The sequence below is a fragment of the Lissotriton vulgaris genome, chromosome 10, assembly GCF_964263255.1.
Source record: "Lissotriton vulgaris chromosome 10, aLisVul1.2, whole genome shotgun sequence".
NCBI classification, from domain to species: Eukaryota; Metazoa; Chordata; class Amphibia; order Caudata; family Salamandridae; genus Lissotriton; species Lissotriton vulgaris.
This window is the reverse complement of record NC_141698.1, coordinates 1,114,572,931-1,115,149,646: the sequence shown is the minus strand read 5'-3', so window position 1 is coordinate 1,115,149,646 and position 576,716 is coordinate 1,114,572,931. Positions and strand designations below refer to the sequence as shown.

Below are 576,716 nucleotides of genomic sequence, written 5' to 3'. Positions count from 1 at the left end.
TTTTAGGCCTGGTCCACTGAAATGGCCCTGGGACACTTTGGAACTCGGACGCTTGCCTGCTAGGGCTTGGGTTCCATTCTCGAAAAGCGTCCCCTCAGCCGTGAAGATTGTATAAAAGTCTTGGGGGGCCCCCGACTCCCGCAGGCTTCCGGTGGGGAGCGGCTGCCATGATTGCTCGCGGAATGACCACGACGGAGCCACGAGATGGTGGTGCTCTCATGCTGACGCCAGCTTCAGTCTGAATGATCCAGAAACAAGGTGGGGCTTTCATCGTTTGGGAAAAAAAAAATTTCTAAACCAATGAAAAGTGTTATTTTTAGGTCATATGACCAAGCCTTCCATCTTTAGGAAACCAAAAGTAAAATGAACCAATGAAAAGTTTTATAAACAAGTCACATGACCTGTTATGCGGCATAGGGCTACAAAAAGCGTAGAAAATCCGTTGGCACGTGAGGCGGCGTCAGTAGCGGACCGATGTGCGAATAGGCCGAAGGCAGCACAACGGGCCGAGATCCGGATGGTACCGAGGTGGTGTCCAGCAAATTGCCGCACTGGTGTGGCCATCCTACAATGCTGCGCCGAAAGACGGCGTGTCCAGCTGAATTGCGGTCACTGTTGCGGTACAGTGACTCGAACGCGCCGAGATCCGGATGGCACCGAGGTGGTGTCCAGCAAATTGCCGCACTGGTGTGGCCATCCTACAATGCTGCGCCGAAAGACGGCGTGTCCAGCTGAATTGCGGTCACTGTTGCGGTACAGTGACTCGAACGCGCCGAGATCCGGATGGCGCCGAGGTGGTGTCCAGCAAATTGCCGTACTGGTGTGGCCATCCTACAATGCTGCGCCGAAAGACGGCGTGTTCAGCTGAGTTCCGGTCACTCTTCCGGCACAGTGACTCGAACGCGCCGAGATCCGGATGGCACCGAGGTGGTGTCCAGCAAGTGGCTGCACTGGTGTGGCCATCCTACAATGCTGCGCCGAAAGTCGGCGTGGGGTGCCCCGTTGGCTTATGAGGTGATGTCAGTAGTGGACTGATGTGTGAATAGGTCGGAACCAGCACAAGGCGCCAAGATCCGAATGGCAAGTCCTGGATGTTGAGTGCCTCAGTTGAGATTTCTGAGCAGTGCTTGTAGGACTGTCTGAAGCTTATTTGCACCTGCTGCAGCTTCACTATTGCCCTGGTGTGGCCAAAGGTGGCACATGACATAGGCGGCCGGCTCCCGAGGTCCGGCGGAACTTTTTTCCTTTTCCTTTCTGCTTCTTTTCCTACAATGCGTTTCATCTGAAGACACGACCAGGTCCCTGAATGTGTGCAGGGGGACGCTATTGATTGAATGAAAATGGCGGCTTGACACAAAGCTGACTCAAGCGTTACTGTTGGTGCTATACAGACAAAAATTGTTTTTCAGTTTGTACATTCTTCAGGTTTTTTTTTTCCATCCAAGTCTGATTGAGAGTTTGTAGAAAAATGGCTTCAGATTTTCCACATACTACTCTTCAACATTCTTCCTAAATGTAACAATGTGAAACTCACTAGGAGAACGGCTGTTTCTGTTTCTTTTCAAAATGCTGCCACCAATATTTTCTGAATGGAAGACACCATCTTGTAGCATAAAGGGCCGAAAGGGGTTCTGGTCTGGCCGATGGTTGGTGGAGACATTTTGACTATATCTTGGACCTGCCCGGCCTCGCCCAAAATGGCGCCGGTATAAATGGGACTCGTAACTCCTTGCCCGCAAATGTATATCTAGAAAATGTTATTGTAAGTGGCCCTGTCGTATTTTAATTACAAAATGTACGTCCACCGATTCCGCAACTGTTAGACACCTTTGTTCTTGCAACCTAATGGCCCGCTCGTTACGTTCTTCTACAGTGTAAATGTCTCCTCATCATATACGATTTCAGTTTGCTCCGTGGCCGGCCCACGTGGTTATAGGCCCGTATTTGTATACTGACATTTTCACAATAAAGGTTTTTAAAACAAAACACGGTAGTAGTATTTACATTTGTAAAGTTTTTACTTTTAGTGACTGTTTTCGAATCAGTAAAAGGCAAGTGAAATAAAGCAGTCCAATTACATGACGGATAAAAGGTATAATATGTAGGAACGCAGTAAAGATAAATGGTCAAGGGCAGTTGTGTTTTTCATGTCTGCAACATAAAGTGATCGATAAGAATCTGATAATCAGGCGTATCGGCGACTAAGACAGCAGGCCGAATCTCTTTTACTCAACGGCTCCGTCATGGAAGGAAGAAACGCCCTTTTTCTCGAAAAAGGAATATATTTTACTTGCAAGACAGTTGTAAATTTTCCGGGAAAGTACATTAGCCTGGAATATTATAACATATGTTTGAAAAAAAAATATTGTTCGAAAATAATAAAAAGCGTAATTTTTAGGTCATATGACCAAGCTTTTCATCATTAAATTAACAAAAGTAAAATGAACCAATGAAAAGTTTTATTAACAAGTCACATGACCTGTTATGCTTACGTTACGCGCTGCGCGCCGCGCCTCGGATCACTTCCGGGTGCGCTAACGCGGCGTGTCATAAAACGCATTACGCGACAACGTAGGTCAAGAATATAGTCTAAATGTCTCCACCAACCAGCGTTCAGAACACAACCCCTTTCAGCAGTCCAAAAAGTTCTGTTAAATGACAACAGAGGGGACAGGCAACAAGAACCATCAGTCAAAGAGGGGAGGGCAAGTTCTTCTCTTCCGGTTCATGTTGGGGCGCTACCGGAACAGATCGAATTGGTAGTCTATAGTGTTTCTGGATGTTTCAGACTAAAGCTGGCGTCAGCATGAGACCACTACCATCTCGTAGCTCCGTCGTGGCCATTCCACAAGCAATCATGGCAGCCGCTCCCCACCAGAAGCCTGCGGGAGTCGGAGGCCCCCAAGACTTTTGTAGAATCTTCACGGCTGAGGGGACGCTTTTCGAGAATGGGACCCAAGCCCTAGCAGACAAGCGTCCGAGTTCCAAGGTGTCCCAGGGCCATTTTAGTGGACCAGGCCCAAAACCGAAGAGCCGGCCGCCATTTTGAGAGTCCTGTGGCAGCCGCCTATCGCTGCACCGCAAGAGCGGGCGCATCTCAACTACATGGTGAGCGAGACGCTGTAGTCGCAAGAGCGGGCGGTAAACAGCTGAATGGCGGAAGAGGCACAGTGTAGCAAAAGCGGGCGGAATGGCAACTAAAACGATAAAGGGGCGCCCCACTACAGCTTGTCTTCAGGTCAAACGGATTGTGGGACAAGGTCCAGAATTGAAGAGTCATCAAAAGGCAAAAAGTTCCGCCGGACCCCGGGAGCCGGCCGCCTATGTCGGGGGCGATCTCAGGCTACACCAGTGCTATAAGACTTGGGGAGGGTGTCGGAGCCAAGCGTCTTCTCCGAGTCCATGGCCATCACACCGCCCCTCAGGGGCCTCCGTCAAGCTGTTTAGGAAGGTAACATATCACATTGTTTTCTAATGCAGTCAGGTCCACAAACGACACTCACTTACTTTGAGAATAGTGAAGCTGCAGTAGGTGGAAATAAGCTTCAGACAGTGTTACAAGCACTGCTCAGAACTCTTAACTATGGCACCCAACATCCAGAACTTATGCTATTTGAGAATGGTAGTGACATCGAAGCATCTCAGGGACCAAAACCATTAACGTACTTTCACGTATGAAAATCTTACTTGGGGAGGGGGCAGGAGCGAAGCGCCCCCTCCCAGTCAGCGCCACCACACCGTATGTTGAAAATCTGAAGCCATCGTTCTACAAAGTCAACCAAACTTGGATTGAAAAATCTAGAAAAATGTACAAACTGAAAACCAGTTTTGGTCTGCATAGCATTAGTAGCAACGCTTGAGTCAGCTTTGTGTCAAGCCGCCATTTTGATTCAACAAAGCACAGGCATTGAAAAAGGCTGAAATTCAGAACTCTAAACTATGGCACCCAACATCCAGGAGCTTGCCATCCGGATCTTGGAGCCTTGTGCTGTTTTCGTTCTATTCACACATCGGTCCACTACTGACATTATCTTATAAACCAACGTTATGTAAATAGTTTTTTAATAAAATGTTTTACCCTGTTTCTTTGCTGGTGTGTTGTCTACATTTTTAATATTTGCATAGGGTTTGTCGTTATTTTGTGCGGGATGGGTGATGGAGCCGAGCTGTCTTGCAGCCCTCATGGTGTGGAGCTCAGTTCATCTCACTATTTTCGTATTTCTCATGAAGGGTTGTTCCTAATATTTCTATTTTAGCGAGGTCAAAAAGAGATCCAATTAGTGGCCTACTGATTTTGCTCGATTACTTTTATTTTTTTACACGATTTTTCACTATCTGCAAAGACTAAACAGAGTATTGCGCCTTTGTGCTTGTTTGTAAATAGAGAATGATCCAAAGAGAACCAATTCTAAAACAGTAAATGCTTGGACAACAATCAATCAAATGGAGAGACAAGGAGGCACGACGGATTACAACGGGGGTAAAGGCCTGCGTTAACTACCCTTCAGTATCTGCAAAGAGAGAGTACTACTAAGGCAAAAGAGGGGAGGGGGGGGGGGTGCAGCGTTCAAAGCACATCAGCGTGCATAAATACGAAAATGTTTTTATCTATCACGTACTTGACATTTTAAAGCTTTTCATATTTGCTATTAAAAAACCAATGAAATTCACAGAAAAAACCATAGGTTATAGTGGATATATAGTTAGGAATTTGCATTTACAAAACCTTGAAAATTCAATGAAAAAACCATAGGTTATAGGCCATATATAGTTAGGAATTCGCATTTACAAAACCTTATTTTACTCGCATAAAACCATTGAAATTCCATATATAGTTAGAAGCGCTAACTATATATCGCGCACCCGCAATCCACTGCTGATGATGTCACATATTACATCATTCATGACATGGTCAGTGACATCACTGATGACATCACTGATGACATCTCAAATGACATCACTGATGACAACTCAAATGACATCACTGATGACATCTCAAATGACATCACTGATGACATCACTGATGACAACTCAAATGACATCACTGATGACATCTCATTTGTCATCACTGATCACATCACTCATGTGATAATACAATGAACCTCTTCAGACTCTAATATAACCTTACATACACTCAGTATAAACAGACACTCACAGACTGTCACTCATCCATGGAGTTACTCACACACCTAGTCAGTCATGCAAAGAATCAATCACACCTCCATTTCCTCAACTTTAAAGTTATACACATCTTACTTATTCAAACATATAATAACACATATCTATTCTATTATATAATCCCTGATACAAGCTCACAGTGATCGATACAGCCACTCACACATTCACTGGCTCTTATGTTCAGTTATTTATATATCTCAACTCTCACATGTATTGTGTTTTACATACGTACTTACTTGCACATGTAGCAATGAGAAATCCATTCACTCACCAACACACCCATGCACAGTCAACCGCCCATATAGCTGTTTCCACATGCACTCTTGAACTCATACTCCTAGTGAATCAACTGCTTACACATCTATGCAAAGAGTCACTCACCTCCCAGCCACCCACACACACACTCAGCCTCCCATTCAAATACTTGGGCAACCAATCAATAACCCATATGGCCACTCTTATAGCTACTGATCAACACATGCAGCAGCTTACACAACAACAAACATACTGATGCACAAATTAAGACAGTTTAGTCACTAACCCATGCACTCAGTGAGACACATTTAATCACTCACTCATACAGTCAGTCATGCACCTACTAAATTCTTCATCCAGACACTTATACATCCACTCATTCTTCAATATGTGAAACATATTTAAACTTTACAGACACATACAATCACTGGATGTTGTCATCAGTGATGTCATCAGTGATGTCATTTGAGATGTCATCAGTGATGTCATCAGTGATGTCACTGACCATGTCATGAATGATGTAATATGTGACATCATCAGCAGTGGATTGCGGGTGCGCGATATATAGTTAGCGCTTCTAACTATATATGGAATTTCAATGGTTTTATGCGAGTAAAATAAGGTTTTGTGAATGCGAATTCCTAACTATATATGGCCTATAACCTATGGTTTTTTCATTGAATATATATATAGTTAGGATTTTTTCCCTATGGGATTTCTGAAAATTCTATGTCTAATAACTTTGGCGTTTGTGGACGGAATCGGCTGAAATTTTCAGGAAAATGGCACATTTTGTTTCTGAGCAGCCCCCGAAAATTTGGGGGGGTTTCGTCAAGGGGGGGCCGAGAAAAAAGGGGGGTCCCAAAACGCGTTTTTCCCATGTTAATTTCCATAGGGCCTTTGGCCTCACTTTTAGCTCGAACGGCTGAATGGATTTGCACGAAACTTGGCAAAATTGTAGGGACTGTTAGCCCGATGTGCCTTTGCTAGGTCTCAATATATGTGCTCCAGTGGATTTTGAGAAATTAACGTTCAAAACAAGATATATATCTGTAACAGTGCTCCGGGCTGCGCTCCGGTCCGCTTACTTTTCGCGAAACGGAACTTTGCGCGCAGAAAGCTGATTGGCTCTCCGGTGTCTGTCAACTTTCTAAACAGTCCGGAACGGCCGCCATCTTGTCTCTCGGTAGGATCGAGAGACAAGAGGAGGAGAAAAACGAAGGGGGAATTTAATGAAAGGGGGCAAGGTATACCTCTCTTGACCCTCTAGGAATGATGTTGGGGTTATTAAAGGGTTCCGTGGGGAAAATAAAAAAATATATATTTTTCACGGTAGAAGCGCTTCCTGGGCCGCGAACTGGGCCGCAAACTGGTAGCAAAACGGGAATTCGCCATTTTGTGTTTCGTTTTAATTAAATTACTAGGTATAAGGGGGTGCGGGAGACGTATCCTGACCCCTTATGTTTTCTGAGGGTGGCTGAGGAGGCTCATATATGTTGATACATGTCTTCCAGCGGCTGTGCGTGAGCTTTTTTTTTTTTTTTTGCTGCGTGACGTCTGTTAACGTTCGATTCAATGGAAATCAGGAAGTGTTGACCACCATTTTGTCACTGCGAGTAAATATTTTGTTATAAATGAATCCTTATTGAAAAACATTGTCTGCGCCATCTTGCCTTTTTGTCCAATGCCACAATTTTGTCGTGCACGGCAGCCATTTTAGATGCCTTGACCAGACCCACTCTCTGCACGCCGTCGATTCTCAGCACGGCTCCCCACCCTCGCAAGCATCTCCCCCATGCACTGGTCACCCCCGCTCTCTCTCTCATGCATGGGCCATATACTTCCCCCCATCTGCGCTGCTCTTCCCTGAGAATCACACCCTGTGCCCGCCCGACACCTCCCTTTCACCCTATTCACTACCGCACCCTCTGACACTCCTCTTCCTCTGTGTCCGATTGTCCAGGCCGGACCCAGGCTATCACCTAGCCCTGCGGATGTAGTTTATGGCCCCAGCTGTAGAGAATCCAGACATACCAATCCTCCCGATTCAGGCGTGAGACTACTGATTTCAGTGCTAGTCTTCCGCCTCCCGATTCCTGCAAGGAAAAACCCGGGGGCATATTACCAACAACTAGCGATAATTTTTGTCTCTAACTTGTTTAGAGACAAAAATTATCGCCGCACATCGGCGAATTTTATCGCAGATAAACCTTGCTATTAGCAAGGTTTATCGCAAATGCGATAAAAAACGGCCGCAATGCATGAATATCGCTGAAAAGTCAGCGATATTCATGCATTATCCAGCAAATGCTCTTAGCCATGTTATCCACCTTCCATTGGATAACATGGCTAAAAACTGCTCAGGGCAGGTGTTAGCTTTTGGAGATATTCATGCATTATCCAGCAAATGCTCTTAGCCATGTTATCCACCTTCCATTGGATAACATGGCTAAAAACTGCTCAGGGCAGGTGTTAGCTTTTGGAGATATTCATGCATTATCCAGCAAATGCTCTTAGCCATGTTATCCACCTTCCATTGGATAACATGGCTAAAAACTGCTCAGGGCAGGTGTTAGCTTTTGGAGATATTCGCGCTTACCATATGGTTTGTGTTACGTGCTAATTCTTCCAGGAAACGTCAGAGGGTCGATGTAGGGGTTCTAGAAGGGGTGATAAACCATTTAAGCCTCATGAACAAGCGCATGGTCTTTTAAAGATTTGTGAAGTACTCGGGGCGGCGGTGTGTGTGTGCCCTCTTTCAGGAGCGGGCGGGGGGGCACTGCCAGCAACTTGCCAGGCCAGGCAGTGTTCAACACGTGCATCACCCTTTCTCTGCCTGCTATTGCGCTCCATGCTTCGGAAAGGTAAGAAAAAGAACGTGCATTTGAGTTTGAAATGTCCGATCCTGTAGCAGTACACTTGCAAAGCCCACACATGACAATAACCCAATTCAAGGCCCCATTCACCCGATTTTTTAAAAAAATATAGTACTCCAAGAAAGTTGGATTATAAAACTTTATTAACTTTTAAATATAACGAACGCAACAAAAACTGTAAATATATTTAAACATTTTTTGATAAAAAAAAACAACAATGGTCAGAAGCTGTCTTTTGTGCGAATAGTCCCAAGGCAGCACAACGTGCTGAGTTGTGGAAGGCACCCAGGTGAAGAACCATCCCTTCTTTAAACCCCATGGTGACCAACTATAGTTTCAATGAGTGCTATGTCCCAGGTTTTAAATAAAGTAGTGTTTACCTAGAGTGGTGCTGTGTAGGACACTCTGAATGGAAATTAACCAGAACTATAACGATAACAACAACAACAACAATAATATAACTTTTATGCCCAAATTACGCAAACATTTAGCTAATCTGCTAAAGGGGGGAGTCGCCATTTCTTTACAATAATCAATAATGAAAAATCAACATCAATAGGGTTGTCCGTATTCCCGATGCAGCACTATAGTGCAACATACACAGCACCTGGGGTGTCAAGAGTGAACAGGTCCTAGCTGCTTAACCAATGACTGACAAATGCTATATTAAACACTTACTATGTATAATACTTGCGTTCACAATAGTTTTACTTTACAAAACAGAACAAAAGATGTCCCCTGTAAGTAAACCCATATTAGCTGTTTCAGTTATTGAACATCCTAAGGTTTTATGACATGGGGAACAGTGGTGATATCCTGGGCCACCCATCCGTAGCCTCTCTAATCTCCATTACAATGTGTTTCTTGCTAAAATTAGCCAGAACTATAACCATAACAACAACAACAACAATAATATAACTTTAACGTCCAAATTACGCAAAGATTTAGCTAATCTGGTAAAGGGGGGGAGTCGCCATTTCTTTGGATAATTTATTCATCCATCCGTAACCTCTCTAATCTCCATTACAATATGTTTCTTGCTGTCGCTAGCTGATGAAAAAACTAAAGTGATAACTTCCTCATCCTTATTTTGTCTTTCTTTGTTCCTTAAGATGTTATCTGTGTCAACCTCTTCCGAGAATGCTGATGCGTTAGGGATTTCCTTGTGTTTCTTAATAGCATTGGTGTCTGCACACTTCTTTGTCAATTCTGTGAACATGATAACTGCTTCATAAACAGACGATATCCTTGTTAACTCATTAGTGTTAAGTGTGTCTGAAACTACAGTGCCCTTCTGTTTTTCTTTCTTCAGGCTCTACAGAGTTTTGTGTGTTGTTCTTTTGAGCGACAATTATTCCAGAGGTTTCAGGTTCACTTGTTTTGTCCTGCAGTGAGTTAACAGCTTTAGAGACTTCATGTTTATTTGCTATGTCCTGCTGTGCGTCAACTGCTTCAGAGACGTCAGCCTCATTTGTTATGTTTGACTAGATCCTGGACCTGCCCTGCCGCACCCAAAATGGCGCCGGTGTAAATGGGACTCGTAACTGCTTGTTGTGTACTGGTTGCCCAACCTTGATATCACGAGATACGTATGCAGTTTTGAAGCACATGGCGGAGGCTCGTCTGCTGTAGTGGGGCGCCCCTTTATCGTTTCAGTCGTCATTCCGCCCGCTTTTGCTACACTGTGCCTTTTCCGCCATTCAGCTGTTTACCGCCCGCTCTTACGGCTACAGCGTCTCGCTCACCATGTAGTTGAGTTGCTCCCACTCTTGCGGTGCAGCGATAGGCGGCTGCCACAGGACTCTTAAAATGGCGGCCGGCTCTTCGGATTTGGGCCTGGTCCAGTAAAATGGCCCTGGGACACCTTGGAACTCGGACGCTTGTCTGCCAGGGCTTGGGTCCCATTCTCGAAAGCGTCCCCTCAGCCTTGAAGATTGTACAAAAGTCTTGGGGGCCCTCGACTCCCGCAGGCTTCCGGTGGGGAGCGGCTGCCATGATTGCTTGCGGAATGGTCACGACGGAGCTACGAGATGGTGGTGCTCTCATGGTGACGCCAGCTTCAGTCTGAAACATCCAGAAACAAGGTGGGGCTTTCATCGTTTGGGAAAAAAAATGTTTTAATCCAATGAAAAGTGTTATTTTTAGGTCACATGACCTAGTCTTACATCATTAGGAGAACAAAAGTAAAATGAACCAATGAAAAGTTTTATTAACAAGTCACATGACCTGTTATGCTTACGTTACGCGCTGCGCGGCGCGCTCTGGATCGTTTCCGGGAAGCTGCGCCTTGCGCACCGGAGCACTTCCGGGTGCGCTAACGCGGCGCGTCATATGACGCATTACGCGACAACGCAGGTCCAGAATATAGTCAAAATGTCTTCACCAACCAGCGAGCGGAATACAACCGCTTTCAGCAGTCCAAAAAGTTCTGTTAAATCTTAAGAGCGGGAGCAACTCAACTACATGGTGAGCGAGACGCTGTAGTCGCAAGAGCGGGCGGTAAACAGCTGAATGGCGGAAGAGGCACAGAGTACCAAAAGCGGGCGGAATGGCAACTAAAACGGTAAAGGGGCGCCCCACTACAGCGTGTCTTCAGGTCAAACGGATTGTGGGACAAGGTCCAGAATGGAAGAGTCATCAAAAGGCAAAAAATTCCGCCGGACCCCGGGAGCCGGCCGCCTATGTTGGGGGCGATCTCAGGCCACACCAGGGCAACACGACTTGGGGAGGGGGCAGGAGCCAAGCGCCCCCTCCCAGTCCGCGCCATCTCACCGCCCCTCGGGGGCCTCCGTCAAGCGGTTTAGGGAGGCACCGTATCACATTGTTTTCTAATGCAGTCAGGTCCACAAACGGACCCCACTTACTTTGAATAGTGAAGCTGCAGCAGGTGCAAATAAGGTTTAGACAGTGTTACAAGCGCTGCTTAGAACTCTGAAGTATGGCACTCAACATCCAGAACTTATGCCATTTGTGTAAGGCAGTGACATTGAAGCAACTCAGGGACCAAAAGCATGAACGAACACTCACGTATGAAAATCTTATTTGGGGAAGGGGCAGGATCCAAACGCCCCCTCCCAGTTCGCGCCACTACACCGTATGTAGAAAATCTGAAGCCATCGTTCTACAAACTCTCAACGCTTGCTATCAGTGCATGAGTTTCATGCTCGATCGATTGAGCTAGCCGGATCGGGCAACAAAAAGTATAAAATAGTTATGTAAAAAGTTATTTAATAAAATGTTTTACCCTGTTTCTTTGCTGGTGTGTTGTCTATATTTATAATATTTGTATAGGGTTTGTCGTTATTTTGGGCGGGGTGGGTGACGGAGCCGAGCTGTCTTGCAGCCCTCATGGTGTGGAGCTCAGTTCATTTCACTATTTTCGTATTTCTCATGAAGGGTTGTTCCTAATGTTTGTATTTTAGCGAGGTCAAAAAGAGATCCAATTAGTGGTCTACTGATTTTGCACGATTACTTTTATTTTTTTACACGATTTTTCACTATCTGCAAAGACTAAACAGAGTATTGCGACTTTGTGCTTGTTTGTAAATAGAGAATGATCCAAAGAGAACCAATTCTAAAACAGTAAATGCTTGGATAACAATCAATCAAATGGAGAGACAAGCAGGTACGACAGATTACAACGGGGGTAAAGGTCTGCGTTAACTACCCTTCACTATCTGCAAAGAGAGAGTACTACTAAGAGAAAAGAGGGGAGTGGGGGGGGGAAGCGTTCAAAGCACATGAGCGTGCATAAACACGAAAACGTTTTTACCTATCACGTACTTGACATTTGACAGCTTTTGATATTTGCTATTAAAAAACCATTGAAATTCACAGAAAAAACCATAGGTTATAGTCCATATATAGTTAGGAATTTGCATTTACAAAACCTTGAAAATTCAATGAAAAAACCATTGGTTATAGAACATATATAGTTAGGAATTTGCATTTACAAAACCTTATTTTACTCGCATAAAACCATTGAAATTCCATATATAGTTAGATGCGCTAACTATATATCGCGCACCCGTAATCCACTGCTGATGATGTCACATATTACATCATTCATGACATGGTTAGTGACATCACTGATGACATCACTGATGACATCTCAAATGACATCACTGATAAAATCACTGATAACATCTCATTTGACATGACTGATCACATCACTGATGATATCATTCATGTGATAATACCATGAACCTCTTCAGACTCTAATATAACCTTAGATACAATCAGTGTAAACAGACAGTCATAGACTGTCACTCATCCATGGAGTTACTCACACACCTAGTCAGTTATGCAAAAGATCAATCACACCTCCATTTTCTCAACTATACAGTTATACACACCTTACTTATTCAAACATATACTAACACATATTTACTTTACTCTCTTATACAATCCCTGATACATGTTCACAATGATCCATACAGTCACTCACACATTCACTGGCTCTTATGCACAGTTATTTATAGATGTCAACTCTCACATGTACTGTGTTTTACATGTAGCACTGAGATATCCATTCACTCACTAATACACTCATGCACAGTCAACCGCCCATACAGCTGTTTCCATATGCACTTTTGAACCCATACATATAGTGAATCATCTACTCACACTTCTATGTACAGAGTCACACACCTCCCAGCCACCCATACACACACACTCAGTTTCCCATACAAATACTTGGACAACCAATGAATAACCCATACAGTTACTCATATAGCTACTGATCAACATATGCAGCAGTTTGTAGAACAACAGATATAATGATGCACAAATTAAAACAGTTTAGTCACTAACCCATGCACTCAGTGAGACACATTTAATCACTCACTCATACAGTCAGTCATGCACCTACTAAATCCTTCATCCAGACACTTATACATCCACTCATTCTTCAATATGTAAGACATATTTTAACTTTACAGAAACAAACAGTCACTGGATGTTGTGATCAGTGATGTCATCAGTGATGTCATTTGAGATGTCATCAGTGATGTCATCAGTGATGTCACTAACCATGTCATGAATGATGTAATATGTGACATCATCAGCAGTGGATTGCGGGTGCGCGATATATAGTTAGCGCATCTAACTATATATGGAATTTCAATGGTTTTATGCGAGTAAAATAAGGTTTTGTAAATGCAAGTTCCTAACTATATATGTTCTATAACCAATGGTTTTTTCATTGAATATATATATATATATATATATATATATATATATATATATATATATATATATATATATATATATATATATATATATATATATATATATATATATATATATGTATATATGTATATATATATATATTCACTGAAAAAAACCATAGGTTATAGACCATATATAGTTAGGAATTAGCATTTACAAAACCTTATTTTACTCACACAAAACCATTGAAATTCGCATATATAGTTAGTTGCACTAACTATATATATCGCGCACCCGCAATCCACTGCTGACCATGTCACATATTACATCATTCATGACATGGTCAGTGACATCACTGATGACATCACTGATGACATCTCAAATCCTCAAATCCCCTTCCCTCACCATTTTTCCATTTCTTTTACCTTCATTTCCCTTACCCTACTCTATGTATCTCTCTTTGTCCCTTACTCTCCTTACATATGTCCATCCTCACTCCCCTTCTGTCACTCTTCCTCATTTACTTTCTTTCCCATACTGCTCTTCCCACATTTTTAATTTCCCTTAACTCACTACCCTACCTTTAAACACCTTGGGGCAGATTTACAAGCCCCTTACACCTGCTTTGCGCCGCTGTTGTGTCACTTTTGTGACGCAGCGGTGGTGCAAAAGATGCGCCATGGTGCGGGCTATTTACAACGTGACGCATCTGGTTCCGTTATGGCCCCGCCCGTTCTTCAGATCGTCAGCGCAGGCGCGAAATCAGCGCCGCGCAGGTATGCCGAGCGGGCCATTACGGAACCACTCCGTCACCAGCGCAGCCCACCCGAGGGCTTTGACGGAGCGGTTCCGTCATAAGCGTGGGAGGGGTTAAAGGATTGTTGTACATCAAACAGCCGACGTCCATTGTATATCAAGAGAGATGAAACCATGCACACATTCGACCACAATTGTACAACACACGGTATAGTTAGGAATTAGCATTTACAAAACCTTTGAAATTCACTGAAAAAACCATAGGTTTTAAACCCGTTATAGTTAGGAAGTAGCATTCAAAAAACCTATGAAATTCACTGAAAAAAACATAGGTTTTAAACACGTTATAGTTAGGAAGTTGCATTTAAAAAACCTATGAAATTCACTGAAAAAACCATAGGTTTTACACACGTTATAGTTCGGAAATAACATTTACAAAACCTATGAAATTCACTGAAAAAACCATAGGTTTGACACATGTTATAGTTAGCTGGATATTTTACTCATATAAAACCAATGAAATTCCCCCGTTATAGTTACTTCAGCTAACTATAACTCGCGCGCCCGCAATGCACTGCTGATGACTTCACATATTACATCACTCATGACATGGTCAGTGAGATCACTCATGACATCACTGATGACATCTCAAATGACATCACTGATGACATCAGCCTTGTGGAAGAGTGGCAGACCTTCACTCACCCTAATATAACCTTTATTACACACACTCAAAAATAGAAAATAATATTTTCAATACAATAGCCATACCAATGCCACTTAGAACACACCTATTTAGTCATTTGAAGATCTATATACACAAAAACTTATTCATGTACAGACATATACAGTCACTCATATATTATATAGAGTCACTCATATATGTATTCAGTCATCATATGTTCTTATACACTGATACATCCTGATCATCCTGTTACACACCGACACTCAACCATAGAGTTACTCACACATAACTTATATGTACTAGTTTAAAACATATGTACTTACTCAGAAATACACTATTAAAACAGTTATTCATTCACTTAGACAGTCATATATACACTCATACAGAAAAAAAAACCAAATAGTAACCTATATACCTACTCACCACACACACTCACTCACCCATACAGTCCAGCATATATGCTGCCTACAACACATACAAACAGTAAGTCACTCATTCATGCATCTATGCACTACGTAAGATCTCCCAACGAAGCATATTGACACTTAGACACTCAGACACTCCAACTAATTACTCATATAGCTACTCACCAACACATGCAGCCACTTACACAGAAACTGAGAGACTGATACAGATATGTATATATTTAAACATTACTCACTAACCCATTTACTCATTAAGATATACTTAATCAGTCAGTTATACAATCCATTTTTCACCTAAAAAGCAGCCATTTATACACTTATATAGTCAATTCTTCTTCCATCAACCTTCAGATATACATATATAAAACATATTTAATTTTCAGAACTAACCCATTCACTGGATGATGTCATCAGTGATGTCATGAGTGATGTCACTGACCATGTCATGAGTGATGTAATATGTGAAGTCATCAGCAGAGCATTGCGGGCGCGCGAGTTATAGTTAGCTGAAGTAACTATAACGGGGGAATTTCATTGGTTTTATATGAGTAAAATATCCAGCTAACTATAACATGTGTCAAACCTATGGTTTTTTCAGTGAATATATATATTTATATATATTACCTACTATATAGTTAGAAACTAGTTACCATAGGAAATTCCAAATATTCCATTGGGAATAACTTTGGCGCCGATTGAGGGATCTGCCTGTAATTTTCCTTAAATGTGCCTCGCCTTGCTCCTCTCCTTCCCTAAAAGTTTCGGGGGATTCGTCAAGCAGGGGCCGAGAAAAAAGGGGGGTCTCAAAACGTGTTTTCCCCATGTTAATTTCCATAGGGACATTCTGACAAGGCTACAGCTCAAACGGCTGAACGGAATTACACCAGATTTGGCAAAATGGTAGGGACTGGTATGCAGCAGTGCCTTTTGTATGTTTGGTGTAAATCCCTCCAGTAGTTTTTGAAAAAATTGAATTTGAAATGTAGCCCAATCCAATTTTCCATAGGACCTTTAGACACGGCTACAGCCCAAACGGCTGAATGGAATTACACCAAACTTGGCAAAATGTAGGAACTGGTATGCAGTAGTGCCTTTTTTATATTTGGTGAAAATCGCTCCAGTAAAGGTTGAGAAAATGGAATTTTCCCAAATTATATATCTATGAGTGGGACATCGTGAGTGCACGTAAGCTTACCGTAGTCTGTACCTTCCCGAGTATGAGCTGCATGCTGATTGGCTGCCACTGTCTGTCAACACTCCAAAACAGAAATTGTCGGCAGCCATCTTGTGCCTCGGTAGACTGAGGCACAGGAAAGCAGAAAAACAAACGTGAAGAACTCAAAAAGGGGGCAGGGTAGAAGCACCCTGACCCCTTAGGCCTGCTCAGGGTTCCCACAAGGCTCCCCCAGGCCCCACAAAAAAAATATTTTTTTTTCCGGAAAATCGCTGGGGGAAGCGCACCGTACAGAGTACAGTAAGCTTACTGTAAGCTTACTGTACTCTGTACGGTGCGTGTACCCCCGCGATTTTCCGAAATTATTTTTTTTCCTTGTGAAAAATACTTGTGTACAAGGATGTTACATCCAATGAAACAAATAGGTAACTAGGTTCCCACTTGAAGGTAGATAACTTCCTGAGCACATACCCTGTATTAAAGACAAACAAAGGCAAATTTTTGACATGCTCCTGTAAGAAATAATCAACATATTTGCTTACATTCTCAAGAATGCTGTTACGAGCGGAAATAATAGGTCTACCTGGACGCTTAAGGCTGTTTTTGTGAATTTTTGGGATAAAGTATATTACAGGTGTTGTCGGATATTCGTTTTTCAAGTACTTATACTCATCCATGGTTAATAGACCCAACCTCCTCCAGGTCATTAACTTGGAATAAATGTCATTCTTTGCCAACTGGACCTTATTTGCGGTAGTCCTTCTATAGCACTCTTGATCATTTAACTGGCCTAGTGCTACCTCCATATACATTTTGCGAGGCCATAGCACTATATTTCCGCCTTTATCCGATTGTCAAATGATGACATTCTCATTGTCTTTCAACTTCTTGGTCAGTTTATGGTTCTCCATGTCTCTATAATTGCGTCTCTTAGTGGCATTGGAGTTTCTTAAGAACAGGTCTTTCAGTTCTGAGGCTACTTTATCGTGGAACATATCCAAATTGTCCTTCAACATTAAAGGACAAAATTTTGATTTAGGTCTGAAAGGAGTGGTAGCTGACACCCATTCCAATCCCTGGCCGGGGACAGGCTGCGACAACGGTACCTCTTCTTGAAGTTCCAGTAGCTCTTGTACCAACACTGATCCTGGAAAGGGGCGACCACTCGGTCCCCCCGAACGTATGGTTGGGTGCCCCGATCCCCCCGGGAAACCATTTTGTGCGGGGGGGCGTGGCTCGGCTGGTGTGCCCAAAGTGGCGTAGCCGGGGCGCGCCCTTTCCCGCCCAGGAGGGGTTGTCCTAGACACCCGCATGGAAGACCACGCCCAGTAGGCGTACCGGAGGAGGGTCCCCGCCCTCCCGCAGACGGATAAAAGAGCGGGAATCCGAAGAAGCGTCCTCTTGTTCCTGTGCTCTGAAGGCTGCACCAACTCGTTGCTCGTGAGCCCTCGACGGAACAAGCGGCAATTTTGAGAACTTGTAATCTTGTTGTTTCTCTTTCAGTTATTTGGAGTACGAAGGATCTGGGACCTCGTTGATCGACTAGAGCGGAGTAAACAAAGCTATGCCCGGCAAAAAAGCAGGAAAGAGCTCCGATTTGGAGAAGGTACTGCGCACCTTGTCGAATCGAATGGCGATCATGGACCAAAAATTCGGTAAAGTTGACTCGATTGGTCGAGGTTTGGCCGAAGTTAAAAAACAGTTAGCGGCTCAGAACAGCTCAGGCCGTCCTAAGAAGGTAATAGGCCCGGCCTTGCCGGGAGTCGTCCCTGAGGGTAGGGGGAAGCGTATTAAGAGGAGGGCGGTTTCCGGGGAGGACCCGGTTCCTGAGGTCCCCCCAGTCGCCCCCATCACACCAGCAGACACCCCGGTACCAAACCCAGATATAGGTTTACCAATCCCGGTTGTAATTACCCCTGTTAATGATGAGGAGATGCCCCCGGAACTGGCCATCCAGTTAGCAGCAGTGTTACCCTGGCTCAAGAAGAAAGCGGGGGGGGCAGTGGCCGCGGGGGACCCGGCCGAGGAGGCTAGACTAATAATCGAGCAGTTACGGCAGTCGAGAGAAGCCAGGACGGCGAATGTTCCTCTTATTCCCCCACAGGTGGCGCCAGGAGTACCTACGGTTAGCCGGGAAAAGGCGGCAGACACGACAGTAGAACCCGGTAAGCACACATTGCCAATGGCAGGGGAAGGTTCGTTACCTTCGAGGCGCGAAAGGGTGGCCCAGCACATCCCTGCGGCCACAAAGGAATTGATATGGGGGGAAAAATATGTGAATATGTTTTCATTGTTGACTGACCATCGCGAGATGGAATATGCAAAATCCCAGAAAGATTTATGGCACCCCAGTGTATGGCGGGCCAAGATGGCGGAATTTAGGGTCGATGAGACCGTAGCGAATTGGGTAAAGCCCTTTTTGATATTTACGGCAGTCATGGGTGAACGAAAGCCGGAAGTGCTGACCAAGTTGTCCTGTTACCAGAATAGGATTATGGATTTTTATCCTATGTATGAGGGGGACGAGTGGAAAGGATATGACATGAAATTCCGAAAAGCGAAAGAGTTTGATACATCTTTGACCTAGGACTGCCTCAACTCGGTGTCATGGCACAAGCAGCTCTTGCCTGGTGCGGTGGGTACATCCTCGCTGGGCGGGAGCGGGTCGGGGTCAGTTCGCCAGAAGCCTGCGGTGCCCTTTCGAGCAGGCGCCGGTGGAGAATTTCAGCCCAAGACCGGCAGAAATGGCGGCAAGTGGGGGGTTTGTTGGGGCTTCAATAGAGGCAACTGTAGCAGGCCCCAGGGAACATGTAGGTTCAGGCATGCGTGTGCGGGCTGTGGGAACTCCTCACACCCGGAGAGTAGCTGTAGATCTAAGAACAGCGGAACGGGAGGAAAAGGAGGGTCTAAGCAAGAGTGAGGTGATGCTTGGGAACCGATTGTCTACACCTGTCGATATCATGGCTCTGACTCCTTGGTTGAACAAATACCCTGATCATGTATCTGCCGGGGTGTTGAGGAATGGATTCCTATATGGCTTCAACATCCCTGCGGGGGATTTTCGGGGGGGCTCTTTTTGTAAAAATCAGTTATCTGTCCAACAGAACCCAAGCGTAGCAGCAAAGAAAATTTTCAAAGAAGTTGGCTTGGGGCGGGTGGCGCGGCCTTTTCATTGCTCGCCGGTGGCGGATTTCGTGTGTTCCCCGCTAGGGGTGGTTCCAAAGAAAGACCCAGGGGAGTTTAGACTCATTCACAACTTGTCTGCCCCAAGGGGTCCCTCGGTGAACAAAGCCATTGACCCGGATATTTGTTCGGTGTGGTACGCATCGTTCGACGATGCCGTTGCCATATTAAATCACCTAGGCCCCAGAGCGCTGATGGCAAAATCGGACATCGAATCGGCATTCAGGTTGCTCCCGGTACACCCGCGAGACCAGCGCTTGCTAGGTTTTGCGTTTCAAGGGAGTTATTACATGGATAGATGCATGCCTATGGGTTGCTCCATTTCTTGTGCATATTTTGAAATGTTCAGCTGTTTTTTAGAGTGGGCATTCACTGAGGCCACGGGGCATTGGCACGTTATGCACTATCTAGATGACTTCCTGTTCTTGGGAGCGGCCGGCAATACGAAATGTGCGCAGGCGCTGCAGGACTTCTGCATCCTCATGCGGGAGTTCGTAGTCCCATTGGCACCAGGTAAGACGGTTGGACCATCTACTTCACTAGAGTTTCTGGGAATTGAGCTCGATTCTGTGGATGGCTGTTTCCGTTTACCGATGGAAAGGGTGGTCAAGTTTAGGGCTTCCTTGACGCAATGCCTGGGCAAAGAAAAAGTGACCCTGCACCAGTTACAACAAACAGTGGGTCAGCTTAACTTTGCCTTAAGGGTGATACCAATGGCCCGCCCCTTCTCACGCTCTATTGCACAAGCTATGGTTGGCCTCAAGGAGGGACACCACCGTACGAGACTGTCGGCAGAGGTTCGCCAGGATATGCGCATTTGGTTGGCATTTCTGGCGGACTTCAACGGTCGAGTTGTGTGGAACAAACCACCTGCATCTTCGGATGAACTAGGTTTGTGGACCGACTCAGCTGGGAGCGTGGGATTTGGCGCCATCTTTGGTAACCGATGGTCGGCACATGTATGGCCGACGTGGTGGCACTCCAGCGGTCTGACAGGTAACATTGGGTTCTTAGAGTTATTTCCCATTTGGGTTGCTCTGATGGCATGGCCAGACGACTTCAGGGACCGCTCGGTGGTGTTTTGGTCTGATAATATGACTGTGGTTGAGTGCATTAATCAGCAGGCAGCCCTCTGCAAGTGGATATTGAGATTGTGGAAAGAAATTGTTTTACGTTGCATGAAATTGAATGTACAGTTCAGGGCAAAACATGTGCCAGGCGTACTGAATTATGCAGCTGATGCACTCTCTCGTTCACAAATGAAGGCTTTCAGGGGCCATCTACCCACAGCGGACCTAGTGGCGGCACCATTCCCCCAAGTGCTATGGCTAATCGGTGCCCCGGATTACAAGACCTCGTGGCAGCCAGCTTAGCTCCCAGGACAAGGAAGGCTTTTGAAGGGGCGTTTCGTTCCTACTGCACATTTTTGGGTCCGACAGGGAGACAGAGCTGGGGGCAGGAGGAATCCTTCCTGGGGTTCCTGGTAGCGCTGCACAGGGAAGGCCGATCAGCGGCAACGGCCAATAGACATAGGGCGGCCATTTCGTTCATGGCACAGCGGCACGGCATAAGGGACCCGACGGGTTCCTTTTTGGTTAGGAAGGCACTCCGCGGCTGGCAACGCCTCGAGGGTCGCAAACAGGATACGAGGCGCCCGATTGGCTTAGACAGATTGTCTCTGCTTTTAGCAAAGCTGGATGAGACGTGCTCCTCCCCTTTCAAAGCAGTTCTGTTCCGGGCAGCTTTCGCCTTGGCATTCCATGGGGCTCTGCGGGTAAGCGAGCTCGTGGCAAGGAACAAGAAGGATATGGAGGGAGGCTTGTGCAGGGATCACTTACAAATAAGGGGTGATTCAATGGTAATCTCGATAGCCAGGTCCAAGACAGACCAGGGAGCTATGGGAGATAGTGTTGTCGTGCAGCGCGCACGAGGGTCCCCCACTTGTCCGATAAAGTGTTTAGAGGAATACTTGGCACTGAGGACGGCTAGATGGGGGGGGAGCCTGCTTAGGCACAATGATGGCACCCCACTGACGAGATTTCAGTTTCAGAGGGTGCTAGCACTGTCAATCGCTGCCGCGGGCATGGACCCGTGCGATTCTGGGACCCACTCATTTAGGATAGGGGCTGCTACTGAGGCTACGGCCCGGGGTCAGAGTGCAGAGAAAGTAAAACAGCTGGGCCGTTGGTCCTCGAATTGCTTCAAAAGGTATGTGCGATTGCACATGTTGTAAAAGTCAATTGACATGCACTCACGCTTCTTGTCTTTTGTTTGAATTACAGTTTCGCGAGCCTGTCACGCGGGGCGGAATTGGAAGTCGACCCAACATCAGGAGACCAGCGGTCAAGGATCACCGACTGGCGAGAGAGTGGTATGGGTCATGGGCCACTCATATGTGAGGCGCGCCGGGGACGTATTCAAGGCAGGTGACGCGACTCGTGCATCTGGGGAATACGGGTACAGAGTGACCTTCCATGGGAAGGGCGGGCTCTGTTTTGACCAATTTCAATCGTTTTTTAAGGGTCTTTTAGGGCGGCAAAGGTCACCGCCATCTGTAGTCATAGTACACCTGAGGGGCAATGACTTAGTGAAGCTGGGAAGACGAGTGTTATTAGAACACATCCTGTCAGCAGTTAGCTGGTTGGCTAAGAAACTCCCGGGGTGCACGATTGCCTGGTCCCACATGATCCCCAGGAAGATTTGGCGGGGGGGGGTCTGTCAGTGTCAGCGTTGAACCACTCAGTGAAAAGGGTCAACAATAAAATTGGGAAATTGTTTCGCTCCGCGCAGTTGCATAGCATTCCTCACGGGTGTATTCGGGGTGATCACATGTATCTGAATGATGGGGTTCACCTGTCCAGGGAGGGGAATGATTTAATCATAGGAGACTTCATAGCATGGCTAAGGGGTGTGAGGAAGCATGACCCTTAGGAGGAGTGGGGGGGCCGGATAGTCGGTCAACTATCCGGCCTGTGGCGGTAAGGTCATGATCGGTGAGCAGTAATTTCAAGGTCCCTAGAGGGGGGCGCCACCCAGAATGGATCGGAGCGCCCGGGGGGAGGCGGCCATTGGCCCCTTCCACGGGGAGGCGGCACACACTAAGGATGGGTCATCTAGGGGGAGACGGCCATAGGCCCCTCCCAGGGGGGAGGCGGCTAGATGCCCCTCCTACAAATTTCCCGGGGGCCGGATATCCACGACGGCGGAAGAGAGTGTGGGGATGGGGGGGAGTCCACGCTGTCCTTCCTACAGATACCTCACACGGGAACTTGGACAACCTTTAAGATGGCGTCAAGTGAAAGGGGGCCCCCACGACAAGGGAAGTTACAGTTGGCAATGAGGGTAAAGTCCTCTGCGCATGCGCCACTCACACCGTGAGGGCAGGATTTTGGTAGTAGGGATCTGACACCGGTTAAGACCTTGCCGTTGGCCCTTAATGCTAGGATGTACAATTTTAATTTAGAATGTATGCATTTTCAGGATGCTAGACTCGGCTAGGAAACCTTTGTATTAGAGATCTGTTAAGGTTAGCCAAAGAACATGTCTTCATCAAAATGTAATAAAAGTAAAATTGTACATAATTCATGAAACTTTTATTTAATGTTTTAAATTTTGTTTCATATTTTAATAAATACGGCCGGGGGGGTAACTCCCCCCCGCCTTCCAAAAGTTCAAACCTGTGTCTGTCTTCTCCAATTGGGAAGTGGTGTTGGGAGGGGGTGGTGGGCATCCCGGCCATATGAGCTTGGTGGACTGAATGGCACTATGTTAAGCTCTGCCGGCAGAGTTATATCGGATGTTTTGTGCAGACAGTGATACTTTTTGAGTTTTAATTTACGCACATATTTGAATAAATCAATTTTAGTACCAGGGTAATCAAAGTCGTTCCTGGCACTATATGTCAGTCCCAACGATAGAGTAGATGTTTCACTAGGGGTGAGCACTATATCCGACAGGTTCACCACCGTCTGTGCATGAATTACTTCGGGACCTGATTGCGTTGCCATTTGCTCCGTTGTTTCTTTTGCCTCCCACCCGCATTTCCTGCGTTTGTTGCACTTTCTCCTTTCTGTGCGTTTCCGATTGTTAATTTGCTTACAGCGGCACCCCGGGTACCAGAGCGAAGGGTCTGTTTTCGATCTTGTTGGACCACTTCTAGCTCCTGTGCTGGGGTAAATTCGCGAAACCCCGACCTTTGGCCACGTTTTAACTCGTTATCAGATTCATTGTCCAAAACTGAGCTCCCATCGGAGATTGATGAAGCCTCCACCGTTGCAGTGCTGATAGATTGTCCTAATGCTGCAGTGCTGACAGTGACTTTTTGACAGGCCTTGAGGTCTAGACTATCCTTTTGGAATTTAAAAGCTTTCCGTTTCATAATTACATCCTCTTCCCGCTTAAGCCTTGCAACCATTTCCTCACGATATTTTACTGCTTGTGGGGTACTCGGTATTTTCTCATTGAGCCTGTCTATTTCCGCCAAGAGTTTTATTCTGTCACTCTCCGCATTTCAATTAATCAACGGGATGAGTCTAAGTTGCATTCAGCCCAGTCTGAAAGCATCCGGGGGTACGGGTTCTCGTTGGAATGGGCCAACATTATTCTCAATCCCCTTGGCACTCTTCTGACCTCCAAATAACCCGTCAGGGAGCTATGCTCACACCACTTCGCCTGTTCGCTTTTACAACATTTTTCCTAAGATCTGAACAGTTCCTTTAAACTACTGTTTGGCTCCTGTGCTGAACTTGGTGTTCCAATGAGTACTTGTTCCCATATATATATACACATATATATATTTATATATATACATTTATATATAAATGTTATTGAAACAGATGTTATTTAATATTTGTAACTTTATGTATATGTGTATTTATCTATTTATTGCGAAACTTGCACAATATTTATTTATTCTGGGTGGGTGCAATAAGGAGGCTTTGAATTGTAAATACGACGTACTGTATATATTTGTACAAATGATGCTGATTATACTGGTTACGGTTGTAATATGTGGAAAAGGCGGAAGTATGTTGTTTATATCTATAGGCCCAGGGTCAGGTGACCCCTGTTTGCATCTTAAAATCACGAGGTGTAAATGACCATGTCATGTGATCAAGGGCTTCAGGGCCCAAAACGCGTCATGGCGGACGAGAGGTTGCACTATTAAAAAATAGCAAATCTACCTAAATTGGGTAATTGGGTCCGGTTCGTTCTTTATTTACAGTTCAATGGGGTACAGACGAAGTTCCTGGCATATATATATAATATATATATATATATATATATATATATATATATATATATATATATATATATATATATATATATATATATATGTATATATTACCTACTGGCGGTCGCCAGTAGGTAGTTATAGTTAGGATTTTTTTCAATGTTAAATCTCAAAATTCTATTTGGAATAACTTTTGCACCGGTTGACGAATCTGCCTGAAAATTTCCTGAAAATGGCCTCGTCGAGCTCCGGTCCTTCCCTTAAAGTTTGGGGGGGATACGTCAAGCGGGGGCCGAGATAAAAGGGGGGTCCCAAAATGCGTTTTCCCCATGTTAATTTCCATAGGGCGGTCGATTTCACTTTTAGCCCGAACGGCTGAATGGATTTCCACCAAACCTTGCAAAATTGTAGGGACTGGTAGCCCGATGTGCCTTTTCTATGTCGCAAGATATGTGCTCCAGTGGATTTTGAGTAATTTAGGTTCAAAAAAATATATATATCTATAGGCGCTCTCCGGTGCGCGCACCGGAGAGCGCTCCAGGCGCGCCACGCGACTTGGGCGCAGAAAGCTGATTGGCTCTCAGTTGTCTGTAAACATTCTAAACAGTCCGGAGCGGCCGCCATCTTGTGTCTCGGTAGGATCGAGACATGAGAGGTGGCCAAAACAAAGGGGGAAATGACCATAAGGGGGCAGAGTAGACACCCCCTGTACCCCTAGGTTTGATGTGGGGGCCATTAAAGGGCCCCGCGGGGTCTCAACATTTTTTTTTTTTCGATTTTCGCGGGGGAAGCGCCTGGTACGCGCACCGGGGAGCGTATCAAGGAGGGTACTATGGAAAAATAATCAGTTCAAAAAATGTATGTTTATTAATAGTTTTTTAATTTTTTTTTAATTTTATGTAAGTACCTACATGTAGGTACCAAAGCAGAGACTTACATTTAATGTACACCACCTCCTCTGTAGACATCTTGCATGTTGTTATTGTATTTTTTGTGGTTTATGGAATTCATAACATAGTTTGTCTGGAAAGCAGAAACAGATCTTTTAAGCACTCCCTGAGAATTTCTAGGGGATCATGAGTAGTCTATCCTGCTCCCTTATGAAAATGAGGTGTAAAATATACATAGGAGATAATATAGTGGGAGAAAGGTAGTAACTATGAGTAAACTTACTATGTAACAGAAAAATAGTTGAACAGTATACTATAAGTCTCACTTTATATTTTAAACATTTTTGGTAATACTTTATGAATTACATATAAAAATGAATATTGTCTCAAACAATTTAAAATTATTAAATATAAATTTATTCCTCTGATTCTTTTTCATAATTTAATAAAATTTCTAACATAATATTGTCCGGAATTTCCTCATAATTATAAGTACATGATTCCATTTGTTCCAAACATTCTATTAACTGTTGATCCAAAGAGTCATCTATGAAATCTACTTCATCTTTTTGCTCTTCTGGTTTTTCCACCTTTATTTCGATAGAAGTAACATTTGCTTGATTTTCTCCTTCCATTTTCTTTCTGAAAATTGCATACAAATTAACTATATTAGTAGAGTTAGGGTACTGTATACCAGAGAAGCCTAACTCAATCCATAACTATTACAGAGAAGTCTATCTCAATCTATAACTATTACAGAGGGATAGTATATAACTAACAGAATATTTTTTCAGAAATTAACTTAAAGTGTACAATATACTTCCATAATAACAATTTACCTTGGAGAAATCAGTTGAAGTTGTCAGTGTAATTTGTTTTCAAATGTACTTCTGGAAGCAGTAGTCAAAATGGCTGTGTTTCCCTCTCTTCTTTTATATATATTCTTGTACTTAACCAATGAAACGTCAGGAAATAATCGTAGAAAATGAGAGAAACTTTTTAATTGGTTGTAAATTCTAACATTTCATATGTGTTTTTGTCATGTAATTTACCTCAGGATATTTAGACAGGCCTGTAGCCTAAATGTCTCAATGGAATTCCACCAAATTTGGGTAAATGGTAGGGACTGCTATGTAGTAGGGCCTATTCTATATTTGATTAAAGTGTCTCCAGTGGTTTTTTTGTAAATTGCTTTCCCACCTTCTTTTATCGAGCGCTTTCCGGTGCGCGCTGCTTTACGCGCACCGGCAGCGTTTTCGGGAGTCCTCCATTTTGTGTTTCGGTACAATCGAGACACAAGATGGAGGGTAAACAATGTTCGGTATGGGTAGAAGGGGGCACGGTAGAGACTTCTTGACCCTCTAGGTTTTCTGAGGGGGGCTTTGGAGGCTCATAAACGTAAAAAAAAAAATCTTTAATTTTTCACGGGGGAAGCGTCTGGTACGCGCACCGTGAAGCGTACCGGAAAGCGTACTTTGGTGAAAAATAGTGAAAAAAGTTAGAAAAAGAAAAACGTTTTGAATGATCAGAGGTAGGGTAGCTCTGAAAAGAGCTTTTGGGTTCTGTGGTTGATTTAGGTACCTACAAGTAGGTTCCAATGCACATTCTTAAATTCAGGAGGAATATTCTATTCCCTTCATCTGAGAAGTGCACACCATCTCCACTGTAGATGTCTTGCATGTTGTAACGCAAGTTAATATTGTATATTGAACCCATTCCATAGTCTCTCATGTAAGCAGAAACAGATTTATTCACATGTTTCCGTGCTTTCTCAAATTGTGGACAAAATTGGTTGGACCAGTTCCATTTCTGTCTTTGGCATATATTGGAATATACTAAGGCAGTTTGTGGAAAAAGTGTCATTAATTGATCAAAGGTGTCCTTTAAGAGCATTTCCAGACCAACCCCAGTCATAGTGCCTAAATAATTTCCACCACAGTGCACTATTAAGAGGTTAGGGTTTGGCAGATGCAAAAAGATTTTCACCAATGGTATCAATTGGTGACATTTTAATCCTCTCTGGCCAATCCACTTGATTTCCACATTTGATAAATCAAGGTTGTGAAAATGTCTGCTATCTGCATACCTTTGAGCCCAGTGGATGTAGCTGTGTCCAAGGATCCAGACAGAAAACATGATGAGAGAAGGTTCTGATGCAGTCAGATGATGTGTGGCAATGAAATGGCAGTTGGAACAGTAGGAGTTTACAAAAAAATAATTGTGGAGTTTCACTGCTTTTGAATCACAAGCAATGATTGGTGGATTCAGATAGTTGAAAACTTAAAGTTAGGGTGCATGGTTGTGTTGTGTTAAAGAAGCAATTTGAATGGTTAAAAAAAGTCACTAAAAGCTAAAATACCCTGGATGGGCTGGTGTATTGAGAGGTCAAACATCCTTGCTGAGTTAATTTGCAACATTGTACAATAAACTTTTGAACCTGAGAGTTCAGTTAGGAGGGAGTTGCTATGGTAACAGATAGAAAGGTCTGAGAGGGGGAAGGGTGTTGGTTTGAAAATAGTGAGGGAAAACTTTTGATTGGTTGAATTAAGGCATATGTGTACAAAGTTAGAGATTTTCTATGCCAGTCTTGGTTTCAGTGTATTGAGTGCACACTTTTTGCTCTGCTAAAGAGAAATTGGTGTGTGTGTGTCTGACACTGTTTTCAATCTCCCAAAGCATTTGTAAAGGTAAGTAATGATTTATTTAATTTAGATAGAGACTTGTTTGCTCTATGGAGAATATTTAGAAGCAGATAGTTATGTTTTAGAAGTCAAATGGTATGCTAGTATATAAGTCCTGTGTTGTGTTTCTTATATGTTATTGAAAAAACGATTTTGGGTGAAAATGAATGTTATTTGCATTTGGTCCTTTTTTATGATTGCCTTGTGCAGCTGATGCATCACTTTAAACATGGGTAATAAGTGACGCACTAGTGGCGCAAGGCCTTCATAAATAAGGCTCTGACTTTGTTTGCTGTTGATTTGTTTTTGGATTTTTGATAATGCTTGATATCAACATTTGAAAGATAAAGGATTTGTATTTGGGGAAACAGTGACGTTTCAAAAGTGATATTCTGTGCTTGTACATAGGTTGTGCGCAGTATTTTTTAAATGTTATTCAAAAAACGATTTTGGGTGCAAATGAATGGTATTTGCATTTGGCCCTTATTTATGATTGCCTTGTGCAGCTGATGCATCACTTTAAACATGGGTAATAAGTAACACACTGGTGGCGCAAGGCTTTCATAAATAAGGCTCTGACTTTGTTTGCTGTTGATTTGATTTTGGATTTTTGATAATGCTTGATATCAACATTTGAAAGATAAAGGATTTGTATTTGGGGAAACAGTGACGTTTTAAAAGTGATATTCTGTGCTTGTACATAGGTTGTGCGCAGTATTTTTTAAATGTTATTCAAAAAACGATTTTGGGTGCAAATGAATGGTATTTGCATTTGGACCTTTTTATGATTGCCTTATGCAACTGGTGCATCACTTTATACATGGGAAATAAGTGATACTCTTGTGGCGCAAGACCTTCATAAATAAGGCCCTGACTTTGTTTGCTGATATTGAGTGGTTGTACATAGGTTCTGCGCAGTGTTTCTTACATGTTATTCAAAAAACGATTTTTGGGTGCAATTGATTGGTATTTGCATTTGGCCCTTTTTTATGATTGCCTTGTGCAGCTGATGCATCACTTTAAACATGGGTAATAAGTGACGCACTGGTGGCGCAAGGCCTTCATAAATAAGGCTCTGACTTTGTTTGCTGTTGATTTGTTTTTGGATTTTTGATAATGCTTGATATCAACATTTGAAAGATAAAGGATTTGTATTTGGGGAAACAGTGACGTTTCAAAAGTGATATTCTGTGCTTGTACATAGGTTGTGCGCAGTGTTTCTTACATGTTATTCAAAAATCGATTTTTGGGTGCAATTGATTGTTATTTGCATTTGGCCCTTTTTTATGATTGCCTTGTGCAACTGGTGCATCACTTTATACATGGGAAATAAGTGACACTCTTGTGGCGCAAGACCTTCATAAATAAGGCCCTGACTTTGTTTGCTGATATTGACTGGTTGTATATAGGTTCTGCGCAGTGTTTCTTACATTTTATTCAAAGAACGATTTTTGGGTGCAATTGATTGGTATTTGCATTTGGCCCTTTTTTATGATTGCCTTGTGCAGCTGATGCATCACTTTAAACATGGGTAATAAGTGACGCACTGGTGGCGCAAGGCCTTCATAAATAAGGCTCTGACTTTGTTTGCTGTTGATTTGTTTTTGGATTTTTGATAATGCTTGATATCAACATTTGAAAGATAAAGGATTTGTATTTGGGGAAACAGTGACGTTTCAAAAGTGATATTCTGTGCTTGTACATAGGTTGTGCGCAGTATTTTTTAAATGTTATTCAAAAAACGATTTTGGGTGCAAATGAATGGTATTTGCATTTGGCCCTTATTTATGATTGCCTTATGCAACTGGTGCATCACTTTATACATGGGAAATAAGTGACACTCTTGTGGCGCAAGACCCTCATAAATAAGGCCCTGACTTTGTTTGCTGATATTGAGTGGTTGTACATAGGTTCTGCGCAGTGTTTCTTACATGTTATTCAAAAATCGATTTCTGGGTGCAATTGATTGGTATTTGTATTTGGCCCTTTTTTATGATTGCCTTGTGCAGCTGATGCATCACTTTAAACATGGGTAATAAGTGACGCACTGGTGGCGCAAGGCTTTCATAAATAAGGCTCTGACTTTGTTTGCTGTTGATTTGATTTTGGATTTTTGATAATGCTTGATATCAACATTTGAAAGATAAAGGATTTGTATTTGGGGAAACAGTGACGTTTCAAAAATGATATTCTGTGCTTGTACATAGGTTGTGCGCAGTATTTTTTAAATGTTATTCAAAAAACGATTTTGGGTGCAAATGAATGGTATTTGCATTTGGACCTTTTTATGATTGCCTTATGCAACTGGTGCATCACTTTATACATGGGAAATAAGTGATACTCTTGTGGCGCAAGACCTTCATAAATAAGGCCCTGACTTTGTTTGCTGATATTGAGTGGTTGTACATAGGTTCTGTGCAGTGTTTCTTACATGTTATTCAAAAAACGATTTTTGGGTGCAATTGATTGGTATTTGCATTTGGCCCTTTTTTATGATTGCCTTGTGCAGCTGATGCATCACTTTAAACATGGGTAATAAGCGACGCACTGGTGGCGCAAGGCCTTCAAAAATAAGGTTCTGAATTTGTTTGCTGTTGATTTGTTTTTGGATTTTTGATAATGCTTGATATCAACATTTGAAAGATAAAGGATTTGTATTTGGGGAAACAGTGACGTTTCAAAAGTGATATTCTGTGCTTGTACATAGGTTCTGCGCAGTGTTTTTCAAATGTTATTCAAAAAACGATTTTGGGTGCAAATGAATGGTATTTTCATTTGGCCCTTATTTATGATTGCCTTATGCAACTAGTGCATCACTTTATACATGGGAAATAAGTGACACTCTTGTGGCGCAAGACCTTCATAAATAAGGCCCTGACTTTGTTTGCTGATATTGAGTGGTTGTACATAGGTTCTGTGCAGTGTTTCTTACATGTTATTCAAAAATCGATTTTTGGGTGCAATTGATTGGTATTTGCATTTGGCCCTTTTTTATGATTGCCTTGTGCAGCTGATGCCTCACTTTAAACATGGGTAATAAGTGACGCACTGGTGGCGCAAGGCCTTTATAAATAAAGCCCTGAGTTGCTATTGTATAAACTTAAATATGTTGCAATTTATTGTTTATATTGTTTGCTTTTTAACATTACTTTGTTGTTTGCTAATAGTGGTCTTTCATGTGTTTTTTTAACAGAACAACAGATTCAAATCAACTTCTGAAAAGCAAGCAAAAATGCCTTCAAGGCAAAGATTTATCAAAAATACCATACGGAAAAGGAGAACATCAACAACAGAGTTTATGGAATCCTCTACAACAACTACTTCAAAAAACACCAGAAAAGCTTCTGGTAAGCCAAATAAGTCTTTTCTTCGCAACATATGTCGTAGAAAAAAAAATGATATTGCTAATGTGAATATTCAGAAAAAGTCAACAAATCTAAAAAGGAAGGAGAAGCCCACAAAAAATGTCTCGATTGGAGCAGGAGAGAAGAGAATGGATAGCAATAGAAGGGTAAATCTTTTTAGGGACATTCGTAGGCGAATGTTTCGCAATAGGGTAGTTTTAAATTTGCTAAAAAATGATAAGAAAAGTAAACTGAGAGCTGCTTTTTACAAGAAAAAGAAAAGTGTAGAAAAGATTGTTGATCAGGCTTTTGAAGTTAAGAAAAAATTATTTATTTTAATAATCAATAGAATTAGGATACTTAATAAGGCAATTGATGTTTTCAAATCGAACAGTAGATGGAAAAGAATTATTAATCGGAGTAATTTTTGTGAAGTATTTTCTGGTGAATGGATGCATAGTTCAAGTTCTGAGCCTTTTTTCAATGAGGAGAGTTACTTTCAGGAAAATGATTTGGTGCATGCAGTTGACACCAGTGGTCGAGCATATGAGGTGAAAGATGGTTGTGTGATGGAAAAAGAGAAACTTGTATCTAGAGATGCAGAAGAGGTGTTAGCTGATGAAGTTTTAGGGAGACGTACTAAGTGTCCAGTGTACACATGGAAATGCAGTAGTATTTGTAGTGTGCGACAGGAATCAATCGATTTGCTTCGAAATTTCTTACGTACATATAGTAAGAAAAATCTTAAACAAAAAATGAAGATCTTGCAAGAGTTAGATCCTTGCAGAGTGAGAGAAAGCACAGGTTTGCACTAGCTTGTCTTTCTAGAAAAGTTTGTCGGAGTGTTTTTCATCATTTTAGGATGTTAGCAGTGCATCATAATAACGTGAGGAAATTAGTGAGAAAGTTGTATTATGCAAAAAGTCCAGCACTTAAGCTTAAACAGTTAAACAGTGCTCTTTTGCATGGATCTGAAGTGGATGTGAAGACTATTTGTGAAGAAATTGAGTTTTGTTATTTTGGGAACAAAGAGGACAGTGTAGAAATAGATATAGTAATGGATGGTAATGCAGAAGATAATGGACAGATTTCAAGTATAGAAAAGTTTGATGAGGAAATTATTAAGTTTAAGGTGAAATCAAGTGAAAGGCCTAATTTAACTTGTGTGTGTTGTCGACGGACTCATTATAAGATTCAGACTAGGTTAGTTGATTTATATGCAAAAAGTGAATTGGAAAATAATAGTGAATGGAAGGATTTTGTAAGTTATTTGTTGGTGGAGAATTCTTTTGATTTGAGTTTGGATCAGCGTATTTGTAATTATGGTTTAAATAAATTAAATGAAAATAAAATGCCTGCTAGAGCAGTTTATAATAATCTTCAGTTGATAGATATTCCTTCTGAATTGATGGATCTAAATACTTATGAATCTATTTTGATTCAATGTGTCCATCCTTTTCAGGCTATTGTACGCATGGAGCCTAAGACAGGGAAATTGTCTCCATCAGATTTACTGAGAGGATTAAAGGGAAGAGTTGTTTATTTGCCTCTAGATGTAAAGAAAAATATTGATACAATTGGTGTAGAAAGAGTAGAAGAAGATCCTTTAGTTATTCTAGGTAATGGGGTTCCAACAAAGAGTAAGAAAATCTGGCAAGATTTAGTGGATGTTAAAAAAGTCAAAAAGGCAACGTTGTATTTGGTCAAAAACAATGAGTACTATAAAGATGTAAGTGTTGGAGCAGAGGAAACAGCTATAGAAGAAGATAGTGATTCTTCAGTTGGTCAAATTGAAAAAGTTGATGTGTCTAGAAGTGAAGAAATATATGAACATTATACTGTTCATCCTTTGCATTCCAAAGAAGTAATGGGAAATGCAATTGACTTGTTTCAAATGAAAGCAGCAAAAGGAAGTCCCATTAGTGTATGGGAAAAAAGTTTGGAAGCTCGTTGTTTTCCACAATTATTTTCAACAGGTTGTGGTGGACGATATGATGATCGACCAGTTCAAATTCCTGCAGCTGAAAATGACTGAGAAGAAATCTGGGATATGTTTGATGCCAACTCTGCAAGAATGTTCCATCTTCAACAACAAAATGTTAGAGTTAGAAAATGAAGAGATTGTGAAACTGGAAGCAGTAGATAAAATAGAGCATATGGGTGCAACAATTGTTTTGTCTGAAAATTTGAAAACTAAATTGGATTCATTGGAGAAAAGTATTTCAAAAACAGCTGGTTTTGAAAAGACTCTGAATGTCTGTTTAAATTGTCGTATCATTTTGAGAAGGAATTTAAATGTTGAAAGAGGTCTGGTAAATGGAGCAATGGGTTATGTTGTTGATTTTGTGAATTACAGAAATAGAGATGGAATTTTGACTTTTTGACTTTGACTTGACTTGACTTTGAGATGGAATTGAATTTAAAAAAAAAAAAATTGATGGCATTGAACAAGTACAACAAATAAGTTGTGGTTCTGCTAGATTTTTACTTGTAAAAGACTTATATGTTCGCCGAAAACAGTTTCCTGTTTGTTTGGCAAATGCGGTAACAATTCATAAATCTCAAGGTTTAAGTGTAGATGGTGCTTTGGTGAACATTGGAAGATCTGTGTTTAAAGAGGGTATGGCATATGTGGCATTATCACGAGTCAGAACTTTATCAGGATTGTACTTGATTGCGTGTGATGAGACAAAGATTTCTGCAGATCTAGATTGTGTTAAAGAATACAATAGGTTAAGAAGAGAGTATGCTCCACATTTGCCTCAATATCCTCTGTTTGAAAAACGTGTGGTAGGCCGAAAAAGAAGAAATGAGAATAATTGCAGTGAGGTAGTAGCAAAAAAACAAAAAGTAGAGAAAACTGTAATTGAAAACAGGAAGAAAAAGAATTGTGGAGAAAATGTTGTTGGATTTCAGTTTGAAAATAGTTCTGGTGTCAACTGCTATGCTAATGTAGTGATTAATGTTGGTTTTTTTCTTAAAAGTTTACAAGAACAGATTATTGAAAATCGGGATCAAAGATCGTGTGGTTTATTGAATTCTGTGTTTGAGAAATGTAGCAATGTTACAGCACAAATAGAAAGTGTAACAGAAATTCGAAATATTTTAGATATGTGTTCTGGTCAAGATAAATTTTCACAGAACATTCAGCAGGATTGTCAGGAATTTTTAATGTATATGTTTGGTGTTTTGGAAGATGAAGGTGTAGATGTAGATAATCTTTTCAGCTTTTCTTATCAATGGCAGCATGACTGCCACAATTGTAGTTTATCAAGTACTACTAGAATAGATACTGAAAAATGTATATATTTGACTTTACCTGACTGTAAGTCAGTGTCTTTTAAAAATCTAGTTAAAGCAGCAGATCATAATATGGTGTGTACCCAATGTAACTGTACAATGCTGTCCACATTATTTATACAAAGTTATGGGCAGTATATCATTTTAGTTTTCCAACGATGTAGACCTGATGGAACTAAATTGACAACTTCTATCAAAAATGTTGTAGCTTCTCAGTTATCAATTTAAGGAAGAACCTTTACAACTGAAGCTATTATTTATCATGATGGTTCTTCAACAACCTCAGGACATTATACATGCTACTTAAAATCTGAAAATGGATGGAGTTACTGCAATGATTCTCATTTAACTTATAAACAACGTTTGCCTTATGACTCTACAAATTCTTATCTAGTGTTTTTAAAACCAAAGTTTTGGTAAAGGGAATTGGCCTTTGAAGACAGGAATAGATAATAAAAGTTAGTTAGTTAGTTAGTTAATCTAATATTTTAAATTATTTATCTCATGTAGATACTTTAAGTGGATCTCAAAGTAAAAAATACTGATATATCTGACACAAATTGGCCGTGAGGAAAGTGTAAGGTATGATGTTCTTAGATCTTTTTTCATAGGAAGTCGATGAAATGGAAGTTATAGAGCACAGCAGACTTTTTTACCACCAAAAGGACCTTCACTATCTTCTATTTGGCCTCACGGAAAAGTAAGTGAATCAAAGATTAGTGTACATATATGAGATGTATGTTTGAATGGGTTTTTTTAAACACAATCTTTTAGATTGTGTTTTTTTTTCCCGCTGTTATATGATGAAGACTTTGAACTCACTAATTTAAGTGAAATTCAATATATTCTGAGAACAGCAAAAATAAATAATGTAACATATTGTAGAAGTTATTGTGTAGTTTGCATTATGTAATTTATATTGTGTTCACATTGTCTTACACTCATTTTTTTTTTCACCCTTATTTACCTCTCTTTACTAATTTACACTCACTTCATTCACAACTTCTCAATCTAATAGGAACTGTCTGCATTTCCTCTGTTCCTTCCACCACTTTTTATCTTTTTCATATTCTCTCAGTACCACTGCTTTAGTTTCCTAACCCTCTCTTTCTCTTTCTCCATTTTTTTTTCTTTCGCACTCATTTTACTGTAGTTCACTTAGTTCTTCCTTTTGTCTTTCTGTGTACTTACTCTCTCACTCCTGTTTTATCCATCGTTCTATAATAACTTCATTCCTTTCATCCCTTCACTCTGTGACTTTACTTCACTCACTCTCAATCATCTTCTATTCCTCTTTTTTATTTATAGTTTCTCAATCAGACTTCTCTCCTTTTCACTCATTTTTCTTTTACTTTCTTATCTTTACTGTTTTTGTTTTGATATCTTACATTCTTTTAGTATCTTATTTACCTTTAGGAATTTATTCTCTTTCTATTTCTTTTTCCTTTTTTTTTCTTTTTCTACATTACTTTCTTTCTGTTTTTGTATCCTTCACTATTGCTTCATTTCTTAGTAAACTTTTTTAGATTTTTAAACATCTTGAATTGTTTCTTCTATTTTATTATATATTTTTAAGTAATTATAACGTGTTTTTCTTTTATCTTTCACAGATACAAGTTTGCATTGATTATATGGTAAGTGTGTTTACAAAATGTTTTTTGTTATCACCTTTGGTTTTATTTTCACTATTTTTCTCTCACACTACCTCACCCCTGTTTCCTTACTTTGCTTCCCTCACTTATTCTTTTCTTCCATGTTTACTTCCTACCACATTCAACTTCTTTCAGTACCTCTGCCTATGCACACTCCTTCACTTACCTTTTTAACTGGTTCACTTAGTCCCTTTGTGACACTCCTTCTTTTACTCTCTCTCTTCTTTCTCTCTATTATTCCCCATGTCTTACCCTTATTCACTTACATATACCCTCTTTCACCCCTCTTCACTTATATTCACTGCTATTTACTTTCACTCCGTCACTACTATTCCTTTCCTCTGATTCCGTCACTACCTGTCATTCCCATACTTAACTGTCCTTCCTTTTACTTTCATCATCCATTTACATTCTCCCAGAACCTCTGCTTTAGTCTTCTTCCTATTTCTTCTCTTCTTTTGCTCCCTTATTCATTTTTCTTTTCTCACTTACTTCCTCTTACACTTTTTCTCTGTCTTACTATCTATTACACAGTCCCTCTGTGTTCCTCCCTTTAGCTCTCTTTCTCTTAACACCACTCTCTCTGTCCCCATTCCTTATGGTCACTCCTTCATTATTTTTTTTTCTTTTTTTTTGTTGGTGCGCTGACGGTGCGCGCACCGGGGCGTTCATCGGTATGCACACCGGGAGCGCTCCAGAGTCAAATATAAAAAAAAAGGAAAAAACTATTTTAAAATAAAAATATTATCTTAATATACATTATAGTGTTCATTTTTAGAAAAACATACCTTTCTCAGCTAAAGACATTTGTGAAAAAATAAGCTTAGAAATTCACTAAAAAGTACATAGGTATGAAGCCCTACAAAAAGTTAAAAATTAGCATTAAAAAAACCTATGAAATTCACTGAAAAAACCATAGGTTTCACACCAGTTATAGTTAGGAATTAGCATTTAAAAAACCTATGAAATTCACTGAAAAAACCATAGGTTTCACACCAGTTATAGTTAGGAATTAGCAATTAAAAAACCTATTAAATTCACTGAAAAAACCATAGGTTTCACACCAGTTATAGTTAGCTGGAAATTTTACTGGCATAAAACCAATGAAATTCCCACGTTATAGTTAGTCGGACTCACTATAACTTGCGCGTGCAATGCACTGCTGATGACATCACATATTACATCACTCATGACATGGTCAGTGACATCACTCATGACATCACTGATGACACCATCCTTGTGACACAGTGACAGACGTCCTCTCAGTATAATGTAACCCTTGAAACACATATTCAAAAATAGAAACTAACATTTTCAAAAAAGTGGATATACCCATACCAGTTACAACAACCAATTCAGTAATTTCACCATCTATATACAAATTCACACATTCACCAACAGTTTTATATAATCACTCATACATATACTCACTCATCATATGTAGTGATACCCCTATTCATCCTGTTACACACCGACAGTCATCAAAAAGTTACTCACACATATACTCACACATGCAAATATAGTAATAAACATCCATTTATTTGATATACAGATTTACACACACTACCACCTTACTTCCAAGGAAACTTACACATATGTACTCTCTTAAACAATCACTTATAGAAACACATACTTATTTAAACAGGAAGTCTTACAATCTCTTACTCTCACATATACTGACTTATATAAATCAATACTCACATATAGTAGATTAAAATGTATCTTGTTACTGATAAACACACTAGTGAGATAGGCATTCAAACACTAACACACACATATACACACTCATCCACCCATACAGTCTTGCACATATGCAGTTTTCAAAAAATATACAAACAGTGGGTCAGTCATTGATACATCTATGTGCTAAGTAACATCCCCACCAAACTATACACACACTCATACTGATACTAAAAAACATATAATAACCCATATACACACACATGTAGCTACTCACCAACCCATGCAGCCACTTATACACAAAGTGAAACACTGATACATATATTTAAATATTTAATTATTTCTCGCCAATATATGTATTCACTAAGATATTCTTAATAAGCCAGTTAACCAATCAATTTTAAAAAAAATAATAATAATTAAGACAATAATTTAAACATTTATTCTTCCATCAACCTTTACATATACATATATAAAACATATTTATTTTTCAGAAAGACACACATTCACTGGATGGTGTCATCAGTGATGTCATGAGTGATGTCACTGACCATGTCATGAGTGATGTAATATGTGATGTCATCAGCAGTGCATTGCACGCGCAAGTTATAGTGAGTCCGACTAACTATAACGTGGGAATTTCATTGGTTTTATGCCAGTAAAATTTCCAGCTAACTATAACTGGTGTGAAACCTATGGTTTTTCCAGTGAATTTAATAGGTTTTTTAATTGGTATAGGAATATTCTGTCTCCCTTTGCAGATAGTGAAGGATAGGTAATGCGGACTTTTGTCCCCCGTTGTAATCCGTCATGCCTGTTTTTCTCCCCACTGATTGATTGATTGGCTGGACATTTATTGTTCAAGGAATAGTTCTCTCGAGGTATTCTCTGTTGGCAAATAACGTGGAATAGAAATATTCTGTCTAGTCTTTGCAAGTAGTGAAGGGTGGGTAATGCGGACCTTTGTCCCCCATTGTAATCTGTCATGCCCATCTACTCCCCACTGATTGAGAAACTAGTTCCACCCGGACCATTTATTAGAGGTACATCATCTGGCTCAACTGGAGAGTACCCCTAATAAAGAAGACATATGTAAAATACAAAGTAATCACTGTATCCTGTTAAACAGAAACTTTAGCATGAAACACACTTGAAAAGGAAGGGGAAGAAATCGAACAAAATCAGTAGGCCACTGATGAGTTTTTGACTTCGCTAGAAATAAGAAACATGAAAGTAGTGAAAGAAGCCAAGCTTGACGTTACGGCAGCCACGAGGTAGCTAGGCTCCGCCACCCCCCCACTGCTCCAAGCATGTCTGTCCCACTGCCCGCCACGCCCAATAACGGTAACATGAAATAGATACAAATCAGCAGATACCTACCCCCATTCCGGAAACTCCCGAAGTGCAACAGGTTGGCCGCTACGCCCATCCGGAAGACGAGGCCTTCGGCACCTGTAGGGCGGGTCCTGCTGGCAGCATGTCGGCCGGGGAGGTCATCGCCTAAGGTGGGCCAGGAGAGGAGCCGAGGCCGACGGGATCCTTCTTCTTTCTTCAATTATGGCTGCGACAACGGGGGGGGGGGATGTCTTGCACATGCCACCGACCCCTCCCCTCTTATTGCCTGGTCCGGACATCACGGATATCAACGCCAGATGTCGGCGTGGGGTGCGCTGGGAGGGAGAGGCGGCGCAAACAAGCCTCTCCCACCCCCACAGGTGGGGGCCCCTCAGCTGCACCCCCAATGCTCCACTCACCCAACAAAAGGGTCGTCGCATAAGGTGGACCAGGAGAGGAGCCGAGGCCGACGGTATCTTCTTCTTTTTTCAATAATGGCTGGGACAACACTGGGGGGGGATGTCTTGCACATGCCACCGACCCCCCCCTCTGGGCCAGGAGAGGAGCCAACGCGATCCCTCTTCTTTCTTTAATGGCTGCGACAACACTGGGGGGGATGTCTTGCACATGCCACCGACCCCCCCCCTCCCCTCGTATCTCCTGGTCTGGCCCCGGCTTGGTATGAGCTCCCCGTTGGGTCCTGAAGCAGCGCCCTGCAGGCCACGGGGGGATGTCTTGCCTCTGCCTCCGACCCCCCCCCTCTTATCGCCTGGTCCGGACATCACGGATATCAACGCCATGTGTCGGCGTGGGGTGCGCTGGGAGGGAGAGGCGGCGCGAACGAGCCTCTCCCACCCCCCCAGGTGGGGGCCCCTCAGCTGCACCCCCAACGCTCCACTCACCCGACAAGGGTTCCTCCACTCTTGCGATGCAGCGGCGCTGCACTCACCCGACAAAAGGTCTCGTCCACTATTGCGAGGCAATGATGCTCCGCTCACCCAGCGGGGGTCTCGTCCACTGTTGCGGTGCAACGGCGCTTCTGAGTTCAACTAGAAAATGAGTCCTACGTCCAGAAACGTTCTCCTCAACTTTGAAGATTCTATAGAAGCCACGGGGGCCCCCGACCCCCGCAGACACCCCCGATGGGGAATGACTGCCTTGATCACCCATGGAACGACCACGACGTAGCCGAGGGACGTCGGCGCACTCATGCCGGCGCCGCCTCAGTCTTGAAATGACCAAAATCCTGCAAGACTACCAACTTGATCAGTTCCGGTGGGACACCAGTATGACCCGGTAGGAGAGATTGTTGCCTCCCACCCCACTTTGACTGATGGTTCATGTCGGCAGTCCCCTCTGCTACCCTTCAACGAAAACTTTTGGACTTCTAAAAGAGGTCCCGGTCCAACCACGAGTTGGTGGAGACATTTTGACTATACTTGGACCTTCCTGACCTCACCCAAAATGGCGCCGGTACAAATGTAACTCTCAACTCCTTGTTGTGCCCCGATTGCTCAGCCTTGATATCATGAGATATGTATGCAGTTTTTAGCACATGAATTGATATGGGATAAGACTGATTATATGTTCTAACAATGAATTGATCCAGGATGGGTATTGATTATACGTTCGAACAATGAATTGACATGGAACGGGTACTGATTACACGTTCGAACAATGAATTGATATTAAGTTCTAATGCATCATTGATTACTGTATTTATTATTGAAGGTTCGAATTGTCGACACTTTTGGTACTTGCTCACAATGAATTATCGATATGATTTTGTTGCACTTGTCGCACTTTTTACTATGAAATCAACGACCACTGACTCTCTGTTATGTTTTCCACAAATAAACCCCCCCGCCCCCATTTACAGTTCCAGCCTGCTCCGTGGCCGGCCCACGGGGTTGTAGGCCCGTATTTGGGCACCAACATTTTTATTAAAGGTTTTTGAAAAAGCAAACGTAGTTGTAACGCATAGATTGGTAAGTTTCGAATAAATGGCCACTGTTTCCGATTTTTTTTTTTTTTTTTTTTAAAAGCAGGTGAAATGAAGCAGCTCAAAAAGTTAAGGTTAAAAAGTATAGTACGCAGAAACATTGAAAATATGAATGGTCCAGGTTTGTTGTATGTGTTTTTCATTTTTGTACAGCATAAAGCAATCGATAAAGATCCTGGTATTTAGCCTCTACTTTATATGCTACCTGTATCAGGGAAGTTGTTTTAAATGCCCCTAAGCCACCCCAAAGGAATGTCACCTGGCCCCCCTAGTACGAACGACAACGACCCCGTACCACTGTAGGTTATCTCTCTTCCTCAAAAATGACAAAAATTACTTTCTAGGACGTTTTGGACACTGATGATTTTCATATGATCTATTTATTAAAGTAATACTCATCTCTCCGCATGAAATTAATTTTCCACATGCTACACAAGTCAATCTCATCTGCCCAAAGTTCTTTTGCAGATTTGGGACCGTTTCCCTTGCCTCTGACTCACTTATTGCTAAGTCATTGGTGGATGTTTTTGCCGGTCGGGGGTTATCCACCAAATCTCGAAGTCGTGCTTTAGAATAATTAAGAGGGTGCCACCTCTCCATGTGCCGATGCATGGTATGTTTACCATAGCTTTATTTTTTTTCGGTCCCTCTCGAGAGTTTTTTTTTTGCAGATGAGGCAGGTAACGAACCTGGCATTGACTTTCTTTTCATGAGAAGGAAAAGAAAAAAATTGCCAGATAAAATTCACTTTCACATGGGACGTTCTTGGCATTTCTTTCAGAAACTTTTACATCACTGTGTCATTTCTTTGTCTATCCTGGTTAAAGCAATGTCATGTAAATAGTTGTTTAAAAAGTTTTTTTTAACGTGTTTACTTTGTTGGAGCGTTGTATATATTTATAAGTTATTAAAGTGTTATAATCCTACTACTTTGTTGGAGTGCTATATATTTTAATGTGACACATAATTGTGAAGACTTTGATGTACAAAAAGACATCCCTGTAATCTTCCGCTTCAGTCTCGGTCCCACACACCCTTACAGTGAGAATCCCCTCCCCAATCACAATACAGGATCGTTATCATATAGTAGGAATGCGTGTGGTGTGACGGATCTCATGAGGTGGGGGCCTTGATCTACTGTAACTCCTTTGAACAGGGGTGATTCTTTACAGTTGGGGCCATAAACTAAATCCGCAGGGCTAGGTGATAGCCTGGGACCGGCCTGGACAATCAGACACAGAGGTAGAGGAGTGTCAGAGGGTGCGGTAGTGAATAGGGTGAAAGGGAGGTGTCGGGCGGGCACAGGGTGTGATACTCAGGGAAGAGAAGTGCAGATGGGGGAAGGTTTATGGCCCATGCATGAGAGAGAGAGCAGGGGTGACCAGTGCGTGGGGGAGATGCTGGCGAGGGTGGGGAGCCATGCTGAGGATCGGCGGCATGCAGAGAGTGGGTCTGGTCAAGGCATCTAAAATGGCTGTTGTGCACGACAAAAGTGTGGCATTGGAAAAAAAGCAAGATGGCGCAGACAATGTTTATCAATACGGATTAATTTATAACAATTATTTTTAACAATATATTTACTCGCAGTGTCAAAATGGCGGTCAACACTTCCTGATTTCCTTCGAATCAAACGTTAACAGAAGTCAAGCGGCAAAAAAAAAAAAAATGCTCACGCGCAACCACTGGAAGACAAGTATCAACATATATGAGCCTCCTCAACCACCCTCAGAAAACATAGGGGGTCAGGATACGTCTCCCATACCCCCTTATACCCAATACTCACATTACTTTTCCTCCATCTTGTAATTTAATTAAACCGAAACACAAAATGGCGAATTCACGATTCGCTACCAGTTTGCGACCCGGTTCGTGAACGGAGAAGCGCTTCTACCGCAAAAAATCTAATTTTTTTTATTTGCCCCACGGGACCCTTTAATAACCCCAACATCATTCCTAGGGGGTTAAGAGGAGTCTACCTTGCCCCCTTTCATTAAATTCCCCCTTCGTTTTTCTCCTCCTCTTGTCTCTCGATCCTACCGAGAGACAAGATGGCGGCCGCACCGGACTGTTTAGAATGTTGACAGACACCGGAGAGCCAATCAGCTTCGCTACGCAAAGCTCCGTTACGCGAAAAGTACACGATCTGGAGCGCTATCCGGGACGCTGTCACAGATATATCTGTTTTTTTAAACGTTAATTTCTCAAAATCCACTGGAGCACATATATTGAGACCCAGCAAAGGCACATCGGGCTAACAGTCCCTACAATTTTGCCAAGTTTCGTGTAAATCCATTCAGCCGTTCGAGCTAAAAGTGAGGCCAAACGCCCTATTGAAAAATGAATGGGAAAAACGCGTTGTGGGACCCCCCTTTTTTCTCGGCCCCCCCTTGACGAAACCCCTCCAAATTTTCAGGGGCTGCTCAGAAACAAAATGTGCCATTTTCCTGAAAATTTCGGCCGATTCCGTCTACAAACCCCAAAGTTATTAGACATAGAATTTTCAAAAGTTCCATAGAGAAAAAATCCTAACTATATATATATATATATATATATATATATATATATATATATATATATATATATACTAGCTTACCCGTCGCCCGTTGCTGCGATCTCAGAAGAAATGAAATTAAAGGAAACTTGTTATGATAACATTAAATTTACATTGTGTCATTGTTATTGAAACGTATTCATTTTACTTTTGAAAACATTTCTAAGTGTGGCTTGAGCAGTTCGTCCCCGATTGGCTTCCAATCTTGATTCTGGTTGCTTGTTCGTTTGAGAAGTACGGGCTTGAGCAGTGCGTACACGATCAGCTTCCAATCTTGATTCTCGTTGCTCGTTCGTTTGAGAATTACGGGATTGAGCAGTTTGTATTGGAACAGCTTCTAATTTTGTTTCCCATTGCTCGTCTGTTTCCGAAGCTCGTCATGCCTTTTTCTTTCGTGCTTCTGATTTAGATTGACCAATCGATTTCCGTTTGGGGGTCATTACTGTCGACGATGCTTGCAAATTCGCTGTCTATTTCAGTATTTGAAAGATTACGAGGGCCCTGGGGGGCCGATTTAAAAAATATATATTTTCCAGAAACCTTTGCGGGAGTGTACTCAACAACTTCCTAATTCCCTAATTTGCTCCCTCTAGTGGGTACTGTGCACTCGCACTGAATCTAGGACTTAATCACACCTTCGAAATACGTTGGCATGAGGACAACGAAAGTAGTAATGAAATTCGCCTTCAGCTGAAATAAAGGGTTGTTACCTGCTTGTTGTGGTGTGCGTACTCGAGACAGGAGGGAACTTTGGAAACAAATATACACAGCGCCTCTGGCCGTGGAGGATTGCACCACCTTTGAAATAAATACGGGACTGCTGGAGGGGAAATAGGTCTCCTCCGTGTGCAGACACAGCAGGGCATCAAATCAGAAGGCGGAATGGCATCCCGAAACCCACTGGAGGGTGTGATTAAGTCCTAGATTCTGTGCGAGTGCACAGACCCCACTAGAGGGAGCAAGTAAGTGGCGAAATGAACTACACATCCGAGCGTGCATTTTGAGAATAACAATAACCAAGGATGACACACCTGATGTCAATAAAAGCATGAACACGCAGGGGAGAGAGTAGAGCCAGGAAATGCTGTGGCAGCGCGAATGCTTTTGAAGAAGAAGAGAGTTAAACTTCGAAACGCGCGGCATGAGGACAACGAAAGTCGGAATGAAATTGCGCCTTCAGCTGAAATATAGGGTTGTTACCTACTTGTTGTGGTGTGCATCCTCGAGACAGGAAGGAATATATATATATATTGTTCCCGCAAAGCCTCCAAGCTTTAAAGCAGCACTCCACAGGAAACTGTTCATACCAAACCTTTATTCAAAATGAGGCGATTGAGCAAGCTGGTTTTTAAAATCCCTGACGCGTTTCCGTGCACACCTGCACCTTAATCATGGGGTAGGCACAATGCAAAGTCTGGGCTGGACTGTCACGAATTTCTCCCATCTGTTGCTTTCTATTTCCCCAGTGAAATGCACGCTGGGCGTGGCAGTCCCAATTCTTCCCCTCTGGTGGGGTCCGTTGTTTGCAATTAATTTCAGTTCACCAATATTAAGTTCATTTTGTTCACGACCCTCCGGTGGGCCCCAGTCTGTATAATCACCTCCAAACTTTTCAGTGTCTCCTGCGCTGGAACAGGCTCTGAAGGTCACAGCCACACAGACTCTTCCCAGTGTCAATGGCGGTGCTGCTTTCATGGTTGGAGCAACTGTGTATTAATTGTTCCCACAAAGCCTCCAAGCTTTAAAGCAGCACTCCACAGGAAACTGTTCATACCGAACCTTTATTCAAAATGAGGCGATTGAGCAAGCTGGTTTTTAAAATACCCGACTCGTTTCCGTGCACACCAGCACCTTAATCATGGGGTAGGCACAATGCAAAGTCCGGGCTGGACTGTCACGAATTTCTCCCATCTGTTGCTTGCTATTTCCCCAGTGAAATGCACGCTGGGCGTGGCAGTCCCAATTCTTCCCCTCTGGTGGGGTCCGTTGTTTGCAATTAATTTCAGTTCACCAATATTAAGTTCATTTTGTTCACGACCCTCCGGTGGGCCCCAGTCTGGATAATCACCTCCAAACTTTTCAGTGTCTCCTGCGCTGAAACAGGCTGTGAAGGTCACAGCCACACAGACTCTTCCCAGTGTCAATGGAACAACACACTGAGAATGGGGAGTTGGGTTGGTAAACGTCTTCTAATAGTCCTAACAGTTCTAGAAAGAAAGTCAAGAAAACTGGAAAGAAAGGCGCCCCAATTCCCAACCACCAGGACCTTGTTAAAGACATTTGCCTAATAATGGGGGATAAATTGGAAGACTTGGTTACTGCTCGCCTTGAGCCAATACTGGAAGAAATTGGCAAAGACATTGTGGACTGCCTGAACAGTTGTCTGGCAGGACTGTTAAAAAGGTGTGAGAAAATTGACACATTTATTAATGATTTTCGGGCCAAAGAGCAGTTGTCAAAAGATATTATTAAGTCTAAGTCTAATGGTACTAACACTGTGGATCTAATGGATTGCACTACAACTAAAATGATCCCATCCAATACACAATCTCAACATACAGTGGACCCACTAATTAATTTGCCAACCACTCTTAGTGTGCCTAGTTGTGGTGTTACCACTCAGTCTACCACACATGGAAACACTCTGACAGGCCATAATAGTTTGCCCAACCATAGCTCAACTAAAACTGCTAGACTGCATCTACCTCCTCAAGCAGCTCCGTATGTAGCAGTGATATGCGGAGTTCCACCACTGCCCCATAAGGAGAGAGAGTCAACTAAAGACCTCTTAGATAAATCTAAAGGATGGTGCAAGCAATATTCGAGTGGCGAACTAGACATCACCACCTACATCATTATGGCCAAAAGGGTGGGGTAGGTTGGCCACGGAAATAAGAATATCATGGGAGACTGTATAGTTGTTAACTTCTCAGATAAAGGAGTGGCTGATAAACTATTTTGGGATGGATCACCCACAATTAATAATGATAATAGACCGTTACCTCTGGGTTACTTTTATCCACCGAGGGGGGCGCAAAAAACTAATTTACCCACACAAAAGTTAGTCGGGGGAAAATATAGCTCAACCTTAGGACCATGTGATTTTGCAATGCAATCTAAGGTTAGACCCCCAGCACCCATCAATCAGCATGTCTCCCGATCCACGAATATGTCATCGCAACTGAATAATGAACATATAGAAGGTGTCCCTTTGTCTAACCGTTATTCTTTACTTTTGCCAACGGAAAACTTGGTTTGACTAGAGAAGACAAATGTCACCAATCAGACCCTTAGTGTGCTTAACAGGAAGACCTGTAGGATCCTTAGCTGGAACATTGCAGGATTGAGATCCAAGGCTAAGGATGAAAATTGGTTGAGTTTTATCTCGTCTTTTGAGATCATTATACTACAGGAAACATGGGACACTGACAACAAATTTGACCCAGATGGATTTATGCATTTTAATATTCTGGCTACGCCGAGTGTTTCAGGTAGAGCAAAAGGTGGCCTATCCACTTTTATTTCACTTAACTTGAAAGGGAAAGCCAAACAGTTACAGTCTTGCTCCCCACATTTCTTGGTTGTAGAGTTATCAATGTCAAATTCACTTACTATTTTGTTGATCAATTTTTATAATTCTCCTGAACTTGTTAGTAATAACCAGGCTCTGATGGTACTTGATGATTTTTTGGAAAATTATAAATTAAGTAAACATGGTTATGAGATTATTTTGTCGGGAGATTTTAATATTCACCCTTGTAGTATGAATTGTATGGTCAATGATAAGGACGGCCCACCCAATGCACTCCCAGTGCATTTTGAACACACAAAAGGAGGGGAGGGTTTGGAAAATCTCTTGGCCACCCATAATCTATATGAATCCAGTTGTTGTCCGCTAGGACCAAGACCATCAACATACAAAGGGAAAGACACAGGCTCAATTATAGATTTTATTTTCATTTCATCTTTTGTTTTGATTTTTATCTTAAGCTATAGAGTGGTGGACTCTATTTTTAGCGACCACAACCCTGTGGTATTAGAGGTCTCACAAGATGGACTGATCGATTTTAAAGACTCTAAAGAACTAGGTGTACGAACAGTGATAAATTTAACATCCACAGACAAGGGGAGAAGGTTAAAATGGTCTAATGTAACACCAATTAGCTTCTTACAAAAAGTTCTAGCAAAAGTAGAATAGGAAGTTGGAATTTGCCTAAACCCTCTCTCGACCAATACCACCATTGTACAGGCCTTCAATAGACTATGCCAACAAGTCAATAAGGATTTAACCCTGAAAACAAAAAGGGGGGGACAGAATGTTAAATGGTGGTTTGACTCTAACTGTTCAAGGGCTCATTCTGCCCTGTTAAATGCACTAAAAGAGTCACCAAGAAATAAACCCGTAATAATTCAACTAAGGAAGGAGTACAAACAGGCCATTTGGAAAAGGAAGAAGGACATTAAGGAACAGGCATGGCTGGACCTTCAATCACCAGAGGTCCTTCGGGATAGCTCCAAATTCTGGGAAGTCATTAATCACTCGTACTTCTCGGGAGCAGATAGCCACTCAGTAGAGTGTGTCATACCCGATGACCTGTGGTTATCCCACTTTGGTAATATCTATAAACATACCCCAACTAATCAATCACAGGATAAGTCTGTCCATCTTAACACTGATCCAATTGAGGCCTTTCAAACAGACGAAATTGAAGATGCAATAAACGAGACATCCAAAAACAAGGTCCCGGGCCCTGATGGGGTCCCGGCAGATTTGTACAAAGCAGCACCTAAATTCTGGGCAAAGATTTTGACAAACGTGTTTAATGCCGCCAGAACAGGTACGATCCCACAGTCTTGGGCTTCATCTATCATCGTACCCATTTTTAAAAAAGGCCTAAAGAGTGACCCTGCCTGTTACAGACCTATCTCCCTAATTGACTCTGCTGTTAAAATCTTGGGCAGAGTCATTTTGGGGAGATTAACATCTTGGCTGGAGGGCAGGGGAATTCTATCTAATGCCCAATACGGCTTTAGGGCTAAAAGAAGTACATTGGATCAGTGTCTAAATTTATACCTAATAACTAGTGAATATACTGTAGTTAAAAAAGGGGCCTTATATATGGCTTTTATGGATCTCTCCTCAGCCTTTGACCTGGTCAACAGGTCAAGGCTGTGGGGGGTCCTCTTGGATATAGGTATTGAAAAATCATTAGTAGGCTTTTTGGCTGATCTGCATCAGGGTTTGGAGGCGTCAGTTAGAGTCACTAGGGACGGCAGATGCACCAAACCTTTTAGCTCCGAGAGAGGAGTGAGGCAAGGATGTATCCTTGCCCCTCTCCTCTTCACTCTGTACATAAACACACTGGAGCCGGTGCTTTCCGCCCTGGGTGCCGACGTTCCGCGTGCAGGAGACACTAACATTCCAGTCCTCCTGTACGCGGACGATGCGGTACTCTTGGCGAGAACAGGTGTTGCCCTTAACAAACTTCTGGCCTCTTTTGGGGATTTCATGACCTCTCTAGATTTAAAAATAAATACGCAAAAATCTCACGTTATGATCATGGGACTCAAAGGTAAAGGGAGGAAACCCATAACCCTGGTTTGTACGGGAAAGGAGGTACAGAGGGTCCCTTCTTTCACCTATTTGGGTGTCCTATTTGATGATAAAGGCACTTGGGGTGCCCAACATAAGGCCAAATCAATAGCAGTGAGCAGATCGGCAGGAGCCATCTTGAATTTTTCAAAAAAATTGGGGTCAAGACCGACGAACGCGATCCTCAAAGTATACAATGCTAAGAGTATTGCGATCGCCAACTACGGGGTTTCAATCTGGGGATACACAAATCCTGTCCTTATTCAAAGGGCAGAGAACAGGTTTTTAAGATCATTACTTTCTGTTCCCCAGTCTACCCCCACTTTTACCATCCACTCAGAATTGGGGGTTGGGTATGTCTCAGACGTCATAAAATCCGCCTCTTCATTTCCTGGTTAAAAACCTGGCTAAATGAAGATATTTCTTTAAATCACAAAATTCTGGAAGATTGTTTAAATATGGATGGAGCACTTAAGATCCCATGGATGTTGTACGTGAAAAATATGCTAACGCAGGTGGGACGTATCGACCTTTTTAACTCCCCCAAGAGCATACGTAAGGAGGATGTTAAAACAATCAAGGAATCACTGATGAACCTTTTTATGACAGAGCGAGAGGAAATTGAACTTAAGAAAATGACAATGAGAAGGAACTTTACACTTAAAACTGTCCCAGGTCCAGACCCTTACCTGGTATTTGTAAATAATCCATTCCACCACTTTCTTTTAGTTAGATTTCGTTTGAATTTAATACATTTTTTATTGGGCACATACTATAGATGGGATACTCTTGATAATAACAAACCTTGTGATTGTGACAACTTTCTCCCCAGGACACTTTACATTTTATTATGTTCTGTGATCACTATGATAAAATCAGAAGAAAATATCTTGTTCCCATCCTTAGAGAGGCCCGCTTTCTACAAGTTAGACCTGCACTCTTATTCCTGCAACTTTTGCACAATGCACATGTCACTTTTCACCTTGCAAATTTTTTAGTAGCAGGAGTACGCATTAATAAGAAGATAATAATGGATTGATTATAAACGAAATTTCTTAAGTGTAACCTCAATAGATTATAGAAATATCAATGTTTTAAATGTTTTAACTGTATCCTTTTAACTTTTTTTGATTATATACATTAATTGTTTATGCACATGTCACTTTACATCACTCTGATGATATGACTTATGAATTATCATGTATATATGTTATGTAAATATTTTTCTTGTGATTGCTTTACTTTTTGTGTGTAATTTTTCTCGAAATGTATCCTGTGTCTTTTTATGATTTTTTAAAAATCGAATAAAAGTGATTGACTGACTGACTGACAGTTTTACACGCAAACAGTACTCACCAAAATTCACTAATCCGTAGTATCCCCTATGGGGAATTTTTGGGAATTTGAAGAATTTGTTCAGAAGAAAACGAATGGAACAAACATAGCCAAAACACAGCAAAAAACTTTGAACGCAGAGGATACCAACAAGCAGTAATTGAAAAAGGCTTGGAGAAATCCAAAGAGAGAACAAGAGATGCAATCCTAAAAGAAAAAACAACTATCCCTGAATTGGGAAAAATAAGATTCATAACAACCTATTTACAAGAGTCAGGTGAAATAACGAAAATTCTGAGAAAGAACTGGAAATTTCAAAAAATGGACCAAACTGTGGCAGAAATTGTAGGAAATCCCCCCGAAGTGACATATAAAAGAGCAGGCAATTTAAAAGACAAGTTGGCACAAAGCCATTACTGGAAAAATCAAAGTAAAAAGAAACATTGGCTCAAAGCATTGAGCTTTGTAAAGTGTTCAAGCTGTAAAGTATGTCAAATAGCAAGAAATACCAAAACATTAACAGGTTTCAACCAAAGAAAATGGAACATTCGACAGTTGATAAACTGCAAAACACCATATGTGGTGTACATTATAGAATACCCCTGCCCCTGGAAATATGTGGGCAGCACCATAAAGGAAACAAAACTACGAATTCTGGAACATGTGAGAGCCACCACAAATAAGGCGGAACACATGGAGGAGAAACACAACAGTGACTGGAAGGCCTTGAAATTTTACGGCATTGAAAGTGTGAATAAACATGCAAGAGGCGGTGACTGTGAAACAAGACTGAGGCAATCCGAGTTTCGTTGGATTTTATCGTTGAGAACATTTACCCCATATGGTTTGAACCAGGATGAGGAGATGTATGTACATTTTCTATAGCCAGCACATGTAAATATCTTCTAAGAGACAATAAAACATTGATCCCTTTTTCCCCAACTTCTTGGTTGTTGGGGAATTAAAAATTCACAAGGATAGACTTCCAGGGAAACCCAGTTAGTTGAAAACGATAAGAAAGTTGCCTTTAGAGATAATGGGTACCCTTGAAAAACGTATTCCCCATTAGGAATTAAATTATCCTCCCCCTCCTAACCCCAACCCCGCCATTTCCTCCTTTCTTTCCCTACCCTCCCTGGCCCTCCCCTTCCCTTCCTTCTTTGATTGATAAATATTGCAAACAAAGTATGTATTGAACAGATAATATGGGTCCTAGGACAACAGGCAAATGAACAAAACAATCGTAGTGAATGTTAAAATGTAACATTTCAAATGCCCACTGGAGGGCATAACCAGAAAGGTTATTTGTTTGATAAGTTTGTGTTGGGTCTTTGGAGTTTTAATGCCCAAATTAAATGTAGTATGATCAAAAAAGAGAGGGGTTCGGGAGTGTAATGAAAAATAACTTGTTATAATGAAAGAGGTGCTTTTAAACTACATATACCAGAATCCTACCTGTGAGGAAACAGTAAGTCATGTGACCAAAAGTTCAAAGATTTCAAAAATGTATATATGTGACAAAAAAGAGTAATGACCTCCGACCGTGATCAAGGTGTCAGCAGACACTGAAACGCATTGGTTGTGCATTGATCATTGAAAATAAAGAAAATACTTGGAAAGTGCCCGTGAGTGCAAATCCTTTCTTCTTTGGGATAGTAGAAGAATATTTTACGGCTGGGCTCTGCCGTGGAAATCGCACAGCTAAAAGAGGCGCCAAGCCCCGATGAAAACCGAGTCACCCAGGAAAAAAAAAATATATATATATATATATATATATTCCAAAGAGTTCGAAAATCCCAGGTAAACCAAGGAGAGACGAAGATTGAATAGAACCACCAACCTTGTGCTGATCTTTCAGTGCCTTTATTCGTGCATATTAATAAGCCCACAAGTCGCCATGACGCGTTTCGCCTCAGCCGAGGCTTGATCACATGTCATGTCAAGGAGATAGAAAACGGCATTTATAGTGCAGGCAACCAATTGCAAACTGGCATAGTTTTTAAACAGGAAAAGTAACAGACAACTGTTTAGTAATATAGGACATAGTGTCCCTATACACTGGGAAAAACATATTTTGTCTAAAAGTGCAAGATACGAAGGGGAAAGGAATACAAAACTCCATGTAGCTCCAATGTATAGGTACAAAACCAAATAAAGTGCAAAATGCCATTTCTGGTATTTAAAAACGACAATTAATATATTTACACATAAGAAATATTTCCCAACTTCATACTAATTTCTTTAAAACCAACATTAAACACCATAAATCCATTATAAATACAGTGAATAAAAGTTTTCTTAAGAAATGTTCTTGTTTCTGTTTAAAACAATCCTGTTATAGCCTATTTAATTCCCAAAAGTGCCTGTTAGATTTCTGGTTTCTAGTAATACCCCATTGGGTTATTCAAGAATTCTATACCAGCCCATCAATCTCATTATGGTTGCTCTCTACAAAAATGCCTCCCTATGGGAAAATATAAAATACAGAGTTTTTAAAGTGTAAGTGATAGAAAATATATATAAAGGAATTATATTAAAACCTATTATCACAGGCTGCCAAATCTGTTCCGTCAGCCCTCTAATGCATCATCTCTATCTTTTATTCTTTATTATTCATTTTTTCTTTTTTTTCCTTTTTTTCTTTGTTACTTCTATCACTCATGAACATTTCAGGTGGTTAGAGGCAGGTGTTAAGGTCCTCACTGATGTTGAGTCCCCCAGGCTGCTTACTATTAAGCTCCAGAATGTAGCGTGTCTCCAAAAGACGGAGTTTTCCGTCTCTGTCTCCTCCCCTTTTCAGGGGTAAGATAGAGTCTACTAGATAGTACTGGAGCAAGCGTGGGTCGCTATGATGGCAGCTCTCAAAATGTCTTGCGACAGGGTAGGTTTGATCCTTCCCTGTGATAGCCCGTAAATGCTGCAGGATGCGTTTATGGGCGGGAAGCCAAGTGCTTCCCACATACTGCAGTCCACAGGGGCACTGCAGTAGGTAAACCACAAATTCAGTTCTGCATCCCAGTTTCTTGCTAATCGCAATGGGTCTATCCTGGAATGCTGGAATGGGCTAATATAGTGGGTTTTGTTAATGCCATGTTTGCATGCCTTGCATGTTTGGCATTTCTTAAAACCCGTAATGCGACCCCACCATTTTTTGGGGGTATACATGTTGTTACTGACTAACGCATTGGCCATTGAGGGAGATTTTTGGAAGGTTAAATCTGGCCTACTCTTCACAAGGTTGCCAATGATTGGGTCTCCCTGCACTAAGTTCCAGTTTTTGGTGAAAATCTTACGGATATCTGCATGCTGTTGGCTGTAGGTCACTATTGCCCTGCATTGCACTTGTTCCTCTATCTTGTCCATCATCATAGGCTTCTGGGAAGACTCTAGTGCTTGATCTCGTGTTAATCTAGCAGTTTTCACTATAGCATCCTCAATCATTTTGTTACTGTAACCCCTCGCCAGAAATCGCTTCTTACATAGATCTTGGGCAAGTGCGCATTTAGCCTCAGTACTGCAGATACGCTTCAGCCGCAACCTCTCCCCATAGGGGATGCTGCGGATGAGGTGGTGAGGGTGATGGCTGGATGCATGTAGCAATGTGTTACCTGCAGTACTTTTTCTATGTAGTCTGGTCTCTATACAGTTTTCATTAATATACACTTCTAAATCCAGGAAGTTGACAGTACTCTTGCTGATATTAGAAGTGAGCTGTAGATTCATATCATTAACATTCAACCGTTCAATAAAATTCATGGCACTCTCTTCAGAGCCTCTCCAAACAAAAAAGAGATTGTCTATATATCGTAAATACAATATAACATGTTGCTCTACAATCCTACTGTGTTGACCCATGAAGACCCGCTCCTCCCACAGCCCCATGTGCAAGCACGCAAAGCTGGGGAAGAAGCAGGACCCCATGGCAACACCCCTTAATTGTTGGTATGCCTGACCGTTGAATGTAAAAAAAATTCTGTTCTAGGCAGATCCGTAACATCCCCATAATCATTTTGTTATGATGTACATTATGTAGGGGGCGCTTGTTCAGATAGAATTCTGCAGCCTTTAAACCATCAGTGTGTCTAATGGATGTGTATAAAGAACAAATGTCCAGAGTCAGGAGTAATAAATCCTCACTCCAACTTAGTTTAGATAGTTTGCAGATAAAGTCCGTAGTGTCCCTCACATATGAGTCTAGTTCTTTTACCCACTCTAGGAGAAAATAGTCAATGTACCGCGAGATGTTCTCGGTTGAGCTGTCAATTGCCGATATAATCAGCCTGCCAGGTGGAGATAAAGCATCCTTGTGAACCTTCGGCAAAAGGTAAAAAGTGGGTATGACTGGAAAGTCCTTTTTCAGGAATTTAAATTTATCCTGCGAAATCAGGCCACTGCTGCGCCAGGCCATAAGTTTGGAGTTTTGATCATTCCAAGCTTCCTTGATGACAGAAATGTTGGTCTTGCGGTAACACGCGGTATCCCCCAGCTGTTTTTCGGCCTCTTTGATGTATAGGTCCCGCTCCCAGAGGACAATATTGCCGCCCTTGTCCGCCTGTTTGACTATCACCTTTTCATTTGATTTCAGTTTCTTAATCAAATCGTTGTAGTTTTGAATCTGTCTCGCAATAGCCTGGCTACTCCTATTCGTGGCAACATAAAGTTTTTTTAGGTCTTCCACAATCAAATCTTGGTAAACATCCAGGTTATCATGAGTTGAAATAGGATTGAACGTTGATTTGGGTTTGAAAGGTGTGGTGCTGATCCCAGCACCACAGGTGATGGTTTGTGTTGGCCTCACAGTGATATCTTGTCCTTCACTGCGTAGGTTCCAAATCTCTTCAAAGGATGGGCCATCCCCCACATTCAGGAGAGAAGGACTTTGTATTTACATTATTGTGTCATTTTTACGTGGTTGAAGCAGATGAAATTTTGTTAGTTTCAGCTTCCTAACAAACCGGTAAGCGTCAATTCTTGTGCTGGCATAGTCAAAGTTTCTGGGAGGGCAAAAAGACAGTCCTAAACCCAGGATGTTCATTTCTTTTGTAGTTAAGACTGTGGTAGTTAAATTAATTACTGAGGGGGTCCCGGTTACTGGCCCCGTTTCTTGTTGCTCCATTTCCCTTGGTTGTTCTTTTTGCTGCCACTTTGCTTTGTGGCATCTCCTCTGCTCGAGCCGCTTGCGGTTTGCCCTTTGTTTGCTGTTGTAAACTTGACCCTTGGTCTCAGGGTATCTCGACGAGCCTCGCACAGGCGGCTCACCTCTTGTGCGGGGGTAAGTGCGGTAAACCCCAATGTCGGCGTATTCCTTGGGTCACCTTCCAGGTCGCTGCCCTCAGTCGAACTTAAATCGACAGACGATGACGAACTTTGAGCTCCTTGGACACCTTTTTCCTGCTTTCCGGCCCTTGCCCCAGCCATGACATTATCAAACCGTCGGGCGAAAGTGAATATGTGCCCGTTTAGATAGTCAAGTGTATCCCTTTCAAACTTGAACGCTTTCCGTTTCTTTATTACGTCCTCCTCTTTATTAAGGCGGCTTCCATCTCCTCACGCATTTTTTTCATGTTTTCATCTGCCCCCAGATTTTGCAATTCTGCTTCCACATTTTCAATTTCAGTTTGTAATTTGACCCTGTCGCTCTCTGCATACTTGACCAGGGTCGTCATTAATTTTGCGGAAGATTCCAAATTCGCAGTAGCCCATTCTTCGAGCATACACGGATCAGGGTTTTAGTAGCTGGGGGCAAGAGAAATCCGGAGGCCTCTCGGGACACGTCCTACTTTGAGATACCGTATCAGTGATTTATTTTCCCACCATTTTGCTGTTTCTTTTTTTGTTAACTTCTCCAATTTACGAAATAAATCCCTGGCTGTGGGACTTGTATTGCTTTCATTTTGTCCATGTGAAGTTGATGCCGTGGCCCCACCGGCCGGGGTGACAAACACAGATTCGGCAGCCTGTTCCCTGCTCCTTAACACGGCAGCAGACATTGCTGGGTATGGCTAGTATGGATGCTGCACTGCTAGATACAGGCTTAGCGTTTCAAATAATTCTGATGCTAAACTCGTGCACACTCCTCTCTGCGCTATGCATCCGCCACCCTACCTTGACACGGTTGCTCCTGTATCCCAATGTCGTTTAGATACACGGCTCCTTCAGTCCCGGTCAGGCGTGTGCTCTCTCGCAGGGGCTTCTCACGGCTTCCTCCTACCGGAGTACGATATCCGGCTCTGGGTCACGGAGCCTGTTGCTTCCTGCCGTTTCTCGCCACTAATGAGGAAGGATTCTACTCGTACCCCGGAGTCCATCAGGTACAATTGTATTCCAAAGAGTTCGAAAATCCCAGGTAAACCAAGGAGAGACGAAGATTGAATAGAACCACCAACTCCGTGCTGATCTTTCAGTGCCTTTATTCAGGCATATTAATAAGCCCACAAGTCGCCATGACGCGTTTCGCCTCAGCCGAGGCTTGATCACATGTCATGTCAAGGAGATAGAAAACGGCATTTATAGTGCAGGCAACCAATTGCAAACTGGCATAGTTTTTAAACAGGAAAAGTAACAGACAACCGTTTAGTATATATATATATATATATATATATATATATATATATATATATATATATATATATATATATATATATATATATACACACACACACACATATATGCCAAATTGTATTACCATTTGAGATGTCATCAGTGATGTCATCAGTGATGTCACTGACCATGTCATGAATGATGTAATATGTGACATCATCTGCAGTGGATTGCGGGCGCGCGAGTTATAGTGGGTCCAACTAACTATAACGTGGGAATTTCAATGGTTTTGTATTAGTAAAATGTCCAGCTAACTATAACTGGTTTGAAACATATGTTTTTTCAGTGAATTTCAAAGGTTTTTTAAATGCTAATTCCTAACTATAACGAGTGTTATACCTATGGTTTTTTCAGTGAATTTCAAAGGTTTTTTAAAAGCTAATTCCTTACAATAACAAGTTTGTAAACTACGATTTTAAAGTGAATTATAAATTTTTTAACAGTTTTTTATAACTATTAATTATAATATTTTTCTAAAATTATTATTATTTTTTTTTTTCTAAAATAAATTTTTCAATGTATTTTTAAAGTTTTTTTTTTTTTTTTACCATTTTACCTCGGAGCGCTCTGGGAGGCGCGCACCCATAAACACACCCATACACGTAGAGGGAGCGCTATTCCCGCGCGCGAAAAAAAATATAATTATGTATTTAAAGTAAATAATAATGCAAGACATTCAGTGGCATACTCATAAAAGTACTAATTTTCTTTTTTAATAACCGTATTTCAACTTTAAACGCATTCCCTAATTTCTAACCAAACATCAATCAGGCGTGCCGCGTAAGCGCCCCCGGAAGCGCCTACGTATGTGCCGCGTAAGCGCCCCCGGAAGCGCCTACGTACGTGCCGCGCAAGCGCCCCCGGAAGCGCTCCGGAGTGCGTAGCGTAAGCGTGTCAAGTCATGTGACCTTAAAATAACACTTTTCATTGGTTGTTAACAGTTTTTTTTACAACTAATGAAAACCCCACCCATATCCTTCACTACCTCTTTCACTTTGGAGAGAGCAAGACCTATGCCCTTCTTCTCTGCAATTCTTTGCAAAAAATGGCTGCAAGACCACCAAGCAGCAGTGATGCCAAAAGTGAAGCAGCACTTCATCTGGAAGTTTTTTACTATTCCAGAAGGATAGAAGAAGGTAAATGCTCCTAAGGTGGAATGTAAGATCTGCCACACTATTCTGTCTCGTGGTTACCCGAGAAAAAAATACAGCTTTGGTAACTCTACCATGATCAGGCATGTGCAAAGGAGGCACCCCCAGAACTATGCCCGGGAGAGTGTCAGGGACGTGGCACGGAATGCACCAAGAGATGGCGCCTCGACTTCCACCGGAGGAGCAACATCATCTGGGAGAGGAAGAGCAGTCGAGCTGATACCAAACATTCAGCCTGTTTTTACTAACATTACCATTAGGTGTAAGCAGTGTAACAAACTGCTTTGTTATGGAGAGCAGAGTATCCTACTAATTGTTCGAAAAAGAGAGGAGCACCGCTGCCCTCCCCAGCCCTAATCCTCCCCTTTTTTTTGCTCCTGTTGAGCAGTTTGGCATTCCCTATTTTTTTTTTTGTTCTGAAAAAAACAACAAAAAACATTAAAAACGTTTGGAAAAAGTAAAAAAAAAGAAAAACTAAAAAAGAAGAAAAAAAACAGTTCTTTTAAGAACTACCTCCAATTCTCCAAAAAGAGCTATATTCTTTATATATTGTAAAGGAGTGTGTGGTGTGCTCAGGGTGCGCGTACCGGTGAGCATACATGGGAACGCACCCAGCGCTTACCCCGCGAAAATTGCCTCTAGGCCCCCCTCAGAAAACCTAGGGAGTCAGAGGGTGTGTACCCTGCCCCCTTTTAATCATTTCCCCCTTTTTATTTTCACCTCTTGTGTCTCGATTCTACTGAGACACAAGATGGCGGACTCTCCGGACTGATTAGAATGTCGACAGCCAATCACCTTTCCGCTCCCGATTCCCCTAGCGCGCCGGGTGCGCTCCCCGGTACGCGTACCAGTGACCGCTCGGAGCGCGCCTATAGATATATATGTGTTTTTGAAGTTCATTTTCAAAAAAACCACTGGAGCAAATTTCACTAAATATAGCAAAGGCACATCTGTGTACCAGTCCCTACAATTTTGCAAGGTTTGGTGTAATTCCGTTCAGCGGTTCAGGCTGTAGCCTTGTCAACTCGTCCTATGGAAACTAACATGGGGCAAACATGTTTTGGGACCCACCTTTTTTCTCAGCTCCCACTTCACGAATCCCCCCGAAACTTTCAGGGAAGGAGTGGAGCGGAGCTGGCCTAAATTTTGAAAAATTACACGCAAATTCCTCAACCAGCGCCAAAGTTATTCCCAATAGAATGTTGCGGATTTCCTATGGTAACTAGGTCCTAACTATAACTACCTTCTGGCGACCGCCAGTAGGTGATACATATATATATATATATATTCTAAGCAATATATATATATTTTTCTCTCAGTAATCCACCAGTTTGAGACCGCACTCCTAGTAAGGTAAGTTTCCACTTCTTTATTCATTATGACATGCAGCTTTCCATCCCCCAGTCAGTCCCGGCCTTACGCGTTTCGAAGCCATTGATGCTTCTCATCGCAGGTCGATCTCAGTGGACTGTTTCTGATGCAGCCACCATTCTGCTGCATGCTTTTCTTGCTTCATTAAGCCTCAGGTTTTCCTCATTTCATTTTGCATTTATGCTGATGCACGCTGGGAATGGTAGTTCATTTGCATCCATTTCGTAGCCTCCATTAGGTTTGCCTACTGCACCCTTTTATGGGACAACGTTTTTCAGCCCTCCGTTGGGCTTCAGGATAGAAATTTGCATTCCGGCAATCAAAAAGTCCTTACTGCGCCTTTACACGAGTGCAAAGTTCACTCTTGTGGGTCGGTTTGGTTTTGCGGTGGTGCTTCGTCTCAGTTTCCCAACAGTTTGAGACTGCACTCCTAGTAAGGTAAGTTTCCACTTCTTTATTCATTATGACATGCAGTTTTCCATCCCCCGGTCAGTCCTGGCCTTACGCGTTTCAAAGCCATTGATGCTTCTCATCAGAGGCCGATGTCAGTGGGCTGTTTCAGATGTAGCCACCATTCTGCTGCATGCTTTTCTTGCTTCTTCAAGCCTCAGGTGTTTCTCATTTCAAAGTTCACTCTTGCGGGTCCGTTTAGTTTTGCGGTAGTGCGTCGTCTCATGCGGCATTACCTACTGGTGGTCACCAGTAGGTAGTTATAGTTGGGACCTATTATCCATAGGAAATCCGCAACATTCTATTTGGAATATTTTTTGCGTCGGATTATGAATCTTTGCGAAATTTTCTAAACCGGTGGCCTGTTTGGTTCGCTCCTATCCTGAAAGTCTCGGGGTGATTTGTCAAGCGGGGGATGAGAAAAAAGGGGGTTCCAAAAACGTTTTTCCCTATGCAATTTTCCATAGGAACCGTTAATCGCAGGTTCAGCCTGAACTGCTGAACGGAATTACACCAAATTTAGTAAATAGGTAGCCCTTGGTTCATACTTGTGCCTTCTGGTTAAATGGTGTAAATCTGTTCAGGAGTTCCTGTGAAAATCAAAACTAAAATCATAGCTATATCTATGGCCACAGTGGATCCGGCATCCTCAGCACACCCTTACAATCACGAGCTGCATTCTCATTGGTTGTCAACTGTCTGTCAACACTCCAAACCAGGAAGTGTTGGCAGCCATTTTGTGCCTCAGAAGAAGCGAGGGTCAAGAAATCAGTGTTAAAAACGTATAAAGGGGGCAGGGTAGAAATATCTTGACCCTCTAGACCTGCTTAGGGGGTCCCACAAGTATCTCCAGGGCACCCATTTTTTTTTGTTCAAAAAACTAAGAAATGTGAGCAGGGTGCATGAATCTGCCGTAAACAAATTAAAACGAAGCGCATGCTCCTGTGCTTGTTAAAAAATTAGCTACCAGGTTTCCAAATCCCGGGTCTACAATAATAAATTTAATGGGGGTCCAGAGGGGCCTGTAGTCCAGGGACTGCCATCCCTCGGCGCTACAAAATAAATGGGTGGGGGGGGCTCAAAGGCTGCACCCTCGGTAAAATACTTTTGTAGGGGGGCTTAAAGGCCCCTCTAAGCCACGGGGATCACCACCCTCCAGGGCTTTTTATACTGTGTGCGGGGGCCATTTGGCCCCCATTCTGGAGCAGTCAAGGGCCCTGGGGAACACCACCCTCCAGGGTCGGCTCCTGCTGTTTCTCAGTGTGCCTACCCCCGGAACACTGCTATTTGCTATGGCAGGGCGGAAGTCATAGCAAACTTGAGGGCATTTTAACAAGGGCCATTTCACCGTGTTTTTAAAAAAAATAGCCATAAAATGCGGTGAAAATTATACGGACCTGTTTACTAGGCGACGCTAAGATGCATTAACGCATGTTGACAATCCTGTCTCCTATTTAAATAACCACAAAGTATTTAGTGAAGTGCACACTGTGAAACGTGAAGCAGCAGTGTCTGATTGGGATCGATAAAGACTTGTCCATTGTTGAGAACAGAGTAGGCAAATTGTACATGGGGGTTTGTAATGCCAGTGGCTATTGCTCGTGCCCTCTCTTGAGGTTAATTCGAAGAGTTGTGTACTTCTTTTACTCCTAATGTACACTAAATTCTGTTGTCCCTATTTGCTTTCCCCTCTGTCATGTAGTGGACCCTGGGTAAATATGACGACTTCTGGGCAGCCAGCACCTTTGAATCTTACCCCCAAACTGCTTACTGCCTATTACCATAGTAACAGTTCATGGAACACCCAACTGAGCAGACAGGTCACAAATTTAGCACACAATGTTGCTAATCCAAACAGCAAGTGTGCTTGACTTTTAAAATATTTCCATAGGGTTCACAGCTACAGCCTCTTATTGAAAAGGTAGAAAAGCTGGTAAAGAGTCAGCCCTGGTATTACACTTCCAGTTATAAACACCATTCTTTTCTCAGTAAAACGTTGAGCCCCGTCAGTTATTCTTAAACAAATTAAGGGGTATAATTTTAACGACTTCCTTGTAAATATGCCCCTAAGTACTGTGTTAATGTCACATGTGAATTGGGCAGGGAAGGGTACAGAGACATTCGGTAGTCTAGGAGACGGCCACCTTCCCGAGAATTATTTATTAATTGTTCGAGGACTTCGAGGCAACTTAAGTCCGAGGTTTGTCATACTCAGGATCTTTATTTTAATATGCATGCTGTACCTCGGCAGTCTCTGAAGCCTCGGTGGTGCTAGGTAGTGCCTTATTGGTTTTGGAATCACACTGGCAGTACTTATGGTGTTATAAAGTGATACTCTTTTAGAACTCTTGTAGTTGTATAATTACTCAGAATTTATGTGCCTAAGAGTTACTGTGTCAAAATTTGAGAGAGACCCCTTAATGGCCAGGGGAATAGGGTACTTATGACAGTAAGAGGAAATATTTCCTTGGCACACTAGTTAACGTAATTCAACCACAAATGGTTGTTGAGGCCGTCCAATCTATAGCCACTAGATCAGCGGAAAGATAGATAACTGAAAAATAAAATGTTTTTAACCTAAGACGGATGGGCATTAACTAAATTGAAGACCCACCATTGGACAACACATAAATACAGCATTACAAAATAGAAGGAAGCAAAGTGCGACAAACATGTGTTTAGACAAATAAGAGGCGGCTTCTAAGAAGTTAAGGACAGCCAAGAGATGGAAGAACAGAGCAATATGAAGGTCTGAATGGTTCTGATTAGGAAACCTACAACAATAGGACCCTGTACTATGTAAACAGGAGTCTTTGTATCTGTGGCAACCAACTCGTGCCCAACTAAAGGAGAGACTTATTAGTCAGTCTTGACAAAGATGGTAGAATATTAGCACAATCCATCAAAATGCATTGATGCCTCTTTTGCACGATCAAGGGACCAAACCCAACCTGTAGACAAAGAATAAAATAGTCCAGGATTTGGTTTTTCTATGCTAGGTCTCACAATGTGCCATACCTAATGACAAATTATATATGTCTTTGTATGTCTCTCCCCTTTTTGTAAAACTGTTCCAGTTTTTAACTATATGAGTGTTACTACTAATTGATTACAGTTGGTATCTTTATGTGTACTATAATTGCATTCTATGAAATTGTTTATGTGGTTTTATTGAGTTGTTTTTAATCATAATCTGTAATTGTAAAGAATGCATTTTTATGAAAATAAAATATGAGCTAATGTATTGTTGTGTGAGTGTACTAGATAGCAAAGGGATCTAGTGGCTATAGATTGGATGGCCTCAACAACCATTCGTGGTTGAATTACGTTAACCAGTGTGCCAAGGAAATATTTCTTCTTACTGTCCTAAGAGTTACTTACATTATTTGTTGTAGGTGCACTGTAATGTTAAATAGTATTGACTGTAAAATATTCTATAAATTGATGATTATCACACTAAATAATAGTCAAATGTTGTCAGAAGAAGAAGACCTATACACTCAGTTATTTATTTATTTATTTTTAATTATACTTTACTAAAACAGAAATAAATAAATAGAAATGTAACTTTAAAAGAACAGTGTAATAAACAAAACGTGGGATGGACTCAAGTGGTAGCTACCTAGGTAACCTGCAAGACAAAAATGAAACATAAGTATGTGTGCTATGTGGAAGAGGTAAAAAAAGCTAGTTCGAATTAAAGGATCATAGTGAAAAATAGAAGAGAGGGTAGTGGGTGGAAGTGAGAAGGGAAGGGAGAGTTAAAAGTAGAGAGGCAGGAGGAGATGGAGCGTTGGCCTATTGCACTCAGTCTTTAGTGTTTACTGTTCGTCACTCGTTTGTCTAAAACGCAGGGATCTGCAATATATAGAGTGTAGTTTAAAAAGCGTTTAAAATGAATACATGAAGCCAGATATTTTGGGCCATATTATGAAGGAAGGGCAATACCATTATCGCAGTTTTAGTGGCAGCAAAACGCTGCTAAAGTGGCAATAAGGGTTTTATAATATGGTGTTGTGAATTTTCTTGGAAGCTCAGGTTTTGGTGTGAACCTGGAATTCAATGGGAATGCACAAGGGCATATTATCCACGGGCCGTGCTTGTATTTCAGTGCTTGTTCTAGCTTTTTGTCTCCCCTTCTCACTTTTACTTTCCAGCCCCCTACTTCTTTCTTTCCTTCTTTTCACTCGTCCCCTTTTCTTTTTTTCTTTCTCTCACTCCATAATGCTCTCTTCCCCCCCAGATGCCAGCCAATGCCTTTCTACAATTGCAGAAGCTTTAACAGTAGCCAGATGGCTCATTGCCGGTGCCAATGTGACCCTACGATTTATATCTAAGGCTTCTTGGAACAGTTTAGTTTAAACAGTATATTTAAAGCCGTGCCGCATTTGTCTGTTTGCTTAGATGATTTATATATTACTACTGTGCTGCCAGGCCACTTTAAAAAAGCCCTGCAGCACTGTAAATATATAGAAATAAGAAAAATGTTTAGTGAAATTCAGAAAGTTCAGACAGTCACAAAAAATACAGCAGACAGTGTGCCTCAGCAGGTACATGAGAAGGTTACGATTTCCGAGATAAGCTCCTATTTTACAGACATTATTATCAGGTGAAAGCAGAAAAACGTCACAAGGCCCTTCCGCTTCCGGTTGGCAGAAGTTCACTCATATTCCAGAGCTAAGGGCTGCATTCCATGGGCCCAACACTACTCAGATCTATGCCAAACTCACGCTGTGCTCTCTGACTGATGCTTGTAAGGCAGCTCGGTAATTAGAACATTTGCCACTGACATCGGCGGTCAACCGAATGGCATGATTTTGAATCCCGGTGAGTCTAACTCAGCCTGTCATCCTTCTCTGGGAGACCTTGAGTGCCTTAATACTGGATAATAATATGAAGTTTGGTTTATGATTTGAAATATTTGTTTTAAGGGTTGAGCCGACTGCCATAATAGGAAAAATATTTACTTATTGTTAGGTATGTAGATGTTAGTACAGCACATTGCAAATGAAGGCCACTTCTGAGCGTTGGGTTGAGTCCCACACGCTCTTAGGTGACCTCAAATAAGTTCAAAATCCTCATCAAGCAATTGCCAAGTTACTCAATCTTATGACAATACCCTTCACATCATTCTCATCCCTGACTCTCTCACCAGTTCTCCCCATTATATATCCCTCTTTTTTTGACCACTCATAACCCACTAATGATTTCACATACTTTTAGCCTCCACAACCCACCTTCTGAGGTGAAAAACCCCTTGGTTTACTCTTGAGTACATAAATCAAATTTGTGACAAAATGGTGCAACATTTGGATCACTGACTAATTATCGACAACAAAAACATAGAATGGACAGAATACCAACACCAAAATGTCAAAGATCAGAATATCGACTCCCTATCTACAAAGGTAAGTCCAAAAATATCAAAGACACAATGTCAAATATAGTTTGTAAAAAATATCTTTTTTTTTAAATATTTTCAAAGTAATATTAACTTAATTTAATAATCAATATAATTAAAGAAAACATACTTACAATGAATTACAAAATATTAAAAATAAATTTACATCAGCGTTGGATAGCGGGAGGGTAAAATTTACTATTTCCACTCCAGTGAGTGCAACAGTAGGGAAAGCGTTGGATAGTAGGAGGGTAAAATGTACTATTCCCACTCCAGTGAGTGCAACAGTAGGGATAGCTTTGGATAGCGTAGGGGTAAAAATGACTATTCCCATTCCAGTGAGTGCAACAGTAGGGAAAGTAATGATTTAATTTTTAAATAAAAATTAATTAATTATCAATATCAATACAAAATTAATTAACATTAATTACCAATTACAAAATATTTAATAATTAATTTTACATACCAATACATATTATTTATTAAAAATGAATTACCTATTAATAATTCATTAACAACCTGTACATTTTCAATACCAACAAAGTAATAAGTAATAAAAACATTACCAATTATAATTAATTAACAATAAATTAATTATCAATACACAAAAATAATTTCAATAACTACTTAATTACAGTTACATTACATCCCACCCAACTCCCCTATAAACCCACAACCTGCTCCAAATAATGCATTAATACAATTAACATAATTATAAATTAATCAATTAATAAAAATGTATTTCCAATTAATATTTTTATCAACAATACATTAATTGGGGGAGGAGCTACACGCGGATCCAAGATGGACGCGTGAGCACAGGGCTCCCGAGACCCTTTCCGCCTCCCACATCTATCCTGCCACATATCCTGATTTTTACGGCGGGTTCTATTAGCTGACGCCCTGTTGACATGATATCTCTTTTCAGAAATTGATTTAGCCGCTGGGAACCGGACTCTCTGCATCTTGGAACTTTGTGGCCTACACCGACGAACCTCCGCGGCTTCGAATCTCTGAAATACCCAGGTGGCAATTGAACAACAACGGACAGTGAGATCCTTCTGTTGCCCCTGAGGTACTTTCGGTTTCGGTTTTGGTCATCCTCTGCTGTGACTCGCCGTCTGTTGTGACTATTGGCCCTGCACTGCTGCTGGCCCTGCATCCCTTCTTCTCTCGCCCTCATCCTTGCCTTTGCTGGTCGGTGCTGCAGAGAGCCATTCTCACCAGATCCCGAACGTCCTGACTGGGCTCGCTACCCACCATGGCGGGCAGGTCGGATAGTGAGAAGAAACCCACCAGGGGCGCATTCCGAGGGGGTGTCGCCCAATCCAATACTATTGATCGCTTCGCCCACCCGAAGGGATCCGCTGGTGGGGCGGGTAAAGACTCGGATGAGACGATACATGGCTCTCCTGTGACGGACGACTTGACATTGCGGGATGTTATGGGTGCCATTGCTGGTGTGAAGACCTCGATGGGCCAGCAGTATGAGACCCTGGCTTCAAAGATAGACACGGTTGCGATTGAAGTCAACCTTATCAGAACGGACCTTGCGAAGACTAACGAGCGGGTCAAGTCACTGGACATAAAGACCGCAAGCCTCATGACAGATGTTTCTGATCTGCAGACGGAGGTTCGTAATCTTCGATCATCAAATGACTTGTTTGCCCGTCGGCTGGACGACTTCGAAAGCCGGGCCAGGCGCAACAACGTCCGCATTATCGGTGTTCCGTAAAGTTCCTCAGAGCTCTACATGGATCTTTTGGTGGAGGATCTCGTGCTGCGTCATCTCGTGCCTAAGGGACTCAGCAACCTTTTTACCGTGGAGCGTGCACGCAGAGTCCCAGGTGCTAGGCCTAAACTGGGCGCCTCACCAAGACCTATTATTGCCAGGATTTTTATTTTCGAGATAGAGACGCTATCCTGCAAGCATCACGCACCAATGGACCCACTAAATTTGACAATGCGTCGGTCAGCTTCTATCCAGACTTTATGCAAGCGGTGCAAAAACAACGCATGAGCTTCACCGGTGTGAAACGGCGCCTCAGAGACATGGGACTAAAATACGCCATGCTGTTCCCGGCTCGCTTGAGGATCGAGTACGAGGAGCGTGTGCTCTTCTTTGATCGCCCAGAGGTTGCCAGTGACTGGCTAGATATTTTGCCGGCACACCGTAATTGACAGGAACTATCGACGGGAGCTGGAGGTGGCCTGGAGGAACGGGTGGAGTGAGTCCCTACCAGTGTGCCGCCTATATGGACTTGCAGCGGGGGTTTGACTATTACTGTATGCATGACCTGTTGATCATCTGGGGGTGGGAGGGCTTGGGATTCTTCCTACTATAAGGGGTCTTTCTCTTTCTTTTCGTAGATTAGTTTAATGGGGCGACAGGCACACTGCAAGTTGGGGTGGCTTTCGGGTCTAACGTAGGGGTGCAGGGTGGGGGGGTGTGTTCTATGGGTTTTCCTGGGGGTGGGGGGGGGCTTTTTGTTTCTTTGTTTATCCCGAGGTTCTATTTTGCTGCATATCTTGACCGCTGTGTCTGGTTCTCTATGGGGGGAGCACAGCTCATGTTTTTGGAATGGGGGTAGGGGGCTGCGGGTGCTGAGCTGGAATGTTAACGGTCTGGGCGATAGGATCAAATGGGGGATTGTTTTACAGTATCTGAAACGTCTTTCACCTGATATTGTGTTACTGCAGGAGACGCATCTGATAGGAAATGCTTGCCAGGCACTGAATAGAAGGGGTTACAGTTTGGTGGCACATTCAGGATTCACTACTGGGTCAAGGGGGGCGGGTGTCCTGGTCAGAAGTTCCCTCCCCTTGGAGATAGATGATACTGTGTTGGATGATAGAGGCCGGTACGCGGCCATTACGGGTCGCTGGGAGGGGAAGACGATCTCTGTTCTCTCTGTGTATGTCCCACCGGGTTTGCAGTCCATCACGTTTTCTGATTTGGGTAGAGTGGTGTTGAGTTTAACTCAGTTGTTTGTGGTAGCGAGGATCGTCACCCCCCCCGGACTCTTTTGAGGTCACAGTTATAGATGAGCAACTTCCTGAATGCGCTGGGTTTAGTGGATTGCTGGAGGCACCTGCACCCTGGGCAGGCGCAATATACCTTCTATTCGGGGCACATGGGAGTCTTTCGAGGCTCGACTATCTCCTGCTACCAGCGGCGCAGATGGTCTCTGTGAGGGAAATTCAACACCTTGCTCGGGGGATCTCGGACCATTCTCCTCTCTGGCTTGCGATTGATGTACAACTGGAAGCCGGGGGCCGGGTTGCCCCAATTAACCCCTGGCACCTACGTAATCCGAAAACCAGGGCTGAGGTGGTTAAATGTATAGACCATTACTTTGTGGAGAATGTTGGGTCTGAGTCCTCTTCAGTTTCCCTATGGGAGGCATTTAAGACAGTTGTTCGGGTCAAGCCCTTTCCCTAATCGCTAGCGCTAGGAAAAGCAAGAATGAGGAAGTGGTGAGATTGGAGACTGAAATCACGCTTCTGGAAGAAGAGCTGGAATCTGGGGTCACACCCGAGGGTTTGCATGTTTTGGCCCTTAAGCAGGCTGATTACAGAGCGCTGGTGACTGATGCGGCGAAGATGATGAGTCATGAGCAGCAGGGACGTTTGTATGATGTTGGTGATAAGGCCGGGAAGTTGATTGCGTGGCTGGATAAGAGAGAAAGGTTGAATCCTGTGGTGCCTGTTGTGGTAAGAGAGGACGGTGTACGGGTTGTGGACCCAAATGAGATAGTCGCTGGGTTTGCTCAGCACTTTCAGAAGGTCTACGCGCTGGTATCGGACAGGCCGGAGGATGATTCACATTTGCTACTTAGGGATATCGCGCTGCCTAGCCTTTCGGAGTCGGATAGGGAGCTTATGGAGGTGGATTTTTCTACTGATGAAATAGCGCTCGCTATCCGCTCCCTTCGCTCGGGGAAGGCCTCCAGCCCGAATGGTCTCCCGATAGAGATGTACAAATTGTGTCCAGACAAGATGGCGCCACACCTTCGCCAAATGTTTTTGGAATCGCGAGATCTCGGAGTTCTCCCCCAGGATCAGCGATTGGCGTCCATGGTAGCCATTCACAAAGATGGGAAGCCTCGTGAGCAATGCTCTTAGTATAGGCCGATCTCCCTTTTGAACGTCGAGCCCAAGTTCTTGGCGAAACTTTTGGCGAATTGTTTGATCACGGTTATCGGTGATTTGATACACCCTGATCAATCCGGGTTCATTCCTCATCGCAATACGGCTCTAAATCTTCGCCGCCTTCATGGTGTACTGGCAAGGGCGGGGTCGCTTCGTGAGTCGGCCATTTTGGTCTCATTAGATGCCTCGATGGCCTTCGACACGATAGAATGGCTGTATCTGTGGGCGGCCCTTGCAAAATTCTGTTTTGGTCCTCAGTTTATTGGCTGGGTCAGACTCCTCTATGAACAACCGATGGCCCAGGTGGTTGTTAATGGTAAGGCCTCGGAGCCTTTTGTCTTGGGAAGAGGCACGCGACAGGGCTGTCCGTTATCACCGCTCCTCTTTGCGCTTGCTCTTGAGCCCCTTGCCGCGTGGCTTAGGTGGGAGCCGTCGCTTAAGGGCATTAGTTGGTCCTCTGATTTCGAGGACCGTATATCGTTGTATGCCGATGATATTCTGTTATACCTTACTTCCCCTCGTAAGTCACTAGGAGTGTTGTTCGATGTGTTACGTTCCTTCGGGAGGAACTCGGGTTTGACCATCAATTGGTCTAAGTCCTGCATTTACCCGCTCACTGCAGGAATGCCACTGTTGCCCTGTGTCTTTTCGATACCGGTATCGCGTGACGGCTTTAAATACTTGGGGATATATATTTCCTTGGACTCAGCCGTACGGTATGAGAGGAATCTGCTTCCACCACTCCGCCGGCTTCGGTCCGACGTTACGGCGTGGTGCGGTTTGGGGCTGTCCCCGGTTGGGAGAGCGGCCCTGTTTAAGATGATGTCCCTCCCTCGATTTCTGTATGCCCTTCAAAACACGCTTGACTTGGTGCCTGCTAGTTACTTCCGGGAGATCGAGGGCCTCCAGAGAAAGCTGGTATGGGGCGGGCGACCTCGCATTGCGCTGGCGAAATTGACTTTGCCCTGGTCCGACGGTGGTATAGCGTTGCCCGATATAAAACGGTACTATTGGGCATCGCAATTGTGTGCTATCAATCATGCGATGTATAGTCCGGTCCCGAATCCGGCATTTGCGATAGATAAATGGCAGCTGCCGGGAGGAGACTACAATAGATCGCTCTACTCTAGGTCGGCGGGCAAAAATCTCACTGGTCCCACTGGGGTTGCGGTACGAGTGTGGGGCGCTGCTACTGCTGCCACGGGATGGACAGACAGGCTGACCAGAGCCACTCCTCTTTATGCTGCAGAGAGACTGGGCTGTCTTTGGACGACGAAGGGATTTGACAAATGGGATCTTATTGGCATTAGTAGGGTAGGAGACCTCTGGGTCAAGGATAGGATCAAATCCTTCATGGTACTTCCACAAGAGTATAAACTGGGTGATAGGGAGCACTTCCGGTACATGCAGGTTCATCACGCACTTGAATCCGTCTTCCCGACCGGTACCGGTATCCCAGAGTCCTCTCCCTTGGAAGACAGGGTGCTTGACGGGTATATCCCCGATAGTACCATCTCCCTCATTTATAAAAAGCTAATCAATGACCGCTCGGATCTTCTTGTACAGCTTCGTGGGGCCTGGACTGATGACGGGTTGGAGCTAGATGACGAAGATTGGCAGGCCGCGATATCATCCCCTAAGGAAGTCGCTATTCCGGCGCGTCTCCGGCTGGTACAATTGAAGATTTTACACCGCGTGTATGTCACGGGTCCACGCCTGATGCGCATGGGATATTCTATGGATGGGTTGTGTAGGCGAGGCTGTGGTATGCTTGCTACTTTTCTTCATATTTTGTGGGAATGTCCGGACGTGGTGGTGTACTGGAAACGAGTGCATGAGGTTATGGAAGAGGTTACGGAAGTTTCGTTGTTGCCTGACGCCAGATGGTGCCTGTTGAACGTGTGGGAGCCGAATGATTGTAGCGTAGCGCAGACTCAGTGGGCCACCCTCAGCAACATGGTTGAGAAGAGAGACATAGCCCAGTTGTGGGGGTCTCAAAGGGCACCCCTGGTTTCAACCTGGGAGGAAAACATGGATTGGTGCATGTTCACAGAAAAAACTGTGTACATCGCCCGTGGGAGACCTAAGAAATGGGGGAGGATATGGGGTCAATGGAACTCATATCGTGGAGAGATTTGTACCCCCCTTTTGTAGAAACCGATGATATTCATCTGTCCCCGTGACCGGGCATTCCATGCGTCTATATCCTATTGTACTTTACTTGGTTGTCCGCTCCTGACCCCTCCATTCCCTCCTCGTGTTTCCGTATCCTTTTTTACATCTGACTTCACCTGGGTCGCTCCCCCTGCTATCTGGAACAGCCACATACATTATAAATGTTACCTCGGAATTATGTTGTTATGTTTGTTTTTTAAAATATAAAATGTGAAACCTTTCATTAATCCTCCTATCATCACAAGAACATCGTATGGACGTATTATATCGCTGCCGAACCCCCGAGTTGTCGGCTGATGAGCTGTGTACTTTTTTTTATTTCAATATCCACTGCGACTGGCCGGCCCCTGTGGTTGTAGGTCTGTATTTGTATTGCTTTGTCGAAATAAAGGTTTTCAAAAAAAAACAAAAAACAATACATTAATTATCAATACCAATAAATAAAAATAAATATTTACTTAATTACAATTAAATTACTTCCCACCCTATTCCCCTATAAACCCACAAGCTATATAACTATAACGCAAAATTAATTTAAAAATAATTAATAATTCCTAAAAATTAATATTTAATTTACTATATTTTACCTAATTCCCACCCTATTCCCCCGTAAACCCACAACCCACTACAAAATTATATTACGTAAAAATTCAATTACATAAAATTCATTACTTTAAAAAAATAAACATACATTACAAAGAAACATACACTTTTAACACATATACTAACATACAAAACACTTGTAAAAATCGATATCATTAAAAATTCTATATATTTTAATGCCTATATTAAGTACTTTGTTATTTTGACAGTCGATATTACTTACCTGCTTTTCGATATTATTAACGACTATATTATGTCCAGTCTATATTTTTAATACAATATTCTGTCCATTCTATATATTTTTTTCGTTATTGTTTCTAGTTACCGCAACATTTTGACAGTACTTCTTTTCACTGTTGCAACAGTACAGTGAGTCTTCTACGAATTCCCACTAGCCTATCCTCACCTTTACTCTCTCACACTTGCTCAGGACTTTGGATCACACTGGTTATTCATGCTCTCCAGGCACAAAGGTACACACATTGACAATAGATAGCAGAAATTTTACACCATGAGATAACTTTCATTAAGCTGACCTTTGCTTTCCTCTCAGTGAAACCTTAATTTACCCTAATCTCCTCCCCCAAATCACACCCCAAGAAAAACCAAGCATTGGTTTAGCCAATAGGTCTCGCCTTTGGGACCATATAAGTGTTTAGTCATGCAACATTTGATATGGTTGCACCAAGGATATTATGCTGCATAACTAAATACTTATAAGGTCCAAAGGTAAGACCTATTGGCTATGCCAATGCTTGTTTTGAGTTGATGTAAAACTAGTTGCGGAGATATAAAAGAAACAAGAAATATAAATATTTAGGGATGTTGACCCTCCACGGATCTCCGGGGGTGGATCTGCGGAACCACACACTACCAGCAACACCATGACTGGTTGACCTCAACTTGACTGGGAGGATGTGACCGCCATTTTAAGGATCAGGAAACCATCCATGGGACTCACAATGTTTTTAAAAAGGTATTAAAGGAGTCAGGGTAGAGGTACCCTGCTCCCATGGGTGGATTAGAAAGTGAGAGAGAAACCTATGTTGGGTGTGAAATTGAGTTACAACTATTTTTTTCACTTCGGGTATCTGCTGATCCCCTCAAGGCTTAGAATAGCCCTCCGAATAAACTTGGGATGGATTTGTGAATCTTAACATACTTTCTCACCGACTCAGACACCCATATGTGTTCTCTAACACCCATTTACTGACCCACCCAGGCAGTCATGCACTCACTCAAAGACCTACACAGGCATTCACACACCCACTCACAGACCCATGCTGGCACTCTCAGTCCCACTCACAGACCCACATAGGTGCTCACACACCAACTGACAGGCCCACACATACACTCAAAACCCACTAACAGTCCAACTCAGAAACTTTTACACCCGCTCTCAGCCCCCTCCCAGGCGCTCCCAGACCCGCTCAGATAGTTTCACGCCCTCTCACAGACCAGTTCAGACACTGAGTCATTCTGTTGTAATTTAGCAGCAGTTAGGTTAAGCATTAGCAGAAGACATCCTGTATTTGGAGACTATCTTATTCGTTTTGTGGAATTTATTTTGTATTTCTGTCAGCCATTTTGTTTGCCATGTGCTATGTCCTACCTTTCTGTTAACTGCTCTTGAAATCTGCCTTCAGACAAGATATATTTATCATATTCCTCCTTTACACATGCTTGGTTGAGCTTGCAGCTGCTGTAGTCTGTAACTGTCAGGATGTGTCCACCAGAATTAGCAAACTGTTGGCTCCTCCCACTTGTTGCCTGTACACTTTCTGTATGACCTTATATGTACCTATAACCAAGATTCTGTACTCATACCGCCTTCATTTGAGACCATGTGTGGGTATAAAAGGACCAAGCTCCTTCCATTCAGTGTGCTACGTCTTACATTACCGAAGGGTGTTGTGTGAATGTAGTTCCACCTCATGAGGTTCCCAATCATTAACAATATCATCAATTCCTCCCTGTCCTCTGCTGGAATCCCGCCGGAATGGAAACGGGAGGCAGTGAAACCTCTGCAAAAAAAGCCCTTAGCAGACCCTTCAACACTCTCCAATCTTCGCCCTATCTCGCTGCTTCCGTTACTTTTTAAACTTACGGAAACAGCTGTGAATAAACAACTGACTAAGTTTTTGGAGAATGAGGATATTCTGCACCCTAATCAATCTGGGTTTAGGGCATCGCACTCTACAGAATCTGCTCTCTTGTATACTGTAGAGACTTTGAAGACTGCCATGGATCAAGGGAAGAAGGCTGTCCTTATTCTACTTGATCTATCGGCGGCCTTCGATACGGTGTCACACTCCGTACTGATTGGCCGCCTAGTGGCAGCGGGGGTAGCAGGGACTGTACTTGATTGGCTAAAGAACTTTCTCAGCCATAGGAGGCAAGTCACGGTGCTGGGGGAATACTGCTCTGAAGAAAAAGCTATGCCAACAGGGGTGCCTCAGGGCTCAAGTTTGAGCCCGGTACTGTTCAATCTGTACATGACCCCCCTGATTGAGCTGATTACATCTTTTCACATCAGCACTATATCGTATGCTGATGATACTCAGCTCATCCTTGTACTAGACGGGGAAACGGCGAAGGCAGAGGAAAATCTTAGAGATTGCCTCGCCGCAACCTTCGCCTGGATGAGCAAAAATCATCTCAAGTTTAACCCTGGGAAAACCTAAATTCTACCGTTCGGGCCCCAAAACCCTTTTTCCCCTAGATTATGGTGGCCACAAGATGCAGCGATCCCCCCTAACACTATCGACACGGCCCGCAACCTAGGGATTAGGTTTGATGAAGCACTGTCATTCAAACAACAAGTAGGGGCTGTGGCAGGGTCCTGTTTCAGTATCATCAGAGGACTTAGAAAGTTCTTTGACTTTCTTCCATTGGCAGCCAGGAAGACAGTGGCGGTAGCACTCATAACATCTCGTCTGGACTACTGCAATAGCCTATATGCAGAATTAAATAGATCAGTCCTGCATAGGCTGTAGTTGGTCCAGAATGCTGCCGCCCGCCTGGTCCTAAACTGTCCGAGGAGGTCCGTCCGGATTCTTCCAGAGACGGCCGCTCCCCCACGCAGCTCCCCACCCGTCTGCAGTGGCATCGTAGCGCTTGGGTTTCAGATTGATTTGTGCCTCGCTTTGCTCATAAGTTGTAACTGTGCTGCTTGTAGTGCTCTGACATCGTAGCGCCTGCATTAATTAATTGTTTGTGCCTCGCATTGCTCATAAATTGTAACTGTGCTGCTTCTAGTGATCTGACATCGTAGCGCCTGCATTATTAGTTTGTGCCTCGCACTGCTCTTAACTTGGAACTGTGCTGCATTCATTGCTTGCTCCCTCATCACATCGCTGGCACTCTCAAAGTAAGCGGCCATTAATCAGGTGAGCTGCAGAATCGAGTTGATAGAAGTAACTTCACTCTAACACGCTTGTTGCTGTCTGCTGCTGCCGGACCCCAGACATTAACATAGGTGAAGCGCGCAGTCAGCAAATCCGCATTGTGCCTTGATAAATTTATTTATTTGTCTGTTTGTGAACGCATGCCTACATAGCGTAGTACTGCCCAATCCAACCTGGTTACTCTGCTAGCAGCCATTTGCATCGTCACGTTTGTTGTGGCGCCTCCTTGCTCGGACCTTCACCCCGCCCTCGGCCTCCCAGCTGTCCCTCCCTCACCCCTCCCCCTCCACCTTCCATTTAAGACTGATGTCCCAACGCGCATCGTCCGAAGGTGCGCCAAAGGTAAGCCCGTCTATGCCCGTCCGCGCCAAGCCCGCGCCCAGCGTCAGACCCCCTGCCCCCGTACCGTCCACCCCACCCGCATTACATACGCCGCTTCCACCCTCTTAGCCCTTAACCCCGGCCGACTCCCCAACTGTGCCCTAGCCGCACCTGGACACACCCATGGACCCTTCACATGCAACTCCTGCAAGTTTGACAGCACCAAAACCAACTCCCCATCCACGAACACCAAGCAGAGATCTGACACCAACCACCTAAAATGCATCCTGCTCAACACCCGCTCGGTCCACAGACAAGCCATCGACCTCTGGAATCTACTAGACACCATCTCTCCAGACGTCGCCTTCCTAACCGAAACATGGATGAACGCCTCCTCAGCCCCAGACATCACCATCGCCATCCCGGAAGGCTACAAAATCATCCGAAAAGACCGCACCAAGCAAACAGGAGGAGGCATCGCTATCGTCCATAAGAATTCCATCCGCATCTCAACCAGCTCTGACGTCAACCTTGCTATCGCCGAACACCTTCACTTCCAGATCCACACCGACCCCAAGACCACACTCAGAGGCACCCTCCTCTACAGACCACCAGGACCCCGTGCACAATTCTGTGAAGACATCACTAACTTTATCACCCCACACGCCCTCCCCTCCGAGGACTACATTCTATTGGGAGACCTAAATTTTCAGCTGGAAAAGAGCATCGACAGCAACACCACCACCCTTCTGGACAATCTCGCCAACCTCGGACTCAAACAACTTGTTAATACCCCCACCCACAATGCAGGTCACATACTCGACCCCATCGTCCCCTCCAGCAAACATATCTCCTTCAATCACACCACAGTTCTCCATTGGACGGACCACAGCTGCGTTCACTTTATCTACAAAAAGACCACAACCCACAACCACCCTCAACCTACTCTGCGAAGAAACTGGAACAAAATCACCATCGACCAGATCTCCTCATCGCTTCTTCAAACCCCCCGTCCACTCTTCGAACGCCAACCAAGCAGCCATTAACCTCACTCAATGGCTAACCAACAGCGCCGACAACCTAGCACCCCTCAAAAAACGTCAAATCAAACTAGGCAACAAAAACGCCCCCTGGTTCAACGATGATCTTAAGAAATCCAAGAAACTCTGTCGCACCCTTGAGAAGGCCTGGAAAAAAGACCCAAACACCAGCACCAGGGACGCCTTCAAAAACGCCACCCGCATACACCACCAACTGATCCGGACTGCCAAGAAAGCTGCCTTCAAAGACCGACTTGACAACAACGCACACAACAGCAAGGAATTATTCAACATCGTCAAAGAGTTTACCAACCCCACTGCCAACTCCAACGAGATCACTCCCTCTCAAGCCCTTTGCAACTCCCTAGCTTTGTTCTTCCATGACAAAATCGCAGACATCCACAACAGCTTCGACAACCAACCCGGAGACCAACCCACCCAACCTTCCACTGTACCTTCACTCCCCTTGAACATCTTTAATGACTGGAACCCAATCTCCACTGAGGACACCATCCGCCTGATGAACTCCATCCACTCAGGATTCCCCACAGACCCATGCCCTCACCACATCCTCAACAAAGCAGATTCCATCATAGCACCACACCTCCGAGACGTCATCAACTGCTCCCTCAACTCTGCCATCTTCCCGGAAAGCTGGAAACACGCCGAACTCAGCGCCCTTCTGAAAAAACCCACAGCGGATCCCACCGAACTCAAAAACTACCGCCCCATCTCGCTCCTTCCATTCCCGGCCAAAGTCATCGAGAAAGCTGTCAACAAACAGCTCGCCGCCTTCCTCGAAACCAACAAATCCCTCGACTCATCACAGTCCGGCTTACAAGCCAAACACAGCACTGAGACCGCACTCATCGCAGCAACAGATGACATTCGAACTCTACTGGACAATGGAGACACAGTCGCCCTCATTCTCCTCGACCTCTCCGCAGCCTTCGACACAGTCTGTCATAGCACCCTGTTACAACGCCTCAGAAACATCGGAATCCAAGGAAAAGCACTGGAATGGATTACCTCGTTCCTTGCCGGAAGAACCCAGAGAGTCCGCCTCCCACCATTCAAGTCAGAGGCCACTGAAGTCATTTGCGGCGTGCCACAAGGATCCTCACTCAGTCCAACCCTCTTCAACGTATACATGAGCCCCCTTGCGGCCATCGCACGCCAACACAACCTCAACATCATCTCCTACGCTGATGACACTCAACTGATCCTCTCACTCACCAAAGACCCTAACACCGCCAAAACCAACATGCATGAAGGAATGAAAGAAGTAGCCGAGTGGATGAAGCACAGCCGTCTGAAACTGAATTCCGACAAAACAGAAGTCCTTATCCTAGGCACCTCCCCCTCTGCCTGGGACGACTCTTGGTGGCCAGAGTCCCTCGGAAAAGCACCCATCCCGACGGACCACGCACGGAACCTGGGCGTCATTCTGGACTCCTCACTCTCGATGACCAGACAAGTCAACGCCGTTTCATGTTCTTGCTTCAACATTCTTCGCATGCTCAAAAAAACATTTCGCTGGATCCCCACCAAAACCAGAAAAACGGTCACCCACGCACTGGTTACAAGCCGACTGGACTACGGAAACACCCTATACGCCGGTACCACCGCAAAACTTCAGAAAAAACTCCAACACATCCAGAACTCTTCAGCCAGACTCATACTAGACATCCCGCGTAATGACCACATTTCTGGTCACCTGAAAAACCTCCACTGGCTCCCCGTCAATAAGAGGATAACATTCCGCCTCCTAACCCACGCACACAAAGCACTTTACGAACTTGGACCCGAATGCCTCAACACACAACTTTCCTTCTACACCCCCTCCCGCCAGCTACGCTCCTCCAACCAAGCCCTGGCTGCTGTACCTCGCATCAACAAAACCTCCATGGGAGGAAGATCCTTCTCGTACCTGGCGGCTAAAACCTGGAACTCACTTCCCATTCACCTTCGCCTCACTCAAAACCACCTAGCATTCAGAAAGCAACTTAAAACCTGGATATTCGACAAATAATTCCCCACCCTTCCCCAAGCGCCTTGAGACCCTCTGGGTATGTAGCGCGCTATATAAATTATCTGAATTGAATTGAATTGAATCTGCTTCGGCTGCGCTTAGGACCTAGCACTGGCTGCCTGTCCACAAACGTATACTGTTCAAAATCTTGGTGATCACTTTCAGAGCTTACCACCAGCAAGGACCCAAGTATTTTCTCCCTTGGTTCAGACGCTATGTACCGACTCGTACCCTCAGATCCTCCAACATGAACCTGCTGCTGATCCCCAAATTTAGGATGTCCACGAAGGGAGGAAAATCTCTCTGAGCACTGGGTGCTAGAGCCTGGAGTAACCTTCCACCTAAATTGCGACTAATCCCTTCTGAGAGCAACTTCAGAAAGGCCTTGAAAACTTGGATCTTCAAACTCCCAGATACAGTATGCATGACTCTGGTATAGACATAGGGAGATCAGCATAGATGCGACTGATGTGTGAGTAACTTTTTCCGGCCTTTCCATCTAGGCTACGGGCTACAGCGCCAAGATGCTCCTTTGATATTTTGATATTTATGGGTATTTGTAAAGCGCAGACGTTCGCTCCCAAGGGAGCATCTTGGCACTGAGCTAGCTGCAGTGAATAAATGAAAGATGGAATGTGGTAAGAAGACTAGAACTAGATGGCAGCCAGTACGGAGGTGTCTGGTTGTTGGTACACCCATGTCTTAAGGAGTTTTCTCAAACTGTTCTCGTTTTCAATTAATCTGAGGTTGGCTGGTAGGTTGTTCCATGCCTTGGCTGCCAGGACAGTGAAGGATTTCGCACCCTTGGTTTTGTATTTGAATCTAGGAATCGTGATAAGATTTGTCCCAGAGGATCTCAAACAACGCGGGGGATTGTAACGCATAAAGCGATTTGCAAGGTAATGGGGCCCTGTGTTTTGCATGGATTTGAAAACAGTGAGAAGCAATTTAAAAAGGATTCTTTTATGCAATGGTAGCCAGTGCAGGGATTTTAGTGCTGCTGAAGCTGATGACCTTCTGGGGAGTTTTAAAACCAGTCTAGCAGCTGCATGTTGTATACTCTGTAGCTTTCTAAGGGTGGACTTTTTCACTCCGGCCATTAATCCATTGCAGTAATCAAGTCGGGAGAGTATTAAGGCTACCGCGACTGATTTTCTAGCTGCAATGGGGAGGAAATCAAAAAATGTTTTCAAGGATTTAATGAGTCCAAAACAGCGTCCAGCAGTGATCCTAACGTGGTCATCGAAAGAGAGGGATGAATCGAATTGCACGCCTAGGTTCCGTGCTGATGATACTGCACTGGGGGGGGCCTCCGGTCCCAAGGGCCACCATTCTTTCGGACAGAAAGATAGATTTTTACCCAGCGGAATGATTTCTGTCTTGGCACTATTGCATCTTAAATGGTTTGTATTCAGCCTCTGGAATACATCAGAGAGGCAGTTTTTGAAACGCAGGTCAGGGTCCGTCCACTTTTTGTCGATAGTGACGACAAGTTGAGTGTCGTCGGCATATGACGTGACAAGGATCCCATGCGATTCTATCACAGCGAGGAGGGATGCCATGTAGATGTTAAAAAAGAGAGGACTTAATATAGACCCCTGTGGCACTCCAGATGTGATGGATTTTTCGCTGGATAGAAAGGGACCAAGGGACACAGTCTGGGACCTATTAGATAGGAAAGATGTGATCCATGCCAAAGCTGTGTCTGTCACGCCGATCTCGCGCATTCTGTTAATCAGGATGACATGTGAGATAGTGTTGAACGCTGCTGTAAGGTCAAGCAGGATGAGGACTGCTTGCCTTCCCTCATCCTGGAGGAAGTTGATGGAATCAGCTAGTTCGATCAAAGCTGTTTCGGTGGAGTGACCGGAGCGAAATCCCGACTGCTGAGGATGCAGGATGGTATGGGCCTCTGCAAATGTTTTTAGCTCCTCATGTACTAGCTGTTCCGTGATTTTACTAAGTACAGGTAGTAGGGAGATGGGGCGCATGTTGGTGAGGTCCGTTGGCGATTTGTTCAGCTTCTTCATCAGGGGTTTTACAATGGCCTTCTTCCAGTCGTTCGGCACTAGCCCGGATTCGAGGGATTCATTAATAATAACATTAATGGAGTGATAGCTGCGCTCTATATAAGTATATTTAATTACATTACATTACATTACATAAGATCGGTGTCACACTCATGATCTGCTCTCACCCCGTATGAAGTGGTTTTTGGGAGACCAATGAACATTTTGGGACTTCCTAAGCCATGCCTCATACATGATGTTCCCTGTGTTCTGTTGAATGATTAATTGGCACAATTAACCAACAAATGACTTAGAAAGTTCTATAACTTTCTTCCATTGGCAGCCAGGAAGACGGTGGCGGTAGCACTCATAATATCTCGTCTGGACTACTGCAATAGCCTATATGCAGGATTAAATAGATCAGTCCTGCATAGGCTGCAGTTGGTCCAGAATGCTGCCGCCCGTCTGGTCCTAAACTGGCCGAGGAGGTTATCTGCCTCGGCTGCGCTTAGGGCCTTGCACTGGCTGCCCGTCCACAAACGTATACTGTTCAAAATCTAAGTGATCACTTTCAGAGCTTACCACCAGCAAGGACCCAAGTATTTTCTCCCTTGGTTCAGACGCTATGTACCGACTCGTACCCTCAGATCCTCCAACATGAACCTGCTGCTGATCCCCAAATTTAGGCTGCCACGAAAGGAGGAAAATCTCTCGGAGCACTGGGTGCTAGAGCCTGGAATAAGCTTCCACCCAAATTGCGACTAATCCCTCTGAGAGCAACTTCAGAAAGGCCTTGAAAACTTGGATCTCCAACCTCCCAGATACAGTATGCATGACTCTGGTATAGACATAGGGAGATCAGCGTAGATGAGACTGATGTGTGAGTAACTTTTTCCGGCCTTTCCATCTAGGCTACGGGCTACAGCGCCAAGATGCTCCTTGGAGTGATAGCTGCGCTCTATAAAAGTATATTTACATTACATTACATTACATAAGATCGGTCTCACACTCATGATCTGCTCTCACCCCATATGAAGTAGTTTTTGGGAGACCAATGAACATGTTGGGACTTCCTAAGCCATGCCTCATACATGATGTTCCCTGTGTTCTGTTGAATGATTATTTGGCACAATTAACCAACAGTTTGATCTCTATTCATCAACAGGTTCGAGAAGCTCTTCCTGACAGATCTACAGGTGAGGCCCATGAACTCCGTCCTGGCGACTACGTGATGGTCAAGGTCTTTGACAGATCAAACAGCTTGGAACCGAGGTGGCGAGGACCAGAGCAAGTGCTCCTGGCTACAAGGCCAGCAGTTCGAGTGATGAACAAGAAGAATTGGGTCCATAGCATGCACTGTAAGCGTGTATCGCCTGCCTTGGTGGAACCTGCTGCGTTGACTGACCATCAAGAGATTCTGGAGACGGAGAAAGGTCAAGCTATCTCACCTGATGAATCTGAAGGAGTCTTCCCGGACCACACAATTCCTGGTGTACTTGAGACCGAGGAAAGAATCTGCAGTGCTGAAAAAGAGTGGTTGAGCTACCGCCCTAGGTTAGTATTGTATTGTATTGTATTGTATTTATTATTTATTACGCGCAACTGTCACCCTACGGGTATCCTGGCACCCAAACAGGAAAGTAGTCAGATGGAATAACAATACACTAGCTGTCCTGTCATATAAAACAGCCGCCGGAACTATTTGATGGAATCAAGGGGATTAGACTTTGGCGAACAGCCATGTTTTCAGGCTCTTTCTGAATCCCAACAGGGTGTCAATTTGCCTGATGTTCTGGGAAACTCGTTCCACAGCCTAGATGCAGTGAAACACAGAGCCAATGTGGCATTGGGGGAGGATCAGCCCTGCGTAGTGTAGTGACACCCGTCTTTGCCCGTGGTGAAGAAATCAGCAGCTGCCCAGGGATAAGAGCTCCAACGATTGTTTTCAATGAGTTTGTAGAAAGATCAATTATTGCTGTTGCTGAAATGAATCACAAAAGAATCATTTGTGCTATAGGGTTTGTTGTTGCTCTGATGGTAATGGCAATAATCACCTGGTTTGTTGAGAAAGTGGCTCCTGCTCGACGGCTTTTTGTTGCCACTACTCCAGCTTCAGTGAAACATCATTATTTTATGCTTCCCTACCATGAGCAGAAGCATTGACAATCCTACCTAAATAATACATTCATGAAGATGTTGCATCATACGCACAATGCCATGAATGCTACGAACTTTTGGGTGTGTGGAATGATGCCTGCACACCAAAAGAAAGGAGGAACACCTTTTATTCCTCTACCGTTTTCCCATAATGGTTCCTGTCAAGCTTGGTATGCACTTCTGTTTGCTTCCGGAAAACCTTCAGTCGGTGGAATTATCTTTCACTTAAATAAAGTATGCTATCAGGATAAAGATGGTTATCCTCAAGCTGAAGGGACTAAATTGGAATGGGAAGAGTATCAACCAGACAATATTTTGACACCATATGTCTTCACGAATATGAGGAACATCAAGAACACTGAACCTTTTGTAATTTCTGTGACCAGAGCTAAAGCAGATGTATGTATTGGCAGTGCTGGAAGAATTCCAGTAGGACGGAGTGAATGTATTATGACATTGACTATTGAAGGTGCTTATAACAGCAGTTTTACGTCTTCACATAACACATATTTTGTGTGTGGTAATAAAGGTTACTATCAATTACCTGTTGGGTGGTCCGGGGTATGTTACATATCATTTTTGTTACCACCTGTGTTCTTGGCCCCTCCATCATATCACCTGAATTTAAAGTTGTATAATGACATTTCCAAGAATAGATACAAACGAACAATAAGTACAGATGAGGTAGATCAGACTGATACCACTTTGCAACAATATGTTGATTTCAATTTGGGTCTGTTCTTCTTTGTGGGTGCTGCATTGAATAGCAGAAAGATAAGGCGAATGACTTGTGTTGTGAAAGCTGTCACCAATCAAACAGCTATGGCACTTACTTACGGGGTAACTGCAAATTGCAAGGATTGTAGCACTCCAAAATCGCATGGTATTAGATGTGATTTTGGCTGATCAAGGTGGTGCATGTTGCATCATTGGTAGCAGTACTTGCGTATTTATACCAGACCACTCACCTTCAGCATATGATGCAATCTCAAAACTGCATAAGATTGCTGCAGAAATTCACACAGAGACTGGTACATGGACATTTTCGAACTGGATATGGACACTCTTTATTACTTGGGGCTGGAAGTTACTGACTATTCTATGTATACTACTGGTGATACTATTTACATGCTGTACTTGTATACAATGTGGTCCTATGCTTTGCTCCATGTGCATCACTGCGTGTACACCTGCCAAAATAAATATTGCAGATATAAAAGCACAACAAATGTTGAATAAAGAAATCACCGAGAAGAGGAACATCAATGTACAAGATGCGTATCTAGATTACCCCAGATAAACGAATGTCTTCAGCTAATGCTGAAAGGGTCGTCTGTTGTAATTTGGCAGGAATTAGGTTAAGCATTAGCGGAAGACGTCCTGTATTTAGAGACTATCTTGTCCATTTTGTGGAATCCATTTTGTATTTCTGTCAGCCATTTTGCTTGCCATGTGCTCGCCATGTGCTCTGTCCTACCTTTCTGTTAACTGCTCTTGAAATCTGCCTAGAGATGAGATATATTTAGCATCTTCCACCATTGCACATGCTCAGTTGAGCTTGCAGCTGCTGTAGTCTGTAACTGTCAGGATGTGTCCACCAGAATTAGCAAACTGTTAGCTCCTGCCACTTGTTGCCTGTACACTTTCTGTATGACCTTATATGTACCTACAACCAGCATTCTGTACTTATACCGCCTTCATTTGAGCCCCTGTGTGGGTATAAAAGGACCAAGCTCCTTCCATTCAGTGTGCTACGTCTTACATTACCGAAGGGTGTTGTGTGAATGTAGTTCCACCTCATGAGGTTTAATAAACTCTGTATTTTCTATTCCAGTTTCTGTGCCAACTTCTTCCTATTGGTCTGAGGACTCTGTGCGGAGAAGGGAGAACCCCTCAGCACTGGCAGGCCTTGCAGAGGCCCACTACTACAATCCAGTCACAGGCCCACTCAGATACTCACACAAACACTCACAGAACTATTCACACACTGACTCACACACCCACACAGATACTCACAAGCCCGCTGCCATACCCATTCAGACACTCTGGTACCCACTCACAGAGCCATTGAGACACCCCTGCACCCACTCACAAACCTAGTCAGTCCCCTCACACCCACTCATAGATCCACTCAGACACTCACACACCCACTGTAAGACCCACTCAGAAACCTTCAAACCTACTCACAGCCCCACACAGACACTCACAGACCAATTCTCATAGTCACACAATGACTCACATATCCATGTACTCACTCACACCTTCCCTCACAGTCCCACACTGACACTCACACACCCACTAACAGACACATAGTGCTACTCACACACCCACTCACAGACCTATAGTACCACTCACTACTCACTCACAAACCCATGCAACCACTCACACAGCAACTCATATATCCATGTTACCACTAACACAGCCATTGACACACCCAGGTACACACTCACACAACTGCTCACCAACCTATCTAGTGTGGCACACCCACTCACACACACTCACAGCCAGTCAAACACCTACTCACTTACCCTGTTACACACTCACAAACTCACTCAGTGACCTATACCATGACTCACACAATCAATTAGAGATCCATATATCCTCTTAAACATCCACTCCCACAATATCAAAACCTCTGCCTCATAGACCTATGACTCCCCGAGATAGACAACCAAGTCCTGATGACGATCCTCACTAACGTGGATCGAAACGCCGTTGACTCCACAGCTTATTAATTGGCGTACTTTACTAATTTGGTTCAAATAATGCAAAAATCTGTAATCTGTGATATCACCTTGTCACATGATACGAGCCACCCACTGTAGATAACCTGCACCTTGTTCACAGTGCGCCGTTCACGCTGTTTATTCCTTCACTTGCGTCGCCACCTTCACTTTCACAACAGTCACTTTTGTAGAGCAGCAAGTTTTTATGGTTGTCACGTAATTGAGTTTACACAGTGCTGCTTAAATAACTGTATACTCTCGACCATGAACGTATATTATAAATAAGATGATTTGACTATCTTGTCTTAAAATTCCAGAGTGTTCTCCTTCTTTCCTTTTAGCAATGCGATGTGCATGCTTGCTTAATTGACTGTTTAATTTCACCTATTGGGACATTGTTTTTGATTGTACCATCATAGACCTATGGAGGCACTCCCACACTAACATTTCTACCTATGTAGTCAGTTATATACCTACTGTATTCAATGTGTTATTCTTTTACATAAATAGGTTTGGTTAAGGAAACCTGGTTTATGTTATGTTCTTGAATTTGTTCTGGTTTGGGATCTGCGGTGCTCAAAACACTTAATTATGACCCATAATCCACACTATGACCATTTTGGAGGGTAGTAGGCGTAACACAGAGGAGAAGGCTGCAGCAGAATGAGGCAGTTTTGAAGATGAGTAAGTAGGATATATATATTAACATATTTAATTGAATGGCGAAGATGTGCTGTGCATGGAACTAAAATTAGGTAGTGATTTGGAGAAAAAAGTAACTAGATCTGTAATTGGTTTTGAAAAATATATTTTTATATTTTGTTAGCGATATGCTTGAAATTGCAACCAGTCAAACACACCTGCTATAGTTTAATTTGAAGCTAGTATGCTGCTTACAGAAAGTAATCTGCTCTTTTGACCTATTGGTAGGTATAGAGTGCTGGTAATATGGTCACAAAGCTAAAAGAATATGGGGGAGGGGTAGAAAAATGAGCGCACTTTGAAACTCAAAAAGGGTAGGTGTGAAAGCATTGGTAATCATGGAGTATTTGGCTTTTAATTGAGTAGTTTTTACAAGTTAAAAAATAATAAACAAACTTATAAATAGGAGATTGCAAAAAGCTTCTATGGGCTTCTGCATGAAACAATCAAATTGGGCTTCTTCCCAGGAAGCATAGAAAAGGTTAAACAATACTGACCTTTTAGAAGTGATATAAGAAAGAAGGAAGCATGTGATTTGTTAACTAAGGAGAAAGGTAGCCATTTTAGCTGCTTTTGTCTTTAGAGTGGAGGATCTTTGTCACACCAATGACTACAGATTTGCATAGAAAACAAATGTTAACAGAAATAGAAATTAAAGTTTGAGACCCGCAAAAAAACTTTTATAGGTATGTTACTATAGTTGTACTATGAATAAAAAGGCTATTAAAATAAAACATTGTGGTATAAGTAAGAAGAAAGAAAATGTGTAGCTTCTAGACACTATACTTGAAAGCAAAACAGAAGTTACCTTAGATGAGAACAGTAACTAACAAAGATGGGAAGTGGGGGAGGACAAAGAGGAATTTATATACTGAAAACTTAGTAATATAATAATATAATTAAGCCAGTATGAATAAATGTGTTTGCAACCAGATGTGGATGTTTGCCTATAGTAAGTAATTTAATAGAAAGTAATATTCACCCTCAGACATAGCCAGGCAGGCACTTTCACACCCAGTTACAATCTTATGAAAGCACTAATGTACCCACCACTCATATAGCTAGACAGTGACTGCCACACTCAGTCATACATTCATAAACTCATTCACACACTCATTTACTCACCTATGCATTCACTCATCTAATTATTGACATACTCATACAGGCACTGGCACACCCACTCACACACCTGTACATGCATACATGTGCCCAGCACTCAATCAGTTATACATGCACTTACACACCCATATACCACGTCACCTACCCATACACATACTCGCATACCTATTTACACAACCATATAGCATCGACTTTGTGTTTTACCAACAATTCAGCCCAGGCCCTAGCAAGAGCTGAGAAGTTCGTCAATATTAATTTAACCGCACTGCATAAACACTTAGCATTAACAATTTGATCATGATTTTATACATTTTAAAAATTTCATTTTAATATGCATTGCTATGTTTATACATTACGGTTTTTATTAACTGTATAATAATAAAGAAAATAAAGATACACAACCATATAGCTACTCACACACCCAGTGAGAGAACAACAGAGGCACTTACACATACATTCTGATACCTACACAGCACTTATATATTGAGCAGTAACTAAGATAGTTGCGCACCCAATTGCATACCTTACAATTTACTAATACAGCCAGTAAGCAATCCATACAGCCACTTACATACACATTTACAGATCCATACAGTTACTAAGAGAGCAAGTCATATAGCAATATAGGTACACACACATCCAGTGACACAGTCACAGAGGGTCCAATAGAGTTATTCAGAAATGTACTCAAGTACTGATACCCCTAGTCACCCATTCAAACATGTAACTCTTTACACATGTCCGAGGGGTGCTGCTGTAGAACCTATGTGTGCAGTTTTACAGGTCATATTGACTTAGCATCGAAAACCCCTTGCCAAGCTATAAACTTCCCTTCTAGTACATATAAGTCACCATAAGGTAGACAGTAGGTAGGTCATAGGGAAGCGTGCTATGTAATTAAAAGGTGAGACATGTACTTTGAATTTTAAGTCAGTTACATGTGAACTTAGAGACCCATATTCCCAGTTACACATCTAGTGTCTCACTATTCTGTGACTCACATGCCTATGTACAAAAGGATAGAGGGACTAGCACACCCAGTCAGACAGCAAGAGAGGTAGCTGTACATTCACTCACACACCCACATAGCAGTTATATATCAAGCAGTAACAGAGCCAACTGTACACAGAGTTACATACCCCAACAATCACAAAGACAGAGAGTAAGCAATGCATACAGACACTTACACACACATTTACAGACCAATAGAGTTACTGAAAGAGGCAATCATATGCTGACATAGTTACTTACATATTCAATTACACTTTCAGGGAATTTAATATTCATTCAGACATGTACTCAAGAACTGACACTGCTAGTCAGCCATCTAGACATGTGGCCCTTTAAACCTGAGAGAGGCCTGCTACTGCAGAGAATGTATGTACACTCTACTGCCACTTCAACTTGCCATTTAATATCCCTTACCAATATTTAAACTCTCCTTTCTTTACACATAAGTCACTCCTAAAGTAGGCCATAGGTAACACAATGGGCAGGGTGCTCTGCAGTTAAGAGGCACAAATTGTACTTTAAGTTTCAGGCACTTACACACCCACTTACAGACCCATGCCCACAGATAAACAGCCAGTCACCCACCTAACAGCTGTAACCATACCTATTTAGAAAGCCATTTAATCACTGTTATAATCCAGTCAATGACAGAATCACTTACACATCCACTCATACACTCACACAGTATTTATATATGCACTACAAAGAGACCCACTGGCACGCACACACAGGTACACTGCCAAACATAGACTAAAACAGCCAGTTACTAATACATGCAGCCACGTATATTCACATTTAGGCATCCATACAGTCACTAACACACCCATCGCATTTAGACACCCAAATAGCCACTAATTTACCAAGTCACATACTGAGAACCCATTTCGCCAAAGGAATCTGAGCAGTTTACCACTGCTTCGCACCTACACATGGTTTCATTGACTTATCCACAACTGCTAGTTTTAGCTGATCTGTAAGACCCTAGTAGTGTGCACTAGCTATGCCCAAATACTGTAAATTAAACTATAGCAGTGGACCTGTAACACTATTTGAGTCATCCATACAAGTAGCCCTTTAAACATGAATGAGGCCTGTCACTTCTGAGCCTGTGTGTTCAGTTTACTGCCACTTCAACTTGGCATTTAATATTCCTTACCAATATTTAAGTTCTCCATTTATTTTTACACATGTCACCCCTACGTTACGCCATAGTTAACCCCGTGGGCAGGGTGCTCTGAAGTTGAGAGGTCCGACTTATACTTTAAGTTTTCTGGCACTTACACTATTACCTACAGACCCATACCCGCAGGTAAACAGCCATTCCCCACCTATACAGCAACAAACACATTTATTAAGCCATTTAGCCATTGTCACATCCAGTCCGACAATGACAGAATCACTTACACATCCACTCATACACTCACACAGTATGCACTACGAATAGACCCACTTGCACACACAGGTACACAGCCAAACACTGACTAACACAGCCAGTTACTAATACATGCAGCCACATATATGCACGTTTAGGCATCCGTACAGTCACTAACACACCAATCCCATTTAGACACCCAAACAGTCACTAATTCACCCAGTCACATACTGAGAAACACATTTCACCAAAGGAATCTGAGCAGTTTACCTCTGCTAGATACTGGGGGGCTGTATGTGCTTCTCACCTACACATAGTTTCATTGAATTAGCCACACCTGATACATTTAGTTGATCTGTATGACCCAGTAGTGTGCACTACCTATTCCCAAGGACTGTAAATAAAATACTAGCAATGAGCCTGTATAACTAATTGAGTCATCCATACGAGTAACCTTTTAAACCTGACTGAGGCCTGCCGCTTCTGAGTCTGTGTGTGCACTTTTCCTGCCATTTCAACTTGGCATTTAATACCCTTACCAATATTTAAACTCTCCTTTTTTTACACATAAGTCACTCCTAAGGTACTGGCCAAGGTGCTCTGCAGTTAAGAGGTGCGACTTGTACTTTAGGTTTCAGGCACTTATGACAGAATCACTTACACATCCACTGAAGCACTCACACAGTACTTATGTATCTACTCCTGATAGAGCCACTTCCACACACAGTTACACACCCAAACATCCATTAACATATTCAGTTAGCAATTGATGCAGTCACGTCCAAACCCATGTGAACACCCAAACAATCACTACAACACGCTCCGGCATGTAAGCAGTTTATCACTGCTTGTTAGAAATGGGGGTCTCTAGTTCGCAAGGGTTGGCGCCAATGACAAAACAGGAACCCTTGCTTCTAAGTAAGAGTAATAGGGCTACACCCTTTGATAACCCCCTCTCACCCCTGTGGTAATGTAGCACGAGCAGTCAGGCTTATCTCAGAGGCTATGTGTGAAGCATTTATGACCATACACAGTAACACAGTGAAAACACTACAAATGGACACCACACAGGAATTATAAAAATAAGTGTTTTTATAGAGGCTTAGCACAAGACCCGAAATGACAAAAATCCACAATACAGTAGATCGAAAATACTCTCATAACGCTGAAAAAAATAATTCACAGTGGGCACCAAGAGTTCAGTTCAAAGCAGGCGTCTATGCGACCCTTTTACTCACAAACTACCTCGCAGTGGGGCGCAAAATAACCAGAATGTGGCAAAGAAGCTGCAGCGGTAATCCCTGACACGCGAGGCATGTAGGGAATTGATTCCTTGCTGTGAGAGAGGAGACGATTTGCCGGTCCTGGCGTGGGGCAGTGATGCAACAAACTTCTGCACACCAGGTCGGTGACACGTCAACTCTTTGCTGCGAGAGGGGAGATTAAGCGATGACCCTTGTGCGAGGTGATAAAAAGGGCGTCCATGGTGGCATCTGCTCTGTGATGATCTGATGCAACGATCTCTATGCGAGGCGATGCTCATGAGGTGATGATTCTGTTGCGAGGCAATGCAGGCACTCAGCTGCAGTAGCACGGTCTTTGGAAATGGCACTTTCAGCTGGAGTGGCCTGCAAACGTGTGTTAGCGATGAGGTTTAGCCTGCATTCTCTTACAGCATAACAGAGGCCCTGGATTAATCAACAGGAGCCCCTCTGCAAAAAGAATTCCCCGCTGGAAAATTCAGAGAGCTATTGGTGAAATCTTTTGACCCTGAGACTTCAGGCAGGAGGCAAGCTTGATTCAAGCCCCTGGGTGATTGCTTCAGCAAGATCTATGAAAGTGCAAAGTCCTTTCCCCTCTTCAGAAGTCCACTGGTAACCACTGTAGGACAACCCCAGAAAATAGCACTCTTGCACAGAGGCAGTACCACTCCTTCAGATTCCCTGGTTACACAGACAGAGGTTTGTCTTGACATCCAGAAGTAATTCAAATTGTAGGGGTTTAAGCATGGATATTTATACCCCAAAAGTCTTTGTTCTCAAGAGTCACAAGTCACTGAACCCAGCGAGAACCCGTTCTGTGCAGTCATGGAGCACTCTGTTTACAAGGCTGTATCCTTTCTTTCAGAAAGAGGGGGTCTGCCATCAGACGTACAGTAGGAGGTGGGGCCAGCATTCACCTTGCCCGGCACAGCCCTATTCAGGTCAAGGAGCTACCCCTCCCCATACTTTAAATGCATATCTCTCTATTAAGCCTAGGTCTTAATCAGCCTGCCCTGTCCCTCCAAAACCAGACAGTCAATACAAATAATAGCAGAGCACACTGGAAGGCTTGGGCAAGACAATACCTATGTCCTAAAAGGGTATTTTCAAACAAAGAATATAAAAATAACCTCTACTAAAAGATGTATTTTAATATTCTGTGCTCAGGCATAGTAAATTTGACTTTCCTATCATGTTCCCTGTGTCAGTTAGGATTGCTTGTTGCAGACATTGCACTGGAAAAACTAGGTACTAAACTTTTTCTCTCCCAAAAAAATATTGAAATGTATCCAAACATTCCTCTTCTTTTGTGGAGCTGGCATCACATTCTGCTCATGCATTAGAGGGTCAGGTTGTTCTTGCTGGTCAAGAAGAGGCATACCAGCATCTATCTAAAGTACTTGTGCAGACAAATGTATTTGTAAATGGTTACATAAGTTATGATATGTTTATTTGTTTATTTTTTAGTTTACATTGTATAATGTTAACATCTCAGATAACTTATTGCAGTAAGCCGGTATTGTTATTTGTTGAACATTTAAAGGTTCCCCAAGGACTAATACAGAAGGTTAGTGTGCTTCCCCTCAAGTTGCATCCTTTCAAAAGAAGTGATTGTGTGTCCTTGTTTCCCTGTCATTAATGTTCACTAAGGTTGTACCTTCTCACAGGTAATAAAAAGTGCAGTAATTCCTTATGGTACAAGAGCGCTATATAGAACTGTTAAAAGCATAACAAAATGAATGCATACATGTCTCCAGAAATAGGTGAGGTAAGGAGAAGAGAGGGCAGTGAGTAATTGAGGGAGGTCAGAGGATAATAGGACTTTAAAGGTGAAGGAAGGAGAGTAAGTGGTAAAGAGAGCCAGAGGATATAATGATCAAAATGGTGTGGAGAGGAGAGTGTGAGTGTCTAGTAATGAAGACCAACAGGCAACATGTAGTTTAAGTAGTTTTATTGAAGTGAGTTACAATTAGAAGAGTCCTAGTGTAGCAGCCCCACCAGGAACAGCCTGCCTGCTGCTCAGCCCATTCTCCAGCTGTCAGACTTCACCTTACAGGCACCCAACATTCCTATACGCATCATCACTCCAACATTCCATGCAGTACACAGCACATTCACGCTGCCTGAGCACATTTGGAGATAATGGCAGGACATTCACAAGAATAGGACAATATATGTATCCCCCTTTCTTATAGAACAGAAGTAAAAATGAGAGGAACACAAATGCAGCTGAAAACCAGAAAGAAGATATAACAATGAGAACCAAGGAAGGGAATGAATGAGAGGAGCATGAATGCAGCTGAAAAGATGCAATGATGTGAAAAGGATAGAGCGGAAAGATGGGTGGAAGTAAATGAAGAGGAAGCAATAGTGGGTTTGTATCCCATCCTCTTCACCAAAATATGTAGTAATGAAGTCCAACAGGCAAGATGTAGTTTAAGTAGATTTATTGAAGTAAGTTACATGTAGAAGAGTTCTAGTGTAGCAGCCCCACCAGGAGCAGCCTGCCTGCTGCTCAGCCCATTCTCCAACTGTCACCACTCATCCACACAGACACCCAACATTCCAATACGCATCACCACTCCAACATTCCATGCAGCACACAACACATTCAAGCTGGCTGAGCCATTAGAGAGATAACGGCAGGACATTCAGAAGAACAGGATACTACAGAGTGCTGTGCTTTGTAAGAGCTGCGTGGCAGAACTTGGAATGTGGGAATAGTTTGAGTTCTTGGTTCAGGTTTACTTGTAAACATTCCTGTGAAGTCAGTTATGCTTCAGCTGGCTGAGGGACATCTGCATTCCTGGTGTAGGGACTATTACTTGTAAAATAAACAGTTCTACTTACTTCATCATTGGGGTGCTGTTATTACAGGCTGCAAGAGTGAGATGGGGAGGCGAGAATAACATATGCTAATAGGTGTGGAGAGTGAGTGATAGAGTGAGTGGAGGGCAACATGAGATAAGAGTGTAGCGGGTGAAGTGAGCAATACAAGAAGGGGAGGCAAACATGAGCTAAACGATGGTGGAAGAGAGTGAGTGAAAGGGAGCAGAGGATAACACAAACTAAAAGGTGTAGAGAGTAGAGTGAATGATAGAAGGAGGAAATGATCAAATTGGCTTAATGATCTGGATTGGAGAGTGAGTGATAGAGGGAGCAGAGGGCAACATGATCTAAGAGTGTAGAGAAGGGAGCGAGTGATAACAGGAGGGGAGGCAAACATGAGCTGAAAGATGGTGGAGGAGAGTGAGTGAGGGGGTGAGAGGATGACATAATCTAAGTAATGTAGATGGGAGAATTAGGGAGGATGAGAAGATAACATGAACTAAAATGTGTAAGGGTAAGAGTGAGTGACAAGGTGAGTGAGAAGAGAACATGAGCTAAAAGGTGTAGAGGAGAGTGAGTGGTAATGTGAGTAAGAAGAAACCATGAGCGAAATGGTATAAATGAGAGTGAGTGACAGAGGGGGTTAGAAGAGAACATGAGCTAAAAGGTGTAGTGGGGGGCTGATTGATATGGGGGTGAGAGGATAGCAGGAATTAAAATGTGTAGGGAGAAGAGTGAGTGATGAGCAAGAAGAGAGTGTATTGCAGCGATGGTGGGAGGATAACATGAACTAAAATGTGTAGGGACAAGAGTGAGTGATAAGGTGAGCGAGAAGAGAACACAAGCTATAAGGTGTGAAAGGAGAGTGGGTGATAGAGGGAGCAGAGGGTAACATGTGCTAAAAGGTGTAGAGAGGAAAGTGAGAGATCAGGTGAGCGTAAAGATAACACAAGCAATGAGGTGTAGAGGAGAGTGAGTGATAGAGTAGGTACGAGCATAACAGAGGCAAGTAAAAAGGGTAATTTAACAAGACAATTTCCAAGTGGGCGTTTTCAGGTGTATCAGATTCATACATTATTTTCAGAGGAAGAGCAAATACATCTGGGGGAAAATCATAACATTGAAAATGCAAAACTGTCTAATGGTTATCGACGATCACAGGAAGGAGGGTGTCTATGTGTCTATCTGGTGGCAAGTACCCCCATCCTTTGTAAAACAGATTTTATAATTTTCTGGATTGTTCATGAAAACTTTTAATATATTGCCTCACTTCACTGATCCCTCAGAAGAATGTACTTTTTGTTACTTAGATGTTCCCATTATTCGTCTGGAATTCAAACACACAAAGCCCCTTTCAGAGCGATGCTCTGGGCACAGAGACCCGTATGAGCAACAAGCCCACATCAGTCTGAGATACAATACGTACGTGAATGAGTCAAGGAAGACAGGTTTCTCTTTAAAGTTAGGAATTCGACCTTTACTCTTATCTCCAAACTGCATGACTGCCCCCAGGATCAGGGCCCCATCTCTTCCTGACGTCCTTCCCTCTGTAGTTTCTAAGACGCAGCTGTGGTTTAGTGTTTTCCCTGCTTCTCCTGCATTAATAAACGTGATCAGCAGCACTGGAGTCAGTGAGATCAAATGTAACGCACTGAGCAATAACAGGATCCGACCGGACATTGTTGTGAGACAGGTCTTCTAAAAAATATACTGTAGTCCGACTTTAAATCACCTTATCATTCAGCCAGGAATCAAGCAACTACCTGAGGGCGGGAAGCAGCAACACAATGTGGCAAAGCGATATTAAAAGTTTAAAAACTTGAAATTATTGTTTCACTCTGATTTGTTCCTTCTTGATTTGTCCTGTGGTCTTTGTCTGAAATTAATATTAGAATTTGCAAAGTGTGACTCTGGTGCGATGCCTGTTTATAAAGGGGTTTAGTGCTGTCCTACCCCCCAAATCCACACACACTAATTGCACATAAACTATTATGGACTTTCATGCTGTGATTTCATAGGTACTTGTTTGGTTGTTCAGTCTCTTAGCGGTAACAAATTACGGGAAAAGAATAACAAGATATTAAATGTTTATTATTAAATGACAGGTCATCATTCCCTCATCCTCGTGATGTCCTGAAGGGCTCTTGAGGACGCAGGTGGAGCTCTAGTGGCTACAAGGATGATCACTTCTAAATGTGGAAGTCTCAGGAGGATCCAGGCAAGAAGACAGATTCACAACACCTGCAAGGGTTGTTGTTTGCAAGGCAGAGATTCTGAACCAAGATAGAAAGTGCAAGATAACTAGATACATGGATGACCTCTTTTTGATAGGACAATAGTTTTGGGGTCCACGGGCTACTGACCACTCCAGGGTCGGAGTCATATCTTAACTCACCATACAACAGCCAGACAATGTCAATGCAGGCAGGGGTCAGCAGGTGCAGAGACTGACATCTTATCAGAAATGTCCCCCTCACTGTTGGAGTCAATGAAGTACTTAGGGTTTCATTTATGGGTCAAGGATAATGGTCAGAAACATTTCAGAAACCAGTGAACAATGTTCATCACACATGCCTTCATTACCAACTTGATCAGAAAGCACAAACATGAAGTTTCTCAGAGCCTGTACTGGTGATATGTGATATCACTTGATAAATTGAAGTCATCCAACATGTTTCAACTTTATTTTCTAGGAAACCAATCACAGTACTTGTTTTAGTGTTTTATCAGGCTGAATCACCCATAGTAAAGTCCACAACTGGATCCCTGATAATAGTAGGGTTAGCCCACACTTCAACAGCATCGCAACTTACAACTTTAAGGACTCCCTAATCCTGCAGGGTGAACCCAGTTGATTTACTAACTGGGATTGGTGCCGCGTCAAGGTACTCGCTGCACTACAGCTCCTAACAGCTGGTATTTCACAGGACCAGTGTTATGACTGCAGACATGTTGCGACCAATCCCACTCAAATGCATGTGTCTATGTTCTGTGAGGTCTATACAACTGTGTGCAGTATTGTGTCATTGTGCTGCACAAACTGTATGACAGACAGCAAATGGCACAAAACATCTTCCATTAGCACATTTTCCAGGCGCAGTGGGAGCAGTTGACTGTGTGAAGTGGGATCACATCTCCCTGGCAGACTCTACATTTGTATCACAGTCACTGTCGCTGGCACGCCATTAATCTGCCATCAGGGTTTATTCCAAACATGTGTAACTCTAGAAATAGCAGCTTCATCTTTCTTTCCTCTGCAATTCCAGTACAACCGCCTGCTATGAAATGGAGCAGCAGTGCTGGAACAATTTCCTCTGGGGGGTGAGGGGGGGCTACAATCAATGTTACATCACTGAAGTCCTAGGGATTGTGAAACATTCAAGGCCCCACAAAGACCAAGTGAAGCACATGAGCCACGCCCATTCAGCAGGAGAAATGGCAACAAAAGTCACATGATTTGCAGTTTTACTGAGGCCACCACAGTACACCAACAATAATGTGTGGAAATTGGTTTCGTCAAATGTTTAGCATTTTGTACATCACTATGTAAAGTCTCTTGATATGTTTTGATCCTATTAAAATCTTTGTGTCCATCACACTTGAGAATTATAAACAAATGTGCTTCTTTGTGCTTCCCTATCTACTGGCATGTTTCATTTACAGGTATTTAAATGATGTTGTGTGCTATGAAAAATGACTTCCTACAGCCTGTCCTTTCACGCTCCCTGTATCCCAGCAAGATTAACAGATGTTCTTTTTATGAAATGTTCTAACTTTTCAGTCAGAGAAAGAAAAGTGAATAGACTTTTGAACCTTAAAAGAATAAACAGCAATTTGTCAGAAGACAGAGCCTGTCATTTGACCTCTGCCTTTGAATGTTTAGAAAATGTAACAGGATGGTAGCAACATTTAAAGGCATCTTTATTGATATTTCACCTTCTGAACTCCAGTATGCTTATTTTGAGGGTGAATCAACACCTCACCCCCACACCCTTACCTCCAGCGTCTATAAAATACAGAAACAGACATCTGGTTGCTTGGTGACAAGCTGACCTTCATGATGAGGATGTGTGGGTTAGGACTAGGAGGAAGAAGGATCACCCAGTTTGATAACTGTGAGTCTGAGGACTGTGTCATATTCCTAAAATGAAAATATGTCAGGTTCTCTGGTACTGACAAACTAAAACAGAGCAGGTCACCTTCCTTTGCATGGGTACTGTACGCTGTAAATCTAACCTGTGCTGCATTTTCCCTTATCGAAGACTGTGTATTTTTACATTACGCCAACTTGACCCTGGAAGTATTGCAGCGCTTTGCAGGAGCACCTGGTACAGTACACAAGAACAAGTTAATATTTTTGCACGGGGAGACAGATTAAGCAATTTGTCCATAATCACAAGAGGTTGTGCCAATACAGAGACTCAAACTTATTTCCCTACCTCAAAATTCAGCCGTTCTGGTCACATCAATTCCCTTGCAGCAAGTGAGAAAAGATAGTCATTTGCAAATGATTTTTTCTCCGTCCTGAGAAGCTAGTGGTGGGAGAGGATGTGAAGTAACAAGCAGAGCTGCTGAGTTTGCTCATACTGGGATTTGTTACACCCCATGGCACTGGCCTTTAAACCGGTCCCAGAATGCTTGCTTCTGGTCCACGGAGTAACTGGCTTGGCAGTTTCGGCTGGACTGTTCCCACGAGGAGTAGGGTTAAGACTGATTTGCATATGGCTGGGTCCAAACTGGGATGGTATGGTGAGCGAAAGAATAATGCATTCAACCCCGATCTTTGTGACTGGGGTGAATGTTTGTATTGTTCAGCATTCCGTCCATCATTTGTTCCTTTTGCTTTTGTCACCCCTAATTGGGAAGGGTATGCCTAGACATGGGTCCTGTGCTCACTGCGCCACTGGATCCAAGCTAGCCTGGATGATGAGGGTTGTAGCCCCAAAACCAGTCCTAGGATGCTTGTTTCCAGTACAGGGAGGACCTACCTAGGCAGTTCGGGCTGGATTGTTCCAATGAGGAGCAGGGTCAAGACTGATTTGCATATGGCTCTGTCTTCACTGAGGTGGCATAGGAAGCGAAAGAATGATGGATTAAACCCAGATATTTGTGACTGGGGTCAAATGGTTGCATTGTCAGCATTCCATCCATCATTTGTTCCTTTTGTGTAACCCAGTCCACACCCCCAGATAGAAATCAATCAGGTCTTTTTTCACTAGTATATACGCCTCTATGATAAGGTTGATCCACACACAGCAGACATGGCGGCCTGGTTTCTCTGGTATGCCACCCTCCCAACCTTGCCACCTTCTTGTGATGCTGCACCTCTTGGTGAAGCGATCACCAAGGTTGAAGTCTGGTTGCTAATTAAAAGAGTTGCTTTTGGAAAAACCTACCTCATATGGCCTCCCCGTTCAGTTTTATGCCACATTAGTGGACCTTTCAGCCCAAGGGTTGGTGGCTATGTAAAATGAGGATCATGTGAGCCAAGAACTCCCTTTCCCCTCACTCCCACCTCAGGAAGCACAAATGGCCTCCCTACATAACCACGATAGGCCCAGGGAGGTAGTCGCATTGTATTGGCCTCCATCAAGAGAAACATCCTTTACCACACTGTCTTAAGATTTACCTGCCTTTACAATGTAGTCACTTTCCCAACTGCAACATTACCACACAGTCTTAACACTGACCTGCTAGAGTGAAGTACCTAAAAACCATCATACTGAAAACCATCATACTTCTTCTCAGGGGTCTTACCAATAAGTACTTCATTCATAAGCAGCAAAGGAATCAACAGAGAATCTGAAATATGAAAATACATCTTTATTAATTGTGAGGCTACGTCGCCCAGTCACACCTAAATGCAACTGAATGAGGTAGTCTGCCTGCATGGCCTCCGCACAGACCTTTTATACAAATTATTATGCCCTAGGCAAACATTCTTTGTTTTACAGTAAATAATTCACATATTTCCAACACAAGGAAAAAGCAAAGTCATGATGACAGCCCACATTTTCGTATGTCCAGTTTATAATTCACTATCTGGCAAGGTCCAGTGTTTCCATCAGATATCGACGGACCCCTAATAAAAACGGGCACCTCCCCATCGTAAAGCAGATCATAAAGAAAGAAACAGAGACAGGTGTGTGTAAGATTAGACATGGTTTGTGTGCGATGAAAGGCTTGTGGTATGTTGTGCCTTGATACTAATCTCGCTCGGCCAGTGGGTTGGGGACTGCCTGAACAGGTTTGGCTTGAGGCAGTGGAGTCAGTCTTCCAGGTCACAGAGGAGTCAGGAAAGGTGGACGTGTCCTTTCAGCTCGAATTCAGCCTTGGTCAATTGACTATGTAAGGGCAATCACAAGATGGATGCCGCTCACAACATGGAACCCAAGGCTTCAAGACAGGAAGCACGATTTAGGGGTGTTACCGTCACTCAATCGTGATTGAAATGCACAGTGATAATGTCCTAATCATTACCGGTCTTCCAATACCAAAATCGTCATGGTATGATGATATTTTCTGCACGAGGGTAGAGCTTCGGTACCACACCATGGTCGGGTCCAGAATTTTTCAGTACCACAAGAGGAGCTCTTGAAATGGTCAGAAGAAAATGCAGTAATCCCCATCACCCTGACAGGATTCCGTAAACAAATGGGTACAACATCAAACATTTTGGCTCTCTCGCTCCTCATCGATGCCACAAAGACAGCCAATCTGCCCCTGTATGTATGTTTTATCGATTTTACCTCAGCGTTTGACACTATCAATAGAAACTTATTATGGTCAAAGCTGTAAGAAAGGAACATTCCACCTGGGCTAATGTAATGGCTGCCCTTTTTGTCTCCTTTAAGGGGAAGAATGATGGAGAGTGACTCCAGCCTATCACCCCCATAACATAGGGATTAGGACTATAGACAGGGCCCCTGCCTTCCATATATTAGAGCATTTTCGTGTCACTTTCCTTAGTGTAGGGCTTATGGATTTAAGTTAGGGGTCAGATATATAAGTATTAGTCATGATTTGCCCATTTGCTAACATGTTAGGATATTTTCCATGGAGTTACGCATATTGTGGGCCCTGTAGGCCTTAAACGAGACAGACTCCATTTTGCTTTCTGCCCGGTAGCTCGAGAAGGCTTTCTAGGTGAAGTGTAATGTTTTAGTTTCAAGCTGTTGTTCGCTTGGAGAGAACCGGCTCAGGCTGGCCCTTATCGAAGGAATGTATTTTTCTCCACACCGAAGACACAACTTCAGGCCGGCCGGCTGGGAACGTGTCCTTGGTACGGGGAGGTACAAGAATTTGGTGGGCGGCAGGTTACTGGCCGTAGCTTTCCATGAAGGAACGGGCTTTGATATTAGCGAAGGTGTTAGTCAGTTTGTCAGTTAGTCCGTAGGCGGCATCTAGCCGTTAGCATCTCTGCCATTAATTATCTCATGGCGGACAGTCGCCATCTTTGAAGTCCGAGAAAGATTTAAGACCGAAACTCTCTGAGAAAGACTGAAGGAGAAATAGCGCGGAGCGCACTGACGCAGAGAGAGAGAGAGACGGTAGCTAATAACCAGCAAGGTTCCGGTGCCCTGGAGGGAAGCAGACGAGGTTGAGCCTAGCGGTGCAGACGTGTACTTGTGACGGCTGGGGTGTGACTGCAAGGCGAGCCAGGACACAGAGATGAGAAGGGAACCTAGATGACTGCCGAGTCCAGACTTCATATTAACCAGGTGACCTCCGTCCTTTTCCCAATTAGCACGCGTTCTAATCTTGACCTTTTCTTTGCAGAAATTATGTTGCATAGTAATGTGATTTGTGTTTATTGTCAATAAATATCCTAATTCTTATAGAATTACAGTGTGCCTCGTGTTCCTGTTCAATCTCGGTAAATGCATCTCCTAGTTGAGAGTTGTTTATGTGAACGGATGTGAAATCCCGATCAGGTAAATGGTGATCGAACAAAGAGGGAGTGAGTGGACCTTTGATGCCAAGAATAGGAGGTACATCATATAATTTGGGAACCGTATTAAAAGTCATTATTATAGTTTTATCCCGAGTAGATAACTGAGACATTGTCCTGATGACTGCTCATAGGAATGTGGTCGTCGTTGATATGCGGCGTTAGTGAGAACGTTGGGTAGGAGCCCAGCGCGTATACCCACAAGATTGTGGCTTGAATAAGTGAGAGCGTCAGGAAAGAGACTGGCGTGGAGGTTTGCCGGATTGCGAACCGTTTGGAAAAGGGAGCATTGGGTTCTGCAGGCCCATGTGTAGACGCACCGGATTGTGTGTCAGATCTGCCCTAGGGTAGACTGGTCCTGGTCGGGGTGGCCGCGAGACCAACTGATGTGAATAAGATATTGTAAAAATCTATGCATGTGTATTGTTATTCCCCATCCTTAGGTGCGACCTGTATATATATCTGTCTGTATATCTATCCATTGTGAATACGTTCTAAGGAGGGAAGGTGAGTACGTTTTGGCTGGGTCATAGGGGCCCCTGGGGGCTGATCCCATCTAAGCGGAAAATCCAGCCATTACATCTGGCGTCACGAACTGTTTACGAAGCCTGTGTGCATTGTGTTTTTTTAATCTTGTTGGTTTGCGCTCGGCTTGTACGTATAAAATTTTGTTTATAATTGTGTATATAACTTTTTTGTGTCAATATGTTTGCGAAAAAGTCACCGTCGGTTTTCAAGTTACCTATTCAGATTCCCGGCTGGGAGTCTACGCCTTACGAGGCTTTGGCCCGTGAGTGGGCTGATTCTACTGGTTTGAGTGAAAATTGGTCTTCATGCTTGCAGCAGGCGGAGCCTGCCGATGTGGTATCGTGCTTACAGAAAGCGCCAATAGTGAAGGGTGATGAGCTTCCTATTTTAGGATGCAGAGGTTGGATTCTCCTTAATGCATACAGAATACTGCATGAGAGATTTGTTCAGCTACAAAAGCAATTTAAGGACATGGAAGGACAGTGTGTTGAGTTGCAAAATGCGCATACTCTTTTGCGTTGTCAAAATAAATTGCTTGCCGACAAACTTGAAACATATCAGACCATTGCCGAAAGAGCTGCGGTCCGTATTGCACGATATAAGTATAAACATCGTCGTGGTCGTGTGTCTACACGCAAAGTGCGTATGGTTGTAGCAAAAGCTGGAATGGATTGGAACCCCGATGAGTGGGACGGTAATATCTGGGATTCACATACTTCTGACTCCTCGGCGGAGGAGGGTGACAAGCGCGAGTCTTCTCGCTCCGGACGTGATTGTAAATCTGCTTCATGTACTGATATAGGTCCTTACAGCGACCGTGCTCGTTCTTCCCGTTTGGATGACGTAGCTTGCCCTGATTGTTCTACTAAATCTAAGATGCGGGCTTCCTCGGAAGCTCTTCCTGAAGTTTCTGCTCACCCTGTTTTTCGACGTAAATTACAACAAGCCCCTGGTAACCCGGCGGGTATAGCTTTAGACTGTATTGAAGATTTTACTCAGCAGGAGGTTAGTGACATTTTACAACGATTTCGACAACGGCCTGGTGAGGCCTTGCTTACCTGGATGGTGCGCCTTTATGAACTCGGCGCTGCCGGTATTTTTCTTGATGCTGTTGATTGCTTACGGTTTTGCTCTTTGAGTTCTGATTCTACGATTCAAGATCATTTTCGGAACTATAATGGTGCTGGTCAAATTACTTTACTCCAGCTTGCGTCTGATGGCTGTAATCATAAATATCCAACTGAATCTGATTGGCCCACTGATGACAAACCATGGTACACTTTGCGCGATGCGTCGCAACGTTTAAAGGAGGAAGTCATGAAAACGGCTATCTTTCTTAGTACTGCTGATAGGTTATTGGATGGTCTTTTAACATCTTCTGTGCGCAATCGCATTATCCGTTCTTCTCCTGTTGCTTACAAGCAGGTCATGATGACATTATTAATTTACCAAACTGGCAATGCTTTGTCTGCTGTGCTTGAGTATGTTCGTCAGCTTGGTGAGCTGGGTGAGTGGTTTAAACCTGAGAGACAATCTCGACCTGAGGGTCGTACTGGTGGGGACTATAAGTTCTCTAGACGTGACATGTTTCTTGCTCTCATTGCTGATGGTGTCAAAAGGGAGGACATTGACGGTGAACCTAATAATCGCTTATGGGACATGTTTCGTAAGCGTGGTTTGGATCGAAAGGAGGGTGCCCGTCGTGTGCGAAAGAATGAGTATGACCGTGGTTCGGATGACAGTGGTGATGAGAGGCGACGTGTGAATTCTGATCGCCGTGATGATCGGCGTTATGAACGTGATGGATCCCCTCATCGTAATGACGGGAGGAGGAGAGAGGATGATCGTGAGAGGGGGAGAGATGATCGTGTTTCTAACCGACGAAGTGATGAAAGGAGTTATTCCCCTGAAATGAGAAAAAGAGAGGATTGTAACAGACTTTCTGACCGTAATTCACAGCTTTTTGAACATGACAATAATCCGTTTCGTACTGGAGACGGATATGAACAAGATATTTTGATACCAAAGAAAACTGAGAGCATTTACCCTGATTTGTCTTGGTTGACAGAACGCAGGAAGAATGACTAGGAAATAGGTCAAGCTCCGGTACACAAGTGGGCTCACAGAGACAACAGACCCTATGTAGATATTGAGATTTTTTGGAAACATCGTAATATCCAAAGGGCCCGAGCATTAGTTGATACTGGGGCGGAGGCCACTTTAATTCATGGTAAATCAAAGAAATTTCGTGGTCAGTCTTTCACAATTACTGGTTTGGGTGGTAAAGAAACACCCGCAGTTCAAACTGCACTTGAAATCAAAATTGGTAGGATTCCCCGTAGAGAATACTCTGTGTTGGTTGTACCACTTTTGGAATATATAATTGGAATTGACATTTTGAAAGGAATGACTTTGCATTTGGATGATGGTTGTTATCAATTTGGGACTAGACAGTACATTTCGACCAGACCCGTACGGGTTGGCCGTTTACGAATGCCACCTATTAAAATTCCTTCAGCCACGAAGGTGATTTCTCAGAAGCAATATCGTATCCCAGGTGGTCATGAAGAAATTTCTGCTACAATTCAGGATTTGGTTGACGCGGGAGTCATAACTCCGGTCACGTCTGCTTGGAATAATCCCGTTTGTCCCCTTCGCAAAAGTGACAATTCTTGGCGCATGACTGTTGATTATCGAGAATTGAATAAAAACACACCCAAATTGACTGTTGCAGTGCCTGACATTGTCACGCTAATTCAGAGAATTCAAAAGCATCCAGGTACGTGGTATGCTTCTATTGATATTGCTAATGCTTTCTTTTCAATACCGATTGCCCCCGAATGTCAGGAACAGTTCAGTTTTACATGGAATGGTCGTCAAATGACGTTCCGGAGTCTTCCTCAAGGCTATGTACACAGTCCTACAATCTGTCACCGGCTGGTGGCAGAGCATTTGTCTGAAGTGCCCACGAATCCACGAGTTCAGGTCTGTCATTATATTGACGACATTTTGACTCAAGGTGAAACGCAAGACCAGGTACAATCCCATTTAGATCAGATCCTTGAATGTTTGCGAGCGAAAGGTTGGGAAATTAATTCTGACAAATTGCAAACTCCATCCCAGAATGTGAAATTTTTAGGAATTAATTGGCATGAAGGTCACAGAGAAGTGATCCCACAGGTAAAACGAAAAATACTTGATTTCGCAGTTCCCAGAAACAGGAAAGAGGCTCAATGCTTCATTGGTTTGTTTGGATTTTGGCGTCAGCATATTCCCCATCTAAGTCAGATTTTTGCTCCATTGTATCGAGTCACTCGTAAAAAGAATGCGTTTGAATGGGGTGAGTCTCAACAGACTGCTTTTAATCTGGCTAAAGAAGCTACTCAGTATGCCTTGGATTTGTGGCCCGTGAGTGAAGGTGATGTGGATCTTAATGTGTCCGTGGAAGGCCTGTATGCCAACTGGAGCCTGTGGCAAAAGCAGGGCAGACAAAAAGTGCCATTAGGTTTTTGGACCAAAAAGTTACCTGAGGCTGGTGAGCGTTACTCACCCTTTGAGAAACAGTTACTTGCTTGTTATTGGGCTCTGGTGGATACCGAGCAACTGACCCTAGGCCATGCTGTGATTTTGAGGCCCGAAATTCCCATTATGCAGTGGGTTTTGAGTTCACCGAAGTCCCATCGAATTGGACATGCTCAGGAGGCGAGTGTGATTAAATGGAAATGGTACATTCAGGACAGGGCACGTGTGGGTCCGAAAGGTGTGGCGGTTTTACATGAGCGAGTGGCGCAGGCGCCCTCCAATGAGACTGAAAGTGAGTGTTCGGTTCCCGTGTTGCAGGAGTCTCCCGTTAAGTGGGGTAAATCATTTGATGATCTGTCCGTGGAGGATAGAAAACATGTGTGGTTTACGGATGGTTCAGCGAAGTTCATCGGTGACAAAAGACATTGGAAAGCTGTTTCGTATAACCCGATCACGCAGAAATTCTTGAGTACAACTGGAGATGGTATGAGTAGTCAGTATGCTGAACTCTATGCAGTTTACCAAGTTTTGAAACAGGAATTGCCTGGCACATGTCATATTTTCACTGATTCCTGGTCCACTGCGAATGGACTGGCGGTATGGTTACCAACATGGCATTCTCATAATTGGGAATTGCATTCAAAGGAATTGTGGGGAAAGGAATTGTGGCAAGAAATTTGGGAGCTGCTCCCGCAGAGTACTGTAACAATCTTTCACGTGGATGCTCACACTTCAATTGACTCCCTTGATAAATCTTTCCATAACATTGCAGATGAAAAATCTAAAATTGCTGAGGCAGTGGTGGACATGCAAGATTCTGATTTGGCGGGATTGGCGAAGTGGGCCCACCAGAAAGCAGGACATTTTGGAGAGAAAGCCACTAGCAGGTGGGCTGCCGATAGAGGAATTCATATTCCTTTTTCTTTAATAAAAGATGTCATTCTACATTGTCCCATTTGTCAACATTCTAGGAAAAAGGAGGTGCCTCAAATTGTTCGAGGCCACTTGCATCGAGGTAAATTGCCCGCTCAAATTTGGCAGATTGACTATATCGGTCCGCTCCCTATGAGCAGAAATTGTCAATATATCTGTACAGTTGTTGACACTTATAGTGGCCTTTTGGTCGCTTTCCCTTGCAAGAACGCTACCCAAGTGAATGCCATTAAAACCCTGGAGCTACTTATTTTGTACTATGGTGTCCCATTCCAAATTCAATCAGATAACGCATCCCATTTTCGTGGAAGATTGGTGCAGGAATTCTGTGCGGAAAATAATATTAATTGGGTGTTTCACATTCCATATTACCCACAAGCTTCAGGACTGATTGAGAGAATGAATGGCTTGTTGAAAGAACAGTTGCGCAAATTGACTGATGACCGATACAGTAAGTGGAGAGATGTTTTGTTTCAAGCCTTATTGATCCTGAATAATCGCCCTTTGTTACATGCTGAATCCCCTTTAATGCGTTTGTTTCCTCCAAATGTTGATGTGAAGCCTAATTCTTTATCAAACACTGTCATGTATTGAGAAATTACCCCCGGTGCTTTGGCTCCATGTAGAGCGACCCCAGGTTCCGCAGGCCTCGACCTGCATGCTTTAAATGATGCAAAATTACCAGGAAAAGATCGAATCATTGTTGAAACCGGCATTGGTGTCTGTATACCTGCCGGTAGTTTTGGATTAATTGCCCCTAGATCTGGCCTGGCCCTGAAAGGCGTGCAAGTGCTCGGAGGAGTGATTGACAGTGATTATCAGGGAGAGATTAAGGTTCTCCTGCTTAATAGCAGTGAGACTGATTTGTTCATTAAAAAGTCTGACCGTGTTGCTCAGTTACTGATTATGCCTGTCTTCAGTGGTGAGATCAAAAAAGGCTCTGCCCCAACGTTGCTAACTGTGCGAGGACAAAAAGGCTTCGGATCATCTGATCTTCCTGGAGCTAAGATATGGGTGCAATCGCCTAAAAATCCTCCTGAACAGGCTGATATTATTGCGACCGGTCATGACAACACCGTTTTGGTGATGAAGCCAGGGAAAGATGGCTGGGAAGCTGTCCCAGCTGATAAATGTTACTTACGAGAATGATTAAGGCCTGTGTTTGTATTCTTTCAGATCATTCTCTGGACTGCTGCTGCAGGATGTGTCGGCGCTGGACTCCTTTTGGCCTGCTAAGCCGGGAGAGGAGAGGATCCACCGACGCCGGTTGATGGAATAATCCGAGCTCCGCGGTCCGCGTGGATCTCCTCGTCCAACTTCTGGATTACACTCGCAAAGCGGGTGACGAACTCTCCGCATTTCTGTCTTACCCCAATGAAATCTGTCACTGACATTTTAGCGACCTGTTTGGTTGCCGTCCCTGCATCTACCGAGACTTTGCGACATATTTTTAATATCTCGAATGCCCGACCAAATGTTATTCTGGGCGACTTTGCGGCCCACAAATTTTGTCCCTCATGTACTGCTCTTCCAGACCTTGATATCCCTATTCATTCCCGAATTACTACTTTTAATATTACCCCTGGAGACCTATGTTTTATAATGACATGTGACCCTAAGGCCATCACCGAATGCTTAAGGTTAAAGATTCAGGCTGCTACTTCTTTTTCAGCTCATCAACGATTGCTGTGTTTAAAGAGACTTCCAGATTCATGTCTTTCTGTAAAAAATAATATGACATGTCAACGTTTATTGGTTGCCCCTAGTTATTATCGTTCCATGTTATTGCCATCTGGATGGCTGTTTTCCTGCGGGAATTCATCTTGGCCCTATATTCCTGCGAATATTTCTGGTGGCCCATGTGCCATCACCAGATTGAGCCTATTAATGTTTTCCTCACATCCTAATTCACATTCTCATATTGTACGTGATTCAATGTCATTGCATGAGGATTGCGATTCCTCTGTCCGCCTCTATTCTAAATCAGAATACCTTGGTTTAGCTTTTTCTATTATTGGAGTGCCTGCATTGGCCGTTTATAATGCCAAGACGATCGGCAAGATGGCCTGCTGGATGGTTAAGTCCATCAATCAGACGTCTACTGTTTTATCTGACCTTTTATTAGATGCCCAAGGCGAACGTAGAGCTATTTTACAAAATCGCGCTGCTATTGATTATCTTTTGTTAAAACATGGACATGAATGTTCTGATTTTGAAGGCCTATGCTGTTTTAATTTGTCTGACCATTCTAAATCAATCCAATCCCATATTGACAAACTCCACGACTTGACTGCAAAAATTAGACAACACATAGATCAGGGTTTCTTTGACTGGCTTTTTAATTGGCTGCCTGACTTACATTCTTTACGACAGATTTTAGGGGGAGTTATTGTTGCTATTTGTGTCCTGATAGCTATTTGTTGCTTTATTCAGTGCATCCCTTCCCTGCTCCAATTTTTTAGACTTGGTAAGAGACATAGATCAGTTAATTTTGTTTCCTATTATTCTTCTACTGATGTAAGTTCTATTTAGTTTGTGGTTAATAGACTGGAGTCAAGGGGTGTAATGTAATGGCTGCCCTTTTTGGCTCCTTTAAGGAGAAGAATGATGGAGAGTGACTCCAGCCTATCACCCCCATAACATAGGGATTAGGACTATAGACAGGGCCCCTGCCTTCCATATATTAGAGCATTTTCGTGTCACTTTCCTTAGTGTAGGGCTTATGAATTTAAGTTAGGGGTCAGATATATAAGTATTAGTCATGATTTGCCCATTTGCTAACATGTTAGGATATTTTCCATGGAGTTACGCATATTGTGGGCCCTGTAGGCCTTAAACGAGACAGACTCCATTTTGCTTTCTGCCCGGTAGCTCGAGAAGGCTTTCTAGGTGAAGTGTAATGTTTTAGTTTCAAGCTGTTGTTCGCTTGGAGAGAACCGGCTCAGGCTGGCCCTTATCTAAGGAATGTATTTTTCTCCACACCGAAGACACAACTTCAGGCCGGCCGGCTGGGAACGTGTCCTTGGTACGGGGAGGTACAAGAATTTGGTGGGCGGCAGGTTACTGGCCGTAGCTTTCCATGAAGGAACGGGCTTTGATATTAGCGAAGGTGTTAGTCAGTTTGTCAGTTAGTCCGTAGGCGGCATCTAGCCGTTAGCATCTCTGCCATTAATTATCTCATGGCAGACAGTCGCCATCTTTGAAGTCCGAGAAAGATTTAAGACCAAAACTCTCTGAGAAAGACTGAAGGAGAAATAGCGCGGAGCGCACTGACGCAGAGAGAGAGAGAGACGGTAGCTAATAACCAGCAAGGTTCCGGTGCCCTGGAGGGAAGCAGACGAGGTTGAGCCTAGCGGTGCAGACGTGTACTTGTGACGGCTGGGGTGTGACTGCAAGGCGAGCCAGGACACAGAGACGAGAAGGGAACCTAGATGACTGCCGAGTCCAGACTTCATATTAACCAGGTGACCTCCGTCCTTTTCCCAATTAGCACGCGTTCTAATCTTGACCTTTTCTTTGCAGAAATTATGTTGCATAGTAATGTGATTTGTGTTTATTGTCAATAAATATCCTAATTCTTATAGAATTACAGTGTGCCTCGTGTTCCTGTTCAATCTCGGTAAATGCATCTCCTAGTTGAGAGCTGTTTATGTTCAGGTAAATGGTGATCGAACAAAGAGGGAGTGAGTGGACCTTTGATGCCAAGAATAGGAGGTACATCATATAATTTGGGAACCGTATTAAAAGTCATTATTATAGTTTTATCCCGAGTAGATAACTGAGACATTGTCCTGATGACTGCTCAAAGGAATGTGGTCGTCGTTGATATGCGGCGTTAGTGAGAACGTTGGGTAGGAGACCAGCGCGTATACCCACAAGATTGTGGCTTGAATAAGTGAGAGCGTCAGGAAGGAGACTGGCATGGAGGTTTGCCGGATTGCGAACCGTTTGGAAAAGGGAGCATTGGGTTCTGCAGGCCCATGTGTTGACGCACCGGATTGTGTGTCAGATCTGCCCTAGGGTAGACCGGTCTGGGTCGGGGTGGCCGCGAGACCAACTGATGTGAATAAGATATTTTAAAAATCTATGCATGTGTATTGTTATTCCCCATCCTTAGGTGCGACCTGTATATATATCTGTATATCTATCCATTGTGAATACGTTCTAAGGAGGGAAGGTGAGTACGTTTTGGCTGGGTCAAAGGGGCCCCTGGGGGCTGATCCCATCTAAGCGGAAAATCCAGCCATTACAGCTACTAACGCAGCTGATTTCACTACACACGGATACATGGGTCCAAGTCAAGCTTGGATCAGGATATCTCTTGTCTAGGAAAATACAGACCACAAAAGGCTTAAAACAAGGGTATGTGCTAGCGCCAACACATTTATGTCTGACCTTGCACAGCAGCTCGATGAAATCAACTCTCATGCTCGAAGCATAGGTGGAGTGGTGTGGCTCACTGGTTAGAGGTGGCAGACCCGTAAACAGAGAACAGCCCGGGACCAGGGTTCAATTCCCGACGCGGCAGGGTCGTGGACCAGGATCAGCGGACTTGATAATTCTCGCCTCGGTGCAAACTCTAACCAGGGATCACACTCGGCAACTATGGGCATTAGCTTGCCTCATCTCTACAACGGCCCCCCACATTCGCCGGGAATGCCTGGTTTCACCTTGGAGATACCCAGTAGGGACCATCTCACAGGGATAGCCAGGACGGGTTCCCCAGCGGTCTACAGCGCCACGACGCCTCAGGGCAGCAGTGCGCTTTACAAGACCACATACATTACATTACATTACATTACTCTCTCCAATCTAATGTATGCTGCTGATATTGTGCTAATTAGCAGAACACCGATAGGGCTACAACATCTAATCAGCACAACTTTTAATTTACAGCTTAAGCATTAATGTCTCAAAGAGCAAAATAATGAGGATAAATGCTAAAACATCATCAGCAGGGTTCCGCTCGCACATGGGAGGGTTCACACTGGAAACAGTGGAGGAGTACAAGTATATGGGCGTAATTGTGGACAGAAAGGGCTCATTCCAACAGCAAAAGGAAGCAATAAAACGGAGGGGAACCAGCATAGCGATTGCACTAAGGAGCCTCAAAACGAAAGCAGTCGGCCGAAGCTTCACCCCCCTGCTACAAGTGATTCAGGTCAAATTAACACCGGCCGTAACTTATGGAAGCGAAAGTCTCCGAGGGAAGGACGCTCAGCTTTTGAACAGCACAATAGCAAAGGCCATGAGAATGATATTCAGTCTGCCCAACAATACCTTGCAGGCACAAATAAGGCTGGAATTCGGCCTGAGAAACCAAACGCTGGAGCGAATGGGTGCCTATGTCAAAAGATGGCCCAAGATCCAGAGAGGAGAAGCCGCAAGTCTAAATTACTATCTATGGAAAGAGATAGAAAGTAAGAGCAATGGTGTGGCCGCAAAATATCTTAAGATTTCAATAAACTCCTTGTGCCTACAAGAAGCCTGGAAGTGCAGCGGGTCCCATAACATCTTCAAACAGCTAGTCAACAAATCAGTAAGATCTATCTCGTTAATAGAGGAAAAAGCAAGCCTAGCTAACCGGGCCCATGGCTGGATAGTCATTCAAAGCTATACAAGCAGCCTCTGCCAAAGCTATTTAGGAGTCGGGTTCACTAGGCGCACAAATAATAAGTTCTTACGCTTATGGCTGGACCTACTTCCAGCACAAAATCATCTCCCCCCATGGAAAAGGCCCCAAGCAACAATCAATTGCTGAATATGTGGGAACGCAAAAGAAGAAATCCTGCACCTAATATGCACCTGTAAAGGTCTGGATACAGAGCGCAGATCTCACTTAAAATTGCCCCTTAATGAGCTGGGCATAAGAACATGCCGGCAAGCGGTCAAGGCTTGCTTCGATGGAAAAACATTCAATTAGCAAGCCACGTTGTCAAATTCTTGGAGAAAGCAGAAAAGAAATAAGAACGACAGAGGACAGACACTGGATGATGCTAACCTAAGAAGCAAACCTAAAGGGGCAACGAACAGCGAATCAACCATCCAATATGGGCAAGGAACAGATTCCTGAATGCAAGTTAGCACACAACAAAATAGTAGGGGATCGCTATGAATGAAAAGACTCCAGTGAATAACAAGTTTCTTTTATGTTCCAAGCTCACACTTCAGTGCGGTCTAAACCCAGGTGCAAGTCTTTTGACACAGCCAGCTCAGGAAAAACAAGGGACTTACTCTATTATAATCCAGGCTCAGTGTGAAAGAAGCATACAATTCTGTAGTAACCACTATTTTCCACATGAAGTTATTGTCATTTTATATCTTTCATAATATTTGTATTTAATTAATGTATTACATGGTAATATTTGAAATGGTTTAACTGAGCAATAAAGATTTACCTTGACCTGCCTTTACAACTAATTCACTACCACAACTGCAATGTTACCACACGTTCCATTACCACACAGTCTTAAAAACGACCAGCCTTTGCAACAATGTCACAACCCTGGCTGTAATGTTACCATGTGTTCCTTTACCACGCACGTCCTTACAACAACTTGCTTTAGGCATCGCTGTGTTGAACTGGTGATGGCTATTAAGTTTAACACCTTCCCTACTGATACACCCACTGCAGTTGAAAAAGTAATTTATACTGTTCCAAAGTCCAGCGCTCCCCTAAGGTAAGTCATAGTAAACGACTTGCATGGAAAAGGAACATATGGTAACAACACAGTCGGGGAAGTGACTGAGTTGTAAAGCAGGCGTGGTTCAGTCATATATCCCTCTATCAATGCTGAATGTGATTATAAAATATAGGTTCTAGGTTGCTCTCGTATATGCCTCAGTTCATCCATTAAAAACCAATATGGATAAATTCTGTGTAGAAACAAGGTGCTGAATATACAGAGGGCTAAAGATGTACTGCACTGCTCTGTGAATGCTCACTCCAAAGCCTCAATCCTCTCAATTGACATCAAACAATCGTTCGATTTGCTGTAACTGCCCTATCGATACTCAGTGATGGAGCGGTGCCCCTGGGGGAGGGATTCCTTAAATGGACACTATTGCTTTTATAGTAAATCTATCTAGGATTGAATCCCCTGACCCTTTCTTTACACTCCCAGCAGTTTGTGAACATGCTACCGGCGACTCCATTTGAGGCTTTATCTACCATTCAATTAAGGTTTTTGGCCTTAAAGGTGTTTTTATCTTGTAGCAATTACCTCGGGTAGAAATCTCTTTTATGCCATTACCCCTTTATTAATTTCTTTTATGACAAGGTAGTCTTATTTCAAAAACAGACCCTGCGCTCATTCCTAGGATTTCTACTTTAAAATGCTCCCAATATATTGTGTTGCCCACCCTTTTTTCCCACTCCTTCTTCCAATCAGGAAATGTGGTTGCACTCCTTAGACCTCCATAGGGCCTTGTGCACATATCTAGCGAGAACTGTCCCTTTTAGGAAAGTTGATGTTCTTTTTGTTACTTTGGGCCATGCCAACAAAGACCTTCATACCACAACTATGTCCTTAAGTTGTTGGGTTTGTACCTTAATTTCTTTGGCTTACCAGAAACCAGGGGTTTCTCTGCCTCAGGAGTTCCAGGTTTATTCCACAAAAGACATTGTGCTGCTGCTGCATGGGATGCCCCCTCACTGTCAATTTGCACTATTGATGAAGAATAGGGCCCATTTGTCCCTTTTTCATTGGAACAGCAGTTCTATCTGCAGTACATTAAAACACATGTTAATAATGTTCACTTGTTCCTACACTTCTCTGTGGTGTTTTAGTCTCTATTGGAATTTTTTGGGTTACAAAGAGGACTTGGGTATATGATCTACGTGTAAGGACTGATATGAGGAAGATTCAGGAGGTAGATAATGACTTAGGCCCACATATACAAAGGTTTTATTTTGTAATTTCCTAAAAGCAAACGTTTGCAATACACTGTTTGGAAATCACAAACACCTATTTACTAATGTGTCTTTGACACATTTAATGATTCCTAATGGGGTTACAATTGACCTATCGCATTAATATTCATGAGGTAGGTCGCAATTTGCGACCCACTGGGAATCGCTAAAAACACAGAGATGGTTGCCTGCTGAGGACAGCAGACCACCAAGTAAATTGCAGTGGCCTTCAGTGGAGAAACAGAGTGGAGTGCTGCAAAGTGCATTGGCATAGAGTGGAGTGCTGCAGAGTTCAGTGGCGTAGAGTGGAGTGCTGCAGAGTTCAGTGGCGTAGAGTGGAGTGCTGCAGAGTTCAGTGGCGTAGAGTGGAGTGCTGCAGAGTTCAGTGGCATAGAGTGGAGTGCTGCAGAGTTCAGTGGCGTAGAGTGGAGTGCTGCAGAGTGGTGCAGTTGTGTACAGTGGAGTGATGCAGAGTAGAGTGGCGTAGTGTTATAGAGTGCAGTGGTGTAGAGTGACGTAGAGTGTAGTGGCGTAGAGACATGTTGAGTGCAGTGGCATTAAGTAGAGTGATGCACAATAGAGTCAGTGGCATAGAGTGCAGAAGCATAAAATAAAGTGCTGCAGTGTAGAGTGCAGTGGTGTGTTGTGGCATAGAGTAAAGTTGACTTGTGTAGAAGGCATTAGCGTAGAGTGTTGTAGAGTACAGTGGCATAGTGTGTAGTGGCGTATAGTGCTGCTGCATAGAATTCAGCGGCACACAATGAAGCATCGTAGAATGCACTGGTGTAGATTAGAGAGGTACATAGTAGAGTAGAGTGGTGCAGAGTGGAGTGGTACAGAGTAGAGTGTCATAGAGTGCAGTGGTATAGAGTGCAGTGCTATAGAGTGCATGGTATAGAGTAGAGTGATGTAGAGTGGCATAGAGTGCAGTGGTATAGAGTGGTGTGACACAGAGTGCAATGGTGTAGACAGAATTGATGTAGAGTAGAGCGGTGTACAATGCATTGGCAGAGAGTGCTGTGGCAGAGATTGCACTTTTATAGAGTATAGTGTCATAGAGTGAAGTAGTGTGGAGTGACATTGAATGTGGTGGTGCAAAATGCAGTAGATTAAAATGAAGTGATGTAGAGTACAGTGGCGTAGTGTGCAGTGGCATAGAATACAGAGTTGCAGAGTAGAGTTGAGTGGCATCGAATGCAGTTGTGTAGAGTGCATTGGCTAGAGTTGAGTGGCGTAGAATGCGCTGATATAAATTGGATTGGCATAGAGTGAAGTAGAGTGGTGTAGAGTGCAGTGGCGTTGAGTAGATTGTTTCAGAATAGAGTGAAGTGGCATACACTGTAATGGCATAGAGTAAATAAAGTGCATTGGCATAGAGTAGTGTGTTACAGAGTAGAGTTGAGAGGCCTAGAGTGAAGTGGTGTTGAGAGCAAGGGCGCATAGTGGAGTGGTTCAGAGTGGAGTAGAGTGCTTTGACACAGAGTGCAGTGATGAGGAGTGGTGTAAAGTGGTGTGGTGCAGAGTGAAGTGCAGAGATATGGAGTGGTGCTGAGAAAAATGGTGTGGAGTAGAGTGGTGTAAGCATGGTGTGGTAGCACACTGCCAGTACGGACAAGTCAAGTCAAGTCAAGTCATAAAATTTATATAGCGCACTACATACCCAGAGGGTTTCAAGGCGCTTGGGGAGGGGAGGGGGATTATTTGTCAAATATCCACGTTTTAAGTTGTTTTCTGAACGCTAGGTGATTCTGGGTGAGGCGAAGGTAAGCGGGGAGTGAGTTCCATGTTTTGGCAGCCAGGTATGAGAAGGATCTGCCTCCCATGGTGGTTTTGTTGATGCGAGGGACAGTGGCGAATGCTTGGCTGGAAGATCGAAGATGGCGGGAGGGGGTGTAGAAGGACAGTCGAGAGTTGAGGCAATCTGGTCCGATGTCGTAGAGTGATTTGTGTGCGTGGGTAAGCAGTCGGAAAGTAATCCTCTTATTGACGGGTAGCCAGTGGAGGTCTTTAAGGTGGCCAGAGATGTGTTCGTTGCGTGGGATGTCTAATATGAGCCTGGCTGAGGCGTTTTGGATTCGTTGTAGTTTCTTCTGTAGTTTGGCGGTGGTACCTGCGTAGAGGGTGTTTCCGTAGTCCAGTCGGCTCGTGACCAGAGCATGGGTGACTGTTTTCCTTGTTTCGGTGGGGATCCAGCGAAATGTTTTTCTGAGCATGCGAAGGATGTTGAAGCAGGATGAGGATACGGCGCTGACTTGTCTGTTCATTGAAAGTGAAGAGTCCAGGATGACGCCAAGGTTCCGTGCGTGGTCTGTCGGGATGGGTGCTTTTCCGAGGGCTTCCGGCCACCAGGAGTCGTCCCATGCAGAGGGGGATTTACCTAAGATGAGGACTTCTGTTTTGTCTGAGTTCAGTTTCAGACGGCTTTGTTTCATCCATTCGGCGACTTCTTTCATACCTTTGTGTAGGTTAGTTTTGGCGGTGCTGGGGTCCTTGGTGAGAGAAAGGATCAGTTGAGTGTCATCCGCGTAGGAGATGATGTTGAGGTTGTGTTGGCGGGCGATGGTCGCGAGGGGGCTCATGTATACGTTGAAGAGGGTGGGGCTGAGTGAGGATCCTTGTGGTACGCCGCAGATGATTTCAGAGGCCTCGGACTTGAATGGTGGGAGGCGGACTCTCTGGGTTCTTCCGGAGAGGAACGAGGTGATCCATTCCAGTGCCTTTCCTTGGATTCCGATGTTTCTGAGGCGCTGTGAAAGGGTGCTGTGGCAGACTGTGTCGAAGGCTGCAGAGAGGTCGAGGAGGATGAGGGCGACTGTGTCTCCATTGTCCAGTAGAGTTCGAATGTCGTCTGTTGCTGCGATGAGGGCGGTCTCAGTGCTGTGCTTTGCTCGGAAGCCAGATTGTGAGGAGTCGAGGGATTTGTTGGCCTCGAGGAAGGCGGCGAGCTGGTTGTTGACAGCTTTCTCGATGACTTTGGCCGGGAATGGAAGAAGTGAGATGGGGCGGTAGTTTTTGAGTTCGGTAGGGTCTGCTGTTGGTTTTTTCAGAAGGGCGGTGAGTTCAGCGTGTTTCCAGTCTTCTGGGAAGGTAGCGGAGTTGAAGGAGCAGTTGATGACGTCTCGGAGGTGCGGTGCTAAGACGGAGTCTGCTTTGTTGAAGATGTGGTGAGGGCATGGGTCTGTGGGGGATCCAGAGTGGATGGAATTCATCAGGCGGATGGTGTCCTCAGTGGTGATTGGGTTCCAGGCGTTGAGGGTGTTAACGGGGGGAAGATAGTCAGCTGATGGTAGGGTGGGTTGGCTTCCGGGTTGGTTGTCAAAGCTGTTGTGGATGTCAGCAATCTTGTTGTGGAAAAAAGAGGCTAGGGAGTCGCAGAGAGTTTGAGAGGGGGTGATGTCGTTGGAGTTGGCCGGGGGGTTGGAAAATTCCTTGACGATGTTGAAAAGTTCCTTGCTGTTGTGGGCGTTGTTGTCGAGTCGATCCTTGAATGCTGTTTTTTTGGCTTTTCGGATCAGTTGGTGGTGAGTACGGATGGCGTTTTTGAAGGCGTCCTTGTTGCTGGTGGATGAGTCTTTTTTCCAGGCCTTTTCAAGGGAGCGGCATAGTTTCTTGGATTTCTTGAGGTCCTCGTTGAACCATGAGGCCTTCTTGATTTTGTGTTGGCGTTTTTTCAGTGGTGCTAAGGTGTCTGCGGTGTTGGATAACCAAAGGGTGAGGTTGGAGGCGGCTTCGTTGGCGTTAGAAGAGAGGGCTGGGGAGGTTTGAAGGAGCGATGAGGAGATCTGTTCCGTTGTGATTTTGTTCCAGTTTCTTTGTAGAGTCGGTTGGAGGTGGATGATGGGTTTCGGCTTGTTGTAGGTGAAGTGGACGCAGCTGTGGTCAGTCCAGAGGAGCTCCGTAGTGTGGTTGAAAGAGACATGGTTGCTAGAGGTGAAGATGGGGTCGAGTGTGTGACCTGCGATGTGGGTGGGGGAAGTGACCAGTTGTTTAAGTCCGAGGTTGGCGAGGTTGTCTAAGAGGGTGGCGGTGTTGCGGTCGTTGATCTTCTCAAGGTGGAAGTTGAGGTCTCCCAGGAGGATGTAGTCTTTGGAGGGGAGTGCGTGTGGGGTGATGAAGTCCGTGATGTCTTCACTGAATTTTGCGCGGGGTCCTGGAGGTCTGTAGAGGAGGGTGCCTCTGAGTGTGGTCTTGGGGTCGATGTGGATCTGGAAGTGGAGGTGTTCGGAGTTGGCGAGGTTGGCGTCAGAGCTGGTTGAGATGCGGATTGATTTCTTGTGGACGATAGCGATTCCTCCTCCTGTTTGGTCGGTGCGGTCTTTGCGTGTAATCTTATAGTCGTCAGGGATAGCGATGGCGATGTCAGGGGCGGAGGAGGCGTTCATCCATGTTTCCGTTAGGAAGGCGACGTCTGGAGAGATGGTGTCTAGTAGGTTCCAAAGGTCAATGGCGTGCCTGTGGACCGAGCGGGTGTTGAGAAGGATGCATTCTAGGTGGTTGGGGTCGGGAATCTGTGGTGTGGTCGGAGCGGAGATGTTGACGGTGCCGCTGAATTTGCAGGAGAGGCAGGAGAACGGTCCATGGGTGCGTCCTGGAGCGGCTTGGATGCAGTTGGGGGCGCGACCGGGGTTAAGGGCTAGGAGGGTGGCAGCATCGTAGGTAACGCGGGGGGCTGGGCAGTGCGAGGGGCAAGGGGTCTGGCGCTGGGCGCGGTCCAGGCGCGGACGGGCGTAGACGGGCTTACCTTTGGCGCACCTTCGGCGTGGCCGTAGCGCGTGGACGCTGCGCGTGGGACCATCTGCCATAAATGGACAGTGGAGGGGGCGGAGCGTGGGAGGGTCAGCAGGGAGGCGGGATCAGAGAGGCGGGTCATGGGAGAGCAAAGCACCAAATGGCGGGATGAAAGTGAAAACAAACAGCGAAGGCACGAAACAATGCTCGCCAACAAGCTATCAGGGGCACTTAAATCCTGCACAATGTGTACACTTCAAGCGCTATCCACAGAGCAACCAACCTTGGAAGCGTTACACAACACAGATGTAAAGAGAAAATACACAGCGCTAATTCAGTGAGCACAGTTGCGATTCCTAAGCGCTACACGCTAATGATATACAAAGTGTAATAAGACTAGTGAAAGAAGCACAGAGCGTGAGGCAGATGATATAAATGCAGTTTCAAAGGCTCTGCAGGAGCGAGAGCTTCAAAGCGCGACTATGCACAGAGCACGAGGCAGCTGATACAATTAGGTTTCTAAAGCGCTTCCAAAATGAGGGCTTCAAAGCGCTGCTATGCCGTCTGAGGCTACGATACCAGGTGCAGTCGGGAGGTCGAGGGTGAAAGAGGCTTCAGCTGCGGGCTGTAAGGGCTGCAGATAGATCGAGCAGGGAGCGTGGGGGAGCAGCCGTTCCGGACAGAATCCAGGCGGTTACAGCTGGGCTTGGGCTGAGGGGAGTCAGCTATTCGTGTGTGGGAGGGTCAGCAGGGAGGCGGGATCAGAGAGGCGGGTCAGGGGAGAGCAAAGCACCAAATGGCGGGATGAAAGTGAAAACAAACAGCGAAGGCACGAAACAATGCTCGCCAACAAGCTATCAGGGGCACTTAAATCCTGCACAATGTGTACACTTCAAGCGCTATCCACAGAGCAACCAACCTTGGAAGCGTTACACAACACAGATGTAAAGAGAAAATACACAGCGCTAATTCAGTGAGCACAGTTGCGATTCCTAAGCGCTACACGCTAATGATATACAAAGTGTAATAAGACTAGTGAAAGAAGCACAGAGCGTGAGGCAGATGATATAAATGCAGTTTCAAAGGCTCTGCAGGAGCGAGAGCTTCAAAGCGCGACTATGCACAGAGCGCGAGGCAGCTGATACAATTAGGTTTCTAAAGCGCTTCCAAAATGAGGGCTTCAAAGCGCTGCTATGCCGTCTGAGGCTACGATACCAGGTGCAGTCGGGAGGTCGAGGGTGAGAGAGGCTTCAGCTGCGGGCTGTAAGGGCTGCAGATAGATCGAGCAGGGAGCGTGGGTTTACTTTTGCACAGATATACTGTTTTACTAATAAAACTACATGGCACACAAACGATAATGTGTGGAAATGGCATCACCTAGTGTTTTGTTTTGATCATAATAAAATATTGTTTCCAACAGAGTCCAGAATTACTAAAAAATGTGCTTCATTTGTGTTCCTAATTCTGATATATTCTGAAATGCTTGTACAGTTCATTAAAATGTTGTTGTGTGCTAAACAAAAAAAGCTTACCTACCCCCAGGATCCCGCAAGATTGTCACATTAATCCTCTCACTTTGAAGTCAGAGAAAGTAAAGTACACACCAAGCTACCTCGGAGGACAGAGCCTGGCATTTGACCTTGGTCTTTGAATGCACAGCAAATGTGACAAGATAAGAACAAGATTTACAGTCCTGTTTGCAGAAAGGGGCTCTTGTGGAAGAATACAAGGGGAGTTGATGTGAAAAGGCTCTGCTCCCTGAAGGGACAAACTCACTTTGACAGCCTAACGCCAATAAAACCAGCAAATTGAAAGCCAGAAAATATGAGTTACAAACCACAAAGTCAATAGTAAGCAACAGGTTGAATCCATTCCCAGGGAAGTTTTTTGATTGTCCCCAAGATGTCTTTAGCAAACCAGACAGCTGTGCTGTCTAGTAGGCTTTGACCTTAAGCAAAACTCAAAAAACCCCAAGCAGTCCCAAAGCTGAGACAAGTGCAACAATATTCAACACCAAGAGAAAACATTTTAAAAGGTTTGAAAACAGAGGTATATACAGTTAAAAAATCAGGTACAAGCACAGACAATTCTTTCAGCTCTTTTGACATTTTCGGATCACTGACACAATATCGATCACAACAATATCGTCGTGATACAGAATTATTGTGTCAAAAATATTGATTTCAAAAGTATTTTTTCCCTATACTTATATTCGTAAGTAAAATAATGGTGAAAAAAATATATCATTTCACACTAATATCGCTAAATATATTTCATATTATTGATTTTCATTTTATATATAGTATAAAGTGGTAAATCTTAAATATTGCAACATATAATAATTTTAAATAATATATAGAAATATATATACTCATATAAAAACACACACACAGTTGTGGATGAAAAGTTTTGAGGTGATCCATCAATGCAAAAAAAGTGTGTGTTCCTATGTAAAAAAAAAAATCTTTTTAATATTCCTTCTGAACTTAATTTTGGACATTACTACAGCCTGAACTGCTAAATGGAATTGCACCAAATTTGGTAGAAAGGTAGATCTTGGTCCAGAAAGCATGCTTTTGTGATTTGGTGTAAATGCTTGGGTTAGTTTTTGAGATGTTAATGGAAAAGAAATATCTAAGGTGCATATCCATTGCAATGCTTTGCGAATCCATGCGCTAACAGCAATGACATGATTGACTGGCCGCAACCTGAGTAGAAATTTGCGTCACCATTTAAGATATCGGTGACAATCCCCAGTTGCAAAAATTGAGATGTATTGTAGTATAGTGGTCAGGGTATGGGTACCCTGACAAAATGGGTGCAATAAAGGAGTCTGTGAGGACCCCCTGATTGGTCAGAAAATACACCAGAATTATTTGTTTTCAACACGTGAGGATGTGCGGATCTGTCCTGATGCTCAGCAGACCCCCCTGTGCACCACTATTGCAAGCTTTACAATTCTGCTGAATTTTCTTTTTAAAATACACTCACACACACTCTCTTAGACCTGGCACCATTGGCATGGGTCTCCCTTCCATTTTTGCTGTTGCCTCATGTATTTTTGCTGGTGTTAGATGCTTTGGGCACTCTACCACTGCTATCCAGTGCCACAGTGCAAGTGCTCCCTATTGTAAATTGATGTATTAAACAGTGGTTCCATGTTTGGCTATTTGGTTTACTTGTCAAACCCAAGTCTAGTGCACTAGGTGTGCCCATGATGTGTAAATCCAAATGCTGCTGGTGGGCCTGCAGCACTGGTTGTCCCACCCACAGAAGCAGCCTTGTAAAATGTGTCTAAGGTCTGCCATTGCAGAGCCTGTGTGCAGTCTGGTACTGTCATGCTGACTGGGCAAGTGCACCCACTTGCAAGTCCCTAAACCTTTCCTTTTCTTCATATTAGTCACCCCTATGGTAGGCCCAAGGGCAAGGTGCATTGTAAGTATAAGGTAGGACAAGCCCTGATGTGTTTGGCTTGTCCTAATAGTGAATTACATCCATTTTCGTTTTTCACTATTGCAAGGCTACCTGTTCTCCATAGGCCAGAATGGGCTGTTAGAATTATTACATTTTATAATCCTAACAGACTCAGAGAACATGGTAGAAATTCGAGTTTAGTATGCCTGGACTCAGAATAATAAAATACATCTTTTAATGACGTTTATTTTAATATTCTGTGTTTGCAAATACCACTTTTAGAAAGTAGGTATTTGCTTGTCTAATCATTCAAACCTGTCTCTGCTAGGTTGTGCATTCCGTTGTCTGGTTTTGTGAGTGACAGGGCTGGGGGATTCCAAGAGACAGCCTGAGTCGCCCAGTGGTGAATAGAGAGATCTGCACCTAGATGGGAGGGAGGAGTTGCACCTGAACCTTGAATAGGACTGTGCCTGCCTTCCACAATGCTGGCTACACCTCCTGGAGAGTGGCTGATGTCTCTGCCCTGCACACTGAAAGAAGAGAAGGAGTCCTGTCAACAAAGTGCTCCAGGACTGTATTTGCCTTCCACAATGCTGGCTCTATCTCCTGTGGGACGTCTGATGTGCATGCCCTGCACTGTGAAAGGAAAGGAGACGTCTGGTAAACAAAGTGCTCAGGAACTGGTTTGGACTAGGTACTCCCCTCAGAGAACAAAGGATTTTGGGGTATAAATATTGGGACCCTGATCCCATGAAATTAGATCACTTTTGGACTACAAGAAGAAACCTTTACTGAGGAGAGGAACCTGAAGAAACTGAGGAGAGACTATTCCCAAGCTTAAGTGCTGCTTGGAGGATTGGCCTGCAGTGGTTGCCTTACTGCCAAAGGAAGGAGAAAGGAACTTTGTGTAACTTGTGAAGGCTCTCCAAGGGCTTGGAACACAGCTTGCCCACTGCTGAAGTCTCGGGGACAACTGACTTCACCCCCAGCTCCCCAGAGTTCTTTTGGAAGTGCCTGCTGCTGTTTTGGGCCTTCTGAGGAACTGCGTGTCACAAGGAGCTGAAAGCGCGACTCAACGAGAAGAAGCGTGTCGCCGTCGCTGTGCCTGCCATCGCAACTTTGAAGGAGGGTGTCGCCGCTAGAACTGTCACACTGCACCGCATCGGAGAAAGCTGTGCCGCAACGAAGAGGAAGCGTGTCGCCGTCGCAGCTGCTACCGTCGAAACTCCAAAGGAGGGTGTCGGCGATGTAGTTGTTGCACTGCACTGCATCAGGAGAAGAATCTCACAACGAGGTCGGAGCGTGTCGCCGTCACTGTGCCTGCTGTCGCAACTCCGCAGGAGGGTGTCGCCGCTGGAAATGTCGCACTGCACCACATCGAAGAAGAGCACCTCGCATCCCCAAGAAGCGCTCCGCCGTCGAAACTGCTGCCGTCGCACCTTGGATGTCGCCGCTGTAGTTGTCGCATCGTGCGGAAGCTTCACGCATAAGGGGAGAAAAGCGTTGCCGCTGGAGCTGTTGCCGTCACAACACAAGGGTGTCGCTGCTGCAGTCCATGCATCGAACAGAGAACTTCTCGCATCCCCGAGAAGCGTGCTGCATCTGGAAGATCTTCACGTCTTTATTTCTTTGCACCTGAACTTTGCTGCATTTTCATCGCTGCGCCATTGCTTGTTGTGGAAGCGCAAAGCAACCTAAGGTACATTGAAGCAAACTGCTGCATCAAAGAACTGAACTGAACTAAGCTTAAATCCAACATCTTAAAGTAATAGTATTGTGTATTTTTGTTGTTTATGGTCTTTTGGCAACTCTATATAAAGTATACTCTTTTTTTATATAAAACCTGTGCGGTGTCCATGTGTAGTGTTGTCACTGGGTTACTGTATGTGGTAACAAATGCTTAACTTACAACGCCTCTGAGATAAAGTCTTGCTGCTCGTGCCAAGCTACCAAGGGGGTGAGCAGGGATTATTTTAGGAGTGTAATCCCCTTATTCAGACTAGAGGCTAGGGTCCATATTTGTCACAAGTACCTACCTGTGCCAACTAAAGACCCCCACATTTAACAATCTCTCATACTCATACCTCATACACACACTCACAGACCCACTCAGATACTCACAAACCCAGTTACAGACCCACTCAGATGCTGTCATATCCACTCACATACCTACTCACACTCATATACACCCACTCAGAGACACAGTCAGACACTCTCATACCCACTCAGACACTCATACACCCATGCACAGACCCACTCAGAGAATGTCCCACCCATTCACAAACGTATACACCCTCTCACAGACCTTCTCAGACACTCTCACACCCACTGGAAGACTCATGTAGACCCTCTCACGCTCACTCATAGATGCGCTCAGACTCATATGCACCCACTCATAGACCCAGACACTCACATACCCACTCACAAACCCACTGGAAGACCCAATCAAACACTCATGCAGCTACTCAAAGACCCACTCAGATACTCACACACACACTCACAGACCCACTGAGACACCCAGACACATACTCAGAGACAAACTCGGACACTAAACCCAATGAGACACTCACACACAGACTCACAGACCCACTCTAACAATCATGCACTCACTCACAGACCCACAGAGATGCTCACACACCCAGCCACTCACAAAGTAACTCAGACGCTGATACACCTACTCACAGACCCACTCAGACACTCTTACAGTGACTTACAGACTTACTCAGACAGTCACTCAACCACTCACAAAACCACTCAAACACTAATGCTTACATTCACAGACACTCTCACACCCACACAAACATTAATTCACCCATTCACATACTCACTCAGACACTGATGCAACCACTCAAAGACTTACGCAGATACTTATATACCCACTAGTAGACCCACTCAGACACTCTCATACCCACTCATAGAGCCACTGAGACACTAATGTACCCACTCAGATACCCACTCAGACACTCTTACACCCAGTCACAGACCCACTCAGACACTCACGCCTCAACTCACAGACCCACTCAGACACACACACACCTACTCACAGAGCCACTCAGATACTTCCACACCCGCTCACAGACTCACTAAGACACTGTCACATCTGTTCACAGAACCAGTGAGATACTCATGTACCCACTCATAGACCCACTTAGACCCTAATACACCCACTGACAGGCCTACTTGGACACTTACACACCCACTCACACAGCCATTGACTCACACACTGAGTCACTCACAAAAGTTATGAATCTTACATGTACTTCTTTGTATTGAATGTGTGCCTTTGTTTTGTGAATTTGGGACAGATTCCCAAATTCAAAGCCAAAATTTAAAAAGAAAAGATTTAAAAAGAAAATAAAACAGTGTTTGAGAAAATTGGTGGCTCTGAGAAGAGCCTTTGTGTTTATTGTGTGTATATTATAACTACGCATAAAACAGGATGCATTCTTCCAAGAGTTGTCTTTCTCTTTGAAATGAACTCCATCACTTCTATACATACCATCCATGTCAAAGCGTAAATTGTTGTGGTATTTTAGAGCTCAAGTGTTGGTCTCTGAGGAATTCAGACACCGTTTTAATGGCATGTTTCCTGGATTTGTCTATCTGTGGACAGAATTTGTTTAACCACTTCCATTTCTGCCTTTGGCAAATGTTGGAGAATACCAAGGCAGTGTGAGGGAAAAGTGCCATTAATTGACCAAAGTTATTCTTCATTAGAATTTCCAGTTCTACCCCAGTAAGTGTGTCTAGGTCATTGCTACCACAGTGCACAATCATGATGTCTGGATGTTGGCAATCCGCAATACTTCAAACAAAAGGCAGCAATTGATGCCAGTTTAACCCTCTCTGGTCAACCCAAGTAATGTCCACATTAGACAAACTGAAGTCACTGTCAATGCCACTCTTTCCAGCACACTCTCTGGCTCAAAACACAAAGCTGTAACCCACAATCCAAACTCTAACCATTTTGAAGGCAAGGAGGAGTAACATGCAGGAAAAGGATGGAACTGAATGAGACAGTTCTCAAAATGAAAGGCTGTTATAATGGACGGCAGGTCTTAATTTAAAAAATAGTATATTTCATTGAATGGTGTAAATATACAGGTAGCTAAAATTAGGTAGTGATTTGCAGCAGAAAGTAATTATATCTGTGATTGACCTGGAATTATTTTAAAAAAAATGCTATTTTGCATATGCTTACATCTCTAAACAGTCAACCACACCTGCTACAGTTGAATTTGAAGCTAGTATACTGTTCAGAGACAGTTTTGTGAACTCTTGACCTACCGGCACAAAAGAGTGTTCCAAAGGGGGTTGCTATGGATACTGAGATAAAACAGTGTGGGGGAAGAGTTCTAAAGAGACTGTACTGTAAAATGTAGACAGAGTGGTTCAGGCACAATGCTTATTATGGAGTGTTTATTTTCTAATTCAGTACTATCCTGCAAAGTAATATGTAGAGTTAAAGTATTAATAGTACAATGTTAAATGATTTTAAGGTCTCCCGTATAGATCCAACAATCTGTCACAAAGTTAAATGGGGGCCATGCTGAGCATCACGGTGGATTTGTGAATCTGCCGCACAAGCACTACCAAATCAAATCAGCTTTATTCGATTTTGATACAGGAAAAAATCATAAAAGTACAAATGTTTAAAAAGATAAAAACTTTTCACAATAATGTTACATGGTTCAAGACATAAAAAACAATCCATGTTTTCACAAATTATATTACATAGTACAGAGACAAGAAAAACAGTCCACATATATACACAGAGGAGTACAATAAGTAAGCATGGGCTGAAAATTCGTTCTGCTTGCGGAATTTGCAGGTTTTCTGCGATTTCGCGATCCTCGAATCTCGCGAAATCGCGGTAAAATCCGCGAATCAGCGGGGACGAATTTTCAGCCAAGCACTTACAGGGTTACAGCTGCAGGTGCAAAAATTGAAGCTAATTTTTTGTAACCTTTTAATAAAGGGTTACAAAGAAATTAACTTCAACTTGGGCACCTGCTGCTATAAGCCTGTAAGTGCTTCCTGGCGCCTCGTTGCCTACTTGCAACTATTCTCTGACCCTGCTCTGACCCTTGAAGCAGGGTCAGAGAATAGTTACAAGTAGGCAATGAGGCGCCTGTTGCGAAAATTAAACCTCAAAAGGAAGCACTGACAGATATAAAAACAAGCATTTGCAATGCAATAGGTCTCGCATTAGGAAAGTTTGAGCTATTGGTCTTGTAAATGACAATTTTTTTTATTTATGTGTTGGTTTTGAAAATAGCAAAATTATTAGCTTTGTCATTTACAATGCCAATAGTTATAACTTTCGCAAATGTGACACCTATAGCATTTTTAATGCAACATGTTTTGTATTTACGTGACATAGATGTATTGATATTACAAATTACAATGGCTTTAAATTTTTTTAAATAATTAATACTTAAATAAAAGTGATTTTAATTTATAATGGCAATAGCTTAAACTTTTGTAAATAACTTTTGTGAAGATTATGTTCAGTGTATTTAATTGTGACGAAAATCCAAGAACAGAAGTGAAATATTATCATCTTTTTGTGACATTTGTAATAAAGCTTGAAACATTGAGAGAACATATTTGAACCAGTTGTTGTTGAATGGTTGCGCAGATTGATGCTGGGGTGGTGCTGAGTGGTGCTGTGGTGGTGCTGAGTGGTGCTGTGGTGGTGCTGAGTGGTCCTGTGGTGGTGCTGAGTGATACTGGGATGGTGCTGAGTGATGCTCGGGTGGTGCTGAGTGGTGCTGTGGTGGTGCTCAGTGATGCTGTGGTGGTGCTGAGTGATGCTGTGGTGGTGCTGAGTGGTGCTGTGGTGGTGCTGAGTGATAATGTGGTGGTGCTGAGTGATGCTGTGGTGGTGCTAAGTGATGCTGTGGTGGTGCTGAGTGTTGCTGTAGTGGTGCTGATTGGTGCTGTGGTGGTGATGAGTGATGCTGTGGTGGCGCTGAGTGATGCTGTGGTGGTGCTGAGTGGTGCTGTGGTGGTGCTGAGTGATGCTGTGGTGGAGCTGAGTGGTGCTGTGGTGGTGCTGAGTGATGCTGTGGTGGTGCTGAGTGGTGCTGTGGTGGTGCTGAGTGATAATGTGTTGGTGCTGAGTGATGCTGTGGTGGTGCTGAGTGATGCTGTGGTTTCACTGAGTGGTGCTGTGGTGGTGCAGAGTGATGCTGTGGTAGTGCTGAGTGGTGCTGTGGTGGTGCTCAGTGATAATGTGGTGGTGCTGAGTGATACTGTGGTGGTGCTGAGTGATGCTGGGGTAGCGCTGAGGGATGATGTGGTGATGCAGAGGGCAGAAAGGCACAAAAACCAGTCTAACAAAGGGCAGAAGGGCAGAAAAACAAGGGAAAACGAGTCTAACAGAGGACAGAAAGGCACAAAAAACCAGTCTAACAGAGGACAGAAGGGCAGAAAAACAAGAGAAAAACGAGTCTAACAGGGCAAAAGGGCACAAAAAACGAGTTTAACAGGGGGCAGAAAGGCACAAAAACGAGTCTAACAGAGGGCAGAAGGGCACAAAAATTAGTCTAACAGAGGGCAGAAGGGCACAAAAACAAGGGAATAACAGAGGGCAGAAGGGCACAAAAAACGAGTCTAACAGAGGGCAGAAGGGCATAAAAACAAGGGAAAAATAAGTCTAACAGAGGGCAGAAGGGCTCAAAAAACGAGTTTAACAGGGGGCAGAAGGGCAGAAAAACAAGGGAAAAACGAGTCTAACAGAGGGCAGAAGGGCACAAAAACAAGGGAAAAACGAGTCTAACAGAGGGCAGAAGGGCACAAAAAACGAGTCTAAGAGGGGGCAGAATGAATCCCGCCCTTCGTGTTTGTCCACGAAGATGCCACCTTTTTGTGCAATGCCTCTACTCAACTGGAGTACTTTCTACTGTCTAATCAGTAAGTGCTTCCTCGTTGGCTAAATGTATAGGGGCAGATTTACAATAACTGGCGCATCCCCAGGGATGCGCCAGTTATTGTGCGCCGCAGCTCCGCCACCCATGGTGCGCCGCATTTAAAATGCGGCGCACCATGTGGCAAAAACGGCACAGATGCGTCACGCATCTGTGCCGTAAAAGCAGCGCATTGCTGGAGCTGCGTCGCAAGCGCGATACAGCTCCAGCAATGCTCTGGGGGGCCCTATCTCCCCAATGCTGCGTCAAACCTTGACGCAGCATTGGCCTAAAAGTGACTGAGTGAAATCTTGTAGATTTCACTAAGCCACTTTTAGGAGGCGTTCCTGTGCAGGAACGCCCTCCCCTGCGCCGGAACGCCTCCTGATGGCGCAGGGCTTTACAACGTGACGCATCTCTCAGATGCGTCACGTTGTTAATACCCAGCACCATGGCGCATCTTTTGTGCTGCCGCTGCGTCACAAAAGTGACGCAACTGCGGCGCAAGCGGCTTGTAAATCTGCCCCATAGTGCGTTTACTACACTGTAGCTGCGTAAAGGGCCAGAAGATGTGTCTCCAGTGACCAAGTGTGCCTGTGCCTGTGTTACAGGCACACATGGTCACTGGAGACACATCTTCTGGCCCTTTACGCAGCTGCAGTGTAGTAAAAGCACTATACATTTATCCAATGAGGGAGAACTTACTGGATTAGCCAGTAGAAAGTACTCCAGGGCAAATCGCAAAAAAATCGGCGATTTCGCTGGAAAATTCGCGGAATATTTTGCGATGTCGCTGGGAAATTCGCGGAACACAAATTCGCAAATTTCGCCCATGCTTAACAATAAGCTAGTTATAGCAGAAGCTCCACGTTGTAATCCGGTACCTAATAGCAGCCTTTAAAAAGGAAGAAATGACCATAATAATTTTTTCATTTTCCAGCAATTGTAGCCGTTCTACATTGTCTTAGACCCCAGCATCTAAGAGTAGGCATTAAAACTTTTTCCTCAGTGCAACATAATATTTATAAAACAAAGTGCAGTGCAGGGTTGATTGTATTGAAATATCATCACATGGGCATATGGGTTAGTTTTTTGTCCAATCATTCGTTTCTGGGAATGTGATCAATCTAAAAAAAGACCCACAATGGAAATGGGCCAAAAGCATGTGACAGAAACTAATCTGTAGCAGTGCCAGGTAGGGTTGTAAGCCTATGCATGTGGTCATCAAATGGTTGTCCATGACTGATTTCTTTGCTCTCTCAATAAGCCAACCCTTATTCTCTATGTATTTCAGGCAGTGTGCTTTTAACATTTTTCAAGATACGGTTTCCATGCTGCTAGTAGAATCAAATTATTCTAATTGGCCAATGTTGTGTGTCATTCTTTTTATGTAACTTATCCATGACATATTAGCCACCTGTCTAATTTAAGATAACAGAAAATTACTTCTCTGTTAAAACCTGTCTCCACAGATACCCACACCTTGTGCCACAATAATAAGGGATTGATTTTTATAGTGTCAGAAATGTATGGGAGGCCAAGTTCCCTATGACAGCTAAAAATGGCGGTAGAGCTTGGAACTGCCAACAAGTTACGGATAAAAGGATTTTTGCAGCATTGAATTTGTTCTACTCCTTTGATTCCCCAGATACCAGCTCCATATGTCCCTTTTGAAATACATTTGGATTTGTAGCTATCCAGCAGCTCTGGGACAGGTCTACTACCTAGTTTCTTAGAGAAATTAGAGACTGCTCCTATAGCTCTTGAGAAAGTCAATTTCCTTGCATTCATGGCCGCTTTCCAGGACCCCTTTCTGTCAAAGATTATTCCTAAGTAGTGTATGTCTTAGTGATGTTTACCTTTAGGCCCCTATCTTTCATATAGGCAACAAAGTTGGTGACAGACCTTTGTAATCCTAACTGCATCCGAGCTATTATGATTGCGTCATCCGTGTACAATAGGATAGGGACAGGGGTGTCCTTGATGGTTGGATAATCATGTTGGTATTCACTCAAGTGCTGTCCTAGGCTATTAATGTAAAGGGAGAAAAGCAAAGGGCAAGTATGCACCCTTGCCTCACCCCTTTTTTTATAGAAAACTTGGCTGAGCACTCCCCCTATCTCTCATATCGGATCCTCGCCCATGCCCCTCTATACAATTCCTTAATGAACATTAGCAGTGGTGGATCAACCTCTAGCTCTTTAAGAATGTTCCACAGCTTGTCATGTTTGAAGCAGTCGAATGCTGAGCTTATGTCCACGAATGTAAGGAAAAGTTTACCCTTCTTTGCTTTTGTCTATTTATCTATGATTAGTGACAAGTTGAGTCCCTGCTCGGTTGTGCCTAAGCCTGAGCGTAATCCATATTGATAAGTTGTTAGGACTCCTGTTTATTCGGCCCATGTCTGTAGCTTATTTAAAATAACCCTCCCTGCAACATTCATAAAAGCATCCAATAGGGAGATAGGGCGATAACAGCTTGGTTCATTTCTGTCCCCCTTTTTAAATATGGAGATCACAATTGCATCAGTCCAAGTGGGAATGAACCTATAACGAATACAGTTGTTTAAGACATTCATTAAAAGTGGGGCCCATTGCCCTATATTAGTTTTATAGACGTCCACCGGGACGCTATCTGGCCCTGGTGCTTTACATGAGGCACTCTCTTCTATGGCCCTAATGACCTCCTCAAGGGAAATATCGATGTCTAGGGGAAAGGATCAGTATTGGGTATTATCTTCAATTCCCACTGCTACTGTCACTGTCATGTTGTCATCAGCAATCTCATCATTATAAAGCCCTATAAAAAATTCTACCCACTTATCTCCTGTGATTGCTATATCTATAATATCGGACTCTCTATTACTGAAAAAGGGAGCGTTGACTTCTCTTCAAAAGGCAATATTGTCTTTTTTATGCAAGCCTGATGTAGTGCCTCCCATGCTTCCCTTTTTAATTGTGCCTTCCGTTTGTTTAAGGCTGATCGGTACAAGGTTCTAGCCCGCCTTACATTCTCCCTGCATCTAGGATCACTATGCAGAGCATTTTTAAAATGGGTGTATGCCTTCGTACATTCTTTGTTGAACCAATCCTGTGGATTTTGCACTCCATGTCGCTTTTCCCTCATTTATAATTTCCGGGCCTCATCTGTTATCTTGAGGAAGGCATTGAACATTTCTTCATCGTCCCTAGCCGTGAGAGACATATCTCTATTTCCTCTGATGTTTTTTTAATCGACCGTTGAAGGAATGCCACAGGATCCACTTTTGCCCAATTTAAGGTGTACCCATTGGTACTAGCAAGATGGATGTCAAAGTTATATTGTGTATTCAAGCACTACCAGATTAGGCTTCTTAACAGGAGACTAAGAAGGGGCGTGGTTTCAGCGCCGTTCAAGATGGCCGCTTAAAGGAGGAGCTCCGCTGCGCCGGGACTCCTTCAGTTCGCTAAATGCGTATATCTGCTTTTATTTTGGAATTGGCACTCCATAATGCGCACCGGAACACCTGGAGTGTCTGGTGAGATCTTTTTCTCGCTTCTAATGAGCTGAATTCCTTGACTTTTGGCATCGCATCTTCTCACGCAATGTCCGCTTCCATTTTAAGGAAGCTCTGCGACTGAATGACGAGTTGCGGTCTTCGCGCTTCTGAAAAGTATGTTACCCATGCTGCCTTCTCTTCTATTAGAGTTACCAGTTCTAATAATAATAATAATAAACCATTTGTAAAGCGCCTGGCTACACAAAAGAACAGTGTGTCCCCGCGCTAACTGCTGCTAGATTTCAGGAGGCAGATGTTCACAATGCCGGAAAAGGGAGAAGAACAAAAGTTTAAGTACTAGGGAACAGAAAAGTTTTGAGTTTCCCACGGAATATAGATTCAGAGGGTTCCATTCAGAGGTTCTACACTGCTTTGCTGCAGAGACTTTTTTATAAGTTGCACTACCTGTATCATCTTGAGGCTGCGAGTGTGCTGCACTTCATGAGCCCTTCATCGCAGTGCCTCAGACAGCATTGGCCACCATTTTTGTCGAACAACAGTATTACAGCCTCTGGAAATGTGTGTGGCTCCCGCTGGCTCCTCTAATAATATTGGTTTTGCAATTACTAATGTGCTGTGCTTCTCTTCATCGGACTGCCTCCATTAATATCAGCCGCCCTGTTGGTTTTATGCAGGAAATATGAATGTTTTGTTAAAAATTTCTAGAAATATGTGCTTCTTTTTTCAATGGCATCTTTAATATGTTACAAGCCTGCTGAATAATTCTCTATGGTGTGGCACTTGCTCATTTGACTGCGTTTAAGGTGCTTTTGGTCTCCTCACTTTACTCGTGCAGCTGCCAGGTGAGGATACCTAGTGACAAACCATCTATCAGAATATTCTTTCTCTCAGTGGAAATTTCTAGAACAAATCTACGCCTTCACAGCTCAGTCCACTCAGACTTGTTTTACAACTGGTCAAGGTATGGTGCCATAGGCTCTAATTGATAATAAACCTTACTATTTCCTTCTTTGACTGGTATACCTATGGATGTTTGGCGCATTAACATACCACGCAGTTCTTCCTGAATACTTCTTCTCTGGAGATGTGACACTTCTTACGCTTTCTTCCACTTCGTTTTCATCATCAGTTCTCCTATTTCTACCTTCACTGACTGTAGGGCTTTATGGGAAAACTACGCACACCAAAATTTGTCTTCACCCCTTCTCTGATTGTTCAGGTTCCGACTTCTTCAGCCTCCCCTATTTCTACTACTGCAATTCCAATGGCTGGAGCTACACCCAACCGTTCTTCTTCAACGCAATCCACATCTTCCAAGTCTTCTCCTACTATTACCTCCGTCTCCAGACAAACCGTCCTCTCCTATTTCCATGGAACTAATTTTGGAGGAGATTCGCGCCCTGCGCCCATTTGTTGAAAAAACCAACAATGAAATGCAATTCCTGAAAGAAAAATGGTCATCTATGGACAGTAGAATTACTTCTGTGAAACAACAGATATCGGAGATACCAACTAATGCTCAACGCATATCTTGCTTAGAAAAGTTGGTCCTTGCCCTCCAACATCACACCGAAGATTTGGAAAATAGAAATAGGAGGAATAATCTATGCATCTACGGTCTGCCTGAATCTTTAGAAGGGGATGATCCTGTCACATTCTTCGCCTCTTTTCCTCCAAAATTACTAGACATGCCACCTACAATGTCTCTTACCATCCAAAGAGCTCATAGACTTGGCCCACGCACCTCTACTTTGCCGAAACCACGAGGAGTCATCATTCTTTTTTTTAATTCACGGATCTTCTCTCAGTTCTTTCTGAAGCTAGATCCAAATGTCAAGTCTCTTGGTTGGGTCAAAGAGTGTTCCTCTCTCAAGATGTCTCCAATGCTACTGCATCCAGAAGAAAGGAGTTTCTCAGTCTGCGCGCGCCACTACGTTCTCTCTGAGCTAGATATGGCTTATTTCAGCCATGTATCTTCAAGGTTACCCATCAGAATCGAACATGGTTTTTTCAAGATCCTGGAGAACTTAAGAACTTCATTCAGATTCATTCCAATAGTGGCTTGGATACTTCTACTTCTCCTAGTGGCTGACTGACTTAATTTTTATAATTGTTGTTTAGCGTTTTCACAGTGCTTCAGGAGCGGTCCTGATGTTATTTCTTTGTTCTAATTTACCTATGGTCGTTTCTTGAATATGTTATAATGTTGTTTTTCCTTGTTATACACATTATGATATAAATTCCTATTGTGATTTCCCTATTGTCATTTGTTTTTCTCTTTTATATACCATTACATAGGTTCGTGATGTTTGTTCCCGAATCCCGTGCATCTTCTCTCCTTCGATTCTTATGTCCTGGTTCGGTTTGGACTTCCACCCTTCGAGTGGTTCGTCTTGTTGAGTGTCGCCACTGTCCCTTCTCCTTCTTGTATGTCTCCCTCAGGTATGTCATGCTCAGTCGTCCTTTTGGATATGTACTGTCTCTTCTACTATTTCATTTCCCCACTCCTGATATCTCCCTTTTCTTTCCCTTTTTTCACCTCTTCCTTCTCTTTTGATACTATTTGTTTTATTCTCTTCTATTTACTCATCCTTCTTCTTTTCGGCTCTAAGTTGTATGTATACTTTTTTGCACTGTTTATTTATATTGTTTTTATGCTAATTATACATTTAGAGTTGTTTCCTGGAATGTAAAAGGTTTTATCAACCCCATTAAATGGCAGAGAGTACTCTCCCATTTAGCCTCTTACAACCCTGATATAGTCCTTTTGCAAGAAACTCACCTTACTGAAAGTGAATCCCTTGGTTGGATTGGTACAGTTTTATTTTCTCCTTCCAATAACAAGAAGAACGGAGTTGTTATTTTTTGTCATAAAAATCTGAAGTGTAAAGTTTTGTTACAGGAAAATGACGCTGAGGGTATATGGATTTTAACTAAATTGCTTATTAACTCTATCCCCCTAACTGTTTTCAATGTTTATGGTCCTACCCTTCCTGATTGTTCTTTTTGGCCCCTAATAACAAACAAGTGTATCCAACATAATGATGAACTATTTATTTTGGGAGGAGATTGGAACCAGATTGTTGATCCATTTCTTGATCATAAATCCACTGTTTGCTTCATTCCTCACATACCACATAAACAATTTCGTGACACCATTGCACAATAATGTCTTACTGACTTTTGGAGACTTTAACATCCAGACACTTTGGACGATTCTTTTTTCTCTCCTCCTCATGCATCCTTTTCTCAACTTGATTACATTTTTCTTTCTCAGCCTTTATCTCAAAACCTATTATCCTCTTCTATTGAACCCTTAGTTATATCGGACCATGCCCCCATTGTAACGGATGTTGACTTGCTTCCACCGCTTTCCAGGCCAGCTCGATGGCGTTTCAATAGCTCACTCCTCACCGATCCCAATTTCTCTTCCTCTTTTCGCTCCTTTGCTACTGACTTCTTTCTAGTAAATTCTGCACCTGATATTCCTCCACACATCCTTTGGGATTCTTTTAAAGCCACTGCTAGAGGATTTATTATTGATGTTTTTTTTCCAAGAAAAAGAAGCAATATCTTCAGCAAAGTAAAGCCTCCTTAGCTCATATAAAACTACTTGAGCATACATTTTATACTTCCTCATATAAAGGTATGACACCAGATCTTTTGAAAGCAAATTTAGACTTTAATAAATCTACCACTGATAATGCATCTTCCTTTCTCCTCCGTAGTTGTGCTCATTATTATGGTGGTCATAACAAATCAGGAAAACTATTAGCCAACTACCTTAAATCTTGTAAAGAACGTACCCTTATAGAAAGTATTTACTCCTCTGATAATACTCTCCTTCATAAAGACAATGAAATGCTTGATCAATTTCAACTATTTTATCAACACCTTTACACCCCTCAGTCTCCTACATCTCCTTCTCTTATTCAAAATTATTTGGAGAAACTTGTTAAACCTACTAACTCTCACCTCATTTTTCCAGATCTCGAACTTGACCTCTCATTAAACGAACTCTCTTTAACATCCCTCGTTAAGGGTAAAACACCTGGTCCTGATGGAATTTTATTTACATTTTTCTGATCTTTTGTTACCCAAACTTTTAACACTTTTCCAATCATTTTGTTTAGCCGGTAAGGTAGCTAGCACTTTCCAGGATGCTACCATTTGTCTTATTCCGAAAGAAGGTCGTGACCCCAAATTTTGTAAAAATTATTGTCCAATATCGCTGGTGAATGTTGATTATAAACTGTTTGCTAAATTAATTGTATTACGCTAAGACCAACCAATCAATCAATCACAGCATTTATATAGCGCGCTACTCACCCGGAGGGTCTCAAGGCGCTTGAGGAGGGGGAGTCCGCTACTGTTTGAACAGCCAGGTCTTGAGCTGCTTCCTGAAGGTGAGGTGGTCATGGGTCAGGCAGAGGTGGGTCGGGAGGGAGTTCCACGTCTTGGCGGCCAGGTAGGAGAAGGACCATCCTCCTGTGGTGGCTCTTCGGATGTGGGGGACGGCGGCGAGGGCGTGGTTGGTCGATCGAAGCTGGCGTGTGGGAGTGTAGAAGTTGAGGCGGTTGTTGAGGTATCTTGGACCTTGGTTGTGTAGGGCTTTGTATGCGTGGGTGAGGAGTCGGAACGTGATTCTCTTGTTTACCGGGAGCCAGTGCAGGTCTCTCAGGTGTCTCTTCTGGAGTTTGGTGGTGGTTCCGGCGTAGAGGGAGTTGCCGTAGTCCAATCGGCTGGTGACGAGGGCCTGGGTGACCGTCTTCCTGGTCTCGGTGGGGATCCACCGGAAGATCTTCTGCAGCATGCGCAGGATGTTGAAGCACGACGAGGAGACGGCATTGACTTGTCTGGTCATGGAGAGGGAGGAGTCCAGGATGAATCCCAGGTTGCGTGCGTGGTCTGTTGGTTTGGGTGCGCTGCCCAGGGCAGGGGGCCACCAGGAGTCGTCCCAGGCGGAGGGCGAAGATCCCAGGATGAGGACTTCAGTCTTGTCTGAGTTCAGTTTCAGTCGGCTGTTCATCATCCACTCGGCTACGTCTTTCATCCCTTTGTGGTGTTTGGCTCTGGCGGTGGCGGGGTCGTTGGTGAGGGAGAGGATCAGCTGGGTGTCGTCGGCGTAGGAGATGATGTTGAGGTTGTGTTGGCCTGCGATGGCCACAAGGGGGCTCATGTAGACATTGAAGAGGGTGGGGCTGAGAGAGGAGCCTTGAGGGACTCCGCAGATGACTTCGGTGGCTTCTGATCTGAATGAGGGGAGGCGGACTCTCTGTGTCCTTCCGGCGAGGAAGGAGATGATCCATTCTAGTGCCTTCTCTTGGATTCCGAGTCGCTGCACTAGGGTGCGGTGGCAGACAGTGTTGAATGCCGCGGAGAGGTCCAGGAGGATGAGGGCCGCTGTTTCTCCGTTGTCGAGCAGGGCTCGGATGTCGTCGGTGGCTGCAATGTGGGCGGTCTCGGTGCTGTGGTTGGCCTGGAAGCCAGACTGCGAGAGGTCGAGGGATCCGCTGAAGGTGTTGTCCTTGCTGGAGGAGAAGACGGGGTCGAGTGTGTGTCCGGCGCAGTGGGTGGGGGTGGTCACCAGCTGCTTGAGGCCGAGGTTGGCGAGGTTGTCCAGCAGGGTGGTGGTGTTGCGGTCGTTGTTGTTCTCTGGGTGAAAGTTGTGGTCCCCGAGGAGGATGTAATCAGCGGAGGGGAGGGCGTGCGGGCTGATGAAGTCGGCGATGTCTTCGCTGAATTGTGTGCGTGGTCCCGGGGGTCTGTAGATGAGGGTGCCTCTGAGGGTGGTCTTGGGGTCGGTGTGGATCTGGAAGTGCAGGTGTTTGGCGGTTGTGAGGGTGTCGACGGTGTTGGTCGTGATCCGGATGGTGTTCCTGTGGATGATGGCGATGCCTCCTCCGGTCTGGTTGCCGCGGTCCCTCCGGGAGATCTTGTATCCGTCCGGGATGGCGATGGCGATGTCGGGTGCTGAGGAGGCGTTCATCTAGGTTTCCGTGAGGAAGGCGATGTCTGGTGATGTTGTGTCGAGCAGGTTCCAGAGCTCCACGGCGTGTCTGTGGACAGAGCGGGTGTTGAGCAGGATGCACTTCAGGTGGATGGTGCTGGTTCTCGGCTTGGAGGGTGTGGTTGCCGTGCAGGCCCGGATGCAGGAGAACTTGCAGGAGAGGCTGCTGAAGGGCCCGTGGGTGCGTCTCGGGTGGCTCGGTAGCACCCAGGGATCCGGCCAGTGTTCAGTGCGTTGAGTTCGGTGGCGTTGTAGGTCCGGCGGGTGGGCTGGTGTCTGCGGGGGCCAGGGGTCTGGGTGCTGGGTGCGGTCCAGGCGCGGACTGGCGCAGACGGGCTTACCTTTGGCGTGCCTTCGGCACACAATCGGCGCGCCCGCTGCGCGTCAACGCTGCGTGTTTGCCACTCTGCCATATCTGGAGAGTGGGGGGGCGGAGCGAGGGAGGAGCAGCTGGGAGGCGGGAGCGTGGCGGCGAATGGGAAGGGAGTCAGAGGGAAGGGGGCGGGGCCGCAGGGGGGCAGCGGCGGGGAGCGGGGAGGTGGCGGGAAAGACGATCGGGGCTGGGCACAACAGAGGGAGAACAAAATAACGAATAAGCAGAGGGCAGGGGCACAAAGGGAGGACAGTCGAGAAAATACAGTACAATGAAAATTCAAACAGGGAACAATGCAGCGACAATACAATGAAAATTAAACAGGGAACAACGCAGCGACAATACAATAAAAATTAAACAGGGAACAACGCAGCGCAGCAGAGGAACTACCACCGCAGCAGACCAGGAGCACAGCTGCGGGCAGCGGCGGCACTCGGCGGGATCGGGGGAAGCCTGGGCTCACTCGCAGAGAGTGTGCGCGGTGCGTGGGGTGACCGGCCCGAAGGGTCAGAGGTCACTGCCCACCACTGCGTGCACTCTGCAATATATCGCCCAGTGGGAGGGAGGAGCAGCTGGGAGGCGGGAGCGGGGCGGCGAATGGGAAGGGAGTCAGAGGGAAGGGGGCGGGGCCGCAGGGGGGCAGCGGCGGGGAGCAGGGAGGTGGCGGGAAACGCGACCGGGGCTGGGCACAACAGAAGGAGAACAAAATAACGAATAAGCAGAGGGCAGGGGCACAACTAGAGGACAGCAGTGAAAATACAGTACAATGAAAATTCAAACAGGGAACAACGCAGCGACAATACAATGAAAATTAAACAGGGAACAACGCAGCGACAATACAATAAAAATTAAACAGGGAACAACGCAGCGCAGCAGAGGAACTACCACCGCAGCAGACCAGGAGCACAGCTGAGGGCAGCGGCGGCACTCAGCGGGATCGGGGGCAGCCTGGGCTCACTCGCAGAGAGTGTGCGCGGTGCGTGGGGTGACCAGCCCAGAGGGTCAGACCCCCTTTAAGACCCCTTTATGCCTCATCTCATTGGTAAGGAACAATGCGGATTTATTAAAGGGAGGCTCCCCTCTGATAATTCTTGTCTCTTTCTTAATGTCTTAAATAAAGCCCCATCTCTCTCAATTCCTCTTGCCGCCATTTCTGTTGACGCGGAAAAAGCCTTTGACAGAGTTGATTGGTCCTTTTTGTTTGCCTCATTGCGTTGGCATGGTTTTGGCTTCAAATTTATAGCCCTCATATCTTCATTATACTCTGCACCCAAAGCCTCAGTGCTTGTAAATGGTCATCTCTCTTCCTCTTTTGATCTTCGACGGGGAGTTTGTCAAGGTTGTCCCTTATCCCCTCTTCTTTTTGTCTTAGCTCTTGAACCATTCCTATCCTCCATCCGTAACAATGATTCCATTTCTCCCTTTGCTTATGGCGAAAATCAATTGAAACGTTCTGCATATGCAGACGATATTCTCGTATTTATTTCAAATCTAGAAGTATCTGTTCCCCCCTTAATATCTGAATTTGACTCATTCTCTTTAGTATCCGGATATAAGATTAACTCAGACAAAACCGAAATTCTTCCATTGACTAAAACATGTCTCCCTCATCTTTTTTCCTCCACTGGTTTCGCATGGAACAGCTCGAAGATTAAATATCTTGGCGTCTGGTTCTCTAACTCCATTACCTCTTCAGTTAAATTAAATATGTCCGCTGTTTTGTCCCGAATTGATCCTTTGTTTTCCTCTCGGAACCCTCTTTTTCTTTCCTGGTGCTGCCGTTTGGACTCTATTAAAATGATGATTGCCCCTATCTTAATTTATAACCTTTCTATGTTACCGGTTCAAATTCCTATTCTCTATTTTAAACGTATAGATTCCTCCATTACTAAATTTCTCTGGAAAAACAAAAAACCTAGAATTTCTCTTGTTTCACTTCGCAAATCTAAGCCTAATGGAGGAGTTAACTTTCCTGGCTTCCGTCTTTACCATAAATCCTTTTCTTTACGTCAATCGTCGCGTTGGCTTTCATCAGTTCCTTCCCCCTTTTTTCCTCTTTGGCTCCTTATTGAACAGTCTTTACTATTTCCATTTTCTTTTGATGAAATACTAAATTTTACCTCCAAATCTCTTTATACGTCTCCCCCCTTATTTAAATATACTTCTTCTCTTTTAAAACCTTTTATTCTTTCGTCTGACACCACACGTGAAGCGTTTTTTAATACATCTATTTGGTTTAACTCACTTATTCTTTTCAATAATATGCCCGTCTTGGAGACTAAAAGGTATCATATGGGTTAACCATCTTTTTAATGGTTTACTACCCTGCTCTTTTCCCCAATTTCAACTTATGTTCCATTGTCCGCGCTCTTTCTTACAGAAATGTAATACTCTTATGGCAATAATTCGAGATCGCTATTATTCTCTTCCTCCTTAAACATCACTTACCCCTCAATCTTCTATTCTTCCACGTCTTTCTACTCTTCCCAAGGCATCTCTTATTTATAAATTTTTCTCTTCTCCTACTCCAGACTGCGCCAAAACTAAATTAGAGCTTGCTTGGAAGGCGGATTTGGACTGTACTTGGTCTGTTGCTCTTTGGGATAAGTTCTGGTCCAGATCTTTAAAAATGTCTTGTTCTGCCTCTCTTACCCAATCCTTATTCTATCTATATCCCCGCCTTTACCTTCCTCCTACTTCTTTGTCTCGTTTCTCCCCTTCTCTTGATTCTGAATGCTGGACTTGTGGTACTCCAAATGCAGATCTCCGACATCTACTCTTTTTCTGTCCCCCTGTCTCTGCTTTTTGCATAAGAGTTTGGTCATACCTTTCTCTCATTTTTACACTTTCTGTTCCATACTCCACTACTCTTCTTTTTCTGGGTAGTGTTTCAGAATCCTTGGATCTCCCTACACACTCATGTGGACTTTTCGATCTTATGCTTGCTCTTGCATTCCAACACATTTCCTCAAATTGGAAATCCCTTACAAATGTTTCTATACACAGTTGGAGGAATACTTTATGTCATTTTCACAGTCTGACACCACACGTGAAGCGTTTTTGAATACACCTATTTGGTTTAACTCACTTATTCTTTTCAATAATATGCCCGTTTTGGAGACTAAAAGGTATCATATGGGTTAACCATCTTTTTAATGGTTTACTACCCTGCTCTTTTCCCCAATTTCAACTTATGTTCCATTGTCCGCGCTCTTTCTTACAGAAATGTAATACTCTTATGGCAATAATTCGAGATCGCTATTATTCTCTTCCTCCTTAAACATCACTTACCCCTCAATCTTCTATTCTTCCACGTCTTTCTACTCTTCCCAAGGCATCTCTTATTTATAAATTTTTCTCTTCTCCTACTCCAGACTGCGCCAAAACTAAATTAGAGCTTGCTTGGAAGGCGGATTTGGACTGTACTTGGTCTGTTGCTCTTTGGGATAAGTTCTGGTCCAGATCTTTAAAAATGTCTTGTTCTGCCTCTCTTACCCAATCCTTATTCTATCTATATCACCCCCTTTACCTTCCTCCTACTTCTTTGTCTCGTTTCTCCCCTTCTCTTGATTCTAAATGCTGGACTTGTGGTACTCCAAATGCAGATCTCCGACATCTACTCTTTTTCTGTCCTCCTGTCTCTGCTTTTTGCATAAGAGTTTGGTCATACCTTTCTCTCATTTTTACACTTTCTGTTCCATACTCCACTACTCTTCTTTTTCTGGGTAGTGTTTCAGAATCCTTGGATCTCCCTACACACTCATGTGGACTTTTTGATCGTATGCTTGCTCTTGCATTCCAACACATTTCCTCAAATTGGAAATCCCTTACAAATGTTTCTATACACGGTTGGTGGAATACTTTATGTCATTTTCACAGTCTGACACCACACATGAAGCGTTTTTGAATACACCTATTTGGTTTAACTCACTTATTCTTTTCAATAATATGCCCGTCTTGGAGACTAAAAGGTATCATATGGGTTAACCATCTTTTTAATGGTTTACTACCCTGCTCTTTTCCCCAATTTCAACTTATGTTCCATTGTCCGCGCTCTTTCTTATAGAAATGTAATACTCTTATGGCAATAATTCGAGATCGCTATTATTCTCTTCCTCCTTAAACATCACTTACTCCTCAATCTTCTATTCTTCCACGTCTTTCTACTCTTCCCAAGGCATCTCTTATTTATAAATTTTTCTCTTCTCCTACTCCAGACTGCGCCAAAACTAAATTAGAGCTTGCTTGGAAGGCGGATTTGGACTGTACTTGGTCTGTTGCTCTTTGGGATAAGTTCTGGTCCAGATCTTTAAAAATGTCTTGTTCTGCCTCTCTTACCCAATCCTTATTCTATCTATATCACCGCCTTTACCTTCCTCCTACTTCTTTGTCTCGTTTCTCCCCTTCTCTTGATTCTAAATGCTGGACTTGTGGTACTCCAAATGCAGATCTCCGACATCTACTCTTTTTCTGTCCCCCTGTCTCTGCTTTTTGCATAAGAGTTTGGTCATACCTTTCTCTCATTTTTACACTTTCTGTTCCATACTCCACTACTCTTCTTTTTCTGGGTAGTGTTTCAGAATCCTTGGATCTCCCTACACACTCATGTGGACTTTTTGATCTTATGCTTGCTCTTGCATTCCAACACATTTCCTCAAATTGGAAATCCCTTACAAATGTTTCTATACACAGTTGGTGGAATACTTTATGTCATTTTCACAGTCTGACACCACACGTGAAGCGTTTTTGAATACACCTATTTGGTTTAATTCACTTATTCTTTTCAATAATATGCCCGTCTTGGAGACTAAAAGGTATCATATGGGTTAACCATCTTTTTAATGGTTTACTACCCTGCTCTTTTCCCCAATTTCAACTTATGTTCCATTGTCTGCGCTCTTTCTTACAGAAATGTAATACTCTTATGGCAATAATTCGAGATCGCTATTATTCTCTTCCTCCTTAAACATCACTTACCCCTCAATCTTCTATTCTTCCACGTCTTTCTACTCTTCCCAAGGCATCTCTTATTTATAAATTTTTCTCTTCTCCTACTCCAGACTGTGCCAAAACTAAATTAGAGCTTGCCTGGAAGGCGGATTTGGACTGTACTTGGTCTGTTGCTCTTTGGGATAAGTTCTGGTCCAGATCTTTAAAAATGTCTTGTTCTGCCTCTCTTACCCAATCCTTATTCTATCTATATCACCGCCTTTACCTTCCTCCTACTTCTTTGTCTCGTTTCTCCCCTTCTCTTGATTCTAAATGCTGGACTTGTGGTACTCCAAATGCAGATCTCCGACATCTACTCTTTTTCTGTCCTCCTGTCTCTGCTTTTTGCATAAGAGTTTGGTCATACCTTTCTCTCATTTTTACACTTTCTGTTCCATACTCCACTACTCTTCTTTTTCTGGGTAGTGTTTCAGAATCCTTGGATCTCCCTACACACTCATGTGGACTTTTTGATCTTATGCTTGCTCTTGCATTCCAACACATTTCCTCAAATTGGAAATCCCTTACAAATGTTTCTATACACGGTTGGTGGAATACTTTATGTCATTTTCACAGTCTGACACCACACGTGAAGCGTTTTTGAATACACCTATTTGGTTTAACTCACTTATTCTTTTCAATAATATGCCCGTCTTGGAGACTAAAAGGTATCATATGGGTTAACCATCTTTTTAATGGTTTACTACCCTGCTGTTTTCCCCAATTTCAACTTATGTTCCATTGTCCGCGCTCTTTCTTACAGAAATGTAATACTCTTATGGCAATAATTCGAGATCGCTATTATTCTCTTCCTCCTTAAACATCACTTACTCCTCAATCTTCTATTCTTCCACGTCTTTCTACTCTTCCCAAGGCATCTCTTATTTATAAATATTTCTCTTCTCCTACTCCAGACTGCGCCAAAACTAAATTAGAGCTTGATTGGAAGGCGGATTTGGACTGTACTTGGTCTGTTGCTCTTTGAGATAAGTTCTGGTCCAGATCTTTAAAAATGTCTTGTTCTGCCTCTCTTACCCAATCCTTATTCTATCTATATCACCGCCTTTACCTTCCTCCTACTTCTTTGTCTCGTTTCTCCCCTTCTCTTGATTCTAAATGCTGGACTTGTGGTACTCCAAATGCAGATCTCCGACATCTACTCTTTTTCTGTCCTCCTGTCTCTGCTTTTTGCATAAGAGTTTGGTCATACCTTTCTCTCATGTTTACACTTTCTGTTCCATACTCCACTACTCTTCTTTTTCTGGGTAGTGTTTCAGAATCCTTGGATCTCCCTACACACTCATGTGGACTTTTTGATCTTATGCTTGCTCTTGCATTCCAACACATTTCCTCAAATTGGAAATCCCTTACAAATGTTTGTATACACGGTTGGTATGCAATGGAATGGATGGAATGGAATGGATGGAATGGAATGGATGTGGATTTATAGAGTGCGAATTGCTGCCCGAAGGCGTCCAAGCGCTAGAATAACCAGGGACCTGCAGAGGGGCCTAACTGGGATTAGTGGGGCAGATTAAAAAGAAAAGTTTTTAACTGTTTGCGGAATGTGGGCAGATTGCAATTGGCTCTCAGGTGCAGGGGGAGGTTGTTCCATGCCATGGAAGCGTTGTAGGCGAACGTCCTGCCGCCAGATCTGGATCTTTTTATTCTTGGTATCGTGGCCAAGAAAGTCTGGCTGGAGCGGAGGTTTCTGCTGGGGAGGTAGTGGGCAATTAGGTCCCAGGTAATCCTGGGACCCGTATCCCAGAAGGCCTGATGTGCAATGCACATGGCCTTAAACAGAATCCTCTGGCGCACTGGTAGCCAATGAAGGCTAGCCAGCCCGGCCCTCACCGATTGTCTGCGCGGGATGTTCAGCAGCAGACGTGCTGCGCAGTTCTGCACTATCTGGAGTCTGCATATGGTATATTCTGGGGCACCGAGATAAAGCACGTTGTTGAAGTCCAGGCGTGATTGTATTAGACCCTGTACAGCCACCTGTTTTGCCTCCATGGGAAGGAGAGGGAAGATTTTTTTTAACATTCTCATGAGTCCAAAACAGGCGGCTGAGAGTGTTGTGGCCTGGGTGCTAAATGATAAGGATCTATCCAACCAAACCCCAAGGCTCTTGATGTTGTTTTTTGGGGTTGGAGGAAGGCCTAGACAAGGGGGCCACAGGGTGTTGGGGAAGTAGGGATCCGGGGAACCTAGGAGCATCAGCTCCGTTTTGTCCCCATTCAATTTGAGGAATGAAGAGGACATCCAGCCCTTGACCTTCTCTAGGCATTCTTTGAGACCGCCTGACGCAGGCATATTGGCCTCCTGCGCCAGTGAGACCACCAGCTGCGTGTCGTCCGCATAGGAGATGATCTTAATCCCAAATGAGCGGACAACCTCGGCCAGTGGCCTCATGTATATATTGAACAATGCGGGGCTCAAAGAGGAGCCCTGAGGGACCCCACACTTTAAAGGTCTACAGGTGGACATAGACTCACCCTCAAAGACTCGGAAGTATCTATCCTCTAGGAAGGATTTGAACCACAGCCAGGCTTTGTCCCTGATCCCGGCGTTGGATAAACGGTGCAGCAAGATGTCATGGCTGACCGTGTCAAACGCCGCGCTGAGGTCAAGGAGGATCACTGCCACTGAACCTCCTTGGTCCAGGATCTTTCTGGACTCCTCTGTGACCATAAGACAAATGTTTGTATACAAGGTTGGTGGAATACTTTATGTCATTTTCACAGACTGGATGTTGCCTTTGCTTCCTCCTGCAAACCAATACGTAATACGGACATTTACTGGTTACCTCTCACCACCTACCTGGATCGTTTGTCTCCCATGACCTCTCATGTCACTTCAGAAAATATTAAACCTCCCTGAAGGTCTTTTACTCTCTCCCTTTTCTCATTTTGTTATTGTTTACAGATTTCATATGTTATAATATTGCTTTACTTACTGTATATTTTCTATTGATAATGTGCACCATTTAGTTATCTGCCGTGTTTACTGTTATTGTTAATATCTACTTTTGCGATTGTTTCTCTCCCTCTCCCGCCCTCCCCTCCTTTAAAAACCTATAAAATGCTTTTGTTTTCCAAATTATTGACATTAGCATTGTTAATTTTCCTGGTTATTTATAAGTATCTTCATTGTTTATGCTGATGTCTCTTTTTATTGACTTTTTTTCTCTTCAATAAAGCTTTTCAAACATAAAAAAACAAGAGACTAAGATAGGATTTTTTAAAAATTGGCCATGAGAAGTTGAATAACAAAATAAGAAATTAAAGGAGGGTTATGATTTTCTAAGTATATCAGTATCACTGAATGATTTGATTTGGTTTATAGACTTGTAAAGCGCACGTATGCTCAAGGGTGTCTTGACTAGGCCTGGGCGGTAAATTCCGTTCCGCTTGCGGAATTTGGGTAATTTCGCGTTCCGCGGAGAACGCGTAATTACCCAAAAATCTGCATTCTGCGGCTTTGCAGAATTTTTTGCTTGTTCGCATTCTCAAAATGCGTGTTTGCAAGATATTTCCCCCAGAGCACCAAACAGCGATCGCGAACAGGAAAAAAGCATCGCGAAAAAGTAATTCCGCATGTTCGCTGAATTTCTGCATGTTCGCATAGATTTTTTACCATTTCGCGGAGCTTTGCGTAGCGCGACTACGCAAATTCCGCACACCCCTAGTCTTGACGCTGGAAATGGCAGGAGCGCTGAAACTTTGGCAGGCCCTAGTGCTTTTAACAATTCATTTGGCAAATAGCCATGTTTTCAACAGTCTTCTGAATGACATGAGCGACGTACTACTCTTTATTGCGATCGGTAGACTGTTCAAGGTCTTCGCTGTCCCTAATAGAAAGCTTCTGCCCCCCAGTGAGCCTGCTTATACCTTGGAATTAACAGTAGTGGTGAATTAGATGACCTTAAATTTCTGGCTGGTATATACCTTCTGAGGTGTGTCCTCAAATACAATGGTCCATTACCCAGTAGGGCTTTATATGCTAGGCATTGTGACTTGAATTTAATTCTTTTTTTCCACTCGGAGCCAGTGGAGGTCTCTCAATCGATGGGAGATTGGTTCATATTTGGGAATGTCCAGTATTAATCTAGCTGCTACATTCTGCATTTGCTGCAGCTTCATTAAAAACTGAGACTGTAACCACACATATTGTCGTAGTCTGGTCTGGAAAGGGCCAAGGCTGTGACCAGCGTTTTTAATGCATCCAGGGGGATAAAAGGGCGGATCTTCCTGAACATTTTTAAAATACCCCAGAAGGTGGAGGCAAGCTTATTTATTTGACACTCAAATCTCAATCTATCATTGTTAGAATTGGGGGTCTCTAGTTGGCACTTGTAGTCCAAAAGTGATCTTATTTCTTGGGATCAGGGTCCCAATATTTATACCCCAAAATCCTTTGTCCTCTGAGGGCAGAGGGGCCATTGCCCAGTCCAAACCAGTTCTCGAACACTCTGTTTACATGACTCCTTCTTTCCTTTCACAGTGTAGGGCAGAAACATCAGACACCCCACAGGAGGTGGACCAGCATTGTGGAGGGAAAGCACAGCCCTGGAGCACTCTGTTGACATGACTCCTTCTCTCCTTTCACAGTGCAGGGCAGAGACATCAGACGCAACACAGTGGGTGGAGCCAGCACTGTGGGGGGGGGGAGGCACAGACCTATTCCCATCTAGATAAAGATCTCTCTATTCACCACTGGGCTGACTCATTCTATCACCTGGAATCCCCCAGCCCTGTCACTCAAACTGCAGACAAGGAATACACAACCTAGCAAAGCAGGCCTGAATAGTTAGACAAGACAATTCCTACTTTCTTAAAGTGGTATTTTCAAACACAGAATTTTAAAACCAACTTCACTAAAAGATGTATTTTATCATTCTGAGTTCAGGCATACTAAACTCGAATTTCTACCATGTTCCCTGAGTCCGTTAGGATCATAAGATGTAATTATCTAACTGCCCATAGTGAAAAACAAAAATGGGTGTAATTCACTATTATACCTACAATGCACCCTGCCCTTGGGCCTAGCAATGGGGTGTCTGATATGAAGAAAAGGGAAAGTTTAGGGACTGGCAAGTGGGTGCACTTGCCCAGTTAACATGGCAGTACCAGACTGCATACAGGCTCTGCAACGGCAGGCCTTAGACACACTTTACAAGGCTGCTTCTGTGGGTGGCAGAACCAGTCCGGCAAGCCCACTAGCAGCATTTGGTTTACAAGCCCTGGGCACACTCAGTGTGCTGTACTAGGGTCTGACAAGTAAACGAAATCAGCCAATCATGGAATCACAAATTAATACATTAATTTACAATAGGGAGAGCTTACGCAGTTTAGCACCGATCAGCAGTGGTAAAGTGCCCAGAGTCATAAAACCAACAAAAACAGCTCAGACAAAATACAGGAGGAAGGCAAAAAGTTCAGGGATGACCCTGGGAAAAAGGCCAAGTCCAACAATCATCAAATACAACCCCTAGGTTTCTGACCTTTGGGACAGGGGGTGGGCATTGAAGGCACAGTGGGAAAGGTTGCCATTATTGGTTCTTTTGTACTGAGAGTTGTATATCGTTCTAGTACTTCAGACTTGCCATTTTGTCTGATAAGAGATTTCAAGTAATACTGCGTTAAAACTGTAGGAACAGCAAAGAGATTCCACAGGTATGTTAATAACAGTGTACATTTACAAAGTTTGTTTATATTGATTTATGAGTGCATGTTAAATGAAAGAAAGAAAGCATGAAGGTTACTTACATATCCAGTCACATACCCAAAAAGGCACTGAGATACCCAGTCAAATATGTAGTCAAGTACTGACGCAAGTAGTCAACCATTAGTACAGTTACTGATATGTGCATGTACACAGTCAGTTACATACCCATGGGACAATGAAACAGTCAGTAACAAATCTAGTTACATATCCAGACAGTCAGTTGGTATTAAGAGACAGAAATACCTATTTACAAAAGCATGGAGCTACTCTCACACCCAGTCAGACAGTGACAGAAGCACTTACACATTCACTCACACACCCACTCAGCACTTATGTATTCAGAAGTAACAGAGCCAGTTGTACACACAGTTAGATACCCCAATACTCACTAACACTAACACAACCAGTAAGCAATCCATACAACTACTTACAAACACATTTATAGACTCATAGAGTTACAAAGTCTGCCAGTCATATGCTGCAATAGTTACACACTCACTCAGATATATACTGAGTAACTGACACTACCAAATCACCCATCCAGACAAGTAGCCCTTCAAACATGTGTTGAGCCTGCTACCTTAGAGCATGTGTGTGCATTTTTACTACCAGGCCAACTTGGTATTTTAAACCGCTTGCCAAGCCTTAAATTCTCCTTTTACTACATTTAAGTCACTCCTAAAGTAGGCCGTAGGTAGGCCATAGGGAAGGGTACTATGTGCTTAAAAGGTATGACATGTACTGAAGTTTCAGTGAGTTACATGCGCACTTACAGACCCATATGCCCAATTATACATCCAGTATCCCACCTATATAAGACTCACATACCTATTTATAAAACCATATAGACACTCACACTCCCAGTCAGACAGCGACAGAGGCACTTACATATTCACTCACACACCCACTCAGCACTTAAGTGTTTAGCAGTAAAAGAACAAGTTGCACACATAGTTACATACCCAAATACTTACTGACACAGCCAGCAAGCAATACATACAACCACTCACATACACATTTGTAGACGAATGTATGACATCACAACGTAAAATGTTACAACGCATACCTTTACAATGCAGTCAATACAACGCAGCGTCCATTTCAATACATGCCATTACAATTACATTACTTGATGAAGCCCCTGACATTCTTTTTATGTCGGAAACCTGGCTTCACAATGATGCCTCTGCTGCTATCAACTTGGCTCTTCCCCCTGAGTATACCATCTATACTCTTAACCGCGACTCTAGAGGGGGCGGCATTGCTGCCGCTATTAAAACTAGGTATCCCTGTACAGGGAAACCTATGGATATTGTGGGTTGCGAAAGTGCCTACTTCTCTGTCTCCGCTAACCCGCATTTTTCTTTTTCTGGCTTACTTATCTACCGACCCCCGGGCCCTGATGCTGCTTTCAGGGCTGCTCTTCCTGAGGCAGTCAGTTCCCTTGCCCTAAAGACGGCCAATTTCAACATAATTGGGGATCTCAATCTCCATTTTGATTCCCCCTGTCCCTCTGCGGCCAGTAGCACTTGTGCTGATCTGGAGGCTCTCCAACTTTCTCAACTAGTTCTTCATGACACACATATTGGTGGTCATACCCTTGACCCTTTTTTTACTTCTCTTACATCGGTCAAAGTCCTGCCGCCTAGACCTATGGCTTGGACTGACCACCACCTAATTGAATGTCATCTCTCACTTGAAGATCCTCCTGCAGCTGCCCCAACTCCTATTATTTCTAGGCGCCCGTGGAAAAAGTTGAAACTCAATGATTTCCATCTGCTTTTAGCCGAAGCCCCTCTGGCTCCTTTCACGGATGTGGAGTCCGGCTATAATCTATACTGCCGCTGGCTCACTAATGCGTTGGACAAGCTCATTCCTCATGCCTTGACTAAACAACAGTGCAGCCATCCCAGTCCTTGGTATGATGATGCTCTTCGACTTTTAAAAAAATCTTGCAAACAAGCCGAAAGAGCCTGGCGCAAGTCTTATGACCCGGCTAGGAAAGCTCTGTACCTCGCCACCATCAAGACCTATCATAGAGCCATCTGCAGGGCCAGGGCCGCCTACTTCTCACGTGAATTCAGTGCTAGTTCCAACCCTAGCAAACTTATCTTTAAAGCACTGAAAGATCTTACTGCCTGTAGAGCCTCTACCGCTGAGATCTGCTCTGCCTCCCACTGTGAGGATTTGGCCGCTTTTTTTATCAATAAAGTGGAAGGAATTTATCGAGCCTTTCCCAGCTCTACAGGTTCCCGGCAGCGTATCACAGCCACTTCTAAAACTACTCTCTCGCTATCTTATCTTCCGGAGCTTTCTACGGAGGAGTTTGACAAACTCGCGATTAGGGTGAAATCGGGTTCCCCGAAAGATCCCTTGCGGCCCTCACAATTTAGAGAATCCTCCGTCTGCCTTCCTCCGCTCTGTAAATTTATTAATCTATCACTGTCCTCTGGCTATGTACCAGTTGCCTGGAAACAGGCGCAGGTAATTCCTATCCTGAAAAAACCTGCTTTGGACCCCAAAAAAGCTGAACACTATCGCCCCATCTCTCTCCTCCCGTGGGCTGCTAAGCTGACTGAGGCCCATGTTAATACTATTCTAGCAAAACATCTCCATTCTGCAAATATTTTAGATCCCTCGCAGAATGGGTTCAGGCCCGGCCATAGCACCGAGACGGCGCTCCTGTATATGGCTGAACATCTTCGCATGTTAGAGGATTCAGGTCACACGGCGGCACTTGTGCTCCTCGATCTAAGTGCCGCCTTCGACACTGTCTCCCATGACATTCTACTCCAACGTCTGGTTGAGGCAGGGGTGGATAAGCTGGCCCTTGAATGGTTCAGATCTTTTCTATCTGATCGCTCCTTCAGGGTCATCACTCCCCCCTTTGAATCCAAACCTCATGCGATTGCCCAGGGCGTCCCCCAGGGATCGGCCTTAAGCCCCACTCTTTTTAATCTTTATGTCCAGCCGCTGGCTGATGTCGCCATGCGTGGGAACCTCTCCATCGTGTCCTACGCAGACGACACGCAGCTTGCGGTTGCGATTAGTGGGGCTTCCGATCTCGAGGCAGCCAAGTTCCGTGAGGGACTCATATCTGTGGCCCACTGGATGAATGATAATTTCCTACAATTGAATGCTAAAAAAAACGAGGTGCTCATTGTGGGGAAACAAATTCATCTGTGGGGTGACAGCTGGTGGCCACGCGAGCTCGGTCCTACCCCTACCCCTGTCACTGAAGTCAAAAACCTCGGGGTATGGTTTGACTCCCAACTGAGCTTTTCCACTCACACTAAAAAGACCGCGGCATCTTGCTTTGGAATCTTGCGTCAGCTTCGGTCCACCTTCAAATACTTTGACGCTCCTACACGTCAACTCATTGTGCAAGCTTTGATTCTGTCTAAATTAGACTATGCCAGCTCTCTTTTTCTTGGAGTCAATCAGGCTGAGCTCTCCCGTCTCCAACGCGTCCAGAACGCTGCCGCCAGGGCTCTGGTTGGTTTGCCTAAATTTTGTTCAGCTAGGAGAACCATCTTTAATCTCCATTGGCTCCCGGTGGCACAGAGAATAAAGTTTAAATCTTTGATTTTGACATTCAAAATCCTTAAGCTTTCCTCTCCTCAGATTCTGCAGCAACTCATTTCTCCTTATGTTCCAGCTCGTTCTCTGCGGTCTTCTGTTCTCCACCTTGCCACTGTTCCCCGTTTCAAGAGATCCAGGATTGGCGGCCGCTCCTTCCGAGTCCTTGCCGCCAAACTGTGGAATTCCTTGCCCGTCCACATCCGTGCCATCGATGAGCTCCTGGCTTTTAGGAAGGCGGTTAAAATTTTTCTTTTCCCCTTAGCCCCTTAGTTCTTGCTGCCGTCGTGTTGTGTTTCCCACCTCCTGTCCGGTTCTGTTCTGCACTAGCGCCAGGACGCCCCTTTGCTGGGGCAGCTGTGCGCTCAATAAATCAGGATAACATAACATAACATAACAATGCAAGCCATTACAACGTATACTCCAGTACAAAGAAAATTTATATTCTAAAACCACCAAGTGCTTACCTCAGGGATATGCATTATAATGGCATGCGCTGTAATGGCATGCGTTGTAATAGTTCCTGCGTTGCATTGACCGTGTTGTAAAGGCATTGTGTTGTAATGCCTGCATTGTAATCGATATTTCTCTTTGCAGACCCATAGAGTTACAAAGACAGCCAGTCATATGATGACATAGTTACTTGCATATTCTTACATATACAGTGAATCACTACACTCACTCAGATATATATCCAAGTACTGATACTCCTAGTCACCCTAATCACCCATCCAGAGAAGTAGACCTTTAAACATATCTGGGACCTGCTACTGCATAGTGTGCCTGTAAAGTTTTATTGCCAGGTCGACATGGCATTTAAGACGCCTTTACCAAGGCTTAAACTCCCCTTTTTAGGTCTCGGCTGGAAGCGCGCGAAGCGCGTTCTCGCGAGAGAACCATAGTCGTCGGCTCAACCGACAACGAGTTGAGACAAGAGCTGGCCACGCGCACCTTTAAGAAGCATGGCAGAGTCGGATTCCGAAGCGCGCCTTGGGATTGGGCCGCGCGCGTCGGAATCCGACTCTGCCATGCGCCTTTGGATCGGGTGGCGCGCGTGAGCTTCTACCGTAGACAGCTCACGTCATAGCCCTCGTATGTTTCAGTTTCGTTTTGCGTGTGGCCGGTGGAAAGGAGCCGAACGTCGGCGCCTGCGGAGGCATTGGTAAGCGCAGGGGGGAGACAGCGTCCCGGCTACCAGCATGTCGGAGGCCAGGTAAAGTCCGCGCTATATAAAAACGCATAAATAAAAATCCTCCCCGGCGGGGCCGCATTCTTGCACGCGCTGTGCCCTCTTGTTTTAGAGAAGTGTTCAGCATGTTTTAATAATTTCAAAATGTGCAGCTGTAGCTTTCTCTTCAACATAAAGTGTATTTACCACGCAGGTGTTTTACGTTCATAAACATAAATACCTGCTCAATCACAATGCGTGTTGGAGAACATGGGAGTTTCTTGGACAGTGCATGTCCGTTTTCTATGTCTAAATACGCTGCATGTCACAGACAACTACCGCGGCTGGGGCTGTAATGGTAGTGCTGCTGCTGCAGTCTATTCCTGGCCTCCGCCCTGTGAACTGCATCTGGCGCTGGCAGCAAGGGCCGCGGCAGCAGCTCCACCCTCTTCCTGCTCGGGCTGCCGCAGCCGCTACAGTGTTACCCGGGCGGTCGGAGAGCGCCAGACTCCAGGGTTGCGGCGCAGGGAGCCAGTATCACAGTCACCGCTAGATGCCAGCACAACAGTCCCCGGCCGAGGGGCTAAGAAGCGGTCGCCCTGCCCTGACCCTAGTGCTGTGGAGGCATAGCCGATTCTGGGAGTGACTGGGGTCTGGCCTGCAGTTTAGGACCCTTGGCTGGTAAGTAGGCTGAGATCGCTCTGTCTGAAGTGTTTATGGGGATGTCAGTGGTGGCTTAGAATTCGAGTCGGAGTGTACAAGTGGCAGTTCGCCTCCTGCGGAGCGTGCCCTTTCTCTCTGACAGAAGTTCACAGATCAAAGTCTTTTTAGCAGTAAGATAAGCGAGGCTGGTGTTGCCGAAGTAAGCTCACAAGTCTATAAAATAACACTGGTGTTCTAGTGCAGGTGGTGTAGCAACCACGTTGTTTTGAGTGCCTCTCTCTGTTTATGGCTAGTCTGTCCAGTTTGGTGGCCTGGTCAGACATACTTTCATCCCACTTTTAAAGTTTATGGCAGCCCATGAGGAACGAGGCAGTCTCGCTATGCCTCTCTGAAGTGACACTATCTTCAGATCCAAGTCTCTCTGGTGGTCGAGTGTTTCATCCCGTCCGTCACTCGGCTATCCTGACGATTGAAGCTGGGTATTGATGTGCAGAGCTGGATCGTTGCCTACACGCTGGGTGACAGCACCTTCTGACGTTGATACCTCGCCATGTACCTACTGCCCGAGGCAGCAGTCTTACTTCTCAGACTCTGAGCTCTGCACCCAGCATCGGCGCAGCTGTCAGACGTACTTTCTCTTTCAACTTGAACCAGTGTTGTGCCTTCTCGATGGGTAAAGCCCGACCAACCATGCACAGGATGTACTCCAGTGTTAGAATGAAAGACAGCGTCCGGACGCTGACTGCAGCATGGTGGCAACTTTTGATGTTGGCTGCAGAAGCGCCACATTCATATTTGAATGCTGCCAACCCGCACCACTCAGCAAAAATACTTTTCTAAATTGATATCATTCTTTGCATCTTGGGCGTTGTTCCTGAGAACCGTGGCGCTTCGTTCCAAAACACAGTGAATGAAATAGAGTCCCTTCTTGTCAGATTGAAGTCTGTGTAATCAATACATTTTAACCAGAACCTTCTGCGGTAAATAATGACTAAAAAGTGCAACTTTTTGAGCATGTATTGATATTATTAAAGCTGTGAAAGAGTGAATAGACACATTGCAGTACAGCACATTACGTTGAGCGGTTTGTTGTTATATGATGTACATTGTTACAGTTCTGCACAGTGCTTTAAATGGTGAAGTACGGTTGGCTACTAAATACCTGCACCACTTTAATTTAATTTCAAAGGGAGAGTGCCTCTATTTCCGTGAAGGCATGGTGACAGGGTGCGAAGACCTGAGGGTGGGGAGGGGGAGACTCTCCAACCTAAACAACAGTATCAATGGCTTAAATCAAAGAAGGGAAGTTTTTTCAGTCTCTTTTCTTTGAAGATTTACATTTTCTGAGGTGTATCCGAGTTTGGGGTGGCCATTGTTGAAGTCCCGAGTCTTTGTTCTTCTCTGCAAAGACTGGCGATAAGGCCCGGTTCTAGCAGCGGAGACGAGTGGGCCAGGCCCACCCAAACATGACCTTTTGCCCACCCAGTCACAGCAGAAGAGGCAATGGAGAAGGCACCTGTTAGTGCTTTCTACATCTCAACGTCCAAATGTTTTTTCACTGTCATTAAAACTGAAATTGGGCAGTGTGTTTTGGGAGTAGTGGTAGATGTGGGCGAGACAACAAATTAGCAGTGAGAGCCCCAGAACCCAACCCTGAAAATGTTTGGTTTGTAAAGGATACAACAAACATCACATTAAATATGATAGTCTCTTCAAAATTAAAAGATGTGTATTTCTTTAACACATGGAAGCTTTGACAATATGTTTCAATATAGCGATGCACTGAGAAGTACTTATTAAAAGTGACAGTTTTTAAATATGAACGTAGTCTTTCCTGCTCCCGACTTCACACTGGTGACAGTGCCAATAGTGATCCAACAGGCAAGACTGCTGAATTGTGCAGCCAACCATTCACAAACAATGTTTATATACCAATTGCAAATTAAAACAAAAAAATTAATGGAAAGCATTGTCATTTACAATGCCGGTAACTCAAACTTTAATGCTGCGAGACCTATTGCATTGCAAATGCTTGTTTACATATTTGTGACCCCTCCGGTAAACCGTCAGTAGCCCATAAGGTAGGGTGCTATGTAGATAGAAGTAACACATGTAGTTTGAGAGGGAGTAGATGTGTTACATTTAATAACTCTGGAATAGAATTAAAAATTGATAAAATAAATTATGTAGTCATTTAGTTGTTTGAGGTATGCAAATAATAGTCTATAATATAAACTTAAATGAGTACTGTATTTGGTTTTCAGATATATACTTGTGTGAAAGAGGAAAAATTACAACGGCAAAAAAGGAACAGATGAGAAAAATACAAAAGAAACAGTACTGCCTGCAAAAAACTGAGAACAAAAAGGAGATGACAGACAGAATTTAGTGGGGAAAAAGAACTGCTGGTAAGAGAACTAATGAGTTTCTTAAAGCATTGTGTAGAAAAATGAAAAATGGGGAAAATTATGTAAATAAGAAGGGAGCTTTAACACCAACTAGGAATAAAAAGGCTTAAGTCATGTTCAAAGTGGAAAACTTGTAAGAAAACAGCTCAATTGACAGCAAGGCCGAAAAAATCCCAACAAATAAGAAGAATCTTTAGAAGTAGGGTAATACATAATTTGATCTTCTATATATATAAAAACAAATGTATGTCTGTCTGTTTGTCCTTTATGCATTACTACACCATTTATCCGATCGGCAAGAAACTTTGGGAAGTTGTTGAGTACACTCCCGCTAAGGTTTCTGGCAAAAAAAAAATTGTAAAGAAAATTGTTAAAAGTTGTTAAGTACACTCCCGGGAAGGTTTCTGGCAAAAAAAAATACATTGTTAAATATCGGCCCCCCGGCCCCCCAGGGCCTTCATAATCTTTCCAATACTGAACGTTTACAGTTGCCGGTGCGACTCGCTTTTGCAAGGACCATCAACAAAGCACAAGAACAATCACTGCAAGTGTGTGGACTACATTTGGAGAATCCAATCAATCAATCAATCATAACATTTGTATAGCGCGCTACTCACCCTAAAGGGTCTCAAGGCGCTTGGGGGAAGGGGTCCGCTACTGCTCGAACAGCCAGGTCTTGAGTTGTCTCCTGAAGGCGAGATGGTCCTGGGTCAGCCGAAGGTGGATGGGGAGGGAGTTCCATGTCTTGGCCGCCAGGTAGGAGAAGGATCTTCCTCCGGCGGTGGCTCGTCGGATGCGTGGTACGACGGCAAGGGTGAGGCTTGTAGAACGTAGCTGGCGGGTGGGTGTGTAAAAGGTCAGGCGGTCGTTGAGGTACTTGGGGCCCAGGTCGTAGAGAGACTTGTGTGCGTGGGTGAGGAGCCTGAACGTGATCCTCTTGCTGACGGGGAGCCAGTGCAGGTCCCTCAGGTGGCCGGAGATGTGGCTGCGACGGGGGATGTCCAGGATGAGTCGGGCGGAGGCGTTCTGGATGCGTTGGAGTCTTTTCTGTAGCGTGGCTGTCGTTCCAGCGTAGAGGGTGTTTCCGTAGTCCAGTCGGCTGGTGACGAGTGCCTGGGTGACCGTCTTCCTGGTTTCTGTCGGGATCCATCAAAAGATCTTGCGGAGCATGCGTAGGGTGTTTCCGTGCTTCTCACATGGACAACTGTATGTGGCCAGCTCACGCGTCGGAAAACCTTCTAATTTATTCGTGTACACACCAGACGGAAAAAAAAATACTGTGTATCCACAAGCACTACAATAAATAAACAGAATTAAAACAACACTTTAAAATGTTTTCCATATTAAAATGAATACGTTTCAATGAAAATTACACAATGTAAATTGAATGTTATCATAACAAGTTTCCTTAAATTTCCTTTCTTCTGAGATCGCAGCAACGCACGACGGGTAAGCTAGTAAGAAATAAAAAGCAGTGTAAGAGACGAAAGCAGCATTGAAGCAAACCTGGTATGTTTTTATGGTTCAAATGTATTTTATTGCTTTTAAGAACATAGTCCTACACATAACAGAGGGGCTTGCTTGGCACTCCCCTATCATGCAGTACACATGAACACTAATCAACACAAATGAACAATAATCAACACAAACAAACATACCCCACTTCTAGTACACTTCTAGATAGAACCACTGAGGGTACCTTTCAGGTATATAAGCACTACATCTTTGCTGGGAAAACCAGAAGAGAAAAAGACTTCCATGCTGATATGCTGACATGAGATGCTGAGGTTCCTGCACACAGACACTCCAGCATGCAGTGGTCTAATATCCTTTGTGGGAGTCCTTCTTGAGACCAAAGCAGAATCCTTTGCTCTCCCTCATAAGGTAATGGGATTGGCTTTATCCTGAGGGGATTCTCGGCTATAGTTCTACATTCATGCTAGGTACACTTAGGTTCATCTAGTTAGGGTTTCATCGCAGGAGTATGCATTATCACTGTCATGTAGTTATATGCCTGCATATTTTCATTATTTTAGCACTATGGTTGAATTGTACCTTTTCGTCACTCTATTGGTGCTCATAACCTTATATATCTGTTTCTGTCTCATGGTCGTTGCATCACACGTATTTTATTCTAGAATAACGCTGGTTCAATAAATACTTATTTAAAACGTCCAAAGGGTTTATTCTGTGTATCTCTCTGAGACAAAGTGAGCATGAGTGACTGAGTGAAAGGAATTGTACTGTTTCAAAGTAGCCTGAGGGGTCAGGGTTGTCATGTTCAATAGTTCCAGAAGCTATTCGCTCCTTGGTAAGAGTGGCTCATAGTGGCACTGTGAGGTTGCTGGACTAATAGACTAACATATCCTCTGGTGGTGTCTGGAATCAGTCTGGACACCAATCCCTTAGTTTATGTTGTCTAAACGTGCCTTTATAGATTTGTAGGAACTACACAACAAAGGCAGTGTGAGGGAAAAGTGCCAATAATTGACCAAAGGTATCCTTCAATAGAATTTCCAATCCTACCCCAGGAAGTGTGCCTAGGTCATTGCTACTCCCATGCACAATCATGTCTGAATGTTGGCAATCCACAATTTCAACAAAAAGCAGTAATTAATGCCACTTTAACTCTGTCTGGTCAACCCAAGGAATGTCCATAATAGACAAAGCCAAGTCCATGTTCATGACACTTTTTCTAGCACACTCTCTGGCCCCCAAAAAAAAGTTGTGAGGCACAATCCACACTCTACCCATTTTGAAGGCAAGGAGGAGTAGCACACAAGAGATGGCTGGAGGTGAATGAGACGGTTTTCAAAATGAAAGGCAGTTTTGATGGACAGCAGCATCTCATTTAAAAAAGAACATATTTCATTGGATGGTGTAAATATGCAATTAGCTAAAATTAGGTAGTGATTTTCAGCAGAAAGTAAATTGATCTGTGATTGACTTTGGAATAATTTTAAAAATGTTATACTATTCTGCATATACTTATATTTCCAAACAGTCAACCACAACTGGTACAGTTGATTTTGAATCTTGTATGATGTTCAGAGACAGTGTTGTGAACTCTTAGCTGCCAGTCGACCGGTGCATGCGCTTTGTGCACTGCAGGAATCGAGCTGCTGCTCGTTTTAAAGATCACCTTGTTTGATATTTTATTTCTGCTCAGTTTAATTTTCCCCCTGTTTTTAATAGCGCCTGACAGCGCCTGGCCCTTACTTGCACTCTAACTTGAGGGAAACTCACCGCTGTTTGGCGGGTCCGCTTCCCGGCGCAGTTCCGCTTCGCAGCGCCATCTTGTGTGTGGATGGTGCCGATTCTTAGCACTAATTGGTAGGCGTAGCGCTCTAGTCGCCAGTAGGACGCTAGGCGTGTATTTAAGTGAGTCATGCTGACGCGCAGCGGATACGCGCTGCGGGGATGCCAGACTGACGCCGGAGTTACGCCAGAGTTCAGCCCGTCTGCGCCCGTCCGCGCTGAGGACGGGCTGAAGGACGGGCTGTACCCTGGGACTCCCGCTCTATCTCTCTCCTCTATCCGGGATGACTTGTCTCGTACATTGCTGTCTCTGAGACCCCCTTTGCTTTTCTGTCACCATCGGCTTATACCGGAGGTACTGCATAAGACGCGGTCGTGCCCCTCTTGTAAATCATCTTTGAATTTCTCCAGCCAGGCAGTTAGGAATTCTCCTCCCCCTGTGGCGGGTAGGCTCATTTCCCAACCCAAACAGGGCTTTCTGATCAATGCACGATCCTTGATCAAACACGGGATAGAATTTCATGATTTTGTTAACATGAGGCAACCTGACTGGGTTTTTGTCACCGAGACTTGGGCCTCTGACTCCTCTGGTCATGATCTTCTTCTGGCTATACCTTCCTGAGGTTAGATAGAGAGCGTTGCAGAGGGGGTGGACTGGCTATTCTCTTTAAATCTACACTCTCTTGCACCATCAGACCCTTGTCAGTTCCTACGGACGCATTCGAGGCCTTATATTTCTGTATTGTACATTCTCCATCGAGTTCCTTTTCAGGAATTCTACTATACAGACCCCCTGGTTCCAGAGTTAATTTCTGCCCAGAACTCTTTAGAATTTTGGAACCTTACTTTGGTAGACCTCATCTTACCATCTTGGGCGATATTAATTTTCACTTAGAGGATAGGACCTTGAAAGACACCTCCTCTTTGCTCAATTTGTTGGAGGCCTGTGACTTTGTTCAAAGAGTTTTACACCCGACCCACAAGGCGGGGCACACCCTTGATGGGATTTTTTCTAATGACTCCAGATTAACTGTCTGCACGCCGGTACCGATAATCTGGTCTGACCATCTAGCAGTCCCACTGTCCCTGGACATCCTCTGCTCTGATGTTGATTTGGGCACTGGAAAAAAATCCCTCAAAAGGAGTTTCAAAAACTTTACAAATAAGGCTCTGGCCCCCTTCATTCATAATACGAACATCACATCCCAACGGGTGGTGAATGAGTCGGCTCAAGAACTTACGGATGCTATCTCCAGAGCCGCAGACGAACTAGCCCCCCCCTCTCTGAAATCTGTAGCTCGAAAGAAGCCAACTGCCCCTTGGTTCACAACTGCCTTGAGGCTTCTTAGACAAAAATGCAGACAGAAGGAACGAGTATGGCGCAAATCCTGGGATCCGATGGATCGAGAAGTCTACAAGAGCCAGTTGCGAGAATGCAAGAGTAGAGTGATAAAGGAAAAACAGGACTACTTTACCAACATAACCTGTTCTCTAACATCTTCTAAAGAGCTCTTTAAAATTGTGGACTCACTGTGCTCTCTCCAGGTACCAGATCCCGTGGTTGCTTCACAGGAGCTATGTAACAACATATCAGACTTCTTCTATAATAAAATAGATGATATCTATATAGCTCTACAATCACAGAGGAAATTTCTGAGTGCTAATGGACCTCTCCCGAATCAAACTGCTTGAATCTTGGAATATAGATGCTCCCAAGTCTCTCAATCATTTTCCTGCTCTTTCCTTGGAAGGACTCAATCTCCTTTTGGATGGAACGAAATCGTCTTCCCCACTGGACCCAGTCCCTTTGAAATTACTAAAGGACTGTAGGGACATCATTCTCCCTCCGATGCTGGAAGTAATGAATGGAGCCTTGGAACAAGGTACTTTTCCACAAGTTTGGAAGAAAGCCATTGTAAAGCCTCTTCTGAAAAAGCCCACCTTAGACCCCGGCATATTGAAGAACTTCAGACCCATATCTCTCCTGCCGGCCCCTGCCAAGATGTTGGAGACTCATTTAAATCTTCATCTTTCTAACTTCCTCGATGCCTCAGGCTTCTTGGATGGGTCTCAACATGGCTTTAGAAAGCTGCATAGTACGGAGTCTGCTCTGACTAAAGTCATGGATAACATCCGCAGGAAAGTTGATCTGGGTCAAACCACCGTGCTGGTACTGCTGGACCTTACAGCAGCATTCGATACCCTGTCTCCCCTTACTTTAACATCTAGGTTAAGGGAGGCAGGGGTAGAAGGACCAGCCCTCAGTCTCCTGAGCTCCTTCTTACATCAACGTGAGCAGCGTGTCATGCTAGGAGAGTACCTCTCCCCGGCTAAGTCTTTGCAATGTGGGGTGCCACAGGGGTCGGCACTGAGCCCGACCCTGTTTAATATCTACGTGGCCCCCCTTGCAAGACTAGTAAGATCTCAGGGGATGGAGGTAGTGTCGTATGCCGACGACACGCAGATTATGGTATCCCTGACCCACTCTGTGAATCTAGCCGCGTCAAACTTTAGGTCCTGCATGCAACTTGTTGCAGAGTGGATGATTTCCAACTCCCTAAAGTTGAACGGGGAGAAGACAGAGGTCTTGGTCTTCGGCAAAGACCAGGGCATGTGGTCAGGTGAGTGGTGGCCCCCATCTTTAGGCATCTGCCCCATACCTACACAATCTGCCAGGAACCTTGGTGTCATTTTTGACACCCAGCTATCTATGGAGCTACAGGTCAATAGAACGGTGGCTACCTGTTGGGGCGTCATCTGGACTCTGAAAAGGATTGTCCACTATCTTTCCCCACAGGCACGGAAGCAGGTTGTGATCGCTCTTGTTGGTTCGAGGCTTGATTACTGTAATTCACTTCACGCCGGGGCCAACAAGGGCCTTCTGCAGCGCCTGCAGGTCATACAAAATGCGGCAGCGCGTTTTGCTCTTGCACTGCCTTGGCTGTCATCCATGACCTTGGCGAGGAAGAATCTCCATTGGCTTCCTATTCCCTCTAGGATTATGTTCAAACTTCTTTGTTTAACATACAAGGCTTTAACTGCAGGACCGGCTGATGCCCTTGGATCCCTACTCACTAGGTATGTCCCTAACAGATGCCTACGCTCCAGTGAGCTTAACCAACTGGTAATCCCTCGAGCCAAGAAGGCCAGTTGGGGGAGTAAAGCCTTTTCCATTCTGGCACCCCAGATGTGGAACACACTCCCACTTGAGATCAAGTCATTGCCTTCACTTGACCTCTTCAGGAAATCACTGAAAACCTGGCTTTTCATTAAAGCATACCAGTAAGCTCTGTTTCTGACTACTGACAGCTAGTTATTTGAGTTAGGCGCCTTGACGCCCATTGGGCTTAGCTGTGCATTACAAATGCCATTTCATTCATTCATTAATTCTTGACCTATCGGCATAAAAGAGTGTTCCAAAGCGGGTTGCCATGGATACTGAGCTAAAATAGTGTGGGGGGAAGAGTTCTAAAGAGACTGTACTGTAAAGGTTATACGGAGAGTGGTTTAGACACATTGCTTTTCATGGTGTGTTTATTTTCTAATTCAGTATTATCTTGCAAGTGTAATGTGTAGATGTGTAGATTCAAATAATTAACAGTACAATGTTAAATGCTTTTAAAGGCTCCCATATAGATGTGTGAATCCGTTGCAAAGTTAAATGGGAGGCTGCACTGAGCATTGCGACAGATTCATGAATCCGCCCACAAACACTACCGGATTGGACTTCTTAACAGGGGACTAAGAAAGGGTTAAAAAACTGACTATTGAGAACTAGAATAACAAAAAAATGAAAGGAAGGTTTTGTACTGATATACCATTCTAGTACTTTAGACATGACATTTTGCCTGATAAGAGATTTCAGATAATTCTGCATTAAAAATTGGAGTAGAGCCAAGGAATTTCACAGGTATGTTAATAATGGTGTATATTTACAAAGTATATGTATATACTGAGTTATGCGTGTCTGTCAAATGAAAGAAAGTGTGAAGGTTACTTACATATCCAGTCATATACCGTAAAACACACTGATGATATAGCCATGAATATATGAATTCAAGTACTGACTCAAATGGTCAACGATTTGTACAGGAACTGATATATGCAAGTACATAGTCAGTTACATACCCATAGGACAATGAAACAGTTAGTAACACATCTAGCTACTTACCCCGACAGTTAGTTGGTATTAAGAGACTGAAATACCAATTTCAAAAGTATAGAACTACGAACACACACAGTCAGACAGCGACAGAAGCACTTACACATTCACACACTCACCCATTCAGCACTTATGTGTCCAGTAGTAATAGAGTCAGTTGTTCACACAGTTAAATACCCAATGCTCACTAACACAGCAAGTAAGCAATCCATACAATCAATTACAAACACATTCATAGACCAATAGAGTTACAAAGACTGCCAGCCGTATGCTGACATAGTTGGTTACACTTGCAATGATACACCCACACAGGGACTGATACACTCACTCAGATCTACATGGAAGAACTGACACTACCAAGTCACCCACCAAGACAAGTAGCCCTTTAAACCTGTGTTGAGCTTGCTACTGCAGAGCCTGTGTGTGCAGTTTTACTGTAGGTTACCTTGGCACTTAAAACCCCTTGCCAAGCCATACACTCCCCTTCTACTACGTATATGCCACTCATAAGGTAGGTTATAGGTAGGCCACAGGACAGGGTACTATATGCTTAAAAGGTAAAACACATACTTTAAAGTTTCCGTGAGTTACATGCGCACTTACAGATCCATATGCCCAGTTATACATCCCATATCCCACCAATACAGTGAATCACACACCTATTTACAAAAGCATACATCACCCAACACACCCAGTCAGACAGCAACAGAGGTAATTACACATTCACTCACACACCCACTCAGCACTTATGTAATCAACAGTAACAGAGCCAGTTGCATACATAGTTACATACCCCAATACTTACTAACACAGCCAGTAAGCAATCCATACAGCCACTAACATACACATTTGCAGACCATAGAGCCAGTCATATGCTGACATAGTTACTTACATATCCAGTGACACACTCACACAGAGACTGATACACTCACTCAGATATATATTCAAGTATTGATACTCCTAATCAACCATCCAGAGAGGTAGACATTTAAACATATCAGGGGCCTGCTACTGCAGAATCTGCCGGTACAGTTTTATTGCTGGGTCGATGTGGCATTTAACACTCCTTTGCCAAGGTTAAACTCCTCTTTATCTATGTGTAAGTGTCTCCTAGGGTAGGCCATCAGAAGTCCATATGGCAGGGTGCTATGTGCACAGAAGTAACGCATGTAGTTGTGGAGGGAGTAGAGGTGTTGCATTTAATACCTCTGGAATTGAATTAAACACTGAGAGAATAAATTATGTAGACATTTAGTTGTTCAAGGAATGTTACTTAATAGTCTAAATGTAAACTAAAACGAGTATTGTATTCGGTTTTCAGATACCTACTTTACAAAGGCAAGAATGGAACAGAAGGGACAGAGGGGTAAAATACTAAAGAAACAGTACTGCCTGCAAAAAACTGGGAACAAAAAGGAGATATTATTTAGATAAATGAAAAATTATGTCATTAAGAAGGGAGCCTTAACAACAATTAAGAAAGAGAAAGGAATAAGTCATGTTCAAAGTGGAAAACGTCTTAAGAAACCAGTTCATCTGACAGCAAAGCAGAAAAATCTAACAAATAAGAAGAAGAATGTTTAGAAGTAGGGTGATACATAATTTGGTAAGAACTATCAAGCAGTATAAGAGAAGAACGGCAGCATTGAAGTACACTTGGTATGTTTTTATGGTTCAAATGTATTATTTTGATTTTAGCTTTTAAGAACACAGTCCTACACATAACAGAGGGGCTTACTTAGCATCCCCTATCATGCAGTACTAATGAATAATAATCAATACAATCAAACATATCCCACTTCCCTCCCTCTCCTCCGTTTATACTCACTCCACTATATTGTAGCTGTCCTGAGTGATGCAGCTATTTCTCCTTTCTGGGTGTCCCTCCCTGCTGTTGTGCTGTGTCAACCTGTTCAGGCAAGCGCAGTATGTGTAGGTATCTGCGAAACGTTGAGTCACATAAATCAGCACAAAAACAGTTTAATATACGGCTTCCAGAGATCCCAATTAGGCCTTGGTGGTGAACTCTGCTCCTTTCGTGGAGTTTGCAGTGTGTTCTGCACTCCGCACTCCGCGGAGCTCGCGGAGTGCAGAAAACTCCTCTTCGCGATGTGCAGCAGAGTTTTGTCCCTGCTCGTGATCACGAACAGTAAGTTCGCGATCGCGAATGGTAAGTTCGCGAGCACGAGCTAACACTCGGGTAGAATTTCTACCTGAGCTGCAGGAATACCAGCACAAACTGCAGTGCGGATTGCACTCCGCCACTCGCGGAACTTTGCAGAGTTTTTCTGTAACTTCGCGGAGTTCCGCGTAGCAAAACTCCACAATCTACGCCCAGGCCTAATCCCAATAGGTGTCTGAGTGAGAGGTTAGTGCTAGCGTTCATCGCTCCATGCCTAATATGCGCCACATCCAACCTCGTCAAGACTTGTGTGTAGGAAGCTTCTCTTTACCCAACTGGGATAGAATGGCCTAAAGATATGCTCCCACTATGTCACCCTGTTGAGTGAGAAAGTCAGCGGCATTGAGAGACCCAGGGTTGTGTAAGCGAGGCAGCTCAGTATCAAAGTGTTTATCTATGTCGTCTAAAACCGCCCCCAGTAGTGCTTGAGCTTCGGACATTCCCACAGAAGACGAAGCATTGACCTGTGGGCCCAGCATCACCTCAAACACTCTGACCTATGGCTGCTATTGCCTCCAGCAGGCGGACCGGGGCTAGATACCAACAGGTTGCAATCTTGATAGCAGTCTCAACACTTGCATTGTTGCATGCTGTGTGCCTCATCTTAAACTTTATCCCTTCCCACTGCTTGTGCGTTAGGATTGACCCTAGTTCTTGCTCCCAACATATCTGCCCCGATATTTTAGACCTTGGCAGGTGTGTGATGTAAGACAGGGTATAGTTCAGTGATGAGGCATTGGTCCATGTCTTTAGCAAGCAGCCTCCTTTCAAAGGGAGTGAGTGCGTGTTGAGCGCTGTATCGCGTGTATGGGTGTGTGACCCAGTGTTTGATTTGCATATATTACAATTGTTCCATTCCTGCTAACCCATAATCTGTCTCGAGCTTCTCAAAAGAGAGGGGCCAATCTGCATCAAACATGTGACCCATTGCTCAGCAACTGGCCAGCTTCCAAGCTTCAAACTTAGAGCAGTGGACCCGGGGGTAAACTCTGGGCTGCCAAGTATGGGTATCAGGCGCAATAGGAAGGTCAATCATCTTCTGACAGCTACCTGGTCCCAGACAACAAGAGTGGATCTAGTAATGGTCAAGAAATGAAAACCCCAAGTCCTCTGGTGTCTATGCAAGAAGGGGATTTTCCAGAGGTGGTCGCCAACAAGCGCTCGATCTTTAAAGCATTAATGCGACTCTGTTATGGAGCGACTAAATTCCATTAAAGAGCGAAACTGGGCTGCTTGGTAGTAGTGCGAAAGTTAAGGATCCCCAGGCCCCCCTCTTTGCCCCATTGATAGGCTTGGCCATGGCTCATACACAGCCTTTTACCTCCCACACAAAGTGATTAGCCTCTCTCTGCAAGGCTTGTAATATGCCTACTGGGGTGCTAATGGTAGGGTTTGGAGCAGATAAAGTGCTTGTGGCAGCATGGGAATTGTAATTATGATATAGAGCTTTCCGTCCATTGAAATAGGTACCTGGTAGTTAGTTGGGTCAGCATCTCAGTATAAATCGAAAGGTTAAGCGCTTGTGCTTTCTGAAGATTAATACATAAGCCCTCTGCTACTCTAAACTTCCCTAGTTCTTATAGGAAGGCCTGCATTGCCTTTAGCAGGTCTTCTAATGCCACTATCACATTATCAGCCTTGAGGCTGGTGGTATGCTCCTCATTCCCAAACCACATCCCAGCGATGTGTAAATTATCTTATAGTCTCTACGCCAGCAGCTCCATATACAACACAAACAACAGGGACTAGACAGTGGAGACCCCTGTCTAGTCCTAAAGAGAAAAGGAAGCGGAGGCTATGCCATTACCTCGCACTGTCGCTCAGGAAGTGCCGTTATTACTATGAGTCTAAGCCCAGGATCTGTCTCTGATGCCAAAATGGGCCATCTTCACTTTCAAGTAATGCCAAAGCACCCAATCAAAGGCTTTTTCTGCTTCGATAGCTAGGAGCATTAACTACTAGCAGTGTGGAACAGGAGCCCATATTACTATCGATGCCCAGGCTGCTGGCGCAAGTCGCCTCTTAGTTCCCATTCTGAATAGTTACCAAATAAAGAGACGGGAGCTGGGAGCAGGAATCACAAGAACAGAGTTTATTACTCATGAGGAGAGCCTGTCATTTCAGACACGAAACAAGATGTCATCGGGAGGTGCTCTAACAAGTGAGCTGAGACTCCGTCTTTTATACTTTACAAAACACTTGGCATTACAATCACGATATTGTGAAACAAGGAAAAGACATCCCCATAATCCTCGTGTCAATCCTACCCCACATGTGTTCACAATAGGGACCCTTGACCTTCTGATAAGAGGGGAGGGCAATCACGCAGCTGAGTGTTCCGTCAACTGTTTAGGATGCGTGCGCCTGATCATAGCCCAGGGGGTGGGGTGGCCAGGATCAATAGTGGGTTCTTTGAAGAGGAGTGACTTCATACAAAAAAGGGCAGTAAATGGTATCTCCTGGCTTAGGCGATGGCCTCGGACATGTGTGGTCAGTCGGACTCGGGGGAAGGGGTCATCAAAGGAGTGGTATTCATGCCGCGTGGACAATCGAGCGCGGAGGGAAGGCTTGTCAACAGAGGGGCATTCATGGAAGGAAAGGAGGTGTTGGTCAGGCGCGGCCGTGACTCCCAAGGACAGGGTCTTGCAGAAGAAGGTTTATGACTTGCCCGTGTGAGGGAGAAGGGGAAGGGGGAGCCAGGGTGTGCACAGGGACAGAGTCGCACAGAGAGAGAGATCTTATGACTCATGCATGAGAGAGCGGGGGCAGTCAGGTGCAGCTGGGGAGGGCTATGTCAGCTGAGGCGAAGGATGCCTCTTCAAGAGGAAATGGGGGGTTTGCGTGGATCAAGCAGAAGGGCTGCCTTTCAGGGCAGGGTCGTGCAGAGGGAGAGGGTTTCATGGTTTATGCATGTGAGAGAGAGGGGGGGTTTCAAATACGCGCAGAAGGGAAGCCGGTGATTCTAATCTTAGGCGGGCAAAAGGCCAGGGTGCCTAAAATGGCTGTCATGTACACATGGGTACAGGCCTTTGCTGGCAGAGGGATGCAGTCAATGCCTTACGGTATTCATGGTGCGTGCAGGGAGAGGAGTGGGAAAAGGGAAATGAACGTTGCTTATGTACATCAATATTTCTAATTTTCTACAGTCGCCCCTTTTTACATAGCAAAGTTCATTTTCGTAATCGATGAGGGTACATATAAACAGGTGCGGTCGAAGAATTAGCATTTGTCAATACTAACATATGGCATATAATCATGGACAGTTGATGTGTTTTGCAGAATGCAGCACATAGGAGATTGCATTTGTCCAGTTCCTATCATTTCAAAGCACTACATAGCATAAATGTTTCTGACTTAAAAATGTGACCAATGAACATTTTGACCAAGTAGTTGAGGGCGGAATTCAGTTCAATACACAAGATCTCTTCGTCACAGTGTCTTTTTAGCAGTGAGCCATCACTGGTAGGCTCTAGTCCGTGTCCTTTCGTTGGCGCTGTTGAGCACCGGCGGTGGAGCTATAGGTCCAGCTCGGGTCTATCCTTACGCGTTGCAGGGTGCAGTCAGTCCTCTGCTGTTAGACCACAGTCCTGTTCCCTAAACAATCCGTTTAGTGGCGCCTTATGCTCGGCACCTATATTTCCGTGGCAACACCCTATTCCCACCTGAATGCTGTTCTTCCTTTTGGCAAAAAGTCACATGGAAAAGAGGGTGTGTGTGGTTCAAATAGTCGATAGGAGAGAGAGCGGAGTTGGGTCAGAGTTCCTGGGACACACAAAAGGGACCAAGGGAGCAAAGGATAACAAGCAGGCAGGCCCATCGATCGGGCCCAAAGAAGGGGGACGGAGATTCCAGGCACACGTGGGTTAGCAGACGGAGGGCTTCAGGGCGGCCCGTCATTTCTCATTTTCCACGTTGAAATTGCTGTCTCGTCCCGTATCTTGTTGCTCTGCAGCTCCACCTTTGGTCGAGGTCACATGTGTCTCAAGATCTGCAGCCAGGCTGTACGTCACGTCCGACCCTTCTCCTCCGGTGATCGTGAATCTTTGAATAGGTACAAAACAATCTTTTAGAGAACTGGTAGACGAAGACATCTATGCATGTGAATTCCTCCCTTAATCCTACGCATTTGGGAGATACGCTCATCGGTCACAGTCAGAGGTCTATTACCAAGCAGTGCATATGTCTGCATTCCTACTGAGTTCATGCCAAGTTTATTCATCGTCCTATTTATAACTCAAGTGAGGATAAATAAGATTCCCATCAACTGTGCATTTCATCATATTCAACATTTCGGAACATTTCCCTTCAAGGCTGGCTAACCTTTTCAAACAGGGCGGGGGCGCTATCATCGAGAGTCAGGTAAAACAGGGTTTTCTCGAGGGACGACAGTTACTCATGGTCATCATGTTTATATCCGGGACAGCAGCTGGGGTCTATCAAATGGGGCGGGGATGCTTCGGGCGCTCGCGCTTGGGTGCAAAAAGGGGGTGGGGCAGTCTGGGCATTGGGGGCCAATCTAGACGTTGGTGTTCGTCTCTGGTGAACAGACAAATAAGGTGCCATTGACATACAGTTCCCCTATAAAAGGCCAGACTGGGGGATCTTAGTCGTTTTACCTGTCCTTTCCTTCTCAGCCAATTCGAGTTCATTCATTTTGCGGAAAGGAGAGGTAGTAATATGGCGAGATACAATCATTTTAGTTTTGGTCAATTTCGCTGAACACCTTCGCGTTCAATAAGTATCCAATCAGACTGGTGCCAGTGGGGCACAATTTTACCATAAAAAGGAAGAGGAAATAGGGAGACTCTCGTAGAGAGTGAGAGTCGTCCATAATCTAAACGAGTCATTTGGTACACGTATGACATGTAGAGAGAGAGATAGAGACAGACAGACAGAGACAGAGACAGAGAGATATAGGAAAAAGGGAGAAAGAGAGAGACGTGTACAAAAATAGGTCATTTAGTGCGTTCATAACACAGAACAACAGGGGGTCAGGTAACGGAGAGACGCAACAAAGGGAGAACATAAACCCCTACAGTACACACACACACACTCAGACGAAGGAAGACAGTACATGTATTACATATATAAGACATTCACGACAAAACATAAAACAAATATTGGCCAGAAAGATCTATATTTACATCCTGCGTATCTTTAATATCCTATTTACCTACGTGCTTAGCTCTTTTTACCTTTCCCTCCTTTTCCCTCTCGCTTGCTATCTTTGCGAACGTTCTCAATTGCCAATACTTACACCTCGGTTAGTCGATCAGAAATTAACCCGGTCACGCTATTTACCCATGGTTGGATCTTAAACCATTTTTCACTTTCTTCCTTTGGTGGGAAGTTCTCCAGGCTGAGGCAACGGCAAGTATTGATTGGGAGAACAGTCGGACAGCTTGGCTATATCTATAAGAGTGGGAGAAGGGGGCAGTGCATTTTGAACATCAGCAACATTTCTAACTTCCCAGACGGGTGGTGCCGTGGTAACCCTTACCCACACACTTTTCTTTGTCCTTTCCCTACCTAGTCAAACGTCTAGTTACATTATCTAACGTATTATTTCTAGTCAATTTTCGTCATACAGTACCCGTCAAGTTTCTATGTCAGTCCATCCTCCCAGTCGCTATGTTCTAAGGAGGAACAGTCATGTTTTAAGTCTACGTCTTTTTTAAAAACTTATCGTCATAAGGACTATGCACATATTCCCTCCTTCCCTTTTCGTCGGTGGTTCGATCATCGCTCTCCCACACTTCAGCCGACGTTCTGACGTGACCTGCAGAAGGGAGGAGAAAGAAGGGGTGGGGGGCAGCATTCAAAGCACATCAGCATGCAGTAGTCCGAAAATGTTTTTACCTACCACATACTCGACCTATCTCCACGCACTGTATTTCTTTACCATCTCGGCGTTTAAGCCCAGAGGGACCAGTAATGTCAGATAGATAATCATTGACGATCTGCGTATCTACATGAGTTACTTGGTTGTAACCCCTTTTGTTGGGTGCAAGGGTGGCGGTCAGGTGGCATTTCTGTGGTGTCGTTTTAAGGGCGTCTAAAACACTTTTCCGGCTGCCTGTGACACATTAATGTAGCTGCTAAATATCTGGTCCTTTTTAACCTTCAGCTTTCATCATACTTATTCTTCGCTCACAGTAGCAAAACATTCAAAACTCACTAATGCAACCACTACAACTATGCTTTCTTTTTCAAAATACTTTTAATAAAAAAGTGTTGGTGTATAAATACAGGCCTACAACCCAGTGTACCGGCCACGGAGCAGATTGGAACTGTACATAAGAAGAACGAAGTTGGTGGCAGTTCATGGCATAAAGTGCAGCAGTGCAATAAAATCGTATTAAACTTCCCTACAGAGCAAGCATGATGCATGTCAAGAAGTCAGTTTTTCAATTAATTCATTAATTCATTATCCAAATGCTCATTCACTGTCTAAATTACACCAATTCATTTTCCAAATCAAAATTAGTACTCACCCTAAGTCAGTTCATTGTCCAAACATATGATCAATATCTGTATTGCTTTCTTCCCTAAGCACATAATCACTATCCATCTTATCGACCTTCATTGTCCAAAAATGCACACGTATCTCAGAGCATCAAGATTCGAGCAATCCGGGTGAACAGGGAGTTTGAAACTTTTGTTTCGTGTATCGGCGCCATTTTGGGCGAGGTCAGGCAGGTCCCAGCATAGTCAGATTGCCTCCACTGACTCGTAGTAGGACCAGAACCTTCCGTTGGTAGTTCAAAAGTTTTGCGCAATGTGGTAACAGTCTAACGATATGGACCATCAGTCAAAGAGTGGGGAGGGCTGCAACAATTTTCCTACCGGGTCACTCTGGTGCTCCACCGGAACTGAACAAGTCTGTACCTTGGCTGTGTTTTAGCCATTTCCAAACTGAGGCTGGCGCCGGCAGGAGTGCGTCGATGTCGCAGGTCCCAGTGAGGGGGACGGGGGCGCCCATGCAGAGGGATCGGGGTGCCCCCCGGCTCTCATAGAATCTTCAAAGTTGAGGAGAGAAGGCATGGGGCGTGTGCCCGTCCTGGGCAAAAGACCGCTTTTCGATGTTGACCCTCTCTAAGCAAAGAGCGTTGGGGTGCCGCTGGAAGCCTCCACCTGGAGGGGGGTGGGGGAGGGTCGTTCGCGCCGCCTCCCCCTTCCAGCGACCCCGTGCCGTTCTTCGGCTCCAGCGCTTCGGTATTGGCCGTGCCGGCTATTGAAGATGGGGGGGAGGGTCGGTGGCTGAGGTAAGACATTCCCCCCCCTTCTGACATGTGGCGGGACTACTTGCAATTGTCCAGGCGCTGACATGTGGCGGGACTACCTACAATTGTCCATGCGTTGACATGTGGCGGGACTACCTACAATTGTCCATGCGTTGACATGTGGCGGGACTACCTGTAAGCGCCGCCGTCCTTGCCTTGGCTTCGGCCTTCGATATGGGCCGGATCAGGCGAGAGAGAGAGAGGGAGGGGGGGGGGGGTCGGTGGCTGAGGCAAGACAGCCCCCCCCCGTGGCCTGCAGGGCAGCAGAAGAGGGGAGAAGGAGAGGTCATTACGATTCTTTGGGCCGTCCGCCCAACAGCCTCCCCTTCCAACTGCGGCCAGGCGAGCCCTGCATGCATCGAGGCCTCGCCTTCCGGATGGGCGTAACCGCGGACCTGTTGCACTTCGGGAGCTTCCGGAATGGGGGTAGGTACCTATTGATTTTGTATCTATTTCATGTGACCGTTATTTGGGCGTGGTGGGCAATGAGGCAGACATGTTTGGGGCAGGAATAGGCAACGGAACCTAGCTACCTCGTGGCTGCCTTGGTGTCAAGCTTGTCTTCCCTCGCCATTTGTATGTTTCTTATTGCAGGTTATTTCTAACGTTTCTTATTTTATTTTTAGCGAAGTTGATGACTCATCAGTGGCCTACTGATTTCGCTCAACTCTTTTTCTTGTATTTTTATGCCATAACCTATTATAAGCTATAGCGACTAGTCCACACTTAATGAACATGTCCTTATTAGGTGTGCCCTCCAGTGGAGCTGGATGGTTCATCTCTTAATAAGCGGTCCGGGCTAAACAGGCTACCAATCAGTGGGGAGAAGATAGGCATGACGGATTACAATGGGGACAAAAGTCTGCACTACCTATCTTATCACGGCGGGCAAAGACTAGACAGAATATTTCTATTCTCCGTTGTTTGCAGGCGGTGAATACCTCAAAAGAACCAATACCGAACAATCAATGTTCGGTCAATCAAACAATCAGTGGGGAGAATAAGTGGGTGCGAAAAGGTTTGCGTTACCCACTCTTTCTCTACCTGCAAAGAGAGACCTTGTTCTTCCCTGTTTGCAGACAAAGAATCTCCAGACAATAATCCACGAACGACAGTTCGGGAAACAGTGGGGGAGGAAGATAGGCACGACGGATTACAACGGGGACAAAAGTCTGCGTTACCTATCCTTCACTGCTTGCAAAGGGAGAGCCTGTTGTTTCTCCGTTTGCAGACGGTGAATCTCCAGAGGTTTCAACAAAGCGTAATACTAGTATTATCCAAATCAAACAATCATTTCACAATTTGTCGCATTTACGCGACCTTACCCGGACCGGACCGTGTGGGCAGTTCTTCGCCTTCCTCCTTCCAGCGCCCGATCGTTCTCTTACTCCATGATTTTACCGCAGCAGTCCTGTGGGATTCCAGTCAGGACAGTAGGTCACTCGAGAGAGGTCCGTTCAGAATCGGTGAAGTTCATTCAATCGGCAGCCGGACGAGGGCCCTCTCAAGGCAGGTATACTCCGATCATTTAGATGTTCACCTCATCGTCTGGATCTCTCTTACTGGACCTTATGTCACTGATGGACCCCGCGTTGGGACGCCAATTGTGGAACAGGAGCCCATATTACTATCGATGCCCAGGCTGCTGGCGCAAGTCGCCTCTTAGTTCCAATTCTGAATAGTTACCAAATAAAGAGAGGGGCGCTGGGAGCAGGAATCACAAGAACAGAGTTTATTACTCATGAGGAGAGCCTGTCATTTCAGACATGAAACAAGATGTCATCGGGAGGTGCTCTAACAAGTGAGCTGAGACTTCGTCTTTTATACTTTACAAAACACTTGGCATTACAATCACGATATTGTGAAACAAGGAAAAGACATCCCCATAATCCTCGTGTCAATCCTACCCCACATGTGTTCACAATAGGGACCCTTGACCTGCTGATAAGAGGGGAGGGCAATCACGCAGCTGAGTGTTCCGTCAACTGTTTAGGATGCGTGCGCCTGATCATAGCCCAGGGGGTGGGGTGGCCAGGATCAATAGTGGGTTCTTTGAAGAGGAGTGACTTCATACAAAAAAGGGCAGTAAATGGTATCTCCTGGCTTAGGCGATGGCCTCGGACATGTGTGGTCAGTCGGACTCGGGGGAAGGGGTCATCAAAGGAGTGGTATTCATGCCGCGTGGACAATCGAGCGCGGAGGGAAGGCTTGTCAACAGAGGGGCATTCATGGAAGGAAAGGAGGTGTTGGTCAGGCGCGGCCGTGACTCCCAAGGACAGGGTCTTGCAGAAGAAGGTTTATGACTTGCCCGTGTGAGGGAGAAGGGGAAGGGGGAGCCAGGGTGTGCACAGGGACAGAGTCGCACAGAGAGAGAGATCTTATGACTCATGCATGAGAGAGCGGGGGCAGTCAGGTGCAGCTGGGGAGGGCTATGTCAGCTGAGGCGAAGGATGCCTCTTCAAGAGGAAATGGGGGGTTTGCGTGGATCAAGCAGAAGGGCTGCCTTTCAGGGCAGGGTCGTGCAGAGGGAGAGGGTTTCATGGTTTATGCATGTGAGAGAGAGGGGGGTTTCAAATACGCGCAGAAGGGAAGCCGGTGATTCTAATCTTAGGCGGGCAAAAGGCCAGGGTGCCTAAAATGGCTGTCATGTACACATGGGTACAGGCCTTTGCTGGCAGAGGGATGCAAGAAATGAAAACCCCAAGTCCTCTGGTGTCTATGCAAGAAGGGGATTTTCCAGAGGTGGTCGCCAACAAGCGCTCGATCTTTAAAGCAATAATGCGACTCTGTTATGGAGCGACTAAATTCCATTAAAGAGCGAAACTGGGCTGCTTGGTCGTAGTGCGAAAGTTAAGGATCCCCAGGCCCCCCTCTTTGCCCCATTGATAGGCTTGGCCATGGCTCATACACAGCCTTTTACCTCCCACACAAAGTGATTAGCCTCTCTCTGCAAGGCTTGTAATATGCCTACTGGGGTGCTAATGGTAGGGTTTGGAGCAGATAAAGTGCTTGTGGCAGCATGGGAATTGTAAGTATGATATAGAGCTTTCCGTCCATTGAAATAGGTACCTGGTAGTTAGTTGGGTCAGCATCTCAGTATAAATCGAAAGGTTAAGTGCTTGTGCTTTCTGAAGATTAATACATAAGCCCTCTGCTACTCTAAACTTCCCTAGTTCTTATAGGAAGGCCTGCATTGCCTTTAGCAGGTCTTCTAATGCCACTATCACATTATCAGCCTTGAGGCTGGTGGTATGCTCCTCATTGCCAAACCACATCCCAGCGATGTGTAAATTATCTTATAGTCTCTACGCCAGCAGCTCCATATACAACACAAACAACAGGGACTAGACAGTGGAGACCCCTGTCTAGTCCTAAAGAGAAAAGGAAGCGGAGGCTATGCCATTACCTCGCACTGTCGCTCACGAAGTGCCGTTATTACTATGAGTCTAAGCCCAGGATCTGTCTCTGATGCCAAAATGGGCCATCTTCACTTTCAAGTAATGCCAAAGCACCCAATCAAAGGCTTTTTCTGCTTCGATAGCTAGGAGCATTAACTACTAGCAGGAGATCGAAGCCTTATCCACTAATCGCAGGACCCACTTGGTGTTGTCACCGCATTGGTGGTGCGGTAGAATCCCAATTTATTGAGATCCACAAGTCCTGGCATTTAAGGTGCCAACCTCTCCACTAGAATACTTGTAAATAGCTTTGTATCTTTGCATCTACATTTATAAGCAAGATGTGAAGATAAGAACATCACTCCTTCCTTTCTTTCCCAGGTTTGGGTATAACTGTAATGGAAGCCTCAAGCATAGAGGGTGGGAGTGTGCCTATGTCTGCAATGGACTTAAAGATTTATGTCAGAATAGAGGCAAGAATCTAGTAAAATTGCTTGTAGAAGAGGGTGGAGAACCCATCTGGGCCAGAGGATTTCGGCAATTTCTAGTGTGCTATGGCCATAACTACCTCTTAGATGCACATGAGGTGGTCAAGAATGGCAGCTTGTTGGGGAGTTAGATGGGGAGTAAGCGCGCCACGTAGTTAAGCCTGCGATGCCTCTGGTGACAAGTCTTGGGCCTCGTATAGGGAGTAGGGGCATATAATAGTCCCAGAAGGCGGCTGCTATTGGTACGTCACCTAATGATGGCACCCATTACGGGGTGTAACGGGGCATGGTCTGACAAGCTTCTGTGTTCTATCTCAGCTGCAGTGACATGTGCCTGTATGCCCCCTGTATCTAGAAAATAGTAGAGACGGGCGTAAGTTTTAAGCGCATGCAAGTGAAATGCATAATCCCTGGTGTGCAGATGAAAGCACTGCCAAGTCGCCCAGGCCCATTTCTTACAGGCACCTCATGCACTCCTTTGAAAGCGCCTCAGCATGTCCATTACACTGTCTAGACTTATCTGTGCCATTTCTCATTACCAGATTCAAGTCTCTGCACAGGAAAATCATCTAGTCCTCCGAAGTGGCTTGCTTAAGGAGCTGCTCGGATTGTCGTTAGGCGGATAGATGGAGGACAGAGTGAAGATCTGATCGCCTAGGTGAATTTGGTAGACTAGCAGTTGTCCTTTCAGTTCTGCAATTTTACACCTCACTGTGCCCTGAAAGGAACACACAATTAGAATAACTCCCATTTTAGTAGCATTAGAGAAGAAGTATTGCCGTGAGAATTGACAGGACTTCAAATGTTTCTAGTCTCCTGTTAGTAGGTGTGTCTCCTGTAACAGGCAAACATCACCCTCTTCGCTTTCCGAATAAGACAAGATAACTATGCTTTTAACCAGGCTTTTCAGCCCTTTCACATTTACTGTGATGATCTTCAAATCAGTGTGCAGCAGGAGGGGGGGGGGGGGGTTTGATGTGTGCTGCTGCGAGTAAGGAAGTGCTAAACAATGTCTACATGTCTGAGGTCCATCCATCACTGACCGTAGGAGTGGGCTGGGGTTCTCAGTCTCATAGCCACGATCCAAGAAACAAATGAGTGTCCCGCCCATAGAATTCCCCCAAAAACCATCTGTGGAGCAAAACCAAAACATTAACAAAACAAGGTCTCTGTGCCCCGGGGCTAACCGGCAAAGTACCATTGGGACACCTGGGTGCATGTCCATCTAGGGCACCTCCCACTACTTGAGACAATGGTGCCTGCCACCCCACCATGCAGCTTGGTGATGGGCACCATTAGGGCTAGAGTAACCTGTTGGCCCTGACCCGAAGACACTCACACCGGTTCGTGCTGCTCCAATATGTCGGCTAGTCTGTCTAACACTGCCTATCACTCCATCACCATGGTAGCAGGATCTGGTCTGTAGCTCCCCGAAGGAGTCTGGATCTTGTCTTCCAGTTGCAGCCTCTCTCCATGCGCCTGGTGGTTCTGCGTGCCGAGGTCTCTTCATCTTTCTCTGGGAAATTTGGAGGAGCAAGGCATCTGCCAAGGTATTGAGTTGGTTTTGCTTGTCTTTCAAGTTGAAGACAAGGCAGAATGGATGCCCCTACTTGTACGGGATGCCTTTGTTCTAGAGAAAAGCAGTGATAGGTGGAAAGTCCTGTCATCTCTGGTGAGTGACCACTGCCAGGTCTTGATATAATGTTACAGCATGTTCTCTGAACTGCAAGGGTTGGGCATCATGTGCTTTGTGCAGAATGGACTCCTTCAGGTGGAAATTGTGTACGCGGATAAGAATGTCCTGTGGGCACCCTGTACAGTTGCTCCTTTGTTCCTGCTTGTTCACCCAGGATGGGAAAGTAAAGTCTCTTCATGTAGGCTTCAATGTCTGAGCCTTCTACCTTGTTTGAAGCACCCCATATTCTGATGATATTTCTGTGGGAGCCCTCTTGTTGTTCTCTTAGTCAGATCATTTCCTGCAGAAAAAGATCAATCTCCTTATTGCAGCCAGACTCATGATCCTCAAGAGTGGACACCCTGTCTCCCACATATGTCAGATCCTTTTTGACTTCCTTCATTTATTGACAGAGCTCCTATCTTGCCCGCTTGAATATCCTCACGAAGAGATGTAAAGAGAGCCTCCATGAAGGATCTCATTAATGGGGCCTTCTCCTCACCACCCTCCATCTCTACAGCTGGTCTCAGAGCCAGCGTGCTCTCCCCAACCGCGGCTGCAGACAACCTTGTGAGCATCATTTTGAGAGCGTTCCTTCTTTACCCTGATGGTTGCCATACAGACCGTCTTGGACAATCTTCTCGAGGAGGTCTCTGTTGAGCGTTACCACCAGTCAGGCCATTTTCCACAAGCATCATATAGATGCCACCCTCTAGGGACCCTCAGCACCTCTTCACCTCAGGTGTCGCAGGCTGAGGATCATACCCACTGGGCAGCGGAGCATGGGGGGCCGCCGCCAAGGGACAAATGCCTGTGTAAGCCTTTGTAGCCCGGGAGGGACTCCAAGAATGTAGATTAACTTCTCTAGGGATATGCAAGATGCGGAAGAGAAATCTCTGGCTGGGTAGTTACTGGTGGCCCGCTTTCACAGGCTCTGCCAGACACATTGCCTCATCATACCTCTCAGCCTGCCACCAGGTTTATGGTCACCATCGCCTCCATTACTCTTACCTGCCCAGCATTACTCATCATCACACTGCTCCTAGGGAGGTCTAGCAGGCCTTTTTTATTGTGGGCTGCAAGCTCGGCTGTGGCCCAGTCCCACCAGGTCACGCGTTCACAGCACTCAGGATCGATTCCCTCCCAGCCACAGTTTCTCCAGGGGGTCCAGTGGTGGTGGCCCCAGCCCCAATGGCTAAGATTGCTTTATTTGTGGTAATCAAAGCAGGTCCACCCAACAGCTTCAGTTGGAACTCAGGGGCCACAGAGGGTTCAGCAGTCGGGCCGCCTCTTTGCTACCACTGGATGTGGTCCCGTGCTGCAGCTTCCTCACGTCGAGTTCTATAGCCCCCACTGGCTCCCCAAAGCCTTTCCAGTCACCACAGTCAGGGCAGTGCTTCCTGGATTCCGCCACTTGCCCAGCCATGGCACGTTCAGGAGTGTCTCTCAGGCTGCCACATTGGAGCAAATTCTGCCTCTGTTTATCTCACCCCCTGGTCCCTGCTCTCTGAACATATTTATTTTAGTGGGGGGGAGAGGCAGCAACTTCTCACCAGCTTCTCTTCTATGAGAACGGTAGCTCCCATGCTTCTCAGGCCCATCTGGCACTGGACGCCCCCAGACCACCCGCGCTGCAACCCTCAGGGCTAGAATCAACTCCAGCCCCCGCATCTTGCTCTTGAACTGTGGAGGCAGCACCCAGACCTGGCAGCCAATGGTCATGTCACATGAGGTAATCCAAGCGGGCCCTCTCGCACAGCCTCCTTCGGAGCCTAAGGGGCCTGCTGAAACTCCCTGCAGCCTTTTCACTGCCTCTCAACTGCCAAGTGTGGTCTCACACGGAAGCCTCATCACATCACCATCTAAGGCCTCTGACCGTACTCGCCGAAGGCTGCCATGCACCCATCTTCCGCCTGATCTCACCCGCAAAGCCCGCAGTTGCCACTGCTTTGAACCAAGAATTTGGGACGCTCGCAGCCTGCACCACAGCCATATTGGTGAGCAGACGCACTCCCGCCTCAAATCGCTTATGCCATGCAGATCCCCAGTAAGTCCATTTTTTCGTGGTACATTTTGGATGGCCAGGGCTCCACTGTAAAAGCTCTCTTTGGTGACGGTCGGTCAGAGTTGAGAGACATAGCATCCTACTGCTCCGCCATTCTGGTCACGCCCCCTCGGTATGTTTAAAGGCCGGAACAGTTCTAATATGGTACTCAGATTGCAGTCACAATCATATCACCTTAGATCAGGTGTCTTCCCATTAGAGCCTTTTGACCTCTGGGGTACAAACTGACTGACCACGTACGCAATTGAACCATCATCCTCGACAGCCGAATGACCATGAAATGTCAAGTTAATGCACCTTTTTCTACACAATTTGCTTGTTCCACTGAATTTTGGATCCCAACCAACACGAGAAAGGCAGTCACTCAGACCTTCATCACCAGCAGCCTTGACTGTGACAACACCCTCTACGCCGTCATCTCTACCCAGCTCCTCAGAAGCCTCCAGACCATACAGAATGCTGCAGCCAGACTCATCCTGGAATTTCCCAAACCAACCCACAACGCCCCCCTCCCCCCCACTTGAGAGACCTCCACTGGATCCCCATCAGGAAATGATGCTAGTTCAATTTCCTCATGCACACCTACAAAGCCCTCCATGACCTAGGACCCACCTATCTCAGCCATCGACTCCTCCAACCAGTTAGACACCTGCGATCCTCTTTACTCAGCCTTGCCATCACTCCCCTCATCTGTCATATCTGCAGCGGTGGCTGCTCCTTCTCCCACATTGCTACCAAGACCTGGAACGACCTTCCCCTTCCGCTCCGTTCAGCCCCCTCACTTGCAGACTTCATAAAGAGACCCAAGACCTGGCTCTTTGATAGATACACATCACACAGATACCACAAGGGGGTCCGTGCTATGCTCTACACATGCTGTTTGATTGGTTGATTTGACCGCGAAGACCTATGAATATGGGTGCAAAGACAGGGATGGTTTGTCTTTCTGAATAGCAATATGTGCAGATGAAAATCAGAAAGAAAAGAGGAAGAACCAACATCTAAGTAAGTATGATAGATGTGGCTTTGTATTAAGAGCCGTCAATGAGATTGGCTAATGTGCTGCAGTAACAGCACAGACCAGCATCATGTTACTTGAGCTAAATATGACATTCTGCAGGGAAATTTTGGTAATGCAGCACAAACTTTCCTTAGATTACCTTATGAGCATATCAGTAGATGTGGACTAAGAAGAATGGCTGCGAGTTTGTTTATTGTTGGAAGTTTCCAGTAGCAGCTGGCAGGGAATGAGGGTGGAGAGGTGGTGGAGAGGGGTGTGACGGGGGTCTGGGCAGGGGTGACAACATAAAAAATAGCAAAAAAAGCGTACCTCTTCTACGGTCTGTGTCTTTCCTCCGATTCTCCTGCAGTCCCGGAACCAGGAAGTACCCAGACTCCCCATAGCCAATAAGACGCTGCAATACAGAGTTGTGCTTGATCTGAGCACCGTGGATCAGCGCTCAGATGGGGACTGGGAGTCTGGGCATGTTCTCCACCAGGCTGTGTAATATAGTCTGGTAGGGGTCATGCAAGCAAACACCTCTGTTGGGCCAGGTCAAGACGTCCAGCCAAGCAGTCAAGTGCACTTGAAGTGTGCAAACCACTCCTCCCCCTCTGCCACCAGCCCTGCCCCAACCTAACCCAGCCCTAAAACTGTGAAAAATAAAATGATAATAACTACGTTATCATCATTTTTTTTTTCCTGGTCGAAGATCAATCAGGCAACGCTCCTCCACCTTGGGGAAGGAGCTGCCCCTGGAAGATCCATCTAGGGACTTGTTTGATAATAGTTATAGAATGGTGTATTTCAACATAGATATAGATATGATTAGAACATTTTGATCTTTATGGATTAAAGATATTAGTGCGGAATCAGGAGATGCATTGAGAGTACTGGAAGGTCTTTGGAGACGCTATGAAGTACTCATTAGAATGTTTTAGTTTTCTGCAGCAGTACAAATACTTTGGTGAGTGGAGACACTAGAACTAATAAAGAGCTAATTTGAAATAATGATAAGAACCTCATATTGCAAAAGAAAGTACATTTGGAATACCATAAGAACCTAAATGGAAGTTGGAAATTAGATGTACATATCGATACATACATTATACCTAACACAGTACATCAGTGTTATAAAAGACAAAATGTGATTGACATCTGACTATCATGGTATCTTCATGTTTAGGATTCACTTATCCATTATTGTTTTCCCTCTGAATCCATGTATTATCGTTGTATTGATATTCTGGGCTAAGTAAGAAGGTGATGCCTAGTTAAGAGAGGTATGTTGGAAAAATGCAAGATTGAATGTTGTAATGCATGAATTTCTTACGAGGAACACATGGATGAAGGACATTGTTTGTGATGATGGCATGCCTTTTACTGTACAGCTTGTAACACTGGGAAGTTAATGGTGACAGATTGGAAATGGTTAAAGGAGTTGAAGGGAGAGTTTTTAGAGTAGATTTGGATTTGTGACGACTAAGCAATGTTTTTACTGTATAATAAGCATATGGAAAATATTTATGATTTTTGTAATTGTAATGAAATGGGTTACTGATTAACTTTCCATTGAAAATTGTGAAATAAGACAACAATAATGAGAAATTAAATGTAAATAAAAACATAGTTGGGTCAGCAACTAATTTTTGATAATAACCTTGGCTAGGAGCATTATAGGTTAAGTGGGCTGTCTTGCTTATTATATAAGACCAGGGTAATCATACAGATATGTTCCTAAAGATCAAACCTCCATTGATTTGCTGTTTTGCAACAATCTTGCATTTCTTTTTTTAGACTATTTTAAAGTAATCTCATAGTCCCTTCCGCTTCATGGGAATTATCTGGAGCTGTAACCTTTCCCCACAATCATGAGTTGGACTTCATACATTGGTTCTTTGGTGAGAAGCAAGGATGTCTGTCATCAAGATGGTTGTGTATGGGATCAGGATTGGTCCCTGTAGGGCCATCTTCAGCAAAGGCAGGGAATAACCTTCAGGCGAGGAGGACTGCTTTTTCCATGTGGTTGTCCAAGTTACCACCAGGAAAGCTACCTTCCAGGAAAGGTGCTGCAATGACGCTTTATGTATGAGATCAAATGAAAGAGTTGTTAATTTGTATGGAACCAGTTTCACCTTCGATGGCAGAGAAGGCTTCCGAATTGGTGAGAAAATCTTCTTACATCCTTCTAGAAAATCTTACATCACAGGAATTGCAAAGAAAGATTCCTTGAGAAGGTCCTTTTTTATGTACACTGTAAGGGCAGCAAGAAGGACTTTGATGGAACAGTACTGGAGTCCGTACAAAGATAGGTAGAGAAGTTAAGGAATTATCACATTCTCCTGACAGCTAATAGGGTTGTGATTGTTGTTTAAGCACCAAAATACAAATTTCTCCTACTTAAAGCATAAAGGCCTTAGATAGTTGGACACTTTGGCTCCTGAAGAATTTTTATTGAATCTTGTGGTAAGTTTAGATGTTCATATTGACTGACATAAGGAACCATGCTTGCAAATTCAAAGATTGTACATTCAGATGGACAATTTTGAATTTAATTCTCAATAGTAGATTCTTTTGCATGGCAGTTTCTTGTGGGGTGGTGAATAAGCTCATGTATCTACCACATCCTGGGGTGCTCTGGAGCTATTAAAATCATGCTTGTATTGGATAGTTTGAGTTTGATCAACACTGAAAGAATAGTGATAACTGGTGGAAAGGTGTAGAGCAGCTTTTTCAACCAAATGTTCAAAGGGACATTGTCCAATGTCTTTCGTTCCCAAACTCTGGTGCATAGTTTCTGCATTTTACATTTTGACGGATTGTGAATAAGTCTTTATCAAGTCCTGAAAAATGTCTAGCTGAAACCCTTCATTCCATTTCCATTTGTAACTGTCTGCTTAGCATCTACTTAGCAGACCTTCCTGACAATTTTGATGGCCTGGTGGGTGAAACTCAGCAATCGACAAGTTGTCTGCTAGTATCCAATGCAAAATGGCTTGGAATTCCAGGACAGGATCCTTGACCTGGTGCCACTCTTCTTGTTGTACTAGTGAATTGTAGTTGTATTGTCTACATCAAGATGCTATTTGAGAATTACATCTGGTACAAAAGCTTTGAGTGTCAGATAGACTGCTTTTAATTTGAAGGCATTTATGTGGTAAAGGTGTTATTTCAGCGACCACTGTCTTTGCACTGTGAGATCTTCTGGATGAGCCCTGCATCCTTCTGGGAAAGCATCCATCACAACCATTTGGGTTGACAGGCCTGCTTGGTGAAATGGAATTCGTATTGAAAGACTGTCTCTTGCACCACCAGTTGAAGGACTGTTTGACTTGCTTCTTAAGAATCAGACTGTCGTCCCAATGGTCTTTACATTGGTCCACCAGGCACTGATGTAGTAGCCTCATGTGAAGATGAGCTTTGGAGACTAGGAAGATACATGATGGCATGGACTGCATGCTGTGGTGTTTTCAGCAACTGGTGACAGTTCTGAAAAATGGCACACAATCTATCCTTCGAAGGATATACATCTTCCTTTTATGTGTTAGTGTTTCTTCTAGGTCATCGAGAATCTGCACCAGAGACAACATTTCACTTCTAGTGGTTGATGAACAAGTTAAGGTGACATTAAAAGATGGTGGTGTCATTGAAGTCCAACTGAGTCTGTTGTGCAGAGCATGTCTTTATAAACTTGTTTTCCAGAAAGGGACAGAAGCAGATCTTTTCCCTCCTAATTTGAGCAGCCACTACAGCTATACACTTTGAGAAGGTTTTTACAGCAGAATGGAAGAATTTTGCATTGATAATGAGACTGATTTCCATGAATCTTAGAATCTTTCATCAGACGGTTCAGACAAGTTCACCATCTTTGGTTGTTCTCTACATACCCACAGAAAGAATTCCATCAGACTACAGAGTAAGAAGTGCAAAGGCACCAGGGATCAGAGACATTATCATTGTATCCTTCAAGAACTCCTCAACAGTTTCTGTATAGCACCACACTACCTTTTGGCTTGGCTCACGATATAGAAATACTATGTATATACATACATTCATTCAGTATTTTGCTGTCACTGGAATGTGAAAAAAGCATCCTGTAGAGGTACAGAACACATCCATTCACCCTTCATACGCTGTGGATATCTCTGATGCAAAACTCGCATTCTGTATTTTTGCTTGCTGATCCATGTGTTGAATTGTCTCAGATCAAGGATCTGCCTGAACTCCTCTTAGGGTTTCTCTTGGGAGATAAAATGGATGGCATAGATTCCTTTTCCTTTTCAAGATGAAGGAACTGGTTCTATTGAATGTTTATGGATCACTGAGTTTACCTTCTTTCCTAAAATTGACAACTGATATCTTAGAGTTGGTTTTAGAGGGATTGGTGGAGGAGAAAAATTGATCTTAAGTGTGTTGCCATGCTACATGATCTATGGGACCCAACTGTTGGTTGTAATCACCCTCCTTACTGTCGGGTGTTTTCTTACAATCTCCCCAGTGGAGTGGCACACAGAGTTGAACTACTGGAGCTTTTATAGTTAGATTTTGAGAAAGACTTCCCTAATGAGTAGCAACTCTGCCTTTGCCCTCTTCCTTGACTAGTTCTGCAGTGGTACTGGGCTTGCTGCTGCTATTGCTGTCAATGAGCCTGAGGCTAAAAGGACCATTGAAGAGACTGAATACTCTATCTAGGAAGGTACCTATTATGTCTGTGTCCGAAATGAGAGCAGCAAAACTTCTCCTTTACACCACTGCTGTAGCATTTCCTCCTCTTTCTTCATACACTCCATCTGCTTATCTTTATGAGGTCCTAAAAGGACTGCCCCAGTAAAGGGGAGATTCATTTTCTTGAGTTCTGAGTCTAAATTGGCGTGGTTAACCTCAGCCAGGATGACTGAAGGAGTGAAACGCTGTGACAAAACTCTGTGATAGCAAGGCCTGCAGAAGCAATAGTGGCACTTATCTGAAGACTATCTGGCCTTTCTGAACTACTGTCAAAATGTCCTGTTTCTATCTTTTGGCAAGTCATCTGCAAAGGTAGTAAGTGATTCCTAAAGACCTCAGACATATTGCCTTGACATAGCTGAAGCACTAACTGTTATAAAAGCTACAGCCACAAAATCATTCACTTCACTTCCTATAGCATCAAACATCTAACTTTCTCCCTCTGGTGGATCTAATTTCAGGAGAAGAAGGGTCCCTCTTTCTTACAGTCGAGACTATCATCAAGTCTTGCTTAGGCTCTAGTCTCAAATAGATTGGTCCTGCTTCGAGGGTCTGTTTTTATTGAGAAGCCTTGTAGTAGCAGACCTGATTGTAGCTGGAGTGAGGGGCTTTTCGTAAGCTAACTCTGCACAACCTGAGACCAATGGTAAGATGGGTCAAATGAAAGCTCTTGGTTGCAAAGTATCAACTAATATTGAGACAGCCTATCTGGGGGCCTCCATTTGTATTTTCAGCTTTGTGGCCCCTCTTATCAGGACATCTTGAAAAGTCATTAAATCATCCATAGAAGACATTCTTATAGAAGACGCGGATATGGATATTTGTGTGTAGGACATATTTTTGTGTAAATAGTTTCTCTGGTTCAGCCCTACAAGGCTTGCTTTCACGCCCATGGGTGACTCGAGTGAACTTAGTTCAATGCACCAACGCTTAAATGTGAAAGACAGGTTTTTGTGGCCCAGCAGAACCCCACCCAATACATATTTGAAGTGGCATCAATGCTTTGGTTTCCTAACGGTCCCAAAACGGAGCCAGGGACACTGTGGTGAATGGAAGCAAGCCTGTTTCGTTCTTCTCAATACCACATACATAAACTGCACTAAGAAAAAGACACTTTACCTAAAAAGTGTTTATTTCAACAGGTCCGCCTTTGTTTTAGATGTGCTATGTGCTAACACTGGGCAGGTATATAAAGGCCCTTCTGCACCAGAGGGAGTCCTTTAGGTTTTTATTTTACATCATGCTGCTCAGGAAGAGCTTCTTAAGCAGCCTGACTTTTTTTAAATATAATGATGATCTGCACACAGTACCATTACAGGAAAATTAAAGTACAACAAGCCGATGGGCTCATTTTACTTTCACTGAATCAGTGGTTGGGGGCACATCTCAGCCCCACTGATTCTTTTGAGAGATGTCTAGTTGGGGAAAATCTCCTTTTTCCACTGCTACCTCTGGCCATTGGATCCCTGCTTAGGGATTGCCACGGGAGAGTGATCCCCATGCAGGAATCCACCCTCTAAACACCTGGGAGGGTGTAAGCAGCCCCTTAGGCAAAGGCTTGGGCTCCCACAGCGCATTTGAGAATTACAGCCTTTCTGCCCCCTGGTGGGTGTATGTGGGCGAGTACCCTCGATCTGTCCCCCTTTGGGTAGGGAACAAAAAGCACACTAGACACCAAGGAAAGATTTTTTTTAAATATAGGGGTGGGGGATACCACCCTGGGCAAGGCCATGCCCCACCCCATCAAAATGGGGCATTAGTCTTTCTGAAACCTGGTTGGCAGATGTCGGTGATTATTCCCAATTCACCCCCTGGGAAGAGGGCCAGAAAGCCCACTAGATGCCAGGGCAAACCATATAGGGGTGGGGTCCGCCCACCATTTACGCTCTCCCTTAAAAATAAAGCAGAAAGCCTTTCTTTCCTCTTTGGGCGTGAATGGGGGTAATTTCCCCTATCTGCCACTCGAGGTGCAGAAAGCCTACTCGATTCCAGGGCTTGGTTACCCCTTCTTTAATGTCTCTGGCCTCAGTAAAGAGAACTCCACCCTCTCAGTAGAGTTTGTGCAATCCACTGGCTTCCCCTTTCTCCTGCCTGGAGGAGTGGATGCTACCCTCACCATAGTCACTCACCACTCATAGCTATGTGACTATCTGGCCTATAAGTGTTCTTATTGACCTCATACCTCCACTCAATTTTCATTGCGGTCATATTGCTAATACGCTAACTGCACCAAGCCTCTGAGCTCCCCCCATCGCACCTGGGACAATGTAACAACAGCCCAATGGACAGCCACCCTCAACACCACCCATCTCGTCACTGACAACCTGTAACAGGCATGTGGACTGCTGCTGTAGTAGACATGACTCATGGAGCGTATAGTTCCTGGTAAATAACCACATTGAAGGATTTATATTAGCCGAGAATATGCCATAGGGCAAGATAACAATGTGTAACACAAGAGTAGGGCACTCCTTCTGTACCTTACAGAAATACTCCCTGGAAGGACCTCCATCATAGCTACTGCGCTTCAGTGTAGTTGTGAGGTACTTGGACATCTGTTGTCACACTGAAACACAATCAACACAAAACTGCACAATGCCTGGACAATAGCTGTCACACTGTGAGACGATTATGAGTTGAATTGTCACAGGCTTTATTCTTCACCCAAATGTCGTCATGAGAGAGCAAAGTAGGCAGTGATTGTAATCCCCATGTAGGTCTTCAGTATCATCAAGCACTGACTCTGCTTCTGTAATGCTGGCCAACTCATCTCCCAAAAAATAGTGCAGCACCACGATGGGACCAGCTTGGGGGCGGAGCTTTTATTCAGTTTCTTAAACACTGTGGCAGATAGTACATCCCCTTGGACAGCTATTTCAAGCTGACCAGGCAACAGCATCTCATTCTTTTGTAACATCATTGAACATTTCTGGTATTACCAATAAAATCTGCAACACATCCTCTCCCAATAATATGCAATTAATGTAGTCACTAATGGACCACCTATTCAAGACAGTGTTGACCTTATCTTATTAGATAATCTAAGAGAAAGCACCTGTGCAGGATCCGAGACTGTGTTAAACTCAAGAACATATGAAGAAATGTGCCCAGATAGCAGACAGCAAATAAATCAGCCTAGTTGATTTAATAAGCCTTAAATCAATAAGGGACTTGAGCCTTCTAGAAGGTTTTGAAACCATGAAGATTTATCTAATAATATAGTGCAATACAGAATCAAAAAATAATAGTTAGTCAAAAGCCACACTAAATCAATATAGGTAATTAACATGATACTCAGTCAAATGCAGCAAAGAAAATGACATAAAATCAAATCATAGCGTAAAATATTCTGAGTCATAATCAGGAGACTTACAAACTTAAGCCCACTCTCTAAAATCAGGACAAACCCGACAAGGCTCACATCCAAAAACACATAAGGGACACATAGAATACAAAATGTAATGCAATATCTTGTAACACCATCCCAACACCAACCCCTAGTTGAATATTACGTAATGCAATCAGATGTCTCAGTACAGATGAAGTTACACTTAAACACTTACAATCTCAAAAACATTAAATGGACTGCAATAGTGCAGACAGGTAGAGCCTTGACATGTAGTAAAGTCTTCCTCTGAACAGCATGTCAACACATAATGCACATTTTAAGTGCAATGGAACTTCAGATAGATCTTCTTAACATATTGGCAGTACACATAGTGAGCATTGAGAAGAAGCTCCAAGCCCTCAACGATCTGATACAGAGGGCCCAAAATCACAATTGTACACAGCGGGTTACATGCCGGTGCTCAGTTTTAGGGGACAAGCCACAAGCTTTATCAACAGTCCTTACCAACATATTGAGAGAAGTGAGGTCACCAGCAGCAAGGCTTAAAAGACTGCAAGTCCTAGAATTTGATGCAAAAGAAACATCAGTAATTAAGGGCAGACAAGAAAGCGAGGACCTCACAGTGACGGCTACTCAGACCCTCTCCCGGGGAAATGGACAGGCGGCAAACATCTGCGACATAAGTCCCTGAAAGGAAGCCGAAAACAGGTAAATGAAGAGCTTCCTTTATTGGCATCCACGCGAGCAGTCGTCCCGGTAGTAACTGCTGTAATCCCACATTCTTAGTTCCATGCAAGGAACACCAAGGAAGAATGTCACGAGAAAGCCCTTGAGGTAAGAATAAGAAAACACCCAGCACATCCCCCTCCCTTCACCAAAAAAACACCCACTCCCATGACCTAAATCATAACAAAGAATACCCCTAACCATCCCCACCCATCACATAACCATAACAATGTGCTTCTGTATATGAAGATAACAAAACTAACAACAGAACATGAGAAAGAAGAAAAGTAAAAGAAAAAAAATTAAGATCTCACATAATCCTGAAGTTTGACAGGAGAAGACCTAGTTCTTGAAGGATATCTTCGAGAAACAGCGTTTTTGTTCAGTACTATATCACTAGAAATACCAGTAGGCTGAGTCGAACAATGAGTACTTACTCCAAAGTTGCTGCTCACAAACTCAACCTTAGACTTAGGGACCACCGAGATAACAGACTTGTTCCAAACTTTCCCATTCTCCAGTACAACAACAGGGCCTCTCACTTCTTTGACCCTAGCAGGAGCAGAAAACCGAGAAGAACCCTTGCGAACAAGAATGGGTTTCTTAATCCTTACCCAGTCTCCTTGACACTCTGGAGACACTCTGGCATTATCAGATGCATACTTGGCTTGAGCAGCAGCTCTAACATCAGCCACTTCACTTATTTTTTTCAAATTCACTTCCTTTCTCAACATTCAGTCTTTATTAAGCTTGGGTCCTGCTACTCTGCCTCTGAGCAAAGAAAAAGGAGACATACCCGTACTAGAGTGGGGAGTGACTCTCTTTGCCCATAGCATGTCCGAATTTACCTCCTTCCAGTGAAGACTGTTTATGGAAGCCAACAGTAATTGATCTTTTATTACCCGGTTAAGACGTTCCATTCTGCATCTCAACGGACACAAGCTGAGTCCCGTTGTCGGTTACCAATTCCTCCGGAAATCCCCCCCCGAAGAAAAACATCTTTGAAAAAGTTGATAATTTAGAAGAATTAATACCATCCACAAACCTAACATCTGGCCATTTTGACATATAATCAATTAAAACTAATGCATATTTGGGAGAACAGCCAAGACCACTAAATGGACCCGCCATATCAAACACTAGTTTGCACCAAGGAGATTCTTTGACTAGAATGGGAGTGATAGAAGATGGATAAGTTACTTGGGTTTATCACTTAAAACACACGCTCCGTACTCACGAACACAGTGCTTAATAAACCAATCAACACCGGGCCACCAAAAATCTTCCCTAACTCTCCGCTCCAAAGCACGAACGCCTAAATGACCTTCGTGAGCTAAATCCCCCCAAAAATTCCGTAGAGATAAAGGAACAACCAGTAATCCTCCCCTGCGCAAAATCCCATCTACAAGAGACAACTCTTCACTGATCCTCCTATAGGGAACTAACTCAGAAGGAAGGACAGTATCATTAGGCCATCCTTGAGCTATAAAATCTATCACTTTACTAATTTCAACGGGCCCGATTCACAGAACTAACTTAAGACAAAATCCTAAACTTACTACCATTTTGGTATTCACAGAAGGCACTTACTCCTTTTGGTATTCACAGAAGGCACTTACTCATTTCGGTATTGACAGAAGTTAGGAATCCTAACTTTAGGACTCCTAAATGCCTTCTGTGAATACCAAAAGAATTAAAGTTAGGATTTTTCTCAATTTAGAAGTCCTAAAGTTAGGAGTCCTAACTTTACTACTCATAAACTGAGAAAAATCCTAACTTTAAGACTGTCAGTATTCACAGAAGGCATTTAGGAGTCCTAACTTTACTACTCCTAAACTGAGAAAAATCCTAACTTTAAGACTGTCAGTATTCACAGAAGGCATTTAGGAGTCCTAAAGTTAGGAGTCCTAACTTTACTACTCCTAAACTGAGAAGAATACGAACTTTAAGACTTTCGGTATTCACTGAAGGCCTTTAGGAGTCCTAAAGTTAGGACTCCTAAATTCTGTGAATACCAAAATGAGTAAGTGTCTTCTGTGAATACCAAAATGGCACTTCATCAGATGTTGTAGATGGTGTAGATACACTTAACTCTTTCATACAGAATTGAGAATGTTCGATGCTCTTTGCTAGAATGAGAGCAGTCTCTAAATCTGGATCCTCAGAAGATTTTTCCTGAACTTTCTTATCACAAGTGCGTTCAATTAACTGGTCATGAATTATTTAATCTCTATACTCTCTGTAATTACAATTCACAGCTAAAATTCTTAAAGCAGCAACAAAATTGTTTATGGATTCACCAGGCATTTGTGCAAGTTGTAAAAATGTATGCCGCTCCAAGACAATATTCTGCTTAGGGTTAAATCTTTTATCTAGTGTTTTTACAAGTGAAGCATAATCATCAATGACTTGCGAATCACCATCATCACTTCCACTGACACATGTTCTTACTTGTTCAAGAGGTATTTTTTTAAATGTAGTATAGTTTTTAAAAGGGATCTCCCTTCAGCGCCTTAGTTGCAGACAAGTAAAGCTTTCCTCTTTTTGGAGGTGAAGATATCACCATCAATTGCCTCAAGATTAGCTTCAAATGTATCTTTCCATTGTTGCCAAAGCATGGGAGGAGTGCGAGGAGACTGTAAAAAGGGAGGTGGTGCAATTACTCCATCCATTAGGTGACCTTGCGTGGGTGAGTTGCTGCCTCAAAGAAAGTCACAATAAAATGATGAATTTCTCTTCCTTCTTTTTTTTCCTTATATTTTTTTTATGATCACTGACACATGTACTGTGCATATCACTGAACCACAATAAATTAATGGAGGTTGGATGGGAGTGCACGCGCCGATATGAGCGTCGAATACAGTAATGTATTTACTTATACCACGTAACTCTAATGATGATGTATAATTAAATTCACTCTGTTAAAATTTATTGAAATGGTGCCAAGATCGGGGAGGGAGATTCGTGCGGGAGAGCATGACGGCCGGAAGCTAACGGCCGTGACAGAGCTCCTCCCCCTGTGTATGGCGCACGAGCGCGGCTAGCGGTATGCAGAAGCTGCAGTGGTGATATCGCCTCCAGGTTTTTCATCTCATTTCCACTGTTCTTCCCAAAAACCCTGCGGTGAAAGTCGGCTCTTCTTTTCTATGCGGCTCAAAATTAACCCGATATTGGCATCCGTGACAGCAACGCGGATGGTCGGCGAGCTGTCAAAGCCGGCGTGGTTCCGGGGGCTTGGTGCAGCCAGGGAGTGGTGGCGAGATCCAAGAAGATTGACAGGGGCTTGGCGCACGGACGATACAGCTGACGGTGCACAGACAAAATATCGACTCAAAAATATCGACTGGACATAATATCGAGTTTTAAATATAGACTGGACAAAATATCGACTGGACATAATATCGACTACTAAAATATCGTTTTTCAGGTAAGTGAAGTAATATTGACTGTATAAAATATAGATAGCAAAAATATCGAATTTTTAATAATATATAATATTTTATAGTGTATTTTTATGTAATAATATGTGTGAAAAGTGTGTATTAATGTTATAAAATATTTTATTAAATGAATTTTGTTTTTATAATAATTGCGTAATGTAATTCTGTAGCGGGTTGTGGGTTTATAGGGGAATAGGGTGGGAAGTAATTTAATAATAATTAATTAATTAATATATGTTTGTAAATATTTTTAATTAATAATTAATTGATAATTAATTAATAATAATTAGTTAATTAATTAATATAATTTTGTACATATTTTGTATTAGTAATTAATTGGTAATTAATTAATTGTAATTAGTTAATTACATTAATTAGAGTACATTTTAATATATATAATTTTGTGTTATTGTTAAGTAATTAATTGGGAAAAAATAATATTAATTATTAAAATAATTACAGCTAATGTGCTAATATATTTACTTTATTGTTATTGTTAATTAATAATTATTTGGTAATTAAATAATATTGATACATTTTTGGTAAAGGAGTATTTTTAGGGTTCAGGGTCAGTTTTCAGTTTTTGGGTAAAGGGCTATTTTTAGGGTTCAGGGTCAGTTTTTAGTTTTTGGGTAAAGGGGCATTTTTAGGGTTCAGGGTCAGTTTTCAGTTTTTGGGTAAAGGGGTATTTTTAGGGTTCAGGGTCAGTTTTCAGTTTTTGGGTAAAGGGGTATTTTTAGGGTTCAGGGTCAGTTTTCAGTTTTTGGGTAAAGGGGCATTTTTAGGGTTCAGGGTCAGTTTTCAGTTTTAGGGTAAAGGGGTATTTTTAGGGTTCAGGGTCAGTTTTGGGTTTTTGGGTAAAGGTGTATTTTTAGGGTTCAAGGTCAGTTTTTAGTTTTTGGGTAAAGGGGTATTTTTAGGGTTCAGGGTCAGTTTTGGATTTTTGGGTAAAGGGGTATATTTTAGGGTTCAGGGTCAGTTCTTCCTTACTTCTGGTATTGTACGGTAATATAATAGTATCTTATTTAATTATAGTATGTTACTATATATATATGTTTTAACAAATAAGATTGTAAAAAATTATTTTTATTATTTTCATTTATTATTTAATTATTATAATTTAATTTAAGTATTTTGAAGTATATTTTAGTAATTACATTTTAATATTAATTTAATTAAACACTGTTTTTAACAAAGTCGATATTTTTTATAACTATATTATTGTTAACGATATTTTGTACTCGATATTTTTGTACTTACCTGTTTGTAGATACAAACTCGATATTTTGACTGTCGATATTTTGTCCACGATATTTTTGCAAGTCGATATTTTGTCCCTCGATATTATTTCAGTGATCCACAGCTGACATACCCCGATATCAGTGTGGTAAGGGCGACCCCTGGTAGGACCCCCGGTAAGACGCCAGTAGTTGCAAGCTACTTTTGCTGAGGGGGGGGGGGCATTAAGGAGTCCCTGGCTGGTGAAAAAAATATTGTTAAGCATTTGAGGGAGGATAGCCTTGCAGGGGAAATCAGGGAACGTGCAAATTGCGGTAGATACTTGGACAGTGAGGTCTCAACACCGGCCCTGATTTATGCTACACTGGGTCTCGGCACTAAGGAGTGGGAGTGGAAGCCCTGTATGGAGGTTAGTGGCTATAACGCTGTTAGCCTACACCCTAGCGCACATTTAAGTAAACCGAGTTATCCTTTGACAGTGCCCGCTTTTGAGGTGGGGGTTTGCCGCTACACATTACAAAATCGTGCTGCCAGCATAGTGCCTGTACCCCAGAAACCATCTGTTTCCCCACCAGTAATCCAAATCAAAGCTACCTCCCGGAAAGGAAAGGGAAATCATAGTGGTGTCGACACCCCTTCGGGGAAAGGGAGAGGTTGGAAAATGGTAAAAGGCGCTGTATCGGTTGTACCAAGAGTCACCCCTTCACTGAAGTCCTTCTATAAAGTTCTCTCTCTATCTACTACAGATAGAGCAAAAAAGATGGCCACAAATAGAACCATATCCAGCATGGGGGTGGGTGTTGGTGATGCTACATTGGTCATGGCTCTTGCGGGTAGTATCTCCATGCCCTCCCAGTCTGACCAACTACCTCAGTCTTCTTCGTCTCAAGTGCAGGATATGGTCCATCCAACGATGGAACTTCCAAACAGTTTTTCCGCCTTGGAAATACAAGATACTGAGCAGGGGGGCCCGGAATATCTGAAGGATGATGTAAATGGCCCTAAAGAAGTAGATGGACTCCAGTTAACCGGTGAGGGCGTGCATACAGGCTGTACTCTACCGACAATGTCTGTCCCGGATACCTAGGCGGATATTCTGCTGGGATTAAAGCAGGACATTGGGAAGAGATTCTCAGTATCAGAGACCAATCAGATCGCCATTCAGGCATCCTGTGAGGCGTTGGCCAGGAAAGTTGAGGAGGTCTAGTTAAGGACGGATGCCCTAGAAGTGGAGCTACCTAAGATTAAGGAAGCTCCAAGTACCTCCACAGTTGCTATGGATAAGTTGGTGCAGCAGAATCGGGAAATGAAAGATGACATTGAGAGGCTTGAAAACCACTCTAGGAAGAATAACTTAACATTTTTGAATGTCCCCGAGGATATGGAAGGAGGTGACATTAAGGCATTTGTGGTTGCACTACTTAAAATGACAATCCTGAATGACTCCTCTGATGTAGATTTAGATCTACTGGCCGATATCCCGAGAGTTCACTGGGACCCATACAGGCGGAACCCTGGGAAGGAGCGCCCTAGGAAGATTTTGGTGAACTTCCTGACATACTCTATGGCCATGTCTGAACTGGGGTGGCATGGCTTGGCAGTTCGGGCTGGACTGTTGTCATGAGGCACAGGGTCAGACTGATTTGCATATGGCCATGTCTGAACTGGGGTGGCAGAGTGGGCTAAAGAAAGGTGATGGATTAAATCCAGATCTGTTGACTGGGTGTGTGTGTTTGATTGGTTCAGATGCTCTGTCCATCACCACCCCCTTTTGTACCACACAGATAGCTTGCCACAGGTCTTAGCCGATTTAGAACACCTCCGCTTGGAATATCGTGGGTTGTTAGATCTAAAAGTCAAGGCACAATGGGCTGCACATGCCATGGAGAATTACAAATATGGAGAAAAAGCCGGGGCAATTTTGGCCAGTAAGATTAGAGCAGATTGGGTGAGAAATAATATAAATAGTCTAATTATTGATGATCATGGATCTATATCCCATCCCATCAGGAGGATAAGGAAAAACATTTGCTTTCCCTGTTTTCTAAACTTTATGATGAGGAGGAGTCATCACCAGGCTCTGTCAATACCTTACAGTGGTTGGAGAGCAAGGCGTTACTCAGGTAAACAGATGAAGGCCGAGACATCCTAAATAGTCCCTTCACGGAGGAAGAAATTAGATCTTACATAAAAAATATAAAGAACAACAAAGGGCTGGGCCAGATGCTCTCCCTGGAGAGGTGTACAAAGTGTTTCAGGATGTGTTGGCGCCAAGGCTTTGTGAATTGTTTAATTATGTTTACAGCCCGGAGGGTAGGGTCCCCCCCTCGTGGAAGGAGTCCACAATTGTGCTTATATTAAAACCAGGGAAGGACCCTCTCAAGGCAGACTCTTTTAGGCCCATATCCCTGCTAAACGCAGATTATAAGATCTTTACAAGTGTTTTGGCAGGGCTTTGTGCCTGGAAGATATATTCATGACCTAATTCTCCAATTGATTGGTAGTATAGACCTAGCGGAGGCACGGTCGGAACCCTTGGCAGTACCTGCATATGACGCTGCAAAGGCCTTCGACCGGGTCAATTGGGGCTTTCTGTGGGATGTACTGAGTACTATGGGTTTCGGCGCAACCTTCATCCAAACATTGAGGGGATGTTATGAGGGCGCCTCCGCTGCAATATTATTAAACGGCCTTTTGACACCGTGCTTTAATATAAAGAGGGGAACCAGGCAGGGGTGCCCCATCTTGCCCCTCCTGTTCGATCTCTACATTGAGCCTCTGGCACAGGCGCTGTGGATGGATGACCGGGTCACACCCTTTAGAGTTGGAGACTATAGTTGCAATCTTGCGCTATACGCCGATGATTTGCTGATCTATACCAGCAATCCGGCTGAGGTGCTCCCTAGAGTGGAAGAGGTAATGACCGATTTTGGCCAGTATTCTGGCTATATGATCAACAATTCTAAAACCAAAATAATGTGCTGGGGGGTTGACAATTGGGAAGGGAGTTTGAGGCAGTCAGTTTAGGTATTTGGGTTTAATAATAACACCGGACCTTAACAGTATAGTGCAGACCAACATAAAGAAGGTGTCTAAGGATATCGATGACCTTCTTTCGAGATGGCAGAACCTCCAGCTGACAATTTATGGCCGTGTCAATTTGGTCAAAATGGTAATTTTGCCTAAATTACCATACTTGTTCAACATGATACCTCTGACCTTTCCTTATAAAATTCTGGGGAAAATTCAGGGGAAAATAGGTAGCTTCATTTGGGCAAATAAATATTTTAGGCTATCCTGGAAAAAGCTAAAAAGAAAACTGTCAAAGGGAGGGCTAGTGCTTCCGGATGTCCTTTGGTACGCTTTCTCCTTTCAGCTGAAAAATATCCGAAGCCTCCTCACCAGCCCCAATGATTCCAACTGGGGGCAGTTACTGAACATAATGGTGGATCAAGAGGGGGGCGGGCCTGGTTATTTGTATAAATTTGGTGCGCCAAAGTTCTACAAAAAGGTATGCCTAAAGGTTTTAAAACACGCACTTTCAGTATGGACTAGAGTTAAAGGGAGATGGGGCATAAATTATTATTCAGACTTCGCCCCAATTTGGAACTCTCCAGGTTTGCCATTATGTCTTGGGGACAGTCTGTCTCTTCCCATTAGGAGAGCAGGAATAACAATATGGTCGGACTTAGTAACATCAGAGGGGGTTCTCGCTTGGGAGGTTTTGAGATTGAAGATTGGGGACTCCCTCCACAGATTTAAATACATTCAACTCTGTTCCTGGTTTGCCGCTGAGAGAGAGAACATAGGCGGGCACTGATATATCGAGTTTGCTCTCCAATCCCCCAGTCCCAGGAAGAAGGAAGTGGGATTCTGGTATCGAAAAATGCTAGAGGAGGAGGAAATACAGGCCCCCCCAATGTATCAAATCTGGAACTCCTCTAGGCTGGAAGATGCATCAGCTGCTCTTTAAGATACATCTCTCCATATATTGTATAAGTATGTTAGATCAGCCTCTCTGAGAAAAAATCATTTTTTCACCATTAATAGGCTATATTATACGCCAAAAAAGATTGAGAAGTTTGTGAGGCCGTCCCCTTTGTGTCCTAGATGTGGACTAGTCGAAGCAGATGACATTCATGTTTCTTAAGACTGCCCTATCTTAGGTCCCTTTTGGATTACTGTGGAGAAGGTTTTGAAGGGTATTTTTAAAGTTAAATTGAGTTTGCATTCAGCTAGAGTTTTGTTTGGTTTGGAAACAGATCTTTTTAGTCTGTTAAGGGGGGCACAAGTGGCTTTATTTCTTAGTCTCATCTCAATCGCTCGCAGAGAAATCTGCAAGTTATGGAAGAACGCTAGCCCTCCTCTTTATGAAAATTGGCTCCGGGCGGCACTGAGTACTGCACGTTTAGAATCTGGTATGGCACAAAATGTAAATAGCACAGTTTGGGATCCTTTGTTGGAATGGGGAAGAGAAATGTGGCTGGTCTAAGGCCCAGCAAAGTCCTATAATTACACAATGTCTCGGAACAAAGGGGCTGGCCGGGTTGGCTCCAGGTGAATGCAAGAACATCAGCCCTGGGCGCGCAGGACGGAATAGGGCTGAGAAAGTTTATTTGCACTACCTTGAGGGGATGTTATGAGGGCGCCTCCGCTGCAATATTATTAAACCGCCTTTTGACACCGCGCTTTAATATAAATAGGGGAACCAGGCAGGGGTGCCCCATCTTGCCCCTCCTGTTCGATCTCTACATTGAGCCTCTGGCACAGGCGCTGTGGATGGATGACCGGGTCACACCCTTTAGAGTTGGAGACTATAGTTGCAATCTTGCGCTATACGTCGATGATTTGCTGATCTATACCAGCAATCCGGCTCAGGTGCTCCCTAGAGTGGAAGAGGTAATGACCGATTTTGGCCAGTATTCTGGCTATATGATCAACAATTCTAAAACCAAAATAATGTGCTGGGGGGTTGACAATTGGGAGGGAGTTTAAAGCAGTCAGTTTAGGTATTTGGGTATAATAATAACACCGGACCTTAACAGTATAGCGCAGACCAACATAAAGAAGGTGTCTAAGGATATCGATGACCTTCTTTCGAGATGGCAGAACCTCCAGCTGACAATTTATGGCCGTGTCAATTTGGTCAAAATGGTAATTTTGCCTATATTAACATACTTGTTCAACATGATACCTCTGACCTTTCCTTATAAAATTCTGGGGAAAATTCAGGGGAAAATAGGTAGCTTCATTTGGGCAAATAAAAATCCTAGGCTATCCTGGAAAAAGCTAAAAAGAAAACTGTCAAAGGGAGGGCTAGTGCTTCCGGATGTCCTTTGGTACGCTTTCTCCTTTCAGCTGAAAAATATCCGAAGCCTCTTCACCAGCCCGATGATTCCAACTGGGGGCAGTTACTGAACATAATGGTGGATCAAGAGGGGGGCGGGCCTGGTTATTTGTATAAATTTGGTGCGCCAAAGTTCTACAAAAAGGTACGCCTAAAGGTATTAAAACACGCACTTTCAGAATGGACTAGAGTTAAAGGGAGATGGGGCATAAAGTATTATTCAGACTTCGCCCCAATTTGGGACTGTCCAGGTTTGCCATTATGTCTTGGGGACAGTCTGTCTCTTCCCATTAGGAGAGCAGGAATAACAATATGGTCGGACTTAGTAACATAAGAGGGGGTTCTCTCTTGGGAGGTTTTGAGATTGAAGATTGGGGACTCCCTCCACAGATTTAAATACATTCAACTCTGTTCCTGGTTTGCCGCTGAGAGAGAGAACATCGGCGGGCACTGGGATATCGAGTTTGCTCTCCAATCCCCCAGTCCCAGGAAGAAGGAAGTGGGATTCTGGTATAGAAAAATGCTAGAGGAGGAGGAAATACAGGCCCCCCAATGTATCAAATCTGGAACTCCTCTAGGATGGAAGATGCATCAGCTGCTCTTTACGATACATCTCTCCATATATTGTTAGATCAGCCTCTCTGAGAAAAAATCATTTTTTCACCATTAATAGGCTATATCATACGCCAAAAAAGATTGAGAAGTTCGTGAGCCCGTCCCCTTTGTGTCCTAGATGTGGACTATAAATAGTCTAATTATTGACGATCATGGATCTATATCCCATCCCATCAGGAGGATAAGGAAAAACATTTGCTTTCCCTGTTTTCTAAACTTTATGATGAGGAGGAGTCATCACCAGGCTCTGTCAATACCTTACAGTGGTTGGAGAGCAAGGCGTTACTCAGGTAAACAGATGAAGGCCGAGACATCCTAAATAGTCCCTTCACGGAGGAAGAAATTAGATCTTACATAAAAAATATAAAGAACAACAAAGGGCCGGGCCAGATGCTCTCCCTGGAGAGGTGTACAAAGTGTTTCAGGATGTGTTGGCGCCAAGGCTTTGTGAATTGTTTAATTATGTTTACAGCCCGGAGGGTCGGGTCCCCCCCTCGTGGAAGGAGTCCACGATTGTGCTTATATTAAAACCAGGGAAGGACCCTCTCAAGGCAGACTCTTTTAGGCCCATATCCCTGCTAAACGCAGATTATAAGATCTTTACAAGTGTTTTGGCAGGGCTTTGTGCCTGGAAGATATATTCATGACCTAATTCTCCAATTGATTGGTAGTATAGACCTAGCGGAGGCACGGTCGGAACCCTTGGCAGTACCTGCATATGACGCTGCAAAGGCCTTCGACCGGGTCAATTGGGGCTTTCTGTGGGATGTACTGAGTACTATGGGTTTCGGCGCAACCTTCATCCAAACATTGAGGGGATGTTATGAGGGCGCCTCCGCTGCAATATTATTAAACGGCCTTTTGACACCGTGCTTTAATATAAAGAGGGGAACCAGGCAGGGGTGCCCCATCTTGCCCCTCCTGTTCGATCTCTACATTGAGCCTCTGGCACAGGCGCTGTGGATGGATGACCGGGTCATCCATCCACATTGTATCAAATCTGGAACTCCTCTAGGATGGAAGATGCATCAGCTGCTCTTTACGATACATCTCTCCATATATTGTATAAGTATGTTAGATCAGCCTCTCTGAGAAAAAAATCATTTTTTCACCATTAATAGGCTATATCATACGCCAAAAAAGATTGAGAAGTTTGTGAGCCCGTCCCCTTTGTGTCCTAAATGTGGACTAGTCGAAGCAGATGACATTCATGTTTTTTATGACTGCCCTATCTTGGGTCCCTTTTGGATTACTGTGGAGAAGGCTTTGGAGGGTATTTTTAAAGTTAAATTGAGTTTGCATTTAGCTAGAGTTTTGTTTGGTTTGGACACTGATCTTTTTAGTCTGTTAAGGGGGGCACAAATGGCTTTATTTCTTAGTCTCATCTCAATCGCTCGCAGAGAAATCTGCAAGTTATGGAAGGACGCTAGCCCCCCTCTTTATGAAAATTGGCTCCGGGTGGCACTGAGTATTGCACGTTTAGAATCTGGTATGGCACAAAATGTAAATAGCACGGTTTGGGATCCTTTGTTGGAATGGGGAAGAGAAATGTGGCTGGTCTAAGGCCCAGCAAAGTCCTATAATTACACAATGTCTCGGAACAAAGGGGCTGGCCGGGTTGGCTCCAGGTGAATGCAAGAACATCAGCCCTGGGCGCGCAGGATGGAATGGGGCTGAGAAAGTTTATTTGCACTTCCTTTGGTGAAATGAGGACTAAAAAAAAGAAATGGTGCAGAGATCAATTAAAGGTTAAACGTTATAATATTGAGCAGCACTTTTGGGAATAATCACAGAGAACTGTCTAAAGCAAGCTGTGAGCATTAGAGTTATGGTAAGAATAAGAAAACACCCAACAGTCCCTCATGACAAGTAACAGCTGATGCCAGAAGAAAAGCTCAAGCACCTACGGCTGTGGAAAGAGTAGAGTTGGTGCTGGCAACTACAAAAAGGGTAGAGAAAAAGCAAAGAAAAGCATGCAAGAAAGGTAAAGTTCCCCAACAAAACAATGTATGGCAGCCATTCTCTCAATGCATAAATGTGGAGGCCTCTGATGCTTAGAAAGTAGAAAATGTGGAAATTGAATTAATAGAAGTAACGCAGGATAATACACATGGAACAGAAACCGCCATAGGCCCCCGAGTACACAACCTAGAGCATCAGCAAAAAATCTTTGAACAGTCACCAAATGGTCATGACACAGTTTCAAGGGCAACAAGTAGTCAGGTGGTTATAACCACACAGTGGGAAAAAATTAGAACAAGCATATAGATAAAATTCACCAAAATTTTGAAGAGCCAGCCTCTAATTCAAAGATCAACAAAATCGCCCAGTAAGCAAGGAAAGCCCTAATACTGGAACGACATGAAGAAAAATCCAAGTGCAACAAGTTGAAATATCAATACAAGGCTCCAGGCAGGTGCAACATTGTAAGGAAGATGAGGGCCAGCCTCCAAACATTCAGGATCTCACAAGAATTAAACCCTCTGAGTTGCAGTAAACAATAGGGGGTCTCATGGCTATCACACTCCTAATAACTCATAACTACACGTAAATAGGGGTGTTCAATACTTTAAATGGAGAAACCATAATTAAAGTTAACAAACAAAATGAGGGACCTTGTGTACATTAAGTCTTCTGATTTGACATCAGTCGAATTCAGACCCCATCCCAATAGAAGCGATAGAGAAGCAAGAGAAATAACTTGGGTCTTTCCGGATATCGTTGACCAAATGTTAGCAAATCAAGTCAGCTTCAATTCATGGGGGATAGAGCTACAAAAGATCAAACCCCATGCCCCCACTATTCAGGACCACAGCTCCTATAAAAGCATGACGGAGATCAGTCCTAAGGGGAGCAGCGGGGCAAGAATGAATCCGAGAACTTTAGAACACCTAACAATTGTGACGATTTCAAGCAATAACCACCAGGGCCAGGTCCAGCAGGTGTATGATGGCTTCTCAACAGTCAAGTCATCAACCAGTCCTGACATGAAGAACAAAAGCTCTGAAACTGAGTCAAATAGCATAAACACATCTGGTCATGGAATGCACATGGGCTAGATAATCTGCTACAAGAAGAGGACACGTGGTCAGTTCTCCATGCACCGTTGACAACTTTTCAAAACTCCAAGGGCTGCCTCTCCACGTTCTGTGTTAGAAAACGCAACTGGGCTCTTTTCAACACTGTTTCTAGTGTTGCAGTCTCTGTCTTGAGCTTCCCCGGGGAGTCCATGTTGTCTTTTCTTGGCTTCTTCAGGTCGTTTGTGCCCTTTCCCTCGGCCATCTTCCTTAGATGTGATCTGCTCCTGCTGCTGAAGGTGCCTGCTGCCCTCGCACTTGCTCGTTGTGTGTCTAGTGCCAGTTCTGTTGCTTGCACTGCGCAATTATAGCAGAAGCGGCTTGGAACTTTGATCTGCCGGGTCTTTGTTTTTGTTCTTGCCCCCTCCAACGCTTGCTTTGTCTCGTTCGCCTCTGATGGGGGTTACACCTGTCTCTCCCCTTGTCTTGTCACTACGCTGGCAGTATGGCAGCGCTTCTGCTGTTCTCCGTATGCCTTCTGACGCCAGATTCGGTTGGGAATAGTACCTCTGCACTCTCTGTCCCCTCTGCGTACTGCTGCTAATTGTGGGCCTCGGAGCCTGTGCCGCTCTCCTTTCCTTGTTTCCTTGTTTGTCTAGTACATCTCTTTCCCTCCTGTTGGGTTTTCCTTCCTTGCCCAAACCTCTTGCTGGCAGTGAGCGCGGTATTGGCTCTGTACACCTGGTTGATTGCAGTGTGTATAAGATGTCCAGAGAGCCTGTCTCCCTTAACCTTGAGCCCCCAGTAGAACGCTGCAGCTACACCGACTTTGGTACTTCAGGTAATGCACGGGCAGCTCGGTGTGTCGGACTCCTCCTCTATTTGAGGTTTCGAGTTGGAGCGTGTGAGGCATGCGCGCTTCTCGCCTACCTTCTGGAGGGGCGGGGCGCCTTCATTCGCTTCTCGCTCGGTTGCGTGGCAAATGTCTGGATCGTGTGCCTCGGCAGAGGGGGGGGCCGGTTGTAGCTCGCCTGCGGTGTCCTTTCTTCGCGCCTGACCCCGCACCGTCGTTTCCGCTTCCTGCTCACTAGGTCGTTCAGGTCATTTCCGCTTCCTACCTCTCCGGCTGCGTACTTCCGTTTCCGCTTTTGTTCCTCTCCTTCCGCCTTGTAATGGCTGCCTCCGCCCGGTACTTCCGGTTTCCGTTGTTGACCGAGTTCCCCTGGTAGGTGGTTACGGCGTGCCTTCTCGGGTGTGCCCCTTGTAAATGGACTTTCACCTTTCGCTTCTGCCTTTCAGCTTTTTCTTCCCGCTATTTTCCCTCTCTTTCCACACTTCGATTGAGCACCGGTACGTAGCGGCTAATTTGCATTTCTTTTCTAACCGCCCGTTATACCTCTCTGCTCTGCTTGTGCTCCGCTTGAGTTCCGTTAGAGCGCTTGACTTTCAGGCTTGACTCGACCTCGCTCGGCTTCTCCTCTTCTTAGCACCGCCCTTTCGCCATCTTGCTTCTCCTCTCTCTTTCCCGCTATGGCTCCGAAAGTGCGTTTTTGGCTGTTTGGGCTTATTCCAAGACTGCCGGCTCCTACCACCTTGTAGCCCTGATCTTCGTATCTCGTTGGCTCCTTTTCCAAGGTTAAAACCTTGTGTTTGGCTACTTATAATCGCTTTAGTTTCTCAGGGTTCCTGGAGCCCCCGGACTTAGACGACCATCTTCTTTGTCGTCCAAGCCACGCCCCCCCAGTGTTGAACAGTGTTGAAAAGAATCAACGAAGTTAAAGATGTGGCAAGAGAAACCAAAAAGACGATAGATAACATGCAACTAGAGCTAGCGGCGATCCGGGCGGACCAGCACAACACAAATACCAGAATGGAGAAAGTGGAGAGCAGGATAAGTGAGGTTGAAGACGCAACAAATAAGAACATCAAGGTCACGGAGGGGCACGCAAAGATAGCCAAGACAATACAGAAGCAGCTGGCGGAGCAGGACGACAGAGCAAGAAGGGGCAACATCAGAATCCTAGGAGTCCCGGAAGGCCTAGAGGAAAAGGAGAAATCCTGCGCAGCAATGCTCGAAGACATGCTCCCCAAACTCACTGGCCTGAGCTTTGAGAGGCAGTTTGAAGTCAACAAAGCATACAGAGTACCAGCAGGGAAACCAGCCATGGGGAGGCCTCCAAGAGCAATAATCTGCTCCCAATTAAGAGCGGAGCACACAGACGCGATCTTCGCCTTTGCAAGGAAAAACCAAAACCTCACCTGGGCGAGCAATAAGATCGTGCTCACACAAGACTACTCGAAAGCCACGGTAGAAGCCAGGAAAGGCTTCCTAGCCATGAGAGAAGCGCTGCGAAAAAGCAACCTCACCTACTCTTTCACTGGCCCGGCACATTTTAAAGTCACAGACAACTGGAGATCTGTTACCTTCGAGGATCCAGAAGAACTCAGACGCTACATGACAGGACCACCGACCGAAGAGATGGAGGTGAGTGGCCAAAGCCAAAGTGCCCCGAAAAGAAGTGCCTCACCGGGCGGGGTAGAAAAATCGGACTGAACCCCACAGATAGAAGCAAGTACAAGAAACTACCTCAAGACCAAGAACTGTGATCAACCCTAAGACGCCCAACATTAATCTCAAGAGACCAAGTCAAGGAACATTAAACCGACACCTACCTCATAGCTCCAATGAAGGAACTCTAAAAAGACACTGCCTCTGGCAGGGAAGAACGCCAACCTAGCGAGAGTGAACAGAACGTAATAACAGAACGATGAAGGACTACGAAATCAGCAACCAATCTACCTCAGGGAGTCGCGGAGCAAAGGAACTTTGTTGTCGCACACCCACTATGCAAGTAAGGGGGGGAGGTTGGAGGGAGGGGAGGGGGGCGAGGAGGGGGGAGGGGGGTGCGGGGCACACACACATGGGCTGATACCATCTTCTTTTCTTTTCCTATCTTTCTACACCCTTATTCTTTTCCTAGAGAGAGCATACAGGGAACCAAAACACAGAACTAAGACAAGTAGGAACCCAACAGGAAGCCAGCCAGGCAAGAACGGAAAATGACACACAACACAAGCCACAATCTCAAGACTGACATCAGAGTAGTGTCAATGAACGTGAAGGGTCTCAACCACCCAGTTAAAAGGAGGAAAGTCTTAGAACATCTATCCAAACTAAAAAGTGATATTTATGTCCTACAGGAGACTAGGCTAGGCGAGGAGGACATAGACCGCCTAAAGGCCAGCTGGATAGGGCACATATTAGGGTCACCAGCAAAGAACAAAAAAAACGGGGTCATTACAATACTTAGTAAAAAGTCAAAACTAACACCGGCCAAAACAAAGAAAGATAAAGAGGGGAGATTACTAATCACTAGCCTGCTCAGGGGGGAGGAACCTATACATGTGGCAAACATCTATGGGCCCAACACAGAGGACAAGACATTCTGGGAACGTACAGGCAAGGAACTAGAAGCACTACCTTTGGGAGAGCTACAAATAGTAGCTGGCGATATGAACCAAGTACTGGACCCAACCATAGACAGGCACCCACAAAGACAGAGCCAGAATACACAGAGGGGCAACCCTTTACGGAACCTCTGCTCAAAACTCAGGCTAGCAGACCCATGGAGGCTACAAAACCCAGATGAGAGTGAATATACCTTTTACTCAAACCCACACAACTCCTACAGCAGGATCGACTATATACTCATCTCGGACACTCACACACACCTTATAGAGCACACGGAGATAGGCCCAAGAACGATCTCAGACCACTCTCACATCTGCCTAACTCTAACGGGCAGACACAACGAGCGCCCAACACGGAGATGGAGGTTTGACGATGACCTTCTTAAAAACACAAACAGCAGTGCTGAAATAGAACTAGCCCTAAAAGACTACCTCACAAACAATGACACCGCAGACATAGAAAGAGAGACACTATGGGACGCACTGAAAGCCACTGTAAGAGGGACCATAATCAGTATCAAGGGAAGACAGAACAAAGAAAGAAACAAAAAGATAACTGACCTAGAGAGTGAAATCAAAAAACTAGAATCAGGACACATAGCCAACCTAGAGGATAGAAACACCCTCACGACCCTAACAAAGAAAAAGTACGAACTGAACAAGATCCTTAGTGAAAGAGCAGGAACCTGGATTAACAAATATAAACCAATGAACTTGTGCTCGGCCAACAGAGCAGGTAAAGCACTAGCAGCGTACCTCAAAGGCAAGCAGAGACAGCACACAATAGCAGCCGTCAGGGACAGCACGAACAAATCACACACAACGAACAAAGGAATACTAGACACCTTCAGAGACTTTTATGCACAGCTTTACAAAAAAGACGAAACGCTAAGTGCAGATGGGGGGAATGAACTACTGGGGAACATCACAACTCCAAAACTGACAGAAGCACAGAGGGGAACACTAGACTCAGAAATAACCGGAGATGAGATAGAGAGAGCGGTCAAAAGCCTGAAGGATAAAAAGGCTCCAGGGCCAGACGGGTTCACAGCCAATTTCTACAAACACTACATCACAACACTTAGGCCAACGATGACATCAGTGTTCGCGAGCTGTATACATAAAGGCCGCATGACGCCATCGATGGCCGAAGCCAACATTATAGTGATCCCAAAAGAAGGCAAAGATACACAACAACCGAAAAACTACAGACCCATCTCACTTATTAATGTTGACTGCAAAATATACGCCAAGATCCTCGCTACCAGGCTCAACACATACCTTCCATCCCTCATACACTGCGCGCAAGTGGGATACCTGAAGAACAGGATGTCCCACGACAATACAAGATTGCTATGCCACGTAATCAACCACGCGACCAATAGCAACAACGCGGCAGTCATGATAGCCCTTGATGCTGAAAAAGCATTTGACAGAGTGTCATGGCCTTACCTAGACCAATGTATGCAAAAATTCGGCCTAGGCCAACACTATAGGAAGATGGTAATGGCACTGTACAACGAACCCAAAGCCCGAGTGGTAGTGAATGGAGGCACGTCAGATCTACTAGACCTCAAAAGAGGGACGAGGCAGGGCTGCCCGCTATCTCCGGGCCTCTTCCTACTGGCTATTGAACCCTTACTCAACATGATACGATCATACCCAGACATTAGAGGCATACCTGTAGAGGGGGAATCTTTCAAGCTAGCAGCGTATGCGGACGATGTCCTCATTGTAACACAGGACCCGGATAGATCTATTAAAGCACTAATGGACACCATAGATCAGTTTGCGCAAGTGTCAGGATACAAACTTAACAGAGGGAAATCTGAATGTAAACCACTGAACATCCACACCAATAAGACTGCACTGGGGTCCTCAGGTCTAACTTGGCAAAAGAAAGCCATTAAGTACCTCGGCCTCCTTTTCGAGAGGGACTTGCGGACCACATTAGACCAGAATGAACAAGCCACTTTGCACAAAATCAAGGAGAAACTAGAGGGATGGTCACCAAAATTCACTACATGGTGGGGAAGGGTTGAGACCATCAAAATGATGGTCACCCCTGTCACCCCACACACCGTGCGCACTCCCCGTAAGTGAGCCTGTTCCCGCCTAGTGCCGCCACTGCTAGCAGCTGTACTCGGCCCTCGACCGCCGGAGCTACTTCCGCCGCATTTGCATTTTGTAATCCTGCTAACCTCGCATTTTGCCTCCGTGTATCTCTTCTTTGCTCTGTGACTCTCCTCCTGCTCTCCCCTTTAGTTGTGCTGTATCTCACCTCGCATTTTGCCTCCGTGTATCTCTGCTTTGCTCTGTGACTCTCCTCCTGCTCTCCCCTTTAGTTGTGCTGTATCTCACCTCAGTGTTTGCGCCGCCTTGCTCTCTGTGACTCTCCCCCTCCTCCCCCCTTGTTGTTGTGCCAGGCCCCTGCCGCGTCATCCCCCTGCGTATTTTTACCTCTGCATACTTGCTTTCTTCGCCGTGTGTGTTAAGTTTTTCCGCTGTGTTACCCTTCGTCCGTTGTTTACACCTTGTTTGCTGTGCCCAGTCCCTGCCGCGTTTCCCGCCACCTCCCCGCCGCTGCCCCCCTGCGGCCCCGCCCCCTTCCCTCGCTCGTCCTTCCCATTCGCCACCCCGCTCCCGCCTCCCAGCTGACCCTCCCTCGCTCCGCCCCCCCACTCTCCACATATGGCAGAGTGGCAAACGCGCAGCATTGACTAGCAGCGGGCACGCCGATTGAGCGCCGAAGGCCCGTCCCCGACTGGACCGCGCCCAGTGCCAGGACCCCTGGCCCCCGCAAACCCCAGCCCGCCCGCCGGACGTACAATGCCGCCACCCTCAACGCCCTCAATGCCGGCCGAGTCCCAGGCTGCTACCGAGCCACCCCAAGACGCACCCACGGACCCTTCTGCTGCTACACTTGCAAGTTCACCTGCATCCGGACCTGCACTACTTCTGCACCAACCAAGACCAAGACGAGCGACAGCAGCAGCCACCTGAAGTGCATCCTGCTCAACACCCGCTCCGTCCACAGGCACGCCATCAAGATCTGGAACCTACTCGACACCACAGCCCCAGACGTCGCCTTCTTCACGGAAACCTGGATGAACGCATCCTCAGCACCCGACATCGCCATCCCCATCCCAGACGGCTACAAGATCATCCGAAGGGACCGCATCAACCAGACCGGAGGAGGCATCGCCATCGTCCACAGGAATACCATCAGCATCACGACCAACACCAACGACACCCTCGCAACCGCCGAGCACCTGCACTTTCAGGTCCACATCAACCCCAAGACCACCCTCAGAGGCACCCTCATCTACAGACCCCCGGGACCACGCACACAATTCAGCGAAGACATCGCCGACTTCATCAGCCCACACGCCCTCTGCTCCGCGGACTTCATCCTCCTCGGGGACCTCAACTTCCACCTGGAGAACAACAACGACCGCAACACCACCACCCTGCTGGACAACCTCGCCAACCTGGGACTCAAGCAGCTGGTCACCACCCCCACCCACTACACCGGACACACACTCGACCCCGTCTTCTCAACCAGCAAGGACATCGCCTTCAGCCACGCCACCGGACTCCACTGGACGGACCACAGCTGCGTCCACTTTAGCTTCGGAAGGACCACGATCCACCACCACCAGCAACAAGTTGCATGCAGGAGCTGGTACAAGATCACAGCCAACCAGCTCGCAACCTCCCTGAGCATGAACCCTCCCACCAGCACAACGAACCCCAGCCAGGCGGCCACCAACCTCACGAAGTGGATCAGCGACTGCGCAGACGAGCTCGCCCCCCTGAGGACCCCGCCTAGCAGACCCGGTAGCAAGAAAGCCCCATGGTTCACCGACGAACTCAAGAGCTCCAAGAAGAACTGCCGAGCCCTCGAGAGAACCTGGCGCAGAGATCCAACACCGGACAACATGACTGCCCTCAAGCTCGCAACCCGAAAACACCACCAACTCATCCACGCCACCAAGAAAACTGCATTCAAGGAATGACTGGACATCAACGCACACAACAGCAAGGAACTCTTCAACATCGTCAAAGAGCTCTCCAACCCCAACGCCGGAAACAACAACATCACCCCTTCGCAAGACCTCTGCAACTCCCTCGCCTCCTACTTCCACAACAAGATCACGGACATACACAACAGCTTCAGCACTCAACCGACGAACGCCACGACCGAACCACCGCCCCCCCACCACCACCCTCCACGCCTGGACTCCGATCAGCACCGAAGACACCGTCCGCACGATGAACTCCATCCACTCCGGATCTCCTACCGATCCCTGCCCTCACCACGTCTTCAACAAGGCCGACGCTGTCATCGTACCCCACCTGCGGGACATCATCAACACCTCCTTCGACACCGCTACCTTCCCAGAGAGCTGGAAGCATGCCGAACTCAGCGCCCTACTCAAGAAGCCATCGGCCGACCCCACCGACCTGAAGAACTACCGCCCCATCTCGCTCCTCCCGTTTCCTGCAAAAGTCATCGAGAAGACTGTAAACAAGCAGCTGGCCGCCTTCCTCGAGACAAACGGATCCCTCGACCCCTCGCAGTCTGGCTTCCGGGCCAACCACAGCACCGAGACCGCCCTGATCGCAGCCACCGATGACATCTGAGCGCTGCTCGACAACGAAGAAACAGCGGCCCTCATCCTCCTCGACCTCTCCGTGGCCTTCGACACTGTCTGCCACCGTACCCTAGTACAACGCCTCAGCAACGTCGGAGTCCAGGAGAAGGCACTGGAGTGGATCATCTCCTTCCTCGCCGGAAGGACACAGAGAGTCCACCTCCCTCCGTTCAGATCTGAAGCCACCGAAGTCATCTGCGGCGTTCCTCAAGGCTCCTCGCTCAGTCCAACCCTCTTCACTCTTCAACGTCTACATGAGCCCCCTCGCAGACATCGCACGCCAGCACAACCTCAACATCATCTCCTACGCCGACGACACCCAGCTGATCCTCTCCCTCACCAACGACCCCGCCACCACCAGAGCCAACCTTCACGAAGGGATGAAAGAGGTAGCCGAATGGATGAAGAACAGCCACCTGAAACTGAACTCGGACAAGACGGAAGTCATCATCCTGGGATCCTCACCCGCCGCTTGGGACGACTCCTGGTGGCCCCCCGCCCTTGGCAGCGCACCCAAACCTACAGACCACGCACGCAACCTGGGCTTCATCCTGGACTCCTCCCTCTCCATGTCCAGACAAGTCAACGCCGTCTCCTCGTCGTGCTTCAACATCCTGCGCATGCTACGTAAGATCTTCCGGTGGATCCCCACTGAGACCAGGAAGACGGTCACCCAGGCCCTCGTCACCAGCCGTCTGGACTACGGCAACTCCCTCTACGCCGGAACCACCGCCAAACTACAGAAGAGACTCCAGCGGATCCAGAATGCCTCAGCACGACTCATCCTGGACATCCCCCGTCGCAGCCACATCTCCGGACACCTGAGAGACCTGCACTGGCTCCCGGTCAACAAGAGAATCACCTTCCGTCTCCTCACCCACGCACACAAAGCCCTACACAACCAAGGCCCAGGATACCTCAACAGCCGCCTCAACTTCTACGCTCCCAAGCGCCAGCTTCGATCGACCAGCCACGCCCTCGCCGCCGTCCCCCGCATCCGAAGAGCCACCACAGGGGGACGGTCCTTCTCCTACCTCGCCGCCAAGACATGGAACTCCCTCCCCACCCACCTCCGCCTGACCCAGGACCACTTCACCTTCAGGAAGCAACTCAAGACCTGCCTGTTCGAGCAGTAGTGGACCCCCCTCCCCCAGCGCCTTGAGACATTCTGGTTGAGTAGTGCGCTATATAAATGCGATGATTGATTGATTGATTGATTGATTGGTCAATTATATGCTCAACATGCTACCACTAACCAACACACCTGACTTTCACAAAAAATTGGACAAACTACTGAACACATTTCTATGGAGAGGGAAGAAACCTAGAATCAGCCTTCAGAAACTCAGACTTCCCAAGGCACTAGGATGTCTGAACATAACAAACTTCAGAACCTTTCAAACAGCCTGCTTGGCAGCACAAGGTCTGCACTGGATATCACCAAAGAGTGATTACACCCCGGCCTGGCTCTCCTTAGAGCGGAGACTACTAGGGGGGATGGAACCCGTGGCACTACTCACAGCGACGAAGCACCCCGCAATCAAACAGAACGCAATCCTTAGGAACACACGACTGGCCCTACTAAAACTAGATAAACTACTAGCGTCAGACAAACACTTGGTACCGACACGGTATAACAACGGTGAGCCAGCTACAGGAGAAAGGGATTCAAACAGCTTTTGACACACTCAGAGAACAGTACAACTTTGACAGCGTAGAGCTCTACAACTTCCTTAAAATAAGAGTGGCGATAGCCAAAGCAGACATAAACATGCTCACCCCATCAATACACTAACAACCTGAACATAACAGGACACCAAATAGCACCCATATACAAAGCCATGAGCCCCAAAACCTCCAAACTAAATAACAAAACTTTAACCCAATGGGAAGCAGCAGCAGGGAGAGAGCTAAGTGAGAAGGAAAGGGCAGACTTATGGTCCTCCACATCAAGAAGGAAGGTGACAACAACTCTAGGTCAGACAAAATTCTGGCTAGTACACAGGGCCTACTGGACCCCAGCAAGCCTAGCCACCATGGGTATCAGAGAGACCGACTCCTGCTGGAACTGCAACAAGCAGAAGGGATACCTGGCACACCTCCTCTTCCAGTGCACCAAAACAAGGAAGTTTTGGAACTCCATAAACACTCTAATCAATGACGTAACAGGGGCCACACTATCAATGGACTTTCACCACCTAATTCTGGGATACACCGACCCATCCATAGCATCCGAAAATGACAGAGACCTGATTGACCTCCTGCTCACAGCGGCGGTCAAAACGGTGTTGAACAACTGGAAGGACACAGCAAAAGCCACCTTTAAAGCTTGGTTCAACTGGGTCATTTTCCTAAGGGGAGCCGACACCATAACAACCAACAGCCAAACGAACTCAGGGAAAAAGAGCGAGATATGGCTGTCGCTAGACAACTACCTGTCCTCTCATAAGCCACCCTAAATGCCCGGAATAGGCAATACTGCAGAAACAACACACGCATCCTACTCTACAACACAATGCGCCTATCTCTCTCTCGTCTCTTTTTCTTTTTTTTCTCTCCTCACACCACCAGGGGTGCGAAAAGATAATCAGACAGGCTGTAAGGGGGCACGGGGGAAACCTGAAAACGTGCAAGCTGGACGAGAAGAAGATGAAGCAAGCTGGGGAATGGACTGTCACGAGCCAAACTGATATAGGCCAATCGAGACAATGCTTGACCCCCCCCGCCCCCCCGGGTGCGCTTTTTCTTGGACCCTATCTTTTTTCCTTTCCTTTCCCCCATGTGTTTCACCCTGTACCATGTAAATATGCGTCTTATTTTCAATAAAAACATTACGGAAATAAGAAAACGCAACTGGGCCATTAAACAAATGGATCTCTGGGTACCCTGGATTTTAGCAATTAAGCTGGAACCAAAGAAGGCATGTCTCATGCCCATGGCAGTGCTGTTTACAAATGTATACATTCATCCCGGCAAAAAAAAAAAGGGGAAAACATGCAAACTTTGCTCAAAATAATACAAACATTACAGAAACAATACAAGCAAGCAATCTTCATTACCTCTGTAGATTTTAATACAGAACTAAGTGATCTAAGTACAAAAAGGGGCAATTTCCAAGGTGGAAGGATTTACAGAAGGCAGCTGGAAAAACTAGAACCAAGGTTTTGGAGCGGAAATACTTAAAAGGACTCATCAGCATCAATCCCCTTCTAGGTAGAGAAAGCTCAATAATAGATCATACATTGATAAGTGAATCCGCCTTGCCACAGGTGTGTCACTTTCAAATCCTCACTCACACAGAAAGTAACCGTTTTCCCCATTTTATCTGGACAGTTTGTAAGATCTGACATCTGCGTCCAATAAAAGATCTAATCACCTCCCCAGCAACTTATAATTTAAAAAGTTTTAAATGGTGTGGCCCGGGTATTGAGGTGCTGATGGCAGAGGTTTGTAAGTGTGCCAGAACCATTGAGGTCATAAAAAGAGAATCTAAGAGTCAGGAAAAAGCAAAAATGGAAGTAGGTGAATGAGAAAAGGCATAAGCAATTTTAAATGATACACTATTGACAAATGTATGCAGCAAAAAAAAACCTTAAAAGAATAAACACATCGAACAAAAATGTTGCTACAGGAAGGCAAGTCTGGTATATCAGGGAGCTACATAACCAAAAATCTCAAATTATAAGAGAAACTAAAAAACTGACAAAGCATTTACATCAAGAGAAGAGGCTGGACACAACCACACTACGAAATTTGGGAATGAAATACACTGTTGGTGAAAAAAAATAAGATACAATGAGGATCTGTGGAACAAGTCCTCCTGTTCAGTAAACAGCTGAACAGCAAAATATTCTGGAGGCTGGTGAATGTGTTGTCAACTGCAAAGGCCAGATATCACAATTTAGGGATTGATACAATCGTATGGAAAGCCCATGTGCATGCCATGTATGTAGCATCAGAGATAGACAGCGTGGGGGAGAGTCTGCTTGCAAAATCCTAAAGAAAGGTATATCCAGCGCAGGAAGATGGGTTTATGTTGCAGTAACTCCCCACTTTTTGCCAGATTTCTGATGCACTTTGACTTGATGTGTCCTGGGTCCCTGCCAATCAGGTTCCCAGGGCCTGTGCTCTTTCCCAAAAACTGTACCTTTGTACCCCCAATTGGCACCTCTCTGGCTACATGTAAGTCCCTTGTAAAAGGTACAATGGGTTCCAAGTGCACTGTGGCCAGGGAAGGTCTTTAAAGGCTGCAGCACATATTATGCCACTCTTAGAGGTCCTGTACCTTAACACACACACACGGCCATTGCAGACTGCATGTTTTGGTGCACAGAAAAGTGAAGAGTCAATATGGCTCACATATATGTGTGCAGAGCCTGCAACCCACTGCCAATGGTATAGGTAAGACACCCCTCTAGCTGGGTACACTATACACTGGCGAGGGTACAGTTGCATGAGCACTGTATACCTACAGTGCCTAAGTCCATTCTTTGACACTGTAAGTGCAGTAAAGCCGTGAAAGAGTATATGGTCTAGGAATTTGTCATTACAAACTCCGCAGCACCATAATGGCTTTACTGAATTCTGGGAAGTTTGATATCAAACTTCTAAGCATAATAAACACACATTGATGCCAGTGTGGAATGTATTATACACGGCACACATATAGATTCTTAGAGAGGCCCCCTGAAAAATAACCAGCCTCTGGTTGGTTTTCTGAATGGGACACACCACCCTGCCACAGCAAGACATGTTTCTGGGCCCCTGGGGTGGGAGCCTTTGCTCCCTGAGCCCAGAAACAAAGCGTTCCTGGGCGGAGGTGGTCACACCTCCCCCAGGCCAGGAAGAGAAATCTGTGGCAGGGGAGCTTCAAAGGCCTTGCTCCCTTTGAAATGCAACCCCAATCCTCTCCTGCTTTCAGGAGCAGGCCCGCTTCCTGTCTCCCCTCATTTTTGGTGATCTGCCCTTAAGGTGTGCCCTCCTCTGCGTAGGGGAGACGAGGTGAACCCCACTCTTCTGCGCCCGCCATCTTGCAGATGGTTGGTACTCTCCAATCAGGATTAGAGGTTCTGCCCACTCCCCATTGTGGAGTAGGCACTCCAAGGGTGTAGTCACCCTGAGGTCAGTGGCCCATTGGCTACTGAACTGAAGACCCCTGAAATACACCCTAAATACAGTATTTAGGGGGCAGCCCTGAATCGAGAAGGCAGATTCCCACAACCTACGAAGAAGAAGGATGAGCAAACATACCCAGCAGAGGAGACTGCATAGAAGAACTGACTTGGCCCCAGCCCACCGGTCCGTCTGCAGTTGCCATAGAAACTCCCAAGACAGACTGAGCCTGCTGAGAACAAAAAAACCTGATGCCTGGAACTGCCACAACCTGTCGCCTACAGCCCAAGTACGAGTGGCCCACAGGTCCCAGCGAGATCCCACAGTGCTTCAGAGTCCAATTCCACCATGGATTGACCCCTCTAAGACTCCCCGACGTCGCCTGCATCCTCTGCAGGGAAACCCCCCCACTAAGGTGAAATCCGACCTCAAAAGAAACCCTGTATCCAGCCGCCCTGCACCCTGGAAAGGAGAACCCAAGGTGCACCTATGTCCTGAGTCCTCCAACTTACCTGCACAGCTGTTGGTTCCTCCCGGAAGTCTTCCTGTATTGAATCTGCAGCCAAAATCCAAAACCTGTCGCTGTGGGTGCACCTTGTGTTCTAACTCGGATCCCCCTTTGCACTGAGCTAAACCCCAGCTGCTTTGCTCCCACAACCTTGTGGTCTGCTCGTGAGCAGCCACCAACCAGAGGCCTACAATGCCCGATTAGATAACCTCGGGCCTCAGTGCTCTGCACCCAGCCACCCTAGTGCTGCTGAGGGTGTATTGGGAGTGCATCATTGACACAGGGGCGAACTCTTGTTCTAACCCGAGAAAACCAACTCCCAAACCTAAGTTCTTACCCGTAAACAGATAACCTGGTTTTCTCCTGACTCTTGGTGAGGGACTCTCCTCGTCCCAATCTACAAAAAAGGTCAGCGATCTAATCCCGATTACTACTGGATGATTGCACTCCTTGACATTGTCGGGAAGGCCTATGCAAGCGTCTTATTACAAGAACTGACCAGTTGGGCGGAAGACAGTAAACTAATACCTTTAACGAAAACCGGCTTCAAAAAGGGCTGCCACATTGAGGACAATCTGATCTGCTTAGCCCACATGACTGAGGTAACTCTTGCAACAAAGGGAAAATCGCTGTTCTTGGGATTTATTGATTTCCAAAAGGCATTTGACAACGTCGTCCGTCCCAGGCTTTGGGAGAAATTGTTCAAATGTGGCATCTCGCAGAGCCTTTTAAATGCCCTCATCGCTCTGTATTCCGATACCTGGGTCAAAATAAAAGTTTCCGCTGGGTGATCTACAACCAATAAAATCATGCCCAACAGTGGACTAAAGCAGGGATGCATTTTGGCTCCTCTAGTCTTTAATTTGTACGTCGTAGATTTACCGGATTGGCTGGCCCGCTCTCGAGCTTTTCCACCAAGAATCAGATCTGTTAAAATCCAGTCAATGCAATACGCAGATGACACGATTCTCCTTGATCAAACTCAGGTGGGCCTTCAATAACTTTTTCATTCCTTGGCAACATATTGTGATACAAATGCTCTGAAGATTAATATCTCTAAAACCAGGGTGATGATAGTCTAAAGATGTCGAGGGAGGCAGCGCCCCTGGTACATCGCTGCGAAACCTATAGAGGTAGTTGCCACATATAAATATCTTGGAGTCTGGATAGACTACAGAGGGAGCCTGGGTCCGCAAATCACTGCAATGCAAGGTGTGGCTCGCAGCCTGTAGGGGGCTTCTTATGAACCAAGAAAGTTCTCCATTCTCCAGACTTCACCCCGTTAATCAGAGTGATAGATGCCAAATTACTATCCACTTTAGCCTTTGGCACCACTACTTTTAAAGATAAAATGTTCACCTGGTTGGATAGAATGCAATCAGCCTGTTTTCGCAGAGTGTTTCACCTACCCAACTCGACCTCTCACGCCCAAATCCGTATGGAGTTCCGCTTGTTTTCCCAACATTGGATCATGAAAGCAAGATTCATTGCCTACTGTGCAAAAACCAAAATTGCTCATGACTCCACACTAAGGAGTTGTATCAGGTCACTATTAAACAATCCCAGCACTTCCTGGAATACATTTTTAATATTCTGCTTGGATGCACTAGAAGCTCATAATTTATGGGTGAGTTAGCTGCCCATGGGGGTGGCTGCCAAAGTTCTGACCAAACAAGCAAAGATCCTCTCAGTGGAACACGATGCATCAGCCGTGAAAAATCTATCCCATGGCAGCTGGGTGTTAAAACGTTATGATCTTAAAACCCTACCATATTATCTGTCATCCTCCATGAAGCCATCAGTGAAACACCAGTTAATGAGACTACACTTTGGACTAATCCCCCTGATGGCGTACAAGTATGGACGGAGGTACAAGGCAGATATGCCCTCTTAGTGTCTTTTTTGCAACAAAGGGGAAGAAAACTTTATACCCGTTTTGTGCATTTGTAGAATCTTACTCCCTTTTTGAATTTTTGGGTTGCACCCCATCTGGAGAATTCTCAACGTGTGGACATGCCAAGAAGCCTTAGAGGAGTGTATGAAGGGGACTCAGCTCAGTTGGCCACCCGATTTGTTAAATTCATGACCAAGATTAACTCAATTTTACCAGAAGATACCACCCATGAATCTCCCCTTTTCCTTTTAAACAAAAAACTATTTTAAATCGAGAGCTTAAAGTGCTTTTTATGGTATTTTTGTATGAATTGCAATGATTTTAATTAATTATGCAAATAAAAATATCTATCTATCTATCATATGACCGCATTGACTGCTTTCTTGTGAAAATTGTTGTGTGTGTGGAGTTGGTTTGTATGAAACCCTAAAAAGCTGCAAAAGTACAAAAACTGATTTGCTTACCTTTTCTGTAGGAAATTTTCCAGTGTGATATCTAGGCATATCACACTGAGTAGAAAAAGTAACTTAAAAACTAATCTGCAAAGTAACTTGAAAAGTAATCTGAAAAGTAATTCAAGTTTTTTTTATAAACAAATGACTTACTCATAGCTGGAACAGACAATATTGAACCAACTAAAATGTTTTCTTATCTCTGCATTTTGCTAGAGGATACTGGTTCTTGGAGCGCTGAAATAAAGAGTAGGGCTCTCTTATTCAAAAGATCCATAGCAGCGTGATGTCTTTTTAAAAGAAAATGGGTAGGAGGCGACCAGAGATCCTATTAAAAATCTACCAGGCCAAGTGTATAAGGATCGCCTCATATGGGGCAGAGATCTGGGGATTTTATCACATAACACCAATTCAGGTGGTTGAAAATGCTTTTCGTAGATTTATATTAGCTCTTCCTCAGAGTACAGCTGTTTTTAATTGCCATAGTGAACTAGGCATCCACCACATTACGGATGTGATTAAAATGCAACCTAGGCTACTTTGGCATAAAGCCTGGACCGGACCCCAGCTTGGGTTAAACCGAGATATACTTAGAGACTCTATGGGTCTGGACCAGGTTAGAAAAATTCCTTGGCTAAATTACATCAGGAAATTATCCAATGATCTGGGGAGACCTGAGTTCTATAGTGACCCCGATTCCTTACACTCAATAACTAAAAAAAGACCTTAAAGCTGTGTGCCTGAACCATTTAGAAACCATAAGAATGGGGTCGGAGTTTACCAAAAAAACGGTGATCCAGCATCAACTTACCCTGGTATGTAGCTCCATTCAACCTTAGTTAGTATGGTGTCAAGGGGGTTTACGATAGATACATCTTGACTAGGTTTAGATTTGATTGTTTTCATCGCTTGGTCTCATTTTCAAAAGTTAATGACTGATCCAGACAACTTTGTCTCTGTCCGTGCGATAACTCATCTAATCAAACGACCATGCACGTGACTCTTTCTTGTAAATTCTACACAAATGAACGGACCAGATGGATTATTTCTTTTCTAAAAAAGGGTACATGGCACCAATGCGGTCAGGCCTTTTTATTTCTCAATTTATTGAACAATGAGTACTGTGTTGGAATCTTGTCTGTTTTTTTAAAACGCATACTGAGAAAGTGAAAAAGTTAAAATTGATTGCTTATTGATGTGTTTATTGTATTTTTAAATCTATATATTTAATGAATTGACATTTTGTATTTTCTGCTTTTATGATTTCATGAACTTTTAAAATCAAATAAAGCATTTTCTGATTCTGACTTACCTGTAAACCAATCCAACTGCATTCAAAATGTATTGTACTGCATAATTCTTGCAAAGTGTTACTATACTTACCTGTAACAGGCCTGACCTGGTTCTAGAAAATAAAATACAACTAAGAAATTTTAAACAGACAAATTAGTCTGAATTCAGTCTTTGAGTGTGTGACATAAGTTCTTGCCTGAGTGTGTACCATATATGCTGAGAACTACACTCTGATTGAGCCTTACTGCTCGCCCACACTACCACAAATAGAGAGTAATGTATTATCTACTTTTATCTCTGCCTACCTTTGGGGTTCCACTGGACTCTGTGCATACTATACCTTACTTTGGTATAGTATATACAGAGCCAGCTTCCTCCATGCAGTCACCATCAAATTATGTTGACCAAGTGAATGATGACAAGTATAAGGATTACACAAATTACCATCACAAAAACAAGACTTCAGTAGTGGATACCGAACAACTAATGGAGATTTTAAAGAAATTAAAACCAGAAGGTGCAGCAGCTTGGAACAGAATCCCTAATGCATTATTCATAGGAGACTTAACTTACCGGGCTCAATATTTTGCACTGTTTTTAATGAGTTGCATTGTACCAACTGAAATCCAGATTCTTGGAAATGCAACATCTTCAAATCTATCTACAAAAGTGGAAACCCAACCTTACTAGCATACATAATAATAAAATAAATAATCCATATTGTATCCATCATGAATTATCATCGCCTAATCAACATCGAAGCGAAGCTCTGTAATAAAAGAGTAAGGTTGGTTCATAATTAAGAGCATTGAACTCTAGGAGGCACTTGCACTTTATTTGCGATTTGAGCAGCTCACTTACTCAACATTGGATTGCAAGATTCTAGGTTTGAACAAGGTGCCTGCACTTTAATTCATGGAGGGAGCGAGCAGGCACAAAATATCTGCTGCTAGGGGGAAAATAGAATTAGCAAGGTCAGACGACCGGTTAGTCACTGGTTTACTTAAGGCCACTGGTTAACAGGTGCAATATTGGGCTAACCCTGGACTCACACCTACATTCACTTGTACTTATTCACAAATGTATTTTACTTGCAGGCATATCACTAGGTTCATTGTATATAGCTGAAATCCTCAGCAGAGGTCAGAGTACAAGGTTTTCAGAGTCGGTATTTTTGTATTTAAAAAAAATGCATTTGAAATGTTTTTTTATTGGCATGCAGTAGTTTTTAAACTATACAAACAAACTTGACTTTGACACACATCATGGCTGCTCTAGAATTCAAGGTGGAGTTTATGTCTAGTTTGCACCTAGATTTGACAAGCACATGAAAATAGTTTTGCAAAGCGCATTTTTTGTTTTAGCGCAAAAATATAACAGTAGGCACAGATTTAAATAATTTGAAATCATATCTCTCAGCAGTAAAGCTTTTATTGCTAGAATACTAAGCTGATGAAGTATTCACTAAAGGATCACATGTTCAAGGCAGTATAATTGTGATGTGTACAATACAAAGCTATATTTGTGTAAATGATTAACTGTGACAATACCCCAGTACAACATGACATCTATGCGCTCGTTCTTAGTTGTCCTCTAGTGGATTTTCTATCACAAAATAAGTGCAGTATATTGGCTGCAAAAAAATCAAGTCAGGATGGCGTCTGCAGATGTATTGTCAAGGTAAGTATATTGGTAAGTTTAGATTTTAGATCATATTACTAACATCTCATGCAGCGTGTCACCTTGCTGTGCTGCACTGCGTGATAGGGAAAGTGCAGGAATGCACCTTACTTAACACTATATGGCGCGTTCCTGTCATTTGCCAGCACTGGTGCACAATATGCTGCCTAGTGCCAACACAGGCACCCTTGCACATGGTGCGATGGCGCCTGCATTGTAAGCTGGATTGTATTTGTGCAGAAAGGGACACATTCCTGCACAAAAAAAATCCCATGATGTATTTTCCTCTTTCTCTGCGCGCTGCATAATGGAGCACAGATAGAAAGAGGAAGTAACAAGGAGAAATGCAGATACTTGTTACGCCTCATGTGGGAAGACGTAGCATTCTGACACATTCCCAGGTGTTCCTGTATTGGTAAATATGGGAATGCTTCAGTATAAATGGGTGGATACATGGGAGCACCCACGGTCCACCCATGGAATGCCTTCCCAGGGCAGAGTAACACAATGCAATGTTGCACTGCGTTGTGTTTCTCTGGATTCATGAAGCCACTCCGGGCCTCACAGGTGGCTTGTATGGCTTGATAAATCAGAGGTTTTGCGCTGCTCTTGGACCCCCTTGCATGGCGAAAGGGTGACGCAAAACCTAATTAAATAAGCAACCTAAAATATGTCTAACTCCACACCAATGTGCCTTGATGATATATATGTTGTCAAGATGCATAGATGTGAAGTTAAGAATAGTAAATGTAAACACACACTTATATATACCTACATTGAAGAGACCGTGCTTTCCAATATTCTGCGCTTGGTATTGTTGCAGGTCAATAATTTGCCATTCATTATTGTGCTATGAGTCTAAGATTTTTACTTGTTTTCCCATTAGATAGTCCTTGGTGTTCAGCTCAGGCCTAAGGAGGATGATGTAGACTTTAGGGATGAAGATACAGCCTAGCAGTCCAGAGCTGGAAGTAAGGATGGCAAAGATCTCCACAGCCACCATGTACCTGCCCTTCGTGCTCAGGTACGCTGGGATGAAGGAGACCCAGACGCTGCAGAAAACCAGCATGCTGAAGGTGATAAACTGGGCCTCGTTGAAAGTAGACGGTAACTTTCTAGCTATTGAAGCAACAATAAAGCTAAGAAGAGCCAAGAATCCCACATAACCAACCACAGCAAAGAATGCAGCGACAGAACCTTCGTTACACTGTAGGATCATCTTCCCGGTTTCTGATTTGGTGTCAGTGTCTGGAAATGGAGCAGAGAGAAGGAGCCACACAGTGCAGATCACCACCTCCCCCATTGAGCAGCCAAGCATTACAAAGATGGACAATCGAGGGCCCACCCACTTTTTGAGTTTACTGCCCGGCTTTGTGGCATTGAAGGCAATGATAACTGTGAGAGTTTTTGCTAAAACTGAAGAAACAGCAATTGTAAAAATGATCCCAAAGGCAGTTTGACGGAGGAGACAGGAAGTCTTTGAAGGGTGTCCAATAAACAAAAAACAGCAGAGAAAGCACAGCATGAGGGACAGGAGGAGGATGTAGCTGAGATCCCGATTATTGGCTCTAACTAGAGGCGTGTTGCTGTATTTAATAAAGATTCCCAGCACTCCAGTAGTAATGATGAAGAACAAAATTGTAATGTAGGTTAAGGCAATTCCCAGCTGATCCTCATAGGACAGGAACTCTACCACCCGTTGAATGCAGAAATCTCTTTTCTGATTGGACCACTGATCTTCAGGGCATGTTATGCAGTTTGGCATATCTGCAATGAAAGAACATTGTTCAGTATTACAGAAGATGCTTTAAAGTAGGGAAAGATGAGAGAGATGAATGGAATGGGACAGTCTAGTTATTATGACCTGTCCTATTGCTAGCTGTGCACCTGTAGGCCCCTACTTGGAAAAAGTCTCCATACTGTATTTCCACTGGTGCTGCTGGATTGGAACTTCTACCCCTTCTACTACATTGTGACTATCACAGTTCAATCTAATCTCCTGATCTTACATAAGCCTCAAAAACATCAAGGCCCCTCCACTGCAGCATGCACACAATCTTGAAATGACTCCTCTCCCTGTTCTTCAACCCCAATAGCTCATTGCACAGCTCTCTTTATTTCTCTAAATAACGTTTATGTCATAAACATTCATTCCCTCAAATAGGTAAATATATTACTATAACCATAAAAGCCTAATATGGTTAGACACTGAAGAAATGAGCAAAGGCAAACTTTGTATTTTTGCCAATGTGTTACATTTTCTCAAACACAAGTGAACTTTATAAACCTCAGCAACAGTGTCATTTGGTTTGCCCTCTATCGAAAACTAGAAGGCCCAACACACATAGCTGGGCACACATTGGATTTCATATTCAGAAGCTCTCCTAACCTATACGTCAAATCCCTCACGACTCAGATCTGGACAGACCATTTCTCTAACAATTTTCTTCTCCATGTGGGAGAATCCCCGGACCTCAATACTGTGTCACCAAGAAAGGTCAGACATGGAGAAAGGAGTCTCTACAGTCCTTTACTTCAGATTTTACTCCTTCCCTCCCCATCGCTCACAGAGATATTAATCTTGCGTTGAAGGATTTTGAGGAAGCATTACCCAGGCATTAGATATCATCACACCTCGAAACTCAGAAAGCCATGTCTCTCTAGTTCTCTTAGGCTCTAAAGGCAGAAACAGCAGTCTGTATAAAGTTAGAAAACAAGTGGAGAACCACTAATACTTGTGCAGACAAACTCACTAAGCATCCTCAGGCATTTACCAAAGAAAGATCAAAATAATTAGGAAGTCCCATATAGTGGATTGAATTAACAACACGGGAAAGACGACAAAGGAATACATGATTTCAAATGAATTTACCGAGCATTCGGCATGTGCCTAATCTACCCCAGCATATCAGTCTCCTTGTGATGACTTTGCCAATTGTTTTGAAGTTTACACTCAATTCATATGCGGATGAGACACAACTTATAATAACCATGGGGAAAATCCTGAATCTACTAATATCAGTTTCAGGGAATATATGAAGAATGAAGCCCTCTGGTTGTCGTCCAATTGCCTTCAACTAAACACAGGATTGATTGATTGATTCGGGATTTGTATAGCGTTTGAATGTCCAAGGGCGTCTTGGCGCTGTTGCCAGCAAGAACCAGTAAGCTGTCTATGAAAGAAGTAGTGAGTATTTCAATTAGTAAAAAGCAATTTTTTTAGAGATTTTCTGAAGGATGATAAATTTGGACTGTTATTTATATCTGCCAGGAGCGAGTTCCATGTTTTGACAGTTTATAAAATGAAACTTCTTCTTCCCCAGTGTGATCTGCTGAAGCTGTGGGTCTGTAAGAAGTTACTGTGGAAAGACCTTTAGTTTCTAGAAGGTAAATTCTAAATCAGATGGTTCTTCAAATAATGTGGACCAGCACTGTACAGTGCCTTATGTGCTACGCAGAGGGATTTGATATTCATCCTTTTTCCAACTGGAAGCCAGTGCAGTGTTCTTAGACCAAGGACAACTGTCTGATATTTTGGGATATTCACAGTGGCGTAGCTAGGAGGGGGCAGTGGGGGCGGTGCGCCCCAGGCGGCACAATGTTGGGGGCGGCCGCACGGCACTGGTGGCACTGGTGGCCTGTTGCAGCCTTTATCATTTCTTTGGGGCCACTGTGTGCCCCAAATAAATGAAAGTGCGTGCTGTGTGCACCTGACCTGTTGTTTAACTGCTAGTGCGCCAGCGGCAGTCATAGTGCTAATAAAATAGCGGCCACGACGTCCCGCCACCCCGTTTGTATTTGCTCAGCTCTTGACTGTTGGTCCGCACGTCCGTCCCACCCTCCAAGGCCGTCAATCAATCTTGTAACATGCAAGCGGTACCAATGACAGCCCTGGGCAGCATTAAATGATTTATTTTGGCCAGCCCTGCCCTCGGGATGAGAACGACGTAGCAGTGACGCGTACCGCGCTTCACCACTATGCGCTCTCGTGCTCATTCTGGCCTGGGGCAGTCAGTGCAGTGCTGCTCTCTGGGTGATTTGCTGGCTCTGGAGACTGGTCTGGCTGCTGATTAAGTTCAGACCAACCACACCTGCCTTCCAGCAAGACCCTGGTGCGAGTCACAAGTGAGGTAAGAAGAGAGTTTTCAGAGGGGATATTTAGTTAGTGGCAGAGTGGCAGCATAGCTGCCAACAGGGCTTTTAGTGGGATGAAAAAACTGGGGTGTCTCTCAAAGGGGGGTGACCGATTTAATTAAGGACGTGGCTTTAGAACACTAACACTAAAAATCTGTATTAAGAATAGTGTGCCGCCTGACTTGTATTTTGCTGTTTGTCATTGCATCCAGTCCAGTTATGTGATACAGCAAGTAACATCATACCTACAACCAGGCCTGGCTCTAGAGGGTGGGCCAGGCCCACCTAAGGATTGCCCTGGCCCACCCTAGGCCATTGTGAACTGGAAAATGAGCGTTTTTCATCCTACTGTCTGACAATGGCTTGAAACCCCATTGTGCCCTGCCACATTGTTTTATTTAATTATCAACCATTGACATGCTCTAATTTCAGGCCTGGGGACAAGTGTGAAATCAGCAGGGATAGCAGCTGCTATGATGTGCAAATGAACTGTACAGACATCCTGAACACTGTCACTCGCACTAAAGAGGCTGCAGGCTTCCATCACAAGGTACCCAGGAGTTGCAAAAAGTGATATGACAGAAACTCTGTGCAAAGGATTTCCTTTTCCCCAAAAAGTTATTGAAAATGTGTTTATAATTAGCATATAGATTTACTCAGGTTTTTCTTCAAATTTCTTCCTACTCTGAGGCCATTACTAACTTGCAGTATTACATAAACAATAAATAAATGGAAAAAGTAAAACGAAAATATGTTTTATCTTTCCATTGGCTAAATAAAAAAACATTCTACTCATCATTAATTCACACCACAGTAATTTGTATGTCGATTGTTACAGGTGATAGAATGATTCCTTGAGCAAGGACCTATGGGCAGGGCCACTGGAATTATGTGGTTGTGCAGGTGTGGCATTTTTCGCATAGCTATGTATTTGCCGCATTTGCCACATTATCCATTATCTTCTGCATAATCTGCAGACTTTTAAAGAGGTTATTTTGAGCTCAAATGGTTCAAAACTTATAAAATTGCATTGACATGTGGTGGTGCTGAGTGGAAGGTTCTTTCCTAAAGTTGACTGGTCACCTTCTGTTTCCTTATTGCTAAATTCAGGTGCTAAACTGGTCCCAATGAAGTGCAATCTATGTCTAGTGTTAGCAAGCGTAAAAATATCAAAATAATGAATTAATACTGTCACATAATGTGCCGCATTAAGCTGCATAGTTTGCTTTTTCTTGTTGCACAATTGTCAACACTGCTGCACAATTTGACCCATGCTTCACCCTGAATTTTCCGCATCTACATTTTAAAGTTGTGACAAGCAAAGTCCTTCCCCTTTCCCAAAGCTAGAAGGGCAACAGAGAAAGTGAAGTCAGTAGCTCTTTGGGTGGTAGTTATTGTCATAAAAATGTCAAAAGAGGACAGATGCCAACACCTAAAATATTGAATCTCTGAAATACTTACTGGATCCCATTCCCCCTTAAGGCCCACCCATGCTTCTTATGGCCTACCCAAAGAAAAAATCCTAGAGCTGGTCTGCCTACAACAAGACAGGACTATTAGATTTGTCAAAGGTTATTAGTTGCATAAGATAAATAAGCTGCAACTATGGCTTGTTACATATATAATTGAAAAAGCTTCCACTTAAAGCCCTGGTGAGAATACCACAATGTTGCTGCTCTTGCGTTTCAAAAAAGAGAATGGAAATCACGAGAGAAAATGACTCTTTACAGGATTTCCCTTCCCCCACAACGCTCATCTGACATGACATCATGCCGTAACTCCACTAGTGAGAAGTGAGCAGCCAGTGTGAGCAGCGCACATCGATGTGCTTTCTGTCTCGAAATGGGTCTCTATTGAGCTGTTTTGCACCCTGGCACTTTTTTCCAGACTGCAGTGACAGCAAACTGCTGTCACTGCAGTCATGAAAAAAACAGACCACCTGTGCCAGCGCACAAAACAGAGCCCGATAGAGACCCGTTCCGAGGCCTCCTTTAAAAAACGGCCGCTGCTCAGACCCCTTGCGACCCGGCCCACTTAAAGCCCTGGCTGCCAAGGTTTCAGATGTGTGACATTTCCTCGTAACTTCAGACTCTTCAGTGTAATTATAATTGACATTTCAAATTTCTATGTGTGACATTTTCATGATTAAATTGTAATTATGAGTGACATTTCAGCAAAACTCAAGCAATGAAGACAAGGGAAACATATATATTTCAGTAATTACACCCATTTGAGCAATAAGAAACTCTAAGAAGACTAAAACTGGTACAAATGTCTGCGGTGGCGGACTCATAATTACAATAAAATTATGAAAATATCACACCTAGCAATCCGAAAGCTTGGCAGCTATGCCCTTTGAGGCTGCTCTTTACCAACTGACGTTGGAACCACTCGAAACACCAATGTACAGTAGAACGCTTCTTACTGTGTATCATCTGTGACTTGTCCATGCACACCAAGGGTTGACTCTCTCTGGCAGTACCCCCATATAAGTCATGTAGATTGCACAATTTTCTTCTTTAATGTATAATTCAGATGTAGCTTACTCAAATTATTTTAACTTATGTTAGTAATATATTTGAATGGGCACATCTAACGGGGTCACAGTAGTGTAGCACAATACAGCCCATCCCATAATCTCCATGATTATCTCATGTACATCCAGGGTTCGACTCCCTGGCTTTACATCCCTTCATTTTCAGTTTGATTGTTATTGTCTTCTTTATTTTAGTCATAATGTGTGGTATTATTTTGACAACGTATTCAAATAGACTCACCTAACAGCATCTCAAGTAAGTTTAGCATAATGCAGCCTACCTGGTTTGCTCAAGACTCACCAATATACATCTACTTCCTTTAATCTAGATGTATTTCACTTCTATTTTAGCAGCTGACAATCATACTTAACGTGCTTCATGTTGTCTTTGTCTTGTATCTATTTATTTGCTCTACACATTTCTTTATTTCAAAACATTGACCATTCTTTGCCCATATCACTGTGGTAGAACATGCTTCACCACCTATCAACCTTTAATCCCCAAGGCTTGATTCTCAGGTAGAATCTTTCAACATTCCATTGCCTTGTTTGCTTTCTTGTATTGTAATGCATTTTTGAATTACTTTTGTGATGGTTAACCCTTAACGTTGCGCTGAATCTCTGTATTTCCACCAGATGACTTTACATTACACATACATTATGCAGCAACAGTGCTTTCTGCAAGTGTGTTGATGCGCCTCACATAAGTGTTGCAAACAATCATGTCACTGGCCACCTCCAGGTGACTAACTATCTTATCTTATGCTGCGTGCAGTAAATGTTATACTGTGTGTAATACAATATTTAAATTAATTGCATACATACTCTGCTTTCTGTCACAGGCTGTGCCCTCGTAGCACCATAAATACAAGTCACTCATCTGTGCGCCAACAAGGATTCAAATCAGTGACCCTCCGGCTCAACCAACTGAGTTTTCTGGCAGCGCAAAACATTTCCCGTTGAACAAAGGCTAGGGAGCCTTTTAGCCATTTGAAGGTCCTTATTTTCATTTCTTTACAGCCTCCTGCTGGACTTCCATCTAATGTAACCTAACCCAACCCTCTTTCACTTCTATAGTTTCTCCTCTGAACAATTCATTGTCTTTCTTTGACCTGAACCTCTTCCCTACTTTTCCTTTTTCCTTTTCACATAATCCGAAGCCTCTTTTGACTATGTTTTTATCTTACATTCACCACTCTTTCCCTCACATCTAACTTTTTAAGTTTCCTTTCACCTTAAAATCTTCCCCTTTGCACCAGTTTCCCATTCCGGTATTTTTATACCTCACTCTTTCATTCTACTCCATTCAACATAAAGTCCAACTCTTAATCTCTTCTTGCCTATATCTCAAATGCATCTTTACAAGTCTAATTTTCTCATTTCTATTTCTTCCAATTTCCTCACGCTATGCAACTTTTATCCTCTTTCTCTCACTTTCTTTCACTTCCATCTCCTCTGGTTTTACCTCTTGAGTGCAACTAGAACTTGCATTCTATCACATTCCTGTTTTCCTCTCGCTTCCACCTTTTATTTTCTCACATTCGTTGTTTTCTAGACACCTTCTCATCCCTAGTACCCCTTCCCTCCTTAAATTGCTTTCTCTTTGTTCTCTTCTCATCTTCAGTTGTCTTTCATGTATTATTATTGGACGATGTGTTTCTTGTGCGAGTAAGAATATGCAGAATACCAGGCAGAGCTGTTCTGGACCCGCAGATTTAGGTAGTGCGAGTATCACAGCAAAATAACTATTTATTAATCTCCTGACATCTGCTTGATTTGTTGCTTTTCTGTAGCAGGCTCTCATGGCCTCTTCTGTGCTTGTTTGGTAATTTAATGCCCGCCAGTCAGCTATTATGATCACACACATTTGTTTTTATTAGGTATATCATGAGTGCATTTAAGCCCATTATGAGATTTAACAAATTAGATTTTGCTTTGGGGTTGTTCTAAAAAAGTGGCACAATCTCAATGCAAAATCAGGACCTCAACTAATTTTACATTTTTTTTAAAACCCTGCCACAAAGAAATTGGCAACAAGGAGATGCATGTTATCATATTTTTTTATCTTAATTGGTTACAAAGTCTGCATTTTCTAATATTTTTATAGGGTTAAGGCATCTGCTGCAGAGGTACCCAGTAACTATCAGAATAATAATTGGTGAGATAACCCTGGAGGTTAAACTATTTCTTAGAGAAATTTCAGTTTTGTGTAGTCCCAGCTCTGACTCAAAGTAGTATAGAAGGTTAATGTGCCTGCAAAGCACATCATGTAATATGCAGATGACAGATTTTTTTTAAATGTAGCTAGGTAAGGTTACTGCTTTGAACACAGATCCATTTGTTACTAGCAATTCATAAATAGTAAGCGTTTTAATATAGCACAGTGAGCTATGTAGGATATGTTACTGCTACAACTTTTAACCCTCACTGACTCAGGCAACACATCTTGTACACTGATTTACATGCCTGCACGGTTTATTTTCAATCTGTATGTTACATAAATCGCTCTGACACCCTGCATTGGGATGTGTAGCGTTATAAAAGAAAGTAAAATAGTGGTATTTAAATTGTGTATAAATACTGGGACATCTGATATACTTACAATTCATGCACTTACATAAAGGGCCCTAACAAAGTCAAAAGCATGCCTCTCTTAAGTACCTGTGAAGAGATAACCAGCTGTGTGCTTTTGTTTCCCTCCATTGTATTTACATTTAAGTGTGAGGTTCCAGGCCACTCGTTCAAAAGGAGGCCTAATGGCCCCTTAACTTGCCCTTTATCTTTGGTCCAGCTGGAGATAAATGTGAAAAAAACCTCGCTGCATGCACGCTGCTGCTGGGAATGAAAAGCAGTCAATGTGCAGGTGCTGCTGAGCGGGTCTAGGAGTCTGAAAATGACACCTGGGCAAGTTCAGCATATTTCTGTGAGGCAAACTTCTTGGCATGGTGGACAGCGTTCACCCTGTGAAAATAATGTGTGGACGCTATGCACCCAGGAATTATGCCTTGGTTGGTGTCTTTCAGTGGCTGCATGGTTGTTTCAGTCCGAGTCCTCTCGATTCACAAATAGAAACTTACCTAGACTTTTACTGGCACATCTACTAATGTCAATGTATTGGGCGATCATTCACCCCAAGATCGGGCGCACAGCGATAGAATAAGCATAACAATGATGCAAAAAGTTAATCCAGATTTCACCAAAAGTTTATTCATATTATATCCAGGTATATTCATATTTCCATGATTGATCCATGTGTCACGCCAGAGGTGGCATGTGTATGACACTGTACCCTTAAAAGCTGTAGAAATGCCAATCCAGGCCTATTTCCATAGCTCCTCATTAGTTCATCCCGATAACCCAATGCATTTCGGGCCTGTATGGGACCCTTTGTCAGGGGTACTCTACCATAAAAAAAACATTGTTGTAAAAACCAATTATACATGTTTTGCGCCTTAGTGAGTATTACAAATCCTTATCCAAATAGCTCAATAACATAATTAACGTCTTTCCGGCTAACGGTCTACTAATGTAACAGACAGGCTCAACCTGAGTAGGAACCGAATGGCTATCTATACATCATCCTGAGCAGTAGTTAATGCAAAATTAATTTTCACAACCTTTTGGACTTGAAGTGTATTTTTATCAAAGGCGAGGGGTTAGTCGACCGGTGGTTCTGACAATTTCTTTTGGTCATAGAAGTCAAGGTGTATGAAAGAATGATAAGCTGGGACATGATGTGATGCCCCCCTCTGTATGGTAATCAATGTACAGGATGTGTCAGATAACAAGACATTGAGGGTTACAGGGTGTAGGAGTCGCATGCCCTTCTTAGCTCACTGTATTTATTGCAATTTAAACGGAGCAGACAACAAGCAGACATTTTAAAATGGATGTATTTATCCGTTATTCTTTTTATTATGAATATCTTTCTTTTTCTTATTGTTTCAAACTAAGTTATGATGAAGTGAATAAAAGAAAGTGGTACAGCCTTTAGAAAAAAGAGAAAGGCTAGAGAGGAAGAATAAAAAAAGTATGAAGGTGCCCTACGGAAATACCGAAGTCGTGAAACAGAAACTATTAGTACTACTACTGTTAATGAAACAATTTCCGATTCTGAATTCAAACCATCATCAAAGTCAAGTGATCCTTCAACTTAAAGAAGTGATAAGGGGTGTAATGGACAACAAATTCCAGCTGTTGACTTAAAAGATGTTGGTCTTTTGTCACGTAAGAATAAAGATGACACACTTATCTTATTGGAAGGACAAGGGGCGTCTGTGGTTCAACATCTAGATTCTGATTTTGGTGAAGTGATTCATGAGGGTGCTTTAATGAAAGGATGAATTACAAAACTTACACACAAGTGTTTTTTTCAAACTCTGCCAAATAATGAAAAAAATGTTGAGGTCATGGTTGGTGTACTCTCCTTCTACGAAAGTTCGTTACTGCTTTTGTTGCAGACTAAGTGATTAAAATTTGTATTCTGCCGATAGATTCAACACGTGGTGGAAAATCAATCCTAAAATTTTCGATCATGAATCTAGTGTGGCCCATGTTCGATGTTTCACACAATGAAAGGAGTTGGAAATTAGAATTCAATGTGGAGCAACAATGGATAAAAAGGCACAAGAACAAGTTGAAAACGAAGTAAAGAAGTGGAGGGAGATACTTTCAAGACTGTTGGATATCATTAGATTCCTAGCTTTACGGGGTCACCGAGAAGGAATTCATTGCAAGACTGATGGTGAACCTGAATAAACAGGAAATGGAGGACATTTTCTAGAATTAGTTCATTTGTTGGCGAAATATGATCCAGTGCTACGTGAACATACTGTAAGAATTAGGTTGGGAAAAAAGTATGCTAAATCCTGTATGTCGCCTACTTTTCAGAATGTGTTGATATAAATTTGGCAGAAAAAGTAAGAAGCAAAGTTATTGAGCAAGTGAAAGAAGCAAAGTTTTTTTCTATGATATTCAACAGCACCACTGATATTTCTCATAAGGATCAGACAAGCCAAGTTTTACGCTACGTTATGATCAATGGAAATAAAGTGATGGTTGTGGAATCATTTGTTGATTTCTTTGGAACAAAAGGTAAAACCACTGAGAATATTTCAACTATGTTTTTGCAGAATTTACAATGTAACAGAATTGAGATTCAAAATTGTAGAGGACAAGCATATTTCAAAGACACATCAGGGAAATTAATGGAAAAGCAGAATTTGTTGCATGTACAAATCACTCGTTGAATTTGGCTGGTTTACATGCAGCTTCCGTTGCTGTGAATTCTGTTACCTGTTTTGGAACTGAGAAGCTTTGTTCACGTTTATTTATTCCTTGATACATCACTGCGATATTCTGACTTCAGTCACTGGTCAAAGTGTCAAGCGTGTAATAGAAACTCGGTGGAGTGCATGGGGAGATGCTGTGAGTGTGGTAAAATGGAATTACTCAAAAATCTAAGTGCTGTAGAACCTTTAACTGGTGAAGAAGAAAATAGAGTTACCAGGTCAGATGCTGGTGTGCTGCTTGTTGCTTTACAATTTCTTTCCTTCCTGTGCTTTCTTGGCCTGTGGGAATCCGTCCTTGAAGAAATTAACAACACTCAGGTCTACCTCCAAACCAAAGGATTAAATATAAAATAATGTGACATAAAACTCAATGCTTTAAAAGAATTTCTAACTGAAAATAGGTGTGAATTAGTTAACAATTCAGTAGCTTAAGGCAAAGAAATTTGTGATGATCTTGGGATAGTCATGGATCGTCGGTGTAGAAAGAAGAAACTAATGGCAGGTGAAGAATCACGAGACCCTGAATTGTCATATGAAACTGAGTTGAGGAGAGAAATGTTTTCTTCACTGGACAGAGTGATCCAAGAAATCACCACAAGATTTCAACAACTTCATGTTCTTGCTGAAAAATATGCTTTCCTTACTCCATCGAATCTTTTGAATGATAAATACGAATGTCAACTAAATCATTATCATGATGACATTAATGAGGAAGAGTTCCTCATTGAGAGAAAAAGATTTCAGAGTTTTATTCCTGTTGCTGCTACGCAACACGAAACAGAGACATGGAAGCACAGTCCCATTGAACTTATGCAGTTTATTCTAAAATAAAGTCTTGAGAACTCTGTTCCAAATATTGTAATACTACTGCAAATTTTCCTCACAATTGCTGTAAGTGTTGCTGGTTGTGAGATGAGTTTTTCTGAATTGAAATAGATTAAGAATTACCTAAGATCTACAATGAGTGCCTTACGTTTAAGAAATCTTGCCATACTGTCTATAGAACAGCAACTGAGTGATGAAGTAGACTTTGATGATGTCAATAGAAAAGCAAGAACAATAACATTTTAGAATGTTGGATTTAAATTTTACTTGAAAAATAAACATAGTGTTTTCATTTACTTTCCTATACATCAGCTTGATTTTTTGTTGTATTTTTGGTGTGTTTTAAGAGGGGCTGCAAACTAAAACAATATTTCTTATATTATTACAAGACCTAACAATAAAGTCATATTAACCTTAGTGTTGTTTTCAATAAATGTGCTATAATGAACTCATGTCTGTCCCCCCCACCTCACCCTTCTTGTGCAGGGGGCCCTCACACCATGTTTGGGGTACAGATTCTGAGGTGGGCATGCGAGACCCCAGGCCTCTCCTCTGGGAGGAGGCCAGAGCGGTCTTTGGCACTGAATGACAGGTTATTGATAAATATCTGATTGACTGCCCTAATCCTCTGCAGCTAAACGGCCAATTGCCCCTCCAATCCCCTCCCTTCACACACCAGGGGCTGAAGGTGACCCCCACCCGGCAGTGTGCAAGCCTTGCCGTTCTGTACATGACAACATTATTATCATTTTACTGTTCTTGTAGACTTTTAACACTGTTGGTTACCATGAAAGTAATCTGAAAACAAAATTGCAGAAAAATGTAATGTTTCTTGTTTCTTCTGAATATTCAAGGAGTGCTGCAGCGTCAGAACAGTTTGTCCCAGGCCTTGGATAGAGTTGAACATGCTCCCATGTCCCCTTCAGCTGTGTTTAATTATTGTGATGATAATGGGTCACCCCTCCCTGTTTTTTAGCTTTGGGCCCTGGGGCACGCTGTGCACCATGTGTGTACTGAGGCTGCTATGAGGGAGAGATGCACTATTACAAGCTGGCTTTGGGTCCCAGAAGCACACAATTTTTATTCATTCCCAGGGAGTTGGATGCTGCTGCTTAGAAGTAATGACAGGGCACGACCCCTAGTTGTTGCCTTTGGGCCGCCAGAGTGGGCATGGTATCTGGTCTGTGTCGGCAAAGTGGAGCTGACTGACCCCTTTGTGCTGAGTTACGTTTTAAGGGGACACAGTGAGTCGTTCCCTGTGAATAATTAATTTGCTGTTTTTGAAAGATAAAGAATCACAGGCTTCAACACTGTTACATTGGTTTTGGGTCTGCAGAGCATATCATATTTGTGCAGGTCCCCACTGCTTTAATGGGGGGATCATGATATATGGTCATTTAATGTCAGCTGTAGACGATGGATCCCTGAACAGTGTCATGTATGTGCATGTTTGCATTGTGCTGAGGGGATTACCAGGTAATTGTTCACGCAGCTCTCTGATGGATGTCACATTCGGTTATTATGAGTCCCCAGATAGATCATGCAGTCTGTGTGTTCCCTCTTGTACTGCCAGTCACCGGTGTATTCAACTGTGTAGCCTTGGACCGCGTCATGTATGTGCATGTAACTTGCATGATCGAGGTAACTATTAGCGGCGATACTGTGTGTCTCTCGGACCTCTTTCAAGTGCTCGCCATCCTTTCCCTAGGGGGCGGCAATGTGAGAGATAGCCCTGGGCGCCACAAGCTCTAGCTACGCCTCTGGATATCCAACAAGCGTGCTGCAGCATTTTGGAGCCACTGAAACTTTTGCAGATACTGTGTTTGGATATTCACATAAAGTGTGTTTCCATAGTTCAGTCTAGATAGGGCTAATGCTGTCACAAGTTTTTTTGCCTTTCTGAAGGTATGAAAGGACACATTTTTCTAATCATCTTTAAGATGAAAAAGATTGCGGAGGTGGGGGTGCTGATCTGATCTTTAAAACTCAGTTTATCATCAAAGATGAAGCCTAGATTTTTCACCTTCTTCACTGGTGATGGAAGATCGCCCAAAGTTAATGGCCACCATTTAGGTGACCAGAAGGAGGTGTCTGCAACCAAGAGGAGAACCTCTGTTTTTCCGCTGTTAAGGTTTAAACAGTTGGAACTCATCCACTGTTTTACATGAGTCTTACAATTGTTAGGTCGACCTGCAGTTTCTTCAAGATTACTAGAGATTGAGACCACAAGCTGAGTGTCATCAGCAAAAGAGACAACTGAAAAGCCAAAATACCTAATGATTCTAGCCAGAGGGGTAACATAGAGATTGAAAAGTGTAGGGCAATATGATGAGCCCTGTGGTACCCCACAAAGTAGTCTGAATGGATCAGAGAAGAAAAGCTCTCATCCCTACCGATTGAACCCTGTTAGAGAGAAATGACTTAAGCAACTTAAGCGCTGTTCCTTTTATCACTGAATCTAATAACGGGGCAACCAATATTTCATGATTCACTGTGTTGAAGGCCACTGACAGATCCAATAGAATCAATGCAGCCTTACCTCCAATGTCCAAGATTGATCTTAGTTATTCAGAGGCCATGACCAGAGCAGTCATAGTGCTATGTCCTTCACGGAATCTATATTGAGCTGGATCTAGTAATTAGTTGGAAAAAATTAACGCCGTAAGTTTTATATTTACAGCCTTTTAAAATACCTTAGCTGGGAAGTGTAGTCTTTAGATTGGTCTATAGCTACAGGGTTCAGAGGGATCTTAATTAGGTTTTTTAATGAATGGGAGGATCAAGGCTATTTTCCAAATGTCTGGAAAAGACCCTAAACTGATAATCTCCTTGAATATGATCACAAATTGCTCACTAATATTTTCAGAAGCAAGGTGAACTATTTTTGGGGGGTATGGGACTGATGGAGCCCCAGAATTGGCTGCCCTTACCAACTGTATAATCTGTTCTAAGTTTGGCGAAGAGAAGGACACAAAAGAATTGGATAGAGAAGGTATTGTGACATCTGACTGATTTCCATTTGCATTTAGGTCACTGTCAATAAAAGATTTATAGACTACTTCCACTTTGTTCTTGAAAACCGAGCAAGGGAGTTACAGAATTCCTCACTACTGTTAATAATACAGTCCTCTGGTATTTTGGCTAAAGCTTTTTACTCTCTGGAAGAGCTCTTTACTGGAATTCTTTGCCAGCAGAATTATTGCAGAGAAGAACTTGCTTTTTTCCTCCATTATACATTTTGTTTATCAGAAAGGGACTGCGCGTATTTTGTCTTTTTTGATGGGTCATAATTTGCTCTCCACTGCCTCGCTTTCCTTCTAAAGGTTTTTTCTGGGCTCTCAATCTATCTGTGAACCTAGGCTCTGAAGGGGTTTTCCACCTAGCAAACAAGTTCTTTTCAGGAACTAATGGATCAACCGCTGCTTTGATCCAAGATGAAAATCTGCGGGTTGCAGTATCAACATCATCGGTCAAGTCGGGCTTTGAACTGGATAAAGATATTTGTAGTGCAAGGGGGTCAATATTATTTCAGTCACAGACTTTCGTTACTACATAGGGATTATGAGATCTCAGAGAGGGCTGGGAAGTACTAACTATGAACATAATTGCTTATGATCTGACCAAAGAATAGGAAGGAGTTCTGAAACCTTCACAGTCGGGTTCAATGTACATATACTATCTAAGGTGTGGCCCACCGCATGGGTGGAATGCTCGACTACCTTTCTCAAAGTAAAACTAGCCATAGTGTCAACTAAAGAAACTGCATCACAGTCCTACAGTTTTTACAAATGAAAATTAAAACACCCCAATACTGAGAAATCAGCTGAATCGATACTGGATTCAATAAAAGGGCTTATGAAATTAATAAAAGTATGTCTTGGGCCCGGTGGCCTATATATCAAAACACCTTTAAAGGTATAATTTTTTGCTCAGTTTTATCTGGAACGCGAGCACTTCACTGTCAGAGCTGATTCCAGCCAAGGAACCCGAAACTGAAATGTTGTTTCTCAAAATGACTACTAATCCCCCCACCTCGCTTATTTACCCCGTCAGTTATGAGAATTTAATAGCCTGCTGGAATAGCTAAAATCTGCTCAGGATCTGACGTATCATCCGCCCACGTTTTGGTGATAAGTGCCAGATCGAGCTTATGTGTACACACCATCTCTGTGAATTCTAATGTATGTTTTATTAAGGACCGTGCATTAATAAGCATACCATAGAACACCTTAGGCGGTCCTGGTTGTGAGAGCCTAAATGTGTTTGCAGTAGGGCTGGCTCTAATCTTATCAGAACGCAAACGCAGATTGAAAAAGCCCACATTGCATAGGCTCACCCTGTGGGTCTAGTAAGACACAGTTAGGATTCTTACCTCCTGTATGTAATGCTAATAAATCCTCCCTGGAGTTTTTAAATGCAGACTCCTCTCCTGGTGAAAAATGGGCAGGGGTTGTGGCGCTGGGATGGGCCAGTGGCGGCTGGTGGATTTTGAAAGTGGTGGTGTGAAAAAAGCTGCACCCTAATATAATGACTGAGCGAGCGAAGTGAGCGAGCACGAACTGGAAAAGGAGGGTGTGAGGGAATATAGCATTTTAAAGCTATACAACAAACACACACAGTGTGTGAGGCCTGTTGTTTCTACCATGCCTACATACACACACACACAAACTGTGTATGTTTATGTTTTATATGGAGGCATGGTACAAACAAAAGACCAGGGTCACTCATTTTAATTAAAATGAGTGTGTCTGGCCTTTCATTGCTACCATGCGCCCACATACAACATACACAAACACAGGACTTTAAGTGGGCCAGGTCTTGCCGGTGCTCAGCAACAGCAGTTCTTAAAAGCAGGTGCCAAGGTGGGTCCCTATGGGGCCTTTCTTTTTTTACCCTCAGGGTAGGGGCAAAAAACAATACTCTGCAATAGTAGCACCGGTCACTGCATTTGATGTGACTTGAAAGAGGCACTTTTTTCCATTTCATATAGCACAAACTTAGAGCGCTTTACATGAACACCAGTTACATTACACAAGCACATAATCATTTTTTTGAATCACAGGATGTTGAACTGACGTCAGGCTTGAGCCTGCTTTCTCAGCTCGGAAAGTCTGCCATTCTCGCTCCCAAAAACTGCAGCATTTTAATTGTTATATACAATGAAAACATAGGTGGTTCTGAACCAACTATCTTTTCATTGTATGTAATAATGAAAATGCTGCAGTGTGTTCTATTTATCTTTTGCAACTGCAACCATTGACAAAGCCAATAGTCCTGGCTGGCTGTAGGTTTAATGTATTATATATCTGGAGGCAATGACAGAAGAAGCACAATACCAGTGGGGCAGCACACTATGCTAAGTACAGATTTTTAGCTCAACAGTGTTAAGCCACACTCATAATTACAACGAATGCCCCTACGACACTAGTTCAATAATATACCCTCCTCCTGTTTTCCTTGTCAACCCACAGCAGTGAATAGAAGAAAAAACAAACACATGAAGCTGCATCCTGCAAATATTTGCCCGTATCAAGTTGAATGACTGTTTGCAGCTCCTCAATGTTATTTGCACCCTGAGAGTGTAGGCCTTCCAGGTAGTCAGACATCACATGTAACCTTCTGCAGAACATGGCGGCTAGCGGCAGCAGCTAGTCGGGAGGCTCCGAGACACAGACGGCGTCTTTAGCATTTTCAGCGTCTCCCTGGACATAAACGCTAATGTCTGCTTAATGGATACAGCGTAGTAAAGTCGGGATGTTGCGGTGTGGTCAGTGACAAGCTTTTCACCGGCTTTTTGAGAATTTCAGGACGGCGGCTCGGTTTTGTCCATTTTGCGGGGGCGTGTCTCCGTTGAACGCAGGGCTCTGCAGGGCAACCTGTGCTTCGCACTCACCAGGAATTGCTTTGTTTCATCGTCGACGAGGGTTCTTCGACACAAAGTGTGGAGAAGGAGGTGAGGAGGCTCCAAGACAGTAGGACTGAGAGGGGAGTAGCTCAGTGGTTCAGAGCTGCGCTAGAGGTAAGAAGGGGGCACAGTGCAGTTTCCAGAATCTCTCACGCAGGCAGAGGCAGGGGGCTGACATATACCTACGGACTTCATTCCCCAGAGACCACTAGGGTGGGAAATCAAAATCAAAGCCAGGTTGATTGTACTCAACCTACTAGAGCAGTAGAGGAAGCACCACTTGATGTAAGGAGCGATTTACAAGGTCCACAAGTTTTAAGGTATAGTTTAAGGAGCAAAAAGCAAGTCATGGAAACATCTAAATCAGCTAAAATTTCTATACCTACGAAAAAAGATATAACGTTCTCGAAGATCAAAGCGACGCCCTCCATAAATAAACCACCCCTCTCCTCTAAAGCCAAGGCAAAACCAAAGAAAGGGAAAGCTGGTTTAAAAAACTCACCCCCAGAGCTGCCATATATAAAACAAAGCCCACCCCTTCACTCAAACAATATTTTAAGGTGGTACCTCCTATTTTGGAGTTAAAAGCATTATCTGGGGGTCTTACTTCCACGGACTCTAGCTTTCTAGAGGGCTTTTTGAGCCCGAATAGATACCAGCCCTTGGAGGACCAAGTGGATATAACAGGTATGCAGAACTCAGGACTCAGCGAGAACTCAGCTACTCCACAAACTGAATTAGGAATATCTAGTAAGGTAGATGTATGTTCTAAGTAAAGTAAAGACTTCCATTTAAATACGGAGGATAAGACCCAAGTGTCCCCGGATTTAATGTTAGGTAGCTTAGGGGCAAAATTACTAGATGAGGACGATAAGACCCCTAATGAGCAGTCGGTTCTGTTAATGTTGCAGGCTTTAAGCCTTGAAATGAGGAACGGATTTAAGGTTTCACAGAAGAATCAACAAGAAATTAAATCTTACTGTGAAAAATTAGAGGAAAAATTTGATGCATTAGCTGTGTCAGAACTACAGCTCTAGAATCCACAGTTACGGATTTGAAAAAGTTAGCTTTGCAACATGCAAAGAAAATTGATGATATAAGACAGCGAGAGCAGGGATATCAGGAAAAACTGGAATCCATTGAAAATGCTCAAAGAAGAAATAATGTTGGCTTGCTGAAAGTACCAGAAGGAGGGGAAGGGGATAACATCACAGAGTTTGTAGCAAAATTAATCAAACAAGCCACAGCAATTGGAGTGTCAGAACAAGATATAATTAAAGATATACAGAGAGTTCATAGAGACCCATGTAGACTGAAGCCTAACAAGACGAGGCCAAGAAAGATTCTGATTCATTTTCTAACACATTCCTTGAAAGATGAGATTCTTAACAGAGCTTTAAAGAGCAGTTCCCTTTTAGCAGAGGGGATTCCCTTTCAAATTAGATCAGACGTTTCCTCAATCACGGCGTCCAGACAGTGGGAGCTAGGGAAATGACTAGACCCATTTAGACAGCAGGGTGCAACAGCACAGCTGCAGTTCCCAGCTTTATTAAAGGTTATGTTTAAAAATAAGATGAGGGTATTTAAAAGAGTTGAGGAAGCAGAATTGTATTTACAACTGATATCAGAATCTGCTCATGAGGCATGGGTGGAATACATTTCTGTCTGTTACTGAGTTCCTCTACAACTATTCTCTCACCCTCTTCTCTGTGGGCTCGTTACATGTAGGCCGCATAGGTAAATTGTAGAAATGAAAAAAAAAATGGGAAAAAAAGGGAAGAAATAACACATAAAGGGAGATAAAATTCACCATGTAAAGATGTAAATAGCCGTCTGTTGTCAGGAGGGGAGTTTCAAGGCCAGAGTAGGGCCAAGAAGAAGAAAGGGGGTTCTCCAGGGTAGCACTAGGGAGGGGAAAGGGGAGGGCTGGGTTTGGGAGGGTATGGAAGTTATGCACAGGGTGGGGAGCATGTGGGAAAAAATGAAAAAAAATGTCCGATTCGCCAAACTGCTTTATTCAAACATAATTTCCACCCACTAAAGAAGCAATGGTTCAGTCTAAGTTAACCCAGGATATATATCTGAAGGTCCTAACTTGGAATCTAAATGGTCTAAGGGTAGTTCACAGACGAAAAAGGATATTCCAATACTTGAAAGACGCGCCAGAGCAGATTTTCATACTCCAAGAGACTCATCTTTCAGAGAAAGAATTGAGGGAAATCTGCAATAGGAAAAAATGGATTCAAGAGGTGGTTTGCTCCTCTCAGCAATTAACCATAGGAGGGGTAGCTATCCTTGTTAAAGCAAATGCAACCTTAGCAGTAGAGAAGTTTAGAGTTGATAAAAAGGGTAGATGGGCCATAGCCACGATTAAATGTTATTCCTACAAATTTACAGTTGCAGGGTACTATGGTCCAAATTTGGATGACCCTCTCCCGCTTAGAGAAATGATGGCAGAACTGTTAGAGTTTAAGGATCCCCTAATCTTAGCAGGAGATTTTAATGTGGTCCTTGATCCCCAAATGGACAAAACATACAGAGATAGATCCAAATATAACTCTAAAACAATAAATGTTTTGGTGAATGCTATGAATCAACTAGGCTGGCTGGATATTTGGAGAAAAAAATGGGGATCAAAAAAGGAGTATACATTTTATAATAATAAGTTAGGCCATAAGTCAAGGTTAGATTTTTTCTTGATTGCAGAGGAGTTGGGAGGAAAGGTTAAGGAGGTTAAACATTTAGGGGGGCACCTCTTAGATCACTCAGCAGTTTCCTTAGCCTTAAAGCTCTTGGGACAGCAAAGTTTGAAGAGGTGGACTTTAGACCAAAGTATTCTGTTTGAGGAGGATGTAACAAATAAACTGATAGAGGAGTCAGAGGGTTTCTTTGAGCTAAATTTAGGAACGGCCCCAATTGAAGTCGTTTGGGATGCTTATAAGGCTTTTCTGAGGGGGTGATCCTGGCTATTCAATCCACGAGGCTAAAAAGAATCAGGGCTAGAGTATCTGAAATAGAAGTAAAAATAGCCAGATTAGAAGAAGATCTGTTAGCTCAGAACCACCAGCATGGATTATCTACTTTGCAAGAATTAGTACTATGTAAATCTCAATTAGAAGAGGTGCTGGATGCCAGACTTAGGAAACGGTGGCAAGCTAGCTCTCTTGCCCATTTTGAATATGGGGAAACCAGTGGGAAACTTTTGGCTTGGAAAGCTAAAAAAGAACAATCTAGGAACAGAATCAAAGAGGTACTGTCGGATACAACGGGTGAGATGTCAGATAGTGTTTATGACATTGAGGAAGCCTTTTTTAGCCACTTTGAACAGGTGTACAATGAAGACTTGTTTCCCCAGAATACGTCAATCCAAGCATGGTTAGAGCAATATGCAGTCCGGAGAATTGAAGATGAAGCAGCTAACAATCTAAATGGGAAGATAGATTTGAAGGAAGTGGTTTCTGCAGTTAATTCAAGCAAGAGATGCAAGGCACCAGGCCCTGATGGGCTGCCAGCAGAGCTATATAAAATGTTGGCTCCCGTTGTAGCTCCAATTCTCTGCAGGCTGTTCTTTTCTATTTTTGAGGAGGGAGGGAATATTCCCTCATCATGGAATGAAGCAACTGTAGTGCTAATTATTAAATCATCTAAGCCGGCGGCACTATGTGATTCATATAGGCCAGTCTCTCTGCTGAATCTTGACTATAAAATCTTTGCCTGGATTCTAGCAGAGAGATTGAATGGAGTCGCTGATAAATTAGTCCACGGGGATCAGAAGGGATTTGTTAGAGGTCGATCTATTCAGAACCTGATTCAAGCACTAGTGGGAGCAATTGATATAGCATCTCTATACAAGCTGCCTATGGCTATTATTACGCTCGACGCCGCTAATGCGTTCGACCGCGTACATTGGATCTATTTAACTAGAGTATTAGAGAAATGCAACTTGGGTAAAAATTTCTGCAGAGCCATATCTTTAATTTATCAATATCCCACAGCTAGAGTACTGGTTGATGGGAATCTTTCAGCACCCATAACTATCAAAAGAGGGACAAGTCAAGTCAAGTCAATTCAAAGAATTTATATAGCGCACTACATACCCAGAGGGTCTCAAGGCGCTTAGGAAGGGGAGGAGGATTATTTGTCAAATATCCATGTTTTAAGTTGCTTTCTGAATGCTAGGTGGTTCTGGGTAAGGCGAAGGTAAGTAGGGAGTGAGTTCCATGTTTTAGCGGCCAGGTATGAGAAGGATCTGCCTCCCATGGTGGTCTTGTTGATGCGAGGTACAGTGGCGAGGGCTTGGCTGGAAGAACGTAGTTGGCGGGAGGGGGTGTAGAAGGACAGTCGTGAGTTGAGGCATTCTGGTCCGATGTCGTAGAGTGATTTGTGTGCGTGGGTTAGCAGTCGGAAAGTGATTCTCTTATTGACGGGTAGCCAGTGGAGGTCTTTCAGATGACCAGAGATGTGTTCGTTGCGCGGGATGTCTAATATGATCCTGGCTGAGGCGTTTTGGATTTGTTGGAGTTTCTTCTGGAGTTTAGCGGTAGTACCTGCGTAGAGGGTGTTTCCGTAGTCCAGTCGGCTCGTTATCAGAGCATGGGTGACTGTTTTCCTGGTTTCGGTGGGGATCCAGCGAAATGTTTTTTTGAGCATGCGAAGAATGTTGAAGCAGGATGAGGATACGGCGCTGACTTGTCTGTTCATTGAGAGTGAAGAATCCAGGATGACGCCTAGGTTCCGTGCGTGGTCTGTCGGGATGGGTGCTTTTCCAAGGGCTTCCGGCCACCAAGAGTCGTCCCATGCAGAGGGGGATGTACCTAATATGAGGACTTCTGTTTTATCTGAGTTCAGTTTCAGACGGCTGAGTTTCATCCATTCGGCAACTTCTTTCATTCCTTCGTGTAGGTTAGTTTTGGCGGTGCTGGGGTCATTGGTGAGAGAAAGGATTAGTTGAGTGTCATCCGCGTAAGAGATGATGTTGAGGTTGTGTTGGCGGGCGATGGTCGCGAGGGGGCTCATGTATACGTTGAAGAGGGTGGGGCTGAGTGAGGATCCTTGTGGTACGCCACAGATGACTTCAGTGGCCTCGGACTTGAATGGTGGAAGGCGGACTCTCTGGGTTCTTCCGGTGAGGAACGAGGTGATCCATTCAAGTGCTTTTCCTTGTATTCCGATGTTACTGAGGCGTTGTAAAAGGGTGCTGTGACAGACTGTGTTGAATGCTGCAGAGAGGTCGAGGAGGATGAGGGCGACTGTGTCTCCATTGTCCAGTAGAGTTCGAATGTCGTCTGTTGCTGCGATGAGGGCGGTCTCAGTGCTGTGTTTTGATCGGAAGCCAGATTGTGAGGAGTCGAGGGATTTGTTGGCTTCGAGGAAAGCAGCGAGCTGGTTGTTGACAGCTTTCTCGATTACTTTGGCCGGGAATGGAAGGAGCGAGATGGGGCGGTAATTTTGGAGTTCGGTGGGGTCCGCTCTGGGTTTTTTCAGAAGGGCGGTGAGTTCAGCGTGTTTCCAGCTTTCCGGGAAGGTTGCGGAGTTGAAGGAGCAGTTGATGACGTCTCGGAGGTGCGGTGCTATGACGGAGTCTGCTTTGTTGAAGATGTGGTGAGGACATGGGTCTGTGGGGGATCCTGAGTGGATGGAGTTCATCAGGCGGATGGTGTCCTCAGTGGAGATTGGGTTCCAGTCGTTAAGGGTGTTCACGGGGGGAGAATGTTCAGCATATGGTTGGGTGGGTTGGTCTCCGGGTTGGTTGTCGAAGCTGTTGTGGATGTCTGCAATCTTGTTGTGGAAGAATGAGGCTAGGGAGTCGCAGAGGGCTTGAGAGGGGGTGATGTCGTTGGAGTTGCTGAGGGATTGGAAAATTCCTTGACGATGTTGAAAAGTTCCTTGCTGTTGTGGGCGTTGTTGTCAAGTCGATCCTTGAATGCTGTTTTCTTGGCCTTTCGGATTAGTTGGTGGTGTGTGCGGGTGGCGTTTTTGAAGGCGTCCTTGGTGCTAGTGGTTGGGTCTTTTTTCCAGGCCTTTTCAAGGGAGCGGCAGAGTTTCTTGGACTTCTTAAGATCATCGTTGAACCATGAGGCCTTCTTGTTGCCAGGTTTGCTTTGACGTTTTTTCAGTGGTGCTAAGGTGTCGGCGGTGTTGGATAACCATAGGGTGAAGTTGGCGGCGGCTTGGTCTGGGTTAGAAGAGTGGGCTGGGGTGTTTAGAAGGAGCGATGAGGAGATCTGGCCGATGGTGATTTTGTTCCAGTTTCTGTGCAGAGTTGGTTGGAGGTGGTTGATGGGTTTTGGCTTGTTGTAGGTGCAGTGAACGCAGCTGTGGTCAGTCCAGGGGAGATCCGTAGTGTGGCTGAAGGAGATATGTTTGCTGGAGGTGAAGATAGGGTCGAGTGTGTGACCTGCGATGTGGGTGGGGGAAGTGACCAGTTGTTTAAGTCTGGGGTTGGCGAGGTTGTCCAAGAGGGTGGTGGTGTTGCGGTCGTTGATCTTTTCAAGGTGAAAGTTGAGGTCTCCCAGAAGGATGTAGTCTTTGGAGGGGAGCGCGTGTGGAGTGATGAAGTCCGTAATGTCTTCACTGAATTTTGAGCGGGGTCCTGGTGGTCTGTAGAGGAGGGTGCCTCTGAGTGTGGTCTTGGGGTCGATGTGGATCTGGAAGTGAAGGTGTTCGGAGTTGGCGAGGTTGGCGTCAGAGCTGGTTGAGATGCGGATTGATTTCTTATGGACGATAGCGATTCCTCCTCCTGTGTGGCCGGTACGGTCCTTGGGAGTGATCTTATAGTCTTCAGGGATGGCAATGGTGATGTCAGGGGCGGAGGAGGCGTTCATCCAAGTTTCCGTTAGGAAGGCGACGTCTGGAGAGATGGTGTCTAGTAGATTCCATAGGTCAATGGCGTGTCTGTGGACCGAGCGGGTGTTGAGAAGGATGCATTGTAGGTGGTTGGGGTCGGGAATCTGTGGTGTGGTCGTAGCGGAGATGTTGTCGGTGCCGCTGAATTTGCAGGAGTAGCAGGAGAAAGGTCCATGGGTGTGTCCAGGAGCGGCTTGGACGCAGTTGGGGGCGCGACCGGGGTTAAGGGCTAGGAGGGTGGCGGCATCGTAGGTAATGCGGGAGGGCTGGGAGGGACGGGGGCCAGGGGATCTGGCGCTGGGCGCGGTCCAGGCGCGGACGGGCGTAGACGGGCTTACTTTTGGCGCACCTTCGGCGCGGATTGGGCGCGGTCGCTGCGCGTAAATGCTGCGCGCGGGAACTACTGGCATATATGGATAGTGGAGGGGGAGGGGCGAGGGCGGCTCAGCTGGGAGGCGGGGCGGGCTGAACAAGACAACAACAACCAACAAAATGGAGGAGGGGGGAGCACAACAGAGCGCTTGGGGAGAACGCGCTAACACAGCAGCAGAAATGTACAAATTACAAGCCAAAGCGCATTACAAGCAAAGCGGCAGTCAGGCAGAGCTATAGGTGACAGAGAGGAAGGCAAAATCAACAAAAGCGCACCTCAACGATACCAGTACACGCCAGGGGCACTGGGAGCGACCACTCCGGCCAAAGCGAAGAGCGAGTCACAAGGGACAAGACAGGGATGCCCCCTTTCGCCCCTGCTCTTCAATTTATATATTTAGTCCTTGGCGGACAAAATCAGGCAAGATATGAACATTGTGCCCTTTAAATTTAGGAATTGGGAAAGAAAAGTCTCATGATATGCTGATGATATGCTCATATATACTTCGGACCCAATACAGGCAATCCCGTTAATATACAGTGCAGCAACTCAGTTTGGTCAGCTCTCTGGATACCAGATTAACCAGTCCAAAACAGAATGCATGCTCTGGAATTTGGATGTTCAGCTTCTTATTTTAAACATGAGATAAGGTATTTAGGAGTCCAAATCACTCAGGATATCGCAAAATTAACAGATAGAAATCTAGATAAAGTAAATAAAGAAATTACTGAGTCTTTAAAGGGTTGGTCTCTTCTTACCCTCACATTAATCGGAAGAGTAAACATCATAAAGATGATGCTTCTCCCTAAACTGATTTTTCTGTTTCAGAATATCCCATTAGTTTTTACTGAAGCTAAGCTCAGACTAATTCAAGCCAAATGTAACTCATTTGTATGGGCCTCAAAGGGTATCAGGATCTCCTTGAGGAAATTGCGCAGGATAAAGAGTAAAGGCGGTCTGTGTGCCCCAGATCTGAAGCTATATAAGTGGACCTTATTACTTAAAGCAGAGATTACGCTTTTTAATTGTCCAGATGTTTCAGAAACAGGTATAACTTTTAATGAAATGTTGATAGGAATCCAAGGGGGTTTAAATGGTTTCCTATATAAATATGGTGATCCGCGCTTTTTTAAAAAGGTTCGATTAAAGATGCTGAGTGATATGGCTTTTACGTGGGCTAGAGTAAGGAAATCTTTGAAACCTGCATACTACACAGACATGGCTCCTATCTGGGACTCCCCTGGTTCTCCAGAGTGGTCCAAGGATAGCCTCGCAAAGCCTTTGCTGGCTGCGGACATTAAGTAATGGTCTCAGCTAATGCCTGATGGAATCCTTCTATCCTGGGAGGAGATTTCTAGTGGGACTGATAATAATCTATCTAAGTTTAAATATCTACAAATAAAGAGATGGAGTCAGACTATAGGATTGCAAGTAGGAACAACAAACGTCTTGGAGGATCTGCTTCAAGGGAAGAACAGGAAGATAAAGACAGCAACCCTCTATTGGGCCATTTTAGAAGCAGAAGACGGTGATTTCATTTTGCCAGCTCATCTGTGGGGAGAACACATTTTGGACGTCAACTTGGAGAAGCTGTGGCAAGTATCTTTTGACATACTACATACTACAGTCTCTCCTGCCAATTTAAAGCAAAATCATTTTTTCGCTCTTCACAGAGTTTATTGGTCTCCTGCTAAGCTTGCTAAATTTTCAAAAGCCACAATCCCTTGTTGCCCAAAATGTAAGATGAAGAAAGCGGACGATCTTCATATGTTTTTAACATGTCCGGTCTTGCATAATTATTGGTGTACGGTATCTGAGGGTATGGAAAGTATGTTGAAACTCAAAATACAGGTTAGTACTTCACCTATATTTTTTGGTATCTCTCCAGATTATGAATTATTCTCTCAAGATGTCAATAAGTTGCTGTTTTATTTAATTATACTAGCTCGCAGAGAAATATGTAAATGTTGGGTAAAAGACACTGCACCAATTTATTTAGACTGGATTAATGCAATTAAACATACTTTGAAACTAGACAGCACAAATTGGAAAAGTAAAAAACATTTTTGGATTCCATGCATTGCTTGGTTGGATAAGCTTTAAAAAATAAGGTCCAATGATTATGCCTTTTTGTGGATTAATATACCCTAAGATCATTTCCATGGTGGTCAGATAGATTAACTGAACTGACTATTACTTCATCAGGGTATCTACAAAAAGAGCCTCCAGTAAGATCTTTGGAGTTTATAAACATTCCCGGGTACATTTGCTGCTAGTGGATGGTAATAGTTGAATGTACTTCGAGAACAACTTCTCGCGTATGAGGAATAAATAAAAAATAAAAAAAAACTTCTGCTGTGCCTCTGGTGCAGAAACAGATTCCCTCATGGCCAGTGGGGTTTGGGGCTAAAAAGATTTAAATAAGGATATATATTCATGTCATAGGGATGGCGGTTTAAGGATGACTCTCTTAATTAATACAGCTGCGTATGCATCAGTCATGGAAGTAAGGTAATCGTGCACTGTATAATAATCATTTCCCTGTCAGACTCTGCTAACTTATAGCCCACCACACACCTGAAAGTATATCTCTTATGTCAGGACCAGCCGCCACTTACAAAGCAGATCACTGCAAACTAATGCAAACGCTGCTTCTATACCAGAAACAGGCTGAGCAGACATCCTACACCACTCGCAGTGATGATCAGCAAACAAAATGTGACATCTTATACAGCAGAAGTCACATAACTTGCAGAACCTATAACCAATTAACCAGCGGAAGACGACACCTTTCACAAAGCGCACCATCTGCGGAGCAAAGCATTGTAAAGCACTATCATCATTCACTATTAGAATGAGGTGACAGAGTATGGAACAACGTCCCTGTATCCACCAGGACTGCCACTACCTTGCTGTCATTTAAGAAAGAGCTGAAGACACCCCTTTTTAAAGAACAACACATCATGATGCACTAACAGCCCACGTTTGGTGTTAGAAAACAGTGACCCTCCAATCACACGCGGTCTGTCTCTCTGCCATGGATATCCTGAACGGCATAAGTTCATGGGCTCCTGGTATGTTCTTTAGCACCAGTGTGAGGTGGTACCAACATACTCTCAGTGAATCTCGGCTACTTATGGTGTCTCCGATTACCATACCAGTGTGAGGTAGGCTACCGTGCACCATTAATTAATCGGCACTGCTTTTGATGTCCCATTAATGCCAGTGTGGGATGCCATTTCAGAGACCCCCTCCAGTTGTATCATCCCACTTAAAGCCCTGTACACACACACACACAAGTGTGTTTCTTTTGTATATGGAGGGAGGCATGGTAGAAACGAAAGACCGCGCAACTGATGATTTCATTTAAACCATGAAATGCGCGGCTGTTGATTTCTACCATACCTCCCTTCATATTCATGTTGCATGGGCGCTTGGAAGAAAGAAACGAAAGGCCAGGGACACTCATTTCAATTAAAACGAGAGTCCCTGGCCTTTCGTTTCTACCATGCGTCCATATACAACAATGTCAGACTGCGAAATCTTTATAAGAAAAGTGTTAGTGTTACACGAGGGCCGAGATATGTTAAATGTGGGGGGGGTGGTTGGGGGCCGGGATGTTTGAAATGTAGATATAATAAAAGAGAACTTACCGGTCCACGCCACCTCTACTTGACTGCTCCTGGGTCGGGGTCCTGCGTGCGCTCTACAACAAACAGGAACAGCCGCAACGTCACTGCCAACCCCTTTACTGACGCTGCTCCAGCAGCGCCAGGATTGGTTGAGGGCAGAGATACTCGCTGCCCATTAGGAGACCGGGGGCTGCAGCATGAATCAACCCTTGGTCTCTTAAGGGGAAGGCTAGTGCGCATGTTCGGGCTGATCATAAAAATGATCAGCCCAAAAACGAACATGCGCACTATTGCTGTAGTGCGCTGCTGTCACTCAACTCCCTGAGTGCTGCCCCAGCCCGCCCCCTCACAACCCCTTCAGCGTCTCTCATTCTACTTCTCCAATGCTAATTTCAATCAGGAGTCCTGATTGGAATTAGCGTCGGAGAAGTAAAACGAAGAATTTAAATGCCGTGGCATTAGTGGGGCAACGCCCCAGCATCCCCAACGGATTCGACACCACTGGCGTGGGCACAGGCGTGGATGGGCTCCTACAAGCTTGTCCTTGGCACACCTTTGGGTCACTGTTATAATGTCCTGTTCTTAACTGTGTATTATAGTGGTGACTATTTGTTTCTATTTAGAATTATACCATGCTAGGTTTCTTACTGGCGGTATAAGGTGTATTTACATTGAATGTTATGCAGCATTTGGTATCTTCCCTCACCCCTTCCTTTCCATCCCTTTTGGAACGTGCCTTGTCCCTGGAGGCTGCTTTAGAATGTTGACAGCGAGGGCATTAGGAGTTGAAGAGAGCGATGTCATGAAGTGACCTGATAAGCTGCTTTGATGGATTGTGGAGGCTGTGAATAAAGAAGAAGTTTACTTGCATCCTGTCTGGTATACTTTTTAACATTGGCGACGACAGGTCTACATGAGGGAGCAGTGCAGCCATCCTTCCCTCTTGTGTAACCCATCAGCTAAACCTTGTGGCACGCAAGGTTAAGGTACCTTGTAAATTCAAGGCCTTTGCCAGGTCATTGTTATCAGCAAGATTATTAAGCGGCACCAGCAGCGGCGTGGTATTTGGAGTTATACTGCCATTTATAGACTGTCTTCTTGGCTTATTGAGACTTTAATGTTCCTGTGGTTATTGCACTCGATAGTAAACGGCTTGGTATTTCAATCGAGTGCCGTTACTATTTATTCCAGCCTTTGTAAAGGAGCGCGAAGACAAGCTGTGCTTTTATGGGAATTAAACGCTGGGTGTGCTGTGCGTGAACGGAAAACTCATGCCGAGAGCGCAGGCTAAGTGATTAACTATATCAAACATCGCGCTTAGCCGAGCGTGAAAAGTGGCTCGTGCTCAGAGAGCCTGCTGAGTTGTAAGTGAATCCTTATCATCGCGTTCAGCCGATTGTGAAGGGAGGCTCGCACTGCTAACGCCTTAAAGGTTCGGTCTATTCATCATCGTGGGGGGCATGTTTCTTATACACCTAAATTCCTCTCTCCGCTAACAGACTCTAATGTTGTCACGTCAGTCAGTGGCAACCTCTCAGCGGTGGTGTGCGCGATACCGCGTCCCGGGCCAGAGAGCGCGAACAGGGGAAATAAAGGACGAGGAAGACCCGCGTCGCGGGACGCGAGCGGGACGCCCGGGGCGAAGCCCGGGCAAAGGGCGGGCGCTCTACGGCCCTCATCGGCAGGAGGAAGCAGGTGCAGGGCCAGAAACTCTACAAGTGTTAAGACATCGATCGTCCCTCAAGTAAGTTAAGTGCACGCTAATCACATATACTATACAGTCTGAGCAATGTCTAAAAAACCTGTAGCAGTGCAACAAAATAAGATAAATAACTACATGGTCCAGACTGTTCAGAAAATTAACATGCAAAGGAGGGAGTCTTTGGGGCTGAGCCTATCACCTGACTTGCTATGCCCATCACCACCTACATCCGCTTCCATCCTGCTTGATGGTACATTAACACAGGACATTCATATTGTAGACTCTACAGCTGATATTACACCCCAAGTTACACCGGGATCCCCGGAGAATGCAATTCCGGCTCTTGAAGGCTTGCCTATTGATGTTAATATAGAAACTGACATTGATCACGACCTAGAGCAAGACACACAGTCACAGGTCTCCGTCCTAGATCAATCCCTTATTGGACACGCTGGTAGACCTAAACGTCAATGCACAAAGAATCCTTCCAAGCGGGGGGGTTTACGCTCAGGGACTAAGCGGAAGAGGGCAACCACTCCAAAGCATAAACAAATGACTCTTGTTGAGGAACACCCTATCTGTTCCTCCGAGGAAGCCCTACTTGACAAAATCGCTGATCTCATTGAGATGAAAATCAATATCATTGTCAAACCTCTTATATCCAAGATCGATAAACTGCAAGCAGAGGTCAAGAAGTTGGGTGCACTCCAAAATACAGTTGCAAGTGGTATTGAGAAATTTACTACGTTAATTACTCACCTGGATAATAATCCTAGAGGAGCTGAAGCAGGAAGTGATACGGATGTTGGGGATGAAATGGAACTGCATGGGGCAAATCCAACGCAACAAACACCATCAGTAGCACTTGAGGGCTCCATACCAGCATGCTCCACATCAGACCCAACTCCTTCGCTTAACATTCCTCCCGCACAAATACAAGTGCAAGCTCAAACTCATCCCACGGATCCCTTGCAATTTATTGTTGAGGCCACACCCGTGGTCTTGGTCCTCGCAAACGTACCCCCATTAGAAGGGGGCATAGCTGAAACTTCAACTTCACTCTGCAGTAAAGCCCTACACTGGTTAACTAGCAATATGCGACTAGCACCAGGGGGGAAACACCATCTTGCAAGCGTGATTAAATCTGCAACCAGGGTTCCTTGGCTGGGAAACCGGCCAAAAAAATTTAAAGGGGACTGTGTGGCAGTGAACTTCTCAAACCCAGACGTTCTTCCCAATATTCTTGCAAATATTTTTCCCCCCCAACGAAGAAGAGGCACTGTGGTTCCCCTTACTTTGAAATTTTTTTATGGAGAGCAGCAGAATGTCTCTTTCCCAAGGACTCCCGCCCCAGGGTGGGATACCAACTGGGATTCTCACTTTAGATGGGGACAAGACCTAAGGAACAACGCCTCAGTTCATCGTCATCAACCCCCAATGTTTAACCCTGTCACACAGCCACTCGAACTTTTTAATCGTTTTGCGCCACTTTCATTTATGGACCAAAATGATTGACTTTTGCCAGCCGGAGAAAATAATTCAGAAGGTTTACAGCCAGCTCCTGGCCCTTTAGCTCATTCTTCAGCAAGTGTTGAGGTCCGAAGAATTATGAGCTGGAACATCGCCGGGCTTAGAGCTAAATTTAAAGATAAGAACTGGCTGGACCTAATTAGAAATTATGATATTCTTGCATTCCAGGAAACTTGGGAAACATCAGAGTGTCTGCCTATAGATGGCTACTCCCATTTTTATGTACCTGCAGACCCCAGTAAAGCAGGAAGAGCAAGGGGTGGGTTGGCTTTATATATTTCACTTGATGTTAAAGGAAAAGCGAGGCATATTAAGTCTAATACTAAAAATTGTCTAATGGTTGAATTGAGCTCATCAAACTCCCATCCTATTTTACTTATAAATTTTTATAATTCTCCAGCCAGTCAATTTCCTACCGAGCATTTAGCATCCCTAGAGGACCTCTTATCGACTTACGATACAAACAGTTCTCATGGGTACGAGGTGATCCTCATGGGAGATTTTAATATTCACCCTTGCCAGGTGGGTTGTCAAAGAGAAACAGAGGAATCTTTTCTATATTCTTCCACGCCGCATTTCGAACACACACCTAGTGGCGAGGCTCTGGAACTGTTTTTGGCTACCTTTAACCTCCATGATTTTTATACTTGTTCAAATGATTCACGGTTACCGACTTATGAGGGCAAGGACCGAGGCACAATTATTGATTATATCTTTGTATCTCTTAGACTCTTATCTGATGTATTTGTTTGTAAAGTCTTCATTTCTGTTTTTAGCGATCACAATCCCGTGATTTTAGAGGTTTTAGCACAGGGAGTTTTGGGTAATAGAACGTCTGATAATTTTTGTGCAACAGACCTTGTGCTGAGAGATCAAAATCGAAGGCTTAAATGGGACAAAGTTACCCCTATAACCTTCTTACAAGATACACTGGCCAAGGTCGAAGGTGAAGTTGCCATATGTTTAGACAACAAAAATTCTAGCACTACTCTGGTTGAGGCCTTTAGCACTATTTGTCAACAAGTCAATTTAGATCTGACCGTGAAGGTAAAATCCAATAAGACAATGGGCCCCAAATGGTTCGATACAAACTGTTCTAAGGCTCATTCAACTCTACTTAAAGCCTTAAAAAACAAACCTAGAAACAGAGTATTGGTAGCATCCCTAAGAAAAAAATATAATTTGGCTATTAGAAAGAGGAAATCCGAGATAAAAGATGAAGCCTGGAATAACCTGTTACTGCCTGAGATACAGAAAGATAGTTTTAAATTTTGGGCAGTGATAAATCACCCGTACTTTGTAGGGTTAGACCATCAAAGAGCGGATTGTATCATCCCAGATGAGCAATGGGTGACACATTTTAGTAATATTTATCGTCGCAATGACACGATCATAGAACGGGTACTTCCTCTTTCTCTAACGCCAAATCCCATCTCTCCTTTTACTCAGGAAGAGGTGAAAAAAGCTATCAACGATACACTCTGTAAAAAGGCACCAGGTCCAGATGGGGTCCCGGCAGACTTTTTCAAGAGTGCCCCTGATTTTAGCTCAAAAATCTTAACTAATGTTTTTAATGCTACACGGGAATTTATTTTCCCCTCTAGCTGGGCAAACTCAACCATAGTGCCAATTTTTAAGAAGGGTCAGAGGACAGATCCGGCTTGCTATAGGCCAATTTCTCTTATTGACTCGAGTGTAAAAATTATGGGCAGAGTCCTATTATCAAGACTGACCCTTATTTTAGAAAGTAAGGGTATTTTATCTAATGCACAATATGGTTTTAGATCCAAAAGAGGAACGTTAGATCAGTGCCTAAATTTAGAATTAATTTTAAACAAGTATGTAATCGGCAGGGAGGGGTCTTTATACATGGCCTTCATGGACCTGTCATCAGCTTTTGACCTGGTCAACAGGGCAAAGCTGTGGAGGATCCTTTTGGCCATGGGTCTCGACCCCCCTTTGGTCGAATACCTGGCTGAGCTACACAAGGACCTTATGACCTCAGTCAGAGTTACTCGGGAAGGAAGATGCACTTGTCACTTTAAGTCAGAGAGGGGGGTCAGGCAAGGGTGCATACTTGCTCCCCTCCTCTTCACTTTATACATCAATGACCTAGAGGCAGTAATGATAACAGCCCACAGCGATATTCCGCGTGCAGGGGAGACAAAGATTCCTGTACTCCTGTACGCGGATGACGCTGTCCTTTTGGCACGCTCCGGAGTTGCGCTAAACAAACTTCTTGCATCCTTCGGGGCTTTTATGTCATCCTTGGACATGAAAATTAATACAGACAAATCACATGTAATGATCGCTGGACCCGCAGGAAGGAAAAGAAAGTTACTAACTTTTTCCTGTGCAGGAAAGGAGGTTAAGAGAGTTTCCTCCTTTCCATATTTAGGAGTCACTTTCGACGACAGGGGCACTTGGGGCCCTCAGCTTCTGGTCAAAAGCAGCGCTGTCGCTAGAGCGGCCGCAGGGCTGCTGGGTTTTGCCAAAAAGCTAGGTGCCCGCCCCATGGAAAGCATCATTAAAGTTTATAATTCCAAGTGTCTGTCAGTTGCCCAGTATGGCTCGGTAATCTGGGGATATACCAGCCCAGCTAAAATACAGATTGTAGAAAATAAATTCTTGAGATCTTTGCTCTCTGTCCCCCAATCAACTTCGACCTTCGCATTACATACAGAGTTAGGTGTGGGCTATATCTCAGATTTATTAAAACTAGCCCCAGTGATTGGTTGGATAAAAACATGGCTCAACCAGGAGCTTACTTTAAATCATACCATCTTAAAAGATTGTTTAGCCCTGGATAGAGCCCTCTACATTCCTTGGTTAAGATACGTTAAAATGCAGCTTACCTTGGCAGGCCGTCCGGAGCTCTTCTCTTCCCCAGAGGGGATAACTTATGGCGATATAAAATCAGTCAAAAACACCCTGACAAACTTATATGCCATGGAAAGGGAAGAAGTAGAGCTAAAAAAGATTATGGTGAGGAAACATTGTATGCTCTCCTTAGCTCCAGGAATGGAACCTTATCTCCTTTTTACTACAAATTCCTATCATCGCTTTCTCTTAACGAGATTCCGTTTTGACTTAATTCATTTTGTACTGGGTAACTTCAAATCTTGGTCGCGACCTGAGGATGCCGATCCATGCGACTGTGACCACTTCTCGATACAGGACACGATGCACTTTATTATGTTCTGCGGACATTACACTGAGTTTAGGAAAAGTTATCTGCTCCCTATTTTACGTCACCAGGGCTTCATTCAGGTTAAACCAGCCCTGTTGTTTTTGCAGCTCCTCCCCAATGTAAAAGTAGCTTTCTCAGTGGCTAGTTTTTTGGTTGCAGGTGCACGTTTAAATAAGCACCGCACAAGGCACAGGCACTTTATCTTCGACAAATGAATTTCCTCTCTTCTCTATTTTCCTAAATGAATTGTGCTCAATAAACCCTTCTTTTTAGCTTTTTTAGATATTTATGTATGTTGCATTGCAGCTTATCTGTTTTTATAATATTGATTGAATGTTTTAGATTTGTTAAAATGTTTTGTGCATCAATGAAATTGTATTGTAACCATGTTATGTAACAATGTTTGCTCTTTTATGATTTTCAATAATCGAATAAAGAAAATTGACTGACTGACTGGCGTCCCGGGCACCAGAGGGCAGCACGCCTGTCATAATATTCCTAGCGCTGACAGACTTTAACGTTCCAACCTCGTCCAGAGGTAGTTCCCTCAGCTGAGGCGTGCGCGATAGCGTGTTCCGGGCGCCAGAGGGCAGCACGCCTTCCATTATTAATCCCAGCGCTTGGAAAATTCAGACGCATCAGACACTTGAACAACCAGCGCATTAAGGGCCATCATTTTAACCCTTTCCTGATGTGGGTTTGAGGATTTCTACTGTCTACGTCCTGTGCGTCCAGGCTCAGCCTTTCATTGGTATTAAGCCTGTCTGTTGATATTGTTGGGACTGTCCAGCGGAGAATACATGTTTAAAGGAAGCTTAGTCCCGAGAGTCATGAGGATTTTTGCTAGCTACGCTCTACTCGCTGACAGGCTCAGCCTTTCATTGAAAATAAGCCTGTCTAATAATACAAGTCTGAAGGAAGCCCAGTCCACATCTTCTCGTCGCTTTCACTTCAATTTCATTCAAGCTGACTGCCATAGTATTAAGGGTTTTCAAGTCCAGCACGCTGACAGGCACAGCTGTTCATTTTAAATTTAAGCCTGTCCTATTACATTTCTGGGCTACTCAACGCCATCACGCTGACAGGCACAGCTGTTCATTCTTTATTAAGCCTGTGTGATTATATTATTCCGGGCTATTATACATCCATCACGCTGACAGGCACAGCTATATGGTACTGCGTGCAATGATATATAATCTTCCAGCTCATGCAGGGATTTGATAAAGGTCTTATGAATGTAATTTAATGCAGCTTATCCATGGAGATTGTATGTCTTGTGTTATGATGTAACTGGGTATGTAACATTACTTTAGAACCATATTTTAGTGCTTTCCCTTCCCTGCAATTGGTATTTCCTCTTTGTTATCCATCATTTTTGACAAGTGGTATCGTATTGTTCTGAAGTGTGAAACTGCTGTAGTCTATTGGTATATAACCTGTAGTATTTTGTGGTTTACCTTGGCAACATTATGGCTGCATCTAATATGTCACAACCCACACCTTTTTTAAATGAGTGTGGGGAACCCAACATGCCATGGAAAGAGTGGGTGAGAGTGTTTGAGTCATATCTTATTGCTGTAGGGGGGGGGAGAAATTCAGTGCCTTTAGAAGACAACATGTCCTCCTCCACAATCTAGGCAACCGGGGCAGAACCATTACCAGAACCTGAAGTGGAGGATGCATCTAATGTTTACGAAATATTGTTAATTAAGTTAGGTATCCACTTTGGGGACAAGATAAACATTGTACTTGAACGCCACAATTTTTTTTGTAGAGTCCAGGGTAAAGAGGAGAGTATTGCTAGCTAAGTGGCAGTGTTAAGGGGTCTAAGTACTCATTGCCAATTTGGGGATCTTAATGATTCCCTCATAAAAGACCAAATAGCGAGATGCACTAGCAATAGCAAAATTCAAGAGAAGCTACTATAAAAACAACCTGATCTAGATGAAGCTATTGAATTAGCCAAATCCATCGAACATACTGCTAAATGCATAAAAGAAATAAGACCCAAACCCAATGAAGGGGAACATACCAATGCTGAAAGTAATTTAGTGTCTGAAATAGAGGAACCCTCAGAGGAGGGAGAAGTACTAAAGATCAGAGGGGAAAAACACTCCCAAGCAGAGAAATCCAAACCCGCTGCTACCAACAAACTTAAATGCTTCCGGTGTGGCAGCAATAATCATTTGGCTAATAACCCTACATGTCCTGCAATGTCAGCTATGAGCAAGAAAAGTAAAAAAAAGGGCATTTATCGAGGCTGTGTCATAGTCCGAGCCCTAGGCAGTTTTCTCCTTCACGTCCTCAAGAGAGAAAAGTACATTCCATAAACAAGATTGTGTTCCAAATAAGAGAGTCGGAAGCAGTCAATCACTCACGTAGAGTATCCACAATGTGATGTCAATATTGATGGAAAGATGGTCAAAATGTACGCAGACTCTTGTTCGCCATTTACTTTGATGAATATAGCAGACTTTAAAAGTTTGAATATGTGTGATGTAAAGGATTTGTTGGGGGCGGATATCAATCCCCGCAGCTATACTAAAGAATATATTCCTGTCAAGGGTATGATGAACTCCCACATCACTTTCAAAGACCGTTCCATCCTAGGCAAGGTGTATATTGTAGAGGAAGGTTCAAACCTACTGGGGTGGCAACACCAAAAAGAACTGGGCATAATACTCAATCCCAACAGCAGTGAGCAAGTCCTTTCCATGGGGGCACCCAGTTCCAATGACAAGTGGGTTAAGGATTTCCCTGAAGTATTTTCATCAGAGTTAGGGCTCCTCAAAAACTTCCAACACAAGATTAAACTCAAACTTAATGCTAAACCATTCACCCACAAAACTAGGCCCATACCAAACTTAATGTGGGAACCTTTGAGAGAAGAGCTGGGCAAATTACAAAAATTGGGAGTTATCAGGCCTGTAGATTGCAGTGCATGGGTTTCACCAGTGGTGATAGCTAAGAAGGCGATAATAGCAGTATAAGATTATGCATAGACCTCAGAGACCTTAATGACAACATCATAGTGGAAAGATTCCCACTTCCCCGCATCCACGAAGCATTAAGCACCATGGGGGAGGCAAGTTGCTTCAGTGTTCTTGACCTTTTAAGCACCTACCACCAGGTGGAACTTCATCCTGAGTCAAGAGAACTGACAACGTTTACCACTCTGCGGCTGCGGTGTTTCAAAAGATCATGAAGCACATTTTGGAAGGTATTCTTCATACCATATGCTTTCAAGATGATGTTCTGGTATATGGTGCCACTAGAGAGGAACATGATATTTATCTCAAGTCGCTTCTTAATAAATTCAAAGAAGCAGGCCTTACGCTCAATGAAAAGAAGTGCAAGATCGGAGTGGAGTCGGTAGACTACTTAGGGCACTCTATATCCAAGGAAGGGTTCCACCCAAAGCTCAGCCTTTTGGAGGCCATAGAAAAAGCCCAAGCTCCCGCGAACAAGCAAGAACTACTGTCTTTCCTTGGATTAGCGGAGTATATGGCAAAGTATGCTAAAAACTTTGCGGACATTGCTGGAAACCTCAGAGATCTCACCAAGAGTCATGCCCAATTGAAATGGTTAGAGGTACACCAGAGTGCTTTTGAGCCCATCACGTCAGCTATTCCTAATGCCCCGTACCTGTGTAACTATGATCCTTCAAGGAGAACCATCCTCACCACGGACGCCAGTAATAAAGGTTTAGGTGCTACCCTGTCCCAAGTCATCGCAGGGAAGGAGAGGATAGTTGCTTTTGCCTCTCGTACCCTGAGCAGTGCAGAAAGAAACTATTCAGTAATAGAAAAGGAGGCACTAGCCTGTTTCTGGGCCGTGAGACACTTTAAATTCTACTTATGGGGCATTAAATTCACCATTCGAACGGATCACAAACCGTTGGTGTACATCTTCAGTTCAAAGGGGGCTTCCAGTTGAACACCCAGGATTATAACAAATAATATCTGGGGGTCAAAGAGAAAAGAAAGTTTGACAGTAAGAACCACTATACCCAATGCACACAGAACAGTGTCAGTGAGAAGTAATAGTTAGTAAATGGTCAAGTCGAGACTCAAGAGTACAAGGAGAAAAATGTATTGTTCCCATCAGAAGCCACACTGTACCGCCCTTGTTATCATCATATGGGATCTCCTTACCCAGGAGACAAGACGGCCGGTAAGCATTACCGTGACCGAAATGTAATATGAGAGCAGAACAGCAGAATGTGGTAGTGGCTAATGAAAAAAAGCAGTGTATGGTGATTGGAGTGGAAAAGTGAAGGGTACTAAAATTAGGTGAATGGGTGGAAAAAAGAAATTTTATTGGTAACCCCCAAACCCTAAGGTTAAAAGGCAGGTGTGGGTGCAGGTTTTAAATAATAACCGCACTTATTGGTGGTCGACATGTTTCAGCATTTCATAAGATTTTCTTGATGCATTCCTCAGGACCTATACATGATACACTACTGCTTTCAAAAAAATAATAAATTATGAAGATATCACCTGGAAATCCAGGCGTGCTCAACCGTATACTGTCAGTGCAATGGTAAGGGATCCAACATGTAAAACAAACGAACAAACAAACAAATAGAACACATAAAGTTATTCACATCGTTAATGTTTGTATTCATAGTGGCATTGCAATATGTTCAATCATACCTGATCATTATTTCGGGTATGCACTCACCCTTGCGTGTAGGCTGAGGAGCTTCACCCCACCTGGCTGCAGCGCAGGTAAAAGGAGCACCGCTCTGTGAGAAATCACATAATGTTTACAGAGCAGCTAGTGATATGACACTAACCAAATTAATAAAAAGTATACTTCGAGATGAAAGGTTATCTGAGCCTCTTATAACCAGGCTGGGCGTAAACGCCGTAATCTGTCATGACTCAGAGACGATGACCACTTAGTAGGGACAAATAATGCATGAAAGCCGATCCGTGTCAGTTATGTTTAGGAAACGTACCCGAGATCCGCTGCCTGTTATGGATGGCTGGGTAGCCTCTAGCGGCGTGTAAGCACATAATGAGGAAACGCACACGAAATACGCTTCGTGTAATTGATGGCGCTTCGTGTTATTGATGGCGGGATAGCCTCTAGCGGCGGGTTAGCACAGAATGAGGAAACGCACACGAAACATGCTTCGTGTAATTGGTAGAGGGGTGGCCTCTAGCGGCGTATGCGCACAGAATGAGGCAACACAAGGTCACGCATAATGCGTTCACTCACCTAACCGTCGGCGTCTCCAGGCAGTCTTCAGTACTGCTCGGGGGGGCGCCGACTGCCGAATGAGGTAGTGTTTTGTATGCTCTACAAGCCAGCCATGATGTGAGCAATCACGTGACGGCGAGACTTCTGGGAATTGTAGTTCAGTATCCAGTACTGCTTCTATTTGATAAAATGGGTTTCCTTTCAGGATTGTGCCATGGTGTATCTTTTGCACACGTCCTTGGTCAGAATCACAGTGGCGTACTTCATTTGGGATGTGCACTGATGCGTGTTGAATTACAGATGAAAGTTAATATTTACAGACGAATATTTTATATTAATACGCAGTGCCATTGCGCCCTTAGAAGGAACATAATTCCGGGAATTATGATTCGCTATCCAGTGGATAGAAGGGGCTTGGTCGTACGATTGTGCCATGGCGTATCTCCTACACAGATCGTTAAACAGAATCCCGATGGCACAAATCGTATAGTGTATGTTCACTAATGCGTGATGAATTACCAATGAATATTTATTTTATTTCATATTTATAGGCAGTGCAAATGCGTCATTGGAAGGGACATAATGCTTGCGACCATTCAGAGGGACATCCAGGGTATGGGCTCATTCAGGCCCTCTTTGTCACTGTTAAGGCGGTATACCCATTTCTGTTCTATCTTGAACAAGAACCGGCTTGTATCCGCACATGAGTCAGGAATGTGCGGTTGTTCGAGGACTGTCCAATAGAAATCTTCAGGACCATGGCCCTTCTCCAAGAAATGTGCAGTCAGTCTGGTGGCTTGCTTACGGCACCGCACTGTGCTTTTATGTTCCTGGATACGTGTGCGGACCTTTCTGGTTGTCATACCGACATACCGTAGTTCGCAAGGACATTTGATCATATATATCAAGTTACTACTGTTGCAATTCGTAAACTTGTTTTGTGTCCATGGGCGATTAGTGCCAATGTCAACTTCAGTAGATTTGTTAGTCTGAGGACAGACAGTGCAATTTCCACATGGGTGGTGTCCGACCACAGCTGGTAAATCCCAAAGGGTGCCCACTTGTCTCCCTTCTTTGCTGCGTGGGCGTGTATGAACCAGTTGATCCTTCAGGTTCGGTCCTCTTTTATATGCGAACATGGGCTGGGGAATGTCATCACCTCCGGTCTTAAGGATGGACCAGTGTTTCTTTATAATTTTCTGTAACTGGTTGGATCGGCTGTTAAAGGTGTTAACAAAGGCAATCCGATCTGTTTTTTCTTTCGGGGGGTTGATTGCAAGTAAGGCATCCCTATGGTTGTTTGAGGCCCTCTTTTTAGATCTACGAATAATTTTCTTAGGGTATCGTTTCTCCTTTAGTTGTTCCTCCAAGTTTTTGGAGTGTGCTTCGAAAGATTCCTTCTTAGAGCAGTTTCTTTGTACCCTGAGGAACTGGCCAAAAGGTAAATTGTCCCTCAGGGCCCGTGGATGGCAGCTGTCGTATCGCAACAATGCGTTCCTGGCCATGGGTTTGCGATATAGCTCAGACTCGATACCGGTTGGAGTCGCGTGCAGTCTCAAATCAAGGAAAGCCAATGATGTTCTACTATGCTCGATGGTGAACTTTAAGTATTGGTTCTCACTGTTCAACCAACCATGAAATGATGTTAGTTCTTCTTCAGTGCCACGCCACACCACCAAAATGTCATCAATATAGCGTTTCCACACATATATTGATGATAGGTATGGGTTGGTGATGGTTAGTACACTCTGTTGTTCAAAATGGTGCACGTACAGGTTCGCCAGGCTCGGCGCGAAAACATAAAAACCGCGAAGAGGATTGCGGATACCATCCTGATTGAGATTCAGGTCCTCGAAGGCCATATAAAAGCCTCTTTAAAAAGTGGACAGTTTAAAAAGGGACAAGACGATACGGATAAGACCAACAAAGATTTTAAAGAATCCATCTTATCCATAAAATTAGAGAAGTTCAAAAAGGATTTGGCGAAATTCTCAATGGAGACAATATATCCTTATAGTAGCGACACCTATACAGCACCCATATTTAATCGCAGTGGCAAAAAGGGAGGTTCAAATTATGGCACTTCCAGTTCAGATGGGACATCCAGCGATTCAGATGCATCACAGACCGGATCATCTAATCAAGCGCGACTCCAACCGGTTACAGAAAATTATAAAGAAACACTGGTCCATCCTTAAGACCGGAGGTGATGACATTCCCCAGCCCATGTTCGCATATAAAAGAGGACCGAACCTGAAGGATCAACTGGTTCATACACGCCCACGCAGCAAAGAAGGGAGACAAGTGGGCACCCTTTGGGATTTACCAGCTGTGGTCGGACACCACCCATGTGGAAATTGCACTGTCTGTCCTCAGACTAACAAATCTACTGAAGTTGACATTGGCACTAATCGCCCATGGACACAAAACAAGTTTACGAATTGCAACAGTAGTAACTTGATATATATGATCAAATGTCCTTGCGAACTACGGTATGTCGGTATGACAACCAGAAAGGTCCGCACACGTATCCAGGAACATAAAAGCACAGTGCGGTGCCGTAAGCAAGCCACCAGACGGACTGCACATTTCTTGGAGAAGGGCCATGGTCCTGAAGATTTCTATTGGACAGTCCTCGAACAACCGCACATTCCTGACTCATGTGCGGATACAAGCCGGTTCTTGTTCAAGATAGAACAGAAATGGGTATACCGCCTTAACAGTGACAAAGAGGGCCTGAATGAGCCCATACCCTGGATGTCCCTCTGAATGGTCGCAAGCATTATGTCCCTTCCAATGACGCATTTGCACTGCCTATAAATATGAAATAAAATAAATATTCATTGGTAATTCATCACGCATTAGTGAACATACACTATACGATTTGTGCCATCGGGATTCTGTTTAACGATCTGTGTAGGAGATACGCCATGGCACAATCGTACGACCAAGCCCCTTCTATCCACTGGATAGCGAATCATAATTCCCGGAATTATGTTCCTTCTAAGGGCGCAATGGCACTGCGTATTAATATAAAATATTCGTCTGTAAATATTAACTTTCATCTGTAATTCAACACGCATCAGTGCACATCCCAAATGAAGTACGCCACTGTGATTCTGACCAAGGACGTGTGCAAAAGATACACCATGGCACAATCCTGAAAGGAAACCCATTTTATCAAATAGAAGCAGTACTGGGTACTGAACTACAATTCCCAGAAGTCTCGCCGTCACGTGATTGCTCACATCATGGCTGGCTTGTAGAGCATACAAAACACTACCTCATTCGGCAGTCGGCGCCCCCCCGAGCAGTACTGAAGACTGCCTGGAGACGCCGACGGTTAGGTGAGTGAACGCATTATGCGTGACCTTGTGTTGCCTCATTCTGTGCGCATACGCCGCTAGAGGCCACCCCTCTACCAATTACACGAAGCATGTTTCGTGTGCGTTTCCTCATTCTGTGCTAACCCGCCGCTAGAGGCTATCCCGCCATCAATAACACGAAGCGCCATCAATTACACGAAGCGTATTTCGTGTGCGTTTCCTCATTATGTGCTTACACGCCGCTAGAGGCTACCCAGCCATCCATAACAGGCAGCGGATCTCGGGTACGTTTCCTAAACATAACTGACACGGATCGGCTTTCATGCATTATTTGTCCCTACTAAGTGGTCATCGTCTCTGAGTCATGACAGATTACGGCGTTTACGCCCAGCCTGGTTATAAGAGGCTCAGATAACCTTTCATCTCGAAGTATACTTTTTATTAATTTGGTTAGTGTCATATCACTAGCTGCTCTGTAAACATTATGTGATTTCTCACAGAGCGGTGCTCCTTTTACCTGCGCTGCAGCCAGGTGGGGTGAAGCTCCTCAGCCTACACGCAAGGGTGAGTGCATACCCGAAATAATGATCAGGTATGATTGAACATATTGCAATGCCACTATGAATACAAACATTAACGATGTGAATAACTTTATGTGTTCTATTTGTTTGTTTGTTCGTTTGTTTTACATGTTGGATCCCTTACCATTGCACTGACAGTATACGGTTGAGCACGCCTGGATTTCCAGGTGATATCTTCATAATTTATTATTTTTTTGAAAGCAGTAGTGTATCATGTATAGGTCCTGAGGAATGCATCAAGAAAATCTTATGAAATGCTGAAACATGTCGACCACCAATAAGTGCGGTTATTATTTAAAACCTGCACCCACACCTGCCTTTTAACCTTAGGGTTTGGGGGTTACCAATAAAATTTCTTTTTTCCACCCATTCACCTAATTTTAGTACCCTTCACTTTTCCACTCCAATCACCATACACTGCTTTTTTTCATTAGCCACTACCACATTCTGCTGTTCTGCTCTCATATTACATTTCGGTCACGGTAATGCTTACCGGCCGTCTTGTCTCCTGGGTAAGGAGATCCCATATGATGATAACAAGGGCGGTACAGTGTGGCTTCTGATGGGAACAATACATTTTTCTCCTTGTACTCTTGAGTCTCGACTTGACCATTTACTAACTATTACTTCTCACTGACACTGTTCTGTGTGCATTGGGTATAGTGGTTCTTACTGTCAAACTTTCTTTTCTCTTTGACCCCCAGATATTATTTGTTGTGATATATTGAGCTAGGGGCTTATATCTGGTTGGTCGGTAAACTTGCCCTTAGACCCTCCCCACTTGTTGTTGAACGTGAACACCCAGGATTGCCAAATGGGTGTTAGAATTAGAAAGCTTCATCTTCAAAGTGGAATTTGTTGCAGGAGACCATAACAACGGCCAATACCCAATACCCTATCCTCCTTTTTTAGGCAGAGGCAGGTTTCGACCAAGGGGAGGGGGTGGCAGATGGACAGGGTACAACCAACAAATGAGGATGCCCCAACCACAAGGGATGTACCCACAACAGGACCAATACCAGAATCAAGAGGAAGAACCTTTCAGGACAAGGAAGAAAACCTACAGACGTTAAGCTTGTTAAATGCGAGCAAAGAAAAAAACCTGATGCCCATTTACAATCTATCGGAATACATCCCGGCGGAGATAGAGACAGCAATCTTAAGTAAGGGGCTATCTTTTGTACCAACAAACCTACAAAACCCAATAGAAACCAAAAAAGAAATATTAACGTTTCTTAGAAAAATTAGACTTCAAGCCTTTTTTCTAGAAAGAGAAGCTAAAGAAATAATAAACATCAGTGGTTTGAAAAATAAATCTAAATTCCTACCAGAGAGTGTACTACTGCCGCCAGATATTTCAGCATTTGAAGATGTAGTCTTACGTGAACTTGATGAACTACAGTCTAAAAAAATCTTTTATAATACAAACTGCAGTAAAATGGAGAAAATGGCACTAAAAAATCTATCAGAAAACGCGAGTTTAATTATAAAACCCGCGGACAAGGGAGGTGGAATTGTGTTGTGGGACGTGAAGAAATATGACCAAGAAGTAAATAGACAGCTGTCCAATAGGATACATTACAAAAAATTAGAGATCAATCCTTCAGTAGGGCTAAAAGAAAAAATCTTTGATATCACTAAAGAGGGCTTAGACCTTGGTTGGCTGTGTAAAAAAGAATTTGACTTTTTAAACACAGAAGACAGTAAAATACCAAACATTTATGTACTGCCCAAGGTGCACAGGTCAATAATAGATCCCCCGGGAAGACATATTGTGTCAGCGTGTGGGTCTCTATTAGAACCCTTGGCTAAATATACAGACTTTTTCCTGATTCCAATTGTCAAACAAACCAAATCATACATAAGAGACACTATGGATTTTATATCCAAAATTGAAAAATTACCATTCAATGAAGAAACCCAATTGCTAGTGTCGTTTGACATAGAATCGCTGTATACAAATATACCGCAAGACGAGGCAATAGCGGTAATGGCAAGTGTATTAAATGCTAGAGAGAGACCACATCAAGTCCCTTCATAATTTATTGTATCTTTGGCCACTATCTGTTTAAAAAATAACTTTTTTAACTTTAAAGGTCAACTCTATTTACAAACATCAGGAGTAGCAATGGGGTGTAGCTTCTCACCAGAAATAGAAAACCTTGTGATGGCCGAATTTGAAAACAAATTAATTTATAGTGACACCAACCCCTTCAGAAATTGTATAAAAATATGGTGTCGTTTTATAGACGACATTTTTTTAATTTGGGAGGGAGATACCACCAGGTTACAGGATTTTTACAATTGGCTCAATTCCCGTACAGTGGAATTTAACTTCACTATGGCATACCATCAAAATAAGTTGAATTTTCTAGATGTCTATGTACAATGTAACGAAGGAGAACTAGAAGTTAGCCTGTACACAAAAACGACAGACCGTAATACATTATTACACTTTTCCAGCTGCCATCCCAGAACCCTAAAAGAAAACTTGCCATACGGCCAATTCTTGAGAATAAAAAGAAACTCAAGTAAAAAAGAAGATTATTTTTTGAGTGCGGAAATCCTCAAAGAAAAATTGGTTAACAGAGGTTACCCAAAGAGGTTAGTAAAAAACGCTCTCAAAAGAGCGTGGTTTACTCCAAGAGAAAATCTATTAACACCTAAAACAACAGAAAAAGAGTCTCCATTAACATGCGTCTTGACCTTCGACCCAAAAGCTCACAAAATCAAAAAGATTATCCAAAAACATTGGAAAATCATAGAACATCTAGGAATCCAGAAACCTCTATTTGCTTTTAAAAAAGGCAAAAATATAAGACAAATGCTTGTGAGAGCTGAAAGAAAAGAGGACAAAAAAACAACAGATCTGAGAGGAATGTTAAAATTACCCCCTGTAATTGGCCATTATAGGTGCTTGAATTGTGTGGCCTGTAATTTAACATCTGACTCAAAAGAAATAGAGATTAATGGATCAATGCACCAACAAAGAAGTTTTTCCAATTGTAACACAAAGAACGCAATTTATTGCATTACCTGTCCGTGCAAAAAGACATACATTGGGCAAACCACCCAGCTGGTCAAGAAACGCATCCTGCAACACAAGTCACGTATCAAATGTAAAACTTCAGGGGCTCCTTTAGTACAACATTTTGAAACGCATCAACATTCAGAGGAGGATATAATCTGGTCAGTATTATGTGTACTAGATAAAACAAAACCAGAAGAACTTGAATCTAAACTAAGTAGATTAGAAGCGAGACTAATTGAAAAATACAAAACAGCAACCACAGGGTTGAATGAAAAAGATGAAATCTGGTCTTTATTGTAAAGCTGTGTTGAATTGGAATGTAATAAACTGTATATTTGTTCCTTGATATGACATGTAACGGATACTGTGGAAATATATTAATGAAAACATTGTTTAGATTGTGAGGAGCGACTGACTATTTATTTAATTAAGTACATATACCATTATTTCAGACTTTATAATTAAATAAGTTTCAAGGTATAACATGGTCTATAAGTAAACATGGAACCTATAACCCGGTTTTTACATAAGCCTGTTGTATCCCAGTGAGGGTAGTCATCAGAGATACCTTTCGTAATAGAGAACCGAAATAGTCCCTCATTTGTGTTAATGCCGGTAACCAGGAAGCACTACAGTTCCCCTTTTCAGTTTCCATATAAACTACTCCGGAAAAGGTAGTCCGTTCTTAATGTCGCCTAATTTTAGAGGCGGTCGCGTTCAAACATTGCAGAGAGACGACCAATTTGAAAACGAAGAGAGACATTACAAAACGTAAGTGTTGTGTGTTTGTTAGAGATTGGACAAACGTGGTATGTCTACAACGCGGTGCTTACGAAAGCGGGTCATTTTTATATATTTTTCAGACCCCGGGAAAAGAGGAACGCGCAAGGCTGACGTTTGTGAGCACTCGTGATTGAGTAAAAGAAATATTTAAGAAGCGCTTGAAGCGCTAGCTAAGTAAGTTTGTTCCCCCATTCACTTAGAAAACGTGTTTGGAACCGTGAGCCACATGGATGTTACACTGACAGTGGTCTCTTTTCCCCAGATGCTGTAGTCGGGAGATAGACATCATCTAGTTACCGACCAAACAATAGTTCCATTATTTGGATTGACAGCGAGCACAGAGTGTTTATACATATAAAAAGGAGCCCATGAAAGTATTTGAGAAGCACTTCCGACTCTATTACCCGGTAAATACCATGCCATTTCGATAACGCTAACTGGATTAGACATACTTTTGTAAAATAAATGTGACTATTAACAAAAGAGAAAAAAAATATATATATATATATAAAACGGAATCCAGGGGAGTCTAGCTTACAACGAAGGGGTCTCTCTATATATAAAAATCAGCTATATTAAGATACCATGCTCTGACGTGTTCAATGAATTTAATGGAATTGAACTAACAAATGGTATGTCACAATGGTCAGTCTGCTCACAGAAGGAATATCTTATAAACTATGTTTGATTTAATGTCCACATGTAAATATGTAGATAGATATTTTTGTTATTAATCTATGGAATTTAAAAATGATGTCTGTTCCCCTTCTTTTTATTTTTATTTTTATTTTTAATTGTTGTCTGTACAGATGGATTGTGAATAGCCCTAGTCCTGAAGAGGCCTGAATTGATTGGCTGAAACGCGTCGACTATAAAGAGACAGCAGATACATATAAATATTTTGGATTAACTTTAATAATGTGTTGAGGGATCTTTAAGACATTGGGTATAAATAAGTTCTACCTAATTGTTTTCCTCATATGAGTCTGCGTGATCTCAATAGGAATGTCTGTTTTATGTTTTGGTGAGACATCCTAACTCGAAACGAAGGGCTTCTATTCTATTGTATATATGTAAAAATTACTTGTATATACAAACGTGTTTTGAAATCCGAAATGAGAGATATATAAACTTTCTTATTTGAAAAAAATAAAAAATAAAAATCATTCAGTAATAACCTTTGACGTGTCTGTGGGTCATGACGAGACAGGAGACTATAAAAGATACAAATAAACTTAGTGTGGTCATAGTGATATAAACACTAAATAGGGAGTACTTTATCTTTATTCCTTATTATTTCAAATCAAAACACATACCGTATAACCAAGGTACCAATTTCTTATTTGAGTCTATATTACCCAGGTACCGTTTGGTCTAATGGGTTTCCCCTGTTATACATGGAGACCATAACAAGGCAGCTGACTTCTTGTCAAGAGCACCCTTGGACAGAGTGGAGCAGTTTGAAGTTCATGAATTTCCCATTTTACAAGTACATTCAAGTACCATTAGCAAGGAGGAATGGGCTGAAAGTATGAACAATGACCAAACCATCAGCAAATTGAAGGACCTAACTGTAAATGGGTGGCCTGAGAACCGCAGAGATGTTGATGACGAGTTGAGCAAATTCTGGGAATTGAAACATGAAATTGGCCTCAATGAGGATTTGCTGTTGAGAAAAGACGAGATAATACCCCCAAAGACTTGATCGATCTAGTCCGTGAAGGACATTTAGGGAGAAGCCTCACAAAGAACAGACTCAGGGAGCATTACTGGTTTCCAGGAATGGATTCACAGGTGGAGAACAAAGTGAAAAACTGCGACGCCTGCGCAAATAGTGACGAATCCAGACATATTCAGAAGGCCCCATTATCACCAGTGTCTATCCCGAGTAAACCATGGGACAAATTGGGATTGGATATTATAGGCCCGATCAACAGAGCAGGCATGAATAAACGATTCATCTTCACATTAACTGGGTCGTGACTAAACTGGTCAATGATATCAATCAATCAATCAAAACACTTGTATAGCGCACTACTCACCCGGAAGGGTCTCAAGGCGCTTGGGGGAAGGGGTCCGCTACTGCTCGAATAGCCAGGTCTTGATTTGTCTCCTGAAGGCGAGGTGGTCCTGGGTCAGCCGAAGGTGGATGGGGAGGGAGTTCCATGTCTTGGCTGCCAGGTAGGAAAAGGATCTACCTCCGGCGGTGGCTCTTCGGATGCGTGGTACGGCGGCGAAGGTGAGGCTAGTAGACCGTAGCTTTCGGTTGGGCGTGTAGAAGGTCAGGCGGTAGTTGAGGTACTTGGGGCCTAGGTCGTGGAGAGACTTGTGTGCGTGGGTGAGGAGCCTGAACGTGATCCTCTTCTTGACAGGGAGCCAGTGCAGGTCCCTCAGGTGGCCGGAGATGTGGCTGCGTCGGGGGATGCCCAGGATGAGTCGGGCGGAGGCCTTCTGGATGCGTTGGAGTCTTTTCCGTAGCTTGGCTGTGGTTCCGGCGTAGAGGGTGTTTCCGTTGTCCAGTCGGCTGGTGACGAGGGCCTGGGTGACCGTCTTCCTGGTTTCGGTCGGGATCCATCGGAAGATCTTGCGAAGCATGCGTAGGGTGTGAAAGCATGATGAGGAGACGGCGTTGACTTGTCTGGTCATCGAGAGGGAGGAGTCCAGGATGAAGCCTAGGTTGCGTGCGTGGTCTGTTGGCTTGGGAGCGGTGCCCAGGGCTGGGGCCACCAGGAGTCGTCCCAGGCGGAGGGCGATGGTCCCAGGATGAGGACTTCCGTCTTGTCTGAGTTCAGTTTCAGGCGGCTGTTCTTCATCCACTCGGCGACGTCTTTCATCCCTTCGTGCAGGCTGGTTCTGGCCGTGTCGGGGTCTCTGGTGAGGGAGAGGATCAGCTGGGTGTCTTCGGCGTAGGAGATGATGTTGAGGTTGTGTTGGCGTGCGATGGCAGCGAGAGGTCTCATGTAGACGTTGAAGAGGGTGGGGCTGAGAGATGATCCTTGCGGAACACCGCAGATGACTTCGGTGGCCTCGGATCGAAACGGGGGAGGCGGACTCTCTGTGTTCTACCGGCGAGGAACGAGATGATCCACTCCAGTGCATTCTCTTGGATGTCAATGTTGCTGAGGCGTTGAACTAGGGTGCGGTGGCAGACAGTGTTGAACGCTGCAGAGAGGTCCAGGAGGATGAGTGCCGCTGTTTCCCTATTGTCGAGCAGGGCTCGGATGTCGTCGGTGGCTGCGATGAGGGCGGTCTCTGTGCTGTGGTTGGCTCTGAAACCGGACTGCGAGGGGTCGAGGGATCCGTTCGTCTCGAGGAAGGCGGCAAGCTGTCTGTTGACGATCTTCTCGATGACTTTGGCGGGAAGAGGGAGGAGCGAGATGGGGCGGAAGTTTTTGAGGTCGGTGGGGTCCACTGTTGGTTTCTTCATAGCGCGCTGAGCTCGGCATGCTTCCAGCTCTCCGGGAAGGTGGCGGTGTTGAGGAAGGTGTTGATGACGTCCCGGAGTTGGGGTGCGATGGTGGAGTGGGCCTTGTTGAAGACGTGGTGGGGGCAGGGGTCGGTTGGAGATCCGGAGTGGATGGTGTTCATCGTGCTGGCTGTGTCTTCGGTGGTCACCGTGGTCCAGGTGCGGAGGGTGGCGGTGGGGGGCGTTGGTTCGACGGTTGGGTGCGTGGATGGTGCGCCGAAACTGTTGTGGATGTCGGCAATCTTGCGGTGGAAGAACGAGGTGAGAGAGTCGCAGAGATCTTGTGAGGGAGTGATGTCGTTGTTGCTGTGCTGGGGTTGGAGAACTCCTTGACGATGGTGAAGAGTTCCTTGCTGTCGTGGGCGTTGTTGTCCAGTCGTTCCTTCAGTGATTTCTTCTTGGTGGTGCGGATGAGCTGGTGGTGCTTGCGGGTGGCGTGTTTGAGGGCGGTCATGTTGTCAGTGGTCTGGTCGAGGAGCCAGGCTTTCTCGAGGGTGTGGCAGGTCTTCTTGGAGTCCTTGAGATCATCGGTGAACCATACTGAAGCCTTAATAGAATTTCTGAGCGACACGTTCTCCAATGAAGGTATTCCCTCCGAGTTGGTCACGGACAATGGAGTACAGCTCACGTCATCAGCAATGTCCAATTGGAGAAGCTCAAGATTACCCATCTTAAAACAGCACTGTACTGCCCGAGGGCAAATGGCATGATCGAGAGAGTGAATAGAATGATAAAAGAGAATGTCCTGCTAGCGTGTGCCAACAACATTCCCGTAGAAAAATCTATAAGAGACTTGCTATGGGCATTTCACACGACTCCAAACGCAGTATCAGGTATATCACCGTTCTGCTCTCTCAGGAGAAGGACGCCAAGTACCAAGTTTTTCCTTTCATGGATAGGAGGTGGAGAATTGTCTTCGCAATCGTTTGAGGAGGTTAGACACAAAGTAGAATCTCATCAGACCAAGTATAAAGTACAGTATGATGCGAAACACGGATGTAAGACACAAAATTGGGCAGTAGGAGAAATGGTGATGGTAAGGAGGCCGAATGTCACCGGCAATTTTGAGTCCAAGTACTTGAAGCCCAAAAAGATTGCGGAGGTTAAAAGGAACACGGTAACCTTAGAGAATGGTCAAAACTGGAGCATGGACAGGTTGGCAAGATTCCATGAACCAGGAGCCCCAGCGCAGGAGAGATCTGGAAGAACCACTGGTCAAAGGGGGCACACCAAGAGAGTTACTAATGGTCCTAGCTGGCACAAGGTCTACAGAATGTATTAATATTGTACCACATATCCTTGTATCTTCCTTCGGGGTTTTGTTAGGGGAGCAGATGTGTTTTAATGTCCTGTTCTTAACTGTGCATTATAATGGTGACTATTTGTCTCTATTTAGAATGATACCATGCTAGGTTTCTTACTGGCGGTATAAGGTGTTTTTACATTGAATGTTATGCAGCGCTTGCTATCTTCCCTCACCCCTTCCTTTCCATTCCTATTGGTACGTGCCTAGTCCCTGGAGGCTGCTTTAGAATGTTGACAGCGAGGGCATTAGGAGTTGAAGAGAGCGATGTCATGAAGTGACCTGATAAGCTGCTTTGATGGATTGTGGAGGCTGTGAATAAAGAAGAAGTTTACTTGCATCCTGTCTGGTATACTTTTTTACAGTCACCCACTGTGCACATCTGCAATGCGTTGGCATCATTGTCCGTTTTTATGCTGGAAGAAGAGTGTATGGAAAAGAGCTATACCGCTAACCTCAAAGATGGCGTCTTAGAAGGGAGGACGGAGGGAAGAGAATGGTTTACACCTCCCTCCACTCAATCAGCCTGCAAATACTGCGTTGGACAGGGGAGTGGAGAGAACATCTAAGTTCACCGGTAAGACCACCAGTAATCAATTAAAAGCCTGCTCAGGCATAAAGTGAAAACTGCAAGAATAAAATAGTTAAAAACAATGTATGGCGCCTCATAGCACCTAAAGTTCACTGAGCGTTAGTGCCATTGTCTGCTTTTATGCCGGAAGAAGGGGGTATAGAACATAGCTATACCGCCGACCTCCAAGATGCCGTCTTAGTCGGAGGACAGATGAAAGAGAGTGGATTACCCTTCCCTCCATTCAAACAGCCTGCACATGCTGCATTGGACAGGGGAGGGGAGAGAACATATACTTTCACTGGTAGGACCCGGAATTATCATAAAAAGCCCGCTCAGGCATGAAGTGCAAACTGCAAGAATAAAATGGTTAAAACAATGTATGGCACCTTGTGTGCCTTGTAGCAGCTATAGTCAGGAAAGACTAACATTCTGCTCTTTGATAAATCTCCCTCCTCTTGGTCAGAAGACTGGGGCCATTGAACCTGGTGCCAGCCCCTGACCCCAAAAAGGTAGTTAGAAATCTGGGCATACTGATTAATGAACGAAAGAACAAGTACATTCTATCTTTGGGTCCTGCTTTGGAATTATGCACCTGTTCCGGCGAGATTTTCAATGGCTACCTCTTCAGTGTAGGAAATCCATCACTCAGGCACATATTGAAATGTTTTTGCAGCAAAATTGGAAGAGTGATGGATCCTGGTTGTTTGCCCAACCTGAGTTCAATGAGGATAATTGTATTGGCAATTGTCCTCAGGAATGGGGAACTCCTTACCCATTAATTAGGCAAGTGTGAGAATGTGCCAGGACAAGTGGATATATTCATGATGAGCTGGAAATATCTTGTTAGTATAAACATCTGATGTTTGTTTTCCAAAAGAAAAATGTCATAGATGATTCTCAATGTGTCAGAATCACTAAGACCAAGAGAGTTGTGAATCGCAGTCAACACGTGTTTTGCCCCCTATTGGCTTGCAAGCCTGAGGCTTTTTTGAGGCTGATAATTTAAAAGACATCACAAATTAAATGTGTAAAAAATCTAGTATAACCAATGGTAAACAGACATGTGAAAAATTGCACATATTCCTGGATTTTAGGTATCATGTGTCCAAAATAAGCAATTCAAAAAGAATACAATCAGTATTTCAAATCAAACCAATAAATGTAAGAAATTGAAAAAAAGGTATGAAAGGGGGGAAATGTACTCTGGGAGGCTCGCTTAGTGTATTGTGCTCACTGGCACCCTGCACTAATCCAGACAACACTTATGGTGGATTTAGTGGTCTTAGACAATGTTTGAAAGCTCTTTAAGTGGTAGGTGTGAACAGCAGCCTTCAGACTTAGTCCAGAAGGAGTGTAAAGCAGCTTTTTATTGGTACTTAATCTTATGGTAAAGGTTAATTAAAAAATAATCATACAAAGTAGTTATAAAAATAGGTATTTTATTACACTAACACATTGTATTATCTCCTACCCAGAGATAAAAACATAATGCACACAATACTTAAGAAATAGAGCACGTAAGTAGCACAAATACACAGTGTGTCCAGGAAGAGACAAAGCCATATACTAAAATAATTAAATGCAAACCACGACTCAAGACAAGAGTGAACCCAAAAGACGTAGAAGAGGTGGGGACATAAGGAACTAACTAAGGTGAGTATCTAGGAACCCCACGGAGTTTGTCTGCTGAGTGGGAACACATCCGCATACTCAATGGAAGTCTATGAGTAAGTCACGGTTGCAGTTTCAAAGAAAAATTACCCTTCGCAGACAACCCTGAAGGAACCCAGTGGAAGATGGAAGGTTGGAGAGTCTCCAGACCTGTGGACACCCCAGGAACCAGGATACCGACACCAGGGAAGCCGGGTGCGTAGGTGTCAAGTGACATAGGAACCCACCGTAGACCACAATGGAGGACTTCAGGAAAGTTGCTGCTTGAGAAGAATCTGAAGGATTCCAGTGGAACCCAAAGGTGGATTCAAGGTAAGAAGAACCAGCAAGCTGAGGGGACAGAGTCTATGCCACTCAGGAGTGGCCAGGAGTCACAGAAGACGAATGCCCACCAATTTCAGAGATGCAGCAGAGGTTGACGATGCCCTTCAAGTTGCAGCTGCATGGACCAGGCAACACTGTGAAAGGCCAAGAACCGTTTACGATCTGTCCCATATCGGATGTCGAGAGCCAAGGGGTCGGTGTCTGGCCGGGGCACCAACAAGCCGTAGCAGCGGAAAACAATGTAGTCGATGAAAAAAGCACTGTCGGGACCAGCAAGGTCGAAGTGACTCATCATAAGGAGATAAGTCAGAGTAGACTCCGAGCAAGCAGAGGAGCCCACTGGAGTCGAAGAAGACCCTCTAGAGGACCAACGGTCCAGAGGCACTGGGCTCACAAGAGGACCTCAAGCAGCTCACCAAGGGAGGAAGGCCCACACTGCAAAGGATGTGATGCTTGTGAGTATCTTGGCTGCAAGGAATGCTTGTGGTTCTTGGAGCCCCAAGGTCTCTGGAGGAGAGAGTCAACAAGCCTTGGCAAAAGCAAGTCAGTAAGGTTGACAGGAGATCTATTCCAGCGGTTCCCACCAGGGATACAGGCCTCAAATGCAGTGAGAACACAGTGCAGGTCTCAGGGGAGTTGTTGCAGAACCACCACCTGTGTTGCTGAGCCTACCAGAGTCTGTGGGAGCACAGAACCAGCAGACTGGTCAGCTGTGTTGCAGTGCCTGCGGATGCAGGGGAGTGACTCCTTAATTCCAAGGGAGATTCTTCCGGGTTTCTTGGATTTTCATAGGTCGTGTGAAGAACCTGTATGGAGCACTGGCACAGACATTGCAGAAAACTTGCAGGACGACGAAACCAAGAGCAGCAGGAGTCTTCCCAGTTGCTAACATGAAGTCCAGCGAGTGCCCAGACGGCTGAAGTGGTATGTGATCTGAATCTTGTCCCACGATTAATCTAGGGACCCACCCACAGGATAGCCCTTAAGTACCTTTAGAAAAGGGTTGGAAAGATTCAGGGGTCACTCCCAGAGGAGGGGCTGGACAGTGGGTAGGATACTTCCATGTCCTTTGTCCAGTTTTACACCAGAACGGGAGCCAGCATCTCCCTGAACTGGTTTGAACTGGAATATGCAAGGAGGGCACCAAATGTACCCTTTAAGCAGTCTTTGCGGTGCTAGCAAGCACCCCCACGCTGCCCCAATACACTAAGCCCTGTCGGGGAGGTGCTCACACCTCCCTGTGACAGGATCTCTATTGTTCTGCCTTTCCCTGCTCGAGTTTTGCTCATCAGTAGGAGGGCAGAAATATGTGTTGTTGCCTGCAGCAGCCCTAGCTTGCTGTCCGGGTCTGGAAGACCGGTGCCGGAATCACTGAGGGCCTCCTGGCAGAGACTCATAGTGCAAGGAATCATACTTTCCCCACTGTTTACGGTATGGGAGGTATGATTTCAACATGTTTGATCCCAAACATGACAGGGTTCGTTACAGCCAATTTAGAGATGGTCATCGCGTAATGATGTATGGCCACTGTATGTATTGTAATGGCTGATGCACTCACAGCCCTGAAGAATAGACGCCATAGGTTGTAGTGGTGCCCTGCTCATGCAGGGGAACCCTCACACTTAAAACTGAGCACACTGCCTTCAGGGTTGAAAGGCCTGTCTTAGGGGAGATATAGGTTTAACGTGCAGTGACCTGATATATAAGGAAACATATTGTTGTAAATGGTGCTAGCACCAGCTGACAGGGTGCAATGGCAGGGATGTTGTTACAATTTGAGTGGCCTCTCATGGGTGGCATAATCCATGCTTTAGCCCATTGGTGACCTCTGATGTTCCTATGCCTGGGTACCTTAGTGCCATATTCTAAGGACTTATCAGGGGACACCTGTAACTAATCTGGATTGTACCCAACTACTCACTGTGTCCAATTTAGCGAAGAAGCACAGAGACTGATTAGCAGGATCCCAGTTAGACTAGTCAGAAACCACAACAACACCAGGCAAAATGTTGGGGTAACCATGCAGAAGGATCCTGCCTTCCTACATAACCCCTCCCACCCCAATGAAAGGAGATAATGATAATCTTGCCCTGTTGAGTCTTTATTTCTTAAGTTGCTATATAAGGAAGGTCCTGCACTTGCATGGATACTCCCTATCTTATGGTCCACTGAGAAGTTCCTCCCCTGTAGTAGCTTGAATTCCCCTCTAAAGTTTGGGGTGTCTACCTGTCAGCAGTTAAAGCCAAGAGAGAGGCTTGTGTGTGAGTCTGTTTAGGGAAGTGAGGCCCTAGCAGGGTTAGTCTCAACTTCCTCAAAGCACTGGCCACAACAGACCTGTACTTATCCATGTCTCTGTGACCTGTACTTATCCATAGGAGTCAACCTGTGATTGCTTACATCTTTTGGTTGATCTGATTTAGCGGGAACAATGAAGGGCCAGTGAAGGTTCAGGACAGCTTTTTCCTAGGTTTCACTTTGCCTAACAGAGTCCATTTGGAGGATGTCACTTGCTAAGTATAAGAGGGATCCCTCAGATTGCTGAGGATCATCCACCTGGCTAGTACTACTAGGCTGGGGGTCCCAAATCTTTCAATGAGGGGATTTCCCTTGGCAGTGGGCCCTTTGGGGTCCACTGACATCCCTAGCCTCTGCAGCACCTGTCTGATTGAGGCTTGGCAGAGAGTGGCCGGATACCTGCTCCAGACTTGATACTTCCTTGGAAGACTCCTCTGCCCTCAGTGGCTCTGTCAGGTCAGGCATTTCCCCCTCTGGGGCAGTTGCTTCACCAGAGGCAGGATCAGTTCCCTGAGGAAGCTGAACCTAACCTACTGTCCGGGGAAGATGTGTCTTCCTCCTTGGTACTCTCTGTTGGAATTCAGTGGGCCATTCCTTCAGGCTCCACTGCCCCAGGATTTACCTGTGGTTGGACTGGGGCCCTAAGGATCAAACCACCTGCTGAGGGAGCTCTACCATGTCTAGATGAGCCTCCAGTTCTACTTAATCCCAGGGTAACATTTCTAGATCATTGCCCAAGAGAAAATCCACAGTTAGTTTTGGGGATGCTGCAGCCTTTTTAGGGCTAGTGACCCCTCCCCAGCCGAGATTAATGATGGCCATCGGATGATATGTCTTAGCACCCTCAGAGTTGATCACCTGGTACATGTACCCAGGTAAAAGCTAAAGTGGGAGTGTAGGAAAGTAGGATCTGCTTTAATGTTCACCCCTACTTTTTGCTGGTGTCAACATGTTTTTCTGGCTAGGATCCTGCTAATCAGAGCCTCCGTTTCTGTGCTTCTTCCCTAATTTGGACTTGGTGAGTACTTAGGTAATTTCCAGATTGGCTACTTATGTACACTGATAGGACCTATAAGTCACCCCTTAGGAGTGACCAGGAGGCATGGAAGACGAATGCACACCAATGTCGGAGATGCAGGAGAGTTTGACGGTGCCCTTCAAGTTGCAACTGCATGGACTAGGCATTGCTGTGGAAGACCAGAAGCTGTTTACGAGCTGGCCCATGTTGGATGTCGAGAACAAAGGGGTCAGTGTCCTGCAGGGGGGACCAAAAAGCCTTGGAAGCAGCTAACAACATAGTTGATGAAAAAGGAGCTGTCTCGAGTCCAGCAAGGTCCAAGTGACTCACCACCAGCAGGTAAGTCGGAGCAGGCCCCCAGCAAGCAGGGGAGCCCACTGGTGTCAAAGAAGACCCTCAATAGGATCCATGGGCCGGAGGCATAGGAGTTGCAAGAGGACCTCGAGCAGGTCACCAAATGATGAAAGCCCACGGTACAAAGGATGTAAGGAAACTTATATCTGGCATAAGTGGTGCTGCACCAGTTTACACAGGCTGTGGCATAATGCATTCTTCAGCCCATGGTAGACCCCTGGTGCACCTATGCCCTGGGTACCTTCAAACCACATACCATGGACTTATCAGGGTGCACCAGTAGCCAATCTCGATTGTACCTGTGTACTCACCCTGTCCAATTTAGGGAAGAAGAGAATGGCGCCCTGATTAGGAGGATCCCAGTCAGACTAGTCAGAAACTACAACAACACCATGCAAAAGTCAGGGAAAACATGCAGAAGGATACTTACTACACTCCTTCAGGTATAATATCAAAGTTGCAAGCTATGTGCACCAGTCGCGGTGGCATGCGAAACGACATAATTATTGTAGTACATATCAATGGCATAGACATATTACATTTTATCAATTCATGCAAGGTGAAAGTAGAAAAGTTGTAATTTCTTATTTATAATTCCATTGCCCCTCCTGGTGGTTGACTAGGTACCGGCACATGGTGTAAGTAACATTGCAGTTATCATTCTTTCTACATGTCAATACACTCATGGAGGTTTTAATATTAACATGACTGCACTGCCTGATTTATTACACTAATTTACCTTGATTCAGCACTTAGGTAATACTGCCCCCGCCAATTGCACCGTAGATAATTCCATCGGGTCTCACTACACAAAAATTTCACAACCAATTAGGCTAGGTATAAGATGGAGGACTAACATTGGAATCAGTCTTCTTTTTCTTTCTATGTTCTTCTGTATGTGTTTCTAATAATTCTGATCACCAATTTGATGCTAATATTTGGATGTACGTAAGTATATCGCTTAACCAACCACAATGTGTGTATATTCTGGTTTATGGCTACCAATCCTTCCTGGGGTTTATTACTTGTTCATCAACACAGTATATATGTTATATCTAAATTAATAACATGATGACATCATATTCCATATATAAAATGTACCTTCTTACTACTTAATGTGTCAAGTTATGGTATGGACAATGGTGTGTTCATCAATTTAAACAAAACCTTTTCCATCTCAACAATGGAAGACATATCTGGCTGATGCATAGAAAGGGAGATGACAAAGAGGAAAGCTTGAGTCACAGGTATGATCATCTGCCAGGTGGCGCCCCACAGAGGAGTCAATAATAACTCTGACCTCAACTCAGTAGACACCAAGGTCTTCTGGAGAACGTTATCCTCATTTCGAGAGAAATTTAAAAAAAACATGGCGGAATATTTGAAAAAGAAAAGTATTTGAAAAAAAAATGTTGGAGCGCGGTGTTACACCAAGTTTGGCAATGTCAGGCTTTAACATTTCATAAAATTCAGGGATGCACCCTATTCACAAGAATCTGGCACACCCCTGCATTTCTGCCGGTGCTCTAAAGCTACCTAGTGCGAGTGCAGGCACCCTGTTTCCATGTTGCAAGGGTGCCTGCGCTGCACGGGCGCTTGTTTATGTGCAGGAAAGGACACTTTCCCGCACATAAACAATTATTAAAGGAGATTTCCTCTTTCCATGTGTGCTGCAGAGTGCAGCACACATGGTAAGACCAAATACAAGGACAAATTCTAAATTTTAACTCATATCGCCATACTAAGACCGGGTATTCCCTAGCATTAATTTTTGGCGCTGCCTCAGCCTTGTAAACCTGGGGCAGCATCAAAAAGCAATGAGTGTTACGGTGCAACGCCCAATGCAACACCCATTGGATGCCCCTTTGCTGCAGAGGACTGTGGCAGAAAGGGACATATTTGCACAGTGGTGTCAAGCCATGTTAAGTGGCTTATCTCCACCTTGTAAATATGTGAAATGGCGCTACGCCACCGGAGCATCAGAAACATTGATGCTCAAGTGGCGAGAGGGGCTTGTAAATATGCCCAGTGGTTGTTTGATCAGCTTTGGTTTAAATCAGTTCTATCAGGTCAGGTATTTTCCAGAAAAAAGAGTTCTTTTTAGAGGAGGTGATTTTTCTTTTCCAATTAGAACCAATTTCCCCCATAGTATTTGAATATTTGAATTGCAAAAGATCTTGGTTTGGCTCATGTTGTGGACTTGAACCTGTCACTTATACAAAAATGTGCGATGCTCTATTCTGACTGATGTACCAAAAAGGCTTTCTTCAAAGGGGAGTGTTTGAGGAAATTTCTGAATTTGTAGTGTGAATTAATATGTGGTTTTACCTAAGTAGCTTGGGCCAAGTCTCATGTGAAAACAAAAAAGGCAGGGAGAGCAGGAGTCAACACACACAATGCAATATTATTCAAACATAAATAACTTAAGGGCTATACAAACACTGTTAAAAAAGGGATAAACATGCATTGACATATTACTATTGAATGTAAATGTAAATGTGGCGTATTTGTATAGCGCGAACAGTGACCCGGAGGCATCCCGGCGCTTGTACTCCTACCACAAGGGAACCCCTCCTGGCTTTTCCTTGTGGGGTGTCCACTCCTGGGCATCCCATGGTGAAACCAGGCATCCCTTGTGTATCAGGGGGCCTTTGTGGAGACTAAGCAAGCTATTGCCCAGAGTTGCAGCGTGGGACCCATGCTTAGAATCGGCACTGAGGCGAGAATATCCGGTCAGAGGAATTTAAGCCCGAAACCCGCCGAGGCGGGAATCGAACCCTGGTCCCTGGCCAGCGTTCTGCATCAAGGTCTGCCGCTCTAAGCATTGAGCCACACTTCTCCTAGTAAGAAAACTAAATCAATCTAAAAGCTAAATATCTAAAAGAAAAAAATATTATGGATGAGTACATGTGTGCTGCCCATAACATTACTGTATGGAGGCAGTGCTTAATTTGTAACGTACAGTGAGTGCAGCCGAGTCATTGATGTGAGGAGTTGGCAGTGGCATTATAGACCGGGCCCTGATTAATAAGTGCCGGTGCTAAGCACCGGGAAGCACCAGCACAAATTAAGCACTGCCAGTCCTCCATCTCTCTCTCAGCCGCTCTGCCTTCATTGCACAATGTGAATGTTCTATAGCGCTTTTCTGCTCATCTTTTCCATTACCTTTCTGCTGCCCTTTTCCCAGTGTAGCCCTATGAACCTCGCTGTTATAGCTCTTTGAAGGCTATATCCCAAACAATCATTTTCTGCTCAGTCAATTAGTGCAAAGATTATCACAGATCTCAAGAAGCCTTTGCTAGGTCCTCAAACAAGTAAACCCTGGCAGAACAAGAGCGAGAAACACATATGAGGGAGCCAGTGAGATTTTAGAAACAACCTATGGAAAGGATGGTAGTCACTTAGAGGTAGAAAATAAAGCAACATAGATCTAAAAGGAATTCATGTAAACCAAGGTGCAATGTAGAAAGCGTAGTATACGTTTCAGTTGAGAGGTACATCTCAACTTTGTTAACTTGGGTCAAAACGTACTAGGGATATTTTCATCACAGCCATGCAACTCAACAATGTTTCATGTTTTGGGTATCAACATGAACAATGCACTACTCATGTTATCCTGTGAGTTTAGCATTTTGTTTACAGCAACAGAGTAAAGTAGATTATTGTTGACTGGGAATACACAACTGCCTATTTACAAGGTGGGCGTTATATTATGATCTCTGTAGAAACGGCTTCCGGCATGGTAATTCCAAGAAACTTTCAAAGTCATTCAGGGATCACCGTAACCTGAATCATTTTCTCTTGGCAATTTTTGGGAGGGTCAAACCAGCCAAAATTTACAGACCAAAATCTGCAGCAAATTTTGTTATAGGCAGAATTCAGTGAAGAAATATGACTCTGTGAGTAACTCCTAATATCAGAGGAAAACTTAGAGTATAAAACATTTACCGTACTACCCAGTGGAAATCCGTAATTTATCCTGTGCTGTACATTCCATTTAATTTCCCCTCAGCACTCTATCAGGGCCAAAGAATCGCCCTCTGACTGTTGTCCTGGTGTTGTTCCCATGTCTCTAGCTATGGAGTTTAGTTGTATAATTCGATAATTATGTTGACATCATGCGCTTCAGCTAAATGAGTTGGAATCATACCAGCAAATATGAACTTCAATAAATGACTTTCACTAGCTGTCAAGTACATTTATATAACAAACTTAAAATGTGTCTACCAAAATAGAGGTTATGGAGGTGGTAACATTTAATCTGACTTTCATCAATGGACTTCAGCCCTTCCTCAGTGCATGTTGTCAAGAAAAGTAGTGCCTTTTGATTGTAATGAGAACATAAAAAGCAATTTCTCCATGAATTCTTGGTCGTTTTATTTGCATGAAACCTGACATTTCTTGTGATTTGGGGTGTGGAGTCTGCTTCCAGTTCCTACCCTGAGGTGGAGTGAAGGCCTCAGCAAAGAAGGTCTGAGGTGTATTGTCCTCTCCAAAAGTGTTTGTGTGTTTAAAAAAAACTCCCATTGCGCTGCTGTCATAAAATTCAGAAACTGGGAAGGAGCTCCGGAATCCTAGCAGAAGTTGAGGTAGGTTTTGTAAGATATGTGAAGCACGAAAAAATTGCCAGGTTGGGTGTCCATATATTTCCAAGATACACCTATGTTTGTGCTCCTTCTGGATTTGTTTAGTCTCCACAGTAGTGGAGAGCTACCTATTTCAATTTGAAGCGTCAGGGCACATTTAATTATTCTTAACATTCCCCTTGAAGATGTGAGCAATAAAATTGGTAGCCCTACAAAATCTTAACTATGAAAATAATTGTCATATGTCATATATTATATCAAAATATCTATCAGCTGATCTAGTTGGTGCATATTGTGGCAAACAGACAGTGGATGTCTCGCAAAGAAAGTATACTCGTTACAAGGCATTACATAATTTTGATGTTAATTGCAGAAGCCCTTATAGGATTGAAAATGCCTAATTCACTACACCACACTGTTGTGTAAATGTATGTCTTCTATTGTGGTACTTTTATGAATTGTATGAAATTCGAATAAAGGTCTTTTGAACTTGAACTTGAGCCTAATTCACTATATCCACTACAGTCATGTGCCACAATTTCTGATAGACAAGTTTTGTCATTATGCCCATCAAGATCCTTGAGGTCTGTAAAACATTTTAATGGGTTATACCCAGAAACTGCAATAAATGTATGGTGGCTGCCTTTCACTCTGGTCAACCCTGAATGTGGAGTATAAAAAGATGGGCAAATGAAATGGCCTCATATGTGTGGGTTGGCTTGGGCAAGAGGTGCTTTCTTGGAGGATGTGCTTTTTGACCATCAGGACTCTGTGTGGTGTGACATCCCTTAAATGATGGACAACATGTGCATAAATATTTACCTACTTGGTAAGTATTGACACATACCAGGCAAACCTCATATGGTCGCGGGAGCACTGATCATGTCTTTTACAATTTAGACTAAAGGCTCCAAGACCTCATTGAGCTAAATCTGAAACATTCCACCTGTCTGGGAAAGAGATTGCAAGGCAACATGCCAAGACCATATAGCTGACACAGGCTTTTACTGTAAGGAGCACACTGTAAGCTGCAGAAAACTTGTGATGAACATCCACAGGCATAACGTAATAACCCTTCCAACGCACCTGCCCCTGTTCACAACCTGATCCCGACCCATCAGCCCCTGCCTCTTAAACACATCATAAATGAGTCCCCATCATCAAGCATTACATCTCTTCAATGTTTACACCCACCTAAATGTGCATTGCACCCTTAACAACACTCCCTAACACAATACATCTTTTTTTACTTACTTTAGTTTAATGTTGTTCATATCTTGATACCTGCCCTCCTAGTGCGCCTCCTTGTTGTACTTTTTTCTTTATTCCGCCCCCTTTTAAGTAGATGTTCTCAATTTTCCTCCCACTCCCATATTTGCACTTGAGTGATTGATTTATGTACACAGAGTTCCCTCCACACGTGTTGGAAAAATTTCACATTTGTGGTAAAGAATTGCTTAGGCAAAAATCTCCGACTTTGCGAATCACTATTTGATGTACCACAAAGTAGGACTATTGGATTAATTTTTTATGGTCGTAAGGGGCTTTGTGTTTTAAATGCACTTTTGATTTACTATTTTTCAACATTTTAACAGAAATGGGGAACCTTTAATCAAAACCTTACTTGGAGAAGGGCTCCCTTGCTGAAATTCAGATCAAGTATTACATCTGACTTTAAGCAGTGCCAGTTAAGGATGTGGGTGGAGCCAATAGAGGAAGTGGGTTGGGCCGGGGGAGAGTGGGTTTGGTCTCCGACAAGCATTTGAGCACCTGGACTTCATATTTTACAAATTAAGCACTGGGGACTGGCCCAAGTTCGCCCAGCAGGAACCACCACTGCATGCACAAACAACCTGAGCCATGAGGCTTGATGACGTAGGATAGAAATATCCAGATTCGGAAAGAGATTAAATGCACTGAAAAAAGCATTTCATTTCATTTGAGCCAAGCAAGTCTAACATTATTAGACAGAAAGGGGTTAAGGGCATGGCCCTGCCCTTCCAGCCTCCTGACCCACAGGATGCCCCGTCCGGCACCGGTGGCATGATTGCTCGGGTATCGCTTTACACCAAGTCTGTTTTGAAATCGTCACCGCGCTCAAGATAAAGCAGAGCTCATTTATTTACTTGCGGGGTTACTTTACTGGTGGCACTTCTGCTGCTGCTTCAAATAACAGTGTCTGCCTCGAAGTCGCGCTCAACTGGTTGCTCATGCGGTGGCGGTGCGCATGCGCCGTTGCTTGGAATTCAATTGGAAAAAAAAGTTACACAGGCTGCTACTGCAGCCCCTACCCCCACCGGATCAAATACTGCCCAATCAGTGGCCTGTCCACCGGTAGCACTGAACCAAAAGCAAATTTGCATGGATAAGGAGGATTTATTATCGACGCTCTTAGCACAGCCAAATTATTGGTAGACTGTAACAGTGTTTGAAAAACACAGCAGTGAGTCAGGTAATTATATTTACTTTGAATTTTAACTGCACGTGCAGTGAGTGCAGCCGAGTCATTGATGTGAGGAGTTTGCAGTGGCATTGTAGACCCGGCCCTGATTAAGCACCAGGAAGCACCGGCACAAATTAAGCACTGGGAGGTAACTGCATCTACTCCATGTACAGGAAGTTCATGTTTTTCAACTACCATTTGGAAAAGATCCCTGACAAAAATACAGAAGAATATTTGAACACCTTGTCCTGCCTTGGCCTACAGCAGATTGTGGTGGGACCAACTCACCTAGCTGGCCTCACTCTTGATGATGTCTTTACCAATAACTAATTTAAAACTAATTGAAATGCCCTTTCTAACCTGGTCAAACCAGTTGTAGTGTTTTTCCTTTCTGAACCCTCGGTTAATATACTCCATCAGCCTCCTGGTATAATGAAAGTCTTCGAGCTGGCAAGCAGCTCTGTCGAAGACAAGAAAGGGTATGGATTAAAGAATATAGTATAGTAGAAAAATATATATAAATAATGTCTAATAAAATACAAAACACTCATCGGGAGGGCCAAATCAGACTATTTCACACAAACAAATGCAATCAGCAAAGAACTCCGCAAAGGAGCTTTTTCGTACAGCTTTAAACCTGATTTTGTGACCAGCAACAAAATCTATGGAATATAATCAAGTTTTTTGTATGGCACTCGACACTTTTTTTAGGACATTTATAACGGTTTTACAGCTCATAATCCAAATAACCAGCAAATCTCGATTTCTGAGGTGTCAATTGCAAAAGTCTCACCAGAGCTTAAGAAATTCCAGACCTTAACAGTGGATCAGGTAGCACCTCTTATTTGTACCATAAAATCTAGCTCTCCTGCAGAGCTTAGCCTATCATCTATAGTTCAGCTAATTTCAGACAATATTGCTGAACAGCTCACTAAAATCGTTAATAATATCTTCTTAACAAGGATATTTTCAACCCTTTGGAAAAAAGGCCTCAGTCCTTCCACTCATACAAAAACCGAACTTAGACACACAAACTACCACTAATTATTACCTGATATCAAGGCTTTGCTTTCCGGCCAAACTGTCCAAAAAAGCTAAGAACAATCAATTGACAACATTCATTGAGTCAAATAGTCTTTCAGATTCAACACAATTTGGGTTTCAAAGTGGTCATAGTATGGAACCAGCCCTTATTGTGGCACCGAAAAAAAACTGGTCCACATTGCACAAGGATGGCAGAGCGGCCCTTGTCTTATTGGACCTATCTCCTGCCTTTGACATGGTTGAGCATAACTGTTGGATCAACCGGTCAAGGCAACTGGGAATTAATGATACAGCCTTGGCCCAGTTTCACTCTTTTTAACCAATAGATCGCAATCTGTGGCTCTTGGTACTTTTGACTCTGAGCCTCAGGGCTCATCCTTGAGTCCCACACTTTTTAATGAGTATATTACACTGTCGGCCATTTTAATCAAATCTCCGGGTTTTCATTGGTGTATTACAACGAAAATATCCAAATAGTTGTATCATTTTCTAATACAGACGACAAACTCAGTGATACTCTTCGAGACTGTATGACTGCAGTTAGCAATTGGATGGAAAACTTTTGAATCAAGCAGAAATCCTCCAAAACAGAAGTGATGCTATTTGGGCATGACAACTTCTTCTGGTCTTCACCGTGCTGGCCTCAAGAACAGGGAACTTTGCCAGTTCCCAAGAAAAAAGTAAAAAAATCTAGGAATCCCCTTAGATATTAGACTTGCATATAACAACCAAGTCTCAGCAGTCATTTCTCTTCCTACTTTGCCTGAAAAATCACTCAAAAGATTTCCCATCTTATCCCCTTTGAGCTTTTGAAGACAGTAGTCATTGCATTGGGCCTTTCCTGTATTGACTACTGCAATGGCCTGTATCTGAATCTACTAAGGACTTGCTTAGCAAACTGTAAATACTGTAAAATTCACCTGTCAAGATGCTGCTGAATCTCCCTAAATCCCATTCTTCTACCCAGCATCTCATTAAACTTCACTAGCTTCCTGTGGAAAAACTTAGCATCTACAAAGCACTATGAATTGAATCTGATCCTTGCATGGGTCAGGTTCTGACTGCTTAATGAATAATTTTAAGTGGTACTCCCCTAATAGAGTGCTTTGCTCTAGTATCGCTAGAAATCTGATGGGTCCTTTCCACAAGCTTGTTTCTTGGGGAGGCAGTAGCTTCATTGGAGCCACAGCCTTACATATAAACACTCTTCCCTTTAATATAAAATCCGCATTGACTCTCATGAATTTCAGGAAATCCTTAAAGACATGGCGTTGTGGTAACGAATCAGGGCCCCTCGGTGTTAGACGCCAGCGCCAAGATGCCTCCGATATACACGAGCGATTTATACAACTTCAACTCAGGCACTGTACCCCACATGTTTTGCTCTATTTTGCAGGGTGATAACTATCACAGCTGTTGAACTTCATTCCCAGTGGTATTAGATTTTGCCACAACTACCAACTACTGACCCACAGCGCTGTCCTGGATGACACATGAGCTCTCATTATGAGTGGTATGGTAATTAATGTATGGCTAATCTCTGCTACGGCGGTATTATTGAAATAATTCTCACTGTAGGAAAGTGGAGTATTATGTAGTGAGGCTGGTTAAGCTTCACTATGTAATAACTTCACGTTACCCCAAATAGGTCCTTTGGATTCACTCTAATATATCCCTATCTCAGTCCTTGCAGTGTGTGCAGAGCAGTCAGGCTTTAGCAGAGGAACATGTGTAAAGCAATTCATAGTACGAATATGGACAATAAGTAATTGACTTGACTCAATGGAAATCTGACATAAATGTATAAAAATAGAGCAGATTCAATATATTTTTAGGCGTCAAAATGAAGACAATCGGATGAGTATAAAGGGAGTTATGAATTTTTAAAAGAAAAAGAAATCAGTGCATTTAGCTGTTGCAAAACGATAATGTTGCAGTCAATGGGGAAACATCCTAGTGACACTCGGTCACTTGCATGTCAAGTCCAGTGGAAACGACTGGGGGGTAACGTGATGGGGTTCCCAGGACCAGGCTTGGACAGTCAGATTGTTGTGATAAACAGGGCCCAACTGTCTCCATTTTAGTTTCATGTTTTAGCTTGCCATTTTTTTCGAATGGTGACTTTTTAAATATTTTACGCTTACATGATAATTTGCTGCAAAATTATTATGCACGCTGTTACCTTCTTATCATGCATTATTATCATCTTATTTGTGCACTCTGTCAAAGGCTAAGAACAGCAAACTCAATACCCTTGTATTTAATTGTCCGGTTGGAGACAGCTTTACGGCTTCAGAATGACCATCGCATCAGTGCTACACCCTCGACAAATTGCGATTGGAACAGTGCTAATATTATATAAATGGCCTCGGCACCAGATTTGGCAGAGGAGCACTTATACTGGGATTGTACGAAATGCAACAGACTGTGACTGAGATGCAGTCCTGCTGACTCTGACTTCTATCCTGCAAAGCTTTCTAGCCTGTTCTGCACAGGCCGGCCCCCTGCTACATCATAATCCGGTATGGGGGTTAGGCTAGCCCAAGGAATCTGGCAGAAGGTACTCCCACTAAACTCTGGATAGTATAAGTAGTTATAAGTAGGAGTGTAATCATAGTAATGTCATAATGGTTGAACTCTTTATATTTGTGTAATGCTGGTTACAATGCTTTGATTCTTCTGCCGAATAATACATGCCTGAATACTCTATCTGGTGATTAGCCGCATTTTACAAATCCTCATTAATTGATTGAATAGTTGCAGCACACTCTTTCTATGTAAGAATGGGATTGTTTCAATAAATGTTTGAAAATCCAATTTGTATCTTTCTTGTGATTACCTTGGGCATGCAAAAGTGAAACAATGAAAGGGTTGATCTGTTTCTAGGATTTCTTTGGGGAATTACGAGTGGTCTTGTTTTAGGTTGTTGATACCATCTGCTACCCTGGTAAGGTTGGGGATTCAGATGAGGCACTTTGAGCAGGTTTGGGGTTTACATTGGGCACTGTGAGCAGGCTCAATGTTTAAATGGGGCACTGTGAGCCAGGCCAATATTCTCTGATGGTTTGCGTGAACTGAGTTCCCATTTTTTTAAGTCTGTTATCAAGCTACACAGTCCTACATAATTTGTTGAAATATTATACCATGGCGCCACCAACGTTTCAGGTCAGGCAATTGTTTATTGTGTCTCCTGAATAGATCTTGTGTGCCTAAGGTCTCATTTTCACCGCATACAGAGACGTCCACGGAGTTAGTGATTCAATCCTACTTAGCTTATTAGGAAATATTTGTTTGTAGATTGTTCAAGCTTGAACCTTTCAAAGGGTTACCCCACTATAGTTCTTTCCTTCTTTGAATTACATTAATTAAATATTGAGCTAGTTCCTCATCATCAGCATAAAGAGAAACTTTTTTTCCCAATTCTTGTATTTAAAGGGCGCAATATTGTTGTCCTGCCTAATTTTCTCCGCCAGGGGCTCAATATATAAGTTAAAGAGCAGAGGCGAGAGGGGGCATCCCTGTCTTGTCCCTCTTTTAATAGTTATAGGTGCCGAAAGGCTGCCATTGAGCAATACTCTCGCTATAGGATGAATGTAAAAAGAGGAAATGGCTCTACAAAAGTTCTTACCCAAATTGCATCTCTCCAATATTCTGGCTAAGTAGGCTCAATTTACACGGTCAAACACCTTAGTGGCGTTGAGTGTAATAATCACCAATGGCCGCTTCTACGAAGATACCAATTCGATTGCTCCCACTAATGCTTGAGTCAAGTCTTGTATGGTCCGACCTTTCACAAACCCCTTCTCATCGCAATGCAATAGATCGCCAGCTACCCCATTTAATCTCTCTGCTAAAATCTTGGCAAGAATCTTATAGTCGAGATTCAGCAGAGAGATTGGCCTATAACAATCACATTGCACCGTTGGTTTAAAGGGCTTGAGAATAAGAACTACAATAGCCTCGTTCCATGAGGGAGGGATATTTCCTCCTTCCTCAAAAATAGAAGAAAAGAGGCTAAGAACTTGGGGGTCAAGATGGACAAGGGGCTAACGTTGAAATCCCAGATCCTTGGGGTGTCGGGCACTTGCTTTGGCCTCCTTAGGATGCTGCGGAGGTTTCTTCCATTTTGTCGGAGGAGCACAGGAAGCTGATTGTGCAGGCCCTGATCGGCTCTAGGTTAGATTACGCGAACGTTCTTTACCTGGGCCTGCCAGAGTATCTGCTACAGCGGCTTCAAGTGGTGCAGAACGCTGCCGCGAGGGCTATCTTTGGTCTGAATAGACGTGCCAGTGCAGCGGGCTTGTTGCGGATGCTGCATTGGCTCCCAATCCGCAAACGGATCGCCTTTAAGGCTTTGACTTTGGCCTATAAGGCTCTCCATACGGGGGGAGCAAAGTACCTCCAAAAGAGACTTGCATTTTACCATCCGGCGCAGTCTCTGAGGTCAGAATCCCTGCTCCTAGCGGTTGTTCCGCGAGTGAAGAGAGCTCGCCTAGGAGGGCGCTCCTTTGGACTACTGGCGCCAGTTGTGGGACTCTCTGCCGCTCACAATTCGGGGAGCCACTAGCCTACTTGCTTTTAGAAAGGGTCTCAAAACCTGGTTGTTCACCCAGTAGGCGCTTTGTAGGTAGCCCTCTCTATCGTCTGTCTTCTTTTAATTCTGTTATGTTATCGTGCTGTAGCTCTCCTTACTTAAAGCGCCGGGACACTCTTTTTGAGTAGCCGTGCGCTATATAAAAGTAAATATAACATAACATAACATAACTATGTTAGCATCTGGCCATTGTGCTGCTAGACGGGAACCCATTGCGGCCCCACTACGAGTAAATCACGGCTCGCACGGAATAAGGCTTATGCTATCGAGCGCCTTGCGTGGATTACAGACCACCGGTTACGGCTACAACTCTCAAATTGAAGTTCCACATCGAGCCCACGCTAAATGTTAGGCTCTATCGGTCCCAACTAATTCGACCTTTTTGGCTGGTATTAATCCCCCTTGTGATTCCGTTGAATCGCTACCCGGCTTACTCGACAAATCAGGCAAAGTCAAATTTTAGTCCTGAAGATGATCCCACTATATTATTGGAGATAGGGATCGAAACGTTCGTCGACTGTTTTGCAGTACTGCTCGTTGTATGATTTTTAATATTCTCGGCAGTTTCTGTGGGTTTGTGCTTATTCAAGAACTGTTTGCATTGTATTATAAGCCACCCTGTTCTCCCTGTTTGCCTGTGAATTCTTTGTCTTTCTCTTTTTGTATTGTCTCCCTCTGACTTGGTACAGGCTTGTGCCCAGTCATCAATGTGCGAATTGTTTCGCTTTATTCTGTTTATTTTAACCATCTTCAAAAAATAAACACTTCTAGGTCCGGCTGGACACTGAAGAAGAAAACACAGTCTTTATTTTGAGCCTGTGGAAATTAATCCTCTAGATATCACAAAAATCCGAGGACCTTTTGTAATACAAAAATAAATAACATAACTATGGAGCATGAGGACAATAACTGGCGCTAAGATCTTATATAATTCAGCCGGCAACCCATCCGGGCCTGGGGCTTTACCACTCTTACCCGACTCTAATACCTTAGCAACTTCCTTCAAGCAAATACTTCCATTTAAGTTGTTAGATGCCTCATCCTCAATTCTCAGTACTGCATATTGCTCGAGCCATTCTTGAATTGACCTATCCTGCGGAGATAAATCCTCTTTATACACCTGCTCAAAATGATTAAAAAAGGCTTGCTCAATATCAGTATCATTTTCTGAGATCTCACCCATGGTACCAGACAAGACTCCTTTGATGCTATTCCTGCATTGTTCTTTTTTTGTTTTCCAGGCTAGGAGCTTTCCGCTGGCTTCCCCATATTCAAAATGAGCAAGAGAACTAACCTGCCAACGTTTCCTAACTCTGGCATCAAGAAACTCTTCTAGTTGTGATTTACAAGCTAAAAGCTCTTGCCGGATATTTGATTCCAAAGATGAATTCTGAGCTAGAAGATCAAGTTCTAGCTTGGTGATTTTTGCCTTGATCTCGGTTATCATAGCCCTAAACTTTTTTTGCCTTGTAGATTGAATGGCTAAGATCACCCCCCTCAAATAGGCTTTGTAAGAGTCCCATACGATTTCAATTGAGGCGGTTCCTAGATTTAGCTCAAAAAAACACTCTGAGTCCTCTAACAGTTTATTTACCACTTCATCCTCGAGCAAGATACTTCGATCCATGGTCCACCTTTTAGTTCTCTGCTGACCAGAGAGCTTCAACACTAGGGAAACTGCTGTATGGTCTGAGAGGTGCCCTCCTAAATGCATGACTTCCTTCACAACACCGCATAGCTCATCAGCAATCAAAATAAATCTAGTCTAGATTTGTGTCCTAGCGTCTTATTATGAAAAGTGTATCCCTTTTTTGTACCCCATTTTTTCCTCCAAATATCCATCCAGCCCAGCTTGTGCATAGCGTTCACCAGGAGAGATCTTGTCCTTATTCATTTTATCCATTTGGGGGTCAAGAACTAGATTAAAGTCTCCCGCTAGGATTAAAGGATCTTTAAAATCAAGAAGTTCTTCCAACATTTCTCTAAGCGGGAGGGGATCATCCACATTTGGACCATAGTATCCAGCAACTGTAAATTTATATGAATGATACTTGATCCTTGCTATGGACCATATCCCCTTCTTATCAACTTTAGAATCTTCCACTGGAAGAGCGGCATTCGTTTTAACCAAAATAGCAACCCCTCTTATAGTCACTTGCTGGGAGGTACATATAACATCCTGAATCCATATTTTTCTCTTGCAAACCTCCCTTAGCTCTTTTTCTGTGGAATGAGTCTCTTGGAAAATAGAAATCTGCTCAGGCATATCTTTCAGGTACTGAAATATTCTCTCCCTTCTGTGCTTTACCCTCAGGCCATTTAGATTCCATGTTAGGACCTTCAAATATAGATCCTGGGCTGTGCTAGCCTGTGACATTGCTACCTTGATAGATGGTATGTTCAAAAAAATAACCTGAATTGGCGAATCGGACATTATTTTTTTTATTTTTTACCCACATGCTCCCCACCCAGTGCCCATCGCCTATCCTCCCTCTACCCCCTTTCCACTTCCCCTCCTAGTGCTCCCCTGGAGAACCCCCCTTCTTCTTGTCCCTACTCTAGCCTTGAGGCTCCCTCTCCCGATATCCGGACGACAATTTTACACTCAGAATACAAAAACGTTTTAATTTTTTTTTTCTTCCTATTCTTTCCTCTTTTCTACCTCCTCTAATCCCCTCTAAACCTTTGCTCGCTGTGCAGCCTATACTGCCAGGGCCAGAGAGTGAGAAAAGAGAAAGAAAAAGAAAAAGAAAAAAAAACTCAGAACAAAGAGGAAAAACATATATATATATGACTGTATACAGGGGCAAAAATGAGACATAATCAAAAATGTAGGGAGAAGTTACCCCGCCTCTAGCTACGGAACATTTTCTGAGATCAGTTGGAGATAAGCTTCTGCTTCATCTACTCTTTTAAATCCCTCATTTTGTTATTGTACATAACCTGTAAGGATGCAGGAAATCTCAATTGTGCAGTTGCACCCTGCTGCCTAAAGGGGTCTAATAGTTTCCCTAGCTCCCACTGTCTAGATGCCGTAATTGAAGAGACATCTGACCTAATCTGAAAGGTGATCCCCTCTGCTGATAGGGAGCTTCGTTTTAAGACCCTGTTGAGAATCTTATCCTTTAAAGTATATTTCAAGAAATGTATCAGGATCTTTCTTGGTCTGGTTTTGTTTGGATTTAATCTGAACGAATCTCTGTGGACTCTCTGAATTTTTCTAATGAGGTCTTGTTCTGAGACTTCCACCGCGGTAGCTTGCTTGATAAGCTTGACTACAAACTCAGTAATATTACTGACTTACGCCCCTTCCGGAACTTTCAAAAGATGGATATTGTTTCTCCTCTGAGCATTTTCAATGGATTCTAATTTTTCCTGATATCCCTGCTCACGTTGTCTTAAGTCATCAATTTTCTTTGTGTGTTGGAGGGCCAGGGTTTTCAGATCTGTGACTGTAGATTCTAGCGCAGTAGTTCTAATAGCTAGTGCGTCAAACTTTTCCTCTTGCTTTTCACAGAATGATTTAATTTCTTGTTGGTTCTTCTGCAATACCCCAAACCCATTTCTCATCTCATGGCTTAGTGACTGGAGAATTAGCAGAACAGAATTATCGCTGGGGGGCACCTCAACGTCTTTATCCTCCCCCTCAGTAAACAGACTACCCCTCCTTAGAGAAGTATTCCCCTGGGTCTTAACCTGTTTATTGTTAAATAGAGGATCTTTTATTTCCTTAGATTCTGAATCATCGTTGCCCGATAATGTTGATCTGTTTTGTGAACTAAGTACGATGTCGCTCAAGCCCGGGCTTTGCATATCTGCTGAGTCAGCTTGATCTTCCTATAGCTGGTATCTGTTGGGGCTCAAGAAACCCTCCGGAAATTTGGAAACAGTGGAAACAGTGGAAAAAGGGCCTCCGGATGAAGGTTTTAGTTCCAAAATAGAGGGGATTACCTTAAAATTATGTTTGAGCGAAGGTGCAGGCTTGAACCTGTGAACAACTTCTTGAGAAGTTGGATTTGTGAGACCACTTTTGTTCTTCTTTGATTTAAGCTTGGCTTTGGATAATACAGGGGGTTTAGCTTAAATGCTAATACTTTATTTTCATGCAACACTATAGTTTCTTTTTTTCTGCGTTTACAGATTTTAAAGAGTCAGCCACTGCTGCCAATTGTTTCCTAGCTTTACTTCTGAGGGTATATCTGGAAACCAGTACCCTTTGTTAGTCTCTCCTAGAAAGAGGCGAACTATCACCAACTACAGCATTTGATCCAATGTTTGGAGTACAATCAGCACCGCTTTGGTCGCCTCCCCTGATGGATTCTGGGGAAGAGAGTCCATAGCTGTTCGTGTGCCCCCAGCCTCTGCCCATATGTGAAATCCTTGCTGCTGCACTGCGACCCCTTTTCACCTCGCAGGCTGCTCTAGCCCAGTGCGCTAGCCCCCTTCAGTCCTGCTGCCTTGCTGCCTCCTCACCTCCTCCGTCATAACAGTGCGTTCTTCGTGGCTAATGGCGGCCTCCGCCACGGTGTTCCTGAAAGTTCCTGCCAGGTCTTCGTCCCCGAAAATGCCGGGATCGATGAAAAGCCACTGATGGAACGTGGACCAAGCTGCAGTGTCATGGCAGGGTACCGAAAGCTGCACTACCTCCAGGCTAGCGGAATCGCTCGGGGATTTCTAGGGCACTCACCGCTGCAGACCGATGCGGACGCCAAAGTCGAGCACCGTTAACCTCGCAGAAAACTGTACTCCGTCTCACCGCATTTAACCCACTATGTGATGACTATTAGCGCAAGGAAGACAAGCGGTTCCCGTCAACATGCCGTCCGGACATCACGGAGCCTCCCGACTAGCTGCTTCTGCTAGCTGCCATGTTCTCCCCCTAGTAGATATCATTTATGTTAACATTCCAACATGCGTTTATAGCATTATTAATACAATACAGGCTGCCTTTTTTGGGTAGAGGTGTTACCTTTGTTGTTGAGGCCCACAAAGCGCATAAGACAGATGTATTCTACTCTTGGGTTTATTTTCCTGTAGTAAATGGTACTTCACACGCATTTCCCACATACAATGCGGCTGCTTTACCAAATCAATACAAAGCTTATGAATATTTAGAGCTACCATTAGCATATCAAAAACATCACAATGGGTTCCAAGGCACCCTTCCACATCCACTAAACAATGTGAGATTTGGTCCTCCCAGCAATGACCTGGCCAGTCCTAGGTGGATAAACACCTGATCCAAACATAGCACCTTTAAATGTCGTAGAGCTTTGTACCCTATAATCAATTCTAGTGAGACTATATACACACTTAACACGGTGTGTAATGCATAAATTAACAACTACCCCAACAAGAGCTGTTAAAGCTGTACAGCCACAGTAGCTGTGCCTGCAGCTAGTCTAGTCACTATCAACACAATGGGTGAAGTTCATGCCAGACGGGAGGAAATTCCATTCTGGATTACACAAAAAGCAAATCAGGTTGATGCAGTGTTTCCCCACAAAAAACCCAAAGACAAACATAGAATCCTTATAATGTGCCCACCACTTTGTATGGTTCCCCCAGTGGAGGATTTAGCAACTTGGGGCAGTCTTTACTGCCATTTATACCATAACGCATGTTACGCCATCCATCTCTGTTTTGTTTGAAAGTGATAAAACAGATTCACAATAAATTGGAGTGGCCCCTGCCCTGGACCTGGAGATTACATTAATTGGCAATTTTGTCAGTCTCCTCAATTATTTTAAGTAATATAAAAGGAGAGGCAGGAACACTGGTGTTATGTCAAAGCCGCATGCAGGTCCTTGTTACGGACCAAGCGCGCAAATTCATAAAAATATTGCTGAAACCTATATATCAATAGGTCAAGATAATTTGGCCGCCGGACCTAATAAGCCACTGTTTGCGGGCAATTCTGCAAAAGAAACGACCAAACAAGCATATGTGTTTTCCCTAAAATGCTGGGTAACAAAAAAATATTGATAGAATAAAAACACAGGGTGGATTTCCACCACCAGAGCCCAAGGAAAAACTTCATAATTTTTGTAGCCATGATACACTTAAAAAGCCTTATAGGTATCTGTATACTGATAGCGATCCTTCTTGTTCCTTTCCGGACTCACCCATCAAAGGTCAGAGAGTGTGGGACATCCAGAGTGCCGTCAAGTAGAGTAAGTGAAACCGAGAAAGGACTCATTATAGAAAAGGAAGACAAACTTCTACAACAAAAACCCCAATTCAGAAAGAAGAAAGTGGCAGGTATTTCCACTAAACATGCTACACACATTGAGAACGGCTCTTCAGAACAAGACTTGGGCAACTATATTTCAAGACAGCGCAGCGGATCTTCAAGAGTTTCATGTTTTGAGAGCAACTACTGAATTTATTCAAGTTGAAACACCAGATTATTGGGGTAGCCCCCCCGACAGATTGTATGATTTGAACATCCAAATTGAAGGTGACCTACTGCATACTCTATTAGTATTATGCAGGGAAAATTTAGCAAACACCTATGATATTAGATTGGCTGAAATTGACTGGCCACCTAGGTTTGTTAGCAAAGTCCCTCAAGGGGTAAACATCATCATAACTTCCTTTGCTGTTCTTTTTCCTGACATTGTCAAACAAAGTGCATGCTGCATAACGGGACATTGTACAAGCCCTGTCATTATATCGCAATCATGTAGGCTTGGATAAGGACTCGCCTTATTGTGTTATACCAATAAGGCCCAGCCAGCAAGTGCAATCATAATACCCAATAAAACATGAAGCTTAATGCCCAGTTAGGAAAATTATCTCACAATAAGCGTATCAAGGCTTCATTGAGCCTTGTATTTCTGCAATGAACAGTCCATATTTCCGGTGGCTAAACCAGATCATTCCTATCATTTAGGTTTGGACTAAAGACATTTAAACAGTCACACGTGCACCTTTGTAATTCAAAATGCACACAGTACAGCAATAATAAACAACTTCATGTGCAAAAACATATAAAACCAATTTGGACATTTCCTATGGCTTTTTATGCCAAACTATAGCACCTGAAAGAAGGGACTTAACTGTGTTCAGGACTTTGGGAGGTCAGAGAAAATTCTACTGACTTCCTCAGGAGTATAGAAATAGCACAGGTGTGTTTCCTGCCAGAGTAATGCCCAATTCTACATTACACTTACCCAGGTGCATTGTCCTATGTAAATAACATAAAACTAGCAGTCGATGAATTAAACACACACTTAGTCAGAGTAGATCTCATTGTTTTTGGATTTACTGAACATGGCTACAAATTCAATTTCCAGAAAACTAAAATTGCTTTTCTTAATGTCCTATTCTGAGGGAAATTCGATAGGGAAGAGGAAAAACCATTACTTAAAGCAGTCTTTAGCAGTTAGAGCATTAGTTGCACGTTGTAGTTATATTGCTCACTTGAATGGAGTGCATAGGGCTTTAAATAATCTGCCTAAACGATCCTTGGGTGGCCAAATTTCCTGTGAAGTCCTCTTTGGGGTCCATATGTACATTGCCGATCTTGAAAACCCTGCGCAGTGGCAGCAGACACGTCTTCTGACATCCATGAACATTTTGCTGTCTTGTAGGAGCTCCAAGACGTTCGAGATGAGCACTAGAATTACATTTCCAGAATTTCTGCCACTGATGAAGAGAAGGAGAAACCAGCAGCATCTGGCTGGATTCCTAAAGTTGAGGATCTAGTTAATGAGAAGATTACTTAAAGAAAATATTTTGGCCCATCATTCAGAGCACCAGTGCCAGTGCTTGGCATTCAAGGTACCAGAACTGTGATTTGCCACCGCTTGCTGGTTGTAGAAATAAGGAGTTTATTTACATTAACCTGATCAAACCACACCATGTAGTGAGTCCTACACAGTAGGCCATGAGGGGTCCTTGGTAGTTACTGGTCACCTCTTGCTAGCATACAGGAAGTCCATCTGCAAACATTAAGTAATACAAATATTGCTTGTCCCTGGCTAGGGACTTTAGATGCTGACATTTTACTACTTCCTGTTACAACTTCAGATGCAGGAAGCACATCATAAATGAATTTAAAGATTTCCACTGCTACTTCTAGCAATGAAATTGTTTATTATCATCCACGTTTGGTGGTATCTACCAGTTCTCCATTACTACATGAAGTTCTTGATTTTACACATACTGCCTCTGGCTACCTTGCCAACACTGATGATCTTTACTCTGATTCCTCTCACCCTGTACTACATGATGCACACACCTTTCTTCTTTGGCTGAAACGGACTGATCTGTTTCCTCCAGGGTCCTATATTTGTATTTCGGTTTCACTGCTTTGCCTCTTTGTTTGGATTGGAGTTTTTTACAGCTTTTTTCTTGCTTTTAAATGGTCATTGCCATCCAGAAAACTCTGCTGCAGAACTATTAGCTGAGAAATTGAAGTCTCATTCTTCCACACTTAAAGAGTGAAAAGACCTCTCCCTTGTGAACATTTCAGCTTTTCCTATCTCCAATGGAATTGTTTGGGATAATGAACTAATTGATATTTTTGGTCATACAGAAATTCTGCAGATTTCTTATGTGTTTAGGGAATCTATGGACAAAATTATTACTGCTGGCTCCATCTCTGATGAATGGGATGTGGACAGTGTGAAGGGCATGTTTTCTGAACTAGAAAATTAAACAGTGTTTTTTAACTGGATATATGTATTTGAATTCTACTAATTGTGGTGAAATGTTTGGTTACCACTGTGGCCATCACTATTTACAAAGAACTAGTACTCCACATACAGTTTTCAATTTCATACAATGGGAACATTGCCCAACATCACCAGTGGGTAGTTCTAAAAAGTGTTTTGCATATTTTTCTGTAAACAGCTTTGTAGACTCAAGTTCTTTTTATTATAAGTGTACCCCTTCCCCTGCGAAGAAAAATATGCTGACTCACACAACATTGAGGTATTCAGATTAATTTATTTGCCAGTTGGCTGTGCAAAGCTATGAATATTGGAACTAAACCACTTTGGGTAACACAACACTTGCAAGTAAGGTGCATTGATGCTTTTTTTAGAGCTCTTCTAATCCCTATGCAATTTATTTTTCTGAACAAAACAGTAAACTGTCTTCTTAGGTCTGGCAAAGATTAAGGAAATAACCACACCAAATTTCCCTTGATTACACGTTTTGACAATTGGCAACAACTTACACATTTTACAGAAGAACAATTAAAAAGTATAGGGCAATATGGTATATGTAATTCTTCAATTTTAGGTTCAAATGGGTATTGGCCAATACACACTAAGGTTGTAAAACTCATTTTTTAAACTCCTCCATTGGTTTTAAAGCTAGCAGACCAGGCCCCTGATACATGCAGTCACTACATTCAGGAGTGGTAACCACAGATAAATTAGGAAAGGTATGCCAGCAAAGGCTACAACATTCCACTTTGTCCGCAGTTAACAAACGTCTTTTTCTCCTTTCCAATGAAACTTTCTTGTTGGGTCCTAGTTCACCACGATCTAAGAAATTCATTTATGCCACGTATAATGACTTTCTTTCTTTCTTTTATTTCTTTATTTCAACAGATTTGCCACAAAAGATATCACAGCATAATAGGTTAAAAAACAATACAGTGTTAATGAGTTATCCAATACATCAACTCACAGTTCAAGCAGGATAGTGAAACATTTGTCACAGTGCCCCAAAGGCTAAAAAATAGGATTTAATCATAAATCTAATCTAAAAATGGAAATGGGATGTAGCCCGCCATCCACTTAGAAAATTACCCCCAGAAGAATTTATAACAATAAGATACAATTTAGTCAGTATTGATAAAAAGTTTTCGCCTAAACCACATGGATTCCAGAAATTTTGCGACAGCAAAGACGATTACAGGTGCTAAATCTGTTTTTAAAATCCTATATGCCTGCATACAATGTCTGAGGCCCAAGTTTTTGCAAGTGGGTATAATCCAGTGCCTTCTTGCTTTTAAGCATGGGCGAATTTTGCGAATCTGGCGTTCGCGAATTTGCGTATTTGCGAACTCGCAATCCGCAAAATTCGCGAATTCTCGCGAATTTACGGATTTTGTGTGTTCGCAAGGATTTCTGCCAGTTCGCAAGGATTTCTGCCAGTTCGCGAGGGTTTTGTACCAGTTCGCAATTGCGAACTTACATGTCGGCTCGCAACGGTCACGATTATGTTGTTTCTACGTCTGGTTCATCATCACAGGTTCCCAGCACCCTCTGTTTCACCCCTGCCACCCTCTGTTTCACCCATGCCACCCTCTGGTACATCAATGCCACCCTCTGGTTCATCATCACTGTAGATTATGGGGGGAAAAAGCAAGCACACCTGCCTGCTTCAACTGACATGAATTAATTTGGCGTTGATTTATTAATGTGTCACTGTTTTAAAATTCCAGTCTGGCACCTGCTTCCTTATCTGTAATTTGCTTTCTGTTGCAGTGCAATTTTTTTTTCCAGGACCTTTGTGGCCTACTTGTAGCTATTCTATGAGCCTGCTGTGAGGGTCAGAGCAGGGTCATACAATTGTTGCAACTAGCAACTGAACTCTTGAGGGGCCCTTGTCAGGAAGCACTACAGGGAATGGTTACTTATGATGAGTTTGAACTTTTGAACCTGCTGAATGTTTTCACTTTTGCAAAACTCCTTTTTCTGCAGAACAGCATTACAGCAACTGTAATGCCCCAAACAAGCATATATGAGAAAGTTGATTTCTAATCCAAAAGTTATCCAAAGAAAATCAAAAGGCCTCAAATCCAAAAAAGTGCAGGCAAATGTCAACTTGAGGAGTTATTCTGATAAAAATCATCTATTCAGAAGATCTATGCTGCTTGCTAGTAGATTTCTTGTGCCAAATTGCAATTTTTGTAATTTCGCGAGTGCGAGATTGTTGCTGCCCGCCGCACCTACATGTTCGCAATTGCGAACTTACACCGCACGCCGCAAAAATCCGCTGCGTGCGAATTTGCGAATTCTCGGTAAATTCGCGAGCGTTCGCGGATCGCAAATTTACAGAAAATTCGCAAAATTTGCGAGCGAAACGGATTTTCCGCCCATGCTTACTTGCTTTACCATAAACTGGGCGGAAAAACATTATATGTATATCATTTTCCTGCAATTGCAACCAGGACAGTTTTTGGAGGAGGTCGGAGACCATTTACTTGTAACATTTCTGATCGGCAATGTGCCGTACCTCCATTGCAAATATAATTTCCTGGTGATTTTAGGATAAATCTCATCTAAAACACACTCAAATCGGTAGCAATCTTTAGTCATTAAAAACAATCCTGAAAGGGTGCCGGTCTGTGTGGCCTGTACAGAGGCCAAGATTTTGCTTTCGTGATACAGTGAAGCCAAGTGCTTACGTGAGACCCGGCTACAAGCAGTTTCCGGGTCAGACCACAGTAAATGTAGGCCCAACATCCCAAGGCCATTTTTAACGTAATTGAGCCATGGGATTTTCACCGCTTTCGGAAGACTTAAAAGTTCTTGTAGCTCGAGCATGTAAGTCAATAACTCTGGCGTTGACCAGAGTCTCCGCCAGAAAGTTAGAGGCTTTAGGCCCAAGTCCTCATCTATTGGTCTGAGACCTGTGTCGAGCCTCAGGGGTAGTAGTGGAGTGCTTGGGGGCAGAGCCAGGAGCTGCCTGAGAAATGTATTCTCAGTAACAAGGATTTCATTTCGACACGTATGACCCCAGAGTTCGCCACCGTATAATACGGTTCCCCTAAGCCTAAAGTCTGTATATCTCCAGGGGAGGGCCAATTGGTCTGATGGTGGATTTATTCATGTTTGCAAGTTTAGTGATGACTCTCGCTACTTGAACCAATTTAAGTTGGGATTTGATTTGGTGGTGTCCCCACGTCATTTCCAACCTGGTTGAGCCAATACTCGGGTTTGGGTGTGTGGTTGATGGTGGGTTAAAAATCATGAATTTTGTTTTGAGCGCATGGATCTCTAAACCGTGTTCGACACAAAATGCCTCAAAACCATTAAGCACACTCTGGATCCCCATTGGGGATTTAAACAATAGGAGGGTGTCATCCGCAAACATAATGCGGGCACCTTATTACCAGCAAGCTTGGGGGCATCAATATTTAAGACGGCATTCAGGTGAGCGATTACCCCGTTGACGTAGAGGCAGAACAGGGTCGGAGCCAAAACGTAACCCTGTCTCACCCCCCTGTCAATGGGGAATCTACTCGAAAGCTCACCGTGCTTGCCACATCTAACCTGTGCAAAAGTTTCCGTATGGAGACGAATGATTATATCCAAAAGTTGGGGTGGAATGCCCAAATCTAAGAGTACAGACCCTAATTTCCCCAGTGGGACTAAATCAAAGGACGCACAGAGGTCTACGAAAACAGTGTAGAGGCTGCCACCCTCACACTTAACCATTTTCCAATATAAAAGGGTCAAACGAAAAATTTGATCCGTAGTGGATACATTTTTCCTAAACCCTGCCTGGTATGGGCTCAGGATTGAGTGCTCGTCCACCCAGTCTAGGAGGCGGTCTAAAATCAGCCTTGCAAAGATCTTTTGTGTCACATCAATAAGGCTGATGGGCCTGTAGTTGGCTGGGAGCAGAGGGGAGCCCTTCTTGAAGATAGGGGCAATCTCTGCTCCCAGCCAAGTACTAGGCACCGCCATCCCCCCAAGACTGCATTAAATATAACCATGAGATATGCTGCCCATATCTCAGGCTCATGCTTGAATAGGTCTCCTGGGAGCTTGTCCAACCCTGGGGCCTTTTCGGCTGCAAGTTTCAATATTGCAGCACTAACCTCTGCCTCATTAAATCCATCCCAATCTATTTGGGAGTCGGCGTGTAAAGAAACCCCCGTGTCCCCTACTTTATCACTAATTAGTTTTCCGTACAAGACGCCAAAATGTTCCTCCCACACTTCCGCAGCAATGTCAATCCACTCAGGGGCCCCCACGGACCCATGCCCCCACCACATCTTCAACAGAGCCGCCGACACCATCCCACCCATGCTCCGACCACACCATCAACCGCTCCCTGGCGACCGCCTCCTTCCCCGACGACTGGAAACACGCCAAGGTCAACCCCCTCCTAAAGAAACCCTCAGCGAACCCCACCGACCTCAAAAACTACAGACCCATCTCCCTGCTCCCTTTCCCAGTGAAAGTCATCGAGAAAGCCATCAACAGCCAACTCGCCACATTCATTGAAGAACACAACATCCTCGACTACTCCCAATCCTGCTTCAGAAAAAAACACAGTATGGAAACCGCCCTCCTCGCCGCAACAGATGACAACCGCACCCTACTGGACAAAGGAAAAACAGTAGCCCTCATCCTCCTAGACCTATCAGCGGCGTTCGACACAGACTCCCACCGCACCCTAATACGCAGACTTTACGATGCAGGAATCCAGGACAAGGCCCTCGACTGGATCTGCTCCTTCCTCTCCGGCAAGACTCAACGGGTCAGACTCCCCCCTTTCCTCTCAGACCCCACACCTACCACCTGCGGAGTCCCCCAGACTCCTCCCTCAGCCCGACGCTTTTCAACGTCTACATGGCTCCACTTGCCCCCATCGTCAGAATCTACGGACTCAACATTGTGTCATACGCAGACGACACCCAGCTCATCCTCTCCCTATCCAACAAGCCCAACACCGCCAGACGCAACTTTCGAGAAGGCATGGAAACCGTCGCCAAATGGATGAAAAACAGCTGCCTACAACTAAACACCAACAAAACAGAAGTACTCATCATGGGCCCAAACCCTGATGCCTGGAGCGACACCTGGTGGCCCACCGCCCTCGGAAACCCGCCAACCCCCACAGACCACGCACGCAACCTGGGAATCATCCTGGACTCCGAGCTCAAAATGGACCGCCAGATCAACTCTGTCTCATTTTCCTGCTTCCACACCCTCTGCCTCCTTCGTAAGACCTTCAAATGGATCCCCCTCGAACACTGAAAGACAGTCACTCACGCCCTGGTCACCAGCAGACTCTACTACGGCAACACACTATACTCCGGAATAAACAAAAACCTCATCGCAAGCTACAGAACATCCAGAACGCCGCCGCAAGACTGGTCCTCAACCTACCAAAACACTGCCACATCTCCCAGCACCTGCACACATTCCACTGGCTCCCCGTCGAGGCGGGAATCACCTTTAAGATGCTCACCCACGCACACAAGGCCCTCCACGGCAACGGACCAGCATACCTGAACAGCCGGCTCAAATTCCACGCACCCCAAAGGACCCTACGATCAGCCCAGCTCTCCTATGCCGTGGTCCCCTGCACCAGAAAGACCAGATCGGGAGGCCGCTCCTTCTCCTTCCTCACGGCCAAAGCATGGAACTCCCTTCCGCTCCACCTCAGACAGACAACATCGCTCCCCATCTTCGCTAGAAACCTCAAAAGCTGGCTCTTCGACAGACCCCCTCCTTGATGGAATGGAACCTGCACCCCCCCCACCCCTAGCAACTTGAGACCCTTACGGGTGAGTAGTTGCGCTTTAACAAACTCCTGATTGACAAACTCCTGATGTTTGCATCAACAGCGGTGGTCGGCTCGCCAGACCCTGTTTTCACAATTTACCAAAATCTGCGGTGGTCTCTAGTTTTGAGAGCAGCCAGCATATTTACCGAATTGTCATGGTCCCAATCAACTTTGGCAGATTGTAATTGGCGTTTGTATTCTGTTCTCCTTGCTTTAATTACTGCCTTATTACTGTTTAGCTTCAGAGATGCTAGGAGATCTGATTTGGCCTTTCTGCAGGCGGCGTTGTACCAGGACGGTCTGACAGCCTTTGATGTCTTTTTTGTAGCAGGGGAATTTAACACCTCTGCAACTGTACTTATTAGCTCCCAGTGTAGAGCCCCAATGTTATTGTAATTATCAGAGGAGCAGGGTTGAGAAGCTAGATCACCAATGCCCTCGAATATGGGGACAATCCGAGCATAAAGCTCTGCAATCACCTTAGGGTGGATGTACCATGTTACAACGCATACCATTACAACTACCTACTATTACAACGCGACCATTACAACGCATACCATTACAACGCATAGCGCTTTGAGGTGCTGGATAGTGGTAAGTATAATTTACTATTCTAACTCCAGTCCCCGTGGACACTAGGGAAGGTGTTGGATAGTAAATTATACTTATTCCCGATCCTAGAGCGCCCCCCAGCGCAATGCGTTGTAATGGTATGCGTTGTAAAAGTTGCGTTGTAATAGTAGGTAGTTGTAAAAGTTGCGTTGTAACAGGTGTATACCCCTTAGGGTTATCTGCTATGTTGGCCCATCTGACTTTACGCCTGTTGCTAGAAAGGGTCGCCCCGGAGTCGCTCTCACCATTAAGCAACAGGTTACCATTTGGGAGACCAGGTAAAGAAAATACCAGAATCGGCGCATTGTGGTCACTCTCACCTCTATTAATGACCATAAAGTCAATGACCTTATCCCAAGCGTGTGATTCGATGAAGATGTAATCCAAATGTGACTCCTGCCCAGGTTTGTTAAACGTAGGTTTGGGGGGGATGTCTGATTGGGTGCGTCCGTTGCAGGCCCTGATTGAATGGTTGAGGGTCAGAGCCATTATTTGGACAGCTAACGGAGTCCAGGACTTAGCCGGGGCGCCCACTATTGGAGGTATTGCCCACTGATCATCCTCTTCCATAGATAGTTCATCCATCAAACCCGGTAGTGGCTCGAAATGGTAGTTAAAATCACCCCCTACCACAAACAATGTGCCTTGCTGGATGGTATTCAAGAATACAGAGATCTCGTCGATGGTTCGAGACTCATTTGTTATATTAACAGGTATGGAATAAACATTGACCAATGCAAGTTTAGGTGCATTTGGCCACTCCAAAAGCACACATTGGACATCCTCCGACTGGGTATTCAATGTCCTGGCCTTGCATCCTAGGTGAGAACCCACCCAGATGCTTAGTCCGCCGGATGGGCATCCCTTCCCCCCCATTTTGCCAGGACTGAGAATGTAGCAAATCCAGTATGTGGATTGTCCTCTCTGGCCCAGGTTTCCTGGAATAGACAGATGTCCCGCAATCCCGCGTCGGCTTCCCTGCAGTCCCGAGGCTTGGAGACAGCGACCAGAGTTCCACACCAGCGCCCACAAACAGAGTTCCACGGCAGCACCCAAATGGTAAGATGCAGCAGCTGCGAGCATCGCCCGCGGAGCGGGGCCGTGAGCTGTTTTAAAGGCACAAGCAAGCGCGCGGGTCACAGGCATGCGGGTCAATTGCGGGAAGAGGCACCAGCTGTGGGGAAACAGAGAATGCTGGTCGTCGCAGTCCCGCAATCCCGCGTCGGCTTCCCTGCAGTCACGAGGCTTGGAGACAGCGACCAGAGTGCCACACCAGCGCCCACGACCAGAGTACCACGGCAGCACCCAAACGGTAAGATGCAACAGCTGCGTGCGGCCCACAGAGCGGGGGCCACGAGCTGGTTTAAAGGCACAAGCAAGCGGGCGGATCACAGGCAGGCAGGCCAATTGTGGGAAGAGGCACCAGCTGTGGGGAAACAGAGAACGCCGGTCCCCGCAGTCCCGCAATCCCGCGTCGGCTTCCCTGCAGTCCCGAGGCCCGGAGACAGCGACCAGAGCTCCACACCAGCGCCCACGACCAGAGTTCCACTGCAGCACCCAAACGGTAAGATGCAACAGCTGCGAGCGGCACGTATAATGAACTGTGGAAAACAATTCTCAGCAGGAAGCTGCTCTCTTATGACAAATTAATGGTATTCATTTAGAAAAACCATTGGTTGTTGTGGACAATGGCATGACTATATTGTTTAATTTAATTTATTCTTTGAGTAATATTGTATCATCTGCATTAGGTGAAATACAGAAAGACATTTCTCTCCTTTAACATGAGCAAAGTCAGCTGAGATAGGTTATTACACTGAGTTGGCCATTGCAGGTTTTAAAATCAAACTGTGTGCCATGGACATATCTGAATGCAACACATTGCTGTACAATTTAACACACACACAAAGATTAATGGCAAACAAAGATGTACCTTACACAATAATACACAAAGAGTGTTTAGAGAAATGTCCTTTTACAGTAGCTGAGACACCATCAGCTGTATGTCTTATCCATGTTTTTGTGTCTCCACACAGAGGATCTTAATGGGATCAAAGGAACCAGAAATGTACAGATCTTTAATAGTCTGAAAATTCACAATGTGTATGTCTGGTTGTTTAATCAAACAGGACAAACAGATCACATTTATCGAATTTTAGTCCTGTATACTCACCAGTAATTGTTTGTAATAGAGATACCGGAAACAAAAACCTTTTAGGACAACAACCATCAGTCACCCTAGGGTGACATGCTTCATCATTGGGTTGCAAAGTCTATGATGTGGGCTATGATTTCCCAACGGGGAGAAGCTGAGGTGTTCTGCAAAGATAGGTGATGGAAAAGGGTTAGAGAGGGGTAGAGTACAAAATAAATGTTGGGGTGATGGATAAAACTTTCTCCAGGGGTCCAAATAGACTTTATTTAATGGCCTCTGTGATAGAGCTTAAAACAGGACCCAGGATTAATCAAATATGTCCCTCTCAGGTGTCAACATGTTTCTTCCCATATATGGTACCATAAATGGATTTGGGGCATTCATCAGGGCCTCAAAGATATATAGTCAATATTCATGAACATGTGATAGTGAAAACAATAGAAGCAATGTGAATATATACTGGCCACCAATTGATCAAAGCAACCAGGATAGCAATGAACCATAATATTTTGTGGGTACCGTCTTTCTGAAAGTGATAATGAAAACAACGGTCATGATTCAATTATCATCACAGTAAACACGGATATCAAAATGGTAGTTCAATACTAAAATTATCTTGTATCTGTTAAAGATCTATAGTAGTTAAGTTATGTATAAAATGACATAGCTTCACTTAGTTATCCATAATTGGTCTTACCTAATGATAAGAAAAGTAAAATCTACTCTCCAACCACTCTGTACGTCTTGTGGTTCCCAACTGTGAATGAAGAGCTGACAAAAATGTGTGGAATCACAAACTATGGTAGAGATTAGCAGTATGAATCTTGTTAGGTATAAAGAAATGTATAACATTCATTGTGGTATCAGCAATGGTGGTATTCACAGTAAGGGCAGGAGCATCAATATATTGTGAAGATAGATATATATGTCAGACTGGCAATCTCTCCATATATATATATAAAACAAACACATGTTTGTGAATTCTCCTTGCTCTTTCGAATATTTCTTGTCTTGCTTAACTATCAGAAACAGTTAAATCAATGGGCAGTGGCGCTAACCAAAATCAATGTTAGAGAGTCTGTGGGCAACCCAACTAGCATTAACTAGCAGCCCAAGCCGCTGCTCAGAGCCTGAGATTAGCCTGGCTCAGCTATCAATAGTTTTATCACATTACCTATATCAACATTTCAGTTTTCTTCTTGTCTGAAACACTTTTAAGTAGGCATATATAAAGCTTTAGGAGAGAGCTTTGTTCATTTACCCTGGGTTTTACCCTTCAATTGCAAATATGCGAGTGAAGAAACTAAAGTATTCATTAGCAGAAACAAATCTGAAACTTCTTTTGGCCATTCCTTAGTAGGGAAAAGTGGTGACACTTCCTGGGGCGTGCAATGCATTCATGGTCATTTGGGCGTGGTATCTGAAGGGTGTTCTTGCATTCTAAATTCGGCCAGTATTCAAGTTACTTCCAAATAGAAGTTATTTGATCCTGAATGACCAATATATGTAGTGATGGTTTCCAGGGTCATTACTTGTTGCATTAACATTCCATTACCCCCAACGCACAAGATTAAGGAAGTTACCGTATTGCCTTCTATTCAAATTTTTAACATTAACTTTGATAAGTTAAGCTGACTCAAAGCCTTATTGTTTCAAAAGGACTTTTCAACAACATCTGAACGAGAAACATTTGATTTCCAAGTTGCAAGGTCTCCTCTAAAGTACATTCACTCTTGTGCACAAGCCTGCCCCAGCATTTTGGCAAACTTTTGCACTGAATATTGGTGCAAGTTTTTAAAGTGATTAGATATGGATTTATTAGCACCTTCCAGACAGTATTCGTAGATATTCTGTCCTTTTTACATTCTTTAGTTTCCAGTGTATTTGGAGGTATACCTCTAGTGGTATTCCTACTCATTGTGCTCTTGTTATTATTTTTGTTGCTCCACAATGGATGTTCCACATCAAAGCCAAATTGTAATGGACTTACCACACATCCTGCTGTGCTGCAAATGCATTATGTAGTGCTTTGGAGTTTCTGTACCCCAGAATTGAATGACAACTGGTACTTGCGCTTTAGACCTTTGTGGTCATGCTGCATGCAGCCTATGTTCTGCTGTCTGTTGTGCCCTTTCGAGTGTGCATTGGATCTATGTCTTCGTATGGAATTGGTTTGATCTATGGATATGCAACTGCAAGTGCATCCATCGAGGGCTGATCTTCAGTGTTGTCCTTTGAGACTACCATTGTGTCTTATGAGACTGAAATTGCTGCAGGATGCTTAATATGATCTAATATCTCTATTCAGGATAAATGTTTCGGCTCATGAACTCCTGGAATATGGCTTTGCTACTGTGGGTACACTTTCAGCTGTCAAACCATCAGCTTCCGCTTATCCTGATGGATATGACCATGATTGCACTTTGGAATTTGATCTTGAGGCCACTGTGATCTGTGGATACATCATCTGTGAATGTGGGTTCCTTTCTAGATCCCTCCGATTGTTTACTCTTGTTATTAAAGTATATTTTATTAGCATGTATCATATTTTAGTATAGCTTTAATGCTTTTAGCTGAGTCTTCCTCTGGCCAAGGGAGGAGTGTTGTGATGTGCAAGAGGGCCTGTGGCTGATATGTAGTCCTGCAGACTCCAACCTCTATACTCCAAAGGATACAGCATACTTGGGTATGGGGGATTAGTCTGTCCCAAGGGATCTGGCTGAGGGTACTCCTACTATGCTCTCAATAGTGTAGGCAGTGAATGGTAAGAGTATAATCATAGTAATGTCATAATGATTGAAATGTTTATCTTTTTCACCATTATTGTAATGCTAGTTTTCTCATAGGGGATTTCATTGTATAGTCATAAGCACTTGGCAAGTCCCAACCACTTGCGGGGACCCTGGAGCACTTCTTTTAGATATAGCTTCTTAAGTGGATATAATTCACCTTTCTTCATTAATGTATGCAAAGACACTTAAGAGACAGGGAGACAATAATGCAGCCTAAATGCATAGGCTACACTGGCCGCATCTTCATCTTGAAGTGAAAGAAGGTAGCCAGTATACTATATTTTGTGCAGTATTTTGTGGTATTTCACACACCGGACACTCCCCTTCATGAAACTCCTTTATTCATGATAGAGATGAACAGAAAGAACAGAATAGCCCATAGACTGTAATTATATGTCTTAAAAATAGAAGCTATGCCTTTAAGAATCCAGAGACCATCAGTATCGTATCATGCACAGCCAGTGGCAGTTACTTCAGTTCATCCTGCTCAGGACCCTGGAGCACTGAGCTCTACCTAATAGGTTTTTATCTTCAACATTTATTTTTGAATTTAACTAATAGCTTTTTCACTTTACGTCTTTGGTCTTACTCTATGTCTTTCTTTCTTTTTCTGACAGGAATTTTTGCAGTTTTCACTCAAAAATGACATCTCTTTTTGTTAAGTGTCCAGACTGTGGTTGAAAGAAGGCCAAGACTTATTCTCACAGAATGTGTATACTTTGTAAACCTGCTTCTCAAGTACCTGACTCCTGTTTCATCTGTAAAACCTTCTCTAAGCGTACTCTGCGTGACAAAGAGAAGATTCGAAGTCAGGGAGCAGAAGAGCGATGAAAACAACAGGCCCAGTCTTCAGGTGGGACTTTAGAGCAAGGAGAGGATTGGTACTCTACCAGGGTTCTGTCTTCAGCCCCTTGGGGGCTACCCAGCAGAAGAAGGGCTAAAAAACGACTCTGGTCCCGGTCGACGTCTAGAACGATGATGTCAAAAGTAAGTACAGCACCGACCTGGTAACCTTTGACCCAGTGCTCTGGTTCTAAACAGCGTCAATGTTCCACGTTGAGAAAAATATCTTTGGATTTGATTACAGAGCCCACAACGAGCACTCCTTGGTCAGTGTCAAGAAGCCCAGCGCAGATGGTGACCCCTCACAGGTCGCTGTCGAGCACCTTATCCCACAAACACAGTCGTTCTGTATCGAGTGGATCGAAGTAAAGTCTTCACCGTCAATCGTTGTCGAGTCACCACTGTCGATCAATGACGCACTCCCACCGTCAGTTGACACCGAGAGGCTGGTGCTCGACGTCGTGACGCTATCCTCCTTTAAGGCGAAATCAAAGGTCGCTGCCAATGAGTAGATGGATGTCGAGAGGGATGGAAAGATCTTCCTCAGGGACTTTGTCAGCCTCTTCGAGGCTTCAGGAGGCGCGAAAAAGGAGAAGATTTGTTTACATTTCCCGAACCTATTCTCCATCTTGGATCGTTCCTTCTCTGATGCTTCCTCCTCAGCAGTTTCCACCTCCTTTTCCAGATTTGAAACCAAGACTTCTGACATTGCCTCCTCCTCCTCCACCTCCTCCTCTACCACCTCCTCCTCCACCACTTCCTCCTCCTCCACCACCACCTCCTCCTCCACCACCTCCCCCTCCTCCACCACCACGCCAACACCACAAAGACCAAGGTCTAGATCTCACACAAGAAATTGGTCTCACAGTCATAGATGCTCCTCTACTCATTTTTATCATCACCATCATGGAGGTAGGTCTCATTCCCAACATACCGGGGACACCTCCTCTTTAGGCACAGGAAGATACTCTCCTACCCTGTTGAATTTGCCTCCCCACGGATTTCACCAATTGTTGATATTTCAAAATTTCTAGGGGTTCTAGTGTGTGGTGTTTCAAAATTAAATATCCCAGTGTTCACTCCTACACTAATTACTCCTGTCATATTTAAAACTCTTCAACAAAAACAAACTTCACGCCCATTGTTTCCTCTGGTGATGGTCCTCTTGGAACCAGCGATGGAAGTTTTTTTGACACCCTCTTCAATTACGTCAGCTCCATCCAGGCTGCAGAGGAAAGACCAGCCTCCGAACAGGACCCTGCTTCCTATGGACAGACCCAACTCCGTATTCTGTTATTGTGGTGGCAGTGAAAAGGCAACATGCAACGGCTCCAACCTCGACAGTGCTACCAGTTAGCAAGCAGAAAAATAGACTCAGTGAGGAGGAAGGTTTGCAGCACAGCAGCGACGACCAAGAAAGCTGCTAGTGCCACAGCCTTATTATGCAGATATGACCGGGCACTGTGGGAATCGCTCCAACAGTTTGCGGACTACCTCCCTAGAGACAAAAGAGAGGACTTTAATGTGGTCTTGACAGAAGAGCTTATGGTCTCTAATTAAGTTATAAGTGCAGCGGCAGACACAGCCCTTCTTGCTGCACATGGGTATTGACACAGTGTAGCACTACGGCAGCGCTCATGGCTACGTCTTACATCGCTAAGCCTGAATCACAGCAGCGCATCCTGAATCTCCCGTTTTCAGGTGTGATTCTTCTTGTCTTTTTGGCACTCATGCAGATGAAGAGATGGTCTCTATGAAGGCAGTCAAGGAGACACTAAAAGCTGTTGGCCTGAAATGACCTGAGGAGCAGCGTAAATCTTTTGGACCTTTTCAGCGCAGGTATTATACACAGAGGGTTCAAACCCCTCGGTGGTATCAGGGCCACCAGTCAGGTACACAACAACAGTGCCAACGCTGAATGTCCTGATCCAATTCCTCGTCTGAGATCTCTAGCTCGAGTGATTCTTTTAAAAGCTTGACCATAAAGAGCTTAAGATTATTGCCTTTGCTTCCCTCTGGAACTTTCAATATTCGCAGATTATTCCTGCAGGAATTATTCTCCAATATTTCCATCCTGTCCCGTAAAGCCCCATCTTCTTTTTTCAGGGAAACAAGGTTGGCTTTCGCAATGTCTAGCTGCTCCGTTAGTGCCCCCACGTTTAGTTCTAATGCATCTGTCCTGGTATTTAGGAGGTCTAAAACACAGGACTTCCGGCAAAACCTTGAAGTTTGACCTCAGAGAAGGAGCAATCTTGGGCTTAGTGTCTGGGAAGAGACCCTTAGGCTTAGTTATTTTAGAAATCTTTTTTTTACTTCCCCAGACAGGAAAGTAGAGGTATTTTTCTTATCGATCTTCCCGTCCTTGCCAGACTTCAGCTTCGCCTTCCTTTTAGCACAACTATTGCTGATATTACTATCACTACTATTACCGTAGTCTTCACCAAAGTTGTTGTCATGGTGTTAGCAGAGATTGCAGCACTAGTTACCAAGCTGCCCTCCAAACCAGTCAACTGAAGCTGCTCAATGGCCTTCTTGGCTTTCCTACCCCTTGCGTGCCCTCCTCCTCCTCCCCTTCTTCTTTTATCCTTCCTGCACACTTATTAATACCTATGGGGGTCACAGAATTCATAAGGATCCCTTCAGAAGAAACCCGAATCATGCTAAGCCAAGGAAAATCCTTATTAAGTTCCACACCTTCTCAGTGAAGGAGAAGATCCTTAATTTATTCCTCAAATACAAATCTCTGAAGGGCAAGGGCTTCCTTTTCCAGATCAGATCAGATCTGGCCTGGGTCACGTTAGACAGGCAGTGGGAGCTGGGCAGGAAGTTGGAGGATTTTAGAAAGTTGTGAGCAGTGGCCCAGCTTAAATATCAGGCTTCTCTGAAGATCATGTTTAAAAACAAGATGCATAACGTGAGATCGGTACAGGAGGCTGAAGATCTGCTAGCAAATCTACAGTTGGGTTAGGTACATTTTACCCTTTAGCCTCCGTTCTAAGGTCCTCCTCCTGTTCCGCCTGCTTCATGGTTAGCTCATCTATTTAAACACAGCATCGTGTAATTTAATATAATTATTTTTTATCAACATTTCCGATATATATCTTGTCTTATACCTATGGTAGGCTCAGGTATAGTTATGCTCCTCTTTATTCATTATTTGTCTCCTCAGCACGTCAGGGTGTGTTTTCTTTGAGGAGGGGTGGGTAGGAAACTTTAGGATGCAGTTATCTGGACTTTGTCCGGATGATTAGGGGTAGGGTTTTCCATGGGTGGGGGGTGGATGGGCTTGGGAGTAGGGGTAGGGAAGGGGGGATGGGGAGTGGGCATTATAAAAATAAAAAAAGCCTAATTTCCGTCAATTTTGATATGTCCATTTTTGGAGCTAGCATTAAGGGCGTGGGTTATGGGAAGACCAGTGCCCCGGTGTTGAAGGGGCTGGGATCTGACCCCCGGCATTGTCATAGAGTTGAGAATTGGGTGCGGCCATGAGTTCTTTTCAGATTCTTTCCTGGAATGTCAATGGCCTGCGCACTAGACCAAGGAGAGATCAGATCTTGCTGTATCTGCTGGATTGTTCTGCGCAGGTCATTGTTCTCCATGAAACACATTTATTGGAAGATAAAATAACCTCTTTGTTAAAATGTCAAAGTTTGGTGGGCTCTCATGTTAGTACAAACCAGTCAGCAAATATCGGAGGGGTATCAATTATCTTCAAGAAATCAGCTAGGGCCCATATTTGCTCTTATATAATAGGGAGATGGGTCACAGTTAAAGCTTCAATAATGGATACCTTGTTAACGTTAATTGGTATTATGGTCCCAATCATGAAGTTTGAAGTCCATTTTTTCACATTTATTAGACTTCCCAGAGCCAATAGTCCTGGCAGGGGATTTTAACATCGTTTTGAACCCTGCATTAGATAAAACTCCAACTAGCAGGGCTGTTGTTTTTTCTAAATCTCTGGAATATTTGCTTGGGGCCATGAGGCAGTTTACTCTATCGGATATTTGGAGGGACAGATCAGGGCAGCAGATGGGGATTTCGTATCGAAATTTTAAATACAGGCATCAGTCATTCATTAAGGAGCCTGGTTAAAAACATAGCATATCTGGCACCTCACCTTTCGGATCATTCTGGGGTCCTTTTGGTTCTGAAGTGCCAATCCCCAAGTTTAAGCAGGACGTGGTCCTTTAACCCCTTCCATGCTCATGACGGAACGGTTCCGTCATGAGCGTCGGTTGGCCTGTGCACATGACAGAACCGTTCCGTCATGAGTCCATAGGCTCAATAGAACCTTCAGCACTGCAGCGGAATTCGCGCAGCGCTGAAGCGGTTAATCAAGCCATACTTTTGGAGGAGGAAGAAGCTCTCTTTCTCTCACAGGAAGCGACATGGTTTTTGGAGGTGAATGATGGCACAGCCACAATAACCTCAGCCTGGGATTCGTTAAAAGCTTTCTTGCGCAGACAAATCACTAATAAGTCGTGCTATAAGAATAAAAAGTATAAAGAAGAGATCACAGACATTGAAACCAGGTTAAAAAATGCAGAGGTAGACCTCTCAGTTCCAGTATCCCCTAAAATCTTACAGAAAAAACGAGATAAGATCACTGGATAAAAAGCATAGCTTGAAAATATTTTAAATATCAGGCTCATTCGAAGGTGGGAGGCCAGTAAGATCTCCCATTTCGAATATGGAGAAGGAGCAGGCAAACTCCTTGCTTGGAAGAGTAAATCAGACCGAGCAGGGGTTATATTAAGGAGATCAGAAACGAGAGGGGTACTTTAGTTACCAACAAGGAAATCCTGGACACCTTTCAGGCCTTCTTCAATCCATTTATCATGAGGATGGTGGGGTGGACAGTCAGGGGACCCAGAGGTGGCTGGAAGATATCTTGCTTCCCTCTCTTAGCTTAGAACAACAGCTACATTTAGACAGGGAATTTTCCTGTGAGGAAGTAAGGGAGGCTATTTCCAATAGCAAGAACAGTAAGGCCGCAGGGCCAGATGGCTTACCTTCTGAGATTTATAGAGTATTGGGTGACCAGGTTATACCTTTTATGACCAAACTCTTTAAACAGATTTTACAAGCAGGCCTGCTGCCGTCAGATTCTTGGAACAATGCCAATATAGTATTGATCCTGAAACCAGGGAAGCCGGCATTCAATTGTGTGTCTTATAGACCCATTTCGTTATTGAATACCGACTATAACATTTTCACCTCTATATTGGCAACACAACTGGGTGCAGTGGCTGGGGACATCTTACATTCAGACCAGAAGGGTTTCGTGAAAGGTCGCCAGATATCGCATCTAACTTATGACCTAATCGGGTCCATAGATCTGGCTTCAATATATTCCATCCCTTTGGCAACCATGACTTTGGATGCCACCAAGGCCTTCGACAGGGTGAATTGGATATACCTGTCGGAGGTCTTGGGAAAATGTACTCTTGGCGAGAAGTTTTGCCGCACAGTGCGATCTATGTATAGGTGCCCCTCAGCTAGACTTCGGGTAAACGGCAGTACTACGGCACCCTTCAATATATCTAGGGCTACTAGACAGGGATGCCCACTCTCCCCTCTCCTCTTTGACTTATACATCGAGCCATTTGTCCAATGACTTAGAGAGGACTTTACCATTCAGCCGTTTAGGTATGGTGAATGGGAAAGGAAGGTAGACCTGTATGCCGATGATATTCTGATTTTTACTGCAGACCTAGATAAGGCATTTCTAGCTGTCATTAGTCAAGCCCAGGAGTTTGGACAAGTGTTGGGGTACAAAATCAACCCTGCTAAAACTGAGATAATGGCCTGGAACCAGAGGGAAAATCAGTTTCTGCACCAGATAAGCCCCAGAATGAGATATCTGGGGGTTAACATAGTGCAAGATATAGCCAAGATGGCTGAGTTCAATCTGACTGCGGTGGCAAAAGAGTGTGCGAAGCTAATGAAGACCTTGGCTTCGCTCCCCCTCTCTGTCATCGGTCGAGTCAATCTGGCCAAAATGTCAATACTCCCAAAAATCACCTTCCTTTTTAATTGTATCCCTCCTCATTTTGGGAAACCACAAATCAATAAAATTCAGAGGGACATTAATCATTTTGTTCGGGGCTATACATTTTCAAGGCTAGCTTGGAAGAAGCTGAGACGTCGAAGGGAGAAGGGGGGTCTCGCCCTGCCGGGTATTCAGATCTATGCTTGGGCCTTCCAACTTTCCCATTGAAAATGCCGGTCAATATCGGTTTAGGAGGGATGTTTTTAGCAATGCTTTAGGGCGCACATTTACCGGTGGAGGGTTTTTTGTTCAAATTTGGGGACGTTAATTATTTTAAAATAGTCAGGTTTAAGGTTTTGCAGGGTCTGGGTAAAACATGGGCAGATTTGAGGTGGTCGGTCAATATCAGTTACTTCTCTAGTATAGCCCCCTTATGGGAGTCACCTGGAGGTCCAGGGTGTCTGACGGATAGTTTGGCGGCTCCTTTAAGGGAATCTGGCCTGGCGGTTTGGAGGGACCTAATCCCAGATGGCCCTTTGATAACATGGGAAAACTTAGTGATAGGGTTGAGCCTGGTGTCTATAGATTTTAATATATTCAGCTGGCTAGTTGGGTCCAGGCGCAGCTACAAACAACCCAGGGAAGCCTAATATGGAGGGGTATCGACCTAGAGTACAATCTTGTGACGCGACCCCGTGTGAAGAAAGAAGTTTCTTTTTGGTATCAGGCAGTCGTGGAGGCTGTGGATGGAGAGTTTAACCTCGCCAAGGCACTATGGGGAAGTGTCTTACCAGCTCAAGAGTGTGACACTTTGTGGCAATCCTCGTGTAAACTATTATATGAAATAGTAAAACCGGCTTGGTTAAAAAGGAATCACCTGTTCACCATTCATAGGGCTTATTTTACTCCACTTAAGCTTTCTAAAATCAACAAAGAGCTGCCTGTATGTTGCAAGAAATGTGGGCTGGCCCTCGGCTCCTGGCACCCATATGCTTAAAGAGTGTCCAGCGCTGATCCCTTTCTGGGAGAGTGTTGGTAGTTTTTTATTGGATACAATAGGAATCCCTATCATCATCAGTTTACCCTTGGTCTTTTTTGGCTTACAAAAAAATGTTAGCGGCCCTGCAAGATCGCTACTTTTTTATGCTGTGCTCTTAGCTAGAAGACACATATGTATAAAATGGACAGACCCTAACCCTCCCTCCTTTTTTGACTGGCATATCTTCTGTTTTGGAGACTTCCAAGTTGGACCTATTGAGATCAGGCAGTAAAAAGAAGAGAACATTTTGGAGTATCTTGAAAACAAGATGGGACTCGGAGTTGAGGGGGTAGGGTTTTTTTTTTCTCTTCTCCGGTTCTATGATTATACTGCCTGAATACTCTAAGGCTAGGTCTGGAACCCCCAGTATGGGCGGGGGGCCCCAAGACAAGGTCATCTAGTCCCAGAGGCTCGCAAGAATGGAGTTATCTCAGTGGGTGCTTGGTATAATGCTCTAGTAAGTCTAATGCCAGTAGTTGGGTGATTCTATTCCTTAGCTGCCTATGCCTCTCAGCTCGCTGAGTGAGGGTATGGACGGCTTGACCACGATCCACCACCAACAGCAACAGGTCACACGCAGAAGCTGGAACAAGATCACAGCCGACCAGCTCACGACTTCCCTGAGCATGAACCCACCCACCTTGCACAACGAACCCCAGCCAAGCGGCCACCAACCTCACGAAATGGATCAGCAACTGCGCAGACGACCTCGCCCCTCTGAGGACCCCGCCTAGCAGACTCGGCAGCAAGAAAGCCCCATGGTTCACCGACGAACTCAAGAGCTCCAAGAAGAACTGCAGAACCCATGAGAAAGCCCGGCGCAGAGCCCCAACACCGGACAACATGACTGCCCTCAAGCTCGCCACCCGAAAACACCACCAACTGATCCACACCACCAAAAAAACTGCATTCAAGGAACGACTGGACAACAACGCACACAACAGCAAGGAACTCTTCAGCATCGTTAAAGAGCTCACCAACCCCAACGCCGGAAACAACAACATCACTCCTTTGCAAGACCTCTGCAACTCCCTCACCTCCTACTTCCACAACAAGATCACGGACATACACAACAGCTTCAGCACTCAACCGACGCACGCCACGACCGAACCACCGCCCCCCACCACCACCCTCCGCGCCTGGACCCCGTTCTGCACCGAAGACACCATCCGCACGATGAACTCCATCCACTCCGGATCTCCGACTGACCCTTGCCCTCACCACATCTTCAACAAGGCCGACACTGTCATCGCACCCCACCTGCGAGACATCATCAACACCTCCTTCAACACCGCCACCTTCCCGGAGAGCTGGAAGCACGCCGAACTCAGCGCTCTACTAAAGAAGCCATCAGCTGACCCCACCGACCTCAAGAACTACCGTCCGATCTCGCTGCTCCTGTTTCCTGCAAAAGTCATCGAGAAGACCGCCAACAAGCACCTGGCCGCCTTACTCGAGACGAACGGATCCCTCGACCTCTCGCAGTCTGGCTTCCGGGCCAACCACAGCACCGAGACCGCCCTGATCGCAGCAACCGATGACATCCGAGCCCTGCTCGACAACGGAGAAACAGCGGCCCTCATCCTCCTAGACCTCTCCGTGGCCTTCGACACTGTCTGCCACCGTACCCTAGTACAGCGCCTCAGCAACGTCAGAATCCAGGAGAAGGCACAGGAGTGGATCATCTCCTTCCTCGCCGGAAGGACACAGAGAGTCCGCCTCCCCCCGTTCAGATCAGAAGCCACCGAAGTCATCTGCGGCGTCCCTCAAGGCTCCTCGCTCAGCCCAACCCTCTTCAACGTCTACATGAGTCCCCTCGCAGCCATCGCACGCCAGCACAACCTCAACATCATCTCCTACGCCAACAACACCCAGCTGATCCTCTCCCTCACCAATGACCCCGCCACTGCCAGAGACAACCTACACAAAGGGATGAAAGAGGTAGCTGATTGGATGAAGAACAGCCGCCTGAAACTGAACTCGGACAAGACGGAAGTCCTCATCCTGGGATCCTCACCCTCCGCCTGGGACGACTCCTGGTGGCCCCCCGCCCTAGGCAGCGCACCCAAACCAACAGACCACGCACGCAACCTGAGCTTCATCCTGGACTCCTCCCTCTCTATGACCAGACAAGTCAACGCCGTTTCCTCGTCATGATTCAACATACTACGCATGTTACGCAAGATCTTCCGGTGGATCCCCACCGAGACCAGGAAGACGGTCATCCAGGCCCTTGTCACCAGCCGACTGGACTACGGCAACTCCCTCTACGCCGGAACCACCGCCAAACTCCAGAAAAGACTCCAGCGGATCCAGAACGCCTCAGCACGACTCATCCTGGACATCCCCCGTCGCAACCACATCTCCGGACACCTGAGAGACCTACACTGGCTCCCGGTCACCAAGAGAATCACCTTCCGTCTCCTCACCCACGCACACAAAGCCCTGCACAACCAAGGCCCAGGATACCTCAACAGCGGCCTCAACTTCTACGCTCCCAAACGCCACCATCGATCGACCGGCCACGCCCTCGCCGCCGTTCCCCGCATCCGAAGAGCCACCACAGGGGGAAGGTCCTTCTCCTACCTCTTTGCCAAGACCTGGAACTCCCTCCCGACCCACCTCCGCCTTACCCAGGACCACCTTGCCTTCAGGAAGCAGCTCAAGACCTGGCTGTTCGAGCAGTAGCGGACCCCCCTCCCCCAGCGCCTTGAGACCCTCCGGGTGAGTAGTGCGCTATACAAATGCTTTGATTGATTGATTGATTGAGTGTGCATTCAGGAGGGGATTGACGGTAAATGAGTAAAAAAAAAAACAGTGCCAACGCTCCTACCTGCCTTATCAGAAAAGACAGGCAAGAGGAGGATCAGGACACCAACCTGCTCTATGTGTAAGATTCCAGCTGGTTTAAAACCCTGAATACTGTCTTCCCCTCTACCGTAACCCGCTCCGGTAAGGGAAAGCATCCATCATTACCTGACAGAGTGGCAAAAAATCGCGCAAGACAATCGGGTGCTGAATATTGTTTGCAATAGATATTCTCTCAGATTCATCAGCCCTCCAGCGTCAATACTGCTGAAACAATCCAGATTCCAACTGTACCAAGCAAACATTCTCTTACAGAAACAGGCGGCGAAACTTGTTCCTCCTTTACAAGGAGGCACAGGGCTATACTCAAGATTCTCAGACCCATTCTCGACCTATGGATGGCCAGCAAGTGGATTCAGAGAGAGAGATTCTAGATGCTAGCATGCGCCAAATATACCCTCAGCTACATCGAGGAGTTTGTTTATGCGCAATCGACCTTCAAGACGCATATTTCTACATTCCCATCATAAGGCCGCAATGCAAAGACTTGAAGTTTGCAGTGGGGAACAACTACTATCAATACTGCGTGCTTCCATTTGGCCTGAAGTCAGCACCCAGGACCTTCTTCAAATGCATGGCGGTGCAAGCAGCCATCTGAGGAAACACAAAGTGTTTGTCTACCCCTATCTAGACTATTGGCTAATCAAGGCATCCATGTATCAGGAGGCTCAGCTGTACTTCAATTGGGCCTCCAATCTTCTCCTTCGGTTGGGTCTTCATATCAACCAGGCCAAATCAACCTAGATTCCTGTGCAGTGCCTGTAATATCTGGGAGCATCCTTCAATACTCACACAGCAAAATGTGTGTCCTTTGGAGGACAGGGGCTTATCGATCCTTCAGAAGGCTCAGGCTCTCATGGCAATGTCTCACACGACAGTGAGGAAGGTCTCCTCTCTCCTGGGCTCAATGGCACTCTGTATATTCATCACACCGAATGCATATCTCCACATGAGACCCCTGCAGGAATGCCTAAAAGACCAATGGGACCAGCGAACAGGAGATTGGGAAGACGGGACTTAATTGTCTCAGCAAGCCCTTCGATCCATCCAATGGTGGTGCTATCCCACCAATCTCCTACAAGGGATCCCTTTCCACAAGGAGATACCTGTTCAGATCATAGTCACGGATGCCTTTCTCCTGGATGGGGATCCCATACAGATCAACTTCAAATTCAGGACAAATGGTGATACAGAGAATCCATTTACCACATCAATCTGCTAGAGCTAAGAGCAGTTTATATAGCGCTGAAAGCATTTCGGTCATCACCTCACTCTAACTCCCTGCTTGTCCAGACAGACAGTGCAACAACAATGTACTACTTCAACAAGCAGGGAGGCTTGAGGTCCAGACCATTATCTCAGAATCCCAGATGATATGGAAGTGACTTCTGGCCATAAACTTTACCATAACAGCAACTCACCCCCCAGCTTTTCAGAATTCTCAGGCCTACTCTTTCAGCAGACTCCTCCAGGAAAACCTTGAGTGCGTCTCAAATGACAACGTGGTACATGTTATCTTTGGAAGATGGGGTACTCCGGAGAATGATTAGTTCGCCACCACAGTAAACAGCAAATGCCAAAGCTTCAGCGAGGTACTACCAACCAGGAACCCTGGGGAATGCCCTCTGGATCAACTTGTCAGGCAGATTCCTCTATGTCTTTCCTCCAGTTCCCTAATCTCTGCAGCCCTCATCAAGCTGTCGCAGTCATGGGCCAAAATGATATAGCCCAAGAGTGAACACGTCAGTGGTGGTTCATGGACCTCCTTCACTGGTCTATCTGCCCACATCTCACGCTTCCATGCAGATCAGACCAACTAATGAAGTTCAGAGGCCAGATGGTGCACCCCAGCCTTTCCTCTTTGACTTTGGCAGCATGGCTCCTGAGAGAGTACAGTATTGACACTTGAACTTACCTCATAGCTGCATGGACATCCTCAAGAAAGCAAAGCGGCCATCCACATGTTCTGCTTATTCTCATAAACGGAAGAGATTCTTTCTTTGGTGCTCATCAAAGAATGAGGACCCAACTGTTCCGGAAAACCTTGAAAACTTATCTCTTCAAGTCGGCCTTTGAGTAATACTTCCTGCCCCGGTTCGTCATGTCTGTTATGAGCGCCAAGAAACCGTCTCGGTGTACGAGCGCAGTACACATTTTTTAACATAACATAACATAACCTCATGCTAGGAACATTTCATCCTTCCATATTTTCTCCATCTGGCTCAATCTGACCTTCAATTTTCTTCCATAAAGGTTTCTACAGGAAATGCCTTTCACAGACAACAGAGGTTTCCTGGAGGGTTTGACGAAGGTTTTTCCTTTGATTAAAAGTCCTTCTTCTTGGGAGCTTAATGTGGTCCTCTCTCGTCTTATGTGCAAACCTTTTGAACCCTTACATAAGATGTCTCTTCAGCATCTGTCTTGGCAGACAGCTTTCCTTTTGGCTATTACTTCTGCCCGCAGGGTTAGCAATATTCAGGCTCTTTGCTGTCAAGAGCCATACACAGTTTTTCATGTATCTAAAGTAGTTACGAGGACTCATCTGAAATGCATCCCTAAGGTGGTTTCGGAGCTTTGTGAAGGGGTTCTTCTCTGTGTGAAACACCACAAAAAACTGCACAAAATATAGTATACTAGCAACCTTTTTTCACTTCAAGATAGAGATGCGGCCAGTGTAGCCTATGTATTTAGGCTGCATTATTGTCTCTCCTTCTCTTAAGTGTCTTTGCAGGCATTACTAAAGAAAGGCGAAGAATATCCACTTAAGAAGATGTATCTAAAAGAAGTGCTCCGGGTCCCTGCATATGGATGGGACTATGCAAGTGCTTATGACATCAGAAAGAGTGGTCATGTTCGAGCTTGCTGATACCATCTGCTACCATTGTAAGGTTAGGTTTTCAGATGGGACACTGAGCTAGCTAGGAACCAGGTCAACATTCGCTTATGGTATGAGTGTACTGAGTCCCCATATTTTGAAGTCTATATTGTCCAGATATGTAGAACGACTTAATCCATATGAACCATATATTAAGATTAATTTTACCCTGCTCAAAGGGCCTGCGTGCAGAGTTGTCCTGGTTGTCTAGAGCATAGGCTGCTGGCTTTGCTGCTTAGATAGTTTGGGTGAAAAAGGAACACAAAACTCGATAATAGGGCCACTGAGGTGGCTGGTTGAGGATTCTGCGGAATGCCCAACGTTTAACCAACTAGCCTTGCCAGTAGCAAAAATAGCTTATGGTTACTGGCTATTGACTACCTAATTTTCCCGCCTGCTTGGGTGCAAATGTGTCTGGGGGTAGGAGGTTGGCTGTTTCCTCCTTTGGGAGGCGCCTGGTTGCATATCAAAAGGGGTGAGAGCTTTGAAGCTCACCACCATGATGTGCCACTGCATTAGCCAACCACTGAGGGAGGGAGGTGACACCTCCTGCCCAAGCAGTCCATTGTTTTTGACTCCTGGGAGTGTCCACACCTCTTGGCAGGGGGATGGATTCTTGTCTTGGCAACAGCAGCTGCAGGCTGTCATCCAGGTAACAGGAAAGGCTGGGGAAACATGGTAGGCAACCTCTAAGGTAGACACCTGGGTGCATGTCACATTAAATCTGACTTTGGGAAAAAGTTGGATTGATGAGGCAAGTTATTTGATACCAAACATGACACTTTTCAGTAGGCCCATAATAGAGCAGCAACATCGGAGAACACGGGTGCCGTCCCATGTTCTCCTATGGACCACTTTCCACTTGTAGTAGTTCCTGATAGAAATAGGTTACTATAGAGAAATATAGTCTTGCAATTATATTTCCACGCATTTAATATGATGCACCCTGCCTCCTGGGCTGATGAGGCCTACATTATAGGTGACTGACATATATAGAAACTAGTGCTTTGACCTGGCCACTCATAGTGAGGGCAAAGTCGACTTGGAGCAGTTTGAACTGTTCCTGCAGTCTGCAATGGTAGCTCTGCTGTTATCTCTTTATTTGGGTCACTCAGAGTGGCACAACCAGTGCTGCAGGCCCTGGTGAACTCTCTAGTTCCCATGCCCTGGGTACCACTTACCAGGTGTCAGCGGTTAACTCTGATTTTCCAGCAAAGTTTGCAGAGGTTTAGAACTCCGAGCTCCATTGGAATGTGATGCAGGGGGCCATTTATACAAAGAGCTCTTTGCGGTTTAATCTGTTCCATGATCACTTTCCTCATACACTTCCTGTATACTCTGAGCTCTCGTCTGTGATCAGTATAAATTGACAGGGGTGTAACTTAGTTAGTGAGATTCGGGAGGGTTACAAATTTCCCAACTAAGAAAGCATTAGGCCGCAGGGTGAATGTGTGATGCGACCAAGGATTGGGATGGACTGTTGCCTTGAGGAAGAGGGTCATTACAGATTTCCACTGGGTCAGCCATGTGGGCTAATTTAGAGTTTGGTGGACATGTACCCTGCTTGCCAAACTCTCTGCTGGCCGGATACAGTCAGGTTAACGGCAAGTTTTACGTCAATGGAGGAAAATTTACTCTATCATCGTAAAACACACTTTGATGGTCCAACATAGTAGGTGCCATTGGAAGTAAGCCATATGACCATCCACCCTATTTTGAGTGGATGGTCAAATGGCTTTTATTTACTGCCCATCATTGCCAGGTATATCTTGGCAGCGTGGGTTAGCAAAAAAGAAAAACAACTGACTTTCACACCATGGTAGAAAGCTGATGTGGGGGACATTTGTTTCTTAAAAATGATTTTTCAAAAACTAAGTCAAGGGGGTTGTGCCTTGGAAGCCCAAAATGGCAGATGCAGCTCAGTGAGGCTCCAGCTGTGACCTAAAGTAATAGAAATAGACATAATGATGATTTCTGCCAACACAAAGAAGAACGAGATTATACGTCAACTTGGAACAGCAGACGCCTTAAAAAAACAAGATTTTTTACTAGCTGTTAGCTGACATATAAGAAGAGACAAGATAATTTGGTTTTATTAAGCATAGGCATATTGCTCTAGTCTGCTTTTCAAGACTTGCTGCAGAGATTTATGATTTAACAATTGAAAACAACATGTGGTGGAAGATTTATTGCATGAATGCAGGTTTTATACTCGACAGTGTCCCAATGCTAAAACAGCCAAGGAAGAATTCTTATGAGGAATGCAGACCAAGCAAAGTGACCCTAAACCCTGGAAGAGAAAAGACACATGTTTAACAGCTTTCTGAAGGTGGCCTCCAGAAGGATCTTCTGAAGGTTACATGAAAACCTGTTTGTAGGTGAAGTACAAAGGTAGCAAATCCACTCCAAAATAAAGGGTGACAAGGCTTGTAATCAGCAGGTATGTTTAATCCATCTTCTCAAGATCCAGCTTCAACAGTTAATGATCTACATTCCATCCTCCTCCCACTACCTGCTATCAAGAGATAACAATTCTAGAATGCACATGGTCATTATAAGACCTTCACAGATACTAAGCAAAGATGTACATATGCAACACATCTTCCGCCTTTTTTTTTTTTAAACTACATTACAAAATCTTTGAACTTAACAGGAACCTTACGTTCTCTCCTGTCCCTTTGATTCCTGTTGGAAAAAACAGAATTCAAAACCGGAAGAACATGAGGTTGTACATTTTTCTTATAAACAATCCTACTTTTACATAGCGAAATTCTATTGAAGTTCCATACACTACCCCCTCAATTTTGATTGCCTTGTTGAATACTTCAATGACCTCTTAAGGATCTGACCAACATTGTGATCCCTTAGAACCATTAGAATTTTTTTTTACACACACAAAATCCCCAATCGCAACTGTACGCTTACTTGGAAGACCTCTTCTGTTGTCCATGTTCTCCTTAATTTTATTTTTGTTAACTTCAACTCTTTTTTTTACTAATGCAAAATCAACATTACATTTCCATTATCTGAAACCTTTTTTTTTAACCACCATGGAACCAAATTTGTACTACGCTTCCTTCCCCTCAAAAGTTCAAATGGACTAGCCAAAGTAACAGAATTGGGAGATGTGCTATAGGATAATAACATAGACTCTAAATCATTTTTCCAATTCAAACCACTCTTAATAGAAAGTTGAATAGCTTCTTTCACCACACGATTGAAGCGTTCCACCTGACCATTTGCCTCAGGATGGAACACAGCAATTCTTTTGTGAGAAATCCCAAATTTTTTTAGGGAAATTTCCATGTCATGGCTACCAAATTGTGGGCCATTATCCGTTACGATTTCCTGTGGGATGCCTTCCCTGCAAAAAACATTGTCCAAAAATTCTATAATTTTCTGAGATGTTACTTCCTTGACCATTTTTACTTCCGGCCGCTTAGAAAAGTAATCGATTATCACAATGCCAAAGCTTTCATCTTTAGGCAAAACATGAAACGGTCCAATTATGTCAATCCCCAATTTCCTCCATGGACCATCGGGAACATCAACGGGTTTAGCCTCTGCCCGTAAAGGAACAGCTGATTTATCACTATTCATGCATTCATTACAATGCTTAACAAATTGTTCAATAGTAGAATCAATTCCAGGCCACCAAAACGCTTCTTTGATCCGCCTACGCGTGAAGGAAATTCCTAGATGTCCCTCATGACCAATCTCCATAATGAAGTGCCTCAAACTAAAAAGGAGGGATTATTTTGTCCTCTCTTAAAATGACACCATTTTCAATAGCTAGCTCACCACTAATTTTGGCAAAACTCATTAACTCTCCAGATAGCTTCCTCAATTCTGGCCAACCTTGAACAATGAATTCCTTTACTTTACACAGCTCACTCTATTTTGAATTTTCGTGTAACTTGATTACATGTTCAAACCCAAGGTATTTGCCTAACTTTCCACTGAAAACACCCGGAAACTCACTTTTCAATTTCTCAACCAAAATAACAATATTTTTAATTGGTGGCTCAATCGAAAAAACAGGAGGATCAGCCCTAGGGTCAAGCTTAATCCCTAAGTCAAATTGCTGTGGCCATCCTAATGTGACTTTCCAGACTTTGCTACATAAATCTTGCTATATGTTTGGTTATTGTGACACTCTAACAAGGCTGAAAAATACCCCATGATGTCAATTTTGAGTCCAGTATATCCACCTGGAGATACATCTGGAGGTAAATGACACCTCCCGGGCCACTTTTCCCCAAATATCTTATGCAAAATTATTGTAAACCAAGTACATGAGTCAACAAAGAATTCTAAATCAATGCAGTCTAACTTGATGATACAGGATGGAAATTTTAAGACTCCATTAACACAACAAACATTGATAACGGTATTAATTTTGTTGTTGGCATTACCACAACAAGTCTCATCATCACTAGAATTAAGTATGTAATTAACTCTCTTGGGTAGGAATTTACAAAGTTTCGTGTAATGACCTTTTTTGTTACACATCGCACACACTTTATCAATTCCAGGGCAGTTTTTATAATTGGCTAAATGTGAATTGCTACCACACCTGAAACATGCAAATGCGTGATTGCGTTTCTCATTTTTTTTACTTACACTTTTGCCGTACTTCTGAGGAAAAGAACTCTTTTGTTTACCTCTTTCTTTGTTTTCTTTGTTTACATTAAAAACATCCCCTTTTCATTACCTCTAATCTATCTTACAAATTTCTCAGAATGCTCAATTGACTTTGCAATGTCAATGGCTGCGTTTAGAGATAGATCGGGAGTGGACCACAACTTCTCTTGGACCTTTTTACTGTTGGTACGCATTAAGATTTGGTCCCCCAAAACTTGGTCATAATTAATGTGTTCAAATGCACATGTAGCTGCAAGAGACCTTAAAGCAGAAACATAATCCTCTATGGATTCATCCTCTCGCTGTTTACGTGAATAAAAAATAAACCTCTTCATAACCACATTTTTCTTTTTCCCAAAACGAATGTTCAATTGGGTTGATGCATACTGGTACACGTTAATTCTACCAGGATTAACTAAAGCAGGAAGAGTTTTCAACTCTTTTATTCCAAACCCACCTAAACAATGTTTCAGAAGAGACAGTTTCTTTTCCGCCTCACAATCATCACCTTCCATGACTTCTACATAAGCTAAAAAACATAGAATTCCATACTTCCCATGACATGGGAGGTTCACCTGAAGCTGTTAAAAATGAAGGTGGAGGTTCAATTCCTGACATTGTGGTTGAATGACACTAATATACTAAATTACCCTAATAATTCTTAAGCTGCACAAAAATATGATTCTAATTTAAAAGTACAATTCAATATTTGATTGTTTGAATAAAATACAAGGAACTTGAGAACAACACATAAATTAACTGAAGTAAAACAACATTAAGGTGTGAAATAAATATTTGCACATAGCTTATTTAACATTTGGCATATTTAAAAACAGTATTTGTCCCCTTGAAATGACAAATTAACAATTGGCATATTCAAAACTCAATTTGTCCTTGTTCAGCAAAATGAAGTAAAATAACACGATAATGATAGATTATGTGTGCGCCTTCGATGAGGAAAATACTTTACTTGAATAAATATTAAATTCGCTGCTTCGGAAACATCTGCCGGTCCGGGCACAGTTCTCCGTAATATGTTGCTAAGCAACTCGCAAACAAAATGGTGGCAAACGTGATGACGCTAGAACGTACGACGTAAACGTGATGATGACTTCAGAAAATGAAGAAAGCCGAAAACCGATCTGAAATGTTCAAGAGCATGATACTGGTGAGTCTTCAATGTTTTAAAAGATGCAATATACTCTAAACTCTTTTCCTTACTGAGTCAAAAACCAAATTTTTGTGGGAACGAAACGCAATTTTCACGCTGATAACTGAGAAACGCCACAGCCCGATATAGCTGTCGATTGACCAAACGGCAGAAACGCCACAGCCCGATATAGCTGTTGATTAACAAAAACGCCACAGCTCGATATAGCTGTCGATGCCAATGCCACACTTCCCCTTCGATGAACCAAAACGGCAGAAACGCCACAGCCCGATATAGCTGTTGATTAACAAAAACACCACAGCTCGATATAGCTGTCGATGCCAATGCCACACTTCCCCTTTTTTTTTAACACCACTGCTCAATGAAGTAGTCGAACTGTGGTAAGCTACTAATTAATTTTCCCATTGTGCCATTGTTAATGCTTCTATATCTTGCCAAGGTTTGATTAATTTCATCTATGTTATGAGTTATTACTCATGTTATATTTGGCTCAGATTTAAACAGGGCATTTTGTTACCACTTATTTATTTATTTATTTATTTATTTATTTACTTATTTATAACATTTATAAAGCACACTGTTACCAGACGGTGTCCTGGCGCTGAATGAAAGCTCCCTCAGCCTAGCCTGGAATTAGTGAACGAAAAGCCATGTTTTCAAAAGCTTTCGAAAGGTCATTAATTCTGTGGTCTGCCTCAGGGCCAAAGGAAGAGCATTCCAAGCCCTCGCAGCCCCCACCGAAAAACTTCTGCCACCCCATCGTGCTTTAATAATTCAAGGGATCACAATCAGCCCCTGATCAGATGCCCTGAGATGTCTACCCGGCCTGTACCATTGAAAGTACTGGGCTAGGCAAGGCGGGCCAATCCTCTGAAGAGCCTTAAATGCTGTACATAAGGCTTTAAAGGCAATCTGTTTCCGCACTGGGAGCCAGTGCAAATTCACCAGCTCTTGGGCTATGGAGGCAAACTTGGGTGTGCCTGTAATAAGACGGGCTGCTGCATTTTGCAAGGCCTGTAATTTATTGAGAAGCCCCTGTTGGGCATTAAGCAATAGGCCGTTGCAGTAATCAAGACAAGACAGGACCAGGGCTGTCACCACTGTTTTCCTATACTCATCTGGTAAAAATGGCAAAATCTTGCGTATTATTTTTAGCGTAAAATGAATGGCGGATGCCATTGCATTAACTTGGGGCCTAAAGTTGAGTTTGTCGTCCATCATAACCCCTAGATTCTTCACCTTCGTGACTGGAGAGGGAGGAACGCCCAGCTCAACAGGCCACCATTTTGGAGTCCAGAAATGTTCTCTGGGTCCAAAAAGTAGAACTTCTGTTTTGGCAGAGTTTAATTTTAGACAGTTCCTGGGCATCCATTCACTGACTGCCAACATGCACTCTTTGAACCTGCTGGCTGTGCCTTCCTCTCTCCCTGGTAGAGTGACACCACAATCTGCGTGTCGTCTGCATATGATGTTAACTCAAACCCATGCGATGGAATGACTGGGGCCAGTGTAGAAACATAAACATTGAACAGGGTGGGACTCAAGGACGAACCCTGGGGAACCCCAGAGGGGAGCTCAAAAGGTTTGGACTCAAACTCACCCAAAGCCACCACCTGGCTCCTGTTAGCGAGGAAAGCTTTCAGGATCTTATGGGCTTTCCCCTGAATCCCACAGGCCCACAAGCAGTCCACCAGGATCGAATGGTGGACCGTATCAAAGGCCGCTGTCAGATCCAGCAGGATCCGGGATGCTTTACCTCCGGCATCCAACACTTTCCTAATATCCTCAGATGATTTAATTAAGGCAGATTCCGTGCTGTGACAAGGCCTGAATCCATGTTGTGATGGATCCAGGGCTTATGTGGCCACCAGGAAAGCACTGAGTTGACTATTCATGAATCCCTCAATTAACTTGGCCGGTAGTGGTAGCCTGGCTATGGGACGATAGTTGTTCGGGTCGGAGATGTCCAGATTTGATTTTTTTAGCAGGGGAAGGATTGAGGCCTGTTTCCAACAGGATGGAAATATGCCAGCCTCTAACATTTTGTTAAACAATTTAGCTAGAGTGGTGGCTATAGGAGCCACCACTAGCTTTGCTACAGCAGCCGGACAAGGGTCTTTAGGAGAGCCTGATTTTGTGCTCAGCAGCCGTTTAATCATCTCCTCCTCACTTACCAAGGAGAAGCTCAGGAGCCTACCCTCTTGCACGTTGGCCGTCACGACCTCAGGCCTGGCAACTGGCAAATTGGCCCTGACTTGACCGTCCAGGGAATAAAAAATCGACTCCACCTTATTTAAGAAGAACTTTGCTAAGCCCTCACAAAGTTCCTGACTGGGGGGCTCAGCGTCAGGATTAGGGGCCGCCAAACTCGAGACCGCCTGAAAGAGCTCCTTGGGCGAGTTCCTGGCATCATTGATGCGGTTGGTAAAATAGTTTATCTTCGCCTTCCCTATCAGATCTTTGTATAATGCTAGTCCAGATTTAAGTCTCCTCTTGTCGGCTTCATAATAGTTTTTCTGCCACACCCGTTCCAATTTCTTGCAGATGATCTTGTGTTCTCTGATCTCCTCTGAGAACCAGGGGGCCGATGGAGTCGCACATGTGGAATGGCAGTTTTTGGGTGGGGCTAAGAGCGTACATGCATGGTCCACCCAGTTGGAGTAGATGGCAGCCGCTTGGTCCACATCTGATGGAATTGACACCATAGAAGATACCAGAAGGTCCTCAAGGGAAGTTCCCTCTATCTTATTCCAAGCCCTCCTGGTCCTGGATGGTTTACTGACCCCCCTCAATCTAAGGGGTTTAGCAGTGGAGATGTTGAAATACACTGCAGCGTGGTCCCACCAGGGGACTGGACAGATAGAGGAAATTTCTAGGTCCGGATGATTGGTGAGCACGCCATCAAGGCTATGCCCCGCCTTGTGCGTCAGGCCAACCACCAGCTGCTTTAACTCTACCACGTCCATCATCTCCAACAGATCAAGTGTATCAGGGTCTAGACTGTTGTCTAGGTGAAAATAAAAATCCCCTAAGACTGTAAAGGTCTTTGCACATACCTCCTCTAAGATTCTGCCCAGTGCTGCTAAAAATGGGGTCTTGGTTCCGGGGGGCCTGTAAAGTAAACAACCCCTCAAGGATTGATGGTTGGACAGGATGAGGTTAAACACCAAGGCTTCATCCAGTTCCGCCACCACTGGCTGAAAGTTACCCCTAATAGAGTTGTGGTACAAAATCGCGAGTCCACCCCCTCTCTCACCGGGTCTGTTCAGGACATAACTGCGATAATTAGGTTGATTGGCCTTGACAATGTCCGGCCCGGAGGCCGCATTGGTCCAGGATTCAGTAACAAAAGCTTTTTTACATCCTTGTCCTGTATAAACTCACTGAGCTCAGTCTATGTTTGACTAGGGATCTGGCGTTAAGCAAGAGGCAACTAACAACCTCCGGTGTAACCTCAATCGTATTTTTATATAAATTAGCTGATTGAGTGCATTAAAATACTGTGGATTATCCTGTTGCAAAGTGGGCATAACTGACCCGCGTCCTGCATACCCCTATTGAACTTCAGACATAAACCTCCCGCTGCCCTACCTCCTCCTCCAAGGTTCATCAAGGTGTTCCGGTCATAAATAAGACGTTGTGACTTACCCGGAGCTTGCCTACCAGGTGTCCTGGCGCTAGGCGCGGGCCCGGCGCGGACGGGCGCAGACAGGCTTGCCTTAGGCCCTCCTTTGGCGCGCCAGCCCGACTTTTGAAGTGCAGGTGAGGCGAAACGACTAGAGCGCTCACCTTGGCCCACTCAAGATGGCGGCCGTCCAGGTGGGTGTCTAGTCGCGTTTCCCTCCTGCCCAGCGTAATGCGAGTGCGCCTAGATATCCCAGCTATGCAGAGCGTCTAAATCAGCCTGCAACCTCTCCCAACACAGTTCAAATGAATTAAAAACGATTATCAATCGTGTCAGCAACAACAGTAAAAGCCTGTGCAGATTAGTGCAAATAAAAGGGCACTTTTGTGACAAACACCCCTAGCTCCCGGCTCAATCCTCAGGAGCAATCAACTTACTATGTTATAATTTTGTCTTCACGTGTACCTGATATCCTTTTCACTTCTTTTTCCTTTACTTATATTCTCTCTCTACCTTTCTTCTATTCTATTATAATATTACTACGCATATTGACTTTTTGGTGAATTTCTTTTTTTTAAATGTATCTTTGTTTTGCATGTTGATATATAGTATATATATTGAGCCTATAATGCCTAGATTCCCTCCGCTCCTGTTGCCTCCTCGCAATCCAAAAGCGCCAAGAAACCGCGTGGTAGAAACACGCTATATAAATGTTTTTAAATTCAAATTCAAATATATTGTTCACATTCTACTATATTGTTAACTATATGACCTACTGGCTTATCTCATGATTTATTGTTTTGATTTCACGGTAAATAAAAATAAACTAAATAAAAAACATTTCTGGAGCCTGTTTTAGAAAAATATAACTTTTGAAAAGTTTGACGGTTGGCCCTTAAATCTGGCAGAGCTGTCTGTTACATTTTCACTTCATCTTCAGGAACTGCCTAAATGTCAGTTCCTGTGAATGTATAGAGGTGCCCATCTGGCAGGTGGACATCTCTAAGGTGGGCGGAGTAAAGGCAGAAAAGTTCTCTGCTACTCTGTCTGTCTTTGCTCCATGTGCTAATTTGTAAATCTTAACATCTCTCTAGAGCGGCACAGCGGGTTAAAAGCAGTGGTTTGAAATGCTACCCCAGGAATTGCCAGTAGTTAGTCTATTTGCATACATTTCTCCCGTCACTTTTTGGGTGTTTGATTGCCAGGAGAAGGCCCGTATACCTTAGACTGGCATAGTGGTTCCAATGTTTGTGAATTCTAAAAAGTAGTAAATGTGATCGAGCATTGAACAAATGCCGTGCAATTCTACTCTTTCACTGTAGCCTAAGGCAGCGCAGCAAGGTGACCTGCTGTGCTCCCCATAAGTAAGGGCCCAAGTATCCACTGGGGGGCTCATACCACACTGATATATATGATGGATCATTGAGTATGGGGGGTAGAGTGCAGAGGGTGCCTGGACGTGAGTGCGGTGAGTTTTCATCATGTTTATAGACAGTGGCATAAGTGACTAACGACCCAATTGGCAGAGATTGGTGACTCAACTCTCATAAGAGGGTTCTTCTTCTGGAGCAGAGGGTAGGTGGCCATCATATCTACAAACAGGTAGTCATTCAGTATCATATCCCAAGCCCGCGTGTGATCTGTATTATGCCAACCTTTCTGTACTTCCAGCTTCACTAAAATTCTGTCACATTCTGACCCTTTGGGCAATTCTCATCTCTACCCCTGTATGGAGGGACTGTTAAGGGATTCTCAGAACATGGATATGCGTCCGCGAGCCAGAATGTGAGCTGAGTTTGCAAATTTGAAGGTGGTGATTTTGGATTGGGGTGTGGGGAGCAACCTCAGTAAACAGACAGTTTTGGTCCTATTGAGATTCTGACTTGTGGCCACATTGATAAGGCATTGCACTGCTTCTAAATAAGGTATGAGGTTCTGTGACAATTGTAAGTGGTGTTTTCGACTCGCACAAATATGGTCGAGTCTGGTATCTATGAACCGCAAATGACGGGTTTAGTGGGTGTACGCGTTTTCGCTGTGCTAGCCTAAACCGTTCGTTTGTTTCGTGGGTTTCTTCATCTGAACCCACGGGTTCCATCTTAGATACGGCATCCATTTTGTTTCTTGCCCTCAAGTAGCCAGCGAATGGACGCTGTCCGCTTCGCGACCCTGGGATTCCCAAACTCTTGCGGAAGACACGTTTCCTTTGAAGGTGTCTTTATGATGAGGGGGATGATACTGTAAGGCAGATGGCCCCGCTCGAGGCTCATCTTGCCGTGCCGGTCTATTGTCTCAGTTGTGCGTTCATTAGGCACGTTCCCTTTGATGCCTGCAACTCGTGTTTCCTGGTACCACCCCTTTTTACACCCTTTCCGATCTGTTCACTGTCTTCGTCTTCCTCTGCACCTGTTTCTGTCTCTTCCTCGACTCGTTTACTGTTGATTGGAATGTACCAATGGTGGGAAGATGTACTTTTACAGTTGGGGACTGCCAAATGTTACTGTAATTATGTTCCGGGCCCTGAATACATGAAAGCGACCCCCTTATGGTCTTTACGATGGGAACCAAGTTGTAAACCTTTGTGCACCATGTTATCCTATGCTCGAAAACTGTATAAGAAGAGCGATCCACAGATACAAGTTGAAGCAGTCTCCGTGAACCTACATGCTATGTACTTCTCGTGACTTCCCTGCAGTAATAAACCTCGAATCTTTGACGCCGAAGGAAGTGTCCCGTGTCTCTGTCATTTGTACGCCGGAACAGGTTACCCACGAAGGTTTTAGGTGTTATCCCTGGCACCGCTGGGTCTTAGAAAAACCCAGTCCTTCAGGTATGAGGGTCGAGCAGTGCTGCACATACAATGAAAGTCTTCGCCACCTAGCTGGCATCCAAGGCAAACCGCTGGGTCACTGGGATCATCCTATTGATGCACTTTGGGGTTACGTACACCCTATAGAGATAGCAATATTGAATCAGGTTAAAGTGGGCATTTCTGGAGGTGTGATGAGTGTTACCCAGAACATTAGACCAGTCCTTGTCTGCCCATGTCCATGGCCCATTGTTCTTGAAGGTGAACATGGCCACCCTTGGTTTGGGAGAGCTGGACCAATAAATGAGCGTAATAGCTCATACTCAGCCAGATGTGGGGAAAATAGTTTTGAAGCAATTGTGCTTGGGGGTTTCAAGTCCCTCCCCAACCCCATGCCCAACAAATAGTGGCCACCGCTGTACATAGATAAAAAAAGTAATGTGGGGAAAAGGAAAAATTGTCCATTAGTAAAGGGAAGCTCTGTAATTGCTTGTTCGAAACCCAGTGCTCCATAATGATCATGCCCCTTTGCAACCAATCATCTAATCTAGTCCAGCCTCCTGTATGAGGGAGATGAAGTAGGGCTGTTAGGGGAAAATAGAGGATCTTTATTACAGTACATTGTAGAGCCGGGACCCATGGAAACTGGAGGGTATATAATAAAGGACCCTCAGTCCCCTTGTGGTGCTGAGTTTGAGATGTGAGTATTGGGCCGCAACGGTGGCTCGAGTGGGTACATTTGGCGATCCCTGCACTGTTTCATCCCAGCATCTATCCCGCCGGTGAGCCGCCCATTGGAGTTGCCCTGCAGAGTTATAATGCTCTATATCCCCTACTGCAAGCCCCCCTTCATCTGTGGGGAAAATCAGTTTGTTCAGGACTGTGTACTGGAAAGGCGAATCGGAAGGGCAGCAAAGTAATAAAGAAAAAATTAAACTATTTAGTGAAACAAGCATGACAAGAAAAATTGACACAATCACTGCCGACCTACTGAGAGCCCCCTAGGCCCAACTACCATGCCAATAATGTATTTGAGTAGATGTCATACATCAATAATCCCCCTTTCCCCCAAAGCTATGCAACTGCAAATTGGTTCTCTGCGCCCTAAGTATGCATGGTTCTGTACTGTGCTGCATAAATGTAGATGTGTGCTCTGACTATGCAAGGTGCTGTCCTGTGCTGCAGAAACTGAAATCTGTTCCCCGAGTGTGCGCAATACTGTACAGTGTCAGGAAAACGGGAAATATGTACAGGTCAATGGGAGGAGTTTAGACAAGGGCAAGGAGCGATTTAGCAACAGGTAAGGAAGGGTTCATGAAGGGACACTCTAATACATAACACACACAAAAGAATAAGACCATTGTTATTCACAAATGACAATTCTGAAGTTGCTATGGCACTAAGGGGGACAAAACAGCGGCAAATATACGCCAGGCAAGCCTTGGAGTAAGTTCAGCACCACACAAGGCCATTCACAAGTCCTGAAACGCACTCCTATAGAACATAGTGGGTGTAGGAACTTAATTTAAAAGCTCATAGGATTGTTTTTTTAAATAATTAAATTATTTTGACTTTTAAATTATTATAATTGTAAATTCATTTATATAGCGCTTATCACCTCTGCCAAGATATTAAAGCACTTAACGCCAGACAGCTGGCTGCTCCGGAACCCAAGTGTGAGCTTGTGTGCATTCAAGTTGTTGGTGGGTGGAGCAAGGGGAACACGGGAAGAGGAGGAGTGGCGACAGTAAAGGGGCAGTTAGAGTAGGGACAAGGAACTGTGCAGAAGCAGAATAAAGAGCTTGTGAATATCGATGAGTGTGCAGCGTCGTTATTCAGTAGCACGACGCTACAGCTGGTGACGAGGGTGGGATGGTGCAGTCTGCCACCCCCTGAACCCTGATAACGAGCGAACCGTCCCAGACAGCACGCCGTGGAAGTCGCCGTCACGATACGTGTGCTGTGCAGGATATCGCCGCCGAGAGTGCACGGCCAGCGGTAAGCGCCTGCTGCTCCGCGATCAGCTGGTCGCGTGGAACCCAGGCGGGAGAAGATTAATTAGTAAAGCGCTGTCGAGCGCTGGAATCACCCATCGGTATCGTGCCGCCAAGCGCTGGGACCGGGTGCCCACCCCGGATGCGTGAGGTCTCAGAGGGTGGCTGAAGAAATGAAGATCGGGAGCCTACCCCGATCTTACCTGCCACTTTGAAGTCCCAGGAACGTGTGGAGGTGTTGTTTGCTGTGAAGTCGGCTGCCGGTGAGTGCCGGTGGAAGAGTGAGCATGAAGGAGTTAATGAGCCTGAAATCTCGTGGGAAACGAGATTTACACAACGGTGGCCATTTTGAAGTGAGGCAGTGGTCCCAGTCCCTGTTGAAGGCGTAGGGCGGCCATTTTGGAGTCAGGCAGCAAGCAACTGAATGGCAAACACAAGCAGTTGCAAAAGAAAAGTAGACAACAAGCAAAGGCAACAACAAACGAAAACAAGCACAAGTAACTGCAAAAGAAAATTAGACAACAAGCACAAGCAATGGCAACAACAAACCAAAACAAGAACAAGTAACAGCAAAAGAAAATCAGACAACAAGCACAAGTACAGGTAACAACAAAAGAAAACAAGCACAAGCAAATGCCAAGGAAAATAGAAGATAAGCATAGGCAAACACAAGAGGCAAAATAGGAAAACAAGCACAAGCAACTGCAAGAGTGACATACAAGCACGAGCAAAGGCAAAAGGACCACGACATAAGTCAAAGATGACGACGTCACCACAATGGACTTGTCCAGTCGGTGAAGGAGGCAAGATGGCCGCCGTGAGGCGATAGGGGATGGTCGCTCTTTCCCTCCTCTCCCGAAGAAATCATCCATGACTTTACTTACTCTCCGATTACTTGTTTTGTCCGTTTGTCCATTTAACCTTGTATTCCTGCAAACCCCATATCTAAAAACTCCAGATGTGGGCAAAGGAAGGCTGAAAAGCGGCAAGATACTGACAAGTTGCTTCAGAGCGATGGAGAGCTAGGAATGCTTGAAGCATTCTATAGTTGGACGGCCCGTGCCTCATTCTTTTCTCAGAGGTTATCTACACTGCTGGACACTATAAAGCACTGCTACTTTGGCTGGGGTAGCCGGAAACGAATTATGGCTCCAAAACCTCAGAAGCCCCATAAGGAATACACGGAGCCATGAGAGAAGGAGGATTAAGAAGGAGATTCCAGCGATGTTGGGGTGCCAGCGGCTAACCTCAGGGCAAAGTCCTGGCTGAGGGCACAAGCTCGTAAAGAAGCGGCTAGAGGTGTTGAAGGAGAAAAGGTATCAAAAGTGCTAAGTGTTCAGAAGACAAAAGAAAAAGAAGCTGAAAAAAAGAAGGGGGGTTCCAGCAAACAGAACAAAGATCGAACAATGGCTGCTGATACAGGCGGCGGAGTGGGAAGACAAGTGGTTCTTCGCCAGCCTACCTTATTTGAATCTTTCTCTCCGATGCTGGTGAGTGCAGCGGTGGAACAGATACAGACTTGTCCACAGATCCAGACGCAGCCGCTCCCCCCGCCTTCCCCGCCCAATGGTAGAGAAGCAGCTGATGCGTCTGTCATTCATAGCGAGGCACGTAGCGAGAGTGGAAGCAATGCGCAGGCAGCCGAAATGCAGTCGGAGCTTTCGGTCTCAGAGCGAGAGATGCGAGACATGCACAGAGGGATCAGCGCGGGGACGTTGAAGGATGCAGAGGAAGTGAGGAAAACGGTGAAGGGCTCAAGCAACGCGATTAAAGGTGTTCCCAGTGCATTTCAGCAGACACAGACAGCAGGGGATCAAGACTATCCGGATGTTCAACCAACTATTGATATGCAGGTACAGTGGCGCGCTGCAGAGCAGCATTTGACTTCTATTGGGGTGCTGGCGACTGCAGATGGGGGTGCTATGCAAGACTCAAGTACTGTGAGTAGAGTGCTCAACCAGCCCCTTAATGGTATAAATGGTGAAGCCGGTGGTAACAAGGCGGTTCAACCTGGCAACGATGGCATTACTTGCAGCGATTTTACTGTGGTAAAGGCAACTGGCACAATCGCACCAGCTTTACCAGCTCTATCAGCAGAAGATTTAAGTACTAAATTATCTGGCTCTTCAAGGGAGCCTCTGGTGATAAAGTGGAGAAACAAGTTAGCGGTAGTGATTCTGCGTTAAAGGCTAATTTTGGTACAGATTTAGGAGCTATGAATGCGAGACATTTACAAATTAACTCTGGGGGTCAAACAGTGACAAAAGCAGATATCATAAATGCAGAGGTAATACAAGCTGACACTGGTTTGATGGTAGAAGGTCCAAATACTGCTCCATTAGTCACGGGCTCACCTAGCGATGAATGTTTTTTCACTGGGAATGATGACGAAGAAGATGAAGAGGAGGAGGAGGAATCAGATTCAGCTTTAAGTGAAGGCCTGGACACGGACACAGATCCAGATTCAATATCATTATCCCCGGAGAGTCAGGAATCAGATTTAGAAATCTCAGAAGTAGAACAAGATACTGTGCACAAGGGGTGTGCTGGCCAAAGGCTAATTAAGTCAAAGCACAGACTGCGTAGTAGAGCTAAGAACTCCTTGAGTCCTGCTCAATCGGGAGTTGCAAAAAAGCTTGATTGGGATTATTCGGCCACTTCGCAATTATATTTTGAAGGAGCTAGTGGCTCACAGCAACCCCATCTAGAGACAACGGGATTAAGTCCTAAATCTAGCCCTAAATCTAACTCTAATTTTGATCTTTTATTTACAACTTTAAAACAAATCCAGAGTGAGGCCAGAGCTGAGAGTCGAAGGGCAAGACATGCTAATAAAAAAATACAGGGATCACTACGTAAAGTAAATAAACTGTATGCAGAAGTGGCAGGTCGAGTTTCAGAGGTGGAGGAAAGAACAGGCAAACTGGAAGATGAGGTGGGGAAACTACAGGAAATTAGACTGGAACAAGAAAAGACATCATCAGACGTGCTTTGGAAGCTTGAAGATTTCGAAAACAGACAAAGACGCAATAATATAAGATTACTTGGGGTAGAGGAGGGGAAGGAAGGTCAAGATGTGCGGGCATTTGTGGTCGAACTACTTAAGGGTGCATTTCCGGAAATGGATAAGTGGGATTGGGAAAATGAAGTGCAGCGGCCCCACAGGTTCCCACTGATACAGAAAAAGGGGGGCACATCTAGCAAAACAAGGGCAATCTTGGTGTACGTAGGCAACTACTTGTTAAGAGAGGAAATAATGAGCAAGGCAAAGCCACAGACCAAGCGTGCGTATAAAGATATACGTTTTTTTGCCCGGCCTGATTTTTGCCACGCCACCGTTGAAAGAAGGTGGCGCATGCGGCAATTAATTACTCCATTCCAAAATGCAGGGTGCGAGGTGTACCTAATGTTTCCATCACATCTAAAAATTGGTGTCAATGGTCAGTTCAGAGTATTATATTCTGAGATTATGGCTCAAGAATACCTTAACTCCCTTAGAGAGAATGGGGGGCAGAATAGCCAGACTGTCGCTGTGAGGCAAACAGTCCGCAAGCTGTAGCTACAAGTAGTAGGAAATAAGTGGGGAAAAGGGGATAAAAAAGGGAGAAATCTGGTGAGAATTTGGATTGTACAGTAGCAACAAGGATCAGCAAGGGATGTGAGAACTAAGAAGGGAGAGGGGGGCCCTGGCTGTCAGATATAGGTCAGGATTTACCTATTTGCCAGTATGGGGGGAGGGCATTCAAGGGTGGGTTGTCAGGGGAGGGGGAGGGGGGGAAGGGGTACAGGGCACTGCATAATAAGAAAGCACAAGGGTAGAACAGGCAGATTTAGTGTACAGGAAAACAAGTTGTTGATAGTAGGTAGTGACATGGGGTTTAAAAATAACAACGCGCAATGTGGTTCGGGCTCAAAATTGTTGCAGGAGCTTTCTGGATCTTAAAGTCAGGAAATCTATTAGAAATCTTGAATGGGTACTAGGTTAGTAACATGGAATGTCTGCGGGTTGAATAATCGCCAGAAAAGGCAAAGGATCTCTATGGCATTAAAACAGATGAATGTAGATCTTATTTTTTTGCAAGACACACACATTATGGCTTTGCAAGGGTACTTGCTGGATCAGCTGGGATTCCATGTATTAGCATGCTCGAAGCAAGGTACTAAAAATAGAGGGGGCGCTATACTAGCAAGAAATAAAAATTTGATTATTGGAAAAAAAATGGAAGATCAGTGGGGGAGGTGGGCACTTATTGAATGTCTCTTGGAGGGTGAATGGACCACTCTGGGGGTGGTATACGGTTCTACAGAAGATGATCCGGAGGTCTTTGATTTTTTAGAAGTGGAACTCACTACATGGCCCCCTTGTGTAATCATTGCCGGTGATTTTAATATTAATGGAGCAGATGGGTTAGGGGTAGGCTCTTTTGGAAGATATAAAGGTAGGAAAAAAAGGGTACATCAAGCGCTGCTTAATATGGTAACGAATAATGTGCTCGCAGATGTGTGAGGGAAAATAAGACCAAATACATACTATTCGGCCCCACACAAATCTGCGTAAGGCTGGATTACTTTTATATATCAAATGCATTACTTTCCAACTCAGGGATTGATAGACTCCCATGGATATTTAGTGATCATAATCCCCTTATTTCAACATTACCGTTGTCTCCAGTGAGCAGAAAAGGGAGGATTTGGACTTTTGAAAGAGCACTCCTACTTGACGATAATTATATACAGCACATGACAAAATGGATTAAAAGCTTTTTCGAAATCAATAGGGGTAGCGCGGCAGTAGGGATGGTCTGGGGTGCCTTTAAGGCAGGGGCTCGCGGTGAGACTCTGAGTTTTAACACCTTTAAACGCAAGCAAGAGCAGCTCCGGAACAGAGAATTAACTAATGCAGTACTTGATGCTGAGGAAGAGCTGCATCAATGTGTACTGTCAGGGGCTTCATTGGACCATGCACTAACCAAGCTTATGAAGGTTAAAATGGAGGCAGAAGAGGATATTGCAATCAAGGCAGCTAAGAGCTTTATTACAAAAAGGGAGAAATGTCATGAATTTAGTGAGATGATAGGGCGCATATTGGCCATCCGCACCAGGCAAAAAGCAGCATCAGGAGTGGTAAGGGAAATTAGGGATATAGCGGGTAACTTGCATTCAGATCCTGATGAGATACGGGAAGTATTCAGGAAATTCTATGAGGCACTGTACGATGACAGGCAGTATAGAGATCCAGTAGAAATAAGGGACTACTTGAACGAATTCCCAGTTGAAAGGTTGACAGAGGAAGATGCAGAGGAGTTGGAAGAACCGCTGGATCTAGAAGAGATTAAAAAAGCCATATCAAATCTTCCCTCAGGAAAAGCGGCTGGCCCAGACCAACTGCCAATCAAATTTATATAGGTGTTCTGGGAGATACTAGCTGATGACATGGCCACAACAATGCAGTCGGCACAGGCAGGTGTATCTATACCAGCGTCCTGGGGGTGAGCAGAAATTGCGATAACACTAAAAAAAGGGTCTTACAGGCCGATTACTTTAATGAACACGGACACTAAGATATATTCAAAGGCTTTGGCAACAAGATTCGCCAGAATAATAGGAAATCTTGTGAATGGTAACCAACATGGGTTCATCCCAGGAAGGGGCACCACCCTCCATACACGCAAGGTTATAACTTTGTTTGATGCAGCAGAAGTCGCAGGGGACCCGATGACGGTCATGTTACTAGACGCCGAGAAGGCTTTTGATCAGGTCACCTGGGACTACTAGGTTTTAACTAGAGCAGGATTCAAAGAAGGATTTGTTAAAGCGATTCAGGCACTGTACACTGCCCCAGGTGCCTCAATACGAGTCAATGCAGGCTCTACCCGTCCATTTCAAGTAAAGCGGGGCACGAGGCAGGGGTGCACATGCTCCCCACTTTTATTTGCAATGTATATGAACCCACTGATTCGCAGAATAGAGATCAGCGAAAGAATCACTCCGTTGGATACACACATGGGTCAATGCAAGATACTTGCATATGCCAATGATGTGGCAGTGATTACACCAAACCACATGGAGGCTATAGGTAAGCATGGGCGAATTTTGCGAATCTCGCGTTCTCGAATTTTGCGGATTTGCGAACTCGCAATCCGCAAAATCCGCGAATTCTCGCGAATTTGCGGATTTTTTTTTTTTGTGTTTGCGCGGGTTTCTGCCAGTTCGCGAGGGTTTTGTACAATGTCGCAAATTGCGAACTTACCTGTCGGGTCGCAAGTTTCGCGAACTTGTTGTTTCTACGTGTCCAGCCTGTTTGGGACACTCTTCTTCATCACTGCCACTCTCTGTCACCACTGCCACTCTCTGACTACTCATGCCACCCTCTGGCCCACCCATGCCACCCTCTGTTTCATCACAGCACCCTCTGGTTGTCCAGTCAGTGTACATTATTGTGGCAACGCAAGCACACCTTCCCTGCCTCAAGTGACCTGAATTAATTTGGGCCTGATTAATGTGTCACAGAATATTTTTTTAGCTGGCACCTGCTTCCTTAGTGCTTCCTGATTAGTGAACTTTTGCACTTGCTAAGTGCTTTCATTGTTGCAAAATTAGTTACAACACCTGCCCTGCCCCAACTGACAATAATGAATTAGGGGCTGATTAATGGATTTGAACTGCCAGCCTGGCTCCTGCTTGTCTCCCTTAGCTGTAATTCAGGACCTTTGTGGCATATGTGTAACTATTCTGAGGTTCAGAGCAGGGTCACATAATAGTTGCAACTGGCAACTGAACTCTGGAGGGGCCCCTCAGCAAGCACTACAGGAAATGGCTACTAATGATGAGCCTGAACTTTTGAACCTGGTAAGTAGTTTCAGTTTTGATTAGATCGTATTTCTGCAATTTTGCACTTATTCGCGGGGCGCGAAGTTGTACTGGGAAGCTGCGAACTCACGCGAACAGTGCGAGCAGTGCGAGCAAAATCCGCTACTCGCGGATTTGCGGATTTTGCGGGAGATTCGCGAATCTCGCGGATTGCGAATTTCCCGAAAATCCGCAAAATCCGCGAGCGAAACGGATTTTCCACCCACACCTAGCTATAGGACAGGTAGAGATTGAGGCCCGGAGATTTGGTAATATTTCAGGGTATGCGTTAAATACCGCCAAGACGCAGATAATTATAAATCGGCAGACAGATTGCTCTGATAACCGAGTGGTCCAGACAGGAATATATTTGGGAGTGACTATCACCGCTGATCTTAATACCCTAGTGGAAAAAAATTTCACTCCCATAATAGCTAATGTAAGGAAGGAGCTAGATAGGCTCGATAATCTTCATTTTTCAATCGTGGGTCGCACTAATATTGTAAAGATGATGATACTACCTAAGTTTTTATATATCTTTAGAGCGATCCCACTTCTATTCGAAGCTAAGTGGTTTAAAAGCTGTGAGCATATGATCAACAGGTTTATTTGGGCGAAGGGGAAAACTAGGAGAGCTCTTCGATTTATGTCACTCCCTCGGGAAAGGGGAGGGTGGACGCTGCCAGATTTTAAACTTTACTATTGGGCAGCGGCCCTACAGTATATGGCGGGCCTCCTGGGGGGAGCGGAGGTAGAAGGGCAGGATGAGCTGGGTACATTAGCCATCTATGGATTGGTCATGGGGGCAGAAGCAGAAAATCTATTCCTGAAGTTTACTGATACGAGTTATTTTAAGAGGTCAAGATTTAGGACAATTCTGTCTGCACATACTGTCTGGAAAGCATTCGCTAAGAGGTTCGGCCTGCGGAAATATAATGCCTATACAAGGATGAACGGTAACCCTACTTTCCCGAGTGAGGTATTTTCTGGCCCAGCCTTTGATGAATGGGGGAGGAAGGGAATTATGATGCTCGACAATGTTATTGGCCCACAAGGACTGATGCAATTTCTAGAACTACAGGTGATATATGGTTTAGAGATGAGACAATTTTTTAAATACCTACAAGTTAGATGTTTCCTCATCACAAAGAGGGGGGGCTCGGCTGGGTTTGGGAAAACCCCAATTATGGAACTTATTCAAACTGGTACAGATTGCACGATTAAGAGGTTTTATTCTGAGCTGATAAAACTAAAACAGGATGATATGGAAAAATGGGCAGATAAGTGGGCAAGTAGTTTGGATATAGGGGGGGAAACGTTTTTCCAGTCACTAGAGTTGGGGCAGAAAATACTGTGCTCAGCGTCACTCCAGGCACAACACTACAAAACTCTGTATCATTTATACTATACGCCTGCAAAAATAGCCCAATGGGGAGGGGTATCGGGCATTAATTGCTTCAGATGTGGCAGTTTAGAGGCTGATCTGGTGCACGTCTTTGCAACATGCCCCCACTTGCAAACAACTAAAAAGGATATTGAGATCTTTTTAAGCATACTACTAGGGACTGAGATTGTATTAACTCCATCGATAATACTTTTAGGAGTTAATAATGGTGACATGCAGATGCAAGGTAGAAGCTTTATATTTATAGCTATGGCAGTCCTGAGACTGTGCATAGCCTCGGCATGGTTAGATCCTTTACCACCCTCATACTCTCAATGGTTAGCTAAACTGTTGTCAATCTATAATCTATAATCTAGAAACTGCGATATATGCAAGAAAGGGGAAAAAGGGGAAAAAGCTGGGTAGGCAAATCTGGAAACCTATTACTCGATGAAGTACTAGTTAATTGGACATCTTAAACCTATGTCACTCAATGTCTTCTCTGTTGTATCTTTTCAATTTGCTTGATTGTTTTTTCTGCCTGCTATTTAAAACACATGGTTATTTAAGAATGTAATTACACTGTATTAGACTGTACTACTTGCTGTTTAACATAATTTACAAGATAAGTGCCCTGTACATGTATAAATGGGGAAAAATATTTAATAAAAATATATATTTTTTAAAAGCAAAAGAAAATTAGACAACAAGCACAAGCAATGGCAACAACAAACGAAAACAAGCACAAGTAACTGCAAAAGAAAATCAGACAACAAGCACAAGTAAATGCCAAGGAAAATAGAAGATAAGCATAAGCAAACACAAGAGGCAAAATAAGAAAACAAGCACAAGCAAACGTAAGAGTGACATGCAAGCACAAGCAAAGGCAAAAGGACCAAGACATAAGTCAAAGATGACGACCTCACCGCAACGGAACGCGGCGGACACGGTGGCAGCCACACCAATCACGACCGGTGTCTCATATCTGCGTCCTCCTGAACCACTGGCCCTCATAGCTGGAGGGGGCATGGGGTCCAGATGGCAGGAGTGGTTTGAGGACTTTGAGGACTATATGAAAGGATCAAAAGTCACGGATGAAGAAGAAAAGTTAATTGCATTACGCAATCTGGTTGGGAAAGAAGTCAGTAAGTTAATAAATGAATTTCCGCCTGACAAAACTGGATCATATGTCAAGGTGCGAGATGCTTTAAATAAAAGATTTTTACACAAGAGAAATGTGGACTATGAAAGGTACATTTTTCACCAAGCCCGTCAAGAAAAGGAGGAACTGATGAGTACGTTTATAATGAGACTACGACTACTGTCTCGGTATTGTGAGTTTGATACGTTTTCCACGGAAGATGCCATAAGATTGTGAATAATTGAAGCTTGTCAATCAGAAACGCTCAGAAGGCGGCTATAGCGGAAAAGTCATAGCCTTGATGAGATTGAAGAGATGACCCGGATACATGATCAAGCAGAGAAACATGCTAGAAGAATGGAGACGGGGCATTGTGAGAGGCGGGAACAAGCATATTGTGTACAAGCTAAGGACTCTCGCAGACACTCTCGAGATCGACGTCGGACATTCAGGCCATCGTCCCGCCAACATTACACAGGACGCAGACGCCATGAGTCTGGCAGAGGAGACAAGAAACGGGACCGCCCACAAATGTGTTATCGGTGAGGATACGATTTTTCGCACACTGATGTTTGTCTAGCACTGGGTCAGCAGTGTCGAAAATGGGGGAGAGAAAATCACTTTGAGGCGATGTGTGGAGAATATCGCTAAGAAAGGATGAAAGAGACAACAAGATCGTCTCGCTCTGACACAAGGCGGCATCATGTGAAGGCCATCCAGGATCGGCCGGAGTCATCCTCTATTTCCTCACACTCGAGCAGAGAGTCTCGCAGGTCTCTTTTTTTTTTTTTTTTTTTTTTTAGAATAATAATAATGCCTTTATTGCATGATTAATTAAAACCTTCGCAAAGAAGTAAAACATTAATTCACATAATATAGCTAATGCTAATTAGAAACTGCTGTCCTGCCTTGCTGTCACCTACTTAGGATTATTATCTCAGCACTGAAAAAGAGGGTGGTGTGGACGAATCTCGTTGTTCAAAAACAGCTTGACAGGGAGTGTTTTTTCGTCAAATCGTGGTGTCTTGTCCCATGCAGGGACGGCTGGTATTAAGGGGCGAAGTGGGCAATGCCTCTCAAACAGTAAAGAAAAAACACAGAGTTACTTCAATGAAATGCTTCGTGGTGCTTTGCTTCAGGCAATAAGGGGCATATTATCAACACACAGCGATAAATATTGCTGAGCGTGATTAGTGCTATTTTTTTATCGCCAGCTATCACTGGATTAAATCGCTGAGCTAACGCGTTATCATCAACGTTTATCTCCACAGCGATAGCAAATCCAGCGATAGCGGCAAAATAAGGGGACATCGCTGGAAATCCAGCAATACAAATGCGGCGATAAGGGAATCCTTGGTAATCTCGCAGGTCTCAATGGAAGAGAAGGTCCCCATGCAGAGGATCCAGGTCAGCATCTCGGGAATCGGTGTACACTGATGAGTATGTCTGCATGGTAACTGATCCAGATCAATTAAAGAAATACCCCAAACTGGACATTAGTGTGGGAACCCATGCAACCAAGTTTGTACTGGATAGTGGGGCATCACTGAAATATATCCCAGTGACTGAATACAACAAAATGAAACCGCCACCCACTTTGAGCCCAGCCTATGTCAGAGTGTTCACGTGGATGTCGAAGAAACCTCTACTTTGCCTGGGGAAATTTGCAACTACACTCAAGCACAAAAACACATCTGTGCCGGCATATATCCATGTAATTAAAGGCCCGGAAGCTGACTGTCTCCTCAGTCTGCCCATTGCGGAGCGTCTTCGGCTGGTCGAAATTTTATACAGGGTAAGTGTCAGATCCAGTTGCACATCAATGAACGAATATGTCCCGTCGCACAACACCACAGGCGAGTACCCTTCCACCTTCAACAAGCCGTGGAAGATGAAATTCAAGAGTTACTACAAATGGAAAATATTAAGCGGACAGAAGGGCCAACACCGTGGGTGTCACCAGTAGTCATCGTGCAAAAGAAGGGCACACCCGAAAAGGTGCGCCTGTGTGTGGATATGAAGCTTCCCAACACCGCCATCGAAAGGGAGCGTTATCCAGGACCCCATTTAAGTGACATGATTTCGTCTTTAAATGGCGCAAGAGTGTTCTCCAAATTAGACTTGAATAAAGGATACCACCAGTTAGAACTACATGAGAAGTCACGATATATAACAACATTTGCCACTCATCTAGGGCTGTTCCGCTACAAACGACTTAGTTTTGGAATTTCATCTGCTGCTGCGGAGATTTTTCAAGAAGCCATCCGCCAGACCATCACATACCTAATACACTAAATTATAGTGACAACATTCTAGTCTACGGTTCAAACATCAAGGAACATGACAAAGCGCTAGACCGGGTGTGCCATGCTCTTCTGGAGGCCAACCTTACACTCAACAAAGACAGGTGTGAGTTCCATCAATCCACTCTTAAATTCTTTGGACACGTGTTTTCTGGAGCCGGGATGAAGCCTGATCCTGAGAAGGTGACAGCCCTCAACGATACCAAGAGTCCACAAGATGTGAGTGACATTCGGTCTTTTCTGGGCATGGCAAGCTATTGTTCCAGATACATAAAGGACTATGCCACCATCAGTCACCCGTTACGTGCCCTTAACAAACAAGGGCAGCCTTTCATCTGGACTCCCCAAAGTGAGCAGGCGTTCCAGGAAATCAAATGTGCCGTTGAGTCAGCGGACAACCTGGCATACTTCAGCCCAAGAGACACACTGAGATCACTGTTGACGCTAGCCCAGTGGGACTGGGTGCAATATTGGCTCAATTTGACAATGAGACAGACCGGAGGCACATCGTGGCCTATGCCAGCCGAAACTTATCGGACACCGAGAAGGCCTATTCCCAACCGGAAAAGGAAAGCCTTGCTGTTGTAAGGGCGTGCGAGCACTTTCACATTTTTATATGCGGCAAGCACTTCACGCTAGTGACCAACCATCAGTCGCTAGTTACCATTTTCGGAAACCCCAGAGCCAAAATGCCACCTCGAATTGAGCGCTGGGGTTTGCGTCTACAAGAGTACACTTACACAATAGTGCACAAACCAGGAAAATCATCGAATCCGGCTGATTACATGTCGAGACACCCTCAAGCATCACAGGCATCAAGCCCATCTGTGGCCGAAGAGTACATACACTTCGTAGTGGACCAAGCCAGACCACCGGCGGTTCCCTTGGAGGCAATATGTGAAGCCACAGCTCAAGATGACATCCTTCAAAAAGTGATGCGCCAATTGCAGGCTAATCGATGGCGCCATGACAGTGAGGAGGAAGGGTGCGATCCGCACATTCGCCAAGAGATGCAGGCTTTCAGGCATGTGAGTGAAGAACTATCTGCCACCTCAGAGGGGCTCCTACTGAGGGAACAACGGATCGTCATTCCTATGCAACTCTGCCAGGGTGTCATCAATTTAGCCCATGAGGGTCACCGTGGAGTGGTCGCTACAAAAAGAGCGCTCAGAGAACGAGTATGGTTCCCGCTACTTGAGTTCTTTAGGGACACCCCAGGCAGCAAACACTTCATCCAACACCGCAATGGTGCTGGTGGCACTGGTAGATGATACAAACTGGGCTATCGGAAATCGGGAGTACTCGTCCATTATCACTAAGACATATTTGCCCGACTGAATGGGTCCTTAAAAGTCCATGGCGAGCTCTTGCCATACACCGCTAGGTAACCTTGACATCTGTAGGGGTGCTGGAGGATCTCCTTGATTGACCAGTTGGCACTGGAGGCAGTCCTTTAAAATGAGCTCCACTATCTGGTCAAGTAGCAGGAACCATACTCGCTCTCTGAGCGCTCTTTTGTATATTTGCCTTGTAAAAATGTACTAAGGCCAGTTTATGGCTGTAACACATGTCCCATATGGAAATGTGGGAATGCAACTGCACCATGTGCGTTCACATCATAATTAGGAAGTCGGGGCCATCAACTGGAGGTCAGTGGGTCCATTTTCTGCCAGGCTGTCATTCAGAGGAAACTCCGACTGACATTGTAAGAGGCCCCTTAGTGTGGACTTACTTGTCCCAATTCCCTGAAACCAGGAGGTAGATCGTTAAGGGCGGAGACCTCCTAATGGTAAAGGTTTGGACAATATTTAAAATGTATTACACTTTAAAATTAATTATAAAAATATTTTTGTTTCATATTAATGTAAATAAATTTTATATGTGTACTTTAACAGTGGAAAAACGATTACCACACAATAAGCTTCATGACCTTTTTGGCTATGGTAACTACATAAGTGCAGTTTGAGAATACCAATGGGCTTACTCTTTTGGGGGTGAATTCTGAACCTTCCTCAACATCTCCTTAACTAATTTGCTAAAAACTTTATTTTACCATGAGCAGTAACCAAAGCTATCGATTAAGATATGGTGATGTTGCTCTGTCCTCTAGTGCTGGCGTACCTTAGGCTGCCTCGCACTAATTACACCCTTACACAATAGGGTTAGAGTGATTGAGTTATGTCAAGTTTATACTGAAAGTTTACCCTTCCAGCACAAAATTCAATGTTTGATAAAGTTACCACTTTCTATGTGTAATATAAGGTGCAGCATACATGCAAATTTGGAAATATTGTCTCCAACTTTACGCCTGCCTTGAGGATACATAATAGTTTGATGCCTATCCCTTTCTGTTAAAGTTAGTAGATAGGGATTAGTGTCAACATCAATTGGTGAGTGCCTTGGAACATCCATGGTACTCCTCCATGGCATAAACTAGCTCATAGTGCTACTTTGTGCTACTTAGGGTTACTGTCTAACTCAATTCAGGATTTGCACTGGAAAGTAAGCATCAAAATAATACTTTGCTCCAGATTTGCCCCACTTTTCTGATGCAAACCAGGAACAAACTCTTAGTAAATCCACCCATAATCATAAAACAATGATTTTTGTTAAAATTGTATTGCTACCTAAAGGAGTCCTCTTTCCCAACCTTAGAATCACAAAAGATTGAGGGGAATAAACAATAAGGGGTAGATGTATCAAACCGTTTGCGATTCGAAAAGGCCGAAATTCGCAGAATTCCGGAGTTTGCGAATCGCAAACGGTCTTTTTGCATGTTTTGACATGTAACAAAAAATCACAAAATAAGGAATCGCAAAGATTTGCGATTCCTTATTTTGCTTAAGCATTTAAGTAATCACAATTTTGCGATTCATTAAATGCTATGTATGTAGCATTTTGGAATTGCGAATTTAGGTTAAGAAATCGCAAATTACCACCAACTTGTAGTTGGTGGTAATTTGCAAATTCTTTTAAAAATGCACAATTTGGCATTTGTGAAGGTGGCATGTGATGCACATACATGCCCTATGGGCATGTATAAGCGCCATATGCACACACATGTAAATTTCAGGGGTGCAGAAGGGTGTTCTTGAGACACCCCTGCACCCTTGAAATTATTCTCAATTTGCCATTAGCAAATTGCAAATCGCAAATTGAGAATTATTTAACAATCAGGAATGAATGGGAAGTTATTCCTTAATTGCAAATTCGCAAATTGCGAATTCGCAAATAAGGAAGAATAAGAAATCGCAAAAAAATAGCGAACTTCTACATACATCCCATTTTCCAATTTCTAAATAGCGATTCCTTAAAAATCACTATTTAGAAATCGCAAAAGGGTATGTTGATACATCTACCCCTTAGGTTCTGAGTCTATGCCTTTCTATTTACATGCACCTCAGACACACAACATCGCTTCCCATCTTCGTAAGAAACCTCAAATCCTGGCTCTTCGACTGACCCCCCTCCTTGATGGACTGGAACCTGCACCCCCCACCCCTATCACCTTGAGACCCTTACGGGTAAGTAGTTGCGCTCAACACACACCTGATTGATTGATGCAACATTTTGATGCCACTTCACTGCTTAATGTTCTATATTAGAATTATTATTATAATAAGAAAAGGATTTTTGCATCAAAAGAAATACCCACTAAGCTATCTCCAGAAAATATGAATCTGTGTGCTGCATGCCACACGTGATTTGCAGCAGGAATATTTGAAGTTGTGATTTGCAGCACTCCAAGCTATAATTTCATGAGTCCAAGCTACTATTTTATAAGTCAAAACTGTGACTAGCTAAATAGCAGATCTCTCCCTGTAGTGCTTTAACCACCAGAGGTATCATGCCATTGCAATTATCCCCTGAAAAAGTCTGTGTATACAAAAGATCTTTGCAGGCTGCTCATATATCGGTTCAGCCTGCCATGCAAGGGTGCATTCTTGATCTTGAACCTGGCACGATGATGTCAGTCACACTACCCGAAAGCCAGCATTGTTTGGGAGTAGGTAGGGAGAGAGAGAAAAAGTGTGAGAGACTAGCTCTGGCTTTGGCAGATCCCAAAATATTGGTATAATTCTGTTCAAATTATTTTTTTTCCATGTTCCGGCCAGAATAAATAAAAACTAAGGAGGCTATTCACAAAGGTAACTTACACTTGTGAGTAATTTACATGTGCAAGGCTTCTCCTTTGGGTCTTTGGAAAGTATCATTGGTTGGCATGCAGTGTTTTATCACCTACCACTCTTGTTGGTAATCTCTCCTTCTGAGCAGAGGGCGCAGTCGTAGCAGCAGATGGGCTGGCCCTCCCGAGGGACCTTCCTGTACCCAGGAGGACAGCTCTCACTGCACACAGAACGAGGGACCTGAAGAGGAGGCGAAGAAGAACATGTGTGAGAAATAAACTGGGGAAGAGGCAAAGGTCAGATGTGACATTACATTTGTTGACGCACACACATATTATTATAATTCACAGTATCGTAATGTGTCAAAATAGAACAATAATAAGTTGGGCTTCTGTTCTTTCTTTTATTTTCACTGGAGCTTCCACTCCTGGTGCATTTCGTCGCTATAGGGATTGACCTAAATGACTTCGTCAGGGCTGGAAGTAATACAAATATCAACTTTGGAGTACATATCATAATTACAAGCATTATTATTTCATGTGATAAGCCAAAGATTTCAACCTCGTGCAGAGGGAATATTCAAAGTGAGTGATATATACGTATAACGAGATATTGGAGTGCTATTAAACATGATTATGCACGTATTTTCAAATTATTCCATACAGTTATATTCATTAATATCCAAAAAATTAATGCACATCAATTCTAATGTCAAATAATCTATACATTCCTACTATTTACTACGCCCAGCTCCTGATTGTGAAATATGACCAATAATATCCCTAGTGTTGTTTTATCTTAGCCAACCCAAAATGAATGGCATGCTCCAATGGTTTTCTAATAAAAGGATAAATTTGTACCTTAAAACTCCATTCAAATCAATTGTCTGTAAGGAGTAAAGTAATACGTTTGTTGCTATTAAAGTCCTGAAGCATATGAGGCATAGGTCTCTCAGTACGTTTGTTATTGTTCACACAAACACATAATCTTCCTGTGAAACAATCTTACCTCGCAAAGGTCTTATCCTCCACTCAAAATTCTCTACTACAGCTTATAATGTCCACATTTTTATGCTGGTATGCAACCCTAAAAGAAGACGTATTTCCGTCAAAATAATGCTCATATTGCCACACCTAGTTTCTATAGACACAGACAAGTACATTCCTCCGTCAACTATCTCTTACCTCTACTTTAGGTAATCGTGTAAACCAGAACTTCAATATTTCCTTCTTCTCCAATTGAAAATTATCCCTTCTTAGATTTTACTGGTGGTCCCTCATTATTGGGAAACCTATAACAGAATAATTAGCCATCATAAGTACCGATAGCCTGCCGTAAATACTACAATGCTCAGGAATTTCTATGTTATCTTACCTCAACAGAGGCTCTTCACAAATAATATGCAACAACGTTCTATGTAAAATGGAGTCCATCCCTTCGAGAATTTCGACAGGTCCCTGAAGTACAGGGAACCTGTAAACAAAGGTATATCGTTCAACAAAAGAACTGATACATATATAATCTAAGAGTCATTTGTTCGCAGCCGCTAGGCGCATAACGTACCTCTCTCTGCTCCCACCACCCGGATACAGGTAAACGCAGGCAGTTTCCGGGATTCTTCCTTCACATAGTCTTGCTATAGAAATGGAAGAGGTGAATATTCGACCTCAATAACCAGCACTATCTTAGTCGAGTGAGATAGCACGGATTAAGCGCCATATTAGAATGGTGGTGTAAACGCAAAACAGTGGTTTGGAGATTACGCCACTGTGAAATTAAATTACTACATCCTTGAATTCAGGAAAGCAAGTAAATGCAGCAATGCATGCCCTTCTCGGAAAAATGCAAAGTCAGTGTAAGGTTTGCATTATTCTCCAAGTTACCCTAATCCTGTGCATTGACCATCCAAGTCGTAGAAAAGTCGCCCAATTCATACCTAAATGGGAACAAAGTAGAGGTGCCCAATTTGAATCATCCAACTGCCAAGTCATAAGCCTCTTGGGTTTCCCAACATATTAAAAATATACCCATACTAGCGCTCCCTCAGAATATATATCAACCAAGGGATCTATGTCTTAAGAGTGCCTACATGTGCCTATTGAAACAAAGCATCATCAGGCTATTCTTCCATCTTTCTTTCAATATTCTTCATCCATAATTCATATACCATCAAATATATTTAATTCAAAAGTTATTGCAATTAATGTTAAGCACCCATATTTACTAGAAGATTTGATAACTATCTCTTCAGTTATTTGTCCTAATCTCCCAAGAAATATTGTAGTTCCTGATCAAAATTAAGACCATCCTCTACGGCCCTAAAAATGCATGATCCACTTTGCCTCATGTCTAAGCAGTTTCAGTTCCCTGTTCCCACCCCGTGGATCTAGCTTAATATGTTCTATGCCAAAAAATTAGAATGTTTGGGTTGGGCCTTGTGCATTACAGTTATATACATGTTCTGCAATAGGGTATCTTGTGTCATTTTGCTTTATCGCTCTCATGTGTTCACCGACACGATCTTGTAATGCCCTTATTGTGCTGCCCACGTGGATTTTTTCACATTTAGATAGGATAATGTATACAACATATTTCGTACTACAGTTTATGTTGGTCAAAATATTGTATATTTTGTCATTTATGTCCTTAAATTGTTTCATTTTATCTTTTGCATGTTTACACATGCAGCAGTGGCCACATTTGAAAAATCCCTTTGTAAATTGTATCAACCATCTTTTCTGTGGTTTCTTAACAGGATAGCTGGGACTTAAGATGGTGCCCAATGTTCTACCTCTGCGGTATGTGATCTGAGGTTTGTCCGTTAGGAATTCCTGCACTGTGCTATCCGTTTTTAAAATATGCCAGTGCTTATTTAAGCTTTTGCATCGAATCATACTGATTGGTGTAAAGTCTGTAATCATTCTAATGGGTGGCATAGTCTGTCAGTCCTTTTGGCTCGGCTTCAAGGTGGATATACCTTTTATCTTTGAGGCCCTTTCTTTAGCGGTGACTACATCACGTTTCGAATAACCCCTTTGGATAAATCTTCTCTCCATGTCATTAAGACATGTCTTGAAATGTGTATTCTTGCTACAATCACGTCTGGCTCTAACCATTTCCCCAAATGGGATCGCTTTATTTGGTGTCGGGGATGAGCACTATCCGCGTGCAATATGGCATTACATGACGTGGTTTATGGTACACGTCGCTCTGACTTTGGTTATCTTTCATATACAGCTCTACATCTAAGAAAACCACCTTTGTGGTGCTTGAATGTGTAGTGAAGCCGATGTTCAAATCATTGTTATTCAAATAATTTATAAAGTCCTGTAACAGTTTTTCAGTACCTGTCCAGATCATAAGGCAGGTGTTGATGAAACTTCACTAATAAAGGATATGTTCATTCCAATGATTGACCGATGAGCCCCAGATCATCACCTCCTCCAGCCAGCCCATGAAAAGATTAGCATAGGCCAGCGATAATCCAGAGCCCATAGCCACACCTTGTATTTGCTTAAACCATTCGTCATTAAACAGAAAGAAGTTGTTACATAATATCAGTTCCGTCATAGCCAATAACATTTGAGTATGTTCCCAGCGGCTTGCAGGTCTCTTGGATGGAAAATGGTTTACTGCTTTCAAGCCTAGTTCAATCCATATACTGGTATACAGTGATACCACATCAAGAGTTACTAACATCATCCCAAGTGATGTCTCCCAATATGTTCAAAATGTGCCTAGTATCTTTAATGTACGAGGGTAAGTTTACCACTATTGGTTGTAAAAATCAGTCTACCAATTGTGAAATGCGCTCTGTAGGTCCCCCTTTACCCGACACAATCGGCCTCCATGGTAGAAATGGGAGGTCCTTGGAGGATTTTCGGCAATGTGTACAAACAAGGGTATTGTAGACGATTCACTTTTAAATACAAGAATTCATCATCATCTATGAGACAGGTATCATGCCACTTCTTGAGAAATCCATTAATAGTAGTCACAAGAGAAAACATAGGGTTATATGCAAATCTTTCATAGGTGTACATTATTCAACTGGGAATATATTTCTTGTTCATAGTCCGTCCTATTCATTATAACTAGGTTACCCCCTTTATCTGCCTTTCTAATAATCAGTTCAGCATCTAAACGACAGACATTAAAATTAGTAGCATATGAGCATTATTTTGATGGAAATACGTCTTCTTTTAGGGTCGCATACCAGAATTAAAATTCGGACATTATAATAATCCACATTTGTAAAGTGCGAACAATAACCCGTCGGGAAGATTAACAGCCTGATTCATGTACATGCCGTTTTGCGTGTCCCTAATAGCGATTCATAGCGAATCGCTATTGAGGACACGCAAAACGGCATTCATGTAGGAATTGCTACTTAAATAGCGATTCCTACATGTTCTTTATTTGCGAGTAGCAATTTGCTACTCGCAAATACTCCCCAATCATTCCTATGGGCCAAGAGGCCCATTGGAATGAATGGGGATTTGCGAGTAGCAATTTGCTACTCGCAACTGAGATAGCGATTTTAAGGGTGCCAGGGGTGTCCAAAGGACGCCCTGTAGCACCCCTAAAATGCACTTTTGGACAAGTGTTGCGCACACACATGTCCAAAGGACATGTGTGTGTGCTACATGCAACTTTGAATGATGCTTTTAAAAGCATTTTTCTGAGATTTTGCTATTTACCGACAGGTCTGACCTGTCGGTAAATAGCGGCCCCAAAAGTCCAAAATCGCAATTTTGTTGTGTGTCATGAATAGCATTTGAGGAATCTCTATTAGAGATTCCTTAAATGCCATTCCACGCAAATATGCGAATTCTTACATAGCGATTTTTGCATTTGGTATCATGAATACCAAATGCAAAAATCGCACTCGCTAAGGGCCAGATTCTGAGAATCTGGCCCTTTGCGAGTGCAATTTACCTACATGAATCAGGCTGTAAGCAAGCTATTGCCCAGAGTCACATGGTGCTGGGCTAATCTGCCGCCGGCACTGAGGTTCGAACCGTGATCCCAGATTCCAGAGTCAGTCGCCCTGGCCACGGCGCCACATGTTATAAGCTGTAGTAAAGAATTTTGAGTGGAGGATATGACTTTTGAGAGGTAAGATTGTTTTACAGGAAGATTATGTGTTTTTGTTATTAATAACAAACGTACTGAGAGACCTATGCCTCATGTGCTTCAGAATTTTATTAGTAACACACTTATTACTTTAATCCTTACAGACAATTGATTCAAATGGAGTTTTAAGGTACAAGGTTATTATTTTATTAGAAAATCATTGCAGCATGCCATTCACTTGGGTTGGCTAAGATAAAACAAAACTAGGGATATTATTGGTCATTTTACACAATGAGGAACTTGGTGTAGTAAATATTAGAAATGTATAGAACATTTGACATTAGAATTGATGTGTATTCATTCTTTGGATTTTAATGAATATAAATGTATGAATAACCATGTTCAATAGCACTCTAATATCTCGTTATACGTATATGTCACTCACTTTGAATAGTCCCTCTGAACGAGGTTGAAATCTTGGGCTCATCACATGAAATAACAATGCTTATAATTATGACATGTACTCCAACTATGATATTTGTATTACTTTCAGCCCTGACGAAGTCGTTTGGGTCAATCCCTATTGCAACGAAACACGTTGGGAGTGGAAGATCCATTGAAAATAAAAGAAAGAACAGAAGCCCAACTTATTATTGTTCTATTTTGACACATTCCTATACTGATTTATAATAATGTGCGTGTACGTCAATGATTGTGAATGGTGTAATGAATCCTGGATTGAGTTTCTTCGGCGATGTGGGTGTTATTCCCCAAGTTGAAGGCACCGCTGGATACTGAGAATTAATTTGCATATTGAGAAAAATAGTGTGAAAGCTATAGGAGCGCCTGATTACCCTTTACACCCAATTTGGATAATACAGATGTTACATTATCACACAACTTGCAGCTAGAGGGACACATTGTATCTATAAACTCATAGGAGAGATAAGAGGAGGATGAGCTAAAGGGCAGATGTCATAGCATCAGTGTGAGTGATACTTGAATGAAGAGATGTGGGGCACATGTAATAGCATCATTGTGAGGGATCCAGGGAGTGAAAGATGAGGAGCACATGTGATTGCATCAGTGTGAGGATCTAGGCAGTTAGAGATGCGTGGGCGCATGTGAGTGCATCAGTGTGAGGATCTAGGGAGTTAGAGATGCATGGGCGCATGTTAATGCATCAGTGCAAATGATACTTAGAATGATGCTTGGAGGAAAATATATAGGGCACATGTGATAGCATCAGTGTGAGGGATCCAGGGAATGATAAATGCAGGCATATGTGATACCATCATTGCAAGGGATCCAGGGAATAAAGGATGAGGGGCACACGTGAGTGCATCAGTGTAAGCGATACTTAGAGGAAGAGATATGGGGCACATGTGAATGCATCAGTGTGAGTGATACTTGGAATGATGCTTGGACAAAGAGATACAGGGCACATGTGATGGCATCAGTGTGAGGGATCCAGGGAATGAGAAATGTGGGTCACATGTGATTGCATCAGTGCTAGGGATCCAGGGATGAACAGATATGGGGCACATGTCATAGCATCAGTGCAATGGACCCAGAGAGCGAGAGATGTGGGCACATGTCATAGCATCAGTGCAATGGACCCAGAGAGCGAGAGATGTGGGCACATGTCATAGCATCAGTGTGAGGGATCCAGGGAGTGAGAGATGCAGGAGATGTGATTGCATCAGTGCTAGGGATCGAGGGAGGAACAGATGCGGGACACATGTGATTGTTTCAGTGCAAGGTATCCATGGAGGAACAGATGCAGGCAGATGTATTGCATCAGTGTAAGGGGTCCAGGGAGTGCATGATGCTGGGCACATGTGATTACATCAGTGCAAGGGATCCATGGAGGAACAGATGCAGGCTAGTTTGTGACACCATCAGTTCACAGGATGCATGGTTGAAGGGCAGAAGTGATAACATTAGTATGAAAGATCCAGGGAGAATACCAAAGGGCACATGACATTACACATGATATTACGGAGCAAGGGACTTGTGGAGGAGGAGACAAAAGGTACAATCATTATTATTACAGAGCCAGGAGTTCAGAGGACAGTGAGCTATAGAGATTCGGTGTACCTAGCAGGCTACACAGGGTGTCAAATCCACAGACCTATTTGAATGTATAAAACCACCTTAAAAATAACATTTTCCTCAGAGTAAACAAACTTGTTTGTGGGGATTGACAAGATTTTGCAGACTCATTCCAACCTTTTATTTGTTTGATATTTACATAAGTCATAAATCAATTTCCAGAATACAAGTGTACAGGAAACAACTCCAATATTGGTGAAAATGAAGAGGAAGTGGTTCTCGGCAGTAGTGCAACATTCGCTTTGTAGGAGTACTTCTTTTTTTTGTTGTTTTTTTTGTCCTCATGCATGCCACTAGATGATTAATACTCTAGATGGGAACTCCTCAGGCCTTTCACACTGTTGATATTGTTTACCGCCCTGTATTCAGTGTGCAGCAAGCAGGAATCTCCCAGAGGTAGGCTGTTTCCTTGTCCAACTCCCGTTCCCTCTGATGGGGCGCCTCGGAAACCTGGGAGGACTGGACCCACACTACTCTGGCATAATCATTGGACCTATATGTCAAAAAGAGGGGAGGTTGATCACATCAAGATCCGAGGGCTCAGATTACCATTCAAGAAAATAGCAGAATGGAAGGTCCAGCCACAGTCAGAGCCCCGTCGGACAATCTCAAGCAAAGACAGACTCGGCTGTTCCTGAAAGATAGAAAAAGGGACAAGGTACGGTCACAAGAAGGGTAAAGGTAGTGCTCAGTGGAGGGCTACCCTGGATATCCAATTTGTTGGTTTTAATGGCCTCACACACCCTTGCGAGTGTCATGCTTTATCATTGGCGTTTGCTCCTCGTTGAGCAGGCGGTGCAATGCCCAACGGGCTCACCTCAAAGAGGGGCTCTTTAGCGGAGATCTTTTTACCAACTGCCTAAGGGTGAAGTGTTTTTTTTTTTGTCCTCATACATGCCACCAGATGATTAATACTCTAGATGGGAACTCCTCAGGCCTTTCACACTGTTGATATTGTTTACCGCCCTGTATTCAGTGTGCAGCAAGCAGGAATCTCCCAGAGGTAGGCTGTTTCCTTGTCCAAATCCCGTTCCCTCTGATGGGGCGCCTTGGAAACCTGGGAGGACTGGACCCACACACCTCTGGCATAATCATTGGACCACCATTAGCTCTTCGACCAGGCCACCAGTGCCGACCACACCCTATCTGCGCTCTCCGCTTGAAACGCCATATCTAGCTTACTGACTGACATAATATTTCTTAAACAGTCAGCGAACCGGGGAGGGGCCTCCGACTTCCATTCTCTACAGATTTCTCTCCTTGCTATAACCATCACATAGAAAATAAATTGTGAGGCAAAGCTATTGATGTTATATCCAAGTGGCAAACCAAAAATAACCAATCTGGGAGAGCATGTAATGGGAGCTGATAAGACCTTTTGTAAGAATCTAATGACAGTCTTCCAGTATTCAGCAATCTCTGGACATTCTTAAAACATGTGTCGGTCGTCAGCTGCCGGAAGTTTGCATCTAGGGCAACAGTAGTTATCTAGCGTAACCTTAGATAGTTTAGCCAGGGTCCAATATACCCTATAGGCATAAACAGATGATTTCTTCTAAGATTAGCCGGTTTTATTAGGCTCTGGGGCATGGAAAATGAGTCTGTCCAGATCTTTTGAATTTCCTCAGGGCTATCTGCTAACACATTGCACCAAAGGCTTGCCAGCTCTAAATTTAACGTTTCTTTTACCCCTGTTAGCGACCTGTACCGAAATGAGACCTCTCGTTTCCAAAGTCCTCCTAAGCAGACAGAATCAAGGATCCCAGTTTCATCTTCAACCTCCAGCGCCTGCCTTGACCACCAGGTAAAAAGTTGGTAGAATTTGAATCTTGTTAAAGACCTGTTGGTCAGGGACGCAAGAGACTCCCATTCCATAAGTCCTGAATCAACCCAGAGATCCCCCCATCTGATCAGACCTGCTGCTTTTAATGGCTGGGACAATTGATCCTGAAGGCATTCCGCAGTGCCCGGGGAGTCCCAAATTGGGGCGTGAGTGTTATAAAATTGGAATCCCCAAGGCTCTCCGGACATATAACCAGTTCCTAAGTGCTGCCTGCAGAATCTTAAGTCGGACTTTTTAATAACATTTCTGGTCGCCAAATTTAAAAAGGAAGAACTCGTGGCCCTGTGGTTGGTCATGCAACAACGCCTGAAAGAGGCGGCCCTGTGAGGAAGAATCTAATTTATTGGCCAATAACCTAAAATTTTTGAAGTGAAAGGCGTGACAATACAAAAATAGATCTGGTAGGGCCAGACCTCCTATCTTCAACCCCCTCCCTAATTTCTTCCAGGCTATCCTGGGGGATTTTGAAGCCCATATAAAGGATCCGATCTTCCCTTGGAGGCTCATGATATCTTTCGGGGCAAAGGGTAATGGGATGGTATTAAAAAGGAAGGTTAATTTGGGAAGTATTGTCATTTTAATGAGGTTAACTCATCCATATATATTCAGTGGCAGATTGCCCCATCTTATAAGCGTTTTAGTAATCTCTTTCACAACTATCTGCCAACTGAATTTAGGGATATCATTCAATTTTTTAGTCAGATGGATTCCCAAATACCTAATTTTGTGTTAGCCCCAAAAATAACCGTACAATTATTCCACCCCATTATTTCTGTTTTCTCCTTATTAATTTGATACCCAGAGAACCTTCCAAATTCCTCAGCAAGTTGAAAGAGGCCAGGGATTGCCTCCTCATGGTTGGAAGTATATAAGAGGAGGTCGCCCGCATACAAAGCTGTTTTAAGCTCCAGGTCTGCTATTTTAAAGGGTCGAATTACCTGATCAGCTCTAATCGCACAAACAAAAGGCTCAATATAAATGTAAAACAAAAGAGGGGACGGGGGCAGCCCTGCCTGGTACCACAGGAGATTTTAAACCACTCAGATAGGCCTCCGTTAACCAGGACTTTTGCTCGTGGATTCTGGTAAAGTGATTTCATTCCCTCTATAAAAACAGAAGGGAACCTAAAACCGGCCATGGTGGCCCAAAGATATGACCAGTTTACCTGATCAAAGGCTTTGGCCGCATCAATCGCTAGTATGGCTAGTGGCAACCCTCTCTCTTCTGCTAAATCAATTGCTCCTATCACCTGGAATGTTAACTCATTTAACTGCCTCCCAGGGATAAACCCTATTTGGTCAGGATGAATAGATGATTTTATAATTTTGGCAAGTCGAGTAGCCAGTATCCCAGAATAGAGCTTCAGATCCGAGTTCAAAAGAGAGATAGGCCTATAGGAGTCTATCTTTTTGGGGTCTTTGTTGGACTTCGCTATAAGAGTTATCGTGGCTTCAGACCATTTAGGGGGAATATCATAACCATGAATTAAAAGTCTGTTAAAAAGTGTGGTGAGCACAGGTATCAATGCCTCTGAGCAAACTTTATATACCTCGATTGGTAGCCCGTTTGGGCCAGTAGCTTTACCACAGTTCATTTTCCGAAGTTGATCTCTTACTTCCCCCTCTGTGATCTCACTCGCCAGACAATTCCTATTTGTTTCTGCTATTTGGGGTAGTTTTCTCTGGATCAGCCAGGCCTGAGGCTCCTCTAACCCAAAGCTCATATTTTCTTGATATAAGCCTTTCATGAACCCCCTGGCTTCCTCCCTAATAGCCCCATCCTCCATGATTGAAAGCCTTAACTCCCTCTGAATTTACACTTTACTGTTATTCCTGGATCTCTCTGCTCTAGATTTCCAAGCCAAAAGGGCCCCACATTTCTCTCCATACTCAACATTTTTCAATTTGCTAACCTCCCACTTTTCCTTAATGATCTTATCATCAGCAACTTTAGGCGAAATTTGTAAATCTAGGAGCTCCTTCCCCAGCTCCGGGATCTTCCCCCTGTCTAAAACAGTAGCCAACTGTAACTCGGAGTCCTTTTCTATTATTCCTTTCAAATCGTCTGACATTTTTTTCTTAATAGTATTACTCTTGTGAGCCATTGACGAGCTCAGCAGCCCATGAAGGAAGGCATTAAAGGACTCCCATACTATCTGATCAGTAGAGAAGCCAATGTTAAGGATTACAAATTCAATAGCTTTTTCTTTCACCTCTGCCTTTACTCTATCATCCAGTAGCAACATCCTATCCAGTGTCCATCTAGTATCTATGGGTCTAGAGCTCAATGTGAAAACTAATTCGACTGCAGAGTGATCGGAAATCCCCACTGGAATATGGGAGGCCGAAATGACATCTGCAAGCAAATGTTGATCTGTTAAAAAGTAGTCTATTCTGGAATACTGTTTATATTTTTTGCTGTTGAATGAATAACCTCTAGTGGTGCCAATTGAAGTCTTTCATAATGATTCCAAGAGCCGAGATAGATTTGGTGGGAGCGTGATACTTCACCTTAGAGGTCTGGTCTAGGGTATAGTCAAAAACCAAATTAAAATCCCCCCCAAGAATCACAGGAGCTGATGTCTCAAGTAGCCCTGCCCCCAATTTCAGGAGGGGGCCAGGATTATCATCATTAGGGCCATAATAAACGGCATAGGTGTAGTGAGTGCCGCAGATAGAGAGGGCTGCCACAAACCACCTACCTGTCTGATCAGTGTCCCACTTTAGCAACCTTATCCCCGTATTTGCCCTAGTAATTATCGCGACCCCCCTAATTGCCCCCTTCTGTCTGGAACACAATATTTCCTGCACCAACCCCAGTCTCCCAAGAACAATCTTACAAGCATTCGACTCTAGGTGGGTTTCTTGTAATAAAATATTATGGGCATCTGAGTTTCTAAAAAATTCGCAGACCTTGGCTTGTTTTCTCGCTTCTCCCATTCCATTCACATTGCAGGAGAGGAGTTTTATGCTTGTTGGCCTACTCATGTCCAGGCTCCCACTTCCCACACATCCAGAGCTTTAAGTAAATAAGATATTTTCTCTACCTATGAGGATGTTTTATTCCTTTTCCCTGCCACCCAGTGACCCTTCCCAAGCCTACCCCTGAGGAACCCTCCCTTCATACCTGACAATGAAACCACCTTTAGGGCCCCAGGAGAACTACTCTTGGCTAAATTATTCTCAACTACACCTATGACGGCATGATATTACAACTCCTAGTATTTGAGAGGATGGAGCTTTAAAAAAAAAGTGTCTTCTTATAATTTATTTATTTATTTATTTATTTATTTATTTATTTTTCCCTTTATTTCCCTTCACTTTTATTTTCTCTTTTTTTTTAAATGACATTATCACCTTATTATAACGCTTCCCCCTATGCTGCCCCTAATACTTCACTCTTTCTTCTTCATTTCCCTCATTCTCTCTTCCCCCTTTCTGTTTTCTCATTGTACTGTTTTCTGCCTCATCCGAGAAAGGAGGTCGTCCACATCCTCAGGCTGGCTACAGTTATACATTTTGTTCCGCCACACGATCTTTAATAAGGCAGTAAATTTCATTTGAACTTGAGCACCAAATTATCTCAATTCGGGCATTCTGGAACCCAGTTCCCACTGCCTCTGGGATGTTCTCCCACCGATATCTGATCTAATTAAATATGGGTTTGCCCGATGATGAAGAACAGACTGAGATAAACATCTTCCCAAAATTAACTCCTTTATACTGTAGGACTGAAAGTTCACTAGAATCTTCCTGGGAGTTTTCCTGTCTGTATGTATCATAAAGGGGTCCCTGTGCACCCTTTGTATCTCCGCCTCCAAGTCGATATCAGGCCGATCTTTTAGGACCCCATCCCTTAAGAGCTTACAGACAAACCCCTTAATATCATCCTGTTCTTCCCCTTCGGGTATTTTCAAGATTCTAAGATTGTTCTTTCGGGCTAGCGTTTCTAATCTCTCCAAGTCCATAGCAAGGGATCTGTTCTTTAGTTTTAGGGTATCAATATCCTTGAAGTTCCCTTGGACAGATTCAGATAGGGTAGTAACTTCAACTTCCAGTTTTCCAGTCCGGGTGATAACATCGTCTAATTTGGACTCCAGTAAATCAAACCTATTGTGAATAGACTTTTGATTACTCTCCGAGATCTCAAATTTAGTCATTAGGTCCCCCCTTAAGGACTGAAAGAGGGAGCCCAACCTGTCTCCGTCCGAGCTATCAGACTGCCTCCGGCCCCCCTGAACATGAACTAGATCATTTGACTGAGTTAAAACCTTGCTATGGCTATGAGCATTGCCCTGCACTCCAGATAGTTGTGGCGTGGGAACCGTTAGTGTCAGAGAAACCTGAGGACCCTGTGGGGCTTCCAAGGCTCTTGTACCGTGAGAAGGGTATGATGGGGGAAGAGGGCTAACTATAGCTGACTGCTCGGCCTGAGGCTCAGTGGTTAGGACTTCAACAGACTCGACTCCCCTACTCCCAGCATCTGACAAGCCCTCCAAAGCCGCAAAACTGTTCTCCACGAGGAACGGGGGGGGGGGCCTGTTCTCATGAGCAGCCATGGCTGTGTCTGACTATGCTTCTGCGGCCACAGCCTGTTCCCTTATTTTAAAGTAGGTCTTGAGTGAAGGGGTATTTTTGGGGGGCAGTTGAGCTACTTTCAACCCCTTAACTTTTTTAATGCTCCCTGTCTTTTTTTCCCTTTACAGGGGGTTAATGGCGAAGGCCGCTCTCTTTCTGTTAAATCCAACACCCCTTTCGAACCCAGCTCCTGCTGTGATCTGAGCTGATATCTATTCCTGCGTCTCCTTGGCGGGGAGAGTGATGCAGCTAGGAGCTCTCCCTGTTCGTGCGTAGAATTATTGACAACAGGAGCGGCACCCGCGGTAAAGGTAGGAGCAGAACAGACTGGAAATAGAGTGGATTTATCGGCCAACTTCTGCCTCAAGACCCGCTCTCGGCACTGCTCTACCACCCCCCCACTTGTAAGGTTAACCGGAGCAACAGCTAACAACTCCAGATCCATGCAATCGTGCTTCACCACCAACCCCAGCTTACTGCACCTTACCGCCGATTCCTGCATTGATGTGGGACCAAAATGAGGAGCGTAACAAATATCCTTGCAGACTGGCCCCAGGAGCTGGAGTTGCCCCAAAACCGAGCGAGTTTGCATCCACAGACTCGTCCGGCGTTCTCCCACTCGTCCTTCCTCTGTCTCCCCCTTGAAAATTATGCGCCTCTCCTACCCCCGGGTCCCGGGTCCTAGCGCCACCGCTGAGTGGAACAGGGAAATGTGATCACAGCCAGAGCCGGAGCCGTAGCCTGAGCCCAAACCTCGGGGAAATGAAATGTAACAAAACAAAAGCAACAGGCGAATTAGGTTGATAACGTTTGCTTGAAGCCTCTAAGTAGCGCCATCACACTCTTACCGCCTACAACTGCCAAATCATGCCGCCTGTTTTCTCATCGCTATCTCCGCATTTCCTGCTGATCGAGCTGCCTCCCTGAGCCTCTGCGACCGGCGTTCAGCCTGCTGCCATGTTCCTCCTCTTGTAGGAGTACTTCTGAAAATGTTTTGGAATTCCCCCAAAAATATGTTGTCCTTCAAAATACAAGGGGGAACTTGTTGGATTATATTTATATTTAATTTGTGTATGTGACAGTCACATATGAAGTCCTTGGAGGGAGAAGAGACAATGATGATCTGTCAACATATTAATAATCGGTATCTTCAATTCAATTCAATTTGTATTTACTGTGAATACAATAAATCATCCTTATCTTCAATACAACAGTAGTAAAGCAAAAAATATATATATACCACTACCGTTGAAAGATAATTCCATTCAAAGTTAACACACGGGGATCCATAGGGTATCCCTCAGATGGCCTAAAACAGTATAATTGACAAATCAAATACAAAACCTCATTCGCTGAGAATATATACAACCTTGTTAAGTATAAGTACACAATAACAGTACTGAATAGAATGCTCTAATATAGAGTGGCAAGATCGGATATAGTGCAAATACACAAATAAATCAATTTAGGCAATACAGTACAATGCTCTTGACAGTAAAGAATGCAGTACACTCTGTTAAAAGGCATGGAGTAAAAAGTGGGGAAAAGATAGGCAGAAAATACAGTGCCTAAGCCTCATTACATCTGTCGAGCATCCAGCTTAACACAACATGTATACTACTAATTAAGCTTATAACATTTACTCAGCAATTTGAATAAAAGTCAGAGAGTAATTACTCATATGATTACAAAATTTAAAACACATTTAAAACATTTTTATATTTTTGTGTAAACCATTTCAGTTGGAGGGTATGAATAAACATTGTCGAGCCTCAACTCTCATAGTCATGTTATGCTTCAAAAAGAACAGACTTAGAAAGTTTGACTCCCCATGTTCCAGTGAAGACTTGTAGCAGAAGCAGATGTAACCTTAATAACAGAATTATTCTGTTTACTCCGTGTGGGAGATTCCATGAAATATAGGTTTTTTTTTTTTTTGCAAATGATCCTCACTATCATAATTTCATTCCTTACATGCTGTGAACAAAACAGAATGTCCCTTTTCCAACTCATTGCATAGAAGGATTTTTAAATTACATTAAAACAAACCAGGAATTTTGGAAGAGGACAACCCCATTCTGGCTAATCTCAAACATTTCCAGAGTATTTATATAATTTGAATAAAGTGTGCTTCTTCCTTTCAATTTATGAAAGATTTCAAGCATCAGTGCAGCTTGGATAGAACCCCTTTCACTACCCAGTACACTGTTCCCACCTCATGTCAGCCATAGCAAGTATGATTGGAGAAGGTAGCCCAAATTCAAGAAGAAAGGCAGATTGAGAAGTCAAAAAATTTAGTTTCTGAAGGTTCTATAGTCTCTTCAGACGAAGGTATTAGATCTGCCTTTAGAGATTTTTTTAACGGAATATATCATGAAGATAAATCCATTAACCCAGCTTTAGCCAAACAGTGGCTTAGTAAAATCTCTCTTCCTGCCCTATCTGCCGAGAAAAGTATGCTTCTAGATAGAAACATTTCAGAGGAGGAGGTCAGGACTGCCATTCGAAGCAGTAAAAAAGGCAGAGCTGCAGGACCAGATGGTCTCCCGGCTGAAAAGTTAAACTTTTAGAGCAAGAGATAACACCTCTGCTGGTTGCTCTATTCAACTACATCTTGATAGAGGGTCATTCTCCCCCTGAGTCATGGAATGGTGCCTCCATTACGCTAATTTTGAAACCAGGCAAGTCCGCCACATCATGCGGGTCCTATAGGCCAATTTCTATACTTAATGTAGACTATAGGATCTTTACTACAGTATTGGCCAGGCGGTTGGCAGGGGTTGCTCCAGAGTTGCTACATCAGGACCAGAAGGGGTTTGTAAAAGGTCGACAGCTGTACAAGTTAACCTACGACCTCATTGGGGCCATTGATATGGCCATGACGGCGTCCCTCCTCCTGGCAGCTATAACATTGGATGCCACCAAGGCCTTCGATATGGTAAATTGGATCTACCTTGCGGAGGCCTTGGTGAAATTTAACATCGGGGAGGGTTTTCGGCGCACTATTGAACTCTTGTACAAAAGGCCCTTTGCTCGAGTCCTGGTTAATGGGGTACTTTCAGACCCGTTTAATATCTCTAGAGGGACGAGGCAGGGCTGTCCTCTTTCCCCTTTACTTTTTGATTTATACATCGAGCCCCTAGCACAATGCTTGAGGGACGTATATCATGGCTGGGAGCGTAAAGTTGCACTCTATGCGGACGATGTGCTTATTTTAACATCTAATGCACAATCCGCACTCCCAGAAGCTCTTTTAATAGCTCAGGCGTTTGGGGATATAGCGGGCTATGAGGTGAACGCTGCAAAAACAGAGGTCCTGATTTGGAATGATAACATCGGCGATACTAATATCTTGCCAGGGTCTTCAATGTGATACTTGGGCTTAAATATCCCAAAGGATATAAATCATCTTGTTACATCAGCCTGCTCCCATCGGAGTGCTTGAGAGAGAAAGTGGGTCCTAACCTCTCAAGATTTAAATATCTTCAGATATTAGGTTGGACGCAAGCCTTCTTAGCACGGCCATCTTTACTAAATAGGTTCCCTATTGGAGGCTATAGTTATCTGGTCTCACAGCTGGCCGACACTCCACCATCTAAGAAAGAAGTCTCCTTGTGGTACAACTTGATGCTGGATGAACTTGATGGCGACTTTTTGTTACCAGAACAACTTTGGGGTTATACATTACCGGGTCATAAGGTGACCGAGTTGTGGTCCATCTCATTTAAAATATTGTGGGAAATTGTAAAACCGGCTTAGTTACGTAGGAACCACCTATATACGTTGCGTAGGGCCTACTACTCCCCACTCAGGCTCTCAAAATTCAATCCCGGAAACCCTGTAATGTGCCCAAAATGTGGATCACCGTTGGCGTCAGATGCCCATATGTTCTTTGAGTGCCCCTCTCTAAAACTTTTTGGGGAAGATATTGGCCGTTTTCTTTCTGATTCTCTTGGAACTGTAATTACCTTTGATTTGGCTATGGTTATCTTTGGGCTCTCGCCTGAGGTTCAAGGACAGGCAAAAAATCTTTTATTCTGTGCTGTTCTGCTTGCCCGGAGAGAGATCTACAAAAAGTGGAAAGATGTCACACCACCTGCATTTTTAGATTAGCAGATCTCGGTTCTACATGTTTCAAGAATTGATCTAGAAAGATCTGGTAACCAGGCCAAGAGAGCCTTTTGGCATCGTTTGGTATGGGTAAATTGAAGGCCGGGGTTTTTTTTTTTCCCCCGGTCCAATGATTATTCACTGTTGGGGTCCCCGAACCTGAATACCTGGACTCTTTTGTTTGGTGTCTTTGGTTTATATCATCCCCATCAGCCGGGCATGGTGGTGGTGGCACTTACCCCTTCTTATCTTGATTCCACATTAGATGGTCCCTGAAGGCATATCTTTTCTGAGGGTAGTGTTCAACCTTGTGTTGTTACAATCTATACCCTGCCTGGTTTTTAACCTGAGACAGACCTTTGTGTTCTTGTAGGTGGCCACATCTGGAATCAATAGTGATTAATGAGGACAAAAAAAAAAGAGAAGTCAAAGAATTCAGAAAACAAATTTGCTATGATTTGCACCCTTCTACTTTCTCAAAGAAGGATCAGTGTCACTGGTCCATCACCACACCGGGATAACTCAGTGATGGCAGTATTTTTGTCTTATAAACCGAGAGGACATGTGAGAAGTGCCTTTGTACAATTTGTGCATAGCAGGAGCCTGGAGAATGCCTTACTTTTTCAGTAACTTAAATGATCTTTGTTTAAGTAGTTACTTGAGAAAATGTTGCCAATGGCAGGGTAAAACTGCACCACTTCCAACTTGGCATTCCCCAGGGACAAATTGAAGTTTTTACTGATTCTGCGCCCCCTAGTTCTAAAAATCATACTGTGAGATATGTTTCTTTTTAGACCGTGTTCTTTCAGATATTTCTCCAACACAGAGAGGCATTTATGCAGGCCTATCGGGGTTAAGTCCAGAAAAATACCATTGTCAGCATAAAGAAGACAATCAACATTCATTAAAAATAATTTAGATGGATCTCCCTTTGTCTGACCACCTATACGAGATAAATCATGAGTGTAGAGTGAGGAAATAAAAGGCGCAAGCAGGCAGCCCTGCTTTTAGACTATTATGCATCACCACTTCACGGGACAAACCCTGGTTCCCTCCCATCAGGACCTGAGTCCAGGTAGAAGAGTTCAAGGCAATTATTAACCATCTGATAAGGAATCCCTACCACAGACAATTTTGTCCACAGCATCCCTCGGTCAACCCTGTTGAACACTGTGGAGAAATCAATAAAGGCAGAATACATGGGCCTTCCCCTATCCAAGGGATACTTTTTGATCAGGGTTTGGAGGGCTGTGATATTATCAAGGGTTTCACAATTCTTATGAAAGCCAGCCTGCTCAGCAGGTATGAGCTTATTGTCGAATGCCCATTCCTGAAGGTGACATACTTTACTTTTGGCACAAAATTTGCCAGTCGCATCCAGAAGGGTGATTTGTCTATAGCTGGCAGGAGAGACGTTTGAATCATTTTTATATAAGGGCACCACAATACTTCCCTTACAAGAAGATGGAATATCACCGGACAGATAGCAGGCTTCCTGTTTAATGAGTGCTATCAGGAGTTCATCAGGGCCCATAGCACCTGAAGTTTTTGCACCCTTAATACATCCCTCAATCTCCTCACAGGAAGGTGTTAAAATCTAGATTACGGCATCAACACTATCGGCGCCATCTTGTCCCCTTTTCCGACTCATACGTGCGCGTAAGCAGCAGCCATTTTGTATGCCATGGCCTCTCTGCCCACTGCCGATAGCCAGCGCGTCTCTCTCCTCTCCCCGGCCTCGCAAGCATCCCCCGCGCCCTGACAGCCCCCGGTCTCTCTTGCTTGGGCCATAAACGCACCTCCAGTGCGACCCTTCCCCCGAGCCACATCCCGTGCTGAACCCCCACACTCTTTCATCTCATTCATAGAACAAGCTCCTTTGATAACCTCTTCCTCCCTGCCCGATTGTCCGACCTGTTCCCAGGCCACCACCTAGCCCAGCAGATGCAGTTTACTGCCCCTACAGTAGGACCCCCCCTCACATCAAAGGAGCGGGGATTAATCAATGCCTTCACACCCCCAGATCCGACCGATCGCCCGCATTCCTGTTCCCAGCGGAATGTCCAGCTGCGCGATAGCCATCATGCTGAGATTGGGGTGGGGCCTCCTACTGTAGATATGTGTGGGAACGTGCTTGAACCGGGGATTCCAAAGATGCCTTTTCCATGCTTCAAAGCAATGCCATGGATGTCATAAATGTAATAAAGCCATAAACCTGTGTATAAGAGGCCAGGCCTCAGAGATGCGGTTAGAGCACCTCGAGAAGATACCCTGTTGTCTGATTTGATGTGTTCTGCTCCGTCGGAATAAACTCCTGTTTCCTGCCTTCCAGTCTCCAGCGCCTGCCTCTTTATTTGGTAACCGTGAGTTGGGTGAGAGGCGGCTAGTGCCGGGCAAACCTTCAAAAGGGGTAATCGACCTGATCTGCCTGACCCTTTTTCCACAAAGGGGGGCTATATAGTTCCAGTGAACCTGCTTCAACACTAAGCACAAACTGGCCACTGCGGCTTAAATATTTACGAGAATTAAATGAAGTAGTAGCTACCCTCAGATTGATCCATTTCCAATCCTCCTCCTTCCTTCGTTAAGACACCTTCAGTCTAGGTCTCATACACACAGCTTGATTTCCCTCTGCTTCGGAATCAAGGATAATTTACATTGTTTCCTTACTAGTGAGTTTATTTCACAATTCATCTTTTTTAAAGCTCAAGGGATCTTGATAAGTGACTTGACACTTTTATTTCTATCTTCACTACCAAATGTTTGAAAAAAGGTGAAATTCTTTTCGAACCAGGAGACAGGGCCATATTATTGAAAAGCCAGAGGGGCCCAGGCTTTCTGTGTAAATACTATGGCCCAGGTTCCTTATGGTGTAACATGACCAGAAAGTGCACCCATTAGATTTGTTGTAGGGTACACTGTCTTTTCCAGAGTTCCAGGAAGCTAAATCAATAGACGCTGAAAGAATAATATGTTCACTTTAAATTAGTCCCCAATACCTGCAAGTGTGTCCACACTGCAAACATTTGTTAGGATACCACCATATAATTGATTAGGGATTGCCCTCGAGGGGAGTGAAAAGTGTATGAAAAGTCTTTTAAAAAACTGCCATTTAAAAAAAAAAAAAAAATGTGTGTTATTCAGGCGTTCCAGTAAAAGTAAACTCTGCCGGTCTGATCTAACCTTTTCAGGTAAAATACTGTCAAAATGCACCACAACTCTTCAATTTGGTGAAACTAAAGGTCATGCATGCAGGATTTTAAACTTTGCAGTTGAAGTCCCTCACAATATTTACCCAAAGAGCATTGCTCTAGAATAATAATGCTATGAACAAATGAAAGCATGGAATCAACTAAGATACCATGAGACTTCCCAAGGGGGATATGTACGTTTACAAGCAAAAAAGATGATGACAGCCCTCCATTCTCATTAGACAGTGCTAACGTTAAGCACCGGCAACGATTAGAGTGATGAGCAAATGCATGTGCATTCCAATTAATATCATTGCTGATAGGTATATGCAGCACCTAATGTCCTATTCATTGTCTTTCAGCATTAAATGCTTCTAACTCAAATGGGCAATCCTGCGGATCAATGTGGCTTCTGCCAGACTGTGAATGCCAGCCTCCTCGGCACCCTGGATGTTATTGTATTCTGCTGTTCAGGAAGTTGGAGTCCTCTCTGTAGATGCTGTCATAAACCTCATGTAGCTGCTGTGGTGGAAGTGACTTCACTATGGCCCAGATTTACTATAACGTTGTGTTGTGGTTGCACCACTTTTTTGATGGAGCTGCGACACAAAATGTTAGTGGGTATTTACTAAGACACTCAATGGCCAATCACCATGCATGGCTTGGTAAACTAAATGTAGAACAGCAATGCCCCCCATGCTCCATTGCATTACACTGCACCTGGAAGACAGTCCATGGTTGGAGTATAGGTGCTCCCAATCATCTGCCTATGGATTTTGGCACATTCCCAGAGTTATTCCAGTTAGAAATGCAACACCTTCCTCAGGGAGGTGTGATAAGTGGAAATAGGCTAATCTCTCCTCTTTACTTTCTCTTCCTATGCATGATGCATTCGCCATCGCAAATAGGAAGTTGAAATTGCATTACAAGATTGTTTTGTGCAGGAGGGTACACCTTTCTGCACAAAAACCAACTGTGCCCCTAATGCAGGCTTTCTTGCAGCATAGTACAAGGAGGGCTGTGTTGGGGCTAGGAAGCAGTTTGAGGGAGCACAGTATATTAGTAGATCTCGCGATACATCGAGGCACATAGAATTCTCTGCACTGACACAAGTAGACTGATGGTTGCTTCAATTTCCAGATTTCTAATGTCAGCTTGGATCCGGCATAGTACAAGCAGTAGCAGTTTAGGAAATAGCAAAGTGCCCTAAAAAAGAAAGCGTCAAGTTGATGGGAGTAAACCCACTCATGGGTTTAATGTTCTTTTGTCTTTTAACCATTTTGTGATTAATGAATTGTGAGAGTGTGTGTCCTATCTGATTTAGCACTTTATCACAAATTTGCACATCTCACAACTTGGGGGAAAGTAACCCTTAGACACAAGCCAGCCCATTTTCTAGAAAGTCATTATGATCAGAATAAGCGAAGAAGAAGATAGATCTGCCCCGTTTTTAATCAATAATAGGCTCCCATTTAGCGCTCACCAATGTATCAGTGCCACATTAGATTCAGACAAGAACACATTCAAATTTATAAAAAAATATATCATTTTTTTTTATTTACTTCATGTTTTAAAGTGCATATAGGCATATTCATTTATTCAAACATTTCAATATAACAAGATAAAAAACACCCCATCAACAACCAGTCTTCCTGCATTCAAACTCAAACACATTCATCAATCACTAACAAACATTCTCATACATAATTCATTCATTCAACTCAGACAGGAATTAAGGAATAATGCTCTGAGAACATCCTGAACATGTCCTCTCAGCCATAGGCCGGAGATCGGTGATTAAAGGTTCAGGGCAAGTTGTTTCAACGCCGACGCGCGTTTCGGTGCCAGGCCCGTAAACTGGCCGCACCTTCGTCAGGGCAAAAGAAAAGGAAGGAGAGGGGGTAGTAGGTAACAGTATCACAAATGCTTCTGATATCCAGGCACTCTGTAGAAAAAACACATATTTTAATATTGTGTTTCGTCCCCATTCCATAAACAATATAAAGAGATAATCATTTACTATCCTCATATTTTTTCTCAAATGATTTTCCTGTAGACCTATATACATATGTACTGATCCCATAGTAATTTATCACAGTGATTTAATCACAAGTTGGGGGTCTTGGTGAGCTCAAAAAATGGGTGACACAATAAGCAAAAATTAAAAAACAAGTCATTAGCGTCAAAGGTATATTCATGACCCCTGCAGTGGACCCTCACATACATCCTGGCTCTTTTGTTTCTGTACTTGTGTGCACTAAGCATTTATCCATTTTTTATATATATGCATTTCACTATTTATTTCATATCATACGCCAAGGTGGCCTTGTCCCAAAATCTGTTTGGTAAAATAGAATCGCTATTGTAATTATAATTGGTTAACCCCTTGTTTTCGAGGACCCAAACATTCAGGTTCCTAATGCATTTTTAAGAAACATTCAGATTCCTAGTGCAGTTTTAAGAGACAGCCATTTAAAAATGCTCAGTAGCCCCATCAAGATCGTGTGTTGGAAGGGCATTACCTTGTATTCAGGCCCGAATTCACTTAGGCAGTCCGCCCAAGGGGAAGTGATGGCAGGTCACCACCTTTAAATAACAAACAGGATTTCGGAACCTTCCTGGAATCCTGAACAATAGATAACAGTAGCATTTCAGTAACCTAACTAAGATTTAATTTCACACTTCTCTCACAGATTCACAAGTGTCACGTCTTACCTAGGTACAAAGGAGTCCTAATATGCAAAATAAAGCAGCGTGGTAGTAGGTTCGGGGCCGGAGACTGAATCGGCCTGGAAAAAGAGAAAACAGGGTTTAAAACACCTCTTTCCACCATAGGAATTAGAGGCACATGCGGTTCACAGCATGGGATACCTACTTAATCACGTTGCAAATTAGCGCGTGGCAGTTTTCTTTGTTTCACAGAGTTTAGGGTCCAGGCGAGTATCAGCTCCCAGCACGCACCCGCAATCAAATAAATAAAGGATCTCGTCTTGCGGTGCTTTCAGCAATAAGTACCGTCGGGATCTGCCGGATAGAGGGTGCAAACAAACCCGGCATTAGCTCTATCGTTTAAAGCTTTCAAAATAGGCAGCGCGATAAACGTGTGTTCCAGCAGTAAGGCTTTAAACTTTACAGCAGTAAGTTTTTAAACAAAATGTACAGCGCGGAATCCGCTATTGTTGACAGACGGCTTCATGCACTGTTTAAGTCTTCCGGGCTCACAGAAATATAAAGACCCGGCGTAGGCTCTGTGGCTGGTGCTTTTCTTTAAAATATAAAGATACAAACAGCACCCTAGGTACGAAATGCAAGTAAGCTTCTAAAGCTTAGATGGTGCGCATTTTCATGCAACGTACTCACACGGACGGTCCTTGTGGAGATTCCCCTTCACTCCGCATCCGGCAGCCGGTGGGTGACAGCTCAACACGCCGCTTCACTCTTTTTAAAGTACTGCAAACACCTAATGCGTTTCAGGTGTGCTCAGCAGCTACTGGCTCAAGGAAAAGGAAAGACCCGGACTGGGTTCCTGATTTTGACCAAAACACGAGATGGAGTAATCAACTTCGTGTTTTCCTTTAATTTACATGGTACCATCATCTCAGAGTACAGAAAGTAGTCAATAAATAGCATTTTCCAATGGGCATGCCTCGTTTAGGCCAGTTTTAGCCGCATCTAATAAAAAAATCCAGAAAACCTCCCTCTTTTTCCTGATGGAGGTAGTATTTTTGCCTGGAATTTCACGGATCTTTTCCAGGATGGACCATTTTACATCATGCTCAGTATGTTTCATATTCAGCCAGTGGGCAACGAGGGGAGCTCCCCGCCTTTCATTCCGAATATTTCCCTTGTGCTCGCCAACTCTGAATCTGCATTCACGGCCGGTTTCGCCCACATATGGCAATCCACAGGGGCAGATGATAACATATATAATATTTGATGATCGGCAGTTACTCATGGTGTTAAGTTTTATCTGGCGATTTCCAATGGTAAGAGATTCGCCAACAATGGCATTGGGACATGTGTGACAATTGCCACACTGGTGGTTACCTTTTACAGGTGGGAGGCCCGAGAGGCCCGTTTGTTTAGGTCCAACTGGGCTCCTAACTGCCCCTCGTACAAGATGGTTTCTCAAGTTCTTGTTTCGCCGAAAAGCAAAGATGGGTTTGGTTAAAGTTTCTTCTCCTTCATTGCCATTCAGGATGTGCCACTGCAAATTTATGGCTTGATGGATTTTGTCATTCACCGTAGAGTGATTGGTGATGCAATCCAGTCTGTTTAATTCATCCTTTGTTTGGGTTTGGAACATGCTTTCACGGTTGAAATACCTGGCCCTCTTAAAGGACTCCTTGATTAAACGGTGGGGGTACCCACGTTTCATGAGTTTGACTTTCAGTAAGTCAGATTGTTCTAGGAAGTCGCTCATCCGAGAGCAGTTCCTTCTCAATCTCAAGAACTGGCTAAAGGGGATGGAATCACGTTGGCAGCGAGGGTGGTAACTTCCATAGTCCAGGAGCGTGTTTTTTGCGGTGGGTTTAGTATATAATGACAGATATAGGCACTCCCCATTGTGTCTTACCCATACATCCAGGAACTCCACTTGCACGTTACTCGCCTTGGCGGTGAATTTAATGTGGTCGTCCGCTAGATTTATCCATTTGATAAATTCATCCAGAGAGCCCTGGTCGCCACTCGAGACGAAAAAAATGTCATCTATGAAGCGCGACCAGGCTCTCATATTCTCAGAAAATGGGGCTATTTCGTTGTAGATGTTTTTGTCTTCAAAATGGCCCATGTATAGACAAGCTATACTCGGAGCGCATGAGGCCCCCATGCTTACCCCCTTTACTTGGTGGTAGAACTGTTGGTTGAATTCGAAATAGTTTTCATTCATCACAATTTTCGAAAATTCAATGAGGAGCTGGGCATTGGGTAAGGCATCTTCTTTAAGTAACAGTTCTTCTAGGACCATAATAGCTCCTTCCTGTGGAATATTAGAATATAACGATTCCACATCCATGGTAACCATAAGTTCTTTGTCTGGATCGAATAAACAATTTTCCATTTTTCCAATAAAGTAACCCGTGTCCCTGATGTAAGATTTCAATTTGCATACTAGGGGTTTCAAGAACTTGTCAATATATTTGGACAGCGGTTCTGAGCAGATCCAATGGTAGAAACAATTGGACGCATTGGAGGGTTCGTTTGACTTTTGTGCACTTTGGGAAGGCCGTAAATAATTGGCATTCTTGTGTGTGTGGGGGTAAGGTACTCTGCTTCTTTAGTACATATTATACCTTCGTCTGCCGCTTCTGTCACAATCGTTAAGATTTGTCTCTTCAAATTCTCCTCAGGGCATCTCAAGATCCGCTTATATTGAAAAAAACTGGACTCTTGAAGAGCCTATTATTGATTAAAAACGGGGCAGATCTATCTTCTTCTTCGCTTATTCTGATCATTTCCCCTGCTGATCTGCCTCATATCCTACTCAGGTGGCCCCTTCTTTTGTGATATATTGGATAGAAAGCCATTATGGCAGTATCAGGATTGTCAATGTTGGCACTTCTGATCCTTAATTGTAACTCGATGTTGTGTAACACTATGTAGAACGATGCTCTGCACCAATACCCTCAACCAAATATTTTGATCATTCCTTTATGTTATGATGCATTTAATGAGCACTTGCACTCTCTGTGGCTCGAAATGTCTCTTTAAACATGTATCAAGCCCCCAGTTAAAGAGCTTTTTTTGATCAATGTATAAATGTTTCTGATCTCTGATGACATTCATTATGATTTTGAATTTATGTTTTTTTAGTTTACCTTGCACTTTTATGATCCTGGAGATCGAAATAAAGTTATTATGACGATGATGATGATGATGGTGATTTTTTCTTGGGAAAGAAAATGTCAATGGTCCTGGAATTTATGGATTTTTTATCTGTTGGACATGGCCCTTCTGAGGGGAAATTAACCCAAAGCTTTTTGCTTTTTCCTGATAGCTTTTGCTGTATCTTTCTGCCTGACCTTAGGACTCTGGGCACCTTCCCCCTGTACTACAGATGGAAGGATTGCGCATCCTTCCTGCACGTACCAGGAAGTGGCGTGTATGTCGCTCCTTCACGCTGCTCCCTGCCAGACCAGTGGTATCGTAGCGCTTCTGCCAGACTGCTCATTGCCACTGAATTAATTAATTGCACACTGCTTACTGCTCATTATTGTGCCTGTACACTGCTCGCTTTGCATTTTCATAGAGCTTTACCTCTAGACTGCTGTGCATTCATTTTACATTTGTGCTCTGCTCGCTTTGCCTGATTTAATTTTATTTAATTATTGGGCCGGTGCCTCTGGACAGTTATTAGCGTTTATAAGGCTGTGCCCCCAATCTCGCCCTGTTTCACTTTTGGCTTGCTGCCATCTTGTTGATTGTTGTTGTGCCTTGATCCCAGCCTGGTTCTCCCCCACGCTCCCGCCTCCCAGCTGCCCCTCCCTCGCCCCTCCCCTCCACTATCCGCATATGACAGATGCATTCGCACAGCGGTCGCGCCCTATGCGCGCCAAAGGTGCGCCAAAGGTAAGCCAGTCTATGCCCGTCCGTGCCTGGACCGCGCCTAGAACCAGACCCCCTGGCCCCCGCAAAATCCAATCCACTCGCTTATCGTACGATGCCGCGACCCTCCCAGCCTGCTACCAAACCACCCCAGGGCACACCGATGGAACATTCACCTGCCACTCCTGAAAGTTCGAATGCATCAGAACCCACACCAAATCCTCAAACTCCAAACAGAGCTCCGACACCTAAAGTGCATCCTGCTCAACATCCACTCAGTCCACAGGCACGCCATTGAACTTTGGAACCTACTCGACACCACATCGCCGGACGTCGCCTTTCTTACAGAAACCTGGATGAACGCCTCTTCAGCACCCGACATCGCAATAGCCATCCCGGACGACTTCAAGATTATCCGTAAGGACCGCTTCAACCAAACAGGAGGAGGCATCGCCATAGTTCATAAGAACACCATCCGCATCACGACCAGTTCCGACGATAACCTCGCAGCCGCCGAACACCTTCATTTCCAGATCCACACCGACCCCAATACCACACTCAGAGGCACCCTCATCTACAGGCCACCAGGACCCCGCACACAATTCTGCGAAGACATCACTGACTTCGTCAGCCCACACGCCCTCCCGTCCGGGGTCTACATTCTACTGGGAGACCTCAACTTCCATCTGGAAAAGAATAACGACAACAACACCACCACCCTTCTGGACAACCTCGCCAATCTTGGACTCAAACAACTTGTTGACACCCCCACCCACTACGCCGGGCACACGCTCGACCCAATCTTCACCTCCAGCAAGCACATCTCCTTCAATCACACCACAGCTCTCCATTGGATGGACCACAGCTGCGTTCACTTCAACCACAAAAAGACTACAACCCACAACCACCCACAACCAATTCCCCGCAGAAACTGGAACAAAATCACCCCCGAACAACTCTTCACATCACTACACCAAAACCCTCCTCCAAAATCATCGAACCCAAACCTTGCAGCAATCAACCTCTCACAATGGATCACCCACAGCGCTGACGAATTAGCACCCTTGAAAAACCATCAAATCAAGCAGGGTAGCAAAAAAGCCCCCTGGTTCAACGAAGACCTTAAGAAATCCAAGAAGCTCTGCGGCACCCTCGAGAAAACCTGGAGAAAAAACCCAACAACTGACAACATGACCACCCTCAAGAACGCCACCCGCAAACACCACCAACTGATCCATTCCACCAAGAAATCAGCATTCAAGGATCGACTCGACAACAACGCCCACAACAGCAAAGAACTATTCAACATCGTCAAAGAATTTACCAACCCCACCACCGGCACCAACGACATCACTCCCTCCCAAGCCCTCTGCGACTCCCTAGACTCATTCTTCCACAACAAAATCGCTGACATACATAACAGCTTTGAAAACCAGCCTGAAGACCAGTCAACCCCTCCCACCTCCGAACCAAAACCACCCTCCAACAATCTTTGCACCTGGAACCCAATACCCACTGAAGACACCATCCGCCTGATGAACTCCATCCACTCAGGAGCACCAACCGGCCCATGTCCCCACCACATTTTCAACAAAGCAGACTCCATTATCGCACCCCATCTCCGAGACGTCATCAACTGCTCCCTCAACTCCGCTACCTTCCCGGAAAGCTGGAAACATGCCGAACTCAGCGCCCTCCTGAAGAAACCCACAGCAGACCCCACTGAACTTAAGAACTACTGCCCCATCTCGCTCCTCCCATTCCCAGCCAAAGTCATTGAGAAAGCCGTCAACAGTCAGCTCGCCGCCTTCCTCGAATCCAACAAATCCCTTGACCCTTCACAGTCCGGCTTCCGAGCCAAACACAGCACAGAGACCGCACTCATCGCAGCAACAGACGACATTCGAACTCTACTGGACAATGGAGAAACAGCCGCCCTTATCCTACTTGACCTCTCCGCAGCCTTCGACACTGTCTGTCATAGCACCCTCATACAACGCCTCAGCAACGTCGGAATACAAGGAAAAGCATTGGACTGGATCATCTCGTTCCTCGCCGGAAGAACCCAGAGAGTCTGCCTCCCCCCTTTTAAATCTGAGGCCACCGAAGTCATATGTGGCGTACCACAAGGATCATCACTCAGTCCCACCCTCTTCAACGTATACATGAGCCCCCTTGCATCCATCGCGCGCCAACACAACCTCGACATCATCTCCTATGCAGACGACACCCAACTGATCCTCTCCCTCACCAAAGACCCAAACAACGCCAAAACCAACCTACACGAAGGGATGAAAGAAGTAGCCGAATGGATGAAGAACAACTGTTTAAAACTGAACTCGGACAAAACGGAAGTCCTCATACTAGGTTCATCCCCCTCCGCCTGGGACAACTCATGGTGGCCACCGGCCCTGGGAACCGCACCCATACCTACGGACCACGCACGTAACCTGGGCTTCATCCTGGACTCCTCCCTCTCAATGACCAGACAAGTTAATGCCGTTTCATCATCAGGCTTCAATATCCTACGCATGCTCAAAAAAATCTTCCGTTGGATCCCCACCGAAACAAGAAAGACGGTCACCCACGCACTGGTCACAAGCCGACTGGACTGCAGAAACACCCTTTACGCCGGAACCACAACCAAACTTCGGAAAAAACTTCAACGCATCCAAAACGCCTCAGCCAGACTCATACTAGACATCCCCCGCCAAGCTCACATTTCCGGCCACCTGAAAGACCTCCACTGGCTCCCCGTCAACAAGAGAATTACGTTCCGTCTCCTCGCCCAAGCACACAAAGCTCTCTTTGGCCTTGGACCTGAATGCCTCAACACACGCCTGTCCTTTTACACCCCCAACCGCCAACTACGTTTGTCCAATCAAGCCCTCGCCGCATTTCCACGCATCCATAGATCCACCATGGGAGGAAGATCCTTCTCCTACTTAGCGGCCAAAACATGGAATTCTCTCCCCACCCACCTTCGCCTTACACAGAACCACCTCTCCTTCAGAAAACAACTTAAAACTTGGATATTCGATAAGTAAAGCACCTCCCTCCCTCAAGCGCCTTGAGACCCTCTGGGTGAGTAGTGCGCTATACAAATTCTAAACTTGAACTTGAACTTATGTGGTTGGTTTTGGTGCCGTACCTATGCATACCCCATAAAGATGTACCTCACATACCCGTGGCAGGTACGTCACTAGCTACTAGTGTAACTTAGCACTGAATGTGCCACTCACTGGATAGCTTGTCAACCATGTATTGGGCCTGCCATCGCCCCTGCCTAGGCTCACACCTCAACCAATTCTGAGGGACCTTCTAATACAATGAGTACACCCCCCCACAAGGGAAGCCCTGAGGAGCGTGAGGGTGGCTGGCTGAAGGCAGAGTGGGACAGATGGCTGTCCTCTGTACAGGTAGTGAGGAGCAGCCATGAAGGTTTTCCTCTCTCTTAGAGTTTGAACCCCACGGGGTACTCCTGAGGTATTGCCAATGCTCTTTTGTGGCCTTAGGCCCCGGGCATGTTCTCACCATACACACAATGTGAAAGTGCGAGTGCCTTCCTACACATGTAAGGAAGTGGCACCGACACGATGTTCTGAGACTTGGATCAGTCTGCCATAGCAGACCGGTGTGTGTACGCTTGTCATTGCGGGACTGGGCGTGTGCACAGGCCTGGTGTTGGTCTGAATATATTTCCAGTCTGCCACTTACATAGGTATCTAGCCTGCCATCACCAATGTGTGCATACCTATGACAATGATGTTCCAAGACCCGGGTCAGGCCTGCAGTTGGCAACCTGTGTGTGCTCACTTCCACTTATAGTGTTAGTGACTACTTATCCGGCCTGCCATCGCAGGCCTGTGTGAGCACACTAGCCCTGTAGTGGGTAAACCGTTGTCTGGCCTGCCATTGCATACTTCTGCATGCTCACAGGCACCTATGGTGCTAGGGGCTATGTGTCCCGAATGCCCTTGTGGGCTTGGGTGTCCGACTCGCATCTGGGTGTGCGCGCTTGCACTGATGGTGCTAGGGACTACATATCCTGTCTGTCTTGCAGAAGTATGTGTGTGCGCTTGCACCTATGCTGCTCATGACTATGTGTCCAGACTGCTCTTGCAGTCCTGCGCATGGGCACTTGCACCCATGGTGCCCTTGACTACATGTCCAGCCTAGCATTGCAGGCCTGTGGGTGAGAACTTGTACCCAGAATGGCTAAACCCATATCCAGTCTGCCATCACTGGCTCCTACGAGCGCACTGGCACTGATGGTACCAGGGTCTATGTGTCAAACCTGCTATCGCATGTCTGTTTTCTATCAATGGATTACCCATGCCAAACCCTTTCCAATGGTAAAGCCGGTTAAGGCATAGCTTGCCCACATATGTCACTTATAAAATATGGGCATTTCTATGTTCTAAAACTCTGTATGCCTTTTGGCCAGGCTCCAATCATTACCGGAGGCCTGGGGAGCACAACTGCACATTCCCCAAAGGCAGGTATAAACCAGTGGCATGCCCTGAAATAACACACTTCTGCCATTTCAGGGCAGAGCTGAATAGATTGGTAGGGAACGTTGTGACACTTAGCCTCTAGGGGCTAGATCATGGCCCCACTAAAGATTAAAACATCTGCATTCCACTGCCCTATTGAAGACAGGCCAGAAATCTAGGGGGGACCTCTGTGGTTCACAGGGAAACCCCACGAAACACCCCCAACTTCAAAGGCACCGTTCAGTATAACTACTGGTGCCGTGCTTCAGCAAAACAGAGATACACTTGTAGGGATGTAGGACTGGAGAACCCAGACTGTGTGGTTCACACCGTCAGAGGAATCGGTTGTGGACATGGATGATAACTATCTGAATAGTGGCTGGCCTGGGCTAAAGACCTGTTGCAATGTGGTACCCTGAAGTGTGTGCTCCAAGAATCCATCGGGTGGCCTCCTATTCTTCCTGAGATCGCAGGGATGTCAAATATCTCCTATAAGGGGCCTTCACCATCTACCTGTGACATCTGGAAAGCCCTCGCAAGTGCTTACTTTTTCTGCCGAATCCGAACCGTTTGCAAGGCTGTACTAAGAACTATGTTTGAAGAGAAAATTGCCTAGTGCGGAGCCCCAGAACTTTGTCACCATCTAAGGTGTGTGGTTCCTGTACAGCAGTTGCAGAACCCAAAATGGCCCATTTGTTTTGTGTGGCCGCATCTCTCTCGTGCATCATTGCGACTGCATGCTCATTGCACCCAGTGTTCCATTCATAGATGCGACCCTCAAAGGTCGGGTGTACCTGTAGTAGTGCCTAATTCTTCCTCGTGTTGCTCTGCTGAACTTGCGCCTCTGTGTGCGACCGGGCTGGTCTGGCGTAACCCAAATCAGTGTGCACCGGATGTTATGCCTAATTTTCAGGAAGGTACATCATTTACGAGTCTCATTTTGTGTGACTAGAACTGCCTGGTGCAACCCATATCAACGTGAACCGGTCATTGTGCCTCATTTCAACCGGGGTACAGAATATGCAACTCTTTGGGTTTGTGACCTGCAGTGTCTGGTGTGACTCATACCAGCATAGCACCAGACCTTGTGCCCAGACTGCCTGGGTATGACACAGATCAACATGTACCTGTTGGGGTGACTTCTGCATCCAAGAAGCTCTTCTGAGTTATTCCCTATTTATTGTTGCTTCCTTCCTGACCCTCATCTCAGAAGACCAACTGGACTTTTCTCAGCTGGCCCCTCCCAAAGATATCATGGCAACAGGCGAGACAGATTATGTGGGCTGGAGCAACACTTCTGAGACAGTTCAGAAGCGGGTCAAGAAACTGTGTGACTCCTTTCTGTTTTGAGACCTGTGGGTGATTTCCTGAGTGGCGGCCAAACCCCTGTTGTTTGCGTCTAACTCCTCATTAAACTTGTAACTTTTTTCACCTGTTCCTGAGAACCCATTCTAAGTGGGATCTGGGGATCTTCCATGCAGGGTATTGGTATAGTCAGGGTAAACTGTAGGGTGGAGGGAGGTTTGTGCTGCGGGGTCTGCAGAGTGTTATCAGTTGACCTGCTGAGTATCAATGCACTGCATTAGGGTGCTGAGTGTGTATGAGTTTAAGAATGTTCCATACAGACTGGCTGGTATGAGTGGCACCGCATTATCGGTACAGATTGAGTGTCTGTGGAAGGGACGGTGTTTGTACAGCCGGTGTTTCACACAATTGGCCAGCAGTGCAGTTTTCTGAATTGACATCATACCAAAAGTAATTTACATTTAGCACTGGTTGTACTTGCATGACCCCGGCCAGAGGTGATGCTAAAAAGTGGTCTAATATTCTTCTGAATCTCAGTAGAGGCCTGTGGAGGGAGTGCCACAGGGCAGTGAGGCGGGGCAGGGCGGGGGTTGTAAACTCTGGCTCATGACCGACCCGAGTAATGTAAAGAAATAAAGAAAAAAAATGTCATTGCGCGCGCTGAAACGCATTTAGAATTGTATTTATTTTTTTACATTACTTTGGTTGGCCATTAGCTGGAGTTTACTACCCCCCACCCTGCCCCTCCCCAACCCCCACCCCACCTCCCGCGGCACTCCTTCCATGGGCTGCTACTAAATATACATGTTTCTGATTTTGTTTTGACCTAGGGTCCCCCCTATAACTGTGTGGGATTAGATTAGAAGGGTTTTAGGAGTGGGTCTCAGGTGTACAGCGTTTTGCAGCTCTTAAGGGAGCTGTGGACTGTGTGGGGGTTAGATTAGGAATTGTCCCTAGTTTGCATATTCTTGATACCATCACAACACAAGTGGGCCTAGGATTCTAGGTAGTAATTCCAAGTGTAATTTATTCCCAAAAGTACTTGACGTTGATTTTGCATTGATTATATACATGTGCTGAATACAAATGATGTTTACATACGTCCTATTTGAAATCCCTTTTGTACCTCATGGGGTACTTATCATTAGTGAGTGCTGTGCCAATGCTTAAACATTGCCTCTGTGATAAGCATGACTGCTCACTGCCAAGTGTGGTGTCTAGCTGACATCACCTGGAATCTGGAACACAGCTTGGGTTCCTGATTCCAGGGCAGACGGTTTGGCCCAGGCTTATGAGATGGTACTGACTTCTTATACTCTGCTAAAGGAAAGCTGTTTCCCAGCAGGTGGACAATCTTAATAGGCATTGTGGGCACAGATAACATCATCATCCAGTTTGGTGTAAAGACTATCTGTTGAACAAGTGAAGTTTCTTTGCATTTTACTATTTCTGACATGTAACTCATTTATGCATTGCATTTTTTCTTTTTTTGCTTCTTTTATGTATTCGCTTTTTATTTCTATTTATGCTGTTATTGTTTATCTATTAATGAAGGGGGATGTGTGGAAGACAAGCCGTTAGGTTAAAGGTTGCTGTTATCTGAGGCAATTTAGGCTCTGTGGTTTAAACTCCAAAATATTCCACCTCTAAATGAGCCAGGAACACTTTTTGTGATGCCCCAGCAGCACAGATTGCTGACCTATATCTACAAGGCCATGCAAAGCATCTTTGTGTGGGTTTTCATGTCCTTGTAGATATGAGTAAGGCTAAGCGGTGCATTCCATGGGCCAAAGAGGCATTCCATGGGCAGCGCGGTGGGTGTTCCCACTCCACACCCATGCATTTTGACGCTTTCACAGATTTACAAGGTCTTTTAATCCTGAAAATGCGCAAGGAGAAATAACTTTATTTCTCCACATTTTTTCCTCTTTCTTTATTTGCTACATTCGTCAGCACACATATGAGGGAAATGCCTCTAATGATTGTTTTTGTGCCGGAAGGTGTCCCTTTCTACACAAAAACAATAATTCCTACAACACAGGCACCCTTGCACCATGGGCGACTCCACCGGTGCTAGGCAGTCCATTGTGCACCAGCGAAGTGAGAAGGCACAGGAATGAGCCATATGTCAGAAATATGATGCATTCCTGCCCTTTTCTTTTGATGCACAGTAGTGCTGCAAAGTGACTTGCTGCATTGCCCTGCATCAAAAACTAGTACAAAAGCCCCTTAGAGTTTAGTGGGGCAGCCGAACTTCGATTTATTGTGGTTCACACGCTGATACAGACTGTCAATAAGGCAACAGTTACTTTTCCATTAGATCATGATTGTTCTTTCACATCCATACATTTCTCACCTTTTTTCCAAGATTGTTTACTAATCAGACAGGAGCCATTACCTGTTTAAAGTCGTGGTGCCAACGAATGGCTCGGTCATCAATGACGAACTGTTCTTCCCCGGAAGGGTTTAGTTGGTAGCCTCCCACTTTGATCCTTGTAGCATTAAGGTGGTCATAGTAAATCCAACTGAAAATGTCAAAGCGCGTGGGAGGGTCCCCTCGATCATCAAAGTAGATTTCATCACCAGAGGAAGTTTTAAAATGAAGATTCGCCATATAATGATGTAACTGGAAGAAGACAGAGAGATTGAAAGAGGACACAGCAAATAACCATAAGCTGCAAAAATACCTATAGGATTGGGTAGAGCATGACTTAGCTGCTACTTTAAACAAAACATTTTTGCAGAAGTTGTCATGAATAATTAACGTTTGATGGGTCGGATGTCATAAGAGACTAACCCAATGCAGCTCATGACAACTGCAGTTGTCCAGGTGTAGTCCTGCAGACAGAACATGCAGTTAAGAGCTGCAGCCGTGTTATTTTGAGGCAGTGAATATGCTGTAGAAATAACAAGATGGCTTCAGTGGTTGGGACCACACTGTGCCTGTCGAAGGGGCGATGGATAATTATATTCAGCAGAAGGGTACGATTGAAGTAATAGGTGTCGCAGGAGTTGGTCATGTCATGATGGCAATAACTGAAGTCATTCAGTGGACAGTGCCAGGATCGGTGTGGCAGAACTTGGTTACTTACGACAGCCCAAATCACTGCCTTGCAGTACACTGTGTTGAGAAAGTATTTCAAAGGTGGAGTATGGGTGTTCCCAAGCCTCCCCCATGGATACTGATACAAACCCAGATTTAATAAAAAAAGAGTGAACCTGGGGTTGTGCCAAAATGACACCCCTTTCCAAGTGAGACGTAATGAGGAGAAATAACTTTATTTCTCATTGTTATTTCCTCGTCCAACTTGTACTGCATTCTGTGGCACACATATAAAGAGGACAATTCATCAAGGATTGTTTTTGTTCAGCAAGGTGTCCATACCTGGACAAACACAATCCTTCTCTCAAAACAGGCCCCCTTGCAGCTTGGGGCAATGGACCCTGGGTTGGTGGCAGCACAGGAAGTGAGCAGAAATGCAGCATATGTTAGTAGATATGGCCCATTTTATCCTCTCCCTCTCATGCAACGCACAGCAAGTTGTCCTGCTGCGTTGCTTTGCATGACTACTTAGTAATTTGTCTCCAAAGTGTCTATGTCTGTGGTCATGTACTACTCATTGAAGAGGGAGGTGAAGCATAAATGGGTAGAATCTGTTGTGTTCATGCAGAGGTCATCACAGAGATACTCATGGCCGTGTTAGATCACAGAGTGATGTCTGAAAAAATACCTGGCTCTAATCGCCTCGGTACTTCGATATTGGCTTCCTTATTGATATATTTATTTGAAGGTTTTGTGAGGAAATACTCTGTTCCGTTTGGATACATCAAAGCTCTGACATAAAAGATAAAAAATACTACTTGAGGAGGAAATTGGAAGTTAGAGTCTACTCAGCAAGATGAGCCTAGAAACAGTCTTCATAAAACATAGGGCTGGGTTAGCATGTTCAGTCTTTTAGAGGACCATATTACGGCGTTTAGCACCCCCCACCCTGCTCCTCCCCCGCCCCGCCTTTCGGCCCCATGGAACTCCCTCCACGGGCCGCGGCTGCTTAAAAGATATGTTGTTGCTTATCCAAGGCGTGTGCAGGGTTCACTGAATTCACACATGGATTCCGTGACATGGAGAAATGGACTCTCTACTCCAGACTGACATCAAGAAAATGAGTGAAAGGGTCACAGAGACTGAGATCTTGCTGGCCACAGTAAAGGCTGATGAAAAGGCCCTTGAGGGTCAAGGGGACCACTTAATGAAGGAAAATGTGATGATAATAGCCAAGCTGTTAGACTATGAGGGCTCCTCCGGAAGGAACACTGTTTGAGAGGTGGGGACATTGAGTGGGCAGAGAGGAGAACTTTATAATGAACGCTTTGAAGTCCAAAGCCCTCTCCAAGTTGTTTTCAGTAGAACGTGATTATAGAGCCCCAACACTGCCACCCCATACCGTAGCCCTACACCTAACCATCATTGCAAACATTGTATTCATCGAGATAGGGATGCAATCCCTCAAGTCCCCAAAAAACTTAAAATATTGGTTGAAAGCTTTTTTATTCGATATGCAAGATATCTTGAAAGCATACATACAGGTAAAATACATTTTTAAAACAGTGGTATGCATATCAACATTTAAGTACTAAGACAGATAAAATGGGAATGACCCAATAAATTAAATAAAAGTGAATTAAATTGAAACTGACAATCTCTTGCAGCGAATCAACCATGAATGTTTTAAAAATTTAGAAACATCACAAACTATTAAAGGGGCGGTATCAGTCAATAAGATACGTAGTGCAACCACGTGCCTACGTGTTCCCAGGCGTTTAAAAAGAGGTTTAAGCCAATGCCTCCTAGGTTTAATATAGTACGGGCACTCAAAAAGTATGTGTGCTAACGTTTCTGGCCTAGATGGACAAAAGGCACAGAAAGGGGATCGACAAGCACCATTCCATTTTGATACAAAGGCCCAGATCGGAAGTGTGCCTACCCTGAGTTTAAAATACAGGGCCCTATCGGCTGGCAAGGTGATTAAGTCCAGGAAAGGTTCGAAAACAGCCACATCCTTTAATTCCAAAAATTATGCGGTCAGATTACAATGATGTTGGTACCTGATGAGTTTTCCAGAGACCCATTCCCAATAAAGTTTTTTAAGGACCGCCTTTGGTGGAGCGGATTTTGAAGACCAGCAGTCCCCCAGGCCCAACTCTCGCGAAAGATTTTTAGTGTCCTTCAGCCACTTGATCTTGGCCCAGCCTCCCATGTCCATTACCTCTGCCAGGCCGTCGGCGTAGGACTTTAGCTCAGGGACCCTCCATATGCGGGACCAAAGAAGCAGTGGTCGAAGGCGAGCCTGATCTTTGATACTCTTACAACTAACGTCCAAAAGCACCGGGACTGTCGGGGTGCTCGAGGGAAGGCCTAGGAGATCTTTCAGAAATTTGTTTTCAGCCTTAGATAGGGACTCCAGGTTGCAGTGGCCCCACATCTCTGCCCCATAAAAAGCTGATGTTACACCTCTGGCCTTATAGATCTCAATTGCAGGACTCACCACTTGCCTCGGTGATGCTCGAAATTCCCTAAGGAGAGCACCTCCTACCTTTTTGTGGTTACATACCATTTTATCAATATGGGCGGACCAGTTCATATTGTCCGTTAAGTGAAGCCCTAGGTAGTCAAATTCTGAGACTTTCTCCAAGGGGACGGTGTTCAAAACAGGGGGGCTTCCTAATTTCCTTGGGGGGTGCAAAATCAAATATTTGGTTTTGTCTACGTTGATAACCAGACCTCTGGATACACAAAAGTCCTGGAAGCGAGACAATAGCTTCTGTAGGCCCTGGGGAGTTTTTGAAATAATCAAAGTATCATCTGCAAACAGCAGAGTAGGGATCTTTACTCCCCCCAGACAGGGTGCGTCTGCTGGTTCTTGCTGGAGATGCTCAACCACACCATTAACGTACAATGAAAAGAGTGTAGGAGCTAGCACGCAACCCTGTCTGACTCCCCTACAGACCGGTATCCTGTCCGTTATTTCCCCATTTTTCCCCCATCGGACCTGGGCATAATTACTGGTGTGGAGTTTAATAAGTAGGGATAGAATGTATGGGGGCAGCCCCAATCCCTGAAGCACCCTCCAAAGTTCCTCCCTAGGGACCAGGTCAAAGGCAGTCTTCAGGTCAATGAAGGCCAGGTAAAGACTGCCTTTGCCTAGTTCCACGAATTTCCAGTTTAAGAGTGCTAATCTGAAGACCTGCTCAATGGTCCCCGTTCCTGAATGGAACCCAGCCTGGAAGTCAGATAGCACTCTATTTTCCTCCATCCAGTTGAGGATCCTACCCAATATTACCTTTCCTGCCACCTTTTGCGTAGAATCGATCAGGCTTATTGGCCTATAGTTCCCTGGGCTATTTCTACAACCCTTTTTATAAATGGGGACAACCACCGCCCCTCTCCATGAATACGGTACAGGGCCACCCGTCAAGATGTCGTTTAGGAGGGCAGCAATTACTATGCCTCAGTCAGATGGATATGCACGCAGAAGGTCACCCGGAAGCCCATCCGGTCCTGCTGCTTTCCGCGGTGCCACCCACTTTATAACCTCCTCTACCTCCCTACCTGTAAACAGATCAAAAGTAACTTCCCCTAACAAGACGGTGGCGGGGGCTGGGTCATTTATGGGGCCTTCTACAGGAGCATAAAGGGCCACAAAGTGTTTCGACCAGTTCTGGGGAGGGATGTTGCATGTCCTCAGAATGTCGTCGGGTCTATTGCGGGCACCCACCAGTTTCCAAAACCCTCTTGCGTCCTTGCTTTCACTGACGGCCAATAGATCCGCCCAGAATTTTTCATCCCAATCTTTCTTCGCAATTTGGAGGGTCCCAGAGTAAACCTTTCTAGCCTCTATGATCTTAATTTGAGATTTAGATTTGACTGCCTCTACCAGTCTAGTATTTGTCACCCTGCATGTGTGGGTATACCATCCCTTAGTTCTTGCCTGTCTATCTTTGGTCCCTTGTATACTTGGTGGAGCAGTGAACAAATTATTTAGGGCCTTGGTAAGCGTACAGAAAACCCCACAAGCCATCCCCATCCTTCCCATCGTGTTCCCCAAATTACATTGTGCTTGGGCTAACAGTTGCGTTATTACTGCAACCTTCTCCTCCGAGAGGGTCAGTTTTGTCCACTTTATTCTCCTCCCACACAATGCTACTTGCGACTCACCCAATTCCGCTAAGGAGTAGGGGACCAAGCTTCCCCTATCGGCTAGCCACCAAAAATCTAAGGTGAGGGAGAGCAAGTTGTGATCACTCTTTACAGAGGGGACCAGAACCATGTCCTTCACCGAGTTCCACAAGCACACATCAAGCAAGATGTAGTCAATTCTTGATGTGTGATTGGGCCTATTATAGGTATGGGCCCCTCCCTTATCTGACTCAGACCTCCCATTAAGAGCCCTCAAGTTAAACTCCATACTGATGGTGTACACCTGCAGGCCCACCCCAGTCCACCTCTTTATGGGGGCTATTTCTAGAGCGGGAATTCCCCTCCTAGTGTCCTCCTCGTCCTGGTCCAGGGAGACATCCGAGCCTAAGGGCTCGAATGTACAATTAATGTCACCGGCAACCAGGGTGCATGCCTTGTATGGGGTTGCTCTTAGAAGACCCTCCAGAAGGGCAATTGTAGGGGACTGTCTTCCCCCCTTAGTGCCTCGTGCATAAATGTTATAGATATTTAAAATGGCATGACCCCTGGAGTCCTTCAAGGTAATATTTAGGAGGTCCGGACAACCAGTCTGATGCTCCACTATCCTACAATTCAATGAGGCAGCAACCCAGATAAGGAGGCTGCCAGAGGGGTGTCCCCTCCCTGATTCTGAGCAAACTGCTGGGATAGAGAAGGCAGAATAACCCGCCCTATAAGTGGGACCCATGCTCCAGGTCTCCTGAAAAATGCATATGGAGTGCTCATCCACCAATGCATTCCAGTCGGGCAATGTCAACTTCCTTGTAATTCCAGCTACGTTCCAGCTGAGAACGTTAAAGACTGGGTCCGTCACAGTTGGGACGCTACCGGACACAAGGTCGTGACAAAGGGACACCTCCTGTAAGTCCACCGGTGTTCCAGTTATGTCTAAGGTCTCGATCATTCCTGGTGCATCTAATAATGTAGAATAGATTTCAGTTGGGGGCGGGGATTAGGGCTGCACCACGGGAGGGGGCAAGAGCTCTCTCAACTCCCCTACCGTAGTCCCACCTCCACCCTCGAGTCAGTGTCCCCTGGAGCCCCAGACCATCTCCGGCCATCCGGCTTGGGGAAAGAAGAGGGGCGCCACAGGATATCGCAGGGCTCCCCCAGGGCCCACGCAAGATTCCACAATAACAGGCCTAAGAGGATTGCCAGCAGGCCTAGGGTAGAAATAAGTCAAATCCACTGCTCTAACACCAGGACCATCCACCTCATGTTTTTGGCCACAGATTATCTCTGCCACTCTGCTATCCTGGAAATTAATAATAATACAGTCACCCTCCAACCGTTTTTTGCCCTGGCCCACCCAACCAACCCTTCTAACACCAAGAATTAATCCATCCATACCTATTGGGAGTGGTTTGTTTGCTTTTAACCAATGGAGACACTTGTTTTTTAGACCCTGATGAGTCTCAGGCTGGTTTACCTTCAATGGTGGGACATTAACAAGGACTACTACATAAGGATGGCAATCAGGGGGGAGGTTAACCGGGGAATCCGAATGGTAACCTTTGGGGGAACTGGTGCGGCAGCATTAGGTGCCAAGTTGGAACTAGGAGTCTTAGCTGACGATGCTGTCCCAGTCCCCTTGTGTTAGCATTCGGCTGAGCAGATTGACTACTCTTAACCAGCCCCACAGCAGCCAATGTTTTTACTTGAGATGGATTATTGGACTGGTTTTTAGAGACCATAGGGGGCTTTGGTTTTGTGTGAGAAGTACAAGGGGTAGGGCCTGGCTTAGGAGGGGGAGGGACCAGGTGGACTAAGGGAGAATCCCTGCCGGGAGTTACCTCGGGAAGAAGGGTTGAACTCGGAGCGGCCTGCACTTGGACAGGATTTGGAGGCAGTCCTTTTCCCGTGTTCCTACCCACTGGATCCTCACTCGCTCTAGACTGGTGTTTAATAAGAGTCCTAAGTGAGTAAAAATTATCTAGGGTGGTTTGTTCGAATTTGTCTACTCTCGCCCTCAAACCCTTAAGTTGGTCAATCACCGGGACAATTAGAGTTTTAATCAGGTCCATAATTGATTTAAGGGAATCAGATTCAAGGGTAACGGCTGTACTATCATGGGGTTTAGAAAGTGCTCTAGGCATGTCAGAGGATGTTCCCGCACCCGGAGACTCCCCTACCCTCCCATTGTGAGTTAAAGCTAAGTCATTTTCTACTCTTGACCCAAATCCCATTAGCCCCTGCTTTCTTGAGCGCTTAAAAAGTGCGGTGTGACTACCTTTGCGGGAGTTCATGACCCTTTTCCTTTTCGCCTGTTTGGAAGTGCTTTGGGGCTGGCTGGGCGATAATGGCTCCGTAACGGGAGCCTGATGTAACAGAGGGGAGGTCTGCCCACTAGCGGGACACAATGGGATTTGAGAAATAGTGACCTCCCCTGTCTCAGTGCCAGCCACCACAGGCCATAGGTCGGCAAGATTCTCTAGTCTATCTATGCTTGCTCCTATAGCCGACAACTGTGGCTGAACACTGGCATCTGTGGGGTCAGCTGATGGGGCCCTTTCCGATGTTGGAGTCAAGGCCTGAGCCACAGCACCAAGGGAGGAGCGTCTGGAAGGTAAATAGACCTCGGAGAGGCGACGTTCAGTCATCACGATCTCCTTCTCGATGACTGCAGCTACTCTGGTAATAAAACGGTCCATAGTTCCTATTGTGGAACTCCCAGCTGCTCCTCCCTCAGACCTTAGCAATTTCCCAGAACGGGTAGACATCGTAGGGTATACTCCCTCTTCCACAGTCACACACCCTACCAGAAACGTAGGCAAGATGTTAGGGACGTGGCCCAGCCCAGCCCAGCCTCTGTCAGCCCCTGACGGCCACAGACGGTCCTGCCCTTGTCCCGGGCTTCTCCCGGTACCGCCCGCGTGCGTCCCGCGAGGCAGAAGTTCGGGCTGGTTTTTAAATCGCCACCTGGTGCAAAGGGGGCATGTCCATGATGGTCGTGCAGGGGCTGCTGGGCCAGGTAGTCTCCCCACACAGCGGCCGCGCCTTAGATGTTGACAGGCAGTGGCGGCGGGGGAGACAGCAGGAAACACCAAGGACACCAAGCAGTGGGGCAGAGTGAAGCAAGATACGGCAGCCCTGGACACCAGCAGGCAGGTGAAGTGCGTCCCTCCTCCGGTGCGCCGCCAAGAAGGTCTCCATTAAAATGCCACCATACATTTTTTCACATACTTTCAGCTGAAAGTACAACACATATTATGGAGCTTCAATGGTATGTAAAAGGTGCTGAGAGTGAAAGATCCTTAATATATGAGGTTTGTGGTTGAAGGGAAGACCTGATACGTTGTGACTCCAGAGAAGAGAAAGCCCATGGGAAGCATTTGATGAAGGGATAGCAACACCAGGTTTGGAGACTAGGGGCTTCTCTAGTGCTATTGATTCTAGTAAGACCTTGAAGACTCCTGAGCTGAGAGATGCCTTCCTATATCATAGGAGCCCTGGCCTCTTCTGGACCTCACTCCTGCTGTGTGAAACCCCAGAAAAGACTAGGAAATACAATGGGATTCTTGGAGTTGAGAAAGATGACACATTATCAGATACTTGGCACAACAATCTCTTCGCTCTACGCTTTCTTTGGAGTAACAGGTGCTCTGCATTGTTGAGGATGCAGGTAGTTTCAAGTCTGCCATGCAGGGTTGCAGGGAGGGGTCATTTACCCGTGGGAAAGTTTGATTATGTTTGAATCTTATTTTTCACATCCACTGGGAAGAAACCCTAAAGTAGCTATAACTCGTGCTCATGCCATGCACAGTATTATCAACAATGAAGTAAGGATGTTATAAATGTATTCAATGAATTAGTCATGAATGATTTAATATGCAAGGGTAAAAGCAGTGCATGGTGAGGGCGCAAATTATAGTTACTTTTGGGTAAGAGTTATAGTTACTTGAGATAACCATAGATATTGAATTCCAGTGGTTTTGTTAGTTTCAAATGGTATGTTTTACATGAAATTTTCACCTAACTATAACATTCCTTTAACCTTAGGTTTCTTCAGTGAATTCCTATTGTTTTTTTTTAACATAAAGTTAGATATTCTTACTATTTCTAACTATAATGTCACTTTAACCTTTTTTCAATGAATTTTTAGTTTGTTTTTTATGTAAAGTAAGATGTCCATCGTAATGCACAGCAGGGGGGGCTGGATGCAGGGTCTCGGCTGGCATTGACCGTTTTGCTGCTCCATCAATTAGGGTAGGCGGAATTTGCGTAGACGCGCTACGCACAGCTCCGCGAAGCGGTAAAAATCTGCGAGCACGCAAAAGTAATGCGAACACGCAGAATTGCTTGTTCCGCCTGTTTGCAATGCTTTTGTCCTGTTTGTGAACGCTGTATCCATGCCCGGGGAGAAATATCTCACGAACACGTATTTTGAAAGTGCGAACAAGCAAAGAATTCCGCAAAGCCGCGGATCGTGGAATTTTTGGAAATTCCGCGTTCTCCCCGGAACGCAAAATTAGCCAAATTCTGCAAGCGGAACGGAATGTATTGCCCAGGCCTATCGTCAATGCTTGTTGCCCAGGCCCCCTTCTTCCTAGTCCTCGATTGCCCAAGTCCATACCTCTTTGCCCTTATTCAACTCTGTGTGGCCATTTTACTGCCACTGCCCTTCCTACCTGTCCTGTACAGTTAGCTTGCTGTTCGCCCCCTCTTCCTCCCTTCCTTCTGCTGTCTGAGTCCATACATCTGCCCCCTCCCTCCTGTCCTGCATGGTCCCATGTACTGCCACTGCCTGCTAGTTAGCTTGATGTCCCTGCCCACTATTCCTCCCACCATTGCTTGAGGCTATGCCTTTATCATTGCCCTCCTACTTAGCCTATGTGCTCAGCTTGCTGCCCCTAACCCTACTTCCCCTGTCCTCTGGTATATGTGTGCATGCCCCCTGCTCCCTCTCTTTTGCCCACCAAGTTCCATGGACCTGCCACCACCCCACCTTTCTACTCTGAGTACCTTATTGAGCTGCCAATGTCCCTCCCACTTGCCCAGAATGGACAGATAGCTGTTACGTATCCCTGACCCCTCCCAGCTTCCTTCCATTGATGGAGTTCCATGACCCTATCCACTCCCTCCTGTCTTCCATGGTCCGTTTTGCTGCAAATCCCTTCTGCCCTCCATGCTCAGTTGTGCTGCATTTGCTCCTCCTGCCCACTCGGCGTGGTGTGTTGGGAAATGCCTGCTCCCTTCCCCTGTCCTCACTTGTCTGTATCCAGCCCACATCTCTCTCTCCCTTCTGCCATCCAAGGTCAGTTGTACTGCTACTAGCCCTCCCGCTTTCCATGGATGATCTTTTGTGTTGTCATTTCCCCTCCCACCTTCCTTGTGAGATCTTCTTGCTGCCTCTGACTTCTGCCACCTTCCCTATGTTGTCGGTGTGCAAGCCAAGTCTCCTTGTTGTGTTCCATGGTGTGTTGTGTTTGAGGTGCCCAAACCGCCTACCCTGTATTGTCAGGTTGGTTCATCTGCCCTCCCACCTTGACCCCTGCTCTCCTTCTGCTATGTGGATACCTCTTCTCATCCCGATGGTCCGTTGGGCTGCACTGCCCTCTCGATTGCCCTGTGTGCTATATGGTGCTTCTGCAGCCTCTGGTAACTACCCTGTAAGGTCAGTTTGGTGCCCTCGCCCACTTCCCTCCTGCCCTTTATTTTCTGAGTCCATGAACTTGGTAAGATGAAGAGTTTGAAAAAAAGAAATCTGGGGTATTGATTTTCTCCATTGACTTACATTGAAAATGAGGAGTTTTTTAGGTGGGAGACAGTGAAAATAAAGTCCTTTTGGGCTTAAAAACATTGTGACCCAAATAGGGTCTATTGGCATGTATGGTTGTACTGCCACTGCTTCTCCCTTCTGCCCTCAGCGGTATATTGCATTGCTGTATCCTCTCTTACCTGCCCTACATGGTTGGTTTGTTGTCCATGTCCTCTTCCCCCTTAATTCCATGGTCTATTGTGCTACCACTACCCTTCCTGTCTGCCCAGCTTGGTCATTTTGCTCCCTCTGCCCCCTTCTTCCTGTCCTCAATTGTCCAAGTGCATGCCCCTCACCTCTTCCTTCCCAGAGTGTTCTAATGAACAACTAGATCACTAACATCCTATGTTTATTAGAAAAGTGTGGCACACCTGACGTCATCTTGCTGGAATCAAAACTGTAATACCTAAAGCATTTCCTAAACAAATAATAAACATGAGGCGGTCTTTTCACATAGAAATTATGGTTCCTCTAAAGAACTAATGTGAGCACACATTTCTGAATTCTCAAATAGCGACAAAGCACTTTTAAATTATTTGCTATATCAATGTTTTTGTTTGCAGTTGTTCACTTGAATACTTGTACCTTTGAAGGAGGATATAGCATTACGGTCGGAGCTTTAGACTTTGTAAATGGAGAACCAGGTTTGAATTTCGACTTCGGCTCCACATCCTATATTTCTGGGAAAATCACTTAATCTCCCCATGTCTAAAACCAAAATGATTTAGTCCTCGTGTAATGTACAAAGCTCATTTAAAGCAAGCCAATATCTTTGGGTCAAGTCTGCGTTATATAAAACTCCAACAACAAAAAATGAAGCCTTTTTCACACTTCTGTCATTGGGTATACCTGGCCTACATTTGGATGATATTCGTGCTACATTTGGGTTCTTTTTCTCTGGGACTCATCTTGGAAGTTGTTTGTTATGAAGCTCCATCATTTCCTCATTTACTGCAGAATCGTCAGTAGAAAATGCTGTCAGTTTTCCACTTCGATTCCATCAAGATAGCGGTCAGATTTGCCACACTCAGCATAAATTCAGAATGTTAGTAATCTAGTTCCTCATTAGAACACTATGATGAAGCTGCTGATCACTAGGGAGTTAACTATGACAAAATGAACTACCTTGTAGTTTTTCTTTCCAAATGAAATGTTTTCAGTTTTACTAGGTTGATTCACCCAAGATGGCTTCTGGTGTGCCACACTTTTCTCATAAGTAAGACTGCTCTAGTTGTTCTTTAGAACACTCTGGGAGGTTGATGTAGCACACTGGGTATCAGCTGTTGACAGGAGCTGCTGATGGAAATGCGGAATTTCCCAGCTATAGTGAAGGAAACATTTCATTCTATTTAGGACATGGAGGTGAGGATTATGTATAACTTCACTTTTTATTGACAGCAGAATTAAAGTTAAACAAATGAAAAACACAGTCCATACTACAACTCCCATGAGTTCTTGGGAGGAGTCAATGGAAGCCACAATCCAATAGCAGTGCAGTCCGTCCCAACATGTAATGTGGTCAGCAGTTCTTCTTCTTCCTTGCTGCAGGAAGTTAAGTCACGCAGTGTCACTCAGTTTTGGAATCAGAGCCTACAAAAAAAATAACCCATTAAGTTCATTCATTAGTCACATATTCATGAATACCATTTACACATGATAGGCAGATTAGAAGAACATTTACTCAAAAGCTTGATAAATATAAATATTACCTGTCATGAACGCATATAACATATGAAATATAGGGAAACCAGTACAAAACATAACAAGGCAACATTATCATCAGATTGATACTTCCTGTTAGCCACCAGATGTGAGGTTCCATCAGTAATACCCTGGAATCAAAGACATACTTACTGTAATACAGACCATCGGGCGGGCAGCATAACCTCAATATGTACCTCGTGGGATAATCCTCACCTCTAGGTCCTTAATAGAATTAAATGTTTTCTTCACTTTAGCTAGGACATTTCTTATTCTATAGCAGGACCCGAGGCCAGGACCATGCATGCTTAAAGCTTGCTTACCACCAAAGATGCGGCCTCATGAATTGGTTTGCAATAAAACGTCTTAAGGGTGGATTCTGAAGACCAATATCCCACGTTCAAAATGTTTTCCAACCTTCCGCCCAAATGAACAGCTTTGGATGCCATCGCCCCCCTAGCTGAGTGAGCCCCAAAGTGGTGAATGTCGATCCCGGCTTATGCCACTATCCATCATACCCACCTGTCAATGGAAGGAGAAGATAATGCCCTGAATGGCTTCCTAAGAGCTATCAGAAATAGTTTCTCGCCCGGAGGTCTAACCTCTGCTGTCATCTCATCTTAGGCCTTAAGACACCTTACTACACAAACCTTAGGACCCACTTCAAAAGCAGGATAATTTACCGACCTGGTATTGGTCTTGTTCCTCCTAGAGATGATGAATGTTACCCCCTCTGGGGTAAATACTTGTGCTGTGATGTCTAGAGCTCTGACATCAGATAGTCTCTTGCAAGACATAAGACTGAGAAGCATGGCAAACTTTGTGGAAATCTCTTTCTTAGATAGGTATTGGTTATCTTGCCAGCCCATCAAAAGGTGTAACACCTGGTTCACACTCCACAAGTCTGATTATCGAGGCTCTGGGGAACAAGATATTTGGATACCTTTCAGTATTTTGCACACCCATTGGTGATCTCCGACTGGGGTGTTGTTAATGGGCAGGTGCCCTGTAGAGATGGCAGAGCAGAAGGAATTGACCATGCAAAAAGCTAGACCGGAGTCAGCCAGTTCTATGAGAAAATTCAGGACATCACTAATTTGGACCCCCACGGGATCCAGGTGTCTCGATACACATCAACAAATCCATCGTCTCCAAGCCAATCTCTATTGCTTGGTGGTGCCCGGGGCCTATGCCTGCTGGATGAGTCTTTCCGCATCATCTGAAAGCCTGATATTGTGCCAGAAAATCCTCCATGTCATAAGCTGAAGGTGGCTCTGTAGTACCATAGGATGAGGACGGCCCTGGGGATGCTACAGGATCTCGGGGAATGATGGAAGTCGAAGCAGTTCCATCCATGAGATCTCCAGAAGGCAGGGGAACCATGCCTGAGATCTCCAGATCTGTGTCACCAGAATTAAAGACTCCTTCTGGTGTCGAACTTAAGCCTCCACTCTGGCTATTAGCAGAAAAGGTGGGAATGCGATAGCCGGATCCCTCCTCCTGTCCTGCAGGAAAGCATCCACTGCCTCAGCTCCCAGGTCCAGTCTCCAAATGACATACTGAGGAATCTGTGTGTTCAGTCTTGATGCAAACAGGTCCACAGGATTGGGTTATCGGGCCCTGATGGGACCCCACTGTCCCATCAGGGCACATGAGATTACTGGGCTCAGTTTCCCATCGCTGGTATCCTTGAAATATCCCCCATCAAAGCGTGGATTACAAAGGAACCTGCTAGGAGTTCTAGACAGTTTATGTGTAGGTTCAATTCATCCTCTGTTCATCATCCCCCCATGGAGACATCTCCACATCTGGTTCCCAATCTCAGACAGCTGGCAACCGATTCTATCACCCAGCTGGGAGGGAATCAAAGATCAACCTCCAATTCCATGCTTCCATGTGGTCTGTCCACCATTGCAATTCTGTCCTGGCCTCGTCGGTCAGCGAGATCAGCTCTGAGTAATTGAGTCCCATCCGGAGATGAGCTACTTTCAGCCGCTGTAGTGCTTGGTAGAGGAGCGGGCCTGGGAAGGTGGCTTAGATTGAAGACGACAATAAGCCAACAATCCTGGCTAACATGGATAGGTGTCCTTTAGGTTACACACCATCCAGTTGTTCTGTAATAACAGATCTACTAGGAGGTGGATGCCCTCCATTTTGAAATGGTGATTTACCAGCAATTTGTTGAAGCTTCTGAGGTGTATCACCGGTCGAAACCCTTTGTCTTTCTTTACTACCAGAAAGAGATTGCTCATGAAAACCAGAGGCTGCAGGATTGACCTCCGAATTGCTCCCTTCGATGGAAGATCCTGTACCTCAAAGTTGATCAGCGCCATATCTAAAAAACCAAAGGGCAGAGTATGGATGAGTAGACTGAAGTTCGGTAGAATTCTATGTGATAGCCCCTTACAATTTCAAGGACTCTGGGGTCCAACTTGATCTCTGCCTACTTGTGCGCAAATAACTATAGTCTCCCTCCTAACTCCTAACTCTTGAGGGAAAGAAAGGGTATTTCTTAGGATTAAAACCTCCTGGGGTAATAGCTCCACCTCCGGCTCGGTTGGCTCTGCCTCTTCCAGTTCATCAGTTAGAGTAGAAGGTACCCTGTCTGCCTCATTCCAACCGTTGTTTCAGTGGGTTTGGCCTCTGTAGGAGTCTGTTTCGGACCCCTGCTTGGAGGAGCGACCCCTGCCCCTTCTGGCCTCCCTGGGAAAATATTTTTTGATGGAGAACTGGACCTTATCAAGGGCTGAAAAGGTAGCTACAAATTTACCCAGCTCCTTCAGGAAATGGTCCTCAAATAAGTTACCCTTTGCAAGACCCCCGCTTCACATGAGGAGAGCTCTCCTAGCTTTGGGTCTATTTTTAAAAGAAGGGAATGTCTCCTTCCAGCTGGCAAGGCAAAATTGCCATTGTCAAAAAGGCACATTGCCTGTTGTGCCCAACCAGCTACGATATCTACAGGTAAAGGTTATCCTGATTGCTTACATTGTTCATCTAGTTCTATATTTTGGTATATGGGCCTACCACATCATGTAGCTTGTCTTGACACACCCTCCGGAAGCGGTCAATACCCTTCTTTGGGTCCTTCATGTAATTGGAAAAGAACATACACAACTTGGGTCAATGTCAGGGGTGGCGCTATCTTTCCTTCTATGGATGGTCTAGGGCACTCACCCTGAAGGCGGGATCAGGCTTTTTTGTCTGCAGGTTGGTGTATTTTTTGGGCCACATATTCTGCCATCTTTGGGTCTTGGAGGCCTTCGGAGGATCACGATGATAGATCACCTCTGGCTCAAACATGTTGGTCGAAGCGGTATCCTCTACAAAGGGACTAGAGGCCACGTACCTGGGGGGCCAAGGCCTGACTGAATCTCTGTCATAAGAGGACCCTTCGTCATCCATACCACCCTCCCCCAGATCAGGAAAACCCTGATCAGGGATTGCAATAGGAGCAACAGCATTGCCAGTATCTCAGCAGAAGTCTTCCTCCCGGTAGGGTGCATTCCGTAACATACGTGGACTCTTACGGAAGTCGAGCTGTAATTGGTAGAGCCCTTCCAGGTGCCTTTATGGGTTTTTGAAGAGGGGAAAGCGGATACACTGCTAGGCCCTTCCCCAAGGATCCCTAGAGCCCCATAGATGTGGGATGAGAGCTTGTCCACACTTTTCTGCAGGGCTGCTAAAGCCCTTGAAATTGCTTGAGATAGAAGCCTGTCCACCCCTGCAGAGAGGTGGTGCTGTGTGGACCATTCATCCACAAGGCCAGATCTGAAAAGCAGTTGTGATCCCTGTATAGATCCATGTGTACTAATGGTGTGAGCACCAGAAAAATACCAAAACGCAATATAATTGCAGATGGCAGCCCCCTCCCAGGTGCTCTAAAAAGAGAATGAATTTAAGTTTGCAATATATAAATATATATATATGATGCAAGGCTTTAGTTCCTAACGCGAATGCAGTGTCATGTGAGGGGAGGTAGAGAGGGAGAGGTCTCCACATGGTTTGCATGGTCATTTATTATGTGTATCTGACTCAAAGCAACTCCCTAACATTCTTGTGAGTCTGAGGAGCGGACTTAATTTCCTTGCGCATTACCTCACAGGCTGGGTTGCACCTGATAGGCCGCAGATTGCACCAAACTGCACCCTGAGTGGGCCTCCACAGTAGCAAAATACAATCGTTTGGGCGTAGCTTGCTGCGCGATCCAATCAATGACCCAAATTGCGCTAAAACAGTACAATGTACCGGATGCCTATTGTTACCGGTAAAAGTTACAAGCCAAGCTTTTACCAGCCGGCAAATCCCCCAAACACAAAGACAACCCCAGAGAGGCGTGATTGAAAAGAGGAACTTAAGTGGCACATCAGTGAAGAAAGACAAAGGACTGCTGACAATGAGGATTCATATCTTTGGGATGGACTTTACTGCTATTGGCTTGTGGTTGCCATGGACTCCTCCCAATGATTCATGGGAGTTGTAGTGTGGACAGTGTTTTTGTTTGTTTACTTTGAATCTACTGTTATTAAAAAGTGAAGAAAGTTATGCATAATCATCACCTCCCGTCCTGACATAGAAAACATATTTACTGCGATTGTTATGGCTGCTAAAGCGTATTGTTCAGGTTGTAACCAATCAGTCAGGATTGACTAGTTTCCTTTAAATTAGCCAATTAGACCATATCTGGACAACAACTGCCCATATATATTTTTTTAACCCTAAATACCTTCAAAACTACTGAATGGAAGTACACCAAATGACAAAAAGCACAGCCTGAGTACCAAGATATAGCTTCCTACCAAATTTGGTGTAATTATGTTCAGCACTTTTTGCTGTAGCCCTGTCTCAAAAGGTTTATGGAAAAAATATGGGGATTTTTACATATTGGGACCCCCCTTCTTTCTCTGTCCATATTTGACAGACCACCCATATACATTCCATGCCAAAACTCATCAAAAATTAGCGGCTGCCAGTAGGTAGTTATAGTTATGACCTAGTTTACATAGGAAGAATGTTTTTTGTTTTGCCAATAACTCTGGCGTAATTTGGAAAATCCTCGCTTAACTTTCTAAACAAATTCTATGCTCACTTCAGCTGCTGCCTTTAACGTTTAATGGTGATCAATCAAGCAGGGAACGAGAAAAAGAGGTTTCACAAAACATGTTTTCAGCCCTGTTAAATCCAGAAGAGATTTTAGACACAACTACAGCGCAAACCACTGAACGTAATTACACCAAATTTGGCAAAAATGTAGTTTTTTGGACCAGAAAGCAACCTTTTTGTAAATCGGCGTAAATCCATTTAGACATTTTTAAAGGTATTAGGAGAAAACCTATTTGTATATAAAGGGATGCAAAGGCTTCGCAAACCCTCTCGATCTCGTGCTGAGATCTGATTGGCTTCCAAGACTTCAACCAGGAAGTGTTGGAAGTCATGTGGGAATCAGCGTCAGCTAAATCCCGGAAAAAAAGTAAAAAAAAGAGAAGGGGGCAGCGTATGAATGCATTGGCCTCTAGGCCTCTTAGGGGACCCTACAGGGACATTGTTGGGCAGAAAGAAATGCTGTCAAACAGATTTGGCTAGCCTAAAGCAACATTTTCATCTGCCTCCATGCATATTCGTGCAATGAAACAGATGAAAACATTGTTCTGACAGGCAGGGAGCTGCCTGTCAGAGCAATGACGGCTCCCGAAGTAAGCAGGGAGCCGGCTGGGACAGTGGAGGCCTTGAGGCTCCTCCCACAGTTCCACTGCACACTGGGTGCCCTAGGGATAACCAGGTGATATGGCCAGCCCCTGGGAGATGGGGTCCTTGGGGCCAAAATCAGACCGGGAAGGTGGGGCCGCACAACCTCTCTGAAATTGGGATCGGTGATCAGTCCTGGAGATGGCTTAAATACATTTTGGAAGACGGAGCAATGCGTCTGGATTCCCCATTTCCATTCTTTTTAAAAAAAATTGAGATTTGGTATCACCACTATGCCCCAGACAATTTAACATGTACTTAGCTCTATTGGCAAAGCTTATTGAATCATTTGGCCTAAAGAACTTGTCTTATGCAGATGAATCTCAGCCTATCCTGAAGGTTGATATTTTCACCCATTACCCTAGCCTCACTGCTGCTGAAGGCTAACCGTCTGCTTTGCAATGGGGATAAAAACAGGGGGCCCAATTCACAGAACTAACTTAAGTCCTAACTTTACTACTCCTAACTTCTGTGAATACCGAAATGAGTAAGTGCCTTCTGTGAATACCAAAATGGTAGTAAGTTTAGGATTTTGTCTTAAGTTAGTTCTGTGAATTGGGCCCAGGGATACTTCTGTGTGGCCATATAAAAAATTAGTGGCTGTTTGATTGCTGCCAATCAGACTGCTGTCACCTTTGAAGTCTGCCTCTTTAGTAAATGAATATTGAAGTACAACTCTGTAGAAGCTTCTTGCTTTTCCCTTCTGAGATTGCTATGCAAACCTATGGGTTTTTTGCCGATGTCTGCATGCACATCAGTTGTGCATGCGCTTATCACGTCCAGATTGGACTTTGCCAATGTACTTTATCTTGGTTTATCAGATAAGTTGATCAAAACACAGGTTACTGCAAAATGCAGCACCCCATTTGATCTTGGGTATTTCCCAAAGAGATCATATTTCTCCACATCTGTAAAAATTACACAGCCTTCCTTTAAAGAAGATAATTATTTTCAAAACTCTTAAGATCACCTATCGATTGCAATGCATTCATGCACCCAGGCCTTGAAACCACGAGTTCACAATCCGGCATGAGATCCACTCATACACATCTCCTCACTAACTGGGCAAGCACTCTCGGTGTATGAGATGCCTGGAGAATCTGGCACCCCCAGACCAAACAATATACACCCACATCTGCAGTGCATCACACGCACGCACGGATTGACCATATCTTTATGCCTGCACTAAACTGTCAGAAAATTAGACATATTACTATCCTTCCCATAGGCATATCTGATCACTTACCCATGTTCCTGAGGGTATGAGACCCCCCTGACACATTTCGTCTGATATGGAGTATGAATGCATGGTTCCTCCAGGACAAAGACCTTAAGAAATCCATAGTAGCAGAGCTTCAACAATACTTTCTTACTAATCGCGACTCTGTCCCCTCCCCGGGTACCTTATGGGAAGCAGGCAAATCCACTATTCGTCTCTTTGCCAAGGGTCAACTCAACTCAAACGTCTGGCTAAGGACACTCAAATCACTCTCTTAGAGGCCCACGCAACCCTCCTTGAAAGCTGAATGGCTGAACAGCTGGAAGTTATACAGGAAAGGCAACTCATGCACTTGCGGGATGAAATCAAGCAAGTCCCCTTGGAGGCCATCAAGCTACTGTGGAGATCCTCTGTAGCCAGGGTAAATGGTTGGAAGGACAAGAATGGGAAACTCCTGCACAGTTTTGCCACATACCCAATCGCCAATCGCATTATCCCTGAGATCACAGACCCAGAAGGTACCGTTCTTCTCTTACCTTCGGTGAAAGCCAAGATCTTCTCCTCTTATTACTCTAACCCCTACTCAAAGCAATGCCCCAAACTCTCTCTCTCTCAAACCTACTCACCCAAGAACACCTCCAACTCCCTTGCCTAAGCCAAGCTGGAACAAAAGACCTTGATCTTCCTATCACCCTGGAAGAAATCAATGACACCATATCATGCTCCCCATCAGGTAAAACCCCAGGTCCCGATGGTCTCCCACAGAGATACTTGTTCCGCACCTGTTAGACATATATACTGAAGCGGCAGAGACCGGCTCATTTCTACCTGAAAATGACACCACCACCAGCCACCACCATTGTGGTAATCCCCAAAACACATCCTCTTTCCTCAAATTGCTCCAAATATTGCCCAATCTCCCTCATGAACACGGACGTTGAAATCTTCACCTTGATCCTAGCCCACTGACTGAAGCTGTATCTTTCCAAACTGGTCCACACCGACCAATGTGGATTTATATTATATGCACTTTGTGATCTGAGTGGGACACGTTCTTTACAGCAGCCATGTTAACCCTCTGCACTACGAGTCAAAGTTTCTTAGACAAAACTCATTTTTTTCCCCAGGAAGAACATTAATCAAATGAGTTCTCTTGAAATTTTTATTGATGGGACTAGGAACAAGGCATAAGGTGCTTTTAGAACAATAAACGTGGTGCCCCTGCCCCAAGTCAGCACCCGGTGCAATGGCACAGATCGCACCGCCCAGAAGCAGGCCCAGCATACGTCCATGAGGGAAAGAGCCAGAAGCCAGACCTATTATCCTTATGAAGCTAGAGAACCTGACATATGCTGGTTACTGTATCTGTAAGAAAGTGTGTTATTAATTGGAGTGGATATGAGTCTTCGACAAGGTCTAAGGCTCCTAATTTGTTCAAGTAAAAGACAGTTTCAATCATTTAAATGTCAGCTCCTGGTACTGTGCCATGGAGCAGACAGGCTTGACAGAAGGAAATACATAAAGAATTTAGTAGTAACAAAACAGTTAAAAAGTGAAACCATAACACAATAAAACCCCCACACCTAATTTAGTAAAATAGAGAAAAATGACACACGAAAATGACAAAAATCCAATAAGGAAAATCAGCGATATGATTTTTTAAAGATTTAAAGTGTTGTATATCATTTTAGATTCCGAATGGATTTTCTCGATTCATGCCCTTATATGGGTACAAATCACGCTGTCCTTACATACTTTTATCAAAGGAGAAAAAGTACCAATAGCTTACAAATCACACTTGTATACACAAGCAGAAATGAAATTCACTTCTACATAAAAAATTCTGACAGCAGTTCAAACTGCAGTAGCAAAAGAGAAAGCCCTCGAACAGGGTAAGCGCATTATGGTCGTTACACCTATACCTGCCTTAGAGGCAGTGACGAAAGAGAACATTCCTAATGCTAAAGCTTTACAACCGAGATGAATACAATGGGTTAATTTGCTTGCTGCAACAGACGTTGAATACGTTTTTTGATCCATATTTGAAAACACAAGAATTTCTACAATATGAACAAGAATGTCCTCTGCCTACTGAAATTCTGCCTCTAGAGCAGTATGAATGTATAATTTATACTGACGGATCAGCACAGCCCACTATGGAGGGTAAACAAGCATACAGTGCTGCATGCGCAATCGTTAAAGGTCGCTGGCGAGATGGCAAATTCCGACCAATGGTCACTAAAACTCAATCTCTAGGAGATTGTACAACTCAGCGGGCTGAACTAAGGCATTCAAGATGGTGCTTGAAAATACAGATCGCAAATTCCCCACACTCATAGTGTGCGATTCGTATTATTGTGTTCAATCTTACAATGAATACTTGCAGAACTGGATTCAAAACAGTTACAAAGATGCAAAGGGTGGCACAATCAAGCATAGTTTGCTTTGGTAACAAGTAGTTCAGTTACAACAAGAACTACAAAACACAAAAGTGATACATACACTGAGTCATCAACATGATGGTGATCTGTTCCCGATTCATGCCCTTATATAGGTACAAATCACGCTGTCCTTATATAGGCATAGTAATCAAGCCCTTATTTAGGCATAGCCCATGCTAACCAAATTCAGGCATGGCTACTTCCATCCGTCCAAAAAACGTCACAACGATTTCTTAGAAAACCAGCTTAAGCCGTTAGGGACTTCCCCTTGCTTGAATATTGATTCCTCCAAGAACTCCGTTAGTTTTACAATGAACAACAATTCCCCAGGGGTTCATTCATGATGTTCACATGCCCGACTTTACGTTAACGATGGCATTCCTAAACACCTTCAAGGTATAAATATACCTTCACTTGCTATGGCAAAGCACAGTGGTTCTGAGCAGTTTGACGACCTACTTGCCCGACGCAGCTAGCTAAAGCAAGTGCAGAAGGAAGCCGACTCTCCGGTTGATGCACTCATCAGGAAGCTGCCCTCCTCTGCTGAGAAATCCAGCTCCAGTGTTTCTGACTTCCTTTGCGGGGTGTTGGGAAATCGAGGCCCAAGACAGAGATACCAGACCTCCTTCATTCCAAGGTATGGAGCTAATTAGAACCTAGAGAAACCTTTGGTAGATTCTTGGCAAAAACTAAACCTATGCTAAAGACCATACCTACTTCTTCCCTCGTACTAGACTTAGGTTAGGAACATTGGGGTAGGCATATTTTAGAAGCACCAAATGAGTATTTTAGCCTGTGTATTTATGTATGTATTTTTATATGGCTTAGAAACCATACAATGATCTTACAGTATTATTTTTAACACTATTCTCACTGTACGCATTATACTTTGCATTCTGTTTAAATATTGTAGCAGTTCACCTCTCACATGAGAAAGAAGACTGTTCAATAAACCCTTTTTATTGAAAATGCCAGTCTCTCTATTTCCTCTGCAACTCTGTAGAAACGAAGCATGCACGATTGACTAAGTGAAATACTTACCTATTGTTCCCACGACTATGAAGGTAGTTAATACAGTCATAGGGAAACAAAGTTGTCATGTTTATGCAGTTGTCAGAAACGAATCCCTTCTTGTGAATTCAAGAACGTTTCTAGTGACCTCTGAGCTAGCTGGCACTCACAATTAAGTTTAGTATATTCGATAGAGACCTACTGACCTAAGTCCTACGTCATATCTATAGGATATACTATTCCAATGCGCAGAGCATATAGAGAATAAAGGAACTACACTACAAAAGTACAACATGCTAGAAATAAGCAAACCAGAATGTAGGCACAATTTCAGAATGACGGCGAGGGAGCATGGGTCATATACATCAAACGGTTCATCCGAGTCAAAGATTTTACCTTCTGATTTATTGTCTCAAATGGAAGCTGCAATCCTTCAGCAGGGAAATGCTGCAGAATGTATCTGCCAAAGTTGTCTCAAATTCCGATAGCCACCGAGTTAGGGCCTCCTAAGGTCGTTGGCTTTAGCAGGAAAAGCTCAGAGTGGGAACAATTCATATTTCACTGCTGATAGTCCTCGTGTCAAGTGGATATTTTTCGTGCCATCACCTAGTTAAGAGTTCTACTTTAAGGCTTATTGCCTGAGTTAGTGTTTGAGGGTCAGAGAAAAGGATGACAGGGTAGCAGAGGACTTTACCATTGCCACCCTACCATTAGTACACCCATTACATTAGGAGAGGTCTGCCGGCTTTGCAGATATATCTATAGATTGACATGAACTGCTGTTGTGGAAGCTCCTGTCAATGAGGGAAAAGTTTAACTTTGGGCCTTCAAACTTTTCTAAAGCTTTTTATTTTCAAATACAAACTACTCCATTGGAGTGTTCTCCCACAGTGTGGCAATCATTTTTTTTATATTTAGTGTCCTCTGTTGGAGAATAAAATAAAATGCCATCCACCTACCCACTCTAAAAATAGAGTAGATGGTCAGATGGCTTAGCTGCCTCAGGTCAACAGGAGAAAGTTTGAGTAAATTGTACTCTGTCAGTGTAAATCTAGCAGTTAGTCCACCTCTATATCGGATGAGGAGACCAAGGGATTGGAAGAATGGGTACTTGTCACTGCTGTGATGGAGTATCCTCTTTGCCAAGCTCTATATCAACCCCTTCTTTTATGGAGCTCAAAATCCTCCAGTGGGACATGCCTGAAGTTGTATCTAACAGAGTTGCATTGAAGGTAGACACCTTTGCTGTGAAGTCCCACTGACTCCCAAAGTTCTTGGAAGTCAAAAAAGTTCAGAATTTCTGGGGCATCTCCTCATGGTATATTATAAAGTCCTCAAGACCTCAGAGATACCACTTAGGCACAAGACCAACTTCATCAGAGGCCAAGAACAGGGTCAGATCCAGTTTCAGTCACTATTAGTCAGCTGGGCATTTCAGGAAATGGGCCTCTTGCAGCTTCTTGTGTCCATGTAGCCACACAGGGGGTCAGCCAACTGAACCATGGAGTCCACATCTTGGACCTGGGCAATAGTGGGAACAGGTCCAGCACTTCATGTCATTAAACACGTCTCAAATAGTAGGTCCAGACCACTATAATGCGCTGTGGGTGAGATATAAAGTTTGGAGAATTATTAGTCAGTGAGTGGGGGTGACTTCTAGACACTCCTCAGCCATTGAGAAAAAAGTCTCTGGGAGCAACACTTACCACTTTTACAGCACATCCTGTTTGCTTTACTGTAAACTATTATACGTTGCACCTCTGTAAGAGAAATTCAAGATAGCACAGGCCTTCTGCACCTGAAGGGAGCCTGTGGGCCAGCCATGGTGTGTTTAGAGTAATGGGCAGTCCAACCCAAACCAGGTACCCCAATCTGGTCTGGCACTGTGCGTCTCCCACTGTTCTGGTGACCAAGTGGCTATAGACGGCCTCAAGGCTTCCCTTACACTTACCAGTGAATGGACAGACATTACCCTGGTCTCTTTCAGAGTAATGAAGATCCTGTTACATACCCATCTGTCCTTCCTGGAATGGGATGAGTCCCCTTTCTTACCCCAGGTCATCCAGTTAGCAAGTATAAGCCTTTGATATTACTTTGGGAGTAGCTGTCATGCGACAAAAGCAGGCATGGGCAGGCCATCTGTTATTAGGTTATTGCTAATTAGCCAACTGAAATCTCAGACAATAAAAGTAATTTTTTCTAAATAGTAGAAAACATCTAACTCTACTAATGAATTGGATTGTATTAACCATTAAAAATAGTGGTATAACTAGCTTTGTACCTTGTGGCAAACAAAAAATAGCAAATCAGCTTCTATCTGAACTTTGGTACTTTCTCATATGACAGCTGCAGCCCTAATAGAAACAATCAATCAAAGACATTTATAGAGCGCACTACTTACCCGTAGGGTCTCAAGGCGCTGGGGGGAGGGGGGTGCCGTTACTGCTCGAACAGCCAGGTCTTCAGCTTCTTTCTGAAGGAGAGGTGGTCTTGGGTCAGGCGCAGGTCGGTCGGGAGGGAGTTCCAGGTCTTGGCGGCCAGGTAGGAGAAGGACCTTCCTCCTGTTGTCGCTCTTCGGATGCGGGGGACGGCGGCGAGGGCGTGGTTGGCTGATCGGAGGTGGCGTTTGGGAGCGTAGAAGTTGATTCGGTTGTTGAGGTAGCTCGTGCCTTGGTCGTGTAGGGCTTTGTGTGCGTGGGTGAGGAGGCGGAAGGTGATTCTTTTGTTGACGGGGAGCCAATGCAGGTCTCTCAGATGTCCGGAGATGTGGCTGGTTCGTGGGATGTCGAGGATGAGTCTGGCTGAGGCGTTCTGGATCCGCTGGAGTCTCTTCTGGAGCTTGGCGGTGGTACCGGCGTAGAGGGCGTTGCCGTAGTCCAGTCGGCTGGTGACGAGGGCCTGGGTGACGGTCAATAGGATTTTGGGGGCTAATCAGTGTAGTAGCATACACATATTAAATCCTTAAATGTTCCACTTTTAAGTAACAGGTACCCCACCGTCTGGATGCAAGGACTAATCTTGGATGACATATTTAATATTTTTAAAAGTAAGGTGTCCACGTTATTTTGACACTGTCAGCTGTAGGTGTTAAGGCTGCAGGGTCAGACTACAGTGGTATGCCTGAACCCAGGATTACTTTTTCAGCTTACTGTATGAAACACCCTGTGCTGCAGTCCACAGGTGACAAATTTACTTTCCATGCCCTTAGTGGAGTTCCTGCACCATATACTTTGGCCTTCATGAGGATTTACATTTTTAAAGTAGGAGTTAGTCAATTTATTATCTTTTTGAGGTCAGAGCACATACACTGGAAAGGAGGGGCCCAGTGTGCAAAGTCAAAAAACCACAGCATTAGTTCACAATAAAATGGGGATGCCCACACCAAAAGTGGACGTTCTTACAGTATGTGCATGCCTTAGATAAGGGAGGGGAAGATGATGAACTATGAGTGCCAGCCTGGCTTCAGATCATCCAGCAACATGGACATCACTGGCTTAAGCATTGTAGGTAAAGCCCTCCAGGTCCTAGTTGAGGATCACCTTGCCTCCCTCTCAGCTGCCTTCACTGTATTCTACTCTCCTATACTCATGTACACCCTAGAGTCTTGAAGAGGATACACCAGCAATGTCTGTCACTGGTACTCCTCCTCCCTTCCTAACCAGCACACGTTTGTTCTCTCAGATGCCCCCGGGGTACCAGGAAGATGATCACATCCTCCCTATCCTGGTGGAACATCATTGGTTTTCCCTGTAGGCCGGCACGATCTTCAAAACCAGCTGCATCATTTACAAAGCCATCACGACCAGCATCCCCGCTTACCTTGCAGATAAGCTCACCATCTCTGGTGGTTCTCTTTGCATCCATGGCCAGGACACTGTTACACTACAGATTAAGAAATGTAAAAAAGGAAATAATAAGGCAGCAGGCTGTTTCTATTTATACCCTCTAGCTGTGGAACAACATCCATGTACCCATCAGGATTGCCCCAGATTTCTCCAATGTAGTAAAGAGTTAAAAACGGTAAACTCACATCTTTAAAGAACACTGCATCACAATGTAAAAATAGGCCACAATCAACTACCTCTCTTATCACTCATGGGCGTCATGCTGGTCTATCACCTTTTACAGAGCTCTACTGCTTCTTGGTTACATTTATACTAAAGAAGTTCCACATGCATACAAACATACACACATAAATACATACATGATTGTCTGTCAAACGGGGGAGCATATGGGATACAAATATGGCTCTGAATAACTGTATTTGAGAAGTATAGCTTTACTGGCTTGTACGGAGCTTCCCCATTGGTTACTATTGTCAAGCTGCAATCTTTGGATCTCTTGGTGAAAGCAATATCATAGCAACTGGCCAGTTTGACAAGTCATTAACTGCTGAATGACACCCACTGGTAGCAAAATATTATGTTGCCAGGCATGTTTTACTTTAATCAGAGGATGGTGTGAAAGAAGTACAACTTCAACTGACTCAAACATTACCTCTTTATCTCTTTCTCTTGCTCTCTATGTTTTAGTCTAAGCCAGACTTCGTGATTCTGGTCTTACACAAGGGATTCACAGTCTAAATGGGGTCCACATCAGAAATCTGCAGTGGCGTTAACTTATTTCCTCTATTCCCTGGGCTCGTCTGTAAAGTTTCTCTAAAGGCTGTGTTGATCTCATCATCAATTCATTCTCCCAGCCAGAACATTGACAGTTTTGGTTGGGATTGTATCCACACGGTCTTAGTGTGAGCAGGGCTCACTGAAGGCAGTGGGAGCATACCTCTTACTTGAATACACTGCCCATGCAGGTTTGTGAGATCCCTTCTTGGCCCTGGAAAGAAATGAACGCCTTGGAGCCTCTTTGTATGAAAGTGCTGCTTTTTGCATGGTTATCCCTACTTTTTGCCTGAGATCTGGGGCAACTTGACTTAATGTGCCCTGGGCCCCTGCCAATCAGGTTCCAAAAGCCTCTGTTCTTTCCCAAAACTGTACCTTTCTACCCACAATTTGCACATCCCTGGCCACAGTGAAGGAAGTGGCCCTTAGGGGCCACTCGGGGTACTTACAACCACCTGCTATGCCTTCCCAGGAATAAAGTGTCTGTCAGACAATGGAGAATACAAACAAGCGTTTATTAGCAATACTCTGCAGAGGAGTCCAATCTGACCTGCACCCTAAGATGTCTGCTAAGGGACTGACCCCCCCAGCAGCCTACAACACATAATGATTCCTCCAAGAACCTCCACAGTAGAAAGTTACCGGCCTGGGCCGAACATGAACAATGGAGGCGCAGACGGACGGGCTACCACCTGCCAGATGGGTACATGCTATCTGTAACTCAAGGCTACCGCGCTGAGTTTCAGCATCTCCTAACATGGGAGCAAGATTACAAACTTGGGTTGGTTTGCGACAACAGAATGGCCTATTCATTAGTAAGTCAGGAAGCAGCCTTGAACAGAAGAGAACAGTGCAGTCACAGTGCAGGCACAGCCTAAGCAGCCTAATAGGCTTTACAAAATGGAGTCACAGTCGCTAACTAAAGCTTACACGTTGCCGGGTTAGCAGAGTGGGTTGCATAACGTGAATACACTTGGTGTCCATTCAGCCACACACTGCTAACCTAAGTTAACATGAAACACGTGCATAGCTGGAATGGGGTTTTCAAACCTAACAACAGGTAAGCCCTGTGTAAAAGGTACCATGGGAACCAAGGGAACTGTGACCAGGGAAAGCCTTTAAGGGCTGTAGCTCCTCCTGTGCCACCCCTAGAGGCCCTGCACACACACACTGCCATTGCAGGCTGAGCGTTTTTGTGCACAGACAATTGAAGAGTCAATATGGCACATATTGTGCCATTCCTACAACTCACTGCGTGGGGACTAGGTAAGTCATCCATGCATCAGGGTGCACTAGCCCTCAGGTGAGGGTACAGAGGTATGAGCTCTGTACCCCTACAGTGTCTAAGTCCATTCTTAGACATTGCAGGAAAGCCATAACGAGTACACAGTCATGGAAGTTGGTCATTACAAACTACACAACTCCATAATGCCTTTACTAAAGCCTGAGAAGTTTGGTAGCAATATTCTCAGCACACTAAACCCATACTGAAGCCAATGTGGGATTTAATTTAAAATGCAATCAGAGAGCATCTAAAAAATGCCCCCTGAAAAACCACTAGCCCTGGTGCGGTTCCTGAATGGCTGCCCACGATTTTCCACCACCAGACAGGTTTATGGACCCCTGGATAGAGAGACTCCGCTCTCGGGGTACAGAAACAAAGCCCATCCTTGGCAGAGGTGTCATACCTACAGTCGACGAAGGCGAAGATTCACAGGCCTGTTGCCTTTGTAAGCTGTCCCTGCCTTTTGCTGCTCTCAGCAACTGGCTCCACCGGCTCTGCCCCCCACTTTGGGGGGAGAATCGGCCTCTTTGGCTAAGATTGGGCTCCGGCACTCTGCATCTGGCCGCCACAATGCCGCTGGTGATACAATTTGAGTGCCTACCTAGACCTTGGGTAACCTTGGTCCTAACCCCCAAAACTCCCACTCATAAGTTGTTTACTTACCTGAGAACTGTTAATCCTTTTTCTCCCATAGGAACCAATGTTACAAGTTTTGCTCCTAAAAATGTTTTGTTGAGTTTAACTTTGTATAACAGAAAAAGTAACTAGATTGCAAACCTGGAAAAAGTCTTTCTTACTTTGTATTGTGAGATTCCCTGTGTGGTATCTAGGCATTCTACTCGAGTAGTCAATGTAGGTTAAAAGTAATCTAAAAGTAGTCCAAAAGTAATTACTGTGTAATTTAACCTGTTTCTGAATCCCAAAACAAACATGAAAGTATTGCAATTTCATCTACAGCTGCACTTCCTTGTAAAGATATGCATTTGAAAGTATATTTTACTTACCTGTGCTAAGTCCTGCTTGATTCTAGAAATAAACCAGGAGTATATATTTTTTATACTTACCTAATTGCTTTCAATTCTGTCTCTGAGTGGGTGTAATCAGTCCTTGATTGAGTGAATATAATAAATGCTTAACACACCCTTTGGATAAGCCTAACTGCTCACCCGCACTACCACAAAGAGAGCACTTCTCTAATGTAGCCTCAGTTCTACCTCTTGGGACTCCCTGAACTCTGTGCATATTATACCAGCTTCCTACAGTTATCACTGGACAATGCCCTTTTTTCAAAACTGAGTTTGTTTGATCCCACAGAAGGGCCCATGTCTAGACATATTGAGGGTAAAAATCAAGTGTGAAAGTGAGAGAGGGGAAAGTAAGTAAGTGAGTGGAAAGTGAGTGAGGGGGTGAGTGAGTGAGTGAGTGAGTGAGTGGAAAGTGAGTCAGCGAGTGGAAAATGAGTCAGCGAGTAGAGAGTAAGTCAGTGATCAAATCATTGAGCATGTAAGAGGGTTAGCAAAACAGTAAGGGATGTTAGAAAATAGTACTAGATAGGCCAAGCAAGTGAGTTAACAAGTTGATAAGTATATCTATGCCTAGGGGGTCATTTAGAGTTTGGGGAAGCAAGTGGAATGTCATAAATTGGCAATGTACACATCTGCCAAACTCACTGTTCTGCCACCTTGTATAGAGGTGAGCGACCTCTGCGGTTCAATCGGTGGAGTTTCAGCTGCTTCCTCTATCAGAAACATTTGACCTACCACTTGTCCTATTAGTGCTTGCATCCCTTGATTAAGATGAGGCAGAAATCATTAGATACCCCTTTCTCTGATCTCCATGGGAAGCATTATGGTTCCAGGTATGGAAATCCATCAATTGCCGCTAAGATGCAGGAAAAACTCTCATTGTGCATGAGGGCTGCTGATTGTTTTACACAAATTCCCACTTTGGGAGTATATTTATCTAGGACAGAAATGCTGAGCAGGGTTCCAAACAACATGGTGCATGCTCAATATTTCACTGAGCCTATGGAGGAGCTGCTGATGGGACCGTATGTATAAGGTGGGGTTCTCCAAATGAGGCAGACATTTCTCCACCAGGAAAGTGGAGGCCACATTCCAAGAGCCTGGTGACCCGCAGGGTCTCTAGCTTACCTGTAGATGTTATTTGATATTTGATATTTATTAGCATTTGTAAAGCGCTACTTTCGCTCCGGAGGGAGCATCTTGGCGCTGAGCACACAGAGAATCAACTGTGGGGAGCAAGAATCAGATAGCTGCGAGGACCGATGAGTCGGACTGAGAAAAGATCCAAGTCTTCAGAAGTTTCCTAAAAAGGCTTTCTGAGGGGGCATGCCTAAGGTTGGGGGGAAGACGATTCCATGCCTTAGCAGCCAGGAATGAAAAGGTCTTTCCGCCTTTAGTTTTTAGTTTTATTCGGGGTTCAGTGATTAGATTAGCACCTGCTGACCTCAAGCAGCGAGTTGGAATATAACGCTGGAAGCGCTTGATCAGGTAAGATGGCCCCGTGCTCCTGGTAGATTTGAAGACAGTGACTAGAAGCTTGAATAAAATTCTCTTATGGAGAGGCAGCCAGTGAAGGGCGTTGAGGGCTGCAGAGGCCGAGGACCTACGGGGGAGTTTCAGGACAAGCCTGGCTGCTGCGTGTTGAACACTTTGTAATTTTTTAAGGGAAGATTTCTTTATGCCTGCTAGGAGGCCGTTACAATAATCCAGCCGGGAGAGGATAAGCGCCACTGCGACTGATTTCCTGGCTGAAATAGGCAGAAAATTAAAACATTTCTTTAGCTGCCTAATCAGACTAAAACAGCGCCCTGCGGTAATGCGCACATGCTCATCAAAGTTGAGGGATGAGTCAAATTGAACTCCGAGATTGCGGGCAGAAGAGACTGCGCTCAGTGGTGCTTCGGAGTTATGGGGCCACCAGTCTTTGGGGGAAAAGAGTGTGCCTTTACCTAGGGGTATTATTTCGGTTTTGGCGCTGTTGCATTTAAGATGATTCAGGTTAAGCCAGGAGAAGACTTGGGAAAGGCAGTTTTGAAATCTAAGGGCAGCATCCGGGAATCTTTTGTCAATGGTGACGACAAGCTGGGTGTCGTCAGCGTAGGAAGTCACAAGGATCCCGTGGGATTCGATCAACGTGAGAAGGGGGGCCATATATATATTAAAAAAGAGAGGGCTCAGGATGGAACCCTGGGGCACACCTGAGATGGTGGGTCGTTCGCCAGAAAGAAAGGGGCCTAAGGAAACCGTTTGAGAACGGTTGGACAAGAATGATGTTATCCAAGCAAGAGCGGAACCCGAGACACCAATCTCACGCATTCTATTAATTAGAATGACATGTGAGATGGTGTCGAAGGCCGCGGTTAAGTCGAGCAGGATGAGAACAGCCTGTCTGCCCTCATCCTGCAAGAACTTGATGGTATCTGATAATTCAATCAAAGCGGTTTCTGTAGAATGGCCCGGGCGAAAGCCGGATTGCTGTGGGTGTAGAATGCATTTGTTTTCCACAAAAAAGTGATTTTGCCTAGCGCAGGGAGAAGGGAAATTGGGCGCATGTTGGACAAATCAGTTGGGGATTTATTTTGTTTTTTCATGAGGGGCTTAACTATGGCCTTCTTCCACTCAATGGGGACGATGCCAGAATTAAGAGATTCATTCACAATGGCATTAATTACAGGGTTGACAGCCTCATTAAGATAGTGTAAGATGATTGGGGGGCAAGAATCCGTAGGGGCACCTGATTTACAGGCCAAGATGGCTTTTTGCGTTTGCAACAGGGAAACTGTTGTAAATTGATTCAGTGAGGGAATGGTTGTGTCAGTATCTTGGATTGGAGTGGGTGAAGGGGGGAAATCCTTATGAATATTATTGATTTTTTCCTCAAAGAAATCTGCGATTTGATCGCAGAGAGTTTGAGAGGGGGGGATTTCGAGTGCCCTGCAATGAAGAGATATGGACACTCAACCTGTGACCCCATAGATGGAAAGGATCCTAGGAAACACTTTCAAAGCAGATCTCTGCTGTGTAGCTCATGCCATCCTCATATCAATATTGTACTCTCAGGTGTGAACTTGCAAGGACCCATGCTTTGGAAAGACTTTGCACCTCTGTGTCTATTTAAAAATGTCATTGACCAACGTCAGAAATGTATAAATCAAGCTCTTAGAGAGACAGCCTGAACCTTCAGGACCAAGCTGACAATAAAAAAAGCTTTGAAAGCCCGTCAGTGGCAGATTCAAATATTAACTTTCCAATACAGGGCATTTTAGTCTAGATTGACTGGAACAAAGGCCTGGGATACCTGCTAAGGTCAGCATCTTACTCCTTCTTGCAACAGAGTACAACTTCACACCCCATTCAGCATCCCCCTGCAAGCTGCTGAAGCAAGCAAAATATATGGGTAGTTGAGAGCCTCAATGCCCTTTTCCTGTTTGTAAGACTAAACTAAGGACCCTATTTACTAGCTGGTTTCCATCGCTCTTGCAACACACAACGTGGTGCAAGAGTGACACACACCTTAAGTTAGATTTATGAAGCCACACAAGCCACTTTGTATGGCCCTGAGTGGCTCCATAAGACTGGTGTAATGCAATGTAGCACAACTCGCTGCGTTGCCTTACTCTGCCCTGGGAAGGCGTTCCATAGGTAGTGCATGGGTTAATCCACACAACTCCAATAGGTTTTGGCACATTCCCAGGTTTCATAGAACAGGTAAATCTGGGAATAAGCGAAAAAGATGAACCTCGCCAGGAGAGGCGTAACGAGGAGAAATATATTTATTTCGCCTCATTACTTCCTCTTTCTATGTTTACTGCATTTGCACTCATAGATAGAGGAATATGGAGGAATGTGCCTCTCAGGGTTGTTTTTCTGCAGGAACAATCCTGCGTGCAATGCAGCCACCCATGCACCAAGGTGCAAGAGTTCCTGCATTTACGCTAGGCTGCCAAAGGAGCACTCACGCGTAGAGGAGAAGCCATGAATGTGCCGTACTATCTTAAATACGGCACATTCCTGTCATTTCCCTGTCATGCAGCGCAGCAATGTGACTTGCTTTGCTGCACTGCATGACATTTTCATAAACTGGGCCCTAAATTACCAACATTTAACAAAATACCTATAAAAATGTAAAGATTCCATAAAATATTCAGGAATAGAAGGCCATAGAAGTATATCTACCTACTGACTGGACTTGAACGAGCAGATTCACTATGTTTTCATACATCCAGTCCAGCAAGAACATTTACTGCATTCCATTGTGTTGACCATAGGGAGCAAAACTGCACCAAATGTGCTAAGGCTTGGAGCTGCTCCTCTCTCTCCATCTGGTACTTTAATTTAGGAAGCCTTTTGCCAATGTGCCCACTCACACACTCTTGAGGGTTTGTGCCTAATGTTAGGCTTAGTGTTTGTTGGAAGGAGACTCTTCCTGTACAAAATACTGTGCTTTTGCCAAGTTGAACACTTTTTTGAAGTTTGTGTGTGTGTTGGACAGTGCAGCAGACATGCACAGCTGAGCAAAGTTAAAAAAATTAAACCTTTTCTTAAACTTTATGCCTGCCTATAGGAGGCTTACATTTTTGGTGCAAAGTTCAATTTGTGTATAAATACATAGGTTGTTTCCTGGGAATGCCCATGTACCACCTTGCAATGCCACCTTCATACAACGTGCTACTCTCACTTACTTTAGGACAACTTTCCAACTCATGTCCATGTTTGCACTGGACAATAATCCCTCCTCAATCATCCGCTCCAGTTTGCATCACTCGTGGTGGCGCAGCGCTGTCGCAAAAGGCTTGATGAGCTCTCTTTGAATCATGAACCTGTGTATACCAATGAGGACGGGGGCCCAGAAGTTGATTATCCAATCAATCAGCATTTGTATAGCGCAGCACTGTCACCCTTAGGGGTATATGGGTGCACTGGATGTGACATCTCCATCGAAGAGCCATGTCAGAAACAAGCGGAAAGGGAAAAAACAGGCAGTAATGAGAAGAAAGTGGAAAAATAAAGGTCAGAAACGAGCAGAAAATTGAAGGCAAAAAAAGGAGCAGAAAGTGACCAGAAAAGAAGGTAGAAAGCAAGCAAAAAATGAGCAGAGGAGGCACAAACCTAAGGCAGCAGAGAATAACGGACTGTGGGCAAGATGGACAGGAGACCCGTTGCAGGGGTAGATGGCACAAGGACCTCAAGAAGTGAATTCAACATGACAGGCAGCACTGTACAAATGTCAATTACGTAAAAAATGTTTTATTTTTTTTTCATGCGATTTTATATAGCGCGAACTTTACCCAAAGGTGTCAGAGCGCTTTACATAGGTACCAGTTGCAAAACATAAGGACTTATGATTACATGCGTTACATAAAAGATGCAAACAGAAAAAATTGCAAATGTACAAGATGTACAGTCACTCAAGGAAGAGATACAAATGGATAAACTCTAAGAGTCACATAGGAATGGTAGAGAGTACAAAGGTCTACTGCATATATTACAATGCCAGCCCTCTTTAAATAGAGCCCGTCTGTCTGCAGACCGTCAAGCGGGCGCACTGTACTCCAGGGGTACAGCACAGCGCCCCTTCCCTTGCTTACCTCCTGGGGGTCTCAGCAGGGTGTCCTGGGCACTGCACTGGCACGTGTTCCGCCTCTTTGAGTTTATCTCTTGGAGAATTGCATCAAATGTGCACTATTTGAGTCTAACAATATTTGGTTGATATATATTTAGAAATAAAGAAGTGCCTCTCCTACCTGCCAGGGTTGGAAGTCCTTCCTCAGACTTTCACTAACTGAGGACTGTCCTGAGTTGGCTTTGGCTGAGATCATGTTGTGGAAAGCGTGAGCAGCGGAGTAGACCGCAGTGTAAACACTATATGTATTGTAGAAATTGTAAGCATCATATTCAGAGAGGGGCAGCGTTTGCATCGTCTCGTTCCCTTTACAACGAGGAAGGAAGGATTCAGAGTGAAAACTCCCATCCTGTAAAGCAGGAGCGCACAGGAAGTGTACCTCCCAAAAGTGCACAAAATGGGAATTGTCTGAGAAATCTAAAGGTTTCACACTGTACAGGAAATCTGTCAGTCCTGGAATCTGTCCTTTGGGAATGGAAAATTCCAGTGAGCCATTAAAAAGATTCCCTCCAGTGTGATACATAAAATCTTTCAAATGTGATGAGATTGCAGAAGCGATCCAAACTTTGGCAGGCAGTTTGTCCAAGAAAAGAATGAGCATTTCAGCCATGTAAGCTCTCGAACAGTGGACTATCACCACATTGACAGAATAACGACTGATTGTTTCAACAATTTGCCTCATCTCTTCCCTCCCGGTGTGAGGGGGCTTGCGGAGTCTTTGTAAGAAGGCCACACAACCCCCACTGTTGGTGATGTCTCTCTCCAGCTCCTCACCAGCCCTCCTGCCGCTCTCATCATCCGATGACATGATCCCAACCCAGGTCCAGCCAAAGTGCTTGAGCAGCCGGGTGATGGCGTGTGTCTCATAGATCTCATTGGGGACAGTGCGGTAAAAGGATGGGAATCGATGTCTGTCATTGAAGATTGGATCTGTGGCACCATAGCTGGCCTAAGGAAGACATAGACAGGAGATATTAGACATTCTGCACCACACAGCACTAAAGCGCATCACTGGCCGATGGAATGTGGCTTGTGGATCTCATTGGAGACACCACTGTACATGATGTGTACTGATGTCTGCCATTGAAGATTGGACCCATGGCTCCATAGCTGACCTGAGGAAGACATAGACAGGAGCTATTAGACATACTGCACCACACACGCTTAACATGCATCACTGGCCAATGGTGCATTGCTTGTGAGTCTCATTGAGGACAGTGCAATAGAAGGATGAGAACCAATGTCTGACATTGAAGATTGGATCCATGGTGCTATAGCTGACCTAAGGAAAACATAGACATGAGCTAGTAGACATATACAACCACACTCCACTAACATGCTCCACTGGCCGATGACAGGTGACTTGTGGATCTCATTGGGGATAATGTGGTAAAAGTATGGGCCTGATGCCCATCAGTGCAGGTTGGATCCATTACACCATAGATGGCCTACGCATGACCTAGACATGAGCTATTACATGGAGGCCTGAATGTTTAAAGTCAATGTGTTTGCTGCAGTTTGTGAAGATGCAACAAATCCCTTTAGGTCCAGCATGCTTTCTCACTCCAGGAACAAAAGTATATTACTACTTCACAGTGACATAGATCAAACATGTTCAGGCAATTTGCATTACTTGATACCCAGACAATTGTGAGTATTTATCTATCCCAATTACATCTGTGAATGAGTTTCTTTTTAAATCCACATACCTGCTCCATAGTTTAATACATCACATACCATTAGATTAATTATTTTCTGCCAGATCTGCCCGATGTTGTGATGTAGTGTTAATTATCTAACTAGAAACTCTTCCCTCTTACCTGCAGCATTCTCATGCTCTGCCGTCTCGGGATGGGTGGTGGTATATTTACTAAGATTTTGTGCAATGTGTGTGTTCAAAAAAGGGACTCAAATCAATGCAAAACCTTTTTTCTTAAATTTACTTTCCAGAGCAAAACTTGTTTTGCACTGGAAAATCTCTTAAAAGTAGCGCAAAGCAGCATGTTCCATGGGGGATGCATGGGCATTCCCTTGCTACCACCCTAAGGGGGTCATTAGGATGCCGGGGGACAAAGCCCACCCTCCATCCTTTCGGAGAGTGGGACCGCCCTCCACTGGTGCGGGGATCCCGTTGGTGGCATTAGGATGTGCCTGCCACACTTGAGGGCGCATCCTGCATACTTGATATTGCGGCAGGCGGTGCTGTAATGCCAAGAAGGCATGTCGTGCACTTTCATGCTCAATGTGGCAGGCATGGAGCGGTGCCTGCCATGCTGTGCATGGAACTGCAGTGGGGTACCATAGGTACCCCCCATGTGCACCCCCTACCCCCCAAAATCCCTGGGGGCCCGCTAAGGGCCCGCAATGGTGAAAAACACCTGCCTTTCCTTGGCGGCATTGCCGCCACAAAAAGGCACAACCTCGCACATATGGTAATATGGATGGCGGTGTCTCCCAGACCATGTTAGCAGCTTTTCCGCCTAGTCGACTCTGCGACCGGGCGGAAATCCGGCAGACGGTCTTTCCGTCCGCTGGGGTCCGTAGGCGGGCGGGGGTTTTTAGCGGGTAGATCGCCACCGCCATATGGGCGGTGGCGATCCGCCTGCTATCCAAATGACCCCCTATGTTTTTCACGCAAAACCCTATTTACTAACAAAATAGATAGGATTTTGCATCAAAAAATAGCACCCACTTCAACCAGGCGCTATCACGGAGAAGTTTTTTTATTTCTCTCTTCTTTTCCAACTTTGCATGTGTGCTGCTTCGTACTGCACACATACAAGGTGGGAAACGTTTTAAAGTTAGTCTAAGCATTGTGGCACAGATTTATAAGCCCCTTGCGCTGCCGTAGAATTACATTTGTGGATGCCTAATAGGTCTAGCAGTTCCTGTTTCCTGTTAGGATGTCCGCCCAGTGGTGTGTCAGCTGCTGATGGGTGTGCATGAGGCTGGTGGTACTGTGCATACGGTGGTGCACTCCCCGAGAGAACCTGATGCTTCCACACAGCGCGATCCTTCTTGGGCCTGCTCCCAACATGGGGAGAAGGTGGTACTGCACCCAAAAGATAAGCACAGCCACCTCTGTTTCACCAAAAATAGGGCAGCTGTGTACTCTCGCCATTGGTGTTGCCCGGGGATGCTGCCTGCTTCTTCCATTTGTGTCCAGACTGGGAGGGAGTCGGACTGCAATAGAAAGGGAAACAAGAGGACTGAGAGAATAGAGAGTACAGGTCTGGAAAGGAAAACAAAAACAAAGTACATAAAAGTCACAAAAAGCGCACGCAGAAAGGTAAATACACACAGAGAAAATCAGAAAGTAATAAATAAAGAAAAGGTTTGATTATTAAGAAAAGTGTCCAGATGGGATGGATTGGATGGGATGGAGCAAGACAGAGCCAGGAGAAAATAGCAGGAGTGAGTTAGATAAAATAGAATGGCAATGCGCTTGCACTCCATGTTGTGTTGTTTGTTCATTGAGGGACATGCTACTAGCAATAAATCTCTGTACAACATGCATTTTCTGTCCACTTGTGGAACCCCAAAGGATATTACAGAGTTTTATGTAACTTAATGGAATGCCGCTAAGTGAAATGTAGTGAGTTCCTCCCAGGTCCACACTAGATATGAAAGCTGAGCGTGGTCTGGAAAGTGACCACAATTGTTTTTTCCTCTCCCCTGAGCAATTAAGTCGCCTAAAAACCCTACACTTCAGTTTTGCTCACAGCAGTCTCCTGGTAGCGAACAGCCATGTAAACTCAAGGCAGAGAATTTTGAATCTGGTCCCACGATTTCACTGATCCCAAATTGCATGTTTACTGGTATTTTCAGCAGTGAAGTGTTCCGCCAACACACACTGACTTGACTGAAGCATTTGTGAAGCACAAAGCCCTGCTCATATCAAAGCCAGCTCTGGCAAAGAAATTACATCATTGTGTAAGACACCATTGGTTCAACTGTAAGTAAAGGCTTGCAAACTCCACTTTATTTGCAGCAATTAAAGGTACTACTTGAGATGAAATTAAAACTGTAAAGCACAGTTTTAAAAGTATAATGAGTACATCCAGAGATGGGTGGGAATATGCTGGAGAGCTGGTATTACTTGCAACAACTAGAAAATGGGACCAGTGTGTCTTCTACCACATTTTTGCCTCGAGGAAGAACTGTAGCTATATAAGATCCACATTTTTATATCACAGGGCTGTATGCTACTCCCATGTTTCATTATTATATTCTGCCCCAGAGGTGGCTTCCAGCTGTTTAATTCACACAATCGAGACGGAGCATCTTGAGCCCCTTACATTGAAGGAGTTATTACATTAACTTCTTGAGCAATGCAATCCTGGGTGGAGCACCAGAGCCTGCATCATGGTTAGAAGATGAAATTGTTCCTCCTTTCTAGCAAAATGGCAGAAGTAGCCTGGCAAATTGTCAACCGATTAGCCTCCAAGACAACATATGAAAATTGTTTGCAGGTGTACTATTGTCTAGACTAGAGAATCAGTGGACGGCAAACAGTTCCTTTCCTATTGCCAAGGTGGCTTTCGAAAAGAATTAGCCCCATACGTTAGTCTTTTGGATTTGTACTTCTATTAGTAAAATATGTAGTGTTAAGAACATTGCTTGTGGATCTTCACTGCATCTTTGCTGACATCGTAATGTTTTAACCAAAATAAAAAGACTGATCACCAGTTATCATTATCTCTAGTACCTGTATTAGTGCCGTAAGGTAACTTGAACCCTCACCATGCACAGCTAATTACGCCAAATATTATATCACTCATGACATTTTGATGATGATGATGATGATATGGGCATATAAAGCGCTCAAATGCCGAGGCGTCTTGGTGCTGATAGGTGTAGACAGAGGCAGGGGCTCAGCTAAGTCTAGTCAGGAGTAAACATCCGGGTTTTTAAGGCCGTCCTGAAAGCCAAAAGGTTGGGTTGTAATCTTAATACTGCTGGCAGCTTCTTCCACAATTTAGCCGCCCAGCACGACAGTGATTGGCCACCCCATCTGTCCCTTCGGAACTTGGGAGTACATATCAGGCCAAGATTGGCTGATCATAGATTTCGAGAGCGAATATAGGGCCTAAACATTTCCTGACAGTCGTCTGAGCCCGCACCGTATTGTGCTTTGTGCACCAAACAGAATGCCTTAAATTCAATTCTCTGCCGCACGGGGAGCCAGTGCAATGCTCTTATTCCAGGAGACCCGGGGTGACCCTTTGGAAGTTTTAAAATTAGTCGTGCTGCCGCATTCTGCAACAATTGCAGCTTACTTATCTGGTGTTTATCAATACCCAGAAACATTGCATTGCAGTAGTCCAATTTGGACAGAAAAAGGGCCATCATTACCGTCTTCTGTAGCTTGGGGAGATGAAAGGAAAGATTTTACAAAGGGTCTTTAGCAGGAAGAAATTGACCGACGTTAGGCTGTTAACCTGTGCTGACATATTGAGTTTATTTTTGAAAATGATTCAGAGATTTCTTACCTATATGACCGGATGTGGGCATTCCCCCACATATAACGGCCACCAAGACTTGTTCCATAAAGACATCCCATTTCTGAACTCAATCACTTCGGTCTTTCCTGTGTTTATCTTCGGAAAACTCAAAGTCATCCACTTCATGATATCCATTAGGCAGGAGTGGAAGCTGGTAGCTGTTAATTCAGGCCTATCTGACAAGGATATCACAAGTTGAGAGTCATCGGCATACGACACATATGTGAAACCATGTTTCCTAACTAGTGTTGCTAATGGTTTCACATAGATGTTAAAAAACATCGGGGACAGAGCAGATCCCTGTGGAACACCACAGGGCAGATTGAAGCTGTCCGACTCTAAGCCGTCCCACCTCAGGCTCTGTGTCCTATCCTGCAGAAAGGAGGAGAGAAATGCCCAGGGCCGAGTCATCAATTCCCACCTCCCGTAGTCGCTGCACCGTGTTGTTCACGGTGTTGAATGCGGCCGACAAATCAAGGAGGAAGAGAATTGCGCTACCTCCGCCATCCACCACTCTCCGAATCCCCTTAGATACCACAGTCAGGGCAGACTCTGTTGAGTGTTTTGGCCGAAAACCATGTTGGGTGGAATGTATTAACCTGTTTGCTCTCCAAGTATTCTGTCAGTGTCCTATTAACGGATTTTCCTAGGACTTTAACCACAAATGGTAAGCCCGAAATCCAGCGATAATTATTAGGTTCAGTGGGCTCTAATGTAATTTTCTTCGAAATTGGCCTAATGCATGCGGTCTCAGCAGCCAGGTGCATGATAGCAGGAGGGCAGGGTTCATTCGGAGATCCGGATTTAATCGACTTTAGGTTAGTGACATCCTCAATGGGAAGGGGCGTAAAACAAGTTAGCTTTGATCGCACTACCTCTACCATGGATGAAGATTGGGGGTTGACTGCGCTTAATCACTGACCTGGTGGTGAACCTTTTGTCTCGCTTGGCCACGCTGCACGCTGCTTGCGGCCCAAATTAAGGCCAAGGACCTCTACTGCTGGCTACATCAACCCACTTGCCGCCTCTCACCGCGGAGCACAGGACTGCCCGGGACTACAATCCCCAGGAGGCAGTGCGCTCTTGTGGGACCTCGGCAGCCCTTGAAATTTCCACCTGGCCTCCTGCGGCGCGGGACGTGCCCGGGCTCGCCCGGGCCAAGGGCGGGCCCGTCCTTGCCCGCCTGTGCCTGTATGAGGCTGGGCTGGGCCCATTCTCTTGGCTATACCTGGGAATATTTGCATAAATTACAGTAAGAATCTAATTTTATAACTTGGATATACCGCATTTGTTTTCCCCCTGGAACTGCTTTGGGGTGAGGCTGAGGCTGGACTTGAAATTTATTGCATTTATATTGTGACTGATATTGCTATTTGCAATTTTGCTCAAAAGAAGTTTTAAGCAAAATTGCAAGCCAGCCTAACGAAAGATTAACTTAGGGCTACTAGAATTAGAAGGCTCACCTGTAACAATTTGGCTCCAGTCTTTATTCTCCAAAGCACCTGACTATCCGTTTACTATTTAAACTAGCTATGGGTAAAAGAAAGCTGATAAGTTCTAAATCTGTAGGAAAAACACGGGCATCTAGTGACACTCAACAAACCCTACTAAGTTATCTTACTGGGGCAATGGGGGCACTGGACAATCAGATATATTCTCTGTGGTAGAATTGTTGTATTCTAATCTAGGACCCCGATCAACCCTATGACCTTATGCCCCTACACGGCTATAATCCATTTATTTCCATGTAATGGCATAAACGTTCAAGTGTGATATTACGGAAACTTGTCTCTGACCTCATCCGATCAGAGCCACATTCCTCCTGCAACTTCCTCTGCAGCTCATTAGCAAAATGACACAGCTGAAGCCGCTATCTTAGATTCCTAGATTAAACACTCTGAGTTCTTCAACAAGATAAAAACTCAGCAACCTGGGAAATCCCTGCTTGCTATGTTTTGATTAGTAATAGAACTCTAATGAGTACTGATAGACGATCACTTCCTAGTGACATCCTAAATTGACGTCTTATGTCCAGCAACTTACGTCAAACAAGGCACCTTTCAGGTATAAATATTACCAACGTTGCCTTAAGCGAGCGAGTTGTTGCTGCTGAAGCTATCGGAGTCGCTACCGCTGCCAACGAGCGCACGATAGTGTGGTGAACAAGGAGCAGACCAGCTGTCCCCGGCAGAACCCAACAAATGCAAGCTGCCCACAGACGCTGCCCCTCTTCCTCCTCGACGCGCTGAGAGAGACGCTGTCTTTTCTCCTGCCAAGAAAATCCAGCTCCGGCAATCCTGGCCCACTCTTGCGAGTGACCGGGAGATCGAATCGTGGAAGGAGATACCAGACCTCCAACATTCTATTCCAGAGGCATGGTGCTTGACTAAACCCTTAGAGAGAATTCTCGAAGCAAACCTTGGCAAAACCAACTTAACTTAAACTTGCTATTTACTCCCATCCACGTGTTAGACTTAGGTCAGGTACACTGGGGTAGGCGTAGATAGAAGCACCAGTTGAGTATGTTAGCCTAATCTATATATGAATGTATATATTTTTTATTCATTTTAAACCCTTGTATGGCTAAGAAACCATATCCATGCTTTTACAGTATTATTTCGCAATCCTCATTTTACTGTACGGACTTTTTATTATAACTAGTCTTGCAATTGTGGCAATTCATTTCTCTTGTATGAGAAGAAAGACTGTTCAATAAATAATACCTTTTTATTGAAAACGCCCGCCTCTCTATTCTCTACATAAAGGTGAAAGTAAACTGCACTATAACTGACTGAGTAAAATAACTGTCTATTTTTTCACACGACCCTAGAGATTGACTCTTATCTGAGGAGCAAAGTCGTCATGTTGCACGGTTGTTGGAAAACTGAATCCTTCTTGTCTGTGCCAAGGAAGCTGATCACTTCCTATTCAGTCAAGACAGTTTCCAGTGATCTCTGAGCTAGTTGGTAACAAACCCAATATAAGTTTAGCATAGTCAGTAGAGGCCTGGAAGATCCGCACTTTTACATCGATACTACTGTTTATGTTATTCCAATGCGCAGGGCCTATTGGGAAAATAGGAACTACACTACAGAATCATTGGAGGCAAGTACATCAAATGCAGCACCTGAACTTGAACAACCTAAAAGTTTAGATCCTCTGGGCTGTAGTTCAAACTTAAACCCATCTCTAAACGGTTGTATTCAGAATCTCCCTGAGGAGATCTTCTCGAGCGATTCTGAATCCCCGTTGCAACCACCACAGAAAAAGCAAAGTGGAGAAGTGTGGCTCACTGGTTAGAGCAGGCAGACCCTGAAGCAGAGGTTAGACCCGGGACCCGGGTTCAATTCCCCGACACGGCAGGGTCTTGAGCTCAAATGTCCACGGACTCGATAATTCTCGCGTCGGTGCCTGACCTAATCATGGGTTCACACTCTGCAACTCTGGGCATTAAGCTTGCTTAATCTCCACAACGGCCCCCCGCGGCAGGATGCCTGGCTTTCACCTTGGGGATGCCCTGTAGGGGCTATCTCAGAGGGAAAAGCCAGGACGGGTTCCCAAGGCAAGCGCTTAGAGACCCCTGGGTTATAAGCGCTATATAAATCCAAACATACATACATACATACAAAGGAATCCGGCCATTAGGTTGAAAAAGGTTGGTGAAAAGTCCTCTAGTGAGGGAGATAAAAAACAACCTAAGCCCATCTCTCTCACGGCAACAAGACAAGATCATCAAGAGAGAAAAAGAGCGGGAAATAGAAAAGCCTCACATAAAGGGAAGGAAGAACGTAATAAAAGAAATGATGCCCATGAAGCTGATCTGAAGACCTTAACATACCTTGGTAGAGAGACTGGACCAATATGTGAGAATTACCCTAGACCAGTTGAGTACTAGATTGACCCATATTGAAAAATCTATGATGAGCAAAGTCACTCAAGGGGTGGGCAGGGATTCACTAGCCACGGATACATGTCCTGCGAATATAGGCAATAACACGTAAACTGGGCAATCTTGCGTAGTTGACACAAAACTTAGGGAAATAAGCGCCCTGAATTTGGCTACTCACTCGGATAGTCTAACCAATCTTGGAAACGTCCATCACCCACAAACTGGGGTGAATAACCCCCTAAATATCATAGAGGCAGAGAACAGGTTCAGGGACTCTATAGTTACAGGAAATGTAAATAGGTTTAAAATCTCCTCCCAAGACCCACAGATTCGCCATTCTTTACCACCTCCAGTCTCGTTCCAAAATTTGCATAAATATCCAATTGATGAACACCTCGATTTACCACCCGATGCTACCCCTATGTAGTTATTTTGGCAAATGTATCCAAAAAGGCCCCACTAGAAAAAGAAACCTGGGAAACGCTGAGGAATAAATCACTACACTGTTTGGGAAGGAGGACTGGATTTACCCAAACAGCTTTTTTCTGAATTAAAAATGGCAAGAAGGGTACAGTGGGTTGGTACCTAAGGGAAAACTTTTCCAGGAGATTGTATTGTCCTAACATTTAAAACTCCAGCACTTGTAAAGAACATACTCTGGGCAGCAGGCAATACCACGCTTTTAGAGGGTGGGATTAATGTTCTACCGCTTGTTTTTTTTTTACCCGTCTCGTGTTAGGCTTGTGAATGACCGGGTGCCTGGATGTGGTACATTACCTAGATGACTTTATGGTTATGGGCCCAGCGGCCTCCGGGGAGTGTGCCAGTGCACTGGACAGCCTGGTGACTATGTTTCAGGAATTCGGCATGCCTCTAGCGCCTGGTAAGACGGTTGGCCCCGACACATGTATGTCATTTTTGGGCATCGAGATCGATTCAGTGGCGGGGGAATGCAGGCTGCCCTTGGACAAGGTGCAGGCTTTCTCCCGGGCAACTAAGGATACGTTGGCTGCCACCAAAGTAACTTTGCACCAGTTACAGGTGCTTGTGGGGCAACTGAATTTCGCCCTTAGAATCATCCCCATGGGGCGCCCCTTCTCGAAGTCCATAGCAAGGGCGATGGCGGGACTCACCCAGAAACATCATCGGGTACGCCTAAGAGCAGAGACCAAAGAGGACCTCAGGGTTTGGCTCGACTTCCTTAAAGACTTCAATGGGAGGGTGGTATGGCCTTCTCCCCCGGTTTCGAGTACTGCACTCGGCTTGTTTACTGACGCCGCCGGCAGCATTGGCTTTGGCGCATTCCTGGGCCCGTCCTGGTGTGGGGAGATGTGGCCGACAGATTGGCATGAGTCTGGCTTGACTAAAAATATAGCTTTCCTGGAACTTTTTCCCATACTAGTGGCGGTCACGATCTGGGCAGGCCAGTTCAGGAATAAGACAGTAACCTTCTGGTTGGACAACATGGCAGTGGTCGAAGCCATCAATAGACAAGGTGCCTCTTGCAGGCATGTGTTAAGGTTGTTGAAGCTGTTGGTGTTGTCATGTTTAAAGTTGAATTTGACTTTCAGAGCAGCGCACATACCAGGCGTAGATAACCACGCCGCTGATGCTTTGTCTCGTTCCAAGTTGCAGGAGTTCCGGAGGTACCATCCGCAGGCGGAAGAGCGAATGACAAAGTTCCCTACGTCACTGTGGACGATTGGAGCCCCGCTGAGTGGCCGCACCAAGCGTGCATATCAACAGCATTTCAATGCTTTCAGGTCCTTCGTGGTGGAGGCCGGTATAACTGATTTGTTCTCTGCTGAAGCAATGCATGGGTTCTTACAAGTATTAAGAGACCAGGGTAGAGCGGTGTCTTATGCCAGGGCCCACTTGTCGGCAATAGGTTTCTTTGCCAAATTAGCCGGGGTAAGGGACCCGGGTTCGTCCTTCATAGTCAGAAAGGCTCTAGCAGGTTGGGCTAGACTGGAGGGACCTAGGCGGGACCAGCGGAGGCCCTTGGACATTCAAACCTTAACTGACATCCTGAGAGTCTTGCCTGGGGTCTGTGATTCACCATTTGAAAATGCCCTTTTGGGGGCGGCCTTTACCCTGACCTTTTATGGGGCCTTCCGCCTGGGAGAAGTGGTGGGGACCTCGAGAACTGACCACGAGGGAGGGCTCCAAGTCGGGGACACAACTCTTTTTCTGCGGGCACTGGAAGTGATTCTTAGAAAATCCAAGACAGACCAAGGGGGTGTAGGGGTCACAGTCCGGCTGCATTTTGCGCCCGGCGCGGATGCCTGCCCAGTTTCCCGGCTCCAGGCTTACATGGCCCTCCGTAAATCACTGGGGGGGCGGGCCCTGTTTATTCACAAACACGGGGATTGTTTATCCCAGTTCCAATTTAAGGCAGTCCTTGGGTTAGCCCTGGTGAAACTGGGGTTAGGGGACCTGGGCTTTACTTCTCATTCCTTCAGGATTGGGGCAGCCACCCTGCAGATGGCCTCTGTTAAAGCAGTTGGTAGATGGTCATCCGATTGTTACAAACGTTATGTGAGACCAGACTTGTTATGATGGCGTGTCAATGGGATGTGCCTAACTGTGCTATTTCTCTCCTTTTTAACTAGTATGCCCGCAAAGGTGGTGTGGGTACTGGGGCACTCGTTCGTGTGTCGTGCGACTGGACGCTTGCAGCAACGACGAGTGGTGAAGCCGGTAGGCTTGGGCGAGACCCGATTCATGTGGCGAGGCGTCGGCGGATTGAGAATCCGGCATTTGAGGCGACTCGTGGAGGAATTGAGAGTACAGGAGGGTAACAGGTCGCCCGACTGGATTATCCTGCACTTGGGTGGCAACGACATGGTGGACCGAGGGCGCCAGAACGTGAAGGAGGCGTTGCTCACGGAATTTGCCTGGTTGGGGCGTGTTTTTCCATCCACGAGGATTGCCTGGTCTGGTATGATACCACGGAGAATATGGGGCCCCGGAGTGCGGGCCAGATCTTTGAATGTCTCGGTGAGACGCCTCAATGGCGAACTGGCGCGGCTGTGCTCAGCGAAGGGCCGTCTGTGCTATATTCAGCATCGGATGATCAGGGGAGATGCTATGTTCCATCAGGATGGGGTGCACCTATCGGATTTGGGCACCGATACGTTCATCATGGGACTGTGGTCCTTTATTCTGAGCGCAGGTGGGGAGGGTGGCAGACCTGTGGGCCTTGGCCACCCTTGTGGTGGTAATGAGACCTGCGATCAGTGAACTTTGATGTGAACTTTGATGGATACAATGGACAGGAGTACGCGGTGCGCACTCCATAGGCCAGCACTGAGGGGGGGAGGCGGTAAGCTCTCCGATGAGAAGGAGTGACCACCGGCTGGGGAGGCGAGGGTGACAGATTTCGAGCCTCCTGGGTCCCTGGTCAGCCTGGTGGTCGAGGGGTGGGCCCCTGGAAAATGGCGGACAAGGATCAGAGGTTGGGGCCCACCACTTTAAGGGGCAGGTGCACGGCACCTGGCGTAGGATGCTCAGTTGCGAGATGCGAGCCCGAGGGCCTCCCCTAGTGCTGGGGGATATGAGGAATGATGAAATGTCATTATTAAAAGTGTAATGTTATTTACACATATGCATGTTATTGCTTGTCATGTTTATGAATGTGGATATTAAACATGGCCGTTTTATACCAACGCAAATCTCTTGGTGATTTATATGTGGGTTGGAATGTTGGCACGGGAGGCGGGGACATTGCTGGGGGGTTCGGGTCCTATGCCAAGCGCCACGTTCAAGGGGCGCGCACTTAGGATCCGGCCCCCGGGCCCCGCCTCCAGTCTCAGGAGATTGGGCGGCCGGCCGCCCGCAGCACACCCATAACACGCGGTCAGGTGGCGTTTCAAGAGAGGTGAGGGGGCGGAGACTTGGGCCTATTTAGGGGCAGATCCCTGAGGCTTCAGTCTCTGTTCCTGTTGCCCCCTCGTTCGCCTAGGACCTATGCGCCGATGCTCCTGACCCCCAGGGACAAGTTTCGGATCCAGATTGTAACTCCCACCCACCCGTCCCTTAGTTTAATGATTCCTTGGGGCGTGTTGTGGTAATGAGACCTGCGATCAGTGAACTTTGATGTGAACTTTGATGGATACAATGGACAGGAGTACGCGGTGCGCACTCCATAGGCCAGCACTGAGGGGGGGAGGCGGTAAGCTCTCCGATGAGAAGGAGTGACCACCGACTGGGGAGGCGAGGGTGACAGATTTCGAGCCTTCTGGGTCCCTGGTCAGCCTGGTGGTCGAGGGGTGGGCCCCAGGAAAATGGCGGACAAGGATCAGAGGTTGGGGCCCACCACTTTAAGGGGCAGGTGCACGGCACCTGGCGTAGGATGCTCAGTTGCGAGATGCGAGCCCGAGGGCCTCCCTTAGTGCTGGGGGATATGAGGAACGACGAAATGTCATTATTAAAAGTGTAATGTTATTTACACATATGCATGTTATTGCTTGTCATGTTTATGAATGTTGATATTAAACATGGCCCATTTTATACCCACACAAATCTCTTGGTGATTTATATGTGGGTTGGAATGTTGGCATGGGAGGCGGGGACATTGCTGGGGGGTTCGGGTCCTATATTAAATATAATTTAAAACACAAAATGATACTGTTTTCTTAATAATTAATATGCACTAAAAATACATGTAGAAAATATTGTAAATGGACATAACATATTTTCGGAAATATATGCACTAATATGTTTCTATTGAAATATATTGTAATAAAATATTTTACGGTATTATTCTACTAACTTAATAAACAATCAAAAATTATAACAACTACAATAAAATTTTTGTGGTTTTCTAATTATTTTTATTTTGCTCATATTATCTATATTTTACATACATAAAATACTATATCTTGCTCACAATATTATAATAAATACATATTTTCAAATTGTTAACTACCATTACCCATTTCTTAAATGCAAAACTAACATATAATTTTTCAAGTAATACAATATAATATATTAATAATCATTACATTGAAACTGTGATATTATTATCCTACACTATACCTATTTAATGAACTATTACAACTCCAATTTATAATAATTACATACAATTGCGGTACACAAACATATTTTGATGTACTTTTCCTACTCCAATATAAATTAATTTGAGCAAATGCTGGACACTGAACATAATTCATTTACTATAACCACTCCAGTCCACATTAGTTAAAGTAGGTGCTGGACACTAAAATAAATAATTTTATGTTCCCACTCCAATCTAAATAATTAGAGCAGGTGCTGGACACTAAACATAATTAATTTACTATTACCACTCTAGTCTATAATAAATTGGGGTAGGTGCTAGACACTAAACATAATTAATTTACTATTCCCACTCCAATCTATAATAAAGTGGGGTAGATGCTGGACACTAACAATGAATAATTTACTATTCCCACTCCAGTCTATAATAAATTGGGTAGGTGGTGGACACTAAACATATTTCATTTCCTATTCCCACTCCAGTCTAAATAAATTAAGCTAGGTGCTGGACACTAAACATAATTAATTTACTATTCCCACCCCAGTCTATAATGAATTCGGGTTGGTGCGGGACACTAAACATGATTAATTTACAATTCCCACTACATACTATAATAATTTCGGGTAGGTGCTGGACACTAAACATAATTAATTTACTATTCCCACTCCAGACTATAATAAATTGGGGTCGGTGCTGGACACTAAACATAAATATTTTACTATTCCCACTACAGACTATAAAAAAATGGGGTGGGTACTGGACAATAAACATACATAATTTACTATTCCCACTCATGTCTAAATAAATTGGGGTAGGTGCTGGACACTAAACATAATTAATGTACTATTCTTGTCGCAATTTGACAATGGCCGAGTTAGCGCTTAGCTGTGCTACACGTTTTTCCCCTTAACTTGACTATACTCAAAAACGCCATTTTGTGTGTTACTGCGGCCATTTTAGAGAATGAGTGGCCTCGTGGTCAGCAGGCCCTTTAGTCCGTTGTCCGTACCACTGACCACTCGACTTTGCCCAGCAACAGGCTATTTTTAGCAGCGGTCAAGCCTGTACATGCACAGTTCCAACTGACCAGCCACCCCTCAGGAATGTGCCGCCAAACTGACCAGTGGGGTTGTAACCCCTCCCATGAGTTGGCTGTGCTCCAAAAATGACCATATATGTACATAAACTCTGTAACCTTGTGCCGCCTATCTTTTATTGCTTGTAAATTGTATAAAAGAGGGACTCACACCAACGTTCGGTGTGATACTTCTTGCATTGCCGAAGGGTGCTGTAGGAATGTACCACCACCCCATGGGGTCTTAATAAACTTGTTCTTTGTACTTTTCAGTTTCCGTGCCAACAGTTCTTTCAGAGTAAGTGGGTTATCTACGGAGCATGTAGGCCTTGGGAACCCGATACCACATTCTCACTCCAGTATAAATAAATTAAGCTAGGTGCTGGGCACTAAACATAATTAATATACTATTCCCACTCCAGTCTATAATAAATCAGGGTAGGTGCTGGACACTAAACATAAATACTTTACTATTCCCACTGCAGTCTATAATTTATTGGGGTAGGTGCTAGACACTAAACATACTTAATTTACTATTCCCACTCCAGTCTATGTTACATTTGGGTAGATGCTGTACACTAAACATACATAATGTACTATTCCTACACTAGTCTATAATAATTTGGGGTAGGTGCTCGACACTAAACATGAACAATATACTATTCCCACTCCAGTCTATAATAAAGTGGGGTAGGTGCTGGACACTAAACATAAATAATGTATTATTCCCTTTCCAGTCTATAATAATTTGGGGTAGGACCTTGACACTAAACATACATAATTTACTATTCTCACTCCAGTCTGTAATAATTTGGGGTAGGTGCTGGACACTAACCATGAATATTATACTGTTCCCACGCCAGTCTATAATAAATTGGGGTAGATGCTGGACACTAAACATAAATAATTTACTATTCCCACTCCAGTCTATAATAATTTGGGATAGGGCCTGGACACTAAACATAATTAATGTACTATTTCCACTACAATCTATAATAAATTTGGGTAGGTGCTGGATACTAAACATAATTAATTTCCTATTCCCACTCCAGTCTAAATAAATTAAGCTAGGTGCTGGACGTTAAACATAATTATTTACTATTCCCACTCCAGTCTATAATAAATTGGGGTCGGTGCTGGAAACTAAACATAAATAATTTACTATTCCCACTCCAGACTATATTAAATTGGGGTAAGTACTGGACACTACACATAAATAATTTACTATTCCCACTCCAAGCTATAGTAAATTGGGGTAGGTGCTGGACACTAAACATACTTCATTTACTATTTCCACTAGAGTCTATAATAAATTGGGGTAGGTGCTGGACAATAACCATAAATAATTTACTATTCCCACTCCAGTCTATAATAAATTGGGGTAGGTGCTGGACACTATACATATTTTTTTTTTTTTCATTTTGAAAACCTTTATTTAAAAACAATGCACACAGCTATTCAGCCTTACATCCCGGAGGTGAGGCAGCAAAACGAAGCAATAGAATCAAAGTGCAAGAATCAGTACATCAGAACTAGGAAGGTTTAATTTTCAATTTTTTTGTAAAATAATGTGGAAAAGAGGGAGAAGAGAGAAAGAGGCGCCGAAACTGGCGCAAGGAAATAGGCAATGGAATATAGAGTACAATGAGGCGTAGTGAGAGGGTCGGGAGGGTATAGTGAACACGGATATGTCCAGTGGAATAGAGTATTAGGAATGGGGAGGAAGGGAAACACAGGATGGCAGCATAAAGATGTACAGTTGGAGTCATAGGCTACGGTGTTAAGTGTTCATCCTGCGGAGCGGGGTCCGGAGGTATGCAAATGTCCCCTCTGTATGCATTCCAAGTCCCCCATATTTTCTGCCACTTTTTAGGTTTACCCCTGGCAGCATACACAGTCTTTTCCCGGAACATACACCAATCCATATTGGCCTTCCACTGTACAACCTTCGGAGCCGTTGTAGCTCCCCACATCTGTGCGATGTCCCGTTTAGCTACCATGTTACCAGGGGTCACCCATTGGGTCTGGGCCACGGTATGATCTGTCGGACCCCAGATGTTCAGGAGGCATCTCCTGGCCTCCGAATGCACATCCACCCCAGTCACATCGCTCATAATCGAGTGCACACGTCGCCAGTAGGAAACTATTGCAGGACATTCCCATAGAATGTGCATGAAAGTGGCAAGGGCGCCACAACCGCGCCGACAAAGGCCTTCGGCCGAGTAGCCCATGTGCACAAGTCTGGGACCAGTGACATAAACTCTGTGCAAGATTTTGAGCTGTACCAGCCACAGACGGGAGGAGATAGCAACCTCCTTAGGGGAGGACACCGCACTCTGCCAATCTTCGTCATCAATCTCTATACCATCTCGCACCCACTGGTCCCTCACACCCAGGAGGAGGTCCGTACGGACATTGATGAGCTTCCTGTATGTCAATGAAATGGCACTGTCCGGCATATGGCCGTCCATCACCCTATCTTCCAAAGGAGAGCTGTCGGGAATCACCTCCCCCTCGGGCTTCGCGGACAGTAATGCTTGTCGCAGCTGAGCATACCGGAAAAATTCTGTTTCACCCAGCCGAAACTCCGCTTGTAACTGGGCAAAAGTTTTAACCTCGCCGCGCGACAACATGTCCTCTACCCTGGAGATGCCAATTAGGTCCCACTTGTCGATGCCCTTGGTATGCCATAATTTGCCCAGGATGTCCGAGTCGTACAGTGGGGTCGCCTTCGTTAGTCTATCCTTCCATCCCTGCGCCTTAGTAATCGCCCTCCAAATATGGACCACGGTTTTCATTGGACCAGACATCTGCCCGTCGAGAGACCTCGAGTAGAGTGCCTTGTGATACCTCCCTCCACCCAGCAGCCATCGATCCATGGCATACCCCGGGTTCTCCACTGGACTGTATAAACCATGGTTAATAGCCGCTAACTGGGAGGCCCAGTAGTACCTCCGCACATCCGGCAACGCTATCCCCCCATCGTACCACGGCAGCGTGAGCTTCGTGATAGCGATGCGAGGGCGGCCATCCCAAAGTAGGGCGCGTTGTAGGCTCTCGATCTCACCGAAGTATCTAGCTGGGACAGGGTCTTGGGTGTTTTGTAGGGCATAGAGGAATCTGGGAAAGGACATCATTTTAAACAGCGCCGCGCGCCCAAGCAGGGAGAGCGGGAGTTTATGCCACCCCTCTACATCACGCCGAAGGCGGAGAAGAGGGGGAAGCAAGTTGTGCTCATAGCGCGCTTTGGGGTTAGAGGAGATGTAGATCCCCAAATATTTGAAGCCATGGCTCACCACCTGTATGCCACACCCCCTCAGAAGGCGCGGCATTTCCCCTTTCAGGACGTACAAGTAGGACTTGGACCAGTTAATAACTAGGCTGGAGTACCGACCGAAGTGTCGCAAAACGTCACAGGCCACGATGAGGGATTTGCAGGGGGAAGTGAGATACAAAAGAATATCATCGGCGTATAGCGACACTCGGTCCTCGAAGTCAGGGGCCCATCTGATACCATGTAAGTCGGGGTGGCTGCGCAACCAGGCCGCCAGCTGTTCAAGCGCAAGTGCAAACAGGAGGGGCGACAAAGGACAGCCCTGCCTGGTGCCCCTCTGAAGAACAAAGGTTGCGGAAACTCGACCGTTGAAAGCTACGTTAGCCAACGGGCCAGCATATAGAAGCTTGACCCACCCCACAAAATCCGGGCCAAAGCCGAGCTTCGCCAACACTGCCCACAGTTAACTCCACTCGAGGGAGTCGAATGCCATTGTGGCATCCAACGATGCCAGGACAGCCGGCTCCTCGAGCGTATGGGCCCTGGCCAGGGCGCCGTGAAGTCGACGCAAGTTAAGAGCAGTGTTGCGGTGTGGAATAAAGCCCGACTGGTCCGGGTGCACTAAGTCACCGATGACGCCAATCAGACGGTTGGCGAGCAATTTGGCTAGTATCTTGGGCTCCGCGTTCAAAAGAGAGATGGGGCGATACGATCGGCACAAGTCTCTTGGCTTCCCTTCCTTATGGATAACCACGATGGTGGCCAACCTCTGGTCAGGGGGAAGTATGCCAGCCTCCCGCGCCTCCAAGAACATATTCCGCAAATGCGGGGAAACCACATCCGGCTTGATCTTATATAGCTCTACCGGAATACCGTTAGGGCCAGGCGCCTTGCCGGATCTCAAGGAACGAATTGCGAGTGCAACCTCGTCCACCGATATATCCCTGTCTAGGTCATCCGATCTGCTTCCGACAGGCACGGAAGGTCGATATCCGACAAGAAAACACCCTAGTCGGCCTCTGAGCGATCCGAGACAGAGGAATAAACGCCCCGAAAGTAATCCGAAAAGGACCCAGCGATGGCGCTCGTCCTCTCCCAATATGTCCGGGATGACTCGGCTGGCCCTCTCTTTCTTATCGAGCCAGGCCAGCAGCTAGCCCGCCTTGTCGCCAACGTCGTAAATCCGACCCTGCTGTTCCCTGCCCAGGACGAGAGCAGCGTCGGTGGCAAGGTCGCGATACTCCGATTGCTTAAGGGAGAGATTATGTAGCAGGCCGGGCTCCGGGCCCGCCTCCAATCGGGAGTCTAACTCCATGATCTCCGCCTCAATACGCACCACATCAGCGTCCCTGTTCCTACGGGCATCCGCTATGAAAGAAAGTGCCTCACCCCGCAAGACCGTTTTAAAAGCCTCCCACAAAGTGGCAGCCGATGTAACCGACCCCACATTCTCGGTGAAGTAAAGTTCGATAGCCTTGGCCAGGAGACCACGCGTCCTGGGGTTTCGAAAGTACCACAGATTGACCACCACCGGACGCTCCGATACAACAATGTTAAAGTCGAACAAGACCCACAGCGGGAAATGGTCCGAGATACCCCTCGCCAGGAAGCGGGCCTCGGAGACCGCCGGTGCGTGAGCAGCCAAGGCAAGGATGTAATCGATCCTGGAGAGACTGCCGTGAGTGCCCGAATGAAATGAATACTGGCTCTGGGTGGGATGTAAAAGTCTCCAGCAGCCGACCAACCCAATAGTGTCAAGGAAAGTGGGCAACCACAATTGCGAGCTTCGAAGGTCTCTAGGCGGATGTCTGTCCAAGGATCCTGAGCAAACAGAATTAAAGTCACCCCCCACAATGAGCAACCCTGCCGGCAGATTCAAAACGGTGCTACCAAGGTCCTGGAAGGTGTTTGCAAACCCGGAGGAACATAAACCGAAACCAGTGTCAAGGCACGCCCTTCCCAACGCCCTGCAACGGCCACGTACCGCCCCCTCTCATCAACAGTAGTGGAATCAATCTCAAAAGGAAGGGACATGCGCACCATAACACCCGCCCTTCGGGACCCCGAAGAGAACCCCGAATGAGCCACCATCTTGAAACTCTTCCTGTTGAGCGCTCTACATGTATTCCCCACCAAGTGTGTCTCCTGCAAGAGAACACTATCAGGAATATGTCTTTTAAGCAGTTGCAATACCACCCCTCTTTTAATACGATCACCCAAGCCATTGACATTCCAACAGAGAACCTGCAGTTTCCTATCCCCCATCGTCGTGCCCCAGGTCCCACCCCGCCCCCAGAAGCCTCATCGACAAGTGAAACAAAACAGAACGTATGACCCATTGCCTAAGGGAAGGAAGAAAGATACAAAGAAAACACACAGAACCATCCCCAACACCACCCACCACCCTGCACCCCTGCAGCAGACTAAAAAGCCCCCCCAACCAGCAGTGTGCCTGTCGCCCCATAAACTAAGCTACAAAAGAGTCCCCAAAGGAGTAAGGAACCCCCGCAATCCCCCCCTGCCACCCTCCATGTGTGAATAGGATATTCCAAATAAAGTGCAACAGCTTGGCATTATCGGCCACAGTCAACGGGCACACCAACCGCTAAAGACAGTGCAAGAGGCACTATTCCTGAAGATCAGGGCCACCAGAGGCGCCTTCAGAATGTTCCTCCGGTTCTTCTCGACGGTGCGGCAAAGTGTCCAGCCAGTCACTCGCAGACTCAGGCATGTAAAAAAACAGGGCTCGGCCATCCCGTTGAACGCGCAGTTTAGCGGGGAAGAGCATAGAGTATTTCAGCCCCAAGTCCCTGAGGCGCCGCTTTACCCCCGCAAAGCTCTGGCGCTGCCTCTGAACAGCCCTGGTGAAGTCCGGGTAGAAGTTCACGTCTGCGTTCTGGAACTTGAGAGGCCCATGTCGCCTCGAGGCCTGGAGAATCACATCCCGATCTCTAAAATTGAATAAGCGGGCGATGATGGGTCTAGGTGAGACGCCCGTCTTTGGAGGGCCGCCTGGTATTCTGTGGGCTCGCTCCACCGAGAAAAAGTGACTGAGACCTGCCGGAGCGAGATGGGTCTTCACCAAGTCCTCAACAAAGAGGTCAACGGCCGTTTCCTCCGCACACTCCGGTACCCCTCGGGTGAGCACGTGCGTAGGGAGTCCTTAAGCTGGGCGACTGCAGAGGGCGAGGTCCTTTGTTGGGCGTACCGATCGATCTTATTTGTCTGGGGTTGGACCGTCTTTCTGGTGGTCCGGTTCGCCGTCCGATCGGGATCACCCCTGCCGGCCATGTTGAGTCCGGAGAGAACAAGGGGCGATACGGCGATGACACCGTGGACACTCGAGCGGGCACGAAGCGTAGCTTCCACGAGGGCCAAGACGGCAAGAGGCAACTCCGCGGCTACGTGCACTCTGCCAGCAGGAACAGACGACGCTCACTCATGCACCACGTTGTCTCGATCAGCGGCCGTCTCCGGGACAATGGCGCATCCCTGGCACAAAGTTCAACACGAAATAACTTTGCCAAGAAATGTTGGATTTAGAAACGGAAAGCGGATCCCGTGTCCGTGACCGTTCGGCAATTTCCTCCAGGATATATGCGGAGGGTCGGAGGGTCTGCGGAGCTCCGAGCTTACGCGGCCATCTTGCTTGCCCGCGAAGCTCCTCCCGACACTAAACATATTTAATTTACTATTCCTACTACAATCTATAATAAATTGGGGTAGGTGTTGGACACTAAACATACTTAATTTACTATTCCCACTCCAGTCTAAATAAATTAAGCTAGGTTTTGTACATTAAACATAATTAATTTACTATTCCCACTCCAGACTATAATAAAGTGGGGTAGGTACTGGACACTAAACATACATAAGTTACAATTCCCACTCCAGTCTAAATAAATTGGGGTAGGTGCTGGACACTAAACATAATGATTGTACTATTCCCCCTCCAGTCTAAATAAATTAAGATATGTGCTGGGCACTAAACATAATTAATTTACTATTCCCACTCCGGTCTATATTAAATTTTGCTGGGTGCTGGACAGTAAACATAAATAATTTACTATTCCGACTGCAGTCTATAATAAATTGGGGTATGTGCTGGACACTAAACATACTTAATTTACTATTCCCACTCCGGTTTATAATAAACTGGGGTAAGTGGTGTATACTAAACATACATAATTTACTATTCCCACTCCGGTCTATAATAATTTGGGGTAGGTGCTGGACACAACATAAATAAAATACTATTCCCACTCCAGTCTATACTAATTTGGGGTAGGTGCAGAACACTAACCATGAATAATTTACTATTCCCACTCCAGTCTATAATGAATTGGGGTAGGTGCTGGACACTAAACATAATTAATTTACTATTCCCACTACAATCTATAATAAATTGGGGTAGGTGCTAGACACTAAACATAATTAATATCCTATCCACACTCCAGTCTAAATAAATTAAGCTAGGTGCTGAATATTAAACATAATTAATTTACCATTCCTACTCCAGTCTATAATAAATTGGGGTCGGTGCTGGGCACTAAACATAAATATTTTTTTATACCCACTCCAGACCACAATAAATTGGGGTAGGTACTGGACACTAAACATAAATACTTTACTATTCCCACTCCAGTCTAAATAAATTGGGGTAGGTGCTGGACACTACACATAATGAATGTACTATTCTGACTCCAGTCTAAATAAATTAAGCTAGGTGCTGAACATTAAACATAATTAATTTACTGTTCCTACTCCAGTCTATAATACATTGGGGTCGGTGCTGGACACTAAACATGAATATTTTACTATTCCAACTCCAGAGTATAATAAATTGGGGTAGTTACTGGACACCAAACATAAATACTTTACTATTCCCACTCCAGTCTAAATAAATTCGGGGTAGGTGCTGGACACTACACATAATTAATGTACTATTCTGACTCCTGTCTAAATAAATTAAGCTAGGTGCACTAAACATATTTAATTTACTATTCCCACTCCAGACTATGATAAATTGGGGTAGGTGCTGGAAACTAAACATAAATAATTTACTATTCCCACTCCAGACTATATTAAATTGGGGTAAGTACTGGACACTAAACATAAATAATGTACTATTCCCACTCCAAGCTATAGTAAATTGGGGTAGGTGTTGGACACTAAACATACTTCATTTACTATTTCCACTAGAGTCTATAATAAATTGGGGTAGGTGCTGGACAATAACCTTAAATAATATACTATTCCCACTCCAGTCTATAATAAATTGGGGTAGGTGCTGGACACTAAACATATTTAATTTACTATTCCTACTACAATCTATAATAAATTGGGGTAGGTGTTGGACACTAAACATACTTAATTTACTATTCCCACTCCAGTCTAAATAAATTAAGCTAGGTTTTGTACATTAAACATAATTAATTTACTATTCCCACTCCAGACTACAATAAATTGGGGTAGGTACTGGACACTAAACATACATTAGTTACTATTCCCACTCCAGTCAAAATAAATTGGGGTAGGCACTGGACACTAAACATAATGATTGTACTATTCCCCCTCCAGTCTAAATAAATTAAGATATGTGCTGGGCACTAAACATAATTAATTTACTATTCCCATTCCGGTCTATATTAAATTGTGCAGGGTGCTGGACAGTAAACATACATAATTTGCTATTCCGACTGCAGTCTATAATAAATTGGGGTATGTGCTGGACACTAAACATGCTTAATTTACTATTCCCACTCCGGTTTATAATAAACTGGGGTAAGTGCTGTATACTAAACATACATAATTTACTATTCCCACTCCGGTCTATATTAATGTGGGGTAGGTGCTGGACACAACATAAATAAAATACTATTCCCACTCCAGTCTATACTAAATTGGGGTAGGTGCAGAACACTAACCATGAATAATTTACTATTCCCACTCCAGTCTATAATGAATTGGGGTAGGTGCTGGACACTAAACATAATTAATTTACTATTCCCACTACAATCTATAATAAATTGGGGTAGGTGCTAGACACTAAACATAATTAATATCCTATCCGAACTCCAGTCTAAATAAATTAAGCTAGGTGCTGAATATTAAACATAATTAATTTACCATTCCTACTCCAGTCTATAATAAATTGGGGTCGGTGCTGGACACTAAACATTAATATTTTTTTATACCCACTCCAGACCACAATAAATTGGGGTAGGTACTGGACACTAAACATAAATACTTTACTATTCCCACTCCAGTCTAAATAAATTGGGGTAGGTGCTGGACACTACACATAATGAATGTACTATTCTGACTCCAGTCTAAATAAATTAAGCTAGGTGCTGAACATTAAACATAATTAATTTACTGTTCCTACTCCAGTCTATAATACATTGGGGTCGGTGCTGGACACTAAACATGAATATTTTACTATTCCAACTCCAGAGTATAATAAATTGGGGTAGGTACTGGACACTAAACATAAATACTTTACTATTCCCACTCCAGTCTAAATAAATTGGGGGTAGGTGCTGGACACTACACATAATTAATGTACTATTCTGACTCCTGTCTAAATAAATTAAGCTAGGTGAGGGGCACTAAACATATTTAATTTACTATTCCCACTACAGACTATAATAAATTGGGGTAGGTGCTGGATACTAAACATAAATAATTTATTATTCCCTCTGCAGTCTATAATAAATTGGGGTAGGTGCTGGACACTAAACATACTTAATTTACTATTCCCACTCCAGTCTATAATACATTGGGGTAGATGCTGCATACTCAACATACATAATGTACTATTCCTACACTAGTCTAAAATAAATTGGGGTAGGTGCTGGACACTAAACATGATTAATTTACTATTCCCACTACAATCTATAATAAATTGGGGTAGGTGCTAGACACTAAACATAATTAATATCCTATCCCCACTCCAGTCTAAATAAATTAAGCTAGGTGCTGAATAATAAACATAATTAATGTACTATTCCTATTCCAGTCTATAATAAATTGGGGTCGGTGCTGGACACTAAACATAAATAATTTACTATTCCCACTTCAGACTATAATACATTGGGGTAGTTACTGGACACTAAACATATATAATTTACTATTCCCACTCCAGTCTAAATAATTTAAGCTAGGTGCTGGGCACTAAACATAATTAATATACTATTCCCACTCCAATCTATAATAAATTGGGGTCGGTGCTGGACACTAAACATAAATAATTTACTATTCCCACTACAGATTATAAAAAATTAGGGTGGGAACTGGACAATAAACATACATAATGTACTATTCCCACTCCAGTCTAAATTAATTGGGGTAGGTGCTGGACACTAAACATAAATATTGTACTATTCTCACTCCAGTCTAAATAAATTTAGCTAGGTGCTGGGCACTAAACATAATTAATATACTATTCCAACTCGGGTCTATAATAAATCAGGGTAGGTGCTGGACACTAAACATAAATACTTTACTATTCCAACTGCAGTCTATAATTAATTGGGGTAGGTGCTAGACACTAAACATACTTAATTTACTATTCCCACTCCAGTCTATATTACATTTGGGTAGATGCTGTACACTAAACATACATAATTTACTATTCCTACACTAGTCTATAATAATTTGGGGTAGGTGCTGGACACTAAACATGAACAATATACTATTCCCACTCCAGTCTATAATAAAGTGGGGTAGGTGCTGGACACTAAACATAAATAATGTATTATTCCCTTTCCAGTCTAAAATAATTGGGGTAGGACCTTGACACTAAACAAACATAATTTACTATTCTCACTCCAGTCTGTAATAATTTGGGGTAGGTGCTGGACACTAAACATAAATAATATACTGTTCCCACTCCTGTCTATAATAAATTGGGGTAGATGCTGGACACTAAACATAAATAATTTACTATTCCCACTCCAGTCTATAATAATTTGGGATAGGGCCTGGACACTAAACCTAATTAATGTACTATTTCCACAACAATCTATAATAAATGTGGGTAGGTGCTGGATACTAAACATAATTAATTTCCTATTCCCACTCCAGTCTAAATAAATTAAGCTAGGTGCTGGACGTTAAACATAATTACTTACTAATCCCACTCCAGTCTATAATAAATTGGGGTCGGTGCTGGAAACTAAACATACATAATTTACTATTCCCACTCCAGACTATATTAAATTGGGGTAAGTACTGGACACTAAACATAAATAATTTGCTATTCCCACTCCAAGCTATAGTAAATTGGGGTCGGTGCTGGACACTAAACATATTTAATTTACTATTCCTACTACAATCTATAATAAATTGGGGTAGGTGTTGGACACTAAACATACTTAATTTACTATTCCCACTCCAGTCTAAATAAATTAAGCTAGGTTTTGTACATTAAACATAATTAATTTACTATTCCCACTCCAGGCTATATTAAATTGGGGTAGGTACTGGACACTAAACTTACACAAGTTACTATTCTCATTCCAGTGTAAAAAAATTGGGGTAGGTGCTGGACACTAAACATAATGATTGTAGTATTCCCATTCCAGTCTAAATAAATTAAGATATGTGCTGGGCACTAAACATAAATAATTTACTGTTCCCACTCCGGTCTATATTAAATTGGGCTGGGTGCTGGACAGTAAACATAAATAATTTACTATTCCGACTGCAGTCTATAATAAATTGGGGTAGGTGCTGGACACTAAACATACTTAATTTACTATTCCCACTCTGGTTTATAATAAACTGGGGTAAGTGCTGTACACTAAACATACATAATTTACTATTCCATCTCCAGTCTATAATAATTTGGGGTATGTGCTGGACACTAAACATAAATAAAATATTATTCACACACCAGTCTATACTAAATTTTTGGTAGGTGCAGGACACTAACCATGAATAATTTACTATTCCCACCCCAGTCTATAATGAATTGGGGTAGGTGCTGGACACTAAACATAATTAATTTACTATTCCCGCTACAATCTATAATAAATTGGGGTAGGTGCTAGACACTAAACATAATTAATATGCTATCCCCACTCCAGTCTAAATAAATTAAGCTAGGTGCTGAATATCAAACATAATTAATTTACTATTCCTACTCCAGTCTATAATAAATTGGGGTCGGTGCTGGACACTAAACATAAATATTTTACTATACCTACTCCAGACCACAATAAATTGGGGTAGGTACTGGACACTAAAGATAAATACTTTACTTTTCCCACTCCAGTCTAAATAAATTGGGGTAGGTGCTGGACACTACACATAATGAATGTACTATTCTGACTCCAGTCTAAATAAATTAAGCTAGGTGCGGGGCACTAAACATAAATAATTTACTATTCCCTCTGCAGTCTATAATAAATTGGGGTAGGTGCTGGACACTAAACATACTTAATTTACTATTCCCACTCCAGTCTGTAATAAATTGGGTAAGGTGCTGGACAATAAACATACATAATTTTCTATTCCAACTCCAGTCTATAATAAATTGGGGTAGGTGCTGGACACTAACCATAAATAATTTACTATTCCCACTCCAGTCTATAATACATTGGGATCGGTGCTGGACACTAAACATGAATATTTTACTATTCCCACTCCAGAGTATAATACATTGGGGTAGGTACTGGACACTAAACATAAATACTTTACTATTCCCACTCCAGTCTTAATAAATTGGGGTAGGTGCTGGACACTACACATAATTAATGTACTATTCTGACTCCTGTCTAAATAAATTAAGCTAGGTGCGGGGCACTAAACATAATTAATTTAATATTCCCACTCCAGACTATAATATATTAGGGTAGGTGCTGGATACTAAACATAAATAATTTACTATTCTCTCTGCAGTCTATAATAAATTGGGGTAGGTGCTGGACACTAAACATACTTAATTTACTATTCCCACTCCAGTCTATAATAAATTGGGGTAGGTGCTGGACACTAAACATACATATTGTTCTATTCCCACTCCAGTCTATAATAAATTGGGGTAGGTGCTGGACACTAATCATAAATAATTTACTATTCCCACTCCAGTCTATAATACATTGGGGTAGGTACTGGACACTAAACATTATTAATTTATTATTTCAACTACAATCTATAATAAATTGCGGTAGGTGCTGGACACTAAACATAATTAATTTCCTATTCCCACTCCAGTCTATAATAAATGGGGGTCGGTGCTGGACACTAAACATAAATAATTTACTATTCCCACTCCAGACTATAATAAATTGGGGTAGTTATCGGACACTAAACATATATAATTTACTATTCCCACTCCAGTCTAAATAATTTAAGCTAGGTGCTGGGCACTAAACATAATTAATTTACTATTCCCACTCCAGTCTATAATAAATTGGGGTCGGTGTTGGACACTAAACATAAATAATTTACTATTTCCACTCCAGACTATAATAAATTGGGGTAGTTACTGGATACAAAACATATATAATTTACTATTCCCACTCCAGTCTAAATAATGTAAGCTAGGTGCTGGGCACTAAACATAATTAATATACTATTCCCACTCCAGTCTATAATAAATCGGGGTAGGTGCTGGACACTAAACATGATTAATTTACTATTCCCACTCCAGACTATAACAAATTGGGGTGGGAACTGGACACGAAACATCATTAATTTACTATTCCCACTCCGGACTATAATAAATTGGGGTCGGTGCTGGACACTAAACATAAATAATTTACTATTCCCACTCCAGACTATAAAAAATTGGGGTGGGAACTGGACAATAAACATACATAATGTACTATTCCCACTCCAGTCTAAATAAATTGGGGTAGGTGCTGGACACTAAACATAATTATTGTACTATTCTCACTCGAGTCTAAATAAATTAAGCTAGGTGCTGGGCACTAAACATAATTAATATACTATTCCCACTCCAGTCTATAATAAATCAGGGTAGGTGCTGGACACTAAACATAAATTATTTACTATTCCCACTGCAGTCTATAATTAATTGGGGTAGGTGCTAGACACTAAACATACTTAATTTACTATTCCCACTCCAGTCTATGTTACATTTGGGTAGATGCTGTACACTAAACATACATAATGTACTATTCCTACACTAGTCTATAATAATTTGGGGTAGGTGCTGGACACTAAACATGAACAATATACTATTCCCACTCCAGTCTATAATAAAGTGGGGTAGGTGCTGGACACTAAACATAAATAATGTATTATTCCCTTTCCAGTCTATAATAATTTGGGGTAGGACCTTGACACTAAACATACATAATTTACTATTCTCACTCCAGTCTGTAATAATTTGGGCTAGGTGCTGGACACTAAACACAAATAATATACTGTTCCCACACCAGTCTATAATAAATTGGGGTAGATGCTGGACACTAAACATAAATAATTTACTATTCCCACTCCACTCTATAATAATTTGGGATAGGGCCTGGACACTAAACATAAATAATGTACTATTTCCACTACAATGTATAATACATTTGGGTAGGTGCTGGATACTAAACATAATTAATTTCCTATTCCCACTCCAGTCTAAATAAATTAAGCTAGGTGCTGGACGTTAAACATAATTACTTACTATTCCCACTCCAGTCTGTAATAAATTGGGGTCGGTGCTGGAAACTTAACATAAATAATTTACTATTCCCACTCCAGACTATATTATATTAAATTAGGGTAAGTACTGGACACTAAACATACTTCATTTACTATTTCCACTAGAGTCTATAATAAATTGGGGTAGGTGCTGGACACTAAACATACTTAATTTACTATTCCCACTCCAGTCTATAATAAATTGGGGTAGGTGCTGGACATTAAAACATACATATTGTTCTATTCCCACTCCAGTCTATAATAAATTGGGGTAGGTGCTGGACACTAACCATAAATAATTTACTATTCCCACTCCAGTCTATAATACATTGGGGTAGGTACTGGACACTAAACATTATTAATTTATTATTTCCACTACAATCTATAATAAATTGGGGTAGGTGCTGGACACTAAACATAATTAATTTCCTATTCCCACTCCAGTCTATAATAAATTGGGGTCGGTGCTGGACACTAAACATAAATAATTTACTATTCCCACTCCAGACTATAATAAATTGGGGTAGTTACTGGACACTAAACATATATAAATTACTATTCCCACTCCAGTCTAAATAATTTAAGCTAGGTGCTGGGCACTAAACATAATTAATTTACTATTCCCACTCCAGTCTATAATACATTGGGGTCGGTGCTGGACACTAAACATAAATAATTTACTATTCACACTCCAGACTGTAATAAATTGGGGTTGTTACTGGATACTAAACATATATAATTTACTATTCCCACTCCAGTCTAAATAATTTAAGCTAGGTGCTGGGCACTAAACATAATTAATATACTATTCCCACTCCAGTCTATAATAAATTGGGGTAGGTGCTGGACACTAAACATGATTAATTTACTATTCCCACTCCGGACTGTAATAAATTGGGGTCGGTGCTGGACACTAAACATAAATAATTCACTATTCCCACTCCAGACTATAAAAAATTGGGGTGGGAACTGGACACGAAACATAATAATTTATTATTCCCACTCCGGACTATAATAAATTGGGGTCAGTGCTGGACACTAAACATAAATAATGTACTATTCCCACTCCAGACTATAAAAAATTGGGGTGGGAACTGGACAATAAACATACATAATGTACTATTCCCACTCCATTCTAAATAAATTGGGGTAGGTGCTGGACACTAAACATAATTATTGTACTATTCTCACTCGAGTCTAAATGAATTAAGCTAGGTGCTGGGCACTAAACATAATTAATATACTATTCCCACTCCAGTCTATAATAAATCAGGGTAGGTGCTAGACACTAAACATACTTAATTTACTATTCCCACTCCAGTCTATATTACATTTGGGTAGATGCTGTACACTAAACATACATAATGTACTATTCCTACACCAGTCTATAATAATTTGGGGTAGGTGCTGGACACTAAACATGAACAATATACTATTCCCACTCCAGTCTATAATAAAGTGGGGTAGGTGCTGGACACTAAACATAAATAATGTATTATTCCCTTTCCAGTCTATAATAATTTGGGGTAGGACCTTGAAACTAAACATACATAATTTACTATTCTCACTCCAGTCTGTAATAATTTGGGGTAGGTGCTGGACACTAAACATAAATAATATACTGTTCCCACACCAGTCTATAATAAATTGGGGTAGATGCTGGACACTAAACATAAATAATTTACTATTCCCACTCCACTCTAAACCCTGTAATGAGACTAAGATTATACAAGCGGGCCTGATTAACGCCAGATCTCTTGTATGCCACACGGCCGAAGTCTTTGATCTGCTAGCTGATAATGATCTCGACCTACTCTTCGTTACTGAGACTTGGATGACTGACTCCTGCTCACCGGTAGTCGAGTTAGCTATCCCTCGTGGCTTCAGAATCTGCAGAGTAGATCGCGCTGCTGATGTGGGCAGAGGCGGGGGGGTTGCCGTGATCTACAGGGATCACTGGTCTCTCACGTACGAGCATCTGGACAAAATCAAAGAAGCCGAACTTCTCCACTTTTGCCTGGTCCTCAGTCCGCATTTCACCTTAGGTGGCACACTTCTGTACCGTCCACCAGGCCATGTTGGAAGTTTTATTGGCTCTTTGGAGGAGGTTATTGTGCCACGAGCCTTACGCTTTTCTCGCTTCTTACTACTGGGCGATTTTAATATACATATGGATTCTGTGAACACCACTGAAGCTACTCGTCTTAGCGAGACCTTTAGTATGGCTCACCTCTCTCAGTGGGTCGATGCTCCCACACATGTGGGAGGCCATGTTCTCGACTTGATCTGTACTAATTTTGATATTAGCCTGTCCCCTCCATCGCCTATGGTGTGGTCCGACCATTATATGATCAAGTTTGCCTGGCAGCTTGCCGAGGGTTTGAGGAAAACCCCTCCTATGGCACACCATCCCCGGATTAATTTGATGTCTTTATCTGAATCCCTTGCTGACACCCGTCCGGCCCCAACAATGGAGTTAGAAGCAACTGTAGACGCATTTAACTCCTGGATAGCAAATGGTGTCGCTTCCTCTATTAATGCGGGGGGCGTTCGGCGAATGCGGTCTCGTCCCTCTCAACCATGGTTCACGCATGCCCTGCGAGAACAGAAGCTGGTCTGTAAAAAACTAGAGCGAGCATGGAGACAAGACTACCTGCCTGTCGCAAAGAAAGCTTTACGAGCAGCCCAAATGGATTACTATGCTGCGATTAAGTCAGCCAAAAGTAGGTATTTTTCGGACAGAATTGAGAAGGCCGAGAACAACAGCAAAGAGATATTCTCAATTGTCCAAAACTTCTTATCTCCCTGTGCTGCCCAACCCCAGCTCCCTTCTTCCGCCCAATGGTGTGAAACACTGTCCTGCTATTTTACGGACAAAATAGCAAAAATACAATCGGACCTAGAAATGGCCCAAAAGACCGTTACGACTCCTCATGCCCTACTCGGACCGGACAGATCTTGTCAACGTGACCAACTTGTTGCCTTCCTTCCGGCCTCGGAACCGGACATACGGCAAATCCTGACGGCTTTAAAATCTGGATCTCCTTCAGACCCTTGCCCTGCCAGGGTTTTGGGCGGGATAATGGATACCATCTCTCAAGAGGTGACTCACATCATCAACCTCTCCCTTTCCACAGCCAGGATTCCGAGAAGTTGGAAGGAGGCAAAGCTGCTCCCTTTATTAAAAAAGGCCGGTTTAGACCCAGCACTACCATCGAGCTATCGGCCCATTTCATTGTTGCCAGCTCTGGCGAAGGTGTGTGAAAAGGTGGCCTTTAAACAACTGGACAGCTTTATTGAGTCTTCCCACGCTCTACATCCTGCTCAGTCTGGATTCAGAGCTGCCTACAGTACCGAGACTGCTTTAGTTGAGGTATCAGAGGCTGTCCGTGAGTGCCTGGACGGAGGTGGCAGAGCGGTCCTGATTTTATTGGACCTCTCTGCTGCCTTCGATACGGTCCCGCATGCCCTACTGATGGACAGACTACGTGCTGTTGGAATATCTGGGTTGGCCCTTGACTGGCTGTCATCATTTTTGAGTGACAGAACTCAACAGGTCTGGATGCCCCCCTACTCTTCGGCCCCAAAAAAATTGTCAACTGGTGTCCCGCAGGGTTCTACGTTAAGCCCGTTATTGTTTAACGTTTATATGACCCCGCTACTCTATCTGGCTGAACATCTGGGAGCCAAGATAATAGCATATGCTGATGATACTCAGCTGCTATTCACATGGCCTAAGGGTGTGTCTGACTCATCAGCAGTCCAACACTGTTTGTCGGAAGTCTTCAGGTGGCTTGCACAAGTCCAACTTAAGTGCAATGAAGACAAGTCCGAGATTCTATTCTTCGGCTCCTTCCCTGACAACTTTAAGGACCAGATCTGGCCCCTGGACCTGCCCTGTCCCAGCGTTACTGGTGGCCCAGCTAAGAACTTGGGGGTCTGGTTCGGTCAAGATCTTAAGTTCTCTGATCATATAAAAAAACTGACCGGCATCTGCTTTGGCACCCTGCGTGCCTTGAGGAAATTCTTTCCTCTTCTGCCTAGGGCAGCCAAGGAGTCTGTCCTTCGAGCTCTGATCTTATCCCGGCTCGACTACGCCAACGCCTTATTTAGTGGTCTACCTGCGTATATGGTTCACCGTCTGCAGGTGATTCAAAACGCCGCAGTACGCTTGCTTTTCTCCCTCCCAAGGAGATCTAGCGTGCGTAGCCACTTACGTAGCCTGCATTGGCTACCAGTCCCTCATCGAATTTTATTCAAAATTCTTGTGTTGGCATTTAGAGCAGTCCACGGCCAGGGACCAACATACCTGCAGAAAAGGTTTTCATTCTACACTCCAAACCGTGCCCTTCGATCGGCCAACCTGTGTTTTTTAATCACCCCTAAATTCAAATATGCACGCATCGGAGGACAATCCATTTCAGTCAAAGCTGCCTCGGCCTGGAATGCCCTCCCTTTTTCTCTCCGAGCTTCGCCAACCATTGCTTTGTTTAAAAAAGATCTCAAAACCCATCTGTTCAATGCCCCTTACTAGCAGTCTCCCCAGACCATGTTTTCAGTTCTTCTGCTCTCAAAATTCACTCACCGCGCCAGGATACCCCGTGGTAACAGAGCGCGCTACAAAAGCTTTAATAAACATAATAAACAAACTCTATAATAATTTGGGATAGGGCCTGGACACTAAACATAATTAATGTACTATTTCCACTACAATCTATAATAAATTTGGGTAGGTGCTGGATACTAAACATAATTAATTTCCTATTCCCACTCCAGTCTAAATAAATTAAGCTAGGTGCTGGACGTTAAACATAATTACTTACTATTCCCACTCCAGTCTATAATAAATTGGGGTCGGTGCTGGAAACTGAACATAAATAATTTACTATTCCCACTCCAGACTATATTATATTAAATTAGGGTAAGTACTGGACACTAAACATAAATAATTTGCTATTCCCACTCCAAGCTATAGTAAATTGAGGTAGGTGCTGGACACTAACCATACTTCATTTACTATTTCCACTAGAGTCTATAATAAATTGGGGTAGGTGCTGGACAATAACCTTAAATAATTTACTATTCCCTCTGCAGTCTATAATAAATTGGGGTAGTTGCTGGACACTAAACATACTTAATGTACTATTCCCACTCCAGTCTATAATAAATTGGGGTAGGTGCTGGACACTAAACATACATATTGTTCTATTCCCACTCCAGTCTATAATAAATTGGGGTAAGTGCTGGACACTAACCATAAATAATTTACTATTCCCATTCCAGTCTATAATACATTGGGGTAGGTACTGGAAACTAAACATTATTAATTTATTATTTCCACTACAATCTATAATAAATTGGGGTAGGTGCTGGACACTAAACATAATTAATTTCCTATTCCCACTCCAGTCTATAATAAATTGGGGTCGGTGCTGGACACTAAACATGAATATTTTACTATTACCACTCCAGACTATAATAAATTGGGGTAGTTACTGGACACTAAACATATATAATTTACTATTCCCACTCCAGTCTAAATAATTTAAGCTAGGTGCTGGGCACTAAACATAATTAATATACTATTCCCACTCCAGTCTATAATAAATTGGGGTAGGTTCTGGACAATAAACATGATTAATTTACTATTCCCACTCCGGACTGTAATAAATTGGGGTCGGTGCTGGACACTAAACATAAATAATTTACTATTCCCAATCCAGACTATAAAAAATTGGGGTGGGAACTGGACACCAAACATAATTAATTTACTATTCCCACTCCGGACTATAATAAATTGGGGTCGGTGCTGGACAATAAACATACATAATGTACTATTCCCACTCCAGTCTATAATAAATCAGGGTAGGTGCTAGACACTAAACATACTTAATTTACTATTCCCACTCCAGTCTATATTACATTTGGGTAGATGCTGTACACTAAACATACATAATGTACTATTCCTACACTAGTCTATAATAATTTGGGGTAGGTGCTGGACACTAAACATGAACAATATACTATTCCCACTCCAGTCTATAATAAAGTGGGGTAGGTGCTGGACACCAAACATAAATAATGTATTATTCCCTTTCCAGTCTATAATAATTTGGGGTAGGACCTTGACACTAAACATACATAATTTACTATTCTCACTCCAGTCTATATTACATTTGGGGTAGGTGCTGGACACTAAACATAAATAATATACTGTTCCCACACCAGTCTATAATAAATTGGGGTAGATGCTGGACACTAAACATAAATAATTTACTATTCCCACTCCACTCTATAATAATTTGGGATAGGGCCTGGACACTAAACATAATCAATGTACTATTTCCACTACAATCTATAATAACTTTGGGTAGGTGCTGGATACTAAACATAATTAATTTCCTATTCCCACTCCAGTCTAAATTAATTAAGCTAGGTGCTGGAAATAAAATATAATTACTTACTATTCCCACTCCAGTCTATAATAAATTGGGGTCGGTGCTGGAAACTAAACATAAATAATTTACTATTCCCACTCCAGATTATATTATATTAAATTAGGGTAAGTACTGGACACTAAACATAAATAATTTGCTATTCGCACTCCAAGCTATAGTAAATTGGGGTAGGTGCTGGACACTAAACATACTTCATTTACTATTTCCACTAGAGTCTATAATAAATTGGGGTAGGTGCTGGACAATAACCTTAAATAATTTACTATTCCCTCTGCAGTCTATAATAAATTGGGGTAGGTGCTGGACACTAAAAATACTTAATTTACTATTCCCACTCCAGTCTATAATAAATTGGGGTAGGTGCTGGACACTAAACATACATATTGTTCTATTCCCACTCCAGTCTATAATAAATTGGGGTAGGTGCTGGACACTAACCATAAATAATTTACTATTCCCACTCCAGTCTATAATACATTGGGGTAGGTACTGGACACTAAACATTATTAATTTATTATTTCCACTACAATCTATAATAAATTGGGGTAGGTGCCGGACACTAAACATAATTAATTTCCTATTCCCACTCCAGTCTATAATAAATTGGGGTTGGTGCTGGACACTAAACATAAATAATTTACTATTCCCACTCCAGACTATAATAAATTGGGGTAGTTACTGGACACTAAACATATATAATTTTCTATTCCCACTCCAGTCTAAATAATTTAAGCTAGGTGCTGGGCACTAAACATATTTAATTTACTATTCCCACTCCAGTCTATAATAAATTGGGGTCGGTGCTGGACACTAAACATAAATAATTTACTATTCCCACTCCAGACTATAATAAATTGGGGTAGTTACTGGATACTAAATATATGTAATTTACTATTCGCACTCCAGTCTAAATAATTTAAGCTAGGTGCTGGGCACTACACATAATTAATATACTATTCCCACTCCAGTCTATAATAAATTGGGGTAGGTGCTGGACACTAAACATGATTAATTTAATATTCCCACTCCGGACTGTAATAAATTGGGGTCGGTGCTGGACACTAAACATAAATAATTTACTATTCCCACTCCAGACTATAAAAAATTGGGGTGGGAACTGGACACCAAACATAATTAATTTACTATTCCCACTCCGGACTATAATAAATTGGGGTCGGTGCTGGACACTAAACATAAATAATTTACTATTGCCACTCCAGACTATAAAAAATTGGGGTGGGAACTGGACAATAAACATGCATAATGTACTATTCCCACTCCAGTCTAAATAAATTGGGGTAGGTGCTGGACACTAAACATAATTATTTAACTATTCTCACTCGAGTCTAAATAAATTAAGCTAGGTGCTGGGCACTAAACATAATTAATATACTATTCCCACTCCAGTCTATAATAAATCAGGGTAGGTGCTGGACACTAAACATAAATAATTTACTATTCCCACTGCAGTCTATAATTAATTGGGGTAGGTGCTAGACACTAAACATACTTAATTTACTATTCCCACTCCAGTCTATATTACATTTGGGTAGATGCTGTACACTAAACATACATAATGTACTATTCCTACACTAGTCTATAATAATTTGGGGTAGGTGCTGGACACTAAACATGAACAATATACTATTCCCACTCCAGTCTATATTAAAGTGGGGTAGGTGCTGGACACCAAACATAAATAATGTATTATTCCCTTTCCAGTCTATAATAATTTAGGGAAGGACCTTGACACTAAACATACATAATTTACAATTCTCACTCCAGTCTGTAATAACTTGGGGTAGGTGCTGGACACTAAACATAAATAATATACTGTTCCCACACCAGTCTATAATAAATTGGGGTAGATGCTGGACACTAAACATAAATAATTTACTATTCCCACTCCACTCTATAATAATTTGGGATAGGGCCTGGACACTAAACATAATTAATGTACTATTTCCACTACAATCTATAATAAATTTGGGTAGGTGCTGGATACTAAACATAATTAATTTCCTATTCCCACTCCAGTCTAAATAAATTAAGCTAGGTGCTGGACGTTAAACATAATTACTTACTATTCCCACTCCAGTCTATAATAAATTGGGGTCGGTGCTGGAAACTAAACATAAATAATTTACTATTCCCACTCCAGACTATATTAAATTAGGGTAAGTACTGGACACTAAACATAAATAATTTGCTATTCCCACTTCAAGCTATAGTAAATTGGGGTAGGTGCTGGACACTAAACATACTTCATTTACTATTTCCACTAGAGTCTATAATAAATTGGGGTAGGTGCTGGACAATTACCTTAAATAATTTACTATTCCCACTCCAGTCTATAATAAATTGGGGTAGTTGCTGGACACTAAACATATTTATTTTACTATTCCTACTACAATCTATAATAAATTGGGGTAGGTGTTGGACACTAAACATACTTAATTTACTATTCCCACTCCAGTCTAAATAAATTAAGCTAGGTTTTGTATATTAAACATAATTAATTTACTATTCCCATTCCAGACTATATTAAATTGGGGTAGGTACTGGACACTAAACATACATAAGTTACTATTCCCACTCCAGTCTAAATAAATTGGGGTAGGTGCTGTACACTAAACATAATGATTGTAGTATTCCCACTCCAGTCTAAATAAATTAAGATATGTGCTGGGCACTAAACATAATTAATTTACTGTTCCCACTCCGGTCTATATTAAATTGGGCTGGGTGCTGGACAGTAAACATAAATAATTTACTATTCCGACTGCAGTCTATAATAAATTGGGGTAGGTGCTGGACACTAAACATACTTAATTTACTATTCCCACTCTGGTTTATAATAAACTGGGGTAAGTGCTGTACACTAAACATACATAATTTACTATTCCATCTCCAGTCTATAATAATTTGGGGTAGGTGCTGGACACTAAACATAAATAAAATACTATTCCCACACCAGTCTATACTAAATTTTTGGTAGGTGCAGGACACTAACCATGAATAATTTACTATTCCCACTCCAGTCTATAATGAATTGGGGTAGGTGCTGGACACTAAACATAATTAATTTACTATTCTCACTACAATCTATAATAAATTGGGGTAGATGCTAGACACTAAACATAATTAATATCCTATCCCCACTCCAGTCTAAATAAATTAAGCTAGGTGCTGAATATTAAACATAATTAATTTACTATTCCTACTCCAGTCCATAATAAATTGGGGTCGGTGCTGGACACTAAACATAAATATTTTACTATACCTACTCCAGACCACAATAAATTGGGGTAGGTACTGGACACTAAACATAAATACTTTACTTTCCCACTCCAGTCTAAATAAATTGGGGTAGGTGCTGGACACTACACATAATGAATGTACTATTCTGACTCCAGTCTAAATAAATTAAGCTAGGTGCGGGGCACTAAACATCAATAATTTACTATTCCCTCTGCAGTCTATAATAAATTGGGGTAGGTGCTGGACACTAAACATACTTAATTTACTATTCCCACTCCAGTCTGTAATAAATTGGGTAAGGTGCGGAACAATAAACATACATAATTTTCTATTCCCACTCCAGTCTATAATAAATTGGGGTAGGTGCTGGACACTAACCATAAATAATTTACTATTCCCACTCCAGTCTATAATACATTGGGATCGGTGCTGGATACTAAACATGAATATTTTACTATTCCCACTCCATAGTGTAATAAATTGGGGTAGGTACTGGACACTAAACATAAATACTTTACTATTCCCACTCCAGTCTTAATAAATTGGGGTAGGTGCTGGACACTACACATACTTAATGTACTATTCCCACTCCAGTCTATAATAAATTGGGGTAGGTGCTGGACACTAAACATACATATTGTTCTATTCCCACTCCAGTCTATAATAAATTGGGGTAAGTGCTGGACACTAACCATAAATAATTTACTATTCCCATTCCAGTCTATAATACATTGGGGTAGGTACTGGAAACTAAACATTATTAATTTATTATTTCCACTACAATCTATAATAAATTGGGGTAGGTGCTGGACACTAAACATAATTAATTTCCTATTCCCACTCCAGTCTATAATAAATTGGGGTCGGTGCTGGACACTAAACATGAATATTTTACTATTACCACTCCAGACTATAATAAATTGGGGTAGTTACTGGACACTAAACATATATAATTTACTATTCCCACTCCAGTCTAAATAATTTAAGCTAGGTGCTGGGCACTAAACATAATTAATATACTATTCCCACTCCAGTCTATAATAAATTGGGGTAGGTTCTGGACAATAAACATGATTAATTTACTATTCCCACTCCGGACTGTAATAAATTGGGGTCGGTGCTGGACACTAAACATAAATAATTTACTATTCCCAATCCAGACTATAAAAAATTGGGGTGGGAACTGGACACCAAACATAATTAATTTACTATTCCCACTCCGGACTATAATAAATTGGGGTCGGTGCTGGACAATAAACATACATAATGTACTATTCCCACTCCAGTCTATAATAAATCAGGGTAGGTGCTAGACACTAAACATACTTAATTTACTATTCCCACTCCAGTCTATATTACATTTGGGTAGATGCTGTACACTAAACATACATAATGTACTATTCCTACACTAGTCTATAATAATTTGGGGTAGGTGCTGGACACTAAACATGAACAATATACTATTCCCACTCCAGTCTATAATAAAGTGGGGTAGGTGCTGGACACCAAACATAAATAATGTATTATTCCCTTTCCAGTCTATAATAATTTGGGGTAGGACCTTGACACTAAACATACATAATTTACTATTCTCACTCCAGTCTATATTACATTTGGGGTAGGTGCTGGACACTAAACATAAATAATATACTGTTCCCACACCAGTCTATAATAAATTGGGGTAGATGCTGGACACTAAACATAAATAATTTACTATTCCCACTCCACTCTATAATAATTTGGGATAGGGCCTGGACACTAAACATAATCAATGTACTATTTCCACTACAATCTATAATAACTTTGGGTAGGTGCTGGATACTAAACATAATTAATTTCCTATTCCCACTCCAGTCTAAATTAATTAAGCTAGGTGCTGGAAATAAAATATAATTACTTACTATTCCCACTCCAGTCTATAATAAATTGGGGTCGGTGCTGGAAACTAAACATAAATAATTTACTATTCCCACTCCAGATTATATTATATTAAATTAGGGTAAGTACTGGACACTAAACATAAATAATTTGCTATTCGCACTCCAAGCTATAGTAAATTGGGGTAGGTGCTGGACACTAAACATACTTCATTTACTATTTCCACTAGAGTCTATAATAAATTGGGGTAGGTGCTGGACAATAACCTTAAATAATTTACTATTCCCTCTGCAGTCTATAATAAATTGGGGTAGGTGCTGGACACTAAAAATACTTAATTTACTATTCCCACTCCAGTCTATAATAAATTGGGGTAGGTGCTGGACACTAAACATACATATTGTTCTATTCCCACTCCAGTCTATAATAAATTGGGGTAGGTGCTGGACACTAACCATAAATAATTTACTATTCCCACTCCAGTCTATAATACATTGGGGTAGGTACTGGACACTAAACATTATTAATTTATTATTTCCACTACAATCTATAATAAATTGGGGTAGGTGCCGGACACTAAACATAATTAATTTCCTATTCCCACTCCAGTCTATAATAAATTGGGGTTGGTGCTGGACACTAAACATAAATAATTTACTATTCCCACTCCAGACTATAATAAATTGGGGTAGTTACTGGACACTAAACATATATAATTTTCTATTCCCACTCCAGTCTAAATAATTTAAGCTAGGTGCTGGGCACTAAACATATTTAATTTACTATTCCCACTCCAGTCTATAATAAATTGGGGTCGGTGCTGGACACTAAACATAAATAATTTACTATTCCCACTCCAGACTATAATAAATTGGGGTAGTTACTGGATACTAAATATATGTAATTTACTATTCGCACTCCAGTCTAAATAATTTAAGCTAGGTGCTGGGCACTACACATAATTAATATACTATTCCCACTCCAGTCTATAATAAATTGGGGTAGGTGCTGGACACTAAACATGATTAATTTAATATTCCCACTCCGGACTGTAATAAATTGGGGTCGGTGCTGGACACTAAACATAAATAATTTACTATTCCCACTCCAGACTATAAAAAATTGGGGTGGGAACTGGACACCAAACATAATTAATTTACTATTCCCACTCCGGACTATAATAAATTGGGGTCGGTGCTGGACACTAAACATAAATAATTTACTATTGCCACTCCAGACTATAAAAAATTGGGGTGGGAACTGGACAATAAACATGCATAATGTACTATTCCCACTCCAGTCTAAATAAATTGGGGTAGGTGCTGGACACTAAACATAATTATTTAACTATTCTCACTCGAGTCTAAATAAATTAAGCTAGGTGCTGGGCACTAAACATAATTAATATACTATTCCCACTCCAGTCTAAATTAAATCAGGGTAGGTGCTGGACACTAAACATAAATAATTTACTATTCCCACTGCAGTCTATAATTAATTGGGGTAGGTGCTAGACACTAAACATACTTAATTTACTATTCCCACTCCAGTCTATATTACATTTGGGTAGATGCTGTACACTAAACATACATAATGTACTATTCCTACACTAGTCTATAATAATTTGGGGTAGGTGCTGGACACTAAACATGAACAATATACTATTCCCACTCCAGTCTATATTAAAGTGGGGTAGGTGCTGGACACCAAACATAAATAATGTATTATTCCCTTTCCAGTCTATAATAATTTAGGGAAGGACCTTGACACTAAACATACATAATTTACAATTCTCACTCCAGTCTGTAATAACTTGGGGTAGGTGCTGGACACTAAACATAAATAATATACTGTTCCCACACCAGTCTATAATAAATTGGGGTAGATGCTGGACACTAAACATAAATAATTTACTATTCCCACTCCACTCTATAATAATTTGGGATAGGGCCTGGACACTAAACATAATTAATGTACTATTTCCACTACAATCTATAATAAATTTGGGTAGGTGCTGGATACTAAACATAATTAATTTCCTATTCCCACTCCAGTCTAAATAAATTAAGCTAGGTGCTGGACGTTAAACATAATTACTTACTATTCCCACTCCAGTCTATAATAAATTGGGGTCGGTGCTGGAAACTAAACATAAATAATTTACTATTCCCACTCCAGACTATATTAAATTAGGGTAAGTACTGGACACTAAACATAAATAATTTGCTATTCCCACTCCAAGCTATAGTAAATTGGGGTAGGTGCTGGACACTAAACATACTTCATTTACTATTTCCACTAGAGTCTATAATAAATTGGGGTAGGTGCTGGACAATTACCTTAAATAATTTACTATTCCCACTCCAGTCTATAATAAATTGGGGTAGTTGCTGGACACTAAACATATTTATTTTACTATTCCTACTACAATCTATAATAAATTGGGGTAGGTGTTGGACACTAAACATACTTAATTTACTATTCCCACTCCAGTCTAAATAAATTAAGCTAGGTTTTGTATATTAAACATAATTAATTTACTATTCCCATTCCAGACTATATTAAATTGGGGTAGGTACTGGACACTAAACATACATAAGTTACTATTCCCACTCCAGTCTAAATAAATTGGGGTAGGTGCTGTACACTAAACATAATGATTGTAGTATTCCCACTCCAGTCTAAATAAATTAAGATATGTGCTGGGCACTAAACATAATTAATTTACTGTTCCCACTCCGGTCTATATTAAATTGGGCTGGGTGCTGGACAGTAAACATAAATAATTTACTATTCCGACTGCAGTCTATAATAAATTGGGGTAGGTGCTGGACACTAAACATACTTAATTTACTATTCCCACTCTGGTTTATAATAAACTGGGGTAAGTGCTGTACACTAAACATACATAATTTACTATTCCATCTCCAGTCTATAATAATTTGGGGTAGGTGCTGGACACTAAACATAAATAAAATACTATTCCCACACCAGTCTATACTAAATTTTTGGTAGGTGCAGGACACTAACCATGAATAATTTACTATTCCCACTCCAGTCTATAATGAATTGGGGTAGGTGCTGGACACTAAACATAATTAATTTACTATTCTCACTACAATCTATAATAAATTGGGGTAGATGCTAGACACTAAACATAATTAATATCCTATCCCCACTCCAGTCTAAATAAATTAAGCTAGGTGCTGAATATTAAACATAATTAATTTACTATTCCTACTCCAGTCCATAATAAATTGGGGTCGGTGCTGGACACTAAACATAAATATTTTACTATACCTACTCCAGACCACAATAAATTGGGGTAGGTACTGGACACTAAACATAAATACTTTACTTTCCCACTCCAGTCTAAATAAATTGGGGTAGGTGCTGGACACTACACATAATGAATGTACTATTCTGACTCCAGTCTAAATAAATTAAGCTAGGTGCGGGGCACTAAACATCAATAATTTACTATTCCCTCTGCAGTCTATAATAAATTGGGGTAGGTGCTGGACACTAAACATACTTAATTTACTATTCCCACTCCAGTCTGTAATAAATTGGGTAAGGTGCGGAACAATAAACATACATAATTTTCTATTCCCACTCCAGTCTATAATAAATTGGGGTAGGTGCTGGACACTAACCATAAATAATTTACTATTCCCACTCCAGTCTATAATACATTGGGATCGGTGCTGGATACTAAACATGAATATTTTACTATTCCCACTCCATAGTGTAATAAATTGGGGTAGGTACTGGACACTAAACATAAATACTTTACTATTCCCACTCCAGTCTTAATAAATTGGGGTAGGTGCTGGACACTACACATAATTAATGTACTATTCTGACTCCTGTCTAAATAAATTAAGCTAGGTGCGGGGCACTAAACATAATTAATTTAATATTCCCACTCCAGACTATAATAAATTAGGGTAGGTGCTGGATACTAAACATAAATAATTTACTATTCCCTCTGCAGTCTATAATAAATTGGGGTTGGTGCTGGACACTAAACATAAATAATTTACTATTCCCACTCCAGACTATAATAAATTGGGGTAGTTACTGGACACTAAACATATATAATTTTCTATTCCCACTCCAGTCTAAATAATTTAAGCTAGGTGCTGGGCACTAAACATATTTAATTTACTATTCCCACTCCAGTCTATAATAAATTGGGGTCGGTGCTGGACACTAAACATAAATAATTTACTATTCCCACTCCAGACTATAATAAATTGGGGTAGTTACTGGATACTAAATATATGTAATTTACTATTCGCACTCCAGTCTAAATAATTTAAGCTAGGTGCTGGGCACTACACATAATTAATATACTATTCCCACTCCAGTCTATAATAAATTGGGGTAGGTGCTGGACACTAAACATGATTAATTTAATATTCCCACTCCGGACTGTAATAAATTGGGGTCGGTGCTGGACACTAAACATAAATAATTTACTATTCCCACTCCAGACTATAAAAAATTGGGGTGGGAACTGGACACCAAACATAATTAATTAACTATTCCCACTCCGGACTATAATAAATTGAGGTCGGTGCTGGACACTAAACATAAATAATTTACTATTGCCACTCCAGACTATAAAAAATTGGGGTGGGAACTGGACAATAAACATGCATAATGTACTATTCCCACTCCAGTCTAAATAAATTGGGGTAGGTGCTGGACACTAAACATAATTATTTAACTATTCTCACTCGAGTCTAAATAAATTAAGTTAGGTGCTGGGCACTAAACATAATTAATATACTATTCCCACTCCAGTCTATAATAAATCAGGGTAGGTGCTGGACACTAAACATAAATAATTTACTATTCCCACTGCAGTCTATAATTAATTGGGGTAGGTGCTAGACACTAAACATACTTAATTTACTATTCCCACTCCAGTCTATATTACATTTGGGTAGATGCTGTACACTAAACATACATAATGTACTATTCCTACACTAGTCTATAATAATTTGGGGTAGGTGCTGGACACTAAACATGAACAATATACTATTCCCACTCCAGTCTATAATAAAGTGGGGTAGGTGCTGGACACCAAACATAAATAATGTATTATTCCCTTTCCAGTCTATAATAATTTAGGGAAGGACCTTGACACTAAACATACATAATTTACAATTCTCACTCCAGTCTGTAATAACTTGGGGTAGGTGCTGGACACTAAACATAAATAATATACTGTTCCCACACCAGTCTATAATAAATTGGGGTAGATGCTGGACACTAAACATAAATAATTTACTATTCCCACTCCACTCTATAATAATTTGGGATAGGGCCTGGACACTAAACATAATTAATGTACTATTTCCACTACAATCTATAATAAATTAAGCTAGGTGCTGGACGTTAAACATAATTACTTACTATTCCCACTCCAGTCTATAATAAATTGGGGTCGGTGCTGGAAACTAAACATAAATAATTTACTATTCCCACTCCAGACTATATTAAATTAGGGTAAGTACTGGACACTAAACATAAATAATTTGCTATTCCCACTCCAAGCTATAGTAAATTGGGGTAGGTGCTGGACACTAAACATACTTCATTTACTATTTCCACTAGAGTCTATAATAAATTGGTGTAGGTGCTGGACAATTACCTTAAATAATTTACTATTCCCACTCCAGTCTATAATAAATTGGGGTAGTTGCTGGACACTAAACATATTTATTTTACTATTCCTACTACAATCTATAATAAATTGGGGTAGGTGTTGGACACTAAACATACTTAATTTACTATTCCCACTCCAGTCTAAATAAATTAAGCTAGGTTTTGTATATTAAACATAATTAATTTACTATTCCCATTCCAGACTATATTAAATTGGGGTAGGTACTGGACACTAAACATACATAAGTTACTATTCCCACTCCAGTCTAAATAAATTGGGGTAGGTGCTGGACACTAAACATAATGATTGTAGTATTCCCACTCCAGTCTAAATAAATTAAGATATGTGCTGGGCACTAAACATAATTAATTTACTGTTCCCACTCCGGTCTATATTAAATTGGGCTGGGTGCTGGACAGTAAACATAAATAATTTACTATTCCGACTGCAGTCAATAATAAATTGGGGTAGGTGCTGGACACTAAACATACTTAATTTACTATTCCCACTCTGGTTTATAATAAACTGGGGTAAGTGCTGTACACTAAACATACATAATTTACTATTCCATCTCCAGTCTATAATAATTTGGGGTAGGTGCTGGACACTAAACATAAATAAAATACTATTCCCACACCAGTCTATACTAAATTTTTGGTAGGTGCAGGACACTAACCATGAATAATTTACTATTCCCACTCCAGTCTATAATGAATTGGGGTAGGTGCTGGACACTAAACATAATTAATTTACTATTCTCACTACAATCTATAATAAATTGGGGTAGATGCTAGACACTAAACATAATTAATATCCTATCCCCACTCCAGTCTAAATAAATTAAGCTAGGTGCTGAATATTAAACATAATTAATTTACTATTCCTACTCCAGTCCATAATAAATTGGGGTCGGTGCTGGACACTAAACATAACTATTTTACTATACCTACTCCAGACCACAATAAATTGGGGTAGGTACTGGACACTAAACATAAATACTTTACTTTCCCACTCCAGTCTAAATAAATTGAGGTAGGTGCTGGACACTACACATAATGAATGTACTATTCTGACTCCAGTCTAAATAAATTAAGCTAGGTGCGGGGCACTAAACATAAATAATTTACTATTCCCTCTGCAGTCTATAATAAATTGGGGTAGGTGCTGGACACTAAACATACTTAATTTACTATTCCCACTCCAGTCTGTAATAAATTGGGTAAGGTGTGGAACAATAAACATACATAATTTTCTATTCCCACTCCAGTCTATAATAAATTGGGGTAGGTGCTGGACACTAACCATAAATAATTTACTATTCCCACTCCAGTCTATAATACATTGGGATCGGTGCTGGATACTAAACATGAATATTTTACTATTCCCACTCCATAGTGTAATAAATTGGGGTAGGTACTGGACACTAAACATAAATACTTTACTATTCCCACTCCAGTCTTAATAAATTGGGGTAGGTGCTGGACACTACACATAATTAATGTACTATTCTGACTCCTGTCTAAATAAATTAAGCTAGGTGCGGGGCACTAAACATAATTAATTTAATATTCCCACTCCAGACTATAATAAATTAGGGTAGGTGCTGGATACTAAACATAAATAATTTACTATTCCCTCTGCAGTCTATAATAAATTGGGGTATGTGCTGGACACTAAACATACTTAATTTACTATTCCCACTCCAGTCTATAATAAATTGGGGTAGGTGCTGGACACTAAACATACATATTGTTCTATTCCCACTCCAGTCTATAATAAATTGGGCTAGGTGCTGGACACTAACCATAAATAATTTACTATTCCCACTCCAGTCTATAATACATTGGGGTAGGTACTGGACACTAAACATTATTAATTTATTATTTCCACTACAATCTATAATAAATTGGGGTAGGTGCTGGACCCTAAACATAATTAATTTCCTATTCCCACTCCAGTCTATAATAAATTGGGGTCGGTGCTGGACACTAAACATAAATAATTTACTATTCCCACTCCAGACTATAATAAATTGGGGTAGTTACTGGACACTAAACATATATAATTTACTATTCCCACTCCCGTCTAAATAATTTAAGCTAGGTGCTGGGCACTAAACATAATTAATATACTATTCCCACTCCAGTCTATAATAAATTGGGGTAGGTGATGGACACTAAACATGATTAATTTACTATTCCCACTCCGGACTGTAATAAATTGGGGTCGGTGCTGGACACTAAACATAAATATTTTACTATTCCCACTCCAGACTATAAAAAATTGGGGTGGGAACTGGACACGAAACATAATTAATTTACTATTCCCACTCCGGACTAAAATAAATTGGGGTCGGTGCTGGACATTAAACATAAATAATTTACTATTCCCACTCCAGACTATAAAAAATTGGGGTGGGAACTGGACAATAAACATACATAATGTACTATTCCCACTCCAGTCTAAAAAAATTGGGGTAGGTGCTGGACACTAAACATAATTATTGTACTATTCTCACTCGAGTATAAATAAATTAAGCTAGGTGCTGGGCACTAAACATAATTAATATACTATTCCCACTCCAGTCTAAAATAAATCAGGGTAGGTGCTGGACACTAAACATAAATAATTTACTATTCCCACTCCAGACTATATTAAATTAGGGTAAGTACTGGACACTAAACATAAATAATTTGCTATTCCCACTCCAAGCTATAGTAAATTGGGGTAGGTGCTGGACACTAAACATACTTCATTTACTATTTCCACTAGAGTCTATAATAAATTGGGGTAGGTGCTGGACAATTACCTTAAATAATTTACTATTCCAACTCCAGTCTATAATAAATTGGGGTAGTTGCTGGACACTAAACATATTTATTTTACTATTCCTACTACAATCTATAATAAATTGGGGTAGGTGTTGGACACTAAACATACTTAATTTACTATTCCCACTCCAGTCTAAATAAATTAAGCTAGGTTTTGTATATTAAACATAATTAATTTACTATTCCCATTCCAGACTATATTAAATTGGGGTAGGTACTGGACACTAAACATACATAAGTTACTATTCCCACTCCAGTCTAAATAAATTGGGGTAGGTGCTGGACACTAAACATAATGATTGTAGTATTCCCACTCCAGTCTAAATAAATTAAGATATGTGCTGGGCACTAAACATAATTAATTTACTGTTCCCACTCCGGTCTATATTAAATTGGGCTGGGTGCTGGACAGTAAACATAAATAATTTACTATTCCGACTGCAGTCTATAATAAATTGGGGTAGGTGCTGGACACTAAACATACTTAATTTACTATTCCCACTCTGGTTTATAATAAACTGGGGTAAGTGCTGTACACTAAACATACATAATTTACTATTCCATCTCCAGTCTATAATAATTTGGGGTAGGTGCTGGACACTAAACATAAATAAATTCTATTCCCACACCAGTCTATACTAAATTTTTGGTAGGTGCAGGACACTAACCATGAATAATTTACTATTCCCACTCCAGTCTATAACGAATTGGGGTAGGTGCTGGACACTAAACATAATTAATTTACTATTCTCACTACAATCTATAATAAATTGGGGTAGATGCTAGACACTAAACATAATTAATATCCTATCCCCACTCCAGTCTAAATAAATTAAGCTAGGTGCTGAATATTAAACATAATTAATTTACTATTCCTACTCCAGTCCATAATAAATTGGGGTCGGTGCTGGACACTAAACATAAATATTTTACTATACCTACTCCAGACCACAATAAATTGGGGTAGGTACTGGACACTAAACATAAATACTTTACTTTTCCCACTCCAGTCTAAATAAATTGGGGTAGGTGCTGGACACTACACATAATGAATGTACTATTCTGACTCCAGTCTAAATAAATTAAGCTAGGTGCGGGGCACTAAACATGAATAATTTACTATTCCCTCTGCAGTCTATAATAAATTGGGGTAGGTGCTGGACACTAAACATACTTAATTTACTATTCCCACTCCAGTCTGTAATAAATTGGGTAAGGTGCGGAACAATAAACATACATCATTTTCTATTCCCACTCCAGTCTATAATAAATTGGGGTAGGTGCTGGACACTAACCATAAATAATTTACTATTCCCACTCCAGTCTATAATACATTGGGATCGGTGCTGGATACTAAACATGAATATTTTACTATTCCCACTCCATAGTGTAATAAATTGGGGTAGGTACTGGACACTAAACATAAATACTTTACTATTCCCACTCCAGTCTTAATAAATTGGGGTAGGTGCTGGACACTACACATAATTAATGTACTATTCTGACTCCTGTCTAAATAAATTAAGCTAGGTGCGGGGCACTAAACATAATTAATTTAATATTCCCACTCCAGACTATAATAAATTAGGGTAGGTGCTGGATACTAAACATACATAATTTACTATTCCCTCTGCAGTCTATAATAAATTGGGGTAGGTGCTGGACACTAAACATACTTAATTTACTATTCCCACTCCAGTCTATAATAAATTGGGGTAGGTGCTGGACACTAAACATACATATTGTTCTATTCCCACTCCAGTCTATAATAAATTGGGCTAGGTGCTGGACACTAACCATAAATAATTTACTATTCCCACTCCAGTCTATAATACATTGGGGTAGGTACTGGACACTAAACATTATTAATTTATTATTTCCACTACAATCTATAATAAATTGGGGTAGGTGCTGGACCCTAAACATAATTAATTTCCTATTCCCACTCCAGTCTATAATAAATTGGGGTCGGTGCTGGACACTAAACATAAATAATTTACTATTCCCACTCCAGACTATAATAAATTGGGTTAGTTACTGGACACTAAACATATATAATTTACTATTCCCACTCCCGTCTAAATAATTTAAGCTAGGTGCTGGGCACTAAACATAATTAATATACTATTCCCACTCCAGTCTATAATAAATTGGGGTAGGTGCTGGACACTAAACATGATTAATTTACTATTCCCACTCCGGACTGTAATAAATTGGGGTCGGTGCTGGACACTAAACATAAATATTTTACTATTCCCACTCCAGACTATAAAAAATTGGGGTGGGAACTGGACACGAAACATAATTAATTTACTATTCCCACTCCGGACTATAATAAATTGGGGTCGGTGCTGGACATTAAACATAAATAATTTACTATTCCCACTCCAGACTATAAAAAATTGGGGTGGGAACTGGACAATAAACATACATAATGTACTATTCCCACTCCAGTCTAAAAAAATTGGGGTAGGTGCTGGACACTAAACATAATTATTGTACTATTCTCACTCGAGTATAAATAAATTAAGCTAGGTGCTGGGCACTAAACATAATTAATATACTATTCCCACTCCAGTCTAAAATAAATCAGGGTAGGTGCTGGACACTAAACATAAATAATTTACTATTCCCACTGCAGTCTATAATTAATTGGGGTAGGTGCTAGACACTAAACATACTTAATTTACTATTCCCACTCCAGTCTATATGTAATGTAAGGAGTTATTTATACCGCGCAACTATCGCTCCAAGGAGCATCTTGGCGCCCACTTGTATGGCTGATCAGATAGAATTCTTACACTAGGGATCTGGCAGTAGTGTCAGGTAGGGTAAAGATCCAGGTTTTTAATTGTTTCCTGAATTCAGTTTCTCAATCCAGAGCTCTTATTTGAGGTGGGAGGGTGTTCCATGCTTTTGCACCTAATACCGCAAGGGACTTACCTCCTCGGGTCTTAAGCCTGAATGATTGAACTGCCAGGAGATTGGCGTTAGTCGAGCGGAGAATTCGGGTTGGATGATATCTGGTGAATTTTTTCCGCAGATACAGTGGTCCACGTTTATGAAATGCTCTGAAAGTGATGAGCAATATTTTAAATAGAATTCTTTTAATGATAGGTAGCCAATGTAGAGTCTTAAGGGCTTCTGTCGCTGATGATCTTCTGGGCCACTTTAATATGAGTTTGGCCGCCGAATTCTGCAGCATTTGGAGCCTATGGGTGACCTCCTTATTGGTGCCTGCATATAGTCCATTACAGTAATCAAGGTGAGATGTAACCAGTGCGACCACTACTGTTTTCCTGGCCTCCAAAGGAAGGAGATCGAAGAACTTTCTCAGACTCTTCATAACACCGACTCACGTACCTGCCACTTTCAGTGCCTGCTGTTTAAAGGACAAATTCCTATCAAAGGTCACTCCCAGATTGCGGGCCGTGATAGCAGTATTGGGTGGAATTTCTGCTTTCTCAGGCCACCACAGTCTGGGTATGAATTCATTGTTTGGGCCCATCGGTATTATCTCCGTCTTCCCGGTGTTACATTTCAAATGATTAGTTTGCATCCATTCAAAGGTCGCCGTAAGGCAGCCCTTGAGTTTTTCTTCCCAGTCCTGGTTGTCTTTGTCCATGGTCAGGATCAGTTGCGTGTCGTCGGCATAGGCTATAGCTTCTATGCCAAACGAAGCAATCAAGCTGATTAGGGGTGCAGTGTAGACATTAAACAATGTCGGTCTAAGACTAGAGCCCTGAGGTACTCCTGTCGTGAGTCTTTTCTCCCCAGATTGAAATTCTCCTAGCGTCACTACCTGTCTTCTTCCACTCAGGAAGTTCTTGAGCCATTCAAGTACCACGCCAGTGATGCCAAAGGATTTTAGACGGTCTATCAGAATGATATGTGAGACCGTATATTACATTTGGGTAGATGCTGTACACTAAACATACATAATGTACTATTCCTACACTAGTCTATAATAATTTGGGGTAGGTGCTGGACACTAAACATGAACAATATACTATTCCCACTCCAGTCTATAATAAAGTGGGGTAGGTGCTGGACACTAAACATAAATAATGTATTATTCCCTTTCCAGTCTATATTAATTTGGGGTAGGACCTTGACACTAAACATACATAGTTTACTATTCTCACTCCAGTCTGTAATAATTTGGGGTAGGTGCTGGACACTAAACATGAATAATATACTGTTCCCACACCAGTCTATAATAAATTGGGGTAGATGCTGGACACTAAACATAAATAATTTACTATTCCCACTCCACTCTATAATAATTTGGGATAGGGCCTGGACACTAAACATAATTAATGTACTATTTCCACTACAATCTATAATAAATTTTGGGTAGGTGCTGGATACTAAACATAATTAATTTCCTATTCCCACTCCAGTCTAAATTAATTAAGCTAGGTGCTGGACGTTAAACATAATTACTTACTATTCCCACTCCAGTCTATAATAAATTGGGGTCGGTGCTGGAAACTAAACATAAATAATTTACTATTCCCACTCTAGACTATATTATATTAAATTAGGGTAAGTACTGGACACTAAACATAAATAATTTGCTATTCCCACTCCAAGCTATAGTAAATTGGGGTAGGTGCTGGACACTAAACATACTTCATTTACTATTTCCACTAGAGTCTATAATAAATTGGGGTAGGTGCTGGACAATAACCTTAAATAATTTACTATTCCCTCTGCAGTCTATAATAAATTGGGGTAGGTGCTGGACACTAAACATACTTAATTTACTATTCCCACTCCAGTCTATAATAAATTGGGGTAAGTGCTGGACACTAAACATACATATTGTTCTATTCCCACTCCAGTCTATAATAAATTGGGGTAGGTGCTGGACACTAACCATAAATAATTTACTATTTCCACTCCAGTCTATAATACATTGGGGTAGGTACTGGACACTAAACATTATTAATTTATTATTTCCACTACAATCTATAATAAATTGGGGTAGGTGCTGGACACTAAACATAATTAATTTCCTATTCCAACTCCAGTCTATAATAAATTGGGGTCAGTGCTGGACACTAAACATAAATAATTTACTATTCCCACTCCAAACTATAATAAATTGGGGTAGTTACTGGACACTAAACTTATATAATTTAATATTCCCACTCCAGTCTAAATAATTTAAGCTAGGTGCTGGGCACTAAACATAATTAATTTACTATTCCCACTCCAGTCTATAATAAATTGGGGTCGGTGCTGTGCACTAAACATAAATAATTTACTATTCCCACTCCAGACTATAATAAATTGGGGTAGTTACTGGATACTAAACATACATAATTTACTATTCCCACTCCAGTCTAAATAATTTAAGCTAGGTGCTGGGCACTAAACATAATTAATATACTATTCCCACTCCAGTCTATAATAAATTGGGGTAGGTGCTGGACACTAAACATGATTAATTTACTATTCCCACTCCGGACTGTAATAAATTGGGGTCGGTGCTGGACACTAAACATAAATAATATACTATTCCCAGTCCAGACTATAAAAAAATTGGGGTGGGAACTAGACAATAAACATACATAATGTACTATTCCCACTCCAGTCTAAATAAATTGGGGTAGGTGCTGGACACTAAACATAATTATTGTACTATTCTCACTCGAGTCTAAATAAATTAAGCTAGGTGCTGGGCACTAAACATAATTAATATACTATTCCCACTCCAGTCTATAATAAATCAGGGTAGGTGCTGGACACTAAACATAAATAATTTACTATTCCCACTCCAGTCTATATTACATTTGGGTAGATGCTGTACACTAAACATACATAATGTACTATTCCTACACTAGTCTATAATAATTTGGGGTAGGTGCTGGACACTAAACATGAACAATATACTATTCCCACTCCAGTCTATAATAAAGTGGGGTAGGTGCTGGACACTAAACATAAATAATGTATTATTCCCTTTCCAGTCTATAATAATTTGGGGTAGGACCTTGACACTAAACATACATAATCTACTATTCTCACTCCAGTCTGTAATATTTTGGGGTAGGTGCTGGACACTAAACATAAATAATATAATGTTCCCACACCAGTCTATAATAAATTGGGGTAGATGCTGGACACTAAACATGAATAATTTACTATTCCCACTCCACTCTATAATAATTTGGGATAGGGCCTGGACACTAAACATAATAAATGTACTATTTCCACTACAATCTATAATAAATTTGGGTAGGTGCTGGATACTAAACATAATTAATTTCCTATTCCCACTCCAGTCTAAATAAATTAGGCTAGGTGCTGGACGTTAAACATAATTACTTACTATTCCCACTCCAGTCTATAATAAATTGGGGTCGGTGCTGGAAACAAAACATAAATAATTTACTATTCCCACTCCAGACTATATTAAATTAGGGTAAGTACTGGACACTAAACATAAATAATTTGCTATTCCCACTCCAAGCTATAGTAAATTGGGGTAGGTGCTGGACACTAAACATACTTCATTTACTATTTCCACTAGAGTCTATAATAAATTGGGGTAGGTGCTGGACAATAACCTTAAATAATTTGCTATTCCCACTCCAGTCTATAATAAATTGGGGTAGGTGCTGGACACTAAACATATTTATTTTACTATTCCTACTACAATCTATAATAAATTGGGGTAGGTGTTGGACACTAAACATACTTAATTTACTATTCCCACTCCAGTCTAAATAAATTAAGCTAGGTTTTGTATATTAAACATAATTAATTTACTATTCCCACTCCAGACTATAATAAATGGGGGTAGGTACTGGACACTAAACATAAATAAGTTACTATTCCCACTCCAGTCTAAATAAATTGGGGTAGGTGCTGGACACTAAACATAATGATTGTACTATTCCCACTCCAGTCAAAATAAATTAAGATATGTGCTGGGCACTAAACATAATTAATTTACTTTTCCCACTTCGGTCTATATTAAATTGGGCTGGGTGCTGGACAGTAAACATAAATAGTTTACTATTCCGACTGCAGTCTATAATAAATTGGGGTAGGTGCTGGACACTAAACATACTTAATTTAATATTCCCACTCTGGTATATAATAAACTGGGGTAAGTGCTGTACACTAAACATACATAGTTTACTATTCCCACTCCAGTCTATAATAATTTGGGGTAGGTGCTGGACACTAAAAATAAATAAAATACTATTCCCACTCCAGTCTATACTAAATTGGGATAGGTGCAGGACACTAACCATGAATAATTTACAATTCCCACTACAGTCTATAATGAATTGGGGTAGGTGCTGGACACTAAACATAATTAATTTACTATTCCCACTACAATCTATAATAAATTGGGGTAGGTGCTAGACACTAAACATAATTAATATCCTATCCCGACTCCAGTCTAAATAAATTAAGCTAGGTGCTGAACATTAAACATAATTAATTTACTGTTCCTACTCCAGTCTATGATACATTGGGGTCGGTGCTGGACACTAAACATGAATATTTTACTATTCCCACTCCAGAGTATAATAAATTGGGGTAGGTACTGGACACTAAACTTAAATACTTTACTATTCCCACTCCAGTCTAAATAAATTGGGGTAGGTGCTGGACACTACACATAATTAATATACTATTCTGACTCCTGTCTAAATAAATTAAGCTAGGTGTGGGGCACTAAACATAATTAATTTACTATTCCCACTCCAGACTATAATAAATTGGGGTAGGTGCTGGATAAAAAACATAAATAATTTACTATTCCCTCTGCAGTCTATAATACATTGGGGTAGGTGCTGGACACTAAACATACTTAATTTACTATTCCCACTCCAGTCTATAATATATTGGGGTAGGTGCTGGACACTAAACATACATATTGTTCTATTCCCACTCCAGTCTATAATAAATTGGGGTAGGTTCTGGACACTAACTATAAATAATTTACTATTCCCACTCCAGTCTATAATACATTGGGGTAGGTGCTGGACACTAAACATTATTAATTTATTATTTCCACTACAATCTATAATAAATTGGGGTAGGTGCTGGACACTAAACATAATTAATTTCCTATTCCCACTCCAGTCTAAATAAATTGGGGTCGGTGCTGGACACTAAACATAAATAATTTACTATTCCCACTCCAGACTATAATAAATTGGGGTAGTTACTGGACACTAAACATATATAATTTACTATTCCCACTCCAGTCTAAATAATTTAAGCTAGGTGCTGGGCACTAAACATAATTCATATACTATTCCCACTCCAATCTATAATAAATTGGGGTAGGTGCTGGACACTAAACATAATTAATGTACTATTCCCACTCCAGACTATAAAAAATTGGGGTGGGAACTTGACAATAAACATACATAATGTACTTTTCCCACTCCAGTCTAAATAAATTGGGGTAGGTGCTGGACACTAAACATAATTATTGTACTATTCTCACTCCAGTCTAAATAAATTAAGCTAGGTGCTGGGCACTAAACATAATTAATATACTATTCCCACTCCAGTCTATAATAAATCAGGGTAGGTGCTGTACACTGAACATAAATAATTTACTATTCCCACTGCAGTCTATAATTAATTGGGGTAGGTGCTAGACACTAAACATACTTAATTTACTATTCCCACTCCAGTCTATATTAAATTTGGGTAGATGCTGTACACTAAACATACATAATGTACTATTCCTACACTAGTCTAAAATAAATTGGGGTAGATGCTGGACACTAAACATAATTATTTACTATTCCCACTACAATCTTTAATAAATTGGAGTAGGTGCTAGACACTAAACATAATTAATATCCTATCCCCACTCCAGTCTAAATAAATTAAGCTAGGTGCTGAATATTAAACATAATTATTTACTATTCCTACTCCAGTCTATAATAAATTGGGGTCGGTGCTGGACACTAAACATAAATATTTTACTATACCTACTCCAGACCACAATAAATTGGGGTAGGTACTGGACACTAAACATAAATACTTTACTTTTACCACTCCAGTCTAAATAAATTGGGGTAGGTGCTGGACACTAAACATAATGAATGTACTATTCTGACTCCAGTCTAAATAAATTAAGGTAGGTGCGGGGCACTAAACATAAATAATTTACTATTACCTCTGCAGTCTATAATAAATTGGGGTAGGTGCTGGACACTAAACATACTTAATTTACTATTCCCACTCCAGTCTATAATACATTGGAGTAGGTGCTGGACAATAAACATTATTAATTTATTATTTCCACTACAATCTATAATAAATTGGGGTAGGGACTGGACACTAAACATAATTAATTTCCTATTCCCACTCCAGTCTAAATAAATTAAGCTAGGTGCTGTACATTAAGTATAATTAATTTACTATTCCCACTCCAGTCTATAATAAATTGGGGTCGGTGCTTGACACTAAACATAAATAATTTACTATTCCCACTCCAGACTATAATAAATTGGGTTAGTTACTGGACATTAAACATACATAATTTACTATTCCCACTCCAGTCTATATTACATTGGGGTAGGTGCTGGACACTAAACATAATTAATGTACTATTCCCACTCCAGTCTAAATAAATTAAGATAGGTGTTGGGCACTAAACATAATTCATTCACTATTCCCACTCCAGCCTATAATAAATTGGGCTAGGTGCTGGACACCAAACATTATTAATTTATTATTTCCACTACAATCTATAATAAATTGGGGTAGGTGCTGGACACTAAACATAATTAATTTCCTATTCCCACTCCAGTCTAAATAAATTAAGCTAGGTGCTGTACATTAAACATAATTAATTTACTATTCCCACTCAAGTGTATAATAAATTGGGGTAGGTGCTGGACACTAAACGTACTTAATTTTCTAGAGTCTAGCATCCTGAAAATGTATAAATTCTAAATTAAAATTGTACATCCTAGCATTAAGGGCCAACGGCAAGGTCTTAACCGGTGTCAGATCCCTACTACCAAACTCCCGCCCTCACGGTGTGAGTGGCGCATGCGCAGAGGACTTTACCCTTGTTGCCAACTGTAACTTCCTTTGACATGGGGGCCCCCTCTCACTCGCCGCCATCTTAAAGGTCATCCGAGTCCCCGTGTGAGGTATCTGTAAGAAGGACAGCGTGGACTCCCCCCCTTCCCCTCACTCTCTTCCGCCGTCGCGGAGATCCGGCCCCCGGGAAATTCCTAGGAGGGGCATCTAGCCGTCTCCCCCCTGGGAGGGGCCTATGGCCGTCTCCCCCTAGGCGAGCCATCCGTAGTGGGTGCCCCCTACCCATGGGAGGGGCCAATGGCTGCCTCCCCCGGGCGCTCCCATCCCTTCTGGGTGGCGCCCCCCTAGGGACCTTGAAATTACTGCTCACCGATCATGACCTTACCGCCCGACCAAAAATAAATACGACAGTGGTTTTACCTACTAAAGGAATAAAATTCACCTAACTTGACACAGCCTGATGACTCATCAACTTTTCAATTCTACAAAGGGAAAAGGGTCCTAAAAACATAATACAATTACATTACTTGATACATTCCTTTACCTTTTTACAAAGGAAAAAAGGCCTAAACACCTTTACTCAATGCTGAAACCACTTGACTGCATATCTTTAATACAATCTGTTATCATCAACAAATCACTTTATTTAAAAACTTTGCCATTGGGGCTGGTGGGTGGGTCAAAATTGCCGCTTGTTCCGTCGAGGGCTCACGAGCAACCGAATGGTGCAGCCTTCAGACCACTGGAACAAGAGGACGCTTCTTTGGATTCCTGCTCTTTTATCCGTCTTCGGGAGGGCGGGGACCCTCCTCAGGTACGCCCCGGGGCGTGGTCTTCCGGGCGGGTGTCTAGGACAACCCCTTCTGGGCGGGAAGGGGTGCGCTCTGGCTACGCCGCTTTGGGCATACCAGCCGAACCAAGCCCCCCGCCCAAAATGGTTTCCCGGGGGATCGGGGCACCTATCCATACGTTCGGGTGGACCGAGTGGTCTTCCCTTTCCATATGGCCGGGATGCCCGCCACCCCCTCCCAACACCAATTCCCCAAGGGGAGGAGACAGACACTGGTTTGAGTCTTTGGAAGGTGGGGGGGAGTTACCCCCCCGGCCGTATTTATTAAAATATGAAACAAAATTTAAAACATTAAATTAAAACGTTTCATGATTTATGTACAATTTTACTTTCATTACATTTTTGATGAAGACATGTTCTTTGGCTAACCTTAACAGCTCTCTAATACAAAGGTTTCCTAGCCGAGTCTAGCATCCTGAAAATGTATAAATTCTAAATTAAAATTGTACATCCTAGCATTAAGGGCCAACGGCAAGGTCTTAACCGGTGTCAGATCCCTACTACCAAACTCCCGCCCTCACGGTGTGAGTGGCGCATGCGCAGAGGACTTTACCCTCGTTGCCAACTGTAACTTCCCTTGTCGTGGGGGCCCCCTCTCACTCGACGCCATCTTAAAGGTCGTCGGAGTCCCCGAGTGAGGTATCTGTAAGAAGGACAGCGTGGACTCCCCCTTTTCCCCACACTCTCTTCCGCCGTCGCGGAGATCCGGCCCCCGGGAAATTCCTAGGAGGGGCATCTAGCCGTCTCCCCCCTGGGAGGGGCCTATGGCCGTCTCCCCCTAGGCGACCCATCCGTAGTGGGTGCCGCCTACCCGTGGGAGGGGCCAATGGCCGCCTCCCCCCAGGCGCTCCCATCCCTTCTGGGTGGCGCCCCCCTAGGGACCTTGAAATTACTGCTCACCGATCATGACCTTACCACCACAGGCCGGATAGTTGACCAACTATCCGGCCCCCCCACACCTCCTAAAGGTCATGCCTCCTCAAACCCCTTAGCCATGCTACGAAGTCTCCTATTAGTAAATCATTCCCCGCCCTGGACAAGTGAACCCCATCATTCAGATAATAGTGATCACCCCGAATACACCCATGGGGAATGCTATGCAGATGCGCGGAGCGAAACAGTTTCCCAAGTTTATTATTGACCCTCTTAACCGAGTGGTTCAACGCTGACACAGAGATACCCCCACCAAACTTTCCTGGGAATCTTGTGTGACCAGGTAATTGCACACCCCGGAAGCCTTTTAGACAACCAGCTGACTGCCGACAATATGTGTTCCAATAACACTCGTCTTCCCAGTCTTACTAAATCATTGCCCCCCAGGTGTACTATGACTATAGATGGCGGTGACCTTTTCCGCCCTAAAAGACTCTCCATCAATGATTGAAATTGGTCAACACAGAGGCCACCCTTCCCATGGAAGGTCACTCTGAACCCGTATTCCCCAGATGCGTGAATCGCGTCACCTGCCATGAATACTTCTCTGGCGCGCCTCACGTATGAGTGGCCCACAACCCATACCACTTGCTCTCCAGTCGGCGATCCTTGACCGCTGGTCCTTTGGTGATGGGTTGATCCCAGATTCCACCCCGCATCACCGGCTCGCGAAACTGTAATTCAAGCAAAAGACAACCAGCGTGAGTGCATTTCATCAGTCTTTTACAACATGTGCAGCCGCACATACCTTTTAAAACAGTTTGAAGACCAACGGCCTAGCTGTTTCACCTCTTCTGCACCCAGACCCCGAGCCGTAGCCTCAGTAGCGGCCCCTATTCTGAAGGAGTGGGTCCCAAAATCGCACGGGTCCATGCCCGCCTCGGCGATTGTCAGTGCTAGCACCCTTTGAAACTGAAACCTCGTCAGAGGGGTGCCATCTTTGTGCCTAAGCAGGCTCCCTCCCCATGTCGCCGGCCTCTGTGCCAAGTATTCCTCTAAACACTTTATCGGACAAGTGGGGCACCCTCGAGCGCGCTGCACAACCACACTATCCCCCACAGCATCCTGGTCTGTCTTGGACCTAGCTATCGAGATTAGCATCGAATCACCCCGTATTTGCACGTGATCCCTGCAGAGGCCTCCCTCCGTATCTTTCTTGTTCCTCGCCACGAGTTCGCTTACCCGCATGGCCCCATGAAATGCCAAGGCGAAAGCTGCCCGGAACAGAACTGCTTCAGAAGGGGAGGAGCATGTCTCATCCAGCTTTGTTAAAAGCCGAGACAATCTCTCTAAACCAATCGGGTGCCTCGTATCTTGTTTGCGACCCTCCAAGCGTTGCCAGCCGCGAAGTGCCTTTCTGACTAAAAAGGAACCCGTTGGATCCCTTACACCGTGGAGCTGTGCCATGAATGATATGGCCGCCCTATGTTTGTTGGCCGTTGCCGCTAATCGGCCTTCTCTGTGCAGTGCTACTAGGAACCCCAGGAAGGATTCCTCCTGCCCCCAGCTATGATTCCCTGCCAGGCCCAAAAAGGCGCAGTAAGAACGAAACGCTCCCTCATAAGCCTTCCTCGTCCTGGGCGCTAGGCTGGCTGCCACGAGGTCTTGTCATCCGGGGCACCGATCCTCCACAGTGCTTCGGGGAATGGTGCCACCACTAGATCCGCTGTGGGTAGATAGCCCCTGAAAGCCTGCATGTGTGAACGAGAGAGTGCATCAGCCGCATTATTCAGTACACCCGGCACATGTTTTGCCCTGAACTGTACATTCAATCTCATGCAATGTAACACAATCTCTTTCAACAATCTCAAGATCCACTTGCAGCGGGCCGCTTACTGGTTGATGCACTCCACCACAGTCATATTGTCTGACCAAAACACAACTGATTGGTCCCTGAAATCGTCTGGCCATGCCAGCAGAGCCACCCAAATGGGGAACAGCTCCAAGAACCAATGTTCCCTGTGAGAGCACTGGAGTGCCACCACTCTGGCCACACTTGTGCCGACCATCGGTTACCAAAGATGGCGCCGAATCCCACGCTCCCAGCAGAATCGGTCCACAAACCTAGTTCATCCGATGAAGCTGGGGGTTTGTTCCACACTACTCGACCGTTGAAGTCCGCCAGAAATGCCAACCAAATGCGCATTTCCTGGTGAACCTCTGCCGACAGTCTCGTGCGGTGGTGTCCCTCCTTGAGGCCGACCATAGCCTGTGCAATTGAGCGGGAAAATGGGCGAGCCATAGGTATTACTCTCAAGGCAAAGTTAAGCTGACCCACTGTTTGTTGTAACTGGTGCAGGGTCACTTTCTCTTTGCCCAGGCATTGCGTTAAGGATGCCCTGAACTTAGCGACCTTCTCTATTGGCAAACGGAAGCATCCCTCCACCGAGTCGAGCTCAATTCCAAGAAACTCGAGTGAAGTAGATGGCCCGATCGTCTTACCTGGTGCCAATAGGACGCCAAACTCCTGCATGAGAATGCAGAAATCCTGCAGTGCCTGTGCACATGTCGCATTGCCTGCCGGCCCCAAGAACAGGAAGTCATCTAAATAGTGCATCACTTCTCTATGTCCTGTGGCCTTAGTGAATGCCCATTCTAAAAAACAGCTGAACATTTCGAAATAAGCACAAGAAATTGAGCAACCCATGGGCATGCATTTATCCATGTAATATTTCCCTTGGAACGTAAATCCTAGCAAGCGCTGGTCCCTTGGGTGTACGGGAGCAACCTGAATGCTGATTCGATGTCCGATTTCGCCATCAGGGCCCCAGGGCCCAGGCAATTCAGCAGGGTCACAGCATTGTCACATGATGCGTACCGGACTGAACAGATATCCGGATCAATGGCTTCATTTACCGAAGCGCCCTTCGGGGCCGACAGGTTGTGAATGAGTCTATATTCCCCTGGGTCTTTCTTTGGGACTATTCCCAGAGGTGAACACACGAAATCCGCCACCGGCGGGCATGGAAAGGGTCCTGCTACCCGCCCCAGGCTAACTTCTTTGGTAATTTTTCGGGCTGCCACTGCCGGGTTGTGTTGGACAGACAGCTGATTTTTACACAAGGGGATCCCATGAAAATCTCCCGCCGGGACGTTGAAGCCATACAAGAAACCATTCCTCAACATCCCGGCAGATATATGATCAGGATATTCGTTCAACCAGGGAGTCAAAGCCGTGATGTCAATGGGTGAAGGGGATTGTTTACCTAGCGTCACCTCACTCCTGCTTGGACGCCCCCCTTCCTCCCGCACCACTGTTCTTGGACCTACAGCTACTCTCCGGGTGTGAGGAGTTCCCACATCCCGCGCAAGCATGCCGGAACCTACACGTTCCCTGGGGTCTGTTACAGTTTCCTCTGTTGAATCCCCAACATACCCCACGCTTGCCCCCATTCCCACCGGTCTTGGGCTGTGCCTCCCCACCGGCGCTTGCTCGAAAGGGCTGCGCTGGACTTTGCTGCACTGTCCCAGGCCCGCTCCCGCCCGGCAAGGACGTACCTGCCGAACCCGGCAGGAGCTGCCTGTGCCATGATACCGTGTCGAGGCAGTCCCATGTCAAATTTACATCAAACTCTTTAGACTTTCGGAATTGCATGTCATATCCTTTCCACTTGTTCCCCCCATACATGTTATAAAAATCCATGATCCTATTCTGGTAACATGATAGCTCGGGCAACACTTCAGGCTTACGCTCCCCCATTACTGTTGTAAATATCGAGAAGGCCTTCACCCAGTTCTCTACGGTCTCTTCGACCCTAAATTCCGCTTTGCGTATTCCATCGCTCGATGGTCGGTCAATAACGAAAACATGTTTACATACTTGTCCCCCCATATCATTTCCTTAGTGGCCGCTGGGATGTGCTGAGCCACCCTCTCACGCCGCGAAGGCACTGAACTTTCCCCCGCCATTGGCAATGGATTATTACCAGGTTCAACCGCCGTGTCTGTTTTCTTTTCCCGGCCAACCGTGGTTGCTCCTGGTACTACCTGTGGGGAAACAGAAGGAACATTCGCCGTCCCGGCTTCTCTCGATTGCCGCAACTGCTTGATTATCAATCTTGCCTCATCGGCCGGATCCCCCGCTGCTACTGCCCCCCTGCTTTCTTCTTGAGCCAGGGTAACACTGCCGCTAACTGAAGAGCCAGCTCTGAGGGCATCTGATCATCATTAACAGGGGTAATTACAACCGGGATCGGTACACCTATATCAGGACTTGGTACCGGGCTGTCCGCCGGTGCAATGGGGGCGGATGGGGGCACCCCAGGCACTGGATCCTCCCCGGAAACCGCCCTCCTCTTAATATGCTTCCCCGTACCCACAGGGATGACTCCCGACAAGGCCGGGCCTATCACTTTCTTAGGGTGGCCTGAGGGTTTGGTCTGGGCCGCTAACCGCCTTTTAACTTCGGCCAAACTTTTACCGATCGAATCAACTTTACCGAGTTTTCGGTCCATGATTGCCATTCGGTTCGACAAGGTGCGCAGTACCTTCTCCAGCTCGGAGCTCTTTCCCGCTTTTTTGCCGGCCATAGCTTCGTTTACAACGCTCAAGACGATCAACGAAGTCCCAAATCCTCCGAACTCTCGATAACTAAAAGAGAAAAAACAAGATTACAAGTTCTCAAAATTGCCGCTTGTTCCGTCGAGGGCTCACGAGCAACCGAATGGTGCAGCCTTCAGACCACTGGAACAAGAGGACGCTTCTTTGGATTCCCGCTCTTTTATCCGTCTTCGGGAGGGCGGGGACCCTCCTCAGGTACGCCCCGGGGCGTGGTCTTCCGGGCGGGTGTCTGGGACAACCCCTTCTGGGCGGGAAGGGGCGCGCTCCGGCTACGCCGCTTTGGGCATACCAGCCGAACCACGCCCCCCGCCCAAAATGGTTTCCCGGGGTGATCGGGGCACCCATCCATACGTTCGGGTGGAGCGAGTGGTCTTCCCTTTCCAATTGTTTTATCTTTAATGAGACTTTCTTCAAGCAGAAATAACTTTCTTTGTTTATAAGCACGTTGTTTATGAGCACGCTATGATTCATTTGTATTTAAATGTCTGTATGCCAATTGATTTACCAGTGACCAAGGCGATTTGTCGCCGAAATGCGTAGGGTTTGCATTGGCCTTCAAGCCTCTTGAATTTGTGAATTTATTAAATGGAGTGCACTGCGCACTAGAGTGTGCAGAGGAAATGTATGTGACACAGGGTAACTTCGGACCCTGGTATGCACTGACGTGAAAGTGTCCCGGTGAATCGAGAAGGTGAAAAGGTGATATGTATATATCCAAACTCCAGAACCCCATAAGTTTTGTGCATAAAGTTCTTTATTCCAGAGTAGCACCACGCACCGCCGTGACGCGTTTCGGCCCCAGAGAGGCCTTGATCACACATATATATATATATATATATATGTATATATATTATCTACTGGCGGTCGCCAGTAGATAGTTATAGTTAGGACCTAGTTTCCATAGGAAATTCTCAACATTCTATTTGGATTAACTTTGGCCCTGGTGGATGAATCTTTGCGAATTTCTCAAAGAAGATGGCTCGGTCCGCTGCGCTCCTTCCCTGAAAGTTTGGGGGGGATTGGTCAAGTGGGGGCTGAGATAAAAGGGGGGTCGCAAAACGTGTTTTCTCCATGTTATTTTCCATAGGACGTTTAGACACGGCTACAGGTCGAACGGCTGAATGGATTTATAAGAAATTTGGCAAAACTGTAGAGTCCGGCTCGCAGATTACGCTTTTTTTGGAATGGTGTAAATTCGTTCAGTAGTTGCTGAGAAAATTAAAGTTAAAGTCAATTATATATCTATACGCGCGCACGGGTGCGCGCACTCAAGCGGCTGCGCGCGAGCGGAATTTTATTTTTGCTGCGTGATGTCTGTTAACGTTCGATTCGAAGAAAATCAGGAAGTGTTGACCGCCATTTTGTCACTGCGAGTAAATATATTGTTCATTTCAAAGCGTTGGAACATGGAAAGGGCAGAAGGTAGAGATTGTTTTGCTGCGTAGGTTTCCTCAGGGTGTGCAGTAAGGCCCTTAAACGCAAAAATATATATATATTTTTTTTTTTTAAGTTGCGGGGTGCGCGCACTCGGTCGTGCACACCTATTTACAAGAGTGATCCTCTTTGGCCAATCCACGTTATTTGCACATTTGATAAATCAAGGTTGGAAATTCGTCTGCTTGCTGCATATTTTCCACTCCTGTGAATATAGCTGTGTCCTAAAAGCCAAACCTTCATTTTCAAGGCAGATGCACTTGTACTCCGATGGGTTCTGGAAGTGGAATGGCAGTTAGAAGCTGAAAGTCAGGATAAAAAAATGGATGAGGCTTGGTGTGGTTGAAAAACAAAAAATGATTGGTTGATTCTAATACGTGAAGATTGAAGACTACGTTGCATGTTAATGTTATGTAAAACTAAAAGTACTATTGGGTGTGAAAAAAATGACATGTAACAGAGCTGCCGCGCCGCGCCCCGGATTGCTTCGCGCCTCGCGCATCGGAGCACTTCCGGGTGCGCTAACGCAGAGCGTCATATGACGCATTACGCAACAACGCGATACGTCGTTGGGGCTCCACCGGAACTGATCGAATTGGTAGTCTACAGTGTTTTTGGATGTTTCAGACTGAAGCTGGCGTCAGCATGAGAGCACCCTATGGCTACGTCGTGGCCATTCCGCGAGTAATCATGGCAGTCGCTCCCCACCGGAAGTCTGCGGGAGTCGGGGGCCCCGGTGACTCTTGTAGAATCTTCAAGGCTGAGGGGACGCTTTTGGGAATGGGGCCCATGCCCTAGCAGTCAAGCGTCCGAGTTCCAGGGTTGCCCAGAGCCATCCTTGCAGGCCAGGCCCAAGTCTGTGGAGCCGACCGCCATTTCCTGAGCTCCGTGGCAGCCGCCTGTCTCTGTACCGCAAGAGTGGGTGCAATTCAGCCGGATGGCGGGTGAGACGCTGTAATAGCAAGAGCAGGCGTAATTCAGCTGTCCGAGCGAGGCACTGTGCCGCAGGAGCGGGCGCAACTCAGCTTGTCGAGTGAAGCGCTGGGGTGTGGCTGAGAAACCTCCACCTGGGGAGGTGGGGGAGGCTCGTTCGCGCCGCCTCTCCCTTCCAGTGCACCCCACGCCGTCTCCTGGTGCAGGTATATGTGATGGTTGGACCAGGGCACCGCAGGACGTGTCTTTAGGTCAAACGGATTGTGGGACAAGGTCCAGAATGGAAGAGGCATCAAAAGGCAACAAGCTCCGCCTGACCCCGGGAGCCGGCCGCCTATGTCGGGGGCGATCTCAGGCCATACCAGGGCAACAAGACTTGGGGAGGGGGCAGGAGGCAAGCACCCCCTCCGAGTCCGCGCCACCACACCGCCCCTCGGGGGCCTCCGTCAAGCGGCTCAGGGAGGCACCGCAGGCAGCTGTTCTTCAGATCAGTTGTTCTCACCGGCAAGGCTCCCCTCCATCAGCAGCGATCATTGGAGCTGTGGTTGCGGCCGGAGGCCCTGCCTAGTCAACGCCCTGGCCTCTCCATGTCGTAGGTTGCAAGAGTGGGCGCAACTCTGCTGGCCGAGCGGGGAATACCGTCCCCTTGCACACATTCAGGGTCCAGGCCACATTGCGAGGGCATCGCAGGATGTGTCTTCAGATCAAACGGACCTGCTCGGAACCCTTAACTATGGCACCCAACATCCAGGACTTATGCCATTTGTGCAAGGCAGTGACATCAAAGCATCTCAGGGACCAAGCAACATACCATATCCAGAGTCCTTCCTTCAGCCTCTGCCTTCCTTCTTACCTAGTTATGGTTTTTTCACTCCCACTCCAGGATTTTAGTCTGTGGATGGAAAACCATGAACCTACACTCAATCTTACTATTGATGCTTGACTGAGGCCAAGGAGATCAGAGTGCATGTGTCTCATGCTCGATCGATTGAGCTGGCCGGATCAGGCAACAAGAAGGTGGTGGGGGTGGCGGCATCAGCAAGGCATCCCCCCACACAACTTCTCGGACATCACCTCTGGATGTACTGGGGACGACTCACCTATGAAAATCTTACTATTGATGCTTGACTGAGGCCAAGGAGATCCGAGTGCATGAGTCTCATGCTCGATCGATTGGGCTGGCCGGATCAGGCAACAAGAAGGTGGTGGGGTGGCGGCATCAGCAAGGCATCCCCCCACACAACTTCTCGGACATCACCTCTGGATGTACTGGGGACGAGCCTTGGCGCATGGTGTTGTCCCCGGGCTATTTGCACAACTTTCCTCCACCCCTAGGCTGCCAGCTATGCTACCTCGACAGGAACAGCGTCATGCATTTGGATCGATGTTGCAGCAGGCTGCCATGTAAATAGTTATTTAATAAAACTTTTTACCCTGTTACTTTGCTGGTGTGTTGTATATATTTATAATATTTGCATAGGGTTTGTCGTTATTTTGGGCGGGGTGGGCGGCGGAGTCGAGCTGTCTTGCAGGCATCGTGGCGTCGAGCTCGGTTCCTCTCACTAGTTTCATATTTCTCATGAGGGGTTGTTCCTAATGTTTCTATTTTAGCGAGGTCAAAAAGAGATCACATCAGTGGCCTACTGATTTTGCTAGATTCCTTTTGTTTTTTCTAACGATTTTTATGTTATAGTTTGCTAGCACGATACAGCGGCTAGTCCGCATTTTATATATATGTCCTTTTTATTAGGGGTGTCCTCCGGTGGAGTCGGACGATCTACCTCTAATAAACGGTCCGGGTTGAACCAACTACCAACAAACGGGGCAGAGATAGTCATGACGGGTTACAAAGGGGACAAAAGTCTGCACTACCTATCCTTCACTATCTGCAAAAACTAAGCAGAGTATTGCGACTCTGAGCTTATTTGTGAATAGAGAATCACCCAAAGAGAACCAATTCCGAACAATCATAGGCTTTTGGCAGTGGGCAGAGAGAGGCCATGACACACAAAATGGCTGTTACTTACGTGCATGATGGGGCCTAAAAGGGACTAGATGGCGTTCACTTTACTTTCAACAGTGGCTGTGGTGAACATAAATGAACGCCGCTTATGTATACCTAATTTTAGTCTTTTTCCACAAAAAAGCTTTTGATATTTGCTATTAAAAAACCATTGAAATTCACTGAATAAACCATAGGTTATAGACCATATTCAGTTAGGAATTAGCATTTACAAAACTTATGAAATTCACTGAAAAAACCATAGGTTTTACACACGTTATAGTTAGGAAGTAGCATTTACAAAACCTATGAAATTCACTGAAAAAAACCATAGGTTTGACACATGTTATAGTTAGCTGGACATTTCACTCATATAAAACCAATGAAATTCCCCCGTTATAGTTACTTCAGCTAACTATAACTCGCGCGCCCGCAATGCACTGCTGATGATGTTACATATTACATCACTCATCATATGGTCAGTGACATCACTCTTGACATCACTGATAACATCTAATATGTCACATATGTTACCTCCAACATATAGGAATAGTATGTCACTGATTCAGGTATGTATGCAATATGTAAAAACTCTTAATGTACCATATTAACACTTAGACACTGAGACACTCTTGGTAGTAATAAAGAAACAATAACCTATATAGATATAATGTATCAGTGACCCATATACTCATTAAGGTATATTTAATCAGTCAGTTATAGAATCTATTTTTCACCAAAAAAGCAACCGTTTGTACACTTATATACTACATTTTTGTTCAACCAATTTTCAGATCTACATATATAAAATATTTGTAATTTACAAAACTAACCCATTTAATAGATGATGTCATCAGTGATGTGATGTGTGACATCATCAGCAGTGCATTGCGGGCGCGCGAGTTATAGTTAGCTGAAGTAACTATAACGGGGGAATTTCATTGGTTTTATATGAGTGAAATGTCCAGCTAACTATAACATGTGTCAAACCTATGGTTTTTTCAGTGTATATATATATATATATATATATATATATATATATATATATATATATATATATATATATATATATATATATATATTCAATGAAAAAACCATAGGAAACACAGTACATGTGAGAGTTGGCATATATAAATAACTGTGCATGAGAGCCAGTGAATGTGTGAGTGGCTGTATGGATCATTGTGATCTTGTATCAGGGATTGTATAAGAGAGTAAATATGTGTTAGTATATGTTTGAATAAGTTAAGTGTGTATAACTGTATAGTTGAGGAAATGGAGGTGAGATTGATTCTTTGCATGACTGACTAGGTGTGTGAGTAACTCCATGGATGAGTGACAGTGTGTGAGTGTCTGTATACACTGAGTGTATCTAAGGTTATATTAGAGTCTGAAGAGGTTCATTGTATTAGCACATGAATGATATCGTCAGTGATGTGATCAGTAATGTCAAATGAGATGTCATCAGTGATGTCATCAGTGATGTCATTTGAGATGTCATCAGTGATGTCATTTGAGATGTCATCAGTGATGTCATCAGTGATGTCACTGACCATGTCATGAATAATGTAATATGTGACATCATCAGCAGTGGATTGCGGGTGCGCGATATAAAGTTAGTGCAACTAACTATATATGGAATTTCAATGGTTTTGTGTGAGTAAAATAAGGTTTTTGTAAATGCGAATTCCTAACTATATATGGTCTATAACCTATGGTTTTTTCAGTGAATTTTATATATATAAATATAAATATATATATATATATATATATATATATATATATATATATATATATATATATATATATATATATATATATATATATATATATATATATATATGTATATATTATCTACTGGCGGTCGCCAGTAGGTAGTTATAGTTAGGATTTTTTTCAATGTTAAATCTCAAAATTCTATTTGGAATAACTTTGGCACCGGTTGACGAATCTGCCTGAAAATTTCCTGAAAATGGCCTCGTCGAGCTCCGGTTCTTCCTTGAAAGTTTGGGGGGGATACGTCATCAGTGATGTGATCAATGATGTCAAATGAGATGTGATCAGTGATGTCATTTGAGATGTCATCCATGATGTCATCAGTGATGTCATTTGAGATGTCATCAGTGATGTGACCATTGATGTCAAAGGAGATGTCATCAGAGATGTCATCAGTGATGTCACTGACCATGTCATGAATGATGTAATATGTGACATCATCAGCAGTGGATTGCGGGTGCGCGAAATATATAGTTAGTGCAACTAACTATATATGGGAATTTCATTGGTTTTGTATGATTAAAATATTCACCTAACTATATATGGTCTCAAACCTATGGTTTATTCATTGAATTTTCAAGGTTTTGTAAATGCTAATTCCTAACTATATATGCTCTATAACCTATGGTTTTTTCAGTGAATTTCATAGGTTTTTTATTGCAAATATCTATATGTATGAAAGTCATAATTTTTATTAGAAATTTTTAAATGTGTATTTTTTTTTTTATTATTTGCCCCGGTACGCGCCCCGGGGCGCTCCCGGGGCACGTACCGGTGAACGTACGGGTGAGCGCCCCGTGAGCGCTTTTTCCGCGAACTAAAACAACATCATGACGTTTCCCGAAGTCGCGTGATGCGCCGCGTAAACGTGACGCATCGCGTAACCGCGTGATGCGTTTCTTCGGCGCGCAGCGTAAACGTACCCGGAAGCGCTCCGTGGCGCGACCCGGAGCGCGAAACGTAAGCGCGCCGGGGCGCGTAACGTAAGCGCATCGGGACATGTGACCCGAAAATAACACTTTTCATTGGTTCTCAACTTTTTTTTTCTACAAATGATGAAAGCCCCCTCCTCTTTTCCTCATTCTTACTTTTTTCTTCGAGAAAGCAAGAGCTATCTGTGAGACATGGCTTCAGTAGTAGCTGCTGCTAGTGCAACCCCCCCCACCACCACCACCACCCAGAAAAGATGGTCCACCACCACAGATCCTTCCAGGAGTTGAAGAAGAGGAGGAAGAAGATGATGAGGACCAACAAACTAGAACATATTTGCCTGAAGAACCAAGACAAAGCCATGTCAAAGTTCATTTTATATGGCAGTTTTTTTCCATCCCTGCTGGGCAAAAAAAAGTGAATGCCCCGAAGGTGACATGCTTAATTTGCAACGAGGTCTTGTCCAGGGGCAACCCAAATAAAAAATATTTGTTTGGGAACTACACAATGTTCCGTCACATGCAGAGGTGGCACCCTAACAATCTGGCACAAGCTGAGGTACGGGATCTGGCTCAGAAAAAAAGAGACCATCAGGCCAGCACCTCCTCAGATGAATCTTCATTTGCAGCACCAGAAGGGCGCGAAACAGTACCAAATATTCCCAAAAAAATTTGAGTAATAAAAATTGTCTGCATTTTTTGCGGAAAGACCCTCTGCTACGGGGAACTAAGCATTCACCTTATTAATAATTCCATCGACAACCACAACTGCAGCCAGAAAAGAAAGCAGTCGTTTTTTTGGTTTTTTTGGTCCTCTTGAGCCACTGTTAATTCCCAGTTTTTTGTTTCTTGTTTTTTGTTGAGGCCTTTAGAATGGCTGTTTTTCATTGTTTCCCCCCCAAAAAAACAAAAAAACCATAAAATTGTTCAAAAAATACAAAAAAAACTAAAAATTTTCAAAAATTTAAAAAAAAATATAAAACAATCAAAACATTAAAAAAAAGTTCACTTTTCAAGATGTGGTTCACTGCATATGACAGTCCAGACAGATCACTTTCAAAAAGGAGATGAAACAAATAGGGAATGCATTGACGAAACCTAGGATCTTCTGCATACAATCGTAAAGTCCGGTATTCAGAGGCAGGAATTTGATCAGGTCGCTCATCATATCTTCCTCCTTGACCTGTTGGAAATAGCTGTGGGAAACACCGAGCTTCCAAACTTTCCTCCAAAACACTAATGGGACTCCCTTTGGCTTGTTTCATTTGAAACAACTCAATAGCATTCCCCATGACTTCCTTGGAATGCAAAGGATGAACACTATAATGTTCATATATTTCTTCATTTTTAGAGGGTTCTACTTTCTCAATTTGACCAGCACACAAATCGCTATCCTCTTCTTCACTTACTTCCTCTTCTGCAACACATACATTCTTATAATACTTATTGTTGTTCTTCAAATACAATGTTGCCTTTTTGACTTTCCTAACATCCACTAAATCTTGCCATATTTTCTTACTCTTTGTCGGAACCCCATTAACTAAGATAACCAGAGGTTCCTCTTCCACTTTCTCTACTCCAATTGTAATAATGTTTTTCTTCAAATCTAGAGGCAAATAAACAACTCTTCCCTTTAATCCTCTCTGTAAATCTGATGGAGGCAATTTCCATGTCTTTGGCTCCATTCTTACAATAGCCTGAAAAGGATGGATGCTTTGAATCAAAATAGATTCATAAGTATTTAAATCCTTCAATTCAGAAGGAATCTCAACCAATTCCAGATTATTATGAACCGCTCTAGCAGGCATCCGGTTTTGATTTAATTTGTTACAACAATAAGTACACACACGTTGATCCAATCCCAAATCAAAACAATGTTCTACCATCAAGTATGTTGCGAAATCCTTCCATTCACTATTATTTTCCCTTTCACTTTTCACATATAAATCCACTAACTTAGTCTGATTCTTATAATAAGTGCGTCGACAACACACACAAGTGAAATTAGGCCTCTCACTTGATTTCACCTGAAACGTGGCAATTTCCTTCTGAAAATTATCTGTACTGGAAACCTGTACATTATCTTCCACATTACCCTCTTCTTCTGGGTCAATTTCAACATTCTCCTCTTTACTTGCAAAGTAACAAAACTCAATTTCTTCACAAATATTCTTCACATCTATTTCAGAATCATGCAAAAGAGCAGTGCATAATTGTTTAAGCATAATTGCTGGACTCTTAGCATAATACAACATTCTAACTAATTTCCTCACTTTATTATGATGCACTGCTAGCATCCTGGAATGATGAAAAACACTCTGGCATACTCTCATGGAAAGACAAGCCAGTGAATGACCATGCAAACCTGTCACTTCACTCACTCTGTAAGGATCTAATTCTTGCAACAACATCATTTTCTGCTTCAAACTTTTCTTATTAAATGTCCGTACAAAATCACAAAGCAAATTGATGGAATCCTGTTGCACACTGCAAATACTACTACACTTCCAGATATACACTGGTCCCTTAGGACGTCTTCCTAAAACCTCATTACCTAACACCTCTTCTGCCTCTGTTGTCACAAGTTTTTCTTTTTCAACTGGACAACCATCTTTCACCTCATAAGCTCGACCACTGGTGTCAACTGCATGCACCAAATCATTATCCTGGAAATAACTCTCCTCATTAAAAAATGCCTCACAACTTGAACTATGCATCCATTCTCCTGAAAAAACTTCACAAAAATTACTACGATTAACTGTTCTCTTCCATCTACTATTTCTTTTGAAATCATAAATTGCCTTGTTTAGCTTCCTAATTCTATTGATTATCAAAATAAATAACTTTCGCTTAATTTCAAATGCTTGATCAATAATTTTCTCAACTTTTTTTTTTCTCTTATAAAAAACCACTTTCTGTCGACCTTTCTTAAAATTTTTTAACAAATTGGCAATTATCCTGTTGCGGAACATTCATCTACGAATGTCCCTAAACTGATATTTTCTTCTACTAGCATGCACAGAGTTATCTCCTGCTCTAGCAGTAACATTTTTGATTGGCCTTTCCTTTCTGTTTAAATTGGTTCTCTTTTTCTGGACTAAAACATTTTCTGTAGTACTACTTTTTTTTCTACAAATGTTTCTTATGAATGATTTCGTTGTCTTACCCGGAGCTTTCTTGGTGACTTGACGGGTTTTTTTTGTAGAGGACTGCTGTAAAAATGTATTAAGCTGCTGTCTTTGACGTTTTGTAGCCTTTCTTTTTCGTTGTTTAGATGGCATTATGTACTTTTGAAATGATCTGCAGTTGAATCTGTGGTAAAATATAATTAAAAATGTTATTAACCACTCTTAGCAAACAGTAAATCAATAACAGTCATCAAAAATTTAACACACTACTTGTTATTTTAACATACAATAATTTTTAGTGCATTGGCAAATTTAATACTCACAAATAGTAGCAAAGAAAGGAATGCATCTACATTTGACCTGTGCTGTGCTGTGCTGTGCTTCTCAGGGTTGCAGATGAAATTTTTTAGGCTTGTTGAAGAGTACAGAGGAGATAATACATGTGCAGGCCTACCAATGAAGTGAGTCATGTCCACTTCACTCTTGAACAAAGGCCAGACCTCTTCTGTGTCCATAGACAGGCCTAAACCGCATCTGCATAATGTGATTCGTAAAGTTAGGAAACACAGGTGATGTAATTGAAAAATGTGGAATTTCTTTTCCTCATTTCACAATCACATCACCTGTGTTTCCTTTGCTTAGGTATCTCATTGTGCAGATGGAGTCTAGCATATCAAAGAGTACACAGAAGTTGAGCACTGTATGCAACAATTTTGACATTTACAGAAGATTCAGCTTCTCCATTCCCCCTACACAGTCCTAAATGTTTACAGTTTAAACTGACGGTATCTTGTTTGAGATGAAGTGAGGCCTGTCTTGCAACATGGTGCATCTTTTGCATCACTGCTGCATCGGTTTCATGTGGCACAGGACTTTACAGCATCACACATCTGCCTAGATGCATCAAGTTGTAAATATGTCGCCACATAGCAAATCTATTGCACCGCCGCTGCGTCACAAAAGTGACGCACAGTGGCGCAAAAGAGGCACACGGCTATCATAAATCTATCCCTAACATTTTAAATTATGGATTCAGGATGACGATAAGGTGTGGCCTATCCAGAGATTTGTTTGAGGTGAGGCCTACTCAGAGTTGCAGATGAAATTTAGGCTTGTTGAAGAGTACAGAGGAGATAATATATGTGCAGGCCTACCAATGAAGTGAGTCATGTCCACTTCACTCTTGAACAAAGGCCAGACCTCTTTTGTGTCCGTGGACAGGCCTCAATCTCATCTGCACAATGTGATTCGTAAAGTTAGGAAACACAGGTGATGTAATTGAAAAATGTGGATTTTTTTTTCCTCATTTCACAATCACATCACCTGTGTTTCCTTAGCTTAGGTATCTCATTGTGCAGATGGAGTCTAGCATATCAAAGACTACGCAGAAGGTGAGCATAATATGGAACATGGTTATATAACTCAAAAAATCAAAATGTAAATTTGCCAAGCACACATAGGGGTGTATTTATAAGGACCTTCCACCACGGGGAAATGTCTTAAATTAAAATGGGAAAAATAACATCAAAAGAACTCAAAGGCCTTGTAAATATACCCCAAGCAACCGATGAAACTCTACAGTACATATCAAGAAACCTAATTGATTTCAAAAAACTTTTTTAAAAACATCTTGTAATGCAATTATATTCCTACATTCATGGGGAAGTGACCTAAAATGCCCTAAGACACATGAAAGCGTTTTTTAAAGAACCTTGCACCATTTTTGGGTCACCTTTAACATGGCTATATAACTAAAAGAATCAAAAACTAAATTTGCAAAGCACAGATGGGGGCGTATTTACAAGGACCTTGCACCATGGGGAAAGGTCTTAAATTTAAATGGGAAAAATAACATCAGAGACACTCAAAGGCCTTATAATTATGCCCCAAGCAACCTATGAAACTCTAGCAGTACATATCCAGAAACCTAATTGATTTCAAAAAACGATTTTAAACACATCATCTAAATCAATTATATACCTACATTCATCGGGAAATGACTTAAAATGCCCTAAAACACATGAAAGCGTTGTTTTTAAGGCCCTTGCACCATTTTTGGGTCACTTTTAACATCGCTATGTAACTCAAAAAATAAAAATCTAAATTTGCCAAGCACAGATGGGGGCGTATTTACAAGGACCTTGCACCACGGGGAAAGGTCTTAAATTAAAATGGGAAAAATAACATCAGAGAGACTCAAAGGCCTTGTAAATATGCCCCAAGCAACCTATGAAACTCTAGCAGTACATATCAAGAAACCTAATTGATTTCAAAAAACGTTTTTAAACACATCTTGTAAAGCAATTATATTCCTACATTCATGGGAAAGTGAGTTAAAATGCCCTAAGACACATGAAAACTTTTTTTTAAGGCCCTTGCATCTTTTTTGCGTTACTTTTAACATGGCTATGTAACTCAAACAATCAAAATCTAAATTTGCAAAGCACATATAGGGGCGTATTTACAAGGACTTTGCAGCACAAGGAAATGTCTTAAAATAAAATGGGAAAAATTACATCAAAGAAACTCAAAAGCCATGTAAATATGCCCCAAGCAACCTATGAAACTCTAGCAGTACATATCATGAAACCTAATTGATTTCAAAAAACGTTTTTAAACACATCATGTAAAACAATTATATTCCTACATTCATGGGAAGTGAGTTAAAATGCCCTAAGACACATGAAAGCATTTTTGTAGGACCCTTCCACCACTTTTGGCTTCACTTTTAACATGGCTATGAAACTCAAAGAAACTAAATCTATTTGTAAAACACTTCACACAAAGCAACATTTTAAATACACAACTTTCTTCATAAATTTATCCCTAAAGCATACTATTCTCTATTTAAATTAAAAAAAATCTTTTCTCACCTTAGCAAATACTTTATGAGTTTCAAAACAGTCTCACACACACACCAATTTGTCTTTAGCAGAGCAAAAGGTATGCACTCCAGAGGCTGCAAGCAACAATGGCACAGAAATGCTGTAATTCATCACTCATATCTCTCATGTCACCCAATCAAAACTCTTCCCTCACTTTTTTCAAATCAACACCCTTCCCCCCTCTGCCCTTTCTACCTTTTTTACATAGCAACCACCTCCTGAAAGACCTCTGATGTTTGCAAGTTCACACAACAATGTTTCATTTGAACTCTGAACTCTCAGTACACCTGCATATCCAGTGCAATCTTTATTAAATGATTTTTTCTTGACCATTCAAATTACATCTTTCAAAGAACTCATCCATGCACCCTAACTTTCTGTTTTCAGCAATCAAAATCCACCAATCACTGCTACTGCTTCATTAACACAGAAACTCCACAGTTTTTTTCATTTTAAACTCTTATTTTTTCAACTGCCATTTCATTGCCACACTTCATCTGACTGCAGCAGAACCTTCTCTCACCATGTTTTCTGTCTGGATTGTTGGACATAGTTACATCTACTGGGCTCAAAGGTATGCTGATAACAGAAATTTACACAACCTCAATTTACAAAATGTGGAAATTAACTGGATTGGCCACAGAGGATTAAAATGTCACCAATTGATACCATTGGTGAAAACCTTTTTGCATTTACCAAAACCTGACCTGTTAATTGTGCACTCTGGAGGTAATGACTTGGGCACTTTGGGTAGGTCTGGAAATGCTTTTAAAGGACACCTTTGAGCAATTGATGGCACTTTTTCCTCAAACTGCCTTGGTGTATTCAAATATATGCCAAAGACAGAAATGGAGGTGGTCGAACCAATTTTGTCCACAAATTGAGAAATCGAGGAAGCATGTAAATAAGTCTGTTTCAGCTTACATGAGAGACCATGGAATGGGCTCCATGTACAACAATAACTTGCGTTACTACTTGCAAGATATCTACAGAGGAGATGGAGTTCACTTCTCAGATGAGGGGAACAGAATTTTCATCCTGAATTTAAGACTGTGCATTGGTACCTACTTGTAGATACCTAAATCAGCCACAGGACCCAAAAGCTCTTTTCAGAGCTACCCTACATCTGATCACTCACAATTATTATTTTACTCTAACTTTTTTCACTAATTTTCACCAAAGTACGCTCACCGGAGCGCTACCCGGTACGCGCACCGGAAGCTAACCAAGCCAAAATTTGAAAAAAAATGTGGGTTTTTTTCGCACATATGGGCCTCCTCAGCCACCCTCACAAAACCTAGGGGGTCAGGATACGTCTACCGTGCCCCCTTCTACCCATTATCAACATTATTTGCCCTCCATCATACATCTCAAATCTACCGAAACACAAAATGGAGGACTCCCGTAACGCTGCCGGTTCGCGTACCAAGGCGCGCACCGGGAAGCGCTCGCTCAAAAAAGGTGGGAAAGTAATATACAGAAAAACCACTGGAGACACTTTCACCAAATATAGATTAGTTCATACTACCTACCAATCCCTACCATTTTCACAAATTTGATTGGAATTCCATTTAACCATTTAGCCTGTAGACCTCTCTAAATACCCTGAGGTAAATTACTTCACAAAACACATCTGAAGTGTTGGAATTGACAACCAATTAAAATGTTACTTTCATTTTCTACTTTTTTTACCTGACATTTGATTGGTTATGTACCTAAATATATATAAAGAAAGAGAGAGAAACACAGCCATTTTGACTACTACTTCCTGAAGTACATTGCAAGAACATTTTCACTAACAACTTAATCTTGTTTTTAAAAGGTAAGATGTTATTTTGTAAATATGAAAGGAGAACTATGACATGCACTTTAAATTAATTTGGGAAAACATTTTTAGATAGTTATATACTGTCCCTCTGTAAGAGTTAGACTTTGAGAAAGGCTTGTTTATTATAATTATGGATTGATTTAGGTTTCTGTGGTATAATTATGAATTTACTTAGGTTTCTTCACAGGCACTTTTTAATAGTACTACTTCACGCCTGAAACCATACAGTGCCCATAGATTACTTCTCTGTTATAAACTCACAAGTACCTGTCTGAACTTAAACCCAACAGTGCCCTATCTCTACTGATATATTTATTTTTTATGCAAATTACAGCCAGAAAATGGAAGGAGAGCACAAAATTGTTCTGGAGAACATCACAGAAAAAGATATTGAGGACAATGATGACTCAAATTTCATGGATGAATCACGGGACCATGAATTAGTTCAATGTGTAGATGCAGTAGATTCGCTTATTGAAAATGAGAACATTTCCGACAATGTGTTGTTAAATGTTCTGTTCAATTTGGAAAAAGAATCACAAAAATACATTTATATTGAATAAAAAAAAAAAAAATAAAAAAAAATGAACAATCAAAAAACATACAATATTTAAAAAGTCTATCATTCTTTTTTCACAATAGTACGCCCCCCGGAGCGATTCCCGGTGCGCTTACCGGGCGCTCCCCACGCAAAAAAAACAAAAAAAAAGATATATTTTTTCCCCCCGCGGGGCCCTTTTAAAGCCTCCACATCAAACCTAGGGGGTCAGGGAGGATCTGCTATGTCCCCTTATGGTCATTTACCCCTTTGTTTTCGCCTCCTCTGGTCTCTCGATCCTACCGAGAGACAAGATGGCGGCCGCTCCGGACTGTTTAGACTGTTGAGAGACACCGGAGAGCCAAGCAGCTTCGCTTCGCGAAGTTCCGTTACGCGTCAGGTACGCGAACCGGGGCGCTGCCCGGAGCGCGCTTACAGATATATATATTTTTTTGAACGTTAATTTCTCAAAATCCACTGGAGCACATATATTGAGACCTAGCAAAGGCACATCGGGCTACCAGTCCCTACAATTTTGCCAAGTTTCATGCAAATCCATTCAGCCGTTCGGGCTAAAAGTGAGGCCAAGCGCCCTATGGAAAAATGAATGGGAAAAACGCGTTTTGGGACCCCCCTTGTTTCTCGGCCCCCCCTTGACGAACCCCCCCCAAATTTTCAGGGGCTGCTCAGAAACAAAATGTTCCATTTTCCTGAAAATTTCAGCCAATTCCGTCCACAAACGCCAAAGTTATTAGACATAGAATTTTCAAAAATCCCATAGAGAAAAAATCCTAACTATATTTACCTACTGGCGACCGCCAGTAGGTAATATATGTATAAAATTTATATGGCAAAATGAAACCCCTCATTTTGTTCCTTTTCAAAATAAATGTATTAAGTGTTAACACTTTATTCCAATCAAGATGACTTCAGGTGTGCCATACTTTTGTCATAAGTAAGACTGTTAGCGCTCTAGTTGTTCTTTAGAACACTCTGGGACATTCTGTCATTGGGCTATAGTTGGGCTACATCTGGCTGATATTTGGGCTACATTTGTTTTTTTTCGTCTCTGGTGGCCATCTTTGAGCTACATTGGGCTACATTGGGCTACATTGGGCTACATTTGGGATACATTTGGGCTCTTTTGTCTCTGGTGGCCATCTTGGGAGACTGAATATCAGAATTTTTTTAATGAAATATAAGAGGCAAGAAGTCACTCAAAATGTGCCCTGATTTTCCTTTCTTCAGCACTAATCATAATTTCTATGGCAAAATGAACCCCCTCATTTTGTTCCTTTGCAAATTAAATGTTTTAAGTGTTAACACTTTATTCCAATCAAGATGACTTCAGGTGTGCCATACTTTTGTCATAAGTAAGACTGTTAGCGCTCTAGTTGTTCTTTAGAACACTCTGGGACATTCTGTCATTGGACTATAGTTGGGCTACATCTGGCTGATATTTGGGCTACATTTGTTTTTTTTGTCTCTGGTGGCCATCTTTGGGCTACATTGGGCTACATTGGGCTACATTTGGGCTCTAACATATATATAGCCCAATGTAGCCCAATATATATTTTTTCAAAGTTAATTTTCGTAAAAACCACTGTAGCACATATCTTGAGACATAGCAAAGGCACATCGGGCTACCAGTCCCTACAATTTTGCCAAGTTTGGTGAAAATCCATTCAGCCGTTCGGGCTAAAAGTGAGGCCAACCTCCCTATGGAAATTAACATGGGGAAAACACGTTTTGGGACCCCCCTTTTTCTCGGCCCCCGCTTGACGAATCCCCCCCAAACTTTCAGGGAAGGACCGAAGAGTAAATGTGCCATTTTCAGGAACATTTCAGCCAAATCCGTCCATCAACGCCAAAGTTATTCAACATAGAATTTTGAAAAATCCCATAGGAAAAAATCCTAACTATATATACCTACTGGCTACCGCCAGTAGGTAATATATATATATATATATATATATATATATATATATATATATATATATATATATATATATATATATATATAATATATATATATATATATTACCTACTGGCGGTATTTCAATGGTTTTATGTCAGTAAAATTTCCAGCTAACTATAACTGGTGTTGAACCTATGGTTTTTTCAGTGAATATATATATATATATATATATATATATATATATATATATATATATATATATATATATATATATATATATATATATATATATATATACATATATATATATATATATATATATATATTCACTGAAAAAACCATAGGTTCAACACCAGTTATAGTTAGCTGGAAATTTTACTGACAGAAAACCATTGAAATTCCCACGTTATAGTTAGTTGGACTCACTATAACTTGCACGTGTAATGCACTGATGACACCATCCAGTGAATGTGTGTCTTTCAGATAAATAAATATGTTTTATATATGTATGTTAAGGTCGATGGAAGAATATTTGTTTAAATTATTGTCTTAATGGATGTTTTTAAAAAAAAAAATAATTGGATATCTGCCTTATTAAGTGTATCTTAGTGAATACATATATTAGCGAGTGAAAGTAGGTCAGTCTCTCTGTCATCAGTGATGTCATGAGTGATGTCACTGATCATGTCATGAGTGATGTAATATGTGATGTCATCAGCAGTGCATTACACGTGCAAGTTATAGTGAGTCCAACTAACTATAACGTGGGAATTTCAATGGTTTTATGTCAGTAAAATTTCCAGCTAACTATAACTGGTGTTAAACCTATGGTTTTTTCAGTGAATTTGATAGGTTTTTTAAATGCTAATTCCTAACTATAACTGGTGTGAAACCTATGGTTTTTTCAGTGAATTTCATAGGTTTTTTAAATGCTAATTCCTTTCTATATCGAGTTTCTAACCTTTTTTTTTTTTTACAATTTGCTGTTTTTTTTTAAGTATTAATTTTTTAAATATATTTTTTTTCTTTTGCGCTCTGGGTGCGCGCTCCGGGAAGCTTTCAGCTAAGCTCTCCGGTAAGCTTTCCGGTGAGCTCACCTGAAAGCGCACCCAGAGCGCTACTGTCGTTCGTGAAAAAAAATATGAATGAAAAGTTAATAATAATGCAAAACATTTCGTTCCATACAAATAAAATCCGTTTTTTTTTATAAGGAAAATGATTATGTATTTCTGTAAAAGTTTGATGACGTCACTTTGGCGCGCAAGGTAAGTGCCCTCGGAAGCGCCTACGATCGCGCCGCGTAAACGCACCCGGAAACGCCCAAGATCGCGCCACGTTTGCGCCCCGGAAGCGCCTAAGATCGCGCCGCGTAAACGCACCCGGAAGTGCTCCGGAGCGCGCTGCGTAAGCGCGTCGGGTCATGTGACCCTAAAATAACACTTTTCATTGGTTGCTAACAGTTTTTTTTACAAAGAATGAAATCCCCACCCATTTCCTTCACTATTGCTTTGTACTTGGAGAGAGCAAGAGCTGTTCTGTGTACTATCTTCATCTCCTACTTTCCTGATCTACAGCAATGGCTGCAAGAGAGTCATCCAGCAGTGATTCAGAGGCATTTGTAGATGAGGACCCTCCTAGGCAGAAGAAAAAAATCCATTTCATCTGGAAATTTTATAACATCCCTGAAGGAGAAAAAAAAGTCAACGCTCCAAAAGTAACCTGCAAAATATGTGGTAGTACTTTATCCAGAGGCAATCCTCTGAAAAAATATAGTTTTGGAAATGCCAATTTAATCAGGCATGTCAAAAGAAGACACCCAAACAACTTTGCGAGGGAGAGTGTCAGAGACCTGGCACGGAAATTACCCACAGATGGCGGCAGCACCTCCACTGGTGGAGCAACACCTTCGGGACCATCCCGTAGAAGAATGGTCCCTAACATACAGCCAGAGTTTGCAGGCATCAAATTTCTGTGCACGGAGTGTGACGAACTGCTCTGCTATGGGGAGCAGAGTGTTGAACTCATTGCCCAAAAGAAACAGCAACACCGCTGCCCTGACAGTCCCTAAATTTTCACATTTTTTTGCTCCTGTTGAGCCGTTTTGGAATCCCTGTTTTTTGTTTTTCCCTTGACAAAAATCCAAAAAAATTATAAAATTGTTTTAAAAAGCCAAAAAAAGTTCAAAAAGTTCAAAAAACACAAAAAAAATATAAAACAACAAAAAGAAGAAAAAAAAAAGTTCTTTTTAGAACTACCTCCAATTTCTAAATAAAGGCTTTTTTTTTTTATAAACTGTCATCTTTTTCCCTCATTTTACGCTCCCCGGTGCGCTACCTGGTGCGCGTACCGGGCGCTTCCCCCGCGCAAAACAAATAAAAAAATATTTTAAATGGCCCGTGGGGCCCTTTTATAGCCCCCACATCAAATCTAGGGGGTCAAGGGGGTGTCTACCCTGCCCCCTTATGGTCATTTCCCCCTTTGTTTTGGCCACCTCTCGTGTCTCGATCCTACCGAGACACAAGATGGCGGCCGCTCCGGACTGTTTAGAATGTTTACAGACAACTGAGAGCCAATCAGCTTTCTGTGCGCAAGTCGCGTGTCGCGCCGGGAGCGCACTCCGGTGCGCGCACCGGAGAGCGCCTATAGATATATATATTTTTTGGAACCTAAATTACTCAAAATCCACTGCAGCACATATCTTGAGACATAGCAAAGGCACATCGGGCTACCAGTCCCTACAATTTTGCCAAGTTTGGTGGAAATCCATTCAGCCATTCGGGCTAAAAGTGAAATCGACCGCCCTATGGAAATTAACATGGGGAAAACGTGTTTTGGGACCCCCCTTTTATCTCGGCCCCCGCTTGACGTATCCCCCCCAAACTTTCAAGGAAGAACAGGAGCTCGACGAGGCCATTTTCAGGAAATTTTCAGGCAGATTCGTCAACCGGTGCCAAAGTTATTCCAAATAGAATTTTGAGATTTAACATTGAAAAAAATCCTAACTATAACTACCTACTGGCAACCGCCAGTAGGTTATATATATATATATATATATATATATATATATATATATATATATATATATATATATATATATATATATATATATATATATATATATATATATATATATATATATATATATATATATATATATATATATATTTATATATATAAAATTCACTGAAAAAAACATAGGTTATAGACCATATATAGTTAGGAATTCGCATTTACAAAACCTTATTTTACTCACACAAAACCATTGAAATTCCATATATAGTTAGTTGCACTAACTTTATATCGCGCACCCGCAATCCACTGCTGATGATGTCACATATTACATTATTCATGACATGGTCAGTGACATCACTGATGACATCACTGATGACATCTCAAATGACATCACTGATGACATCTCAAATGACATCACTGATGACATCACTGATGACATCTTATTTGACATTACTGATCACATCACTGACGATATCATTCATGTGATAAAACGATGAACCTCTTCAGACTCTAATATAACCTTAGATACAATCAGTGTAAACAGACACTCACAGACTGTCACTCATCCATGGAGTTACTCACACACCTAGTCAGTCATGCAAAGAATCAATCACACCTTCATTTCCTCAACTATACAGTTATACAAACTTTACTTATTCAAACATATACTAACACATATTTACCCTCTTATACAATCCCTGATACAAGTTCACAATGATCCATACAGCCACTCACACATTCACTGGCTCTTATGCACAGTTATCTATATATGTCAACTCTCACATGTACTGTGTTTTACATATGTACTTACTTTGACATGTAGCACTGAGATATCCATTCACTCACCAATACACTCATGCACACAGTCAACCGCCCATACAGCTGTTTCCACATGCACTTTTGAAACCATACATCTAGTGAATCAACTGCTCACACATCTATGCACAGAGTCATACACCTCCCAGCCACCCACACACACACTCAGTCTCCCATACAAATACTTGGGCAACCAATCAATAACCCATATAGTTACTCATATAGCTACTTATCAACACATGCAACAGTTTACAGAACAACAGACATAATGATGCACAAATTAAGACAGTTTAGTCACTAACCCATGCACTCAGTGAGACACATTTAATCACTCACTCATACAGTCAGTCATGCACCTACTAAATCGTTCATCCAGACACTTATACATCCACTCATTCTTCAATATGTAAGACATATTTTAACTTAACAGAAACATACAGTCACTGGATGTTGTCATCAGTGATGTCATCAGTGATGTCATTTGAGATGTCATCAGTGATGTCATCAGTGATGTCACTGACCATGTCATGAATGATGTATTATGTGACATCATCAGCAGTGGATTGCGGGTGCGCGATATATAGTTAGTGCAACTAACTATATATGGAATTTCAATGGTTTTGTGTGAGTAAAATAAGGTTTTGTAAATGCGAATTCCTAACTATATATGGTCTATAACCTATGGTTTTTTCAGTGAATTTTCAAGGTTTTGTAAATGCTAATTCCTAACTATATATGGTCTATAACCTATGGTTTTTTCAGTGAATTTTCAAGGTTTTGTAAATGCTAATTCCAAACTATATATGGTCTATAACCTATGGTTTTTTCAGTGAATATATATATATACATACATATATAAACATATATCATCTGTATATCTATATAAATACAAACATAAATGCATGCATACATATACTTATATGCATACAGATGCATGTTATTTACATGAAAGTTGAAAAAACACTAATAAAATCAAAGCTAAAAAGCCACCTCATTACAAACAGAATGGCTTTAACTTAAACGAGGGCGAGATCTATTGCATTTTCAATGCTTGTTTACTTTGGTTCCATCAAGAAGGCATTCAGATGTGTCACACATTTGCCATAAATTCTGAATGTTAGCACTCTAGTTGCACATTAGATCACTGTAGTAAAGCTACTGCTCACCAGGGACGTCTGCTGCTGGTATTCAAAGTGCATGTTTCAGTCTGCATGTCAGAATTTTTTTAATGAAATAGAAGAGGATTTGAGAAGTCACTCAAAATGATCCCTAATTTTTCTTTCTGAAGCACTAATCATACTTTCTATGGCAAAAGTAACCCCCTCATGTTGTTCCTTTTTAAATTGAGTGTTTTCAGACTTACCACTTCATTCCAATCAAGATGGCTTCTGGTGTGCCATACTTTTGTCATAAGTAAGACTGTTAGCGCTCTAGTTGTTCTTTAGAACACTCTGGGACATTCTGTCATTGGGCTATACTTGGGCTACATCTGGGTGATATTTGGGCTACATTTGGGCTCTTTTGTCTCTGGTGGCCATTTTGGGAGACTGCATGTCAGAATTTTTTAATGAAATAGAAGAAGATTTGAAAAGTCACTCAAAATGTGCCCTAATTTTTCTTTCTGCAGCACTAATAATACCTTCTATTGCATAATATACTCCCTCATTTTGTTCCTTTTTAAATTAAATGTTTTAAGAGTTACCACTTTATTCCCATCACAATGGCTCCAGGTGTGCTATACCTTTGTAATAAGTAGGACTGTTAGCGCTCTAGTTGTTCTTTAGAACACTCTGGGACATTCTGTCATTGGGCTATACTTGGGCTACATCTGGGTGATATTTGGGCTACATTTGGGCTCTTTTGTCTCTGGTGGCCATTTTAGGAGACTGCATGTCAGAATGTTTTAATGAAATAGAAAAGGATTTGAGAAGTCACTCAAAATGTGCCCTAATTTTTCATTCTGCAGCACTAATCATACTTTCTATGGCAAAATATACCCCCTCATGTTGTTTCTTTTTAAATTAAATGTTTTAAGAGTTACCACTTTATTCCAATCAAGATGGCTTCAGGTGTGCCATACCTTTGTAATAAGTAGGACTGTTAGCGCTCTAGTTGTTCTTTACAACACTCTGGGACATTCTGTCATTGGGCTATACTTGGGCTACATCTGGGTGATATTTGGGCTACATTTGGGCTCTTTTGTCTCTGGTGGCCATTTTGGGAGACTGCATGACAGAATGTTTTAATGAAATAGAAAAGGATTTGAGACGTCACTCAAAATGTGCCCTAATTTTTCATTCTGCAGCACTAATCATACTTTCTATGGCAAAATATACCCCCTCATGTTGTTTCTTTTTAAATTAAATGTTTTAAGAGTTACCACTTTATTCCAATCAAGATGGCTTCAGGTGTGCCATACCTTTGTAATAAGTAGGACTGTTAGCGCTCTAGTTGTTCTTTAGAACACTCTAGGAGGCTGCAGTAGAACACAAAGGAATCAACTGACAGTCTCTGTCCTTGTTGGATGTACATGTTTTACTGAGAATGTCAGACTTCATTTTCACATGACTGAGAAAGATAATGTGAATTTACAGAAAATATGCTTTCAGTTTAGCTTATAGATCCCCTTCCAAACCACTGTGGGAAAATCATGAGATATTAGTTTTCTTTCAAACAATATTCATGATATCACAGCAGAAGGTTTTTTCACATGGTAAAATCACCTTAGAACCCACCACAATTCCTAAAACGAGTATGGTACCATCAACAAATGATTTATAATGTAACTAAAGTCCTAAAACCCTCTATTAACTACAATGCTTTTTAATGAGGTGCTATCATGTATATTGGTCCCAAGATGGCTGCCAACACTTCTTGGATGAAGTGCTGACAGCCAATCAGATCAGATGTGTGGTTAGGCTCCGCCCAGATATATATCTTTTTTTGAACCTAAATTACTCAAAATCCACTGGAGCACATATATTGAGACCTAGCAAAGGCACATCGGGCTAACAGTCCCTACAATTTTGCCAAGTTTCGTGCAAATCCATTCAGCCGTTCGAGCTAAAAGTGAGGCCAACCGCCCTATGGAAATTAACATGGGAAAAACGCGTTTTGGGACCCCCCTTTTTTCTTGGCCCCCCCTTGATGAAACCCCCCCAAATTGTCAGGGGCTGCCAGAAACAAAATGTTCCATTTTCATGAAAATTTCAGCCAATTCCGTCCACAAACGCCAAAGTTATTAGACATAGAATTTTCAAAAATCCCATAGAGAAAAAATCCTAACTATATATACCTACTGGCGACCGCCAGTAGGTAATTTATATATATATATATATATATATATATATATATATGGCCAATTAATTCCAATAAAGCGCACACTTCAACAGCCCACCGACATAGCAAATCGAGTTTATTACTCAGATGCTATGTGTTTCGGCATGATCAAGGCACTTTTCTGCTGAAACGGGTAGCGTCTGAGTAATAAACTCATTTTGCACTCGCAGTGGACTGTTCAAGTGTGCGTTGTATTGGAATTGTTTGGCAACCTATCTCCAGCCGTGGTTCCGCGCATCACCTGGCAAGGGGCTCAATCCCGGGAGGAACCTGCTTGTTTTGAGAATCTATATCTATATAAATAAAAATGTAAATGTTTGTTTGTTCAAAATCTTAAATCTCTGAAAGTTCTTCACCGATTGCTTTGAAATTTTGACACAACGTTGGATTCGAATATGCGCGTGTTTTTATATACACAACGTTGGATTCGAATACGCGTGTTTTGAACACGCACGTGTTTTTAATCGAAAGCCCGAACACACACATAAAAAGTGTAAATGTTTGTTTGTTCAAAATCTTAAATCTCCGAAAGTTCTTCACCGATTGCTTTTAAATTTTGACACAACATTGGATTCGATTAAGCGCGTGTTTATATATACACATCATTGGATTTGAATATGCGCATGTCCGAAGCGTGTGTTTTTAATCGAAAGGCCGAACAGACTCTATCGATTTGGTTGCTGCGTAACAACTACAAGGCAGGCATAGAGACAATAGTCCACCTAGATTAGGATGGACAGTTGATGTCATGATGGCAGACCGGGAAATGGGTGGAGGGAGGGAGGAGTTGGTTCACTTTGCAACATCAACAAGGGACGCATAGAGACAATAGTCTACATATATTAGGATGGATAGTTGGTTCACTTTGCGTTAGCGCGTGTTTATATATACACAACATTGGATTCGAATACGCACGTTTCCAATATGCGCATGTTTTTAATTGAAAGGCCGAACAGACCCTATCGATTTGCTTGCTGCGCAACAACTTCAAGGGACGCATAGAGACAACAGTCTACATATATTAGGATGGACAGTTGGTGTCAGGATGGCAGACTGGGAAATGGGTGGAGGGAGGGAGAAGGAGTTGGTTCACTTTGCAACATTATTTGAAAAGAACACAATGCAACCATGACCTGTGGTTCTATTACATGTTATATATTAAGGATGCGTCCAACATCTAGCATCTGTACTGTGGTTTTCAATAAAGTTTGTTATAAAAAAAAACAAAGCTCAGGGCCAATCTTTAGAATTCTGCGGTTTACATCTAGACAAGGATTGTTTCTCACATGGACATTTTTATGTTGCGTGTTCTAGAGTCAGCAAACCAGACAATCTCTATATCTGCACAGACAATGGAACAACAAAAACATATTGTACACCCACAAGCATTGTGAAATTAAACATATTAGAAACGTGCGCTTACTCTTTTCTTTCACTTCCATTTACCCAGACTGAGCAACAGGAACGCGTGGCCGGGTACAGCTAGTATATTTATACAGCTAGTATATATAAATATATATACTACCCCCATCCCAAGCTGATTGTTGAATGGTCCGAGCTCATGGCAGGGACATGCAAGAACATGCTTGGCTTACTGTCCAAATATGCAGCCATGGAACTAGAACAGGTTATCATCGACATTGGCAAACTAATGGAGGAGCTTGACAAGCATGACCCCAAAGATGAGATAACTAAAGCAATTGAACAGATGGAGAAAAGGCTTGACAAATATGAGGACGAAATTAAGCAAAAGAAGAAGAGCAAATTCCTGAGAGGTAAGCAGGACTATGCAAGTGGGCGGATCCTTACTTTTAGCAAGAAATACGACTGTGCCATAAGACAATTCAAACAGCTTGGGGCAGGCACACAACCACGCAATATTACTATCTCAGAGTCAGGCTCAGAAAACTACTCTGATATGGAAGAACTGATGGATGCCAGCGGGAGAAATTTGCTTTCTTTCAAACCACTGGAGGAATATGATTTTTTACAATCAGCAATGACATTGCGGGCGAGACCACCGGAGCAGTCATACGGAAGAGGAAGAGGCGCAAACGCAAGAGGAAAACAACGAGGCGGGGAGGAAAGAAACACAAGAGGAGCAATGTCGCATGGGAAGAAAACACGACAGACCACTGTTGGGTGAGCCCAATCTGACTATCATAAACCTTTCCTCTCATATCTTGACTTTGGCTGAGAGATCGGTATTGGAATTGGGCCTGACATTTTGCCCGACGGCCAATTTCGATTACAGCCGAACTAGAATTGATGTCTTTCTTTTTGTGCGCAAATTAAAATTGATGAAAATGTTTATGGTAAAGAAAAAATGGGCTCTAGAACAGAGAGTTAACAAACCAGATTTGAGCACGCAGGTGTCAAATGTTCTAAGCATACAGGATGTTGAGAGTCTTGCTTGCGCAATGGAACTGTGTGGTGAAGATGTGACTGGTTTGAGTGATTCTGAGATACTGTGCAGAATGGGAATGACATTGGGTGGGCGAAACGTTACCAACCACAGACCCAAATCAATCTTCAACCCCATCACACTACGCGACCATCTAGAGACTTTCCACGACATTGTAGTTAGAGATCTTTTACTTCTCTGGGAGAACAGCAAGAATAAATATGCACATAACCTGACACCAGACCAGAGAAATGCCCTTGGTACACTCAATGCGGACCCCTGTTGTGTAATAAAGCCGTCTCACAAGGGAGGTAATCTGGTCCTGTGACAGGAGGACAACAGACAACTAGGGCTATCTGGCAATTATAGGAGATCTAACAGAGAGGAATATGTCTCCAGCATCACTACCTACCATGAGAAATTACAGGGGTGGAGAGGGAGAGATTTATTAGTAGAATCAGAGTTCAGATTTCTATGTGTTAAACAACCAGTCTCCCCCTGTTTTTACATGTTGCCAGAGGTGCACAAGGACGACAAAAACACACCTAGAAAGGCCCATTGTGTCTGCCAATGGCAGTCTTCTCAAAAAAACCTCTATTTTTCTAGATACTTTCATTTTTCCCTATGTCCTCAACTTCCCATCATACTGCAGGGACAGTACAGATTTTATCACCAAGATAGACGGGATCAGATGGGAAGACAATTTCTGGTTTGTCACGATAGACGTAGTCTCCCTGTATACGTGTTTCAGACACTTTGATGGTTTGAAGGCTTGCAAACATTTTCTGAGGGACAGGTCTGTCTTTTTTCTCGAACAAACGAAAATGTTGCTTGAAATGTTGGAATTTTGATTACTTAACAATTTTTTTCTCTTTGAGGATATGTGGTTTAAACAAGAGGTGGGCACAGCTATGGGAAGTTGCTTTGCTCCCAGTTTTGCCTGTATGCTGATGGGATGGTGGGAGGAACAAGTGCTATGGTCTGAAGAGAATGCCAACCTCACCCGCCACATTGTCTTTTACACCCGTTATATCGACGATATCTTTCTGATCTGGGATGGGTCCAAGCCAGAATTGAATAGATTCCTTGCTACTATCAATAGAAATGATGTCAATCTGAAGTTCACCAGCAAGACAGATCAGACAGAAATGGACTTCCTAGATATAACAGTCAGAATTGAGGAGGGAGCCATACAAACTAGCCTTTACAGGAAACCCACCTCAGGCAACAGTGTCCTGCATGCGAGAAGTCACCACCCAACTAGTCTAAAGGCTAGCATCCCATATGGGGAGTTCCTGAGGGCAAAGCGCAATAGTAGCTTAGTTTCAGCGTATGAGAAAGAACAGACCCATATGGCCAGAAGATTTAAGTGTAGGGGCTATTCTGACCAGGTACTGCTGGTGGCGAGAGTGAAAGCGAGAGCTAGGAATAGAGAGACACTCTTGACAAAAAAGGAAGAAAGAAACCACTGAGAACCTCAAATCCAACAATGTCAGACTAATAACCACCTTCAATGTAGAAGCAGGCAGAGTATGCGAGATACTAAAGAGACACTGGCACATTGTCAAAAGTGACCCTATTATAGGGAAAACAGTCAATAGCCAACCCAGATTACCTACAAAAAAGCACGATCATTGAAAGACATGCTAGTAAGAAGCTATTTTGAGGCACCTAAGAAGAAAAAGACCTGGCTCAAAGAACAGAAAGGCTTCTACAAATGTGGCAAGTGCAAAGCCTGCGGTACCAGCAAGAATGTCAAATCATATCCCCTTCCTACTGGCAAAAGGGAGCAGATTGGTAAATTCATGAATTGCAACACTGATTTTTGTGTGTTTGTGATTGTGTGTCCGTGTTCCAAGGTCTATGTAGGGAGCACCATCTTCCCAATCAAAAAACGTATTTTGGAACACATGAGGCCCATTAAGAATGTTGATTTGAGCTATGCTACTGCACAACACTGGTTGCGATTCCATGACAGTGATGTTAATCAATTCTCGTGCTTTGGTATTGACAGAGTTCCTTCAAATCCAAGAGGGGGTAACAGACTTAAGCTACTACGTGTCCTGGAATCCCAGTACATCATTCATCTGGATTCAAGAAACCCCTTTGGCATGAATGAGGATGAGGAGTTACATGTACATATCGGCTAAAGACCTTAAGTATGGCCCTGGTACTATTCTGCCCTGCTGTTACACCCAATGCTCTATATGTCTCCACCCCCTGCTGCTGTGACTGCCACTTCCTGTACCACACTTCTATACTGGAGAGGGCTCTCTCTATCCACTGATGGAAGCCAGGAATTTCACAGTACAGCCTTTTTTCAACGACCTCGGGACATCTAGCCTGGTCCCGCATGTCTGATAGTATGCGCTTTGCGCAGAGCCTATCATTATCTCACTTTTTGTTAATTTCCCCCCCCTTTGTTTTGCTCATGAACCCTTATCCCACCTTTTCACTGCACAATCACATCCACAACTGTACTCTTTGCCGCAGGTCAGGATTGACTTGCAATAGATAGTATAGGGCTTACCTTTTTGCACTAATTCCGGCACTAAAAGATTCAATTTTAGCACCATAGGTTTTATTTAGCTATATCTGCAGATCAGCTTTATCCTCCATTCGCCAGGTTCACCACCTTATACCATAGAACCACCAGCCTTGACTTATGAAGGTTATGTAGTTTGATTCTTGCAAAGTTATGAACTTGTACACAGAAACTGTTACACAAAATAGTTATAACATGTTAATCGTACTATTGAGGACAATTGGCCACTTGGCCAGGACCGACAGAATATCTCCCTGTGAACCTAAACTCAGAATCAACAACCTTTAATCTTTAATTTGAATTTTAGTTTTATCACGGCAATCCGAGAGTTCAATAAGGCCACTCGGCCTGAATCTATGTTTTCTGTATAACATCATTGAATTTGCTGTGCCTGATAATGTAAATTTAACAATTACTGCTTCCCTCCTGTTGACATGAGGCCACTTGGCCAAAATTTCATTTCATTTCATTTATTCTGTACGAATTAATTTGACAAATTACGAATCTATTGCTTTATGCTATGAGTTTATCATTTACCTACGTTAGTAGAAGTGTCTCTGTATTAATTAACCAAAGTTACGAAGCAGTTGCACAATATAGTCTTTCCTTTACCCCAATTGTAGTTCTCTCGAATATTGTAGTTCTTTGGAAAATGTGGTCCTATGTTTATATCCACTTTTCTTTTGTGCACTTTAAAATGGTGATTGCAAAGTTTGTGTGGCTGCCTAACGAAGAAGACCGCCTGGTCGAAACGCGTCGCCAATAAATGCAATTTTACAAGGACCCTGGAGTGCGAGTCATTTGTGGTTTCCCCTGTGACCGAGTGAGGAACCCTTTCAGACATATATATATATATATATATATATATATATATATATATTACCTACTGGAGGTAGTTATAGTTAGGATTGGCTACCATAGGAAATCCGCAACATTCTATTGGGAATAACTCTAGCGCCGGTTGAGGAATTTGTGTGTAATTTTCCAAAATTTTGGCTAGCTCCGCTCCGCTCCTTCCCTGGAAGTTTCCGGGGGATTCGTGGAGTGAGGGCCGAGAAAAAAGGGGCGTCCCAAAACGTGTTTTCCCCATGATAATTTCCATAGGACGGTCTGACGAGTCTACAGCCCGAACCGCTGAACGGAATTACGCCAAACTTGGCAAAATTGTAGGGACTGGTACGCAGATGTGCCTTTGCTATGTTTGGTGAAAATTGCTCCAGTGTTTTTTTGAAAATTAACTTCAAAAACACATATATATCTATATGCGCGCTTCGAGCGCTTACAGTTACGCGTACCGAGAAGCGCACCCGGCGTGCTACGGGAGTGCGCGAGCGGAAAGCTGATCGGCTGTCGGGTGTCTGTGAACATTCTAAACAGTCCGGAGAGTCCGCGATCTTGTGTCTCGGTAGAATTGAGACACAAGAGGTGAAAAAGAAAGGGGGAAATGATTAATAGGGGGCAGAGTGGACACCCCCTGACTCCCTAGGTTTTCTGAGGGGGGTCTAGAAGGACCCTAAAGGGATAAAAACCTTGTTTTTATAAACAGATTTGCGGGGTAAGCGCTGGATGCGCTCCCAGGTGCGGTCTCCGGTACGAGCACCCTGAGCGCACCAAGGGGAAAAACAGTGTAAAAAAATCATCCAAGTTGATTTCTGCTGGGGGGTGGGGGTACAATATCTGTCAATAAATAGGACACTGAGGAAACAAGTAGATGTCGAGTAAGAAAAGGCAAGAGTGAAGCTTCTCTCGAGTATTTTAGCCACAAAATGTGTATTCCATTTTAATTTACATTCCAAGTTACCTGAGTTTAGACTTCAACAGAAGTGCCTGAAGCTAGACCACAGGATACTGTCCCTTCGCTGCGGTCACAGTTTGTTTTTGCATTATATTACAGAAGGTAGTAACAAACACCTGGATAAATTGTAAACACAATTCTAAAGTATAGTAATTTCAAAGGGGCACAACGACAAACCATTTTCAAATTAAACAGGCTTTTCTGTTGATTATAGAGCTTATTCATACTGTTGAATCTTTAACAGGACACAACACAATTATGGTCCAATATAATATTGAAATGCATAGTCTTCACTTGATGCATGTTGTAGTTGCTGTTGTAGCTTCTGTCTGCAAAATGTTGAGTAGAATTCCATCCCCTGCAAAGAACATTGCTAAAGAAATGCTAAAAAGAGCTATCTCAAACATTTTATTTTGTTATTCCGAAAAGGTTTCTATGCCACATGCAGATGTTTGAGTGAATAATAGATGCAGGTTCACTTGTTCAGCAGTAGGGCAGAGGCCTGCTCTGCCAGGTATTATTAGATCACTACACGGCTCTGAGTAGAGTATTCTTCTATCTGTAGCTGCTGAGCTATGTGATGAGAGATCTGCTGAACCGAAAATAATGTAGAGTGTATAGAGGTGAGTTAGCTCTGAAAAGAGCTGTTGTGTTAAGTGGATGTTTTTTGTACCTACAAGTAGGTACCAATGCAGAGTCTTATATTCAAGAGGAAAACTCTATTCCCCTCATCTGTAAAATGCACACCATCTCTCCTATAGATGTCTTGCATGTTGTAACGCAAGTTGTTTTGGTAAATGGAACCCATTCCATAGTCTCTGAGGTAAGCAGAAACAGATTTATTCACATGTTTTCTTGCTTTCTCAATCTGTGGACAAAATTGGTTGGACCAGTTCCATTTTTGCCTTTGGCATATATTAGAAAATACCAAGGCAGTTTTTAGAAAAAGTGACATCAATTGCCCAAAGATGTCCTTTAAAAGCATTTTCAGACCTACACCAGTTAAAGTGCCTAAGTCATTTCCACCGAAGTGCACTAATAAAAGGTCAGGGTGTGGTAAATGCATAAAGGATTTTACCAATGGTATCAATTGGTGACTCCTCAATCCTCTCTGTCCAATCCATACAATGTCCACATTTGGTAAATCAAGATTGTAAATACCTCTGTTAGCTGCGAATTTTTGACTCTAGTGGACATAGCTATGACCCACAAACCAGACTTTTGTCATTGTGAAGGTAGATGTGCTTCAAGTCAGATGAGTTGTGGAAATTAAATGGCAGTTTGATTATGAAAAAAAGTGGTTGTGAATCAGTGCAGTTGAATAACCATAAATGATTGGAGCTTTGTTAAAAATCTCCACTGATAATTAGGGTGCATGCTTTTTTTTTGTAAGAAGTCATTTCAATGGTTGAGAAAAAGTCATTTAAAGAAACATTGCATTTCATTAGCTAGTAGATTGAGAGGTCAAACAACCTTGAAGGATTGTTTTGCAACATAGTTTGATGAACTTGTGAACTGTGTGCTGGTTTAAGAGGGAGTTACCATGGTTATAGGGTAAATGAGCACTGGGGGGATGGGTGAATGTTATGTGAATTTCAAAGGCTTGAAATGTACAACCAATTAAAATGTGCAGTTTGGTTTTGAATTTGTGTGGGAACAATTTTTATTGGCTATGTACAAGAATATGGGTCTGAAATGAGAAAGAATCTGTGCCATTATTGAAAGCTCTAGTGAAGGAAGCATTGTTTAGAGATTCTGCTTAAGAAAATCTGTTGAGTGTGACTGACACTGTTCTACATCTTTCAAAGCATTTTTAAAGGTGAGGTATGATTCTTTTAAAAAAGATAGAGAGCTTAAAGATTTTTGACAAGTATCATAGTGAGTGTCTGTGTGAATTAAGGAATTATATTTTTACCTTTTTCCATAATGTTAGCTGTGTGTTTATAAGGTAGTCTTCTTTATAAATTGTTTTTTATGCTTGGATTCAATGCTGGTTTAGAAATTGTGTTATGGTTTCATTGGACTTGTAAATATGCTCCTTTTTTTTAAGTGCCTTGTGCAACCTTTAGCATGGGTGGAAGCAGTGCATGTATGGTGAGGGATATGAATAGCAGATAGAAAACCATATGAAATGGTATGCGAGATGCATAAAGTATTTCAGTAAAGGTATCAATTGAGATGGAATATAAGATAAAGAGGGGCATATTTACAAGACTCTTGTGCAATGTTTGAAATGGATGCAAGCAGAAAATGCATGCAGAATAATAAAATTGGCACCCAGAGAAGAATATGAAATGCTGTGAAAGATGTTAAAGCTTTTTTTTATGGCATAAATTGAGATAGAATATACAAAAAAAGAGAAGAATATTTACAAGCTGCGTGCGCAATCTTTGACATAGCTGTGTGTTTAAAAGGTAGACTTCTTTATAAATTGTTTTTTATGCTTGGATTCAATGCTGGTTTGAAATTCTGTTATGGTTTCATTGGACTTGTAAATATGCTCTTTTTTTTAAACGCCTTCTGCAACCTTTAGCATGGGTGGAAGCAGTGAATGTATGGAGAGGGAGAGGAATAGCATATAGAAACCATATGAAATGGTGTGGGAGATGCATAAAGTATTTCAGTAATGGTATCAATTGAGATGGAATGTAAGATAAAGAGGGGCATATTTACAAGACACTTGCGCAATGTTTCACATGGGTGCAAGCAGAAAATGCATGAAGAATAATAAAATTTGTATTTTGACAAGATTTTGAAATGTCGTGTGAGATGTTTAAAGGTTTCTTTTAATGGCATAAATTGAGATAGAATATACAAAAAAAGAGAAGAATATTTACAAGCTGCGTGCGCAATCTTTGACATAGCTGTGTGTTTAAAAGGTAGACTTCTTTATAAATGGTTTTTTATGCTTGGATTCAATGCTGGTTTAGAAATTCTGTTATGGTTTCATTGGACTTGTAAATATGCTCTTTTTTTGAAACGCCTTCTGCAACCTTAAGCATGGGTGGAAGCAGTGAATGTATGGAGAGGGAGAGGAATGGAAAGGGGCGACCACTCGGTCCCCCCGAATGTATGGTTGGGTGCCCCGATCCCCCCGGGAAACCATTTTGGGCGGGAGGCGTGTCTCGGCTGGTATGCCCGAAGTGGCGTAGCCGGGGCGCGCCTTTTCCCGCCCAAGAGGGGTTGTCCTAGACACCTACACCGTTGGACACGCCCCGTAGGCGGTCGGAGGAGGGTCCACGCCCTCCCGAGGAAGAATAAAAGGAGCAACAATCCAAGGAAGCATCCTCTTGTTCCTGTGCTTGGAAGCTGCACCCCTCGTTGCACGTGAGCCCGAGACGGAACAAGGAGCCAATTTTGAGAACTTGTAATTTTTGTGTTTCTCCTTTCAGTGATTCCGAAGCTTTGGATCCAGGACCTCGAATCGAATATCCGTGAACGATGCCTGGCAAGAAGGTCGGAAAGAAGGTTGGGACCGAACAAATGCTTCGCATGCTGGTGAAGGACATGGCGAACATGAAGAAGCAGATGGCGGCAATGAATGGCACGGGAAGACCGAAGAAATTCATCGGACCAGCATTGCCGGGAGTAGTCCCTGCCGGGAGAGGTAAAAGGGCCAGGAATAGGGCGGCCGGAGGGGAGGCCCCGGTTCCCGAGTCACCTCCGGCGAGCCCGGTCAGTCCGGTGGAGGCCCCAGGTCCGATCCCGAACGCGGGACAGCCGATCCCTGTGGTAGTTACACCTGTTAACGAGGGGGATATGCCTCCCGAACTGGCCGCCCAGTTGGCGGCGTGGTTAGGCAAGAACAACGAGAGTGCTGTGGCACCGTGAGACACGGCCGAGGAGGCCAGGTTAATAATGAAGCAGTTGCGGCAATCGAGAGATGCTGCGAAGGCACCTTGTCCTCTTGTATCCCCCCAGGTTCCCTCGGAAAAACCGGCGTCGAGCGTTGGAACAGCAGCGACAACAGATCCAGCTACTGGTTCGGGTAAGCAGCCGTTGCCAATGGCGGGGGAGGGATCGTTACCCTCAAGGAGGGAAAAGGTGGTCCAACATATCCCGATGGATGTGAAAGAAAGGATTTGGGCAGATAAATATGTGAACATGTTTTCACTATTGACCGATCACTATGAGATAGAGCAAGTTAAAAATCAGAAGGAGTTGTTGCATCCGAGTGTATGGCGTGCCAAAATGGCGGGTTTCAGAGTAGATGAAACGATGGCTAATTGGGCCAGGGCGTTTGGAATGTTCACAGCAATCATGGGGGAACGTAGGCCTGAAATGTTGTCGGATTTAGCCTGTTACCAGACACGTATTATGGAATTTTATGAATCATATGAAGGCAATCAATGGATGGGTTATGATAACAAATTTCGTAAGGCCAAGGAGCACGACTCATCCCTGACGTGGGATTGTTTCGACTCCATTTCCTGGCAGAAGCAGGTTATGCCGAACACGACGAAGTCGTCTTCTCTTGGCGGGAATGGGGCAGAGCCTTCCCGCCATTATTTGGCGGCGCCCTTTCGGGCAGGAGCCAACGGTGATCAACACACAAAGAATAATGGGAACTCGGGTAGAAAAGGGGTCTGTTGGAGCTTTAACAGAGGCAAGTGCACTAGGCCACAAGGGACATGCAAGTTCAGGCATGAGTGTGCAGGGTGCGGGCAGTCTTCACACCCCGAGAGTTCGTGCAGAACCAAGAATGGTGATACAGGAGGTAGAGGAGGGGCCAAACAGGTCTAATATCGACTGAGGGGCACCGTTACCTACTCCCGTTGACATCATGGCATTGATCCCTTGGCTGAACGAATACCCTGATCATGTCTCCGCTGGGGTGTTGCGAGACGGTTTCTCATATGGTTTCCACATCCCAGCGGGGGATTTTCGGGGGGAAGCACAGTGTAAAAACCAACTATCTGTTCAACAAAATACGGCGGTGGTACAGGCAAAGATTGCAAAGGAGGTGACCCGAGGTCGGGTTGCGGGACCATATGTGAACCCGCCAGTTGTTAACTTTGTTTGTTCACCGTTGGGAGTAGTCCCCAAGAAGGATCCAGGTGAGTTTCGGTTAATCCATAATTTGTCCGCTCCTAGGGGTCTTTCGGTGAACGATGCGATTGACCCGGGAGTTTGTTCGGTGCGGTACGCATCCTTTGATGAGGCCATGGCCATGTTGAATCGCCTGAGGCCCGGAGCGCTGATGGCTAAATCAGATATCGAGTCAGCGTTCCGGTTGCTCCCGGTACACCCACAGGATCAGCGTCTCTTAGGTTTTGTGTTTCAAGGACGCTACTACATGGATAAATGTATGCCGATGGGCTGCTCCATCTCTTGTGCGTATTTTGAGAAGTTCAGTACTTTTTTGCAATGGGCGTTCACCAGAGCCACGGGCTTCACGCAGGTTATGCATTACCTTGATGATTTTCTGTTTCTGGGGGCAGCCGGGGGCACGGAATGTGAACAGGCTTTGATGGAATTCTGTAATCTCATGAAAAGATTTGGCGTGCCACTGGCACCAGGCAAGACAGTGGGGCCATCTACTTCACTCGAGTTTCTGGGAATTGAGCTCGATTCAGTAGAGGGGTGCTTCCGTTTGCCCAAGGAGAAGGTAATGAAATTTAAGGCCTCGCTTGAAATATGCCTCGGCGAGAGGAAAGTAACTCTCCATCAGTTGCAACAAGCTGTGGGTCAGCTTAACTTTGCCCTTAGAGTGATACCGATGGCTCGTCCCTTTTCCCGCTCTATCGCACAAGCCATGGTTGGCCTCAAGGAAGGGCACCACCGCACAAGACTGTCAGCAGAGGTTCGCCAGGATATGCGCATTTGGCTGGCATTTCTGGCGGACTTCAACGGTCGCGTCATGTGGAACAAACCGTCAGCTTCCTCCGAGGAGCTAGGGTTGTGGACCGACTCGGCAGGAAGTGTGGGTTTTGGCGCCATCTTTGGTAATCGATGGTCGGCACGAACATGGCCGGCGTGGTGGCACGATAGTGGGCTCACAGGTAACATTGGGTTTCTTGAGCTGTTCCCCATTCTGGTGGCCTTGAGAACATGGCCAGAGGGGTTTCGTGATCGCTCTGTGGTGTTCTGGTCTGATAATATGACCGTTGTTGAATGTATCAATAATCAGGCAGCACGCTGCAAGTGGATTTTGAGATTGCTGAAAGAAATTGTCCTGCTATGTATGAGACTAAACGTCCACTTTAGGGCAAGACACGTGCCGGGGGTACTGAACCAGGCAGCTGATGCACTCTCTCGTTCCCATATGAAGGCCTTCCGGGGTTTTCTGCCCTCAGCGGACTTGGTGGCGGCACCATTTCCCGAAGCTCTCTGGTCTCTCGGTGCCCCGGATTACAAAACCTCGTGGGAGAGAGCCTAGCACCCAGGACAAGGAAGGCATATGAAGGAGCGTTCCGTTCCTATTGGTCATTTTTGGGTTCAGCTAGGGGGGAGCATTGGGGGCAGGAGGAGTATGTCCTGAAATTTCTGGTATCACTACATCAGGCAGGCCGATCACTGGCAACAGCCAATAGGCCCAGGGCCGCCATTGCCTTCATGGCGCAGGCTCATGGCATCCAGGACCCCACATCGTCCTTTCTCGTAAGGAAGGCACTGCGTGGGTGGCAACGCCTTGAGGGTCGTAGAGTGGATGAGAGGCACCAGATAGGTCTAGCAAGGTTGTCCCTGTTAATGTCCGTACTCCCTGCGACTTGTTCATCTCAATCAGAGACGGTGCTGTTCCGGGCCGCTTTTGCATTAGCATTCCATGGGGCTATGCGGGTAAGCGAGCTGGTAGCGAGGAATAAGCAGGATACGGGGGGAGGTCTGTGTCGAGAACACATTCAAATGAAGGGTGAGACAATGGTAATCTCAATAGCCAGGTCCAAGACCGATCAGGGAGCGATCAGGGACAGCGTGGTGGTCCAGCGGATTCCGGGGTCTCCCATGTGCCCGGTAAAATGCGTGGAGGAGTATTTAGCGCGGAGGGCGGCATCATGGGGGGGAAGCTTGCTGAGGCACACCGACGCCACCCCACTGACTAGGTTTCAGTTTCAGCGGGTGTAAACAATGGCAATCGCGGCAGCGGGCTTGAACCCGAGCGATTTTGGGACCCATTCCTTCCGGATAGGGGCTGCTACAGAGGCTACAGCCAGGGGTCTGAGTGTTGAAAAGGTGAAACAGTTGGGGCGTTGGTCCTCGAATTGTTATAAAAGGTATGTGCGGTTGCACATGTTGTGAAGCTAAATGTCATGCACTCACGCTTCTTGTTTTCTGTTTGGTTTACAGTTTCGCGAGCAGGCTTTGCGGGGCGGACTGTGCAGTTGACCCGACACCTGGGGACCAGCGGTCAAAGATCACCGGCTGAGGGAAGAGTGGTGTGGGTCGTTGGCCACTCATACGTGAGGCGCGCCGCAGACGTATTCAAAGCAGGTGACATGATTCACGTGGCTGGGGAATACGGGTACAGGGTGACCTTCCACGGAAGGGGCGGGCTCTGTATTGACCAGTTTCAAGGTTTTATGGAGGTCACCGCCATCTGTAATCATAGTGCATCTTGGGGGCAATGATTTGGTGACCATTGGTCGACGAGTACTTCTCGAGTTAATCTTATCTTCAGTAAGTTGGTTGGCGAGAAGGGTTCCGGGGTGCACGATTGCATGGTCACACATGATTCCTCGGAAGGTGTGGCGGGGGGCCCTCTCTGTGTCAGCCTTGAATCAATCGGTAAAGAAGGTTAATAACAAACTGGGTAGGTTGTTTCGTACAGGAAAATTGCATTGTATTCCACATGGATGTATCCGGGGGGACCATATGTATCTGGAAGATGGGGTCCATTTGTCCCGGAAGGGAAATGTCTTACTCATAGGAGACTTCATAGCTTGGTTAAAGAGTTTGTGTAGCCATGACCTTTAGTAGGAGTTTGTGGGGGGTCCGGATAGCCGGTCAACTATCCGGCCTATGGCGGTAAGGTCATGATCGGTGAGCAGTAATTGGAAGATCCCTAGAGGTGGGGCGCCACCCATTATGGATGGGAGCGCCCGGGGGGAGGCGGCCATTGGCCCCTCACACGGGGAGGCGGTACCCTCTAATGATGGGGCCGCCGAAAGGAAAGGCGGTCATAGGCCCCTCCCTGGGGAGGAGGGGCTACGGGCCCCTCCTGGGAATTTCCCAGGGCCAGGACATCCGCGACGGCGGATGTGGTAAGCAGTGTGGGGTGGGAGGGGGGTCTACGCTACCTTCTAGACACCTCACACGAGTCCTCGGACGACCACCAAGATGGCGTCGAGTAAATATGGGGCCCCCGCTAAGACAAGGGAAATTGGAAGTTGGCACAGAGGTACAGTCCTCTGTGCGCCCGCCCCTCACAAGTAAGGGGGGGAGTTCTGGTATTAGGGATCTGACACCGGTTACGACCTTGCCGTTGGCCCGTAATGTTAGGATGTACAATTTCAATTTTGAGAAATGCATTTACAGGATGTTTTAGAATCGGCTAGGAGAACCTTTGTATTGGAGATATGTTAAGGTTAGCCAATAAACATCGTAATGTGTAAATGAAATTGTACATGATATGAAACTGTTATTTTAATGTTTTAATTTTGTTTCATATTTTAATAAATACGGCCGGGAGGGTAACTCCCTCCCGCCTTCCAAAAGTTCAAGAACCGTTTCCGTCTTCCCATTCTTGGGGATTGTGTTGGGAGGGGGTGATGGGTATCCCGGCCATATGGAAAGGGGCGACCACTCGGTCCCCCCGAACGTATGGTTGGGTGCCCCGATCCCCCCGGGAAACCATTTTGGGCGGGAGGCGTGTCTCGGCTGGTATGCCCGAAGTGGCGTAGCCGGGGCGCGCCTTTTCCCGCCCAAGAGGGGTTGTCCTAGACACCTACACCGTTGGACACGCCCCGTAGGCGGTCGGAGGAGGGTCCACGCCCTCCCGAGGAAGAATAAAAGGAGCAACAATCCAAGGAAGCATCCTCTTGTTCCTGTGCTTGGAAGCTGCACCCCTCGTTGCACGTGAGCCCGAGACGGAACAAGGAGCCAATTTTGACCCACCCACCAGCCCCTGATGGCAGCGATTTGTATTGCAATAAAGTCAATTAACAAGGATATTATCTCTTTTTCAGGTTGTTTCTAATAAAGTTGGGATTGTTTGATGTGACAATAAAATGGTTGCTCTTTTTAGGAGAAGTATCGCAGCTGAGTTGAAAGAGGTGTTATTGCATAGTTAGAAGTTTATATTTTGAAATGCCCAGTATAACTGTTTATTCCGTCCTCATTAGGTTAAAAAATGTCGTATTTATTTTTGGTCGGGCGGTAAGGTCATGATCGGTGAGCAGTAATTGGAAGATCCCTAGAGGTGGGGCGCCACCCATTATGGATGGGAGCGCCCGGGGGGAGGCGGCCATTGGCCCCTCACACGGGGAGGCGGTACCCTCTAAGGATGGGGCCGCCGTAAGGGAAGGCGGTCATAGGCCCCTCCCTGGGGAGGAGGGGCTACGGGCCCCTCCTGGGAATTTCCCGGGGCCAGGACATCCGCGACGGCGGATGTGGTAAGCAGTGTGGGGTGGGAGGCGGGTCTACGCTACCTTCTAGACACCTCACACGAGTCCTCGGATGACCACCAAGATGGCGTCGAGTAAATATGGGGCCCCCGCTAAGACAAGGGAAATTGGAAGTTGGCACAGAGGTACAGTCCTCTGTGCGCCCGCCCCTCACAAGTAAGGGGGGGAGTTCTGGTATTAGGGATCTGACACCGGTTACGACCTTGCCGTTGGCCCGTAATGTTAGGATGTACAATTTGAATTTTGAGAAATGCATTTACAGGATGTTTTAGAATCGGCTAGGAGAACCTTTGTATTAGAGATATATTAAGGTTAGCCAATAAACATCGTAATGTGTAAATGAAATTGTACATGATATGAAACTGTTATTTTAATGTTTTAATTTTGTTTCATATTTTAATAAATACGGCCGGGAGGGTAACTCCCTCCCGCCTTCCAAAAGTTCAAGAACCGTTTCCGTCTTCCCATTCTTGGGGATTGTGTTGGGAGGGGGTGATGGGTATCCCGGCCATATAGCATATAGAAAACCATATGAAATGGTGTGGGAGATGCATAAAGTATTTCAGTAATGGTATCAATTGAGATGGAATATAGGATAAAGAGGGGCATATTTACAAGACTCTTGCGCAATGTTTCACATGGGTGCAAGCAGAAAATGCATGCAGAATAATAAAATTGGTATTTAGACAAGATTTTGAAATGTCGTGTGAGATGTTTAAAGGTTTCTTTTAATGGCATAAATTGAGATAGAATTTACAAAAAAAAGAGAAGCATATTTACATGCTGCGTGCGCAATATTTGACATAGCTGTGTGTTTAAAAGGTAGACTTTTTTATAAATTGTTTTTTATGCTTGGATTTAATGCTGTTTTAGAAATTGTGTAATGGTTTCATTGGACTTGTAAATATGCTCCTTTTTTTGAAGCGCCTTGTGCAACCTTTAGTATGGGTGGAAGCAGTGAATGTATGGAGAGGGATAGGAATAACAGATAGTAAACCATATGAAATGGTGTAGGAGATGCATAAAGTATTTCAGTAATGGTATCAATTGAGATGGAATATAAGATAAAGAGGAGCATATTTACAAGACTCTTGCGCAATTTATAAAGAAATCTAGCTTATAAACACACAACTATGTCAAAGATTGCGCACGCAGCTTGTAATGCTGGTCCAGAGATATGTTTAAAGGTTTCTTTTAATGGCAAATGTATAAATTGAAAAAATTAAAAAAGATAAAAAATGCATTAGATTTCGCCCTCGGTGTCACACATACTGTTGGCAGAGACAGACAGTGTACATTATATCTAAAATCCTATTAATCTGCCTAAGATCACACTGTAAGTGAAGCTTGATTCACCTATCATTGTAATCTTAGGCAGAGTCACACACACTGTTGGCAGAGACACACATGGTACATTATATCTAACATTCTGATCATGTGCCTAAAATCACACTGTACGTGAAGCTTGATTCACCCATTATTGAAATCTTAGGCAGAGTCACACTTACTGTTGGCAGAGACACACATGGTACATTATTTTTAAAATCCTATTAATGTGCCTAAGATCACACTGTGACTGAAGCTTGATATAATGAGCAACTAGAGTGCTAACATTTAGATTTTATGGCAAATGTATGACACATATGAATGCCTTCTTGATGGAGCCAAAGTAAACAAGCATTGAAAATGCAATAGATTTTGTGTGTTGTTAGGCACATGTCCACCATATTACATGTAATCTACCATCTCTATCTCTGCAAGCAGTATGGGTGTCTCTGCTCATATTATTCCCAAGTATGTACAGGTCACAAACAGACCACCTATATACAAACAAGACATAAAAATTAATTAGTTAATCGTTTTTGACAGAAAGGAAAGCACATGTAATGTAAATGAGCCTTTTGTTGTATACTAGTGTTTATATTGTTCACTTATTGTAATTGATGTGTAATATGTTTGTAGTGGTCTATAATATGTTATTTTTTCTTTACTACAGATTATAATCATCTATACAAACAAACTAAAAGATGCCTTCTAAAGAAAGAAGAGAAAAAAACCATAAAAGAAAATTAAGGACTAAGGGAAAAGAAAATCAACAACCAACCAAAATAAAATCTTCAGAGAAAAAGAAAAATGCTCCTGGTAAGCAAACTAAAAATTTTCTTAGGAAGTTATTGAAATGCCTAGAACAAAAAAATATTAACAAAGAAGAATGAAATACCTGTAATTTCGAAGAAAACAGGATGTCCTTTTAAAAATGATAGATCTGTACAAGGAGATGATATTTTGCATATCAAACGTAGAAGCAAGCAATTTTCTGAAATACGTAGACGAATGTTTTACAACAGAATAGTAACAAATTTATTAAAAAATGTAAAAAGGTATAAAAAAGACTGCTTTTTACAAGAAAAAAAACATAGTTAAGATCGTGGATGAAGCACTGAAAGTGAAAAACAAATTGTTTTGTTTAGTAATGAATAGAATTCGTACACTTGATAAGATAATCAATGTGTTCAAATCAAAATGTAAGTGGAGGAGAGTAATTAATCGAACTAATTTCTGTGATGTCTTTCTGGAGAATGGAAGCATAGTTCAAGTTCTGAGCCATTTTTTAATGAAGAAAGTTACTTTCAAGATAATGATTTGGTGCATGCAGTTGACACCAGTGGTCAAGCATATGAGGTGAAGGACGGTTGTCCGGTTGAAAAAGAAGAGATTGTGCCGAAAAATACAGAAGAGGTGTTAGCTTATGAAGTTTTAGGGAGATGTCCTAAGGCTCCAGTATATACATGGAATTGTAGTAGTATTTGTAGTGTCCGACAGGAATCATTTGATTTGTTTCGCAATTTCTTACGGACATATACTGAAAAAGTGTGAAACAAAAAATGAAAAATTTACAAGAGTTAGATCCTTGTAGAGTGAGAGAAATACCAGGTTTGCAAGGGCATTCACTGGCTTGTCTTTCGAGAAAAGTATGTCAGAGTGTTTTTCACCATTTTAGGATGTTAGCAGTGCATCATAATAAAGTCAGGAAATTAGTGAGAAGGTTGTACTATGCAAAAAGTCCAGCACTTAAACTAAAACAGTTAAACAGTGCTCTTTTGCATGGAACTGAATTTAATGTCAAAAACATTTGTGATGAAATTGAGTTTTGTTACTTTGGTGAAAAAGAGTTCAGTGCAGAAATTGATACAGTAATAGAAGGTAATGTAGAAGAGAATGTAGAGATTTTAAGTACAGAAAAATTTGAAAATGAAATTATAAAGTTTAAGGTCAATTCAAGTGAAAGGCCTAATTTTTCTTGTGTTTGTTGTCGACGGACTCATTATAAGCATCAGACTAGATTAGTTGATTTATATGTAAAAAGCGAAAAGATAAATAATATTGAGTGGAAGGATTTTGCAACTTATTTGTTGGTTGAAAATTGTTTTGATTTGGGCTCTGATCAACGTATTTGTACATATTGCTATAATAAATTAAATGAAAACAGAATGCCTGCTAGAGCTTTTCATAATAATCTGGAGTTGGTAGACATTCCTTCTGAATTGATGGATTTAAATACCTATGAGTCTATTCTGATTTAATGTGTGCATCCTTTTCAGGCTATTGTTCGCATGGAGCCTAAGACAGGGAAATTGCCTCCTTCAGATTTACGGAGAGGATTAAAGGGAAGAGTTGTTTATTTGCCTCTAGATTTTAAGAAAAACATTGATACAATTGGTGTTGAAAAAGTAGAAGAGGAACCTCTGGTTTTTCTAGTTAATGGTGTTCCGACAAAAAGTAAGAAAATCTGGCAAGAATTAGTGGATGTTAGGAAAGTCAAAAAGGCAACGTTGTATTTGGTAAAAAATAATCAGTACTATAAAAATGTGTATGTGGGAGAAGAGGAAACAACTGTACAAGACGACACTGATGTCTCTACTGGGCAAATTGAAAAAGTTGATGTGTCTAGAAGTGAAGAAATGTATGAACATTATAGTGTTCATCCATTGCATTCCAAAGAAGTAATGGGGAATGCTATTGACTTGTTTCAGATGAAAAAAGCCGAAGGAAGTCCCATTAGTGTATGGGAAGAAAGTTTAGAAGCTCGTTGTTTTCCACAGTTATTTCCAACAGGTGAAGGTGGATGATATGACGATCGACATGTTCAAATTCCTGCATCCGAATACCGGACTTCAAGATTATATGCAGAAGATCCAAGGTTTCGTCAATGCATTCCATATTTGTTCCATCTACTGTTTGAGAGTGACTTGTCTGGACTTTCCTATGCAGTAAACCATATACTGAAAAGTGGAGCACATCTACAAAATGTTTCGGCAAGGGAATTTATGGATAAAGTCAAACTGCAAGACAGTGTTTTGGAATCTCAGCTAATTAATCTCAAGGCACATCAGCGTGGTACTGACGAGTATTGGTACCGTCGTCATGGGGAATTGAAATGTATGCTAAGAAACTTAGGAACTCCTACATGGTTCCTCACTCTTAGCTGTGCTGAGTATGCTTGGGAAGACTTACTTGAATTTCTACAAGAGGCGAATAAAAACATTCAAAATATTGAATACAAGACACTTGGAGAACTGTGCTCTTTGGATTCAGTTAATGTATGCAGGTATTTCAATCATAGGTTTGAAGCTATGATGTATTTTATTACAAACAAAAAAAATCCTCCGCTTGGAGAGGTGTTGGATATCTTTTGGAGAAAGGAGTATCAAGCACAAGGTGCTCCTCATATACATATGCTGCTATGGAATAAAGATGCACCTAAATTTGGAACAGATTCAGATGAGAAAGTGATGAGTTTCATTGAGCAGTATTCTACATGTGCTGTTCCGAAAACTACAGAAGGAAACAATTTAAGACATCAAGTTTTACGCTTTCAAAGCCATCGTTGTGGGAAATACTGTCGTCGAAAATACAAAATTCCAAGGACAAGTTCTACACAAAATGTCGTTTTGCATTTCCACGTCCAGTAACATCGAAAGGAAGAGTCAACAATTTTATGTTTTCTCTGCCTCATACTGTCACAAGAAAATCGCCCAAAAATATATACAACCTAAGAAGAAATTAGGAATCCAAATTTATAAATGAACACAACCCAGTCATTTTGTCCATGTGGAATGCTAGCATGGATATTCAATATGTGGCTGACAACTCTATTACTGTGGCTCGATATGTGACATCTTACATCACAAAATCAGAAAAGACGGAACTGAAGGAAATGTGGGAGGAAATATCACATGAAAAGAGTCTAAGCAAGAAATTATACAGTTACAGTCTGAAGATGTTGTTGCATCAAGAAATTGGAGCGTATGAATGTTCTGATCGGTTGTCATCAGCAAGTCTATATGGCAAATCTAGAACCATCATTTGGGTGAGTCTAGGTCTTGCTGCAACACGAAACCGAGTTTTGAAATCTGTAGAAGAAATTGAGTATTTGGCAGAGAAAGAACCAGACAGTACAGATATTTTGACGACAAACATGTTGGAAACATACTATCCAAATAGAAGTACTCACCTTGAGAACGCTTGTCTCTATGAAGTTCTGCAAACCTACATTTTTAAAAAGAACGTCACAGAAGACATCAATAAATGTGTATATGCTGTAATTGGATGTGAAGGCTGTCTAGTAAAACAAAGAAAACGCCATTTGATTAATCATCGAAAATTGAGTTGTGATTCTCCACACAAAAGGGAATTTTATTACTTAGCTCTTTTACAACTCTTTAAGACTTGTCATAGAGAAGAGGAACTACTTGGAGATTTTCTTACTTATGAAGATTCGTTCAATGCAACCAATGATATGATAGAATGTCCGTTTTTTTCAATTTATCTGCAAATGTTGAACGAGGAAATACAGCAAGAAGCTACAATTGCAGCAGAGATTGCTAGAGACAGTTCTGAAGACAATCAGAGTTCTGCTTCATCGAGTCAGGATCCACTAGGAGGACCAACTATACAAAATGAAGCTGCCACTGCCATGGATGAAGTTGAAAGAGCTATGGAACAAGCTCAGGAGGATGGAGTTGACTTAGAAGATTTGAAAAAGAACTAAACGTTGAGCAGAGACAAATATATGACCAAGTCACAGAACAAATTGAGCATGGTTTATCTCATGAGAAAAAAGAGTGCTCATGTACATCATTTGTACCTATCCGACTGTATGTGAGTGGAGAAGCAGGAACTGGGAAAAGTTTCCTGATTAAAGCGATTGCAACATATTTGCAGAAAACAACGGAGTCATCGCTCTCTTGTGTTGTTACTTCTCCAACTGGGTTGGCAGCACACAACATTAAAGGGATTACTTTACATCGCTTATTGATGCTGCCAGTGGAGCATGATAACAAATTACAATGCCACAAGCTATCTGGAGAAGCTTGTTGTGAAGTTTCAAGAGTCCTAAAGAAAATGAAACGTCTTATCATTGATGAAGAAAGCATGGTATCAAATGTAATGCTTGCTTTTGTGCATTTAAGAATGCAAGACAGTCTTAAAACAGACTATGATGTGTTATTTGGAGGCAAACACATCATTGTTTTTGGAAATTTACTGCAACTAACTCCAGTGAAAGGACAGCCAGTGTTTAAAATGCTTACGCATGAAGATACCAGGTAGTGTTTAGGAAGCATTGGAAATGTTAACATATGGCTAAATTTCAAATATGCAGAACTACTTTAAAATATTCGACAGGCAAAGGATGAAGATTAAAACAATATTCTACAAGATGTAAGAATTGGAAAACTAACTGAGCATGGCAAAGAAGCTTTACATGGACGATTAATTTCAAATTTCTTTCCAAAGGAAAATATTCTCCCAGAGAATATTTTTTTAAAAATTCCTGAAAACAAATCTGTCATATGCTTGATGCCAACTCTGCAGGAATGTTCAATCTTCAACACCAAAATGTTAAAGTTGGAAAATCAAGAGATTGTGAAACTGGAAGCTATTGATAAAATAGAACATGAAGGAGCCACTATTATTTTGTCAGAAAAGTTGAAAACAAAATTGGACTCTTTAGAGAAGACAATATCTAAAACTGCTGGTATGGAAAAGACTCTGTATGCATCTTTAAATTGTCGTATAATTTTACGACGTAATTTACATGTGGAAAGAGGTTTAGTAAATGGAGCAATGGGTCATGTTGTGGATTTTGTGAATTACCGAAATAGAGATCGAATTGAAATTATAAAAATTAAATTGGATGGTATTGAAGAAGTACAACAAATCAGTCGTTGCTCTGCTCGCTTTTTGCTAGTGAAAGATTTATATGTCCGCAGAAAACAGTTTCCTGTTTCTTTGGCATTTGCAGTAACTATTCATAAATCTCAAGGTTTAAGTGTTGATAGTGCTTTGGTGAATATTGGAAATTCTATGTTCAAGGAGGGCATGGCATATGTTGCTTTATCTCGAGTTAGAACTTTATCTGGATTGTACTTGATTGATTTTGATGAGACAAAGAGTAATGCAGATCTAAATTGTGTAAAAGAATATAATAGGTTAAGAAGAGTGTATGCTCCAAATTTACCTCAATATCCTCTGTTTGAAAAGCGTGTGGTAGGCCGAAAAAGAAGAAATAAGAAAAATTGTAGTGAAGTTGTAGCAAAAAGAAAAAAAGTAGATGAAACAGTAATTGTAAGCAGAAAGGAAATGGATTCAGTTAAAGATGTTGTTGGATTTCAGTTTGAAAATAGTTCTGGTGTCAACTGCTATGCTAATGTAGTGGTTAATATTGTTTTTTTTCTCCAAACTGTAAAAGAACAGATTGCTGAAATCGTGATCAAACACTTTGTTGTTTATTAAATTCTGTATTAGAGAAATGTAGCAGTGATAGAACAAAAATACAAAGTGTTTCTGAAATTCGAAAGGTTTTAGACATATGTTCTGGTCTAAATCAATTTTCACAGAATATTCAGCAAGATTGTCAGGAATTTCGAATGTATATGCTTGTTGTTTTGCAAGATGAAGAAGTAGATGTAGAAAATCTTTTTGGCATGTCTTATAAATGGCAACATGACTATCAATCAATCAATCAATCAATCAATGCATTTATATAGCGCGCTACTCACCCGGAGGGTCTCAAGGCGCTTGGGGAGGGAGGGGGTCCGCTACTGATCGAACAGCCAGGTCTTTAGCTGCTTCCTGAAGGCGAGGTGGTCTTGGGTAAGGCGGAGGTGGGTCAGGAGGGCGTTTTTATTTATAAAAAGTAAGTAGAGGTGGAAGTAAAACTCTTGTTTCATAATGTAAAAGATGTTGGAGCTTTTCTTTCAGAAAGTCGGGTAAATGAGACATTAAGAATACTCTGGACTAATTTCCATAGAAAAGGACTTTCCATATACTATTTGGCCTCAGGGAAAAGTGGATGGATCAAAAGTGAATTTAGATATGGTTTTTAAAATTTTACGTTATTTAAGAAATTATTCAATGGGTTTTTTAAACACAATCATTTTGATTGTGTTTTTTTCCCCGCTGTTATATGATGAGTACTATTGAAGTCACTGTTTTAAGTGAAATTCAATATATTCTGAGAACAGCAAAAATAAACCATTTAACATGATGTTGAAATTATTATTAAATATAAATTACTTTCCCATTCTCTTATGCTCACTCACCTATTTCCACTCTCTATCACTCCTCTTAACTCACCCTCACTGGCCTTTTTTCACTCTCCCTCACCTCCCTTTCCATATTCCACTTTCCTCACTTATTCTTATTAACCACTCCTTCAGTGCCATTTCCCTTTCTCCCATTCACTACTTTCCAGCTGTCAGTCACTCTAATTCACTCCCCTTCCCCTTGTTTCCTTTCTTTGTTCCCTCAATAATTCCCCTTCTCTCACTCACCTTATTATACTTCACTCACTCCTTCTCTCACTTCCTCTGTCCTCTCACATCCTTACTCCCTTTCCCTCACACCCTGTCTTTTAGCTTCAGTCTCTGGATCCTCTCACTGTCTCACTCCTCTTCCGTCATGCTTACTCCCTAAAACTAACTCACACTCCCTTACTTACCTTTCTTTGCTCTCTTACTCAGTTCCTTTCTGTCACTATTTCCTTCACTACCTCTATATTCTCACTCCTTCACTTCCTTTGTCTCAAGCTCACTTACTTTTATCCTCTCTTTATTTTCCCTTTTTCATCAACCTCCCTGCCCTTCATTCACCCTCCCTCACCCTTGTTAATCTCCTACTTTGTCTCTTGGATTGTAAAATATATAATATAAATATTGTAACTTTTTTAGTATTCTCTTTCACAGATATAAATTTAAATGAAAATATGAAACTAAGTTTGCATTACTTATAAGGTAAGTTTGATGTACAAAATTTACTTTCCCTATACTCTTTTCCTTAACCTCAATACTCTTCTCTGATGCTACCACACCTCTGTTCCCTTATTGTGCTTGCCTCACTTATTCTGAATTCCCATGTTTACTCCGCTTTTCCATACTCCACTCTTACACTCACCTTCTTTCAGACCTTCTCCTTACTTTCTTTCCTCTCTCTTCTCTTACTTCATTGCTTTACTCTTTTCCCTTCCCTTACTCCACTTCACTAACTCCTTCTCTTTCTCCCTCTGTCCTCTTAGTTCTACACTCCCCTTCTCTCACTCTCTCTCTGTTACCCCCCTTCTCTCCCTCCCTTTAGTCACTCACTCCTCTTCTATCACGCTCACTCCCTATAACTCAGCCACACTCCCATAGTCACCTTCTTTCAGACTTTCTCCTTTACTCTTCTTCCGCTCTCTTCCCTTCCTTCACTCCTTCACTGTTTTCCATTCCCTTACTCTCCTTACTCCACTTCACTAATTCCTTCTCTTACTCCCTCTGTACTCTTACTTCTACACTCCCCTTCTCTCACTCTCTCTCTGTTACCCTCATTCTCTCCATCCCCTTAGTCTCTCAATCCTCTTATGTCATGCTCACTGCCTATAATTCAGCCCTACTCCCACACTCACCTTCTTTCAGACCTTCTCCTTTACTTTCCTTCCTCTCACTTCCCTTCCTTTACTCCTTCACTGTTTTTCCTTCCCTTACTCTCCTTACTCCACTTCACTAATTCCTTCTCTTACTCCCTCTGTCCTCTTACTTCTACACTCCCCTTCCCTTATTCTCTCTCTGTTAGCCTCATTCTCTTTGTCCCTTTAGTCTCTCACTCTTCTTCTGTCACGCTCACTCCCTATAACTCAGCCATACTCCCACACTCACCTTCTTTGAAACCTTCTCCTTTACTTCCCTTCCTCTCTTTTCCCTTCCTTTACTCCTTCACTGTTTTCCCTTCCCTTACTCTCCTTACTCCACTTCACTAATTCCTTCTCCTACTCCCTCTCTCCTCTTACTTCTACACTCCCCTTCCCTCATTCTCTCTCTGTTAGCCTCATTCTCTCCGTCCCTTTAGTCTTTCACTCCTCTTCTGTCACGCTCATTGCCTATAACTCAGCCATACTCCCGCACTCACCTTCTTTGAAACCTTCTCCTTTACTTCCCTTCTTCTCTCTTCCCATCCTTTGCTCCTTTACTCTTTTCCCTTCCCTTACTCCTCTTACTCCACTTCAGTAACTCCTTCTCTCAATCCCTCTGTCCTCTAACTTACTCATTCTCTCTGTTACCCACATTCGCTCTGTCATCTTAGTCTCTCACTCTTTTTTTCTCACGCTCACTCTCTGTAACTTAGCCATTCTCTCACACTCACCTTCTTTCAGACCTTCTCCTTTACTTTCCTTCCACTCTCTTCCCTTCCTTTAGTCCTTCACTGTTTTCCCTTCCCTTACTCTCCTTACTCCACTTCACCAATTCCTTCTCTTACTCCCTTTCTCCTCTAACTTCTACACTCCCCTTCCCTCATTCTCTCTCTGTTAGCCTCATTTTCTCTGTCCCCTTAGTCTCTCACTCCTTTTCTGTCACGCTCACTGCCTATAACTGAGCCATACACCCACACTCACCTTCTTTAAAACCTTCTCCTTTACTTCCCTTCCTCTCTCTTCCCATCCTTCGCTCCTTCACTCTTTTCCCTTCCGTTACTCCCCTTACTCCACTTCAGTAACTCCTTCTGTCAATCCCTCTGTCCTCTAACTTACTCACTCCCCTTCTCTCACTCTCTCTCTGTTACCCACATTCTCTCCATCCTCTTTAGTCTCTCACTACTTTTCTATCACGCTCACTCCCTATAACTGAGCCATACTCCCACACTAACCTTCTTTCAGACCTTCTCCTTTACTTTCCTTCCTCTGACTTCCCTTCCTTTAGTCCTTCACTGTATGCCCTTCCCTTACTCTCCTTACTCTACTTTGCTATTTCCTTCTCTTACTCCCTCTGTCCTCTTACTTCTACACTCCCCTTCCCTCATTCTGTCTCTGTTAGCCTCATTCTCTCCGTCCCTTTAGTCTCTCACTCCTCTTCTGTCACGTTCACTCTCTATAACTCAGCCATACTCCCACACTCACCTTCTTTGAGACCTTAACCTTTACTTTCCTTCCTGTCTCTTTCCTTCGTTTGCTCCTTCACTCTTTTCTCTTCCCTTACTCTCCTAACTCCACTTCACTAACTCCTTCTGTTTCTTCCTCTGTCCTCTAACTTACTCACTCCCCTTTTCTCACTCTCTCTCTGTTACCCACATTCTCTCCGTCCCTAATCTCTTACTCCTTTTCTATCACGCTCACTCCCTATAATTGAGCCATACTCCCACACTCATCTTCTTTTAGACCTTCTTCTTTACTTTTCTTCCTCTCACTTCCTTTCCTTTCCTCCTTCACTGTTTTCCCTTACCTTACTCTCCTTACTCCACTTCACTAACTCCTTCTCTTTCTCCCTCTGTCCTCTTATTTCTACACTCCCCTTCCCTCATTCTCTCTCTGTTAGCCTCATTCTCTCCGTCTCTTTAGTATCTCACTCCTCTTCTGTCATGCTCACTTCCTATAACTCAGTTATACCCACACACTCACCTTCTTTCAATCCCCCTACTTCACTTCCCTTCCCCTCTCGTCCCTTTCTTTGCTCCCTCATTCATTTTCCTTTCCTCTCGCACTAAAATTAGGACTGGGGACGGCAGCGGTGGTTCTCTAATGCTCGAACAATGATCATAATACTTTGGTCCCCGTAACAAAGAAAAGCATCACAATGTTTGCATTTGATGGAGGCCTCATTAAAAACAGGCTGAATATTTGGGATCAGCTGCTCTGGTTGCCCCCTCACTGATGCAGTTGTTCCTCCAGTTGAAGTAGAGGCACCATCTCTTGGAGCCTCTCGTGCCAGAGCCCTGACACTCTCCCGGGCATAGTTATGGGGCTGCCTCCTCTGGACATGCCGAATCATAGTTGGATTACCAAAACTCTACTTACTTCTGGGGTTTCCTCTGGAAAAAATAGTATGGCAGTTATTGCACTCCACCTTTGGAGCATTACATTTCACTGTCTTCTGAAAGTACAAAAAATGGCGGTGATAGTGTACATTAGAGAGAGACAGTGAGAGAAAGAAGGCATGAGATGAAAAAGAGATGTGAAATGCACATTGGAGAAAATATAGTGGGATAAAGGAAGTAACTGTGAGTAAACTTACTATGTAACACAGAAATGTTGCACTCTGTACTATAAGTCTCACGTTATACCACAATCATTTCACTACTATCTCATAAGTTACAAGTAGAATAATAAAAAATGTCTCAAACAATTTATAATTTCTAAATATAAATTTATTCTTCAGAATGTTCATAATTTTGAAGAACTTCTAACATTAACTGATCAGGAATCTCCTCATCAGAAGTCTCCATACATGACTCCTGGAATTCAATCATCATTAAAATCCTCCATAACATTTCCTCTCAAAAAAAGGTCTTCTTCATGGATAGTGTTATCAACAGGATCATTCAAGACCTCAATAAACCTCGTCTCAACAAAAGTCGCAGAAATTTCAAAATTAATATCAATGGTGTCCTCATTGAGATCCATATTCTTTTCAAATTTCTCGCTGTAAATTGCAGAAATAAAAATCACTTTAATTTATCGTTTTTAATAATAGATAATATAAAACTAGTTTTATCAAGTATTAAATTCCCCTTACAAATTAACAACTCACCTTTTACAAAGCAGTAGAAGAGTTAGTACTGTCTAAATTTCACACTAGAAATAGAACACCAAAAATTCCTCACAAATGCACCTCAAAGAGTACTATCACAAAATGGCTGTGTTTCCCTTTCATTTTTCATGTATATTCATGTAGAAAACCAATGAAACTTCATCACACACAAATTGAAAACCAAAGAAACATTTTAATTGGTTCTAAATTTCAAAAGCTAATTGGCTCTTGGGTGTCTGTAAACATTCTAAATGGTCTGCATAGTCCGCCATCTTGTGACTCTGAATAACAGAGACACAAGAGGTGAAAATAAAAGTGGAAAACGTTGATAGGGGGCAGGGTAGAGACACCCTGCCCCCCTTATGTTTTATCAGGGGGGCCTAGGAGGACTCCTAAGGGCAAAAAAAAGTTTTAGTTTAAAAAAAAAAAATTGTGGAGTAAGCTCAAGGTGCGCGCACAGGGGCGCTTACCGGTTTTGCGTACTCTGAGTGCACCACGGGGAAAAACAGTGTAAAAAATTAGAGTGAAAATACAGCTCTTTTTTGTGATTTGGAGGTAGTTCTAGAAAGAACTTTTTTTATTCTTTTTTTATATTTTTTTATACTTTTTTATAACAATTTTATATTTTTTTGTATTTTTTTCAGGGGAAAACCAAAAACAGGGATTCAAAAACTGCTCAACAGGTGCAAAAAAAATTTGAAAAATTAGGGACGGGGAGGGCAGCGGTGTTCCTGTCTCTTCATAGCAATGAGCTCAACGCTCTGCTCCCCATAACAGAACAGTTCATCACAGTTCACGCATAGAAATTTTATACCTGCAAAGACCGGCTGCACGTTAGGGACCATTCTTCCACGTGCTGCTCCCGAAGGTGTTCCTCCACCAGTGGAGGTGCTGCCGCCATCTTTTGGTAAATTCCGTGCCAGTTCCCTGACACCATCCCTGGCAAAATTATTTGGGTGTATTCTCTGGACATGCCTAATTAATGTGGCATTTCCAAAGCTATATTTCCTATTAGGATTGTCTCTGGATAAAACAGTGTCACATATCTTGCAGGTTACCTTCGCAGCATTAACTTTTTATTTCCCTTCAGGGATGTCAAAAAAATTCCAAATGAAGTGCTCCTTTGCTTTGTGGTGAGGAGGGTCCTCAGGCAAAAAACCTTCAGAATCACTGCTGGATGACTCCCTTGCAGCCATTGCTGTAGATCAGAAATCAGATAATGCACAGAACACCTCTTGCTCTCTCCAAGTACAAAGCAACATTGAGAGAAATGGGTGGGTTTCTCAATATTTGGAAAAAAAAATATTCTGAACCAATGAAAAGTGTTGACATGACTTGACGCGCTTACGCTACGCGCTGCGGAGCACTTCCGGGGGCGCTTACGCGGCACGTATGTAGGCGCTTCTGGGAGCGCTTCCACGGCACGTACGTAGGCGCTTCCCGGGGTGCTTACGTGGCGCGCCTGAGTGACGTTTTGGTAGCTTTACGAAAATGCAAAATCATTTTCATTTCGTAAATCAAAAATACTGCTTTTATGAGTATGGTACTGAATGTCTTGCATTATTATTTACTTTTCATACATATTTTTTTTTACGAACGCACAAATAGCCGTCTCGCTGTGCTCTCAGGAGAGCTTACCAGTGCGCGCACCCTGAGCGCCCCAAGTCAAAATGATACGGGTAAGCTCACCGGTGCGCGCACCCCGAGCGCACCAGGAAAAAATGATTAAAAAAAAAAATTTGAACAAATATTTTTTTTTTAAATATATAATTAATACTTATAAAAAACAGCGAATAAAAAAAAAATCATAGGTTACAAAGTCGATATACAAAGGAATTCACTTTTTAAAAAACAATGACATTCACTGAAAAAAACATAGGTTTCACAATCGTTATAGTTAGGAATTAGCTTTTAAAAAACCTTTGAAATTCACTAAAAAAACATAGGTTTCACAATCGTTATAGTTAGGAATTAGCATTTAAAAAAGCTTTGAAATTCACTGAAAAAAATGTAGGTTTCACACTCGTTATAGTTAGGAATTAGCATTTAAAAAACCTTTCAAATTCACTGAAAAAACCATAGGTTTCACAGCAGTTACAGTTAGCTGAACATTTTACTCATACAAAACCATTGAAATTACCACGTTATAGTTAGTTGGACTCACTATAACTCGCGCGCCCGCAATCCACTGCTGATGATGTCACATATTACATCATTCATGACATGGTCAGTGACATCACTGATGACATCTCAAATGACATCACTGATGACATCTCAAATGACATCAATGATGACATCATCCAGTGAATGTGTGTTTCTGAAAAGTAAATTTTTTTTTATATATTGAAGAATGAGTAGATGTATGAGTGTCTGGATGAAGGATATAGTAGGTACGTGACTGACTGTATGAGTGAGTGATTAAATGTGTCTTTTTTAATGCATTGGTTAGTAACTAAACTGTCTGAATGTGTACATCAGTATGTCTGTTGTTTTGTAAGCTGCTGCATGTGTTGATCAGTAGCTATATGAGTGGTTATATGGGTTATTGATTGGTTGCCCAAGTATTTGTATGTGAGGGTGAGTGTGTGTGGCTGGGAGATGTGTGACTCTGTGCATAGATGTGTGAGAGGTTGATTCACTTGGTGTATGGGATAAAGAGTGCTATATGGGTGGTTGATTGTGTGCATGGGTGTGTTGGTGAGTGAATGAATATGTCAGTGCTACATGTCCAAATAAGTACATATGTAAAACACAGTGCATGTGAGAGTTTGCATATATCAATGACTATACATGAGAGCCTGTGATTGCATAAGTGACTGTTTGGATCAATGTGTACTTGTATCAGTGATTGTAAAAGAGAGTAAGTATGTGTTAGTATATGTTTGAATAAGTAAGGTTATGTGTGTATAACTGTATAGATGAGGAAATGGGAGTGTGATTGATTCTTTGCATAACTGACTAGGTTTGTGAGTAACTCCATGGATGAATGGCACTGTGTGAGTGTCTGTATGGGTGTATGAGTGCGTATTATCTATTGATGAGTGACTGTATGTATGAGAGATTGTATGGGTGAATGAGTGGATGTGTGTGTGGACCTAGAAATCAGTGAGTGCGTATGTAGTTACTGGTATTGGTGTGTCAATAATTTCAGGAATGGTAGTTTGTATTTAACACTGGGTGTATCAAAGGTTAGATTAGAGTGTGAGGAGGTGCATCGTATTATCAAATGGATGATGTCATCAGTGATGTCATCAGTGATGTCTTTTGAGATGTCATTTGAGATGTCATCAGTGATGTCACTGACCATGTCATGAATGATGTAATATGTGACATCATCACAGTGGATTGCGGGCGTGCGAGTTATAGTGAGTCCAACTAACTATAACGTGGGAATTTCAATGGTTTTGTATGAGTAAAATGTTCAGCTAACTATAACTGGTGTGAAACCTATGGTTTTTTTCAGTGAATATATATATATATATATATATATATATATATATATATATATATATATATATATATATATTCACAGAAAAAACCATAGGTTTTACACACGTTATAGTTAGGAAGTAGCATTTAAAAAACCTATGAAATTCACTGAAAAAAACATAGGTTTGACACATGGTATAGTTAGCTGGAAATTTTACTGACATAAAACCAATGAAATTCCACGTTATAGTTAGTTGGACTCACTATAACTTGCGCGTGCAATGCACTGCTGATGACGTCACATATTACATCACTCATGACATGGTCAGTGACATCACTGATGACACCATCCTTGTGACATAGTGACAGACCTCCTTTTACTGTAATGTAACCCTTGAGACACATATTCAAAAATAGAAACTGAAATTAAAAAAAAAATGGAGATACCTATATCAGTTACAACAAGCAATTCAGTAATTCCACTATCTATATACACATCCACTCATTCACCAACAGTTCTATATAGTCACTCATACATATACTCACTCATCATATGAAGTGATACACCTATACATCCTGTTACACACCGACAGTCATCCAAAAGTTACTCACACACATATTCACACGTGCAAATAAACTATTGAACATCCATTTATTTGAATATAGAGTTATACACACACTTCCACCTTACTTCTATTGAAAATTACACATATTTATTCTCTTAAACAATCACTTATAGAAACACATACTTATCTAAACAGGAACTCTTACAATCTCTTACTCTCACATATACTCACTTATATACATCAATATTCATATATACTAGATTAAAACATATGTAGTTACTGATAAAGACACTAGTGAGACAGTCATTCACTCACTAACAAACACATATAGACACTCATCCACCCATACAGTCCTGTACATATGCTGTCTTCAAAACACATACAAACAGAGAGTCAGTCACTCATGCATCTATGTGCTAAGTAATACCCCCACCAAACCATATAGACACTCATACTGATACTAATAAAAATATCTAATAACCCATATACATACGCATGTAGCTACTTACCAACACATGTAGCCACTTATACACAAAGTGAAACACTAATATATATATTTAAATATTTAAACATAACTCACTAATATTTATTTTTCAGAAAGACACATATTCACTGGATGGTGTCATCAGTGATGTCATGAGTGATGTCACTGACCATGTCATGAGTGATGTAATATGTGACGTCATCAGCAGTGCATTGCACGCGCAAGTTATAGTGAGTCCAACTAACTATAACGTGGAATTTCATTGGTTTTATGTCAGTAAAATTTCCAGCTAACTATAACATGTGTCAAACCTATGGTTTTTTCAGTGAATTTCATAGGTTTTTTAAATGCTACTTCCTAACTATAACGTGTGTAAAACCTATGGTTTTTTCTGTGAATTTCATTGTTTTTTAAAATGCTAATTCAGAAAAATGTCGTGTATGCAACCTATACTTTTGGCAATAAAGTTCTGGCAATATTTTTTTCGAAAACAAGCCGTTTTCTTCACTGTTCAAGTTGCATAGAGACTCCTTGTAAAGCGATACAGAATTCGAAAGTCTGTACCTTGCCTTTTTTTAAACACATTAAAATTTGTCTGTAAATAAAAATAGCCTTACTAAACTTTCGTGCGCGACCCGGTGTGCGCACTCTCGGCAACAGTTGTCAATAAAATGGATATCGCATTTCCAGGCTTTCGTGCGCGACCGAGTGCGCGCACCTGCCTATATATTTCGTGAAAACTTTGCAATTTGAACTTTCCAAAAACAGCTCCAGGAGTATATTATAAAGGGCGTTTATCGGCTTTCGATCGTGCGCGACCGTGTGCGCGCAACCGCCTATATATATATTTCGGGAAAAGTTCGCGATTGCAACTTATTAAATTTCTTCATACACCCACCATAGAACTTATACTACTCAGAAGATATATTAAATCTGGATATGTTTCGATTTACTCCTTTTCACGTTTTGAAATTGGACCGCTACTTCCAACCAGATACTATCACCGCGTACACGTCCTGAGACGCGCATGTGAAGTCATGTGACTTGAAAACAACACTTCCAATTGGTTCCTAGTAGTTTCTATGCTGCGTCAATACCTACGCCTGCTTCAAACACATGCACAGTTTTGAAACAGCATGGGCCTGAAAGTCACTGAGTGAAATATCATACATTACAGTCAGCCACTTTCAAGACGCATTCCTTCAGAGGAACACTTACCGTTTATTAGAGGTAGATCGTCCGACTCCACCGGAAAACACCCCTAATAAAAAAGACATATATATAAAATGCGGACTAGCCGCTGTATCGTACTAGCAAACTTTAACTTAAAACTCGTTAGAGAAAACAAAAGGAATCAAACAAAATCAATAGGCCACTGATAGGATCTCTTTTTGACCTTGCTAAAATAGAAACATTAGGAACAACCCCTCATGAGAAATATGAAACTAGTGAAACTAGTGAGAGAAACCGAGCTCGACGCCATCTTGCCCCCTTTTTAGGCCCCATCACGAGCATAGATAGCCCTACATAGCAAAACGTGATCTTATCGCCTGCCCAACTTCAGATCTGACCCCCCCCCCTTTTGCTCTCTTGTCCTGTCGGAATGTCCGGCTGTAGATTACAATCACATGTTCCATTTGGGAGGGGAAACGACATCAGAGCGACAAATATTAGAAATATACCACACGACAGCAAAATAACAGATTAAAACGTTTTTATTCTTGAACAAAAATATATTAAAACAACTATGGAGAACCATTACGCGAATAGTCCGGAGGCGACACCATGCGCGAAGGCCTGTCCCCAGGATGAACCAAGGAATCCGTTCCTTGGACCGTGGCAAAGAGCAGCCGGTCGCCATCGGCCAGAGAAGGCATGGGCCCGACCCGAGATGTAGTTGTCTTCCCATTCTCTTCCTCTTTCGGCGCCTTGCAGGCCACGAGGGGGGGATGTCTTGCATATGCCTCCGACCCCCCCCCTCTCTTCATCGCCTGGTCCGGCCATAACAAATGTCAGCAAAACGCCGTGGGGTACACTGGGAGGGAGAGACGGCGCGGACGATAATCTTTCGGCGCCTTGCAGGCCACGAGGGGGGATGTCTTGCATATGCCTCCGACCCCCCCTCTCTTCATCGCCTGGTCCGGCCGTAACAAATGTCAGCAAGACGCCGTGGGGTGCACTGAGAGGGACAGGCGGCGCGGACGAGCCTCTCCCGCCTCCCCACGTGCAGGCCCCTCACCTGCACCCCCAACGCTCCACGCACCCGTCAAAGGACTCGTCCACTCTTGCGGTGCAGCGACGCTCCATGCACCTGACAAAGGACTCGTCCACTGTGGCGGTGCAACGATGCTTCGCCCGACAGGCTTGAGTCCATCAGCTCCTGCAACCCAGTGACTGCCGGTGGTTGCAGATCTTTCCTTTCAAAATGCTGCCAACAATATTTTCTGAATGGCGTAGCCACGAGACGTTGGCGCTCTCATGCTGACGCCAGCCTCAGTTTGAATGACCAACAATCCGGGGCGCGGCGCGGAGCGCGTAACGTAAGCATAACAGGTCATGTGACTTGTTAAGGCTTTTCATTGGTTTAGAAATATTTTTATGAGCATATTTGACTATTTTATTAAAGACACTACACATAACCTGTTTTTCAAGTTATGTTTAATTTTAAATGAAACGGTTTACATTTTCACTTTTTATTTCCAGTAAATTTGAAAAATAAATGTTTATAGTTCCATATGCTGAAGCACTTCAGCTTCCCACCCTATGTCATACAATTCTGACAAATCGGCATCCTCATCATGTTCTTCATCATCCTCAGGATTTAAATCATCTAAGGGTTCCACTTCCACTGACGTTTCAATGACATGTTCAACAATAAGATCGAGACCAACGGATTGCTCATTATCACTCATGGTTAATGTCCTTATCTTTAAAGAAAGAGAACAACAATGAGATGTTGCAGAGTAAGAGACAAATCTCAGACACTATAATAGTAAAATTGTTTAACAACAGTAACATTTTGCAGCTATTATTTAGCCATGTCCAGCGATGCTGAGGAGGTAAGTCCTATGTCCAAGTTTTCAGTGAACAGGACTCATCTCTTTTTAACCTTCGATAAGCTTCACCAACTCTGTGTCCCCTGCTCATACTTAAATGTAAAGGAGCAGATTTATGTTAACTGGCGCATCCCCAGAGATGCACCAGTTAATGTGCACCGCTGCTCTGCCACCCATGGTGTGCCGCATTTACAATGTGGAGCACCATTTACTCGCAGTGACAAAATGGTGGTCAACACTTCCTGATTTCCTTCGAATCGAACGTTAACCGACGTCACGCAGCAAAAAAAAATTCCACTCGCGCGCAGCCCCTCCTTCCCCAAAGTAGCAATGTTGGGCTACTTTTGGGCTGCTTTCTAGTAGGGTTTTTGAGCGTCAGAAAGTCTACAAAAGCCGTCGGCAACGGCCTGGGGTGGAGAACCATTACGCGAATAGTCCGGAGGAGACACCACACGCCAAGGCCTGTGTGGCATCCTGGTCCTGTGTGTCTGTGCCTCATGACATAGCTGCGCTGATGTCATGAGACACTGGATTCTCAGATGGAATGTTATCCTTTGACCACTAAGCAGTTGCTATCTTACTTTATTGCTGGCTGGATGTTCACCTGTGGATGGGATCTTTTCTTGGAATAAACCTCTACCTTTTACCTACAAGTTGTGGATCTTTATTTTACATTTGGCGACGCAGGATGGGAAGAAGAAGATAAGATCTCAACACCTATCTCAAGATTTTTTTTTTTAAAAAAAAAAATATTTGTTCCTTTAAAAAGGATTTGTTCCTTTGAAAATTCCTGGATACTTGGAACAACCCGAGATACCCTGGTGGCATTCAACTCTCAACATGGAACATAATTGAATAACTTTGCACTGGACTTTAAAAGAGAAAGAGACTTCTATCTCCGTTTTCAGGGTAAGAAGATTTCAACTTAATTTTTAACAAGAAAACAAACCACTTTGTTTTCTTCCTGCATATTTCTGATGGTGTAACCTAGCGGTGCTAACTTTATTGACTTTTTAATTACTAATTCAGACACTTTTGCGCGTATTTTATATAGCGCACTCGATCTCTGCAACCTGCATTTTTCGAATAGTCTCCTACCTGCCAACGTCTTTGCAAACGCCTTCACGAGCGAGTGTCCTCACGAGCTGCCTTTTCCAAGAGAACGCCATTGCCAGAATCTGGAAGCTTTGGAAGATAAACATCTTGCTTCACCTCGCTTCTCGACTCTTCACAAAGCCTGCCGGGAGACACGCAAACGTGCCGCAAGGCACCCTGGGAGTCACGCAGACGTGGGCGCCATCTTTGATTGGGGAATTTTTCGATTTCCAGTTCACAATATACGCGTTACGCGGTAATCGCGTTATGAACACCGCTAGTCATCGCTATTCTTCTATTTTACCCTGAACTCTCTTATTATCTACAATATTTGCCACCTTCTCTATCAACAATTTTAAGGTACTGTTTTCTTTCCTTTTCTAATATTTGACACACTCACTGGAAAGCCCTGCTGTGTGTTCTGCCACTGTGACACACACACATTGTAGTGTGTCCTGCTTCTGTGACACACACACATTGTAGTGTGTCCTGCTTCTGTGACACACACACACATTGTTATTTGATACACTCACTTGGAGCTGATTTTGTGTGTCCCACTTCTGTGACACGCACACATAGTAGATATTTCTTTTCTTATTTTCATTTTGTGCTCTAATTTTCTTTATTCAACAACAAAATGCAAAATGTCACTGCTCCCCCTTTCTTCTTGTCCTCACCTGGGGATCCACCTATTAGATGGAAAAAATGGCGTAAAGTGTTCGAAAGGTATGCAAGGGTGTGTGGATCTAGTTTGAGTGCTGAAAGGAAGACAGCTCTACTTTTACACTGTTTGGGGGCAGAAGGACAAGAGGTATTCGATCATTTACCCGACATTGATGACGGTAGTTTAAATGAATATGAAATATGTATTGCAAAACTGGATGAGCATTATCTTCCTAGAGTCAGTACAATTTTAGAAAGATATCATTTTGGTCGGAGAACACAAATGGAAGAAGAAACAATTGAGAACTATATTACAGCGTTAAGGAAACTTGCGTCCTCATGTAAGTTTGGGGCAAGTCTTGATGAGCATATTAGAGATCAGTTCATGCTTGGGTGTTATATTGAAAAGGTGAGAGAGGAATTGTGGCAAAAGGATGAACCTTCTTTAGAGGAAGTTCTTACTATTGCTAAGAGGATAGAACATTCTATTAAGTGTGTAGAAGTCATCAAAAAGAATGGTGACAACAAAACTACGAAAGAGACTGTGAATGTTGTGAAATCTACTGCTAGAACAAGTGAAAATCAGCAAAAAGACTCTAGAAATGAAAATGTTTCGAACAAAATTCCTTATAAAAGAAAGGAAAACAGTTTGGATTTCTCTCAAGTAAAGTGTTACAGATGTGGTAAAATAGGGCATTTTGCCACTGATAGACAATGTCCAGGTTGGAAAGCTTATTGTAGTAAGTGCAAAAAGAAAGGACACTTCACCTCATGTTGTAAAGGGGGAAACTATAGAGGTAGAGTGAATGAAATATTTTATGATTTTGAAAATGATGATAATCTAGATGAACACCTAGATTGTGGGCAAATTTATATTCAAACTGTGAGTGCTGAGGAAGCAAAGAATTCCCCTTGTGATGAAATTTTGGTAGAAGGTTATCCTACCAAAGTTTTGTTCGATTCTGGGGCAAAGATTACTATTGTGGCAAAAGATTTCTTCTTGAGTAAGTTGGGACATAAACTTGAGCTCTCACGCCCCGATATAAGACCATTTGGTTATGCTGGTCAACCCATTAAACTACTTGGAGTTTTTGAAGGTATGATTAATTATAAGAATAGGTTGGCCAAAGCAAAAATTTATGTTTCTCAAAAAGGAGATAGCATAATAAGCTGGTTTGCTCTCAAGGATTTGGGTGTTATGCTTGATCCGAATTCGACACCCCCTATTCTCCTAAAAGAACCCTTTCCCTGCACACCTCAAATTGTTTCATTAGTTTCTCATGATTTCACTAGTGAACTGAAAGCCAAATTCCCTAAAGTTTTTTCGGAAAATTTAGGATGCCTTAATGACTATTGTCATCGTATCATCTTGAAGAAGGATGCTGTACCTGTCTGCTGCAAAGTGCGTAATGTACCTGTAGCGGTCAGAGAACAAGTTAAAGATGAACTTGATAAGCTGGTCAAGGGAGGCATTATAGAGATAGTAGAGGGAACGGAGTGGGTCGCCCCGATTGTCGCAGCCAAGAAATCGGACAACTCTCTCCGTCTCTGTGTTGATTTAAGAGAACTCAACAAGTGTGTGGTTACTGATCACTATCCTCTACCCAAGATTGCGGACATGCTTATGCTTCTTAAAGGTGCTAGAATTTTCAGCACCATTGATCTAAGGTCCGCGTACCATCAGATTAGATTGGAAGAGGATTCGAAAGACTTAACCTCTTTTGTGACACCATATGGCACTTTTAGGTTCGTTAGACTACCATTTGGTTTAGTGTCAGCCGCATCGGTTTTTCAGAGGGCATTAGAGAAAGTCTTAAAAGGTTTACATGGTGTTAGAGTCTATCAGGACGACATTCTTGTGTTTGGCATAGATAATCCTCAACATGATCTTAGGCTATTTGCTGTTCTAGGAAGGTTGTGTGATGCAGGTTTGACTGTTAAGATTGAGAAGTGTAAATTTAGAAAAACTTCCATTGATTATCTAGGTCACACCATTACAGAAGGAGGTATTTTGCCTAAGGAAAATCTTATCTCTACAATTTCTAAGATGTCTCCCCCGCAGAACAAGGAAGAGTTGATGAGTTTTTTGGGACTTGCTGAGTATTATAACAAATTTGTGAAAGACTTTGCCTCTTTGTGTACCAATATGAGGTATTTGTTGAAGAAGGGTGTAGACTTCATTTGGGGGGAGAAATGTCAGCGTGAGTTTGAGGTCATCAAGGAGAGGCTAGCTTCTGCTCCGAAATTGAGCAGTTTTGATCCTTCTGAGAAATCTATTTTGATTACTGATGCAAGCCTGAAAGGTTTAGGTGCGGTGCTTGTACAGAAATTTGAAGGTATTGAGAGGGTCATTCTTTTCTTGTCAAGGAGTTTGAAGGGAGCTGAAACTCGATACTCAGTGATTGAGCGTGAAGCTCTTGCTGTTTACTGGTCAGTCAAGAAGCTTAAAAACTTATTGTGGGGAACCAATTTTGAGGTCAGGACAGATCACAAGCCGCTTTGTGAAATTTTAAAGAAAAAAGGTATAGATGCGGTGTCTGGTAGAATCACAAAATGGGTTGTTGGTTTACAGGATTATGATTTTAGTGTAAAGTATCTACCTGGAGTAGAAAACAAAGTAGCTGATGCTTTGTCTCGCCTTGTTCCCAGTTCTGAGGTTGAGGATGAGGAAGATTGTGATGTTGATGATGAGATGGTTTGTGTTGTAGAAGAGGCTGTCGTTGATAAAGAGAGGTGGTTGAAGATGGTTCAGGAAGATTCGACTCTGGTTGAGGTACTTAAACTCCTAATGACAGGATGGAAGATTAAACCTAAATGTAATGAAGGTCTTGAGAAATTTTGGCATGTCAAGGATCAGCTTTCTGAACAAAATGGTTTACTTTTCAGAGGAACTAGATTGGTTCCACCCTTAGCTCTTCGGGATGAGCTTATGTCTTTAGCACATATCGGTCATTTAGGAATCTCTAAGACTAAGGAGATTTTAAGGAGCTCATATTGGTGGCCAAATATGGATTTGGAAGTAGAGCGCAAAGTTAGGGATTGCATTGACTGTGCTCTTAGTGAGAAGGTAGTAAAACCTAAAGTCCAACCCATGGTGATTAGAGACAGACCGGATGCGCCCTGGAAAGAAGTGGGTTTGGATATTTTGGGGCCTATTACTTCAGCAGGTTGTGAGTGGTATGTTCTTGTTCTGGTTGATTTCTTTTCTAGATGGCCAGAAATTGCCATAACTCGTGGTATCGAGACTAGGCATGTAGTGGATTTTTTAACTAAACTTTTTGCTAGAGAGGGCATCCCTAACGCCATCCTCACAGATAATGGTCCCCAATTAGTCTCTAAAGAGATGGAGAATTTTCTGTTAGGGCAAGGAGTTAAACACAAAAGGTCTTCCCTTTACCACCCAGAAACCAACGGTATGGTTGAGAGATTTAACCGTGTCCTTAAAGAGACTATTAGAATGGCTAAGTCTGCTGGTACAGATTGGAGAACAGATGTCTTTAAGAAGGTTAAGGTTTACAGGTTATCTCCCCATGCCGTTACTGGAAAGACTCCTTTTGAACTTTTTAGATCACGCACTCCTAATACCCTTGTGGTACCGGCATGGGTCAATGACTTGCAACCACCTCCTCGTGATGACTCTGATGAGTGGATGTTGCGTGAACTTTCTAGAATTGAGTCTAGAAAAAGGATGTTTGATAAGAGACATTCTGTTAAGGTCACACCTGTTAAAGTGGGAGATTGGGTACTTATTAAGAATCCCTGCAAAAACAATAAGGCTCTTTCTGCTACCTTTAAGAAGCCTATTCGTGTCATCAAAGTTTTCAAGAACGCCATCAAAACTGCTGATCATCGTGTTTGGAATTTGAACAGGGTGGTGGTGGTTAGAAATGATCTTGTGGAAGCTTCTTGCAGTCGTCATTCTCAAACTCCTAGAGTTGAGTCCTCCTCACTTCTTCGCAAGTCTGCAAGGGTTTCTCATTCTCCTAAATATTTAAAAGACTACGTCACTGTGTGATTATTGTTTTAGCTTTGTTTTGTTTTCTCCTATAATTGTCTTGTTGTTATTAGAAGGGAGATGTGTGGCATCCTGGTCCTGTGTGTCTGTGCCTCATGACATAGCTGCGCTGATGTCATGAGACACTGGATTCTCAGATGGAATGTTATCCTTTGACCACTAAGCAGTTGCTATCTTACTTTATTGCTGGCTGGATGTTCACCTGTGGATGGGATCTTTTCTTGGAATAAACCTCTACTTTTTACCTACAAGTTGTGGATCTTTATTTTACAGCCTGTCCCCAGGATGAACCAAGGGATCCGTTCCTGGGGCCGTGGCAAAGAGCGGCCGGCCGCCATCGGCCAGAGAAGGCATGGGCCCGACCCGAGATGTAGTTGTCTTCCCATTCTCTTCTTTTTTCGGTGCCTTGCAGGCCACAAGGGGGATGTGACATACCTAATAGTATAACTCATATATATCCGACCTCCCCCTCTCTTCATCGCCTGGTCCGGCCATAACAAATGTCAGCAAGACGCCGTGGGGTCCACTGGGAGGGAGAGGCGGCGCGGACGAGCCTCCCCAGATGGAGGCCCCTCAGCTGCACCCCCAACGATCCATGCACCCGGCAAAGGGTTCGTACTCTGTGGCGATATAGGGACACTCCACGAGCCCAGCAAAGCGTTCGCATACTGTGGCGGTATAGGGACGCTCCACGAGCCCAGCAAAGGACTCGCCCACTGTTGCGGTACAGCGACGCTCCACTCACCCAGCAGGGTCTCGTCCACTGTGGCGGTGCAACGATGCTTCGCCCGACAGGCTTGAGTCCATCTGCTCCTGCAACCCAGTGACTGCCGGTGGTTGCAGATCTCCTAAAAATGGCGGTCGACTTTGCAGGAATGGGCCTGGCGTGAAAAGTTGGCCTGGTCACCTGTTAACCAGAAAATGGGCCCCTGTCTTTCCTTTCAAAATGCTGCCAACAATATTATATCAAACTCTGCATCGGTACTTACTTATAAATGCAGAAACAGCTCAATTAACACAAGGGCTCTTTTCAGAGCCACCTTATATCAAAGCACTCAAACTTCTGATTTATCTCCATTTTCACACTTTTGTAAATAGGTGTGCGCACCCCGCAACTTTTTCGAGAAAAAATATATATATTTTCGCTTTTAAGGACCTTACTGCACACCCTGAGAAAACCTACGCAGCAAAACAATCTCTACCTTCTCCCCTTTCCATGTTCCAACGCTTTGAAATGCCAATGTATTTACTCGCAGTGACAAAATGGCGGTCAACACTTCCTGATTTCCTTCGAATCGAACGTTAACAGACGTCACGCAGCAAAAAAAAATTCCGCTCGCGCGCAGCCCCTCCTTCCCCAAAGTAGCAATGTTGGGCTACTTTTGGGCTGCTTTCTAGTAGGGTTTTTGAGCGTCAGAAAGTCTACAAAAGCCGTCGGCAACGGCCTGGGGTGGAGAACCATTACGCGAATAGTCCGGAGGAGACACCACACGCCAAGGCCTGTTCCCAGGATGAACCAAGGGATCCGTTCCTGGGGCCGTGGCAAAGAGCGGCCGGCCGCCATCGGCCAGAGAAGGCATGGGCCCGACCCGAGATGTAGTTGTCTTCCCATTTTCTTCTTTTTTCGGTGCCTTGCAGGCCACAAGGGGGATGTGACATACCTAATAGTATAACTCATATATATCCGACCTCCCCCTCTCTTCATCGCCTGGTCCGGCCATAACAAATGTCAGCAAGACGCCGTGGGGTCCACTGGGAGGGAGAGGCGGCACGGACGAGCCTCCCCAGATGGAGGCCCCTCAGCTGCACCCCCAACGATCCATGCACCCGGCAAAGGGTTCGTACTCTGTGGCTATATAGGGACACTCCACGAGCCCAGCAAAGCGTTCGCATACTGTGGCGGTATAGGGACGCTCCACGAGCCCAGCAAAGGACTCGCCCACTGTTGCGGTACAGCGACGCTCCACTCACCCAGCAGGGTCTCGTCCACTGTGGCGGTGCAACGATGCTTCGCCCGACAGGCTTGAGTCCATCTGCTCCTGCAACCCAGTGACTGCCGGTGGTTGCAGATCTCCTAAAAACGGCGGTCGACTTTGCAGGAATGGGCCTGGCGTGAAAAGTTGGCCTGGTCACCTGTTAACCAGAAAATGGGCGCCTGTCTTTCCTTTCAAAATGCTGCCAACAATATTATATCAAACTCTGCATCGGTACTTACTTATAAATGCAGAAACAACTCAATTAACACAAGGGCTCTTTTCAGAGCCACCTTATATCAAAGCACTCAAACTTCTGATTTATCTCCATTTTCACACTTTTGTAAATAGGTGTGCGCGCCCGAGTGCGCGCACCCCGCAACTTTTTCGAGAAAAAAATATATATATTTTCGCTTTTAAGGACCTTACTGCACACCCTGAGAAAACCTACGCAGCAAAACAATCTCTACCTTCTCCCCTTTCCATGTTCCAACGCTTTGAAATGACAATATATTTACTCGCAGTGACAAAATGGCGGTCAACACTTCCTGATTTCCTTCGAATCGAACGTTAACAGACGTCACGCAGCAAAAAAAAATTCCGCTCACGCGCAGCCACTTGGGTGCGCGCACGCATGCGCGCCTATAGATATATAATTGACTTTAACTTTAATTTTCTCAACAACTACTGAACGGATTTACACCATTCCAAAAAAAGCGTAATCTGCGAGCCGGACTGTACAGTTTTGCCAAATTTCTTATAAATCCATTCACCCGTTCGACCTGTAGCCGAGTCTAAAGGTCCTATGGAAAATAACATGGAGAAAACATGTTTTGGGACCCCCCTTTTATCTCAGCCCCCACTTGACCAATCTCCCCCAAACTTTTAGGGAAGGAGCGCAGCGGACTGAGCCATCTTCTTTGAGAAATTCGCTAAGATTCTTCAACCAGGGCCAAAGTTATTCCAAATAGAATGTTGAGCATTTCCTATGGAAACTAGGTCCTAACTATAACTACCTACTGGCAGCACCCGGCAAAGGGTTCGTACTCTGTGGCGATATAGGGACACTCCACGAGCCCAGCAAAGCGTTCGCATACTGTGGCGGTATAGGGACGCTCCACGAGCCCAGCAAAGGACTCGCCCACTGTTGCGGTACAGCCACGCTCCACTCACCCAGCAGGGTCTCGTCCACTGTGGCGGTGCAACGATGCTTCGCCCGACAGGCTTGAGTCCATCTGCTCCTGCAACCCAGTGACTGCCGGTGGTTGCAGATCTCCTAAAAATGGCGGTCGACTTTGCAGGAATGGGCCTGGCGTGAAAAGTTGGCCTGGTCACCTGTTAACCAGAAAATGGGCCCCTGTCTTTCCTTTCAAAATGCTGCCAACAATATTATATCAAACTCTGCATCGGTACTTACTTATAAATGCAGAAACAACTCAATTAACACAAGGGCTCTTTTCAGAGCCACCTTATATCAAAGCACTCAAACTTCTGATTTATCTCCATTTTCACACTTTTGTAAATAGGTGTGCGCGCCCGAGTGCGCGCACCCCGCAACTTTTTCGAGAAAAAAATATATATATTTTCGCTTTTAAGGACCTTACTGCACACCCTGAGAAAACCTACGCAGCAAAACAATCTCTACCTTCTCCCCTTTCCATGTTCCAACGCTTTGAAATGACAATATATTTACTCGCAGTGACAAAATGGCGGTCAACACTTCCTGATTTCCTTCGATTCGAACGTTAACAGACGTCACGCAGCAAAAAAAAATTCCGCTCACGCGCAGCCACTTGGGTGCGCGCACGCATGCGCGCCTATAGATATATAATTGACTTTAACTTTAATTTTCTCAACAACTACTGAACGGATTTACACCATTCCAAAAAAAGCGTAATCTGCGAGCCGGACTGTACAGTTTTGCCAAATTTCTTATAAATCCATTCACCCGTTCGACCTGTAGCCGAGTCTAAAGGTCCTATGGAAAATAACATGGAGAAAACACGTTTTGGGACCCCCCTTTTATCTCAGCCCCCACTTGACCAATCCCCCCCAAACTTTCAGGGAAGGAGCGCAGCGGACTGAGCCATCTTCTTTGAGAAATTCGCTAAGATTCTTCAACCAGGGCCAAAGTTATTCCAAATAGAATGTTGAGCATTTCCTATGGAAACTAGGTCCTAACTATAACTACCTACTGGCGACCGCCAGTAGGTAATATATATATATATATATATACACATACGTATATATATATATATGTGTGTGTGTGTGTGTAATGTTAATAGATACCTGTGGGTCTAGTGTTTTTTGCTATATTTGGCTACCTTATTTGCTAAAATGAGACAGGCATTGAAGTAAAAGTGCATTTTTATCAATTAAATAACCCCATTTATTGTCAAAACACAAAAAAAATGTGAATAAATATCAGTGGAATGGACAAAAAAAATAAGGATACATACAAAAGGAAATGTTAAAAAATAAATACCATAAAACCGGGCGCCCTACTTATAATCCATGCTGTTCTCACAAGAACCATCTCATGGGCACTCATGAGATCTACTGAGGAAGTGAATGAACAGAGCACCCTCTGTCTCTACTCATGCATTTCCAAACCTACTGAAACTCTTTTAAAGAGTTTGAACCTGATACATTGTGTCTAAAAGGAAACATGAATGCGCTGTGCATTGGTTATCATCATAAAGAATGTTAAAGCATGTCATACAAGTTTTAATCTTCTTGTTACCTGCAGGTACCTGTAGAGCCCAGTGATGGTAGCCATAGCAACAGATGTGAGTGGTGACTTGTCACCAATGACAGCAGCCAGGACCCCACTGGACCGACATCTGTAGTTTGGGACAGGGGCCGGATTCTCCCTCCCTGTTAATAGGGCCATGGTGCTCAGTGTCGCTTTAGCCTCGTTGACACATGAATTATAGACCTCAAAGCCCAGGGTGATGTTGGGTAAAAGTTTAGGGTTCTTGTTAATCTCCTCAATGGCGTAAAAAAGGGCAAAGTAATGTCGAAAATAACGGAGGGTAACGCTGCAAGAAAAATACATTTATTTGAGTTATTTGTTACACAGAATACCAGGAGACAATGTTTCAAATGCTGCAAAACCTTATCTGGAAAACACATCCCTCAAAAATTCAACAGCTTTCTTAGAAGATGGGTCTGATGCAAACTATACTTCAGGCCATCTACTGTAAAAACCCATGAGAACAAAGGAATACTGATTTTGCAGTGGCAAAAAACTTAAAAAGTCCTTCTGTATCTATGCCAATCTTTTCCAATGACCACCAGATAGTACAATCAGAACCAAAGAGTGACAACCGTCTTTATTCTTTTCTCTGAATTGTGCATACCACGCATCTTTGACCTCTCACTCAATACCATGATCCATTTAATGCACCAACGCATAGATCTAACTCTTCTGTTGCTGTTAGGAGTGCCCAAATTACCATTAGGAGCATTCTTTACAGATTCATTGTGAATGCTGGTAGGTGGTCTCTACTTACCTACTCTTAACACAGCATCATCTTCTGTGGCTAACTCATCAGCAATTTTAGAGAATGCCTGTAACCCAGCAGAGGTATTTCTCTCCTGTGGCCAAACTTTGCTCACAAGATTGTTGACTTCAAGCAGCATTTCATCCTCTTCACATGCTTGCTTCCATCCCTCTTCAGGGTACACATGTGGTAGGAACGTCCACTGCCACAATAAAGCACATCTCCACATCATCCTCCCCATACAGGGGTTCTGGGTCATTTATGGGTAGCCTGGAAAGAAAATCTCTCCTAAAATAACCACTTCCTGGTGTGTGTTTAACATCAAATGTGTTGTAGAATTCTTCACAATCTACCCATTGAGAATTGTGAGGAAACAGGGTGTATTATATGGTGTGGTTGTGTGACCTCACAATGTAATACACTTACCAGCACCATTTGGAATCTTAGGTTTCTTTTATCAAAGCCTCAGCTTAACCCTGGGTGGCTGTGGCTCTGAGCAGTAAAGCTTGCACCAAGTAACAAGTGTAAAACATTTAAACAGAACCAGAAACATTGAAGACATCACCAACACTGAAGAAATCTGACACAAATGTATAAGAATAGACTGTATTTTATCTATTTTTAGACACCACAATGACAAATATGTACTTGAGGGTTCCTAGGATATGGATTTTAAAAGGTATAGTATTATTGTAAATCAGAGCACTTCACTAAACCACAAACAAACATTGGCAAATTCAGCAAAGTTGACTCTAAGAAACGTTTTCACTTAAACTTTTGGGCTATTTGTAATGCAGTCACTTGGAGCCACTTTAAAGGAACAACACCAGTGGTGAGCCAGTCAAAAGGACCAGAACAGTCCTCAGAAACAGTTACCTCAGCAGGTGGAGCAGTCTTCAGTCAGTTCCAGACAATTTTATGTTTTGCAGAGCATTGCTATGGAAGTGGTCCTTATGCAAAGGATGAATGATGCTGAAGATGTTCTAAGGAGGCTCTGGGTGTGATACGGTGAATGATGGTCTTGCTGTAACTATTCCTCGGTCCACGTAGGGAGTGAGGTGATCCTGGTCACAGGGTTGATGTCACTCAAAGTTCTCTCAGTGCTGGAAGAAGTCCAATCACCACTGGACTACTGGTCCCCTAGTATCATGGTCACAGGTCAATCCTTCGAGGGTCCATAACTCGTCTGCGGGAGGTCCGAGCTGTACTCCTGGGCTCAGGAAACTCAAATGCAAATTTTTGCTTTGGGGCCTGGTCCCTGGTGCTGCACAGCGATGCTTGGCGACAAGTTGAAGACTTAGGGCTATCAACTTGTCCCAGCCTTCTTCTGCAGCAGTTGTGTCCCTGTGCTGTGAACAGGGGGCCAGTCAGCTTTGAGTCTCTTGGCTCTGACTGGGCTCTAGAGACAACTTCTTCTTGCGTAGGACATGGCAGGAACAGTCCCTGTCCTTTGCTATCCACCAGGTGCAGCAGGTGCAGTACACAATGGTGCAGCCTCTTTTTGCCAGTTCCAGGGGCTAACAAGGCAGTTCTTTCTCAATCCTTCTCCTGGTCCAGTCAAGATTTGAGTTTAGGGTACCATGGGTGCCCTACTTAAACTCAGAAAATGCCCTTGGGGCAGGATGCAGTTGGTAGCCAATGGGCTACTGGGTTCCCTCCCACCTGATGATCACTTACTGCAAAGTGTGGCATCTAGGCATCCCAGGATCCACTATGTGGCCCACTTGGAATACAGCAGGACCCCTCTCTCAGCATGTGGAGCTCCCTATCCCTACCCATAGATGTGGCTACCAAATCAGAGTACACTAGGGGAGGATGGTAAACTTCACTACGTTGGCGAAATTAGCGGAGTTTGTCCACTCCGCATTCCGCTTGGACAACTTCACCAACCACTGCATAGAGGAGTTGCCGGCGCCCACCCCTAATAAGTGTGGCGTGTTGCATTTGCACCGTGCTAGAGCAGCCTAATGGAGAACAACAACAATGGGCAACTATCTATTCAACAAAGGATCTGAATGCAACTTGCATTCAGAAAGGGGATAACATCATTAGACCTAAAACAAAGACTTTGGCTCTGGCTCATCTTTTGTCTTGTTGCCGCTAGGACTGCCCAAAACTACCCGCCTAATATTTCCAGCAAACCTGGCCTGTCAGCTGCAAGTTAACTACAAACCCGTTTTCTTTCACTTCTAACTGTTTCCGATAGAAGAGTGTCTTTCTTTTTCCACTTCCGGGCCACAACATGGTGTTTTTTAGGTGTACACAGAAATACTGTAATGATGGGAGAAGTGGAAAAGATTATCCTGGAGGGTTCACTGTTGTCACTGGAACCTGGGCTTCAGCGCATGCGAGGTGTGAAGCAGAGGGGTGGTGAGAACACAAAATGTTTAATATTGCAGAGCCACACATATACCATTAGCAATGTGCCGACTAGCTGCCTAGTCATTTCCATAGTCTAGGGGGTGGAGGCAGATTGCAGTTATGTTTTGGTCTTTCCTTATCATTATTAATAGAAAACTACTGATCTTGCAACCTGCATCAAGTGTGCAAAACAATGTTCACATTGGTGGAGGTGGATTTTAGTGTAATTATCTTCTGCAGGTGTAAGGTGATTACTGTACGACACATACAATTCATCACATTTTCACTGCAAGTGTGAGCATTATGAGATGCATGTCCACAAACCGCTCAGGGTGCTTACGGCTCACAGTGAGGACTTGAGTGTATGTGACCGAAGCCGGACCTATATGTTGGATTGTTGGTACACTTTGGAATGGAGACCCAGTTTAGTCCACATTCAATGGGCTGGTATTAAGGCCGTCTCAGCATGGCACGCATGTTCAACACCACAGACAGATTTATAGTGGTTTGGGTGAGGAGTACTCTCTCATTCAGTGAGCTTGATGTTATAGTGCCACGCAGAATCAAGCTGTGTTTTCATTTAACTCCATGGAATTCCTTGGAGTGAAACTCCACGAGCTCCGCCCACCTGGAAAACCGGTTTGGAAACTGTTTTCCCTCTCCCTAGTGCCAGCCGGTCTACCTAAACAGTGGAGCAGCCCCTCTCCCAGGTGTTGCCTATTTGCCCTTCAAAGACAGCTTCTCCTTTGAAGCTCGCCTTTTTGGCTCTCGCCCATATAGTTTTCAACAGGAGGGGGGTGACAGCTTCATTCAGAGCAGGCCTCTATTGTATTTTGTACTGTGAATCATTAGCACAGCTCCCCAGGAGGGCAGAAAGCTGTCTCAGTGACAGGACCGTGTGTGCAAACAATATGGGTCTAGGGAATTAAAGTCAACAAATTGGCAACTCTGCTAAAGTTGCACACTGCAACTCGTGCATTCATTTTGTCCTGGAAGTCAAGTTGAGT

General features: G+C 43.6%; 1 protein-coding gene and 1 long non-coding RNA gene across 2 annotated transcripts; both read right to left on the bottom strand.

Annotated features, from left to right (window-relative positions):
* Positions 1-227,389: 227,389 nt before the first annotated feature.
* LOC147689415 (vomeronasal type-2 receptor 26-like) lies at positions 227,390-572,735 on the bottom strand. Its single transcript, XM_086939924.1, has 4 exons — positions 572,586-572,735; positions 398,475-398,702; positions 362,934-363,057; positions 227,390-228,306 (listed from the first exon to the last, which is right to left on the bottom strand). Exons 1-4 carry the CDS (start codon positions 572,733-572,735, stop codon positions 227,390-227,392), a joined length of 1,419 nt encoding a protein of 472 aa, XP_086796050.1.
* LOC147689416 (uncharacterized) lies at positions 385,333-387,132 on the bottom strand. Its single transcript, XR_015300616.1, has 5 exons — positions 387,090-387,132; positions 386,691-386,753; positions 386,445-386,518; positions 386,252-386,355; positions 385,333-385,674 (listed from the first exon to the last, which is right to left on the bottom strand). It is a non-coding gene; the product is annotated as an uncharacterized LOC147689416 (long non-coding RNA).
* Positions 572,736-576,716: the final 3,981 nt, after the last annotated feature.

Excerpts from the sequence above, each read along its gene's own strand:
- LOC147689415 (XM_086939924.1), bottom strand. The coding sequence starts at position 572,735 with ATGGCCCTATTAACAGGGAGGGAGAATCCGGCCCCTGTCCCAAACTAC. Across the intron at positions 398,703-572,585 it reads GGCTCTACAGGTACCTGCAG|TTACATCATTATATGGCGAA; the intron begins GTAACAAGAAGA and ends GTCTTCTTCCAG. Across the intron at positions 363,058-398,474 it reads GGCACCACGACTTTAAACAG|GTCCCTCGTTCTGTGTGCAG; the intron begins GTAATGGCTCCT and ends CCTCCTCTTCAG.